Source organism: Antennarius striatus, chromosome 1 (assembly GCF_040054535.1).
Source record: "Antennarius striatus isolate MH-2024 chromosome 1, ASM4005453v1, whole genome shotgun sequence".
NCBI classification, from domain to species: Eukaryota; Metazoa; Chordata; class Actinopteri; order Lophiiformes; family Antennariidae; genus Antennarius; species Antennarius striatus.
Window position 1 is genome coordinate 23,494,850 of NC_090776.1, and position 470,000 is coordinate 23,964,849.

Below are 470,000 nucleotides of genomic sequence, written 5' to 3' on the forward strand. Positions count from 1 at the left end.
GTGGAGGTGGTGTGGACAACATAGAGGGGAACAAGTAATGGGTGAAGCTGGTTCCTGGGTGATGAGGTCACAGGCAGTCAAGCTAGCCACGTTCAGTGGTCGAAAGGTGAAGTGTTCAGGACCCAGGAAGGGAGAGGGTTATGAAGGAATTAAATTGGGACATTGCAGGAATGAAGAAATAAATTGGCTTATGTTTTCCTATGCTTTAAAGACAAACAACTAGGAAAAAGAACATGCTTTTAACTGAGGGAATACCTACAACACTGAAGTTCAAGAGAAAAAAATTTAACACTACATCCAGCATCTAATAACTTGTTTATTTAAGATGTACAGAAGAACAGAAAAACAAGACAGCAAGGAAACCCTGTAATAAATTAGTGGAGTAGCCATGACCCCCTCTCCTGTCTCTGTTGGGGAGGGAAGCCTTTCATTTATTTCAGGCTGAGCATATCGCACAACAAAAGACCTGTCGTAGGCCGTTAACGTTAGCCGGCCAGGCGAGCGAATCCTTGCAGTAAACATTGAAGAATTAGCTTCCAGCGATCCAGCTACTCAGGGGCAAGAGAATGTGTGTGTGTGGAGGCAACATCACACACAATGGAGTCGCAGCGTATTTGTCTAGCTCCTCTGCTAGAATCTAATAAAGTTGTTTACAAGCATATGTTGAATAAAGACACACAATACAATCCTCGTTAGCCTCCCAACCCCACCCCAGGCAGGCCCATTCACTCTTTCTCTCCAACAAGATAAAGCAACCCTGCTCTATAGAATTTACCATTTAGGGTGGATAATTGATTTCTTTTTCTAGATCAGGGAGGCTGAACCAGCACGACATAAAGACTAGGTGGGGAGAAACTCTCTTTTCACACATTTTCCTCAAAAGTATTAGTTCAGGAATCAGGATTCTATCTGCAGGTGACAGAAGGCATGCTGAGAAACTGTTCCTGTCTGTTTAAGGCTTTGTATGACAGCACAGCCTTTTAATGTAGCCGCAAGAGGACATAAGCCAGTATCTTAATGGGCCGGTCCCAAAACCTGGATAAATACAGAGGGTTGCATCAGGAAGGGCATCCGGCGTAAAACTTTTGCCAAATCAAACATGCAAATCAAACCTATGACTTCCATACCGGATCAGTCGAGGCCCGGGTTAACAACGATCGCCATCGGGGCTGTTGACGTACAGGGTAATGGTGGAAATTGGACTACTGTTGGTCGAAGAAGGAGAGGAGGAAAGTGTGTTCGTAGGAAGAGAAGAGGAACGCCAAGAGTATAGGACTGAGAGTAGGGACGTTGAATGTTGGAACAATGACAGGAAAAGGTAGAGAGTTGGTTGACATGATGCAGAGGAGGAAGGTAGACATATTGTGTGTACAGGAGACCAGGTGGAAAGGTAGCAAGGCCAGAAGCTCAGGAGCAGGGTTCAAGTTGTTCTATCATGGTTTAGATAGGAAGAGAAATGGAGTAGGAGTTATCTTGAAGGAGGAGTTAAGAATGTCCTGGAGGTAAAAAAGAGTGTTAGATAGAGTGATGAGTCTGAAGCTAGAAATAGAAGGTGTGATGTTGAATGTTGTTAGTGGGTATGCTCCACAGGTGGGATGTGAGCTGGAGAAGGAAAAATTCTGGTTGGACTTGGATGAAGTGATGCAGAGCATACCTAGAAGTGAGAGAGGTGTCATTGGTGCTGACTCCAATGGACATGTTGGTGCAGGAAACAGAGGTGATGAGGATGTGGTGGGCATGTTTGGTATCCAGGAGAGGAACGCAGAAGGACAGTTGGTAGTTGACATTGCAAAAAGGATGGAAATGGCTATATTGAATAATTTCTTCCAGAAGAGGCAGGAACATAGGGTGACCTATAAGAATGGAGGTAGGAGTACACAGGTAGACTACATCTTGTGTAGACGATGTAACCTGAAGGAGATAAGTGACTGCAAAGTAGTGGTAGGTGTGAGTGGAGCCAAACAGCACAGGGTGGTGGTGTGTAGGATGACTCCGGTGGTGAGGAAGATGAAGAGGGCAAAGGCAGAGCAGAGGACAAAATAGTGGAAGCTGAAAAAGGAGTGTTGCATGACTTTTAGGAAGGAGTAAAGATGAGCTCTGGGTGGTCAGGAGGTGCTTCCAGATGACTGGACAACTACAGCTAATGTGATCAGGAAGACAGGTAGGAGAGTATTTGGTGTGTCATCTGGAAGGAAAGTAGATAAGGAGACCTGGTGGTGGAATGAGGAGATACAGGAGTGAATACAGAGAAAGAGGTTAGTTAAGAAGAAGTGGGACACTGAGAGGACAGAGGGGAGTAGACAGGAGTACAGGGAGATGCAGCGTAAGGTGAAGGTAGAGGTAGCAAAGGCCAAACAAGGGGCTTATGATGACTTGTATGCTAGGGTGGACAGTAAGGACGGACAGACTGATCTATACAGGTTGGCAAGGCAGAGAGACAGAGATGGGAAGGACGTGCAGCAGGTTAGGGTGATTACAGATAGGGATGGAAGTCTATTGACAGGTGCCAGTAATGTGATGGGAAGATGGAAAGAGTACTTCGAAGAGTTGATGACCGTGGAAAATGTGAGAGAACAAAGACTAGAAGAGGTGGCTGTTGTGGACCAGGAAGTAGCAAAAATTTGCCAGGATGAAGTGAGGAGGGCATTGAAGAGGATGAAGAGTGGAAAGGCAATCGGTCCTGATGATATACCTGTAGAGATTTGGAAGTCTAGGAGAGGTGGCAGTAGAGTGTCTGACTGGGTTGTTCAACAGGATCTTAGATAGCGAGAAGATGCCTGAGGAGTGGAGAAGCGTGCTGGTGCCCATTTTTAAGAACAAGGGAGATGTGCAGAGTTGTGGCAACTACAGAGGAATAAAGCTGATGAGCCATACAATGAAGTAATGGGAAAGAGTAGTTGAAGCTAGACTAGGTATAGAAGTGAGCATTTGTGAGCAGCAGTATGGTTTCATGCCAAAAAAGAGTACTACAGATGCAGTTTTTGCTTTGAGGATGTTGATAGAGAAGTACAGAGGAGGCCAGACGGAGCTACATTGTGTTTGTGCAGATCTGGAGAAAGCTTATGACAGGTGCACAGAGAGGAACTGTGGTATAGTATGAGGAGGTCTGGAGTGGCAGAGAAGTATGTTAGAGCGGTGCAGGACATGTATGAGGACTGTAAGACAGTGGTGAGGGTGCTGTAGGTGTGACAGAGGAGTTCAAGATGGAGGTGGGACTCCATCAGGGATCAGCTTTGAGCCCCTTCTTGTTTGCTATGGTGATGAACAGACTGACAGACGAAGTTAGACAGGATTCTCCATGGACTATGATGTTTGCAGATGACATTGTGATGTGCAGTGAGAGCAGGGAACAGGTGGAGGAGAAGCTAGAGAGGTGGAGGTTTGTCCTGGAAAGGAGAAGAATGAAGGTTAGCTGCAGTAAGACAGAGTACATGTGTGTGAATGAGAGGGACCCAAGTGGAAGAGTGAGGTTACACTGTGAAGATATCAAAAAGGTGGAGGATTTTAAGTACTTAGGCTCAACAGTCCAGAGTGATGGAGAGTGTGGAAAAGAGGTGAAGAAGCGTGTACAGGCAGGATGGAACAGGTGGAGAAAAGTGTCAGGTGTGATGTGTGATAGAAGAGTTTCAGCCAAAATGAAAGGAAAGGTGTACAAAACTGTGGTGAGACCAACAATGTTGTTTAGTCTAGAGACAGTGTCACTGAGGAAAAGACAGGAGACAGAGCTGGAAGTAGCAGAGATGAAGATGCTGAGGTTCTCTTTGGGAGTGACCAGGAAGGACAGGATCAGGAATGAGTACATCAGAGAGACAGCACATGTTAGAGGTTTTGGAGATAAAGTCAGAGAGGCCAGACTGAGATGGTTTGGACATGTCCAGAGGAGAAATAGTGAATATATTGGTAAGAGGATACTGAGTTTTGAACTGCCAGGCAGGAGGCCCAGAGGAAGACCAAAGAGGAGGTTTATGGATGTAGTGAAAGAGGACATGAAGGTAGTTGGTGTGAGAGAAGATGATGCAGACGACAGGGTTAGATGGAGGCAACTGATTCACTGTGGCAACCCCTGAAGGGAAAAGCCGAAAGGAAAAGAAGAAGATAGCAGCACAGCCTTTTAATCTTGAGCTAGCCTGTTCTATGCACTTCATTCTGCAAGGAGATTGATTTTCTCAGAAATGTTTAGACACGTCTATGTACCCACCAGAAAATGCAATTGACAGGAGGCTAAAGAAAAAGTGCAGAACATTTTGTCTGTCCATTCAATATATGACAGCATTTTCACCCTATGATTGTAAATGATAAAGCTTCCTTTTGCTTGAGGCAACCCATAATCAAAACCCGAACAGCCTCTGTCCAAGGCATGGCAAAGGTAGAATCTCAGCCTTGTGTAAATGACTTCTGCGAATGACAGAATGATCCCTTATAATTAAATGTAACCCTAATCCAAACCTTATGAGGGATTTGCTAAATTAAGTAACAAGGGCTTCTGAAAAAAGCTGCCATTTTGGCCAGGTTTTGCAAATTCTCTTACATACAAACGTACATGTTCTACACAGTTTACGCTACAAGCCAGCTGGAAAAATATAAAAATGATATTATTTAAGAAAGAAAAATTTATTTCCAGATGTACATTTTTTGTGTTAGTTACAGTGTTTGTATAGGCCCCTGAAACACAACCACAGCACACAAGGGGCCTATAAGCATGTAATTAGATCACACAACATCAAACAGCACATGGGGAGGCAAAGTGACAGGCAGCACTTTCGGAGTGCGCCCCAATTGAGCTGCATATAAGGGGGACAGCGCCTTGCTGAAGGGTGCCTCGGCAGTGGTTGGGAGGTGAGCCAACACCTCCCATTGTCGGATCACACTCCGGGTGGATGGGCTGGAGCGGAAATCGATCCACCGATCTCTAATCCAAGGGCACATGCTGTACCGCTGAGCTACTGCCATCTTTATGCAGATTTAAATTCTACATAATTAGTATCATAAAAAATAAACAATATGTCAGATCTGACGTCTTACCAGTTCATGAAGTAAAAATACCAGCACATGTCATTTCAAACATGCAAGCATTCTATGAATGACACTATACTATAATGAAACTATACTATAATGACACTATACTATAATGACACTCTCTTGTGTCATTAGCTTAATCTGTATGCTACTACAGCCCCCATTATGGTGGTGGTCCTTATAACATCACCATAGCATACACAGCAGCTGAATGGCAAAGAAAAATGGATACGTCACTTTCTTGGGATCCACTCAAAATTCAACTTGAAAAATTCTTTTCATCCACTTATTTTACAAGCACTCACAGACATGTGCTTACTGCCAACAAAGTGCTGCATAGCTCGAAGATGTTCGAGTACAGGTATATATGAACCTGGAACAGGAAGATGTTTTAAAGCCCATGTGTCTAATTTGTGGCCCAGCTGAATCACCAAAATATTTATTGAGGGAAAAGCATTTATAATGTCATCAAGTTGATCTTTTCAGGTCAAAATATTGCAAGAGCAATAAATGTAGATACTATTTGACCTGCAACATTTGCTGTGTCTTAAATTTTGGCCCCTTGTGTGATCGAGTTTGACACCCCTGCTTTAGAGAAATGGGTTGGTGTGTTATTTCCAATGTGCATCTTATTTGGTGTTTAGATGTAGCTTTTGAGGTGCGTTCAAACTTTGGTAAGCAATAAATGTTGATTTTTGTTTGCACTTTTTCAGTAATGCAAAATCTGCCTAAAAGATATATTTAAAAAAACATGGTAGCATGGGTCATGTAGAACATATTAAGTACTGGGTCAGATTCTGATGGAGAGAAGAGTCCAGAATAGATTTTTTTCGAAATCTCTACGTAATGGCTGAGACATTTTCCCCATTTTGCAATGTTATAGAGGCTGTACAAAGACTTGAGGTACTCAAGGTGAATCTCATCCCCCCCCGGTGCTTTGCCACCAAAGAGTTTGGCAAGCAGCTCTGTGACTTCAGCTTGGGTGATAAACGAGTCCACCTCTGAGACCTCAGCCTCTGCTTCGTCGGTGTAAGACATGGTAGCGGGATGGAGGAGATCCTTAAATTATTCTTTTCACCGCCTGGCAATATCCTCAGTCAAGTTCAGCATCTCTCCACCTCTACTGTAAACAGTGTTGGCTGTGTACCACTTATCCCTCCTGAGGTGCCGAATGGTTTGCCAGAATTTCTTTGAGGCTAACTGACAGTCCTCGTCCCTGGCCTCCCCAAATTCTTCCCAGACCAGAGGATTTGCCTCTGCGACTACTTGGGCTGCAAGGGAGTTGAAGACCTCACTTCGGTTTCTGCCAGACGTTTGCAAAGACTCTCAAAACACGTTTGGACCTGCTGAGTCTTTCCGCACTCCTGCTCTGCCAGCAGATCCAGTTCACCAACAGGTGGTGATCGGTTGACAGGTCTGCCCCTCTCTTCAACCGAGTGTCCAAAACACGTGGTCGGAGATCTGATGATACAAAAACAAAGTCGATCATCGACCTCCGACCTAGGGTCTCCTGGTGCCATGTGCCCTTATGGACATCTTGTGCTTGAACAAGTGTTTGTTATGGACAACTAGCATAGAAGTCCAATAACAGAACACCATTGGTGTTCAAATCGGGGAGGCCATTCATCCCAATCACCCCTTTCCAGGTCTCACTGTCATTGCCCATGTGAGCATTAAAGTCCCCAAGAAGAACATTGAAATCCCCCAGTTAGTACCCCTCCCAGGGACTCCAAGACGGCCAGGTATTCCACACTGGTGTTTGGCCCATAGGCTGAAACAACACTGATACACCTGTCCCTGACCTGAAGGTGCAGGGATGTGACTCTCTCATTCACCGGGGCAAACTCCAACATATGGCGGCTGAGCTGTAGAGCTATAAGTAAGCCCACACCAGCCCGCCGCCTCTCAACTTGGGCAAAAACAGGAAAGTGAAGAGTCTGACTATATCCAGTTGATACCTCTCAACCTCCTTCACAAGCTCTGGGTCCTTTCCCCCCAGCAGGTGACATTCGACGTCCCTAGAGAAAGACCCTTTATCTGGGGATTTGGTTGTTCAGTCTCATGCAGTCGACTGCCACTCAATCCACACTGCACCCATCCCCTACTGTTTCCTTGGCGGGTGATGAGTCCATCGGAGGTTGGTTTCACGTCGTCCTTTTGGGCTGAGCTCGGCCGGACCCCGTGGGCAGTGGCCCGACCAACAGGCGCTAGCATACGAACCCCAACCCTAGGCCTGGCTCTAGTTGTTTTTTTTACCAGTTTCACCAAATCTGCCCTTTAAGAAACTTCTGTTAGGTGTTACAACTTCTTCTGTGGTGATTCATTGTAATCTAATCTAATCTAATCTAATGTAATTGTCTTAATCTTACTGAGAAGTACCAGATTCATAAATAATCTTAACTAATTAATCCTCCACCACCACACACACAGACACACACACAGACAACCACACAGACAACCACACACACAGACACACACAGACACACAGACACACAGACACACACACACACACACACACACACACACACACACACACACACACACACACACACACACACACACACACACACACACACACACACACACACACACACACACACACACACACACACACACACACACACACACACACACACACACACACACACATACACCTTACAGCAGGTACAGTTACAGCAGAATTCACTTGAGGTTGTGTTTTGTTGCCCTCTTTTTTTCTTCCTGTTTGGCCGCCACAATTACTCAAAAGTCCCTTCACAATACTCAACGTAATCTAATCTGCCAATATAGAACATAAATTAATAAATTAAAGTTTCAGAGCATGCTGCTTTGGTTTTGGACATACCTGTGACTTGCTGAAAAAAGCTTTGATGCCATTAAGAAATAATAACTCAGGTATTAATTTCAAAGAATACTGTATACGTATAATTCAGTTTCTATTAGTCATTTAAAAGCACAAAATCGTAATCTCAGATGTTACCATCACGTTTGAAACAAACCGACCAGAGCTCATTTTCCATCATTCAAGGGGGAGGTGGAGGTAAAATTTAAAAGAGTTGAAAGTGTTTTCATCATGAAATATGCTGGCCTGTGTTGGTGACCAGCAGGTCCTAACAAATGGTGTATGAGTCGATGCTGTTGAGACATTGTCAGGCAAAATGAGATAAAAAGTCGCAGGGAGTTTGTCCTTCAAACCTTGTTCACCAATTAGGAACAGAGGTTAAAAGATAGGCGTTAAAAACAGAATTGTATGTATGCATCACATCAGATTTGAGTGAACACCTGTGGTCTCAGCTGCTCGGTCCATCTGATTTTCTGTTTGAGCAGAAAACAGATTTTCTTCAGCAGGAAAGAATACTTCAAATGTAAATCTCTGCAAAGAAATGTTGTTTTTTCATGTGCACTTTTTCAAAGACAGGATGCCAACATATCAGGGATAAATCTAACACATGTGGTGATAAAACCGAAAATTACTCAAAAGATATTATTTGGCTGATGAATGATTGAAGAGACTAGTGTTTTCCACAGATGTTTACTCTAAAATTGAAATTTCTAACTCCCTAGTTACAGTTTTTGCATTTTTATCCTTTTGTTCATATTGATTTCAAAGTAAAAATAGATACACTTTGTAACAGAACTGGATCTAACTTTGACAACAGATTTAGATAAGTGTCTGACTTGAGTGAAAAGATAACAATGAGATTTAATCACGGTTCCCCTGCAATTTTAACAAGGCAGGATTCTTTGGGTGTAGCAAGTGGAAAAGAGTTTGAAAATAACAATGCTGGTGACAGGAAAATTATTTTGTTTGTTGCAAAAATGATACATGGAGCTGTAGTGGAAATATTTCAGCAGTATTCTGGAGGATATGCCACCTGATCAAAAAAACCCCAAAACAATGGTACGTATGTCAGTCAGTCATCTTCAGATTACCACTGCTATATCCACCGCAGCGTGTCACGTATGTTTTTAGTTTAATTCCATTAAGGTTAATATGCAGCTCTGTAGCAGAACACAGTCCTCACATTTGTGAAAGCAGTATGTGGTTACATGTGCATTAGTATCTATTGATGTGGTCTGTCAGTTGAGGTGGAATCTCTGAGGAATTTATTATTGTGCTACGCTAACTCTATCCTGACACTGTGACGCGGTGGTTTATTTTCTATTTATAAAAACAAAAAAAGCTCACACCTCTGCTATGATGATTCGTTTCCTACAGATGCTCTATCACATAAAATCAATAATTCTACAACAGCTTGACTTATACGTATATCTCTATCTTCACAGTTTCTATATGCATGTAAAAAGCCTATGCCTAACTGATACATTTATGAGGAGCAGGTGATCAAGAAGTCAGCATCCATCATAGCAGATAGCTACCACCCACCAAATTTTGAATATAAACTCTTGCCTTCTGACCAGAGGTTTGAGGCCCCTGGAACTAAAACCAACAGGCTTAAATTGTCATTTGTACCTGTCATTTATACCTGCTGTGTTAAGAATTGCCCAGCTTTGGAATGGAAACTAATTTTGAGGGATAATATAACTATTCTTTTTGTAGACCATTTTACATCTGCTTGGATGTCTCAAAAGATGTATGAGAACCAGTAAAACTTACGAACACACAGGTTTCCACTTTCATAAAACCCTGGGCAGCACTGAGAGCGTCGCCGGTACATTGTCCGCACACCTCTTCTGTATGCTGTCTTGTAGCTGATCCTTCACACACAGACACACACAACAGTGATAACAATATCAACATTAAATCAAGTGGAATTATCGGTTAAGTTGAATTAAATACTTGAGATACTTCTAAGATTTGATTACCATAACATTTTACATTTTTGTGTTGCATGAAAGTTGATGAATATTTCAGGTGTCAATGCATATAACTGTGTGCTAGAAAGAAAGAAAGAATAATTTCATTAATTCCTTTCATTCATTTTATTTCAAGAATCAATAAAAAATAAAAAAGCATTGAATGAGGAGATGTGTCCAAATTTGACTCGTAGAGAATGTACGTCCCTAAAATCATTTAAAGGTATCTCTCTGATATATTGGAAAGATGTGAATAAAATTTAGTTAGTGGTACACAATTTTTATTCAATTTTGGCCTGGAATAAGTCATCTAAAACAAACCAAAAGGAATAAAAATAAATATAACTTTTAACTGTGAAAATTAAAAGAACACAAAGGTAAAATTCCTAAATACTAAAAAAAACCCCACAATTTCAGTTCCTAATTGTTGTGTGTCAAAGGATTTGTGAAAAATACTGTTAGAGTTATTCTATAATGATACACAACCACAGATTGGATCCATTTCTTTATGGCCCAAGTATAGGTTTATGGCGAGTGGAAGAAAATTGCGAAAATAAGTACCAAGAAGTTCTTGTGAAGTTAAAGTAATACTTGAGAAATATGATCTAAAAGAAGTGAGTGAACCTCAGCCTTCAGTCTTGAGCAAAGGATAGTATGCTCTACCCACTTCATAAAGACGAGCTACTCTTAAACATTTAAGGGAGTCTCTCCCACTCATTCAAGGACGCTGATGTTGTCTGACATTTCAGCTTTAGATCAATGACTCAGCTCTAAGCTGGAGAAGCTAAGCTGGTGGCTATAAAGCTTAATGTGGTCATTAAAGTCAACGCGCTGCCAGTTGCTCATCAAAAAAACCCTCAAAAAAATAAAAAAACACATAAGGTGAAGCTCAAGTGCCAGAATTGAGCTGTAGACACTAGTGAGCGGTTGCCTCTGGGTTTCAGCAACAACACTGTCTAGTACAAGATTTAAAGGGTTTTACATACTGTATAAAAAGAATATAGATCAGTCAAATATCTACTTTCAGGTTCTTGTTTAAACCATACATACAAAACCTTTTGTGTGATCTGAATTTTATTGAGATAAAGAGAAGAAAATTAACAAGCATGACAGACACAAGTCTATTAATTACATACATTTTAACAATAGATAAAAAAAGTTCATTTATTAATTTATTTACTCTCTCTGAGGTGTCAGTTTTGATTTAACATTTGCATTTGCTGCAGTAAATAAGGAAAGAGACAATTTTATTTATGTTTCATGGTATAGTATTTGTAATGCTGTACTCAGTGGTGTTAAAAAAACATTGTGCACTTTCTTGATACCAAATTATACCAGAGCAGTAGACAGAGAAGCCCAGTTATACCACAATATAAACCACAATACTTTTCCCACAGTGCACTGGTGTCATGCTCGGGGTGTCCCCTGCCTCTTGCCCGTAAGTCAGCTGAGTTGGGCTCCAGCAACCCCCGCAACCCGCCACGAGCGGGGCAAATGGTAGATGATGAATAAATGCATTTAATTTTTAACTGACTCTAAACTGCATGGTCTTACAAATGAAAACACAGGCATGCTTATGTTGTTGGTGACCTCTGACCTTTTCAAATAACCCACAGCCATTTATGCACAGACTGCTCAGTTATGAACACAGGCTTTTGTTTATAATTGATAGTTGGAGGATCACGGTACTCACACGAATGTGTAGAAATGTCTTTGTTTTTATAGTGAATAATAGTGTTGAACGCTGTCTATAAAAATTATTCTCCATTTTCTGCCACTTGTTGTTTACTGTAGAAAATCAAACGTATTTCAATTTCTTTGAACAAAATGAACAATCTGAATGTGCAAAATTGGGTTTTGAGATATTTACATTTTTTTCTGACATTTCATGGGCTGACTTTATTGAAAAAAACAAGAGACTAAAAAATATTTTAACAATATTTATTTTAAATGGTGTTGGTATTTGAGTCCATACCTGTGTCTGGTGCATTTGAACCAGTTGAGGATGTCGGTGCAGCGGGTGTAATAGACCTGATCGAAAGGATGAGCGTAAGACTCCTGCACAGTCACTGCATAGCTAGAGTTGCAGAGGAGACAATCACAGATGAACAGGTTGACTAGAAACTGAATAAACAATTCAATATATCATAGGACACCTGACATCACATTCAAGATTGCTTTCAATTACTGACAAGACTTAAATGCAATCTGATTTCAATTAATCTCATTAATCTAATTTTTTCTGATATCACAAATCACCATTCTAATTCAACTCATGACGTCTCATTGCTTTCATCTCCCCTCACCTCATCTCATATCATCTCATCTGATTGTATTGTATCTCATCTTATCTCGCAAAGTTACATTATTTCCACTGTACGTCAACAAGCGAGGTAGACTCCAGCATGTCCAAGCTATTTTTAAATCTCTAATATTGATTTTTCAGAGCTTTCTTTTTATTTTACATCTTTTCTTTTTTAAGGATCCTGACAGATCTTTGGATGTCTTTGTATTTGTCTGCCATTTAATGTAGTGTTGTACTGACTGACAAGAAGAATTTGTTCTCCTTCGATTTGAATAGGTTACTGAGTCTAACCTATAGCAAACACTGAAAACTGTAATAGTCATGAGAAGTTATATTCATTTCCACAATTCCTACTGATTAAAGAGTATTGATCAGAGCATCTGCACTCTGTGCTACTCTCATCAGAAATGACATTGTGTTTTTACTTAGCATAGCACTGGGTGGTGAGACCACTCAAGTACTCACATTACCATCGTTCTAAATTTATGTCCCCATCGTGTCCCCAGGAGTAAACCTCTTCCCTTTTGCTTTTGATTATTGGCAAACGCTCAGTCTTGATTTGTGGAGGAGAGTCCATTAGTTCGCTGCCACACAGAGTGGTGTTATTTCACTGTGAATATAGGACGAGATGAGATGGAGTTGGCGAACTGACCTTTCCCAGTGGCTACACACATTGGGGTCATCCGGGTTGAGGGGTGACACCAGACAAATGAAGCTGAACAGGTTGAGCCACAGCAGGGCTTGTGGGGAAATCCCATCATCCCTCATTTTCCTCTTCCCTCTGTCCTTGGAGAAGCAAAGACATAATTGAGAACAAGATTTCACCTTTGAAAGGATGACGTGTTGTATGCGTGAACCAATGGCACAAGAAATATCACTAAATTAATTATGCGAATAGATGCAAATGCAAATAAAAAACTGAGAACAAACACCAAAATCAAAACAAAAAACACGCGAGGGAAACTTTTAAGGTGAAAAAACCCCAAAAGAATCCAATTCCATCAAAGTTTTCATGACAAAAAGCGCAAGTTGTTTTTTTCCCCCTGATCTTTCATTATCTCATCACTAGATTGGACTAAAGTAAATCTACATAATGTCATCACAACTTAACCCACTTTTTCTGGGTACAGCGGTAAAAGGTAACATTTTATTTAAAGGTAACATCAATACTTTGATAATTGGAATTTGGTAAAACGAGCATGATTGACTCTTCTGAAGGAAGCGATTTGAGTGTGTTTTCAAGCAGTACTGGTCTGAGGGAAGCTTCCTGAGTCCATGTGGCATTTGAAGCTGTAGGTATGATGCTGAATCTCTTTCAGCTACAGATCAAACAGCACCAGGTGGTGAAGATGCTGTGGTAAATTTAATTTATTTTAATGTCTTTGCAGATATTCCTTGTGGTTTGTGTCACAACTTCTAACCCCTTTCAAATATGAACTTATGATGTCAAGTTGGGAATCTTGTATGGAAATTGCCATTGACAGCATAGTTTTCCCCCATAATGTAACTCCTTGGCTAAGGGAACAACAATAAAAAAATCCACAGAATGACCCAAATATCCAAAACTTTATTGACTGCACCTTTACCATAACATTGATTATAAATTTGTTCATTAAGTTTGGAGCAAACCTCTAAGACTGACACATCAAACCAAACGTTGGTAAAAACATGACCTCCTTCTGCCTCCTATTGCAAATGACTCTTTTGATTGTTTGCTCTTTTAGACACCAGAAGATAAAGAACCTTGAAAGAATTTCCATTACTCTATTCTTTAAATAATTTTCAACAAATAAAACTGTTTCTAAAGCAAGCATGAAAGCAAAGCAAGCCTGTACTTAGGGCAAATTCTTCCTCTTTTGCATCAATGACTTTCTCAACAAAAAAGGTTAGCATAAAATAATTTGCATAACTGTTTAATATGTGGCTAGTCATTGAGTAGGTGTAAATTGGTAGGTGAAAAATGTAATTAGTGTGATTCACAAAAAAAGATCTTGAATAGGAAACTAAAGAGGTAAAACTAATAGCAGCAATTTTGAAAACACCAGGCAGGAAGTGTCACAGTCGGTGATACAAAAAGTAACAGAGGCAGCAATGCTACTTGGGTGTAAATTTGGAGATTTTTGGACATGTGAACAATAACACCTGATTCATGAGGAAACAGATCGTCTGCTTGGGGTGACCCACAGTTATTTTCTGAAGCACACAGGGATGCTGGTTGAACACACGTCAGAAGAAAAGAGAGCGTTTCACAGTTGAAATTTTCTGTACTTTATGCAAATAAAATAGCAGGGCATGCATGCACTGCTGAGAATGCCAATCAGGAAACATGGCTCTGCAAGCAAGAACTCAATGTGGGGTTGCGTGTCTGACACAACAAAACTTGTTTCCACAGATATCAAACATTGCTTTATATAAATGTTAGCTAGAACAGAAAGAAATCTACAGGGGAACAGTCTTCACTGATGGTCCTCTTGAACTTGAAAAGAATTCATCCTCACATTGATAACCTTGATAACCTGATCTTCTTAGATATTATTATTACTGATCAACACAACAATAATAATCAGCTATAAACAGATCTTTTTTATATATATACAAGCAAGAATACCAAACAGCATCAGAAGACAAATTCTTCCAAAGAGGCCTGTATATCTTCAAGCTGTTTACACAACGAATGCATCCCTGGAGTGTTGTTGGCGGCATCTATGTGCAGGGCAGTGACACAAGACAGCGAAGCGAACTGACTCCTCATGCTATCGGTCATTCCGGCGGCATGCACACTGACAGCACTGGTGAATCATGGTGATGATGAATAAACTCCTGAGTGACAGAGGTGGCAAGAGCCACATTCTATGTCTAGTACTCTACCGTGAAAATATCATGTATGCAGACAATCTTGGAAATGTCCTCATTAAGTGTTACATGAATGACACTGTAAGGACAAGTCATGGATGCTGTTTGTTTTTCCTACAGATGTGTGGTATATGATGACAGGTTCCAGACAGGCACCATGAAGGTGAAGTGGCAAGCATCGACAGCCATGATGAGTTTACCGACAGGTAAACTGCTCTATCTGTCTATGTCTGTCTGTTTGTGTGTCTGTCTGTGTGTCTGTCTATAATCCATCCATCCATCCATCATGGTAATAATGATTACACAATAAATACGTGGGGTAACTATCATGCCAACATAAAACAGCATTTAAAAAGGAAATGCATGCATTATAATTCTTGTATTATTCTTCAGATATTCAGATGTGTTAAAATTGACTGTTTTTTAACATTAGAAATATGGAGTAAAATGAAACTCCAGCAGAGACAGAGAGACAGGCAGTTTTGACATGAGTTGATCATAAATGACAGTAAAAAGAGAATTTTGTGTGGATTGAAATGAGCCCAATTTAATAATTAAGTAAAATATACACTGTAAGATAGACTGACTTGAGTACTGACTTCAATCATGGGGTTGACGGCTGGTTCAGAAAGCATAGCCATGACTGTTCTTCTTAAGAACACTGAAGAAAGCTGGACTGTCCCAACAAATGCTGATGCCTTTCCATCAGATCATTCTGTATCTCTGTGTTGTACCTCAGCTGCACAGCAGTTGATATCAAGCTTCAGAGGATGGACTTCCAGCCCATGATGACATCCACAGCTCATTCAGCTTTGTTAAAACTACTGCACATATATCGATGCCATCTTGCTATCCTTGGCATGTATTCTACTTTGAAATCCTGCTACTACTTTTTCCAATAGCATCAATTGCCTGTACGTCCTGCCCAGAAAATATGCTGAAAGGAAGCTTAGTATTGTGAAGCAAAGGCTGGAAGCAAGAAAATACTTAGCTTGTCGTATTAATTCAAAGGTAGATTATGATCACACATCCCTTCCAGAATTAAGTAGGAGTCAGGGCCCAATCTTAGAAGTGCTTTTAAAAGTTTAGTCACCGACTTGGACAGCTAAGTCTCACAAAATTATCTGCACACAACACGCTAACTCATTGCATGTAGTAGCAAAGAGATGGTCAGATCCTACCCTAAGACGTAATTCCACATTCAAGATACGGTAAATGTTAACACTCTATAGAATATGCTTTTGATGTGATAGTAACAGTTGGTGAACAGTGACAAGGCTGTCACTATTTAGAGGTTAGATCCAAACATGATTACAGCTAAGACTAATTTAAAAATATCATATAAGATGACAAAAAGAACATCCAGAATGGGTGTATGTTGTGCAGCAGAATATATAGAATTTCAGAACCAGAATCCTTTTTTGATCCCCTTGTGGAAATTGCTTTTTGTTATAGTCACTCTTTTGTAGAACATAAAGACAAATAAGAGTAAGAATAGATCATTTAGAATGAAGAACAAAAAGACCAGTGCCATAGTGAGGCATTGTACAGTTTTCCTACAGTATGTCCCTTTATCCCCCTTATGTCCACAACCATTTCCTTCATCTTTGTCACATTGAGCTGGAGGTGGTTTTCGACATTCCACATTTAAAGCTTTATCTGCTTTTGGGGATCACTGCTCTTGTTGCTTCCTGTAAAAACCTTGGGATTATACCTCCTCTTCGTAAAAAACAGCAGAAATGTTAACAAACAGCTAGTAAGATATTTGTAACATTACAAAAACTGTATTATCTAACATCAACCTAATACAATCAATTCATCTAATTTAAAAGCCACTAAAGCTCGACAAAAATGTGATGGAAACCCCCCCCCCCCAAACAAATACAAAACACAAAAAACAAGAGACGACAAGGATTTACAATTAGCTCAGACTGAATATGACATTAACCAAATAGTATTTTGGAAAACACTGACGAATGTCTTCAGTTCTCAAAGGGTTTTAAGTGGTCTCCAACCAAGGAAATTAATTTTACATTGAATTCAAATGGAGAGAATCAGTTTACCTTGTGCAAAGCTCAGTGTGATGAATATTAATCTGTTGTGACATTGGACTTTATCACAAAAAAAGGGCCAGAATCTCAGGGTGCCTGTGTTCAATTCAGGGGACGTGTACAGTAAGAATATATAGAATTACCATAATCACACACATATACATGTATTTCTGTGCAATGTTTTTTATAGATTAAATCTTGCCTCAAATAATACTTTGACTACATTGTAAGTATTCTTTTGCTATAATTATCCCCAAATGTTGCACAACATCTTAGTCATCACCTTCTAGTTAGATTCACCTGAGGCCCCCAAAACAGCAGAGAATCCACTTCTTGAAATTAATTCAGTTTTAGCACACAGGTTGGTTCGTCTATCTGACTTTGCTTGGGATTAAAGTGAGAGATAATTCTGAGCCATCATATTTTCAGTCACATGTGGTTTTACCTAAACTCTGCCGTGTTTTGTCACTGCAGTTTATGAAGTAAGGAGACTATAAAGTGTTTGGACGCGATCTGAATGTAGACTCGGTCTTCATTGGGTGCTGTTTCTCATAAACAGCAACTCACAGAGACAGAAAATCAATAAAAACACAGTTATTGTTAGTCAGACATTATTTCCCTGGTCCTGATGGATGTCTCAACATCAGGATTGTTCTGTGTAGAGCTGAGTGACAGTGAGTTTAGACAGAGCAGCCATGATATGGTGCAGATACTGGCATTATGAGGTTATTGGGGGAAGAGGCTGACATGACTGAAACAGAGACAGTCTGAAATATAGACAGAGATGCTCATTAAAGCGGCTCTGTTAAAACAGGAAACAAATCAGTAATCTCTTGTATTTAGAAATACCAGTTCCTCCTTTCTCAGATAATATGCCCTAGATTACCCTTTAGAGAAGTACTGATGCTTTAGATTGACTGCTATTAGACCACCAGTTAAGAACACTATGATATCAAAATGGGATCAAATGCTTCTTGTTAATGCATTTACACTCTATTGATATGATTAAATCAGCGTGGATCCTGGAGGCAGCAGTGGCTCAGTGGTAGAGCGGACGCCTTATGTCCAGACATTGGCGGTTCGATTCCCGCTGACAGTGGGAGTTGTCAGCTCACCTTCCAGTCACTGCCGAGGTGTCCCTGAGCAAGCCCCCCCCCCCCCCCTAGGTTGCTCATTTGGGGCACACCCTGAAGTTGTGACCCATCACTCTGCCTCCCCTTTAATGACTGTTGTTATTAATTGCATGCCTACAGGCCCCACACACAAACACACATATATATATACACACACACACACACACACACACACACACACACACACACTTGTACAAAGTTGAGTCTAAAGACAATTTCCCCACTGAGGGATAACCCTAACCCTAACTGTGTCCAGACCAAAATACAAATTCAATAAATAAATTGGTGTTAGGGTTAAACAAATTGTTAATATTTCATATTTTTATTTAGATTATATAAATATATTTATATAAATTTAAATTTAAATTAAATTTGCATGAAATCGTTTGATGCCAGATATTCATTCACTTATTTTATTCATCCATCTTCTAAACCCGCTTCGTCCACTGCTGTGGGTCATGGAGCCTATCCCAGCCAACTGGGGGAGTGAGAAAGGGGACACTCCAGGCGGAGTGTCCACACGGAGAGAACCCACACAGACACAAGGGGAACATGCCGGTTCCACACAGAGCAGGGCTCGAACCCAGAGCCGTCGTGCTGTGTGGCGACACTGCTACCCACTATACCACGACTACGCCCTGACTCGTCCTACTCTTTAGGTTTCTTGGACTTCCTTGTGATTTTTTTCTTGTTTCCTGGATTTTGACTGTATGTCTTTTCTTTGCCTGATCTTCTGACAACCTTTTGTAGGATTATAACTGTTAAAACTATATATATATGGACTTCTCTCTTGGTGTACTGTATTTAGATCCAAACCACTGACAGATGGTTCTGTTTGTATAATTCTATTCTATGTGAAAAGATACTAGTTTTTTTGAGGAATTGAACACTTATTGTGAGCTATTGTGTCTTAAACTGGAAAATGGTAGGAATTGTTTTGATGCAACATATTCTGTCTGATTTTTAAACGTATTCTCAATATTTTTAGTTTAATATCTTCACAAATTTCAATCGTAGTTTGAGTGGTGAACTCCTCAGTAACTGCTGAAAATGTCATCACTGTATTTGAGCTCTGCTTCCCGCCTAATGTGGTATTTATGGATCTTTTATTAATCATTTTTAGCCTTTGGTCACACCTTTGTAACGGTAAGTGGCAGAAATATGCTGATGTCTGTATTGTCAGCAACTATTCAATGAGAAGACAAAGTCAAAGCAGACAGTCTTGTGTAAGTAGTTCAGTTCAGATTTCAGACCACTGCGTTATTTTGCGTCATCAATGAATGTTGAGTTATTGTGCAGATGAAGTTGCGTGTCAGTAAAAGCATGACTTCACACTGCAAGGTCGTTTTTGATTCAAGTTGCTGTGGGAGTTCTTCATAGTTTGTTTAAAGAGGGCAAAAATCCAGGTATTTCATGTAAATAATAAAAAAAAAGTATTGCAGCTACAGAGGAGATCATAGACAAGATATCACAGGTCCAACAGTCGACTTATCGAACAAACATTGTTCCCTGTAATAACATACATGCATAGCACAATGGAAATATCTGTCACTTGGGTGAAGGTCATCAGCCCCACAGTTTAATGCATGTTGATGTTGCCTTTTTCTCACAGCGTTCACATCCACAGCCTCTGCAGCCACGCAGACCTTTAATATGTGACACAAAGCTTCATTGACCAACACACTCCCTGTGGCCAATACTAAGCTCCCCCTGATGGAGAGTTACAGTTTGCTGACGGTAGAAACAGTGAGCAGTCGATCTCCTCAGTGGTCTCTGAGGGCTCTTTGGTAATCTAAACCCAAAACTGATGGCAAAGCAGCAAATTTCACAATGACTGAGCCAGCTTAACAAGCCTGTCAAAAACAATCAAATACAACTACAAATGTGTTCAGTGAGTCTTAATTGTTCAAACCTTATAGTATTGGTGACTTAACATGTCTTGTGAACAGCTGAACCACAGTTTATGTGTTTCAATAAACAAAGTGATTAAATGGGTCTTTAAAAACAAATACTGCCCTACCTCTTAGAAGACGGATCTACCTTCAAACACTTAAACAATTTCTCAAGAGAACATGTGCATCCAATCAGTCAAACAACCCTACACATGTCTGTCTAGTTTGTTTGACCCTTTCTTCACCCCTCCATTAAGTTTTCTGGAAAACCATTTAATACTTTTTGCATAATCCTGTTTATAAGTAAACCAACAAATAAACATATGTGGGTGAAAACAACCTCATTGGCAGAGATAACAACAGGACAAGCACATTTCTAATTTCTCTATTCATTATCCAGACGCTGAGCTTTTTAACAGCAATAAATGACAAAACTTAATGTAAACAGAATATTCACTTCAAAGCAAAAATGTGTGAACCAGATTTCACAGTAATCCATCCAGCTACCCAGATGCAAAAAACCCCACAAATTTGAAACTCAGAAAGGCACAAATTAAACTAGAACCAATGCAGTCACAGACTGCAACATCCCACAACACGCCTGAATCCAAAATTTACCCTGACCTACTTGCATAGGTTGAAGATCAAAGCTGGAGTTCTGACCTACTGTCATTGATCAAACACTAGCTTTGATCTATGGTCTTACTCACACTGGCCTTCTCCCTCGTATTTCTATGTTATTCTGTTCCTGAGTGTATAAAAGTTTAAATTTGACCTTGATCTACTTTTCTCAAGGTCAAGGTCAGCATCACATTTTCATCCCCTTTGCCGCCTGAGTAATGTGCTTTTTGTTTCATCTTTCTTTCTGCAACGGTTGCAGATATTGCAAAGATATTTGGTGGACAAACGAACAGACAGACGAACGAACACACAAACGCTGACAATTACAATACATGACCGCTCTGAAGTGGGATGTAATCACTAAAGAGATCAGTGATCCTCCTCTGGAGATATTTGTTGAAATTGTTCAGTTAATTTTGGTCAAAGTGACAAAGTACTACTGCCACTACCGGGTATAAACCTCCATGCATACCTTCTCTAAGAATAAACAATCTAAGAAAATGAAAGAAAATTTCTAAAAATGTTACAAAAATCACAAAGAAATACTTGGATATTCCCCGTCCTTCAGATCTGCTTTTTTGCCCCATCTCTCCACAAAGGTGTCTGAGTATCATTTCATAGTTGTTGCTTGAGTTTGAAATAACTCAAAATAACAGTATTTGGTTAGAGAGAGAGAGAGAGAGAGAGAGAGAGAGAGAGAGAGAGAGAGAGAGAGAGAGAGAGAGAGAGAGAGAGAGAGAGGTTCAAGAAATAGTGTCACTGAGCAAATTATTATAGGTTGTGTGCTGGACCTGAGGGGACTGGTCCAGACTGGAGATGGAGACGGATTAGTTGAAAAGACTGCTGTGTGTGTTTGTTCAAGTAAAGTCTATTGAGAAAAAGTCATCTGGGATGTTAGATGTTAGTGAGAGAACCTGCACTGATAACAGTGAGGATGACTATAACAACCTGATGATGACTATAAACAAAAACAGTAATTGTAGTAACTGTAATTATAGAGACATTTTTAGAATAAACATCTTCACTGCAGGTTTGCATGGGCGCACTATTGACACATGCAATATACACAAGCAGTCGTTCATATGCTGATGGAGGTTCTGGGGTGTAATGTCAGTGAGCCATCTTGTCTTCTCTCTTTCTCTGTGCAACGTCTTTAAGATCCACACAACTGGCAAAGCACCAATCTGTAAAATCACCCTAATCCTCCCATTCACCCTTCATCTCATCCTGATCAATGGTCACCTATGGGTGAACAGGGAGCAGAGGAAGGAGGGAAGGTATCGACAGTCATGGAGCCCAGTCGATAAATTGATCGCTCTAGTCCCTTCTATCTTTAAGACACACTACTTTTGTTGATTAAGGGCTTTTTGTCTTTCAATGCAGATTGTTTTCAAATATTAGCTCTTATTAAACTTGCAAAACAGGCTCAACAGCAGCTTAGAAAACTTTGCAGGTCATAAAAGTGAGAACTTTATTAGAATGCATGGCTCTGATGTGTCGATAATATGCTAAAGAATAACTGTAGTTGTCATCTATCTTTTCTAAAAGTCAAATTCAGTGAAAAGACCAGTAGGGCATTCAGTAATCATATGTAAGGCTCTCCTTCACTTCCCTTTATAATTAATATTATACAGCTTCATGTGTCACACGTGTGACCTCTTAACAAATAATATTGAAAAGTCTAAGGGTAGTGCAAGATTTCAGATGGAAAACATTTCTGTCTCAGATTAGAGTTCATCTGGTGGTAGATTTTAAAGCCCAATGAGATGAAAGTTTGGTGCAGGAAAAGGCCAACGATTGATTAATTGGCCATGACCGCACCACCTCCTCCAGAGAGAAAATAAGCAATCTTTGCCTTTAATTACAAATGAGGTAAATGTTGAACACATAATAAATACCTAATTGAATCGATCAATAACGTTTGCCTGAAGTAATAAAAACCTGATATCTACTGTAAACGAGGATCAAATCATGCAACTCCAGGTAAACAAATGCATTTAAAAATGTACCACTGCATTCGTCTGAAAATTTGCTTGGGCGGTTTGTGATGTATAAAGAAAAAAAAATCCCCATTTTGTGTTGGTGATGAACTTTAAATGATTGTTTTGATTTAATAACGAATTAAAAAAGCCAGCAAACAAGGGAGAGGAAAACAACACATTGAATGTGTTCCCCATCAACACTGACGCCAGCATTATCTTCCTCCTCATGAACTGGCACAAGATCCGGATGATGTCACCCTGTTGACCCACTCTTCAGCCAGAACTGCTGCATCTATAGAGAATGTGCTGCTGTCATTCATTTTCTAGGTTGAGCCAAAACTTTAGGCTGAGCCTAAACTGCCTTTACTTACCACTCTGATATTGTTACTTAATGGTGTGATCCCTGTCACGCTGCCTCAGTTGTGTGGATCTGCAGATGTCATTTTCTTTCCTCAGTCATAATGCCTTTTTCTGGACATGAGTTAGTAACCAGTCAAGTGTTACCAAATCTCATACGATGATAACTATGACAATGCCTGCGCTACATACAGATAACTCATTTTAAATTTGAGGAAGGATTTATCAAATTCAGCCAAAAGTAAGCATATTGTTTTGAACTCATTTTGTGGTGATTAATAATCAAAGGGGAATACTGATCAAATCAATTAAAAAACATAGAACTAGGCCCAATTTTTATTTATTGAGCTATTATTAGTGTAGTTCTGATAGCAATGTAAAGAGTCTTGTTGGCACTGATTAATCCTCCAAAGTAACAAAGTAATTTCCTCTCCACCAGACCGTTCAACAACACATCATGAAATATCCATTGAAATGATTGCTGACTAATGGTGAGTAAGAAAATAACAATGGTTTAAAATAGGACAAAATAGAAACAAAGATATGAAGGAAAAAAATGTTAATGTTAGTGTGTGGTTGGTACTATGCAAAGGTTTTTTGTATCAAAACCTCACTGAACGTGACAACTAGTGCTCCTTTTGGGGGAAAAGAACAATTGGCTCTGACATTCAGGTCATTGGCCAATGGGTATAACTAAAAACATAAAAGTTATAGTAACAAAAACACACACACACACACACACACACACACACACACACACACACACACACACACACACACACACACACAGCAGTTCACCTCATTTTTTTTAAAGTCATACATCAAAAAACAAAAGTGTTAATGTGGACTATTTTAACTGACGCATGGATATACATGTGGAGCCCTGGTGAATATTTGTTGAAGCAATGGAGCATATAAAACTAGACACATGTCTCTATTTGTCTTTCTTTGAAGACTGTATTTGAAGGTCAAAAATGTTTCAGTAACTGTTACAGAACTATAATTTCAAAATCTCCTCCAAATGTCACAAAAAATTGAAGTCTTCTTTTCTGGCTGCGAAGGGTCCATGTGTTGGACCCTTTACACTGGTTTTAACCCAGGATAGAGGAGACATGACAACAGCAGCTGATGATGTGTCATGCAGAGAACATTTGGGATGCATACATTCTCTATGAGTGCATCTATTTCTATTTGAATTCCATTAGTTGTGAAATGAAATTCTTTGCCTGTGTGAATTGACTGGGACAGGGATCACACTCATGTTTTCCAGTCATTTCGATCGGTGAGTGCAGTAATAAGAGACGCTGGCTAGTTTACCACGGAACCAATCATGGGGCAAAACGACACAGTGCTGGATGGTGATGATAATCATCACAAGTCAGACCATTACATCACTGTACAACCACGACACCCAGGGCAGCCGGTAGAGTAGATGCAGTTTTCCTGACATCCCTGATTTGGACATTAATGTCATTACAACTTTAAGACAGTTGTGTTGAAAAGTGCACCAAATAAAAACTGCTGTCTTTTACTGACTGGGATGCTTTCTTAATGTGTTAACACAAGAGACAACGGGGAATAATTCAAGATGCAAAATAAAGAATTTGTGGAGGGAGAATGCAAGCCACCTTGCCTCCTTTAACCCCTAATAGGGGTCCTGGGGACATTTTAACTTGAACTTAATGTAAAATTAGCCCCAGGAAAACCTAAGCTGTCCCTGTTTTGCTCTTCCCTCTTGGTATCAACAACAATGAGGTAATGGCTTTTTTAGGAGGAACACAAGAGAGAGCTGAGAAAGCATTTCTGCATCAGAGGACAGAGAAGCCTGGTGAGGACAGTGGGTGAGGGAAAAGCATCAATCACCCCTGTAAACATAACAAAACAGCACATTCTTTTAAAATAAAGCTAAATTTGAAGAAGCGTGTACAGGCAGGATGGTACGGGTGGAGAAAAGTGTCAGGTGTAATGTGTGATAGAAGAGTTTCAGCTAAAATGAAAGGAAAGATGTACAAAACTGTGGTGAGACCAGTGATGTTGTTTGGTCTAGAGACAGTGTCACTGAGGAAAAGACAGGAGACAGAGCTGGAGGTAGCAGAGATGAAGATGCTGAGGTTCTCTTTGGGAGTGACCAGGATGGATAGGATCAGGAATGAGTACATCAGAGGGACAGCAGATGTTAGAGGTTTTGGAGATAAAGTCAGAGAGGCCAGACTGAGATGGTTTGGACATGTCCAGAGGAGAGATAGTGAATATATTGGTAGAAGGATGCTGAGTTTTGAACTGCCAGGCAGGAGGCCTAGAGGAAGACCAAAGAGGAGGTTTATGGACGTATTGAAAGAGGACATGGAGGTAGTTGGTGTGAGAGAAGAGGATGCAGACGACAGGGTTAGATGGAGGCAATTGATTCGCTGTGGCGACCCCTGAAGGGAAAAGCCGAAAGCAAAAGAAGAAGAAGAAGAAGATAAGCAATATAACCTGCTTTCCATTCACAATATTCTGATAATGTAGAAAATTTAAAGGAAAACTGAGAGAATGTGTTCCGTATAGACAGAGAATGTTTAAAAACTGTTGTTGATGAGGTGTTGGATGTCGGAGGATGTTTACATCATCTAGGAACATAATGGACTTCCGAAAAAACACGATTTTGTTTGTGTGACTCACCATCATTTTCCTGTTTTGCCTGAAGTACAGAAACATTTCAAACTAAATGGGCTTCTTCCTTTCAGGCTCTCTGTTACTATTAGATTTGTAACCAGATAGGATTAATGATGAATTATATATAAATATCAATCTCTATTATTTTGATCAGTCTTAATGCCCTCAATCAAGCTAACAATTCACCTAGTGAAATCAATTGCTTCACTCTTAAATCAAATGTCAAATTTATTTAATGTTTTTTTTTCCCAGTGTGAGATGATTAATGAAGGTGAACAATGAGCTCTGCAATAACTCAATCAGAGAGGTGAGATTTTTAATTTTTCATCTACTGAGGCTATTTTTTAACTTGTTAGTGTTAATATCAGCAAAATCAAAACAATTCAAAAGCAAAGTCAATCTACTTACAAACAACACAATATATCACACTTTTATATTTAGTTGATAAAGTCATTAACATTTGTAGAGCAGATGCATCATCAGATGACCCCAGTTATTAAAACAATTAGAACTGGCCAAGGTAAGTATGCAAAGACTTAAAACAATTGTTCCTGGTGAAGTAAAGGATTAAACAGCATCCCGCTGAGGTTGATCTCCCTCCCCTTTAAACACAATACAAGAAAACAAAAGTTTATTTCCAGAAAAAGTAGGACTAGTGAATTAAGCACAAGCCATTTGGATCATGTGCAGAATAATTGATGACATGGACATACACATGTCTCTGAAGATGTGGGCAGTATGGTTTGACCTTTTCACAGTTTTATAACTTATTGTAAAAATAAGCCCAAGGAAAGGAAGACATGTGGCTCCTCTTCAACTTGGTAAGTGTCTGACTTTTGCCAAACAAAATTTCCATCAGTCAGGAGGTGCTGATTGAACCGTGATCAATTCTTCTTCCCCCAATTCAATGCAGTACAATAGTACATACAGTACATACAGTTTGTCCCCAGCTCAAGATGCTCGCCCTCTCAAACCCCCTTACTTCACATGCATGCTGTAAAACCCATAATACAAGTCCCTCAAAAGCACTACTTTAATATTTTTGGAACTCATACTCTCAGTTTGTGAGCTTGAATTGTTTGCATGATGTTGAAAGGTGCAAAACAAAACATAAAGAGCAGCAAACCGTCCTTTTTCAGAGATTGTGTATGCTGGTGTTGTTGATGGCGTATTTGTGCAGGAGGTATATAAGCACATAAGATGAGTTAACTCCAGTTTACATCACAAATCTATCCCCTATGATTACAAAGATAATCACCCCAGTAATTGACCTGCTTTCCCAGACGACATATTGAGTGTACACAGTGAGATGCATAACTAAAAATCTCCCGTCTTTTCAAGTATCTTGCAGACTGATAGACAAACTGGTACACATCTGCAATTGAAAGGAGGATCCATTCACAATACGGCATAATTAGCACAAGCTGTGTAATAACTGCTGGTTATTTTTCCTTTGAACATATCCCTGAATGAGGTTGTGGTCTGCAGAGCATAAATAGTTGATATGAGCTCTCTCTCACATGCTCTCACATCCCTACACACACACACACTTGAATTTACATATTGTGTGAAATGAGAATGATCGTGTAGGATGCAACAAAGCCGTGTCTTGTTTTTTGTTTTTTTTTCCATTCATTTATTCTTCTTCGCGGGGTTGCTGGAGCCTATTCCAGTGGATTTGGGACACAAAACACACGCACGCACGCACGCACTCACACACACACACACACACACACACACACACACACACACACACACACACACACACACACACACACACACACACACACACACACACACACACACACACACACACACACACACACACACACACACACACACACTAATGGTTCCTGAAACACTGGTGTCTCAGTTTCTGCTCCTCTACTAAGAACACCAAAGACACTTGAGTGGACTTAGCAATGTATGGGCAAAGAAGGACTCAATGACAAATCTGGACATTGACTGACAACAGTTGACAAAGGCAACAGGGTTCCAGCCTTTTTAGACATATAATGCAGTCATGACTTGCAAAACTTATAGTGATGAAATCTCACAATCTGCCTTTCTTAGATAGGCTACTGTGTTTAAATCCAAACAGCCAGACTTGAAAGAGATTGAGGTCTAAAAGTGCTGTCACAGAGAAGGCAGTGAAGGCATTGAGCTTTTATCACGCTCTGTAAGAACAAACAACTGATGCAAACTCTCGACACCCCAGCTGGAACTTTTCTCCTGAGAGGGCTGAGATGTCAGCTGAGTAATTCATGAGTGAAACCTGTCAGGCAACCAAGCCGCTGTGAGGTATTTCTGAAGCACAACTCACAACTCACTCTCTGTAATTTGTCAGGCATGCAAGCCCCCACTCCATCCCCACCTTTACATTGATTAGAAGCCTAAGTATAATGCTGATTAAGCACTGGGCTTTAACAGTTCAATCAGGAATGTATCTGACCATAAAGATTTTGTGTGTTGTTACAGATTATGTTCTGAGAGTGTTTGACTTTGACTAGTAGTATTACTTTTAAAAGTTTAGAAACAAATATTAGAAAGTAAAAGGATGTTTTACGCTTTTGATCATCATTCAAGGCATTACAAAAGTTTCAACAGCTGCATCAAAATATCACACATACAATAGGAGTTGCATTAAAATCATTTTTAGGTTGGTTGTTAGAGTATGGCAAGATTCTGACCTCATCCCATCACTGACAACTTCGTGTCAGCTCATCAGCTGTCCATGTCAATTACATCCCCTGATCCCCCCCTAATAAAAAAACAAAACAAAAAGAAAAAACAACAAAAACAAAAATATCCTTAACTTTATAGCTGCCTTTATGTGTCCCATGGCATTCTATTAATATTATTCTGATTACCCAGGGTCAGGTCACAGCATTAGGTTTGTTTGAGTAGGATAGATGTCCCTCCGAGTGGAGGATCCTGAGGCATTCTCAGGCCACATAACATATCCTCTAATAAAAATCCTGAGGTCTCTCTAGAGAACTTCCAAAGGGAGGTGATCAAGAGGAATCATAACCAGATGTTGATTCCTTTTGACCAAAAGGAGAATTAGTTATAGTCCTCATCACATCTCTACGACTAAGCCTACAGGGGAAGCTCATTTCAGCTACTCGAAGAGCTACTCCTTGATCTCATTGTTTCTTTCACTACTAAGAGATGATGACTGTAGGCACAAGCTGGAATGCAGATGGACTGGTATATTCGGAGTCTTGCCTTAAATTTCAGCTGTCCTCATCATGATGGTCCAATACAATGCCGACATTGCTGTTGATACTGTACTAAACCATGTATACATCTCACACTCCATTTATCAATCACTGAACCAGACCCCAAAATATTTAGCTTGAAGCAGAGGGGGCAATTTGAGGAACAATTCAATAGATTTTGGTGGTGATCCAGATCATCAAAGATCCACAGTGTTCGATTGTTATGACCTTATTTAAGAGCTACAGATTCAGAGGTAAGATTTGTCTTGAAAAGAAAAGTGTGCCACAAGGAAGTGAAAGCACAGCCACACATTGCTATGTGTGCTTCTCAATAAAAATTCTTACGGAATCTATGCAAAGGGGTTTAGCTTGATATGGCCTTGTCAAATATTATTCGGTACCATTTCAAGCACCTGAACCAGAATTTGACCATGAAAAAACATTGGCTTTGTGCAATCAAACTTTGACTCTTATTTCCAAAATCTATTTGAACATAAGAGCCTTGGGCTGCTGGTTCTGACCAGCAGCAAAGACAAAAACAAGTCCTAAGCTCATCCTTTTTCTGAGAGCTTATATCTGTCCAGGGCCTGATATGTAGTAAATAAGAAACTTACAATTTATTTTCCGAGAACTTCTGAGGCCGATATGATAAGTACTAATATCACTTTGAATTAACAGGCAGCCCTAGGATCAGATTCTGCTGCTTTGGGTGAAAAAAGTCAATTGTCCTTGATGATATTTTTGCTTTTTTCTACAGATTGTGTAAGATTGATCTTTCTTTATCATTGAGTTTTTTTCCTGTTTTACGGGTATGTGTATCCAATCTGCACAACAACTTCATAAAAATACCACACACATCTCATTGAGCAGATCCAAGGTGAAATTAAATGTTCAGCTTGTTTCAATACTTTTATTTATGTTAATCTGTTATCTCTTCCCAGCATGAATCTCTGGTTTTATGAGGGTTTTATTTGGATATGATTGCTGTAGACACACGCAGCAGGATGGATATTAGAAGCCCAGCGTTAACAGTCAGCTGATAAAGCAGGAGGCTGCAATAGTATCAGAAATGTTTCCTCATGTGACTCTGATGTTTTCACCAAATGTATGTCCATGTTTTTCACAAAACAGCTGTTTAACGGCATATCTGTCAAATTTTACTGTATAAATTTTGTATTTTGAGCAGTTCATCATGATATTTGTAACATTAATTAAAAAAGAGAGTCCATCTTTTTCCCTGTTGTTTCAGAAATACACTAATAGTCCTACTGAGTGAAGAATCATCAGACCAGAGCAGCCTCCAGCTTAGCCATTGTGGTTGGTATTTTTTTCCACCTCAGCAAAAGTGATCAAGGTTGGTTTGAAGGAATATTGATGTGATAAAGGAAAGCCATTTAAAATGTTTAATACAGGAAAAAAAATAACTTCAGTGAAATTGGTGGACTTATTATTATTAATCGTCATACTTCTATAGCACCATCACATCATGCATGAACTGCATGAACTGTCTTTTCATGCACGCCATTTGTTACAACCGCTAAGGTTATGTTCATGGTCCCACTCTCCGTCCTCTTCGTGAAAATAAATTTTGCGTTCATGAAAATAAACCAAACTTTTCAAGTGTCTAGCTGTATGCCAACACCTCACTGTTACTCTAAAACCTAAAACTTTGTAAACTCATCCTCTAAAAACAATTTTTATTCCATCACTACTTTCATTCTATTCCAGTTTTGTCCAAGTTGATGTGAATGGAGTGTAAATAGTTTCTCCAGCTGCTCACCACTCCTTCAATAGCTTCATCCTCTGAAGCAATGCCAGCAACACACCACATGTTTCCCTCAATTTTGCTGCTGTGTGTGTGTCAGACACACACACGGATGCACGCACACATGCACGCACGCACCCACGCACGCAAACACACACACACACACACACACACACACACACACACACACACACACACACAACAGTTCAAAAGTGAATGATACCCATCACTACTGGCAGTTCTATCTGTGCACAGTCCTACAAAGTGCAGCCTCTGAAGGGGGGCGCTCCCCTGTGTGTATTGACAGGCAGTAAGCGGAGTTAAGTCAGGAGACGGTGGGTTAGAGAGAATATCTCCTGGGTGAGCTGACAAACATGAGAAGACATATCAGCACTATTTGTAAAAAGTCACACACAGCCCCGCAGAGGACGTTCCACCTGTCATTGCGATAAACTGTCAAACAATTGATCACTACAGAAATGAAGAGAGGGCATTGGGGTCAGTGTAAACCCTTAAGTTATTTTTGTGTATGCACGTACATGCGTGTGTGTGTGTGTGTGTGTGTGTGTGTGTGTGTGTGTGTGTATGTGTGTGTGTGTGTGTGTGTGTGTGTGTGTGTGTGTGTGTGTGTGTGTGTGTGTGTGTGTGTGTGTGAGGGAGATCATAAGATTTCTTTAATATGAACTATATACTGTACAGTAAACACCATCTACTCTCAGTGTGAGGGCAGCTTTTTAATTGTATCAATTTCAAGCTCACCAAAAGGATTTGCTTCCAAAGAACGAGCTAACCTGAAATTATCTAAAATGTAAGGGTGGCTGTTTTAAAATATGGGTCATTTTGATTGAAAAAAATTTCATTCTTTGATTTAAGTAAGACCCTCAGCTCTATATTCAGTCAATGACACTCTCAAGTAGAGGATTTATGAGACTAAAGATTCTAAATCAGCTGGTCCAAGATGAGAGAATGTTGAAACAAGACCATCAGCACTGTTGAACAAAGACCCTCAGTGTCTTATTGAAAAGCTTTAAGGAAAAGTCAGAAATTTATTCCATTCCCAGTTTTTAGTTAGAATTTTCGAAATAGTGCGAAAGAAATGTCTTATTTATATTCAGCAGGTATTTTAGCCTTTGCAGCACAAACTGGGATGATAAACAAGATTGAGTGCTGAATACAAAAGCTACATTTTGTCAGTATTACTTAAGATTTTAGAAACATTATCAGTGTAGCCCTGAGAAGTAAAAGTTCTTGACATTGGTTTTATTAAAGTATTAAACATAATCACATCACTGGAGGATGACAAATATTGGCTTTATTGATCCCTGACTTTCCATATAGAACATGAATTTCTACATGGCCCATGCAACTTCTGTGTGAAGTCATTTTTATTATTCAGGTGATTTTCAATTCATTTGCATTTCACAGAAACATCATGAGTACCTCTGCGGCTTTTCAGTACTTATTTAATATTCTATTTTATCACATTAAATGCATATGTTCAAAATTTCAACAGCTTTTATATTAGGTATGCCATCTATAGATGCTTATGGTGGGAGACACAAGTTAGACATACACAGTCTATATAAAGAGTAAAATCTGACACCTTTAATGCTCAAAAAGCCTGTATCACTTCTCCCCTTATTGAACACTAACACACTAACACATCCAAACACAGCAGAATTTAAAAGCTCTGAGGATTCCCAGTCATAATTAGCATGTTGTTGCAGCCCTGCTGCTAACATTAAAGCAAAAGAAAGCAAATTTATCTCCAAAGTTCCTTCAGATATTCGCTTTAGAATTCACATCAGAGCACATGAAGGTGTTTCCAATGCGCAGCAGCACACGGCAATCAGCACTTCCCTTCATTAGCAGACTGAAGGTCATCTGTAGTGTCATAGCTCATATGAAATTGCCTCAGCAGATTCTCAAACGAAATAAGGTGCAGCCACAGCAGCTTTCGGTTAAAAAAGTCTCAGAGGTGGTTTTATTATGACCAGATCAAAACACACCTGTACAACAATCCCGTTATTTGATCAGCGTGTGGATACGCCGCACCTGTCGGCTGGATGGTTTTGTTTGGTGTTGTATAGATGTTGAGAAACATTTCCCAGATTTGTGCTTTGCATTAGAGGAATAAGTCTTTTAAAAGAAAAACAAGAGCAAAAACAAATGTGTTGTATTAATATTTTTGCTGAGTGTTTCATCAATGACACTTGAAGAAAGAAGAGACACTTTATGAGATCATCATCTCATAATAATGAGGTCCTGATCTAGTTGTTTTGATATTATTGTTATCAATAACTCTTGGGTCTTGTCTTGTAACTGTCAGATAATTTCTCAGCACTATATGATAGTAAATAAATACTACAATGGCACTCAGTAAAGCACATACCTCTGCAATTCCAAACAGTCCTACATTTTTACTATTCATAAGGTGGAGAAATAAAACGAAATCTACAAGAGATTTTTCAGCTTGAAAGAAATTGGATTGCTGTTGAGCTGAAAGACAAGGTAAAAAATAAATAGCCAATTAAATTAACAAATTAATCTGCATTTAACGCAACATAAATAAGAAATATATCTCAAAATTTGACTGATCAAAATAATCATAGCAGATCAAGACAGGAGATATTCCCTTCTCTTAAAGTCTTTCCTGCTGAAAAGATGATGGGTGGAGGCTGAACAAAGATAAGTCTGCATTGATATGACATTTTATCAGCCAAAGCATTTAATTAGTCTTCTACTCATGATATTTGTGACTTTTACATGACATTCATCTATTATTTACAAAGACATTTGGGTCAAAAGGGTTCAACACCTCATTCCTGGTATAAAATCAATACTGAGTTGGTTCTAATTGTTCCTTCTTAGTTCTACCAGCGACAGAACCACCAGAAAAGATCAGGCTGTTAAGTTATCAGCATCAGGTCATCATATCACCTCTTCAAAGCCATCGGGAGCAGAACACAACACCAGTATGTATTGTTATTGCTGGAAGACAGATGTGATGATGCAGAGAGTAACAAACCCCAAAGAGACTACACAGATGGCTGATTGTCAGACAAGACTGAGGATTGCTTTACAACCAGCAAGTCCTACTGTGTTCTGCTGGTCTCAATATAATCTACTATGATGCTTCTAGATCTCAGGGTCTTTTATGAGAGAAGCTGTCAATGATAGTCAGCTCGTAGTAACGGCTTCATCTGAAAGCCCGAAGAGAGAAAGAAAACAAACACAACAATGGAGAGGCTGGTCAGCCAGTGAAGCGCTCCTCATTCTCACGCCTCCTCTCAGACAACAATGACAAGGGCTCTCCGTACGCTGCGGTAAAGTCAAAACAAATACAAGAGCAGCATTAAACCATCAGTAGAAGCTGCTGTGCAATGTCTGCTATTATTTAGATCCCAGAGAAGGCAAGGTCATTACTTTTAACAAGGAGCGGAGTGAGACGGACAGTCCATCTCCTGGCTCTCACCTTTAATGAATGCAGGGGGAAATGCCACAAACAAACCCACAGCGTTTTTCTTTACTATGATTGCATCACTATAAAGTACTGTAATATACAACTTAAGCCAAGGTTGCTCCAAATTATAGCACAATGGAGAAATGGACACTTGTAGACAAGAAAATTAAATTTCGGAGTGTGAACTGACAGTGGAAGGTGTCAGTTCACCTCCCGGGCACCGCCGAGGCGCCCTTGAGCAAGGTGCCGTCCCCTTTATAAGCTGCTCATTGGAGGTGCACAAAGAAGGAGCTGCCTGCTGCTCTACCTCCCTCTCATCTGCATGCCTACAGGCCCCTTGTGTGTGTTATGGACCTGTACACACACACACACACACACACACACACACACACACACACACACACACACACACACACACACACACACTAATGTATACAGGGATCACTACAGTTTTTTTTTTTTTATTTCAAAAATTTGTAATATATTCTATACTCCATGTGTAGTACAGTCGGTATTACATCTTGTATTACATTTTTATTACAGGACGTAATACATTAAACTATTGTAAGCAGTGGTTGGCTTACAATCAGAACTTTTATACTAAGATGGAGATATAAAAGTTTTTGCAGCACTCCTTTTTCCAAATGATGAAAAAATGTAATCTATCTCAGAGGACCTACTAGCAGCTCTGAAAAGCTATAAAGGCCATTTATTTAATATTTTAATGAGCTATTAATCAGTTCTTCAAACAAAGAATCAAATCTTCAGCTGTTTAAGCACATACGAAATCTGTCCCACTGAACTTGAACTATCAAATATGTTGATGCTTTTTGTAACGTAATTTAACATCAAACAGATTCATTTTCCCAGTTTTACCTCCAACAAAAAGGTGATACTTTTGCTACTGTTTCCTCTTTTTTTTTTTTTGTCAGTTAGAAGGATTACTCCAACATATATGAACAGAACAGGTAGGACCCAAGGAACAATCCCTTATCTGATCCATCATCGGGATCTGGAATGTCCAAAGTATTACTGATGTAATTCCACGATTTTTCACTAACTTCATAACTAATTCACACTGACTAAAAACAACAAAATGACATCCAAATAAGTCAAAGTCCTATTCTAGTGATTCAGAATATTTATATTTATTAGGTTCATAAAAAAATTTCACTACTATGAGATAACAAAATTACTGGCAGTGAAAATTTTTTCTTTTTTCCTTGAATCACTACCACACTAATAATGTGATTCAAAATTCTTTCTGTTATCAGGGGACTGTTGTTTTCATGTCCAATGACATAATAAGGAAGTTTGGGCTTCCTGACTGCCGTCTAGTTGTTTTCTTTGTTTGTCAACTGGATTATGCAAGAGAGGACTGGGTAGGAGAGAGAGCCCCTTATTGACGGCGGAGCACATCCAGGAATATTTAAAAACTTTCCTTTACTGTACTACTAAGATTACATTTTACAGCTCAACAAAACAAAAACAAAAAAAAACAACCACAGCCAGTTTAGCTTGCTGCTCATGGTCCAACTGTCCACAAAGTTTAATAATACAATGATGAGTAGTTTTTCAGTGTTCCTGCTGACATACAACAGAGGAACAGACACAGCTGCAAACAAATTATTGGTGCTGGTAAAAACAAACAAACAAACAAACAAACAAACACAAAAAAAACCATCTCCTTCAGAAAACTACCACTCTGTGCGGGACGACTTGGGGACGCCCTGGTCTCTTTTGTATGTAATGTGTTGCTTATCTGTTCGCCCTGAGGATTCCATTCACGATGTTTTGTAATGTTCAGCTCCATCATCCCCCGCCTCCTGTCTTCTCCCTGGTACCCACCAGGCAGAAGCACTTAAAAGTCTTTTAAGCTGCCTTTTCCTTCCTTTCCCCCTCTGCTCCATCTTTGTTGCAGGATGAATAAGAAGCTGAGAGCCGATGGGCTGCTGCCCTTAATGGCCTCGTCCTTCTATCTCCACCTCATGGACTATTTGAATTTCAAGACTGATGCGTTTCCATTGCTAGGATTGAAAATGTGGGAGCAGGGCTCAAACTTCTTGACAAAATTTATGTAATTCATCATCCTCTCTCTCTCTCTCTTTCTCCCTCTGTCTCTCTTTCACACACACATACATACCCTCACACACAGAGGGACAGACACACACACACGGACACACACCTCAACTGAGGTTCTACATCCATTGTCAAATGTGTAAAACTAAATAGAATAGGAAGTTTTTTTAGAAACCCTTCCTAAAGTACAAGCTGTGACATTTCATTGTTCCTCTTCTCATGATGCAGCATGAGAGGTTCAAGAAAAACTTCCTAATGCAAAGGCATCCAGCCACAGGCATTGACACTCCGGTACAACATGTCCTTGAGAAACAACAGCCGTTGTTCTGCCATTTATCAACACTGATTACATGTATTGATCTGACACAACATGGACGATTCCCAGTTGAAAGGGTTCAGCAGACTGGAAACACTGCAACCAGGGATCAGACGAACAATTTCACAAATCAATCTGCTTGCAGCTGTTAGTGGAGGTCAAAGTTTAACAGAATTATGTCAAATTATTTGCTAAGTATGCAATAAGATGGGGCTATATTGTATTTCGCCATACGGGGATCTTGAATGAATTATCTTTTGATGGAGATAGTAAAACAGATAAACAAAAGATAATTAAAGAAAATGTATGATATTTATCAAAACAAAACTAGATCAGTGCTCAGTAGAAGCCATTTAAGAACAGTCGTGCACATCGGCAGTCCAAGCCCTCCACTAATGTTCCACCCTGTCTTTCATGGGAAAAAATACCCCAAAATAATATACCCAGGAGCATTTAAGTAGAACCTGCACCTCATCTGGACCCACACCAGAACTAATGGGTTTCTTGTTCCTGCACAATGCATCCATTTTATAGTTTTGTGTAATCCCACTAACAAGTAAACCAACACACACATCAAACTGAAGAGAATTCAGCTGAGCATATATCGTCACCAGGACCCAGCAGTCCCTTTAAATTTCAATTCAAATTATGAACATAACCTACCTACGTTTCATGAAAATCAATCTAGCATTTCATGTGTATTGATGAGAATTTAAATATTCTGTATACATTTTTTGTAACGACAATCATTTTCATTTGCAAATGTAGTCTGACCCGCTATAGGGAGATTCACATTTTCTAAAAAATTTACATTAATATGAAAAACATAAATGAAATGGAAAATCTGACAAAAATAAAACCCCCAAATAGAAACGTCTGAAATTCAGGGACAAAAAAACTCAAAAACATGAACACATACTTTTAAAAAAAGAAAAACAGTAGAAAGGTGTTTGTTCCAATATTCCCTCAGTATTCTGCACCAAATCAGGTGTTTAATGGCTTAATGGCTGCAAGTGCCAGTGGACCGTTTGGTTAGTATGCATGGGATGGTGGCTGGCCTGGAGGAACTATTTTCTGGAGGCGTCACACTTCACTACCCTGCCCTCACAAGCCTGTTATTCTTTAAATGGTGATTGGAATTATGTTTACCATTAAAAGGCTAAGTCACAGGCTGTGGAGGGAACAGTTATTAAGATGTGACCCAGAGAGCAGGCCAAGTGTTTTCATGTGCAATAAATTCTCATTTAATGTCTCAGACTATTGCAGCCACAAAAAATTAGCAGGAACATTGAAGGCAATCTTTAACCATAATTCATTCTTCTCATCTAAGACTGACTCCACATTTAGATTTTTAGTCTCTGTAGAGCAGAAGTGACATTAAGTAGGTTAAATCTGCCCAGTATACATTGACACTTAGGTCTCAAAACATGCAATTTAATTAGTCATGTTTTTTTTCAAATGATATTTTTTCTACATTATTAAAATCATAGCAGTATTTTCAAGTGAAACAGAACAAAACTTCAAATTCCAAAACAAGAAGTGCTTCAGTGTGATTCCAACACACTGAGACTGTGACTGCAGCTGTCACTCACATTTACTGTTAGCACTCTGAGATAAATAGAGATAGTTATTTTTGTTATTTTGCACTTTCCCAAACATTCCTGGTCCTGGAATGAATCTTCTACTAAATTGTTGACCCACAGCCACATCACCACAACCACCCACACAGCATCATCTCAAAAGTAAAGCACATTTAATTAAGGTAAGAGCTCAGGAGTCGTCAAAAGCTGCATTAGTATTATTGTGATTTGTGACAAATGTCTCTGTAACATATGGCGCAGCACATTCCCAACTACAGCAGCACAATAAATGGAGCTGCATAAGAACAGAACACAAAGTGGAATAACATTACTCACAAGGCCAGGTCAGTTCTTTCTACATGAATCAGGGTGCTCATGGAATTTCACCCTCATATGTTCAAGCAACTAAATAAGTAGTAATATTCAAAGCGGAACCTCCATCCATGGATGGATGGATGGAGGTTTAATGGAGGTTTAATGGAGGCTTAATCCATCATTCTGTTACATACTGACTGAGTCACTGGATGAAAGGAGGTATTTGTTGTTCATTCAAATACAAATTCTCTGAAGACACTACAGTCTCATCTCCACACCTGTATGGGAGACAGACACTGCTTGCGTTTGCCTTGCTCAAGCTCGCCATCTGGTGCGAACACTGCGTTACTCCCGATGTGAAATCCGCATGCTGGGATGCCTCAGGGGAATCAATGGAAATACAACAGCAGTGACCCATCTCAATAACACCATACCCTTAGATCAAACCTGTCTCATACAATACAGTTGTTTGCAAGAAATTGAGAATTGCATAAATATGAATAAAATACAAATTTTTTGGATGGAAACAAACTTTTATTCTAGAAAGACTCATTCTAATGTTTTAAATACAGTAGCATCAGTGATAAAGTAAACGTGAATGCAAGTATGTGATGTTGGGACTGGAAATAATTATATGGAATACTTCAGCTACTACCAGTCTTTGCCAAAATTGGAAGCATTCATGTACTGTAGCTGAAGTTTCAGAATGTGCAGATGTGCAGATTATTTTGCTAAAACAAATGCGATGCTATTACTTTCCACTTTCCACTACGTTTATTATTATTGTGAGGAGTATTATAATCGCATCAACTTCAGCTGTCTAGCACAGAGCTAACAACTCAGGCAATGTGTTTAAAATAATTCAAGTGATAATGGATCATGTGTGGACAATGATAATAAACGAATTTATATATATATATATATATATATATAATATAATATATATTATATATATAATATATATATAATATATATATATGTAAATATAAATTAATTTTGTTAGAGATACAGTATTCTGTGTACGTGAATCATTACCAAAACAAGGTAGTCAACAGCTTTAGCGCTTACCTGCAGGAGGGATGCGTCCTAATTAAAGTTCATTTTTGTGGAACATACGCAAATAAATATATAATTAGAAAAGCGTTCAAATATATTACACAGCCTGATAATTTACAAACTTTCTAAAACAATGTCGATCTGGATACACGAATAAAGTCCTCAGCATCCGTGTCGGAAGCAGTGGCCAACTTGAGCTCAGTCTCCTGTCTCTGATGGTGCTGCGCTGCGGCTTCGCTTCGGAACACAGCCAAAGAGCAGCGGAGGCATCGAGAGAATAACCCCGCCTTATCGCCTTTTTCGTTTTTCACAGAAAAAAAAAAAAAAAAAAAAAAAAACAGCCCCTGAATGTTTGACTGTAACTGTTCAGCACATTACTCATTAGTCACACTACCATGACGGAAACTGTTCAGTCATAAGTTTTTATTGCCGCAAAATAGCAAAAAAATAAAATAGATGGTTGAAACCACCACTGTCAATACCAAATGCAAACTAGACAGTAACATGTTTTTTCTTCTCACCTCCCTCATTCTTGTGTACTCATAAAGGCTTGTGACTTGTATTAGCTGTTGTGCTTATAGAAAGTGTGTTGTTTGGCTTTCTCGTAATTAACTCATAAATACTCGTATATATTCTGACCACAAGAACTCTATTGAGCTCTCCAGTTATTGAATGAAGGATTACACCATCTAGAATTTTAGGGCGTTGTGGCTTTTATATTTTTCTAACTTTACAACCCTATAGAAACAACGCTCCAGAACTATTATTACACTGTACACATTTCGTTCAAAGTACTGATTATCCTAAATGTCCATGGGTTCAGTTTGATAACACCACAGAAATGTAATGTACAATTTATAGATTACTTGAATTTACATATTGTGTGAAATGAGAATGATCGTGTGGGATGCAACAAAGCCACGTCTTGGTTTGTTTTTTCCCATTCATTTAATTCTTCTTTGCGGGGTTGCTGGAGCCTATTCCAGTGGATTTGGGACACACACACACACACACACACACACACACACACACACACACACACACACACACACACACACACACACACACACACACACACACACACACACACATCAAAGGTGGGCTGTATGGATTAACAAAGGACTGTAGATCAAAGCATAAGGGCGGTGCTGTGTTTGTATCACTTTTATCTTTCATTCCCTGGAAAAGAAGAATCAGGCACTGACTGGTACTCCTCATCAGTTGTAGAGCGGTTCTTCCTCTTACTTTTCCAATCTTCGCATCCAATACAGTTACGCATTTTTGTTGTCCCACTGTCGCAAACGCAACTGGAATCCACTCTGCGTGTGCGTCGTGACGTCAGCACGTTTCTTGATCACGCACTTCCGGAAGTTCTACGTGATTGTACGTTATACAAGCGCTGCTTCCCGCGTTTCAGTGAAATAACTGGATAACAATTAAAGGTAGAGACACATGGCGTATTCCTGAGCTGGGATGATGATTAAAACGGAGAAGGTTCTACATTTGAAGAGCTGCCGGGGGAAGAAGGTCCGTGTGGTCCGAGAACATTACCTGAGAGAGCGGGTTCCCTGCTACAGCTCCCTGTGCCAAGCGGGTTGTGAGAACGGTAAAGTCAGCTGACTGAAAACAAAGCTTCCCCCGGCGATCAACACAAGCCACCTTTTATTTACAACAATAAATCCACAGCCATTTGTACACTCAGATGTGTTGAAATAAGGTGTTCGTAGTGACTCATCGCAAGGCAAACTAAACTCAGCCAATCCTGAAATAATAAAAAAGGAATGTTGGACCGGTGGTTCTTGCCTTAAACCTGCATGTAAATAGTGAAACAATGTTAAATTTCCACCTATTCTTCTGTTACAACCAGGTGGAAAGGTGCTCCCGGCAGAGTTGACGCACTATGTTGTCCCTGATGTCGGAGTGGTGGTGGATTATCAGGAGATCCTGGAGCTCAGAGAGCTGCAAGGCATCATCTTCACGCAGACCGCCTGCCAGGCTGTGCAGCACAGCAGGCGCAGGTAAGGAGCCGCAGACAGGCTGCAGTTGTACACAACGTTTTGTTTAATAGATGTTTACATGTATGAATTAAAAAAAATAATCATGACTTTTATCCTTATAGCTAACACGAAAGAAAGTGTGTGTGGGGGATCCTGGCTTTATCCTGTAATCTGGATTCACTGCTAGATCTAATGGGTTCTACCTTGTCATGTGCCCAACCCTGTCTTAAAATTTATTTAAAAAAAGTGTTTTCCCCCCAAATATTTTCTATGTAATCCAGCTAATAGATTGACATAGAAACAAACCATTGTTGCTGAAAACATCATCTCCAGAGCAGACGTAACAAGCATTAGGAAGCATGTAACACAGATGTGTTTTCTACATGGAAATTTTCGGATTCCAGCTTCACAAAGCTTGAAGGCAAGAGTAAAGGTCTCACTGTCAAAATGTCACATTCCCTTTGAATTACCCACTAATGACAACCTGGTTTGTGGTTCGGGGTCAGCCTCATTACATCCAAGGTATGCTGACAAAGCTAAATGAGACTCTGACTTCAATGTCTCTCCCACTCACGCTCGTTGTAGTGGTTTTGACAAACTTGATGAAACTGTAAATTAGGAGTCCCACGTGAACTGAGGTCTTCATTTCTTCTTACGCTGCCATTCCAACACGCAGCTTCATTAGTCAGATGAAGCCTCACTTTTGATTATGTTGAATAGACATACCCAGTAGAGTGGGGGTGTCATTAATTGAATTTTTCTATTCACCTTGTGGAGCCCACAGTGTGTACGATATGATCTTTGAGGCTTTGTTTTTATAGCACTTGATCTATTTCTCTATATGTTTCTACATTTTAAATTATAAAATGTGCAATTTGAATTTTGATGATTCAGAATTCAAATTGAAGGAAAACATTTTAACAACATTTTAACATTTAACATTTAACATTTTCACATTTAATTCCAATTTTAATCTGTATATTTATCTTTTTGCAGTAACCACAAAAGGAACGTTACAATAAAAATCTCCACTTTTTTTTGTATGTTTTTCTGCCATTATCCACCTATATTTATATCAGTGTCCAATCATGTTCATATCAAAAATACTCAAGTCCACTATTGTGATTGCAACAATTTTTACTTGAAGATAAAATTATATTTTTCACATACTATAGTAGATGTACAGTAAATCAAATAATCAAATAATATTTTGTACTGCTACTGTCACCAGTCACACTGGAGGATACCATAATTATGACATCATATCCAGGGACCTGACGCACTGAATTTCTACACAAAAAAATTCAATTTTCTTTTGTCTTCGGAACATTTTGGTCAAGTTGAAGCACATATTTGTATCTGGATTTTGAATATTTGTAACCGTACACGTTCTAAAAATAATTTTTATAACACAATAGAAAAATATTATTTTTTTCTACCAAATGTTGCTGTTGAGCATTTGTTTCTTGAAGCATACAATTATATCTGTTAAACAACAACATTTATCTGTATAAAAAGTGCAATTTAAAATAAAAATGTGAGCATTTATATTCGTAAAAATTTAAATAACAAAGAATACTACAGTATTACATAAAGGGAAAAAACAATATTTCACAGACACTGAATTTTTGTCTCACTAATGCTTCTATATATGTTATACAGTCATTGCACTGTATTTTATAGTCTTATTTATGGTCTTGCAGAGAATCACATTCTCAGGTTGAGCTAGAATATGAAGCTACTTTCTGCCGCCAGCATAGCTATCACTGTTTTGCTGAAATCCAGTTGCCAGTGAGCAACTTATTAAGCAGTGTGTTGTATTTCATTTTATATATGGTGTTTTTTTTCTGTTGTATGTCTGTGTAGGCAGTACAACCGTCTGCGAAACCTGCTGAAAGACCCTCGACACGACTGTGTGCTGTTTGCCAATGAATTTCAAGAATACTCCTATTGTCCACGAGAGAAGGGGGAGAAGCAGGAAAAATGGCACACCAGGTCAGTGCTCATTAAGTTCCCAACACCATCACTCATCCTCTCACTGTGAGTAGTGAAGAGTTTACAGCAAGCGTTAATGATTCTATGTGTCATAGTTTACCTTAAGGTGAAGGTGGGTGGTGACCAATTGCAGGAAAGAACTTCAATGAATGCAGTATTTCTCGACGTTGGAAATGACAGCAAGGATTAACTTTCACCGTGTAACTGTTTTAATGTAAACTTCTTTCAGCTACTTCAACAGACGTCAAATGAAAGTTTAAAAATGTCAGTTTAGGAATGAATAAACTCTGAGCTCACTCCACCTTAAATGGAACAGAGACTAGTGGTGAGAGTGTAGCAAGAAACTGAGCTTTCCCCTCGACCTACTGGCAAGGCTGCCAATCAAATGTTTAAAGTAGCTTGACTCTATAGTGACTTGAGGACAGTACATTTCAGCATGTTCTAAGATCATATAGATATAGCTTACCTACAATGACGAGTGATCTTTACAGAAAGGCTGCTGTATTTACATTGTTAGTGTTAATTACTGTTCTTATTAACGTTTGTCGACATTGAAAAGTCAAACACCAACTCCTGTACATTTCACCTCTTCGATTTTTTCATCTTTTTAGTAATAAAACATTGGCATTTAATACACAGGAATAGATCTATTTGACAGTGATGTATTTGCAGGTAATGTGGGCTGGTGTGTTAATTGCCTCCACGAAGGTTGTTATGTTTTGTCCATTGTGGGACATGTTTGGGAATCGTGTTATAAAAAGGAGGGTGGTGGAGGATGTAGTCTTGTTGGAGGACGTGAGGGTTGTTTTTGAGCATATATTCAAATGTAGTTTTTATGTTAAATGGAGACTTGAGTCAGAAGCATAAGCACCAGTAAAAGTAGATGAGAACCAGAATGACACTCATTAGAATGCAGGCAGTACTTCTGCCATGGCCCAAAAGTACCGTAATTAATGAAAACCCGTTTGTCCTTACCTTATAAAAGAAATCCTTATCATTTCAGTGGCACATTCGAGGCAGAGACAGTTTTTTTTAGCTATATTTGTTACCATACAGCAGCAGTGATGAGCCCCGTTGAAAACATCAGTCCAATTTAAGTGCAATGTCAACCTTCAGTATTAATATTCAACATCAAGCACAGGACGCTGTATCATCTGTTAGATTTTCCAAAGCACTGAGATTCCTTTGGATCTTACTACTTAATGTTGATATTAGAACATTAAGATAACATTTTAGTTTTTTATGGTTTGCACATGAAATAATCTAAAATTCTAAAATAATCCCTAGATTGTCAACATAAAAACGGATTGATTTAATTGAAATACGAGACAAAACTCACAAAAATTGAAATCAAAGTAATTTAAAAACTGAAAAAGGACATTCATTATTACCTTTATCCAATTATTAAAATGATCATAATTTCATTAGCGAAATTAATCAACTGAATTCTTGCATTAAAAAAAAAAATCATTATGAAAGTTTTATCCAGAAGATTGAAAACCTCAGTCAGCAGCTCACTGTTCGATTAAAACTTCAGACACAGTAAAAGTACCGCTACCACCATGATTTTGGTTATAATAAAGATTTAGTCTCTTGATAATACGGTCCATCTGTGTTACACGCTATGTTGTTCCCAAACAGAAGGCTGGAGGTGCAAGCTGCTGTCATTAAAGTTTATTACACAAACAAGACAGTTAATTGAGCTGTCACCGATGTGTTCTCACTGTTCTGAGTTATGAGTGAATTTAATTTATACGCTAAATACCGAATATCCTGTTGTAGGGCTTTAACAGGCAAGCTGCTTACATTTGTAAATTTTGTATGTGTGTGTGCGTAGGTGTGTGTACTCTGCTGCCGTCTGGTATCATAACCACCTGGCGGGTATGATGGATATAGTGATGATCACGGAGGACCAGGATGCCGTGGCTCACTACAGCTGCCTCAACTCTGGTGTGTACGTCATCTCTGTCCAGGTAAGGCTACGCTCACCTTTCACACCCTGGGCGTCTGATATTGGCAGATGCTATAAATTCCATACATATTAATGAACTGTAGTTTGAAATTTGAATCTTTTTTTCTGGTCATGAAAAATGACTGTTAATTCAGCACTTCTGTGGTAATCGTCCATCTTGACAGAGCACATCAGAAGTTGTAGCCTCGGACTGACAGGAATGCGAACGTGCTCAGTTCATGACTGCTATGCAAACTCTGTTCAAGATGAAAATCTGATTTGATCAAATGTCCTTTAACAGCAACTGCATGGTTCTCGTGGGGCTTCCAGAGTCAGGAATGAACTTTGTGCCTGGTGTCTTGTAGCCACACATTCTTCTTTAAATGTTGTGATATTTCCTCATTTGTTCAGAGGAGTAAGTTTGGATGAATGTGAAAGCATGTGAAGCTTTTGTGAAGATGTCATCTATGTTTCAGGACTCCAGTGGTTTTCATATCTGAGAGATCTATTGCTTCATCCATTTACTAAACAAACTAAATAGCTTTATTGTATATATCTTATTTACATGATGAAATGTCATTTCTATTTTCATTAAATGTATAATACCTTTAAAGAAAATTAAATGTAAACAGGCAAGCTGTTTAGAAAACGGTCCCTTTGTGAGGTTTAGCTTCCAGAACTAAAGCTCAGAAAGTGTTTTTCATAAATTTTACACACATGTAATACACAATACACACATTTGACTTTTGGGAACTTAAGCTTTTTTTTTGTTTCCATGGTTACATGTTGACTTTTGACTCATTCTGTGAGTCAGGTGGGGCTTTAGAAGCATGACTCAAAAATGGAGGTGCCTTTCAAAATTAAATTTAAGCATTTTATTTATTTATATTTACATTTTGAAAACTTAATAATAAAAATGGATTCATACGGTGCTTTTTTATACACTTAAAGATGCTTTTTTACAGTGGATCCATTATTCATTCACACATGGTGTGATGGTAAACATTGTACTGTATATAGCCACTGCAGCCCTGGGGCAGACTGCCAGAAAAGTGGCTCTCCGACCACCACCGGAACATTCACACACATTCACACACCACACCTTGCCTCCAGCAAGTCCTTCGCTGGAGGCAAGGAGGTTAAAGTGTCTTGCCCAAGGATACAAACAGTCCCGGAAGCGGGAATCAAACTGCCAATCCTACAATCATTGAACAGCCTGCTGTACCAACTGAGCCACTGCCCAGTAAAGATTTTTAGCTATGAGTATCATATCTGAAAAACAGTTGTAATAAAACACAACAAAAATGACAACTTTTAGATGACTATCAGTAATGTCAACCAGCTATACAGGGAGTGCAGAATTATTAGGCAAGTTGTATTTTTGAGGATTAATTTTATTATTGAACAACAGCTATGTTCTTAATGAACCCAAAAGACTCATTAATATCAAAGCTGAATACTTTTGGAAGTTGTAGTGTTTTGTTTTTTTTTAAATTTAGCTTTTTAGGAGGATATCTGTGTGTGCAGGTTACTATTACTGTGCATAATTATTAGGCAACTTCCTCTCTTTCGGCAAAATGGGTCAGAAGAGGGACCTGACAGGCTTCGAAAAGTCAAAAATAGTGAGATGTATTGCAGAGGGATGCAGCACTCTTAAAATGGCAATGCTTCTGAAGCATGAACATGGAACCATCAAGTGTTTCATTCAAAACAGTCAACAGGGTCGCAAGAAGTGTTGTGGAAAAACCAAAGCACAAAATAACTGCCCATGAACTGAGAAAAGTCAAGCGTGCAAATGCCAAGAGTTGCAACATCACTGGAGTGCCCAAAAGCACAAGGTATGCAATACTCAGACACATGGCCAAGCTAAGACAGGCTGAAAAACGACCACCACTGAACAAGACACACAAGCTGAAACGTCAAAACTGGGCCAAGAAATATTCAAGACTGATTTTTCTAGGGTTTTATGGACTGATGAAATGAGAGTGGGTCTTGAATGGGCCAGATGGATGGGCCCGTGGCTGGATCGGTAAAGGGCAGAGAGCTCCAGTCTGACTCAGACGCCAGCAAGGTGGAGGTGGGGTACTGGTATGGGCTGGTATCATCAAAGATGAGCTTGTGGGACCGTTTTGGGTTGAGGATGGAGTCAAGCTCAACTCCCAGTCCTACTGCCAGTTTCTGGGAGACACCTTCTTCAAGCAGTGGTACAGGAAGAAGGCGGCATCCTTCAAGAAAAACATGATTTTCATGCAGGACAATGCTCCATCACACGCATCCAAGTACTCCACAGCATGGCTGGCAAGAAAGGGTCTAAAAGAAGAAAAACTAGTGACATGGCCTCCTTTTTCACCTGATCTGAACCCCATAGAGCACCTGTGGTCCCTCATCAAATGTGAGATTTACAAGGAGAGAAAACAGTGCACCTCTCTGAACAGTGTCTGGGAGGCTGTGGTTACTGCTGCACGCAATGTTGATCGTGAACAGATCAAAACACTGATAGAATACATGTATGGCAGGCTTTTGAGTGTCCTTGCAAAGAAAGGTGGCTGTATTGGTCACTGATTTGTTTTTGGCTTTTTTGAATGTCAACAATGTATATTTGTGAATGTTGAGCTGTTATATTGGTTTCCTGGTGAAAACAAGTAATTGAAATGGGTATATATTTGTTTTTTGTTAAGTTGCCTCATAATTATGCACAGTAATAGTCACCTGCACACACAGATATCCTCCTAAAATAGCTAAAACTAAAAAAAAAAAAAAACACTCCAACTTCCAAAACTATTCAGCTTTGATATTAATGAGTCTTTTGGGTTCATTAAGAACATGGTGGTTGTTCAATTATAAAATTAATCCTCAAAAATACAACTTGCCTAATCAATCAATCAATCAACTTTTATTTATATAGCGCTTAATCACATCTGAAGACATTTCAAAGCGCTTTACAGATAGAAAGCCAACAACGCCCTTCAGAGCAACCGTAAGTGACGGTGGCGGGGAAAAACTCCCTCATTTAGGAAGAAACTCTGGGCAGGACCCAGGCTCTGGATGGCGGTCATCGCCTTGACCTGTTGGTTAGGAAAGAGAAATACATTGGGTAAAGAGATAGGTCAAATGAAAGAGACAGAGGGAGAAAGAGTGGCAGATAGGCCAGTTTGAGTTTAATGTCCATAGTGCTCTGTCGCTGAATTGGGGGCGGGATTTCCAGGCCTTTGGGTGTCCTGTCTTCCATCGCGTTCTCCACCTGTGGAACGGAGGCACAAAGACAGCGGTAGTATCGTGCAGACAGAGAGTGTAATTTGACAATAATAATAAATTCTAGGAGCATAGAAAGATAAAGAAAGAAGTGACAGAAGCTCCAGAGTATCTCCCTTTAATGGGAGAGACGGAGAAAAATCCCCTCAGCAGCCTAAGCCTATAGCAGCATATCTATTGGGGTGTGTGTTATTTCTAATTGTAAGCTCTATCAAAGAGGAGGGTTTTTAGTCTACTCTGCCCCCCGGACTGTAACTGGGAGATTGTTCCAGAGTAGAGGGTCCAGATAGCTAAAGCTCCTGCCTCCTGTTCTACTCTAAAAACCCGACGGGTCACCAGAAATCCTGCATCCTTGGATCGAAGGGCCCTGGGGGGGTGATACACTTCAATAAGATCTTCAATGTAAGACGGAGCCTTACAGTGGAGAGCTTTATATGTGATCATGAGGACTTTGAATTGTATTCTATAATTAATCGGGAGCCAATGAAGTGACGCTAGGACAGGAGAGATGTGCTCTCTCCTCCCAGTTCGAGTCAGTCAGCGGGCAGCAGCATTCTGAACTAACTGTAGAGTCCTAATAGAGGGGCTAGAACAGCCCGATAATAAGGAATTGCAGTAATCCAATCTAGAAGTAACAAAGGCATGAATGATTTTCTTTGCGTCTTTAAAGGATAAGAAATTTCTAACTTTCGCAATATTTCACAAGTGAAAGAAGGCTGTCCGGGATACAAACTTGATATGAGAATCAAAGGACAGATCTTGATCAAAAATCACTCCCAAGTTCCTGACTTCGTTGGTGGAGGATAGAGCAATGCCATCTAAGTGAATTGCAATGTTAGAGAAATCATCTCTAAGATGCTTCGGCCTAATAATTCTGCACTCCCTGTAATGTTGGGGTGTGTGTTTGTCTGCAACTTCTGAATGAACCACTTAAACTGCAGGCTTTCACTGCAGGGACTGATTGGGCTGAACAAAGCGTGGCTACACGTCCATTGCAATGACAGCTGTGACAAATGACTGTTTTAGAATGTATTGCATTCACCACTCACATCTGACATCGGAAGGGAGAGGATTTGTAACTCATAAGGATGAAATAATTAAAACTATGTGCCATAGCATGACGTATAATAAAAGGAGAATCTTTTTGGAAGTCTAAGTGTATTTGATATGTCAATAAAACAAAACGGAAATGGGTATTAGCAGAAGACTCAGCCTCTGGCTCCTATTGTTCTTCTCAATGCATTCCTCATTTAACTGTGCATGAGGGGACCAAACATCCTTCAGGGATGTCATTAGAGCTATAGAGGACAACCATAATCATTGATTTAAACTTTGAATCCAAAATATGAGACTGAGCCTTCATAACTGTCTTCTACATGTGTGTCTGCATGATCCCCTGGCCCACAATAGCAGTAAAATCTTTACTTGGAATGTCTCACTTTATTTTCCAGGACTATTTGCGGGACTTCTGGACGGTTCTGACGGTGGCTCATGAGCTGTACAGCTCCATATCTCAGGTGCTACAACAGAAGGAGAGCTCAGGCTCGCAGAGAGAGTTCACCGAACATCTGCCCACTGAAGTCTTAGAGGCCGGGATCAAATCTGGACGTTATATTAAGGTTACCTGCTTGGTTCATGTTTACTAAGGTTTTTTTGTGTCTTTTTTTTAAATGTATTTGTTAAAACAACTTTATAAACATTTATAGAAAATATGACACCCCCCCCCTCCATAGTAAGAATAATGACAAGGAGTACAACTGCTGCTGCTGCTGGTTTACCTTCCGACACTGTGTTCAAGTTTCTTAATAGAGCAAACAGGGATAAGTAGCTAAGGACAGTTAGCAACTGTCGTTAGTTCACTTTAGGAACAAGTGAAATTCCCTAAATCTCTTTGGTGCTATAAAATGGCATTAATGACTTAATGAAAGGTAAAACTGGTAAGTTTTTCTTTTTTTTTTAGCTAAGGAAAATTATTCATGACACAGTTGACCTTTGCAAAATATCAACACTTGATCACATCTGACTAAAAAATTCCAATGCAGTTGCTGTAAAGAAAATGTCAGTATTATAAAGGTTTTATGATGGTCACAGTCAAAACCAACATATTTATTAAATGTCATTGTAATAAGGGTGACACTCCTTTGTGATAGATAGTGATACATTTTTTAATTACAAGTGACACATGGTTATGTCAGGCTTATATGCTCCTCTTCAATGACGTATAAATGTTTTGAAATGTTCCTGGAAAATCAGAATATGTCATAAAATCCTTGTGTGTACATTGTTTGTTCTGTCGTGGAAAAGTATCTGTTTCAGACAACAAAACAATTACGAGTACGCTATTTAAAGTGGCTCTGGTACAAATACACTTCAAGGGAGTTAACTAAAGATAAGGATTAATTCACATTTAAACTTTCAAATTGTACTTGTGTTTTCACTCCTTTTTTCTTTTTTCTTTCAGGGTACTCTGAATGTCAACAAGCACCACAAGGAAGCTTATATCGCGACGGATGGTTTGTCTAACAAGAACACAGGTACGGCAGTACCTGTACAACACCAATGAGCTTATTGAATTTATTACTAGTGCTGTCAGGCGTATTAAAAAAATTAATCTAATTTAATTAAAAAATTTAATTAATTTAATTAATCACATTTTAATCTCATACCTGCTAAAGGCCCCCAAATAAAGAATTTGAATTCTAGGACATTACAAAATTGTAGTGCATGACTAATCAATAGAATGCACCGAGAAGAGAAGATTTGAAATCCACATTTTTATTGGTTAAGTGTGCTTTATCAATGAAATTCAAAAGAGAAAAGGCCAAGCACATCAGCAAACAATTAGGCCAGGTGCATTTCTCAAAAATGCAATACAAATACAGTTAAATAAAATAAATAAAATTCAGAAATAAAATAAGGCTAAGTGTCAAATAGGTACATCAGCAGACTCAATCAAAATGAATACTAAAGCTGACTCAATACAGCAATTCAAAATGAATAGTATAACATGTCTCTAAATAAGGCAACATCAACCAACAGGCATTTCTTTTAAAAGGGTAAGCTAACTTTACAGGAACTGACAACACAAACTTTGTGTCCTTGACATGTTTTGCATTTAAATGATACGTTAGGCTGGAGCTGCTTCGGTGATATGAAGATTCTCTTTTACAAAAGGTACAAATAATAATAATAACAATAATGGATTAGATTTATATAGCGCTTTTCTGGACACTCAAAGACGTTTTACATCGGATCCATTATTCATTCACTCCTCATTCATACTTGGTGATGGTAAGCTACGTGTGTAGCCACAGCTGCCCTGGGGCAGACTGACGGAGGCGTCTACAGCGCAGACTGGCAGCGCAGAATCACTGCGTTATTGTTGATAGTCCCGTCTTTATTCTTTTTATAAATAAACTCTCCGCCCAAAGGTCCAAGTGTGCTTGCCTCGCTCTCCTGTGTCGCCTCCATCTCTGTTGTCAGTCACTCTGCTTTTGACTAGTGGCGCAGGTACGAAGTGACGTCACTGCAGCCTACGGGTCCCTCAATGGGCCAAATTTAAAATGCCGGCGCATTGACTTGCCACTCGCGATTAATTGCGTTAATTTTTGTAGCGCGTTAATTTGCAGCGTAATTGATTAATCTAATTAACTATTTATTTAATTTATTTATTTATTACATTTATTCATATGTACAAAATAGATTCAAGTCTTACAAGATTTAGCTCAATTCTATATGTACTTTTCACCATTACCAAACGTCTCATTCCCGGATTGACCTGACTTCTTATCTGTCACTCCCTTCCACTTATTTTTCCTTGTTTCTTTGTCCCCTCTCATCATCCCTCTCAGACCTGAATTGGGGTGTGTTGGTGTACGGTGGTAAGAATCGTAACCGAGCAGTGCACGGCGACACAGTTGCAGTGGAATTGTTACCAAAGAGTGAGTGGAGAGGGAAATTGACGGCACTGGTTGAAGGCCAGGAGGAGGACCAAAGTGGAAAGGAGAATGAAAGCAGACCCATGCCGACAGGTGGGATCATCCTTTCATGGTCACTGAATTTAACACAACAGTTCAGACTAAAGTAAAATGTATTATCCACTAGTCTTCATACTGATGAAAAGTTACTTTCACTAGGGCTTTCTAGCAAAATCTTGTTCTACTACTCCTCTAAACTAGTGAAGAGGAGAGAACAAACAGGAAACGACTCCTTAGAGCACCTGCCATATAATCCAAGTATCCAGAAGCCCAGAGATCCCAACTTGATATGAACAGATGATATTAAGACCATTTTTAAGCTTGTATGAGGACTCACTCACCAAACACATCTTCATAGTGGTATTAATAATCAAAAGAAAAAATATGGCCAGAATTTGAAGTCAGAAGGCAGCATGAATCACCGGATGATTCAGATGCTTTGGTTGCAGCGGTAGCTAGAGTGCATCAGTCAGGGAGACATTGTCCGTAGTACTGACTGGATTAAGCCTGCTTTGTTAACTCGGATTCATAAAACCAGAAAAGATTAGTTTTAGGACAGGTCATGTACAGCCTAATACCTGGATGTCTTGGACTCCCTTAGTGTCCTTACGTCACATTCTATTGATTTAATTTATCATGTTGGAACATGAAATTGTGGTCATTATTATTTACCCAGGATTTTGAAGAGTTTCCTCTGAGATTACCTTGGGAATAATCTTTCCCTTAACCACAAACAAACCTTCCCTGAAAACAAGATTTTATACATTTGATTGTAATCATCTTCTATGTGCCTGATGGTACAATCGTACCTCATCCTTTTCATGGCCAATCACCTCAATGGCTTGTAAAATCTGTCATATTTTCAACATGTTGTCTTCAGCCGTTTGCAGTGGTCATCATTTTGATGCTATAACATTTGTTGTACGTTTGGTCTCCCTGTACTGAAGTCTGATTTTAAACCCACAGGCCGTGTGGTGGGGATCCTGCAGAGGAACTGGAGGGACTATGTTGTTACTTTTCCTCCCTCGGACGGGACTTACTCCCAGAGCAGGAATTCCCAACGCATCCTGGCTGTGCCCTGGGACCGTCGCATCCCCAAGATCCGCATCAGTACTCAGCAGGCTGACTCTCTGCAGGTTTGACTCGTCTTCACATGGATTCTGATTTATTTACTCAGAAACTCGTCTTTATTATATCAGTATGTAGTCATTTATTTGTAGCCATTTATTGAATAGCAAGACTAAAGTAATGTCTTGCTTATGTCATGTCTTGCTTATTCACTTCCTCTACCTTAAAATCAGAATAAAGATTAAAAGAAAAGTAAATGGTGACAATTTGTGTATGAACATTGGGGACTAAGAGAGATCATTTATATATTAGACAACAAAAGTTGAATAAGGATTTGATATCAGTGTAAAGTCTAAAGTGATGAATGAATGAACACAATTTTTCAAATTTCAAAATGTTGAATAATTGAAACTCCTCTTCTATTAGGATCACAGAGTGGTGGTGCGCATTGATTCATGGGAAAGCACGTCACTCTATCCCAACGGCCACAGTGTGCGAGTTCTGGGTCGGGCTGGGGAGCTCGAAACAGAGGTCCAGACCATCCTCCTAGAGAACTGCATCCATGTGCCTCCCTTCTCAGATGCACAGGTTAGAAAGGAAGCGTCTCACTCTGAGATGATTGAGATTGTGTTTTATCAGACTTTAATTATTTGTAGGTTTTAAGGGACTGACATGTTAGTACTGTGGGCATTATGCAGGAACTTAGAAGCTAGAAATTATAAATTTCCCACAGTGGTAAAGAGTCTTGTAAGTAATCTACTGTACTGTAAGTACAGTGGATAAAGATTAGTTAAATTCAGATAATTTGAATTTTAGGTGACTTGATCCCTTTAAATTTGTTTGCACATCATCCTTTAGGGTATATGTCACACTGATGCTTTTGAATTGAGAATTCGTGACTCAGATTACATCATTTTACCAGATGTTGTAAAGATATGCAGTGATTTATCCCTCAGAAGAAGTTTTTTATCGTCACAAACAAAGTATAATATTGTAAAATTTGTTATCTGTATTTGAGCCATCCCAGAGGAACAGTGCAAAGCCCATATGGCACCTGGGGAGCAAACAGGTGTCAAAGATACATCAGTGTGTAGACTGTGGAGACTGAGACTTGAACTTCTAGCTTTGGATGAGTGGACAATTCCCTGTACAACTAAACCACAGAAGAGCTATTAGAAGAAGCCTTACTGTATTGTAAAGATGGCTATGATGCTGTAGAACTCGTATGTGAAAAACCTTTTTAAATGGGAGAATGATGCTGAGTATCACATGGCTGTGCTGTGACACAAGGCTGTGTCCTTGGTTGCTGCTCAAACTACAGTCAGTGAGCATTTATAGGTGCTTTCTTTTTCCCCCAAAGTTGACATCATCATGAATAGTTTCCTCAGTGCTCTCAGAGGAATGGAGTAACCTTGTTGAAAGCACACATCTTTTTTTTTGTGCTCATACAGTATGTTTTCCCATTCCTTTATTCACATGATAATCATCAAGGTCTTGATCATGTTTTTTTCAACATCACGTCTTGTCCTTTTTAAAGAGCCCATCTCAGCAAGGCACCCAATTTCCTGTCAGACCTGAGCACAGGCTAAATAAATTATTCATACACGTCCCATCGCTTTGATTCCTCAGCTCCGTTAATGACATTCTTGTGTAATCATGTGTTTGCTTTTACCTCAGCTGAGAGAAATGCCGATCAACTCTCCCGAGAATCCGTGGAAGATGGATCCCGCCCAGGTGGCAAAACGGCGGGACCTCAGAGAAAGTCACCTGGTGTTCAGCATCGACCCACTGGGCTGCGAGGATGTAGACGACACGCTGTCGGTCCGCAGCCTCGACGGTGGGAAGCTGCTGGAACTGGGCGTTCATATTGCAGATGTTACACACTTTGTAAAAGAGGGCTCACTCACGGATTTGGAAGCACATTCAAGGTTAGGAGCCTGTTGGATTTTTAACACCTGAAAACATTAAAGAAAAAAAAAAATTACAAGTCAAAACCTGAATTTTCCTTCAGTCGGTCATCTGAATTAAGATGTCTGTGACAAATACATATACATGATATTTTATGGTAGTTTCTGTACTTTATATACATATACAGGGGTGTCAAATTTATTTTTTCCAAGGTCACATCAGCATAATGGCTGTCATCAAAGGGCCAGATGTAACTTATAAATGTAACTAAATGTAACTCAGTACAATGCACAATAAATGTAACTACTCTGAATTTAGTACTTATTCAAGTTACAAACATCACAGTTGCACAGAAAAAACATGTTTGTTTCTCTGTTCTAACAAATCCTTTGAATTTGTCAGGTTATGAAACTCACAGAACTCCATCAATCAAGGATCAAACTATTCAAGAGCATAAAGAAAAATAACATCAAACACAAGTTAGGACGTTAACTTTGTTCAAAACGTGTTTGTCAATGTTAAATTGCTCTTAATTATTGTGCATTGTGGGAAATGTCGTTTTTGATCAAGGGACACTTTTTTGTTTTTAGACACTGACCTTTTAGGCTCTTGCATGCCACATAACATGATGTGGCGGGCCACATTTGGCCCCCGGGCCTTGAGTTTGAAACATCTGACTTAGATTATGTAAGGCAGTAGAATTACACAACAAACAAGAAGGGCAACAAGTAAAGAATACACTTCTGCCAAAGCCCAGCGGTCTCTCTCAATGAAATTAAAACCAAATCCAAATTCCAGCAAGATGTGTGTGTCACCAAAAACACTGTCCTCACCATACTGTTACAATGAAACAACATTCCATGGGTTCTTTTTCTCCAAGTGTCCGACCCCTCCATCACATTTTAGGAGCATCCATCAGGTAGTCGTTGTAATCCCTCTAACAGGCAGATAAACGGACACCTTCAGCTGCTCCATCAACTGGATTGCCATAGGGAATTTTTCCAGCCATGTTTGCTGGCAGAAGGAGTTTTTTTTTAGCCAGATACCCTTTCTGACCCACAGAATAGGATGAACAGTAAGGGTCAGTTTGTTGCTTATAAAGCGAGTGACAGAGGAAACATTACCTGTTTTGATGGATTCGATGATTACCTGCATTTCTGTGGTTGAAAATTAGTAAGATAACCAATAATTTAACATTTTTGTTTTGTAAAAAGTCCACATCCAGTAGTTCATACATGCCTGATTGTTTGAAAGGCTAAGAGCTAGTGATGATGGATGACTTAATCTTCCACAGCTCAAATGAGAATTAGTGCCATAAATAAGCCTCTTTACCCTGAGATAACACATTATGGTTACAACAGAGACCATAGCCCGCCTTTGTTTACCCTGAACATATCAATCAGCAGCGGCATAATGTCACTCCAGTGTGTGATTTGATTTGCAACAAAAATGATGTGCCATTTGTGGCTCTGCCCACATGAAGCAGTGTGTCATCATGAACAGTTGTTCTTCTTTTTCCTCTGTGCTGATTAGTGAACTTTAACGGGGCATACAAACAAGATTATTTATTTGACAGATTCTTCCTCTCTGTCTTTAAGGGCTACGACCTACTACCTGGCAGACCGTAGGTATGACATGCTGCCTGCTGTTCTCAGTGCAGACCTCTGCTCTCTACTGGGAGGGGTTGACAGGTGAGTAAGCTTAACACCTCCACATTATTTAGTCAGATGATTATTTAACATTGATGAGAATATTAAGAAACACTATCTACATTTGTATCCAGGTATGCGATGAGTGTGCTGTGGGAGCTTGACGCACACTCTCTTGCCGTCAACAAGGTGTGGTATGGTCGTACAATCATCCGCTCCTCCTACCAGCTCCACTATGAGCTGGCCCAGGCACTCCTCCACGGAGAGCAGGCGGAGGTACAGGAGCTGTCCAATCTTAGGTCAGAAGAGAAGGATGCTAAGCTACATGAGCTCACCCAGGCTCTGGAGATGCTAACACATGTAGCCAGACACCTTCGGGCACAGAGGGACAAAGGAGGCGCACTGGAGTTGGAGGGGGTGGAGGTAAGATAGATTTTTATTTATTCAGTTAATTTTTCCTAAATAATTAATCCTCCTAGAGCTGATCATTGACAGCCTTTGCCATTTTGGTTATTTTGAGATCCAACTGAATAGTCGTTTTTCTTTTTTTCCCTTGCCTTTCTGGTTTTGGCTGCTATGTTAAAGCATTTGATGCCTACTTAGCTGAACTCCTACATTCCTTTGTAGGTTTTACCCTCTTTTATTAAATTGTTAATCAAAGAACACTGTTCTTTTGAACAATCCCATAAACAACCCAATTTCTCTGTTTTTCAAGGACAAATGCGCAGCCAGCATATAAAGCGTCAGTTGCCCTGATCCCAAAATAGAGGGCACCTGTTTGACACGGGGTTTTTTTTAATAATCAATTACTTCAATAATTGATCTCAAAACTGCTATTTTTTTTAATGCACCCTTTCAGTTAATGACTGAGTTTCACAGAATCAGCAGCGTGCACGTCATTCCTATTGGGTCTGTTCTGTTCTTTTACTAAACACTCTAGAAACTCCCCTGCAGTGTAGAAGCTGAATTTCTAACAAAAACAGTGATTTATCTTGCTAATAATGTGGGATTGCTATTATTTTGAACCTCTGACCTATTTGTTTAGGTCAGAGGTTTAAACATAGAATGTGCATGTAAACTATTTTTTGAAGCAGATTTAACCAGAAGAGGGGGGGCTGTTCTTGTAGCAGACAAATGTCAATTGGTTTAGAATGAAATGTTCAACACCCAAAGATGCATATCCCATTTGGTTTTTGGACAAATCGTATGAAGCACCGTTATGGTGGAGTTATTTGTTAAAATATAAGAAGCGACACCCAGGCCAGCAGGATTATATTAATCTCATGACAGATCAGTAAATAATTTTGGTGTGTATATTGTAATAAATGCTGTGTGAATGCAGAGCACTCCACCATGAAACTGGAGACACATTTCTTATTAGAGTAGTGTTTCATTTATGATGGCTGGTGATCTGCCAGAGCAAGATATGAATGCTTGTCGTTGCTCATCTATGAGGTGCTTTTTAATAAACTTTACCTTGTTTAGATGTATGCGTGATAAACTCCGTTGCATTACAGTAGATGTCACGAGGGAATTATTTATGCCATATACTGTCTAAAATATTTATAGAACTTACTGGAATTAGAACATCTCTATTACCAAAATGTCACCGTGAAATAAAGATACTGATGTGTTCTGCTTTGCTGTTGATAATACTGGTCAAAAATATGTTTTCAAATTTATTTCATGATGACTTTAAGTTAGAACTTTAAACCAGGATGATTTAGTCTCCCTGACAGGCCACACCATAATGACCACAAGGAAAAATGTCTTTAGTCCTCAAAGATAAAGCAAAGACAAATTATTTTCAGTAGATGTTATCAGTTTCCTGTTCTGCAGCACTCAGCTGCTAGGCCATTGGGCATTACTGAGGACCAGAATCCTTAACGCTGGTCAAAGACGATACTGTGTTTAGCTTGGTATCATCAACTATGGTTTTAAAAAAAACCAACTGAATTATGGTAGGTGCATGTTTTATTATGAGTTTTCTACCCAACTGTCTGAAGTCCCCCAAATTTGTGATTCGAGTCCAAAACCTGTATTTTCATGTGTTTGACTCAGGTTGTCTTACCATCCCTCTCAGGTGCGTGCCCAGCTGGATGAGGAGAAGAACATCACGGCTTTGGTTCCCCGGCAACCTCTGGAGGTCCATGAGACCGTGGCAGAATGCATGATTTACGCCAACCACTGGGTGGCGCGCAAGATTCAGGAGACCTTCCCTCATCAGGCCCTGCTGAGGCGTCACCCACCACCTCGGCGGGAGTTCTTCACCCAGCTTGTGGAGAGCGCAGAGGCCAGGGGATTCACCATTGATGTGAGGTGAGTGGTTTTGTTCTGTGTAGCTGTCAGCACATGTACAGAATCTTCTGTCATATCCTAAAAAGTAATTGTGTTTCTTCAGGACCAACAAAACTTTAGCTGAGTCCCTGGACAAGGCCGTGGACCCACAGGACCCACTGGTGAACAGAATGTTAAGAATGATGGCCACTGTAGCCATGTCACAGGCTCTCTATTTCTCTACTGGTCAAGAGTCCCAAGACCAGTACTACCATTACGGTACACAAGAGAATTCAGATTTGGTTTCATTCTGTGCTACATTTGCAAGCATTGGTCTTCTTTTCTTCAAAACCCATCCCATATTGGATACATGATCTAATCTCATTTCTATGATTTAAGACAGTATTTCCTATTTTTTATGGGAAAAAATCACATTCGACTGTGTCAGTGTCCGTTTTTCTGTCTTTTAGGTCTGGCTCTGGACCGTTACACTCATTTTACCTCGCCCATTCGCCGCTATGCTGACATTGTGGTCCACCGCCTTCTCACCGCAGCCATCGACTTAGATCAAGGGTTGGGGAATGTTAAAGCGTTAGCTAGTAACAAAGAGCTGGAAGAACTGGCTCAGCATATCAACAACAAAAACAGGGTCAGTTCTGTGCGATACTTTGGGCCCACTGTTGACTTCTGGTGACATAAATCACAATTAAATTAAACATACTGACTTCTGTTGGACCTTTCCAGGCAGCCCAGCAAGCCCAGAAGTTGTCCACTACTTTGTTCCAGTGCCTTTATTTCAAAGAACGAGACCCTCAGACAGACCAGCATTGTGTTGCGGATGCTGTCATCTACTCCATTAGAAACAACGGCATGTTGGTGTTTGTGCCAGAGTAAGAAACCCCATACAGCTCTGAACTAGGACAGCTCACTGTTTTTCACATTTCATTGTCAAATTATTTTTTTTAAGGATAATCAGATTATTTTATTGGACCCCCGGACGATATCGTAAGGATGATAAGTGATAACTTTGTTGGCTATTTTTGAATTTAGGATTAGTCCTGTGTCAAATGTCATTATTACATTTAATCACAGTACTAGTACTAACATGTTTCTTAAGATATATAATCGAACAATGTATAGAATAAATGGTTGACGTGAAATACCTGGGGGAAAAAAAAGAATTCTGAACTGATTTTATCTCTTCTTTATATAGTAAAGTTATAGCTGTCCCGTAGGCCTAATAGAGCTGTGTTTACTGATGGTGTAAAGAACTATTCCTGACTACATCTGTTCTCATTCTAGGTATGGTGTAAAAGGGCCGGTGTATCTGAAGAATCGGGACGACCAGGTAGTCTGTGCTAGAGAGGACGGCAGCTGTGAGTGGCTGAGTGGCTCCATTCAACAATATGCGGACCACATCACCACCACCTCGAGCCGCGGCACCTCCACCTTCAGGCTGTTTCACCACATCACTGTGAGTCACACAAAACTAATTCATCTGTTCATCTATGCCCATTCTGTTTTGCGTATTTGGAGGGATACATCAAAAAGGGAGGTAACTGTTATTGAGGTATGCTTAGTTTTCAATGTCACGAAAGAGTCTTTCTTTTAACCGGGTTAGATTACCATGGTAACGCACATCTCACCTGGTTCAAAGAAAGTTATGTTCAGAGATTAAAATCTGCAATAATCACTTCGCTCTTTCTAATTCTTTGCTGATTCTGTGCAGCAAAGATTCTCAGCTGAATACATTATATATGCAAACTTGCTGAGCCGTACGTTGATAATAGAATATAATGTAGCTACTAATCACCGAATGACAGCGTAATTACAGCATTTCTTTTGCCATGGGACCTAAATTCATTCAGGTGGTGATGCAGAAAATCATCTTTACCCCCTTGCTTCAGATAATATCACCACTTTTAATTTTGCACAGCACATTATCCATGAAGCGGCTCGGTAGTTTCACAGTCACCCCTTTGCGGGTTCTGTTCTTCCTGTCTGTGTGGGTCCCCCCCCCCCAAGTTATCTACTTTCCTACCACTAAGATAAAGGATACTTGAGTGGAATAGGTGACTGTTAAGCTTCCTTAAAGAGTTTGTCTCTTCTGTTTTCGTCTTGTGTCACGGCAACAAGACTTGGACTTCCTCTTTAAAAGCTTTATTAATTTAAATTGATAACCTTCTGCTCTCCACAGGTACGGATTTCTGTGCACTCGCCACTGTTCCACTCAGACAGTCTAAACCTTGAGATCATCAACATTAGGCCCCACCTCACTGCAGAACCCCGGCAGCCGTGCTCACAGGGCCGCAGCCAGCTAGTCCAGGAGGTGATGCGTCTGGCCGAGGAGGCGCACAAGCAGGCCCAGGAGAAGGCTGGCCGGCAGCCTAAACAGTCCAAAGAGGAGAAACAGTTTGGACAGAGCAAAACTCCCAATCTGTACTCCCTCATGGAGGAGGTTAGAGAGCTGGCACTGTTGGACCTGGAAACGGTTACTCGGGTGTGTGCGACAACAGCATAGAGCAACTATGACTGAATTCATCCCCAAATAAGATGAATCAACATCATGACATTCACAATACATTTCTCTTTCACAATGAACACTGGAAAAAATACTTCAGCATCTTTTGAACCTTGACAGAAAAACATATTTTTTATGACTCATTATGTTTGCTGAACTATTAAAGCTGGGATGCTTTTTTCTTTTTTGTTTTGCTGTTTCTTTCTAAAGATGGTTCATAAAAGCACATTTGGTAAAGGGTTCACTGAAGTCATACTGGAAAAATAGAGGTCGATTAGAGGTTGTAAGTGTTTCTTAGAAGTGTTTCTAAGTGTTTCACTTGACAACAGATTTTTGGTTTAAATAGAGAACTGTGGCTGAAACAAACATTAGGTTGTTTGTGTTGTCAGACTTTGACTTAAACTCACCAATGAGACTTGGTGGAAACAGTGATTGAATGACTTGAGCAGACATTACATTTATGACAACTACTGATACAAAAAGCATAAAAAGTAATTATGAGAGTATATTAACATTTTTTACTGAAATGAACTCATGCAGGTGTGAATAATGCTACATGATATGAGCTGACTGAGTCATGTAGCAGTTTAAGTGACATGAAAGAGTTGGCGTCAAAACTTAAGGTGCATGGGTGATTTTGTGTCTTTGTGGGTTGTAATTAAACCTGTAGCGCTTTGTCAGGTATACGCTATTCTCACATGTAAACATGCCTACATTAATTTCAAAAGCTAAATACCTTCAGAGTTTAATCTTAACTTGGACACTGTTCAAAATGTATATTTTCTAATGCACTGCAACTTTCAATGTGTGTGTTACAGATTTTACTGTTACCACCTGGCTTTGATGTCAAAAAACAATCCACGTAGTGACTGTTAGGGTATCGAGATTATAGTTGTCTTTACACTGAACAGATCCAATACATGTTTATTGTCTTCTAGTTTTAAATAGTACAACACCTGGGCATAATCTTAAGCATGTATTACCTAGGGTAAAAAAAAGAAGCATGTTCTTTATACCATACACAGTTGTGTTCAAAATAATAGCAGTCCCATATCATTAGCAAGATAAATCACTTTTTTTTAGAATTTCAGCGACTGCACTGCAAGTAAGTCACTAGAAGGTTTACTAAAGGTATTGAAAGCCAACAGACCCTACAGGCATGACATGCAGGCTGCTAATCTTGTGAAAATGAGTCATTAACCGAAAGAAGCGTGTTGAAAAAAAATAGCAGTTTTGAATGAAATTATTGATGTCATCATGTGAAAAAAAGAAGTGTTTAACAAGTGACTCTTATTAAAGTCGTTCAAGACATTTTTCATAAGTGGTTTTCGATAAAAAGTTAACAAAGGAGGTGAAAGCCTATAAAGCAGTACAGAAAATGATAGGTGTTCAGCTAAAATGACACTTTAAAACGACAGCCAAAACCAGAAAGGCCACTGTTCGAATGGATCAGAGAATAACTGAAATGGCAAAGGCTCAGCCAACAATCAGCTCCAGGAGGATCAGAGATGATCTAAGGCTGCCTGAGAGTTCTGTAACACTCTGACGACATCTATGTGAAGCAAAGCTACCGGCAAGAAGCCCCCGCAATGTCCCATTATTTTAAAAAAAACAAACCATGTGCTGAAGTGGTTATGGTTTGCCAAAGAACACATCTACTGTCCTAAACAGAAAATGGTGCAATATTTTGTGGACTGATTAGTCAAATGGGGTTTTTTTTGTTGTGTTGTCTAAGGGCCACAGACAAGTCTGTCAGATGTCCTGCAAACACTGAATTCAAACCACAGTACAAAGTGAAAATGGCAAAGCATTGATGGTCCAAGCCACATGATATGGGGATGGTTCTATTTATCACATACTTGGGATCATGGGTCAGTTTGAGTCCATCAGAATTACATGGAAGAAGTTGTGTTGACGTATGCAGTAGGGGAAATGTCTTTAAATGTGTTTCAACAACACAATGACCCCAAAAACACCAGTGAGTGAGCAAAATCGTGAGACAAACAAAATTCAAGTAATGGAGTGGCCAACACAATCTCCGGACCTAAATCCCATCGAAAACTAAAGTAAAACTAAGAAATGCAGGGGAATTGGGGAACACGGTACAACTGTCCTGTTCTGGAGTACCTGTTGACCAGTGCCAGATGTGAAACAAACGTGATTATGGTTCTCGGGAAAGTTCGATTTTCAGGCATTTCTTCGTTATACAGTACATTTTGAGTTTGTAAATAAAGATGCTAACACTGCAACATATTTATTGACTTTCTGTAAAATATCAAATTCAATTACTGTAATTTTTTCATTTTGTTTTGAAATAGAACATACAGTGCCCCAAATGGATTTGTACTTATATGTCAAAATGGAATTTATTTGAATAATTTTGAGGTTTATTCACCTTTTTAAACACTTGTTATGAACATCTGTATGTATTTTGAAATGTAGCTCCTGTATTGTGATGCCTTTTGCCAGATTATTGCAAACTAAAATCTCCAAAAGTTTTACTCCTGGGTATGACAAATGTCGAGCATAAAGCCAAAAGCTGTTTCACTAAAACCATCTTTCTCACTGCACTAATCAATTTAATACTAGATGAACAACAATAATTTACTCCCTTCTGCAAAAGGTTTTTAAACCCTGTCACATGGCCACATTGTGTGATGTGTATCAGTGTAACGGACTCTAATTTAGGACAACAAACAAAACAGAGGCAGTGATATAATCTTAAAAAGTTTATAAAACTGACTTGCGGCAAAACAATACAACAGATGTGAGATCAGTGATTCCTTCTATAATTCAAACAGTAATTCTGAATAGTTAGTGGCTGTGTGTGTTCTCCATAAGCATTAATCTCCATTCTCAAACTCGTCACTGGGTTGATGGACCTGTCCCAGGACGGGTACTTCTTCTCCCTCACTCTCTACATTCAGCTCAGAGTCTTTGTGTGAGAGCTGGCTGTGTTGCTGCATGCTGCTGTTAGCTGGTTCCAAGTCTAAATCCTCCACCTCATCAATTTGAGTGTTAGAACTGACGGCATTTGTTGAGGAGACAGATGCAGGTTCATCTGGGGACGTGGAGCAGTCAGCAGTCTGGGAATCTGAGGGATAAAGCAGGAATTATGCTCCAAACAGATGGATCCGCTCATGGAATACACATCAATATCCAGGATCCTTTTTAAAAAAATATTCTATTGGCCTGATGTGTAACTGATAATTAACTATGGTTTTGACATTGACAATTTTTTCCAGGTACATGTCTCACCCATTTGTTGCTGTTGGCGGGCAAGTTTCCTCTCCAGGGCGCGCTTTTTGTTAAGCTCCATCCGTAGTCGCTGCTCCTCCGTCAGGGAGGCAGCAGCAAAGGAGGGAGGAGCCATGGGGGCAGCTGGAGCCGGAGTAGAGTGGACCGGCTCTGGAAGGTCGTCAGGGAAGCTAACCCCATTAAACGGATTTGGATCCGCAAAGATGGGTGAATCAGGAGCTACATCATTGTCTCCTAAACAAAAATTTTTCACAGGAGGGAAATAAAAGTTAAAAATGAAACCTTGTTTTTGCTCCTTTATATTAACGGAAAATTCAAAAGCTTTACTTTAACGTCGGTGTCTCACCGCCGTGAATCGCACAGCACGTCGCTGCAGACAGAATACACCCCTCCGCCGCCCGCCCAGAGCTATCAACTACATTTGTAAATCTATTGCAGCACACCCATTGGCACCTTTGTCTAGCAGTGACTCCACTCTTGAAATTTCAGAAAAGGCTGGAAGTTCAGCTTTGAGGGTCTTTCATTCACCTTTATGCCAGTTTCTCTGTGTGTTTCCACAGACTAATAGAATGGACCGTCACTAGATTCCAGATGACAGCACAATGGCATTTTTAAGACCAATTAAGTTTAAAGTGGGTTATTTCCGACGCCAAATAGTTAGGAAACACTGAGATCAGTCAGTCAGTCAAACTTTATTAATAGAATTGTTGACAGTTCCTTATGTTTTGCTACGTAATCACCGGTGCTCCTACAGTCTGCTCTACCGTCTGAGAGCAGCTCAGTCAGAGCCTGGACTTAGGTGACGCCCCTTGACTACCGTTGTTAGGGGGCGTGGGCCCGAGTGCCTTGTGAGGGGGCTCCTCTAGTGGCGGAGTGCGGCATGACTGGCAGCCAGACTGCCGGCTTTTTTTCAGCGATCATGTTTTTAACCAATATTAATATGAATATTAATCCATATATAAGACGCAACGGATTATAAGGCGCACTACGGGTTTATGAGAAAAGTTTAGGCTTTTATGTGCGCCTTATAGTGCGGAAAATACAGTAGATGGACACCATGAGCAAGCAGCTAAAAGTGAAGCTAAAGCTGACTGTAGCATGCTAGCAGGATGAGACAGAACAGGTTAAAACTCAACTATAAAACTGCATTTGAGCTCAACTCACCTCCTGATTTTCCTGTTTTAACTAACTCCTATTAAGCTGAGCTGTGTAGCTGTCCCTAGCTGAATTATTGCATCACATGAACATTTACATGAACTAAGTAAATACTGGAGAATAAACTTTCCATTTAAGCATCAATTCTACCACAAAAAAAAGACTGACTTTATTATAGCACAATGACCAGCACATCTACATACTGATTTTCCCATTATCATGCAGCCTTCCTCTGAATCACACATCTGAACACAGAGGTTTCATTTCTTACCGTCTTTGCCCACATAGTCTTCATGTGTCAGCGGCATGTCCATCCGTATGCGCTTCAGACAGGTCTGGTACAGAAAGAAAAGTCAGTTCTGAAACTGCAATGCAGAAAAGGAGCAAATATTGAGCACCAACATCTTCCTCCCACCTGCACTTCTTTCTTCTTGCCAAGCTTCTCCACTTTGTCTATAAAATCTTCAAACTGCAGTTTGGGGTACAACCTGTGGGCCCAGTTCTCCATCTTCTGCATTAACAGCCGCAGATCATCAGCCTGATCAGACAACACAAACACAAAGGCCCAGACATGTTGAATATGTGTGTGAGATCTACAAAGTACACTGCTATCGATTATGGTACTCCACAGTTTCTGCTCTAACCTCGTGACCTTTGCCTTTAAAACGGACGTTATCAAACAGGGTCCGGAGAGCTGGAAGTCCTCTGTCTGAGATGAGCCTGATGAAAATGTCAAACGCAATGCAGTTATGACTTAAATCAACATAGGGGATACACTGCTGAGAAGTTTAAGAGTGAGACACACAGGTGGAAGAGATAATGTGACGAGGAAGACACTACCATAGTTTGATTGTGTTTTGAACAGGCAATTTGCACATCATGCAACATTTGATAATGGAGAACACACACAGAAAATCATATGAAGCGGCTGTTAAGATCAAAACAATTCATCTGTCTGAATAGGAAATGGCACTGCTGCATGTAAGCTTGGCATCAATGAACCGATGGTGAGGCGTTGGTGAGGCAGCATTGTTTTACTGCCGTGTTAGAGGCACTGTTCAGAAAAAAATGGTAATTACATTTTTAAAAACATCTTTGTATAAATATCTCATGCTAGAAGACCTCAAAGCCTACAGCTTATAAACAGGTGGGGCCTATATATGTACCAAGTTATTTTTCTTTTAAAATTTAACTAGTGCAACTTATATTTAGGTACGTTAAATAGTCTGGAATTTACGGTAGATGCCTGGTTTTAATTATTTTTACAATCTATTCATGAGACTGTTTTTCTAAGTTGAATTAAGACTAAATAGTTTGCTTTTGAAAATGCATTAAATGAATATCAAAGCTTCATATCTCTAATCTGAAAGCAAACCAAAGGAAAAAAGGAACAGGAAATAAATAAATCAAACTGTTCTTTACTTTGAACAACATAAAGGAGAGATTTAATATCGGAGATACTGAATTCCAGAAGCTCTCTTGATGTCCTGCTGCCCTCTACTGTTAGTCAGTAAAAGATATTTTGATACTAAGATTTTTGCATTCATGCCAACGCTGTGCTAAGATTTCACTAGTTTATTCATTTCATCATTGTATTTACTTTCTCCAGCCGACACAAGATCAGAGTAGCATCTACTTCTGAAATGTCTGCTGTGTTTTAACATATTTGTTGACTAATTCTGAAAAAATTTAATGATTGTTTCCACAGTGACAACTCAGTACTTGACAGTGATCTGTACTGTTGTCTACTGGAACTAAATTACTGGTACTGTGACTGGGCCACAAGGAAAACTGTAGTTTGGAAACATTTGAACACAGCCAGGAAAGTGTGCACACGCTTGTGATTGGTGCTTTACACCAACACTTCTTTTGCTGTGGAAGGCCGACACGATACATAAAATAAAAATGTTCTGTGTAAATAAAAATGGAGATGTCAAGAAGAATCTGCTTCATTATTTATGTTAGTTTAAAATAAGTCATATTCAATGATTTTTCTTTATTTAGCCTTGTAACAGATTTAAATACTCTTCGATACGAGAATGGTTTTGTCTAATGTACCTGTGAGCGTCCAGCTTCGGTTGTGGCCTCTTCACTCCTTTCCTTTTGGCAGCAGGTACCTCAGCCAACTTGGACACATCGTTATCTCCATCTCCTGCATCAATGACAAAGGAGTCACAAAACATGGTCAGCAGCACCTTCTTAATCAAAGCGGATTATCATTTGTATCAGTAGCTCCCTTAAAATTTCTAAGTGTGTCCCTTGTTGAATGACTGACCATCAGCAAAAGGGTCTCCGTCATCCAGTCCCACCTGGCCTGTGGAGAGAGGCGATGGTAAGGGAGGGAATACTTCATCCTCCAAACCATCATAGTCCGACATGTTATCAAGGCCTTGATTCACCAGTGGATCAAGTTTGATATCACTCCTGGAGAAAGAGTGAAACCTCTGTTAGCCAGGATCGTTAGTAAACATTGATTTAACAACCAATTACAGAAGTTTGTTCTTACTGTAGCACAACAGAGCTGCTGCAATGATCTGAGCATTAAATCCACCAGAAGTCTTTCTGATATTTTGCACTTCCGTTGATTTTAAAGCAAGATATCAAGTCATTCAATTATGATGATTTGCTATTTTATTTTGTCACTCACATGTTATTTATAATATTACTGTCCTTAATATTCAGGCATTGTGACAAACTTGACCCGCTAGCAGGAACAGTACATCTACGTCGATGCATCAAAAGAAAACCAGATTAAACTGTCTGTCAGTGTTGGAAAGGTACTTTACAGCCTCAATGACGTCACCAGTTACAGATAAATGACCGCAGACGGCTAGCTTGTTAGCACGTTAGAGCTGCAGTCAGCGAAACAATAAAACCCAACGAATAAACCAAGAAGTTGCAAATCAACAACAGTAAATAAAATCCAACGTTGTAGTTAAAATGAGATGCAACCCGTGAGTCGTACCGTTGGCGCGCTTTCCCGGTGTGGCAGAGTCAAACTGCAGGGAATAATACTTCAACTTCCGGTGTCAAAGGGAAATAGGCGTGCCTGCGAGAAATGCGTGCACCTCTCGGGAGCGCGCACTGTCAAAGCAGAGGCTATGTCCTGTCTCGTCTGTGTGCTCGTCATAGATGGTGTATTATGTGCTGCGAATAATTCACCTTCAACGCTGTTTAATTAAATTGTTAATAGTATGTTTTTGTTTTTCATTTCAAGCTCTTAAATTCTGTTTTGCAATGCTATTTAAAATAGATTTTTCATTTTTCCCAAATCTCAATTGTTTTATTTGGAAAGGCGCTCTATAAATAAAAACAAATAACTGATTAACGACATAATGTGTTGTATTGGTTGTCGTGAAACAAGTTTGAATTTAGGCTTCATTTTAAATGAGGAAATAGCATTGAGATTCACAGAGCTGCTCCTCCTAAAGGAATGTGTCAAAGCTTGACGAGTCCTCTTTTTGCCAATCTCCCTATCCCTCCCCTTTCACAAACAACATGAAGATGGGTGTGAACATCATGTGATGACGTGCACAAACTGGTTCAGTTTGTAGATGACAGGTCAAAATGGTTTTATTCATCAGGAAGTGAATCTCAGTTTGTTGTTGACACGGAGACATGAAATGGCTCAGAAAGTAGCTTACCTGGACCAAGATCCCTTCTCTTGTTCTATCTGTGTGGATCTATTGAAGGATCCGGCGACCATTCCCTGTGGACACACCTACTGTATGAGCTGTATTAAAAGTCAATGGGATGACGAGGGAAAGAAGAAAATCTACAGGTGTCCTCAGTGCAGGAAAACATTCAGGCCAAGGCCTGTCCTGGAGAAAAACACCACGTTGGCAGTTTTAGTGGAGAAACTGAAGACTCGGCTCCAAGACGCTCCTTCTGATCAGTGCTACTCTGGACCTAAAGATGTGACCTGTGACGTCTGCACTGTGAGGAAATCGAAAGCCACCAAGTCCTGTGTCGTTTGCCTGGTCTCTTACTGTGAAATACACCTCCAACCTCATTTAGAGGTAGCTTCACTCATGAAACACAAGCTAGTGGATCCCTCAAAGATACTTCAGGAAAGCAGGTGTCCTCATCATAATGAGGTGATGAAGCTCTTCTGTCGTAGCGATCAGCAGTGTATCTGTTACCTGTGTTCTGTGGAGGAACATAAGGGTCACGACATAGTCTCAGTTGCAGCAGAGCGGACTGAGAGGAAGACAGAGGTCAAAGTGAATCGAGTACAGATCCAGCAGAGACTCCAGGACAGACAGCGACACTTGAAGGCACTTCAACAGATGGTGGAGGGTATCAATCGTTCCGCTGATAAAGCCCTGGAGGACAGTGAGAAGATCTTCACTGATCTTATGTGTCTTGTAGAGAAAGTTAAGTGTGATGTGGAGCAGCAGATCAAATCCCGACAGCAAACTGAAGTTAGTCGAGTCAAAGAACTCGAGGAGGAGCTGAAGCAGGAGATCACTGAGCTGAAGATGAAAGACACAGAGGTGGAGCAGCTCTCACACACAGAGGATCACTTTCTGCATCATCCCTCACCTACAGTAGTCAGTGACCCGACAAACTCACCCAGCATCAATAACTACCCATTTAGATACTTTGAGGATGTGATGGCTGCCGTGTCAGAGCTCAGAGATCAACTACAGGATATCTTGGTGGAGGGAGGGACAAACATTTCAGTGACAGTGACAAATGTTGATGTTTTACTGCCACAACCAGAACCCAAGACCAGAGACGAATTCTTAAAATATTCTCGTAAAATCACACTGGATCCAAATACGGCTCACACACTGCTGTTGTTATCAGAGGGGAACAGACAAGTAACAAGAATGAGTCAAGATCAAGGTTTTGCACAGCACCCAGACAGATTCACTGATTGGTGGCAGGTTCTGAGTAGAGAGCATCTGATTGGACGTTGTTACTGGGAGGTGGAATGGCGAGGTGGAGAGTGTGGTATAGCAGTCGCATACAAGAATATTGGCAGAGCAGGGAGATCAGATGAGTGTAGATTTGGAGGAAATGACAAATCTTGGATGCTAGATTGTGTGACAAACAAATACCAGTTTTATCACAACAGAATCCTGACTCCTGTCTCAGGCCCTTGTTCCTCCAGAGTAGGAGTGTACTTGGATCACAGTGCAGGTATTCTGTCCTTCTACAGCATCTCTTCAACCATGACTCTCCTCCACCGAGTTCATACGACATTCACTCAGCCTCTGTATGCTGGACTGTGGCTTTTCTATTATAAAACTACTGCTGAATTGTGTTAACTTGAACAGACCAACATTGTCCTCCGGAGATGGAGGCTTAAAATCTGTGTTTTAACTTATTTTGTTTTCATGTTTGTTTCTCAGAGCAGAGTCATTGAACAGATGTTACCAATGGGTTGTGAACAAACTGAACACAATGAATAAATAATAAGAACAGATTCTTCCTTGTCATCTTTATTGCACTGTATCATCCAAAGGTGATGAAGAAAAGGAAAAACTGATGTGAACATGAAAACTGGTGCACTTTGGTGCATTTTTTTTAAATGATTGCCATGTCTCACTGGGGTTGTTTGTCTTTCATGTGGCCCCGCGATGAGCTGGCATTTTATCTGGGGAGTACCCCACCTTTCGCTTGTAAATAACTGGGATATGCTCCAGCAGACCTATGGCCCACAAGACAGACAAGTGGTTGTAGACGAGACAACCGCGATCATCTTGTCTACAAGACAATGGATGTATGGATGACTGCTCTGTCCCTCCGTGTGCTGAACTGTGGTCGTTCTACCCTTATTAGCCTGTTTCCTCTCTTTTTCACTTCTTCCCATGTTCCTGTTTGTCTCTCCACTGTCTCCTGATCTCCACCGGTATCCATTGAATTGTCGGTTGTTCTCAGCTGTAACAAGCAACACATTTTTTCCAAACTGTTTGTTCCTAACAAATGAATCAGGATTCCCTGTATTGTATTTAGGAACAACCTCCAGGGAAACCTGCTTGGACATCACAACCAGTGAGAACACAATATGAACAGAATCAAACACTATTAGTGAGCATACTCTACTGTTTCCCCCAGAGGACATTCATCTCTTGTGATAAATAGACCTACATTACTTCAGAAGGATGGGGTCAGTCGTTGGTTAACCAGTTCATTCATGAATTCAGTGCAACGACGCAAGAGCTACCATGTTGATGACTGGTACGAACTACCTGCAGTCAACGTATCAAGATTAAAGAAGATCAAGTCATTGACAGGTTTAATTTGTGGTATTGCAGCCTCAAAGTACTTGACAAAACATGAATAGCTTTAGTTCACAACCCTCCTTAAACCATGTCTGGCCATCCATGCAATTTTTGTCTGAAAGATTTCCTTCTAATGAAAGTGACTCTAGAATATTTTTCAAACACGTGTTAAATCTTATCGTACTTCCTCCAACAGTGTTCTTTGCAGCAGCACCTGTGTGCCTCCACAAATTATACAATATCTCATTTGAGAAATGTTTGTCTTTTAATGTTTCGAATGATAGTCGATTTGAAAGGATCTCCAGCGAGCGCTGCAGGTTCTACATGTTTACCAGATCAGAGCTGTTCTATATTTGAGTTAATGCAGATTGTGGAGTGAATAAACCAGTGGAGGCTGACACTTTGATTTATGAGACTTGAGGCATGAAGAGTTTAATTATGTAAAGGAAATATTAATTTTATTTTTCCTGTAAGACTTGCCAGACTGACTTGCCTAGGTTGTAAATGCTTTTTTGAATTTTTATGACCTTTTATAAATCCGAGTGATTTCTTTCTTTCTGTGCTGACCACTTATTCAGTCACAGCTAACATCCAAACAGGAAATCAATCACCCAGAGGATTTTTACAATAACTCTTTGCCTCAGTCTTAACTTACTTCTCAGAGATAAGGATTCCTGTATAGTTCTAAATGCATATGCATTTGTCTGCTCTGCATCACGTTTGCTTCAGGGGTGTATCATCTGACATTCAGTAGTTCCTTATAGATGACTTGCACACCTAGAGCAATTTTCCACTGAATTAATTTAATTAATCTTCAGAGGCTTCCCTTCACAATTTCCTCCTGAAGTTGTCTTCCTTGCCTGTCGTTTAGCTTCTGTCACTTCCTCATAGGTTTTTGTTTTGTTGTTTTCAGTATCTGTAGCATCATGTTGAGCAGGTAATTAATATTTGTGTCATAGATATTGAGATCATCCAAATGATTATGGTGCATTTGAGTTTAGACTGCAAAAAAATGTGTTGAATTCAAAGACAGTGAATTGATAAATGAAAGTCGGAGCGCAAAACCACTTTATTTTCACAAGTGATGAAAGTGTGTTTCCCTTCTAACCAAAATTGACATATCACCCCAGTCAAGAATTAATATGACTTTTTTGTTTTGTGTGTTATTTATGACCATAAAAAATGTATTTACTGTACGTATATTATTTAAATTCAACCATTGCCTCAAATATTTTTTTATTACATAAAATGATGAAATCTACAACAGAAATGCATCATTAACATTTATTGAATAGCAAAATTATAGTTATATATGTATCTCATTCAGGCATGGCATAAGTTTTTCATGGGATTAGAAGTGTATATTGTTTGACTTCTCACAGCTCCATTAAAAGCCATCGTTCTTTCATGATCACTGAATAAACAGCACAACTTCAGTCTTAGAAAAGTATTTACTGAATTGTTGTTTGTAATCTCCAAAGAGTAGAACACTATATCTACTGTCTCTCAATTTTACAAACTTGATGATAATAAAGTGTTTCCTGTCTGCAGTTAGCTTGACTAGTCTATGAAAATACTTCACAAAAAGACAAAAGTTCACCTTGTTTAAAAAAAATGATAAGTTTGAGTTCACAGCTAGTGGCATTTTTGAATCGATAGGGACATCCTGAATGCTGATGATACAGCAGGACAATTTAACAAAATACACCAGACTGGATGAAGTTTTTACAGTTTTAAAATCACTCTTAAAATCCAGTGCTTGTGGACCTTCAGAGGCGTCCGCGCAGCAGGAACATGAGGAATACTGCACTCAGGAGGATGCAGAGCGTGCACACAGTTGGAACCACGATTTCTGTGACCATCTCCATGTGACCTATCAATGGATCTGGGAAAGTGAAAAAATGATATGTTTATACATTCAGCTTTAAATCACTGAAAAAGACTTCCACTGACTTAAATATACAGGAAAATGCATTTTACATTACTTTAAATGTTTGGGGTTTTTTGTTGGTATTTTTACTTAACATTACTACCAATACTTTAACAATACTACCAATAACTTTGCTTGTTTTTTTGGCTGAAGGGTTACTTAATAGGACATCAACCAAATTTTACAAATCTTTTTTTTTTCTTCCCTGTGTGAGATTTTTTTTTTAAACAAATATTCAAATCATATGGGAGAAAGTTTTGAGTGAACTTTTCCTTTAATCTTCCAATTGACACATACTGTATCTGTAGCTGTAAGTGTAATGTGGAGGGGTAAAATTCACATTTACCTGAAGAAGGTTAAATTGTAAGATAGCATAGCATAAGAACTTTTGCACCTAAACTTCATCATGCACTGGCCAAGACTTTAGCATTCCTGCATGTTCCTGATTTTCTTGGGACTTTCTTCTAGCTGGATGGGCAAAACAAAGAAAAACCCTGTTAGATAGCAGAAGAACAACCTTGAGACAGAATTTTCCTTTGTTTGGCCCCATCTAGCTAATTGTACATCTTAAGCACGAACCTGCAGCCAGGAGCTGGTTACTGGAGGTGCAACTTTCTATGGCTTTTCTCTTCCAACTGTCCACCTGTATAGATTGAACAAAACAATAAACAACTTATTCTGTTCCAAGGTTTTTTAAAGGTGGGTTTTGCGATTTACCTCTCTCTGATTGGGAAAGCCATTAGAGCTGATGATGCGTTTGTAAAACTGGACAGATGCCTTTGGATAGCGCGGTTTGTTTTTGTTCCTGAAGTCTACATAATAGAGGCCAAACCTCTCAGAATACCCTTCATCCCACTCAAAGTTGTCGAGTAGAGACCAGGCAGTGTAGCCCTTCACATTCACTCCATCCTTAATAGCTGTTGAACAAAACAGACAAAAGATGGATTTAAGATTACCTCAGATGGTAAATTCTGTCATTTCCGATAATATCACTATAGTCTGTGGAGTTGTAGTTCTACCTTTAAGCATTTCATTGATGTAATCTTTAAAATACTTCATCCTCCAGTCATCGCAGAGGTCTGTGCAGAGCATCTTCTCTGAGACACCATTTTCTGTCACATATATCATGGGGTTTCCATACTGGGTCTGTAATGGAGTTAGAAATCACACTCATGTTACGCCAAACATACAACATATGTTCATATAACACGTTTAAATCCACAATAGGTGAATAGTCCTTTTAAAGAGATAAGCATCCATCTAATCTGGTTTTTGACACTTTACCTGCACCAAGATGGCATTTGACACACATTTGGGTGATGTTAAGTAGATGGTTGTATATCTACTGTATATATTATTTATATTTCAGTGTATGGTTGCAATGTAATTGAACTAAATTCTACATGCTGAATTTATTAGGCACATATGCTTGTTTCCAAAACTATTACAAAATTTCACTCTTTCATCCCAAACTTTGCAATATAGGAGTCTGCATCACTGCTTGCATCACTGACATGCTACGTGTGCATGTCACATTGATTTTTAAAAACAATACTTAATTTTATACTTTATTGAATAAATTTTGAAGATACTAATTTTATTTAAATTTGTGTAATCTACCTTGATAAAATTCAGCAAGCGTCGGAAGCCCCAGGGAACAGCATAGAGCCATTCAGAACCAGGATCAGGCCACTGTGGGTCAACCAGTTCAGCCAGGTCACGATCTGCAAAGTAGCTATCTCCAAGGCCTGATGGGTAATTTTTCACGGTGATATAGCGGGTAGTGAAATGACCCAGGCCTAAGAAGTCGCAGGTTCCCTTAATGTAACTCTTCTCCTGGGGTGAGAAGACAGGAAGCCTTGAAGCCCCCAGGCCCTGCTGGCCACTTTTCCTGCCTAAAGACAAAAAGTCAATGGATTTAATAAAAAAATGTGTCACAGGTGATTTTTCATTCTCATAATGTGCAGATTTCCAGAGTTTATGGTTTGTAACCCTCATTATGAACAGTCCAAACAAGGAGTAACTTTGACCAGTTATCCACAGAACAACAAAACGAACAATTTGAATAATTTAAGAAAAAAATATGTGCAAAAGTTAGTTAAAAAATGCAATGTACTACATATGGTGCTTTACAGATTTAGCCAAACCTTAATTGAAGCCGATGTGAGCAAGCAGACATTCCTTGGATTCATTTAGACAACACAGTGAATAGTTATGCAGGTGTCTAAAGAAAATACTAGTAAAATAACCTTTTGTTTTCATGATATTGAAAATGTTGTGGATCTAGATATTCTTGGCATCTCCATCAAATTTGCAGCTCTTTTATCTGCAAAGGACAAATGACCAAACGCTAGGCACATTATTTGTTTGCTGTTGTGGCCACCAGACCTCCTGCATCATAGAAATAGATGGAGTGGTATGTTTTTTTCCGTGACACCACAAAAATGACGTTGTGCATCGGACTCTAACATACCAATATAATCTTTCATGACCTGGGGGTAGTCTCCATTAAAGAGGGGAGTAGCAAACCATCCCAAATAGAACTGTATGTATCTCTCTGCAGCTTCAATGTCCCTCTGGTTGGTGATGTCCACAGGTTCCCCCCAGTCAGCTGTTAGTGAGATCCCCACCAAGCCTAAACACACACAGCAACATTACTGTCCAGCATGGTGAAATGTATCTTCAATCACAAAATAAAACAAACGGAAAATAATCTGTTGACAGGTTTTGCCTTTACCTTTTTGTTTGTTTCGCCATTGCAGGTCATAAGAGTGCCAAACTTTGGCATGTGCCTGTGTCAAAGATGGAAAAGCAGTGTCACAACACCTGTTGATTAGCAATTATTAGAAAGTGGACATCAATTTCAAAAGCTGCCTACAGATTTAAATAAAAGATGTATAAAGTTTGAACATGAAATCAACCAATCAATCAATCTTTCCATCTGGGTACATGCTCTGAGAGCATGTAAGGAAGTGAGGAGAGGGTGGCATTTTTGTGTTTTTCATTCTCTTTTTCTTTTAGATTTTCACGTGTGATTAATTTGTGAATTTGTTTTTCTATGAATGATGTGCTTTTTTAATAAAATAAAATCTTTCTTGATAATATAGATTGAGCATGGGGTTTAATAGCACAATGCTATTGCCATAATATTTTGTGATTTGAATTTTGTATTTGTTTTGTCGCCTATAGTGCAACACAAAAAGCAATTCCTGTATTCTTTCATAAACATACTGACAAGCAAACTAACAAAGCTACTCATGGACGGAAGTGTAGCCTCTTTGACGACATAAAACACGTTAAACTTCATCATGTCTTATGTTCTACCTTTATGATGTGGTGAGCAGCTTTGTAGGCTCCTGTTCCCCTCAGCTTCAATCCAGGTGCATGCTCCCCGGTTTCATATCCTTCCACAGCAACAGACTGAAAGCACAACCCAGTAAAAGACAAATAAAACCTACCATCTGTTCACAAGATGATGAACGCACCAGGTCTGTTGAAACCAACATACCCATGGATTGCTGAAAGTGATCCAGTACTTCACTCTGTTTCCAAATCTCTCAAAGCACAAGTTGGCAAAGTCATTGAAATAATTCACCATGCTGATGTTCTGCCAGCCACCATACTTCTCCTGCAAGACCTGGAGAGTTCAACCCATTAATTATCCACGCTTGTAATGTCCCGTCATTTCATGGAAAGTGAACACCAAATGTCTTGTTCCCACCTGAGGTAAATCCCAGTGGTACAGTGTAACCACAGGTGTGATCTTGTTGTCCAGCAGCATGTTTATCAGGTCGTCGTAATATTTGATTCCCTTTTCATTGATGTGTTCGCCTGAAAGATTTGATTATTGCGACAATGAGTTAATCATTTTTTGGTGCTGATTTGGTAATTTAATATTAATGAAATCTGACAATCAAACATTCTTAAAGTCAATCTAGAGTTTGGCACTGTTAGGTTTTCTTAGTGCTATTTTTAGAATTTTTAAAAATTATTCTAACATCAAGTACAAAAAGAATAGTAAAATTAAAATTATTCAGTATAAAAAGAAATTACACTGAAATAGAAATGGAATTGCAAATAAAATAAAAATAGACAGGCATGTATTTACTTTTCAGTCCACTTGGTAAAATCCTTGGCCAGGAAATGGAGAAACGGTAGTGATTCAGCTTCATCTCCTTCATCAGGGAAATGTCATCCTGAAAAAAACAAACGTCAGAAAACACGTTGTCACCCATTTGATGCTAAAGACAAAAATAGAAAGGATCTTTCCATTTTTAACTCATTTGTCATAAAATTAGTGTCTTTGAATTTGAAGGATTAAGATGGATATCATCCTGCAGAGAGGAACAAAAATATACATCAAACATCAAATGACAGTTTGATCACGGTTTGCCAGCTATCCTGTGTTTAAACCTATGTCACACTGGAAATGGAAATGGAAATTTGTTTAAACTTTCTAAGTCATTGTGTTGTTAGGAAGCGGTTAGTATATTGAGTTTGCTTATTGAATTTGACAGATGTATTGATCTGGTGCATTGAGAAGTTTTTAACAAGGTTTTATTGTTGTGTTGTGAACTGTCCCTCCAAAATTCATGGCACAGACATTACAATGATCTCAGTCTGAAAGGGAGCAGACAACGTGGTTACCTCCCATAAGTTTAAAATTCCTCAGAATAAAAATTTTGCAAATACACCAACATAAGTAACTGTACCTGAAATAGACATGGACTATATATTCTTGGATTTTAATCCGTTCTCACATTGTTAACGTAAATAAGCCATGTGCTTTATCTATACCAGCCTCAACTTTTGGGAAGTGTAAGTTTTTTCTATGTCACCTTAAATTTGTAGTATCCCTCACAGGAGGAGTCTCCTGTGTCATTTGCAAATATTTTCCCATTTTTGTGCGCAAATGCATCCCATATGCTCATTCCTTTTCCATCTATATTCCAAGCTCCTTCAGTCTGATAGGCAGACGTCCCGGCTCCCCAGGAGAATCCTGCAGAGAGGAACACAAAATACATTTCAAACATCAAATGACAGTTTATCACAGGGTTTGGTGGCTATCCAGTATTTAATCCTATGTTATACCGGTTGGAAATGTGCCAAAGTAGAATGACGATCTTTCATTCTTGGTCCAGTCAAAGTCATCATTGGCCGACACACACAGCACCAGAGCAAGCACATAGTAGGGCCTCAGGATGCACTGCTGCAGCATTATGATTGTTGTTGAGAAACTCACTGTCTTCACACCTAAAACACAACATTACAGTGGATATCACAGACATTATCGAGTCTGTCTACACATCTGTCCTACAGAATATACAGGTGTATCGAAAATTCTGAAACTCACACAGAGGTTTCAGGAGTCCATAGGTTTTGAGTAAAACCTTCCAAACATAAACTCATCTATCATTTGTTTAAAACGCATTTAAAAAACAGTGAACAAGAATCTAGTTTCATTTCAGCCAGCTGTTCGAAACACTGAGACAAAACCCAATTAAAGACAGAAAATAAGCTAACTTGTCCAGCACTGTCAGGACGAGAGACATTTCAAGCTGTTGTGTCTTCAAACTGTGCAAAAGGAAAGCAAGGTTAAAAAGTCTAAGTTGCCTGTGACTCCTTGATGAAGCGTGTGCTGGTTTCTCTCCCTACATATGTCCCTTTGTTAGGTGTCTGCTCCAGCCCCAGCTGCCTCACTCAGTCCCACATATAGATGTCTGACCTGTAGCATTTGTCTCCTGTGGAAACGGCTCCAAAATACAAGAAACGTCACCAAGCTTCTGCACTCAATTCAGGATTCCGAGTGTCACTGGCAGCTTCAGCGCTGATGTTACAAAAATCAAACAGACAGAGTGAGGCATCCAGGTCATTTTCTGCTATTCATCAGCACACATACACTCCCCTCTCCCTTTCTCTCCCACCAGCATCGTGCCCACCGTGTAAATGCCTCCATTTGAAGTCACTGAAGTGTGAGCATAAATTTGCTGTGGCTAACAATTCCTTTGGGAAAGGAAGGAGTTTGTCACTGTAAGCAAAGTTAATGTCAGATATCTAGTTCCACAAAGCTCAATGTCAATTTTAATGTATGTACTATGAATTTATAACACAATAGGAAATCATTGTGCATAGTTGATAGTATAAGAGGAGCAAAAACAAAATAATCTCTAAAAACAAATAGGTTCACATTCCTTTACACAAGTTAATTTGTGTAACTTATAGGGCTTAGTTTGGACACAGTAATAGAAACAACTATAACAACAACTGACAAATAATAGATACAATAGATTTGTAAACACGTATACGTATTGGAAAGATGGGGTAAGCATATTTTTCCAACATTTTACCTATCAGCAGTACAGGTCATTATCCAAGATTTACTTTGGAATTTTACATTTCCCCTAATTCCCTCAGCAGCATCACATATATTTACTCTGTTTACTTACCTTTTTTTGAACAGACACGTCTTCCTTTTCTAAACAAATTGATGATGGAGCTGACATCCTGGTGCTGGTAAGAGAACTGAAGGTGCAGCTCCTCTTCACCCATCGTCCAAATTAGCACTCAAGCAGATTGTGAATCATGAAGACTGCATTGTGGGCCTGAAAAGATCTGGATCATTTACAAAATCTATGATAGCTTATCGGGCTGCCCTGCTGGTACGAATTTATTTTTGAATAATCCTGATAGCAAACAGCCAGGCAAACCAACGCCTGCAAGAACAAAGGTGGAGCACACATCTTCATCACGCTTCAGTTTCATGGAAACACATCGCATACCCTTTGAGAAAGACAAACCAAACAAACCAGAAAGGCCCTCAGTAAACAACACACAGTATCAATACCAAAGTCTATTTAATTCATTCATCCAACGAAACTGATCTGAACTGCTACTATCTCTGCTACATGCTGGTGACGTTTTTGTAGCCCTATTATTAAAGTACAGCCGCTGGGAAAGATCACAATTAGAAAAATTTGGTCGGTCTGGAATTTTCATCTGGATCCAAGTCCAAATTGCCCACACTCATAGATCACAACCCAATATCAGTTAAACCGACATCTGTATTTCCTGCACTGAGGGCCCCTCACTGACAGCAGTCCTGTATGGGGTCATGACCTCTACAGTGAATAACGTGAGCAGAAGCTGGCCCCGCACAAAGCCTGAATACAACCATTATTATAAGTGCACTGTTGAGAGAACTGCTGAATTGCTCAAACCCAAAACTGTTGGCACTGCACTCTCACACCTACATGTTAGTTTGCAGTTTATGTGTGTGTGCAGAAACTCTCTGCTTATTTGAGTTTGTATGTCTGCATGTCTGTTGCATGTGTGTGTGTGTGTGTTTGTATGTTTTTTGTTCCCTGGAAGGGGTTGCAATGAGCCTATGAGTACAGAGAACATGAGCGTGGTTGTGTGTTTAGCATATCAATTGTGTCCTGGCCCCCAACGACTGGTACAGAACTATTCTGAGCTTTCTAGCAGCTGACGGCTCACCTCAACATGCTGTATTTAAGGGGCTTTCTTGTTGGCTCACAGAGCTGACATGAACATCTTTACGAAGGTCCCTGGATTAGTCCAACAAACCAGGTATGTTTAGAGTGTTGTGCACCGGCTGTGGGCACACAGAGTCAGACCACCCCTGCGGTCAGAGGTGGTTCCAACACCAGTTTCCCCAAATCATCTGAGGAAATAAGAAAAATGCACACAAAATGAGTGTTTACAGTGAAGTGTGTCTGTTTTAAGCAGTTAGTCTTGTGTTTGAGAAATAATACCATTAAAAATGCTTCTATATCTACAGCAAGCTGGGTTCTGTGCTCCAACGTGCCTTTTACGGGTCCAGTGGGAGGGTGAGTTGAATAATCTGTATGTTTATTCAAGCGTATGAGGTTCATCATTATAAATGTACTCATAATGTATATAACTACGGTGCTGGGAGATTTTAATTGGATTTTCACTGTATCCTCAATTCAAGATTAATATATGGCATGAGGAGCAACATCATCATTTCAACTAGAAAAAAGATATTCCGGAATTAAATCCATTAAGTCTTTAAAATCAAAATACGTCAAATAAAAATAGCAAAATCCCCTTTCATTTTTGACCCTGTACCTGGAATTAAGGCCTCAATGATCAAGTGACCAATAATGTTGGACCACCAAAAATGAAATAGCTTTCAAAAATAACAATAGCAAACAAAATAAAACAAATTAAAATTAAATGGCAGACGAAGAAGAAACAAGAAGAAGTAGAAGAAGCAGAAATAACTCTTGAAATGGTTTCATCCGTTTGTTGTCGTCACTGCCACAGTGATAGCATTTTCTCATTAATACCACTTACTATGGTTTTTCATCCTTGGGTTTCAGACATACTGAAAATCTCACACGATGTTTTAGCTCACTAAACAGCATGCTGCGAGTGGAGTCGGTGGTCAGCTGGGTGTTAAGAATGAGTATTGACAAACGTGTTAAAATTTGATGGCAAGATCATCCAAGACACTGGAAATGGCCTCTCATCTCCAACAAAGATGGATCCAACTGCCTAATGATATCATCATATTGTCACTGCCTTACTGAAAAAGACTGGATCTGGACGATCTGGACTTCTGCAGATCAGCTAGCGTTTGCCACAGTGCTGGAGGTAGACATGCCGATGTCTTAAGGTTATTTTAAAAAATAATCTCAACCCTAACCCAATTCAAAATCCAATCACTTAGCTAACAGTTTTCAAAAAATTGATCAAGTATGTCATGCATAGTTGATAACAAAAATAAATATATCGTTAAAATGGTTACAATAAATAATGGAGCTGCTGATTTATCCAGTTCCACTCAAAACCTGTTTAAATACTTGGTGCATTCCCACCTCATTGATTCAGTTTCATGGGGATCATTAAACAGTTTATATGTAATCGATCAAAAGTGGCATTAAATTCCATCTGTCAATGTTTCAAAAAGAGTAAAACAGTTCCTAAATTCACAAATTTATCTGGACCCACTTCCAAATATAGTTTCAAGAATCAAGTTTCATGAAATTTCAATAGTTTTTAGTCAAACAAAACAACAACCAGAGGTAAAAATGAAAAACATGAGAGGACAGTCAAAATCATAAATGTAAAAGGAACTGTCCCTCACTGTTTATGAAGTAAACACAACCAAGAAAACCATCAAGAAAGACTCCGGTCCAACAGACTGCACCTGCTAATAATCCCAAAATCATCTAAAATCTACAGCCATATTGTATATTAACAAAATATAAATCAATTATGAATACCTTAAAGCTGATTGTAGCAGAGCAGACTTTTATTGTGGTGTTTTTGCACTCAGGTGACCCTTTTCGAGCAGCGGAACTTCGCTGGCAGACGGCTGGACCTGAGCTCTGACTGCGCTCGGCTGAGTGACAAGAACTTCCCTGAGAGATGTAACTCTGTACAAGTGGAGAGCGGAGCGTAAGTCCACCCCACCATCCTCACCACCACCTGAGTGATGGACAGACATTGTAGAAAACACACTGGTGGCCAAAAGACAAAAGAGCTCACACAGTCATTGCATAGTATTATAGTGGACTTTAAAGTTTGAAGGTTGGAAAACCACAGAAAAGAAACACAAGCCTGTTAATTATATTTTATACATAAACACCAGTAGATTGGAAAACAGTCTAAAAATATGTAATAATTTAGAACATAAAATGTGTTGTAGTGTCATTGAGCAGAAATTAAAAGGAATGAATTTCAATTACTGTAACTTTGAAGAAGAAAATCATCCAAAATGGGATTTCTGCGATAACAAAATGTCTCAAAACTGAAATAACACAGAACATTTGGTCAAAGTAATAATAATTTTATAGGTCAAACTTTGTGTGTCAAATTTAATCTGCATTGAAATTCAAGCTTTATTTTCCCCAGACAGGTACGATTGTCTTGGATTGAAACAGATATTACATTTTAGATAAACAAACATTGTCTAGGATGCTGAGTTTGAGAGACACAATATTGTTGTGGAAAGTCATGCTGTGTGCGTATGTGTGTGTGTGTGTGTGTGTGTGTGTGTGTGTGTGTGCTTGTGTGTGTGTCATTCCCTACTGCTGTTTGCTCTGTCTTTAACTCCTCGCTCCCCTCTTTTGAAGATGGGTTGGTTATGAGCATGAGAACTTCCGGGGCCGTCAGTACCTGTGGGACATGTCCGAGCGGGGAGAGTACAACTGCTACGACAAGTGGTGCGCTCAGGTTGACCACGTCTCCTCCGTCCGTTCTGTGAAGCAGGTGAAGCATGAAGATGACATAAGAACAAACATGACAGCAGCTGCAACACAGAAATACTGTAGGGCCACAAAACAATCAAAGCATGCCAGGTAGAAATAATGAGACATTTTCCATTAAAAAATATGTTAATAGGTAAAATCTGTCAAGTAGAAAGGTTGTAAAGGATAATTTACCCAAAATGTGAAAATTCAGTCCTTTATTCCAATGGTATTATTTGTGGATCATTTGTGAATCAGAAAAAAATAAGAAAAGTTTCTGTACAAATTGCTCAGATAAACCTTGAGTTATATATTTGTGTTCTATCCAGGACAATAACCCTGCCAGAGCTCAGCTGTTTGAGCGAGCCGGCTTCTCTGGTAAGAAGATGGAGATTCAGGACGACATTCCCAACCTGATGAGCCGTTACAGCCTCAACAGAGTCGCCTCGATCCGAGTCCTCGGAGGAGCGTAAGTGTGGAACTCTTCAGATATCCTAGGAAGTCTGCAATGAAAGAAACAAGCGTAGAAACTGTGTTGTCCTAAAATTCAGCAAATTCTTCTCACATCCATGAAATCTAGAAAATGTGACAAGCAGGCAACACAATGTTGGAATTTTATTTTAAAAAGTTTGTAACAATTTATCTATACAAATAACTGTCTTCTGATAACCGTTCAATCACCTTTTAAATGAAAGCGAATCATCTCAGCTTTTCTTAAGTTTCTTTCATGTTGTGACATTTTAGGACTCAAGACTTTGTTTAAACTAATTCATCGACTACTCTACTGTCCATCAGCTGTGTAGCACAGCATGGAGTCAGTAGAAAATAATGGAGTTCAGTTTTTAATATTTCTAATGACATTTATCAGTTTCGTGTAAACCCTGAAACTTGTCCCTCCCACCCTTTTAGAATTGATTTTACGATTTCCAAACGTAGAAAGCCCCTCGGGGTCTAACTATAAGTCTAACTTCCAGTGATGACCCTACTGTATGTACAGTTGTGTTCAAAATAATAGCAGTCTGTTTCAAAAATTGAGTAAAGCCCAAACTCTTTACAATGATTTTTATTTCCATGCATTGGGAACACTGCACATTATATTCTAAATCAAAACATGAAGAAGAAGGCAGAAATTCTTTAATTACTTTACAGAAAATGAAGAAAAATGAACAAAAAATAGCAGTGTCTGCATTTTACTTCACAAACTCAAATATTTACTGTATAAACTGAAAAATATCCAGGATTCAGCATCCCTATGAATCAGTAAACTAATATTTAGTTGTATAGCCACTGTTTCTGAGAACCGCTTTACATCTGTGTTGCATGGAGTTGACCAACTTCTGGCATCTGTGAACAGGTATCCCAGCCCAGGATGATTTGACAACGTTCCATAATTCCTCTACATTTCTTGGTTTTGCCTCAGAAACAGCAATTTTAATGTCACCCCACAAATTTCCTACTGGATTAAGGTCCGGGGATTGGGCTGGCCACTCCATGACTTTAACTTTGTTGGTCTGGAAACAAGAAGCTGCTCGCTTACTAGTGTGTTTGGGGTCGTTATCTTGTTGAAACACCCATTTCAGGGGCATTTCCTCTTCAGCGTAAGGCAACATGACCTCTTCAAGTATTTTGATGTATCCAAACTGATCCATGATCCCTGGTATGCGATAAATAGGCCCGACACCATAAGAGAAACATCCCCATATCATGATGCTTGCACCACCATGCTTCACTGTCTTCAGAGTGTACTGTGGCTTGAATAGTGTTTGGGGGTCGACTGACAAACTGTCTGCGGCCCTTAGACCCAAAGAGAACAATCTTACTCTCATCCGTCCACAAAATGTTTCTCCATTTCTCTTTTGGCCAGCCAATGTGTTCTTTGGCAAATTGTATCCTCTTCAGCACATGTCTTTTTTTTAACAGTGGGACCTTGCGGGGGCTTCTTGCTGATAGATTAGCTTCACACAGGCGTCTTCTAATTGTCACAGTACTCACTGGTAACTCCAGACTGTCTTTGATCATCCTGGAGCTGATCATTGGCTGAGTTTTCACCATTCTGGCTATTCTTCGATCCATTCGAATGGTAGTCTTCCGTTTTCTTCCACGTCTCTCTGGTTTTGCTTTCCCTTTTAAAGCATTGGAGATCATTTTAGCCGAGCAGCCCATCATTTTCTGCACTTCTTTATACGTTTCCCCTTCATTAATCAACATTTTAATCAAAGTACGTTTTTCTTCTGGACAATGTCTGGAGCGACCCGTTTTTCTCTGGTTTTCAGAGAGAAATGCATGAGCAACATGTGCTGGCTTCAACCTTAAATAAGGGCCACCTGACTGACACCTGTTTTTTCACAGATTGAATGACTTCACTAATGGAACGCCACACTGCTATTTTTTTTTGAACACGCCCCTTCAATTCATTATTCAATTACAGACTCAGGAGCATACATATCATGAATGATGGCTCTTTTGGTTTTCTATGACCCTACTACAGTAACTGGTAAATTATTTGCCATACAGTAATATAATTTCTACCAATCTATCATGTTGGACCGCTATTATTTTGAACACAACCGTAATCCTCAGCTTTCTGTTGTAGCTCAGCTGTTCCTGTGTTTAAATCTGTAGTTTTGTTTTATTTTGGTATATGATTTAACATTATAATTTAATGCATTGTTTGCAAGCTGCATGTAGTACCAACTATCAGTCAAGAAGATACTGATCTGTGTGTGTCTGTGTGTAAAGGTGGGCAGTGTATCAGGAACCAAACTACAGGGGCCCTCATTACATCCTGGAGAAGCGTGATTATAACAACTTCTCTGACTGGGGCAGCCAGAACAACACTGTGGGCTCGATGCGTCGAGTTCGCTTCAGCTGAACGGCGGCGCCGGTTGGCCTCCTGTCAGCAGGACGTCACACACATGAAACCTGTCAGCTTTCCACATGCACTTACTTTGGTAATAAACTATAAAAAGACAACACATGCTGTTACTTGATTATTTATGCAAAGAATTTTTGTTTCAATTTTTGTAATGATCTATAGAAATTGTACCAATGAAGAAATGAGTAAACATGGGAGAAAATAACCTCTTTAATGTATCAGACAGGCAACACTGACTTTCACACAGGAGGAAGGAAATTTGCAACCAATGACACTGTTGGAAGGAAAAAGTAGTTGTTCTTATTTTTTGAAAACAGAAGAAATGTTCAAATGAAAAACAAACCTCAAATCACTCAAATATCAAGAGTGACATCTATTAAAAATTGCAGATGCGTCATTTGATTTACGTCCCAGAAGTGCTCACCTGTGACCAAAAAAAGCATAAAAGCGAAAGGAAAGAAAAAAACTTTACAAACTGCACCTCAGAAAAGAAAGCAGCTGCTGGGAGAGACGCAGGGAGGCAGCGGCGATCTCAGACAGCTGATAGTGCACCATGTCCAGGTCAGGAAAAGGTCAGGCCTTTGCTGCCCAGGAAAGTTTTCACCTCTTCCAGCAAAGCGTGTGAGTAAACTGGATTTTGTTGTGCAGATCAGAATTCATGTTTTCCACCTCATCCAATAACAAAAGAAACTGAAGATGATTGAAATATTTTGCTATCAGAGAAAACATAACTTGGGTATTCTGGAGGACATTTTTGTGCACACAATGCTTCCTGGTGCAGGATGTGTATCCTGTGCATTTTCGTTCAGTTGTAATTATTCAGTATCAGGAGAATAACTGGTGGTCTGTCGGTGGCAGGGGGCGCACAAATTTGAAGGTCTTTCGTCAGCACCGTTCCTCCACACAGCTCACCAAAGAGCCGTGGGTGGTCGACCCGCTTTGCAGCATGTTGGGAATGTGTGGGTGGTTTTCCTAACCTGCGTTGGAGGCCATGAGTTTGGATGTGTTTCTCCAGTGTTGCCTGTTGTGTAGCAGTTACTTATTTACAGGGTTTTAGATCTGATGCGGTAAATGTTGTGTGCAGAACATTTGCACCGTGAGTCAAATCTGTCAAGTCACTTGTTAGATGTTTGAGTTAATGGAGGATTGAAGTGAAGTTAAAATTTTTAATAATTGAAATCATGCATACACATGTTGCGTCTCGCAGAAAGTTATACTCTTGAATAAGTCCCAAACTCAAACTGTGGGTATGACACATAGACAGAATAAGAGATTTTAGGGCAGGCGGTCAGCTGCCCATCCTTCAGAAGCCAGGAATGGTGCTGGAGTTCCCTACATCTGGTTACAACTGGCTGAACCAATAATTTCACATTTTTCGTTATCTTTACTTGGGTGGTCAAGACAGATTTGGGCTCCTCATAATACCGGACCTACATAGAATTAATTTATTATTAGAATTCAAATCGCTTGTAAAACATAATCTACTTGTACAGTTAAATTTTGATTGAAAATAATTAAAAACATCTAATCTTTACAGGTGCAGTTGAATATCTGACTAAATATTCAACTAAATATGTACTTTCTGGGGTAGAAGTGTTAGGGGTAAATGGTAACATCCTCTTGGAATAATACATGACACCAAATACAGTACACGGACATTACAAAATGATCTCATGTTTCATTCAATCTACTAGTCACCATATTAACAGACAGCTGAGGCAGTTGTATTTGATAGTCTAAGAGTAGAACATACAGTTTACTGTACTGGTGGACAAACACACCGTGAAAAGTCCAGCGATGACCTGGGCCTACAAGACAGAGCTAGATATCGATGGTGAGATTTGACAACAGAGCCTTCATCCTTTTAGGACTTTACAGATTCAAAGAAGTTACAAAATACTTAAATGAGCAATGATTCAAAAAATACTTCAAATGAAAGAAAATGTGGTAAAAATGCATTAAAATATCTAAAATATCCAGAGTATCGTTTGACAGCCGGAAAATGTCTGGGTCTTATCATACAACTGCTCATTCAGTACTCAATGAAGGAATCCAACAATGACAGTTCAGCCCACATGTTACAGATTTAATCAATTATTTTTTTCTGACAATTGTCTTTCAATAAAAACATGAAGAGTAACTCTGGCAGTAAAGCAGTGTTTGTCCGATCATGATATCTATTTACAGGTGCATTCATGAGCTGCAACCAACCAACCAGCCAACTAACCAACCAAAACATTTCATTAGTAGTTAAGCAATTTAGGTTAAAAGTGAATTAACTCAGATGTTCAGAGTGTACTGTAGGTGTAACTCAAATTGTTCAATAAAGAATATTTATTTCTGCAATTGACTGGCAGTGATGAAAACATAATTACTCCAAAAAATATTTAGAAACAGTGCAGGTGCTAAAAAGACCTTAGCAGGAGCATTGTTTTTGGTTTTAAAGTGCAATCCAAAGAAAGTCTTAACAATTTCCAAACATTAAACAGAGGCGTCACTTTTATACTATCACTCTGGATTCCACAAAGATTTCAAAAAAAGTTTTGTTTTGCTTTTGAGGTCTGTTTGTGTAGGTTCTCTGTCATCCAGGTCATGGTTATCCAAAAGCTGTTTTGTGATCTGAAACAGACAATCTGGAAACAAATGATGACTCAGCATCTCTGGCCACAACATTTATTCTGTAGAATGGCTGTTTTGGACAGTCTGTAAAATAATCAGTTGCCATTTTGGCTCATCTGAAGGTACTCATTGTGCAATTTCTCTTGGGCCTCGTAGAGTTTGCGCAACTTTTTTGCTTGTCCTTTGCTGAGCTCCTTCCCTTCTGTATCATGAGTGGGAAAACCCTGTAAAAAAAAATAAAGAAAAAATTCAAACCAGGTCTCAGTAGGATGAAAAACTTAAACTGAATTCTAGAAAACCAGGAAAAGGTGAATGGATATGAGTTTGGAATGAAAGAGCGATACAGTTCTAAGCATGAAATATGACATCCAGGGTAGGGGGATTTACCGTTTCATCAAACTTGCAATATTTGTCAGTATCCGTACGAAACATTTCACATGGAGGCACCTTCATCTTAGCAAGTTTAGCCATCTGAAACAGTAAAAGAGATTAATCCAGCATAAGTGAAAAACAGAACGGAAGTCGTCTACATGGTCCAAGCTGAATAATAATGAACCTCTTGCTCGTGTTTCTTCCTGGCAGCTTCTTCCTTCTTTCTTTTCCTCTCTTCTTCCATCTGAGACATAAGAAAACAACAGAAGAAAAAAAGAGATGAGTGATCTACTATACTATTATATAAAAGTAATCTCTATGAAAATGAAGGTTCAGTCATTCAAATGGATGTCAGCAATCTGTGAAAGGAAGTAAATTATGAAGATCAAAATGGAAATGGAAAACATTCTGGATCATTCTTCCATTTTCTATCCATTTTCTTGTAGACGAGACAATCATAACTTTCCTGTCGACAGGCACTGAACCACTTTGCGGATTCCACCTGGCTACCAGCGAAAGGCAGGGTGCACCACGGACAAAACCCAGCTCGTTGCAGGGAATTCTGGATCATTATAACAATATTTGTTTGTTGACTCCAAAACCACTTGATGACAGTCACATGACTCCACATGCTTGTAACAGGTCAGCGGGTACAATTTCCCCGCTTCCTCTTACGCATGGGGCATGTCTACCTGACAGAACTCCACTTTAACCTCTAAATGCTCTTTTGTATATTCTCCACAGTGATGACATCATGTCCTCTCCTCCCTCACCTTCTTCTTCTCCTCTCGCTCCTTCATCAATGTCTCCTTGTCGACCAGCTTCACCACAGTCGGCAGGCCTGGAACAGAATCACTTTTTCGTCAGTAGCTATTCCCACTGCGGGACAGAACTCAGATTTATTTTTTTTGTCCTCTTTAAAAAAAAAGTCTTTAACTTCTGGACCATAGTGACAAAAAGTTAAACTACGATTTGGCTTTAACTAAATGACCCATCATGTTAATTATTTTGTCTTAGAAGACATAATTTGAGGTTTTTAACTCAATTACCTTCATGATCTTCCAGTCGGACTCCCAGCTCCGGTAACGTGTCGTCACGGATGATGTCACAGAGCTGTAACAGTGCTGTCACTGAATAAAATAAAGAAAAGACCCTTACAAATAATGCTGGATGGAAAAATGATCTTAAACAGGCTTAAAGGAGGATAGAAAGATCAGAATTATTAGACTCTTTTAGAATAGCAAATTTTAATATCTTACCTTTCTGCTCTCGGGCAATTTTTCGGACACCTTCTCTGAAGTCTGAAAGCACTGTGAGGTACGGCATCACTGTGCCCTCCAGCTGACAAACAATAATTTACAGAATGTGATTTGAATAACTACAGGTTACAAAGCTGAGCATAAATTATGATTGTTTAAGGAAAATCTGCTTTGACAAAATTTTATTTTAATTGGTCATAGACATCTAGTAGAAAAGATTTCTATAAATCTGGGTGAGGTAAAAGTAGAGTTTGTGTTTGACTGGAAAAAGGTAAAGAATTAACTGGGGTAAGTGTGGCATTTGCTAGTAAAACGTCAATAACAGAGTCTCTTATCTTACATCAGCGGTTTGACTTTGTCCTCCCACAGGGAAACCAATGGATCCCGACTCTTCAATGGCACCAAATATCTAGACGTAAACATGAAAAGCTCTGACTACTTCTATAATAAAATACAAGAATCCAGACAAACAATATTTGACAAGAAACAAGTAAAAATAACCAACTAATTTCAGATCACTTATCATTTATTAATCTGAAGTGCGGGTCACTGGTCTGCTGGAGTCTATCTGAGCTGGGTACAGTCAAGAGGCGGGGTACACCCTAGATGGGTCGCCAGCTCATCGCAAAGGGTCACAGAAAGACAGATTCACGCTCACATCCACGGACAATTTGGTGTGACCAAATGAGCTAAACTACACATTTCCGAAAGTGGGAAGAAGCAGGAGAACCTGCAGATAATCCCCACAATACAGCGGGACTTGAACCGGGAACCTTCTTGCTTTGAGATAACAGAGCTACTGCTGCACCACTGTGCTGCACCTTTAAGTACGATACATGAATCATTACGTTTTCAAGTTTTTAAATGAAAAGATTTTCAAAAATACTGAAACATGTTGAGGGTCCCTTTCTTTTTGAGTTTTTAAATCACATCCTGGTCTGCACTAAAATTTTATGGTTTTGTTTTTGGTTGGTTCTCCCTTTCATAAAATCATGATCATTTGGCCGTTATAAGCAGTAAAAACATGCTCACCTTCAGCATGTTTGTGAGATACAACGCGATACTTTCCACCAGCATACGGTTGGGCTTCATCTTGCTGCTCTTCTTGCTGGCGATGTAGCTGTTGCTCTGGCTGACCAGGGCCCTCATCTCCACCATGGCAGTGCGGGTGTCAATGTTGTCACATAGAGCTCCGTGGATGGCAGACTTCCTGTCATTGAAGCTTAACAACATACACTGGCTTTTAGTGGTGAAGCTTTCTTTTTAACTGAGATAGTGACACACTGATGTTTAGCGGACAAAACAGTTTTTACAGATAAAGTGTTTTTACTAAACACCCTGAATTCATTTTAAGCTTGTTTGTTTTGATATTTTCAAAGTTAAAACCATCTGGGAAGATTTCAGGATGTTTACCTGCCCAGTCCCTCCCGTGTTTGTGCTCTTACCCGTTATTGAGCTCCATCTCCTCCGTCTCCCACCGCTCAAACTGGCCCGTGAGGTCAGTAGGCATACGCAGTACGTCTTTAACATTCAGAAAGAACTCCTGTCACATAAAGACATCAGTTTAATAGATCCACACCAAACTACGGCTAAAAGATCTGATCTGTCCCACGGTCACCTACGTTCAAGAACTTTTCGTACTGTACGGCCGACTCCATCGTGTTGGACGAGTAGTCCAGGGTGTCCTTCCAGGAATGCATCAAGAAAGCCAGACGGAGCTGGCGTGCTACAGAAGGATCAGAAGGTGAGCATTCAAACACAGTAACAAGGTTTACAGTTACAAAGTTTTACTTTATAGACTTTTTTATGTTTAATCATTGATTGATTACGTAGAATTGATTTGGGACTCATATTTGTTGAAAGACCTTTGATTAAATTTTTTCCGATTAGAAGAATGTAACAGAACAATTTGGCTGCTATGAAAGAGCTGAAAGTTGTATTTTTGATTATTTTAAAATCTGTCTTCAGTTGCTGAAAGCACTTAAACTTAATTTTTGAGCTATGAGGACCAAATAAATCATAATAAACTGTTCACTAAATATGAAAGAAAGAAAGAAAACTTTCCCAAAAGTCTTGTGTGCCCTTTTATTGGTGAATGTAAAACCATCCAAGCCCTTACATGGGCTAGCACTCTTAGCTTAGAGGCTAAAGTGGAGACTTTGGCTTAAAAATTATTGCATTAATTTAAACAAAATCATTAAATCAATTCGTATTTCTGGAGATTTGGATTAGGCAATAGGAGGTTATGTTTTCACTGATGACTGTTTTGTTTGTGTCACATTTGTTTTTTGCAAATTTGGAAAAAATAGTTTGGGGAGTCATGTTCAAAGTATGTGGCACATCATTCCAGTTAAATTTATGTATTCTGCTGCATATTGGAGAATATGCTGGAAACTCTACCACACAGTGAGTCAAAAAATTGCATAAAGAAAAAGTAATCAGTGTCTTCCACATATCAAAAACAGAATTATTTGTGCTGCTATGATTGATGAAGTGTAACTGATCCAGATGAGTCACCTGTGTTCTTCACTAAGGCATCCTTAATAGTGATGAAATTCTTTAAAGACTTTGACATCTTGCAGCCTGCAATTGTCAGGTGTCCAGTGTGCAGAAAGTATCTGACCCAGCAATCATTCTCAAAGTACGCCTGTGGGGAACATAGCAATCATGTATTTTATTTTGAAAAGATAATTATGTCAAAATTTCGTTAATTAGAAAAGTTAAATTACAAACAATATCAATAACTTGACAAAGAAACACTTTGGATTCGTACCTCAGACTGGGCCAGTTCATTGTCGTGATGAGGGAATCGCAGATCAAACCCCCCACCATGAATATCCATAGATTCTCCCAAGATGGAGCCAGCCATTGCTGAACATTCAATATGCCAGCCAGGCCGTCCCTTTAGGAGCATTCAAAGAAATGGAGGCAATGCATCATAACAATTAAAATTCTGCTCCTTTAAGAATGAACTCTCACCTTTCCCCATGGAGAGTCCCAAGACGGCTCTCCCGGTTTAGAGGCTTTCCACAGGGCAAAATCATTGGGGGACTTTTTCTCACTTAATCTGTCAGCAGAGATACTCAGGTCACCTACAGGGAAAAAAAAATCATGCCTATAGATTGATGTGGATGACTTTTGCGGACACAAAAGAAAAATGTGGGAAAAAAAGCAAAACACACCAAAGAATCTGAATGTCCAAATTGCAAAAACTTATAATGTCAGAATAATTTAAAAGCAATCACCATGACAAAACACCTCTACATATGTACAAAATAATATTTACCTTCTCCCTCTTGCAAAGCTGTCTGATCTCCTACTGCCTCTGGTACGAGTTTGCCGTAGGAGTGCTGTGGATTGGAATCAAACTTGCAGGTATCAAAGTACACTGAACCGTTGAATTCATACCTGCAAACGTCAGAAAATGAAAAATCTGAAACTTTACTGTTATCACAGACGGTGTGAGTGTCAAATACAAAGAGTTTCTACCTCACCCATAACCATTTGAGATGACTTTCTTCACAAAGTCCACAATCTCTGACACATATTCACTGACTCGAGTGAGAACGTCTGGAGGAAGGACCTGAAGAAGGTAATTTTGCAGAAAAACATCAAGAAAATAATGACATTTGCTTCACGGCCAATAAAAGTGCTGAAGAAAATCAAACAAGATCATATATGTCAATAATTCCACAGGTCTGGCAAAAGCAATGAACAAACTCATATCTTGGGGTCATTTCATATTCAAGTACAGTACATATCACAATATATCAGATTTTCTCCAAATTCAATAATTACATTGTTTATATACTGCAAAATCAACATGTGCCTCACTATATTCACTTATTTTGTATGTATATTTCATAAAATAGTAACATCAATGTAAGTATTACATTTTTTAACAATAAAGTCTGTTATGCTTTATTGATGTAACTTCTCCAGCTGTAGAAAACACCTGCTGACAAAGCACAGATGAAGCACCTGGTTTGGCGTGTCAGTGTCAGTTCGAAACAGTTCCTGTGTCGGTCACGTGACTTTCTTATCTTATGTGCACTGACAAGGAGTTTCACGCTCTATGAGCTCTACGCATGCATTGACACATCGGTGTTGCCAGACCCATCACAAGACAGAAGGGTCACAAAAAACGTGTCGAGAAGAAAAGACGCAAATTAACCACCAAAGTTTTGAGAAAAATCAAACATGAAGCTACAAGGAGCCAATTATCCACCAGTGTTGCCATATTCCACAACTGCAATCTGTTCTTGTCAGGTTTGAGGATTTGTCAACATTTTGGATTGACCAAGAGCACTGTAGTTGTACAATAACAAAATAAATCCTCAAAAATACAACTTTTCTAATAATTGTGCACGTGGTGTTATGTAGTATTTGCGTCTCTTGGATTGCTCCTCATGTTGCTTTTAAATTAAAAAGCAGTTTGTGTTCCTTCCACTTACATTAAGAGCTTCCATGTCTTTATGATACTCTCCCTCCCAATATTTAGGCAGAGTGGAGAAGATTGAGTTCTCTGTGACTTGACTTCCAAATTGTTTGTCCAACCAATCGGCAAGTAAATCCTTGGAATTCTCCAACAGCACCTTAAAAGAAAAACAGAGGACAGCCCAGAAATCTGAAAACCTTTCTTCATCAGGGTTGTTGACAGGGGACATAGAAATCAATCAAACCAATCATTTGACAGAAAGAATGAATATAAACCAAGTGTGTATTCCAGTTCCAGTTCAAATGCCATGAAATAAAAAGATTAATCTTTTTTTTTTTAATTTTCTGACATAATGTTCATCATGAAGTTAATCTGACGTAAAGTTAATTCATTCACTGTCTGTACCCACTGCCTCCGCCGTCACACGTCGCTTACCTGAGCCCGGTGTTGTAAGACCTCATCTGTTGCTTGGCCCCCCATGGCTGCCTGCAGGGGCTGCAGAGCAGCCGTAATAGCAGAGTCCAACTTCTCCAGCATTTGCTTCTTGTCTGGGTCTGTTGTTGAAGCTAACTGGGCCTGAAAGGGCTGAAAACAGGCAAATAAATAGGTGAGGACATGAGCAAGAGGACACAAACTTTAAGAGTGAACTTTAACAGTACAGTAGTAATATAATGATTATAAGATGATATTCACATGAAAATGTTTATTTATCATTAACATGAATTTATGCTTTTTAAATGTCTGAGTACTGTAACACGCATCAGCTGGTAAGTAAGTGAGCAACAGCAGGTGAAGGGAGGCTTTGTGGGAGAGAGTTGCTGTTGATGTTCTGCCTCTGAGGTGAAACAGAAACAGAAGCGAAAGGCAGCGAATCAGCATCTGTGTAAAAAAGGGTTGTCAAGGACAGAATGGGTGTGTGACATTTTGAGGATGTGCGAGCAACGACGGAGAGACGTGAAAAGCATTTGAGAACAAACTTAAAGAGAAAAATCAACTGGAAATGTCAGGGAGTCAGCAAGGAGTCCAGAATCTTCTTTTCCACCAAGTAGAAAACAAGAAACAACCAGCAAACCATTAAATGATTGTTTTTGTATTTTTAGGATAGTGTTTACAATGGGTGACTTGATGTTTACGTAAAAAATAACATTAGAGGTGCCCTTGCTTAAGGGCACCGCCGCAGTGTTCAGAAAGTGATCTGGTACCTCTCAAAATACCAGTTCTCACTCCAAATTTTTGGTCCACAGCAGGTCTTGAACCCTCCAATCCCCAGCCCAAACCCTAGTGGACTGAGCTACTGTCGGCCCACATTAGACACTAATGCCACTGCAAAACCAGCATCCTATATGTAATACACCTGAGATGACACCACTAGGGGGTTCACAACAACAACAAGAGTAAGAATAATTTTTTTTAAAAACTGCAAAATAAAAAAATGCTGTTGGAGCGACAGTCTCACCCCTCGAGCGGTCAGGACGTCCTGCAAAATCTGAGAAGCTTGTGGCTGCTTCTCCTTGTACTGGTCCAAGAGGTAGTTCTGCCGAGCCCTTTTAATAATCTGAAAGAAAATAGTAAAAAAATGAAGCAAATATAATAAATATTTTTAATGAGATCAATACTTACTGAATTATAACTATCATAGCTACAAATCATGCATGATTACATTTTCATATTAATGTAATACACTCTGAATCTCTGTCTAGTGCCTCTATTCAGCCAATATCATGTATCCAACATTAAAAACCCTAAATTATTAATTTAGGAATTAATTAAAATAAACTAAAGATGAACTATACCTTCAATTTGCTCAGATTCACATTCACTAATAATTACTAGAATGCCTTATGAGTAAAACTGGAACACTTTCCAGTTACTGTCACCATAATTAAGGAGTCTTGAACATAGTTTTGAGGAGTATATTCCCCTCTAAATATATTCCTAAATTTGAAAACCTGCAAACATCTGAATGGTTATCAGAAACAGAATCACTTGGTCCAGATTTGAGTATCATGTGTTTTTTCATTAACACTGTGGTACGTTGATTTAGTTGGCGTTAAATGATGTCAGTGTTTTCTTGTCTTGGCTGTGGGGAAAAAAAAAAATTGATGTGAGTTTTTAATGTGAGACAGACATACTTTGTCATCTATGTCTGTGATGTTCATACAGTATAGGACGTCATACTTGAAGTAGTCCCTCAGTATCCTTCGCAAAATATCGAAAGATATGTAGGATCTGCACAAAGAGACACCAAATCAGACCAACAATAGATATTTAAAAGAGGAGTAACAATAACGGATGATGTTGTTGTACCCCTTCATTTGTGCTATCTTTACCTGGCATGTCCCATGTGTGAGGCGTCATACACTGTAGGCCCACAGCTGTACCAGGTTACTTTATTCCCTTTCTGAGGAACAAAGAGCTCCTGAAAAAAATTGATCGGAGAACAGATCAAATCTTTGAGTAAATCATGACATCATCTTAGTCCTACTGGAGGCAGCATCCATCTGATCACTGACCAGTCAACCACATGACAACAACAAACAAGAAGAATACAGACATACCAAAAGATGCTGCAGAAAAGTGTTCATTACTCAAATAAATTGAATGGAAAGCCTCAACAGAATGCATCGCGCTCAGTTGTAGGTCCATTAATATTGACAACAGATGGGAAAACATGAGCAGAATATTTGTCTCTGACCCACCTTTGTTCTTGTCAGGCTGTTGTAGAGTCGAAGTTGGGGAACATCTGTTCCTGCTGGTGGAGACCATGGGGGCTGCACCCGCTTTCCCTTCACTGCAATAAAATACTCATCATGAGACTCTAATGATTAGAGAATATCAACACTTCATATCTGAACTTTCATCAGTCATGCTATGCAAAAGAACTTTAAGCCATCATGCATTTAAATATGGAAGCAAATGCATTCACCAAAAAAAACATATTTTTTTATATCATGAGGAGATGAGTGTAATTATGAGATAACATCTCATAATTACTAAATCTTTTCTCATGATTATGAGAGCAAAATATACTGTAATTACAAGACGACGTGTTTACAATTTCTAAGGGATGGTTTAAAAAATTATCTGTTTGTTCTGCATATAAAACACATAGTTATCAGTACATTCAGTTTGTGCTCTATAGCAAAAAAAAACACTAAAAAAAATACAATATTATAAATTACTTTCTTTGTTGCCACTGTGATTCTCCAGAAATGTTCATTTTTATTCAACCAACATTCAAAACACAAAAATATTCAGTTCACTATCATACAAAAAAGAGTTGCAAATATCACGATTCTGATGAACTTCAACAAATTAACTCAGCTAGATCTTAATTAATCAGCATCTTTCTAGATGAGTTGAATACTTTCCTGAGTATGTGATAGCAATAAATACTTAGGCTCAGAGAATACATGATGTACATTTTGTGGTTAGCTGGGACAATCCACATTTTAACCATTCAGGAGAAATATGTCATTCATCTTATATCAAGATGAGAGAAGGATCATCTTGCTCTCAAAGGCGCTCTGCCATACTATACATATTTAGTTACGGTACTTTTTTTTTTAAAGTCAGAAGAAAAATAGTTGTCAAAGCCAGACATTTTAAAGTTTAGAAGATATTCAGCGAGAAACTAAGTTTACATTTCCATATGCTCTAATACACCCAAAGCCATTTCCAAAATATGGTTTTATCCCTGTTAATTTTTCATCTACGTCTATTTATTTGTTTGTCCCCCAGATTACAGAAATACTGCCAGACAAATGAGCACAGAATAAGAGAGGAAAGAAATTAAAATTTGGTGTGGATCCACAAAAGGGGACAGATTCATAGTTCTCACATTTGCAAAAAACTACAGCAGATTATTTAATGTTGTTGATATATTTTTAAATATGTTTATTGAAAGCTGAAGCTTTCACGATCATGCCGTGTGCTCTTAGAGAGCCGTTCTAGTTTGGGTAAATGTCTTTTTAATAGAAAATGTGTGTGGGAGTGGGGGCTTTTTTTCCAGCTGCTGCTATCGTGCCGAAACTGCGATAACAATCCACAGTGCACGCCAAATGGCATCACAGACAGTTAACTGCTAAATGATAAAACAGGTCACAGCCAGGAAAAATTCAAATGTCTCCAAAGCGATGTGGGTCTGTGCGTGTACATGTTTGCGAGGGGCAGGTTAGAGTTTGATCCTGTGTCATGCCTCAACATCTTGGCTGCAGCATAATGGCCTTCAGCAATCTACTCACTGCTGCTCTCAGGGTTGGTGTCCTGCTGCAGGGCTGTTATGTGTCTGAACCAGCGCAGTGCGTGGACATGTTGCAGGTCTGGGGGTCTTTGGAGGAGCTTAAAGACTTTATGGTCGGCCTGGGAAGGGCTAAAACCAGCCAGGTAGCTGCGTGAGGTTAGGTAGTCATTCAGGGCCACGACCAGCGCGGCCTCTTCATTTATCTGTAGCAAAGAGTCATACTCAAAGGCTGCAGAAACAAGAGGGCAAATATTCGCAAAGGGTTACCGGCTAGGCAGCAACAGCCTGGAGAAACACTACCAAGTTAGTTTGTGTGTTTTGTTTCACACTTCTATTTTAAAGAATGAGAGATTTCTGTGTATGCAATACTGAATAACAGACACATGAGTAAGATACTGTGATTGCAGTACAGAATCAACAGTGGCAGCAATCATTACATTTTAGAGACGTGTGGCCTGACATGGTGAAGTAATGTAATGATGTTCTAATACACAGCAGCAACTATGAACAGGGGATTCGAACACAAAAGTGAAAGATGGAAGAAGGAGAAAGCACAGCACAAATGATCTTGAATGCAAATGCCACTAAAATAATTAACAAATCAGTTTTACAAATGCATAAATAAAAGAATTTAAAGTAAACTCAGGGTATTGGGCATTGCAAGGACCTGGATTCCATCATACAAGTGGTATAAGTTCATTTTCTTTGTTTCTGCTGGTTTATTTAAAGCAGTGCAAGAGAATCCAAATCACACTCCAAATCTTACTGTTACAGATTGCTGCAGTCACAAAATGATCCAATCCCTGAATATCATTCCTCACAGGAGGCTCATTATCCCCTCCTGTGTTGTCCAAACACTGGACCACCTGTCAGACTTACTTTGGCAGGTGAGTCCCAAGTCTTTCCTCACTAAATGTACATAAGGGACCCATGTCCAAACCCACAATCACAACAAAAGTCAGACCCACCTCTGTAAGACAAGGAACTTTTAGGATCAGCAAAATGAAGCTGAGTGTTGGTCATCACTGGACAAAACTACTTGTTTCAGAAACTAACAGCATCTGGTGCAATTTGAAGAATAACAAATCGGTCATGATTCCTGAGGAATGCTGCCAGAAGCTAGTGTCTAGTTATGCGCCAGTTTGCAATCGGTCATAACACATAGAGGACAGATGTATAGTACACAACATCCCAGATATTTCTTGAGGGTTGAATCATACATAAACCAGCACTTCAGTAACACTACCACTCTGTGTTATAATTGGCAAAAACACGTTTAATATCTACTGTACTGAGCTATTTAAATGGTCACCTTGCGATTTGACTGCTGGACACATCTGATTAATGGCACTGGTTCCCCCTAAACAAAATATTGTATGGAAACAAGTCGCTTTGCTTCCAACTGCATGAAGTTAGAAGGTCATTTTAAGGGGTTCACAGTGACACCCACATACCGCTTCCTTCATATTAGCAGCTCCTCTGAACCACACAAAGCTAACAACGCTAACGTTAGCTTCTCAGATGTCACAACTCGTCAGAACATTTGAAGTGCTTCTGGCATATCTTTGCCTTTAACTTTCATATAATATGTCTATTCGGTGAAATACAAAAATGAAGTAACTCACCTGGTTCTCCAGATGTCGACATTACCACAGTGTATTGTTGGTTTCTGATGCAACAATAACGTGTCCGTAAAACCAATCTCTCGTTCCCACTATGCCGACACCACGATTCAGCCCACTTTCTTTATGATTGGTTGATCGGGTCTGGCTTTTAATCAATCAACCAACCCAACTAACCACAGGAAGTAACGCGGTAAACTACTATCCAATCAGAGAGGGTAACGTGATTGGTGCCTTATCCATAGTAGTACACACATTCATCGGTAGAACCCATATGCTGACACGATCAGTAGGAACAGGAACCTTTGTGTTTGAACCGGGAGAGTCGGAGACATCCAAGTGACGGTCCAACGACACGGAAGTTTTGGTTTTCCAAGCATGCGTGAGCTTCGTTGTCTTTCTCACTTGCCAACTTGTGGATATAGCTAATATTTTTCAACACAGTGGCCACATAAAGAGTCTGTTATTCAATGCACAATCGGTTAAAGCTGAAATGTCTCATATTAAAGAGTATATCGACAAATTGACACGTTGTTATGAGCGGTACACAGAGTATGTGAAAAGAAACCCAGCTGCAACAGCACAGATGGAGAGCACGGTGCGGACACTCTCATACCTGATAGCAGGTCAGTGACAGCAGGTCCCAGCGATGATAAACACACAGAATAGTTCCTGTGGGCCGTGTAAAGTCTAGTTATAAGCCTCAGGTCATGACTGAACTTTGTTCCAGACCAGACGAGTTGCAGTTTAAATAAGCACACATTGTTTTATCTTAGTGAATGACACTCGGTTCCTTTTTTTAAAAAAAAAAAAATCATATTATGATTGTCATGATTTGTATTTCAGGTCGATTTGCAGATTCCCATGAGATTTCTGAATTAGGTAAGTACAGTTACATTTTGTATTGGCATCACAGTCGTACTGTGATCCAAATTGTACTGTACAATTTGGATAATAAATAATAAGTCAAGACAGGATGCCAAATTGGTAGTAGACATTACAAAGTTTAACAAACAGATTAGGGCTTTACAATAATAAAAACGGACACTGTGACATTGGCCTTTATTTACAGAAGAGAAACACCGTAAAGTTTTGTGCAAAAGTTTCGGAAACATTGGGGCTGTGATGAACTGGCGTCTCATTCGCGGTGTACCCCTGGTGTGCCTCTCACCGAGGGTACAACTCTATCATAAATCATGACACGTATTTCAGATAAGAAGATGAATGAGTGGTAATATACCAGATTATCCATTTGTATGCTTATAAGTTTTTGTTACGCCAAGTTATTATTTATCCATTTTTATTAATCCAGTAGGAAAATGTTAGTCCACTCTTGCACATATTAGCAGTAAGTCACAGAGGCCCCCTCACCCCATACTCCCGCAGTACCTCCCACAGTATATCCCTGGGGACCCGATCGTACGCCTTCTCCAAGTCTACAAAACACATGTAGACATGTAGACTGGATGGGCATACTCCCAAGCCCCCTCTACGATCCCTGCAAGAGTAAAAAGCTGGTCCGTTGTTCCAAGACCAGGACGGAACCCACGTTGTTCCTCCTCAATCTGATGTTCGACTATCGGCCGGACCCTCCTTTCCAGCACCTTGAAGTAAACTTTCCCAGGGAGGCTGAGGAGTGTGATGCCCCTGTAGTTGGCACACACCCTCTGGTCCCCCTTTTTAGAAAGAGGAACCACCACCCCAGTCTGCCACCCTTTCGGCACTGTACCAGACTTCCACGCAATATTAAAGAGGCGTGTCATCCATGACAGCCCCTCGACACCCAGAGCCTTCAGCATTTCCGGGCGAATTTCATCAACACTGTGGCTTTGCCACAGTGAAGTTGTTTAAATACCTTGGTGACTTCGCCCCGAGAGATTGACTCGGATCCCCCATCATCCTCCAGCTCTGCCTCTGCAACAGAGGATGGGTCAGTTGGGGTAGTTGGATTCAGGAGTTCCTCAAAGTGTTCCTTCCACCGACCAACAACCTCCTCAGTCGAGGTCAACAGTGTCCCATCTTTGCTGTATACAGCTTGTATGGTCCCCCGTTTCCCCCTCCCGAGGTGTCGGACAGTCCTCCAGAACAACTTTGGTGCCGTCCGATAGTACTTCTCCATGGCCTCTCTAAACTGCTCCCACACCCTCTGTTTTGCCTCCATCACAGCCGAGGCTGCAGTCCTTTTGGCCTGTCGGTACCCTGCAACTGCTTCAGGAGTCCCCAGGGACAACATGCCCCTGAAGGCCTCCTTCTTCAGTCGGACGGCTTCCCTGACCACCGGGGTCCACCACGGTGTTCGAGGGTTACCGCCCCTTGAGGCACCCAAGACCTTGAGACCACAGCTCTCAGCTGCAGCTTCAGCAATGGAAACTTTGAACATGGACCATTCAGGTTCAATGCCCACAGCCTCCACAGGGATGCACGAGAAGCTCCTATGGAGGTGTGAATTGAAGGCCTCACGGACAGAGTCCTCCTCCAGACGTTCCCAGTTCACCCGCACTACTCGTTTGGGCTTACCAGGTCTATCCAAAGGTTTCCTCTGCCAACGGACCCAACTCACCACCAGGTGGTGATCAGTTGACAGCTCTGCCCCTCTCTTCACCCGAGTGTCCAAAACACACGGTTGAAGGTCAGATGATACGATCACAAGATCGATCATTGACCTCTGACCCAGGGTGCTCTGGTACCAGGTACACTTATGAGCATCCTTGTGTTCGAACATGGTGTTAGTTATGAACAATCCGTGACTAGCACAGAAGTCCAACAACATAACACCGCTCGGGTTTAGATCAGGGAGGCCATTCCTCCCAATCAGGCCGCCCCAAGTGTCTCCATCATTGCCGATGTGTGCATTGAAGTCCCTCAGAAGAACAATGGAGTCCCCTGCAGGGATCCCATCAAGGACCCCATTTAGGGACCCCAAGAAGGCTGAATACTCTGAACTGATATTTGGTGCGTATGCACAAATAACAGTCAGTGTCCCCCCCCCCCACAGCCTTAAGGCGTATGGAGGCGACCCTCTCATCCACCGGGGTAAACTCCAACACAGCGGCGTTCAGCCAGGGGCTTGTGAGTATCCCCACACCCACCCTGCGACTCACGCCTGACGCAACTCTGGAGTAAAACAAGGTCCAACCTCTATCCAGGAGGTTGGATCCAGAACCGAGGCTATGCGTGGAGGTAAGCCCCACCAGATCCAACTGGTAGCGCTCCACCTCCAACAAAAGCTCCGGCTCCTTCCCCACCAGTGAGGTGACATCCCACGTCCCCAAAGCCAGCTTCTGCCGCCCGGGTCTGGTCCGTCGTGACCCCCTGTTGTCACTGCCACCCATGTGGCAGCGCACCCAACCCCATCGGTCTGCCCTGCGGCTGGTGGGTCCACAGGGTTGTAGTCTACACAACAGTCTTTAAATTTGTTTTGCCAGTGTCTTATTTTATCAGTCTAATGGTACTATATTCTCTCATATGATTACAGCGATATTGTGATGTTGTTATATACATAAAAAATAATCTGAAACAGCTGTAGTGTAGTAACCAGATACACACATACAATCAGGTCAATATAAATCTCTGGGGAAAATTCATCACGGCTGTTTGTCTTTTCAGTGTATTCTGCTTCCAATCTCCTGGTGCTGTTCAATGACAGTATTCTACGCAAAGGCCTGAAATGTGCTTTTTCTGTGGTGAGCATATACTAGATATTTTTCCTCACAATCTTTTTCACAGAAAAACAAAAGCTAATTTATGCCGGCTAGTTGTGTGAGGTTAGCATGGGTTGCATATGGCAGCCAAAGTTTGTTATAAAGGAATTAATGCTTAGCACATCAATAATTGGAGGGGCCAGTGCCCCAGTGTTATGTTAAAAATGAGTTTAAAAAATTGAGTTAAAGATGAATGCTTTTATCTTCATGTGACGCGGCCCTGGATAAGCAATTGAAGATGGATGGATGGATGAATGCTTTCAAAGTAAAATAATTTCATTACTAAAAGTAATGAAACTAACAACGGATTCAGTGTGATTCCAAATTTTGTGGGTAGGACTTCATGGCAAAGACACCACAGTATGAGGGTCAAACAATCACGGGACTATTTCCCTAAGATATAATGGAATAATGGTGGGCTTGAGCTGCCTTGGCGAAGGTTGGCTGTCTCTAAATCAATCTCAAAAAGCGCCTAACCCTATGGCAGTAGAACACAATGTTTATGATGTCATTATTATTCTGTGAACAGTCAGGCTGATTGAATTAACAGTAGGATATTTCGTTTTCAGAGATAACTCAATGTTGCTCCTGTGTGTTCAGTCTCTGTCTCAGCAGAGACTCCTGACCTGGCTCTCTGTGTTGGAGTATCTGGAAGTTTTTCTGGAGATGGGAGCCTGTAAGCTGTGGGGTGACATCGGCCGCTGGCTAGTGATAGGACTGATTCAGATTTTTAAGTATGGGCCCCCTCCTTGTATTCTGACATAGATTTTTATTTTTCCACATCAGTATTGCTTAAAGTGAAAATAGAAAAGGAAAAGATTGGTAAAATTGAATTTTTTTTTCATCAATGTGTTTTTATCAATTAAACTTTCTTCAAAACCTCTACCAATCCCATCCATTGAAATGGATGAATCCTAGCATGGATTGTAAGTGTTTAAGTGTGGACAGTAAACCTGTTCATACCTGGTATTAACATCCTATGGTATAGAAGTAGTCCATACTGTCTCCTAAATCAATCAAATTTGAAATCAGTAAAATGCTGTTTTCCGTGATTTGACATAAACATAAACAGTTTTTCCTGATACAGCAAACATATGAATGACAGGCTTCAGTGAGGTCTAGGCCACATGCAGTTATATCTGTCAGATCTCAGATACGTTCTTAAATATTTGGTGTGTTCGCAGTTCTACTCTGAGTCATTCATTTATAGCGACATCAATACCAGATCTGAGCAGGAGTTGAGTTATCAAATCTGAAATTGGAGACACTGTGAGCAGCAGATGCAAACCACTTTGTAATATTTGACTGTCATATATGGATGAAATAGTCATGTCCCCATACATTTAGCCAGTCTTTGTGTAAATGTGCAATAGACATTGTTTGATACTAATAGTGAAAAGTTTTATATATGATTTATATGTATGTTGCTATATTTGAATGCCGCATAATAACGGTTTAAGGTTTTTAAATGAGAATTTAAACAGACTTGAAACGTCACCTTCTTCTTTTCCCCTCATATTCACCTCTAGGGCAGTTTTTCGTCTTGTTCTTCTTCTTTGGTACAAATCCGGCATCCAGACGTCTCCTCCAATCGTCCCTCTGGACAGAAGTTCTGATCTCACGGGTAAAGGTCAGCCATCGTCTATTTTGTTACTGGTAGTTTTCGCTCTGTTTCAGAGAATATCCCAGAATATTTGTCTTTCGTCTTTAATGAGAAACATTAAACCCATTTCTTAACAAATATTCATCAGAATGTTTGCTGGTTCTTGTGATGCTGAGGTGTGAATGGACAAAATACACAAGCCTAAACATTATCATGTGACCCTTCAGCTCTTGCCCTGTAGGGCCACTGATAGTTTGTTTTGGTTCTACAGCACATTTATTGCTTTGGTTCACATTGATTCACATCTGCTCTGAAGCATTTGGCAGCTAAAGATGGCGTGAATGGGATTTAATTTTTAGGTAGGCATATTTTGATCTGATCTGGATCTGGATCTTCAGACGACACATTTAATCTGTCAAAAGAGGCAGTTTTCATTATGATTTGACTTTTGAAATATTTATGATGTCCAATAATTTGGATTGGTGACCGCAAACCTTCTCTTTTTCTTTCATCTTTCAATCTGTAACGGTTGTGAAGATATTTGGTGGACGGACGAACACACAAACACTGACAATTAGAATACATCACCGCTTCGCGGGATGTAATCACTCACATAACCTCCTCGGCAGAGGTTATGTGATTAAAAGATTGGGTATCTGCCACCAAGTGTGAACAATCCTACAAATTTGTTATTCATGCCTAAACCTTCCACGAAGCGATTTAGTATTTTTTGCATAATTAGGAAAAATAAAAAAAATAACAAGAGTACTTGTTGACATCTTTTTTTCCAACTCTAAAATTAACTTAAAAATTGCTGTTTTAAATTATACATGGTATTTTCTCAGCTCCTAAAGGATGCATTGATTGGCAGACTGACTGTATCTCCCTCTTCTTTTCACAGATGACTGTAGTGGGGAGAAAGAGGATGAACCTTGTTTCGTGGGGGAGCGGTCAGGGCGGGTCATTAGACCGCTAGGCAGTGGTAAGACTAGCTAAAGCTATTTTCATGGTTAAAACTGATTATTAATGTTCTTTGAATATCACGTAGCTGTAAAATTTGATCTTCCTGCGATCCTGTGTAATGAAACAGCGGGGGGTGGGGGGGACATCCAGTTCACACACTGCAGTTAAGCTGCTACGAAGGCTGGCTGGTCATCTACTCTTAGGTTTTATTCATCACCTGAGTTTCTGTGAGTCCTTTGAAAAAATATTACCACTCTGCCTGAGAAATGCATGTTTCTATAACTAACTTCTGTAACTTCTATAATTCATATTAGCTTTGCTTAATCTGGAAATAAATCCACTTGATGTAATTAAGCTGTCAATGCACTGTTAACTGTTGTGGTGTCTCAGAAGTGCTGTAGTTGAATCAGGATTACTACCATTATGACGGATACTTCTTTGTAATGTCAAACAGATTACGCCCAACTAAAAGGAGATTAGTCTGTGTTTTGAATAAGGGAGGTGTCACTCTCCAAAATTGAGTACAGTACTTGAATTTTTATATAAATTGAAAATTAACTGAAATTTTATGATGAGTCGTGTTTTAATTTATATCTAAAATTAAATTTAATCTCAAAGTAATGAATGTTTTAACTTTAATCTTACTTGAACATATGAAAGCAGATAAGTTGTAATGAAAATTAAATGAATTAAATGAACATAATAAATAAAATGCACATAAAAGTTGAGGTTTAATATTAGAATGAATAATGATGGCTGAATTCAATTTAGCTGCTTCCCTTTCAGGACTCTTGTGATTTACTGGAACATTTGTGAAGCCAGAATCATGAAATGATTGCCAGAAAGATAAAGTGTTTTGAACCTGGAGTCTTTATTGAACCTTCTGACCATTTTTTCAAAAATAAATTACGTATAAGTTTGCATATGAATTGTAATCTGTATATTTTTTTGCCACATCTGGACAGTTTTGTGTGTTCAAAATGCGAATGCATGTGTGTGATTGTCTACATTGGATTTTTTGGTTTCATAGAAGTCCTGCTTAAGACGAAGTTAATACAGTATATAAAAACTGCTTTGTCAACTTTGTTACTTATGTTACATTGGTCTGTCTTATAAATAGCATTGAATGTCCCACACGTTCATTACACTGTGACATCCCCATCTTCTCCATGATGTTCCAGCTTCCCCGCTGCAGACTCGGATGTGGGGAGCACCGACTCAGAAGAAGAAAAGCAGGAGGAGAAGTTTAACTGGAGAGAATCTCCACAGCAAACCAACAGCCTTGAGCCTTCAGGAGACCATCGCCGAATCAGTGTACATCGGACGTCCTCTCATTCACCGTATCCTTCCTTTGGAGTCACCGTTATAGATAAAGACACAGAAAACAAATCCTGTAATTGTTCCTAGGAAATCTGGTCTGTATGTGGATGTGGACCTATAAGTGCAGTGGAAAAAAATGTTTTTTTTTAACGTGTTAAGTTCAGTAGTTGTTGTTTTTTTTGTTTTTTTTGATGAAAAGGATATTTCTGGATGTCCTTCATTTTGTAGTTTCTAAAATTTCAATACTATATTTAATTTTCCTACAACAAACAGTCGAATGAATTTTAGTGTCATAATGGGAAATCACACATCCTGCACCTACATCAGTTGTCAAACCTTAGTTAGGATACTTTTAGAGGATATGAAAACAAATAGAAAGAGTGGGAGGCCATTAATGGGTATCAAACTCACGGCGGTCAAAAGGTCACACACTAATGCCTCATCCAGTGGCAGCTCCTTCATGGTGCGCACCAAAGAGCAACTTGTAGAGGGATGATGCCTTGCTCAAAGGTACCACAGCAGTGCTCAGGAGGTGAACTGGCACCTCCCTCTGTCTGTTTAAACTCCAAACCTTTTGGTCCACATGAGCCTTGAACTGGCCACCTTCCAGTCCCGGAATCTTCTTAAAATGTCTGTCAGGTTACTGCTGAAGGTGTCATTAGTGCTGTCGACCTGTAGGTGGCACTCTGTTACTACTTCTTGCTACTTCTTCATGAGGGGACTGAAACAGCGTAAGCTGTGTGAGCAGTGAGAGACAGATTGACAAAGATCCTTGTCCACATTCATGCTTTTAACGAAAAACAAAGAAGAGTCATAGCAAAAAAAAAAACTTTTTAAAGTAACGCAAGGTAAAAAGATACCTATTTTTCTATTTCTTATGATTTTGTCCTGCTGGGAGCAGTTTGTCCTTAAAGCAAACCCCCCTCCCTGCAGTGCTCTCCCTTGGCCTCTGTGGAAAGCAGTCGTGGAAACCATGGCTCATCTCTGGAGCCCTCGAATTGTCCAGGTAATCAAATATTTTGCCTGATCACAAATAACTTCATTTGAAATGAAACTCTACCTCCCTGTCACATGCATGCCTACAGGCCCCTCCTGTGTGTGTGCGTGTGTGTGTATGCGCGCGCGCTATGGGCCCATACTCAAATATATATAAGTTCATTTTATTTCATTTGTTTTTTAAAAAGTTAATTGGAGAAGATAAATCAAGAGAGATGGAGCTGATTTTCTAAAATTTATCTATCGAAAGGATTCTGAAATGTTAGATGAGTTGTTTTTGGGGTACAGAATCAAGTTTTCCTTAGAGCAGGAAAAGTCAGAAAGTCGATTAAACAATCAAATTACTGACTTGATCAGAAACGGAATAACTTAACTCAACATTTAATAATATTAACATTTACATATCACTTTTCGCAGCCCAAGGATGTTTTACAGTAAAATAGCAGCATAATTAATAGATGGACATAATAGTCACCAAGTCAACAGCCAACTCCTTTTTCATTGTAGGGAAGAGTTCTGAGGTGCATCTGTGTGATCTGGGCCGTCCTTGGGCGACAGCGGTAGTGCCTAATTGTGTAAAAGCCGCTGCCATTCCTTTCCGTCAAACAGTAGTGACACGCAGTTTTGGTCAAACCAAAATCACCTGTAATTTCATTGGAATGAGAGTTGCCAAACTTGTTTCCTTCCACTTTATGCCACCAACTAATCAGTCATTGCTTGTACTCCCTCTCAAAGTCAGTGGCTTGAAGCTGCGAGGCTGTTCAGCACAAAGCCACTGCATACCGTCATTAGCATACCTCTACTCATGTGATGAACCAATGGGGAAAGGTGCTAAAAATATCAAAGATTTCTTCGACCCTGAAAGTATGATGAGTGAATGTGTTGTTCACTTGTTTATTTCAAAATATGTAACAAAACTCTCATGACGTAGGCAAATATAGGTTAATAAAGAGAAATGTCATTGTTAAAAAAAAAGATCAAACATACTCGGTCAACTGATATGTTTGAGTTTGTGTGAAATTGGATCCAAAAGACCAATATGCTGATTCATGGAGGGTGGTTATTATTGGAATGCTCATAAAACCGCTTTTTTCCCCCCTCATTCCACAATGAAACAATAAAAAAAATACAGTTCTAAAAGAGTTTGGCTCGTCGCTGGAGGTGTGTGTGTTCTGAGTGCCATCTAGTTTATGTAACATCAGGTCAGGTATGTCAGCTCTTTTCCTCATGTCAGTGCTCTGTAACAAAAGTGGTTCCGCATTGCTCTTTTTTTTCTTTGTTTATCTAAGAACACATAAATCAATAAAATGTAAAGGTTTTTTTACAAGCTCAGCTGTTTCTTATAGAGTTATGACATCACTGGCAGCAGTCAGGTTCGTTTCACGTGTCTGAGCTACGAAAACATCTGACTCCTTTCTCGATCCAATATAGTGAGGGTTTGATTATTTCCTAAAATGTTTTCTCTTCAGTTTTGCTGTGCTGAGTGACACCAAATTTCAAAATCGATGGGAGAAGGCTGAAATGAGGAGAAGAACCTTTCTTTTGCTGTACTATCTTCTCCGGTCACCCTTTTACGACAAATACTCCGCGTGAGTATCTGTTTTCAGTTGTCATTTAGTAAATATCAGAAAATGATGGAAAAATGTCACAACATGGCGACATCTTTAATCCACTTGTTTTAACTCAGATCACTTACACAATTTTAATCTTCAGGGACAAGATTCATTTCCTGCTCAGACTTCTGGCTGATCACATTCCGGGCATTGGCTTTGTAGCACGTGAGTACTGTTAAGTGTGTCTGATACCTATTCAAATGTAAAAACCCTTTAGTTGTGGTTGATTCATAGTTGGAATTCAGCTGACTTTCTCTGTTCCTACTGTTTAGGTATCGATTTAAATGTGCCTGAAGCAGATAATTACACATCGTTTATGCCCTCCTGTAACAGTGATCCCAGGGTGTAAGAGGATATGATTGATCATCAGTAGTTAAATTCCCCAACTGCTGATGTTTGTTTCTCAGATCACTGAACAGTACAGATGGTTATTTCTATGTTTTACTCATCCACATTTACGGAGAAGGATGTCTCCCTTTTAAAAAAAAAAAACTTAAAATACGCATCACCTTTGCCTGACCAGAAAGAGAATGGTTTTTATATTTTTCTGTTTCACTAGCTTCTGAATTTCTCAGGTCATTGTGTTTTATTGTGTTTACTTTTTCCGTGTGTTTGAAAAAAGTCAATAATTTTCGGTTACAATCAAGTATAATGTAAATCTAACCAGTTTAATTTTTTGTCTATCCTACATGATCAATCAGACTTTCATCGTTTGATGTATTTTGGTGCAGCTGATGGAAAAGAGATCTCTCATGCACATATTTTGTTTTTCTTCAATCAAATGCACCTATGGTGCAGGATCCTGAGCATGAGGACCTCATTAGCTCAAGAAAGAGTGACATCACAAAATAAGATTTCATATGTTGATGAACGTACGTATGAAAGTGAGAGGAATAACATAGCACTCAGTGGAAATTTGGGCTCATTAAAACCAGCAATTTGATTATTTTAAGTTCATTTTACCCACTGATAAGAGGGTATTTATTGTCAGACCACCAGTCAGTTGCCCACAACCAAAACAATAAGATAAATAAATGAATTAAGCAATAATATTGATAGGTGGGAACTGGAAAGCCAACTTTTTGCTATACATGCTGGCGTTGTCCTGAATTTCCCTTGGGATCATTAAAGTATATATCTATCTATCTATCTATCTATCTATGATGCTCACTATCTAAATTTCTCAAGTTTTTTTTTCCATAGAAAGACTCCAAATTCAGAAGAAGTGTGTTACTTAGGCCCCATAAAAAATAGTGCTGTTGCAAATTATATTGTATAAATATAGATGAAAATGTCTCAATCTAAGAATTTAAAAAATTCACATTGGTGACTAAAAACAAGGTATTTTCCCAATCATAATATTGGGTCATCACCTCTTTGTGGTTGTTTGTTCCTGTTGTGTTCAGGCCCTCTCATGGATTACCTCCCCATCTGGCAGAAGATCTACTTCTATAACTGGGGATAAAACCCGCTGGACGAGCACAGATGACATCAGAGATGAGACAAGAACCATCGGACACAAACAGTTGTCACTAATTCCCTAAACATCTGATAGAAGGAGGAACTGATAACCACAGGAACTCTTTTGGTTGTTAATTTGTGTTTTTGGTTTCAGTTAATCAGTTCTGTCTTTGACGTAACCCAATGTAACAGCACTGGTCTGATGGATGCTGCCGTAGGTCAGAGGGAGGCCGGAAACCTTGTTGATTTATCCTTCTGGCTTTATCTGTAAGGATTGCACTTGTTTCTTGAGTCAGAAAGCAGAAATATAATAAACTTTACAAATGAAATCGAGCACATTTTACAACTACATTGATCTTTGGCAGGCAATTTTTTTTGTGTGCTATATCCTCATGAAAAAGTAAAAACAAATAATGTGAAATTTCTTGAGTTATGCTTATGTGCTCAACCTTTATTGGGCTAAAAAAAAATCAAATAAATTTGTTAGATGTTCATTACATTAAAAAATTAATTTTAAATGTTTCACTGGAATTTGTCAGGTTTAAATTTGTAATGTGTCAGTGATAGAATTTTGATAGAAAACTGCGAAAAAATTCAGTCATCTGATAGTCTATTGTATATTTAGCAAATGTTTATATGAAGTCGAAGCAGGGAAAATTATTCAGCGTGCAGGATTTGCTTTTTGTTTTTGTTGATCAGACTATGTGCAGATTTGTTTGCCAACATTGCTGGGAAAGAAGACAATGGTTTCTGGATTGATGCCCAAGAAACACGCAGAGGAAGAACATCAGTGCTTTAAAGTACATCAACATCCATGTGTTGGGGAGTGTCACTGTGACTCAAACGTCATGAGCGCTTGTTAAACGAGTTTCATTTGTTTATGACCCATAAACAAACACAAGAGTTTTAACCTTTATTAACATACTGAATGCTTCTTTTTGTATCCTACAAATAAATAGTCATCCTCTCTGGATGGATAGTTGTCATTGATCAGACATTCACAGGCGTGGCCACAGAAGGAGCGTCTTGAGTCGTCAGAGCAGAGATTTTCCAGATGTTCTTACAGTCGTCATTAACTTGATTATCAGGTCTGTTCAAAAATAAAAGCGAGTGCTGTCACACCCTACATGTCTGACTTGCGTTAAGACTTTTGTAACAGACCGATTCACTTGTCCCTAAAACAGTTTTTAGGTCAGTACTCAAACATTTTTTTCTGTGTTCTAGATGTGGCTGTTCGATCTTAGAATTTGGAGGGGAGCAACTTCACTCCCAATAAACCATGTCAGCTTTTATATCAATGTTAGAGGAAAATAAAGAAGTCACGCTTTGATAATTTTCTTAAGCCTCATCGAATCAGATTTGACTGAATGTTCACATTCCTAATTAGTGACCTGTATCCATTTTCAATGTGCATTTGTCCTCCCAAACAGCAGTCATGCTCATATTGATAGGTCATTTGGAGTCGTCTACATCACCAACGTCACATGCCGTGTTTATGAGACTAATGGCATTCGAGCTGACATTGAGGCTCTGGCAGAAAACATTTTGTTCTAAAGGATGGCAAACATGACCTTGTGAAGCTGTGAGCTGTCACATATGAACGTAACTCAAATCCGATTTGAAAAAGTTTATGTTCACAATTGTAATAGTGTCACTTCAGCTTGCTCATGTGAATAGAGCTGTAGGTCTTGGAAGAGGCTCTTCAGTGAGCTGTTCTTTTGAAAAACGTTGGTCTGGACATGTCTTGACTCGTTTCCAAAAACAGACTAAACTCAACATAGGGAGGTACAAGCAATATGATGTGGATTCAACTTTTCCTATAAATGTTTCCGGCAGTAAAACAAATTTAAAATAACAGTTTTAACTGCATATGGGAATCAGAAAAGAGAACAAAAGACAGCACACAACAAAATGTCTTGTTGAGGTTCATGGTGGCAGATTTCAGATTCAACCAGCAACACGTCAGGGTGAAGCTTCGTCCAAAGAAGCAAAATAAAGATGCATAGTCAAAACAGTATCATTGTTTTTGAACTGGGACTGAACAACTGATTTATTCTAGACAAAATTTTAAATGATCTTTGGTCCATACTTGATTTTGCAGATTTAAAGCTAGGACCATGCTGGAGGTGTGTTTCTTGGTTTAAATACTGTCAAAAAAGACTAATTTAGCAGGTTGAAGATGTGTCACCCTGATGATTCAGAACTAGAGGTTCTGACTCATCAGGGTGACAAATGCTTAAATTCCAAGCTAAAAAAAAATCAAAAATGAAAACAGATGGTTCCAAGTGGTTTGAATCAAAACAAAAATCACTGAATGTAAAATTTTGGATTCTTGTACAAATTAATGCTGAAAGTTTAAAAATATATACTGCACCTTTTTAATATGATAAAACACAAAGGATGAGGTGTTTCACAATATGAATCAAAAACATTGATTTAAGTACAATAAAATATAGAATAAACTTTGACGACATTTTGAAATCTAAGACCAAAATCAATTATAATGTAACTGTTTAGAAAAAGATAACACCCGTCAACGGTTTCCGTTGTGAAAATAAAACTTGTGAAAATGAGAGAAGGAAATACTGTCTCACTCTTAAAAACTGTCTCTAAAAGAGGATTAGGGAGAGTTTCATTTCCTCATGCAATCCCCCTGCTTCTGTTCTGGTGTCAGTGAAGAGGCTGGTTGGTTCTAAACAGGCGGTAGGTTAGTAAGTTTTCCCATGGGCCTGTGCTAGATCTTCTGGGCTGATCAGTAGGAGCCGTAGCGGTCCTGAAATAACAGAAAGTGGAGCAAACATTTCTGTTCAGTCTAGATCTGTCAGAAAGTTCTCAGTCATCCAGGTTTAGGAAAATCAAGAAAAGCCAAGAAAAATAAACTGGACTTGTTTAAGGTTGGTTGAAGATGTTTCTCTTCTCATTCAAGACGCTTCTTCAGTTCTGAACTGACTAGATGGTACTTGAAACATCCTTAAGTAACCTTATGCAAGTCCAGTTAATTATTTTCGGATCTTATTGATTTGAGTGAAAGTGGCTGGAAATAACTGGTACTATTCACAATTATGTCTCACCTGGATTGTGTTCATGACTCCGTTGGCAAGGACAGCCATCTTGCCTGCTACAGTCTTCACACCTTGTTTGAACTGTGCAATGTCGGGGCCAGAGGGGAGAACGCTGTCGAAGCCCGCAGCCCTCCCTGAGAGGTGGAGAGGAAAACGTACAAAACAGCCTTTAATGTGAATTTTATGACAAAAGACATTTATATTTAGTCATTTAGCAGACAACTTTATCCAAAGGGAATTTCAAGTGAAGTTTAAAGTTTAAACATTGGTGGTTTATGACAATGTATTTTTAGGTCACATTAAAAATAAATATTTCTCTTTGTGTGAATGAATTTAAAAGATCGCAATAAGAACAGGTTCTACGTTGAGCTGGATGAAGGGATGGATACAGGATTTTTTTTCATGGATAAGCGGGGCATGGGCCAGACAAACAGATGTTTACACTCTCTCCAAAAACATGAAAAGAAATTTCCCTCTATTTGAGAAGCAGTTCAGTTGGGGGATAAATTCATTAAATTTTGGTGTAGGTCTAGATTAGGAATGGAATCGCGGAATGTGATTTGTAAAATCAGGAGTAATCTTGGTGGGAGGGTGGGTAGTGTCTCAAACATTTACACTGGATGTGATGCATGACCCTGAAAGACATGACTGAAGGAGAACATTAACCCTTCATTAGGGATGATCTAAAGATTTACATTCATTCATTGTGTTCACATCTATAAACAAGTATAGCGCGGTGCAGATCCAGATAATCTAGATTTGCCAGATTAAAATACCTACTTGCAGGAGGTGACCTTTATATAATGTGACAAACAGCAACCTGCTTATATAGCTTCTGCTACTTTCAGAGATACAGTGGTGTGAAAGTGATCGCCTCTTTCTGACTTTTTGTGTGTGTATTTTTGTAACACTTAAAAGTTTCAGATCAAACAAATCTATTATTAGTATTAGTCAAAGACAACACAAGAAAACAAAATGCAGTTTTAAAATGTTATCATTAAGGGAGGAAAAATTACAAACCTACAAGGCTTGTAGGTTTGTATTTTTTCTGTTTTGAGTAAAACCACTGAGGCAGCGATAATCAAGATTTTAAAAGAGATCAAGATAATGCTATCACACACAAACACAGGACTGTCACCTTTATTGTCACTGCCATCTCCAAACAAGTCAGCTGAACTGATGGCAGTGCTTCCAGACATGTTCTCCAATCTCGTCTTTGCATCGTACTGAGAAAAGAACGATCTCAGGTCAGCGGCAGCAGCGTCATCACAGTAGTTAAACAAAACAACAAGTATCCAAAACTCATGATTTTTTTTTAGTGCATATAAGCTGTACAGGTTTTCACCTCTGCACTTGTCTCCCGACCAAAGAACATGTCTGAAGAAATTGCTTTTGCATTCGCAAACTTCTGACGAGCCTCACTTGACTCTGATACTGGAGAAACCTCAGCTTTTCTTCTGCTGGGAAGTCTGGATTAAACAAAATGAATAAAAAAAACAACAAAAAACTAATGCTTCATTTTCCACAACAACAACAACAAAAAAAACTGAGTGAGCTACACATCTGTGTTGATACCTCTCTCCGATTGGCTGAATACTGGAGATGGTGACCTCTTCTTTGGGGTCCTCTTTTTCCAGAGCCCAAGACGTAGTAAAGGAGGCCGTCCCTCCCTCGGTATCCCACCTGGATCCAAAACTGTCCCCCACAGTGAAAGGGTTGTCCTTATATCTAAATATCACATACAACGGAATTAAAAGTCAGCACATAATTTTCTGTGGTAAAACTTCAAAATCAATAGTAGAAATATATGCAAGTATAACATGTACTTTGGGGGTCCAGATGTGAAACCAGGTTCATCGAACATGTCCAATTTGGACCGAGAGGATGACTTGACTCCCAGTGGATTTTCCTGCTCGATCACCTGCATCTCAGACATTACTGAGTGAGACACCACACTGCAACAGAAAACACACACACACACACACACACACACACAAACCATTGATCGTGGCTCTAATGGAAGGTATCCAACTGTACAAAAACTGTATGTTCCTCAGTCCTCTGAAGTTCACCTCACATTGATAATCAAAGGCTTGTTGTGACATTACCTCCTGGTCCCAAAGCCCATGCCCAGTCTCTCAGCCTGTTCTCTTTTCTTGCCTTCCAGGTTCTGCAGCTTCTTTTCCTCCATCTTTCTGTCGATCTCAAGCTCTTTGTAAGCTAAACGCATCGAGGCAACACTGAAAAAGCCACGAGTGTGGTCACAGCAATTTCCAATGAATAAACATTTATACCAAAATATAACGAATAAAAAGATTAATGTTGCTTCAAAAACAGTTTATGAGTGAAGAGGAGAATCATCCTTACATGGACTCCTCAGCTTGTTTTTTGGCCTCAGTGGCCTGTTCCTCTCTCAGTTTCTCAGCCACCTGGGCCTGCTTCTCCATGTCAGAGAAACTCTTACTGCTCACCTTCTGGGCACCGAGACCTTTCTTTACACCAAGCTGCATCAGTGGGAAATGGGGTACATATTGGTTACAGTCCCTTTAACATGTTAAAAAAAAGAATTTAGTGCATGGTGATGGATGCAATTCAAAAATTAATCTGGATTCTTTCCTGAGTGGGTGAACCAGTTACATATTTAAGGTTATCCAGAAAAAAAAGTTAACAGTTTGGTAGAAACATGACTCACCCCTTTTTTGGTTGCCATTGGTTTCTTCTTTCCAATGATGGAAGGCTTCACATCTGTTAGAAACGTATGAATCTGTTCAAAAACTTCAATATATGCTTATTTTTGCATAAAAACCGTACTTAACAACATGATTCTGGTTCATTGTAAGTTTCCAGGCTGCTTAGGGTTATGCCAGTGCATTGCAACATTCACATCTGTCACCAGAAAGAAACCTGCAAGCTCACTAACACCATTAGTCAGCCAGTTTGCTTTTGGAAGTTTTTGAGTCACAAGGAAACTCAAGCGTTTACAGAATATTACAAACATTTACTGGCATGCTGCAGTTAAGCAAGCCTGTTAAAAGTAATCAAACGCTTTACTGCGACATTTTTGTGTGACAAGCAGAAGGGTGGTGCTGATAGGATATCAATCAAACGATCACCTTTGATTCTCTGTCTATCCTTTGATGACAACCGCATGGAGTCGTCTATAGGACAGGATATAAGTTTCCATAAATAGAACCAAAACACAAGAGTCTGAACAGAACGACTGATGGTATCCTATTCATAAGACATGGACGACTGTAGAAATTATTATTCTCCACAGAAAATTAACTACAAAGATGTTACACTTCAGTCAATTGGGTCTTGGGCCGTAGACCGGCGGGTGGCCGGTTCAAGACCCACATGGACCAAAAACTGGAGTGGAAATTGGAGAAATGCCAAGGTGCACATAATGCAGCTTCCTGCCACTCTAACATCACCCTCCCCCTGTTTTCATGCTTCCCTTGTGTTTGTGCAGGTGTGTGCGTGTAGGAGGAGCCTTAACCTGTTTGTAAATAGACAAACAAAAAGAGTGGAAAAATAATTTACCTACAGGCTTCAGTGAAGTATGGTGCTTATTCAATTTGTTAGACGCTTTATCCCAAAGTAGCTTTACATCGTTGGAGTTAAATCCAAAATCACAAGATTCTTTTTTTCATGTTTTCGACATAAGCTTGTTGTTGTTAGAACAGGTTCAATAATCTTGATTTAACAAAAGACAATTTTTGAAGATAATTCATGATATAACTCTGGTTGATAAGAGAAGGCCATGACCTTCACAAACTGTAATCTCGTTTTCACATTATTGTCTCGTGTCTTAATTTTCTGTTTTTCTTTGTATCATTCTATCAAAAATGTTAAGTTTTTTTATTATAGCATTAGTGATCTATAACTGCTGTTAGATCATTAAATAGCAATTTTTATATTTAACAGCAGTTATTTATTTTATTTATACAAAAAGTTGCTTACTAGCCACATAAAGATATCCTAGTGTGATTCTAGAAACTCAGAAAAGATGTATAACACAACAGCAATGACATTTTGCGTGACATTTTACATTAATGTCAAGCTGTACTTTGTAAACAAGAGAATAGTTGTGAGTAAAGAAATATAGACCCTCGACCCAAAAAATAAGCTTGATTTGTTTCCTCCCCAGAAACCTGTCAAAAGGGTTTTATGTAAACCCCCAAGTAAACAAAACACCAAAGAAATGAAGTGAAAACACTCCCTGGAGAAGGTACAACATATCAATGGAATAGAAAATCGAAATAAGGTAAAATAATTACCCACTACCAACAAACTTCATAAAGAAAACATTATTATAATTAGTAAAATTAATTTTATTTCATTTATCTTTTTTTTCCAATAGTTTGAAGGAACATTCTTTACAACAATATGTGGTTTGAGATGCCCTATATATGAGAGAAACCTGAGATTAGTTTTAGTTTCCTTAATAAAAATATAGAATACAGTTCCTAAAATATCAAAAGCATGTTAGCATTATATTCTGGGCATAACTACATGGAACTCTTTAAGCTCCAGATATGGAACTATTCCACACAGGCAGACATTTGATTGCTTTTATATGATGGTATTATGTGACATGTTACATCTCATCTTATGTCAAGAGGTTAAAAAAGTCAACATTATTATTACTGCCTTAAGGTTCTATGATTCAACATGCAAATAAAGGTAACATTTACGTCTGTCTGAAGATTGTGACAATAACAGAAAGGTATAAGTGCGGTGTTCAGTGGGATTGAAATCAGTTTCAAATCAGTTTAAATATGAACACTGCTTGCCTCTTGCGTGATTAAGAGTTGTCCTGCCTGACGCTTATTACATCCTGCGAAGGGGATGTATTGTAATCGTCAATGTTTGTGCATTTGTTCGTCTGTAAGTCCAACAAATACTGTATCTCCGCAACCATTTCAGATAGAAAGATGAAACAAAAAGCACATTTACTCGGGCAGCAAAGGAGATGAAATGAGATGATGACCTCAAGAAAACTAGGTCAAGGTCAAAATTCAACTTTTGTACACTGAAGGCCAGTGTAAGACCATAGATCAGAGCTAGTGCTTTGATCTACCTATGCACTAACTTTGATCTATGGTCAAAGCTAGTACATAGCTTTGACCTACCCTGAAAGGTCAACGCAATGCACTAGTCAGCAGAGTTAGTCACGGGATGTTGCAGTCTCTGACTGCCTTTGTTCCAGTTGTTGTTGATTCTGTTGCTCACGTCTTAGAAAGTTAAAATGAGATGAGGATGTGTCCAGGTACTTCCTGGTTGTACTCGTGTTGTGTAATGTGTTTGTAAAGTGGTGCTTTGGCTTTTTTGTGTTCACATTGTGGTTTGCTGTAATTTCTGCCAAATCGGAAATTTCATGTCACAGAATGATGTTCAAGATTTAGTTTTCTTTTTATCTTATTGGACAAGCAAGTCCAAGGATATATTTTAACACTGTATGTTGTTTTAACCGCATTCATCAGTTAGGACGTAAACCCACCTGAGCTACGCTGAACATTGAAAGAACAGGTGAACAGCTCTTCACAGCAGTGTCTCTAGAACAAGTCTGGAATGTGCTGATCTACGCATGCAATGCTACAATAGACCATGTATTTAATTAATGTGAAGCTTTTCCTTTATTACACAGTGAAGACTGTCAGGAGGGTGTGCTCACAATGAAGACAATTTGAGGATTCATCTTGCAGTCCTTTTTTCAAAAAGTCATCTTGAGTGATATGTAATGCATTCAATCATTCCCCGACACTGTTGGTATGTAAAGTATGAATTCAATACACTCACTGCAAGAACGGTTTGTCTGCATCAAACTACAGTAGCTGACACACAAGTTGTTTGAGGTGGAACAAAGTTTAGCATCCATTTTGTAGCACATCCTAAAGCACAATTCCTTCTGAGAAGAGACTGCAGTTAAAAAATCCCTACCCTCAGTGAAGTGTGAGACTGTTTTAGACAGAAGTGTAGTACTGTACACTGTGAGGCCTGCAAACTGGAGATGTAGAGCTGATATACAGGAACATTTGAAGTGAAAACACCAGAGTACTTTCTGAAGATTGTAAAGACTGCACCGCAAATTCTGTTTACGATTTTAACACACATAACATGTCTGACGGTAATAGTGACTTCTTACGCCTTGGTTCACCAACAGCAGTTTTTGCACAACTGCTGATATCTCAAAGATCTTTCAGCAAAGATCAAACGTTGTTGAAATCTGTAGTCCAAAAACGAACCAGCTCAAACTGGAAATGTTTCGTGACACCGCAAGCATACTTTCTGATTAGTCTATTGTGTACCATTTGCAAGTCATCGACAGTGTGTGTACACACCTTAAATCCATACCCTGTTAACCCTTTCAGTTTATTTTCTCTGCTCCATTTTTGAATACATTTGTCACTACCTATTTATCCACATACTCCATTTCGGATATTAATTCAGTATACATTTTAAGTCAAAATTCTGAATTAAAACTATTGCTTCTAAGTGTTGCTGAAGTAACAACACTTCACAGTTTTACTACATATAAGAGACTCACCGATGGAAGCTTTAGGTGATGTGCTCAGACCATCGATGCAGGGTCCATCCTCTGGCTCTGGAAACAGAAATTAAAAACACACATTAACCCAAAAATGTTTGTTACAATTCACTTCACAAAATGAACACTTTGGGTTTCATTAGACTCCTCTTCAAACTGGAAGCAAAATACATATTGTGATTGACATTGATTTAAATCACACAAGGACATTGTACAGCCTGGCGCAGAAGGTCAAAGACAAACCAAAACTTTTTTACTTATACCTTAAAAATTGAAAAATTTAATGAAACTATCGAAATTAAATTTTATTTCAAAACTTGTGCAGTGTAAAGGGACTTTCTCCTGTCACAAAACATTGAAGTTGAAGTGTCTGCTTAGGTGACAAACGCTGTCATTTTTTATGTGTGACATACTTGATGGAGCAACAAACTGGAGTCACTGTTGAACCAGCACTAAAAAACACAAGGTTGATAACGAACAGTTTCCATTTACCACTACTGGTAACGTGGTTTTACATTTCAATAAACATGGAGCTGTGTTAAAGACTTTGATAACTCCTCACACCAATGCACATTATTTTTCCCCTCAGGTTTGTTTGATGCTCAACAGTTCTTATCACAGATGTAAATAAGTAGGAATACATCACGTGTTTATGCATCCAGTTTGTTTTGAATCAACAAAATTGAAATTTTTATTTAGTTTTGCCCTCCACAAAGATTTGGATTTGTCATGTGACCCCCTTCAGTAAATATCTGCCCAGCCGTGATCTAAATCATTGATGTCACTCAGCCCTTCTTTCTCAGGTTTGTTCTCATACTTGAGAAGCTCATTGACAGTTTACTTACGACCATCATCCTGGATTTTTGTCAACGTGTCTGTCAGTTGTGGGGTGATACCGGCTCCATTCTGCTCCAGTTCAGAGGCCATACCCCAGTCATTAGCAGACTAAAAAAACATCCAGACAAAATCTTAATGCTTTATTTCTTTTGAGGATTTCTGATAACTCAAACAAACTGTTGTTAAAACATTGCCTAGTTTGAGAATCTAAAAATAGGACAAATAAGACAGTCTTGATATAAACAGCTTTTCTGGAAGAACAACATTTTCTGCTCCACCGCAGAAAACCACTTCAACCCGTCATTGATGATCTGAATAAAATGTCACACAAGTCTGTCTATAACTTTGAGTTGAGAGAAAGTAAACCAAAAAAAAAACTTTTATTACCTTTACCCAAGAGGTTAAAGAATAAGTCTTTAGGCAGTGGTAATAAAGGTAACAGAGAAATATGAAATTGTCATTTGCAAGTCATCAACAGTATCAAACAATGTTAAAATGTGTGCTGAGGCTATGAGGTGGAAAATCAATAGGGTTGAAAAGATGCAGACAATTCTCGTAGATGACCTCTAAAAATGACAAGTTTCCAAGTTTTCCTTTTGTATCAAATGATAAAAAAATGTCATCCTTTTGTATATTTCACTTAAGCATTCTGCAAAATGACTTTGCAAATAATAGCAAAGATGGCAGTAAGCCAGAATTTTCCAGAAGCAAAACCTAACCAACCTGTGTATGTTCTGCAAAAAAGTCTGTCTCTTTCTTCTCAGGCAGTGCTGAAGTGACTCCCACAACAGAGTCGATCCATAGCTGCAATTAAGAGTGGAAATCATATGAAGCTTAACAAGTGAACGAGATCTGCTTTCTCAGCATGACACTGACAAATCCTCTTGGGATCTGAAGACCACTCTTATGTAATGACTCGCTGATCCATTAGACACAGATCACTACTGATCAGGTGTTTAAAAAAACTTCCCATGTCTCATCTCTTCAGGTTTTCTTCACTAGGTACCACCTGGTCTGAAAAAGCATGTAGGGCAGGGGTGTCAAACTCATTTTCACCGAGGGCCACATCAACATAATGGCTGTCCTCACAAAGCCAGATGTAACTTAAAAATTTTCATATATTTTTAAAGTATCTATCTATGTATCTATCTATCTAAATGTAACTAAATGTAACTTGATGTAATGCAACTACTACTTAATATTAAATAACTAAATTTATGAATTGTTCAAGTTACAAAAATCAGATTTGCGCAGAATAAATGTTTGGCTGTTGCTCTAACTTAAATCATTTTAATTTGTCAGGTAATTAAACTCAGATAACTCCGTTAATCAAGGATCAAACTATCCAAAGTGAACAGATAAATAACATCAAACCAGCTAGTTTTGAAAGAGTTAATTTTGTTCAATATTTTTTAGATAGATAGATACTTTATTAATCCCGGAGGAAATTGCATACGAATGTTGACAAACTGTAAGAATGACCTGGTAGTGTTGTAGTAACCCAATCTACTACAAAACATAATATTGTAATAGTAGCCATTGTACATACTATGTACAGACAAGCGCCTAACTTAAACAGAAGAAATGTTGAAAATCAACTCCGATAAATGAGACAGCAGCAATGTAAGAAAAAAAAAAGTAAAAACATGGCCTATGATAAAATTAAAGCCTGTTGTGTCACATAGCTGATACTCACATCTGTGCCATATTTGGACAAAGCAGAATTTGCTTGTTGACGAATCTTCTCTCTATACATCTGGGCTGCACGGCTGTTATATTTTGCATTAGTGTCATTTGTGGAGCAGCCATGCTGGCGGAAAAATGCTGTCTTCAGATGGAAGGAGAAAGTGAGTTAGCGTACCACATCTCAGAAAAAATGCAAAGTGAACATTGGCTTGTTATGCTACATAAGACAAAGGAAAATTCAGTCATTATCTATTTACACTTGCAAAGTTTCAGATTACAAAGCAGTACCAAGTAGATAATGACTGAGGTTATATTGTTGGCTGAATTCTTGAATGTATTTTAAGTCTTGCCTAGCATGTCTGCTTCTCAGACAGCTCAGTGTGACTTACTGCATTGGCATTGCCTCCAACCTGCATGCATCGAAGCTGAAACCAGTTCCAGTTGGAGTCTAATTCAGTGGACCTGCAGAGAAAAAATAAGAGCATACAGCATAATAAGAACTGACTCTGCCAGGTCAACAAACTACAGTTCTGGTATCATCACATGTCTAAAGTCAGAAGTTTGTTATTTACAACCTATGGTCAAAAGACTGAATGATTCTGTGCACAGCTAACAATTACATTCCAAAACTCTAAATCAAGAAGAGAAAGAGAATCAACTGGACTTTAGATTGGTTGCTCTTCTTCATTCTCCACAACCTGGATGACTGATATCCTACACAGACAACGCTCTCATGGTTGAAGTAGAACTTGTTTTTTTCTCTCAGCTGACTGAACCATTGACAAATGATACACCATTACACTGAATTACAGTTATGATCACTGTTTTTGCTCAGTGATACCTACCTGATGAAGCTGAGATGCACTCCCAGAGAGCGGTGGATGCCAGAGCAGTCAATACATAAGAACACACCATATGGGATACTTGCCCAGCTGGGGTTTTTGGCTGCACAGTCAAAGCATACCTGTGTGAAGCCAGAATGAATAATGAATGTTTCATGAACAAATCACACCTGTAGTGTGATCCAGGTTTTTAAGCTAAAAAAGATACAAAGCTGTCTTGCTACCAACAATGAATTTGAGAGCCTGACTTTAAATTAGATTTAAATAATAATTATTTGACAATTACTTTTTTAACCTAAGCTATACAGTCCTTTTTTTCTTTAGGAAAGAAATAAATGAAATCTGTCCAGTGTAACTGCAGCCTAAAAATAGTTAACAGCAATACAATGTAATTCTATGCACATTTGTTATTAGAAGTTTATACTGCATGTAATGCATTAACGTTTTTGTTTAAAGTTCATAAGTTTTCCTCTTGGTATTGAAGTCAAGATTGGGGCATAGACTTTCATCTGCACAAAGGGATGATGTTTGTAAAGATGGGTGAACTGGTATTTCCTCATTTTGCAGATGCTTTACTGCCACTTTTCAGACTCAGCTGTAACAGAGATTTCGTAGAATACTGGTAATAAGCCACATATTCAAAATTTACACTTTGGTATACATTTACACTGGTATTTACTTCAACCAGACTCAAACCCTTGTCTGAAAGAAACAATAAAAACAGTTACAAACAAGAACAAATGCAGTCACAGACTGCAACATCCTGCGATACCCCTGAATTCAAAATTTTACCCTGACCTACTTGCATAGTTCAAAGATCAAAGCCAGTGCTCTGACATACTGTCATTGATCAAAGCACTTTGATCTCTGGTCTTACACTTCCCTTCTCCATCGTCTTTCTAATCCGTTTGCTGAGTGTACAAAAGTTTAAATTTGACCTTGACCTAGTTTTCTCAAGGTCAAGGTCATCATCTCATCTTCATCCCCTTTGTCACCCAAGTAATGTGCTCTTTGTTTCATCTTTTTATCTGCAACGGTTGCGAAGATATTCGGTGGACATACGAATGGACGGACGAACACACGACCGCTGACAATTACAATACATCACTGCTTTGAAGCGGGACTTACTAATGTCATTATTGACGCAACTTTTTTAAGTTATTACCTCAGTCAGAGGCATTGTATTTTAACTGCAGGATTACTCAAGAACCGTCTTCAGAAGGATGGACATGGACATGGATGGAAGATAAATTTTGTCAAAGACATGGATTAAGGGTTTCCAGAATTTTCCTTAAACATGGTGGCGTTTAGTGATTTTCCCTAAATACCGTTACTAATTTCAACAGATGTGATTCCACCAACTCTTTCTGAAACTTGGCGAGTCGTAACCAAGACAGTTTAAACATACATACTAGCACCATATACTAGCTTCTGTAGACTTAAAATCATCACAAGGAAACAGCAGGTTGAATGTAACACCTACTGTATGTAATTTCTTACGTAAACATCAAATGAACGTTTCGATAAAGTAGACAGTTCTCAATGCTACAGCAGCATTCCGGAGACCATGACAATATGTACAGTTGTTTATACCACTGCTGGTTCGCTCATACACAGCATGGGATAATGAGTGTCGTCTTATATATCATGCCCGCATATCTCACCTCAATTGAAATTATCTACAAATGGTTATAGATAACTGTTTTAAAAAATGTCATGTTTATGAATTTCTCTAAAATCTCTGACTCTCCTGGAGATCAATGTAAAATTATGAGGCTTTTTAGGTTTTAATCTGCACAACTATATAGCAGTGTTTTGCATGGATGCTATCTGTGGACGACTGTCATGAGATATTTTTTGATACTGGGCTTGTGTAATCACACATGTACCTGTAAAATTACACCACTATCACAGCACAAATTAGCATTTTAATTTAATGTATAGCGTCTTTGTGTTGGATTAGCAAGAGAAAGAACTGCCAGCAGTGATGATAAAACCAACGTGAACTGCAACTTGTGCTATGGAAAACTGTTAAAGAGGAAGTGTAAAAAAAAATCTCCTTCAAAACAAGCAAGGTAAATGGCTAACGTGCCAATACAGCACAGCGTTTTAGAAGTTTGTTAATTCTAGCAGTATGCCAAAAACTACAACATACTTTTCAGCAAACACTGGCTAAATAGAACAATAAATAACAGGAAATACCAGAGACAACTCATGGTCCATTAAAATGATGGAAGCCCTTACCCTGTATATTGTTCTGGATGGTCAGCTGTTATCGGTTGAGGACAATAGGGGACTGTGATAATGTCAGCATAGGAGAGTCCAAATATGCAATTTACTATATCTCAAACACTACTGACAAGATGGGTTGTAGGAAACTACATTAACGTGTAATCCTTTTCAGATTTCACTGAAATATAAACTAGTAACATTAACCACTGTCATCAGCATAGATCAGTCTAAGTTTGTGTTGATTTGCCTATTTTAAGCTATTGTACACACTCTGTTGAGTAATTTACAAATACACATCTTTTCTTGTATGCAGCATTGGATGCTCTGTGTTATGATTAGCAAACCAAATTTGGAAGTTTAACATCCTGTTGGACGTTAAACCAACAATCAGTTTAAATCTGCAGGGGATTGTTGAGGAGTTTTTGCAATAAAGTCATCTTCATCCTTTGATACGAGATGATAAATAATGCTGCAGTGCACTGTGCTGATTAAGTTAAATTTCAGATCTTCCAAATCTTTTAAAATGACCGAGCCAGATCCTTATGGAAAGCACTCTTATGGAAATAACTAGTAAAGTGATGACAGGGGCATAGTAGGTCTAAATTCTAGGAATACTGTAGGTGGTCATGATTAAGGAATCATATAGTAAGGGTCAAAACATCATGGGACTAATCAATAAATGATCAATCCCATTAGTCAAGTGACAACCAAATAATCACTTATTGCAGCTTCTCAAACAGCAGAATTTATTTTTTACACACTATTAAATGGGAAATTATTGTCGTATTACTAGAAATTAATAACAAATAGCAACGTTTTTGGCCATGTCCTCCCTTAACAACCTGAGTCACAGAAAGACGAATATCGAAGACAGGATACAGTAATTCATTACAAATTCGCAATGAAGGCGTCTATAAGCCCACGACTTGTGTTATTAACATCAAATGAACAGAGCAGAGATGTAATTTAACAAAGAGGAAACATCTGAGTAAGCAGCTGTACCCGCTAGAACACATCAGACACCGCTCCCGTTAGCGACATATGGTTCAATGATGTCAAACCTTTCTACCTCAATCAAGAAACACGTTGCAGTTAATTGAGCGTCTTCTCATGTGTCAATAGATTAGGTCGATATGTCTATAGATTGACTTAACCTGTCAAAACATCCTATTTTTATGTCCCAAACATTTGGTTAGCTAATCAACATAGCCAAGCCGTATACGTGGCCTTTATGTACAGCTGGTTTACCGGTAAGCTAGCAGCAGTTAGCTTCTCGGTGCTGTGTGACCGGGCTATAGGCCGGACTAGCTAACGGTGAGGCGATCAGCTAGCTGCTTCTCACTTGACAGATGAAGCTAAACGTGAAACTGCCGACACAAAACACAACACCAAAATTAATCATGTAAAAAAATAAATCTTATACAAGTACCTTGTTTGTAGGAATAGATCTCAATCTTTTGAAAATAGTAAGGATTTCAGTCTTGTTAGGATCAGAAGCCATCTTGCCTCGATGAAAATTGACAGAAGCTGACGTCAGTACGGGTCGCGGTGTGCATCAAACTTGACGGATCGGATTGCTTTTTTTTCCCAATTACTGTACACTATTAATGTATAAAGAACAGCTTCTAAAACTTACGTTTATTTATTGTGTAAATGATTATATGTTTTCATTTTCTTAATCTCACAACTATTTGAAATCTATGCAGTATGGGCTGGCCCTGTTAAAATAGTCAACTAAAAAACATTAAGCTTCTAAAAGGATCAAAGATTAGCTGCTTCAATTAGTCCAAATGCTAGATTTTATATAGGCGGGTTAAAGTAAACAAGAGAACATGTCTAATCAATGGAATTTTTGTAAAACTGATCTTGGTTTAAGGGTTCAAATTTTGAGGTGAATCCCGGTGTAATTTCTGGATACGTTTTTCTCTCACCAACAACATTGCAAGAGGAGGCTTTTTTTTGACATTTTGTCATTGTCGTGAAAAATTGTATTACATCAATGAAAATAACAAATACCCAGACATAGATTATTCATGCTTTTCATTAACTATATAAAACTGATTCAGATTGGTTTGACAGGCTAAAAACCTGTATTTGGAGGGAGTTGATTAACATCATATTCAACATATTCAAATAGATTTTAATTGAAAGGCAAGAAGATGGTTGTAGTGGAAACCAGATCCTGATCCATTATTGTGGAAAATTATATCAGGATCTCTTTCACAAAGGCGGAGTGGACAAGAGGTCAAGAGTTATACAGTTAAATGTTATATGGAAGAGATAGTACAGATTCTAAATACTGTTTACAGTTTTGGAGTTCCAACTGTGTTTTCATGAAGTGCGGGAGCTGTAACACAATAACAATTTAACCTTAAGATTTAAATACACTTAGGTACCGTTTAACGGTCTCATGCTGTCTGCCCCTCAAGATAGAACGATGGCTTCAAGTGGAATAAGTTCAGTTTCAGTTCAGTCTGCAGAGTATTACACACAGAAGGAGCAGCAACACACAGAAGTAGTAGAAACAAAGTCTGACTTCCTAATTTAAAAAAATTTATTGCTGGAAAGAACCAGGTTAAAAATATGTGAGAGCAGTTTAGCAATAAAATTTGCTACCAACTTTAAGAGAAGGGGTTAAATTCTAACAGTTCCTGTTGCTTTACTTGTGTCGAGTCTGTTAATGCATCGTTTGTCTCAGAGAGAGATACAGATATTAACTAAAACTAGCAACTGGTGTGGTCCAATCACACCCTGTAAAGTTAAGGGTGAGTCAAGGGTGTGTTAACACTTGCCAGACCAGCACTTGACAGTTCAGGGCTTACGACTCGAATAAGGATCCATCATAAATGAAATTACGACGAAGGCAGTCAGAGACTGCAACATCCCTCAACACCCCTGAATTCAAAATTTTACCCTGACCTACTTGCATAGGTCAAAGATCAAAGCTAGTGCTCTGACCTAATGTCATTGATCAAGGCACTAGCTTTGATCTATGGTCTTACTCACACTGGCCTTCTCCTTCATCTTTCTACAGTATCTTATCCGGTTCCTGAGTGTACAAAAGTTGAAATTTGACCTTGACCTAGTTTTCTCAAGGTCAAGGTCGTCGTCTCATTTTCATCCCCTTTGCCGCCTGAGTGATGTGCTTCTTGTTTCATCTTTCTATCTGCAATGGTTGCCAAGATATTTTGTGGACAAACTAACAAACGGATGAACGAACATGAACACTGACAATTACAATACATCACCGCTTTGAAGTGGGATGTAATCATCAAAACAATTTAGTATCACTGTCTTATTAGAAAGTATAGCAGAATAAGTAATTACAGCACTTGGCAAGTCGTTAGTTGTCACAATTTGATGAAGATTTTCTTACTTTCCTGTGGATTCATTCAAGTCAAACTTAGATGTCTTAGTAAAGGAAGTACTGTACATCTCTCTGTCTCTCTCTCCCTCTCTATTGTGGAGAACGGATAATTGTTTTTTTGTCTTAAATTTGTCTGTTTTTTTATAGTTTTGACGAATGTCAATAGGTTAGACATTTCTTTGTTCAGAAAATGCACAGTACTACTGAAAATCCTCTACGTGAATCTCTTTTGGATTCTGTGTCAACGTGATTATATTGTAATTTGATGTAATGTTAAAAATCAAAATCCCCCCAAAAATCTCTATTTTATTTACTATATGCTGGTACTCATTGTAAAACTATTCCAGAGCCAGGTTCACATGGTCAAATGGAGCAAGTCTATTCCACTTAAAGGTACTAATGCCAATGTTTTTAACATCTCTTTTGCATATGATATTAGGACTTGACTTACTGCTCAGAGTGTCTTTTAGTTGAAATGTTACGATGATCACTCAGGTCACTGGCAAACCCACCTGTATCCATGTACTTGTGGGGATCATAAGGTCAAGAACGGTATTGGACTGAGTTGAGGAATTGATTAATTGAGTCAAATTTAGCGAGTCACAGACAACTTTAAGATTATCAGACAAGAAAAAAATGCTGTAATTAAACCCAGTCAAGCAATGTGTAGGACAAGTGAGGACTTCAGGGGAGGTCTATAACAACCTATTATTGTGAGGCAATAATTTTGATAGTACATACATAGTTTTGTGAGCAGACTCCTTGTATTTAAATGAATTTATCTTAGGCCTGTCCTGGATTTGAATTCATCAAAGGGCATGGATTAGGTTATACATTGCTTGATAGCAGGAGTAAAAATAGAATTTTATTTTTTTGTGTGAGATGAAACAATAACAGCGTTATCTGGTTCCATGTTGTCAATAAGTGTTATTTCAGTAAAAGTAAAACATCTTTTAAAAATGAAAATACATCATAAATAAAGATGGTTACAATTATTAGAGGACCTCAATAACAGCCTTGAAAATTGTGTAGTTTTTTAAGGTCCAGATGATTGCTGTAGTATTTGGCAGTCAGAGTTTTGTGGGGCACTTGGTTTGATACACCAACACAATTATGAAAAACTTGTTCAATGAGAAGCTAGAAAACCAGGGATGGTGCATATGTTAAAATGATTATAAAATTGTTTCGCCAGCTATCCAGGTCAGATAAGTCAATTTCAGAAACAGGGGACTAAAGATGAAATGAGATGAGATGACATGACATGACATGACATGACATGAGATTTGGAACTGATCCCCATGGGGAAATTAGATTTGCTCAGCCTACTACTGAGGAGCGTTGGCTAATTCATCTAATAAAGGTTAAGTGGGACTAATAAAGGGATCTAATAAAAAGATAATATTAGGGATGATAGTGATAATATTAATAAAATAAATAAATTAAATTAATAGTTTTCAATATGCTAATAAAGGGAGCTTTAATCTGAAGTGTTACTTAACAAAATGTTTAAACTATTTATCTATTTAATCCCAGGATAAAACCTAATGCACTATCATAGCAATTCAGTGAAGAGAATGCTTAGTAATTTTCAGTTCCTACAACTGGGGTGTAGCCTATTGTCTTCCTAATTGTAACCAGTTGATGGAAGTCAGGCAAACAATCTGCATTTCTGTTTTAATTCCTAATGAGTGTGCGTGCCGAGTGCCTCTATTTTCAGCATCATATGTTCAAGTACAGTACAAAACTGGTTGGTCCTGCTTGGCACATTTCATTAGAACCTCCTCTTAGATCTCTGCGTTGGCAGCATACTGAACGAGTACTAAATGAATAGATTCTTTTAGACATCATGGAGGCAGGTATACTTTTCCTGCTGTTATTCACAACATTCGGTATTATTTCGGCTCAAACATTTTACGGACAGAGTGTAACTTTCAATAAACCAAGGAGAAATAGTGACGGGACATTTAAGGTAAGATATTTTTTAATTGACTATTCAACTGCCAGAACAAAAAATTGACAATGAGGGATTCAGTTATTTAAAACTAAAACATGGTGTGTGGTTTTGTCACCACAAAAATGGATCTCATGTTGTCTATAATATATCAGCTTTTGAAAAGTTGCTAAGATTAGTTCTTGCCAGGCACCTCACCTTTGAATCTCATCATTGCCAAACCTTTAGCATTTCAGCAGCTAGTCAGCTCATAGAAATGTTATGGGAACATGATTTAACAGCCCTCATAAAAGCCTTGGGTCTAAGGACCTAAGACTGAGGGTTTCTTCTCTGACATATGTCCAAAAATCTGCTCCCAAACCTTTCAGTGACCTGGATCCCACAACTTACACAACTAAGACCCGTCATCATTTTATCCCAGGGCTCCCAAAGCTATGTATTACAAGAAAGTGCTTACGCCAAGAATAGTAACATATTTTATTATTTCTGAAATAAGTATAGAGACTATAAATAGTGCTTTTAAATGCACCCTAGAAATCCTTTACGGACCTCAAGTGGTCCCAAAACCACTTGAGATCCAAAAACATAGAAATGTATTTTTTGCAAAATTGTTTTCTTACAACAACAAAAATTGTGTAACAAGATGAAGGAAATTTGAAAAAAATGATCTATCCACCCCCTTTCTTCATTAAAATTGTTTCTTTTTTTCTTTCAAAAAAAATCTATAGGTTATCTTTTATCAAAGACAGAATGGAAGGGAAAGCTGTCAAGATCAGTTCGACTTTGAATGTGACGTTGGTGTGTGCAGCAGTTTTCAAAAGTCCAGTGTTGTACGAACAGACCAGGATGACACAGGCCAAGACAGGTGGTGTCAATCTGAAAGCTTCACAACAGCAAACACCACAGTTGATCTTAAAACTTTCTCTATGAGGTAAGTTCTGCTCGTGAGAATAAAAGAAAACTGAATAGAAATAATCAAGCAGTGATATGAACACTGAAAAAATAGACAAGACCCAAAGCAAAAACCTATAACACGTCTGCTCAGTTTCCACATTATGTCATTGCACATAATAGTTATAGTCCATGATAGTCTAACCCCTCATTTTATGATTTATTGAATATAAAAATCCCTGAAAATTTAAATAAATGTTAAATATGGAGTATTACTTGAATCCAGATCAGACTCTGACTTTAATGTGTTTTAGATCTTATGAGGATGTCATCACATAATTTTTATTGAACCATTGTAAGCAACGATCCTTCACGTTACAGGCATATATCTTGAGATCTCTTGCAAAATCCATTTAGAACCTTTTAATACTGCTAACTGATACACAAATGTTAAAATATTTCCTCTGTGGCAGAGGTAGAAGACTTGATTCACATTTCACAATATCACACAAAACACATAGCTTCAGTATGAAGCAACAATTAAGCAAACAGGAGCAAAAGTAATAATTTCTTTTCATTAAATTTCAGCATCTCGACTCTGTGTGTTTCAGGTATACTTTAATGGTAATGGCATCAATATAATTATTAGCAATAACAAATCCCAACTTTCCTCTTTTAGATCCAGTGGCTGCTGTTGGTTAACTAATCTTGACGGAAAAACAAACTGGACAGCTGAAGCACAGATGACCCTGGGAATAAGATCTGACTCAAATACTTTCAACACCTGTCCTGTCACCACAACAGTTTCTTATTTACGGTACCAATCTTTTCCTTTCTAGCATTTAAATATTAGAATCTCTACTCTTACTTTAGCTCAGGCTTAATTTAATAATATCTGAGAACCCTGTTTTGGCAAATTTGGGGTTGGCCTAACATTTGCCTGGTGTGTTTCTCTTAATGGAATAGGAAAACCCAAAAGATCTAAGCTTTTGAGTCTCAAATAGCTGGACCCAAAAGCAAGACTCCGACACAGGCAAGGGTTTAAAAATTTGGTGGGTAGATGGTCGATACTGGTGCAGCTAGTGTTGGAGAATGGTTAATGGTTGTGATGGTCCTGAGCTTGTGAGTACTCAGTCTTGGTGATGTTGTCTTAGGTGGCAAAGTTAACCGGAGATCTGATGCAAGAAAAACACACCTTGCAAACTATCATAGAAGATGTCTGAACACAAAGGTTACAGCTGTAGGCTGGAATAGGCTTACGTGTAGATACGTGAGAGGGAGGGTGAAGCAGGAAGAAGAACAAGCGACTTTGTTACTTTGTCATCACTATTCAATCACTGCACTGTTGAAACAGTCAGGTGACGGTGGTATTTTTCTCTTGCTTGGAAGATGTAGAAAAAATGGTGTGTTGCTGCCTCCTGTTGTTCGTTGATAATTATTATTTGAATGTTCTATTTAGTCAGTCTAATACTGTATGTATGCCTCCTCCTTTCAATCCAGTTTTATTGACGAAATTGCATTTCTGTCAAAGAGGACAGGGTACAGCACAGAATAAAGTACCAAATGCCATAGACTGTATCAATACTGTATTAGGTTTAAAAATGAATGATTCCAATTCCTGATTTATTTTTTTTGCACTCACAATTACGATCAACAATACGACAAAAATGAAGATGAATAAATAACCATAATAATAGAGTTTGGGACTCTATATGCATTTATTTAGCTTCAATCAATTTTTTTATTGAATTTGTTTTGTTTTTTTACTTTAAAGATGACTTGATACAAATTCTAATCAAAGTTAAAACTTAAAAGTAGTTTCAGTTTCTGCTTATTTGTGACACGAAAGCCAGTATTCATACCTGCAGTGCTAGATATGGCAATAATGTTATTTATGTGTGGGTATGCAGATGATGTATCATCATGAAAAAAGATATGAAGAAAATTCACATTGGAGAGACAATCACCAATCTTGAAGAGTGGTGCACGGATAACCTGTTGCTTCACATACAGGAGCAGCTGATCATCATTTAAAACTCATGGAAAAATACAAAATCTGTCATTGACTTTGATCCAAGTTTTTGTTGGTCAATGAAGGAAAGTTAATTTCTTTCATGTCAGGGTGGCAATGTGTCAACAATGTGCCTCATCACATCTTATTTTAAGACCAACTCTCCCTCTAGGACATATAAGGAAACAAATACAATAATGTGCACAACATGGACAGTGGGCAGACAGCAGTGTTACTTTTCACTATTGCAATGCCATCCAGACGTTATAAACTTTGATTTCTTTGATTTCATTTCTAAGTTCAAGAAAACAGCAGAGTGAGCATACAGCCTAAATACATTGCAAGTTGCAGCATTTGTTGTGAAAGGAGCAAAATCTGGGCACTATTTTTCTGCTGAGCTGAGAAGGCAATTCAGTTTCAACAGCTCTCACATATCACTCACAGTGATCTGACAATGACCACTGTGTGTAATATGTATTTCACCTCACACACTGTTAGTGTGTGTGGTACCCTCAAGAGTAGCCCCCAGATCCGTGAAAGTGGAATAAGTTGTCAAGAAGACAAATGAATGAGTGAATGAATGAAATTGTTCATAATTCTCAGTTTGAGTGCTATGCTATGTTCACTTCTATTACATGGTATGATAAAGAACTACTCTGTTGAACTGAACAAACATGCATCTGAAAAGCATTGTATTATTATTGTTATCACTATGTGTGTGTGTGTGTGTGTGTGTGTGTGTGTGTGTGTGTGTGTGTGTGTGTGTGTGTGTGTGTGTGTGTGTGTGTGTGTGTGTGTGTGTGTGTGTGTGTGTATGGGGCCCAACAATGAGCTGGGATAGACTCCAGCAGACCCACAAGGACAATAAGTGACTTGATTGCAGTCTCTCGTCTACACTACACCCCAGAGGAGAAAATTGTGCTTTGAGGATTTATTTGTAAAACTAATTGTTTCTCTTTCAACAGAAAATTGTGAATTGTGTGAGAAATGTGTATAGTAGGATTCCCCATCTACAAACCATTGACAAGAGAAAAGATGCACAGTGGCTCAAAATAATGTAATAATCTGAGTTGGTTGATAAATATATTTCAAATATTAAACTGGACTTTCTTGCAGGGTGCCACAGAACTGTTTCACAGAGATTAAGCTCCTGGCATATGATCCAGATGAAGATGTAGTAAGATGCCGGTTTGCAAATGAAAGTTCCTCAGAATTCACTCTGGTTGAGGTAATCTATTTCATCTGATAAATACACATAATTGCAGTGTTCATACCAAATCAAGCTGTGAGAAACTAATGCCTTGTGTTGCTTTGAGTGGTCAAGTTGACACTAGAGTAGATGTCACATTTAGTTATAAGGACCTATTTTTAAAAAGATCATCTCAAAAGGGATTGTTTCAACTAATTTATTTTCTTTCTTTTCCATGCTTGCATTGTATTTTGCTTGCGGATGATGTTATTGTAAATTTAGGATATTTGTTGAAGAAAATTTCAAGATGTTAATTGTTCATTCCCATTTTGTTAAGAACAAAAGAGATGAAAAATGTCCTGAAATAATCTCATACAGTATACCTGACCTTTCCTAACAGGATACGTGCACACTTAGAGGCGTAGGTCTAGTCAGTATTGGTGTGCACGCATTTGACATTGTGCTGGAGGATTTTCCCAAGGAAAACATCAGTCTGCAACATTCAGACGGAACAACACAAATGCTGGATTCCTCCAATAGGACATCACAGCTCTGCAAAGTAACGGTGCAGTTCTCACTGGAGAGTAAGTTATTCAAACACAAAATGGACTTTTGGTAGAAGAACACTAATGTGTGACCACAATACAGAAGTTTGAGGTGAATTATTTGTTTCTTATCTTTCACGATTGTATCTTCAAAAAGGTTCATGGGGGTCAGTTCATACTTGTTTTTGGAATGTGATTACAACCATTTTCAAAATACCTTACCTCTCAATGTTAAGGACAGCAAATCTGAGATATATTCCTTGAACAAATTCTCCATTCTGTAACAAATTTTATGGAATTGTAACAAAATCCTGTTGATAATGAATAACACACACAGATGAAAATCTTGATTGTAATCTTCTTGATGGAGGTAAAAATAGACAATGTCAAACCTCGTGATTTTGCTACATGAAAAAAAATGGAGCAAACAGCATAAATTTACTATGATACATGTGTGATTTAAGAGGAAAAACTATTTTATGTAATTTTATATTTATTACAGTACTGTATTATAGTTTCATTATGAAGCAAAAAACAACAAAAAACACTATTATGAGCTTAACTGTTCTCAGTCAATATACCAATTTGTTTCGCACACTATCACTTCATTCCCTCATTATTGCACTTTTCCAAAAATTTTTGATGATTTTTCTAAAGACATGCAGACAGAGCACTAATCAACTAAATAAAACCTAAAGACGACACATAAGTGAAGTAATACAACCCCACAAAAGTCAAAGACAATATGATATTTTTGTGTGTAGATAATGTTTTGTGTCTGGGTTTCAGTCCTTCCATCGATACCAAGCTGTGAGCCTGGCCGCGTGCTGCCCATTTTTCTACCTGAAGTTCCTCAGGATGGCACTGTCTTACCTTCCTTTGTTGGGAAGCTATTCCAGCTTTCTGCAAAAGGAGAAGCTTATCGTGTTAGGTATTTACTTTACGTTTTTGAAATGTGGGCACCCAGCTTAGGAAAACTAATTTTCTGAAATACAGTATAGATAGTTCTATAGAAATGACTGTGCTCCCTTTGCTTCTGCTTACTTGAAGCATACAGGACTTCCAGGTGAGTGGCCCGGCAAATCTGACGAAAACATTCACTGATGAACCACTTGGAAAAGCTACAGTCCTTCTGGAGAAGACGGCATCGCCACAGGATTTGTTCCGAATTGTCCCATTGTGCTTAACGGTAGAGACAAGTGAAAGGCGAGTGGTTTCATGTACTTGCAAAGGAAAAGTGAGTTTGTTGAAGACTTTTTACAAATTTAGAAGTGTTATGTCAAGTAAAGTATTATATTTTGTTAAATTAAAATATTGAATTACCAGTTTTATGATAACGAACGAATGATTATAAAGTACTGTTATTCTTTTCTTTTACTATTTCATACTGAATCCTATTTTCACCTCTTATTTCAGCCAATCGGATTTAAGGTGTTTTGTTACTGAGGTGAACAAACCACCCAACTCTCTCCCGGAAGGTTTGTTAATTATTAGTTGTCTAAAGCAACTTAACATATGAAAAATAATCAATCATTAAAAAGATAGATAGAGGCAATAGAAACAATAGTGCCAGTGGTGAAACTTGTACTTAGAACATTTGTAGTAGTGACATTAGTACAGATAAGATGCACTAGTTCTTCAAATATAGCCTTTGAAAGATTCAATCCCCGAGAAACATACTTTTTTTTTTAACAACACATTAGCAACACCAATTATATAAAATGTCTTTTAGCAGCAGGGCTAACTTAACTGAGAATATTTCCAAACATCACACAACAACCTAGATAGCATGGAAAATGCTATTCTCATTGCTTAAAGAAACAACCTGTGTTACAGTCTGACAGTAAATTATTGATTATAATGTACTTTTTTTTTTTTTATAGGCAGCGCAACGGTTCAGTGTTTATCTAACATGATTGTGGTGGCCCTTCAGAAAGCTTCCTTTCCTGGACTCGACCCTAGTGAACTTTCACTGCTAAACAGGTCATGTCGTCTGGACTCCAATGCTACTCACATCATCGCCACCACAACAGTCAGCAGTTGTGGCACAGAAATAGTGGTGTGTAAAAATATTTTTTCTAAGCAATACAACATAATTGGTAGTAGTGGTTGGTCCATGTATCTTTGGGTGATTTGATATTTGTTTCAGAAATGAACATCAAGAAAAGATTTTTCACGTTACTCATTTGATATATTTTACATCGTTGGAAAGCTTGTTTATTTGCCTATGGCATCTCTTTCTTCAACCAGCATTTCAATGTTCCTTTGAAATGTGGAATCTCTTCATTTCATTCAATTTAATCTACCAAACAAAGATTTCCATACTTTTTGTGCTATGTTTGTATAAAACTAAAATGCTAACAAAACAAAAGGAAACAAAATTGGAATTACCAAAAGAAAAAGGACCATTTCACAAAATAATAAAACAACAATAACACAGCATTGTTTGAACCATTGATTGATATGCATTACGGTGGTATGAAAAAGTTTGGGCACGCCTGATCAATTTCAAGATTTTCCTTCATAAATCGTTGGTTGTTCGGATCAGCAATTTCAGTTTAATACATCATATAGCAGACAAACACAGTGATGTTTGAGAAGTGAAATGAAGTTTATAGGATTAACAAAGTGTGCAATAATTAAACAAAAGTGGGCACCACAACAGAAAAATTACATCAATATTTAGTAGATCCTCCTTTTGCAGAAATAACAGCTTCTAAATGGTTCCTATAGCCTCCAATGAGGGTCTGGATTCTGGTTGAAGGTATTTTTGACCATTCTTCATTACAAAACATCTCCAGTTCAGTCAGGTTTGATGGTTTCCGAGCATGGACAGCTCGCTTTAAATCACACCAAAACTTTTCCATAATATTCAGGTCTGGGGACTGAGATGGCCATTCCAGAACGTTGTAGTTGTTCATCTACATGAATGCCTTAGTAGAGTTTGAGCAGTGTGTAGGGTCATTGTCGTGTTGAAGTATCCAGCCCTGGTGCAACTTCAATTTTGTCAGTGATTCTTGAAAATTGTTTGCAAGAATCTGCTGATACTGACTGAAATCCATGCGACCCTTAACTTTAACAAGATTACCAGTACCTGCACTGGCCACACAGACCCACAGCATGATGGAACCACCACCAAATGTTACTGTGGGTAACAAATGTTTGTCTTGGAATGCTGTGTTGTTCTTCCGCCATGCATAAAGCCCCTTGCTATGTCCAAATAACTAAATTTTACATTCATCAGTCCACAGCACCTTATTCCAAAATGAGCCATCTGTGACACCATCTGCAGTAAGGTCACGTCGTAGGTCTTTGGAGCTGGTCCATGGGTTGAGTTTGACCGTTCTCACCATCATTCGCCTCTGTTTATCAGAGATTTTTCTTGGCCTGCCACTTCGGGCTTTAACTACATCTGTGCCTGTGGACTTCCAAGGCATCTGCCTACTTTCGTTTAATTATTGCACACTTTGTTAATCCTATAAACTTCATTTCACTTCTCAAACATCACTGTGTTTGTCTGCTATATGATGTATTTAACTGAAATTGCTGATCTGAACAACCAATTATTTATAAAGGAAATTCTTGAAAAAGATCATGGGTGGCCAAAATTTCTCATACCACTGCATTTACATTTGTCTCAAATACAGGATATAGGAGAATATTTTCTTTTAAGGAATGTAATCACATCGATGGAGCTGCCCGAGATGATTATAACCCGAAATAAAATTGTCAGGATCACCTTTTCTTGTCGCATCCGGAAAACCAACATTGCCTCTACATCCTTCAACATCGAGCCCAACTTACTTTTTCAACAGTCTGGCTTTGAAAGTTTTGCCTACACTTTTGATGCATATACAGATAACACCTTTGAAACTATGATTGAGCCCAGCTCTTTTCCAGTAGAGATCAATTTATTGAGTCAAATATTTTTGGGGATTCAAGTTCAATCAGGACTCCCAAATGTTACCTTGTTTGTGGAATCATGCAGAGGTACTAATGATGGCAACACAGACAGCCTCAATTTCCATTCCATCATTGAAAATGGGTGAGTGCCTTTTTTGCTTAAAATTAAGTGATAGTAAATTAACATTATTAAGTAATAAATTCCTCCAACTTTATGAGTGTTTGACGTGTTAGATTTTATTTTTTCCTCCCAGGTGTCCAATGGATGAGACATTAATTATCCACCCCTCTGATCAATTGTCATTCAACTTTGAGGTTGAAGCTTTCAGATTTACTGGAACAAGTGACCAGGTATAAACAATGATTATCAAATCCTGCCAAGCACAAAACAAAAACTATTTGTAGTGTTGTTGCTCAGCAGTTTCACTGTTAAGAGATGAAGACTAAGAAAACTATGTTGTAAATATCACGTGGTTAATTCAGCAGGTTGCAAGGGAAGTTATGAGTCCACATTTTATGATTGTCTGCTGAAATCATACAGGATTTGCAAAAATAAAAAATGTATGAAAAATGAAGCAAAATGTCTCAACTATGAGATGAACGCAGAAAGTCAATCGTTAAGAACAACTACAGAAATTATCATAAAAATGGTAAAATAGCTAAATATATCAGCATTTAAATTTGCAGTTTGTTACATACGTCACACCTCGTGACGTTATGGAACATCAGCTCACACTTCACCATGGACGCCATGTAATGCCTTGGTCTGGTCCAGCTTGAACACCAAAGGGGACTCAATGAGTTGAAATCAAGTCATTGAAATCATTCCTGATAAAACCAAAGACCAGATGAGCAAAAACACCGTTCAATGTAAATGAATGCACATGAAAACATGAACATGGTTTTATTTGAACTTTTTATTTTTGATTTTTTTTCACCTTACAGATCTTCATCACTTGCTCCATCCTCCTCTGTGATTCTACCAGTGAGTTTTCCAGATGTGCACAAGGATGTCTAACGGAACCATTCCGTCGACGCAAACGAGACTTGTTTTCGAAGATGATCAGACAAAGGATTACTACAGGCCCCATACAGATTACTGACGACTTTATTCCTGGAGCTGTGACTGGTGACATAAAGTATATTGCTGAGATGAAATGGAGTGATCCACCCTCAACTGGTTAATATCTATCTATCTATCTGTCTGTCTGTCTGTCTGTCTGTCTGTCTGCCTGCCTGCTTGCCTGCCTGTCTGTCTGTCTGTCTGTCTACCCTAAAAATATTCTTTATTTTGTCTTCTAGTGTCGTCCCCACCAGTTCCTCCAGAATTCATGAGGGAAGGCAGAAAATTAATTGATGAAGTTGAAGATTCCGAGGGACAAACCAAGGCAGAAACGTCACTTTGTGACAGAGGCTCAAAAATCATAGAGATCATTTACAGTAAAATCAGCACAACGATCTTGGCGATTTGTTTCTTGCTGTCACTGGTGGTGTTGGCGGTCACTTGCAAAATTGCAAGGAAGATAAAAGCAGAAGATGCCGAGTATCTTCTACATTCGGGCTGAGAGTACTAAACCCAACTAATCATAAATACGTTGCACTTTTAAATATCATACTATCTGCTTAATTAGTTGAATAATAAATAGGTTTATATTTTTTTAATTGTCTAAGTGGGGCGGTACAGTGGCACACTGGGTAGCACTGTCATCTCACAGCTAGAAGGCCCCTGGTTTGAGTCCTTCCTGTGCGGAGATTGTATGTTTTTCCTCCGTGTCTTGGTGGGTTCTCTCCATTTTTTTTTTTTTGTTGTTGTTGTTTTTTGGCTTCCTCCCACCTCCTATAACATGCACTTCAGGTGAATTGATCATTCCAAATTGCCCGTACGTGTGAGTGTGTGCTTGAGTGATTTGTCTTTCATGTGGCTCCATGGTGCAACGGCATTGTGCCCGGAGTCTTCCCCGCCTTCTGCCCCCAAGCCCACCGAGATACTAAACTTGATCTTAGCCAAAATGCTGAAAAGCGAGACAGGTCCCAGCAACCATTAAAATGGGTCTTGCAAAAAGAAGATTTCTTCTTTGGACAAGTTGGCAGATGGAAACATACACCCCATTGTAGCCATTGGTGCATCCGTTGTTGATCTAGTAGAGGGAGGTTTGCGTTGGCTTGTTTAACCTGAGTCGTGTGTAGTGCTTAGCCCAGGATGGAGTGTCCAGGGAGCACTTGTTTTTGCAGTGGGGTGATGGTTGGAAGGATAAAGTAAAAACGCAAACAAAAAAACAGTTTTATTGAATTTTAGTTGATTTTCGTCTTGAAAAAAAAGCATGTTTATCAATATGTATGATAACTGAGAAACACAACAAGAAAAATTATCTCAGTAAAACTTTAAAATTTGAATGTTAGTCAGTCAGTCACCTTCAGATTACCACCGCTGTATCCGCCGCAGCGGGTCACGGGGAGCCGGAGCCTATCTCGGCGGCATGGGATGTGAGGCGGGGGACACTCCGGGCATGACGCCAGTGCACCGCGGAGAAAATTTGAATGTTCTTATTATATTTAGTTGCTGTATTAAACTAAATACTGAACAAGTTTGTAAAACCTACAGTTAGTGTGTGTCCAAAGCTGAAACTAATGAGTCTTGAAGGGTACCAACTGTAGAGAGCCAAAGTCATATTAAAGGATTGGAACTTTTCACAAGCCTGCTGTTTTTGTCAGATATTTTTACAATACAATATCAGGACTTGACCTCAGCTTTGAGTTTTCTTCACATTATGTCATAACATCGGTTAACTTTCATGATTCCCTCTAAGATTCTGGCCATATCTTAAAATTTGCACCGTAGCTGTAAGACATGCAGTGTAAATGGTAGCGAAAATTATTTTTTTCAATGTTGTTTATATCCTTACAACGACTTGTTTCCTGTCTGTCTATAGTGTAAAATATTAAATAAAAATTATCCAACGATGAAGCCTAAATTATTTCTGTTTGTGGTTGTTTACATCATTGCAAATCATCCAATAGAGATCCCTAAATCAGCTTAAAATTGACAAAACCACTAAAAGCACAAGCGTATTTTAGCTCCTGCAAGAAATTTTTTTTTTTTGTGTTGTTTTGCAGGATTTTTTTCTGTGACAGTCTTCACCGTATCTTGAAATATTTGTTGAAAGTTCATCTCACCTCCAATTAATAATTTTAGATAACTTCAATGATTCATGATCTATTCAGACATCATATTGCAACTCACATCTATTATAAATAACTGTAGGTGGTGAATTGATCTCTCCAAATTGTCTTAAAATGATCAGTCTCTCTTAGTTTCATGAACAAAAAAAAATGACCTGAGGTCTAAGTGAAAAAAGCATTCTCCTCAATTTGAAGTCCTTCCATTTGGTCCCTGCTGTCCCTTGGACTGGCACAACCTGCACTTGTCGGCATCCTGACAACATGAAGACACCCACAACAGCTATGGTTATCTGGACCAGAAGATAAAGCTGTGCCACGTTGTCACAGAATCGTCCCTCAATAAAACCAGCCTACACACAAGGGTGCAAAACAGCTAAACCACATTGTATTTTCCTGTCCATTGATTAAGAGTTACCAGAATTTAATTTGCATTAACACATAATTACATCTAAAAGATATATGAACTGAATTGTTTTATGTAAACACACTTTTCAAACAAAATGACATATAGCTTACATTTCACACATAAGTTTAACACATTTCAACTAAACACAACCTGCATTATTTCAGGATACAACAGCAGCTGGGGAAACTCCAGTATTGGACATTTGCTGAGAAATAGGTTGCAATCCTGTAGCCAGCTGAGGTAGGCTCCCCCAACACCCATGACACACAAGGCAGAAAAGTGGCTGAACACAAGGCTATTAGTCGTCTCATCTTCATGAAGATGGATGGATGGATACTCAACAGTATCAGGCACATGACATGTCTGTTCAGCAGTTTCTCCCATAATTCTGTCGGCAATCAAACTGACAAGTGGTCACATACAAAAACCTCACTTCAGTGATGAGGAAGAACCTCCTATGTACAGTAATTTCCTATTTATTTTAACTGTGTTTACACCAGTGGTTCTTAACCTGGGTTCGAACCCTAGGGGTTCGGTGAGTCGGTCTCAGGGGTTCGGCGGAGACGGAGGTCAAAACAAAACACCCGACATGATGACCCAACACCCGATAGGGTGTTTTTGCCGCACATAGACGAATCACTGTGTAGGTTTGACACGTGTCAATTCGTGATGACACGCCCCCCTTGGCCATCACTGGCTGCAGGTGATCACGTGACGGTACATCTACTAGCCTACCTGTGATACATGGATTTTGTGCCCTCAGTAGTAGATCGGGCTTAAAAGTCCAGCCCGACCCGACCTGAGCCCACGGGTACTAAAACTCGACCCGACCCGAACGTAATTATTGACATTTTAAGCCCGACCCGGCCGAATCGGGCCGTGTCGGGCTTGGACTCGGGCTTAAGATCTTACCTCTACTGTCATGATGGTCCGTCATCTGTTGCTTTCTTAATATTTAATTCATAGTAACTATGTTGAGGAAAAAAAGAAAGTGGTCGGACGAATATGTGCAACGTGAATTTACATGTAGTGTATAACGGAACGTGATGGGAGTCAGCGTTCTGCATGATTTGCAATGTCAAGTTGAGCAACTCTAGTCTCGCACTGGCAAAAATAAAGGAACACTTCCTTAAGCTGCATGGAAAACAACAGAAACAGACTTTGCTGAGAAAATGACATCAGAGTAACACTTGCCAAGGTGAAGCCACGCATATCTGAACTGGTCTCTCAGTAACAACAGCAGAAGTCACACTGATTTGCAGGTGGGCCATTTCATGTGAGTTCACGCACTGTCTTGGTTTTGTTCTTTGAAAAAGGTTACCTTAATGCACAATTCATTAAATACAACAGTAAAATATATACTTATGTCTTAAATTTGATTTTTTTTTTTTTTTTTTTACTAAAGAAGGGTTCGGTGAGTGAGCATATGTAACCGGCAAGGTTAAGAACCACTGGTTTACACACTGTAACAGCAAGTATGAAAATAACTGTGTTACTGGCAAGAAGGTTTTGATTGATTAAACTCCAGTTTCACTGCAGTATGTGAATTATGTATTTTTATGAGAACTGGCCTCACCTTCCTCATACTGAGGCTGTCTTTGAGTTCTTTAGCTTTGATTCCCATCGGTTTATTTAAATAGTATTAAAGTCAACAGTGTTTCTGTACACATTTCCGTGTTCTTACCTCCCTATTCTTTTTCAAACATTAAACCTTCCATTTAAAATAGGACTGGAAATCCCGAAGTAATGCAATAAAAACAACAAAAGGTTTATCAAAATAAATACTGCCAACAAGCTCTCATAAAATTTTTTGCATCAGTCTTTTGTAGTTTATCAATATGTCAATATAAGCACACATCTCTGTTGTGAGTAAAACATTTTATTTTGAGTTCAACTACATCAGCTAAATACTATTTAACTCCAAACACATAGCCCACTTACAGAAAGCAATCAAAAAGTAGACACAGCCTTGTAACTTCACATAGTTCAACTTTAACCTGTGTTGCGAGATCGGGAATGGGCCTGGACAGAACCTTCTGATTGCCAATCTAGATCATGACTATTCAGGCAAAGGGACAGTATAAGTAATGTTTATTCATTCTCTTGACATACTTTGACAGGGCATTTTTGACACTTTTCCTAATTACTTTAAATTAGTGCTAAATTAGTGCTTAAATTAGTGCTAATCGCTCTCAGGCGATTAAAAACAAAAAAAATTAATTGCAGGATTTGTAATTAATTAATCTAATCTGGCAATTTAATCTCATACCTGCTAAAGGCCCCCAAATAAAGAATTTGAATTCTAGGACTTTACAAAATTGTAGTGCATGACTAATCAATAGAATGCACCAAGAAAAGGAGATCTGAAATCCACATTTTTATAGGTTTATAGGTTTTATTTTTATAGGTTTTATAGGTGCTTTATAAATGAAAAAAAGAAAAGAAAAAAGGCCAAGCTCATCAGCAAACCAATTAGGCCAGGTGCATTTCTCAAAAATGCAATACGAATACAGTTAAATAAAATAAATACAATTCAGAAATAAAATAAGGCTGAGTCTCAAATAGGCACATAAGCAGACTCTCAATCAAAATGAATACTAAAGCTGACTCAATACAGCAATTCAAAATGAATAGTATAACATGCCTCTAAATAAGGCAAGTCGCATCAGTAGCAAGTGCCCACAAGCTTTTCCTTTAAAAGGGTAAGGAATGGGTCAGGATGTACAGTACGTGGGCTTGTTTGCACCTAGCAGAGATGTGTTCTACTGCCTTTCAGGTTTACCATTGTAGCAAAGAGTGGTTTGTTTACGTGACATGACTTTGTGAAAACAAAATTATTATCTCTTCTTATTTGATTTGAGTATTTTCATGTCTGGTCTCAGATTCATGACCATGCAATGTAAAGGAGAACCATCAAATTTTGTGTGGCTTTTAGAAGCTACTTATGATCTTTTGTGCTGGTGACAGCAATGTGAGCAAAAACGACTTGACTGCAGAGCAGATTGTTGGCAGGGTTTAATGTAATATGAACATTTTGAATCTTAATTGATCATCAATCATCCATCATCAATCATTATGTAAAATTTATATTACCATGTACTTAAAATACTGTAGTAAAGATGAGTAAATGTAGTCTATGGCTGGAAGCAACTGTGTAGTTTTAAGTTGTTTTACACAAACCATTTCATTTTGGTGAAAATTGTATATATGTCTGATTTTTTTGTCCTGAAATTTTTAAAGTAATATACTGTTTAAAAAAATTAAAGGTTTGGTCTTTATTTTTTTAGCAAAGTCTCCTTGTGTTTGTTTAGTTAAAACCAGTTTTGCAGCTCATCTATTGTTCTGAGACGTTATTCGCATGCCATTCATCTTTGATAGGACTGAGACCTGCTTCTCTGACCGAACCTGGGGAGGTCTATATAACCATGCTACAGGTAGTTCTCAAGACAGAGATGCTTTGGGAGAAACATGGCTTCCACCCTGATGCTCTTCCTTCAGCTGCTCCTGGTGTCACTGGTATCTGCATCACATCATTTCGGGGGAACCGGAGTCTTCTTTTACAAAGGAAGAAGCCGAAATGGAATTAATGTGAGCGACTCAACTTTTAATGACATAAAACAGACATTCAAAATTATGTGATAATATTTTTTTTCATATTTGTCAGATAATGACTTCTTGTAGCAAATTATTATTACTGAAGTTATCCACTAGTAGAACAAGTACTTACTTCTTCAATTATTTTTTTAACATCTTATCACAATTTTAGTTGCTGTTTCTGTGATAAAATCTATTTTACCCAATTTTTTAGTTGTTTATGTTGCTCTGAATCCTGTACTGTACATATTGATAATAGCTTCATCATAACAATTCATTATTATTCCATTACATTACACATGACTATTTAATACTTATCTATGGCTTTAAAGATGAATATTTTCTTTTCTAAACAAAACAACAATAACATTAAAAATAATGTAACTATTAGATATTAAGAGCAATATTGATAATAATTGCTTTGGCAGAGAGAAATAGCAAATATTAATGTGAAACCTCATCAATAAGAAATACAATAAAAACTAAATTTAAAAAAAGAACATAGCAGTGTAATAAACAGGGAGCAAAAATAAATTATATTGTACTGTTATTGCTTGAATGCTACATGCCAGTTTTCTCAGAAATAATTTATATATGTACATATACTGTACGTGTGTGTGTGCGCGCGCGTGTACAGTAAAGGCTTTAAATGACAGTATGGCTTTATATAATGAAATCCTTACTATCATATAGACTTTCCATATTGTTAAAAGCTTTCTGTAAGATGAGGCCTAGAGCAAAGTGTACAGAAATTTAGACCCAAAACACATGAGGTATTGTGGTATTTGGCATGTGCTTCAGAAACCTTCAGAGAAGTGGAAACGTAGTGGATAATAGACTGAAAATGTCTAAATAAATGTTTTCTGGAGAAGAATGTTGTTTTATTTTTTTTCTTTGTCCTCTTCCTCGTATATTTAACATTATTAATCTTACCGTTATGATAAATGGTTTCTCTTTTTAATTGCTTTTCTTGCCTTATTTATGTCATGAGACAAGAGTGGCTTCATTGGCATGGCTGTGATGTTATTTTCAATATCAAGGTGATGGTGATCAAATTAGTGTTCTTTGCTGTCTGTTGGGGCGGTTTGCATAATATTTTTACATTTTAAAGAAAAAAGTGCCCCTTTAATTTGTCTGCGTAGGTTCTCAGCCATCCAGGTCATGGTTATCCAAAACTGTTTAAGTCAATCCGCTGGAAAAAAACACATTTTTTGAAATACATGTATAAGTAATTTCGTGATACCATACTCCTCAGTAGTGCAACTTTCTCTAACTGCACATTCACTTTAAATTTTCCCACAGGTGGAATTTCGCACCAGGGAAACCTTCAGATCTTGCATTTATAGCCACTTCTGGAGATGTTACTCTGGCAACTGTGGCAGGAATGTCATTAATAAGAGAGGTGTAATTGACCAAAGCACCAATGCACCACAATTTACCAGCCTGTGGTGTACAACTGAAACAGTTCAGACATGGACTATCCCCATTAAAAATCAACTTCAAATAAGGTCCGTGTTTTTGCCTTTTTGTTTTTGTTTTGGGAGGGAGGGGGTGTTTATTAAAGTTGTGCATCATGAACTGGGAATTGTCAGAATATGGTTGTGGAATATGGTTGAATATAGTTGTACACATTTAAATTTAATGGGCTTTATCAAGTCATGAGATGCAGTGTTTCAGTAATGTGTTTTCACACATACCAGGTCAGCGAGCTGTTGTTGGATCACAACACGTAACTTTGTTTATAATTGGAGACTACTGGCTTCTTTGGATTTGGGAAATAGATCTGACACTGGACAACCAAACCAATCACCCAATGTTGCCATGCTGCCTTTCCTACGGTAAGTATGCTTCGGTTTTGTTGTTTAATTACATTCGGGACATGTGGAAAGTATTGCCTCAAAACCATATCATAGTAAAAGACATTATGGTAGGTATATGGCTATGGAAGTACAGAAATATTGACTTTGAAGAAAGCAAGATAAACTTCAGCAAATAATATGACATAACTAGGAAGTATTATAATGAACTTGTAAAATGACAATTTTAAAGTGCATTATCACCTAATCCTAACCCATAACAAAACCAGTTAACGGAGGCCATAGTCTGAGCACATTAATTGTAAATTATTTGATGAAAATGACTTAGCCCTACTCTATGAAGTACAAATCAACAATATTTTTAAAATTGTTGAGTGTGTGCTTGGTGTAACTGTTAATGTGTCTATTTAGAGTGCCTCAAAACTGCCCACGGACATACAAGTTGATGGCTGTTGATCCTGATCATGACCAAGTTCGCTGTAGGTATGGAACTATCCAAAATGTTGAGTGCAGCCGGTGTGATCAACCTTCAGGTTTTATTTTAAATCAGGTTAGTTTAAAGAATTGAGTTCCTAATAGTGTGCATTGTTCAAAAATGGATTGATATCTAATATAACTTGCAAATTTTCATGTTGCTAGGACACTTGCACATTGCACTATAACTACACAAAGGCTGACTACAGAGTTTTTGGATTTGAGATGGTGGTGGAAGATATCCCACGCAATGTTATCACTCTGTCCTACACTGATGGATCTCAGTCTGTCAGGGCTCCAAATACTTCCATCGTGCAACCTCTCAGTAAACTGCCTTTGCAGTTCTCTTTTCTTGGTAAGTGAGATTTTACCAAGTCACTCTCTGACCCATTTTCTCCCAGGCAAACAACACTTCGTCACATTGACCCAAATGCCCTGATGATTACTTGTTTCAATGAGCTGAAACATTCATGCATGTTGCAACTGTAATTTAATGAAACTTGCAGCTGTTTTGAGTCCACCTCTGTTCAAACTTCAATCAATGACATGTGTCTTAAATAAGAAATATCATGCAATACACTGAACTTTTCATAGTTTCCCTAGCTACAATTTCAAATGCACTGAGGCCCAAAGAATTTTTACCTTCCACTTCAACAATTGGAATCATTTAAGTAGGGTGTGACCATCTTTCCTCTATCACAACTCAAAGACAGCATCCTTTGAAAGCTGTTTTTGAGACCAATTGAGACACAACCATCTTGGAAAAGGGATCATTTAAAAGGCTCCATCTGATGCAATTTCATGCAATACAGCCCTCTTTTGTGGGACTGTGGAGAATCGACATGCTGGATCCTTTTTGATCCAGTGCGATATTGCGTTTCATTTGAAATTCTTCATGGACACTACTCTCCTTGAACACCTTTCACTGCCATGCTGGTGTAGAGACCTAAAAAGGCCTTACTTAATGTATGACTTCCTTCAAATACGCAGCACATGAATTGGGAAACAACTAAAGCTTTGATCAGAGATGGGTGATTGAACAACCTAGGCTACACATCATTTATATTTACAAACTTACATAGGTGATGGTCACTATTTTATTACTTAGCGTGTGGATTAGAGTAGTAGTGTTCCACCAGTACTACCTACTTATTAAAAAAAGATAGATTTTGTATTGGGAATTTCAATTGCTTTTGTTTTAAACTCCAGTGGACCCACCTGCTCCGTCATGTAAGGAGGGAGAATACTTGCCAAAGTTGGTTTACCCAACACCTGAAAATGGTATGCGCATCACAGCAGAGGTCAACAAACAACTGGAGATAACAGTCAAGGCGTTAGTTAAAATTGCAAAGTAAGTGACAACCAAGATGACTAGTGTGGTGAGTCAGGTATTAGCATTAATAAAAAAAATGTGCCTTTCATACAGATTAACTGATGTCATCATGAATGGGCCGCTGAACATTACCAAGAAAAAAACCACACATGACGAGTTCGAAATTAGTTGGACGCCCACACCACAGGATCTGGGAAGTCAGATCTCCATCTGCTTTGCTGCTGAATCATCAAAATCGTGAGTTTTCATTGACTCATTTAGACAGAACAGGGTTTTTTTATACACTACCATCGTCACCAATCTGTCTCCACAGTAATTTTCCCCTGTGTTACTAAAATGCATCCCACTAGACAGTAATGGTCATATTGTAATAAAGTGAGAATTAAAAATAAATTAAAAGAAAAGCAATCTTTTGATACAAAGTATAAAAGTATTAAAATAAAATCAAGAGGGAGGAAAGAACAAAAAATATAAATAAGCAACAGTGACAAAGAAACAAAACTGAAATAACAGATACGAATCTCCTCATTCAATGCCCTAATACACAATTTGTACATTTGTACATATGTTTTTAAATGTTTTGCAAACAATACAAACCCAATGTTTTATACTTAAATTGAAACACGATTTCAGGCTTCTGTAAGTTGAGAAATCTATTTGTCCTGGAGCAATGTGTGATCAGATGTTTTGGTCCCAAACCAGAAAAATGGCATTTGGATATTTGATTTTGTAACATTATTCAAATCTGCTGTGAAAACACACTTTTACTTATGTGGACAATTTATTTTGGTGCTGGACATGGGTTTACAAAAGTCTTGACAAAGTTTGTCAAAGGTTGACAGAAGCAATGAGGAATCTTAATAAATTTGTGTAGCATAAATATCTCAAATACCATTGTATAACATTTTTGTTGTGAGAAGTAATGCTGTTCATGGTATGGATGAATTAAAAAATTGTCATTTAAGCAGACCAAATATGTACTATTAATAACAATCCAACAGAACATTATTCCACTCATAATTACAAGAGAAGAAAGATATGAGGCCCGTTTCCCGTGCTTTATATGATACCGTGAGTGAAGTGTATCATCTTTGCTAGTGTGAGGACAAAGAAGAAGAGAAACTACAGATTCCAGCTATATTTATTTTTTATTTCTAATTGCCTTTCCAACATTTGTTACAGAAATATCAATAGATAAGTATCTGTGTTTGTAGACCTCAGAGGGATCAAATGTTAATGAGCATTCACATTCTTTCCAGGTCTTCAGTCTATCAATCTGAAATGAGATGTGTTGTGGTGGATGTCAACAGAGAGAGAGGTGAGTCAAAGGGCTGCTGTCATGACCATGTCCACTATTTGTAGGGTGAAAAGTGTAATGGTGTATTCCTGTCGTAAAATGTTGAGCTTACTGTATGAGCATCAGTTCTGAATACCATGAGTCACAAATGTGACCTTTCGTGTTTGTTGATGATGCCGAGAGGATGGCTGTGTTTGTTAGATCCAGATAGCAGTCGCTGTAACTCTGAATGTGAACTATGACCATAAAATGAACAAAACCTCTGAGAGTCCTACAACACCTTTGTAGAGACATTTTCATCAACAATTTTTGTGCTGATTTATTCATAGTTAGTGTGTTATCACATTGCTGTCTTATTGTCATCTTATCTCATAATAGCTATCTTTAACAAAGTCAGTACAACTTCAAAGTGATTATTATGCGATAAACTCTTGTTAATTTGCTCGAGACAGTTTTATTATACAACACCTTTAAGATACATTTCATGAAAATGTGTAATAACAATTTCAAAATAAATCTCTTTTCTAGTGAAATCCTCAGTGATTTGCAATGAATCTACAATGACAGTAATGATTTTAAAATCATCAATTCCTGGGATCAATGAGAATCATTTGAAACTCAATGATGCCACCAACACAGCCTGCAGGCTTCGCTCAAACAGCACTTACATCTTTGCTGTCATCCCCCTCAGCAGTTGTGGCACTCAGATCAAGGTAACACATGCTCATTTGTATCGCTACCTGTTGCGCTCTTTTCTTGAATTTAATTATCCATGTAACTGCACGTAATATATATCGATAACTTTTTACTCTGCAGGAAACTAATGACAAGCTAATTTTCAGCAACGACGTCTCTGTGGTTGACAACATTGCTGATGTGATAACCAGAAAACAACTGCTGGAAGTACAATTCTCCTGCCAGTACTCCAAAAGGGGCAATGTGACAATGAGCTACTCAGCTCACAGGAGAAACATCACAGTGGAGGAACTAGGCTTTGGCACATTCACCTATCAGTTTGAATTCTACCATGATAACCAGTATCGATTCATGATTGATCCAAGTTCATACCCTCTTGAGTATGAAATAGGGACCCAGATTTACATGCAGATAGAGGCCACCTCTTCAGTCAAAAACACAGAGCTGTTTGTGGAGTCCTGCAAAGCTGCACCATATGACAACCCAAACTTCCCTACATCCTACTCCATCATTGACAATGGGTAGGCAAGAAAACCCTTGGTGGCAACAGAGAACATAAAATATTTGTAATGGGTGTGTGTTTTCCTGCCAGTCAATGTTTGCCAGATTGTTTGCCATACATATCAACCAGCTCAAAATACAAAATACAGAGTTTAGGAAAAGAAGAAAAAAATTAAATCAAGTCAATAGTTGGTGTGACCAACCTTCTCTCCATTTAGCTTACCTTGCAAAGATTAAGTACACTTCCAGGTACACAAAATTAAGAATTTTGTGAGCTCATAGTTTGATGCATAATCAAACATTTATATCAAACAGATACTAAAAGCAGAACTTCAACCGTCCATCACATCAATCAACTGTGATGGGAAGACACACTGACAACACACACGCTTTTCAAAATAAAACCATATTTAGACAATTTTAATAATTTCTTTAGCCTGAGTAGTACAGGCTAGTGGTAACAAACAGGTCAGTGTGCTCAGTGAAGCAAAATCGTAATTTGTTTGAAGGTTGACATGAAGGATATATGTGCTTATTCTGTACAAACCAAAATCAGTACCAACAACCTCTTCTTTGCTCCAGGTGTAGTTCGGACTCAACTGTTCAGATCTATGTTCCCAACAAACAAACACAGTTCCAGTTGAGCATGGAGGCCTTCAAGTTCATCGGCATGTTTGACCAGGTGAAGAGTTTATTATGTTGATAGGCCAGAGCAAGTTACTGGAAATAATTCAATAATTATCTAAGATTGCTTCCTAAATGAAGGTAACCAAGTGTTGACTGCTTAGTTAATGTGGGGGGCAACTGCAGAAAATATGCATACAGCTGGAACAAGGTTATGTTCACTATTACTGGTATAATAGAAACAAAAACACACAAGAAAAGAGTTACAAGGAATGGTCAGTTTACTTAACAATAATCAGGCCGGGTCAAAATCAGGAGACACAGTACTACTTTCTTACCTGCAGACCAGGGATTAATGGCAGAGAATCAATATCTGTATAGACAAGAGTTAAAATAGGGTAGAATGGTCTGGAAGATCTGGTGACATCATGGCATTCTCTTTTTTGTGGAGGGCAAATTAATTAAAATGATGTCAAGAAAAGTCTATCGTACAATCTGTGTAAAACTCTGCATGTCTTCTGCTGCAATAAAATTGTTTTCTGTTGTGTTCAGGTATACATCAGCTGCTCAGTTATCATGTGTGAAGCAAAGAACCCCAACACTCGGTGCTCCAAAGGATGCACATCATCATCACATTCAAGAAGTGTGAACCCTCACAGTAAAAAGAGAGCGGCCATCACCCAGAGTTCACTGCATTTTGTTTCCCAAGGTCCTCTCCGCTTAAAGAGATCAACCAGAAGCTCAGGTATTAAGACAAATAGTGTTTTCTTAATAGCACACCATCTTGTTTGAGACCAAATCCAAACTATGCTTCTCTTTACTCCAGAGGTGAACCTGAATCTGAACCTGGTACTCATGGCTGGATGTCTCCTTGCAGCTGTTGGCATCATCAGTGCTGTGGTCATGTACAAAATCAAAACATCAAAGATCAAATACCAAATGTTGTCCACGTCTGAAAATTAGATAGCAGTGTGAGAAGAACACAAAAGCTGCTGGTTATATTTGATTACACTAAATGTAAGGTCTGCGACCTGCGACAGCTGACAAATCGTTTAGAAGATGAATGAATGGATGAAAATTTAATGTAATGTATCAATGTAAATTCTCATTTAAATGAATAAAGATTTGGGAAGAGAAGAAAAAGAAGATTTTATTGTCACATAGAATTATACATACTACAATATTTTGAAATTCATTCTTTGAATTGATCTCATATTCGAGGAGTAGTGAGTAGCCCTTAGGGCACCCAGGGACCATCTACTTCCAAAAAGTGGATGGCGCTCTGACCACCTAAGTCAAAGCTGCCCCATTATTATATGTCGCAATTTCCACTGCCGTATTCTGTAAATTGAAAAAGGTAAATTGAAAAAGGTAATAGGTCAGCAAGAAAAGATCACTATGTGGGCAAATTGAAAGACAGACGTTCTATATTCATCAATATGGGAAGAATGATCAACTAATAATGGAACTACTGGATGTCCATTTGTAGTTGTCACAGCTATGGGATTTCAAGTAGCTGTAAACCTGCTTCTATCGCTATATATTGTGGTATGATTATGGGGGAGTGTAATTTGTTTCTCTTAGATCAGATAATATTGATCAGTTATCCTTCTGTCAGATGTTATTAATACAAGTCAAGATAGAATACATTGCTTTGCTTGTCAACTTTGCTTATAATTCAAAACATTGCTAAACAGATCAATAAAGACATACATCCTCTTGGGTATGTGATTCTGGTTCTGTCTTCTTTCTCACACACAGCATCACTGTCAACATGCCATTCCATCTTTACAGTAGGTGCCGGAGACAGAGGAAATACCTCCACCAATGCCAATGCTGAAACCTGAAAAATTTGAAAACAGTTTCCTGAGTATTCAGAACATATCTGTGGCAATTGTTTACGAAACCAGTCCTCTAAATTTTAAGACTAGGATATTTAACATGTATAGAGTTTCAAATCTGCCTCTTGGCAAATTACTGTAAGTGAAACCATCAAATTAATTTTCCTGTAAACCTACTCTTGGAATGAGCAGTCATGTGTTTATCAAGAACAGTTGATAATCTGTAATGGCAGACAGGAATTCCATTGGAATAACTGAATCTTCATTATCTGGTGGCAGTATCATGTCTCCAATTCTCCCTCCGACTGCATTTTGAGCCATTATGTTTTGATCCTTTCCAAAATATGTTACATACAGTATATTCTATATCCAAAGCTGTTTAAATCAATCCACTGGACTTTAAGAAAGTTCCATTTGTGAAGAAAGGACCCCAACACTCGGTGCTCCAAATCCACTGGACATTAAGAAAGTCCAGTGGATTGATTTAAACCGCTTTTGATAACCATGACCTGGATAACAGAACCTACACAGAAAATATATTCTATAATACAGTGATGGAACAATGTGAGTTGTCTATTTTATTTCCATTGGGCTACTATAATTGCAGAACATTTCTAACAAAAGTTTCCAAATTTTGACAAAAGTAAAAAAGGCGTTCTTGAATCCACATTTGTTTGCAAAAGAACTTTATTATGTTTTTTTAAAGCTCTTCCTTAGTTTTATAAAATATCTCTAAAACACAAAGTCGTTTGCAGTGCTCATGTTTTGAAGGCTAAGAGATTAAAAGTAAGTAACCGATTTAAATAAGGAAGTTCGTTTAATGCCAAAAGAATTCATTGTCATTCGATAAAAATGTAGTCACAGATCATAGATCACCTTTGGTATCATAACAAAGGTGACATCAAATATTCATATCTCTAGTGAGCTTTCACGCCTACCTTGTTTGGTCTGAACCTCTGGACTTTTCACTTTGTTCTGGATCAAATTTAATACTTAATATTTAGGATATGATCAATTGAGAAATCAAATACAAATATCAAAAAACTCACAACGTTGACACATTTAGGGAAAGAGCGAGTGAGAGAGAGAGAGAGAGAGATTTTTTGATTTTGATTTTTAAAATCACGTTTATTCAAAAAAACAAAACAAATTACAAGACACAAATCCAAAAGAGATTCACGCGAAAAGGAATTCACATCTCAAAAACAATGGTAAGATTTTCAACAGTACTGTGTGTTTCCTGAACAAAGAAAACATTTAACCTTTTAACATTCATCAAACCAAAAAAACACAGGTTTTTAAGAAAAAGCCGACAGAGAGAGAGAGACAGAGAGAGAGGGAAAGAGAGACAGAGAGACAGAGAGAGAGCGAGCATAAAGATAAAACACCAAATGGAAGAAGATAAAACAGCAAAAGGAAGAACATTTTTTATTATTATATTTCTACAAACACAGTTTAATCATATTCTCAGTTTCACAATTATCAATAGTAAAGTGCTCAAGTGCTTAAAATGGAAAAACCAGTTGAAATAATGACATTTATTAAAGTAAAAAAAATTACATAATTTAACTTGAACTTCAAATAATGCAAAAGACTCTATTGAGACACCAAATTTTTTAAACTACACTGGGGTCTTCTTCCAGTTGTTCCACAGCCAACTCCTTCACAGCCAACAGCTTCAGACCAAGCTTCTTCCACATTTTTGTGCTTTTGTCTTCTCTAAGGCTAAGCCCAGCCCAGCCACATTCTGGACTAAAAAGCACTATGAGTGAAAAACAGTATGTGCTTTCGATTTTACAGAATTCACCCTGTTGCTGTTAGACAAGAGCTACAGTATCCACTGGCATACCACCAGAGCAGAGCAGCTGAATTCCGCATTATGTATGAAAACAAATATTAGTTCTTTATTACTGTATCGGTATACATTACCGATACAGTATTTGTATGTGGGTAATTTTTTGTATTGCCATACCATCCTGAATTGTTAAGTTAGCAGAATGATTTGTCAGCAGGACAAAACGTCATGTTCTATTGCAATGTTTTTATTTCAAACTCCTCTGCCAAGGTACAACTTTGGCATGTTCAGCTGAGATTCTTGGGCAGTGTAAGTTTTACTGGTCCATTTGGCAGGTACTTTGTTTGCAGAAAAGAACAATGTTATTTGTTTTGATAACAATAAATAGGCCAATGATATGTCAATCTAAGAAGCTTCGTCTTTGTCTTCTCAGTTCCCTCAATCAACATCATAATTAAATCTTTGACACTTCAGATTTCTGAAATATCTGACTGTTACATGCTCCAGTGGTGAGCACTCACAATCTTTTATGAGCTTCTAAGCTCATCTATTGTTTCAGTGTTTATTTAATTTTTTTGCAAGTGCCACACCTAACACCAAAGCATGTAAGATGTTCTTTTGAGAGAATCTGAGAAGCTTAGCGGAAAATCTTCTCAGTTACACAATGATGTTGAAATGTAATATTGGGCTGTCCAAGTTATTCTCTCATAAACTGGTTTTACATCCCTAACATGGAAACGTTTAATTCTGGGAAAAACTCATAGAAAGCAGTGCAGCTCAGCCATAATAAGGAAAATTATACCCGCTTGACTTACTGATGAAGCGTTGATGCTGACATGCATTAGTGTTTTGCATTTTAAGGTCTCATATGACCATGCAATAAGCATTCATTCATTCATTCATCTTCTATAACCTCTTTATCCGCTGTCGCAGATCGCAGGGAACCTATCCCAGTTGACTGGGAGCACGTGGCAGGGGACACTCTGGGCGTGACACCAGTACAATGCGGAGCCACATGTACTGTAAGACGGACAAACAGGCACGCACACACTCACACCAGGAAGGGAAGCTGATGACGTGACTGTGACGTCGCACCACTCCACCTTTGACATTTTCAAAATATGTCGTGTGGCGTTGATACACCACAAGATGGTGCAACATTATCACTATTGGGAGTGCTAACACACTTTTTTCCCCGTTTCTTTAATGGTTAGTTTTTAAAATTCTAATCAGCATAAGCAATCACGCTTGCAACACCTAATGTGAGTCACTCAAAACCTCCAGAATCTCCAAAACCTCTAACATGTGCTGTCCCTCTGATGGACTCATTCCTGATCCTATCCTTCCTGGTCACTCTCAAAGAGAACCTCAGCATCTTCATCTCTGCTACCTCCAGCTCTGTCTCCTGTCTTTTCCTCAGTGACACTGTCTCTAGACCAAACAACATCGCTGGTCTCACCACAGTTTTGTACACCTTTCCTTTCATTTTAGCTGAAACTCTTCTATCACACATCACACCTGACACTTTTCTCCACCCGTTCCATCCTGTCTGTACATGCTTCTTCACCTCTTTTCCACACTCTCCATTTTTCTGGACTGTTGACCCTAAGTACTTAAAATCCTCCACCTTCTTGATCTCTTCTCCCTGTAACCTCACTCTTCCACTTGGGTCCCTCTCATTCACACACATGTACTCTGTCTTACTGTGGATAACCTTCATTCCTCTCCTTTCCAGGACAAACCTCCACCTGTCTAGCTTCTCCTCCACCTGTTTCTTGGTGTTTAATGTTTTTGAGTGTTTAGTGTTTTTGAAATTTCATCTAATGAAAATTTGTAAAATGTTCTAAATGTTCTAAATGTTCTAAATGTTAAATGTGATTGAAGTTTGTTTGGAAAAGATGTTCTGAGGCACTTAAATGCTTTCATCTAATGTAAAACTGCAAAATGTTTGAATGAGATTAAAGTGTTTTTGCAAAAATCAAAAAAAATCTCCTCCACCTGCTCCCTGCTCTCACTGCTGATCACAATGTCATCTGCAAACATCATAGTCCATGGAGGTTCCTGTCTAACCTCTGATCCCTGATGCAGTAGACCCTGCAGTAGTCCCTGATGCTTTTCTACATGACATAATAAAATCGAAAGGAAAATAAATATATAAATGAACATATTATGATATGATGGTGCCATTTTAGCGTAATGGCTGAACAACTTTAAATCCTGCAGGAAATGCACTTGCTCCGGCTTTCCCCTTTCCTCCCGTTTCCAATCCGGGTAGTGCTCTCTTCCCTTGGATTTCCAGGCTAAGGAAAAGTGCTAGCGACAGTGAACCCACCATTGGCTGTCCCGACTGCCGTGGCTGGCAGGCAGTGGCGACAGGGAAGGACCGGACTAACTTTGGGTGGAATTACCGAGAAAAGAAGAGAAACGAATGGAATATACGTTTGTTCTCTGTTTTGGATTTTACAGTCGGACCAAAACCTCGTAAAGGTTCACTGTTAGCTGGAAGTTTTCGAGTCGAGCAGTGATGTGGTGAGCGACTCCACCGAATCGATTGGAAGCTAACATTAGCTGGTGCGCTAGCTTTTATTGGATAGGTTAACAATTTAATCATAGGTTTGGATAAATATTTAAGGATTTTAAAAATTGATTTTCGTATTTCGGGTAACAGAACATCAATCGTTATGAGATAGTGTAACGTTATCTACTTTAACATGAGACGGGGTTAAGCTAAGTTATATGTAAAACTAGCAAGTCGTTAGCTACCTAGCTGGCTAGTAGCAAGCGTTCGACTTTAAACTGACTCCAAGCCAAAGAACTCTGCTTCAAATTAGCTAACACTACCCAAGCTACAACTGTTTCCACGTCACACAACTGTACCAAAAGATCCAGCTGTCATGAGACCGTGCATTCACTCCGTTTAACTTTATTTATGGAGGATGGCCATGTATTTTGACAACAAAGACAGACACTTTACTTCCAAATCCAGATATGCAATCATCGAATCATCAGCTTACTTAACGTTAGCTTGCTAACGTCGAGTTAGCCGGCCAAACTTGGAATACTGCCCCCTGCTCAATCTGTCTTTGGAGACCTTTTGGAAGTTTTTTTTTTTTTTCAACTGAGAAGACCCCTTCCACAGCCTTAATGTGTGCAATCCCCAGGATAGAATTTATATGACTGGATATTTTTGAAGTACAAGCAAGGCTGAAACATAATCTAGAATAGCCTACCTTGTTATCATAAAGTAACGTGGATTTCAAAGAGAGTTGGGATAACGATATTCTTCAAAGGTGAGTTCCAAATATATAGGAAATTAATTAAATTTGAAATTTGAAGTGAAGTTTTGTGCCCAAGCTGGACAGCCACTTTCCAGATGTGTGTGGATAACCCTGAACTGTTGATTTACTGTCTGGCCAAATTTTCCACTACCTTAAGGACGATCAAAAAGCAGTTTGTTAGTGTGATGCAAATTACAAGTTGTTAAAAATCAAATCTTAATTGAGTTAAAAGTGTTTGATGCATCTAGATTATTTTTTTTCCCCCCTCCGCTTTTGTATTACTTAGTGAAATCATAATGCAGTCGATGGTTGAATATGTTTATTCAATTGTTCTGCATTCAAATCGTGGTTTGTTTTACGTTTTGATGTAAAGGAAGACTGTAGATCCACCATCTGTCACTCCCTCTCATGGATGCTGAATGACCCTCCCCCTAATAAAGCCTGTGTGGCTTGACCTCGATATGGAGAATCCATGTTGCTTTTGGTAAATTAAGTTAAGTTTGGCTCATTCCCTCAAAAACACTGTTCGTCTTGTAAGTGGAGTTAATAAATAGTGACAGGTTTTTGTCTTGTTAATTTGCTTGGAAGTGGTCCAGTACAGCACCATTTAATTTCAATGCACCAACACACAAGTGTTGGTGCATTTACTTCGACACAGTACAGTACAGTCTGAAAGCAAATCGCTTTTGGCATCTCATGTTATGCAAAGAACAAGGGGTGTCTCTGGGTGCCACTGACTTTCTACTGGACATGTTCCAATTTGTAAATGGTTGTTCCTTGTAGGTATGTTAAATCCAGTGCACATGATTCCTGGGTTTTTTGTCTAATGGTCTATTCACAATACCTAAGCTCCTCCTTTGGGGTAGCATGTTTATAATACCCTAGACTTTTGTTGCCAGCTGTTGTCAGATGCTACATCACACAAAAAGCTTTCAAAAAACATCGATTTGAAAGCAAAATTATTCATGTGCTAGTGTATGTCAGATGAGGCTAAATCCTAAATTTTATTATGTTTTCAGCTGCTTGCAAGCACAATCACACAAGAATAATTTTCCAGTGATAGCCCAGTTTTTTCATGGATGATGTTGATGACAGTAGACTAGCTGTTTAATATCTGTAAATGTTTGCACAGTTCTTATGTTGTACTAGCTCACTCTTTGTAATTAGATATTAATTATTACTTGCTAATGACAGTAATGGGAACTACATATCTAATAACAGCATGCATTGTATTTTGAAAAGAGATGCATTCAAGTGAGGCATTTTTCTATGTATGTAGTGGCAACATTTATTATGCCTTGCAATCTGTTGCTTTCCTTGTCATTCCAAACTTTTTTGCTAACCAGTTTCAGTAAAATTTACTGCATTTCTGTGTACTGTAGTTTTTTTGTCAGATTTTAGGACTGACATGAACGGCTGACCTATGAAGTGTGTCGTAATTTTCATTCTCCGAGGAGGTGGCTCTTTAAGAAATTGTGAAACTTGTTGGTCATGGGACTGCCTTAAAAGTCATCTGATTGTTTTGGGAGCGTCAAGCTTTTTAGACCCTTGCTAGTGTAGTGCAATTCTCTCCTTAGGTCTTCCTCCAGATATACCATTAATTTTTTTGTCACTGATCTACCTAAAAGTATAAACCTTTACCTTATCTAATTGGTTTTTGGTGTTGTCAGCCCAATAATAATAATAAGCTGTTGGGCTGGCAGTTGTGTATTTGTTGAAGTTCAAGCATTGAGCCTTTAATTAAATGTATGTCCTAACAGGAAAATAGCAAAAACAAAAAACATTGGAACTCTACTAAATATTGGCAGTTTAACAAGATTGGATTTGCATGTTGGATTTAATGAGGGATGTTATTCAGGAGTCTTTTTAGGTAGTAGTCATCAGTAAGAGTTAGGTTTTGGAGTGATTATCAAAAACAACATCAACTGTTAATTTTTTGGTTGCCTGTGAAAGTCTTTAATGAAAAATAATGCTGTGGGTTAAGTTAGTTGTTTAGTCTGTATATTCCCATAGCAGTTATCCATTGCTAACAATCAGTAAGCTAGTTCTGTTTACTCATTTATTGGTTGGCTTTCCCTGACAGTGAAATCTCAGTAAAAGAAGTTATTTTACCCAAGATGGGATTTGTGGGGAATGTTGATTTTGTGGAGAAAACCTTTTGGGAGAGTGGCGAACTCTTTACATCTTTCAGATAAGACATAGCAGATGTATTTGCATGGCTGCAGAATGAGAAATTGCATTTGAAAAATGTAATCCTTAAATGTCCATGGGAAAGACTATGGATTATGCAAAATAATTTCAGTGTTATCACTGATTGTTACTGGTCAGGAATTGTTAGGTGTACTGGCCCCTAAATTGATTGAATGTTGCCATTCATCAAATGTCAATGGTTTAATTTTTCTGTCTCATTTTGCCCTTATAATTTCTCTTATCTAACTCCAAACTCTTTGCTCTTCTTCTGTTACATTTGGCTCCACTGCTGTGTCCAATCCGTGGTTGCAGATGATGTGTGAGGTGATGCCTACTATCAGCGAAGCTGAAGGGCCTGGCGGAGGTGGCAGCAGCGGTCGTCGCGGTTCTGGCTCCCCATTACAGTCCGACTCAGAGGGCCACTTTGAGTCACTGATGGTATCCATGCTGGAAGAAAGGGATCGTCTTCTTGATACTCTCAGAGAGACTCAGGAGAATCTGGGCTTGACCCAGGGCAAACTGCACGAAGTCAGCCATGAACGGGACTCACTGCAGAGACAACTTAATACTGCTTTGCCACAGGTGAGTGAGAGAGACCAATTTTTATCATACAAAAAAAAAAAAATCAAGGTTTAAATTAACTGCAATAATAATGTATGATAGGAAAGTGATAAATCATGTCCTGCAGCCATCCTGTCTGAGCTGTCCTACAAAAAGTATTAACATAATTTACTTTAATAATGCTAAACAGGTCTTACACTGTCAAAGAATAACAAACATTGTTATGCATTGTAATGCAGTTTAAATGTAATGGAAAATATCTTCTCTACATACTACGACTTCTGCTGTATAACTATGTCATTATGCTAATTACTGTATGTAATTTATGCAACGTCTTTGTCAGTGCCAATTTCATTACTGTTACGTGTATTTATTTGTATCTCTGTGAGCAGATGTCACCCCGAATTTTGCTTGTGATCATTAAAGTATCTATCTATCTATCTATCTATCTATCTATCTATCTATCTATCTATCTATCTATCTATCTATCTATCTATCTATCTATCTATCTATCTATCTATCTATCTATCTATCTATCTATCTATCTACTTCTTGTTTGCGTACTTTGTTTTGGTTTGGTGATATCTATGAATGACCAGTTACAAGGAGATTTTTGGTGTGCCGAAAATAAGCATGCTGTAAGCTAATATATCATTAAATTTTCATGAGTAGTCTAATGAATAACAAATTAACCGCTCAACGTGAACTTGTCCCATATATATTTCGATAGTTGTGTAAGGTATTATATTATTTTAGCTTTCTAAGATGTTATTTGGCCTTGCACTGCTTATGATAAAAATGCAATACAGTAATAACCTTTAAGTCTTGTCAGGTTGATGATATCTATCATTTGTTGGCAGAAAAAACATGCCTTTAAATGACGCTTTCTGTAATAAAGGGTAATTTAAAATAAATCATTGTTCAGTAGCTGGACGCCAGTCAGAATAGCATCAACTTAAAGGACCTGCAAGTCACTACAGGATTATTGCTGTTTGCCTTTTTTGTTTTAAATTACAGCTTTTGGCATTTATTTGTAGAAATTAATATCAAAATGCAATTCAATAACACAAGTTTATTTACCCTTTACTGTAAATTAAAATTGAACATTGACTTCTACATTTAGATTAACATTTTTGCAACAACTAAAATTCCTACCTTGCTTGTGATCTACCAATTCATCTTCTCGCTCCTGTCCTCCTTGCTTTTTCGTCCCTCGTGTGCACCACCAGTCTTTTTTTTCTGGAACACGCTAAGCACTTTAGCAGCATGTTATCAACATTTCAGTTAGAACAATTTGTTTAGGGGTTTGTACAATAATATCCAAAAGAATCTTGTCATTGGCGTCAAGGTGACTAACCTAACGCTAGCTTCTCCTTGGTCATCAGTCGCCTATCCCTTCCTAAATAACAGGTTAATAGACTCTTTTGAAGTCTAAGTTTGAACCTGACCTTCAAAGTTAGATGAGATGGTAATAATTTCAGCTAAATCAGATAGCTTGCTTTACCCTGTGGAGTTCTTTAGCTATGCTGTAGGGTATATGATCTTCTTAACATTGGACACAGTGGTAACAACAAGCTGTTGATTAACATGACATCCTATGAATACACCTAACCTTACCCAAGAGCCAACAGTGATTTGATTTTGAGAAGCTGCAGCATGTTAGCATGACATGTTGCAGCCCGAGCTGTACATTTACCATCTGCTTAGTGGTAACCTCCACTACTGTGCCCTCATTGTCATTTTTCCGCTGCTCCCTCGTCATCCATTGTGCTATTCACTATAAGAGCTGTGGTTCTCAGACTTTACATAGATGTCGTTTGAAGAAAGGGCTCAAAGGATTTTACTGTACTAGTCGTTGATATCAAAACAAGTCCAAAGTAACACTGGTTGTTGTCATACTCATGCTGTAAGTAAAAAGCATCAGAGATCAGTTGATATTAATTGTTAAGAAAAATTATTAGAGGTGGCACTCATTAAAAGCAGAATCTGCATGGCCAAAAAATTATAGTCTGCCATAAATATTTAAGATAGCAATATCACATAGCATAAAAAGAGGGACAGGATACAGTTTGTTGCATCAACAACATTTAAAAAACATCCAAGGATCAGATTTTGGGTCAATATTTCTATTTTAATATTAGACTACTTATGTTGTAATTGTCTAAGTGCTTCTAACATTACAGTCCTCTGTTGTGAAAGTATCCCACTTACAAGGAAAGCATACACAGCAGACACTGAGAAGTAGAAACTGAAAGCAGCAGGACAAACTGGTGTGTGTGTATGTCTGTCTCTGTGTGTGTGCGCGTGTGTAAAAGGGAAGTGAGAAAGTTCATTTACATTATGAATAACTGTTAAATGTCCCCTCTAAAAGTGCAATGCCAGTACTGAACGTACTCAAACTACTTTAAACACCTTCATCACCTATGGTTCTAAAATCAAACAACACTATGGATAGAACATAGAAACTGGAACAGATTGCACATTGATCTAAGTGATAGTGTACAACTTTGCTGTGATGCCAGATTCTGAAAACTGATGTTCTCTAACACGGACACAAGGCTGTCAGTGGAAGAGATGAAAACTACGTCAATAGGCAAATCATTCAGACACTGTTAGTACTCTGATTCATTGAGTTGACACTCAGTTTACTGCAGATAAAATAAACATGAATACCCTACCAATAAAGTTATTCGTTTTAAAGGTGTTGAATTGATTACAGCAACAGGCGTAAACCATATTTGCATTTTATAAAGTCAGAAGCTGATTGACTGATAAAACAAACTGCACATCAAAGTTATTTTAATTATTATTTCCCAAGTTTTCAATCTTGTAATTATTAATAAGATTCCCAAAAATTTCTCTTAATCAGTAAAGGCATCTACTGAACCTGGTGAATCAATTCTCGTTAGCTATAGACATGGAGTGTTTATTCAGGATGAAAGCTAAAGATATTAAAGTTGAGGGCCAATCATCCATATGCTTAGATTTATTGCGCTGCTTTTAACTGATAATTGTGGACTTGATATGGAAAAAGCATGTGTAATTAAAAATGTTTTAATCACCGGATATTAGCCTTTTTCCCTTATCAGTCAGTACAGTTTTGTTGAAAATAAAATTATTAGTATTGATGCCTTTCTAATCAGTGATGTTGCTAAATGTACATCTGAAAATTACTCTTTCAGTTTTAACACAAGGAACTGATGTAGATCATTATTGTTACTATTAGTATTCAGACCTTTATTTCATTTATTTATTCATTCACTGAATTTTTAAAATACAATTTATTTGTATATTGCTGTCACTTTATGCTTTAGCGATTTGCCACTTTGTGCCCTGCTGTGGCCCAACTCAGATTTTTTTTTTTTTAACTTTGATGATACTCTTGTTCCAGTATGTCTGATATTGTCACTGCAACCAGCGTGTACCCGTTGTGGAAGTCCCACAGGCGTGGGACGCAAAGCACTGTTGGGGTTTGGGTGAATACCACTGGCTGTTCCAGGAGCTGTACCTGAATCGCGACTACTTTCAGTGGCACATATCGCTGACTGCATCCCAGTTTGATGAGCTGCTGGCAAAGATCAGAGGCAGGCTTGCCTCTGAATTTTCAGCAGCCAGCTGGCATTAAGCGCCAAGTAAATGTAAACAGTATTGCTGGAGTTGGGATATTTTGTCTCAGTGAACAATATTTCCCTGGTTTTCTGTCGCTCAGCTGTATTAACACCGGACCTTTTTCTTTTTTTGTCGTTGTAGTCTGTGGCTTGTAAGATGAATTATTTTTCCTGAGTCACGGAAGAAAAAATGGTCTGAATGGAACAATATGTCTAGCATGAGTTAGTGAGTCTGTGTATTGATGGCATAAATTACAAATTTTAAGTATAGACTTCTTTACAGAAATTTCAAACACAAAATGAAAATTGTCATGTATTGCATGTTTTTTGTGTTGGCTGCTGGGATTAGGTTCAGATTTGTAAAGATGTCTGTTTTATTCCCTTTATAGATGAAATAGTTATGAAAATATACATATTTATAGTGCCTAGTCAGGTACCTTAATGAGGTAACAGCACTTTTAATGAAGAACTTTAAATTAAACATATTCTAGACATATATATAAACTCCACACAAAATAATCCAATACAGTAATGGAGGTTAACCATCAGCACAATTTCTGCCGTTGATCTGATCTGTTCAGTTCAAGACCAGAGAAGGTAGGTGAAGGGGAGGTGAGTTTTCCACCTCGTTCCCTCCCTCCTGGTGAGAGTACCCTTGGACTGGAATGCACAAACATTCCAGGGTAGCTTGCTCACACGTCAGCAGCTTTTTCAAACCCCATCGGGGCACTTTCGAGTGCACATTGATGCTATTTTTCTTTACCATATGTGTTCTGTCATGGACTAATTGGTCTTCCATAATAAATCTTGTCTTGCTTGTATCTCATTTACTCAAGCTTTGATGTGTGCACAGATGGATTTCTTAAGTAATACACTTTAAGGGCCTACATGTTTCAGCAAAGTCTGTGCTTCTCTGTAAGCCAAGGCTTGTAATATTTTTGTTTGAAGTGGGCCTTGCTGGTTATGTGTGTTTGTGTGTTGGCAGTGAATTTCCAGCTGGTTCATACAACTGCTGTGAAGATTGTGGCAGTGGCAAGCTACGTGCTTGATGTGGTTTCATTCACGTTTCAAAAACACATGGCCAAGGGGCTCTTAAATGACTGCTCTCTACTTCTAACATTGTCTTGTGTAGAAAATGAAAGCATCAGTATAAGTGCCACGCATTTGGTGTTATTAAAGACACGTAATGTCTTCTGTTATATGTCTGTCCTTCGTCAAATGCAGTTAGAGTGAATTGGCGGTTCTGTTGGAGCCTGCAGATAAGGTATCACTGACTATTTGTGAAGGACCTTCTCATGTTATTGATTTTCACTTTGGGATGCTGACGTTTTGTTTTTAGTGTAATGTTTACGAAGCATTGTTACCTACAAACCCCTGACACCCCAAACAGGTGAACATTTGCCATTTTCGCATTATTCAGACTCACCATTTAAATGGTTTCAGCTAATCTTCCGCTACTCATTTTCCATTTTTTTGATGAGAGATGACAGATCTCTGTATGCCCTTGTAACTGCATTCACGTTCCTCCCTGTCATCTCTTTCTTTTGCTCTGATTGACTTTTTTGAGCAAATAAACCAATGATTTCTCTTGCAGAGAGAATTTTATGCCCATGCGGCCAAGAAGCTCATTGCAAGGTCTGACTAATGCCAACTGTGTCTGACAGACTGCAAAAATAAGGGATACAGCCAATGTTTTATAATCGGACAGCCTTTGCACTGGCAGGACAGGGCGCTGAATCTCTGTCTTGAAACTGTATGACATTAAATCTGTTGTCGCCGGTGTTTCCTCATGTTGGCAAAGCCTGGCAGGCCACCAAGCCAGCAAGTCCCCATCCATGTCAACAACTAGACAAATAAATTTTTTACTTGACAAAAAAAGTCAACTATTCAGTGTTCTCGTTTGTGTGCGTCCTTGCTTGACGCACTTTTTCTGACAGGGACTCTCCATTGTCAGACAGCTTACGTCCCTGGGACGTAAGCTTTAGCATTTCTATTCAACAAAAAATTCACAATTTTTCAATTTCTCCACTTCAATTTCGAACCCAGAAATCACCATTGAGTTTTGATCTCGGCAAGTTTCCCGTCACAAGACTCATCTGCCTGATTCTGCTTTATTAATATCGACCAAACGGCAACAGGATGTCTGCTCGTTTTTCACGCTGCAGTGAGAGCAAAGAGTTAGTTAGACCCTTGAGAGCAACTTAAGCTGGCGCTTATGCTTTGAGAGTCCTGTTGGGTTTCTCTGTCTGTTAAAGTGCTTTGAAATGTCTTTTGATGTGATTAAGTGCTATACAAATAAAGGTTGATTGATTATCACCATGCCTCCGAAAAAGATGCAAAATTTGGAGAAAAAGCAAGTGACAACGAGTGCCTTTTTGCGTAAAAAAAAACAAAAGTTAATGAAGAAAAAGAGACATATATTACTGACAGATATTACTGAAATGTGTGTAGAGAAGGATCTGTCAGCTTGGTGTAATGTCCACAAGAGAATACAGTAAATAAATTAAAGGCAAAGAAAACAATTGAGTGAAAAGCAAATGTAAAACAAAATAACTATTGCAGTTATTTTGTGGACATTGCTTGCACATCCTTACACATTTAAGATGGCATCTCGTAGAGACAGCCCATTTTATGTTCTTTGCTAAATTGATCTTAGTGAACAGCACTATGATCATAAACCTGATGCTGTTGTTGCTTCAGGTACTGGTGAAAGGATGAAATGAAATCCAGGAAGGCTGGTTTGAATACTGCATGCTTCAGCCACCTGTCAATGATGAACCTTTCGGCATTCACAACAGTTGTAGATACAAAGGTATCTACAACTCAAAGAGATAACATACTCCTCCAATAGCATGGTAAAAAGAATGCACATGTACAATGTACATTGTTTTGTTGTCATGACAACAAAACAAGACTTGTGTAATACAGTGTGCCCTCACACATTCAACTTCGCGACTTCACCTCATTGCAGAGTTTTGGCAGGCAGTCACGTGATACCATATGTGCATTCTGTTGACTGACGGCATCCGGATGTACACTTAGTTCCGTGAGTTTTGGAATTATGTGAGAAACAAAAGTGCTTTAAACAGTCGATAAGAGTGTGGGAAAAGTTAATGCAGATAGAAGGTGGTTTAATATGAGTATGGGGAGGGTCATAAATGTTTAAATTACCTTAAATAATAACAAATAGTTTGTCACTCTATCACCGAAATCTTAAATCGTGTGTGGTTCCTGGAACGCATTAACAAAGCAAAGAATGAAGGCGCACTGTAATTTTGTAATCTGTCCTGCCTTTGCTTAAAAATGTAGTTGCAAATTTTCAGCTTAGGTGCTTTTGAAAGTATTAAGCATGGATATTGCATCATTTTGAATATTCAATTATTCATTCATCTTCTAACTGCTTTGTCCGCTGTTGCGTTTTGTTTGGAGCTGGAGCCTATCCCAGCCGACTGAGGGCATGAGGGGGGAAACTCCGGACGCAACGCCAGTGCACCACGGGCTGTATTATTAAGGGTTAGGCTTAGTAATATGTTGCTAGTGATATTTTTCTCATGATTTCTACAGAGCTGTACTGCTGCGCTGAATACAAGTGGTACAAAGGCCTGAACTGAGAGTGCATAGTGGTTAGACTCAGACAAAGACTGACTTGTTCCACACAGTGACATCAAAGTGACAGAGTGCAAGTGTTTCCTTTTGCCAAATGTGAGCTGAATTAGAAGCTTTAAGGGAGCTTGCACAAGTGAAGTCAGGGAAGTGAAGTTCAGATCAACCAAAACACAAAGTAAGTTTATGCCAATGAACTCCCAAGCTTTAGCAACTGAGCCTCCTAGCACAGATTCTTTTCCTGTAGCCAGGCATGAGGTTGACTTTCAGAAAATGATTAAATTAACAGCCTTTAGAAATTGTTAAATTATTCAGGACTGTCTTCAAAATCATTTTAACCAGTATTGTTAATATTTTGGCCGTCAATATAATAACAGTCTTGCTGATTGTTATGCAAATAATGAAGTTTAATGGACTAATTTTCTTTTTCTGTGAAATTTTTCCCAACAGTATCTGTCTAATGACTAATCACAGATCTGGAGCCATTTATTTGGATTGTTATATTATAGTTAGACTCTGGTCTGCATTATTTTCAGCCAATCACAAAGACAGACACACCGCTGTAGCCTTCTATCCAGTTCAGACAAGTGCGTGGCATGTAGGATACTTTTCCTTGCTCCTTTTTTGAACACCTCCAAGTTATCTGGCTATTTTATTTTACTTGGTTTTAAACTAAAATCTACCCACAGAGGACTGCGGTATGCAGCCTGTTGATAGAGACAGATCGTTCGCATCTGTCTTGTTAAGGAGTTACACATCTGTGAACAGCCCAGTTGGGACAGGGTCTAGTTGACAATTTGTTAGTTTAGATGCAGACAAGTTCAGTGGGAGAGAAGCCATACACATGTACATCTGGACTACAGCTGATGACGTTTCCTATATCTGCAGATAAGTTAAAATCAGTTGGGAGAAGGGAGTTGTTACTTTCATCTCCAATGAATTGAATTTTGTCATTGTAGAAGTTAATAGCCATTACTGCAGTAGGTCATCAGAGTTCGCAGGCTTCCCTGGCATTCCCTAAGGCCATAGTATAGGTTTTAAGTCTGACTTGTCCTGCCTTCTTTACCAGTTGTGGGTGTATAATACAACACCATTTTGTTCTAGTTTTGCACTGTCTGTTTTATGTTAATGTTTGGGAAAAACAATAAGCAACACAAACTGGACCTGTTGGTGCATTCTCAAAGAAATTGGGCTTCAAGAAGAGCAAACCAGTATTCAGTCACCTCCTTTAGATTGGCTTTTTTCAATGTCTTTGTGTGTTCAGGTAGCAGTGTAAGCATCTCTGAAATGGAGCCATTGTGTCGTCTAATTAGTTTTTGTTGATGAGTCTTCCGCCTACAGGAGAACAGATGCCCTCCGCACAAGTGTCCAATATCACTGCATGCTGTGAGCTTTTAAGAAAGGCTAAAGTCATTACATTGCACATAGACTTCTTGATTCTGATGTAAGCTCCAAATACAGCACAGTCTGGTGTTAGACAATATGAAAACTTATTCTCAAGTCTGTTTTTGAGCTACTATTCTCTTAATCTGAAGTGTTTGGTATATCCATAAAGCGCAAGTACTTTCAAGCAAGAGGACTATAGGATTAAATGCTGAGGAATGTACAGCAGTTGTCTGCCTGTGAATAGTGTAAAAAAAATCCTTAGTTCTGTGATGTATCAGTGTCAGCAGCAGCCCACGTGTGTGGAAGTTGGATTTTAACAAACTCACAAAATGACACACACCATCATGTGCTGTGACTTTCTCTTGTCTGGTGTCATCAGATGTCTAGTTGCCTGATCTAGATTTCATTACTAATATATCAGCCAATCAAAGGGATGGTAATAAGACCTTGTCCGCCACATTGGTGGGCTGTTCATTGTGTACCTTAATGCTTTATGACTGCATTCATTAACAATGTTTTCTGATGCACTGTAATAACAGTTTAAAACCTCATTTAAGTTTCTTATTAGGCTGTACAAAGAAGTAGAAGTCTCATACAGATCCTCCTAACTAGATATAAACTACAGGATGACTGGTGGCCCTTATCATGCTTTATGCCATCTAGTCACCACAACAACAAGGCAGTCAGAGACTGCAACATCCTGTGACTTACACTGACCTACTTCCAGGGTAGGTCAGGGTACCCTGTAAGTAGTACCTGACAAGTACATAGCTTTGACCTTTCAGGGTAGGTCAAAGCTATGCACTAGCTTTGACCACAGATCAAAGCTAGTGCATAGGTAAGTCAAAGAACCAGCTTTGATCTCTTGTCTTACATTGGCCTTCTCCCTTGTCTTACTATCTTACCTGGTTCCTGAGTGTACAAAAGTTGAAATTTGACCTTTACCTTATTTCTCAAGGTCAAGATCATCCTCTCATTTTCATTTTCTTTGCAGCCCGAGTAATGTGCTTTCTGTTTAATTTTTCTATCTGCAATGGTTGCGAAGATATTTGGTGGACATACGAACAAACGGACAAACACACGAACACTGTAATTTATAATACATCACTGCTTTGAAACGATGCTTTTCAAATAATGCTGCTGTGTTATGCTTTTCATTGTGCTAGTAGGTCACTACTATACGTTGTAATACAGTACAGGGTATACTAGGCATATTACAAGATGTAGGCCAAACTTAATTCTTAAACCATACAGTCACTGTATAAAGTCCATAAACACCTAATGGTTCTCCTTGTTGGCACTGAATTAGAATTTGTGTTGATGATGAGTTAAAGACTTCGGGGAAGAGCAGATCAATGTTGGATTGTGGTGTAGAAGAGTCTTGATGTTGCTTCACAACCCAACCTCACTGTATGCTGTGGAATGTGGGAAGTAAGACACTCTGTAATTACCCATGGGCCTGCCTCTCATGGTCTCTCATTGGCTAGCCCAGAATGGAGACCATGATCATAGCCAATAGCAAACTCCCACTGACTCCTTTAGGATGTGTGCCAGTCACTGGAAAAGCTCAGAGGCTGGAGTAAAGGGAAAAGAGAATAGTTGTATAAGCTCCAGCCCCAGCCCCCTCCCCGCCTGGTACATACCAAGATGGCTCACTGCTCCGGGTTCCTGTGTTAGCTTTTGCAGGGCAAAAAAAATTATGATGGAACATTCTTTAGGTCCAACCACGTGTATAATTCCAAAAACCACACACTCTCTCTCTCTGTATGTATGCGTGTGTATGTATGTGTGAGTGTGTGTGTGTTTTTTCAAAGAAAACCTGTCTTATACAATGTTTATTAGAACAAATCTGTCAGCTTGGCAGTAAATTGTATTTACATTGCCTTTTTGTGTTTCAATGGACGGTCGACATTTGAAGGAAGTCTCACGTGGTGTGTCAGCAGCTTCTCTCACAACAGTTCTTTTAATGCAGTCATTATTTCCTCAAACCATTTTTTGGAGCTTTACACCAGAGCAGTGGCAGCATTCTCTGAAACAAGTGAAGAACATAATGACTTGTTGTGGAATTTAAAAAAGCAATTGGAAAAACAAACCACTCTATTTGACTTCCATGGCCTAATCCAAGACCCCAGATCCACCAGATTCCAAATTGATTTTCAAAAGACATTATTAACACTGTTTTAGTGAAGTTCTTGCCCAAGGGGGATTCTTTCAAATCCTTTTAAAATACTTTATTTGTCCCACAAGAAAGAATTTGTTCTCTAATTTCACTGAAGGTGCAGTTGGGTCCCATCTTTACAGAGCTCTTAAGAACTACCAGACAAAATACAATGAACTTTTGCTTGATTCTATGTTCTGTGTTTAATCTGTTCTGATAGAGGCTGTGGTCTATCAACAGCAGAATAAATTGAGTTTCCCCAGTTGCGGGGTGCATTTGTGACCTTGGACAGCTTTCAACTTTCTTTAAGCATTGGTCACATTTACCGTATTTTTGTATTTCTATTCTAGGAGTTTGCTGCATTAACAAAGGAGGTGAATGTGTGCCGGGAACAGCTTCTTGAAAAGGAGGAGGAGATTGCAGAGTTGAAGGCCGAAAGAAACAACACACGGGTTTGTGTAACGCCCAGAGACACACAGATGTTGGTGAAATCCCAGGACAGCAATAAAAGTGTTCTACATCATAAACTATTGTCACTGATGATGAGAGATTATTTCTGCACATTATGTCAAATCCCTTTAAAAACTTTGAGCCACAATCTTAGATCCAAGGTATCAGATAGAGAAAATACATTGTAGAACAAACGTGTCTAAAAAAAATTAACCTTTTCAAATGAATTTATAACATGGCAGGTCAGCAATCATTACAATACTTTTTGAGAAAAACAATTACGATGTACAAGAAAAGGTATCTAGATAATGTGATGACTACATAAAATAAAATAAACGCGTAAAATAAAACATTAACCAACAGTATATAAGAACCATTTCTCTGTTTGTGAGACTGGTGATACTCGTGGCACCTGAATTGCAACCTGTCTTTCTCTTGCGTATTCAGCTTCTGTTGGAGCATCTGGAGTGCCTGGTGTCTCGCCATGAGCGGAGTCTGAGGATGACTGTGGTGAAGAGACAGGCTCAGTCTCCTGCAGGAGTGTCCAGTGAAGTGGAGGTCCTCAAAGCCCTTAAGTCACTTTTTGAACACCACAAAGCTCTTGACGAGAAGGTTAGAATCTTCATCGCTTTTTAGTGTACATGTCATCATGTATAATGAAATGTGACAGACAAAGATTTGTACAGTTCGGAAGGTTTGTTCACACATTTGCATATGTTTTCCAGGTGAGAGAGCGACTTCGCGTTGCCTTGGAAAGATGCAGTGCATTAGAGGAACAACTCACCATGTCACACAAAGAAGTAAGCAAGCATAAAGTAAATACTTTAGCCATCTGTGTCAAACATGAACATTACTAAAAAATGCACTCAAATACATGCAGTCAAATATGATTATCCTTTACAGTTTTATTGTTTTTTACCCTTTTAATTGTTTTAACAACAAAATCTCTTTAGTGTGTGTTTTCAAATAAAACTCAAACTTTATCAAACACCCTGTTGTTGTTCATTTTTCGACAAGTGAAACATATATAACAAATCAATGAACAAATGAACCCCAACTAGAACTTTTGGTTATAATAAACTGTATAAGCTATGCATTCCTTCATATTGCCTTTTCATGTACTGTAGGAATTCTATTTTTCTGTTTGGTTTTTCACGATTAGTATACATGCATACACATGAACACATATGCATGTGAGTGATACATTTATCTTTTAACACTGAGCTGAAATCAGCTCTAGAAACATTAAGTCAAGTGTGATCGAAAGAAGTTGATTTATAACTCATCATCATTGTTGATCATCACTGTCATCTGCATCGGTGCAATACAAGTACAATACTTATCACACCTTTTTAGTGTAATGTGCTGCACTTAATCACAGGCCTGTTGGAATGATTGATGTATTCCATGTTCTTTTTTTCTGTGTTGACACAAACTGAATGGAGAGGTGGTTTGTCATGCAGTTGTTGCTAAGCTCTTATATTTGTTCAACATATAAATGTAGAATTGCCCCTGACTGTACAGGATTTTTTTCTGATGTAGTCATTTTACAAACCAGTGTCCCCAGTGGCCATAAGTACGAGATCCAACACTCGTGTATGAATGCATGCAAAAGGACTGAGTCCTCTGTGTGCTGAATAGGATTAAGATTGACAAAAGGCCCAGAGGATGTCGGAGAAGTGTCCTAGATTTCCTCTCTGATTCATGCTACACCACTTCATTCTACTGTCATCTTTTGTTCCTAGGAATCAGCCTGGGACACACAAGCACACCAACACACGTCAAATCAGCCACTGCCTGCTTTTTTTAGTAACCTTACTTCCCAAGGCACAGCAGCTTTTTTGCTGCTTTATTTTCTTACTCTTTGGCCATGTGGCATAGGGTATTATACACTACAGCTTATACATTTGATATTGTAACCAGAATAGTTGTGGTTTGAACCAGATGGACTTCAAACTGCTCTCCTCTCTCTGTGGTCCGTGTCCAAGCACTGTAGTGGACTGAGAATTATCACTCGTATCAGGAAGAAAACTAGTTTAATGCTCTTGGTTAAGTGGTTAATCAGATACACTTTTAGGTTCTCATTATCACCGGGAAGTTAATGACTTGAAAGAGGCTAACAAACTGGTGTCTCCTCTAGTTGGCTTACCTCAGGGAACAGAACAGCCTGAAGAGAGGGCTGGCAGATGGAACGAGCGAGGCCAACCACAACTCTGAAAACACACCCAGCACTAACGGCAAGGTGAGGATACTCAACAGCATATACGGAATGTTTTATGTGTGAACATTAAATTGGTTTCAGAGGCCACACCTGCTTGCATGTGACAAGTGCTTTAGACTTGTTCAGTTGATGAAAGAAAATCTCATCTAAATAAACTTGACATATATTTAGAGTGACCATTCTTAAGAACCATGTCAAGAGGAGATCTGTTTGTTATATTACCCAAAATCATACATGACAGAGAGGAAGACAGCCATTCAAGATAAGAAGAAGTCTGAAAATACACAAATTCTGTAGAAATTAACAGATGTACTGTAGAGATATCAACATCTATTTATTCCCTTCATGATTCACTGTTTTAAATCTCTCTTTTCTTTATCAGTCATTTTAGCTTAATCTATATTCCCATCAGAATTGCACAAAACTACTCAACTAATTCCAAGATTACGCTTTGAAGCAGGTTCAGGTAGAGGCGTGGATCCAGTATTATTTTAGAACTTTGCTAACATTGCTAGAGAAAGCATTGATCAACATTTTCCATAATTATGCAAATAATATGCAACCAGTTTCCATGAATGGACTGACGAGGCATAGGCTGGACATGTACCAAACACGTGGGTTTGTTCAGCCAGGGTTCAGGTATTCCCCATACGGCTTGCCATTCTATGTTGTCTGTTTTAATGTGATGGACGGATGGAGTGTGTACAAGGTGTTTCTGCTGTGCGTTCCTGTGCAACTCCTCTGTTTAATCAGTCTGGTGTAATCCGGTCTATAAGGCTTCATACAGCTTCCTTCAAAATTAGACTGGGCTCATGTTCGCTGAGGAACAGAGAGCTGCTTCTGGGCTGCTTTTGAAATTCACCATGGTCTGCTTGCTGGAATTACAATCATTGTCCAGAAGAGCCAGTAGCAGTTCTGGCGGCCACATCATTCCCACGGATTAACTCCTATTCTGGGCTTGTTCTTTCTTTTTCTTTTTTTTTTTATCAAGATGATGTTTAAAAAAGGTCAATCGGTTCACTGGCAGAATTGTATTTTAATTTAAGGGAGGTGAATTTAACATTGTGTATGTGTAAGTAACCGCTACAATTATGCTCCATCCTCAGCGGTCATCAGATGGATCGCTGAGTCAAGAGGAGGAGTCAGGGCCTGCTTTCGTGAAGACCTGTGAACTCCAGGAGTTAGTGGACCGTCAAACAGCTGATCTGGGCCAGATGAAGGAGCGCATGGCTGCTATGGTCTCACGAATCAGTGAGCTAGAGGAGGACTTGGACACAGCACGGAAAGACCTCATCAAGTCTGAAGACATGAACACACGTCTACAGAGAGACCTGAGAGAGGTAGCTCAGCCAGACAACTTGCTCCTGAATAGATTCCTTAAAATATTTTTCCTTTAGCTTGGATCACATTTCATAGAAGAAGCTTTAGCTCATGTTCAGGTCCACATAAGCAGAGGACAATGATGCTTGTGTTGTGTGTGCTCAGTCCAAGGCTCAGAAGGAGGACATGGAGGAGAGGATCACCACCCTAGAGAAGCGCTACCTGGCAGCCCAGCGGGAGGCTACCTCTGTCCATGATCTGAATGACAAATTGGAGAATGAAGTAGCCAATAAGGAGTCTCTTTTCAGACAAGTAGGTCCCATACTCTTTTACCGAATAATGATTACATAATAGAAGTCAGTGAAGACTGCATAAAGTTGACCATGACTGTCTTCTAATGTTAACTTGAGTAATGTTTTAATCTGCGTGTCCCCACGCTCCTCTCATCTACACATACCCACATGTAACTGACTGAAAGTCGATAAGGTTTGTGTTGATCTTGGTGTTTCATTCTTGGACTTGTCTCCCAGCAGGAAATGCCTACTGTTTTCAGACCCCTGCTAATGAATTCCTACTGTAATCACACACTGACCTACACAGCAGGCTCTGAATGAGGCCTCAAAGACACCAGTTTGTTTCTTTACCTACATTCACTGAGATGGAGATGTCCCTCTCCTTCCCCTTTGTGGGTTCTTTCTTTCTTTGTGTAGTTATGAATGCTCTCGTCCTCTCTTCCTGTCCTCCTCAATGTCACCCATCCCCCCTCTCTGTCCCCTCTTGTCTCTCTCCCACTCCTTCCAGCTTGTATCATGCCAGTCTCATCAGCTTTTACACCTGAAAGCAAACTGAAAGGCCAAGATGTTGCACAGGCTTAGAAATGTTTGTTATTAAATGTTTGTTTTTCGCTTGTTTGTTGTAGACCGAGGACAGAAACCGGCAACTCCAGGAGAAGCTGGAGCTGGCCGAGCAGAAGCTGCAGCAAACTATTCGCAAGGCAGAGACTCTGCCTGAGGTGGAAGCAGAGCTCGCGCAGAGAGTAGCTGCCCTCACAAAGGTATCAGCAGCACCCTTCCAATGGCCCATCGTCCTCTTAATCCTCTACTACTTTTTAGCAGCTTTTCAACTTTTAAATCAGGGGAATGAGATGTAATGATGTACTTAATGCAGCTATACATGTTGATAGTAATGAGAGTCTATTGAAAATCTTTAACGTTATCCATGATTATGAATTGGCTCATTTTGATCTCAGTCTAAGCATACAGTGACTGCCAGCACATGCAGCAGAAATTTTATATCAGATCCTTTACATCGCAATAGTTGAACTCCCCGTGGAAGCTGCTCTGAGCGCTATTGTTTATGTTACTCCAAATATCAACAGGGATTTATTTTTAGAAATTGGCTCATGTTATTGTCCATTTATAGTTTGAGTCTTTGTCTCAGACAGTACATGCTGCAGCTCAGTCTGTACTAACAGTTTAGCACCTTATTAGTATTGAAACTGGCTTATAGCACTTTTGTGCAACTTCAGTTGTACGTTCTCTTTCACTGTCATTAATCAGGAGCCTCCTTTTATTTCTTTTGGAGAAGTTTGTCTCAGTTTCCCCCTCAATTCTTTTATATTTATTTAAATATTATATATATTATGCAAAATTTAATCACTTTTCTACAATCCTAGGTAGGTATCAGGTACTGTAGATTTGTTATGGATTTTACTGTTAGTTCTGTAAGGCATCTTCTAATGAATTGAAATTCTCCCGTGAAAAAATGCATTATTATTTTTTTGTCCTCCTGTCAGTTCATCCACCTTCTTAATTGTTTGACTCAAAACAATTAATTCAGTGACGAAGCGTTTCATAAATGACCCTTTCCTGGATGTCCAATGTACTTAATTTGAAACTTTGCAAAAGCATCATGAAATTATTAACCAAACCTAATAATAATAATGCATTTCTTCTGCTTATTTAATGAGATACTGTAATCCTGAATAATTGAAAATTTTTAGTAACCAAACCATTGCTTACAGTGTATCAAATGAAGTACTTAATGATGATGATAATAATAATAATAATAATAATAATAATAATAATAATAATAATAATAATAATGCAGTTCCTCTACATATTTAATGAGATACTGTAATTCTGAATAATTGAACATTTTTATTTAAGCATACATTTTAATTGACTGTAAATTTTGGTTGAATGGTATCATCCAAATAACTGAACTGAATAAATACATCAAATTTGTAGAAGATCATTAAAATAGTAAAAGAATAATGTTCCCAAAAAAGTATTTCTCCATTTATATTTTATCCCTTTCCATAATTCTTACTTCTCATCAAGGATGTTTCAACCAAGAATGTTTCGCTATTTTCATTCTTTCGAAAGACTTTAAGCCAGATAGTTTTTATATATGTCGAGACAGCTGATTCAGGTAGCTGCTCTTTGAAAATGAATGAGAGGACAATTCTTTTATGTTGTCTCAACCCTCTTATATTTGGAGGAGTTGTACCAAATTATTAAATCATTTATCAAATACAACATCCATAATTGTGTTATTCCTCTTTGAGCACATTGTGTCATCTGTTTTTCTACCTCAGTTGTCCTCAAGTCAGTCAAATTAAAGTGACTGCAGTCTTCAAAATCACCAAGCACTATGTTTCACTGTGCTAATGTTAAAGTATATCCTGTTTTCTTTACACTCTCTTGTTTCTGTCATGCTCTCTTATCATGTGGTCTTCTTGCTGCCTACAACACCTCATTGTCAAACCCATAGTGTGTTCAGTGTGGTTCTAAAGGCGCTAAGACTGAGAAGAAGGTAGATCATCTTTACTCATGTGGCTAAAACTGTCATCCTGGATACTGGAAAACTGTAATAACTTCACCAGGCCTTTAGATGCAAATGCCTTTGTTTTAGTGAAGCGCATTTCCAGAATCACTGTTGGAATGGTAAAAAATTCCCGATTAAATTAAATCATTTGCATGCTAACTGCCTGGTTAAGTGTAGTATCACTCTATACACACAAACACACAAAATGCTGCACAATCTGTTTCTAAAACTAGTACCGAGTTTATGCGCTGGTGACCTGTGTGGATAAAACAAATGTCATGCTGGTAGCTCTCTCATGTTTGGAGTCACAAACAGGAAAAATCAGCTGAATTGGAAACATTTCCAGTGGAAATGAAATGTTATGGCTGGAACTTCTGTTCTCTGAAGGAGAGTAGTATGTTCACATGTATATCCAAAAGCTGTTTAAGTCAATCCACTGGACGTTAAGAAAGTTCTTGGAGACGTTTCGTCTCTCATCCAAGAGACTTCTTCAGAGACTTCAGACGACTCTCTTGGATGAGAGACGAAACGTCTTCAAGAACTTTCTTAACGTCCAGTGGATTGACTTAAACAGCTTTTGGATAACCATGACCTGTATGACTGAGAACCTACACAGATATGTTCACATGTAGTATAAGATATCACAACCTCGGGTGTCCTTACTGAGAATGCCACAGCTCATGCATTTAAGACATGTGACCTGTGTTGGCGTGTCTAGGGTCTCACCCATAGTAGACACCTGCATCACCCCATCATCCTTCATTTTGATAGCTGGTCTTCACCAAGCCCAGCCGCACAGTGGGGTGACCTAGTTTTATACTTCCTTCGTCTCATTTAGTAAATAGAAGTAAGTTATAACATATCATTGCCTTCCAGTTGATGTGCCCTTTACCACATATCTAGTAATGGATAAGTAAGGTTGAGCACAAGACCTTACTTATCCAAAGCAAATGTTATGCCAGCAGCTGCAGTGTGTGTCGCCAAATAAACCCAATTGTGGAGAAGGAGAGGCTTTGTCCAGCAGCTCCTGCAAGGAAGACAGGGCGTCAAAAATAAAATTCTGAAATGACACCACTGTTCAACATCCAGCTACTTATAGTTACACACCTGTAATGATGCCATCCATACACTTTAGATGGATAACTATAGTTTACCTGTAATAAGGTGTAAATAGAGGTGTCCTCAGCAAGGACAGTTAAGTAGATGTTAACCTATACTACATGTGTTGCACTGACTGCATCAGCTGAAAAGGGATTGGAGTAAGCTATGCAACAGAAAATGTTAAGCAGCTTATTTAATACTGTATTGTTATATTTTTGAACACGGTTAATTTCAAAATATTTTATTAGGTGTTGTGTGAGCCAATACTGTAATCATTATACACGCACGCATACACACCTGTAGTCCTGTGGGGAACTGTGATAATTCTATGGTAGATTTATATTATGAGTTGCCTTATTTATTATGGTCTTGTTTTGGTCATCCTGCTTTGTTGCCCTCTTCTAATATGGCTGTTGTATGATTTTCTTCCTGTCTTTTGGCACATGTAGGCACTTGCTTCCCATTCTGTTCTTGTTGGTGGGACCATTCTTTTGAAGGCTTTGCATTCAAAACCTGAAGCTTTGGTCTTTCTTAGCAAAGTCCTTCTCCAGGATGGTTTAGGAGGAGATAGAAACATACATAGGCTCTTAATCAGCCCTGAGATGGTTCAATGTGGTGACACTTGGATATCTCAGTACACAAAATATGTTTTTGTTTTGTTTTTTTAATCATCCCTTTTATTAGGCTGAGGAACGCCATGGTAATGTGGAGGAGAGACTGAGGCAGATGGAGGCCCAGCTGGAGGAGAAGAACCAGGAACTACTCCGGGTGAGAGGAGAACTCTGCTGACTGACCTCAGAATTTTACTCTGCATATTTTTATTTTATTGTGATGTTGTATTTATGCTTAAACAGGCACGCCAGCGAGAGAAGATGAATGAGGAGCACAACAAGCGTTTGTCTGAGACAGTGGACAAACTTCTTTCAGAATCCAATGAGAGACTCCAACTTCACCTCAAAGAGAGAATGTCAGCGCTGGAGGACAAGGTGAATGATACAGACTGTCTTCAAGGGTGTTGTGACGATTTACGTTTGGAAAGTGTATTTTTTTTCATGATGCATAGCTGGTAGCTCAGTCCACATATTGAGCAGCATGTCAACTTTCCCCAACTTTTTTGTCTGCTTTCAGAATTCTCTGATCAGAGAACTGGATCACACCAAGAAGTTAATTGAAGAGTCTCACCATGAGAAGGTGAGGCTTTTCATTGTTTTTAAACACACTTTTCATTGCTTCAAATAGTTCCAATATTTTTCTTCCTTTTTTGCAACAATATTTTATTGTAAGCTAACGATGAGTGTCTGTGAATGTTGTCTTCTGTAGGAGCAGCTTTTAATTCAAATTGAAACCATGAAGGCAGATAATGAGCAGGGAGGGAGCAGAAACAACACATTACTACATGGGTAAGAAACTTAACTGTTTTTTTTAAACTTTTACATGTGAGCTTTGAATTTTTTGATTGTTATAACATATGGTTTTCCAGGTGGTCTCAGCTGGGCAGTACTCCAGATTTCAGGTATCCAGTTTCAGCTTCATCAATGATGGACAATAATTCAGAACATTACGGCAGCGCTCTTGTTTTGAGACGACCCCAGAAAGGACGGATGGCAGCACTGCGGGACGAGCCGTCAAAGGTGAGCTTCAAGCTGCTCAGCTGTTGGTATATTAACAGTTTAATGAAAAGTTATTACAGATTCAGCTGATATGATTCTGGCAATATCTAATACAATATAGAACATTTACACATTTTTCATTTGTGACCACGTTGAGGTCTTTTATTTAGAAACCTGGCAAATTTCTGACCTCTTTTTGTCCCATTTTTCCTTCTGTGTTTCTGTCAAATGTTTGGGTTCTCTCTGACAATATCTCCTTCTCTGTTTTTTTCTGCTTGCTTCCTCTTTGGACATCAGCGACATGTAAGTCAGAGTGGTGAAGATAACAGTGAAACAGCATCTGTTTCGTATATTAATGACCAATGCTCGAGTATGTCGCTGACAACATGATCTTTCTGCTGCCTCTCTTTCTCTTACATCCTTGTTGGCTGGCTTCTGTCTTTCCATTCTTTCCTTCATTAAACATTTTTCTTGTCTTCCCATATGTTTATCAATTTAATTCTGTTGTTGATTAATTCAGGTGCAGACTTTGAATGAGCAAGAGTGGGAGCGCATGCAGCAGGCTAACGTTTTGGCCAACGTGGCCCAGGCCTTTGAAAGCGACATGGATGCCTCAGACCTGGATGAGGACCGAGAGACTATTTTCAGCTCGGTTGACCTGCTGTCCCCTGCTGGCCAGGCTGATGCACAGACCCTTGCCTTGATGCTACAAGAACAGCTAGATGCTATAAACAATGAAATTAGGTACCAACTAGCTGAATAGCTGCCAAAAATTTAGCCTTTTGTTATGTGTCATCCATTAATTCAACCCTTCCAACACGGTTGTTGCAGAATGATCCAGGAGGAGAAGGAGAACACTGCCATCAGGGCAGAGGAGATTGAGGGCCGAGTGAGCAGTGGCGATAGCCTCGGAGGACGTTTCCGCTCACTTAGCTCCATCCCTCCGTCACTGTGTGCGGGATCCTCATTGGGAGGCTCACCCCCAGGCTCTGGCCACTCCACCCCAAGACGCATTCCCCGCAGCCCCAACAGAGAAATGGACCGGATGGGTGTCATGACTTTGGTAACACTTCCTTCAAATTCACTTGGCTCTTCACTTGAATCATGAGTGTGCACTGAAAAGTTACAAATAACAGTATTAATTATTACTAAGTGTGGTTTGATTTTTCCATATTTATAATTGATGTAATTGCATTTTGTTTTTTACAGTTATCAGTGTGAATAGTGCACTAATATTGTGTGTTTGCATGTGTATATTTAACCGTCCCCCTGCCCATAGCAGTATTATTATGACCCGTACATCATCCAGAGCTCCCTTTCCCGGCAGACAGTAACTTACCTGCCATGTGGTGCAACAGGCTTCAGTCCCCTTCCTCAAAGCTTTAGCTATGCACCATATTTTCAGGTACCTCTTCACAGATCCCTTCCTTTTCTTCCTTGATGGGTGCAGTCTTCTGCTTTTTTGCCACTCCTTTACTTTTGACAGATTTCTTTGTGGTGCACTGAATGCTGTACTTTGCTTCCGTTAAAAAGTGTTGAGAGTGTGAAAAGCTCTTCTTGTATATTTGTGTTGAAACAAATATAGTTAAGCAGGTCAGATTCCTCAGCCTTTCATTTCTATCAATAGTAAAATTATATATATATATATATATATATACACACACACATCCACACACACACACACACACGCACGCACGCACACACACACACACACACACACATATATAAGGCATTTCATAATCAATATATCACAAAAAAGATTAGGAAATAGAAGTGTTATTATTATTTCAAATCATTTGATGGAAGCTAGTACTGTGATTAACTTGCACAATTAATAAGTTGTCAAGATTTTATGCATCTATGTTGGTATTGGGTATTTAAAAAAAACCCGTAGAGACAGCTGGGATTAGCTACGCATTGAAAACTAAGTTCATTATGTAGCAGGACTGAAAAAGCTAAAAAATCTTCCAACAAGGTTTTTATTGTCTGGCTGTTGGAGATTCATGTGAAGCTGGAGTGATATGAATAGAAAAACAGGTGAATCTTTGAATCCTGGTCTTGTATCAGTATTCTTGGTACAGTGATAACAATGAGATGAAAGGTACATTCTTGCTTCTGCCCAGCATTCTCTTTCATGATCAAAACTAACGTAATGGTTATAAACTGAATAGGGACACACCCTCAACACACCTGTGAGATCCTCCTGTTAAACTGTGAGCTTACACTGCTCTAGACTGCACACAGGGCTCCCTTTCTTTGTGAATGATTTTTGCCAACTATAGCTTTGTTATTATGCTGTATTTCCAGCCTTTAGTTCTATGTTGCACATCCTTGTGTTCAGTGAAATCCAGAAAATACAAATTAATTTAACCACTGAAATGACTGCAGGTTCTGTCTAATCCTAGTCTAACATTTTTAATTGAGACTTTTTTCAAACTTTGGTGAAACTCTAGTACAAAATGTATATTTCTAAATTATACAATGTGAAGAGATTTCAGTATATCATATAGCTGATTTATCTACTACAGTTGCCCCACTATCCAAGTGGTCCTGTCCCTTCCCTTGGTTTTGTGTCTCTAGAGGTGGTTGTTTGATAAACCTCTCGCAGTTTCAGCTTGGGGTTGGATGTAGCTGAGTTTCAAAAGGTCTCTTAAAATTCACTCTAATTTATAAACAAAATATATTATCTGAAAAACATTAATGTTTTTACAGCTATTTTGCTTAGTTTAATCATAAATGTATTTGTTCATGGTCTGAATTCCATTTTGTCTTGAATTGTCATCCTTGAACGTACAAACAAGTCATCTTTAGCTACTGTAATTTGGTGGGGCTTCTGCATCATAAAATCCTTCCCAAATTTTCTTTGGGATCAATAACATCCATCTATTTGTCTGTCCGTCCGTCTTTCCGTCTAACCATCCATCTTGTGATTTGTCAATGTTATGAAATTAACTACAGTGGGACTTTAAAATATTATAAGCATAAAAGGAAAACAGCTTAGTTTAGAGACGATAGCTGTCAGCTTTGTCACAGTCCTGTGTTTAACTTGTGTTTAAAGGATCTGTGAAAATGTGAAAATGAGTTCAAAGGCTTAAACCAGAAGACACCAAGACCATTTGGGATGATTGAATTAATTTGCTGCTGACCCCTGCAATTTCCTCTTCCTGTTTCCCTTTTACAGCTCACTAATCTCTTCCTTGCCCCTGCCTTGGTGTGTCAGTCGAGGAAAGGAAATAAGTGATTAAGTATTTTCCTCCTGGGCCCAGAGAAACTCTCATAGAGTTGTGGCATGCTGTTGGTTTATTTACTCTGTTAATGCCAGTCCTGTGTGGAATGCAGCAGGGAAAACAATCCCAAATGCCCCTTCTTGGATGCATTGTGGAAAATGTGACTTCAACTGCTCTGGTTCATAAATTCAAGTGTCACACTGCACTTTGCTAAGTATATTGGAGACACCCAGTTCGCAGTATCACATGATTTCAACACTCTAATAAGTAAATTTATAGCTGCTTCGTTACCTCAGCCAAACCTTCATATATACTGTAGTTGGAAGCAAAATGAACCTTTGTTATATGGCAGGATTATTAACAAAAAAGTCAAATCCAGATTTTTACAGAAAATAGTTTTGCGGTCAGACCATAGCAGTTTCATAATGATTCAACTCTATGAATAGCTAATGGGCAAATTAACTGCTGTTAAAACAGTCTGCCAACTTTCATATTGTTACTGTACTTACTTAAGCAGTAGCATCCCATTTTTTCTGGTAAGGACTAAAATCATTAAAAAAAATTACAAGAATCTTAAAGAACTGGCCTCACAACATGTATTTAGAGTTACCTGTCGGGGTTTTGTGTGACACATGCCACTGCTTCATCCTTGATGTTAATGAATATTGATTACTTAGGTTTAAGATTGACGATCCCTTTATTAGTCCCCCTGTACAATAAATAAGAATAAAATCCTATAATAAAATACCTATGTGTGGTTACAGTATCTGCTGTTAAGTGTCACTCACAATTCATGTCTTTGCTTTGAATTCAGATTAAGGTTACAGTAAGATTTTTCTCATAATTTAATCTTTGAGGAGAAGAAGACACTTTAAGGAACACTCAGCCAGTTTTTTATGTGCATCCAAAAACAGTCAGAGTCAGCTGTGGATGTTGACAAACTACTGCACGGTACTATAACGGGTAGCTTGCCTTTAGAGCCGAGGAGGAGGAGGGAGGAGTTATTTTCGGTGAGAGGCAGAGTTGTCATTAGAGAGATGGTAGATACTACTGCTATCTTCACTAGCCTTTGCTTAATCATTCAAGATAAACTGTAAAGTATCTAAGGTACAAAGACTGATGCTCTGAGATTCTCACAAAGACAACAACAAACAGAACAAAAGGGGGAGACGAGTGTTGGAGATGCGCAAATTCAGCAGTGCTGCTCGGTGGGAGTTGTGACAGAAATGGGAACTGCAGGACAATAGACGGATATACTGTAGTGGCGTACCTTTGTTCGCATCTCTGAATGTTCTTAAGTTGAATGTTCTACCTCTACTTGGTCCTCAACCTCTCTCGCTTTTGCGGCCTCATTTGGTATGCTTCTACTGCTGGGACTTTCTACCACACTGACACACGGTATTAAGCCGCGTATGCATCAGATTTAAAACATGAAGTCAAGAGCAAGATAAACCGGTGGAAGAGATGTGCTAATGAAGATAACATGCGTTTTAAAATTCTTTCCGTGTACAATCTTTCTGTGTAAATATCTCATGTTAAAACACCTCGACACCTGCAGTTTATAGAGAGGTGGGGCCTGTTGAATTAAATTTTTTATTCAATTGGTGCGGCTGATATTCAGGTGCACTCAAACATCCAGAATTTAACGCAATACATTTCGTATTAAGTTCGTCAGTAAGCAGGTTAGAAAATGACTGACTAATAATCTGTTGTATTGATGAATTGATGAATTATTTTGATTACTATACATTTGCCTTTCTGTCTCTACTTTGGGCTAGACTGCACCCATCCTTGTTCAACCTTCAGCATGGTTGTTTGCTTTGTCTTGCTTGCAGTGGTGCTCCAGCGGACTTTATTTTCCCCAAAACAGCCCGTCTTTACTCCAGGACAAAGTGTTTTCTCCTGGTCATGGCTATTTTGCACAGCAGTTCCCCGAGATACGAACATCTGACTACAAACAGTTATATGTTTGTATCTTGGGGAACTGCTGTAGTTTCCCTTTCTGCTGCAACACCCGCCAAGCAGCGCCGCTCCATATGCACATCTCCAACGCTCATTTCTCATCTCGCTCAGTTTCTTTATGGAATGATAGATTGAAATTTAATATATAGACAGTGTCCAACATAAGTCGTTATATATTAAATTTCAATTTGTAATTTCAAGATTAAACTGGGTGAGTCGATGAAGTTGAGTGTTAGGGATACGTGTATGCAGTAGTGTTGTTCGGCAGGGTTGCATCAGACAAGAAAGCTATCGTAGATTATGACTTACGAACAATTCAACTTATGAACAGCCTCTCGGAACCTATTGTGAACCGAAGTTGTATTCGTAAGTTGAGCATTGTCTGTAATTGTTTATTCCAGTATATAGTGGTACCTCTACTTACGAAATTAATTGGTTCCGGAAGAAATTGCATAAGTAGAAAATTACGTAAGTAGAGACTCGTTTTCCATGCAAATGCCCTAATCCGCTCCAAGCCCCCCAAAATTTCGACATAAATGTTTTATAAAGCATAAAAATACATCAAAACATGTAACAAATATATGTTACGATTAGATTATTACACAATAAATGAGAGTTGTGCATAACATAAAAAACAAAGAATAGAATAAAGAATAATAATGACGGTCCTTTACCTTTTAATAATAATAATAATAATAATAATAATAATAATAATAATAAACTTGTCCCACAGCGGGGAAATTTAACAGCTGTCCCCATTATTTTTTGCCCTCTTTGGTTCATGCCCCCCTATCTCACGATGCCGAACAACAGAGTGAATTCCAGTCCTCTTTTTGAACTTCTTCAACCACCCACGCAATGCCTTAAACTCCTTAAACTTCCTTTTGTTTTAATAACGTGGCGATTGTAAATGCATTTCGGCCATATTCTTTGGCGAGATCAACGAAACGCATCCCTTTTTCATGCTTTTCTATTATCTCTTGCTTTGTATGGACAAAAAAACTCTTTTCTTCGTCTTTTCTTTTACTCTTTTTTCCGTCACTTTCTTGGGGTCAATAGTGACTATGTACTCAAAAAGTTATTGTATTTGCGCAAAACTATCAGGCTACGTCACTTGTCCAGTGCCGAATGCTGAACACGCAATAAGCACCGATCTAGCTCCACACAGAGGTGGATTGGCATCCCTCTTAGCCAATGGGATGCCAGGAAGATACATAATAGGTAATAGCCAATGGCAGAGCAGCTATGAGAATGTTGCGTTCATGAACCTGTGGGTGATTTGACTATCAGCCGATACTGTGTTTTTACATTACGTAAGTCGAAATTTCTTTCCTAAGTAGAGGTAATACTGTCCTGCGGAGAAATTTCGTAAGAAGAAAATTTCGTAAATAGATACATTCGTAAGTAGAGGTATCACTGTATTTCCAGTTTCTTTCTCCTGTGTGTTTGTGCCTGGATAGTTTCCACCGCTGTTCTTGTGCATCTTACTAACTGCTTTTCTCCTTTCTTTTTGCCATGCTTCAGCCTAGTGACCTGCGCAAGCACCGCAGGAAGGTAAACTAGAGTCCTGCTTCTTTGAGCTCTGGTGCCTACATGTTTGTTATCCTCAGTCAATTGGTGCCAACCTCAGCACCAAGTAAAGTCCATAATATGAAATGTAGTTTCTCCATTCCTAAGTACCATATAACCTGTTCCTTTTGCATAGACTGTCCAATCTCCTCCCTGAACATTCCAACAAGTTTTCAAACCTTTAAAGACAATGTTTGGATTTTCTCATACTTGCAATGGTGAACCCGCTGTTTGAACTGAAATGATTTGTTGAGTTACAACTATGGCACCAAAATTATGCAATAATAGATTTAATCATTTTTGTGAATCTACTTTTTTCTAGCTTGAATGTGAATTATTGCTACAGCCAGAAGCCAGAGCTTTTTTTTTTTTTTTTTTACTAGTGTAACAACCCTTCTCCCACCCTTGAACACTTTTTATAATGAGGGTTTTTTTTTGTGTTATTTAAAGTAAAATCCAGATCACCTTGTATAACATTTCTTTTTCTACTGTTATGCAGTCTACTCAGGATGACAAGGCAACCATCCGATGTGAGACGTCACCCCCCACCACTCCCCGCTCCATGCGCTTGAACAGGGAAGCAGGGCACACTGCAAGCCACGAGGACATCAGAGATATTCGAGGGTAAGCTCTGCCTTCACCTGTTTGAGTTTTCCTCTGTCTGTCTATACTGTCTAAATCTTATCTCGCACTGTTTGTTTCTGAAGTCTGGCTGGCCTGCAGGATGGCCAAGGAAGTAACCCCAGCAGTAGTAACAGTAGCCAGGACTCCCTCAACAAAGCAGCCAAGAAGAAAAGTATCAAGTCTTCCATCGGACGCCTCTTTGGGAAGAAGGAGAAGTGCCGACCCAGCATTCCTGGCAAGGACTCCCCTAGCCAAGGTCCGACCCATAGAACAGGGTTTTTGATTACTCACATCAATGTCAATTTATGCCAATTCCTCATCACCAGTTTCTTTGTACCTGTCAGATTTCTGAAAAAAAAAATATTTTACTTATCCTAGCTTGCACCCCAGAAGCTGAAAGCTCACCCAAGGATGGGTTAGGAATGGGCACACTGGGAGGCCCTGCCGAGAAGAACAGAAAGTTGCAAAAGAAGTAAGTTTTCAAACAGTTTCTTACCCACTCCATGAGTTACACTGCCCTCCAAAAGTATTGGAACAGTGAGCCAAGTTCTTTTATTTTTGCTATACCTGAAAATAAAAGCTGACATGTTGGTCTTTTGTCTCGTATTCTTCTTTTGATGTCAAACCCAAATGTTTTTCAGTCTACAGCAAAAAGGAATTTGCTTCATTGTTCCAAAACTTTTGGAGGGGAATGTGTATAGAGAGGGTATAAAAGTTCAAAGATGACCAAGTACCTCTGTTATACGATGCTACAAAGACAAACTGCAGTAACTACATTGAAAATTAAACCAAGAAAAAAATCTTAAAGGTTTCCCTTTAGTTAATTGCCTAGAACAAGTGTCAGGTATCAAATACATATTCTTTTCATTTATTAAATATGCAATTTATTGCATGACCTGTGATCTTCTAAGAGCTCTAAGTTCTACTCTGACTTTTTGCAATGATCCATATGATAATTTTTCAATTTATACAACAAGAAAATAAGGAAAGTGTCCCTTAACGAGACAGGCTTCAGCAGATCAGTGACTCAAACTAAATTTTTCCTTCTAATCTGTCAGTATGTAGTTTTTTCATTCTGTGACACCTCAACCACATTGCACCCATGTGTGGCTCACACTTACTGTACTTGTTTGGAGAACATGAGATGCCAGCTCGCATTCTTTGCTGATAATGTGCACAACTCAGGGACATAAGATGCCAAAGGATGCTCACACATCATGTCATTGCTATGTATATTGCTTAATATATTCAGTGGTTTCAAGGCTTAACTTCTGGTCTTGTTGTAAAGTGAACCAATTCTGGAACCAGTTAATTTCGTAAGTAGAGGTACCACTGTAAATTAATTAAATGCTATTAGGTTTTTGATTTGTTTCACCCAGAATTAGCTTGAAACTGATGCTATTTGTTGTTCTCTGGATAGCAGCAAATTCAACTGCATGTTTGTCTTATCCAGGTCTTGTTACCTTCAACTTCATTCAAAAACAAACACACCAATTCGTTAGCTTTTAAGTCTGGAGGATCTCACCCTCGGCCAGTTTCACAATATGATTTTGTTTTGTGATAGGCAGCCGACAGTCCGGGCTACAGTGCTTTCACAGTTGAGCCTTGCCAATTTAATTTCAACATAAAGTAATTAGCTATTAATTAGAAAATCAATGGTTGAAATGCATGAACTAAATTTTTGCCACCACCCCAAAGTAATTTGTTGTTCCAGCATTGACATTACAATTTGCTCACGTGCAGTCATCACATTTCAAGACATGCAATGTCAGGAAGGGCAAAATATAAAAAGAAAAACTCACAAGGATTTAATTTTCTGTGACCCAACTACAGGTATTTGTAGCATTTGTTTTGTGCCTCCCATTGGAGGCGCCCTACATATGACCTAAACAATAACTTGTTTTGCCAGGATTGGCTGGAACTAAACATGTCAGTATCAGGGAGGGTTGAAATCCTCCTCCGATAAAAATGACACTATGCTGACACTATGCTGCCCGTCATTCAGAAACTTCTTGCTATGAGCAGATGTTCCCTCTCTTGTGCTTTTTCGTTGTGACTTAAATTAACTGTCCGCTAATGCAAGTAAAAACAAACTTGTTCACATTGTGGTTACCCAAGAGCATTTAGCTATCCATGTGAAGTAACAATACTTTGACGGCTAGCCCAATAGACTAGCAACGGTCAATTTCAAGGTATCAATGCCCAATTTGAGCGGCAACACTTGACACCCTGGTAGTAATACTACACTAAGTAGCAATACCTGGGTAGCACTAGTCTTACCCGGGGAAACAGAGTCACAACACACCTGCTGTGTAACTAGTTGCAAACTGTAACATTTCCAGGCTATTGTGTTATAGTATTTGCTATTTCCTAGTGCCCCTGGACCATTTCAGATCCAACCTCATAGACGAGGCTGCACTGTCTGTTCAAGCTCTACACTTCACCTCATTACTAATGTCATACCAAGCCGAGCTGTAACAAAAAGGGGACAACATCATCTGACTCTGCATTATGGGATGAAGTGTGTGTCATCCTAGATTCTTGCCTTCGCCTACCCAAAGTAGCTATTCAATTGCAATACTGAGCAAAGGGACTGACAGTTTTGCGGAAGAGAAACCTGGCTTAATGTCACCGCTTTCTCAGTGAAGAAAAAGGAGGACCTTCTTTATACCCCTATGAAACCCCGGGACCTCTTTGTCATGGGTTACATCAATGGAGAAGGGATGTGAGGAGAGAAAGAGGCACAATGAAACCCTGAAGCTGTGTCTGCTGAGAAGAAGCCCACTTTTACTCTGGCTCACCAAGGCTTTGTCCAGGATGTGGTTCGACCTTCTACCTTCATAATCCCCAGGCTGCCTAAGCTCAGGTTCTCCCAACAACACAACGCCCATAAGGTCTGTGGGATAAGAAATCTGGGCCTGAGGAAGTGGTCAGACCACCTCCTCTACCCACAGGGTAAGGAAGAAAAAGTGGGTGGTTTGACAGTAGTGGATACGGCAAGTGAAGCAGCCCTATTCCTTCCTTAAACTTCGCTGACCTTGACAGCTCTGTTATGTTCAGGAGCATAAGGACCTGGAGACAACCCAGCTTCTTAATCTAGAGCAGGGGCCCCTGCTAAAGCGCATAAACTTTCTGTTATAGGGGTATGGAGAAATATTTCATCTCCACCCAGAGAGTCTGGCCCTGTGGACCTGGCCTTTGAGTGGGTCAATCTAGAAACTACAGACCTCCTTCCAGGTGGGATTTAGACCATCCAGAATGCTTGGGCTTTCTCTATGAGGTCTCTTTATTAGAGCAAAATGGACAATTCCTGAGGAATGGTGCTCAAGCTGACGAGAAATTTCTTTTTAATAATTGTGGATTGGTGATCTCGGCTTTTCAAAAGGACATGTTTTTTTTTCTACCATTGAGGTGTACTTGCCATCCGTCTCGGCCTGTCATATTTTCTAGGGAGAACTGGTACAACATCCCTTCTGTTTGGCTTCAGCTCATCGAGCTGGTGAGATTCAGGCTGTTTCCCTTCTCTTCAAGAAATACAAGGGTGACCTTAAATCTCTACCTGTTTTTTATGCCAAAAATGTTATGGTAATTTTCCCTATCTTCAGATGAGCATGAATGGCTACACATATTGTGCCCTGTATACATGACTAACACACACCGCATGTTTAGAGAGATCCTATAATTGAATGAATGAACAATGAGAAAAGATTATGTGGCAAACACAGCAGATTGTCAGCATTAGGATTTTGTCTGGGCCTTTTTTTGAAGCTGTAGTTCTTGTACATTTCAACACTGAGTTAAGACAAATTATTGATTTTAACTTTATATGTAGCTGCAGTTTGGCTTTATTGTGTGGTATACAGTATTTCTTCAATGGTGGACATTGTTAATAATGTAAAAAACCATGAGTGTCATTGCTCCTCCTGCAATCTAGGGTTGACACACAGCTCACTCCCCGCCATGTGACCCACGCAGTATCCAATCAGTGCATTTTCTTTTTATCATTTGCATAGCTCTAATCTCCCACAACTCTTTTGCGTTGTCCTTCCTTCATATTTAATTTAAAACACCTACAGAAATTATTTTGCATCCAGGTAGCTCTTAAGTTATCATCAGTGTTTTCCTCTTCACTTTATTATTTTTTGCAAACCTCACTCTTTTTTATCATTCCCTTCTCATTTCATGTGTAGTCCAAAGACAGGGTAAGTTGGCTCATTTTGCTTTTGCTTTGCCTCATCTTTTCCCTACTCTTGGCTTCTCGTTGACTTTTTCTGCAACTCCGAGGACCCTCTGAGTGATGGCTTTTTTCCATGCTGCTCTATACCTGGTTTCCACAAAGCTTAACTAACAGGATTGTGTGTTTGCTGACTTTTAGTGAGTGATACATTTTCATTTAGCAGTTTTCCCATCGGTGCATGAGGTTATGCATTGCAACTGCTGGAGTGATAATCAATGAAAGCAATTAACATGAAATGTTAACGTTAATGCCGTATATGTTTCCAAATATTTTTAAGGGTTTACTTGACTTACCTTTGGAAAAATACAGTTCAGCATACATTATTCATTTATTGAAAAGAATTAGTCAAGCCGTCTTTCATCATTATGTTCTGTCAGTGCTCTGTGGCACACAGCCCCATCCAGTGGTCAAGTACAACCCTTCCCTTTTAGACTTTGGGAGAACCAAAATATGTAACTGCTATTTAAAATCCCCAGGAATTCTCTGTTCCTTCATAACAAATAAAAGATGTGCACGACAAAATTTAGAATTTAGTTTGAGGTTTTTCCTGCTCTAAGTACTTTTTCACTTTGCATGTTATTTTAGAAGAATGCATCCATACTAAAATGAGTTTCTAAGTGAAATCTTTGAGCCGTTGTCCCTACTGACCAAGCTTCATTCATGAAGGCTTGAATAACTGGACAGCCAAAGCTTGACCAACACTGAGAAAGTTGTTTTATTTTGACGTTCAGCTTTTATGATGAACATATCTCTGACTCTCCTGTGGTTTCATTTTCTGTGTTTTCTTTCAAGCCTCCGATTTTTGTCTGCATGTCTTTCAGTTTGTGTACATTTGTTTCAAAGGTGGATTTTATCGATGGCATATTGTCATCCTGTGGGTACACTGGATTTTTTGTTTGTGTTGGTGTGTAGCTACTGTATATGTGTGATTTGGCATTAATAAACCTCCTGCGTCCCAGGCATGAATTACTGGAAGAGGCTCGCAGGCAGGGTCTGCCATTCGCCCAGTGGGACGGACCGACTGTTGTGGTTTGGCTCGAGGTACGACACAGTTTATCAAACAAGCAAGATAGTTTTACAGCTAAACAGTGAATGAAAATATGTACGTTAAAATTTTGGAGAGAACTTAGTAACTAACAGCATTGTACTCCCCATCAGATCAATAGATATGTTTTCAGCCTCCAGAAACAACTTACTAGCCACAGCCTTTGCACTTCAGCTAAAAAGTACGCGAACATTTTCTGAAAGCAGTTTAGTTACAAAATATCAGGTTCTCGGGTCAACAGTGGTTTATTGTAGTTGGCTTTGAATTTCATCTCAATTTGGTGAGACGCCTTTTTCTTGATCCAAGAAAGCTAGAGATAGCTACAGACAGGAGCAGGTCCTTCCAGGTAACCGTCTGTTCCTGAACTTAAATTCAATTAAATTTATCTCCCATTTTCCCCATTATTACCAGCTGTGGGTGGGCATGCCTGCTTGGTACGTGGCTGCATGCCGAGCTAATGTGAAGAGTGGAGCCATCATGTCGGCACTGTCGGACACAGAAATCCAACGGGAAATTGGTATCAGCAACCCCTTACATCGTCTGAAGCTGCGCCTGGCCATCCAGGAAATCATGTCTCTCACCAGCCCCTCAGCACCGCCAACCTCAAGAACGGTATTTTGTTGGTTGCTGACAATAAAACACTTTCATACAAGTTGCACTGTTATTCACTGTCTACACTCTCCTGTCATCTGATTAAGCATGAAACTTATTGCATTAACATTTCAGCTATTTACAGGCTTAACATGGACTATGGTTGGGGTTACACAGGTTCCAACTTAATTCTCTGCTCACAGTGATAACACTAAATGAACAACCTTTTATTAATCTCTCTATCCTGTTCCCTTCGTTCTTCCTCACCCTTCCTTTTCATGCACTTCTCTCACTTGTGATTGGGGGGTGTCAAATGATCAGACCACCGGAAACGTTTGGGTCACGCATGAAGAAATGGAAAGTTTGGCAGCCACACCTCCCACGGTTAGTCTACCCTGATTGGCTTGAAATTGGCGTCCCTTGCTTCTGTTGTGACTGTCCAGGCTCATTGCAAGTTGCCTTCAGGACAGCCAGGCCTCGTTCATTACATGCATGTATTAATAGCAGCGTGATTGATTAGTGTGTTATGAAGCTGGCTGCGTGAAGTCTCATGAGGCAACTTGAGGTGAGACCGTATTCTGTCTGCTCCTTTGTAATTTCTCTCTCCTTCTTGTTGGTATTTTTCCTATCTTGTTCCTTAGAGCTGAAAAACTCAACGTGTGTTTATGCTTTAATGTAAGTTTTGTGTCTTTTTGTTAGTGATGTACAGTTGGAAAGAAAAACATTTGCTGCTAAGTTTTCTGTTTTTGATTTTGTGTAAGTGCTGTTAATGTCATCCAGAACATGGTATTACAAATGTACAAAACAACAAAGCATGAAGGACTTGCTCCCACTATCACTTTTAATTCTTTTTAATAGTTTCTATAACACTGTATTGTAGTACTGAGTGATGTGACCTAAAATCAGAAATTCCAATTAATTAAATTTTTTGTAACTTGATTTCAAGGAAAAATCAATTATTTATTTTGAATACTTTCTTGATAGAAGCTCCATTTTCGGTTTCCTCTCAGACCCCTGGACACTCCACACTCCTTGTGAGCACAAACGGGATTTTACTATGAATTTAACTTTTATCATAACAGTACATATAATGATTGAATTGTAGATTTAATGATATTTGTGTTGGCAGTTTGAAGGAAATAATTCTATGTTAGGGGTAGTTCATTATTTATGAAGGGAGAGAATGGAACAAATTGGCAAATAAGTCAAACATCTTTTTAAACACTTGCGTTCTTATAGTTGCAGAACTCACTAATCACTCATGTTAATGAGAAGCTTGATGCAGTGTCGTTATAGTGATGAGCTAAGAATCACACTTACAATGAAGGATTACTATCTGTAGTACCTGCTACCAAAACATGTGGAGAGAAACCGTTCAGTGTAAAATAACATCAATATTTCTATTATGACATAAATGGATATAATAATAATATTCCATTGTCAATGATTTTAGTACACGCTCACTCCTACAAATTTTTTTTTTCTGTCACCAATTTTATCAACTCTTTCTTTTAACTATTTCCATTAATTTGTCTGGCTTATTATTTTACTTTGAGTGCTGTTTTCCACATGAAAGCCTCTCACTCATCACTGTTGACTCACTAACCCGCCGCCTTTCTGTTCTTCTCACCATGCTCACTCTAACCATGCTAACATCAGGAGGATGACGAGGGTAGCTGGGCACAGGTTTGCACACGTTTCCCAATAAAACCACCTTCTATATTACTTTTGGGTATTGTATAACTTCGTCTGTCTTTTCTATTTTAAGTACATCTCATAGAGGAGATGTCTATATTAACTTCCACATCACTTGTTTACCAATGTTGCATTGGCAGCAAGCATGCTTGGTTCATTTATACACCAGAACCACTTGGGGTGGTGGCTGCTTTTGTTTTTAGTTCCACAAAAACTACTAGAGGGTTGGGCGTGTGGCATCAAGAACCAATCAGTTTTCAAATGAAAACTGCCCTATAGGTTGAAGCTTTTTTTTTCTTGAAGTACACACAAACCTTTTTGACATCAGGGTTTTTACAGAAGAAATTGGCACGGTGGTGCAGTGGTTAGCACTGCTGCCTCACAACACGGCGGACCCGGGTTCAAGTCCCGCTCTGTGCGGAGTTCGCATGCTCTCCCCGTGTCTGCGTGGGTTCTCTCCGGGTTCTCCGGCTTCCTCCCACCTCCAAAAGCATGCACTTCAGGTTGATTGGCTGGTCCCAAATTGCCCGTAGGAATGAGTGTGTGTGTGTGAGTGGTTGTATGTCTTTGTGTGTGGCTCCGCGGTGCACTGGCGTCGTGCCCGGAGTGTCCCCTGCCTCACCCCCTATGCCACTGGGATAGGCTCCAGCTCCCCGTGACCCGCTGCGGCGGATATAGTGGTGGTCATATGACAATGAATGAATGAATAATTATACACCGGTTGTTGAAACAAGTTTGGTGGGCCAGATTCCAAAGCCTACACGGCCGTTTTTCATCCGCTATAATTGTTTGATTAACCTTTTGGTCCTGATTTCTCATTCATTTGTGACAAATGACAGTCGAAATCCTCATCTGTCTGAGAGATTTACTGACTTTTTTCCACTTTGAATTAGCTGATCCTGTACTCAAACATTTTAAAGTCACACAAAATTAAGCAGGTGAACATCACACCATGGATCATTCAGGAATAACTGATGTTGGAGCTGTGTGAAACTTAAACAATCTGCTTGCTTGCTTGTTCATTTAAATAGAAAATTATAATGAAGAGAACATGTTGAGGAAAGCATTATTTATAGCTTTTGAGCCTAAATTAGCACGTTGCTTAGAGGGCATCCCCGTTGCTGATTTAAAAAAATCCAGTCAACATAATAATGTGCTCTGGTGTCCCGTTCACATAATTGCAGCTTTTAAGAATCAAACCATAGCTTTTATTTTGTGGTTTTCGAGCGGACCTGCTGAAATGGGGCTTCTCAAAGAAAACTGAAACAGTCCTTGTTATAGTGTCATAACAAATTCTGTTACATGTTAATCTGGAATTGTGCTAGAACTCACTACTCAGCAAACTGTCGTAAAAATATCTGTTGAGCCTACAGCTGCTGAAATAGATCACTCTTCCCTAATACGTATTATCCAGGGCTATACACAGTCATAGATACATAGTATGTTCTCTAAATCTACTTAATTTAAATATTTATTGAAAGTAAAGTTTTTAGCGATGTGCAGGAAGATCACATCCCTCTGCCAGGGTGGAACGATCTTGCAAATCTGTTTAATTTGTCTTTCTGGATATTTAAGAGATTGTAGATTAGAAACAAGGTGCCTGGATTATCCCTTTCATTGGTATCAGCGTAAATTCTTTCCTAGATCATGTCCCATGCTTCAGCGAAACATCAGAAGAAGAATTGTTTTTTTTCAGTTATGTACCAAATGAAACAATGGTCTCAAGCTCCCAGCAGAAGATGGGAAAAGATAATTTTCATTATGTCATCAGATATATTCTTTTTCTACATATAAACACACACATAATAAGCTGTCTTCTCTCTAACTACAGACACTGGCATATGGGGACATGAACCACGAATGGATTGGCAATGAGTGGCTACCCGGGCTGGGCTTGCCACAGTATCGCTCTTACTTCATGGAGTCCCTGGTGGACGCGCGTATGCTGGACCACCTCACCAAGAAGGACCTGAGGGGACAGCTCAAAATGGTGGACAGCTTCCACAGGTAAAAAGAAATGGATGGATAAAGGTACTGTGACAGTGTAGGGAATAAGTATTTGATCCTGCACCAATTTCTAAAGTTTGTACAGTCAAATAATTAAACTTGATGATTTTATGGTAGCTTTATTTTAACAATTAGGGATCAAAAAGAAAATCTAGAAAAATACATAATATTTCAAAAAGGATAATTTGCATTTCATTGAGGAAAATAAATATTTGATCCCCTACCAACCACAAATAATGTTGGCTCTGACAGACCATTTACATACTTCTAATCTCAGTGAAGTCGTTACTTGCATTTGAGACACTTCAAATTTTCATCAGTGTAGAAGAAAACCACATTCCCACATACTCAGTGATACTCAAACATCTCCATCATGGGCAAGACCAAAGAGCCGTCTAAAGATGCCAGAGACATAATTGTTGACCTACACATGGCTGGAGTGAGTAGGTGTTAACTGTTGGTAAAATTATTTTCAAAGTGAAAGAAGTACAACATGACTGTCAGTCGGCCTAGGCTGGGGGCTCCACGCAAGATATCAGCTCGTGGGGTCTCAGTGCTCATGAAAAAGGTTAGAGATCAGCCTAGAACTACACAGCAGGAGCTGGTTAATGATTCTCAAGGCAGCTGGGACCACAGTCAACAGTCACAGTAAAACTCTCTAAGTGGCAATACACCAAGACAGGTTTAAAGTCCTGCATGGCTCAGAGAGAGACTGGGAGGAAGGAGCTGTGGTCGGATGATACCAAAATCAAGGTCTTTGGCCTCAAATCAACTCGATGTGTTTCGAGGAAGAGAAATCTGAATATGACCCCAAGAACACCATCCCCACAGTCAAGCATGGTGGTGGAAGTATTATGCTTTTGGGGTGTTTTTATTCTAAGAGGGTAGGTTGACTTCATCATGACAACGGGAAGATGAACGAGGTCAGGTATTGTAAAATCTTGGGTGATAACCTCCTTGCCTCCAATAGAACACTGAAATTGGGTCTTGGATAGGTCTTCCGGCATAACGACGACCCAAGGAAAAAAAGAGGGCTCCATAGAAGCAAATTAAGGTCATGGAATGGCCTAGCCAGTCTCCTGACATGAATCCTATAGAAATTCAATGAAGAGAGCTGAAGTTTTGAATTTCAAAAAGCCAGCCTCAGAACCTCCAGGATTTGGAGATTATCTGCAAAGATGAGTGGACTAACATTACTCATTATGTGTGAAGAAAACTACTAAGAAACAACAAGAAACATCTGCCTGCTGTAATTCACGAATTATTTATTTATTTATTGGGGGGGAGGGATATTCTTTCTATCACTTTAAAGCTACCATAAAAATCGCAGCTATCAAAAAAGCTTCCAAAAAACCTTCAAACCTGGACCTTCAGCATGCACTGGGACAGTTTGCAGCTGAGTGTGACGCGAGTGGGATGAGGATCAACACCTCTAAATGCCCGAGCCAGCTGAGGTGGCTCGGGCATCTGTTTTGGATGCCTTCTGGACGCCTCCCTGGGGAGGTGTTCCGGGAGGAGACCTCGGAGAAGACTTAGGACATGCTGGAAGGAGTCTGTCTCTCGGCTGGCCTCGGAACGCCTTGGGATCCCCCCGGAGGAGCTGAAGGAGGTGTCTGGGGAGAGGGAAGTATGGGCATCCATCCTCAGACTGTTGCCCCCACGACATGGCTCCGGATATGCGATTGATGATAGATAAAAATAAGAGACTGTTCATTTATTTCTTAGTATAAAAACTTTTAGAGATTAATGGGGGGGATCAAATACTTTTTTCCTCCACTTTGTCTTTTTAGGATATCAACAATGAATATGTAAACTCAGAGTATGGCCTATTTATACCTATGATTCTTATTGCTGGTTCCCCTGTAGCCATATTAATAACATGTGTTAGTGCTGGTATTAAATACGGGTGCATCGGTGAAAAGAGACTCATCTTGTTTATGACAATTTTGAGTGACTGGCTGATGTGGACGCAGATGAAGAGCTGTTTTTGTGTCTCTGGAATAGGAACAGTTTTCAGTGTGGAGTGATGTGTCTGAGAAGGCTCAACTATGACAGGAAAGATCTGGAAAGAAGGCGGGAACAGTCTCAGTTGGAACTCCAAGGTAATGGAAATACTGTGATTGTTCAGTACAGTTTTGGATTCAGTAATATGAAGCCATCCAGTTCAGTTCTTTTATCTTTTTAAATGAGACGCAATGAAGTCATTTATATTCTTGAGTTACATTCTGTATATTTCTGTGTTTGCAGATGTGTTGGTATGGAGTAATGAGCGTGTCATCAACTGGGTTCAGGCTATTGGCCTCAAAGAGTATAGCAGCAATCTTTATGAGAGCGGAGTGCATGGAGCGTTGCTCGCTCTGGACGAAACCTTTGACCACAACACTCTCGCCCTGCTGCTGCAGATCCCCACACAGAACACCCAGGTATGCGCAAATGTAGATTTTAATGTCATGTGAGGGACAAGCAATTAGAAAGATTGTGTGTGGACCAACAATCAAATCAGAATAGCTGAATAATACATCAGTGGAAAGGTCAAGGCAGTATGTATTAAGATTAGTGTCGTCATATGAACTTCTGTAAGTCTGACTGTAACGTTCATTGAGGGTCAGAGGGATGCTGTGTTATGACTTACAAGGATTTAAGTTGAGCTGAATAAATTTATTTTTAGCTTCTTTTTTTTAGATTAGATTTAAAAGAAAATTGCAAAGCAATGATTTTCTTTGTATTTATATATCAAAATCTGATCATGATTTCTTCTGAAACAAAATATTCCAAAAGTTGTAAACAACCATTTTCAACCGGTTGAGGCATATGAGCCTAAGAGGCAGGGAACTCTTGTCAGCTAGTGCAGGATATGAAAGCCCTGCACCCACTATACAATGAACACAAAATTTGGATTGCAATTAAAAAATAGTTTGTAACAAGTAGCCATTCCACTGAAATTAGAGGCCCTATTAGCCGTATCAGTAGTGCCAGTAGCCTAACCACCTTACTACTGTTTACGCTGTTATCAAACTGGATTCCTTTGTGCCTCGTTCTGTCAGCTGATACTGGTTATTGTTTACTCGAGCCATATTGGGTAAACCACATTCAGAAGGAGCATGCAGTCAGATATTCATCTAATGCTAGGACCAGTTTTTCACAAACGTGCAGAAGCACATAGCAACTGTTTGCTTTGTGACCTAAATTTAAGGTTAAGTTGACTCTTTTCAGTAACAGTCAGTGCTTTTCTTTCCATTGTCTGTCTTTTTAGGCCAGAGCAGCTCTTGAACGTGAATACAACAGTTTGCTGGCCATTGGCACAGACAGGAGAATGGAAGAGGTGATAAACATCGCATTACTGCTAATACATTTATAATCTGAGTGACAAAATTTCAGGTGATACCATCCTCCTCTCTTGTTCTTCACCCTTCTCTTTGTGTCTCCTCCAGGAGGATGATAAGAACTTCCGGCGAGCTCCTTCATGGAGAAAGAAGTTCAGACCCAAAGACATGAGGGGGATGTCCTTGGGAGCTTCTGACACCCTGCCCGCCAACTTCCGAGTGACTAGCAGCAGTGCGGTTTCTCCTTCCACTCAGCCAAAGAGGAGCCCTATGGACGGTAAGTAGAGGGAAACAATGTGTGCGTATGTGTGTTTCTGTGGAATATGCTGTCTAATTGCTGCTGCTTAATTCAAGTGAAACTTCTCTGTTAAGCTTTCAAGGAGCTAACATTTCTTACATAACCTCTAAGGAATAGTTTACCTAAAAATTTAAATTAAGTCATTACTTTCTCGCCCCCATGGTGATGGGCAGCCTGGTGAGGTTTCTTAGTTTGCTCAATATTTCGGGAGCTTCACATCAAAACGGTGTTGCTAAACGCCTGAGGATGATGGAAACTAGTTTTAAAGTGAACAATCACTTTGGCCTCTGAGCTTAAAGCGTTAGCCTGCTGCTACCGATCTGAGGTACGTACACATGCTCTACATGTAAATGCACCCCAAGAACAGATCAAAGAGAATGTCCAATTCCATGCCTCAGTATTTACCTGTCACATGGTAAATAGATAGATAATAATCTTTATAATCATATAAATATAATAATAATAATTTATAATTTATATTTATAATAATATAAATTTACATTAATAATCCCGGAGGAAATTGCAAAGAAGCAGCAAGTGCCTATTTTACATTTTGAGTTGCGAGTTTTTGAAAACTGATATATGCAAAGATCATGAGTTCGAGTCTATCTCTGTATGTACAAGCATTGGAGCTACAGTATACAGTATAGGCCATTTTCAGTGATGCTGCTAAGCTAAAAGCATATACCTCATTGAGGAAAGTGTATATGTGCTTATGCTTTTAGCTTAATGGCTAAAGAGTTCATCTTAAATGGTGTAAATCAGTGGTCTCCAACCTTTTTTGTGCCACAGACTAGTTTATCATCAAACAATATTTTCACGGACAGGCCTTTAATGCGTGGTAGATAGATACAACAATATAAAATGATATGACCAGCATAAAAACTGTTTTTCCTTGTAGCATTTGCACAACATTGCTAGCATGGGGGTTTCAGTTTCGTGGTAATGTATTCTGCCTTACCGGCCAGAGCGGCCCCTGTCAGAGTGTAGCTATGTGACTGAGGCAGGCATCTTGACAAGCATAGGGAGAATCATAGACATGTGTGGTGGAGATAATGCTGTAATTTTCCAAAACAAAACATCATTCAAAATCAAATGATAAATAAAATAGATATAATGTAAGTCATGTATTCTTTCTGTGTGGCCCGGTACCAATTGACCCACAGACGGTACCGGTCCGTGGCCCGAGGGTTGTGGACCACTGGTGTAAATGAAGTCCTTTCACATTAAATTCAACAAATTAATTTCAATATTAAGTTTCAGGGCTTCTGGGGACTTTGTTTTTTGAAAAGTGCTTATTAAATTAACATAATTATTTTATGTTTGGTTATAGTAATGCTCTTCCAGTTGTTTAATTGAACATTGCCATACTGTTGTGCTGTGAAGCTCCAGAAATCTTTTGTGGGCTGAGACCGATTTCTCTTTCCTTTTCGAGGAAGCTGTTCCTTATAATCCTTCTTGAATGGCTTTGCTGCTTTGCCGTTTATTGATTATGCTGTGACTAATGGCATGTCTTTGCATGTGATTTTTGCCAACATGGGAACACAGGAAGTCAGTCTATACAGAGGCTGGACACTGCCACAGTCAGGACCTACTCTTGTTAACACAACGGTAAGATCACATCAGTGTGTGAAATAAGATAAGTACACAGTATGGCTGTAGTCTCAACACACTCCTCTCTTTTTCCAAAGCAGCTGTTCAGACCTGCAGTTCTTGGCTCCAATAACGCATGTTGTACGCCTCTCCTCTCTTTCTCTGTCTCTCCCTCTCTCCCCCCTGCCCATCCCACGCTTCTGTCCTGCTTCCCCTTCTCATGTCCGTTCCTCAGTTTATCCTCATTATTTCTATAGGTAACCGCCGGTCAGAAGATGAAGGTGAATTCCCTGCTTTCAAGACCAGGATGATGAACTGAAACGAGTCAACATAGACACTAAAAAAATGTTGTTTTATTGCAGAGAAAGTCATTATTCATCGATCTCAGTATCTAAAAGACTTTCTAGATTTATCTATGTTTGTTATATATCTGTAAACCAATGGGACATTTTAAGTGATTTTAGAATTACTATGTAATCCTTTTTTTTTTCTTTTTCTCTGTCCACTTAATCAACCCACATTTTAAAAATATTTCCCCACTGTGCCGGTATTAAGCTCAACTCTCAGATGTATGTAACTGAAAAGAGTTTGTATATTTCTACCAGCGGACATTTTATCTAATCTTTTTTATAATACTGATTCTATTGACCAGATGTACGTTTTTTTCCTCACCGATTTGAAGTCTAATAATTGAGTTTATGCTTAAACTGACTTTGATATGTGATATAACTTAATTCATATCCTTCACCCCTTTGTAGTGGTTGTAATTTTTACATCTAATTACTTATGATTTTGTGTAAATTCAGCTTTTAGGTCAACAAATTTGTGAATATCAGACAAATTTCTGGAGCCTGTTTCACAACTTCCTCAACACTGTGAGTCATCCATTGCCTTGAAAATTATTGCTGGCAAGCCAGGCGATGGCAGACATGTGAAACACACAGCATGATTTCCTTTTCTTTCTTGTTTCTTTGTTTCCATATCTTCAAAAACCAAAATGATACACTTGAATTTAAGATTTAAAGCCATATAACAGCAAAACAAAACGGAGGGCTTCTTTCGGGTGCAAGCAAAAACCGAATCGTTGGTTCTCTCCAGTTGGCATAACATGCAGATTTCCACTCCCCCTCCCTGCCAGCTCAACCCTTTAACTAAAACAAACCTCCCATACCCTCTGGAGAAACATACTCACACTCAGAAGCTTGAACTGAAAGTATGAGACTCCTTCGATGGACCAACTTCACTGAGGCCTCAGTCGATCACCGTTGGGAGTAGATGACCCTGAAGGCGGTGTGACCCACCCACAAACCTTTTTTTTAAAAAACCACTTTTGTACAAAGATTTCATATCAAGCCTTATTGTTTCTTAACTGCTCTCCATTGTCTGTTATTTATTATTACTCATCCATGTATCGTCACTTTGATAGCTGAAGCTCCAGGTTGCTCCTTTGAAGGCAGCAAAACTCCTCATGACTCTTTGTCCTGTCTTCTTTCCAAACATGGGCTCCACCATTAATTTTAAATGAGATGGAGCCCAAGACTTTCACTTTACATGTAGTTCAAGATAAGAGTAGAATGCTTTTTTATGTTTGTGATTTAGTCATTTATGCACAATGCAGATCATGTTGCTGTTGTTTTTATTCCTGCTCTTTCCATTGAATCTCCTGATCTTGTAACAATGATGTACAGTCTGAGTACTTATACACTATTTTTATCACAATATTATTTATTGCTTACTTTCAATAAAATACTGAAACTTATTTTCACCGCAAATAAATGACTAAAGCTCATCTTTATATGAATATTTTGCTTTCCCAGTGTTGTGTTAGGTTTCATGTTAACTTCCAGAGATGCTTTAATAAAAATGAAGTCAAGTGTGGCTCAGTTGTCATGTAGATGTCAACTGAATGGGTGTTTTGATTGAATTGACTGGTTAGTTTTTTACATTATGTTGGCAGAAGAAGGAATAAAAAAAAAAAAAATCTGTATCCATACCCCGATCCACTACAAAATTGAATCACGCTACCACGTGCTGGACTTTCTCTGGGGTTTCTTTCCATACCCTGCACCTTTGGTCAGATCAACTCTGGTAGAAATTAGCCTCTATTGCTCTTGTACTTAAGGCCTGTTCTTGTGCTGCCGTGATCAGTGCCTCTGTACTGTCTGTCAGGCCAGCTTTGTCCAGCCATTGGTAGGTCTTCTTGATATCAGCCACTTTTTCTATCTGACGTTGGTATATGCTGTGTAGGTAGACTGTGTGAGAGGGTGAAAGTCTTTATCAACTGGCCCAGCAGTCTCAGTAAAACCCATAATATCCACAAACTTAATTCCAGCATCCATAGATATTTTTATTGAGTCTGATTTAATTTCCACCTCGACAGCATATAATCACTGTGATAAGTATTTCCAGAATGTTATTTTCAAAATCAGTGTTCCTCTTGTTTCTTACGATGCTTTTCTCCTTTCTTTAAACATCTTAACTAGCAAATTCATTTTCTCCTCATTCCTTCGAATCTTCAGCTTCTCGTTGACCTGATTCTCATTATGTCTTTGTTTTTCCTGTCTTCTTTACTTATACTAAGACCTACTTGACACCAATCAGCTCTTTTTTTCCACTGTTTCTACTGCTGCTCACCTTATCATTCCAAATTATGACAAAAGAAGAAGAAGTATACTTTATTTATCCCGCAAGAGAAATTACATTGTCATTCAGGTTAGTATAGTATACAGGCCTCCTGAACGCCCCCTGAAAAGTCCGGATTTCCAGCATGGTTGGCACTGAATGGGCTTCAGATCAAAAAGGCATACTTTTTAACCTAACTTCATGTAAATTAGACACAAGTTCCAATCTGTTCCTCTCCGTCAGCTTTATTCCAGTCAAGCAAAGTGTCCTGTTGCTTCTACTTTTGTTTTTCGTCCACTTTTTCTCCCACTACTTTCAGCCTTCATCTTCCACCCTCTCACACTGGTTGATTGTTAATGATCTCTACTTTTGTTTTTGTTCTGGTAATACAGTTTGTCTGCAGGATTACTCAGATACTACTAATTTCCACTATTGATGGGAGGATGTGTCTGGTCAAACCTGACCGCTTTGCTATGGATCACTTAACACTGGATAATAGGGCCATTTTTGAGATCCTCTCCAATTTCTTAGGGAATAATGAATGGATGCTAGAGGTTGGTATCTGACTGTAAGAAGTGTGATCTGGCATGGATCCAGACAAAGTTCTAGTCCACTGGATTTAAATGATGTTATGAAGGGTAATGAATATTGTAAAACCATTAACCTGAAATTAAAGTTAAAAGGCTTTGGGTTTGATTTAGGATCAGGTTTGAAGGGGCATGTTGGAGTCATGCACTCTGCTGACTTCCAGTCTTTTTGAAACAACACTGGATATTTTTTAAACTTTTCTGTAAGACTCACTACTGAACCAAAGCCTTCGAGTTAGTTACAAATGATTTCTGTTCATCAACTTCGCATGATCTTTTGTGTTGATATGTCATTTTAAACATTTCACGTATAAATATTTTAACGCATGAAAGTTATTAATTTCCCATCAAATTTAGATGCGTCCTTCTGAATGAAATTGTAGCGCGCTATCATTTTCGAATCCCCGCCCATCGTTGTGACGTCATTACTGGCATAGAATGGAATACTGGGAGAGCCGGAAGAGTCGCGGAAAACGCTCCACCACTACCAACTTCATTAGTCCTGCGTCAGAGCTTCTAGAGGTGTAAAAGGGATTAATTCAGCAGCAGGATTTTATATATTATAGTTTAGTCTCTGGTTGAAGCTCCAATTGTCGTAGACGGTGAGTGTTACGCCTTAACGGAGGATATAAAAATGTGTCTCCATGAAAAAGCCTCACCGAGCCCGTACTGACTCGGTCAGTCATTCCAGAAGACATGCTAGCTTGAGCTAGGTCGATGACTGGAAACTGCAACAGGAAATGCCAGAGCTGAAGTTAAATTGAGGACTGATGGCTTCCCTGGACAATATTAATGGGTAGTACATCATATTTCCAAAAAACTGCCCTGAGTCGGAAAAGACGACACGTTTGTGTTGGTTGGTGTGCAGGAACAAAACCGAGTAAACGCCTAATTAGCTACATTTTTAAGTGGGTATTACCATCTGTCACATCCTAGTTCATTATTATAAATGTGGAGTGTGTATATTACTAACCAAGACATGATTAGTACGGTGTGACGTCAAAAGGACTAATTTTTACCCATTCAACGAAGTGAAGATAGTTCATAATGATAACATGGTTAGCTATGCGTTGTGTAGTAAGACTGCTTTACCGTCACACCTCATGCATCGTTCGCACTCGGACATACATTTTTGGATTTGGTTTTGACTGTTTTGACGGGCGTGGTGTGTCGAGGAACGTTGTCCTGTCGTGTCTAGTATGGACCGGAATGATTGTCGGGACTTCCTCCTGGTCCGACGAGCTTTCTGAGGTGAACTGAGACACGTCTCCTCTGCTCCGAGGGAACAAACTTGCTGTTTGCACACAGCGTACTGAATCATAGTCTGTACTGAATGCTTTTGTTTCATTTGGATAACTGGAAACCTCCCAGTACGAGTCATACTAATACAACACACATCACTATTTAGCTCTGTAGTGTCTGATCCGGCAGATATACACATGAGAAGATTAAGCAAGTTGATGTAAAATGTCATTAAGAATTATTCCCTTTTTTCAACAATCTTTTTGTATTTTGGCACTATTACTCAAACCAATAGATTTTACTGAAATCTTTTGGAGATGTTGGATCGTCATCTGCGTCCAGAATATCTTGAAATTATTCTTTTCTTTTCCAAACTAAATGACATCTTCATAAGACCAAGCACACATGTAAGTTAATTGTACATCCAAGTAGTATTCTGGATTTAGTGATTCGAAATGTTCGAATTTGTGTGGGTCAAGGAAAATTTACAACTGTGACATAAATAATAATACTACTAAACTGAAGATTAAATTGCCGCTGAAACTGTGCTGATTCAGTATACAGTAGTATCAAATATGCTGCAGCTGTTAACGTTACTGAGCTAGAGCCACAAGAAAACAATATGTGAATATGTTCAACAGCAACCAAAATATGATACAATGTGGTTCCAATTTCCAGGTATCGTCATTCATGTCTTGAGTTATATTGTAAGGGCCAAACTAACAAACATGTTGATTATTGATTCATACTGCTGACATAATAAAAACAAAACAGGCATAGACAGCTCATGTCCAGAAAGAGCAAGAATAATCAACTGGACTTGCTCAGGATTGGTTGAGGATCTTTCACCTCTCATCCAAGAGGCAAAATTGCAAAATCCACTATCCTTTGCAAGCATGCATTGCTGAATCTATTTAAATCAAGACAGAACCAGAGTCTGTCATTTTGGTGGACTGCAACTCTCTATGAAAGCCAGAAGATATGAAGGATGTGCAGTGGACTTATGAACAAAGGGTCGTTTCACTTGCTTTTTCTTGCATGCACATGAGGCTACAATTATAAATGACAAAATTATCTAGATCTGGTTTACTCAATGTCATCTAGTCTTTACAGTGATTAAAAAACAACAACTTAAAAACCTTCAAATTTCTTGTTTGAATATGTAAAAGTAACTGATTTGGACTGATTTAAAAGGGACTGTGAAATTCCTCACATTGAAGAAGCTGGGACCAGACAATGGTGATATGTTTTATTAATGAATTGACAGGCTCAGAAAAGATTAAAATGTTCTGCATTTGAAGAATTAATCATGAATTTGATGAATTATCGTTATTAAGTACTTTCAACCTTTTATCAGTCCATATCTTGCAATGTTAAAGAATCCTGGAACAGAATTCTAGATCCAGATGCTGATCTTCATCATCGCCTGAATCCAGTGGTTTGTTCCCAGGTCCATACCATACCTCTCCAAAACAGCTTCTCAAAAATCTGTCAAAAAACTTTTTGTGTAATTCTGCTGAACAATACTGACAAAATCATGACGTCCCTGGCAGAGGTAAAATCTTTAGTAACTGCAGTAAACATTTTAATCATAGCATCCACTGTTTAGTCTAGATTCCACCACTGCCTTCAGTCTTGAGCATCCGCTGATTAACACTGTGGTATGTCTTAATTTGTGTTCTCAAATTAAGTTTCCTGTATTTCAGTGTGTGTTGCTCTAAAATGTGGAGGGCAGGAACAACACAGGCAGCCAAAGCAGCTGTAAATGTTGAAGATGATGACTGGGAGACTGACCCAGACTTTGAGGTACCGCCACACTTGTCTTCCCTACTCTATTTATAAAACTCCATCTTCACTGTCTTCAGCCATTTTTTCTTTTTTTTTTTTCTAGAATGATGTAACAGAGAAGGAGCAGCGCTGGGGGGCCAAGTCAGTGTCAGGCTCAGGGCATCAGGAGCATATAAAGTGAGAAAAACAATCATTTTTATGTGATTTTAAATATAATGAGGAAGTCATTAAAGTGTCCTGTGTCCCTGCTTGTGACAGCATCCATCAGCTGCGTCAAACTGTGTCAACGGAGCACACCAATATCAAGCAAAAAGAGTTGGATAATATGCCGAAAGCCTCGCATGGATACGGAGGGAAATACGGAGTGCAGCAGGACCGCATGGACAAGGTGAGAGGAACTCATCATCACATCACCCAGTGTTATGATTGTCCTGTTAGTGAATGTTCAGCTGTTTCAACCTTACAGACGCCTTTTTTGTGTGTAGGATTTATTGTTTGTGCAGGATTGGCCAGTTATGATTTTGTGATTTGATACATTGGGGCAGCGCCGTGGTGATGTGGGTAGCATCGTTCCCTCACAGCAAGAAGGTTGTTGGTTCAATTCGATGTGGGGCCTTTGTTTGCAGAGTTTGCATGTTCATTTATTGAGGATGATCCTAACACTCAAGAGTTTTGACATTTCACAACAGAAACCTGCTAAATGAGGAGTGTGGAGATTCACCATTGTCACTGTAGTCTCTGCTGCTCTGTTTAGAGAAGGGAAAAGTTAATCCCCTTTCTTAACCATAGCCCGATCCCTTCACAGTTTAGTGTAAATCCACATGATTTGGCTGAGGTATCTTGTGCACAAGATAATAAATATGGTTAATCACACTGAGGTAAAGCTGTCTTGTTTAAACCTCTACAATGGATTTTTCTTATGTTAGTCACTTGTGGCTGCTTCATACTCAGTAGTCCCTCCTGGCATACAGCTTTGTCCATCCATACCTTCCTCCCGCTGTGGTCAGTGTGAATGTGATGACCCAGCACTGTTTACGCTACACTGTGAGCAGGTCTGTGATGACCCACTTGTCAGCACTTTGAACTGCTGGCTGTGTTTCCAGCTGCACTTTCTCATTCTTTCACTCTGTCCATCCAGCTTCAGTCATCTTTTGTCTGGAAAATTTCTCTCAAAATACACCTACTAGGCAACAAACTTTACACATACTGTGTATTAATTTAACGTATAGTTGTGCCTATTGACATTTTAAATTTTCTTACATTATATTTTATTTTCCCAAGAAATCATAGAGATGTCTCCACTACTGTTCTTGACTCACTAGGGGAATGGAGCAAATGTCACATATTTGTTGTGTGGTGGCCGGTGGGGGGTAATGGTGTCATTTTCACATTGCTTTCTTAGTGCTATGAATTTGTGTTGTGTCTTTTGACAGTCTGCTGTGGGTCATGACTACCAGAGCAAATTGTCCAAGCACTGCTCCCAAACTGATACCTCTAAGGGCTTTGGAGGCAAGTTTGGAGTACAAGATGACCGCGTTGACCAGGTATTCCCACAACTGCTGATATCTCCAAGCTTTCAAACATGATTGTTGTTTATGTGAAGTGATAAAGTGACATATTTGAACACCCCCCCCCCCACTACATTACTGTCCTGTATTATAATGTGAGATTCAAGCAAATAATTTTTACTTTTTCCTCTCTTAGTCAGCCGTTGGCTTTGAGTATGCGGGAAAGACGGAGAAGCACGCCTCACAGAAAGGTGAAGTCACTAACTGTTTTTTTGTATGTCTGGCTTACTACAGTGTACTTAACGGTAGTTTGATTTTTATGAAGCCATGTCCAGCACATGGAACACATTTATTTAGTTTTCATTGAATTCTGTGCTACTGATCAACCTGATATTGATATGTTGGCCTGTTTTTTAAAAATATTTTTTATTATTATTAATCTTCTTTTTGTCATATAAGTTATAACATAGTAGATTTTTACCAACATTGGACAAACAATACAGAATATTTATAACAATAATACATGGGATGTAAAGCTCAATGTTTGGTGTGTCTGAGGACGGTTCACCCAAAGGTAAAATATTTCCTGCATGCTGCAGCGTTTGATACCAGATCCCACCTCTTGAATAGAATGGAATTAGGAGACACTTTTTGGTGCTCAAAATACCAAAGTCTGAATAACAAGGTTATAGTTTCTGGTAAAAATACATTCTGTTGCTGATGTTCCTTGTCGATTTCTCATCAGTTCAAACCAAATCAACACCAAATCTACATGAGTAAACAACACCAAACATGTTATTTTTTTAGGTGAACTGTCCCTTTAACCTTAAAGTCACTGCTGCATTTCAGTTCCATTGTGTCCTTATACAGATTATGCGCTGCATTTCGTAGAATGACTAGTGACATCCACGCTGGCTTCTTAGCGTTTTGTGTTTGCAGACTGCATCCTCATGATGTCATACTCTTATCACCTTTGTGTTCCCTTCATCTTTTCCTGACAGTCCAGCACAGAGGTGCTGAACATGAGCCCAATTCCAATGGTTCCTCGATCCCATTGCTACTGAACAACAGTTCAGATATTTCAGTGAAACACACTTTAGTTCTAATACGTTGTCTGCCATATGCTCAGTCAGTATGTACTACATGTTAAAAGAGTGGTTACATATGAGTTACTGCTACTTGTTGCTTATTTATTCTGCTGGATGTGGGCTGCAGACAAAACAAAATACCTCCCTACCTTCCTTCTGCCTCACCGGCTTCCTCTGTTGATCTTTTGCTGTTAGCACCTCTGCTCCCACCTCAGGGGCGAAACAATGGTGACCTCTTAGTTCCAAAATTTCTTGCAAGTCTAGGAAACATCTGGATGTTTCTCAGCCAAACGACAAACCATACTGTTCAAAGGCACTACATATTCAATTTGATGTTAAAAATCTCCTCAAATGAGCTTTAAGAAAAGTGTGATATGATAACCATTCTAGTTCCACTGTCAAAATTAAAGGAGGACTTGGAATTGGGCTTGTATTTTACCACTGCTTCCTTGCTAATTCACCTTGACCGTTGACCCTTGCCCCCTTGCGTTGCTGTGTAGACTACGCCAGTGGGTTTGGGGGTCGATATGGCGTGCAGGCAGATCGGGTCGACCGGAGCGCAGTGGGCTTTGATTACCAGGGAAAAACTGAGAAACATGAGTCCCAGAAAGGTTTGTCTAGCTCCCCCCACCATGCTGCGATACCATTACCTGGACAGATGTGGAGAAAATTTGGCAATGCACACAAACATACTGTTCTGACTGAGTGCAGCTCCACACAGGTCCTGACAAGTCATTGTATTTCTTCCGTCATTCCTCAGCATTTACTGACATCAAGCTGCAAACAAAGGCTTTTTGTTTATGTGTCAGTGTCAGATACAGCAATACAGTTTTATTAGTGTTTGTAAGATGTTGCATTTAACACAAAACCATTTAAAGTGTTTTTTCCTATCTCAGATCTCAGGTGCTTGTCCCAGAACTGCCAGCAAGTTCTGGTCTGTGACTTCAGTCTGACAGGCGTTTCTTTAGAGGGATAGATTTTTCATGTGGCATAGTTTGTATCATTCTTGCCATAAATACAATTTGAAACTTATCAGAAATTCACTGAAGCATGTCACCATGAGTACACTCACAAACACACACTCACAAATACACACATATGCAAAGAAATGACATCTTTACAGATCTGCATCACAGTGAGGACTTATTTATTTTTATCTACAGTTTAGTTGCAGGGGGAATTATTCTTTGCCTGAGGACAGCTCTGCCTCCTCCTGTTCTAACTTTTATCACCACCCCCCCCACTTTTGTCTGCCAATCGGCAGATTATGCAAAGGGCTTCGGCGGCAAGTTTGGTGTTGAGACGGACAAGGTGGACAAGAGTGCTGTGGGTTTTGAGTACCAGGGCAAAACAGAGAGACACGAGTCACAGAAAGGTTGGTACCATCATCACAATTACAAGAACATACAGTTTTATTGTAACCATCTCCAAAACCTGTGTTATAACCTTGTTGAAATACCTATCATGGCAAAGTCGTAGATCTTTTACTTCTATTCATGAAAAATGGGAGCACAAATAAAAGCTTCGTGTTCTTAATATTAATGATGCATACATATGTTGGTTGCATTTGAAAGCTATCATGTTATAGAAGAGTGAACACTTGACTTTGCTGAAGGAGTGCGCTTTTTGAGTTCTTCTAATTTTTCAGAATCACAGATTTTACTCAATCATCAAACTTTCGTAGTTTTTCGCAGTCCTCAGCAACTGTGCTTTGAACGCTCCGATGTTTTATGAGCAGCTTCACACTGTTACATTCACGTCTGTCCTGACTTGTCTTGACTCCTGATTTACCTGCAGCTTCTTGTCTGACACACCTGTACTAGATATCAGAAACAGACAGCCTTAAGAATTACATCAGTATTTGCATTTGTGGTGCAGGCAGAGATAACCAGGTCACGATAACGGGTCCATTTCATTGTAGCACAGGTAGAACAGAACATGGGAGAGGGAAGTGCTGACGGTTTTAAAGCTACACACCACTGGTGGATGCTGCTCATCGATACTGATATTTTTCAGCTGTTTCACTGACTGGAATCAACTGAAACAAACAAATGAAAACCTTAAAGCAAACAAGCATCACCCTCAGACATGTGTCCACTCATACCCTATAGATTTTCAGTCAGCAGATCAAGGTCACCATACATACTGTATGTGCACCACACTAGAATTCATAGATACCCACACAATAAATTTGAATTACTTAACAATTCTTTGATTATTACCTCTGCAGATATAACAGCATTACTGTATGTTGTCACCTGTGTGTGTCTATCTTCATGGTTATCCAAAAGTTCCACATAACTTGGTGGATTACTTGAGGAAAAACAAACACAACATGGTGAAAGTGTGATGTAAGATAATAAGATAAGTGTTCAACGGAGGATTGGTTAATTAGTAGGTTTTTGTATGCCACTATGACTCTGGTAGGTTGTTAAAACAATGGAAGGTGTTGAATGATGACAAAATATTACAAATTCGTGAGAATTTATTTACGTTTGTATGTTTGTTTATAGGGCTGTTATATCAGGTTATCTAGTCTATTAATATTCAGGGTTCACTAACACGTTAAGGTGTTCTTCTACTTATTTTGTTTGTTTCTACAGACTATGTGAAGGGCTTCGGGGGAAAGTTTGGTGTGCAGACTGACAGACAGGATAAATCGGCACTGGGTTGGGACCACCAGGAAAAATTACAGCTCCATGAATCCCAGAAAGGTATTGGTTTTTAAGTTTCAAGTGGTCTGCTTGGAGGTTAGCGCATACAGTGTGTATTTGCTGTGACACTTCCTCCTCCCTTCTGATTTCGATTTAATGTGGTTTTGGATGTGGTCTTCTGAACCTTGACAACTTCCTCCGTGTCTGGATGAGAAAAATGTCATGGAGGAAGTGAAACTATAGCTCATACTTAGATTTGTATTTCGAGCCTTTCACTGGTGCTGACAGCTTTGTTCAAGGAAATAGGAATACACACACACACACACACACACACACACACACACACACACACACACACACACACACACACACACACACACACACACACACACTCATTACACTATCAGGATATTATTATAAATATACTTGTGAAAACCTGATAAGGATCTGAGATATGCTTTGAAGAGAAAATGATGTACTGTAATTTCAGATTATGCACAACTTATTTTGTAAAATTTTAACTTTATTTTTAATTTTTAAAATTTCTCCAAAAAGGGACAATGAATTTCCCACTATATCAAAAGACATCTGCCTCTTCTAGGTTCAGGAACTGCCCATTGTTTAGCCCTTCCATTTTAATAAATATTTGATCTATGACTCCGCGACCTGTGTTAGCGGATTAAGCGGGTTGGAAGATGAATGAATGAATGAATGATCCATGACTACTATTTTTATCGAGGAAAATACTATTTATTTGCTTCTATTTTATTGTAATATTAGTTATTACAGTTCTTAGAATGGGAAACACAATACCTTTTTTATATACTGCGTTATGTTTTGTACATTTATTATGAGTGTATGACTCATTGTAGGATAAAAGAGAGGATTCTTCTTCTGTAACATAAGGAGGGCCATATGAAGTGATCCTAGTAATAAAGCTCAGGGGATTGGGTCTGGACTAAGACATAAAACTAAAAAAAACTTGTTTTATCAAACTGATAATTTGGACTGTCAGAAATAAATAAGAATGATGTCTGCTGAGGACCAGTCCTTACAAAGTGCAGCAGTCATGTATTTAAATCAAAAATGGTGTGAGAAGGGATGTTTAGAAGCAGCCCCTAAATTTATTATGTGACGTTCAGAACATGAACTGAGTTCTGACGGGTGGTGTGAGTCGGCATTTGTCCTTTTGAAGGAAGGGCTGACTGCTTTAACTTTTTGACTTGTCTGGTTGAAAGTCAGGTGCAGCTTTGGTGACTTTCTAGAATTGTTTTGCCCCTAAAAACCGTAATGGGACTCCACATTGTGCTGTGCTTAAAATGTGTCCCATGTCGTTGTTTTTATATGTTTACCAATATTTATGTGTGTGTTCACATTGTGTGTGTCTGTATACAATATAAGTGTTTGTGTGTTATGTTGCAGACTATAAGCGTGGGTTTGGAGGGCAGTATGGGGTAGAGAAGGACAAACAGGACCAGTGCGCCCTGGGCTATGAGCACAAGGAGAACCTGGCCAAGCACGAGTCCCAGAAAGGCACAGATACTCCCCTGAACACGACAGCTTCCCCACCTCCCTTTTCAAAGTCCTCACCCACTTTCTCCCAAAAAAACCCCACCTCCGCTTAGCTTGAAAACCAGTCCCTTTCATAGTCTCCCTCATTCTCAGCTGTGGCTTTTTTCTTTTTAGTGATGAACACACCTTCCCTCCCTGACAGATGTCGTGCTGTCAAATATTCACCCGCCCCACACCTTCCCACCTCTGCAGCACCAACCTCCTAAAATGAAAAGTGAAGATGAACTCATTTTTTTCTGTCAGCTCACTCAAATTACAAAAATCTATACTTACAGAATTGTATTTGTAAAAAGCAGATTTGTGTTCCAACCTAAGAGGTTTCCTCATATTTTTTTGTTTTTGTTTTCCTGATCACACCAGATGCTTTTACTAATATCTGGGGTAACCGTTTCCATTCCAGGTATCAGTTCTATGGAAATGTTCTTAAATCTTAACTATAATTCAACTGTGACAGATATTTCTGGCTATATTTATAGAAAATATTTGCGGAGTTGTTAAGCCGCAAAGCTAATGTTACAATAGCTAGACAGTGACACGGTTTGTGATCGACATAAGTAAAATATGATTGGACAGTATTTTTAGCAATAACATTTTTATCAATAGCTGCAGTCTTGTTCAAGGCAAGGAGTTTGTATCTATATTGGTCCTCACCCTCTGCATAGATTTAAAAAGACCTCATTTTTGGTCATCCAAGCAGAGGGTAACCAGCATGTAGCCTGAACAATAATGGACAGTTTTAATGAAGGTGCTTACAAAACACTCAACCCATCTTTAAACCCCAACGACAATTCAGCATTACCTTAAATATTTTACCAGTGGCTGATGGGGGGGTCAGATTTTTTTTTCATTTTTATTTATTTTTTTGTAATTTAGGTGAACTGACTCTTTAGATATTCTTACCATCTTTATCGCTAATGTTTAAGTAGCACATGGGATGGCAACATTATTTTATTATATATTCTTGTCAAAGTCTTTGCTGCTCAGGTGTGTAAATCTTCTGTTTGTAGCCTTTGGCTGACCTTGTGTATTTGTTATGTGCAGACCATTTCCTGCTACAGCTGTTGGTATGCAGCTTAAAGGAGAAGTCCAAAAGTGAAAATTCAGACATTATCTACACTCCCTCATGTCTGTGAAGTCAGGTGAAGTTTTTGTCTTCAGCTGAAGAAGATGACCACGACAAATTAAAGTAAATGACTACATGCAACTTGTATGGCATAATCTGTGCACACCTTATTACTCTAGCAAGGTGGCCTCTAGAGAACTGAACCAAATGAGCAGTAAGGCATCTCAAGTCCCCATTTTCTTCAGCTGATTTGGATACCTGTTTGGTGGACTAAAAAAAACTTTTCTTCAGCTTTCTACTACAATGGGAGTAAGTTCAGTAGATAGTGTGAATTTTCATTTTTTGGGTAGACTGTCCCTTTAAATAAAATATCACTGAAAAAGCAAGCATAAACATTTGCTGTAGAACTGCAGAGGCATGGCCTATACGCTGCTAATAGGGTATATCACCTCGGCTGTTCCCTGCTGTTTCAATCACTGCCTTAATACCATCTGGTTCTGCTACTGTGCATGATATAGTCCAGCCTCGGATTTTTATGTAGCCTCCAACAGATCTGCTGCTGATTGAGCCAAGATGGCTGCTCGACCCAGAATGTCTGACAATTGTCAAAACTCATATCTGCTGTCAATGTCTCCATCCACGACATTTTGTTTCTCCTCTCTACAGGTTTGCATGAGCTCGTCAATCCCCCAGCAGTATTTTTTTCATTTGTAGTTTATCAATTCCTGAACCCGACCACACTCTGCTTCATCTGAACAGAGGGTCCTCATCTGTGTCTGAGTTCTGATGATGCTGACTGTGGTCGAATCATAAACGTGAAACAGAAGCTGACCCTTGCTTTGTTTTTTTGTTACCAGATTATTCAAAAGGATTTGGAGGAAAATATGGTGTCCAGAATGACCGCATGGATAAGGTGAGTTGTTTTTGTGAATGAAGCTCTGTGTTAGGATTTCAGTTTTACACCTTCATCTGTCTCTCGGACAGAGTGCAGGGACTTTTGAAGAGGTGGAGAGGCCAAGCTCATCGTACCAGAAAACAAAACCTGTGGAGGCTGGTGAGTGTTCATCATCATCAACAACAGTGTTTAAGGATCATTCGTGGACTCGTCTTTCTTTTCCACTCCTCAGCTGGCAGCAGCACAGGAAGCATCAAGGCCCGCTTTGAGAACATCGCCAAGCAGAAGGAGGAGGAGGACAGGAAGAGGGCAGAAGAGGAGCGAGCCCGTCGACAGGCCAAGGAGAGGCAGGAGCAAGAAGAGGCCCGTCGTAAAGCTCAAGAGATGGCTAAGGCTCCGTCTCCTGTCCCTCCTGCAAGTCCCAGCCCGACTCCTCCAGTCCAGCCAGCTGCTGCCTCATTGTACCAGGTGATTCAAGGCGGGTGCTGACCCACTTTAAAAACAGTTCATTAAAACATTAACATTGCTATTTATCTACTGTATTAGTCAGTGATTATCACTGACTAATACAGATTTTTGAAATATAAACAAATACAAATAATATCACATTCAATGCAACGTGAATTTAATTTGTTTAATAAGGTGTCAATTATATCCTTTTTGCTGATCAGGATGAAAATAACAATTGTGGAACCTCCCCTAGACAGAGATTCAGATCGACCATCGGCTCTTAGGGCAAACAAAAATACCTTGTCACACTAAACCACAGTATATTGTTTTAATATTTATCATTTCCGAGCTCTTTTGGATGGTTTGAACTTTCAGGCCAATTCCAGTAAGTAACTGCAGGCGGACGTCATCGGTAAACAAAAGGAGAAAATAAACAGAAGTTTAAAATGAGCCAATAAATTAATGTGCGGTGAGAAGAATGGATATATCACTTTTTTAATCATAATCCATCATTCCAAAACTGACAAGCCAAAATGAAGTACAGCCCAGCCGGCAGTTCGTCACTCACCAGTCAGAGCAATGCATTCTAGGTGTTGGTGGGTGTTAACCATTTGAGGGGACTACTTAGCCCTTTTTCTTTGGTTATTTAGCAGCAGTTCCTGATGTATATGTGTCTATCTATGGCAGAGATGTTCTTGTTTGATGACCTGATCGTCTTTCTGAAAATCAACTAGTGATGCTGTTTTCATATGTAGCAGTGTGTGGAATTTGAAATTATGTTTGTCTCGTCAGAACGTAGAGGAAGTGTCTTCCGAGGAGACTCAAGAGCCGCTGTATGAGGCAGACAACCAGTACGCGCCGCAGGAGGACCAGGCTCTCTACCAGACCCCTGCGGAGTCTGCAGCAGGAGGTGAAACTCTCATGTTGTTGGTGACTTTTTTGTCTTCCTTACGTGGAGACAAGAATGTTTGGTGTTTGGGGCATGTCAGGCACTACTTCAGCTTTACAGTTCAGCCCGCCCTGCAAACATTGTGGCATTGCAACAATTTGAAGCCTACACTACAGATGAACCAATGTTGTTCTGAAAACTGACCACTTCCCACCAGAACAACTGAACAAGATGTAATAAGGATTCTGTAGCAGCCCCTCTCATTACCGACCTTTTAGGACGTCTGTGTAGGTTCTCAGTTATTCCAGTCATGGTCATCCAAAGCTATTTAAATCAAACTTGAAGAACGTTTTTTTTAAAGGACATTTCATCTCTCATCCAAGAGACTTATTTAGTTCAGAACTTAAAGTACAGTGGATTGATTTAAACAGTTTTGGATGACCTTTTAGGACTTTTGTGAATATAACCCAGATTGCATTAAGCTATGAATGAAAAGGATGATTGTGAGTTTCTAAAATTAAAGGGGATAATATTGTCATGTTGATCTCAAACTATCGTTGCCTTGCAGATGACGAGCAGTATGAGTACAGCCAGGACCTTGGGGTGACAGCAGTGGCACTGTATGACTACCAAGCAGGTGAGACCATAGCTGAAAATGAAAAGATTTGATCACACCAGCATTTCTAAAGCTAAATTTTCATTTAATGTGAGCACTGTATGAGCACGAACGGCTGAATGCTACGATAACCCTAACCTTAGCTCAGCTTTAGGATCCAACAGCTCAGTTATTCTCAGAAGTCATCTCACCCCCACAACAAATAAAGACTAATATTAATAATGAATAATAAGTAAACAATTAAGAAGAGCCACTGAATTAACCATTTCAACACCCAAGTGTGTCACTAATGTTATTTTGGAGACATGAGACAACTCAGGGCTCTGAGAACGCTTTATGACATTGACTTAGTTTGTGTCTCCAAGAAGTTAAGATTTCCTTCATCTGACAACTTAAAACCTTACATTCAAAGCCTCAGTTGAAAAAATTAAGAAAATAGTTGGATAAAAATATTTAAATGACCAGCCAACCTGGCTACAGTCTGAAACTCTGTTACATCAGCGGTTAATGCGATCCAGAACCACCCATGCAAAAGAAATTCCAGGCAGCGACCAAATATTTTTTTTATTATTTACGGTGATTTAAACATTTATGAACCCTCCCCATACCAACGACGTGCGGTGAGGGTCACGGCGGTGAGACACCAACGTTCAACAGTGGTGTATTTGCCATTAAATTAGCAGCAAAAACTGGTTAAATTCATTATGAGTGTACCACTCAGTTTGAACAGTGCAGGTTATTTCCTGATCTGAAGTTCGAAGCGGATCTTTAGGCTCTGACATTCGTTTTCTTTAATTCAATCTCGTTTTGATCAATTGGTCATCCAATCTGTGGTGAGGCTCAGCTGCAGTGTGTGTCCTAAATAATTTTTAACTAGTGAACCTCACCGCATGTGCCCCATACTCGTATTAAACCACCTTATATCTGCATTACCTTTTCCCACACTGTTTAAAGCACTTTTGTGTTAAAGAAAAGTTGCAGGAGGAACCGTGAGTCTCGGAATGCAGTGCAGACACGGATGCTGTCAGCATGCGCATATGGTATCACGTGACTACAGACTAAAAATCCTTAATGTAGTGTAGCCGCGCATCTTGAAGCGCAAATAAGCGAGGGAATGCTCTATTGTCTCCTCACCTTCTCGAACTTCAAAGCAAAAGCTCTGAATTGTACTCAATTTCCATCAGCAGGATTTGACTGAATTTAAACTTTTGGGTGAACTGTTTATTCAATGATTTCAGCTCTGCTTTCTTCATCACCAATCTCACTCCACATTTCAGCTGGTGATGATGAGATATCCTTCGACCCTGATGACATCATCACTAACATTGAAATGATCGATGAGGGCTGGTGGCGAGGCGCCTGCCGAGGCATTGTTGGCCTCTTCCCAGCCAACTATGTGGAGGTACGGCAATGATGACGCGTTGCCGAGACGACCCACGTCCTGATTTCTGGGCAAAAAAAAGGAAGGAGACAGTTTTTTTCCTTTTCACACTTTTCTGTCTCCACCTTATCTTGGAGGTGCATCATCAGCTGCGAGTCATCCTCAGGTTTTTCTTTAGCTTCTTTTCACCCCTGTTCAACTGTCTCTTTGTGATGAAACTGCAAGATGCAGCAACCAGGTGGCGTTTTGAAATTTTTTCATACCTTATCACGTTGCTGCTTCATGATAGAGAGGAATTTTAGTTCCACCAAAGACCTGAGTGATAAGTTTGAAATTCTCAAATGAGTCTTGTGTGCGGTGCTCAGGGCGCTCACTACTTAGTGATGCAAGCAGACAAAGTTAAGATAGGAAACCACATCTGTGTTGGATTGTAATGCATAGTGATGGCTGTCCAGTACTTTGAGTGTGGACCAAAAACCTTTGGTTCTTGTCTAAAGTGTTAAATCTCCTGATTGAAACTTTCTTTAAAGTAAACTGTTGATTAAAGTTATTGTTTTTTTCTCTATTTGATGGTCAAGAATCAAGTTTTCTTTATTTACTGGGGCCATAATATCAAAGCACTACAGCTCAAGGTGTTATTACAATCACCTCTGCAGTATGACGGCTAACTGCTGAGAACCGTGTGCGGAAATATCCTGATTTATGACGCTTTGACAACTATTAGATATTTTTGTTCCTTGTCACTGTTCATTGTTTTGGACTTATGTTTTATGTTTCGCTGCCATGATTGCTCGGTTCTGGTTTTGTGTCAACATGTTATGCCGAGTGGGTGTGATCACTCCAGATGGCTTGTAGAAATTCATCCCAGATCATTAAGAGGAAGAGGCTCCATACACTAGTTAACTCTGAAAGACAACATATTTGATGAACTCATCTGTGGATTGCACTTGTGTAGCTTAAACAGGTGTGTGTGGGACAATAAATCTTGTTTTATAATGAAAAAGTGACCTTTTCAAATGCATTTTTATCTGTACTTGCTCAAGTCCTATCAACTTGTTCTGTTTTTTTTAGTTGCAATAAATAAACTATGAATCATGAGCTTGTGTGTGTTTGATTATTTCAGTTTACTTGCTTTTGCTTCATTTTTCTACAATTTCTTTCATCCACAACTGATCAATAATTGCTCAGTAATTGACATCAACATCAATTGTACTGGTACTGGTTTTCTCCGCTCAACAGAAATGGTCAAGCTTTAAAAAAAAAATCCTAATGCAAAAACAAGTGAACTGAGGTTAACTTAAATCAACGTGTAGGACTGTCTGTGGTTTACCTTGATACAATACATAGAAACTAGTGCTGTCAGACCATTAAATTTATCTAATTACAGGGTTTGTAATTTAATTTTAATCCCATACCTGCTAAAGGTCCCCAAATAAATAATTTGAATGCTAGGACATTACAAAATTGTAGTGCATGACTAATCAATAGAATACACCAAGAAGAGAAGATTTGAAATCCACATTTTTATTGGTTAAGTGTGCTTTATAAATGAAATTCAAAAGAAAAACGGCCAAGCACATCAGCAAACCAATTAGGCCAGGTGCATTTCTCAAAAATGCAATACGAGTAGTTAAATAAAATAAAATTCAGAAATAAAATAAGGTTGAGTCTCATATAGGCACATGAGCAGACTCTCAATCAAAATGAATACTAAAGATGACTCAGTACAGCAATTCAAAATGAATAGTATTACATGTCTCTAAATAAGGCAACTAGATAGCAAGATGCCAACAGGCTTTTCCTTTAAAAGGGTAAGCTAACGCTCAACTCTGTAATTGACATGTTTTTCATTTAAATGATACTTTAGGCTGGAGCTGCTTCGGTGATATGAAAATTCTCTTTCACAAAAGGTACAAATAATAACAATAATAATAATAATAATAATAATAATAATAATAATAATAATAATGGATTAGATTTATATAGCGCTTTTCTGGACACTCGAAGACGCTTTACGTCGGATCCATTATTCATTCACTCCTCATTCGTACTTGGTGATGGTAAGCTACGTGTGTAGCCACCGCTGCCCTGGGGCAGACTGACAGGCGTCTACAGCACAGAATCACTGCGATAGTCACGTTCCTTTTATAAATAAACTCTCCGCCCAAAGGTCCGAGTGGGCTTGCCTCGTTCTCCTGTGTCGCGTCCATCTCTGTCATCAGTCACCCTGCTTTTGACTAGTGGCGCAGGTACGAAGTCACGGGTCTCTCAATGGGCCAAACTTAAAATGCGTGCGCATTGACTTGCCTCTCGCGATTAATTGCGTTGATTTTTATAGTGCGTTAATATCCAGCGTAATAATTAAATTAATTAACGCGTTAATGTGACAGCCCTAATAGAAACCAAAACACTCTTACTCTCATACCTCCACCAATGCTGCAGCGAGTTGACTGAAAAAACATTATATGGATCACCTGGACATGTTCTGTACAGCGTGCATCTTGTTTTGAGTCTTCTACTGTTAGCCACAGCTTTGTTTTCACCTGCTGCCCTTTCCTGTCTTAAGTAGTGACCGCCTGACCATTAAGATTTCTTTGGAAAATATTCCCTGGGATAACAGACGTTTCATTAAGGTCTACTCAGACCTGAGAGATACACAAGCCAGCCATCATCATAAAAGCACATCAAGAATCCCAAACAATAAAGATCTATAAAACTCCTCGTTCTCAGTAGACTTACAATTATATCTTCATCCTCCTTCATAGTCTCAGATGTATTCTAGCTGGCTTCGCAGATCAGAGTGAACATGATCCTTTGGCACCTCTCAGAAAAATAAATAAATCTGTAATTACAACTTACTTGAAACAGTACACAAATTGTGAAAAATATATATTTGACCGTAGGTTTATTCATTAAGTAGAGGCAAGAACATGATGCATTACTCAAAGCTAGATTTGTGGGACAGGATAAGTACAGTACTGTAGTTGTCTTTGAAATGTATTGAGTACCTTTATGCCCCGCACGGGGGCGCTGTTGGACTATGATTCAACCACACTTCAGCGCATTGAAAGTCAGTTTGCGGACTGCTGTATGTCGGAATAACAAGTACAGTAAAACCTTATTACAAAGACTCAGACAGTATATTCAGTGTTTGGAAGAGCATTATTATGATAATGAGCCTTTTGATAACCAATGAAAAATAAAATATCTCCCAAAATAAGGGCATGTTGAGGCGCATTTTGTAATAACGGTGCATTTTGTAATAAATAGTCCAAAATGTAATAACTTTTTCATTTCATTTAGTAATAAAGCCGCATTTTGTAATTAACTATCGCATTTTGTAATAAATTTTGCTGCATTATGTAATAACGTATGACATTTTGGACGTTTATTACAAAATGCACCATTGTTACAAAATGCGGCTCAACAAGGCATGTTGGCAGCGCTTCATTGCATTCATTGCATTTACTGCATTCATTGATTATCTATTCATTGATTACAAATAAAAACAAACGAGTCAACAATGATTCATTCATAAAATGACGATTGGAGAAAATCGTCCATTGCAGCTACTGTCCATCACGAAATCCGCCAAACCACTTTTGAGCGTATTATTTCTTACTGTGATTATAGCCCCATCTAAAAATTTAATTTTTTAATAATGTGAAGGAAATGAAAATGTAATTAAATGTCATTTTTGCTTCAACTGCTGTCACACTCTAGTGTTATCATACCTACAGCACTGCATGCATGTACAATATAAATTTTTGTTAAGAAATGCAGATAATCATCGTGTCTTAGTTTAATGTATGTACATGTGTGGGATGTGTGTGAGTGTATAAACAGATATTCATTAGCATTTTTTTCTTCACACACACACACACACACGCACACGCACACGCACGCACACACACACACACACATATATGTGTGTGTGTGTACTGTATATGTATACTGTATATTTATATATATTGTATATATATTATATATATTGTATATATACTACACCCACAACAGGGGCTCAACAAGAATGATCACTTCTCGCGTAACTCTACCAGGAATTTTTAAAATAATATATTTTCACCCCTCTATTTATGTACTTTTATGTACGTGTTTATGTAGCCATATCTGCTGATGGATATCGTAACTGCCTTTTTAACATTGCTCATCTAATTTTTAACAGTCTGTGCTGGTATGGTGCTTTGCTGGGAGCAAAAGGGTCTGGACTATAAAAACTCTGTATTGAACAGCCAACGCTCTGTTGTTTGTGCAGCTCTATCCCTCATCTGTATGTGCATATGATAACAAGTATGTTATTTATAAAGGGTTATTTTAAGTGCTGTTTAGAATGTGCTCACCATGTTATAATGGACCACGTACATATTGCGCCTTACTGAGGCCAAAGGTGGTGAGATGTAGAGACTGAAATAGAAGCAAAAGCCTTTTGTAGGCTTGGGTAGTTTACTCCACCTAGACAGTTGACCGATTAATCATAGGGTCTCAGCAAATTTTACAGTCAATGCCTTCTTTGCCTTCCTGAATAAGTGGACCAAATGAATTTTAAACAACGGTTCACACAAGCGAGAGGGAAAAAAGCATTTTGCGATTGTTGATTGGTTTTATATGGGTAGAAGAAGCTTTACTCATGGTCAAAGAACAGAAGCTTGTAGGACATGACACCAGTTCAAGTTCATAGATTTCAGCAAGAGGAATTGGGAAGTGTTCCAGAAGGTGGAGCAATCTGACTGACGAAATTGAATGAAAAAAACAAATTGTGTTTGTGAGTATTAGTAACAGTGTTCTTGGTCAGGAGATCCAAACATATGATCAGAAGATGTCAGCCATCAAACATTTTATTTGATCTCTTATTGATTTCACGCAGCAGCCTTGTCCAACCAGAAGAGACAGAGACCCATTGTGACATCATGCAGATGATGTGACATCATGTAGATGGTGTGACATCACGCTGACTTTGGATGTCATACAGATGTGTTTTCCGACAGCTGCTGATTGACAGATATAATACAGGTATATGAAGATCTTTACAAAAATTATTCGTTATTATTCATCCATTATTCATTCAGTGGTGACACGGTGGTGCAGTGGTTAGCGCTGTCGCCTCACAACACGGCGGGTCCGGGTTCGAGTCCTGCTCTGTGCAGAGTTCGCATGCTCTCCCCATGTCTGCGTGGGTTCTCTCCGGGTTCTCCGGCTTCCTCCCACCTCCAAAAGCATGCGCTTCAGGTTGACTGGCTCGTCCCAAATTGCCCGTAGGAGTGAGTGTGTGTGTGCGTGTTTGTATGTCTTTGTATGTGGCTCCACGGTGCACTGGCGTCATGCCTGGAGTGTCCCCCACCTAACGCCCCGTGGTTTCAGGCGATTAAATACACATTACATTTTGATGGTATATTTCAGCCCTTTCATTCCCCTAAGTCTGACATGCATATGTATGTACAACATTTATAGTTTCTATACCTAACCATCCTTTAAAAACTGCTAACCCTCAGTGGTGGTACAAACTACAGGAGCACTGTGTGTATTCTACCTCATTTAGACTGCTGTTTCTTTTGTGAGTTTATTCATTTTTTCAGTTGAGGTGAAAAAGTTGCTGGTGAAATTTTTTTATTCCACACTTGTACAAATTCCACTGGATATAGATGTTCTTGTCTTTCCAGTCAGCAGGATGGCGATGGAAACAGTGAATGGATTTAATTTTTTTAAATTTCCAATCATAGTGAACTGTGTCAGGATGTACGGATGATGTACTCCCATGATCAGCACAAAGTGAAACACCTTTCCAAGTAATCTTCAAGACTCAAAACAGCATCATGATTTCAAATCGAAGATGTTTCAAAGACTAAATCAGTAATGAATGAAAATGTTGTTGAAACACATTTATAAATAATAATATACAGTAAGTTAGTTGGTGAAGGTATTGACTGTGTAATTTAGTAATTTTGTGATTTAAGTACAGAGGCTGACGCCATATAACACTTTACAATCGGTCCTGCTTCCATCTGACCAACAACAGTGTTACTCTGAGGTTGTTCTCCAGTATTTCCATTGATTTGCTCCTAATGTTTGCTGACAAACTAAACATTCCCAACATTTTGTTCAGAGCTTACACCACTCGTACTTCTGTGAAGGCACATTTCTATACTCCCGCAAAGAGAGAATGAACCAACTGACAGGGAATTGCCTTAAGGCTCAACTTTACTGCCAGACTTCTCTTTTTCTGTGTATGTTTTTTCTTTGCTTTTACAGAAAATGTTGAATGGCACTGAAGATGTTGAGAATGGAAATTTATGGAAAGGAATGCTGGGTTTCTCCTAGTACCAATCCTATGTAAATGGAGATTTCACTTCCTGCTAACTTTTCTTCCTGAGCTAAATATTCATGCAGGGAAGGACTGAGGAGCATCTTTGCAGAAAGCAAACAGTCATCATGAAAAGGAGTAACGCTGCTGACATCCCATTATGTTGGTGAGCTCTGAATCACTATATGTTGATTTACTGAAAGAAACGTCAGTTTATATCTCTGTACTTGTAGATGCAGGGATGTTATCTGTTGAAACTGTTCCTGCCTGATGGCAAAGACAGACAATTATGACCAAAAGGTAAAAAGAGAAGATTTGTGGAAATCTGGACTTTACCTGCTTTTAATAAGGCATGTACACCAGTTTTCCCAGCGTTGCTACTTAGTGAAAAAACACTTTTATGCTTTTATTTGTCGCTGATGACTGTGAGGCAGGGTGTTGCAAAATAGGACAATCTACTGTATAGTATGCTGCAAAATCTTTCATAGATAACTAAGGGTTTAAAGAAAAACATCTAGACTCACGGTCCTTTATGTTATCGTATATGGCAACAAAGGCTCGAAGTTTCTGGCTGTGCTGTCTCTCTATGACAGCTGGTAAGAAGGCTCTCTCTTCTTACCCACTGAAATTGCTCATAATTCCCTGTAAGCATCCATCCATCTATCTATCTATCTATCTATCTATCTATCTATCTATCTATCTATCTATCTATCTATCTATCTATCTATCTATCTATCTATCTATCTATCTATCTATCTATCTATCTATCTATCTATCTATCTATCTATCTATCTATCTATCTATCCATCCATCCATCCATCCATCCATCCATCCATCCATCCATCCATCCATCCATCCATCCATCCATCCATCCATCCACCCACCCACCCACCCACCCACCCATCCATCCATCCATCCATCCATCTATCTACTGTATCTATAGATAGGACAGGCTTACAGAAATGTGATTTTATGTAAACGACACATTTGTAAGCAAAATATTAAAAGTTATTAATTTGACGGTTGTGGGTCATTCAGGAAATTCAGGAATGGAGATTCTGTCCAAATGTGACGGTGCATTCTATGAATAAATCATACTCATTCCGCAGTAATTATTTTTCTTTATGATGTGATGTTCAACAAGTTTCTTGTTACGTGACACATGATTGAGACAGATTATGTCGGTCCACAGAGGGCACTCTCCTCAGCAACTAGGGCGAGCTGTGGTCTAGCAAACCCATTATAACTGGTCACTGCGGGTTTCCATGCATGAACTTATAATTAGATCACACAAATGGATGGAAGACTTCTAGTATGCAAAATGGCCTACAACTGGGGTAGAATAGACTCCAAAGTCTATTAAGCCTCTAATGGGGATAATTTATCATACCTATGGTGTGTGACCTCCACCTTTTATTATGGACTACTCAATATTCTGTCTTACAATTCTTGTGGTCTCACAAGGAATGCCCTATCATTTCTCTGCATTATCATCTTTTGGTTTATTACATTAACCTGGAATTTCAATGTAATCTGCAGACCCTGTGAATCTAGGGTGACATGTTTGGGTCTGCTTCTTGATGTCCAGGTGTAATTGAACGAGAACTGGATTGTATTCATTTCCTTTTTTTTAATTTTGAAAAAATTATGCCATGCGGTATCAATGTTTCTTGTTCTAGCAATAGGAACTTCCATTTAACAAATGAGACGAAGGAGATTGTTGTGGACTTCAGGAGAGCACGCACCCAGCATACTACACTAACCATCAACGGTGCTGCAGTGAAAAAGGTCAGCAGCACCAAGTTCCTGGGTGTGCACATCTCCGAGGACCTCTCATGGGGCCGCAACACCGCATCACTGGCTAAAAAAGCCCAACAGTGCCTCTACTTCCTCTGCAAACTGGTTAGAGCAAGAGCCCCACACCCCATCATGCTCACCTTCTACAGCGGCACCATCGAGAGCATCTTGACCAGCTGCATCACCGTGTGGTACGGCGCCTGCACTGTTTCCTGCTGCAAGACCCTGCAGCGCATTGTGAGAGCAGCTGAAAAGATCACTGGTGTCTCTCCCCCTTCCATCACAGACATTTACAACACCCGCCTCACCCGCAAAGCTATCAGCATTGCAGGTGATCCCACCCACCCCTCTGACAGCCTTTTCAGCCTGCTGCCATCAGGTAGCAGACTTCAGAGTCTGCGGGCCAGAACCAGCAGGCTCAAGGACAGTTTCTTTCACCAGGCGGTCAGGAGGCTCAACTCCCTCCCTGCTCTGCCCCCTGCCACAGCTCTGAACTCTACCCACACCCTGCTCTGCCCTCCCCCCAGCACCTGACTACCTAGATCTCCCTCCCCCCGTCAACTCAGGGACTGCACACACGTCTCTTCCCCTATGGGATTAGAGAGTGTATGGAGATGTTTACCATCCCTTTGTGTTTCGTCTCATACTTTGTGCAGTACTGTCTCTTCTACATCCTGTGTTGTCCTGCCTGTGTTGTACTGCCTGTTGTACTTCCTGTTGATCTGCCTGTGTTGTACGTCTGTTTTACTGTTTACTGTGGGTCAGAGAGGACTGCAATTTCATCTGTGCTATATGTCGTGCATATATGGTACACTTGACAATAAAGCTGACTTTGACTTAACTTTAAATTTATACATCACACAACAGGATCTTAGATAGTGAGAAGATGCCGGAGGAATGGAGGAGAAGTGTGCCGGTGCCCATTTTTAAGAACAAGGGAGATGTGCAGAGTTGTGGCAACTACAGAAGAATAAAGCTTATGAGCCATACAATGAAGTTATGGGAAAGAGTAGTGGAAGCTAGACTAAGGGCAGAAGTGAGCATTTGTGAGCAGCAGTATAGTTTCATGACAAAAAAGAGTACTACAGATGCAGTATTTGTTTTGAGGATGTTGATAGACAAGTACAGAGAAGGCCAGAGGGAGCTGCATTGTGTTTTTGTAGATCTGGAGAAAGCTTATGACAGGGTGCCCAGAGAGGAACTGTGGTATTGTATGGGGAAATTTCGAGTGGCAGAGAAGTATGTTAGAGCGGTGCAGGACATGTATGAGGACTGTAAGACAGTGGTGAGGTGTGCTGTAGGTGTGACAGAGGAGTTCAAGGTGGAGGTGGGACTGCATCAGGGATCAGCTCTGAGCCCCTTCTTGTTCGCTATGGTGATGGACAGGCTGACAGACGAGGTTAGACAGGAATCTCCATGGACTATGATGTTTGCAGATGACATTGCGATCTGTAGTGAGAGCAGGGAACAGGTGGAGGAGCAGCTAGAGAGGTGGAGGTTTGTCCTGGAAAGGAGAAGAATGAAGGTTAGCCGCAGTAAGACAGAGTACATGTGTGTGAATGAGGGGGACCCAAGTGGAAGAGTGAGGTTACAGGGAGAAGAGATCAAGAAGGTGGAGTATTTTAAGTACTTAGGATTAACAGTCCAGAGCAATGGAGAGTGTGGAAAAGAGGTGAAGAAGCGTGTACAGGCAGGATGGAACGGGTGGAGGAAAGTGTTAGGTGTGATAGAAGAGTTTCAGCTAAAATGAAAGGAAAGGTGTACAAAACTGTGGTGAGACCAGTGATGTTGTTTGGTCTAGAGACAGTGTCACTGAAGAAAAGACAGGAGGCAGAGCTGGAGGTAGTAGAGATGAAGTTGCTGAGGTTCTCTTTGGGAGTGACCAGGAAGGACAGGATCAGGAATGAGTACATCAGAGGGACAGCACATGTTAGAGGTTTTGGAGATAAAGTCAGAGAGGCCAGACTGAGATGGTTTGGACATGTCCAGAGGAGAGATAGTGAATATATTGGTAGAAGGATGCTGAGTTTTGAACTGCCAGGAAGGAGGCCTAGAGGAAGACCAAAGAGGAGGTTTATGGATGTAGTGAAAGAGGACATGAAGGTAGTTGGTGTGAGAGAAGAGGATGCAGAAGACAGGGTTAGATGGAGGCAACCGATTCTCTGTGGCGACCCTTGAAGGGAAAAGCTAAAAGGAGAAGAAGAAGAGTGTGTTGAAACTTTTTCATTATTATTTATCAGGTTTTTTAATCTGCATTAAAAAAAAAACTTGACTGGGCTCCAGCAACCCCTGACCTGCGACAGCATCACAAGTGGGTACCGAAATAGTATGTATGTACTCTATGTGCTGTATGTTAAAACAAACACCACAAATTGGTTTTAGGGCTCAGGGTACTCTTGTCTTGATTAGCAAGAAGCTGTGTAACAAACGTCCACACAGTACTTTGTGCTACAAAGAAAATGTCAACAATTTCCTATTAAGTAAAATCTCACACAACAGCTCTGCTATCTTTGTCTCTTCACTGTCGAACAACTAGTAACTTTTGCAGGGAGATTTTACCTTCATTGGAGATTGGTATGACTCATTGAAGCCCCTTGTTTCCAAAGGTCTTAACAGGTCTGCAGTGCAGAGCATGGTTTGCATTGGTTAGCTGAGTTGTTTCAGTTCAAATCCATTTCAATTAAAAATGCATTTGTTTATCAGAATCAGAATCAGATTACTTTATTGATCCCCAAGGGGGAAATTACTTAGTTGTTTACTTCTATATTATGACAGATTCATTTACATTAAACTTTTTTCCCCAGGTTATTATCTTGAATTAGCTTTATTTATCTTTATTTTACCAGGAAAAAATCTCCATACAAGAAAGTATTTATCAAGAAGGGCAGCAGAACAAACCAACAGAGCACAACAAACAGACATATACTGGTAAGTATTGTACATTATGTACAGTCCTTACCAGTCTAAAACATCAAGGATCAAACAGGGTCTATATGAGTTATACAAAACATTTCCGGCCGGATGTTCAATTAATGAAGCTATACCTGCATAACTGCAACTTGTTCTCTGTAATGGAGGTCATTTTATGACTGATTCCAAGAAACAGGAACAGCTCACTCTAATGTAATTATTTGACATCATCTTAGTCCAGCACATACAGTACGTAAAGACGATAGCAACAAGCCTCCTTCTGGCCTTGGAGGAAATGCGTAATTTAATTCTAAAATAAAAACCAATTTCAATTTCTGCATTTTCATCAGTTGCTGAATATAAAGCAAGAGAAAAAGACCAAAACAACATGTATTTGTATTCAAAAAATACAAAGTTGATCACAGAACGCTTAATATCAGTGATGGGGGGTGGGGTTGTGATTCTCTTAGCCAGTGTTTCTCAATTGTTTTCTGTAAAACCTCTCAGCCTTCGCCACACTTGTGTGAGTGTGTGTGTGTGTGTGTGTGTGTGTGTGTGTGTGTGTGTGTGTGTGTGTGTGTGTGTGTGTGTGTGTGTGTGTCAGTGCTTGCATGCTGATCACTTAATTATAGTTAAGGTAACATTACAAAGACGTAAAAGCGCCACTACCACCTACTGTAGCGGATGTGCAATTACACTTTATCCTGGTACATCAATGAAAAAGCAAACGTACTTTTGCCACTCACATGCTGCCGTGCTCTGGCACACAATAAATAGTTTTGCACATTATTACTCAATTGTGAGTTTATTGTGTTCTATTGAAATTTAAAACAAATTTCTTCATATGTGGACATCATTTTTTTTTTTTTTAAAGAAAATAGATCTTGTAAAAAGACACTTCTTTATACACTCACTCAATAGCAAAGAGAAATTAAAAATCCCTGCCCAGCAAGAGATTGACTCTTAGGAGGCTAAATCATAAGTTATGTCGTAAAGTATTAAACTGACAAAGCTTTATCTTGTGTGGATGCAGGACAATAAATCACAGTATCATCTGTGTAAAGGGGAACCAATATTGACAACATTTTGATCAACACTATACGGTAGCGTAGTGGTTAGCACTGCTGCCTCACAGCAAGAAGGTCAGGGGTTCAAACCCCACCATTTCCAACATGGCCTTTCTGTAAAGAGTTTGCATGTTCTCTCCGTGTCTGAATGGGTTTTCTCCGGGTGTCCGGTTTCCCCCCATTATCAGGAAAAACATTCATCTAAGGAATATTAGGTCATGTTGGATCGCAGTGGCGGCGCACCCAGGGTGCAGTGGCTCTGGACCAACTCTCCATCTGGCCTTGCAATTTTGTTGTACCATCTGTGTATAATGACAAATAAAGATCTTTCTTTCAATAATAATAATAATAATAATAATAGAATGGCATGGTGGCGTAGTGGGTAGCACTGTTGCCGCACAGCAAGATGGTTCCTGGTTTGAGTCCCACTCTGTGTGGAGTTTGCATGTTTGTCTGCATGGGTTCCCTCTGGGTTCTCTGGCTTCCTCCAACTTCCAGAAACATGCACTTCAGGTTAATCCCTCAGTCAGCCGGGATAGGCTTCAGCAGCCCATGATGGATTCATTCATTCAGCTTCTTCCACTTAATCCTCTGTGGAGAGTCGCGGGGAGCTGGAGCCTATCCCAGCTGACTGAGGGCTTGAGACGAGGGAAACTCCGGGCGCGACCCCAGTGCACCGCAGAGCCACACAGAGAAACAGACAACACACACACACACACACACACACACACACACACACACACACACACACACACACACACACACACACACACACACACACACACACACACACTCACTACAATGGGCAATTTGGAACCTGCCAATTAACCTGAAGCGCATGTTTTTGGAGGTGGGAGGAAGCCAGGGAACCCGGAGAGAACCCATGCAGACAAACATGCAAACTCCACACAGAGTGGGACGTGAACCCGGAACCGCCTTGCTGTGCGGCGAGAGCACTACCCACTGCGCTACCATGCCGCCCACCCCATGATGGATGGAAAATAATAATAACAAGAATAATAATAATAATAAAAGTAATTTTGTCATATTTTACTTACAGTCACATATTACTATATTTTTGATTCACAATTTTATGATATTGTGCTATCAAATGTTTGATTGTAGTCTAAAAATTGTGTACACTTCTTCAGAACTTTTAAGGACGCTCTAGCAGTACCAAGTTGTTGTTGTTGTTTTTATAAAACTTTTGTTAGGAGTCTTTTAAAGTATTAATAGTAGAAAAAGTGTCCTTTGCTGAAGTTAATTTTTAAAACTCTTCAGTCTTTATTATGCAGTCTAATCTGATACCTGTTATAAATAAAGCACTTATTCCCAGCTACTCTTTAGTAGTTGGGACAACAAAAATATGACTCTTTTGTCACTACATTGTTTGATTTTGATGACCTCCTAGACCCTAAACTCTCAATATTTTTCCTCTCCACCTGTCAGACTGTAGATTGTCAAAAAGAACAAAAAATAAAATGATTGGAGAGATTCATAGTTTTAAGGATATCAACCACCAAACAACGGAAAAAAATGCTTCTCACCAATAGCTGAAGATGCATGTTTGCCGACATCACATCTCCCTCTCTTGATTCCACCCATTCCTTTCCATTTGAAAGTCAGCCTATGTCCCTGTGTTATTTAAAGCTGGAGATCCTCCCTCTCGCCTAGCCACTGTGTTGCATCTGTCTGCCTCTCTGCTTGTGTGTCTGGCTGTGTGTGTATGAGAGTGCGCTAAAAAACCCAGGCAGCCAGTGGGAGAGCTAGAGAGCGAGGAGAGAGACACCGGGAAAAGGCAAAAAGCATCACAGTAGGGAGAAGGAACGGGAGTGTGACAGCTATGAAATTCATCCAAGCTATTTGCTTGCTGCTTCTCTGTCCAGCTTTGAGCCTCAACACCAGGTAAGCAACAGAAAAGAGGGTTTTTTTGTGTGAGTTTAACCCTGACAGAGAGTCTGAAACAAAAGAGATTATAGGTTTAAAGGATAGAATGGACAATCTTAGATTACTAATCTGAGGGTTTGTTCAATCCTGCCAAATACTGAAGCCTTAATTCGTCCTGGCAGAGGCTCTTTGTGTGCCAAGCATGTTGGAGACTGAAACATTTAAGAGCTTATCTGTTGAACTAGGCTATTATCTTTCTCAGTTCTGGGCAGGCTGAGAGACAGTTGTCCTTTTGTGGTGGTAATTCACTGAATGTAATGCCTCCTGAATAATGGTGACATTGCTTTTTAGGACTTTCGCTGGCCATTGCTCTGTGAGGGAGCAAGTTGAAGTCAGACAAACTGAAAGAACAAACAAGGCTACTTGTGTTGCGGAATGTTGAAAAAGAGCAGGTGTGTGTGTTTTTGTGTATATAAGTGTATGTGTGTACATATAATGTAAGGCTTTGGAAGACGGCGGAGGGAGAGTGATGGGCAGTGGGAATGAACAAGAGGGATGTGGAGAAGGGGTTTTGATGATTAATTACATCATTTCAACAGTAGTCCTTCTTCTCTGCCACTGCCTGACACAACTGCCTTAATGAGAGCCTTGAGAGAAAAGTCAAGGCTTTGGCTATAGGTTGGAAAGATTATGCCATATGGACATCACATGCAGGAATACATACATTATGAAACTTGCCTTTTCTTTTGCTCTTCAGTGCTCAAACAGATTTCGACACTGTTGTCATTTGTTCTTGGAGAGAGACTTGAATGCAGTTGCGGAGGGTGGCTTGCACAGTGGACATAATGGCTTTGAACTTGTTGTTGATCTGTGTGCTGATGTGTATGTTGTTGAATATACATGATTATTTATTTTGCCACAGGAGTTCCGTCAGACAGAGACGTATAGAGGGAGAATTCAAGGTTATTGCCTAATGATGTGGCAGTAATATAACTAGGGGCTGTATTGACATTATAATCCGTAGGCTTTCAGTCAGCACTCATTTCACCTTTATGTCACACCTGCGATTTGGAATCACACATAAGGCAAATGCAAAAATAACTTTCAGGCATCCACTTTTGAAACATCCATCTGGCTTTATCACCTACTTTTATTTTTAGTTTTACATACAGATTTCTTGTTCAGCTCTTTCTCAAACTACTGTATTATGCTTATTACACTCTTGTTAAATTTAATTCAATGGATTCAAGTGTGATTTTGGCCTTCAGGTCTGTTTTTAAACAGTGATCTTTTGGCTCTTTATTGCTAACTGGAAAGGGAGTCATCACGCCGGTCATTTGGCAGGTCAGTCCACAGTTTAAACTACCTCTAAAGGGGAATGTCATGAAAAGTAATTGCAATAGCAAACCGATATAATCAAAGTTTTACTGGAAGATATCTTTTCTGAAAATTCACCATAAACAGTGTAGAAGATTGTATTTTGGTGAAGACAGGTGGCTTTCCAGGAAAATGCGATACAGTGTGACATTCTTTATTTTTTCAAGTAGGAAAATAAAATTTTTAATGTGCTGCATCCCAAACAGATTTGCAAGTAAGACAGTCAAAATGAGATCATCTTTAAATTCTGCAATTAAAAACATGTGGGAAATGAAATAAAAAATGGCTCTCACTATAAATGAATGAAATGGTACATTTTTACATCGTGTTGTAGATGAATTCATTTCTGTTCACGGTGCTCGTCATATGAACTAAAAAACACTCTAAAGTGAGAAGCACCTTATTTAGAACTGATCTTAAGTACTTCTCACATTGTGTCAGATCCACGTTAAAGAACTGTTTCGGAAGCTGTAGTTTGTTGAATCGTTTGACGCATTTCATCCATCAATCATGGACCGTAAAGATCCCTTACTTGCCATCTTGAACCTCTGAGGGTGCTCGACCAGGTCAATAGACCAGAAACGAGATGAGATCAAAACAACATCCCCTTTGGCAGCTATCACCGCTGTGGACTTGTGGGCCGAAGTACATTCCTGGTGGAATTCTCCTCTTGTCAGCTTCCTGCATCGAACCGTCTTGGTTTTCTGCCATAGTCGTCTCAAGAGATCAGTGCACTGCATCCTTTCTAACATTGTGATCCTATTTTAGGCCATCCACCGGCAGCACTCTGTTTGCATCCCAGAAAATGAGCACCATTACGTTGCTTGTGACTACACTGATTAAGCTTTCTTGGGAGTAATTTGTCTCTTGGTGTCCAGATTAACAATGACGAGGTTGTAACTTGACACATTCTGCCCAATCCACCTCTTATCAGGGAGTGTTGGGACCCAGTGATCTGACATTTGGTCATTGAGAGTTCATTGTGTGATCATGTCAGTGGTCCCTGAGGAGACTGAAGAGGCTTTGAGGACAATGGTCTTTTTCCTGACTGCCAAGTCAGGTAGGAATTCAACAGCCCAATTCTTTATCATGCTGTTATAAAAGTCACCCTCCTTTGGTGTTGCCACCATGTCCTCACTGTCCTCTGTGAGTAATAAGCCCTTACGCAGCGCTGCATGAAGACTGAAGTTGTAAACTTCATCTGCAAGTGCAAACTTAAAGTTTTGAATTTCTACAATAAAAAAATACCACCACCACAACAACACATATGAAATTCAGAGACTGTTCCTAATCCTAAAAAGCTGTACATGACAGGTAGAACTGCAGTATAACTCATCTTCTTTTAGTTTAAACCATAAACACATCATTATACCCTGAAACAAGGAGAGGTTTGGGGGCAAAACGGATTGGCTAGCAGCTTTGGGTTCCTGACAAGATTTTACCCAGGGCTAAGTCTACAGATGGCCATGTGTTTAAATTTTAATTAAAGGGACAGCAGCAGAGCAATAAGGGAACAGAAAAATGTCACAACTAAACAAGACCAGTCCATAACACCAGTCTGCTCTGCCATTGTTCCACTCCTGGAGCAGTACTTGGCAATTTTTTTCCTCATTGTTTCACTCTGAAATACACAGAATTAGCTCTGTTTTCAATAACCAGTGGTAATTAAATAGTGAATTTATCCTGCTATATTGTCTTTTGATCTACTGCTGCCGTGCAGGGATTCCATTAGGGCAACAACATCTCACATGTGATGTATGTAACATTAAGTTCTTGAAATTGGTTACATTACTGCTGACATTGTTGGATTTTGTAAGTATTTGTTCTCCATATTTAGTTATAGCTCAATCAATATCAATGCATTTAAAACTAGAACCAATGCAGTCACAGACTGCAACATCCCGCAACACCCCTGAATTCAAAGCACTAGCTTTGATCTATGGTCTTACTCACACTAGCCTTCTCCCTCTTCTTCCTATCTTTAACTGGTTCCTGAGTGTAGAAAAGTTGAAATTTGACCTTGACCTAGTTTTCTCAAGGTAAAGGCCATCATGTCATTTTCATTCCCTTTGCCTCCCAAGTAACGTGCTTTTTGTTTCATCTTTCTATGTGCATCGGTTGAGAAGATATTTGGTGGACATACTAACGGACGGACGGACGAACAAACGGATGAACACACGGACACTGACAACTATAATACATCACCGCTTTGAAGCGGGATGAAAAAATATCGGATCATTGAAACAAGGCGTAATACAAATAAAATAGTAATTTTCCTTTATCTGGCAATCGAGCAAGGTGATGGTTCAAGTACCTTTGATGTTGTCACCCAGGAGCCTGTGGACTCAGACAAGGCTTATGAAATGTGCCATCCTCATTCTTGGGATGCAGTAGTGTAGCATTGAAGGGACTGACTGTAAGCTGTATCTGCATCAGGGTAAATGAATTGTGACTTCAGCTGTTGGGTCTATGTATTGCTCTGCCTGACTTTTCCTGATTCACTATCATCACATCGGTGTTGATAGTGAATCCATTTCATGCAGTACGTTAACTGCAACCTTCATTGTGTGACCTGATAAAGTCGCCTTAAGGAATGGGAATTACTGAAATAAGATTCGTTTCATTTTTTTAAAAAAAATGATAGCAGCAATTTTTACGCCTCTGGTCTGCATTTAATTGTGTTTTATAGCCTTAAAGTTGAGAAATATCTCAGCTTGAATGCTGAAGCAAGGTTATAAATTCAAAGGGAACACCATAAGTCACATTATGTATTTACTGTACCATGGTTTTATTTTTCTTTATTACTTTATGATTTATAATTACCTCTGTTAAATGTATAGAACTAACCATTTTGGTGAAAGTGTCTCCTCAAATGTGTGCTTGACCAAGAAATATTCGATTTTAATTAATTGAGTGGATTACTCAGGCCACATAATGGTGGTACAGGGCTATGTATCATTGCAGAAATCAATTGTTACTCAGGCAGAACACAGGGCTGCATTGACACCAGTCCCATGAGATATGGCAGTGTGCCTCTGGGTCAGGGTTAGGAGGCTCTTCCAGTACGACAGACTTCTGCATCTGTCTTGTTTTCTTCACATTATAGATAAAACACAACCTCTGTATAATTTAAAATTTTAGAACAGTTCATGAAAGTTGTTTTTTCTTCACACTATCTTCACACTATCTTTTCATGTACAGAGTGAAAATAGTAATTTCCCCATTCAGGGGATTAATAAAGTTCATCTTCTTCTTCTTTATGTACCTTACCTTAGCAGATTCTTCTTGGAAACTGTGATATCTGGTGGGATCGGCACAGGATCAAATATTTATGAGTATTTTGGATGCCAATTAAAAGGACTACAGAGAACCTTGGATTTTAAATTGAGTGCCGACATGCAGTCACATTGCTTTAAATTTCAGAATCTGCCTGTGGATTTAACCATATTGTAATGAGAGGAAATATTTAATGTTACACAGAAGGCAGGCATGAAAGGTTTGTAGTGTATGTGTGCGCGTGTGTGTGTGTGCGCCTGTGTGTGTTGTTTGCTTTGTGAGAGAGAGATAAGGACAAAATTAATTAGACAAAATGTTATGGATTGTGATTTTTGGTGAAAATTGTGATTAACATTTTTGATTATTACATTATGTATTTATTTCTGTAGTCATGTCATTTCTAGAATTATCATCTTGAAACCAATAGTGATTCAATCAAACAAAATATTATCCTAATTTACATGTTTAACGACTTCATGTCATTCTCTATGTACTGAAGTTGTGTATATTTTCTTATCATAAGAATAGTAACAAATAGAACAAGAACCGTGGCAATCACAGACTTCAACATTCCATGAAGGGTAGGTCAGGGTACCCTGAAGGTAGCACCTGACAAATGCATAGCTATGACCTTTCTGGATAGGTCAAAGCTATGCACTAGCTTTGACCATAGATCAAACCTAGTGCATAGGTAGATCAAAGCACTAGCTTTGATCTTACTCACACTGGCCTTCTCTCTCGTCTTTCTATCTTATCCGGTTCCTGAGTGTACAAAAGTTGAAATTTGACCTTGACCTAGTTTTCTCAAGGTCGTCATCTCATTTTCATCCCCCTTTGCCATCTAAGTAATGTGCTTTTTGTTTCGTTTTGTATCTGCAACGGTTGCGAAGATATTTGGTGGACTAACGAACGAGCGAACGAACGAAGGAACGAACGAAGGAACGAAGGAACGAAGGAACAAACGAACGAACGAACGAACGAACGAACGAACGAACGAACGAATGAACGAACACTGACAATTACAATACACCACTGTTTTGAAGCGGGATGTAACAATAGATTCCAATAGAGCATTGTGCAGCTCTTGAAACAGCTGAAACAGCAGTGAAAGTGGGCCAGCCTCCTGTTCATTCATCACAACAGAAGATGCCTGCTTTGGCTCAATTTGTCACGTTTGCTGAGTTGAAAACATTCTGCAGATCATCATTTACATCAAATCAATACTTTCTCACGAGCAACGATGAATAAATTCATACAAGATGTTCAGCAGTGGACAATAACTCATTCATAACATCTCTGAATGAGCGCTTGCAGTATGAATTTGGGTTTGGATGTGGACAGTTTTACTTTGCTATGTCAACACAAAATATCCTGTGCAGTTCATCACAAATGTTACCTGACATATTGGGACAGCAAGAATTGACTAGAAGTCAAGTGTGGAGCAATTGCTGAACTATTGGCAATGGTGAGATGGTAATGTAAATCTTTACACTGATGGAATGCAAATGGGATGATGATTAAGTAGAAGCAATTTGCTTCTTATCCCTGGGTATTGTTCAGCTGATTAAAAGACATCTAATTTTACCAAATAAGGCTTTCCTAAGGTTTACGTGTTTTCTCTTCTTAAGTGGGATTTGGCTTAGCTGCCATTTTCTTGATTGTTATTGAGTGAATGCTCCAACATTATCTATAGCTGGTGCCTGGCTTGAAAAACCTATATAAGTTTTGCTCTTTTAGCTAACATCTTTGTGTGAACATATATGCATTTTGCAGAATGTAATGAGTTGCCAACTGGAGTTGTTGTGCACCTTGCAAGATGAGCACCTGTTAAATTACCATGCAAAAGCAACCCCTGGGTGACTTTTGATGTATCTTTTTATGGTCTTTGTAGCATGAAACCTTTGTACATATGAATTGCTTGGAGAAAATTACAAGCATTGTCATCTGAACTGCAATCTTATTCCTCAATGTAGCAACAATATCAAGAAATTATTGCAGATATGACTTTCAGGTATAAGGTTTGATTCTTTACGATGAGAGAAAATTCTATTTGTGCAGCCCCATGATATTCGCTGCACAAATCAGTTCATGAATGATAATAGAAATCCAAAGGACATGTCATAATGGTCTCAGCATGGCAACCACATTGACCATGTCAGGCATGGAATACAATAAATATGAACTTGCGTGGTGGCTATGAAAGAGAAAGAAATGAAAACGACAAAATTTTACACGCAAGGTAATTTTTCACGTTTCATGTACTATGAGCTGTTAACACTGAACCTGAATGACTTCAATGTTAATTATTGAAACTCTGACAGTATACGTTATACTCTAGCTGTTGTTCTTCTAGGAACACTCATTTTTATCAATCAATAGAATCGTCTTCTGATGAATCACAAACAGGATTCTGCTTGATGTAAGAACTGGGATGTTTAGGATAATTTAACAGAAACATTGACAGACTGCAGGATATTGCATCATCATTGAATTGGTGTTGGTGTGTCTTAATGTTAGAAATATCATGATTGTTGTACAGATACATGCAGTGAAGTTTATCTGGCACTCATTAAGATGAGATAATTCAAAACGTTGAGATATGGGCCTCATAAACGATAATTACATCATTCATAAAACCTTTGCAGAAGAATTTAGACAGGAAAGGGGCAGGACGGCATGTGGTGGGACTCATACCCATGCCACCACCAGGTCTTTGTAGTCGAGGAATATGCTCCACCATCCACACCACTGACATTTGCGTTGCAGTGATAAAGTCCTGTATGCTGTATGTTGCATCTATATGTGATAAACATAGACACTTGAATCAGAATCAGAGTAAACTTCATTGGTCAAGTATTTGTATAAATACAAGGAATATGACTTAAGTTATTGCACTACTCAATGTTTTTACAGAGAGATCTAAAACTTGACAAGAAGTTAAAACAATATGCAGGACTTCCACATACATACAGACTACAAAAAGTTGTTATCTGTGTATACTGTATATAAGCCTTCTTTACAATTTGTAGTGGGAAGGTATAAAAGTTAAATATGTTTTCTTTTTAAAAACAGGTAAGTTAGTTGAGAATCATTTCTCATTTACAGTGATGGCCTCAGAGTCACATACTAGTATGAAACTCTCGAGGAAAGGTGGGTAAAATGAGGGACACAAGAGAGAGTGACTGGGATGGAGTGGGATTTGAACCATCAACCTCGAGAGTATTGGCCTAATCACTCTTCTATCTAAGCCACAGCCACCAGTGGAGAGTTGGTGCTGTATCTCTGATTAGGTACAGCTAACTAAAATCGATACGGTATATGTTCATGATTAATGGACTATGTTTCCCCAATTAAAAAAAAAACCAAAACACGCTAACATCTAAAAACATGACTTATGTAAAAGCATTGCACATGTGAAATTGTTACTGCTTGTCTTCTGCAGCAGATATATAGATGAATCTACTATAGGAATCACTTGTCCTGCTTGTTGTGAAAAATAGATCCACGTGTAACAAAAGGATTTAATATTTCATTTTTTAACTCTCATGATTACACTGCCAAACGTTTGCAATAATTTGAAGCAATAAAGTGACATTATCTGTCGACATAGATGGGGCACACATTTTGATCAAAAGCTGCACACAGCAGCAACAGTCAGAGCAGAGGAGCACACTGAGCAAGACGGCAGATTGCCACATAACACAAAAGCCTCATATTTCAACAACCAACCACATCTCGCCCCCTGCTAAAGTTTTTCTGCGGATCGACCTTAAAAGCCTTTTTTCGTCTTCAGCTCCACATCATGTGAGATGAGCTTCCGAACAAAGTCTCAGGGGAGAAGCGCACTGCTAATGGGCCAGATAGCTAATTTGGTGCTCAGTTGCAGAACATTGAATAGTTTGTAAAGGTACCTACAAATGTCACTGAGTGTGGGTTTGTGGTCCTTACTCTCTGATGCTGCTAATGACGTGCTCTGTGCACATCACATTTCAACAACAGCTGAACAACACTTTTGTTTACTTTTTCTTAGCATACTGTTGGCTTGTCAGTTGTTGTCGGACACGAGCACGCCTCTCCAGGTGGCTGATATACCCTCATAAATGTCAGCCATCTTTTTAATAATAGATACCAATTTATTAGGCAAACACACACGATCGCGGGGTGCTGCTGCACGCAAGCAGGCACGCACACTTGACACACAAAGACAAAAAAAACCCAACAAGTGGGCTATTTTTGACTATGTAGAGGAATGATTTGTATGGGTTTGATTTTTTTATCGGACTTGTGGGCAGATAACCAAGCTGAAAGCACAATGAATGACATTTCTACCTTCCCACAGAGATTTTATTGCCAATGCAGAGGAGAAAATTTTCTTTCTGGGATATGAAGCATTTTTAAAATATTTAGCTGTGGTTTTATCGTCATTGTCCAATAAATATATGTACTTAGCTTTTTAGCTTGTAGACATCTACATGTGTTTGCCACATAGTGTAAATTATATAATATTTTGAAATACAATAGACTTCTGCTGCAATTGGAAATTACCAACGATTGCCAGAAAATCAAAGTAAAGAACTGAACGTTGTAAAAAACATGTGAGCAGGAGAGTCCGAAGCTACAATCTGTGGTGTATTCTCAGGAATACACCACAGCATGTATTTCTGGTACTTTTGCTTTGTACTCATTTAGTTCTTGTCTTATCTGCACATCCGAAATTTTATATGTAATTTAAGGATGCTGCTGTGTTGAAATGAATCTTCATTGCTGCATCAACCACCTCTTTATTCCACTTGTTTGCTGCTGATGGCATAGATATTAGTGTTTGTTTGTCACAGTCACTGTCGTAATTGGCAGCCATTTAATTACTCGGTCCCTGTAAACATGATGCCTGTGTTATTTCAGTGATGACTCATTAGTAGGAGGCTTGGTTTTTTGTTTTACAGTGAAGTGCAAGATGTATAATTATAATAAACAAAAGCTGTGCGACATCCCTTGTCACAGTCGGACAACATAGAATGGATGTGATGTTTTCCGTGAACTGCTGCAGAGAAGCTGCAGTATTCTCTTTGAAGCAAAGAGAGAATCCATCACGTTTTTGCTCATGTATGTAGTCTGACGTTCAAGGCTTTTCATCTGTTCTTTAATGTCTATGTCAGTCACGGCATTAGATTCCAGTCAAAGCCTATTTATTTTCCACGCTTTACATGATTTCAGGCTCTGGCATCTGTGTCCATCCGATCTGATTTAATATAATCACTGCTTATTTCTGTGAGCCCATACCAGTCACTCTCATTCAGCAATACTTTTATGATTTTGGTTCTGTCTACCAGAGACAGGTAACATGTGAATTGTGGAAATATTAAGCTGCTTACTTTTTGGGAAGCTCATTGTTGATCAGACTCTTTATTCATCCATTAATTGCTTGCTTTTAAACTATTGAACAATAATGAAAAAAACACTTTTTCTATTTTCCTGGAGTCCTTGGAGATATCATGAAATATTTTTTTTGTCAAACAGCCCAAACCCAAACACACATTGAGGTAACAGGGAAAGAAAACACAAAAAACCTGAGTAGCTGGAAATATTTTGTTATTCCAACTGAAAAAAAGAAGAAGATGAAACTGTGAAAATTTGTTTTCTTTTTTTGTGACCACATCAGCAGCAAATATTAATAATACCGAGAATCACACACTACAAAGTTCCTAAATAACAAGGAGGTTGTGGCACATTTTGTTCAGATTTATAGTCTGGATTGTGTTCAAGGACATTTGGAAAAGTGGAAGCTTGGTTGATTTGGTGAATATTAACATTTTAACTTAGCATTACCACTTGTTATTCTAATTACAATTCACATGTTTTCTTTTTTGTAAACACTATTCTTCGAGCAATTTGGCATTTATTGGACAGAGGGAGTGAATGGGAGACAAGCAGCAAAATTCCACAAGCTGCACATGAAACTGCAGCCAACATTTAAATAAATAGCACAATTGTTCTAGAGCTGTTTGTAGTAGCCATTGTAACTACTTCATTACGCCCACAAAGCAATTAAATAAAAACTGTCACGGGCTGAATTTTTGCAAAAGTTTGAAACAATGCTGGGATTTCACAGAACCAACCAATAAATGAAAATATTAAATGATTGGTGTTTCTATTACTGAAGGATGCTGAATTTAATCTTCAAGAAAACGATGGGCGCCCTTGTGGAGTTTGTATGTTCTCTCAGTGTCTGTGTGGGTTCTGTCCGGGTTCTCCGGCTTCCTCCCACCTCCAAAAACATGCACATCAAGTTAATTTGGCAGTCTCAGATTGTCCGTAGGTGTGAGTGTGTGTGTGCATGTTTGTCTGTCCTCTATGTGACACCGTGTTGCGCTGGCGTCACGCCTGGAGTGTACCCTGCCTTACGTTAGAATTTCGCTGGGATAGGCAGCAGCACCCCGCGACCTGGGACAGCGGAAGAAGCGGGTACTGAAGATGTATAAATGAAAACACATTATGATTAAATCCTTGTTCAGATATTGTCTTGATAAAACAAAATACTAATTAAGGACGTTAACATGGGAATTAAGTGATTACAATTGCAACATTACGCAGAGCTTAAATGTCAAACTTAAATGTCATTCAGACTGAGGCTGATGGAAATGTTACCTGGTATTTTTTATAGTTGCCAAGCAGACACTCTCTTTCTCGGGAACGTGTTTCACATAGAGTCACACTCCTGTAAACACAGGGGAGGTAACCTTCACAGACCACACGGCATTCGATTGAACAGCTCCACTGGAGCAGTTGGTTTAGTGCTCGCGTAAGACTAGCTCTCCGGTGTTCACCAGGGGATGGAATACGGATGGATTCCATGTTCTTCCTTCTTTAACTTGATTTCCAGTGTCTGTCTTGGAATTGTGCTCTCGGCCATACACTGCTTCTCTAATCATAAGGCCGCCACCAGCATTCATTCTTGACTACTGCTTAACTGACTTTTTATGGACTGAACCAAAGTGCTCAGAGACATTAATTATAACATCCTTGAGAGATCAGAAAATGTAGGATATTGGTTTTGGCTCGAACAAGAGATAGGGATCAGAAATGACACAAAATCATGTTAAAAACACAAAAGCCTCCACGGTCGGCCTTTTTAATAATATATTTATTGGTGTCAGCATTCATCTGTGCTCTAGTCCCGTTGCTGTCAGTTCAGGCTGCTCTGTTCTGTATAAACTGTCACGTACTGCTGTTTTCTTCATTATTTTCCACCATCTATGTTAAAACGTTGTGTCCCAGAATTTTAAATCCAGTCCAGCATTGGAAGATGTCTGTCCAGACTTTCATCGTTAAACCCTTCCTTAAACTTTCCTTAATGGATACTGTCTTCTTTGTTTATGTCCCAGCACCAACTACCCTAGTCTATCTAGCAAAGGCTAATGTGGGTTTAATGTTGGCAATGGCTTCCAAATTACAATTAGCATATTAATGGTTCAAGTGTAAATTAAGCAAAACATTCCAGCATTGCTGATTGACACCATGAGAAACTACCTGGAGACCAAAAACCCATTGAATGATTAGAAATGACCTCAATTATAATAAGTGGTAAGTGAAGAGCGGGAGATGTGACATGGAATCTATTTCAGCTGAAGTGCTAGATTTAATAGCAGTCACACCTGTGTAAAAAGCCTCCAGTCGAACAGATGCTCCTCAGTTGTGCTTTTCTCTTGAAGAACACAAATACACAGAAAAAGCTATAACCCACACATGATTTAATAGCTAAAAGCTCAACAGTATTTTTAGTTGTTGTGTGTACAGTTTTTCTTTAAAAACATATTTGTAGCAATCCATTTGTGTTCACAGCCAGTATAAAGAGACAGGATATTAAACTGTGATGATCATCTGTTCCACCAAGCCCCCATGAATACATCTATATTTTAATTAAGAAAACCTCTTTCAGAATGACCATGGTTATAATCATTAAAGCTGGACTGTTATTTTAGATGTTTTTTCTTCTTTTTCTGTAGGACTACCCACAATACACTGAATGTGTATTGGCATACGGTATATAAAGCTTGTTTGAGTATAAATTATTATTTTACGCTAATCTGACTAATTTTGGCAAGTTCAAAGCTCTGAATGTTGATGGAAAGTGTAAGTTAAATCAGAAATAATCAAAAAACTGTAGTGGGTACCACTCTTGCCTCATAAGAGGGTTCAAATCCAGGCTTCCTGTGCAGTGTTTGCATGTTTTCTTTGTGTCTGCGTGAATTCTATCCTGCTTCTCCGGCTTTCTCCTGCTACCAAAAACATGTAACATAGGTGAATTGGTCACTTTAAATTGCTTGTAGGTGTGAATGTGAGCATGAATGGACATATGTCTTTCTCTGTGTGGCCCTGTGATGACCTGGCACCTTGTCCAGACGGTACCCTACCACCGCCAATTGTCAACTGGGATTTGCTCCAACAAAACACTAAAGAAGCACTTACAATGAATGAATGCAGATGTTTTTTTTAAATGTTTTACAGCTTTTTGCTTACCAGTGATCATTTTTCAAACGATTTATCTAATGTTAATTGACCAAGCACAAAAATACTGTTCATACAGTAAGGAAGAAGGGAGGATCCATGCAACTTTCCACCTTTAAAGAAATCTTACAGGACAGACTGGTTCAAATGAGCAGCGTCAGTTTTCATGATCAGTCTGCCTTCAAATGTCTGTTACACGGCTTGGTGTCTGACCTGTCGGGTCATTTCAAGCAATGGTTTTAAGGATCTTATTGCTTAGCTGATGCTCTCCAGAAAAATGCAACTTGGAAAGTAATTTGGTGCTGTATAGTGGACCAAGGGTAAGCCTTTGTGTAGGTCCCATGTTGCTGAGTAATTGAAATCTTATCTTTGTTGAGAGCACGGATTGGATGAGCTGCCAGAATTTAGTCCACAGCTGTCAGTGTCCGTGAGGATAAATCAAAACGTCTTTGACATGAGTTGGCCACTTGTTTACTAAGTTCTTTCCTGTAATACACCTAAGGTACATTCTCTACTAAGAATGCTTTTCTATACTGATTGTTGGTATATGGCACAAAATTGTGTTCAAGAGCTGAAATTGATTTCCAAAGATATCCCACGGAGCTGCCAAACTGGTGGTGTGTTTTTCATTTCCTGTGTTTTTATTAACCCCTCCATATTTGTTCTTTGCTCTCTGCTGGGTAACCTTCACATCACAGCCCTGCTCTAAAGGACCATTTTCTAAGAAACAAAATCTGTTTCTTTTGGTGAAGGCTACATAAATCTGAATCCTTTATCAGTCGTAAGCACACCTCCCCTTTGACGCCTGACTGGATTCTGTTATTTTTATCTAATCATTTCCTGAGCATATACTGGTGTCAGGATCCATCTTGGTTGACAAGTGTTGGTTCCATTTGAGTCCCCTATCACCCTGTTTTTCTACCGTTTTGCCATGACACCTGACTGATAAGTTTGGTGCCTAGTGTGTATGTTGAAGTGAAGGATTTCAACAGTGACATGCAGTATTTAGCACAAGGAGGACATCAGTATAGTGCCTATGGTGGCAGTTTATCTCATAAATGCATTTGTTTTGACTGAGGATTTTATGCCTGCAGACCAGTGCAGAGTGTTTCATGGCACTGCTGAGACTCACTGCAAAAGGAAAATGCTGTCCTGAGGAAATTTGAGGTGTTCAAGTCATCATTAATCCAAAGGCTTTGGTCAAGGTACTCACAATTTGGATCTGCTAGTGGCTAAATCACACCAAGACCAGGCTGAAATTACAGCCACATTTTCTGCCTTTATATGATATACATTTACTCTACCATTTTCCCCTCAAAACTGATTTAAAGTGAGTCTGCATGATAGAGTTAAAAAAAATAAGCGTCATATTGTCTGCATTCTTGACCCTAAAAAGAGAAGCTCTGTTGTCACATCTATTTTTAGTGTCAAGTTTATGATTTAGAAAAGTGCACTCACTCGTGCATTTCACCATCTGCTGATTGCATCTCTCTCTGATCCATCGCTATCTGTCACTTGATTACTTTCCTATTATTTATTTATTTATTTTGTCAAAGGCAAAAAAAAAAAAAAAGGGATGTTCAGGTTACAAATTAAAGCTTGTCTGTCTTTGGATGCGCAAGCATGCATTTAACCTCAACACTGGTCACAGTGAGGCTGGTGAGACGGTGTTATGTTGCTGTAGTCCACCACTCCCGTTTGCCTGTCTGTCAGATGTCTTGCTTGGCTGAGCTCTTCACTGTGAGGGTGTTGACAAAATGACAGGAGGGGGCCACACTCCAGTGAATGTCAATTCGGTGGCAAAGCACCACTTCCCCACGAGTGCTGAAGCTCCAACATGCCAAACACAGGCACAAGAGAAAGCTGCGGTTCATGAAAGACAACTCCTACAGTTATTTTAATAAACTGTACAGGGTCATGAGCATGCATAACAACATACCCCACACAGTTCCTGCTCTGTACAAGGATACTGTGCACTCGCTGTGAATTAAATTATATCTCAGTAGCTTCAATTAGCTGACATGAAGAAGGAATCCCTATCAAAATGCTACCTGACATCATGGTGATGATGGTTTGTGTCTGGGTACAGGTGCAGAATTAGAGATCCCATGTTCATGTAGGTTTTTATTTTTTATGTTTACTTAACTGGTGGGATTACTGATGCGTTCTAATGTGTCTCTAATCCTATAATCTGTTTAATAGGGGCACAGTTACACTCAAGCCCATTTTAATGTATAAATAGATAAGTCTGGGGATGGTGGAGGTTATTGGGGACATTTGGAACAGATCTCAATCTACAATCTTGATATTAGAATTCACAGAGTATTCCAGTTAGTCATTGCATTTATAACCTGGAGTTGCATTCACGAAACAACCTCAGATGTTAAAGAAGTTAAACCGAACAACTTCTCTGGCATGTTTAGCAAATTAGCATTTGATGACAGGTGTTTGGATAACACTGATTTAATGAGCGTTATGCTTTCCCTGCAGGAAGAAGGCAGGGTTTTGGGATTACCTACTTCCAGGAACTTGTTAAAGACAAGCAAATGGAAAAGCTCTGCTCCAAATCCATTAAAATATGTCCATGTCCCAAACTGCTTCAACCTTAACAAGAGCGCTGAAATATTGCATGCATGCTTTTGGAGAGATGAAGATGACTTAGTGCAATGAGACATTTGATCCCAGTGGATGTATTTTTGTAAAAAAATCACAGTGGTGTTTTCCATTCTCGATAGCAAACATTAGAAAAGATACATACCATTGTTTATTTACAAGGCAGTCAATTTTGATGGTATCTTAGTTAATATAAGTAAAATAAAATTAACATTATCCTGGACCAGGAATATACCAAATGTGTAATACAGGTTTCATACATTTAACATCATCACTGTAATAGTTAAGTATTACACTCTTAGGATTTAAAGCATGTTGTGTTCTCAGTACTGTTAGATCAGATTAATACTGTTAAAGCATAAAATATTGTGGCTCCTATTAAGGAGACACTTTAACGTAAAATCTTCTTGCAAACATCCATCCATCCATTCATCTATCCATTCATCCATCTATCCATCCATCCATCCATCCACAGGTGTTTTAGGAGCCTATCCCAGCTGACTACAGGTGAGCAGTGGGTACATCCCGGATACGTTGTCAGCGCATCATGGTGCTACACAAAAGACAAACAAACCAATCCTCACAACCAACACACACTCACACCTACGGTCAATTTGGACTGATCAGTTCACCTCAGCTGGAGGTGGGAGGAAGCTGGAGAACCTGGAGAGAACCCACACTGACATGAGAAGAACATAAAAAACCCTGCACAGAAAAGAATCTTGAAAGCTTCTTGCAGTGATATGACAGTTCTGCCCACTGTGCCACCTTCTTGAAAACAAACAAAATAAACAGCAAAGTACTGCACAATCAAACATTCTTTTGTTACGAAGTTCCATTGCCATAACCCCTTCCTTCAGTCAACTATATTTATTCCTATGTAAAAATAAGCAGATATAAATATGCTCAAGCTGTCAACTTTGAAACAAATGAAAATCTGTCCTGATTACAGGAAATTTTATGAGTCAATAAAACTTCATGTAACCTTACAAACATATTTTTCCTGAGCCATTTTTTGTTTAGTTTCATTGACAAAACAGTGTGCATCAAGTTGCATGATTTTCATTGTGATCATGAGGTTCATTATATGCCCTAATTAGACTTATCACAAAGTAATTTGTGATACAGTAATGAGTAATTAATGCACTTTCAAGCACATTGTGCTCTGCAGGAGTAGTGAATAGTTTGCTCTGTTTTCTTTAAATGCGCTCCTTCTGTTGATGGGCTTGTTGTTACATTCAGACACTGAAAAATAATTTGTTGTCACTTTTTCACAAAACGACCATCAAAGGAGCAGAGTCAGCTCAAATTTGCTGCCTCAGTAACAATTGTTATCGCTAAAGTATGCAGCAGCAATTTTAATAAGTGATTAATTATAAATTTTTAATATAATATAATCTAAAATAATCTCTTCCTGGACTCTGTGAATTTGAGAATTATTCTGCTGTTACATATTACTTTAATTTCTAATTTATTATGAATGATTATTATTCAAAAAAGTATATTCATGACAATCATCAATTGGAGATGATAAAAATGTGAAAGACAGATTTTTGTTGTTTTCTAGACAGTAAAATAAAATAAACAATTTCAAATTCTACTATTTGTAATAGAGAATGGTAAAAAAAACTGGACAGATAAAAAAACCCAACCTCTGGTCACAAAACTGTCCCTGAACACAACCTTTTAATCTTCTGTCAGCTTCAATCCAGACAGGAAGTCTGCAGTGTCACCTGCTGTGGGCCTTGATGGGAAGTCAGAGAGAGCAATTGGAGATAGTCACACATTCAAATCCCCTTTATTGAATTCCGACATACTTAAAGGACAGAAGAGAAGGTGCTTAGAAATACATAAATACTTAAGAAGGCTGTGCATCTCTTGATTTGTATTTTGAGACAGGCTTTTAAAATCTACAGATTGACTTTTTACTTTAATTTTAAGGCAAAGTGCATTATTTCTTTTGTACTTGATAACAGAAATGTGACTTAATTTAACTAGAGTTAGAAAAAAGATGGAAATAACGCAAAAAAAAAAATACACAGGGCAATAAAAATGAAGATTAAGATGTTAATACATATATTCAAATTTAATTTAATGAAATGCAGTGTCAAACAGGTTTTACTGTAAGGCAAAACTGAGTGAGTGAGCTATCTCCGCCCCCGGAACTTGTAAGAGTTAACCAAAGTTTCACTGCTAGCCTGAAGTATTTAACAGTCTCTGTAGTAGATTTGGCTGTCCCATATGTTTCGCTGCTCATCCCATGAGTCTCTCAAAGGTTACATAATATATTGTACGGCTCACATTAATGCAACACCTCCCAACCCAAGCTGACAACACATTCCTCTGAATATAGTGCTTGGCTGCATAGTGAGAAAAATCCCATTACTTAAATGGATAGGACTAATAATAAAATACTACTTCCTAGCTAACCGGATTAACAATGATCTCTTGCTCTTGGGAATTTGTCGAGCTGCTTTTCCACATAAACACTTTTCTGTAAACAAAGCTTTATGGCAAGTTAATTTTGCTTCTGCTGCTATGTGGTCATAGGCTGGAGTAGGGATAATAAATCCAAGCTGGACAAACGAGGAAGGAAGAAATGCAGGACTTTTTAAATAATCTATTTATGGGCTCACTGCTGTATCTCACTGTATAGCTGAACTAATGCAAAGTATACACAGATGGGGCCAACAAGGGAATGCCAAGCATGGAAAAATGAAACAAAAGAAAGGTGCAGGACACACAACTGTGTTAACAGTGAAACACGTGTTGCACAGGACTCTGGTTTAGGCAGAAGCTCCCATTTAGAAAGAACTAGTCGCCAGAAAGCTTTTCGACAAAAAAATGGGTTTATGGTTGTGTCCTAATGCCAGATGCTACAGCACATGTCTTCATTGAAATAGTGAACACAACACAGGAGCAATGGGGTGTCTGTTTATTCCACGTCTGTAAGGGGCAGAGGTGGCTGCGACATCAGTTAATAGTGGTTAGCAGCTAAGAACAGCTGATTCTTTTAGTTAGGGGCAGCTAACTAAAAGAATCAGAAAATCAAACCCAATACATCTTTATTTGTTGTTCTTAATGGATAACACAAGAGCGTGACTAAACTTCAGAAGTATATCTGAGAGAAGGAGATCTGATGGGGCTTAGCTTCATCGAGTGAACAGCTGCACTTAGAAAAGCTGCAGAATTCCACAATGTTGTGGTCAGCTTTTGGAACCTTATCTTTTGTTGCTACTCATTAACATGCAGGTCGAGGTCACACAGGAGTTTTTGGACAGACCTTTAAGACAACATCAGTGTTTGGAGGCAGGTGACTTTTGCAGAAAACAGAGGGGTTCATCATTTTAGTCAGGCTGCGTCAAAGCCAGTAACATAAATATATTTCACGCATCAACACCGGGATTTAAGTCGGTGCTAGAGGACGGCTCCCTGTTGGACACCCACCTACCAGTGAGTGGAGATGTCCGTCAGGTGTCGTCTCTTGGTGTGGGTCCCAGGTGGGTGCCAACTTTTCACTCACTGACAGAGCTGCGCACATGTTGAGGAGTGGTACTGGGGCAGAAGTAGTAGTAGTAGTAGTGGTAGAAGTGCCATGAGCCGTCTTCCACCTGCCGACAACCACTTCGGTCCAGGGGGATTCCCCTGGTTGGAGTTGAGCAGTGGGGCCGCTGACAGAAGGAGGATGGGTCCCACAGAGCTGTTTACCCGATCGCGTAGGGGGTGATCTGCTGAGTGGACTCACCAGTCTGTGAGGTCTCCAACCAGCTGTACAGTGATTGTAAATGAGACCAGAGGGTGACCAGAAGTGACTCCTTGCTCTGAGGCTTGCTCAACATCCGCTTAATGTCATCGAGAAGGTTACCAATCTTTTCATTTGCTTTCTTCAGCATATGCTTAAATTTTCGAGGTGAATCCGCAAATGGACTGGACATGGCTGCGTCCGCAGGCCGCATGTCCCCAAGCGCCATGGCTGCCATTTTGCCACTCACACACCTTCTGCTAATCAAGAAAATTTTCCTTTTGAATCTGTGGAGAAGGAATCTGTTGTTTATTTTAATTTAAGTGCAACATAAATGCTTGCATAAATATACAATGTTGATTTGGAGAACTGGCGTTCTGTACATAAATAAGGTGTACATGGCAAGTATAAAGCCTGGGTTTATAGGTTTAATTCAACACATTGTAGAATTAATCATAGAAATTGAAGCCCAGATTATGTGATTGACAAGAAGCTGGGGAGAGTACTGTCTGTAACACGGCTTCCTCTTATAATCAACACACTTGACAGATGGCTGCCTTCAAGAAGATGTCCCCTAAGACTTTTGACCATATGGAGTATTAATAAATCAAATATCTGCAGGCCGGTAAATTTTATTGATAAGAAAAAACACACTAAACTGTAATCAGCAAGAGAAAGCTGTTGGTGTGACTGCCACAACATATTATGATATTGTTATTGTGATTCTTATACATATAGATGTAAAAATGATTCATAGATGTGTTGCACAGGATTTTGAAAGTATCATGGGCCTTATTTGATGGACTGTCTATGATAGCATTCGACCCATTGATAACTCTATTGAGACGCTAGCTTTCACTCATGCTTTGCTCCAGCATTCAAGCCACATATCCCATTTCATTGCCTCTAACCCCCAATGTCATAGCTCACATGATAGTTACATCAGATCCTCTGTATTAATTAATGATAGGGGCTCACCTCGATCTTCATAATGTGTTTTGACAGTGCTGAGAACTTATTTTTGACAGGTAAAGGTAGTTGTGTTTGCGCTGCAGAATTATAACTAGGGCTCTTACTGCAGGGATACATATTTGGCATTCTAGTCAGAGGCCTCCAGTGGGCCAACAGTTAGAAAAGATAGAGAGATACCTTGAGCAAGCAGTTGCAGTAATTGTGAAAGAGGAGTGACCGTCTCAATTCTCATGTTCAAATGTACACTGTTATCTATCTATCTATCTATCTATCTATCTATCTATCTATCTATCTATCTATCTATCTATCTATCTATCTATCTATCTATCTATCTATCTATCTATCTATCTATCTATCTATCTATCTATCTATCTATCTATCTATCTATCAATCTATCTATCTATCTATCTATCTATCTATCTATCTATCTATCTATCTATCTATCTATCTATCTATCTATCTATCTATCTATCTATCTATCTATCTACCTACCTATCTACCTATCTACCCACCCATCCATCCATCCATCCATCCATCCATCTATCTTTCTTTTCAACCTGTCTGTCCATAAATTTAAGATAGAAACATATTTTCTGACACTATCTCATCCACTTCCTGTACATTCTGCATTCACTCTGGTTTGTTGTTTTCATTCATTCAGTTTTAGATTCTGTAGTTGGGAGGTGTATTTTAATATTCTTGTATATTTCCAACAATTTTTTATTGAAAAAAAAATCCATCAGAAACCGGTTGTTCTGAATAAGATGAACTTATTCATCACAAATTATTATAGTGAGCTAACTTTTGGCACCTGAAACAGTCATGCGAGGATCGTCATACAGTGTGACAGAATACAAAAGATTAGAGCTGAGCCCCTGAAGTATGGAAAACTACTTAAGCAAGAAGAGGGGAATAAATGAAAGAACAGGGTAGGTTTAAGTTGATCAAATATTTATCTGCCACAAAAGCAAAGGAATGACTAAAGGAGCTGAAATAAAGAGCACAACGCATTAGTGACAAGTCAGAGTAACCAAAGATTTTTGGAGAGCTTTGCTATGGAAAGAGTGAAGAAGTTTCAGACAAGGACCAGAAAAGGCTTCAAAATTACAGTGTAGATGATAAGTGATAGAACAACAAACAGTCAAATACATATTTAGGGTTTTTAATTGGTTCTAATGAATGTGGTACATGAAATCAGCAATTACTGTACATTCATCCTTAGAAATGCAAAAGGAGATTTTCCCACTGCAGAAGTCTGATGTCTCTGATGCTGTGTGACGTAACCATCTCTTCCTGGCACACCGCCACTAATTGGGGTTTCCCATTACCGAGATGAGATTTCCTCCAGCTCAGCTGAACTCATAAATCTCAGATATGCAGCCAGATGTAACGTCACACGGATGTAGTCCTTTTCATATGTTACGTTTAATAAAGGGGATGTCTCTCTGGATTATAAATGTAACCTGCAATACAATATATTTTATACATAGGGGTGATAGAAATAACATAAATCATGCTTCATCTTCAAAATGGATCTCTGTTTCATTCAAATTGTATCTTGTGCTCTATTTTATTGTCAGAGACAAAAATGGAACTGAAATACAATAGCAGGTTCATTGATATGCATGGCAGTATTCATGAGGGTAACTCATTAACATGTGGGACTGCTGCAGTAAATTGGGCAGGATCTTTAAAAGTATCTAAAACTCATGTTTTCATTTTTATTATAACTAAAATAAAAATATTGATTCTATTTTATTTTATCATATTCTAGCATATTCTTGCAGTAGTCTAACTCCGAATGACAAAAAATACTAAAAATGGTTATAAATTGTTTCTGAATATCAGTCAAACAATCAACCAGTCAACTTTTATTTATGTAGGTCTTAATCACATTGACAGACTTTTCAATGCGCTTTAACAGACAGAAAACCAACAGAATCCGCCAGAGCAAGCATAAGCAAATGTGGTGGGGAAAAAGTCCTTCATTGAGGAAGAAACTCCAGGCAGGACCCAGGCTCTGCAGGGCGGTCATCCGCCGTCACCCGGTTGGGTGAAAAAAACTGGGACACTATTATAAACATACCTAATGAATCAACAATAACAATTGTAAGAATAAATATTTACCTGTAATTTAAAAAAAAAAGTTTTCGTCATTACTGTTATGGAAGCTTTCTTTGCTGGAGATGATGTGATGAACCATCAGCAGTATGTAAGAGTGAGTGGCAGTATGTTCTTAGATTACAAGGTGCTATGCTATACTGTTCAATACAATACTATATACATTATATAAACCGTGTAGAATGTCATATGAAAGGCTGCAACAGTAATACGCCATCCTTTAAGGCTGTCATACTGTATGTTGGTGAAGTGAAATGGTGAGGTAAAGGCTGTAAAGATAAGATAAAAGTAAAGAGTCTGTGCGGATCTCCTCCTCCATCATTCTCCCTATGACAGTACAGTACTTATCTTAGCTGGGAGCAGACTGAATCAAGACTGAATTACTGAGTTTAAATCTTCATTGGAGCATAAAAAATGTATTGAATAAAAGGCAGATATATTGAAGTTCATTGAACTTCACATTGTGCTTCATGTCAGACTATGATACTGCTCTTAATTCCATTTTTATGGGGGCCATATGAACAGCACTGGGCCTGTGTAATCAAAAAATGTCATGAATGTTGCACATTTTGATGCATAGAACTTCATTTCTCTTTGCAGATTTTATCCACAAATCATGCTTGGATTATGTTTTCTGTGTAAATACCACTAATGTCAGATCTTCAGAAACAGATATTGAAGGGGTTGTTCATTCTGATGGCATTTCTACCACCAACTCTCCACAAATATAAAAATGAACAACATAAGCTAGAAAAGAAGACCAAAAGATTGAGTTGTGTCCACAAAAAACAAACAAACAAACATCTTTCATCTAAATTGTGAGGCACAGCACTGAATTATTGTCCAACCTTTTTATGAATATACTGAAACATGCAATGGAATGATGGTGTCTGTAAAGCTGAGACATGCCCCTTAAATAAGAACCGAGATGAAGAAATAAATGGCCAAAAAAATTCAGACATATGTGCTCCTTCCAGGGATGCGGAAGGATTTCTTTTGGCCAGCTTTTGGCCCACCAGGGTCCAGACTCTTTAGAAGGTATCAGGGACTGCAAGACAGAGCTTGGCACTGCAAGCAAAGGATGGAATAATCGAGAAACAGAGAAGCCAATAGTCTGGTCTGATGAGCATTTTCCTACGGGGGGTATGCTCATCCCTTGCGTTTTATCTCAGCAAGCACATATGGTGCCCTCTTGCAGGCACCTGCAACAGGAGCGTCTGTTTTTCACAGTTTATTTATATAGTTCTGTGCACTTGTTAGATGGCTTTGGGACATTAGATAAGGCAGAGCTCTTACTAGAACACAGAAGTTATTTGTTTCTTCTCTGGTTTAGGTGCACGATGCTGTGATATTTCTACATTAGAAAAACATCCCAGATCAATAGTTGCCATCTGCCTTACCCTTCAGACAGCAACGCCATTTTAGTCTATGTGAACGACTTCATTCATTTAAATAAGCGTTGACCTGGACATCTAATGATGACAACCAATCATCAGGGCACACTGACTGTAGTGACCCTTATAGGAGTCAGGGGTCCATATTTATGTGGTATTAGAGTTCTACCCTTAAGAATAATGTAATAGATGTCCGCTGAGACAGACACTGACAGTGAATGGTGGCCCCTCCAGGGACTCTGAACTGCCTGCATCATCACCTTTAACTCTTCGCAGACACACATAACGATTTTAAATTAGTTTATCAGCTCGACCTTGTGATCCAACCCTGATCATTTAAATGTGTCCCCAACCCTTGTATTTACATAATGCAATTTACAATGTCATATGCTCGTCAAAGACAAGTGTTGGAGGTATCAGAGATGAAGGGTGAACTGTCAGCTATCTGGAAAGAAATTGGTATTCAGCATAGTCTGATGGTGCTTCAAAAATGAGACATAATAATGTATGTAATGTAAAAGCGTGTGTGTCTTCTCATTAAATTTACATTTGGTTTTATAGATACAGTAGGTTAACACTATTACATTTATGAAGCACATACCTGTGTGAACATATTTAAGAAATATCAGTTTGATGGCTCATGACAGAATCAGTGTTGTCTCAAACCTAGCTTTACCCTTTCCTTACATGATCAGCTGCCAACTTAATTTAACAATAAACTAAAATAAACTGGTATTTTCAGTAGATAGACAACAGAGAGAGACCTGAACTCTTTAACCACTTAAATGTCTCTTTAGATTTTATGCAACCCCATGTGTGATAATGAAATGGAGATCTCAAAGTATATTTTGGACTAAATTAACTTTGCTTCTCTCTTGAAGGAAAAATGTTTGCTACACCTCCACAAACAATTGTATTAACCTACTATGATGATACCATTATCAGTCCTGCCTCTGACTTCCTTTGAAAAATGATGACATCTCAGCCTTTCACGAAAGAAACTTTGATATTGTGAATAAACAAAACCAATGCAATAGGGTAGATCCCACATCACTCTAAAGGGATAAAGGGAAAAAAATAATCCCTGGATTCATACTATATGGCATACTACAGTATATGGCATCAAAATCGATTTACTTGTTGTTCTACCAGGGGCCACATTTTTACAAAGCTGAGTTTAAATTTGTAAGCTATTCTGCTTGCTTATAAACAAACAAACAAACAAACAAACAAACAAACAAACAAACAAACAAACAAACAAAAAACACCACTGATCACAAAACTACATCTAGTAAGGAGGCAATTATTGTTATGGGTGATGGAAATAAATTGTGAGTACTAACATGGGCAAAAGTCTGTAAAATATGGGCAAACCTTTGAGTGCTTTCCCTGCTAATCCTTGCTGGAAATCACTGGATTGAAACAGAAAAAAAAAAAAAAAAAACAAGGCTGAATTTTTTCTTGCTTTATTTAAAAAAAAAAGAAATTTGGTACAATTGTTTTTCAAAATTAGGAACACAAAAAAGTACAAATAAAAAGTACTAACATTGGTATCACTGGCAGGATTCATTTCAATGTATGCATGCTGACATAGCAGCTCAAAAGCTCCTATGTAATTAGTAATGGCAGGATTCTAATGGAGCAGGAATCTGATGAACTGGCAAAAAGTGTCTGCTACAAAGGCAAATTAAGTGTCTGATTATGTCTTGGTAAAAGTCTGAAAAGGAAAAGGATGATTTCCTGACATAGTGTATATATGAACACAAAATCATTTGTTGAAACACAAGGCTAAAGCATCCGCAAAGAGTGATATTCCATTTCATACAGGGATTGCCAGGAGCACATTTGAAACAGACTCAAAAGCTTTGAATATGTAGACACATCTCTATCCAACACTCTTTCTATTTTTGCTGTTTTGTCGTGTCTGCATTATACCCATGGAGCGCTTTCCCCATTTTTTAATGATGAACGTTGACACCCTGTGAATGAAGTGTGGCTGATTTGCACTGCCAGCTTAGAAAGTGGCACTCTGACACTGACAGGCTGTCACCAAACACCAAACCCTCAGGCTTGTAGATTTTACTTCCATTCTCAAGATGTCTTGCTGTCATGTAGCACCCTGCTATCACTGACCTCCCCCTCTAACAACCTCACATCTGCTGCGGTGCTACCTTCTTGCTTCTTGGTGGGAGTTATCTAAAATACTTCACAGGAAGCATGGTGGTAGTGGTGATGGGGGTTATGTATTGGGGATTATCTATCTATCTATCTATCTGTCTGTCTGTCAGTCCGTACGTCCTTGCGTCCGTCCGAATGTCTGTCCGTCCATCCTTGTGTGAAAAAATCCTAATTGTGTGGTTGACTAAAGTTCATAAATTTAAATTAATTAAAAAACACAAAAAGCAAGTTTTTCTATAAACAGTTTTTCACTTATAATAAAGATTGATCTGACCTGTATTATGAGGCTCTTCCCCCCAATTTTTTTTCTGATTAACAGCAGATTTAGAAAATTGTGCCTTTCCTGTCTTGAATGATGGATTTCAAAGACTCAAGATCTCAGTGTACAAATAATGTTATGAGTATGTTCGATTTGAGGAGCTCAGACTTGAATCTCTTCTTAACTGATGATGTGGTTCTGCTGGCCTCATCAGTCCATGATCTCTGGCATGCAGGGGAATAGTTTGCAGCTGAACATGAACCAGATGGAATGATATTGCATGAAAACATCTTGAAGTCTGAAGCCAATGGTTGTCTGCCAGAAATGGTAGGATGGCTCACTACAGGTTGGAGGAGAGCTACTGCCTCAAATAAAGGTAAATTGCTTGTGAGTGACATGAAAATTGGCTGTGAGAGGAACATTTTGCATCATAGCAAAGACAGAGCTAAGCCAGAAGGTGGAAGCTCATGAACTACAGTACCTCACCTGAGCTCTGAGTAATGACTGAAAGGATAAAAAGCCAAAATGATGTCCCATCATTGGGTGGCCGGACACAGCATTAGAGATATGATAATAATCGGACATGTGGAAGCAGCTCAAGGTAACGGTAGAGGCACTGATTGGGACACCTCCAAGGCACCTCCATTTGGAGCTTTTCCAGGCATGTCCAATTAGGAGGAGACCCCAGAGTGGACCAGGTACTCCTCTGAGGGATTACATATCTTGTCAATCGCCTCAGGATATCCCTCAGGAGGATCTAAAAATTGTTCCTGGTCTGAGGGACTTTTGGGATACCCTCATTCGCTTGCTGCCACTGTGACCCTTGCCCAGATAAGCAGAAGAAAATTGAACGAGTTTGATCGCACTCACTTTGACCCGCCCATGCATGCAATTAGCATGAATTACTGGTGTCTATAAAAACGACATCAATCCTCTTTTTAAATATTTTTGTAATTACAGTCTGAATCGTTATTACAGTCGTGTTTGTTATTAAATCTATTGTCGAGCTGTTTACAAATGTAGAAATTATGGGAAATTTGATTTTGGCAAAAGCTACTGAAATGTTAATGTTTATTTGAAATGTTTAAATGATTATTATTAGAATCAATCTGCTGAAACATGAACACCGTTACGAGCCTCAGCAATTCAACCAGCATTCATGTGCAGGATGCTAGGCTCATGTAAAAGCATACAACAAAACACAGAGGCTTTTTTTTTGACACACTGAAAAAAGCATGCTTGTATGTCACTGCTTAAAACTGTTTTTTTGAATTGCGTACTTTCATGCCCACATCTTTGCAGCCTTTATTCCATTGGCTGTTTTTTAAGGTGTTAAGCAACTATTGTGGCAAATGCAAATTTTTTACCCACGCCAAGTTATTCGGCTGTGCCAGGAGATTACTAATTGAATGTAAACCAAGGCAAGGTGTGTAACTTGACTGGAGCGTTATGAATCATATTTGTTAGGATTTTTTCCCCCTTTGAAATAGTCCTTGCACCACATGAGCTTGGACTTGTTTACTATCTTGCTGCAAAGAATAAAAGAGCATCAGAGAGAGTATGCCAAATATTTTTTCTTCAATGTGCACTTTCCCTCTGGTATTTTAGCTGTAGCTAACAAACACTCTGACCACAGCTGAACCTTGCCATTGAAACACTGAGGCTCATGATATGATCCACAGTGGCAAAGATTACAAGCTTGGCAACTGTTAGCAGCAATCATTAGCAGCTTCAAACTACTGCAATACCATGAAACTACACAGAAAATCCAAGCCAAAGATTAGCATACACTGAGCTTGAAAAGAAAATTATATTTTTATTTTTATTATACTCATTTCAGAAGGGACATACTTTTTTATAGTTCTGTTTGCAAAGTAAAAGCTTCACACTTAAAATACCAGTCTTGAATCAGTGAAGGAAGAACTGCACTATCCAGTGTTTTACTGTTTGTGGTTAAATTGAGCAAACAGTTGGATTTGAATTCATTTGAATGAAGTTGGATTTGGTCTTCATAGGAAGAATGAAAATCAACTGCATCACTCTGATTCTTTCCATATCAAGAAGGAAATAATAGCACCTAACTTCAGATTTTACACATTTATCTGATGTAATTATGCATGGAATTGATTCTAATTCTTCAAAAGTATATTGCAATCTACAGTCTTCAGTGAAATGGGCACCAAACACAGCATCAATCACAGGTTTTAGCATTTGATTGTGTTTAGTATTAGCTTGAGTGTTTCTCTCTCATTACTTAGCTGTCTGCTCGTCCCTGTCCTCCTACCATGCTGATGCTTTAGTATTTATCCCCTCCCCACTTGTATCCCCAGTGGATTGCTTTGGACTAATTGGAAAGCTGAGTTAATTATCCCCTAGTCCGTTCTTGGCACATCATCTAGACCTCCCCAGAGAAACTGTTTTAAAAAAAAATGTGTAGGGGTAAATAACAGACACAAAACCACTCTGACCTGAATTGCCCTCTATCACATTGATTGATATTGATTGGGGATGGGAAAATAGAGACCATCCATCATAATTTTTATCTGTCAGCATTTACATTCATTTTATAGAAGTAATTGGAACAGCTTGCAATGGATTGCAGTATTTCATGTATTTTGAATGGAAGCTAGTCTTCCGATTGTTTGGTTTGATAATGTCAACTCAGAGAATGTCAAAGAAGGAGAGGAAACTGACAAGACTAGGTAATGTGGGTGGATATCTTCAGTATATTGTACCATATCATGGCACACTTTGTACAAGTGCACGTTTGTTGTGCAATATTACCATTAAAGCAAGTGTAAAAACACCTACACGTTTTCATGTTTTGTTTTTTTGTTTCTTTTTGGTGGGGGGTGGGGGGTTGGGGGTCTGCCCCTCAGGGTTAGGAAACATTTGGCTCACAAGCCTTATTCGGCTCTGCACAGGAATGATTTAATGATTCAAAGTTTACCACAAAAATCAATACGCAAGGAGCTGATCTGTGGGCAGCCTAAGTGTTACTGATATAATTGCAGTATTTCTGGGAAAGTCAAAGCTGACTGTGTTGAAGAGATGAGAAAAGAAAACATGACATTTTATACACTGAAATACAGTTTCTACTACAAATTGCAATACAGGACACACCAGGGCTACAAGCACTATTACACATTTACATTTAATTTTCATAAATATGTTGCTTGTCTTTTTAGTGTCGGGGCTGATTTTGTGGCCAAATCGCCAATATTGTAAAATTATACATATTATCATATTGATTTTAAAGTATTTAACTTTTGAATGATTCATATTACATTTTCAAAAATCATTGAATATTGAAATTTATACAAAAACTCAGGAAAATCCTCTGGAATCTGCTTGACTCTATTGACCACATTCCTTAGAAATAGTGTTCTGGAAGTCATTAAAAAAATTTAAGACATAATAATGTAATATACCTCCAAGATATGTTCCCCTTACAACTGAACACAAGCTGAATTTAGTTTTCATTATCACTGCAGTTGGACTATGAACCTTTTGGCAGTGTGTCATTGCTGGAGCCATAAATATGCCAGAAATAGTTATCTTTCTCTCCTAAAACCATTCCTGCATCCTCAGTTAAAACCAATTTGTATTAAATATTCATGAGATATTTATGCTACCTCAAATTATTTCTGTGCAGAACAAGGTTTTGGTCAAATGAAATAATAAACACAATGTCCTGAAATCGAAATTCCCACTGTTATAGCACAAAGTGCGAACAGTACTCTTCTTTTTTTTGATGAATTCGATTCTCTTTGTTTTTCTTTTTCACCTGGCAGCACAGTGGTGCGAGTGGATAGTGTTTGTCGCCTCACACCGAGAAGGTTCCAGGTTCGAGTCCTTACTGTGCAGACTTTGTATGTTATCCCCACGTCTCTATGGGCTCTCTCTGGGTTCACCAGCTTCCTCTAAAAACATGAAATTTAGGTGAGTTGGCAATTCTAAATTGTCCGTAGGTGTAAGCGGTTCTTTGACTTTCATATGGCTCCGTGATGCACCAGCGACGTGTCTGGAGGATATACCCTGCCTCTCGTCTATAGTCAACTGGGACCATGTCCAGCAACACCTGTGACCCGCAAGGCGGAAAAGTGACTGTGAACAAGATGATTATGGTCGTCTCATCTACAGGAAAAAGGACATTTTTTGACCTGTTGCTCATTGAACGCTGCCCCTGATAGCAGCTTTATGTTCTCCAAGGGGACTGAAACTATCTTTAGACATCACTAAAGGAAGGAAAGAAAACCTCTGAAAATCCCCGAGTATATCTTGGGATCTTTTCCTAAACATAACCAGTTAGCTAAACTGAGCAAATCTGGCTCTTCTGCCTTATCGTACTTTGTACTTTTAAAAATGTCACTATACATAAAGATTGCTGTGATATTATGGAGGGGGAGGGGGATCTTTGCACTATACAAATGTTCTCCGAGCGTGTAGCAAAAAATAAGAAATGCATGGGGCATGAAAACAAATTGCAATTACTGTATATTTAATAGCCTTTTAGATTTCCAATTGTTTCCTCTGTGTTCTTTTTCTGTGAAAGGGTTAACAGTTTTGGCATGAGGTTTTCATGCTATACACGTTGGAAATCTGTGATCAAATTTGCCACTCAAAATTGGTATTGACTATTTGACGGGCTGTTGTTTGGATCTCACAGACACCAATGAAATGACATGCTTTGGCCTAGTTAAGAACCCTGGAGTGACAATCTCTTAATGGAGGAGTTCTGTCTGAGGAGCTAGGAGAGATGCAGCAAAGGAGATACTTGATAGAGTGACTGCTCTGGAAAACTGATGAGAAAGACGAGATGCCTTGAATACGATCAAAATACCTACTCAGTCTCCTGGTCGTAGGCAGATTGGTGTGAAAATCCTTGTAAACTGAGTGAGCTTCACATCTGTAACTCATGCACATCACTGTTATCAGGCATTTCAATGTGATAGTCTATGAATACCAAGTCTGATTCACAATACTTACCTAAGAACAGCATTACTGAGGTGAAATGTTCACTGTTCCGACCAATCAATCCCTCTTTCAATCTGCTACAGGCAAGCCAGAGCATTTTCCGCAGGGAGACTATAATAAAGGCAGCGCTGCTATTTCCTCTATAATGATGAACTGAAGTTGCAATAATTAATGTTCTTTGTTGGCAGTGTATTTATTTTGCAGAAGGTCTGGCAATTGTGATGACATTTTACACCAGATCTGAAACTATAACATAAAATAGGATTTTAAAGATAGTAAGAGTTTTGCTTCATCAGTCAAGTCTTGCTAGTAACTGTAAATTAAAATGGATTAAGTGGTTTTGAAGTACTGTTCAAATTTAGGGAGAGCAATAAATGATGAAAATAACATGTTTCTGGAGAAATTTGAATCTGTTTTTGTATCAGTGCCAAAAGTAAGAAACATGTTTTAAAATTACTTCGAACACAATTTAGATAAGACAACCAGCAAAATTTGAATCACATAACATTGTATGGAGAAAAATTCTTTAGCTTTTCAATGATAACACATTTAGATGTTTTGGGAATCCTCATCATTTTCTATGTACATTAATATATCAACATTTATTTACTATAAACACATTTCCTCAACATTGCCAATTGGTAAAAAACAAGATTTTTTAAGCTGCTACCTTTTACTCAAGGCTATCTATTTTAGATTGTTCATTGTTGGACTAACTGACACATTGTGATTCAGTCACATGAACGTTACATAAATTTCAGGGTGGCATGACAACAGTTTATGACAGAACTGACATGAGTAATGTGCTATTAGTGTTATAGCCAAGAGGAGCAAGTCCAGATGTCAGATGAACCTTTTTAATCTGGGAACGTAAATACCTTTGAGACATGCATGTTTATATATTTTCAGTGCATGTAAGTATGCACATTATTATACAATGCCCAGCCAAAAAAAAGTCACCATTTGGGTTTCAATAAGCTAATTGCATCGTTATGATCAGGGGTTGCTTTGGTTGGTCAAGTCTAGGCTCAGCAATATTATTCAGCAAAAAAATTGAGTATCTGAATGTACTGAATGACCAGGCTATCCCATAAATGGATTTTTTCTCCCGGATGGCACGATCATATTTCCAGGACAACAATGCCAAAATTTATCGGACTCTAATTGTGAAAGAGTGGTCCAGGGAGCGTGAGGAATCATTTTGACACATCAATTGGTCCCCACAGTCCTGAGCTTAACCCCATTCAAAGTCTATGGGATGTGCTGGAGAAGACCTTGCAGAGTGGTTTGACTCCTATCGTCAATACAAGAAATCGGCCAAAAATTAATGCAATTCTGGACAGAAATAAATGCTGTGACGTTGTACGAGGTTGTCGAAACAATGCTGCGGCAAATGCGCACCTCAATCAAAGCTACAGGCAGTCCCACGAAATATTAGAGTGTGTGACTTTTTTTTTGGCCAGGCAGTGTACTACTCTCTTTGACTTTGCCAAAATGGTTTGTTTAGTCTACCTGCATACTCAAACTGATTAGCATGCAAGACCACAGATGGTTCTGAATGTCGTTTTAATGTACTATAGATAAAACAAACACTGATGTGTTAATGAAAACATTTTTAACATTCAGCTTCATTTAACTGGTTGCCCACAAATCTGAAGCTCCAGTTGTCTGACATAATTTAGTTTTGAACCTTGGCTAACACTCCGTGATTAGATTTCTTTATTGATTCAGCTTTGACCGTAAAGGTCACCTGTCACTTGAATCTCAGAGACTGACCTTCAAAGGAACTCTGGCACAGACAGTTGTCTCATTTCATTTGAACAGGATCATTTTTAGCCATTGATGTCTCTGAATATTCAATACATTATTTTATTTATTTTCATTTAAGAAATAGTGTCTTTAAAAAATATGCATCATTCGTTAAAAGACACTCTACAGACTTTACATTAAAACATGGGTTGACATTTAAATAGGGTTGATAGTTATTGATGCTGCAAATAAATATTTACAAAGAATGAAAAAGGCCAATGATGATCTCGTTATAATTATCTTAAGTTGAGCGTGAAATGTCAAAAATGTCAATGGAAAAGTAGACATTACAATTGCTTGGTTTAAGTCTGTCTCATGTGAGCAGCTTTTCTTAAAGCGTGTTCATGGTAACCTTGAGAGAAATGCTCCATTGAATTGTATCAGAAAACTCAGTAGCATCTATTGGACAGATACTGTATATCTTGGTTGTCATAAGCCACTGATCAAACAAGTACAAAGCTAGCAGTCGTACTGTGTTACCAGTATACTGAATTAAGTTATGTTGTGTTTTAGAGCCATGCGGTCACCAACCCTTTTGCGCTATGGACCAGTTCAATGTTAGACAATATTTTCATGGACTGGCCCTTGAGGTTTAGGGAATAAATAAGTATATATAAAAAAATGATTTTTCAGCTTTCTTTTTCTTTGAGGTCATAGATTCTTCTTCTGTCTCCTCGCTGGCTCTTTCACCCTGACTAAAATAACTTTCCGAAGACTTAGGGTTAGGGTTGCTTTTTAAAGACTTCCATTTAGTTAGTTTTGCTAGCTTTTAGTTTCAATTTCACAGTAATCTATTCTTTGTTACTGGTGATGGAAGTAACAGAAATGCAAATATGTGCAGTTGTTACATTGATATAATTTAATTGTGTTGAACCGTGGATGTTGCATTACTGTGATCACATATCAACGCTTACCAAGCAAGCAACAAAACAAGCAAACAAGCAACAAAAGCTACTTTAAAGGCATAAATCAGTCCTTCCTGCTCCCATCAATGTGGGCGTATTGTACTGAGACATGACAGTGTGACATGGTCACACTGCGTGAGATAATGTAGTGCTAATCAATATTTTGTGTCTGTATTGATGTGTCTTTTAAAACCATTAATCACATTCGTTCTTCATATGTTACATTCAATGTTGCATGTTAGAGAAGCCAGTGATGTATTAACAACGAATAACCCGTTTTTGGAAAATATTATAACTTAATGACGGAACAATAATCTAATAAAAGTCCTGAATTAATAAAATAATAACTTTTGGCTGATAAATTAACAATTGTGGGTTAAGGATAGTAATAATTTCTATGTTATTGGCAAAAAGTTATTACGTTATCGCTTCAGGGCTTTATTACATTATTGGACAGTTGCTACGTTATTGGCCTGTTACATTTCAAAAAAAGGATATATTTATTACATTATCGGTTGTTATTACAATATTGGCTTCAAAACATGGAAATATATGAAAGGCTTGTAGTCATTTGCTTTTTATCAAGCTGCAAACAGGACAAATCACTCCAAGCTTCCACTGTCATCTGAGGAAGTCAGTTCCCAAGGTTAATGGAAAATAAGTTTGTGATATTTTGACAACAGGGCTTCTTGCAATTCTTGCAAAGTAAAAGTAGCTGTTACAAAAGATTGCAGGATGAATACAGCAAATTTAAAGGCCTTGAGGTTCTAGAAAGAACTCATGAACAATCGGACCTGAAAGTCTTGTAATATGGGTTTGTAAACTTTTGTTTGAAATCCTTTATGGTAGTTGCTAAATTTACGGAAATGTCAACACTGTGAGCCTTCAAACTGTCACTGACTTGAGCATAGGACTTGAACTTTGCTCTAAATATGTGAGCCCCATTTTACTATTTAATACCGCACTACAAGTAATGGAAATGCCCTGAGATGCACTGGTGACATATATAGGGTGCACCCTGCCTCTCGCCTATGTAGCCAGCTGGAATAGGCTCCAGCAACACCTGCGACCCGCAAAGGGTAGACTAGATGACACTCTTATCGTCTTCAAGAGAATGGATGGATGGATGGATGGATGGATGGACGGATGGATGGATGGATGGATGGATGGATGGAAGTAGCAGAAATGCATTGTGTTGAACTATGGATGTTATGTTACTGTGTTCACATATCAGTGCCTGTAACAAGCAACAAAAGCTACTTTAAATGCATAAATCACTCCTTCCTACTCCAGTCTTTGTGGGCGTATTCTACTGAGACACGACAATGTGACAGCTGTCAAATAACACTATCAGAATCAAATATTTTATATCCAAAGTAATGTGGGATGAATCAGCAATATGCTCATAAATAAAGGATTTGAAAGCAGATCATGTAAAAAAAGAAAAGAAAAACTGGCAGGCAAACAGTTTTACTAACCAGGCAGATAAAACCCTGTATAAACAGAAGATAAGTAAAGGTAAAGATCAGAAAGAAAATGAAATAGAAAACCAAGAAAACAACGATGGTCCAGACAACAATGGACAAGGGGAGACGACAACTATCTATTTATAAAGATGATAATTTAAGATGCCCCAGACACAAAGACAGATGTGGCATAAAATAAAATAGTATAAATCTAAACACACAAAACACAGACTGGGGAAATATCGGGGTGGGGGCAGAAGACAGGATAAAGTATTAAATGTGTATGATGTATACTGTCGTTTAATTTTTTTTTATTAATAATTTTATTTCACTTCAACTTTTTTAATTTCACTCAATTTTCACAGTCTAATCGGACTTTTAATGGTCATATTGACAATCCGTCAGTCAAGCTTCATGATATTAAAGTCAACATATCACAGTTAAGGCTTCCACTAAATTGAGTGAATTTAATATCTGGTAGAGACCTCTTAACTGCCTGGGGCACAAATTAAAAAAATAAAACCACTGCTGCTTCTGTGACTACTAATGATAATCATCCTCATATGAGCATGTATGGTTTTCACTGTATAAAAGTATATCCTTAAAAAAGATACATCTGTTTATTGGTTGGTCGGGAACAGGAAAATAATCAGCACCAAGTTTGATAAAAGATTTCCTCATTGCTGAAACATACATCATACATTTCATTTTGCAAACAGAATATTCTTTTGTTATCACAACAGAGCACTGAACACCTCCAAAAATCTGAGACACACATACGCAGAGAAAAGAACCATCATGGCAGTCTAAATTGTCATTTTAAGCTAAGAGTCGATCAACAGATGATGTGTAAAGGCGATGGTTTTGTCTTGTGAATGTTTTGTGATGAAAGAAGATACATACAATTGTTTGCACCTCTTTTCAAGAAAGCCCCATGATGCCTCATTTCAGCATGAAAGCCAGAGAGGCTGTGCTAAACAAGCATACACCATGTCTGTGGCCCTGATCTAGTCATCTGCTCTGGGACAATACTGTGAACATTCACAAACCATCTGAAGTCCAAGGGCATCAGCAGCAGGCACAGAAAAAATAGTTATATAGTACTTGTGGAATACTTGTACTTGTGGATCTCATTTATTTCACCCTCAGATCTTTTCATGAATTACTGGCTGCTTTTCAGGAGCATCAGTCTTACTGTTATGTGAAATGTACATTTTATAAAACAGGCTGTGTATGTTAATGAATCACAACTACACAGTCAGTCCAGAATAAAACACTTCTGAAAATACCATGCTGTTCTGTTCAGAAATCCATGGTCCCCAAAGGATGAATCTTCAGGCAATGTTTTCATATATGATGATATCTCAACACGCTTCAGATGTATTGACACATTATAATTAACAAGCGTTGATGTGTTTGATGGTGAATCCATGACTTTGATTAATAGCTGTTTAAGTTAACTGCTCAAGTACTACATCACTTTCAAAACTATGAACCTGCTTTTACAGTTGACTAAAGATAAACATTTTGAAGCACTTCCTGCTCATTTGTGCAGTTATCTGTAAATGCACAAATGTGCTTTCTCAGTTGCCTTCATCACAAGACTGAAGTCTTGTGAGCCCCTCTCCTTTCGTTATGTAGACAGGTCGGTCATGAATGGGGATGAGAAGTGTTTACTGCTGCACACTCAACTTTTAGGTCCTTTTTGAGTATCTAACTATACTTATTGATCAACTTTACAATGTGAAAGCTCACATACTCTCTGTCCAGGTTGAGTGGAAACCTGGTAGACTTAAGACAGGTTATTAATTTAGTTGTGTTTTTTGCTTGTGTTTGAATGGTTTTAAAGCGGATTTTGTCTTGAATACAGCTTGATGCTTTGCTGCAAAAAACAACATGAAATTTAAAAGCACCATAAACCGCAGCCTCCGAAAGGACTGTAAAGTTGAATCACAACCCTTCTGCAAGCCCATTAGTGTCTTTCAGTTATATTGGACATGTTGGTGCAGGAAACAGAGGTGATGAGGAGATGATGGGCAGGTTGGATATCCTGGAGAGGAATGCAGAAGGACAGATGGTGGTTGACTTTGCAAAAAAAGGAAATGGCCATAGTGGAATATGAGCCATCGGTTGATATCTAACCACAAATATAATGCAAGAAGGAAGACAGATGCTTGCAGCAGTTTAATTCTATTAATACTAAAAAATTACACATAATATTTTCTCTAACCCTCTCCAGTCCTAAGAACATAATAAAGTCACCATCTGCCATTGGTGAGTGAGTAATTTCTTACCTCTCAGTGCAAACAGGATATGTATCCCAGCATGCTGAGAGTTTAGAGGGATAGCAATCAATCAAAATAATCGGAGCAATAGCAGTTTTTAAGGCGTGGTAACTAGAATTAAAAAAAACAAAACGGTGGTGCTGTGGACATGACCCATTTCAGAGCTGAGCTGTACCATGGACTGAGGGACTGAGCCCAGACCTGCATGCTCCTGTGAATATCTCCTTGCCACCTGTACTTGTCTTTATCCACATGGATAAAAGCACACCCCCTCTGGCCACTTTTCACCTTTGCTTCCTTTCTTCCTGTAGAGGAATCACTAACTTTAAATAAGGTGGTAGAACTGCAGTGCTGAATTCTTATGTGAGTTGTGACAAGATGCCGTGTTGTATTTGATGTTGGTATGGGATCTGAATGATTTTAGAAGTACTTTAATTCTAGGTTTCAGACTGTCTCTGAAACACCCTCAATGTGTTTTGTACTCTGTTATGTATATTGTTGACTAGAAAATTAAAAAAAATCAATATCTAATAGTTCTTAAACAGCACACTGTCTACTTTCATTGTCAGGACATGGCTAATTTCTGCCCCAAAGCCATTTTCATTTCAATATAAATTGCTTCAATTAATATTCTTTCTAATAAAAAACAGGTTAAATTACTGATTTAATCATTAAGCTACACTCAGTTGACACCATGTAACTAATCTACATGCCACTTTGTTTCATTTGACTGGTAATTTACAGTCTACTCTGGTTTGATCAGCTCAGGAGGCAGCAGTTAAGTGGCTTTAAATTTGCTTTTAAAATAATATTTCATCTTAAAAATAAACATACATTCTTTCCCGTTACACAGTCCTATTTTTTTATCAAGACTGTTTTGGTATGGGAACTTGGGGTTCCAGCTTTCTCTCTAGCATGATGGATTTTCTGTTTTCTCAACTGTTCTCTACTTATGCAGCTAAGCAACAAGACATCTTCACAGATGAATCCTGGAAACCTTTAGAAGCAGTGATTTCTAAATATAGTTATATGTAATTGGAAGTGAGTGCATACGTATGAGCATGTTTGTGAATGTGTTTGTGAGTGGGTTATTAATAATAAGATTAAGATCAAAATAGGCAGACATTACCTATCTGTTAAAGCCAATAATGTTATAACATCCAATATTATAGTACAGCTGATAATGCAATAAATTTCCCCTTTCTGATATGTATTAGGCCAATATCATAATAACTGGCCAATAATGTAATAAAAGTCGTGAAGCGATAACACGATAATTTTTGGATGACAAAACAATAATTTATCATGTTATTTTCCGGTAAAAAAAAAAGCCTCTAACCTTAACCCCATCCCAAATCTTGATTATGTTATCGGTTCAGGACTTTTATTATATTATTGGATAGTTATTATGTTATTGGCCTTTTACCTTTCAAAAATTGCAAATTCATTACGTTATTTGCCGTTACTTTGTTATCAGCTGTTATTACATTCTTGGCTTCATCACTATCTAAAGAGGATTTTATATTTTGGGGTGGATTCAAGATTAGAAATTGATTAAAAAAAATAATCTATGCTTATTATGAGGAAATATATGTATGGATATGACATGAGTGTTTCAAAAATGAGCTCCATGAGTTCTTGCCTCAAATGACATTTAGAGATTCTCTAAATGCAGATCAGCGGCGATATGCTGGGATATCTTGAGCTGACACAAGCTTCATTATTATGCCTTCAACCTCTCTTGAGAGAGAAACTGACATTTTTTGTTTTTTCGGTTTTAGTTGTCAGCTGTTACTCAAGCCAATAGTTTTCAACCCCGACAAAACCAAAGGGCAGCGTATTTCTGCAGCTGTGAAATCCTGCTTGAGATTTATTTTAGTATAAAGTAAAAATGCATTTTATGCACATTTTGAAAGGGTATTTTCCCAGGGGCATGAGGTGTCACTGCATGAATTATTCATAATTTGGAACCAGTCTAATTGCTGCTTTAAAGAATGTGTTTTTGGACAGTAGACTGTTACACTAGCCCGAATCTGCTCAGGAGTGAAACGTCTAGGTACTGTTTGTGTGTTACTGGTATGATTCCTTGTATGGAGCAATGGCCCCTTATGTCACCAGTCAATAAGACAAAAGACAGTAATGCACATTCAGGAATGTCATTGGAATTCACTTGGAAATCAGTCAGCTGACATCTTTAAACATAAATTTCATCTCATGCAAAATTCAACAATAGAAATTAGCAGCTGAATTACTTCTATAGCGACTGTTCCTAATTAAGATTGCTTTCAGCAGCTTCTTGGTTCAGACTGATGTTCCTATACATAATCTCCCATTCCCTGAACGATCTGTGATGAGATCCAATGTACATTTGCAGCAATAATTAGTATATAGAAAGTAATTCCTCCATAATATAAAAAAGGTGTCTTAAAGATAAAGACAGAATGAAATGGTCCAGTTTTATGTGTGCCTGTAGAGTGAAGGAAGTCGAAAGAAGGTCAACCAACAGGTTGCACGTGTGAATAATGCATCAGCTGAATCCACCTGAAACATGTTTAACTCAAACCAGCAGACGTACCGTCTTGTATAGAAGGAGGTAGTTTTCCTCAGAGTGTCTCAGGGGATCCGATCATTTTTATTTGAGCAGGTTGCTGCTCTATTGAGATGTCATATATTTAATTAATAAAATAGATATGAACAACTGTGCAAGCATTAATTTGTGTATCTCTTTTATATAGTAAAAGTTGCAAATTGCAATCTGTCTTCTACCATGCTGTGAATTTGCCACTCAAGTGTACAACTATCTTAACACTATTATGTTTGGCAAGCTTGTGTTGTGGAGCCCCATTTTGAACTTGACAGCATTCCTGCTTATTTTTGAAGTATCTACTGTGAACTGGTTTGTGGGTTGTATGTAAAGTCAGAAAAATTGGATGCTGAACAACAAAATGTACTCACCTTTGATCTGGGGCAACTGTCAGCGTTCAAAAAATCCATTTTACAAGTGAAAAAATGAAAATCATCTTCTCATATTACAATCGTATGCAACATGTTATCATGCTTAATCACAATTTCCACAAACTTTGCAACTGATCAGTAACTTAGCAGTAATAGAGATACAGTAATAGCATACAGTAATCTCTCACTTATTTGCGCTTCAAGATGCAAGGCTTCACTACATCGTGGATTTTTAGTAGGTACTGTAGTCCCGTGATACCTTATGCGCATGCTGTTGGCTGACAGCATCCGTGTGTGCGCTGTGTTCCGAGACTCCCGGAACGCAGCGTACTTCCGTGTATTAAAGAAACACTTTTTTTTCTTAATATAAAAATGCTTTTAACAGTCTATAACAGTGTAAGAAAAGGTAATACAGATAGTTACAGGTGTTTTACTTGCAATATGGGGAGGGTTCATAAACGTTTAAATTACCATAAATAATAAAATAAAAGGTTTGTTGCTATATCGCGGAATTTCAATTTTTGTGGGTGTTCCTGGAATGCAGTAACCACCAGTAACGAGGGATTAGTGTAGTTGGTATAGTTATCGCAATAGCAATACACAGTGCTCGATGTTTGTGTAAGATCTCATGGATGATTGACAAGTGATGCATAACTGTAGATACTGGAACTATGCGTATATATTTTAATATGATAAATAGATAAAGTATAGTATGATTCAGTTTTCATTCCTATTTATTTTTCAATAACATGATATTATGTGTTTTAGATAGATAGATAGATAGATAGATAGATAGATAGATAGATAGATAGATAGATAGATAGATAGATAGATAGATAGATAGATAGATAGATAGATAGATAGATAGATAGATAGATAGATAGATAGATAGATAGATAGATAGATAGATAGATAGATAGATACTTTATTAATCCCGGAGGAAATTGCATTGAGGAGGAAACTGCAGCCTGCTCGCGCATGCTCAGAAGATGGTTATCTAGTGAAATGACATAAACTTGATTTTTATTTTTAAGAACGATTTTATTCGAAATGACCTGCACATGTATTTCATTGTATAATGTGTTATTTTTATGTCCTTTTTTTCTTCTTCTGATATGTCCTAAGGAATAGGACATTTGAGTAGTAATTATTATTTAGAGTAGTTATGGCATTTAAATGACCTCAAATGGCAAATATACATTGAAATTTAATAATAGCTTACCAACAATTCAATTTACAAACAACCTCTCAGAACCAATTGTGTTCATATGGTAGGACTCTCTGTAAATGCTTGACCCTCATAAAACAAAATAATAATAGAATAAATTCTCCTCCTATTACTATGGTTTGAAACTTCTGATTCATCCGTCTGTCTAAATTCATCATGCAATTTTCCTCATATTCATTGATAGCCAGAAGAGTTCTATCTTAAAAGACGAACTGCAGTTTATTTAGAAAAGTTCAAGGTTTGTTGAAAACTTTAAAGAGCAGGACAATCATTTTTCCATTAAGAACCTGAGCACTAGCATGAATGCACTCTTCAGCAGAGTAGTTGGAATGGCTACTGATAAAAATTGTTGAGGATTATGTGCTGGAAGCAAAACCTCCAAAAAACACTTCAGAATTTAGAGCTAATAAAAATCTCAACCACAAATTATTGGCCAAACCATTCGATCACCAAATCGGTAACAGTACTTGAATATCGATCTTGCATAAATATAGTTCACTGAAGTACATGACAAATCCACAAAGGTGGAAATAAAACAAAAGCATCTAATTTGTGATGATTGCAGACTATTGCCATCATTCAAAAACTACGTAAGCTTTTCAAGACTCTTTAAGCTTTTCAATGTCATTATAATGCTAGAATAAAAAAGAACTGTTGCGATAAAAGAAAAAAAACCTGCTTGAATCACAAAAGCACAGATGCATAATCTGAAGCATGCCATTGGACACATAGCAAAGAACATTGTGAAGCGGAGTCTGACCTACTACCTCCGCAGCGCGTTCGTTAAGATGATCAGGGCATACAGATGACTCTTGAGATGATGGTTGGAAGTTCATGGTACTTTACTTACAGAGCTCTGGGTCATTCTCCAATTCTACAGAACAATGGTGAATGCGGTACGAGAAGGACAAATTCTTATCTCAAGACACTGGTATTTATACTGATGGAGACAGGCATGATGTCATGTGACTCTTTTACAGGAATGCAATTCAATTCAAAAGGGACAGTCTGAGAAGGAAATGGTGAAGGGACAGTGTTAGAGACAAATGGTGAAGGCATGATAACCTCTAGGTCCATAAACTACATCTTCAAAGGCTAAGAAAATGTTCATCTACCCCTAAAGGCCAGAGGACTTGGAATGTTATCAGTATTTCCTATGCAGTAAACCTGATCAATAAACCAGAACAACAACCCTGGAGATCAAACCTAAGGGTGAGAGGATGATCAAAAGATTTAAATGCTTTTCCATGTAAAGATCTGAACAGTGAAATTAAAATTTCCTTCAATTGTAAGATGGTGTCATTGTGAATTACACATTAATAACTTGATGTATTACAATAAAACTAGGTGAAAGAGCGCGTTTGCCAAATATGGAGTGTATGTGGATAGTGAAAGTGATATGATTTTATCATATCTCACCCATGAATAAGCCTTGTGTTCCAAATCCTCCTCTTATTAGGACTGACACACAGCAGATTGTTTATGATTCTCTGTGAAAATTTATTGGATATAGTACTGGATTACAATAAGAGCATCTGAAGGCTCAACATGGCCTCGGGCACTTTAACAACTCTTCTGTGTTATTCAGTGCTTTCCATTTTTCCGAACAAATGCTACCACCAACTGAATCCAACAATGCAATTTTAAATTAGGATTAATCACGAATGCTGTTTTTTCTCTGCCTTTCTGCCACACTCCACTGAGAGTCCTTTACAAATTACAGAGCTGGTTAGCTGGCAACATTCTTCTCTCACCCCTGAGAGAGAAGTCAATAGAATTAGTGCAATAATGGAACTAGTGTCATGTGTGTGTAATAATTTAAATACTGTGATGTATTTATTTACTTTCGTTCAACATCTGTAAAACTTTTGTGAGCTTTCTTAACCAGGATGGTGCTGACAACGTGAACAGATTCCCTGTGATGTTGACTCCCAGAAGCCAAATCATCTCAAATTTGTTTGATACCAGTTGATAGACTTTCATTATCATTGCCGGAGTATTCTGAAACATTGTCCATTTTCTTATGCTTATTTTGGCTATGCAGAGTGTTTAAAACTTCCCCTTACTAAACATGACTTTCCAGCTCCTCCTGGGGGATCCAAAGGCGTTCTCAGGTTAAATGAGGCTCATACACCTCCAGCACTCTCTGGTAGGATATCTAGTCTGGGATCCCCTCCCAATTTGACATGTCCCTTCCAAAGAGAAGCGCCCAGGAGGCGTCCTAGCCAGATGCCTCCGCCACCTCAAATGAATTCTTCTGTTCCATCGAACCGCAGCGCTGCTCCGAGTTCCCTCCAGATGTCCAAACTCCTCATTCTACTGCTAAGGCTGAGTTCTGCAGCCCTACAGAGAAAACCTCTTTTGATTGGTCTCAGTCTTCAATATCTAGAGTTTATGAACAAAGCTGTGACGTCGAAAGGAGATATGCAAGAACTTCTGCCTGGCTGACTGTCATTCCCAGGCAATCCAAGTCCCATCATATCCCCTTAACCAGAGATACTTGAGTTACATACACGTCAATAGTTAGTCTACACTCTATAAAGTGCAAATTTCTCTTGTGTTTGCATCCCTGTTTTTTTGGAATCCTGAATATGCAAACATTTGAAATTGGATGCAAAAGAAAAGTTTTTATTTTCTCCGTATTTTACAAATAAGAACCTGAGGTTCCTAATCCAGAGGCTGCTGTCTCTGTGGCTGTGCCATGAGATGTTGCTCATGAATATCACAAACAGGGTGGGAAGTAAGGTGCAACCTTAGCAGAGTCCAACACCCATCGAGAACTTTGTGCTCAGAATTTTCCTTCAGCTGTTGCTGTGTCTGATCTTACAAGTTGCAGAATGGTACACTGTGTTGTGGTTTCTTTCTTCCCTTCTTTCTTTAGTTTTCTATGTTTTTTGACAGTACTATGTTCTTTTGTTGGCTGTTCTGTCATAAATCAACATGGTGATACCAAAAGATGTTGAACGTTTCATTCATGAATGTGAAGTCTCAAAGCGTTCAGGCTGACAGGGCATCACTGTACACGACCAGGCCTGTAGGCACATAAGCAGAAAATCTTGGCAGCACAGAGGCAGAGTAAGGGGAATCTTTATTGACAACACTTACACACTGATGATCATCTGTGAAATAAATCAAGGCCATTAATCAAGATGACAAGTTTAACAAATTAAATATATGAAGATGTTCTAAACTGCTGTCATGCATCTAAGACTTACGCTCATCTAATGGAGGGATAAATCACCAACACCCACTGTGACTATTATATTCATAAAGATTTTCTCTTGGTAAAGTCAGTTCCTGCCTTAAATTTGACTGAAGCCACATTACATTTATTATTATCCTGCAAAGTGGAATTACTGTAGCTGATTTCTCCGGCACAGCATTAATGCATTAACTGAGATATACTGTAATTGCATTTACACATTCAAAGACTAAAATGTGATGATTTAAAATGAATAAATTCAAACAAGATTTGCTGGTGTGCTTTGAAATCTGGAATTTGAAATTTTTCTTAGCTTGCTATAAAATTTGACTTATTCATTGATTCTATGCTTTGGCCGTGATTTTGAATCTCTGTCCTGCCAGAGGGGAATATTTGTTTATGTAGTTTTGTTGTTATATTTTCTGCATCAGTATTTTTTTCATATATTAACTATTTAGATACTCTTTCAGCACATCAGCCAATTTTGAAGATCCAAACACTGCTGTAAATCTTTATTAAAGAACTAATACAATATATAAAAATAGATGACAAAAGGATGAACTTAAAAGAACACTTTGTGGCTTATCTATAAACTTTAGCATCATGAAAAAGAGGTAAGGGCTGAACCTAAGCCACCACTCCCTGCTCTCCTTAAAAGGCTCTCAGAAGCTGAAGACTGTAAAATTCAGAGGGACAATTGAGGCGTTCTGACCTCTAATGTGGCATGAGTTTTAGTCATTATCTGTCTCACCTTATCACAGACATCAGTTTATTGTCCTGTTGTCCTCAGTCTCCCAGAAGAATGTGACCAAATGTTAATGTTGTTGGCAGCAAAGGGCCTCAGACTTGTCACGGGCTCAGCTGCTCAGTTGTCATCAGGACAGGAGAGCCAAGGTATCGTGGCAGCCTTGAGCTAAGTAGCATTTCACATGTACATACAGTACATGAAATACTAAGATTTGATGTTTGGTTTATGGAAAAATACTCAGAATGCATTTTAGTAGATTTTTTTAGTGATCATAAATTTGAATAATGGGATTGAGTTTAATAATTACAATTGAAACCAGAATGAATTTGGATGGAAGTTGCATATAAACTTAAACTGCAAATAATTTTATAAAGCTGTTCAATGTATTTGCCAGATCTCACCCGTAGGCCTTGACTTTGACATACTGTATGTGCACTAGTCTATGCACTAGTTGGATCATGGGTCTTTTATTTAATGACCCTGACCTATGAAAGTAGGTCAGGATAAAATTTTAAATTCAGAGGGGTCGTGAGATGTTGCAGTCTGTGACTGCATATATTCTTGTTTCAGTTAGTTATTAATTTAGTTGTTGATTTTGTTATGTTTGATTTTAATGCATACTCTTATTGTGAACTTAAGTAAAATGTATACATTACGGTTAAAAGAATCTATAAAATAAATGAACAAGTACCTTGAAGACAATATGCTTTGTTCAAGGGAGACTTACCGGTTCAAAAAATGTTTATAACATGTCAGATATGTAAGACTCAGATACGTGATTTTCTCTCAGTGATTCATTCAATGAGCCATTTCAACAAAGCTTGGCCACCCATCTATTTATGATCTGCTCAAATTGAAACATACAGATGAGACATTAAAAGACTTGTTTCTGATGAAATTGTCTGTCATACCCGGCATGCAATTCTTCCTCCATTTGTCAAATTTGAAAAGATAAATGGGTCTATCACACATACATCTCAATTATTACAATACACCATAAAAGCACATTTTCAAAGTAAAATGAATGTTTAAATCATTTCCATGTCATTAAAAGTAATTGGTTATATATTCTGTATTCCACAGCCAGCATCTATCCTCATCCTCATATATGAGTTAATATTGTAACAACCCTTAGTGTCGTGCGTGCGGACAAGGATGACAACTTTGGACTTCTTTGGCGAGCTTTATTATACACATCCAGCCATTATGATAAAACCCACACCATAAAACTCGCAAACTCGCAAACTCCCACTCAAAACTCCCCTTTCACATTCACACGCCCCCTCCCAAAGTCTCACGAACCCCACAGAACACCGGGGATATCACAATATAAAGAAAAAAGAAAACTTATTCAGCAGTTGTACATAGAGAGTTACACTTCGATATGAATGGATGTAGAATCCACATATCACTAGAAATGTTTAACATGACAGAAAACTTATTACATCCCGCTTCAAATCGGTGATGTATTGTAATTGTCAGTATTTGTGTGTTCGTCTGTTCGTTTGTTCATCCGTTCATTAGTATGTCCACCAAATATCTTCGCAGCCGTTGTAGATAGAAAGATGAAATAAAAAGCAGATTACTCGGGTGGCAAAGGGGATGAAAATGAGATGATGATGTTGACCTTGAGAAAACCAGGTGAAGGTCAAATTTCAACTGTTGTACACTCAGGAACCAGATAAGGTAGAAAGATGAGGCAGAAGGTCAGTGTAAGTAAGACCAAAGATCAAACCTTTGGTCTTACTTTGATCTATGAAAGTTGGTTAGAGCACTGGCTTTGATCTTCGACCTATGCGAGTAGGTCAGGAATTTTTTTGAATCCAGGGGTGTCACAGGAGGTTGCAGTCTCTGACTGCCTTGGTTCTAGTTTTAAATGTATATGTAGGGCTTTAATTATTTAACTTGTAACCTCTTCTCATTTCCAAGGGTATGTCTTGTTATTCTAAGAGTACCTCTGAATTGAATGTATTGTCAGAGGGATTTTTGTTTTAGATGCCATCAGTACATGGTCAGCACAGCACACGGGATCCTTTAAACCTTGGTTGCTTTCAAAAGTGATAAACATCAAATATTTATTTGGCTGTCATGGCCATGCTGTATGCCTACAACATAATGGTCTCATACACTAAGCTTAATAAAAAATTATGTTTTTTGAAGTAAACTATTTGAAATGTTGAGTCGGCGTCTGTTACATTCAAATTTTTACTTCATTTTTTCAAAATTCCCTGTTTGGTTTGGAGTGCAGCTATTTAAACTGTTCTGAGTTCACCAACACACACCACACTGTAAAGGCTAAGTCAAAAGAACTATTATGGGCAGTCAAGGTGAAATTCTTTTAATATCTTTGCCCCATCAGTCTGTGAGCACTAAAGAAGCCTCTGGATGAGAGGTGAAATGTCTTCTGCACAGGCAAAGTATGTTTACTGGCTGATAAAAATTTGATTTTTTTTGCCATAATTTAGCCTTTTTTTACAAGGCTGGAATTGATTTTAATGAATCAGGGCTCGAAATTAACTTTTTTTATTGGTAGCACTGGTGCTCCCAAGTTTAGAAGTTAGTAGCACCAGCAAAGACTTTAGGAGCACCTACCCAAAAGCAAGGCAGTGACGGAGCGATAGAGACCACTCCGTCCATCTCCGTTCTGCGCCTCTCTCCCTCGCCCAGGAGAGCAGCCACAGCTACGCTCTCACTGTTTCCTGGTAGGACCCCAGGACCGCGGTCCTGCTCAGATTGTTTCGCGCACATTCTCCAGCAGGTCCACACTCATGTGTCCGCATCAAACAGACTGTCGTGCGTTCGAGGGTGCCCACTCGGCGCCTACGCGTTTTCCCCACATCCACACAAAACTGTATGAGAGACGCTCACCTGAGGATCCGTCTCCGGGTCAGGGGCCAAACCGAGGCACTACCTGGGTGTGGCTTTAATGGAGAATTGTGGCGCGCTGTCAGGCCAGCCCAGTACCTGGACTGAACCATTTTGGTTATTATTGGATTGTTTTGTATTTTAAAACATCACTAAAAGATGTTTTATGTTGCCCCAAACTCCACCATGCCTTTAGTGAACATTCGTTTGCATTTTTCTCGGTCATTTTGCCCTCAGCTCGGACTTCAGGTGATAATTCTGCGCAAAAGATCTGTGCTTTGTTTCCTAGTGGTGCTTCATGTTACCACTTTTAATTCATGCTACGTGTTCAGATCAAATGAGGTAAAATGGTTTTGAACTGCCTGACGGAGGAATAAACATAAATTTGGTCCACTCATTGTTAACCAGCGGTTTTCCTCGCTAACCTCCCTTCGTTTGGAGCTATGCTGTGTCCCTTCTTCTGTGCTCCGCTGTAGCGATAAGCTCACAGCGGTAGCGAGCCCTGATGATTATTTTGAAGTTATTTTAAATGGGTCAAATGTTGTTTGACTTACAAGTTGTTTGACTTACAAGCTCAGTCACGGTACGGAGTAAACCTGTATCTCGAGGTACCACTGTTTGGGGGTTTTTGAAAGTTACAGCGTTCAGGATATTCTTCTTTCATGCAGTTTGTTAAACTGATGTCAAATATGATGTTCACTGATGACAGTTAGGATTTTATATGACTTGTATGTTCATCTAAATCGCCGCACAAGTTACACGTTAATACTGAGGCATTGTCTGAGGGAATAACAGTAAAATTGTTAGTTCTGAATGCTGTAAGGCAAAATGGCCACATTAGAGTCTGAGGAACATTCAAGAAGTGCTAATCTACATAGTGTTCGATATTCAAAGTCAATGCAGCTTTTCTCAAGGGCTTATATAAGAAAGTAGTTAGAATTTAAAGAGCTAAAGTTTTCATCCTCCATTAAGGAAAGAAGATGTTTCTTTCTCTTTTGAATCTACTCAGCCTTTAGGTAAACGGAGGAGGCAATGTGTTAAAGTCCTATTTGTCATTCATCTAATGTAAAGTTTATTTTAATATCTAAATGACAGTAAATTACATTTCCTACACACAAATTCTCCTTTTCAGGAGTATGTGCACCATGAAAGCAGATTTCTGAAAAAAAAAAATCCCACTAGGGAGGCATTCCTGGCCTGAGACCCCTCTAGCATTTCTTGATAAATACCCTTTTAAGACCTTTTTTATGGCATGTCTGCCCAATGATACGATTCACAGTGAAATAAGGTAAAAAGACAAGAGACAGAGGGCATGTCATGCTGTTAGAACTCCAGACAGGATTTTAATTCAGGACGTTACTTCTATATGAATCCAGCATTTGTGCCAACTGACCTCCCAAAACACAAGGAGCAAGTTTGCAAAAAGTTAAGTAATATTTTTCAGTAAAAATGTCATTATTTTTCAGTGAAAATAGCCATATGCCTTAAAGGTTAAATCCATAATAATATAAGAATTAACACATATTTGGAAAACGTGTGTGTGTGTGTGTGTGTGTGTGTGTGTGTGTGTGTGTGTGTGTGTGTGTGTGTGTTTATAATTCTGAACATCATGGATATTTTAGTTTAGTTTAATTTTGTACCACAGATAAGTGTCACCTCTATGATCTTTCAGCAGCATGAGCCACATCATACTCAGATTATATTTATATGAGGCGATCATCTCAGATTAAGATGCGGTCAGGAATTGTGTTGAGACAAGGGTGACAAGAACATTTATTACAGCCATCAAACACAAGAACTAATTTCAGCAAAAAATTTGATATTTTATGACAACCTTTTTGGTTTTAAGTTTTATTTAATACCTGGTTTGCAGAATGATTTAGTGACATTTGTTTTTTGAATAATAAGAATAACTTAGTGATCACCAGGTACCCATTTTGTTTGAATGCATGTATGAGACAGCACAGAACAGATTCATGCTACCGCACTGATCCATAGAAGGTAAGGTAATGTAGAAAGACATAAAGCAATGAGTCAGATGCCCATGAAAGGAAGATTGGCATCTGACAAAAATAGATATAAATTATGCAGGTTTCAAATACACTCAAAATGTTGCTCGTATAAATTTTTGATGAAATGCAGCCATAATATTTTTAGATATCTAGGACACAAACAATGCATTTACCTGTGCTTCACCTGAAGTAGTCAACATTTGGATTTAATACTAAATCTAATCCAAAATTAGTTACAGCATTTTCTTTCTAATTAGAAATATCTGTATAATCTTATTTCATGCCGAATTAAAAACAGCAGATGATGTCCATTTCTTTTTTTCCCCATAACTTTACCTTTATACAAATGTACATAATATGTCATTTTCATTTGCCTTAGCTGAGAGATGTAGCAGTGTTTGTGTTATTAATACTCATGAAGAGGGAGGGCTCTTGCAGAAGATTTGAGGAATGAATGATGAACCCATTTCAAACTGTCCTATGCTGTGGGGCAAAATGACTTCCCCCAACAAAAATAATCAAATAGCAGTTTATTCTTCAGAAAAGCAATTTTAGAAAACTTTCACTGCGGCTCACAAGCGAGAAAGATACAGAACCAGCTGAGTACACCACAAAGAAATGAATGCTTTTTCAATGTGGGGATGTGTTTTGAGACAGGGTCAAGCTGAAAGAGAATTCCGTACATTTAGTATGTTAAGAAATGGCAAAGGAAAGGCAAAGTACCGGAGAGCACAGCAACAAACATTGATTGACGGTTTCACTGGAACAGCAAACAGGAGCTGAGTCAGACCAATGCAAACGCAGGGAAAAATGTGCCTTGTGCTGTAGAAACAACCCAAAAATGTCTGCAGAAAGCGACCATTTAACTAGCTTTTCTAGACATGCTGTATCTTTCACTAAAAACAAAACAAAAAAACAGGTCCAATAAGGTGTTCCTCATCATATTTAGTCACTGTTAGGTGGTCAGAATTAAAGAAAAATTAGCATAAGAACAAAGATATTGTTATTGGTAATCTTCAAAATGTCTTCTATTTGACCTTGTATATTTTCTGAGAGAATGATTATTCCATGTAATTTTCATTAGAAAAAATATGTTAATTAGCTTAATGATATGACGGTAGAAGCATGTGTTCTTATTCCCTTTTTCCTGCTCTGCATTCTCACTCTTAGACACTATTAAAGAAGGTAATGGTGGGGTTGTCAATAGCACTTTTGCAGGGACATGCAAATGTGGTAAGTGGATAACTGTTGCAATAGGAATAAAGTATTTCCATATTTTCAGAGAAAGGCCACATTCTCTCCCCATCATTGAAGGTGAAGACCCCCATTAACCTCAGGTCATTTCAGTTCCTTCTCAGATTGGTGGTCTGTGTAGACATGATAGATCATTTTGGTTTCAGTGTACGGTGATGGGGAACAGTTCACAAAAGCAATGTAGATGAACCGCGAAGTATAGTTGAATTCTGTGCTTAATGTGCTGATAAGTGTAATCATAATTTTGATAGTTGTACAGATGAATAAGAGACTCTCTACATTTTCCATGTAATGCAGCAGTGTAGTTTATTCTACCGCCAGCTTTTCACCTTTGATGGAATTTCACTGGACATGACATGTCTTTGTATTAAAACAAGCCTGCTTTCACTGGCATGACTGATGTTTCCGGTTTCTAGAAATCTCCTCTTCCTGAAGGTGGAGCGTGGCTGTTGTTTACGTGCTAACATCAAGGTCGTCTCTTTGCCCTGAATGCCTCTATCAGCAGGCTGCTGTCTGTCATCTCACTCATCAGACAGAGGCTCATCCTGGTCAGCACTTTAATAAGACTCTTAAATCTGAGCTGACTCCCTAGGGGTCCTGTTTTAAAGAAATACTGGGATAACGCGATCGCCGCAAGCAGTGTAATAGCCACATGCTTTTAAGGGAGGCACAGATGTACTGCGAATTAGATTCTATGAAAGGCACTAAAACTGGCTAAACTTTGCAGTTTTTATGCTAATACTTATTTCCTCTGGTTCACAGTGTGCAGTAGTGTAATGCTTTACTCCTGACCAACAGTTTAGGTCACCAACTGCATTTGTCTTGGTGCCAGAAGAGCGTGGAGGCTGGAACATTTAAAGAAAGGATTTTAATTTTTCACATTTTATTATTTTCTGTTGTTCTTCTGTCATGTTATTTTATCCTGTCTTACATATTTGCATATTTTTATTCATAGACGTAAAAATACGTATATGAATAAAACGATCTGACAAAAAGACTACACATAAATGCTAAATACTAAACAATGCTCTCAAACCGTACACAAGGAAGCAGCCAGTGTTCCTGTACAAAGTTCACCGTTCAATCATCAATGTCAATGACATTTCACACACACACACACACACACACACACACACACACACACACACACACACACACACACACACACACACACACACACACACACACACACACACACACACACACACACACACACACACACACAACGATCATAAAGAAGTTGGTCAATGAAAATAAAGCCTAATGACACCGCTTGCATCTTGAGAAGCTTCAAGAGGATTTATCCTGCAGTGTGTTCCCTGTGTGCTGACAGCTTCAGGAAGCATCCAACCTCGTTCTCTAAGGGAACTAGTAGGAATAAAGAGGGTGGATTCAATGAGTAATATGATACTGGAGAAATAGCACACTAGGAATTATGGACTGTCTTTATTCTTGTGAAAGTAACCGTTAATCCCGCTCAACTGTCGCCAGCACCTCATTGTGAACCTCCTTGGAGGATACGTCCCACTATTTGAGAATCACTGTTTTATAATAAGACCACACCCTTATTACTGTACAAATGGAGGACATGTTTTGAGTGCTCTTAGAAGCTGATCCCTGCATTAATAATAATAATAAAACAATCTTAATCTTTGCAAAAACACTTTGATATTCACATCTTTGGTATTAACAGTTGTCATGTCTGCGACCCAGTGGAGGACATGCACACAGCTGCCGATTAAACACACACTTCAAACCTTTGAAGGGTGTCTTCAGAATCCCTGTCAACATATTCACCAAACTCTTCATGCTCGGGCATATTTTATGACAAATTTATCATATGTAAAAGCTAATTTAACTGAGATGCAAGAATAAGTGTTTTCTTTCGATAAGGAATTAGAGTGCGCCCTCGCGCATTCACACATCGACGCTTGCGATTTCACCTCATAGCAGATTTTTGGAAGGCAGTCATGTGATACTGTACGCGTATTCTGTTGGCTGACGGCATACGGAAGTGTGCTATGTCCCGTGAGTCTCAGACTTACATGAGACACAAAAGGGCTTTAAACAGTCAATAAGAGTGTGGGAAAAGGTAATAAAGATTAGAATATGGTTTATCAGTATGGGGCAGGTTCATAAACGTTTAAATTACGTTGTTCGCGTTGTTCGCCCTCATTCCTCGCGTGTGGTTCCCGCGAGGAATGAGGGCGCACTGTACTACCATATAAACAGCTCATTAACATCCCAATCCACATGTTGGCTTTAATGCCCTGATCCTACAACAGTTGCTTGTGTTTTCCTTTTCTTCATTCGTTTAATACTTTTCTTTCTATTCACTATACATTGAAAGACGCACAGAAATGTAAATTTTAAACTGTGCTAATCTTAATCTAGGATAATCATTTTTAAGGTTATAAACGGCTTACCAACCATTTCCACTGCTCTGTGCTAATATATTATCTGAAATCTGGCAGTAGCTTGTACATATGCCATCCATCAGTGCCAGAATGAATGAGGTAATATCTGTTGTCTCATCAAGGATATCTCAAAAATAGAGTTTTATGCAAATACAGTATTCTTTGAATGACATCCAAAGATTTGATGGATTATAAGACATCAATTTTCTCTGTGAAAAGCCAAATGTAGAAAACTCAATTAGCCCCTAAAGAATTGTCATATCTCCTGTGGAACAGAGACAAAAGGCAGCTTAAAGCTTGTACGTGTGTAAAAAATAAATAAATCCCAGGCTAACGTCTTACTATATGTGGATGTTGGTTCTTTGCCTGGGGAAGATTTGTAGAATGATTTGTAGCAACAGCATCTGAGACAAAATACTCTAACTGCTTCCACCCTAATCTTAAAAATGGCACGTTTAGAAAAATAATAAAATAATAAAATACTACAAATGAACAACTATCAATAGTACTTAATGATTTTGGAGGAGAAGTTATGCTGTAATTTCTCATAAGTTTTGTAATTTTTTTATTGACATAAATGATTTTGATATAAGCAGAAACTCTACCCACAGTAATCAAAACACTGTAAAGTAAAATAATTTTTGATAGAACAGGACGTTTTTAAAACAATTATCTGTAAATACGTATGCACTGTACAATGTTGCCATTTCTACTCCTGTGATGGTTAATGAGTTGATTTAAAGAAAGAATACTGCATTTCCTATCATGCACCGTGTCATTATAAGTCAGACTCTGGATGCTCTGACTTGTTCCACACATGATATGAATGCATAGCCTTCAAAGATTAAATGACATAACTTTGATGGCTGTACAGTAGATAGATAGATAGATAGATAAAGGATACAGTAAAGTATTTAGTTGTGTTTTTGTTCGTATTCTATTTCCTGCTGAGAAATCCATAATTCCAAGTCTGACAAACCCAAATCCTTGGCTCACACAACTAGTAGTTGTCCATGACTCTGTCCTAGAGTGAAAAAGGAAGAGGTAGTTCTACAGGTTGAATGATTATTCTATCGTCAGCTCTGAGTTGGTGGGTAACACTGTGACATGACCTCCTCCTGGTAATTGCTCACATAACAATTACCAGCGTTGTCAGAGGACTTTGTTATTTGAATGTTAACAAATTGTCATTTTATGCTGTCATTCATCCAGGGCAGCACAACCAGTATATTTTTATAATGTATGAAGTTCAGTTCTAACTGAATATCCAAGCAAACAAATTAGCCACATTTGAGATATCAGAGGTCATTCACAACAGAAGACATCTACATTCAATGAAACTGTGTTTTATAATCATGACAAATGTCCTGAACATTTACAATGACTCTGAAAATGCAAATATTTCTGTGACATCTGTGATAACGCATATTTTAGTGAGGCACTCTGCAACAGAAATGTTTAAGATGTGCGGAACAGACAACAATGGTTCAGAGTCTATATAAATAGAAAGTCAAAATGAAATCTTCAAAATTTGGGAATTTCAGGCTGAAAATATGTTGCCATCGTCTCAATCTCCCCACTAGCCTTTCAAACCTGGTATAGTGAACAAAAGACCTACTCTTATACTCTTGCTCAACTTTGATTTGCTTCACATCAGTCCTAACTGTGGCCAGCTGGCTTGTGTGCAAACCTGGTTACCGTCACAGGTGCAGATGCTTCAACATGCATGAGGAACACTAATAAATTTCATTAAAAACTTGATGGGAGATTTTATTGAAGAATTGCTGAAGTGGAAAATCACAAAGCCAAGACAGAGATGCAGAAATTTGTCTCTTATGCTCAGCCAAAGATCAGAGCTAGTGATGGTCAGTTTCCCTTGAAATAAGCAATAGATTTAACTAGAGCCTTGCCTACTCCAAATTGATAATCCAACCTTGGGTTACTCATCCACATCAGAGTGGTGCACCAGAAAGACAGTTAACCAGTAATCAAGTCACATCCATCATCCAATTCTAAATTCTCCACCTTACCCTCCATCCCCTCCTTACTTTCCTCCACCTGGCTTAACTTGTCCGCTTGTGTTTTCCCTGAGTGATGCTTGGAAGTTGGGGTGAAGCTTCACTGATTGCCCTTGATGTGAATCAGCTCCATCTGCCTGCTTGTTGTCACTTTCTGTCTTTGTAACTGTTTCCCAAATGGAAATAAAATAACACGGAGTCTCAAAGCTCCTGGTAGTACAACAAATTTGCATGTTTGATAACTATGACACACAGGACTGCCCATATGTTATTCCATTCATCATCTGTTATAATGACATCACATATGTCCTTGCAAGACTAAGCAGTCATATACATCTGTCTGGAAAAGTGAATCTGATCACACTAATTATTTGTCATAGAACATACTGTAAGGGATTACAAGTAAATTTTAAATACCATACTCATATTAAGTACAAAAAAATGTGAGAAGCTCATATTTTAATTACAGTTTTTTCCAGTCACTAGCAAGCGCTTACCCATACTTCAAATACTTTATCTAATACTATCTAATACTTTATCTCTTAACACAGACTCATACCTACAAAGCGCTATTGACCAAATGTTTAATTTTCTTCTCAAAAACACAATTTGTTAAATATACATTAACTTTTCATTTCAAAATAGAACGCATCTTTCTCTGCACACACACAAAACACTGGAAATTCAACTCAAAATGAAATTACTATGTCAAACAATAATTCTTGTTTTCACTTCATAAGGTGCATGCAGTCAATCAAAGTACACAGGGATTCAAAATAGTGGGTATTGTTGACATTATAAAAATTGCATAGACTTTTATGTTTCAGTCTCACTGGTATTTGCATGTAAATATACATATATAAAATTTTAGTTTAGACCAATGCTTGTAAATGACTGAAAAAAACCCTGTAAATTGCAGTGAAAAAATCTATAAAGACTTAGGTTCAAACATTTATTATAAAGGGAATCTGGATTTCCTGTATCTTTAAACTTTTCACACAGGTAGAAATCAGTGCAATAAATATGTAGCAAGATTTATGTATTATTTTCTGGGAAGTAGGAAACATAAAAAAAAGGTAGTCCTGTGTTTCAGTTGTCAAAGTCCTCTAAACGTTTTCATGGACAATAAATTGGATTCTCAGAAAAAACAACAACATGCAAATAAGTAAAACAACAGACATGAACCGAAGGCTCCCTGGAAGAGGATCATTATTTGAACAACAGCAACATCAAATCAGAAACCATTTTCATTAAACACAGAAGGACTTTCCCATCGACATGTTGGTTATTCATCCTCTGGTGTAACATAATATCTGCTCAACATGTTAAACAGTTAAAGATGTAACCTTAGGCTTTTTGAACATATGTTGGAATTTCCTGACACATTATAGACCGAACAATTGATTTCAAGAAATTACAAAATGTGATATTACAGTGTGGTCATATACTGTAGTTTGTAAATTATTCAAACTGCATTGCAAAACAAATACCAACTATGTGAGCCGGCTGAAAACTACATCTATGAATAAGGCAGTCAGAGACTGAAACATGCGACACCCCTGAATTCAACATTTCCCCCTGACCTACAAATTTTTGTTGCTCTGGCTTCCTGAAAATGTTGCTTATTGCTTTGTGATTATAGCTCATCAGAGATGTGTACCTAAGAAGGTATACAGTGCCCTGTCGTTCCTTGCGGTTAATGTGTTCCAGGAACCACACACGATTAACGCTGAACTGTTTATCTTATTATTTACAGTAATTTAAACGCGTATCACCCTACCCATAATGATATTAAACCACCTGTATTACCTTGTCTCACGTAAGTCCGAGACTCACAGAACGTAGCGTGCTTCCGGATGCCATCAGCCAACAGAATGCGCGTACGGTATCACGTGACTGCCTTCCAAAAATCCGCGATGAGTACAAAAGTTTAAATTTAACCTTGACCTAGTTTTCTCAAGGTCAAGGCCATCATCAAATTTTCATTCCCTTTGCCACCCGAGTAATGTGCTTTTTGTTTTCATCTTTCCATTTGCAACAGATGTTTGGTAGACGGACATACGGACAAACGGACACACAAACACTGAAAATAACAATACATCTCCGCTTCGCAGGATGTATCTACATGGCATCACAACAATGTCATGTAAAAAATACACTGTTAACAGAAAAGTGTGTGACCAGCAAAGTGTGTGTTGTGTTGAATTTGGATGAAAGTTCATACTGGCCAGCTGTTTGCATGAAGTGTGATTGCATTCAGAAGTTATTTTATGTGCTGTGAGACATTATCTGGCCCAAACCCTCCATTAAGCACTTATCACCTCTGCTAATTGCTAACTGAGAAACACTGCAAATACATACTTGGCAACAGCTGAACATTTTAGTTAATTTTTTCCCCTTTTTAATACAGTGTACAATAAGATTAAATGTTTTGCTTGCATATTTATACAGATAATTTCACTTTCAATCAATTCTGTTCCACATTGTTTTAACGACTTATTTATTGTATTATCAACTTAAACCAATAATTTTACAATCAGATTTTAAAATACACGTTTGCCTTGTGATGAGGATAAATGCAAGATGTAGAGGTTGGTCAGTAGTGAGACCTGGGCAGTGAGACCTGGACAGTATGTCAGAAGTTTTTTTTAATTTTCAAATCAAGTAAGTGCATTTTATTATAGAGCTGTTTACATAAACATAACTAATAACTACGGAATGGATAGACCCTTGTTCTGGAAATTTTCTATTGAATAACGCAACAATTTCTACTACTGAAGCAAAACTAAAGACATAGAAAACTTTTTTTTATTCAAAGCTTTTGGAGCTTTGGTAGAGTGTAAGGTCTGTGTATCCTTTATACGACTGTGACATTGTGACTTAAGTGGGGTAAAGAGTGCACCATAAATTGTCTCAACCAACCACAAGGATTAACACAAGGTAACATGATGGTTAATATATTATTATAGAAGCAATAGCAAAATCACATGAGTATTTTTTCTCACACACCAAGGTTTGGGGGCTTTTGTGTTACATTTTATTTTGTACTTTGGTCACAGAGTTGTGTTGCTTAGATTGTTGCCATAACACATTAATTCAACATTAAAGATTGGATTTGTGGTGTTCATGTCCTGGGGACACTGCCTTTGTTGTGAAACAACTTAATTCCTGTAGCATTCTCCATCAAACACTGGAAACAAAAGTGGGATTAGATGTTCTCAATTGTCTCTGAGGGATGGGGTGAGGCTCTCCACCACAAAACAGATCAGTTTATCATTAGAAAGAGCCGTCAGCACTGATGTTCGGAAGTGTGCTACTCATAGCAAACAGACGAGTGCCAGTTTAACCCAGCTTCATTATAACTCAACAATTTCTGAAGCTGGAGCTTTGGTGTTGCATAGCTTTAAAAAACCAAGATGGGCAGAATTGTATTAGCTACAACTAAATCTGAGATTTGATTTAAGATGGCAACTATGATACATTTTTGGAATGTTTTAGAGCCTTTATTTGAGTGATAGGCCTACGGGTGGGACATTCATCTGTGAAAGGACAACATAATTCATATTAGCATCAAACATCAACCTGAAAATATCATGGATGTCAGCTGGATGCCAGGTACTATATATACACAGTGTCGTAAAGAAAAGCACGGATACAAAAAAGTGAAAACATAAATAGCTAGAAAACAATGGATTTGACCTTGTCATACTGAGGGATAAGTCAAATGCAGCTTTTTCATGCATGCTCTTATTTGATTTAGAGAGTTTCATGTCTCTGTGAAAAGACTCAGATTTTACATGACAACAGAGTGAGCAAAGTGGATTATCTGATGAGCTCAACTGAGGCAAAAAATAGAGAAATGCTTTTCATTCCTTATGTATTACTGAAGAGAAAACTCAAAAAGAATAAGATAAGGTTAGATGAGGATGATGGTGATGATGATGATGATGATGATGATGATGATGATGATGATGATGATGACTATTTCCTAAATGGTTTGCTAATTATATATATCATGTATATTTGTTTTTCTATGTATGATTTTAATTGGTTTTCTTTTCTTTTGCCTGCTTAAGTTTGAAATTTTCATGCTTTACAATTTATAATTTGTATAAAACTTTGTAACTTACCATTATTGTCCTAAAATCTATTCTGCTGTAAAGAACTTTTGTCTAAATAGTTTTCTTTCCATGCATGTGTAAAGCACATGTATGGCATGTGGAGGGAAGGTAATTGGCATCCACTTATGGAAATGCCTGCAAGTACCATTGAATTATTAATCCAATATGTTAAGTATTTCTATTTCATAGCCTTGAACCTCCTTTGCTGGAAATTACTTGATTTAAGTGATGAAATAATTAGAAGGACACACTTTTAAATTATGTGAAAATGGAGGGCTCCTATGTAATTTCCATAGTGCATTTCATAGCTCCTGTGAATTGAAGTCAGTAGATCAAAAATACCTTGAAAAATTTCTGGGTATTTTACATGATTAAGATCCTCTAATGTCATAATCCTCCCAATTGAAAAGAACATCCAGATACACAAAAACATTGAAGACATGAAATGCATTACTTTTCCGCATGCCCTCAATTTTAATCCCATCATTTAGACTTAACAGTAAAATATGCAGAATGTATGCATTTCTTGTTCATGTGTAAAATTGGTTTATCATGTTTTTACTTTAATCTATCGAAATAATAAAATACTTGAACGCAAATTGCTCTACACTCAATTATGTTTTATCAGATGCATCACGGCCTTAGTTTTTGGTTGGTACTTGTCTGTTATAACATCAAATTGAATTATGTTATCAGATTGACATTTTTCACATTAATTACCATACCATTGGTCAACTGCATTGTGTGTTTAAAGTTTTTTTTCCGGATGTTTGCTTGTGGAATAATATAACTAGATCTATTTTTCATTTTGAAACCATTATGTTCACCACTGCATCGATGTTTCAGAGGGTATCATATAGTAAGCATCCTTGGCAAAAACACAAAATTATTCACACTCATGGTAAAGAATGGTGTAATTAAAAAAGAAGAATATTAGCCCTTACAAATATGTATCTTTATTTTGTTAAAGCACAGTGATCGGACGTATCCACCAGACACTGATCTTTCTTTAGTCACAAATTTGGCTGCTTGCTATCAACTGTATCATTGTAACCCCCAAACACTAATAATTAAGAATGATTTAAAACCAGGCTTCTCCTGACATGCACACAATTAATATTCCCTGCTGTGTGCAATGTTTATACAAGACTTGGTAAACATGAATGACTTTTGTTACCAGATGTTGGATGGTGGTCATGCTCTGCTAGAGAAATGTGTTAATTCAGGCTCTGGGCAGTCCCATTTATTAAAGCTATTTATTTGCCAAATCTTAATGACATAATTAATCCAGTCTGAAATTGGAAGTAGCAAATAAACAGCTGTCTGGATATAATGTGCATGACAGCAAATAAATGCCCTTGATGTACAGTAGCTATTGATGTAAAAATCAATTATAATAGAATTGGATATAAAGTCAATCACTGAGCGATGGCTCACAGCACATCCATTTCATGTTAATATCATTTGTCTGAATGCTAACTCAAAAAACATGTAGCTGTATTTCAAATGTGTACATGAACCTTAAAGTCACTAATGAATTTTGCCGGGGCCTGTAACAAGGACTCTGAGAGAGGCTTGTTTGAAATATGCAGCTTGCATGAACAGCGTATTGCAGTGGCTTTAACAAAGCACAAATGGGACCGAATGAAAACGATGCTTGAAAGAGAAGCATGTACCCAGTTTTCTGTCAGCATTCATTAAATTTATTTTAAAATATTTTTCTGTGAAAACATGATCTTGCAATTTGAAGTATTCTGACCAACAAGGTTGCTCTTCCATTGTTTGCTTCAGATTTACCAAGGGACATGGCTGCCATTGGCATTGTTTTCATGTTTTTGCTTATGATATAATATGATTGGACATTGAAGCTGCTGGTCTTGTTGACACCCGTCAATATTATCTCTAATTCACAGCAGCGGCGACAGCTTGAGTCAGCTTATTGTGAGATATTTTGGGCTTCGATCTTTCTCTTCTCTTCCTGGAATCAACATGAAGATGTAATAATCCAAGTTTTCATCCATATTAGATGTTTTATGAATGAATACAATTAACACAGGAGTAGGTGTTTACCCTTCTGCTGCTTGGAAGGGGTACAATGACTCTTTCAGGAGGAGCAGGGGGGAGGTGGCGAGGTCAGCACGTGGTTGAATGGATTTTATTTAATTTTATACTGTATATATTTTAATTTTACACTGTTACATTTTAGTTATTGTTTAGTATATGTCTGTTAATGCTGAATTTTATATTTTTGGAGTTTGATATTTTATATTGTGTTTTATATTTTAGGAGTTTATATTTTAGTTTTATATTTTAGGAGTTTATTTTTTAATTTTACACTGTATTTTGTAATGTATACTGTATTTTTGGAGTTTATATTTTAATTTTATACAGTTTATATTTTAGTTTAGTATATGTCCTGTTAATGCTGTAGTGTAGTGTGTGTCGTGTGGTATTGTCCTGTGATGTCAGTGTTTCTTTTTTCTCCTGGTGTTTATCCAGTATTATTATTTGTTATGTAATGCCTGAGCGTGCGTCCGTCTGTCTGTCTGTCTGTCTGTCTGTCTGTCTGTCTGTCTGTCTGTCTGTCTGTCTGTCTGTCTGTCTGTCTGTCTGTCTGTCTGCCTGCCTGTCTGTCTGTCTGTCTGTCTGTCTGTCTGTCTGTCTGTCTGTCTGTCTGTCTGTCTGTCTGTCTGTCTGTCTGTCTGTCTGTCTGTCTGTGCAATAAAAGTAAAAAGGATCAGATCAGAATTTAGAATCCAATAAAATTGTCTCAATGAACCAGACACAGAACTTATTTAAAATGTAAAAATATAAATTACATTACACATAATAGTGGCATACTGTAATAAATAGTGCTGAAGCCTTACAGGGAGACGTGTTTCTATGTGGGTTTGCATGTTCTCAGTGTGTCTGTTGGATTCCCTTCAGGTTCTCTGTTGTAGTCGCACGGTCCAAAATGAAAAAAAAAAAAAGTTTTACTTATGGATGGATGGTTGTTCGCCTCTCTGTGTTGACCCTATGATAAACTGTCAACTTATCCAGACTTTAACCTGTCTGTCAACAGATATCAGCCGTTTGGCTAGGCTGCTGCACTGAGATGAGAGCTGCTAGAAAAATGGTTTCATGTATGTTTTTATACTGTAAGGGAACCATTTGAAAAAGCAGTTTCAATACACCCCCCCCACCCCCATTAGGTGGTCAGCCTTTTTTAGGACAATAACTTTAAGTGGACCTGCAGATTTGATTCTTGTTATATTTGAGATAAGATTCTTTCTGTAATAATGAACATGGCAAATCTGAATCTTGAAACCTTCTCTCTCTTGCTGTGTGTACAAAGTTAAATAAATAAATCCTGTTTTCTCATTAAACATTCCTCTCTGGCTGAGTCATCTATCTAGGCTATTAGAAAATTACTTGCAGTGTTTTGAAAACAGTACAGCAATTACCTTTTTTTCCCTTACTTTTCCCTTTAAAAGAAAAAAAAAATTGCACTGCTCAAAAAAGGTTTTCGATCACCAGGAGCCACTGAGCCTTCACCTCTACCACGTTATACAAAATATGCTGAGTTGAGATGATCAGCTATCCTGCTAACTAATGCCACTAGCTCTCATCTGCTCCAGGCAGAGGCCGTTCACTTTGCACTGAAAATAATTTTGAGAGTGAATACAAGATTGAACTGGAGATGACAGAAATCCAAAACTGAGTAACCAGCCTGGGCAAGATAGCAAAAAACTACTAAACATTTTGCACGTTTCAACAATTTAGAAATAATGAATGACAATACCGTCTATGGTGTATTATAGTTTGTGATTCAGATTTATGAACTGACAAACTACAGGGGGCCACAGCCCAAGGCTTAGAAAACGACTTTATAGCATTTAATTGCCTTGCCAGCAGTTAACTCTAAGGAGAACTCATTGTCGTCTGACCCTGTGAGATGGTGTTCATTTACTTGGATTAGACATAAATTCCTGCTGCTGACATGATAGACACTGGCAAATTAAGTGGCTGCTCCAAAATAAAAAAAATCGAAAAGACACCTGCTACACATCTTTTGCTACATTAATATATGTTCAATATTTGTCTAATTGCCATTGTGGATGGAAGCTGTTTCAGTAATAAATTTCAAAGCATAAATTCAAAGAAAATATACACAGCATGAGAGTCATTCACTCAGAATGCAAAGTAAATCATTTTATTTTCCAAGAACACAAACAGTTATGTTCAAGTCGCTATTCTTTATTACGGTCATTGCATTATGTGTATTCTTGACATGTGGCATGAAGGATTGATAGTCTTCATATTTCAGCTGTGGCTGGTTCATAAAATACCAGGTCTGGAAGTGGAGAGGCCTCAAAAGACACTACTCCCAGGAGAATCCTTCCATTTGCCCTTGCCTGAAATGCAGGCTCTCTCAACATTTTGTGAAATTCGCCAGATTTCATGTTAGGTGAGCAGGAATCAGATTCCTCAAACTGTGCAGTTAACTCACAATATTATTTGGCTGTAGCTAATTGCTAAGCAGAAGATGGTAAACGTATATGTCTTTGTGCTAAGTCTAACTGATGGTGGTCTATCCGTGGAGCCATGTTTTTGTGCTTGTAATAAACATGTGCTTCTAGGATCAACAGATAACTAAATGTTGCTGTTGCTGTTGGATGCGATTAATAAACCGGTTAAGCATTTTCTTTTAGGTTTTCTTCTCAACTACTGTATTAAGCAGCAAAAACTTACCATAAACTAATCTGCATTCAGAACCATCACATAAATTCACGAGTGAAACTTAACGGTAGATACTGGAACTATACATACAGGTACGTATTTAATATGATATTATATGTTTTTATTCTTATTTATTGACAGTTTTCTCGTTTGCCTGCGTCCTTGCGTCTTTGATGCACATTTTTTGACGGGGATGCACGATCATCAGACAACGTGCATCCCTCCGACGCAAGCTTTAAATACTTACAATAAAAAAAAAAATCGATGCTACCTTTTTCAATATAATATCGGGAAAAATTGCACCTCCATTCAACAAAAATATTCACAATTTATCAAATTCTCCACTTAAATTTCGAACCCGGAAATCGCCATTATGATTTGATCTCGCGCAAGTTTCTCGTCACGAGACTCATCTGTTAATTTCCATGGCCATAGGTACTGTATATAAAATGAAGCACTTAGGCGTACAGACTACTTCTACAAACATTTGTGAAAGAATGGTTTGCTGACAGGATCTCAGTGAATTCCAGGATTGTATAGCAATAGTATGGTACCTCTACAATAAGACTAATAAGGTTTTTTTTACAATAAGTTTTCACAATTAAATGTAGTAGTTCTATAACAAAGTGGACGTAATTTGCAAGAACAATAACTCAGTCTTGAAGTGGAAGGCCATGTAAAATGACAGAGCATGTTCAGTGGATGCTGAGGCGCATAATGAGCAGAGATCACCACCTTTCTGCAGTGTCAGTAGCTACAGACCTCCAGACTCAACAACATTGTGTAGAAAGCTTCATTAAATGGGTTTCTATCGTCAAGCAACTGCATCCACGTAATACATCACCAAATGCAATACAAAGTTTTGGATGCAATGGTGTAAAGCCTGCTACCACTGGACTCTCGAACAGTGGAGACATGGACTCTGGATGAGTCACGCCTCTCCATTTGGCAATCTAAAAGATAAGTCTGGGTTGGTAGTTGCCAGGACAACAGTACTTGTCTAACTGTATTGTGCCACGTTTGGTGGGGATTATGGTGTGTTTTTTTTTTCTTTGGGAGTTGGGCTGGGCCCTATAGTTCTTGTAAAATTAACTCTTAATGCGTCAGCATAACAACAATTTTGGACAACTTCATGCTTCAAACTTTGTGGGAACAGTTTGGACATTTATCTTTCTTGTTCCAAAATGACTGCATACCAGGGAACACAGCAAAATTCAACAAAGACATAGATGAGTGAGTTTGGTGTTGAAGAACTTGACTGACCTTCACAGAGTCCTGACCTCAACCTGATAGAACATCTTTGAGTTGAATAAGAGCAGAGACCGAGTCAGGCCTTTGTGTTCAATGTCAGTATCTAACCTTACAAATGTGCTTGTGGTTGAATGATCCAACATTTCCTTAAACACACCCCTTAAACTTTATGGAAAATCTTCCTAGAATAGTTGGAGCTGTTATAGCTGAAAAGGGTGGGCAGACATCATATTAAATCCTATGGTTTAAAACTGGGATACTACTCAAGTTCACATGCATGTGAAGGCAGACAAGTGAATACTTTTGGCAATGTAGTGTACAATGATCATAACCCATTTGATTTTAGTTTTTGCCAATTTAACCATTATCATGGCCAATATTTCATTATGTTCTTGAACAATATCATAAAACTGATTTTTTATTTTTAACTTTAAAAAGTTTATCAGAGGCTCCAGGACCTCTGTATGCAAATTACCATAAATGTAGAGAACACTGTGCTTCGATCCAATCTATATGAAAAAATTTAAACAGTTGGGTCACAAGGTTGTCCAGAGAAGTTTTACTGTTGTGTTTGTTTCTGTATACTGTAACAGTTCACAGGTTACACTTTACCAGAAGTTCAGCCTGAGCTTCTACAGCTCTCTCTGTGAGGCCTTGACTTCCTTCATTGAGACATTACTTGGATGTTGTCTGTAGCATACAGTGGCATCTCCCTTAGTCTCAGCAGTTCTGTTTCACACTGCAGGGTCAGCCACATATAACTCTAGGATAGACTTTGACTGCAAGGGTAAAAAAATATTTGTCCTCAATAACCAAAGCCAATAAATGATGCCTCCCCCACAGTCTGGTCTATTTGACGGGTTTCAAGAAGATATCCAGGGACTGATTTTCAAACTGCAGATGTGTGAAATGAAATATTTCATTATCTCATCACCACTGCTTTATGGCCATGTGCCTGGTGGTGTCATTTCTGATTATAAGCCTTTCTTGTCAAACATTCTGCTCCTTTTTATCACACTTCTCTGCCTTCAAAAAGAGGATATTTGTATGAAAGGAGGCTGCTGGAACACTGCTTATTATGAGGTTATAGTGCAATCATGCAGCTGTTATCATTTGCTTGTTGTAATGAACAATGCAGAGTGTACTGGGTAGAAAGAAGCTAAAGCTTTATCTAAGGACCTTGTGATAGAGATGTTTCTGTGTCAGTTGGCCTCGAATTATGGGTTTTATTCATTTCACAGATACCCAAGGGCCTATTCCATTGGGTAATGAATAATATGGCGGACAGGGAAGAATCTCTAAGCCCATCTTCTCCTGCTGCATGAACTTGCAATAAATTTTCAGCCAGTGCCATATGGTGGCAAGTGATGTGTGGGACTGAGTATGCCGTGTTATTTATTTATTTCCCAGGTGTTGCTTTTCTATTGGTGATTTATGTGTTATTGTGTATGATCTGCTGTTGGGATCTATGACATGGGGGTGCAGGGTTTTGGAGGATGGCCCAGGCTGAAACGAAGCCATGGATTTAGAATTATGTGGCAGCATTGGGCTCTATGCATAGGCATTAATTATTTTTATTTATTTATTTTTGCATCTACCATTGCAATTGAGGAAAGATTTATCATATTATCTTTGAAAATCAATTCTTGTGAAAGGTAAAAGGGTTAAGGAGTATATTAACGTTTTTGCGAGTTCCATTATGCATTTAGCAAGGATTTATTTGGCTTAATGAAAGGGATATGCTTTGCTTCAAGCTGTTGCTGACATTTGGAATCTATCACAATGAGTAAATTAATTAATTAGTAATTTCATAAAGAAGCAAATAGAAAAATATTTTGATCTTTTGAATTTAATCATGGAAGAAAAAGTAAAAGCTATTTTTTCAATAGATTGTATTTTAAGGGTTTTTTTATTACTGTCACAAAAGGGCAACACACATTTACCAAAGAAACAAGATAAAACAAATAAAACAAAACGAAACAAAAAATAAAGAAAACAACAACTGCCAGTTCATATAAAAGATACCAGTATGCCCAGTATCTATAAGCCAAGTCCAAAAGTCCAAAAAACTATAAAGAATATCCACAAGCTTTGAATAGTCAGGGTTCCATGCCATTGGGATGTATTGAAGTCAAGGGAGGGCAAAATTAAGGGGCAAGTCCCAGAAAGCACTTTACACAAGAGCAATACACTTGCAGTACAACCCAGACTTATCCCTTTACACTTAATCCTGAGACTGTCTCTTATTAGTGAATGTGGGGTACAACCCAGTATTGCACATAGGCTGTCAGGACTTAATGGGGTTTGTACATGATGCTGTAGGTATTAAAAACATCAACCCAAAAGACTGAGAGCTTAGGACATGACCAAAAAAGATTACCCAGAGTCCCCTTACTTGCCTTATATTTATCAAAGGTGGCAGAAACACAGGAGAACATCCTATTCAGTTTGGTTTTTTGGAAATTGCAGCCGATTCTGCCGATTAATTCTCTCTAGTGCCGCTCACTATAGCCCGTCGTCAATGTACTCTCGACTGTGTCTTTCACCTAAACTTCTTCAATGTGCAAGGAAGAGGTAACCCATGGAAACAGGGCAACTATGAAATTTGTGTTGTGTTACGCTGGCTTTAAGGAAGGATTGTGTCACATTGGAGCATAAAAGGAAAGATCAGGGAAATTCAAAGCACAAATCTTCAAGAAGTTTGATAGAATAAAGTCGTCTTTAAGTTATTTGATTGGTATTGTATACAGTATCTGGTTTTTAAAATAGAAAAAGTGCTAATAAAGGTTCCAACAGATGTTGTAGACTTGTGGGATTCCATCACAGGTCAAGCGGGGTAGACAATACTCTCATAATCAGTACAGAGAGCATGGTTCCAAAATCCCCATGTTCTTATCTTGGCCATCAGATCACTATAGTACTTACATTGAAAGCCAAAGTGCTGTTGCTAGGCATTGAGCACAGATGATGGTCGGCCATTTTCTGACGTATAAATGCCCCACATCGAATTCATGTTGACAAACATGTTTGACACATGACAATATTTGTTTGCCTGTTGTTTTTTTTTATTAGAGTCACAAAGTGTATCGTTTATGTTTCTTAATCGCCCCATTTCTATTTTTGTTGTTTGTTTTTTTTGGGTTTTTTTGCTACAAATGCACCTGGGGGGGATAGTCCTCATCTCATTGCCCACGGAACCCTGTTTTTATATACAATTATAATAAAATTAAATAATTCCTTCCTTCCTTCCTTCCTCCCTCCCTCCCTTTCTTCCTTCCTTCCTTCATTCACGGAGCTGTTATGCTTATAAACGTGTTGATCAATACACGCGGATACAGGACAGAGATTTTTTTTAAAAAATGAAATGTGGACGCAATGTTTTTTCTAAGCAGAGGGGAAAAATATTTGTTCTTAAAAATACCCAACTACGTGTGGACATGGCCTAAGACAACCGTTGACGACTTGAAGTTCCTTGCATATGGCCTCTAGTCGGCATCTGTTAAAGTCTCATCCATGCGTTCTATGTGTCCTCCAACGTGATACTTGTTCTGTAGTGCAGTCAGGTTTACATCAGTTGAGTCAAGGCATCCCTCTATAGACATTTTGAGGTCTTTAACTAGCTTGGAAACACTATTTAGTGGCACATTTCCTTGTTTCATGATAGCGGCTAATACTGCCTCATTGCGAGCCTCAACGGATGCTTCTTTCCAGCTTTGAGTTTTGTTCTTTTGAATGTGCGACTTAAAAAATGAGCCCAGTAGTCTACAATACAACTTAAATGATAAACTATGACATACGAAATGACTGCTGCAGCAAAAACCTTTTAAATTTCAAAATTCTGTAAATGTTTGCACACTATGTGTGGAAGCCAAATTTCCACTTTTAATTTGTTGTTGTCAGTCATTTCTGCACAATATTCACCTGTTGATGTAAGCCAGGATAAGTTTTAGGATATTTAGTTTAGGCACTTCAAATAATGAAAAAATGCTTAACTTGGTTATATATTCAAAAATGCAACAATGAATTAGGAGGCGGTTACGTATATGTTCCCTTTTTTAAGACTGCAGTAGGAACTTTAATATTATGTCCGGTAAAACAATTTCCCGTCCATCTTAGTGTGCCAAAATATTTGAAATTTTAATGTTTATCAGTCTTCTTCCAGAAATTCATTGAAGCTGTGTGTAGAGAGGAGAACTTCTGAAGCAGTCCAATTAGGCCTGTATGGTAGAGTAGTAAGGCGAAAGCCCCCCTCAGGAAAAGTCACATCACAGCATGCCTGAAGTTTGCCAAAAGGCATCTGAAGGACTCTTAGTCCATGAGAAGCAATGTCTGGTTTGATGAAACAAAGATGGAACTCTTTGGCCTTAATGTCAAGTGTCATCTTTGGAGGAGACCTGGCACCACTCATCATCTGGCCAGTACCATCCCTACAGCAAAGCACAGTGGGGGCAGCATCAGGTTGTGGGAAGGTTTTTCAGTGGCAGGAATTGGGAGGCAAGTCAGGATAAAGGGAAAGATGAATGCAGCATTTTAAATCAAGAGGTCCAGACTGGGGTAAAGATTCATTTTCGAACAGGACAATCCTGAGCGCACAATCCTGAACACACAGGGCATTCACAGTGTGTGTGTGTGTGTGTGCGCGCATGCGCGCGTGTGTGTGTCTATACACACAGTACGCCCTCTTTACTCGCGGTTAATGCGTTCCAAGAACATAACGAATTCCGCAATAAAGCGACTAACCATTTATCTTATTATTTACGGTACTTTAAATGTTTATGAACCCTTCCCATACTAATATTACCTTTTCCCACACTCTTTTCGACTGTTTAAAGCACCTTCATGTCTCATGAAAGTGCGTTGCGTTCTGAGACTCATGGAACGTAGCGCACCACCGGATGACGTCATCCAATAGATACGTGTATGGTATCACATGACTACCTACCAAAAATCCCCGATGAGGTGAAGTTGCAAGTGTTGATGCGTGAATGCGTGAGGGCGCAAGAACAAGAACACTGTCTTCATGTTGTTGTTGTGAGGTATTGTGTGGAATTTTGAGGAAAGGAAAATAATTAAATACATTTTGGAGTTGGACTGCAACACGACAAAATGTGGAAAAAGTGAAGCACTGTGAATACTTTCAGATGGACTGTAAATCAGTGAATGCATCTTGAAGAGTGAAATTGGTTTGCTCTTTATACATTTCCTAAGTTGTTAATTATGTCGGCCCCAGGGTGCAAATTTCTTTCTACCTTTTCTTTTTTTCTTCAAAGTAAAATAGGCCCAGTGAGGCTCACAAAATGTGCAGCAGGGCCATTAAATCCAACAGTCTGATACACATTTTGCACTTGCATTAACCACCTCTCCTTTTCGTACAACTCCATTCCAATTCTATTATTAAGATTACATTCTGACACTTGTACATGACCTCTTCTTGTTATGTGTTGGATGTGTAGAATGGTGGTGCTCAATTTTATAGACACTGGCAATTAGAAGACTCAAGGGGTCATCAAAATAATAAAATTTGAAGAAATCCAGGGCCTAAAGGCTCTTTTAGTAGCAGCATAATTCAGATATAATTGAGTTTATACACCTCCCAGAAGAATTGTTGCTGTTCTTGAGTCTGTAAAGAGGATGTCAGATTAAATGAAAAATTGATTTTTAGATTTGTGTCAGGCAGTCAAAACCATCATGTGGTAACTCATAGCTCCTTTTCTCTGATCACACTGATTGAAAGCGTTCAACAAAAATCAGGTTGTTAACTTCGCATCAGCTGTCACATGTTACCTCCACTAAGGATGTCATGCATTGTATCAGGAAAAGCTACTGCTCAAGTTTCTATGAAAGTTATCGAATTGATGTGGCGTGGGCCTATTAAGGACCCATGTAATTTTCAAGGGAAAATAAGTGCACAGAAAAATTATTACATTTTGTCTGAGTAGGATTTGGTAGTGGGCCCCCCACCTCCAGTCCTTCAAATATCCATGACTCAGACACAGCTGTGAAGACAGATTTTAAGATGGTTGCTATGCTTTTAGCCTTTTGTCTGCCCTCACATGTTGTTCACTGTTATTGGCTGGGGGCTACAATAACAATAAGAATAAAATGAATGTGCCCACAGGGTCTTTACAGAGACACATGTCTCATTGATAATAAGTGGAGATTTGGCAGTGACACTAATGTTCAGCTATGCACAACCATACTTTGACATAATTGCAATAATTTTCCAAATATATACACAGATATTGTGGTTGTGGTTGCAGTTTTGCATAAAAGAGGAAAGCTTTGTCTCAGAGAGATACTTATGCAAAATCCATCAAGACAATCTTTATAATGCTTATAGTTAGTGAACGCCTGTTTTAAAGTTATATTTGTCTCTCTAGAAGTAGTAGTAATAATAGTAATAATTGATAAATGATGCCATCCAGTGAAAATCAGGCTTTCACAAGATTGATGAATAACTTAAGAATAGTATTAAACTCTATTTAGATGGAATGTATAACACTTTTTGTTTCACTTACCTAAGGTCTATGCAAGGTCTATATTAGCGTGTTCACTGACTACTCTACCCTTAAGCTTTAACAATTCCGCGCTATTTTAAAACAAGAACTTCTCCCAAGAGTTGCAGTAACAATTGAATTCTTTCAGCCAGTGATGCACATTTAATAATGAAATGTTGCTTTGTCATTCTCTCAACAGACAAAGCTATGATGGGTTGGAAAAGAAGCTAAAGGAAGTCTTCAATGAACGGAGCAGCATTCTGCACCAGCTCTCCAAGACATCAAAGGAGCTGGAGAGCATAAAAGGCAACCTTCAGGTTTGGACGTTTCTGACTAAGAACAATGTTTAAAGGTTTCGTTGGCCTGGAGTTGAGGACCACATGTCATTTCCTATACTCATCTTCAGATGATTCTTACTTGACCTGACTCTACCTACTTAATGTTAGTTACTTTACTCAACAATAACTAAACTAATTAATTTCATCATTTAATTAGATATATTTTAACATTTTATTAACTGGGCTGATGTCAAACAAAAATGATGTGCACATTAACAATTTCCATTGACTTGATTTTAATAATAATATATAATAATATTAAATCTGTGCTTATAATAAATACATCAAATGTTTTCAAACTAGAACTGTAAATACAAATCTGTGTTAAATTAAAAAAAAATCACTGTCATTCTGTTCTTGCCCACAAAATGCTTCACATGCATGTGGTTTTTATGCTGGAAAATTAAGAGAATTGTAATAATTAAATTAGGCCTGAACACCATGATAGTACAATATAAGCCAATCCTATAATGAGGATGATTTAACACAAATAAATATAATACAGAAAAATCATTATATTAATGACTTCATAAGAGACCTTGTAGTTGGTGATGATGAGGATTGAAATCTGTGTTGCAGACAAAGATATCTGTTTGTTTTACCATGTTGGACATTTCATCAAGTAATGCTCCTTATTATACTGTCAGTATTATTATTCTCTGAGTATTTTACGAAACACAATTATCTCAGTGCCAGATAGAGCACATCACTCCCCACCAGTCAGTTAAGGTCAACTTCATTACAGCTCTTGGAAATGACAAGAAATGAACAGAAACTCAATTATACATTCACATATTTTAAACATTTAGTATTTGTCAGTCACAGCACAGAGCCCAACAAAGATCTTGCCAAAAATGTCTTCCTTTGACATTTAGACCTTGGGCACCAGAAGCCTCACATTTACAGTGCTCCCAAAGCGGCATTGATTGCAGGATTTTCATGTTTTTAGGACTCAGGCAACTTTTAACAACCAATAGAATTTTCATAAAATCAATAATCAAGGAAGTTATATGCATAAATTTTCATCGTTTGTGAGCAATTTCCCATGTATCTGGAAAAAGCTCATGTAGTCTAGTTATCATCATCCCGTGGCAGGCTCTGATGTTAGTTCACTCCAGGCAAGTGCAGTTGGCATCTGTCTTGGCCCTGGGCCCTGCGCCAACATGATGGTCAGGGCACAGGTTGGGTGAGATTTGGAATAATGTGCTGTGGAATAAATCATTTTGCAAGGGTAAAATATAATCTACATAAACCTCTATGACTTTTAAAGATAACCAAGTCAATAGGGAGAAACATTTAGTATTTCTGGAAAGATTTTTTGGAGCAAGTGTTTATAGTCTCAAGGATTTGCTCATAAGCGGAGGTCGGCAACCTTCATAATTAAACTTTGTATATTGGAAAATTTTGGTTTTGGCAGCGGCTCCTGGGTGAGCCCTTGTGAAGCTGTTAGTATAAGAATAGAGATTATTTTACCCTTGACCTAAGTGTGGGCTGTGTTAATAATTTGAATTGGACTTTGTAATATAACCTGCGACATTTACACATAATTTAAAAGGAGAGTCTTTCTGTTATAATTAGATAACCTGAAGGGGGCGTACCACTGCCTTTCTCATTCCTAATATCAAACACAGCAGCTTCATCAGGGTCACTAATCTTCAAACCATGACTCCTCGAGCATCAGTTTTGCATGTGCAGGACTCTGTGTAGGGTTAGGGTTAGGGGTTAGGGTTAGGGTTAGGGTTAGGGTTAGGGGTTAGGGTTAGGGTTAGGGGTTAGGGTTAGGGTTAGGGTTAGGTCAAATTTCAAAATTCTTTTTTTAGACAAGGCAAATTAAAACAAATGTAATTCTCTCTGCTACATTCATGGATATTACTAGCTATCCCCGGCCAATAACCTGATTCCAACTGGATCCTCTCCCCATATAGTTTTTAAGAGTTAAGAGTTAAAGGCACCACTGCACACTATCTGATCAGTCTATTATTAACAGCCCTTTCTTCTAGATGTGTGCCTGCTCTCTTTAAAGCCCCGTCCACACGGTCCCAGATCTTTTTGAAAACACAAATTTTTTTGTTGTGGTTATGCCTTCCATCCACACAACAACGGAGATATCCGACAACACAACTTTTTGAAAATGCTGGCGAAAGTGAAGATATTTGAAAAGGCCAGGTCTGCGTTTTCATGTGGACGCAGTATCTGCAACTTTTTCCATCCGAGGGGCATGTCTCTGTGACAAAAACCGCTGTGACGTAATGCGTTAGACCTTTGTCTATATATACAAACAAAATGGATGGTACTAAAACTAACTAAAACCAGCTATTTTCTGACGTATAACAGCTCCACGTCGAAGACGCGTTGATAAACATGCTTGACATTTGAATATTTATTCATCTGTTTCTTTCTTTTTGAGTCATAAAGTTTATATATTTATTTATTTATTCATTCATTCACGTTCCTTGCCAAAGACCCCGACATGAGTTCTGGGTCAGACCGGGTCGCGCTGCCTGCTGGTGGGAGAGCTCTGATGGAGATCGTCCCCCAGGAGGAACAGCGTGAATTTCCACACGTCCTGGTCCTCTCGCCTGTCGTACTTGGAGTTGTTCAGCTTATAAACGTGTTGATCAATGCAATTCTATGGCTACGCGTGGATGGAGATTTTTTCTATGCGGGGTGAAATAGTTGCGTTTTCAAAAAGAACCGGCACCGTGTGGACATGGCCTCAGATTACACGTGTTGAGTCACATCTGAAAGGCACAATACTGGAACTGGCAGACAGGCAGAATTTTTTTCCTGTTACTACATTGCCATTTATTTAGTAGAATGTCAGAGAGAGTACCTAGAGGCACTACTTATCAATTACATTTATGGATCATGGGGGGATTTTTGAGAGCTGCACAGTGCAATCTTCTGAGTGACATACTGTAATATTATTGGCTTGTGACCTGGTATAGTGCTCTGTGTTCGTGTTGCTACCTAAGGGCAGTCATCAACAACAATGAAAACACATTTCTTATTGAGAGATTTTGAAACTGAGAAGGAATCACTCATAGATACATCCTTCCCCCAGATAATGGACTTCCGATGTAAAATCTATAGGAAAAAAAAAACCTAGTAACTTTCAACTTTTAATAGTCTTATCTTTTGAGTATTCTGTGAGAAAGTCTGGCCAAGCTTGAAATATTTCAGGACATCAGATACATGATCAGTTTTAATGGCACAAAAAAAGACTGACATGCTTTTGTGACTCCGAGCGTGGACAGGAGACAAATTATTAACTTAGTCATGCATTTCTTTTTGAGCTGCACTGGTTGCCCATCAAATTTATAATACATTTTAAAATTGTATGAAGTATCAATAACATCATCTATGACCGTGTAAGCAGTAACACCAAATACTAGATTGTTTTCTGTTATATGAAAATGCTTGGTTGAGTACAGTAAAAAGTGTTTTGTGTCAAAACTAGGGATGAGCGAGTACACCACTATCGGTGTCAGTATCTGTATCTGCTCAACCATCTAAATTATCTGTATCTGTATTTGTACTCGGAATGGGCAGGACTTAAACCGGAAGTGGTTGCAGTTTGACTGAAAATGTGCGGGGCTTCAATCCATACATTATTTTAAGTCTGAAATTGATATGAATTGATTAGAAATTGCTGTATTTATTGTTTTTTAAAAAAAAACGTTTTACAGGACAGCCTGAAATTGAGATTCAAATCAATTTTTTTTATTACAAGAAGAGAGAGAGAGAGAGAGCAAGTGTGTGTGTGTGTGTGTGTGTGTGTGTGTGTGTGTGTGTGTGTGTGTGTGTGTGTGTGTGTGTGTGTGTGAGCGAGTGCGTGTGAGTGCGTGCATGCGTGTGTGTGTAACAGTTAAAGTATCTATACAGTATTATTAATTTGAACTGAAGTGAGAAAGTGTCAAACTAAGAGCAAGCAGGTAAAACAACAACAACTGGAGTGTAGGCTGTGACCAATGCAACACGAGCAGTTTTCAGCTCTCTCTGGTCAAATGCACCGCGTACGTGCAACAATAAAAGAAACAGGTTCACCAAGTAACCTTAAATTGATGAAATAGAGGCAGGCTGAAGAAAACCTAAGGATAGCAATGTGAGCTACAGTGAAGCCATGCACAGAGAGATCAGTCAATGTCTGTGTGTGCGTTCAAGAATGGGGCAGCGACAGTTCTGTCTCTGTAAGGAGGGGCGGGTGCTGTGTGTGACTGGCCAATCACAGAATGTGTTATGAGGATTTTCCTTTTGCACGAACACGAGTATTAACAAGTTTTACTTTTGTCATGCTTCTACTCGTCAAAAATGCTTTATCCGTAACGGATACTCGTCTGAAACAAGTACCTAGCTCAACCCCAGTCAAAACTATAGATTAATTCCATCTGTTAGATGTTTTGATTGTGTATAGAAAAATAAAAACATCACAATATGTCAGGTACAATTGGAGTTTTTGATTCACAAGCGAATTGGTTGACTGTGAGATGGTAAACCATATCCTCTGACATGGAATTTTCTATTCATATAATTATGCTTGCTTGTACTGACAGCATGACATGAATGTTATTGGCCAAACATACTGTATACTTTACTTTAAATGCATTAAACACCAGAATGATTACAGCACAGCAATTCATGTAAAGGACAGTCATTGAAGCAATCAAAAAAAATTACATGAATTTTGATGTGAGAATGTGAGATCATCAACTATCATCATATTCAGTGTAAGTGATTTGATGTAACTGAGGTTAACAATGCTTAAAACTGGCCCGATTTTGGTGTGAAAGTAAAGGGGTTGCTTTATGGAGAACAAAATTATACAAAAATCTTCAATATTTCAAAGCTGTACTCCAGGCTATATTATGCACCAGGCCTTGATTTTAGATACATGATTTTTTATCTTTTATATTGAACTTGTCTTAAGCACCTGAACTCATACACTGCAATGAGCCAAAGCTCAGCTCTCTAGTGGCTAGTTGAATATATGTCTCTCGCAATTTGTAGCCTGCATCTAGTATTCGAAAACTGGCATGCAAACAGGAAGTGCACTCAATTTATTTAGCAAAAATATTTCTAGTTTCAGAGGGTAAAACAGTGCTTACAAATATTATTTTTTACCTTTGATTATATAGTCCTTTTGTCTGTCATTCTTCAATGGCATAATGTATGAATTATTGAATATTAACATACAGAAAATGAACAAAATCAAGTAATCCTGGGAATAACATACAATTCCATTATTTATTTGCACAGTTCAACAATAGTTTGGCTGAAGTGAATACACATCCTAGCTAATTTCACCCATCTCGTCCTTCAGGATAAGTGTGCATGAAGTAAAGAAGGGAGCTCCCCTCTTTGCAAATTTGACACAGGGTTCATGGAAATGTGATAATTTCCACAGATGGTACATTCAAGAATATTAACTAAAAGTAGCTCTCCCTCTAAGTCCACATTTTTGGAAATGTCTCTTTTCAGCTCAAAACAAATATAAATATCTTGGGGGAGCTTATGTGGCAATAAGAGACCTGCCTAATCCATAATTACCCATCAGGCAGATGTTTAGACGCCAGTGCATCTCAATCCGTTTGCCTGCCTGCATCCTTTCTAGCACTTTCATACAACACTGATCACCAGAAGATTGTATCCTATTTAGTTATTTGCGATGTCAACAGCAATTTAGACTTTCTGCATAATATTAAAGTATTCACCTCAATTATTTTATGATTCTTGGGCTTCTCACAACTTAATACTGTATTTTGCTTTGATGTTTCTTTGAATGAACATGCAATAATGAAAATGTAAGAACATTTTGAAATATTTACCATGAGTTCAGAGGAAATATTTGCTTTACCTGGTCTTTTGTGCGCATTTTAAAATGTTGCAGGTCAACAGCTGAGATGCAAAACTGCCTCTTTCCTGGAAAAAAAACAAATCTTTCTTTCTCTTTTAGTCACTGAAAAATGATGACTCAGTCGCTAAGAAGGATGTGCAGAGGATTCTGGAGCTCAGCCACACACAGAGGTAAAGTGGGGCATCATGAATGACTCACATGTAAGATACCAGCATATTGTCGTCAGTGTCAACATGAAGCATGTCTGATGTCTGTCTAATGTAAACATTGGAATTGGTTGAAGAATTTATGAAAATGAAAATGATGTTGGGAGGAAAGATAATGATTAAAAACTATGTAAAATATATTTTGAAAATTTATTTTATATCCATCCATCTATCCATCCATCTTATTCTGCTTATCTGGGGTCGGGTCACGGGGGCAGCAGCTTAAGCAGGGAAGCCCAGCCTTCCCTCTCCCTAGCCACTTCGTTCAGCTCCTCCGGGAGAATCCCAAGGAATTCCCAGGCCAGCCGGGAGACATAGTCTCTCAAGCGTTTCCTGGGTCGTCCCCAGGGCGTCCAGGAGGCATCCTAACCAGATGCCCGAGCCATCTCATCTGGCTCCTCTCGATGCGGAGGAGCAGCGGCTCGACTGAGTCGCTCCCGGATGACCGAACTTCTCACCCTATCTCTAAGGGAAAGCCCGGACACCCTGCGGAGGAAACTCATTTCGGCCGCTTGTATCTGGGATCTTGTTCTTTTGGTCACGACCCACAGCTCGTGACCATAGGTGAGCGCAGGAATGTAGATCGACCGGTTTATTTTATATACATTCATTCATTCATTTTCTGCCATTGGAATGTAGCCACTGGAGTGGCAGAGAAGTACTTAGGGGTCAACAGTCCAGAGCAATGGAGAGTGTGGAAAAGAGGTGAAGAAGCGTGTTCAGTCAGGATGGAACGGGTGGAGAAAAGTGTCAGGTGTGATGTGTGATAGAAGAGTTTCAGCTAAAATGAAAGGAAAGGTGTACAAAACTGTGGTGAGACCAGCAATGTTGTTTGGTCTAGAGACAGTGTCACTGAGGAAAAGACAGGAGACAGAGCTGGAGGTAGCAGAGATGAAGATGCTGAGGTTCTCTTTGGGAGTGACCAGGAAGGATAGGATCAGGAATGAGTACATCAGAGGGACAGCAGATGTTAGAGGTTTTGGAGATAAAGTCAGAGAGGCCAGACTGAGATGGTTTGGACATGTCCAGAGGAGAGATAGTGAATATGTTGGTAGAAGGATGCTGAGTTTTGAACTGCCAGGCAGGAGGCCTAGAGGAAGACCAAAGAGGAGGTTTGTGGATGTAGTGAAAGAGGACATGGAGGTAGTTGGTGTGAGAGAAGAGGATGCAAAGGACAGGTTTAGATGGAGGCAATTGATTCGCTGTGGCGACCCCTGAAGGGAAAAGTCGAAAGGAAAAGAAGAAGAATTCATTTTCTGCTATTTTTTTGCCGTAGCGGGTCACGGGGAGCTGGGGCTCAGCTATCTATCTCAGCTGGCATAGGTCGTGAGGCGGGGGACACTCCGGGCACGATACCAGTGTACCGCAGAGCCACATACGAATACAGACAACCATACACACACACACACACACACTCACTCCATATACAACATTTTTGAAATGTCTTTCCTTTGAGAAAATCATCTGAATCATTTCATCCCACTTCAAAGCGGTGACGTATTGCAATTGTCAGTATTTACGTGTAAGTCCGTTAGTTAGTTAGTCCACCAAATCAGTTAGTCTGCAACCATTGCAGATAGAAAGATGAAACAAAAAACACATTACTCGGGCAGCAAAGGAGATGAAAATGAGATTGTGACCTTGACGTTGAGAAAACTAGGTCAATGTAAAATTTCAACTTTTGTACACTCAGGAACCGAATAAGAAAGATGTGAGAGGGAGAGGGAGGCCAGTGTGAGTAAGGCCATAGATCAAAGCTAGTGCTTTGATCAATGACAGTAGATTAGGGCACTAACTTTGATCTTTGACCTCTGTTATTCTTCTCATTATGCACTTGTCCATTCAGAGATCATACTGTTCTACATACTGTTCTACATGGTTTCACGTCACTTTTTTTCTTTTAATCTAATTTTACAGGAAATGCCCCTTAAAAGGATGATCTTCAATATAACACAAGCACATGCATTTTTAACTGCCTTTTTCACACAGTTTATATCTATTAAATAATTAATCATGAAAAAACTATTCAAATGCATCAGACTTTTAACAAGGCAACACAGTTGATACCAAAAATAAAGCAGCCATGAGCGCCATCATATAAACCAAAAGCGTCCTTTATCAGGGAGGGTCTTTTCGTCAATTAGAATTGATCATATTATATTTAAAAGATTTGGATCACATTTATTGCAAATTGTAAGTGTTAAACTAAGCCGATTTGTTCCATCGGAACAGTGTGAGGTCGGATCAGACTTTATTGACTGTGACTTTGTTGCAAATGTGTTGTCTGGTCTATTTCAAAATTTAAAGACCCAGAATGTTGAAAAAATATGGTACTGACTTTGTGAAAATGTGTGTTCATGATCATATTTATGATAACAATGCAGCCAAAATAAATAACAAATAAATAACATGATAACATTAATACTAACAACATAGCCAATAATATTTCTGGGTTTTTAAAAATTGGCTCATTACATCCCGTTTCAAAGCGGTGATGTACTGTTGGTGTTCGTGTGTCCGTTCGTTCATTCGTCCGTCCGTTCATTCGTATGTCCACCAAATATCTTTGCAATCGTTGCAGATAGAAAGATGAAACAAAAAGAACATTGCACGGGCAGCAAAGGGGATGAATATGAGATGATGACCTCGACCTTGAGAAAACTAGGTCAAGGTCATATTTCAACTTTTATATACACAGGAACCTGATTACATAGAAAGATGAGGGAGAAGGCCAGTGTAAGACCGTAGCTGGTGCTTTGATCTACCTATGCACTAGCTTTGATCTATGGTCTTACTCACACTGGCCTTATCCGTATGCACTAATCTGTGCACTAGTAAGGTACTAATTTCAGGGAACCATGACCTACCCTGAAAGTAAATCAGGGTAAGTCGCGTGATCTTGCAGTCTCTGACTCCCTTGTTATTCCAGTGTTCCCTCGTGCATTCGCGCATCAACTCTTGTGACTTCACCTCATCGCGGATTTTTGGTAGGCAGTCACATGATACCGTATGCACATTCTATTGGCTGACAGCATCCGCAGGTGCGCTCCATTCCGTGAGACACAAAAGTGCTTTAAACAGTCGATAAGAGTGTGGGAAAACGTAATACAGATAGAAGGTGGTATAATGTCAGTATGGGGAGGGTTCATAAATGTTTAAATTACCGTAAATAATAAGATTGTCGTCCTATTGCGGGATTCGTGTGGTTCCTGGAACGTATTACCCTGGGGGATGAGGGCGCACCATATTGTGGTTTTGGTTTTCTTTAGAAGCATAATTTTTCATGTGAAAAATTGTGTTTTATTTTATGACACACCAGATCAAACATCTATGATGTATTGATTTTTTTCCTCCAAGCAAGCTGGAAATGTTTTCACCATTTAAGGTTGTCTGATTAACGTTGTGTGTAATGAGACTTTTAATGATTGGGAGTCATTTGTGGCCTCTGTGCTCTCTGAAATGTCAGCCTGATTGAAGTTCAGCCTCCTGTGTGCAATATCTTGATAGTCAATCAATAGTCACAAGTGCATGGCAGTACTCAGGTGTCATCAAAAAAAAGAAAGAAAAAAAAGACTTAGCCTTGCTAGTATTAGTGTTCCATGTGTGTCGAGTGTGATTACCAGCTGATTTCATCATGGCAGATGTAGACAGGTGATTCATTGCGAGTCTTTTATTTCTGACAACTCTAAAGAGTGATTTGATTGCTTTCTCAAACTTATATTGTTACAAACTTTCATGCAATAAAAAGTTAATCAACAGACTGACAACAAAAACAGAACATTTCAAATAGTTTAAGTTCTGAAAATGTATACCTGAGCTTCTATCTGCTGTTAATGTACAGTATTTGTACTCAGTATGACTTCGTTGATTATATTTGTTGAAGAGTTGGTTTTTACCTATTTTAATTACCTCTATATGTTTCATTTTATCCACACAATATGTAAAAATAAATTAAACACATCATCTGTTGCTTTTTACATTTTGCAAGGCTGAAGTTTTGCCAAAAGACAAGGCATCTGATCAAAAAAATGATAATATGACTTCTGTATACAGTATATATACTTATAAATTGCATGGGTATGCATTCCAAACAAACATTGAGCTTTGTTTCAAAGACACTGACATTTGGTTATGCTATTTTACAGCAACCATATCATTTCTTTTTAAAATTACAGCTATGCTTTGAAATGACAAGAGACTGTTACTTTTAATTTAGATGAACTGTGTTTTTGATTTGATTTCTGCAAGTGTCTTCTTAAGCAATGACCCACATCAACTGTCCACTTGATTCATAATTCAGAGTGTATTGGTGTTATTTGTACACAAGAGCATCAAGCAGCACTAAAATATTCAAGGCATTTTAATGCATCAGCATATATGTTTAACATACAGTATAATCTCACAGCACCAGTCTTCATAGAGAAAACATTAAATCAGACCTGCCTCTTTCAAATGGTTTACTGCATAAGAAAACATAATGAACACATGTGTTTTCTTTGTGCATTCTCCAACCGACCCAGACCCTGCTACCTTTATTGCTTTTTCTATGGTGTTTTTTGAACCGTCCATGATCTCACATGATGTACATCTGGAGACAAACCTTTGAATTTAGACTGGAATTAAAGATGAATTTATAATAAAGATAAAAGAAAATAAATGGCAAACAAAAACATTTTCAGCTACCATAAAAGGAGAAAAGAGAGAAAATTAATATTGCATTGGATTTAATTTAAATATTCAACAAAGACGTCTTCAATAACCCCAGTGGGATCGCCAGTGTGGCATTAATGTTTTGGCATCATTTACACTCATATTAGAATAAGTAAGACTATGCACCATTAAAATATCCACTTCTTTATTCTTAAATTTGCTGGAAATTACATTATTACAGTTAATAGACTTTGCACAAACCAGTCTTTGTTAAATGACATTTTTACTCATGCACAATACTTTGGATTTTTATTCTCATATATTTTACATTGTTGAGTGATCAGAAATTGGTGTGATTTTAATTTTGTGTATTTGTAATACATGTCAACATGCGGCCTTCCTCAATACCAGTTAACTTAAGTGCAGTAATAAAACTTAAGTTAATAAAAGAGGAAGTTGATTTGAGTAAATATGTTACTGTGCAATTAATTTCTGAACAGTGGTATAGACCGGTGTGTTCCCAGGCAGTGGAGGCCTCTGAATGTGTCAGGAGGATGTGCTAACAGTGTTTCTCACTTCCCTCTGACTTGACAGAGAGGAGATGAAGTCCCTCCAGGCAGCCTTGCAGAAGCAGCTGGATGAGGCAAATGAGAGAGCAGAGAAGCAGCAGGCCACGGTAAGACAGAGCTAACCTGACCGTCAGCATCTCCTCTAACCAGCCCCGTCACCTGTCACACAGGCCCCCAGTGATCGACACTCATTACGCAGCACTCAGCATTCTTGCCGCTTTACCTCACCACTTAATTGAAATTCTCAGAGAGAGTGAGAAAAAGCTTTCGGTCCTTCCACAACAGCCCTACAAAATTAAAAAGAACAATCGCAGTTTTAACTTTAGAATATATACTTATCTATCCATCTGTCAGTCTCTCAATTCATAGTATCTACCTATCCATCAGTTCTCCTCTGCCCAGCAAATCATCACTTAATTTATTTTTAAATTAGACACTATTTATAAAAAAAGACACCCCCCCTCAGAAAAAAAAGATAATGACAAAAATATGTAAAAATGTTTTCATAATTTCTTAGAATCTAATATAAAGTTTTGCAAAATTTGTTTGCAGCACCGTAATACAATGTGTTTGGTACATATTTTTTGTGAAGATGTATCCTAAACCTAACCCTTATTATAATAATAATAATAATAATAATAATAATAATAATAATAATAATAATAATAATAATAATAATGGGCGGCATTGGCTCCTCGCGACCCGCAACAGCAAACAAAGTGGTAGACAATGAATGAATGAATGAATAAATTATTAATATTATTATTATTAATAATAATAATAATAATAATAATAATAATAATAATAAGAGGAAGAAGAAGAGTAAGCAAAAAAAACAGTCAATGATTGAGATGAGCCAAATGATTTCTTGTCATTTTTACTTAGCGGCCAACATAACTAATGTAAAATGATGTGAATCCACTAAACTTTTCTGGTACAGTTATTTCTAATCGATATAAAATTAAAGCTGTTTGGTTTTTACAACAAACTTTACATGACTGTGTGCACAAATGATTCTCTATAATAACCAGAATAAGCCATAATAAGAAAAAAAGGTGTGTCTATAGAGTACAAACATTCAACAATATTCATATTTTGAGTAAATAAATTGAACTGATTGTTGTTGTATAAAAGCAATCCTATTAAAAGTCCAGTTTTCCCTTAGGGGTGTTGTGTCGAGATTAAGATTTCAGATTGTTGTCTGTTAACTGATTGGATCTGATTTCTACCATTGAGCTGGCTCCCTACATGCCTTACACTATGTCAGTGTATTTGGATGTTGCTTTGGGGTACTCAGGTACTTACAGATGTCCTTTCTATTATCCGTTTGGCCTTTTAAAGTTGCAGACACTCTAGTACACATGTGTGGGGAACTTGTGTTGAGACACTCTTGTGGTCAGTCCAGACTGATTGATAAGCCTGTTTTTTGGCAGTGTTAGGTTATTTTGCTAGTTTGTGTTTTGATTGTTGTTGTTTTCCATGTGCCTCTGAGCTTTGCTAGTTTAAATACTGATTCATGTCTGGTATCACGGTATCAGCACTTCTCTCATCTATTTTCGGTTCCATCTTACATTCCTCATTGGTGTTCCCATTATGTTGTCGTCATTCTTATTATATTGTATATGTGACCCGTATTAGGACATAGGCTTGTGTGACATTGGAAGATTTGAACATTCATTTAATTTAGCTCAAAAACGATAAAAACAATAGTCCATTCTGCCAGGTAATTGTTTTTTGTACCTTACATAAATTCAACACTGTGTCCAGCACACTGAGTTGGTATATTATGTTTATTATGAGTTTGTTTTTTCTTGTAAGCCTAGAAAAAATCCTAAATGCTGCAGAAGCAGGTCTTTTTAAAAAGATTTTCATTCCATTCCCAGAGGCTCTGGTGATGACTGAAAGGCTCAAACATGAACCTTGATGTTATCATGCTGTGGGCTCGAGTCAAATGGTGAGGCTTAGTTTATTGTTCCCTTGGGGTTGTATACCTGCTATGAGGTCACCAGCCACATGAATCCTTTCTTATTTGTCCCCCAGGTTATCTCAATGACCTCTCTCAAGGGCATGCAATGCTCATAATTTTCCTCTTCATGAAGATAAACAGAAAAAATGATAAAACCTTGACCTATCTCTGTCTCTCACAAACAGAATTCATTTCTGGAAGATATGTTCGTCCATTGATGCAGTTTTCCATCCAGAGCTGGTCTTTGAATCTTGGTTTGGTTGCTAAACATCAACCATGTTGCATCTATGATGAAAGACTTGTGATAAGGAAAACAAGCAGTGGTTCAATGGGGGAAAAATGTATCAGCATTGTCACGTACCACAATCAGTCCCTGATGAAAGATTTTAGAACATGTTAAAAAAAAATATTTGCAAGGCAGGAGAAAAAACCAATGTGACATTTTAATTTAAATTTTAAAGTTTGTGAACCTTGATCTGAGGCCATCTGAAGAGTATGAAACTTGATACCAGTAATGAGTTAACTGGTGCAAATTTTTTGCCTGCAGTATTCTTTCACATTATAATTTCAGGCACACTAAATAGTTGTTGCAAACTGAATGTTACAGAAGCTCAGGTTAAATTAAAGTCAATAACTCAAATGCAAACACAGTTTTTGCTAGCTGCACAACTTGTCAAGCATTTAGCACTTTTGCTTTGAGTAGGAGTGCTTTAATAGTCATTTTTCTCGGCAGCAAAGATGAGTCAAACTACATTTCAAAGTAGTGCTTCTTCTCAAAGGCCATGACAGTGGCTAAACATGACCTTTGATGTTGTGAAGACATCTTTGAGGGTATGAGTCACCTATTGTGGCCTGGTTTACAGCTCCCCAAGGCTTTTAACAGGAAAGTAATAAAAAAAATACTGTGAATTTTTTTTCAACAAAACAACAGAGAATGTAAGGAAAGAGTAATGTTGTGCACACAACTTACTTGTGGGAGTACCCTGAACTCAAAACTATAAATCAAGGATTGCAAAGTTTGTTTAATCTTGTGATATTCTTCATGCAGCCTCACTGTATCATTAAGAAATCCCACGAGAAGACAAAGACAAAATGAAAAATATCAACAAGTGTCCGTATACAAAGCCTGATGTCTATTCTGCCAGCCAAAGAAGTTCATTATTCACATTGTTGCAGTGGACTACATGTTGCTGCATTTTGATGAATGTGAATGATGTTGTTTATTATGAGTCAGTCCTCCAGATACCTACCTACAACAATAAAGCAATAAAGCAGCAATAAAGAAAAGCAAATGTGTGTTAATTTGTGGCTAAAACCTACTGGAGTGATCTTTGATTAATAAAAAAAAGTTGTTCCACTGGATGAGTGCAGGAGACTCTGGATGGTAGAAACTGAATACAGCCTATATTTTAAGCCTATTTTGGAATTTTTTTCAACCATTAAAAGAATTAATAAATCTTACCTCAACTATTGCTGTCAATGTACATTGCTTGATGGGATCTATAACGTCATCAAATTGTATACGTCCAATGAATCAAAAAATATTCAATGCTGATCGTATTATGTTGTCTGTTCTGTCTATAGATTAAATTTCTTAAAGTGGAGATGGAGAGGAAGACTAAAATCATCAAGGATTTACAGCAAGAGGTGAGTCATCAAAGTTTTGCATGAAAAATTTACTTTAATTTACTGATTAGAGCCCACTATTTCCTTGTCTCATTCCATTTCATTTAATGATTTTCTGTGTTTGCCAAATGACTTCTGGCAATCTCCATATTCTGGGGAAGAGCTGGTTGCTTTAAATCTGATGGTGGACATATGCTGGCATGAATATATCCATTTTACCAATTAACTTACAAATCATCTTTTTTCTTTTCCTTTGGGGTAGGTTATGTGTCTCTAGGCACTGGTGTCTCTGCATGTTTCTATATGGATTCCTGATTCCTATTCAACAATAATACAATAATACAAAATACTTTGTCTGAATTTTAATTCTGATTCTGAGGCCCTGACAAAAAATCTGACATTGCCAGCTAATGCCTCAGAAAGCTGGGGGGGGAAAAAGCTACTTTGGAAAATCCACTGGAGCTGCACTGCAAGTATTTGATACCACATTATCCTCAGTTTAGCTCCATTAAATGCATAGTTACATTAGTAGCCGATATCTTCAATGATTGGCTTTATTAATTCAAAACTTTCAGCATTTTCAGTTGGGACTTTCCATTGTTGTGTTTGATTGTCTCCTGCTAACCAACATGAAACACATAAAATAGCCAATTGACACTTCTGTTGACCACTAATGTGACAAATGCTCTTAGGTTTGGCAGCACCAGACACTTCATTGAATGAACACTAAATATAGAGAAACAGTTGATGCCATTCACCACCACAGAGTTTAACAGTTCTTTTCTCAGATTGACCTACTCCATTTTTAATACAAAAACTAATTTTAGGTAATTTCAACTTTCTGTATTATACTGTATGTACATGTTACACACATGAATGAATACATTTAATATCATTGGCAAACGATTTGAAGTGACATAAAGAACAAAGTGGGACAAAGAACTTTTTGTGACAAAACACTAATATTCTTATTATGTCAAATATGTTTACTATGAGTTCCCTTTTGGACATGTTCATTAAAATTATCATAATTCAAATGTAAACAAAGCAGTCACAGACTTTAACATCCTGTGACACCCTGACCTACTTGCTTGGGTCAAAGATCAAAGCTAGTGCTCTGACCTACTATCACTGGTCAAAGCTCTAGCTTTGATCTATGGTCTTACACTGGTTTTCCTCCTCGACTTTCTATTTTATACGGTTCCTGAGTGTACAAATGTTGAAATTTTACCTTGACCTAATTTTCTCAAGGTCAAGGTCATCAAGGTCATCTCATTTTCGTTCCCATGTTCTCTCTGCAAAGGTTGCGAATGTATTTGGTGGACATACTAAAGTATGGATGGACGGACGAACACTGACAATTACAATACATCACTACTTTGAAGTGGGATGTAAATAGTTAAAAAGCTCATAAATATTAATGTCACTCCCTGTGACCCGCTGCGGCAGATAAAGCAGAAGAAAATGAATGGATGGATAGTCTCATAGTGGTTTTGGGTGTCATGAACTGCAGGCAGGCTCTTTTAATGACATTATAAGATCATGAGATATGACGAAGAAAGGACATTTTCACAACATGCTGCTCACTGCTGCAGTGAGGGGAAAAGTTTCACCAGATTTTAAAATTAATTTGAGACTAGTTCTGACTTAATGCAGCTGTCATAATGATCAAGTGCTTTTAAATGAACAAGCAAACAATGACATACTTACATTGATTCCCTTACAAAAAGTGTTCAGAAAACTTGCTGCCAAAATACAGATTTCTTTGGAACATAACCATCACAGTATTAAAGACGCATATTTCTAATGTTCTACCCAAGGTGATATAATGAAGGAATGACTTGAAATCCATCCATCAATCTATCTTCAACCGCTTATCTGGGGCCGGGTCGCTTCAGCAACAGTCTCAGGAGAGATACTGATACATGTGTATTGTCTACCAGATGGCACATTTTATATTCATTCAGGTGTGAGAATTAGAGAACATTCATACATTGCATGCCAAAATGCAGCATAATAGGTGTATTAAGATTAAAATGCCCCAAAATGTATCTTTAACCACATAGCCACATAACAGGAAAGGGAAAGTCTTATGAGATGAAATCATGACCAAGGAAGAAATACTTACAGAGGAGAGCAACAGCAACATATTAAAAAAAAGTACAACCATGGAGCACATTTAGGCATTCATGTTAGGCGAAAGAAAACCTTGCTAGATATCAGAATTGCAGCTTGTTGTTCTTCTCCTTTTGGCTTTTCCCTTCAGGGGTCGCTACAACGAATCAGTTGCCTCCATCTAACCCTGTCTTCTGCATCCTCTTCTCTCACACCACCTACCTTCATGTCCTCTTTCACTACATCCATAAACCTCCTCTTTGGTCTTCCTCTAGGCCTCCTGCCTGGCAGTTCAAAACTCAGTAGCCCTCTACCAATATATTCACCATCTCTCCTCTGGACATGTCCAAACCATCTCAGTCTGGCCTCTCTGACTTAATCTCCAAAACCTCTAACATGTGCTGTCCCTCTGATGTACTCATTTCTGATCCTATCCATCCTGGTCACTCCCAAAGAGAACCTCAGCATCAATTCTCTGTCACACCTCGTGTCTAATAGTTTCTGTTTTTCATTTTACCTTTCCTACCATATCATATCCGATCCTTCCCTCATTTGCAATCAGTTCATTCCCATCACCTGCCTTCTCTCCACACGCCTGCAGCCACTCCCCAATCTGCCTCCACCCTTCATATGCCACCTCAGTCTTCTGCTCTCTGCCAGATTGTTTCGAGTTCGCCCTGACCTTCCAGCCTTTGTATCCTGCTTGCTGTTCTAGTTTATGTGATTGACTCAGCCTGTTTCTCGGACCATGCCTTTAGTTTACTCCACCTCGGATATGTCTGCCTGGTTTTTTTGGACTGCCTCTTGTGTATGACCCTGCCTGGATTATTGGACTCTGTCTGTTCTCTTGCCGTCTGTCTGATTCGTTTGCTGTTTGGACTGATCACCCGATACCTGAACCCGGCCTGTTTGATTAAACTAACCCTTTTTGAGATTCCTGACTCGCCCGTTTGTCTGTTGTGCTTCTGTGTTAACCACCAGTCTTGTTCGAGCCGTGACAATCTCTGCTACCTCCAGCTCTGTCTCCTTTCTTTTCCCCAGTGACATTGTCTCTAGACCAAACAACATCGCTGGTCTCACCAGTTTTGTACACCTTTCCTTTCATTTTAGGTGAACTCTTCTATCACACATCACACCTGACACTTTTGTCTACCCGTTCCATGCTGCATCTACATACAGCACTACTTCACCTCTTTTCCACAGTCTCCAATGTTCTGGACTGTTGACCCTAAGTACTTAACATCCTCCACCTTCTTGATCTCTTCTCCCTGTAAACTCACTCTTCCACTTAATTCACACACATGTACTCTGTCTAACTGCGGGTAACCTTCATTCCTCTCCTTTCCAGGACAAACCTCTACCTCTCTAGCTTCTCATCCACCTGTTCCCTGCTCTCACTGCAGATCACAATGTCATCTGCAAACATCAGTCCATGGAGATTCCTGTCTGACCTCGTCTGTCAGCCTGTCCATCACCATAACGAACAAGGGGCTCAGAGCTGATCCCTGATGCAGTCCCACCTCCACCTTGAACCCCTCTGTCACACCTACAGCACACGTTACCACTGTCTTACTCCCACCCCACACCCTCAGTCAGCTGGGAGGCTCCAGCTCCCTGCAAAAACAGTGGATGAAGTAATGTGAATGAAAGGATTGATAAAGGATGATCAGGCTGCATGAGGACAGGCTGTAGCACTTACTCTAGTAAACAAAACAGGTTTCATAATGTAAAAAAACAGGTTTTGGCAAAACGATTATAATTTATATAATGTGTTTAGCTGACTAAAACAAAGTTAGTATAGTGTGAGATCACTTCATCATTTTATAGGCATAGAAAATACATGTCAAGAACAAGAACAGTCATATTGACTAGCTGGCCCTGAAGTGATATTTGCTCCAATATTTGTCTCACACACAATGTTAAACCTCTTTATTGTGAGTCAATCCTTGACATACAATACTAATGCTGCCAAAAAAAAGAGCTGGGAATGGCCACTTCATTGACCAACAGTTTGACCTGAATCAGACTTATCTGAACTGAAAATGAAGATGTGCGACAAAAAAGTACTTTTGGCAGACTTGGCAGGCACATGTTTGTCTACACCACTTGAAATAGCAATGCTGTCAACTACATGAAGGAATGTATGAGCTGGGGCAGCTTTTAGTGAATTATTGCTCTTCTATAATTTTCATTATTGACATCTTGTGGTTTGCCTCTTCCTCCTCCAAATTTACATATCTTGCAAAATGGTTTCTGTTTGAGGGCCTTGATAATCACGTACAGAGTCATTTGTAGTCAATAGCAGACCTGAAACACGCCTGGCATGTGTGACACTTTGACATTTAAGTCACAGCTACATGCAGTAAATCATGAGATACAATTTCCCTACATCTATTACACTTGCGTGAGTTGCAGAAAAACTCATGCATGCAGAAACTCAAAGGTCAAAACTGTTTCCTCTCTCTTCAGTCCTGTGCTGCTACAGATGATGATATTTTCACATAATGACAATAACTGTGATTAAACAGTGCCTCATAGAGTAATTGGTAACTAGCAGATCACATGATAAAAAGCATATTAATTGCATTAAAAGGTCAATACTGTGTGTTTGTACAGTGAGATCTATCTATCTGTCTATCCGTCTTTCTGTCCATCTGTTTGTCCGTCCATCCACCCATCCTTCTCACCATTGTAGGGTGATATCTATGTACTGAAGAAGCTTGGGTCCTCTACCAGAGACCTGGGAGTTTGAGGATTCAGCAAAGTATCTTAACTTTTCCTAGGATTGCGCTCTTCTGCACTAAGGCTTCAGTTGTTGTTCCAGGATTCTGTTGAAGCCATTCTCCCAGTTTGGGTATCACTGCCCCAAGTGCTTCTACTACCTCAAGGACCACATTAGTATTAACTTTACACATTTGTTCCAGCTGTTATTTCAACCCTTGATACTTCTCCATCTTTTCGTGTTCTTTCTTCCAGATGTTGGCGTCAGGTGGTATCACCACAACTATCACCCCTGTACTCGTATGCTCTTTGTCCACCACCACTATGTCCACTTACTTAGCAAGTAGTTGTTTGTCAGTCTGGAAGCTGAAGTACCACAGGAGCTTAGCCCTGTTATTCTCAATCACCTTTGGGTGTATGTCCCGTTGGAATTTGTATACTTTTAGTCCATACTGGGTACAGATGTTCCTGTATACTATACCAGCCACTTGATTGTGTCTCTCCAGGGTATCCAGGTCTGGTGAGTATCATACACTCTGCTATTACATGCTGGACTGTCTCGGGCGTTTCCTTATACAACCTATACTGTACCTCTGTGCTGTCTGTCATTCTACCATTTTTGAGCCATTGGTAGATCTCATCAGGATTCTGCTGCCTGAGGCATTCACAGAGCAGTTCATCTTTGGGGGCTATCTTCTTGATGTTAGATATTTTATCCTGGACAGTGGATCTGATACTCAGTAATACTTGGCCTCCCTATTTCCACTTAGCATACTGCTTCAGGGTGCCATGTTTGGGGTGAAACACTCCATGCAGGGGCAGGAGCTTACTTTTCTTGATATCTGTGGATTCTATTTCCTCTTTTGGACAGTTTATGATCCCAGCAGGATATGTGATAACTGGCAGTGCATACATGTTAATGGCTCAGACTTTGCTCTTGCCATTCAGCTGACTTCTCAATACTTTCCTTACTCTCTCGAGGTATCAAGTACCAGAGAAAATCAGAGTAAAGGTCTCGCTTATTCTTGGTGTACGGCTTGATGTCATCCATTTAGAGCAGGTGGCCGATTGTTGCCCTACTTCAGAATTGATATTCACATCCATTATTGAGACGATCTGACTGAGGGGGTTTAGGCCTACACAGAACAGCAGTGGCAATAGTGCATCCTCGTGATACATGCCACGTTGACTTGGCCAAATGGCTTCAAGTTGGCCTCTTGGCTGATTGTCTTCCACATTTCCATTGCTTTAAATGAAGGCTCTTTGTGTCTTGTTGATCTTATACGTTAAAAAAATTCCAGTATGTATATGTGTTAGGTTTCTGGTAACCATTCCAGATAGTGCACTGGATGGTCTGTCTATTCTTACAGTCTCTGTGGACTGCTCTTTTGACTAGTAGCTGGTATTTGGCTCCTCTGGTGATGTAACTGGTGTAACTGTATCCTTTGTTTACCAATATTACTTATTAAATGTGTTTTTCTGTTTCTTCTCACTCTGAATTGTATTGTGGTGTCACCAGGAAGCTTTACAGCTGCAATTCACTGTGAAGTCATTATTACTGATTTGCTTTCAGGCCTTAATCTGAGTATTTTGATCGAGAATGATTTACACTCTGATTTGAATCCTGCTGGGATTCATCATTTTCTCACAGAGCATAGTAATAGACAGCTTTGCCACACACTCAGCTCTGTGCTGCTGATGCTGATGTTTTATAGTCTAAAATGGCTTCCTGTCAGTGTCTTCTTTTCATGTCCTCCTGATGTAATTTCACTAGCTAAATGGCAAAAAAAAAAAAAGGAGCGTCAAGGCATTTCCTGCATCTGTCTGTGATGCTGTTGCTGGAAAAAAGTGATGTGAAACTGAAGTAGGCATAAATTGGAAACCACATCATTATTTGTGCTGACTGGACAAAGAAAGAGTAAATTAAACCAGTGAAGTTAAAAGAGGTTTCAGTATTAATAGACTGTTGCAACTCATGCAGCAGTATGCTTTTATGCATCTTTTAATTACTACTGACTCATGCCTTGAAGTTAATTGTTTATGACATTCATAAGTGAAGAAATTTAAACATTAAAAAGATGTGATATCAAAACAGATGAGTATTTCTACTGACATCATGTAAGTTTCATCTTGATGTTTTAAGTCATTTAAACTGTAACAAGAACAACAAAAGTGGAATCTTAAAATAAATGGTATAATTTCAAGGTCATCTTGACCTACGCAAACATTTTAGAGGTAGTTTAACCAGTAAGTTTGAATATGAAATATTCTCTACCTCTCATACTGTCATACATTCACAGCAATAACCTGTTTGACATCATTGCCTTTAAAAGTGAACTACTTCCTTGCTTTTCCAAAAATATGTTACTGACAGGTAGTCCTCATGATACGAACATCTGACTTGCAAATGTTGATAGTTACAAACCAACGTGCGGCGCCATATTCGACCACTGTAGTTCCCCTTTCTGCCACAACCCATGCTGAGCAGCGTAACATTAACACCAGATAGATGAAGATTTCACAGGTCATGACAAAGTAACAAAGCAAAAGCGAATTGTTTGTTCTGATGTCAGACTTCATGTGGCTTTCCTGTTGGTGCATCATCTGCAGCGTTTTGTTCTTCTCTTATCCACATGTCTGCAAATATCTGAGCAGGGAACAAACACACAATATATATACTTTTCACATCTACAGAATCATGCATTTCAATTGTATTTACTTTATTTTAATGTCAACCTTAAAGCCTGTAGATCTTTGGACCTGAAAATTCCTGATTTAGTGCTTGCTCAGATTTATAATCAGGTACTTTTATTTCCACATTTAGATTTCTGATTGAAAGCCACTTCTAATGATCCAGAGTTATGTTGCATTTTACTGGCCTTCAGGCAACTCTACGGTTACAATGATGGCAAGTTACACCTGCCATCAAAGAGATGTTTCCCTCTCAACTATGTGTCAACTTGAGGAGAAAAATTATACATCCTCATTTGCAATGTGTGGGATGTCTGTATGGGTAACTCAAGTACCCGCTGACAACTCCTACATTTATGCATTAGCCGTAGAATCTCTCCTAGAAGGGGAATTAAATTTATGTCACTTACCACATTGTTCTGCAGTTGATATGAAATTTTTATTCTGTGTGGTGCCATGGATACTGGTGCTGAACTTAAATGATAGAAACTTGTTGAAGCAGTGAAAAGACAGGCCACATGTTTAAGAGCTGGTGTCAATGCAGTCATATAAAAAGAGTGCTTTATTCTCCACAGTGTACCATACATATTGATTTCTGACCTTTTGCTTCAAGACAAGTGACTTTTTTTTGTTTCACTCATGACAGTATGAAGTAGATGATCTTAATTTTACAAAAACTCTTCATGATTATGATAGCTTTAACTACTGGTGTTTCTTTGAAATTTCCATAGATTATTTTTTTTAATCCCTTGCTTTATTGTTGCAGGAGGTTATATTATATACACACACACACACACACACACACACACACACATATATATATATATATATATATATATATATATATATATATATATACACATACATATACACACACACACACACATATATATATATATATATACATATATATATATATATATATATATATATATATATATATATATATATATATATATATATATATATATGAATATTGACCTGAAGAAAAATCCATTAATATCAGTGAGTAACTAAAGGATTACTGCAAGTGGGAAATTCAGTTCAATTAAAATTTATTTTGAGTGAAAATAAAATTTAAGTTCAATTTGACTGTTCACACACTCACACACACACACACACACACACACACACACACACACACACACACACACACACACACACACACACACACACACACACACACACACACACACACACACACACACACACATATATATATAAAAAAATTTTTTTCAAGGAGGCAGTTAAAATGAAGCCTCAAGAATTAATTTAATTAAAAATTTTCCATACAACTTCTTTACAAATGAGTAAAAAAAAAAAAAATCAAACATCATTCAGTTTAGGGGGTAGTATTACAGTACTTCTGACAAGTTCTTCTTTTTCAACACTGTGTGACTATTGTAATTACACAGTATCTTTAACATGTGGGATGAATATTGACCTGAAGAAAAATCCATCAGTGAGTAACTCAAGGATTACTGCAAGTGGGAAATTAAGTTCAATTAAAATTTACTCTGATTGAAAATAAAATTTAAGTTCAATGTGACTGTTTACAAATATTGTGAAATATATTGATGAAGCTAGTAGATGACATGTTGCAGTGTTCTGTTTGCAATTACAAGTGTATTCGGGCTGAAATCAGACCAAATTATAATTCTGGGGAGATGTAGATGATGAAATATTAGCCATGCTCCTCTCAACCAGGATTTATGTAATCCTCCTTGAATCCACCATGTCCAGAATGTATAAAGGAAATTACCTGAAAAATATCCCTGGAGACAGAAGTCATCTAATTATATGACCTGTGAGAATGAGCCTTCTTGGTTTTTCCATGCTTTGTTCCTCTGCAGTTTGACAGTTATTAAGCTCCATGAAACCTGTTAATTAGCTTTGGTAGCATTTCACAAAACTCAGGAGGCCTGTCTAGCTACATGACTGAGAGCAATTTGACATGAAACTTAGAAATAGACAACATATTTCCCAAACACATTATTTTAATAGCAATAGACACTTGATTATCCACATTAACAATATATGGACTTAAACACCAATACTGATGTCAGCTGTGGTCATATACAGTAATAATCTTAATCATAAAAGAACAATGTAAAAATGATGAGACATGAAAGACGTTCTTTTAGTGACTAACAAAGATATTGCCGATGGTTATTCTCAGTCATGTAGGTCATGGTAGAACTAAATATATTATATGATTTTTGAATAAAATCACCTAGACTTGTAAGAAGAGCTTGAAGTCATCTCCCATCTCAACCAGGAGGTTTGTTTAGTTCTGAATGGCTGGTTGAGAGTTTCAGATATTTACCTTAGTTAAGTCATAATGAGAGGTGCTGAAATCCAGTCATATAGGTTTCACCTACGGGCTCTTAGCCCCCACCCCAAGGAGGTTAGAGTCACTTCAGAGTCATTTGGATGTTAGTTTACTCCAACCTTCATGAGAGGTGAAATGACTTCATATTTTTTCGACACACCCAGATGACTCTTCAGAACAGGGATATTAACACTTCTTTCTAACTATTCATTTTCATTCCTCCTATAGTCAGTGTTAGATTGGACAATACCTTATAATTTTATTGCCAGAACATGGTTTCTACACCATCTATGATGTTTAGACTCTTATTCATACAGTATATTTGGGCTCATTCACTGCATCCACTGGCACTGGTGATGGTGGCTGATGACTCTGTAGAGCCTGAATAATAATGACAGAAATGAAACTTTGAAGGCTGTACAGCAATGGGGTTGTGGAGGGCGTGCAGAGCAGCAAGAAGAATGAACTAGAGGGAAAGAGAATCTAGAATGACAACAGCAAGGTGATATATATATATATATATATATATATATATATATATATATATATATATATGTATGTATATATACACCAAGACACACATGGACAAGGGTGGAGAATACGGAGTTGTTGGAATGCTACTACACGAGTAATCCCAGAAAGAGGGGATATATGGGGCAGATGTGGGACCAATGGATGCTTCGAAACCCACAATCAAGGCTAACAAAGAAACAGCTGTTAGCCCAGTGTTCCAACATCCGTAACCGAAAACTGCTGTCACATCTAGAGACCGATGAAATACTACAACAATGCTATGGCAAGGGGGAGCCAGGACGCCAGGTCAGCGGGGGGATATCACCAGCCCCACAATCCAAGATTGGGTACCAAGCCCCAAGAGACATACACAGCTTCAATATAAGAGCTGCTGACCTGAGATGGAAGAGCGTGACCCAAATGGAAACCTGGCGCCTCCGAAAAATACCGAAGCTAAGTTGTCAAGTACCTTCAGAAAATCTGCTAGAAGATGTGAATGCTGCAATAAGAACCATCCCCACAGGGAACATAACTGAGACCAACAAGCTGATCCACAGTACAGCAACAGTAATCCTTGAGATGCTGGGATATAAGATCAACACAGGGCATAACAAACAATACCCTCCATGGAAGAGACGGTTAGAGGCCAAGATAAAGGCGACAAGGAGAGAAGTCAGCCAGCTAGCCGAGCTACAGAAGGGGAACATGTTAAATAAAGGGGTACCTAGGAAATACAGCAAGCTCTCCATGCCTGAAGCACTCAAAACTGCCAAACAGAGACTAACGGGTCTGGCTACCCGACTGAAGAGATACATCACGGAGATTGAGGCCAGGAGAATAAACAAGACCTTCTCCACTCAACCAACAAGGGTGTACTCTCAGTGGCAGGGAAATAGCATCCAGCCAGACCCACCAAGAGCTGAGGTGGAGAAATACTGGAAGGGCATATGGGAAAGAGAAGCATCACACAACACCGATGCCCAGTGGCTAGTGGACCTGAGGATTGACCACAGCTGCCTCCCAGAACAAGAACTAGTAACCATCTCAATGGCAGACATCCAAGAAAACGTGTCAAAGATGAAGAGTTGGTCAGCACCGGGCCCCGATATGATCCATACATACTGGCTAAAGAAGCTGACAGCATTCCATGAGCGTCTAGCAGCACAGATGAACCAGCTGCTAAGGGATGGGACACACCCAGAATGGTTGACTGAAGGCAGGACAGTCCTGATCATGAAAGACCCACAGAAGGAATCTACCCGATCCAACTACCGGCCAATAAGCTGTCTCAATACAACATGGAAGCTCCTGTCAGGCATCATGGCGGCTAAGATGAGTAGGCACATGGATCAATAAATCAGCGGGGCACAGAAAGGAGTTGGTAGTAACACCAGGGGAGCCAAGCACCAGCTACTGGTGGACAGAGCAGTACACAGAGACTGTAAGAATAGGCAGACCAACTTGTGCACCACCTGGATAGATTACCAGAAAGCCAACGATTCAATGCCACACACGTGTATACTGGAATGTCCGTCACTGTATAAGATCAACAGGACACTAAGAGCCTTCATCAAGAACTCAATGGGGAAGTGGAAGACAACCCTGGAGACTAACTCCAAGCCAATTGCCCAAGTTAACATCAAGTGCGGCATATACCAAGGGGATGCACTATCACCACTGCTGTTCTGCATAGGCCTGAACCCCCTCAGTCACATCATCACAAAGAGTGGCTACGGATACCGATTCCGAAGTGGGCCAACAATCAGCTATCTCCTCTACATGGATGACATCAAGCTGTATGCCAGGAATGAGCGAAAAAATTGACTCACTGATCCACACCACCAGGATCTACAGCGACGACATAGGGATGTCATTCAGATTAGACAAATGTGGCCGGATGGTATCAAGAAGAGGCAAGATGATCAGAACTGAAGGGGTTGACCTACCAGGGGGCAGGAAAGAAGACATCAAGGACAGCTACAAATACCTTGGAATCCCACAGGCTAATGACAACCATGAGAAGGCCACAAGGAAGTCATCCACATCCAAATACCTCCAGAGAGTAAGTCCTGACAAGTCAGCTGAATGGCAAGAACAAGGTCCGAGCCATCAACATGTATGCACTGCCTGTCATCAGACACCCCGCTGGGATCATAAGCTGGCCAAAGGAGGAGATAGAAGCCACAGACATCAAGACGAGAAAGCTCCTCACCATGCATGGAGGGTTTCACCCCAAGTCCAGCATCCTGAGGCTGTACACTAAGCGGAAAGAGGGAGGCCGAGGCCTAGTGAGCGTCAGGGCCACAGTCCAGGATGAGACATCAAAAATCCAAGACTACATCAGGAAGATGGCCCCAATAGATGAACTGCTCAGTGAACGCCTTAGACAGCAGAAACCTGAGGAGGAAGAGGAGGAGGAGGAGACAACATGGAGGGACAAGCCCCTACACGGCATGTACCACCGTCAGATAGAGGAAGTGGCTGATATCAAGAAGACCTACCAAAGGCTGAATAAAGCTGGACTGACAGACAGCGCAGAGGCACTGATCATGGCAGCACAAGAACAGGCCCTAAGTACAAGAGCAATAGAGGCCAATATCTACCACAGTAGATCTGACTCAAGGTGCAGGCTATGTAAAAAAGCCCCAGAGTCAGTCCAGCATGTGGTAGCAGGGTGTAAGATGCTCGCCAGCTCAGCATACATGGAAAGGCACAACCAAGTAGCTGTGATAGTGTACAGGAACATCTGTACCCAGTATGGACTAGAAGTACCCAAATCCCAATACCACCGAAGGTGGTTGAGAACGACAAGGCTAAGGCTAATATATATATATATATATATATATATATATGCAAACTATGCACAAAGACGCAAACCCGAAACCGATTTTCTCTGCGTCAACAGCCCTACTTGTCATGATCCTGTTTATTTAGTGTTTTATTTGCTTCCCTATATTTCATGTCTTGTCTTCCTGTTTTATTTTGTCATCACTTACCCCTGTCTCTGTCCCAGGTTCCTGACTGCCCTACCCCCTCCCTTTCTGCGTGCACCTGATCCCTGATTGTGTTTCCCGCACCTGTCTCCTATCACCCACATCAGTCCTGCATATATTCCCCCTTTGTGTCTTGTCTCGTCGCCAGTTCGTAGTTCATAGCTCACGTCCCAGTCTTTATCATTGTTCTAGTCATACCTTTTTTGTGTTTGAACCTTGCTCATTTTGTGACCTTGCCTTTTCACCTCCTGCCTTGGATACCTCTGCCTGGATTGACTGCTTTACCGGTGTACCGAACCTTGCCTGGAATAAACCTTGTTTTGTAATTTTACCGCTCAGTGTTGTGCACTTGAGTCCTGCCTCCCTGCGCTACGTTCTTAACACTACCCACTGTGCCACCATGCCGCCATGTAATATCAGAAATATTACATTGCCTAAGTGCAAAAGTTTAGTCATCCTCCCTGAACTTTACTGGCCTTACAATTACTTTGATGTCTACATTGTGTTTTTATTCCAGTATAAAGTAGTTAATAGCTTTAAAGCTATAGTTGCAAAGTAATATTGCTGATAGTGTTGCTTTAAGCTACAACAATTCTTAAAGCTCTATACTTCAAAGCACCCCAGCAAACTGATGTAATTAGCTGTATTATTTTTGGAAATATTTTGGTATAATTTATGGTTTACACCAAAATATTTGCAAAAGTAATACAGCTAACAAAATGAGTGAAACCACAGACAATTCTGTCATATCGTCTGGCATAAAAAGTCAAGGGACTTGGAAATAAGTTTACTTTCCTTGTGATGTTCTGTGACGTTCTCATTAGCAAATACATTAGGCTGTTATTCATGGTTAGAAAGTGTTATACCGCCTTACTGTACAATATGCACCATTTAATACCCTGATAAAAGTTTCATGTCATGCTGCCAGATGTTGCTGTTCTTGGTCCAGTGAGATACCATCAACCTTTCTTTTAATGAATACAAATGATCACACTAGCAGCTTGCCATATTACACCACCAGATTACTGTGAAATCCAATGAGCATAATTAATGAGTATATTTAATAATAAAAACAATATAATAAGGATGTTAAACCAATAAATCAGCCATCACAGATGGCTCCCAATGGTGATTACCACTGGCAATGTTTTTGGGTAAAGCATTCAATCATATCACCTAAACATTCAGAGACATTCAGCTTTGACAGTGGAGATATTGTGCATTTTATAGTTTTATACCGTTGATATCTGATAGGGCAGGACATTCTTGCCAGTAAGCTTTAATTAACCAGGTTTACTCAGCATTTTGTAGTTTTGATTTTACTGTTCACTGCTGGAAAAAATCAATGAATTGCACGACCAAGGCCTCCTTTTGTTAGTGATTATCAACTTCATGAACTCATTTTCATATTTTTTAATTAAATTTAACTCTAAAAAGTAAAACTTTGAACAGTGAAATTCGATTTTTGGTAGTTGTGGGTGACTTGACATTAATTATGAAAATAATGAGAATAAAGTACAGAATAATTATCTTCATTTAAAAGTAGAAAAGGTCTTTTTTCCCCACTTTAGCGCTTCAACTCTGAAAGCAGATATCAATGTTTTAGACTTGGATATAAATTTTTGATTGATCAGGTTTGAAATAGTTCCAGTTAGTCGACACATTCTTCCTTCATTTACAATAGCAATATTTCTAATCTGTCAGATAACTCCTTCTCAGAATTGGAAGCTTCACTGTTATCTTTATCATCTGATTTAACAGATTGTTCTGTCATTTTTGATTAAGTGTGAATAAATACAAGGAATGAAAATGAATTTAATAACCAGACATTATTTCTACTCAGCGGGTTGTGTTTGTGCAGAGACTGACAGCAGCCATGTCATTATGCTGACAAATATTCAAGTTACTTTGCATTGACTATTTCAAATGTTCTACGAAAAGACAGGTATCCTCACTTTACACGAGAGACACAGAGGTGTATCTTTTCCTCTTATATAGACTATTCCACAGCTGTTTGATGAAGAATTAAGTCACAGTCACAAGTTAAAATTAATGAATAATAGCAAAAAATAACCCACAGCTTATAGATGCTCTCCAGTCAAATTAGGTGGTGAACAGAGTAAACAAATACTTGTGTTCACTGTTCGACTCTTGTGGAGTAAGTATTCAGATGCAATACCAAATAAAGCAAAAATTCTATATTATCATGTCATGTAATTGGAAATGAAATGGAAGGCAGTACCATTTTGAAGTCAAAGTGCTCATAAATAATAATACATACCCCTCATATAAATTCAGGTGACTAGGTGATTTTTTTGACAGTATTTTGGCACAATGGGCAGCACTGTTACCTCACAGGTGAAGGTTTAGAGTTGGATTCCATTCTGAGTGGAGTTTGAATATACTTCCTGTGTCTGTGCAATATGCAATTTAGGTGAATTGTTCCATCTAAATTTACTGTAGGTTACAGTGTGTGCATGAATGGTTGTAGCCATTTAGCTTTACATTCAGTCAACTATAACCTATATAACTATGTATAATTTTGCCGCCAACAATAATTTCAGAAAAAAAACACAGGTAGCATGATTGTAAGAAAGCCCTCAGAATTTGTGCATGTAACACATGTGTTAAAAAAGAAAACAGCACGCCAGACCAGTTATTGCTGGAAATTCGTACAAGTGTTCCGGATCCAGCAATTGTTAACATTTTCCCATATAATTATGTACAAGTCAATCACAAGTCTGAAGTACTGTGTTAACAGCCAATAATGTAATACAAGTCCTGAAGCAATAACGTAATAATTTTTGGCTGAAAACACAATAAGCTATTACATATTTGGCTGGCCACGTTGCACTGGCGTCGTGCCCGGAGTGTCCCCCGCCTCACGCCCTATGCCAGCTGAGAAGGGTCCAGCTCCCCGTGACCCACTACGGCGGATAAAGCGGCAGAAAATGAATGAATGAATGAATATTTGGCTGGTCATTGTGTTATTGGCATGGTCAAAAAGAAAAACCCTAATTCTAACCCTTAGCCAAAAAGTATTGCCCTTTATCATTTATTGGTCTATTAGATTTGAAAAAGGGCAGCTTTATTGTGTTATTGATTGTCATTACAATATTTGCCAATAAAACTTCTCTACAATGGGAGTTGTAGGTGCGAACTTATGTGGGACAGACTTAGGCCCTGTTCAGTCTGCAGGCATATCAGTTTTCCTTCCATATCTGATTTTTAGGGATGGCTGTTCACACTGTTTTTAGCAAGTGTCCAAATGTGATTTTGCTCTGTTCAGACTGGGCCACATTATTGGCCGATTTGACAGGTTGCCATAGCAACAACATTGCGGCAGAGTCGTCATTCAGTGCGCGTAATGTGTGAGGTCATATAATTGCAACGCCGGCAACACCAACAATAACGACAAACATGAAGTTTTGTTACCTTGGCGTATTGGCGATATCACTGTCTGGTAGAGGTGGAGAAAACTCACACACACCAGACATCCTCAATTCCTTCTTCCGTGTTTTACCACTCCGTAAAGCGCGACGCTCTTCCTTCTGGCGCCTTGCTCTCATGTCGCAAATATGACGTCCCTGTCCGCCATATCTGATTAGGGTGTTGGGAGCTGTTCAGACTGCAGACGCCTCTGTCCCTATTTGACACGAAACTACCTCCCAAATGTGGTTTCAATCAGTCCTGCAAAAATCTGATTGAGACTGTTCAGACTACACACAAGTTATGCAACATCAATCTGGATGGGCTAAAAATCGGATATAGGGGGCTAGTCTGAACAAGGCCTTAAAGCTCGTCCTTGTGAACTGTCTGCTATAGTCAGCATGGAAATAGTAGCACTAATAGTAGCATGAGTGCAGTGTAGCCTTTAATAGTAAGAAATTGCAATTATGATTTCAGAACTCTAAACAATGTCTTCTGCAAACACTCAATTTTATGGTTTCTTGACAGGTCTCACATTCTCCAAAGGCTGTATTTAAATGATCTAAGGAATGGTCTGAGGTTTATGGTTCAGGCATGCAGGGACTGTCATGAGGTAGAAGGTGTTCAATTTTTATGCAAAGTAAGGTGCCAGATGCAAAGGGATTTGTGTTCAGTCTCTCAATTAGTCATACGATTGTTTTGGATGCAACATGAACCAATCATTCAGTGTTATCTTCCTTTCCCTTTAAGAGCCAGATGTACCTACGCCTGTCAAATTGCTATACTATACATAAATATTCCCACTTACCCTTGGGGATAGGAATTAGCTCCTTGATTTGTGACTCTCTGCCCCTATTTCTACCCATGATCTTTTCCATACATGTAAAAAAGTAAAGTGTAATATATCTAGAAATGTCAATACAGAACTGGCTTGCCAAATCAGGAGGACTATCATTCATGTTAAGCAGATGGAATTCAGCAGCTCAAATTATGTATTATTAATGAGAACACTGTTAATTAGGTGTCCTATCCTAATGCCTCAGGAGAAGCACTAGGTCTCTACTGTATATACATTTTACACACATGGGACACAAACTTAACTTCATTAGTTATTTAAATTGTTCAAATGTTTGGAGTAAACCAGTCATTCTCTTGGTAAATCCAGAGGCACTGGTCAAGGTGCAGTGAAATGTACCTGTCAGGGTCTCCAAAGGAGATTAGCAATTTGATCAGGTGGGTGGCAGGTGGAGGAAAACTGTATATGCAGATTCAGATTACGTCAGAGCTGATTGATTTATCACGAGTGTGTGAATGTTTACATGTTTGAATTAGAGTAGGAAGTTGCACATGATGCCCATTGACTTAAGACCAGGTTCAAAGTTGATAAATCATACTGTTTCTTTCCAAGTACCTCAAAAAAAACCCTTGTGCATGAGCTCATGGCTGGGGACAATAAGCTCAAGCACAGTGTTCCCATGAATGCATTGATTGATGAAAGTATATTCTTTACATATACAGCACACTATCTGTAACACTTGGACTGTGCTGTGTCCTTAGTATTGTTGCATAGCGCATAGTCCGAAATGATGCCATGATAGAAGTGGCTTTGTCTAAAGAGAACATCAGAGATTCCATATCTTACTAAAGGATCAGTTTGAGAGGACACACGGTAAACTCTTGATGACTAGTCCTCCATGACCCTTTACAACATGTATACATGTCAGAGGAGCATGACAGAGTATTCCTTTCATTTTTATGAAACCCAGCCTTTGGCCCAAAGAATCCTTAAGAAGCTGCCTAGATGGGATAAAATCAGTCTGCCTCAGATGCCTGGGCTGATGTCATATTTGATAGCTTGTCCACAGTGAACACTTGCTTTTCTAATACCAGTAAATTATATTAGATGTGTTTGACAGTTACACAACTATAGAACTTGTGCAAGTGCTGCCTCACTTGCAATGTGAAATTTCTTTTTGTACTTGGTTTGAGGTGGCTGACAAGCCTGTCGGACTGTTTGACATATTGTAATTGATGAAGTTATGCCAAAAAATCTGCTCATTAATATATATCTCAAGCTGTCAAATAAGCAGAACAAAGAACATGTTTTTATTTTATTATTTAAACCCTTTTTTCTTATATTATAAGGATGGCCAATATTCAGGGGATATCAGGTGAACATGAAATAATCAGGCAACAGTTTGTTTAATGGGAAAACAAACCAAATAAATGAAAATGACAGGTTAATGTACATAGGGGGGAAGATTGTCACTGATATTTCTCATAAAATATTGCAATCAGGATTTTTATAGCCAAATTGACTTGACTTTTATAATGCCCAAGTCTACTTGATCAACAGATTTTTTTTTTTTTGATGTCTGTTTAACAAATATCATGTCAAACCTTACTGAGTGGACATGTTCAGCATTTTTTTATATAAATCCCTGTAATTACTGTAATAAGCAGTGTTATGGGTCAGTTCACATGCACTATCCAGTTGGCAGCTTTCCTCAGATCACATGAATTCTGATCTTAATAAATGAGTTTTTATTCCCAGACTTTGAAAAACTGGTGCTTACAAGGCTTTAGTAGATAAATTAATTCTAACACTTGAATTTTAATATTTTCCATCTCATAATCATGGCAATTGTTGTTGACTTAACGACAAAATAATTCACTATTATTCCATTTGTGGCTGCAGTGATTGACCTTTAGAGACATTTGCAGTCCATTTATAATGATGTCTAGAAAACAAGAGCATTGCTTTACTTTTCAAGCTTATCACCAAACATCACTCCAAGTACTGCTCCAGTGAATAAATATGGATTTGAAGTGGTTCCTTAAAAAAACAAATAAACAAAAAAAACCCACCATGTGGCAGCCTTAGGGTTGTTTGATGTGATAGGTTAATTGTGATAGTTACACACTCCTGAAAAAAATTGATCTCGAAACAGGTGCCAACTGTGGTCCCATCTCCCAGTACATACAGCTTCATAATCAACATGCGTTTGTATGATCTAAACTTGCTTTTACTCACTTTAATGAGGCTAGCATTTAAAAGGAAAACATTTTATGTTGCTTTTATTGAGGTTCATGATAAACTTAGGTTACTCCACACAGTTTACTGTGGCCTTAAATTGACATGAACAATGAAGTTTTATTTTCTCAACTGAGACATGTGCCTTGTTAAAGTAGTGATGGAACAATCTTGTTGTTTTTATTACAGTGAAGCTTATTGACCTTTTAGGATAAAATACGTTGTGACAACGGCCTCTCTGTTGCTCCATTTGTGAGCAGCGTTGGGCAACGTACATGTATTAGCAAGCATGACTTGCGAAATAAAAATATAATTTCTAACTCCATTGGGCTTTTGATGGTTTCTTTCCTGTAGCTGCAGGGAAAGGGTATCATTGGCTTGATAATGGAGATTGATTTAAAATTCCATACCTGGGGTGTTAACATGGGAAACACTAAATTAGACAAGAACATAGCTAAACCTAATTGTTTCTTAGCACAGGAGCTGGTTTCTGGCACCTCAAATTCTGACCAAAAAGATCTAACACTGCACATGTTTAGAAGTGTGAAAGTTGACCTAGATGGACAGTAAACATCGACACTTGAGGGCTGTCAGCACATCAGCACTTTATAATGTGTGAAAATAACTCTGGTGAGTTGAATCAGATATTTCTGAGTGCCTTTTAGATGGCTAGTGATTATCCTACAATTTTGTTGTACCATGAAACGTGCACTGTTGCAATTAAAAAAAAAAAAAAAAGAGCAACATGTAGATATAAAACATTTTTCTTGACCCAAGTGTGACAGGCATAACATGTGCAGCATGTCTGACTCAGTGTATCATACTCTGAATATGCACTGTGACATTTAAGCTCACGTGGATTTCATTTTTGCACTCAGAAAATTCTGATACTAAACTATGTCTTGACAGCTGCCAGTTTTGGATGTCCCCAAATGTTCCTTCTGTAGTGGTGAGGAGAGTGAATCTGTGAGGAATTGTTGCTCAGCAACTGCCATCTCAACTCAGTCAGTCCCACTGCTCCATGTCCATGTGCCGTAAACCTTTGTATTATGGGTAGTATAGTGTACAGGTGTGTATGAAAGTGCAGACTGAGTGATAAAGGAAAAACAAAATACAGAAAGCACAGTAGGTGAGAAATTGTCGCATTTTTTGAATGTAGTTTTTATTGTTGTAAAAAAAATAAATAATAAAACCAACTTAGCTTACATAGTAAGCAGCATATCTAGCATATATAATATAAAACCAATATAACATAATGCCATGCATACACTTTAATTTATTATGACAAGATTATATTTGAAAAACATTTGCCACTATGGCTGGCATGTGAGGATGAAAAAGTAGTTATCGATTTGCATCAGAGACAAAATATCTTTAAGCGGAATTATTTTGAGGAGTTGGACATAAGGCCAGACCATGAAACTTGGGTCATAAATAATACTCTGTTATTGTACAACAGAAGAAGGAAAGAATTCCCAGGTTCTTGTTATTTTCCAGTCAGTGTTGTTCTGGTTTGCTTTTCTTGGGATGATAGAAAGGACATGTGTTGTCTGAGAGTTAAAAATATGTCTCCTTCCAAATTTTAAATGTATTGAACTCTCTTATATCAAGTGTGTGTAACAGCTCATTTCGTTTGAGATTTATATTTATATTATATTACATTGCAGCCTGGGGCAGTATGGTGGCGCAGTGGTTAGCGCTGTCGCCTCACAACACGGCGGACCCGGGTTCGAGTTCTGCTCTGTGTGGAGTTTGCGCGCTCTCCCCGTGTCTGCGTGGGTTCTCTCCGGGTTCTCCGGCTCCCTCCCACCTCCAAAAGCATGCACTTCCACTTGATTGGCCGGTCCCAAATTGCCCGTAGGAGTGAGTGTGTGAGTGAGTGGTTGTACGTCTTTGTGTGTGGCTCCGCGGTACACTGGCGTAGTGCCCGGAGTGTCCCCCACCTCACGCCCTATGCCACTGGGATAGGCTCCAGCTCCCCGTGACCTGCTGCGACAGATGTAGCGGTGGTAATATGAAAATGACTGACTGACATTGCAGCCTGTCCACCTCACACTTGTTTCATCATGTCATACCGTGGCATAGTGATACAGTATTTATTGCCTGAGCCTACCCATCATCTTCTATATGGATTGTCCCATGCATTGTCAAGATAGAAAATATTCTCATGAGGTTTTGTGGTTCATTCAGTGTCGATTGAGGGAATTGCTGAGCTGGTAAATGTCAGAAACGCAGCAGCACTAGCAGACTGTGAACCACCCTAAAGCCATCATCAAGTTCTTTCTACATCTCATACATGTAGCCTAACATTGTGTGTGTATGCTGTATGAAAGCAGTGACTTGACAACTCCCGCAGGGCACTGGTTTCAAGTATGGCTGCTTAAAATTGAAACTGCTGAATATTTGTTGGTCCTACTTCAATTCTGCTGGATGGCATTCTCTGTAAAAGATAATTAGTTCACTGATAAAGCAATTAAGAATTTTAAAAGTGTTGTTGTGTCATTGACAGAGGTTAATAAATCTCTACTGGCTACTATGATGAAATTGCATCTAATTACATTTATTTCTTTGGATAAAAGAAAATGTTGTCACACACATTGCCTTTTTTACATTGTATAGTGTGTGGCATTGTTCTTTACACTGCGTAATGCAACAGTTTCACTCCTTTCAAATATGACAATAAAGTGCAACAGCCAATCTACATTTGAATCAGAGTCTAGAATAAGCACCACAAAAAATCTTCTCTTAACTCTGATGTTGTCGAGTATACCGTTTTAGTTCTTTCAAGGCTTAGTAAAGCTTTTGTCATGGTTGATTGTCTTGTTTTATCGGCTCATCTTGGGATCTGAATGGGTCCTTTGGGTTAAGTAATACCTTGTTTGTAGATCTATCTCACTGAAACGTCATTGCCAATTATAACTGGGAATCCATTCCCTTTAAAAGTGTTGCACTTACCCTCAGGTTGTGTCTGTACAATCTTTGCCTCTGTCACTTGCTGACTTCCTTTTAAATACATATGTGGTGCATTTTACTCAGGCTCACTTTGGACAGAAATTGAAATCTTGGTGCCGTGGCCTTGAACACCAAGCCTGTGGACAGAAACCGTTTACTGTGAAATTACCTCTCAGAAGCAGGATCTGCACAATAGATATAATGCTTGTTTCAACATGGGTACTGTATTTGAGTTCAAGCCTAATTCTGGAATGAAGATATTCACAGCAAAAGGAAGAGATGATGTTGAAGAACTGGATGTTCGTGGGATCTGTAAATTAGTGAGCAGTGAGACTACAGCAGTTCTTCTTTCAGATTAAATATTTGTAAACCTTTTCTAATATGTTAGTGCTTCTAAATCATCTAATGAAAATTAACTATTAAGCGATGGTATTTATTTACCAAAATAAAATGATACCAAAATGATATACCCAGATCTCATTATACCATGTATAGTGACAATAAAGGCTTTCTATTCTATTTTATTCTATTCTATTCTTATGCTGAATATAGACAATGAAGAATGTGATGCACATGGGAATTAGTCTATTGGTTTGTTCTGTGGATGCGGTTGTTGTTGGTTCAAATTAAATGCCTGTCGACTGTCGTCAGCTATCTCTTAGGCAATATTCTACCATATAGACACATCATCAATCACAGTCTCCATCCACATACACTTGAGTGCTGGAGGTTTAAGTTGCAAAGTTGCTGAGAAAGTTCGTTATCGTTGAACTTTTTGCAAAAATGCAAATTTGCTTTGCAGCCAGAAGCAAATTTATTAATTAAAATTTATTTGTCCCTAAACTGCAATAGAACTGAAATGAACAGGAGGCCAATATTTGCTGTTAATTCCCTGCATGTGTGACCTTGCTCTATTGCTTTCTAAATCAAAAATCCCTCGCAGGTCTCCAGATTGTTTTTAAAACTGCACCAATGTTCCCAACTGGCAGTGAACAGCGATACTTTGTGGGTCACTTTTACATCTCTCAACTGGCTACCAGTCAAAGACTTTAGGGCTTTACTAGTCACATTTAAAGTTCAGAGAGGGTCTGGCCCTGAGATGCATTTCTGACTTTTTAGAGCCCCATGAGCCTGAGCACATTTTCAGATCACCACACAGGCCACTCTTGATTGCTCCCCAGTCTCATCAGAAATTATGAGGCAACCAGACTATTGCTGCCAGAGCTCCTTGACAGCCAAATGCCCTGCTGGAGAAACTAAGACTCACTGATGTGACTGTCTTTTTCTTCTTAGCAGCTTGAGAACATTCTGTCTAGGTTATAGAGTAGAAACCAACAGTTTCACATATTTCTTTCTCTATTTCAGAACAAGAGTTTGAAAAACAAACTGCTGTCGGGGCATAAACTTTGTGACGCCTATGCTGAAGAGGTAAGGACTGTGTTTTATCACACATTAATTATTTGCTGTTCATGACGTTGGTGTGATTCATGATAATACTTGAAAGAGTATTGTCTTATGAGCAAAAATGATAACATTACAAACTGCAACACTAGACTGAGAAGTGTAGTAGTTATTATCAACAGCCAGTTTAAATATATAGAGAACGTAGATATAGCTGAGATGATTTTATAAACTAAAAAATGAATTATACTCTACTATCTCAATGCTCATATAAACATGTTTGCTTGCTGGGTGAAACTCAACAATACTGCTCTAATAGTAGGCATTTTGATGTCCGCACAGAGCAATCTGGTAACGCAGGTAGTAGTAACCACATTTTATGTGTGTCTGTTTGCTCTCGCTTCTTTTTTCTTCTTTCTAACTTCATCCATCCTGTCAGTTGTTACATTCAGCAGTATCTGCCAGGTTCACTCCCTCAGTGAAGCATTCACCTGAGCTGTGAACTTCTGATTTGGCCATCCTGCTGACCAGTGCTCATGCTGTAATTTAGCCATACAGGATCTTTCAAGGCAGCAATTTTGGTAGACATGCTGATGACATACCTGAATGAGTGCAGCTGGTACTGTGTAATCATACGTTCAAAAGTCATGCAGTTGACGATTCCAGTACTTTCCTTTATTCAAGCTAAAGTATATGAAAAATATGATGATTCTTATAGCTTTAAGTGAGACACACACCACTGGACAATTGAACTCCCCGGTGATTTAGATGTTTAACCCAGAACATGTCAATGTGTGACATGTTTACATATCCAGTGGTATACCTCTCCATCTGCTTATGGACACATCAGGGTCACCTGTACCAACAGATAGAATACTCAGGGATTACAGTTATTGATGGGTGATTGGGTCGCTACAGTCGAAAGGCAGTTTAGAAAAGATGAAGTTGCTGCTAAGCCACAGCAATTTTAATTGAGGCTTTCTGCTAACTTCAGCAAGCAGGATGGTACCAGGACTCTTGACATTCCGTGCCGATGGCCTTTATGGTCAATTGCATGACCCAGTTACCTGTTTATGTGTATACTTTTTTCTGTAAGTGAAATAAAATCAGCTAAAACTGAATAAATCAGTAGAGAAACAAAAAAGTAATTCTTGAATATACAGTACATCTCTTGTTATGAACCTGTTACATAAGGTGAAGAATTAAGATAAATTTAAATGTTGAAATATAAAATAATGTAATAAAAGTATACTTTCAGTAGTGCCAATCAAAATATATCGCACACATGCACCCACACATACATAGTTGCTCACAGGTCAACAAAGACAGCTTGATGTTTGTAAATCAAGAGATTTCAATTGACCCTAAAGTGCACTCTGACATTGTGATTATTCTTGTCTTCCTATTGAGATACCAAAAATTGATGTTGGAAATGACAGGTTTTATTCCTTCCACAAATCCTCCATTTGTGCAACCCTGAAACTCCACTAGTTTTTAGAGTGTAACATAATGAAACTATGAGGTGATGATGGCACAATCAAATATGGCATGTCGAGATTCAGACAATATACAGTGGTTATGAAAAGGAACTGACTGAAATTGTCAGCCTACATCACGGCAGGATTTCACTGGAAAAGAACAGGGAAATTAAATGGTAGTCAAAATATGACTGAATGTCTTGCAGATGATATCTTACTCTCAGTAATAATATAGTGGCACTTGTCCAGTGCTTCTTAGTCCACCTGATTACTTCCATAAAACTGTTGTATACAAAGACCTCAAGGTCTTTAGGGTGTTAATAGTTTCCAAGATTTTCTTTGAAACCTTTGGATCAGTTGAGGTCATTGCTATCAATTTCCTTGGGAGGCTATGAAAGTTGAACTAAATCAGTAACACAAAGGTTTTCTCCTGGCCCGACTTCCATTGTGGAAAGTTATTTATGTGTAAAGAAGAAACATTGCCGGCTGAACCTGCGATCACATTGGAGTTCAAAAGAAAGGATGCTAAAGTTGAATGATTGCTACCAGAGCAAGACATAGCAAAAGACATTATTTTGTTATTTGTTCATTGTTAACTTAAGAAATGTGCTTTCCAAACTCAGTGTCTCTTTGAAGTGAAATAAAAATTTTTTCAATGCAATATACACCATATATAAGACCCTAAAACCCCCTCGTGAATGGTTCCTGTTGGCCTATTGCATTTTTTATTGTGATCTACGAGTCATAATCATACCAACCCAAGACATCAAATATCCATGTATCAAATATCGTCTTCTTCCGCCTCTTCTCTTTCCTTCGGCTTGTCCTGTTAGGGGTCGCCACAGCATGTCATCCTTTTCCATGTCAGCCTATCTTCTGCTCCTCCTTTCTAACACCAGCTGGCCTCACGTCTTCTCTTACTACATCGATCCACCAGATCTCTTTACCTTCTTTACATTAACTTTGTAAGCTGCTCTGTTGTACATGACACTGCAGAATTTTTTGTGAAAAGACAATGCCTTTTCTTTATTTGTTATTTGCGATGTCATTTTGAATAAACTGGCTCTCAGAATTCCTGCATTGTGCACTGGAAAATGTTCATTTTGTGTGGAAATCGTTTTTAGAAAGCTGCTTTGGCTTGTGCTTGGTTTAGCCTGTAATGTGAGGTGGAGGATCAGGCTTTCCGCTCTTAATCCGTGTTGTGTGGTGAAAACTTCTGAAATGAAATTACATGCTGACAACACTTCCCCAGTGCTTCTTTGACAGTTGAGTGGCTGGACAGCTGACAACTTGCCAACTTACTTCCAAGTTGTACTGTATCATTTGAAGAAGTAACAGTAATTCTCAAAAACAACTGATGGCAAGTAAACTCCAGAACCTATGCTATCCAAGTCAAGCTTTATTAGGAACAACAAATGTATTGTTTAGTGTGTGCTTGTGCACACACTAAACATATATATATATATATATACACACACACACACACACACACACACACACACACACACACGCACGCATGCGCGCGCGCACACACACACGCATGCGCGCGCGCACACACACACACACACACACACACACACACACACACACACAGTTTCCTGGTTCATATGGTGTTGTCCCCAGAGGAAACATCTGACAACTCAAGAAACCAAAGTCAAGGTTAAGACTGTCCAGTGAAGGACAGGGATGAGTGACGTTAGAGATGCCATTTAATCAGTTAATAATGTTTCTACACCCATTTCAACCATTACATATATTTTACACTGGATACATCAAGTAACCTCATGTAGATAAAATGTAATAGGCTGGATTTAGGAGGATTTAATAATACTTTAATAAGATTACTTCAGGAAATATTTTACTCTGAAGTGAGTTGTGGTGTATCAGTGTTGATAATCCATGATCAGGATGATTGCTCCTATAGGTTCAGTTCAACATGGAGGTCATCCTGTGGATTTATTGTAAAACACATCTATTATATTGTGAATTTCAGTTACATTAATTTCTGCTTCTTGTTTTCTTTTCGTCATGGCAGAAAATCTACTGCTATCACCTTCAAATGTGCTGATACCAGAAGAGGTCTGGGCTTTGAAGGTCAAGCATGTTTGCTTCTGGTGTTGATAGGCTATTTGGTGAATTACTCTTTGAGGGAACAACCAGATCTTGCAGAGGAATTGTAGGATTGACCTAATTATAAGGCACTTGAATTACAGTATTAATCACCAAGTTGAAAATGGAGGCCAACTCATTGCAAATCAAACAAGGTCATAAAGGAAGGGAATTCAGCCAAGGCATTGACAGACCATGGAGCAGCATAGGAAAACTCCAGCATTTTATGGATAAAGAGGGCATTATGGAAAGACCTAGATGAGATCAGAGAAACACCCCAGAGTGTGTAATAGGGAGACTTCCAAATGGATCATGAAGAATAGAGTTGAACTTCCAAGTGAGAATCCACAGCAAAGTCTAATCATGCTATCATCTGTTATGATCAGGTCATTGTAAGACCAAAAGAGAAATACTGATGATAACCTGAATGTGAATAGACTCAAATGAATTTCTAAAAAAAAAAAAGTCATTGGAACTGAACCATATGACACTAATGTCTTGAAGACCACCACAAAAAGTCTAATAGCATTACAATAGCATTGCTTTAAAGATAGATACACAAATTTTGTACTTTTTGAAATAAGGCTTTGTACATTATTGTCATTTCTAAGATGTATCGAAGTGTCCCAAAAGGATGAGGGAGTAATTCAGGGATTTATTAGATTTATGAATGATAGCAACAAGCATAAAGGAAGTGCAGCATTTTACTTTCAAGATCACAGTACAGTCCAAAAATAGCATATTACTATACCAGGTGTGGAAGAGTTGTAGCTGCTGGTCCATCTACTACATGCTAAACCTATATCACAAAATTGTTGTAGCAGAAACCTAAGCAAATTCTAAAACACAGTGCTTTCATGATGTATGTATAATGTTACAGGCAGTCACTGATACTCACAGAGAAATACATTTTGTTGGAGGCCTTAGCATTGATTGGTTTTCAATAAATGCACACTGGAAAAAAAGAAAAACTATGTAGCCATTGTATGTAATTTGTCACAAATTGTGAATCTGCCAGCAAGACTTAACCTCAATTGTTCAAGCATTTCTCTTCAAAGAGCAAAGACCATTTGTTTACAAATTCTAGACATGAATGTTCTGAGGCTATCAGTGGCTTCAGTGATCACAGCATCTTTGCACCAGCAAAGAAAACAAAGGTTCTTTGTGTTGTAATATAATGTATATAGGAATTGATGAGATATTTGCATTTTTCATTCTCTATGGGGTTTTGTTATTTTGAATCGACAAATATTCACCTTCACTACTTCTGGCACCTTGGGGTATTTTCCAGGTTATAATTTAAAATGCAAGCAGCATGGCATCAAATGGGCAAGTGCTTTGATAATATCAGTACTGACGGAGCTTTTCATTTTGTCAGTGAGGATGATCAGAGTACACTTCGTGCTTTAACGCTTGTTCATTCACCACCATCATCTCATTCAGAATTATGATAATCCACAATCCAATCCTACAAAGATCTGTCCATAACCATTTCCATTCTTTCATGGTCTGCTGACACAAAAGACATTTGACCCATTGAGCAAGTTTGTTTGGTCTGGACCATTGAACTTTCTGCCAGTAGTCATTAAATGGGATAATCAACAACATGGTTAAGTATATGGGGAGGAAATTATGTCTATTATTGCACTAAAGAATCAGTCCTTATTGACATAGATTTTAACTAATGTTTATTTCATATCTGTGAGAAATAAATCCTCGAGTCAAGTCTTCAATCTTTTACTTCAACTTGAGAAAAATGGGAGCCAATACAAAACTATTGTATTTATTTTTGACGAGTGCAGTCATGTGCACTGGCAGCGTATGAAAGTACCTTTAAATAAAACAAATGCATTACGCTGTTCTTCATTAACTCTGTATTGAATAAATCAAATTACCTTGAGTGAAATAACTGAAGTAATAAATATGCTTCATTCAGATTTTGGCTGCCATCCAGTCAGTGGTCTTGCCTCAGCTCGCATGCTTCAGCCAATCAGACACGCTGCAGAAATGTGACAGTTTGTTTAAATGTTGAAGGAGACGCAGCAGGCCAGCTCTGCTGATTTTTTCATGTCAGGATCAACAAAATTAGAGAATAGCCAGTTAATCTAGTGGAGCATTTACCCTCTGAAGAGCGAGAACTGTTTTCTTATGAATCTGTGTAGAATGAAAATGGAGCTGAAAGAATAATGTATTTACTGTTACTGATGTTTTACATCTGCAGGATGTGTAAACAAGGAAAAAAAAGTACTTGTGTATTTTGTTTTAGTGAGTCTTGTGCTGTCCCCACTTGCACAAAACTAGGTTAAAGTCAGTTAAAAAAATAAAATAATGCAAAACCAACAAGGCCAACTACTGAAATATATCATCATCTAATAAGGCCATTTCCCTCCAGAGTGTTGGTGACCAGAGTGAGAAACAGCAAAATAGTGCTAAAAAAATGTGTCATATCACACGCAAAGACATTAATATGCTCATTCTCTCAAGGAGACTGACTCACACTGGGACATTACGCCAATATATAGAAAAGAAGAGCTGCTACAGTGACCCAAAAACACATTTTTCAGTAACTGCAATATTTTGTTATTGTATTGTTCAACTCGATATGAACTAGGGATAACAATTTAGCCATATTGTTTATTATTTAGTAGACCAATGCTCAGATATATCTATACGAATAAATTAACACTCCACAGTTTATGACTATATAGGCTTATGATATGATATGATTAATAGTTATACCTTAAAGTCATACTTAACAAATAGAAAAGAAAGAAAATCACTAAATCTACTTTTCTGACCAGAGCCACTAAGAAAGAAAGATCTCAAATTCTGAACATGTCTCATCTGATGAGTTAGCATTTTAAGTTAGCTCTACGTGTATGAGCAGCCCCAGGATGACATTTTTTAAATCCAGTTACACATGACCGAGATTGGTATCTCTGGACATGGGGCACCCTTGAAAGAGAAATAACAAGATGGAGACTACTAAAAAAGGCACAGGCCCTTGTCAAGAACATAAACTCTTGCCATGAGTTCCTCAATATGTTTCATGTTTCAAGTTTATTTATTCTTATATAGCCCAGATTCACAAAAAATGTCTCAAAGGGCTTTACAATCTGCACATGGACGATATCCCTCTGACCTTTGTGCACTGCGAGCAATACGACCCTCACATCGGATAAGGAACAACTCCCCCCAAAACCCTTTTAACAGGGGAAAAAATGGAAGGGAGAAACCTCAGGAAGACTGCAAAGAAGGGACCCCTCTTCCAGGAGTAGACGGACGAAGCAATAGATATCGCATTTACAGATTGACAACACAGTAATAATAACAATGACAGTAACAATAACAATAATAAATGTATGACAGAGGCAGGCTGATCCATGCCAAGGATCCACCACTCTGAGGACAGACCAAATAATGCCTAAGTCATTGTTCTCAAAAAAGTTACAGTGTAAGATTACTCTGCCAAAACCCAAAACCTCAGCAGAACCAAATGAAATGAAACCATACTACCCTAGTGAATGGTGAAACAGGTCCATTGTGTAGCTTTTGATATCGCCAGCCAAGGAAGCAGACAGATGTAGCCGATTGCCGATGATCCACCACACAAAGGCCTGAGAGAGAGAACAGCAGAGGGAGGGAGAGAGACAGAGAGAACAGGGGTGAGAGTGGTGCTAGAGGGACCAGAATGGCAGAGGATTAATGGGAGGCAGGGGCCTAACTAAGAAATCCTATGGCTCGTCAGCAGGACTAGGCTAAACCTAAACATTGAGACTGCCCCCCCCCCCCTATATTAGTTATATGTTAGGGAGAACAGATACGTTTTGAGTCTAGATTTAAAGATATCTACAGATTCAGACTTTCTAATATCTATAGGGAGATTATTCCACAGGAAAGGGGCATGACAGGAGAAGGCCCTCTAGCCAGCTGACTTCTTTTTAACCCTGGGAACACACAAGAGACCTGTATTCTGAGAGCGGAGAGCCCTAATCGGAGTGTAAGGTTTAACCAGATCAGACAAGTAGGTTTGAGCAAGCCCATTAATGCTTTTATACGTCAATAAAAGTACCTTAAAATCAGATCTAACATGAATCGGGAGCCAATGTAATGCAGCTAATACTTGGATGATATGGTCAAATTTCTTAGTTTTAGTTAATATTCTTGCTGCTGTATTCTAAACCATCTGAAGGCCCCTAGTACCAGACCGAGGCAACCCCAATAACAGAAAATTGCAAGAGGCAAGTCTAGAGGACACAAAGGCATGAATTAGAATTACTGCATCAGCCATAGATAGAGAGGACCTAATTTTGGAGATATTACGTAGATGAAAGAAGGCGATCTTTGTCACCTCTTTAATATGCTGGTCAATAGAGAGAATAGAATAGAAAGCCTTTTATTGTCACAATACATGGTATAATGAGCTGATTGCAATAATTTACAGTAGAAAAGATACAAATACAAAAAGATACAAAAGTACAAATACAAGTATATACAGTCGTTACGCTTCTGATTGTTTACAGGTGTATACATCAAATTCACAAGAAGTGCCATGCCCAGCACGGCGTATTGCATGTGCCCAATTAAGGAATTTCAAAGTATGTTTGTGTGTGTGTGTGTTGGGGGGGGGGGGGGATATCAGTGGGTGTTTGAATTTAGATGTGTGATGGCTTTCGGGAAGAAGCTGTTGTGGAACCTGTTAGTCCTCGATTTGATGGACCTGTATCGTCTGCCTGAGGGCAGAAGGTCAAACAGGCCTGAACCGGGGTGGGATTTGTCCTTTACAATGTTCATCTCTCTGCTGAGGCAGCGGGAGGAGTAGATCTCCGACAGGGAGGGCAGAGAGAAGCCAATGATCTTCTCAGCCGCCTTCACGACTCTCTGGAGCCTCTTTCTGTCTGCCATGGTGCAGCTGCCGTACCATACTGTGATGCAGTAGGTCAGCAGGTTTTGGACTGATGTGCTGTAGAAGGCCAGCAGCAGGGAGGGGCTCAGGTTGTATTTTTTTAGAACTCTCAGGAGGTGGAGCTGCTGCTGTGCCTTCTTGATGATGGCATTGGTGTTGTCTGACCAGGAGACATCGGAGGAGATGAGGACGCCAAGGAACTGGAAGATTTGGATCCTCTCCACACACTCACCGTCAATGTAGAGCGGGGCTGGGTCAGTGCTGAGCCTCCTGAAGTCGATGATGAGTTCCTTTGTTTTGCTGGTGTTTAGAGCCAGGTTATGTTCTGAACACCAGGCTACCAACTTCCGGACCTCCTCTCCGTAGGCTGTCTCGTCACCTCCGGAGATGAGACCGACCACTGTGGTGTCGTCAGCAAACTTGACTATCACCTTGCTGTCATGGGTCACCACGACAGCAACAGCAAAGGAGAGAGTTGAATCTAACGTTACTCCAAGATTCTTGACTTTGAACTTTGGGTTATTAAGCAGTTATCTACAGATATTGTTAGTTGTCGAAATTGGTTTCTATGTCAGGCAGGGCCAATGATTAACATCTCTGTTTTGAAATTACTGGACATCCAACTATTCAAGGCAGAAAGACAGGCCTCTAGTTTCATTAATTCAGATCGATCATCTGCTTTTATGGGCATGTAAAGTTGTGTGTCATCAGTATAGCAATGGAAACTTATTCCAAAGCTGCGTATAATTTGACCAAGAGGTGCAACATATAGGGAGAATAACAAAGGACCAAGTATAGACCCCTGAGGTATGCCATATTTGACACCGGAGACAGCGGAAGTTTTATTATTGTAGGAGACACATTGCGTCCTATCAGATAGATAAGATTTTAACCAAGCAAGAGCTAACTCACAGACACCAAACTGCCTCTCCAGTCGGTCAAGGATTATACAGTGAAATATAGTGTTAAACGCTGCACTAAGATCCAAAAGTAAGAGAACAGTAATGGCATCAGAGTCCATATTTAATAGTAGATAATTTACAACTTTAGTTAGTGCTGTTTCAGTGGAATGGCAGGCCCGAAAAGCTGATTGGAATGGTTTGGAAAGACCGCTTAATAATAAATAATCTAAGAGCTGTTGAGATACTACCATTTCTAGTTCTTTAGATAAGAATGGTATATTAGAAACTGGCCTATAATTATTTAAAGTGTATGTCAGTCCTCATGTCACATTTTTACTGCATGTCTCAAATAAGTATAAAGAATGACATAGACTGATAGAGCTGTGACAAAGAGGTTGGAGATGAGAAGACGAAACAGAGGCAAGGCAGAAAAAAGAAGATAAATACATGAAATAAATGCCAGACTTGAGGGGAAAATAGAATTCATAGCAACAAAATATGTCAATGCACTGTAATAGTTTTACTTGTCAATAAATCCTACATTATTAGTTGATCTTGAACTTAGAAGGCAATTATATAAAAAGTACATTCAAAATGTAAATAGTGTCTTATATGTAGACTTATGACTTTAAAGCTTGACAAGCATTAAAGGGGTGGCAGTGGCACAGCGGTAGAGAGGGCGGTAGAGTGGGTCGTCCAATGCTCCAAGATCAGTGGTTTGATTCCCGCTCCTGCCCAAAAACACCCAAAGTGTGAGCTGATAAATATTTTTAAAATCTAAATTAAATGAAAATAATTCTGATTCAAATAAATAGAAAAACAGATTTTTGGTCAAAGTCTCTGAGTTAACCCATTGCATATTGCATATGTGTGCATTATTGTGTGGGTTGGATCGGTGGAATGATTTTGATGATGGAAGTGGAAGAGAAACAAAGACATCTTTGGGTGATACAGGGTGGAGGATAGATTTATTATGCTTGGTCTTTAAATTTAGGCTTTGGTGAGTGCAGATATATAAATTAACCAGGACTGTATATAAATGTGGCAAAAATGATGCTATTATATCTGGGCACTAAGTAGACAGCAGTAAGAACATACTGTACTTCTATATACTTGTTTTCCGACACCTCACTTTGTATGTTTACATATATGTCTTTGTTTGTCTGTGTCTATGTTTAATATAGCTTCAAAATAAAATAAAAGCTCTGCATGACTAAGTAAAGACAGAGAGAACATGAATTGTGGCCTGTGTGGTGTATTTCAGTATTTCAGGATGATATATCACGCTATATAGCAGAGAGGGTCTACTGTATGTTCCACATGCCTGATGACGTGGAGCAGCAGAGGAAATGTCAAACTGTGCTGGTCATTGTGTTTGGGGGCAGCAATAAAGGTGCACTCTGCTCTGTTTGTGTGTGTGCTGTTTACAGATGACAGACAAGAGCCTGTCGTAACCTAGGAACCCATGAGTGTGTGGCGATGGAGGTAGTAGTGGGAGGGACATTTCATGTTTAGACAGTGGGCTGGAAGCCAATGCATGACTGCATCATTGTGTAGACTATGCAGTTCAGTGAAGGGTAGATTTGATATTTTCTTTCTCTCAGTAGAGCCTTCCTTTAAGCCAGAGCTTTGCCCAGGGAACACTCACAAAGCTGCAGCTGGCAGAATCCCACAATGTGATCTAAAACCAATTTCGCTATTTGAATAAGCTAACACTTATTTCCTTATCTTCCCCTTGCAGTCCAAAAAAATCCAGGCTCAACTGAAAGAACTGCGATATGGAAAAAAGGATTTAATTTTTAAGGTAAGTTCAAAGTGTGTGTGTGTGTGTGTGTGTGTGTGTGTGTGTGTGTGTGTGTGTGTGTGTGTGTGTGTGTGTGTGTGTGTGTGTGTGTGTGTGTGTGTGTGTGTGCGTGTTGGGGGGGGGGGCTATAATGTAGCTCCAGACAAAGGGTAAACAGGCACTTCGGACCACCTCCAAAGGTCAATTGCCTATCCCTTAGTCTGCATATTACTGTCTTCTGTTTCCTCCTTTCCTGATCCATCCCATCTTCCTCAGTCAGGTGAAGCATGAACATAAATGGGGCAGACAGTGGTTGATGAATTTGACACAGAATTATGCATTAGACCATACAAGCGAGTCTTCCAGATACAAATCACATACACACCAAGTATTGCACTTGGGTCATACCTGGGTATTGCTGCAAGTCAGTTGGTACAACGAGCATCCAAAATTTGTCCCACTGACACACATACTCCAGCTGCAAGCGCAGTGAAATATCGCTTTGTCTACTTCTGCCCTTTCTATTACAAGAACCAAATGTTTTGGATTTGAGTTCTTAATTAATATTTATTGGCAAATACAGGTATATTGTTTGACCTTTAAGGCCTTGTTTGAAGTGTTTAAATGTCAGATGACATTTTTTGCCCCAATGACCCACAATGCAATTTGTTGAATATATGTTTTGATCTTCCGGTCCCCTCAGTACTAAACTTGTGTAAGACATAAATGGATTAAATGGTCTAAGTCCCCCACTTGAATATTTTGTCCCTGGGTGTCCTATTCCTCATTCTCAGGGCACCCATCTGTCTTATATTTTAGAAGATAGATGCATTTATTGGATTGCTTAGTGTCCTTGCTTGTAAATACTTGTCTCTTAATTGCTTCAGTCACTCAAACAATACAACCTTTTTTACACAATGTTAAAAAACATTTGATGTGAGTATATCCCTCCGAAAATATAAATAATTTATAGTTTCAGAGGGATCTGGCTAATGGGCTAATGCAATTTTTCCTTCCGACTTTTGAAGATGTCATGTCCAGATGGAAAGGTCAGAGGGAAATGCCTCATGTTCTTCTGTCCTCTGACTTTTACCTGACTTCGCATTAGTATTCCGACTATGTAAGTTGTAATCAAAAGCCAAGCAGGATCCTGAAATATCATCAGCCTCACAGACAGGATGCCAATCAGGACACCTTTTCTCAGGGTCAGTTCAACTGACTATAAAAGCTACACCATATTAAACTGCATTTCACAGTGTCACAGGTAACAAAAGCAAAATAACCTGATAAGACCTGAGAGAACAAGGTCAGGAAAACTAAAAACCCAATTATTAAATTTTGGAAATCATCTGAAAAAGAACTGCAAAACCATATGAAATAGAAAAGGATGCAGTTTTTGACATACTGCGACAGAAAAACGAGAATACAGGCAGGTATTGTGAGTATTTTCTTCAGTAGAGAGCTTTCCATTAATAGTCTACAGATTTGAAGGACAACTTAAATAGAGGGACATGTTCTCCTTCACTTGCTCAGGCATTACATTAAATCCTTCAGAGGATCTGACGGCACCTATCCCACGTCTTCCTATGAGACAATATTTTGAGGAGCCTCATTCGTTTCTTCACATCTTCTTAACATTGTCAGTCTGCCATACTTCTAAATGCATCCCCAGAGCCATTTCTCATCCAGTTTAGAAAAGACTAGAAAAGAAATATTTTGGCATGATGTGGATCTGTACCTCGTCTGAGTGGCTAATACCTTACTGACCTCACATCTTTCTAATGGACTCAACGTTGAAATATAGAGCTTTTTATTTGAATGCAATCGCCCTCAAAGCAAGCATTTCTGGGTCAGCAGCCATGTGCCTGCAGACCTCCGAGGACTATGTGCTGATGATGCTCTATGTAATTGACGTAATGGTTCTCTACTGGAAAGCTCCATAGCCACATGCATGCACTTACTAATGTACACAATCTTCACAGCCTCTTGTAGACAGTAAGAAAGAGCACATTTCTCTCTCACAGCTTAGACTTATTATTATTGAGACATAGACTTTCTTAAAATCAGCACTCGGTGCTGTTTTGGCTATTTTTTTGATCCAACACATGAACATTTGAAACATTTTTTGGCTATTTCTCACACAGATGCTCTGAAGCAAACTGAATTGATTTATTTGGCTAACTACAGCATTATATTAGAACATAAGCTGCCAGTAATTCCAGTGCAATCATCCATAAAAAATACATTTGAATCAATCTGTTTTTTGTTTGATTATCCAATTTCAAAATAGCTACTTCAGTGACTACTTTTGCATTAAATATCATTTGATAAAAAATGTATGTACAAATGTAAATATTTAAATATTAGATATACATTTTTAATACTGTTCAGTAACGGACTTTACTCTATTCAAATACACAAAATAGACCTTCTTAGAGACATCAATGTCATTGGTTTCTTTGAAGACCCACAGCAATGAATGTTGCCTCGTCCTTGAGTTTCACTCGTCTGTCAGGAAAAAATGATCTTAAACATTCAGGCACTCCAATTAGAAGGCAGAAGAAATGACAGAAATGTTCATCACCAAAATTGTAGTTTCCTCTGCAGAAATCAAGATAAAAAGAAGGTGAAATTGGCACAAATGCAAAGTGTCCCTATTGTGTCACAAAACTCACTGAGGTACTACATAAGTCTATGAAGTCCGTAAAAGTCATTAATCAACCTCATCACCCTTGTCTCTTTATTCTGGGGATTGTTGATGCTGTTTGTGAGGTTAGTCGACCTTGGGTGTTTTAAAATGTGAGCCAAGCAGTTTATCATTTTGAGAGGCTAGTAAAAGACACTCAGAAAAACTTCTTCATCAAGGCCAACTTTCCACAGGCTGAATGCAAATTATTGTAATAGAAGTTGTTTTTTTCCCTTCCAGATGAATTTAGCCTATCAATAATAAAAGACTCCTCAGAGTGAGTTCTGTTGAACCTCCAGGTGAAATCACATTGGTTCGTTTACTAGGAAGTTGTTGTTGTTTTGTACGTGTTAGGGTTGTCCTGCTAAGGGTTTAAAATCCAGCAGCGTTTCAGGGTACACTCTCATGGAATGTTTTTTTTTTTAAATGTCGTTTTGAATGAACTCATGAAAATCCCTTTCCTTATGCTATCTGGATTCTGCTGTGGTCTACATTCCATGAAAAAGCAAGGATATAATATTTACCAAACAATTTTATTACTAAATGTAATGCATCCACGATTATCAAGGTTTATGACATCCAGGCCTTCTTCAGTTTGAAGACACAAAGGATTCATGTAAATATGAGTCTTAGTGCTCAATCGGTGTGCATGAATATGTGTGAGGTGCCATAATACGCATTTTAAATAGACAGAACAAAATGGAGATCGGCAAAATGATAAAGAGGAGGCTTTATTCTTTGCTCTATTGACTGTTGTTATCAATAGTGCTGGCGGCAGCGGTGGTGGGTTGGGGGATTGGAGGGGAGAGTGGAGGGCACGATGGAGATGGAAAATGTTTTGTTGGTATGGAACAAAGAATGATTCAGATGTCATGTCTTCCTGCAGGGACAGCAGCTGATGGACTTGGAGCACAAGTTAACTGTAGCTAAAGAAGAACTAGAGAAGACTGCTCTGGATAAGGTGAATGCATTTTATTTTATTGTGCTGTTGTAGGTAGGATGTGTTTCTCTTCTCCATTTTACCCCACACTATTGTAATTGAAGTAATGACATCTAAATTATTTAGTGAATGAAGTATATGTCCAAATATGAGTCCACATAAATCCCTGTATAAGAGAATGGGGGTTAAGTAGAATAAAACATAATAAATACCTTTAGGGCAATTTATTTATTCCTGAGGATGTATTTTCAAAATGTTCAGAGGTGGCAGAGTAAGCAAATACAGCAGGTTTAATTTATGAGGAATGCTATTTTTTCAGTTTATTGACACACTGTCACTGGAGTCAAGTTATATGAGTTAGAAATGCATTGGGGAGGAAACATTGATTAAGACAACAGGTCTGTCATGTGCTCAGGTCTGGGAATGTGTTGGATACCAAACTGTATCCATTGGTAGCATCCATCCATCCATCAATTTTTTTGGAGATGAGAAAATTGTCTTGTCTAGACAATAGGAGACAATTGTCTTGTCTGCAGCTGCTTATCCACCTTATGGGTCAAGGGGCTGCTGGAACCTATCCCAGCTAGATGTGGGTCAAAGATGGGGCACACCCCTGAAAAGACACCAGCTCATCGCGGTGCTACATGAAAGACGAACAACCACTTGTGGACACATTTACACCTTGAATTTGACGTAGACTTATTCTCCTGAAATGCATAGTTTTGGAGGTGGAAGGAAGCTGGAGAATCCGCAGAGAACCAGATGCAGGAAGAACATACAAACTACACAGAAAAGAATTAAACTATCCTCTGTGCCCGCATGCCACCCCATTGTTGTTGATTTGACATAAAACTTTTTTTATAAATCTTTTGAGAACTCCCACTTTAGTATTATGCTGGTGAGTTCTGAGTAAGATCCTACTCAGGGTGATTTCTATGCTCAGAGGGACTCCAAAAATACGTTTGGGAGGTATCCCTGGTAAATGACTTGTGGTGAACATTGTGCTGAAGAAGTAAAAAACAGAAAGAAAAAAACCCTCAACAATATCATCTCTTTCCAGAAGTTGTTAGGTTACTGAACCAACCTAGAGGTGTTGTTGTGGATGGTTTCTATTAAATGCATCATCACACAGATGGGAACACTTAGCGTTAAGTTGTGTGTCCGCTTCAGACCCTCCCTTGACTCGGATTTAGAAGACGATGCTTTTCAGAGGTCATTTTCCATGACAAAGTAACAATTTAATCTGGCCAATCAGTGACCTGCAGGGTTTTTGGAACCTTAGAGGTGAAAGCTAGATACTGGAAATAAGGCTTTAATGTTGACATTTTATTGAGTTAGCTTCTCCTCATTGAGATGATGGATGTATTCCTTCGGACAGTGATATGGAAAGAAAATAATCCCTTCATGAAACTACTCACAGCAAAGATTATCTTCAGTCATTTATGAGAAGTGATATCTTTTTTATGATATACTTTCTTTCTCCAAGGAAACTACTATTAAGTTTTAAGGAGAAAAAATAGGTCTTACAATTTTTCAATTTTGGAGTGAATTTTACCTTTCTGTCTTTTTTTTTCTGGTTGGATAGAATGAAGGAAGAATATTGTGACTCAAATATCTTGTATGTGTGTAACTTTATTTTGCGACAGGACTCTCAGATGAAGGCACTGAAGGACACAGTTCACATCTGCTTCTCAGCAGTCCTGCATAACCAACCCAGCATCAGTCACAGATTCCCCACCTCCCCCTCCCACTTGTTCAGATATTCATCACTCATCAACAGCTCCAGAGTCACCTTTCAGCAGCCACATGCTAAGGTAATTCAGTATTCTACTCAGCTCTGACTGATTGTATCTTTACCTGAAGAAAGGCCTGGGTTGTTGTCAATATCCAGCCTTTTTACTGCACATCTATTGAATCAATCTGGTGATATGCTCAGTCTATCATAAATCTACTGGATAGGAGATACAGCTGTTCCTGAACCAGCCATATGTCCCACTGTCAGAGCTCAGCACATGTTCCGCAAACTAGTCAAACAAAGCATTTCTATCTAATATTTGTGTTTGTCATTGTGGAAAATCTCACAAAACAGTGTAAAATCTCCATTCTGTTTTAAAAATGGCTGAGAAAAAAACACATTTATAAAACAATAGCTAAGAAGAAAACCTTGGGTGGACTGCAGAAACAATGTCTACCTTTAAGGTGCTGCTTTAATGACATTAACACTGCATGGAGTCAAAAACATTTATGCAGAACAAATAGTCTTTTCCGAGTAATTTCATTCATTTATGTATTTGTTTACATTTTGAAATAAGAAAAGGATTCACATGACAAACTTGAACTAACCAAACAAAACCCCTTAATATCATTGACATCATTGCATGTTCAATCTGCGCAAACAGTGCAACTCTACCTGGTTTTCTTTGTAACTCATTTTCCTTGTATGGATGTGGATGACATCAGTCCTGACATTAGTCCCGCTACACAAAGTAGCCACTGTAAATTTTAAAGTTAAGGGATCGCTTCTTTTTTTTATTTTTTTAAAATTGTTTTAGCTTTTTGCAGTTTCATTATAATTGTTGAATTGTGTTAAATTACACTTCTCCACTCAACAAGACTGCTTTCTGACAAGGCTGAAATCAACATATTCACAGCAACACATTTTGTGAATACTATGTCATTTTGGTAATCATGCTGATTACAGCTTTAAAGACTTTTTCCAGCACATCTTTTTTAATTGTGAGCTAAAATGAATATCGATGACTGAGTAAGATATAAATTCCTGCAGGCTTTTGATTTCACCTGAAGCGTGATTCACTGGCTTTTTCAATAGCAGACATGTCTAACGCGTCTTAGCAGTAAAATCACCCATGTAATTAATGGATTTAGCAAAGGACTTATTCATTTAATAGTGTCACATCAAAGAGTCAACATGCAAAACACTGGTGCACTGGAACAGTCAAAGCTTAATAGAGTGCTAAACTTATCAGTCTTATTAATTACACCTATGACTTTCCTACTCTTATGTGACCAAGTGTCAGTAATGAAAAATTGAGGTTGTGAAACAGAAGATTTGGCCCCAGTGACCACAGCAGATACAATATATTAGGATATAAATAAAGCTGTTCAAGAAGGTGAAAATAGAAAGCATACTGAATTAATCTCTGTAATTGTAGGACTCTTTTTTGGAAACCCAGGTGGTTTTTCTTTCCCTTTTTTATTAACTCTTTTAAAATGAAATTAATTTCACAATTCTCAACTTGGTGACATTATCAAATGTAACTTGGTGCCAAAATATGATCTGAATGATTATTTTCTCTGTATAAAGAAGCTACCACTCACCAGAGAGATACAGCCCAGGAAATAATTATTTATAGATATAACAGTTGGGGGAAAAAAAGGATTTCAGAGGTAGTTTGGGAATAAAATCTAATTTAAGCAGCAATCTGTATTATTTATGTCAGTCTTTTTCCATTCTTTTGTGTGGTTGCTTTGAAAGTAAAGCCCTTTACATTTGGCCAATACCAATGATTTGGTACTGGACTTCAAATTGAAACTTGAAAACTGGCATGAAATTGTAAACTCAGTGTGACAGAGTCTTTGTTTGGAGCATACCATAGTCAAGGTTAAAGTAGACTCAAGTAAGGGCTCAGTATTTAATCCTTTTTAGGCCTATAATAGAAACGATTACTGTCCAGAGGACTCATTGAAAAAAAAAAAAGATTGTGCTTCAGGGTAGGTATTGTTTTTACTCTGTCAATACGCCCTGTTGTTCTTGGAAATCAGTCAATACCGACTGATTCAAAGGAATATTTCAATGTGACTCTATGCACCAAAAGGGGAAAAAAAAGAGTACAGCAGTATATACAATCACTTTTGTTTCATGAATATATCCTTCAAAGTACCCACCATTTAAATTTCCTCTGTCAAGGATTCGCATCAGCCTCAGTCAGAGCTTGTGTTCATTCTGATTTCTAAAAAACAGTCACTGCAGTCACTTTTAAATCATTGAGTCAGCCACAGCACTGCAGTGTCTTATCTGCCCTGATCCTGGTGAGCAATTCTGCCTTTAAGAGGCTTTTCTCTCCTCAAAGTAGTCAAAATTTACTTTGTACTTCTGTCGTGGGTGTCTGAAAATATGACATTCTGAATGTATTTTTTACTTTTGTGTTGTTTTTGTGGATTTCTTATTTTAAAAAATCCAGTATAACCATCCATACCATAGCCACCACAGTCTCTGTAATGTGACATCATACGAACAGTATCCTGTAATTGACACTTTGTCTACACTTGAACTATCTTTGATGTTAGCAGTAAATCAAGTTTGTTCCATTATAACATGCATATATTTTCCTGTCATCTTCCCTTCATTACTGTGAGCCAAATAAATTCAAGCATGCAGGAAAAATAGACAAGCAAAGGAAACCCAACATAGATGTGGGTAGATTTTTCTATGTTAATGAAGTTTATACTTCCCACTTCATTATCATACAAATAGCAGCCCTCCACCTGTGAGCCATTGCTAGCTTCATTATCTCCTGTAGATGCTGCACGCTTTGACAGGCTGTCTGATAAATCAGAGCATGCCTTCACTGTAAAGATTACTGAGGGGCTCCATATGCCCACTTTTTCCCTGCGTGGTGAGATGGGTCGAGTTTCATTCAAATCACTTCTAAATTTATTTCTAATTATGTAGTAAAAAACAAAACAATAGCTCCATCCCACTGCTGAGAAGTTGAAAACTCAGGGGCAGAAAGGCAAATGTCGTGAAATTTGTTCTTTCAAGACCACGAGATATTCCACATTATACAAACTGACAGCAGGAAAGACTCCCCGCCTTCCAGTTGTGTAGTTTTTAACCTGACACATTTGTATATGTGAACTGTGGCTGAGTGCATTTGGTTATACATGCTAATATTTCTGAAAATGCACGGTTAATAATATGCTAATTATTGCTGGTAATCATAAGGCAATTATTTTCCACACAGCAGGCTAGATGACACCGCCACCAATTGGGAGGAAACCAGACGAAACACTTTGAGGCTTTTAACAAGTAGAGGCAGCAAATATCCACTCACTGGTTCATAAAAAAATGCTTTTGAGTTTCCTGACCATAATTAGACTAAAATCTGATTTGTTTCTTTTTTATTTTCCAATCCAAAAGTGGCTAACTGCAGTGCACCCAGTTTGAGCGTCATACTTCTGGTTTGAGTAATCATAACAGCCTTAAGCTCAGAAAAACCTTCCCCTCCCATACATACACAATGCTGCTGGTGAAAGATTCATTAGTGTGAAGATGCAGAGATCAGCAAGATTGGAGTGGAAGTTGCTTCATATTTAAGAGTCTTGGGTAGAGAGCCAAGACTTGTGGTCCGATAGCATGCAATTTTCATCAGAGTAATGGGAGATGATGTCTCAGAAGATCAGAGCGCTGTGCCAGTGGAGAAATTTTCATTGCTCTGCTCTCAGCACTTCATATTTACTTCTATGATTGTTTCCTTGTATACATACATCAACAGGATATTCATTTCTGCCAATCAAAGATGCAATCGTAGGTAGATGAAATAGGAATGTATGGTCTGATGAAATTAGATGAAAGAATTACAAAAACAAAAAACAACAAATGGGAGAAATCACACTGTAATCTTCTCTGAAGGACTGTCAACTTAATAGAGAGTACCTATTTTATTTGAGCAGATTCTCAGTTGAAGGTAAAAAGTTTGGTCTGAGGTGAAAAAAATGCATTTCATAAAATGAAAGCCATTATTTGTACCAATTATGTCATATTCTTCTAATATAATGTAATATAATCTACAATGAAATATTCCTTGATAATAACAAATGCTGGAAGTTAAAACTTCTCATATAGTTTATAGTGGAGGATAACCAGCTTCATATATTCCTTCTTCCTTTTCCATTCTGTATTTTAGAGAAATACTGTCAGGAGTTACGAAATAATGTATGAAATGTATGCCCAGAAGGGGTCACTGACATGACTAAGGCCAGCTGTACTGAACATGCCTAAAAAATGATGTTGTTTCAGCAGACAGTGTAGGAATAGAGTTTGACAGTGACAGGTTAAGAATGCTTGTGTTCATCTTGAACACCATCTTTATGCTCTCCAGAGACTACTTTTGACCCAGTTAAGGAAGAAACTCTGAAATAATCTTTTGCAGCAGACTCACTTTTGGAGAAAAATCTGCTGTATGTCAGACAATAGTAAAATAACATTATTTCACATGGCGAGTTTTGTATCATGCTTAAATTATTTCACTTTTTGCCTCTAGAATCTCACAATTAAACAATGCACATAGACACTGGCTGTAGATCAGTACTGTGGTTAACAAAAATCAATTGTTCTGAGTTCAAATAGCTGACTTTTTAATGGCAGGTGGCTGGATTTTTAAATAATTTGGACTTCATTGTGAGTGAGAATTTTGAGCTGCCTCAAATTAATAAACATTATCTTTGTTAAATGATCAACCAGAAGATAGCTGCTGTACTAAGAACCATTGATGAACACATCCTCCAACAACAAAAAATTGGGGGAAGACTGATTCTAGAAACTGTCAGGATGCTTGAACGCAGAAATATATCCATCACTGTTTTTATTGTACATCTGGATCATTTGCTTCTTACATAAATTTTAAATGATAATTTTGTGGGGGGTAGCCTTTCCGTATTTCAGCACATGAATTGATGCTCCAAAAAACCCCATGACACAATATAAGATTTGAATGTGATTTTATTGTTAAAGATATTTGAAAATTTAGTGGCAAAGTTAGTAAACAGAAACACAGAAACACACACACACACACACACACACACACACACACACACACACACACACACACACACACACACATGCACCCACATACGAACAGTGCTCTGCTAAAGTTTCCATTTAGATTGAGCAACTCAACAGTATTCAGACAATGGTGTCTCATGGGTAAAGAAGGGTAGCTGAGTCCTGCCAACACTCTAGAAATGTATAGATTTTATTATGTTTTGCCCCTACAATAGCGCAATTCTTCATTCAATGAAGAGTCATGGGTTTTTCCATGCAGAAATCATTTTAGCTGGTTGTGATAGAGATTGCTGCACAATCTCAAGAGAAAACCTTTTCATCTCTGACTGTCCATCATGTTTCCTTTCCACCAACTGAACATTGCTTTCTGCTGTTTTTGCAGTGAGTCACATCACTGCAACATTGTTGTCCATCATATGCTGCTCTCTCAGTAGCAGATGTCAAACTGGCCTTCCACAACAAAACATATTTGTCACTCAAAGCTACCGTATGTCAAGTGCATGTTTAAAAGGTCCCACATACGCTTCCTACCTCTTTGTTTGTTCACCAGCGTTCATGGATTCAAGTTTTTGTTTCAAAATCAAAGCACACACACACACACACACACACGCACGCACGCACACACACACTCGTTTCTCAGCAAGCACATATGAAACACAAGCATGCATTATGGACATGGTAATTGCACAGGTGTTCTTTCCATCAACCTTTGAATTTTCTGTGACCTGTGCAATGTAGTTCATCCTTCCTCAATGGTTATGCAAAGTTTTTGAATATAGCTGGATCAGTGTGTTTTTGCACATCAGTCAAGAGTCCCAAACAAGCATAATATCTTATGAGTATGCATGTCATGCAAGAATGAGGATGTTTTGAGCTGCCGGGAATTACATAGAGAAAAGGCCTGTGACACAATAATGTGCCTCGGGATCTCATCATGGTGTCTTTGTGCATTCAAAATTACCATAAAAAAGGCATCCGTAGTCATAGCTTATACCTGCCCTTACCCTAACCTGCCCCTCAGGAACACCATTTTCACAAATAATGCCAAGTATACTCTTTCATTTTAAACCCAAGATAGTTTTTGATAAAACTTCCCTAAAGAACCACATGTCATTGAAAGTGAACCCATCCAAGGTGATTATGGTGAAGAACCGCAACATGGTCAAAGTCACATTAATATCTTGCAGATGGTTTCTCACAGTTTGAGCAGAAATTCTTGGTTGTGCAAACCATTTATTGCCTCCTATGACCAGGTGTTCTAAAACAATTCTGTAAATATAGAAAAAGGTTGTGGAGCTGTGATTACATGCACTCAGGTTTTATGTTGTTTGAATGTGTTGCCACATTCATAGACACATTGCAGACAGCTAATGTTGAATATTCAGTGAACAAGACAGCTCTGGTGGGTACTGCTGCAACCAGCATGCCAATTGCATGCTCCATCAGAACATCTGTGCATTGTAGTCTGTAAACAAAGATAAACACACATTTAAAATAACCATGTAGTTCACGTTGTTGGTCATGAGTCACCACACTTGTTAGGTGTTCAATATTTTGAGTGGAAAAAAGTGGAAAAAAAGTGGAAAAAAATTGCATTTCATCACATTTTTATGGAGTGTATGTAAACCTACAAATAATTAAACACTTACATGCAAAACAAGGCAGTCAGAGACTCCAACATCCCACGACTTACCCTGAGCTACTTTCAGGGTAGGTCAGGGTACCCTGACTAGTGCGTGCATATGGAGAAGGCTAGTGTAAGACCATAGATCACGGAAAGTGCATAGTTGATCAAAGCACTAGCTTTGATCTAGGGTCTTACTTACACTGGCCTTTGCCCTTGTCTATCTATCCTATCCAGTTCCTGAGTGTACACAAGTTGAAATTTGACTGTGACCTACTTTTCTCAAGGTCAAGGTCATCATCTCACTTTCATCCCCTTTGCCACCTGAGTAATATGCTTTTTGTTCCATCTTTCTACAGCAATGGCTGCGAAGATATTTGGGGGACAAACGAACGAACGAACGGACAAACACACAAACACTGACAATTGCAATACATCACTGCTTTGGAGCGGGATGTAAAAAATTTAGCCACAACCGCTGGATCTCAGAGCCAATGCTGCATTAACAAACTTTTTTCATTTTAATGCTAAATTGAAAATTTCTCCTTTTTTCTGCAGGATCTCTCTAAAGTTCAAAGAATTGAAAGAGCCACTAAATCACCAGGGAACATGGGAATAAGAGACAGAGAGACTGCTGGAGTAAAATCGTTCCAAACAGAAAAGGTGAGCCTTTACAGTAATCATTCTTTAATGCCTTAAAACCACCTGAGGGCCATCACCCAATCAGTTGATCAGTTCACTGAGTCCATGCCGGAATCCTTCCTCAGAAATCAAACAACCTGTTTTGCTTACTTTTACTGAAATGCTTTCATGATATCCATTAACTGGAGACTTTGCAGTAACATGTATCTAGATGATACATTTACTTAACTTTTATCCAACTTAGCTTAAACAGTTAGTTTTTTGCACTATTTCTCACTGTAAATAACCACTGGATTTACTCTAAAGTGTTAAACCGATGATTAATTGGAAAGTTCATATAAATTGCTGGTGCACTGCAAGTTGTGAAACATGTATTAAATTGATATTTCAAGGTTTAGTATGAAGTAAATCAAAGGTTGTGTACAGCAAACTAGTTAAAAAAATAGAATACTTCAGATGAGGGTACAGTTTAGTAAAAATCAATTTAGTAATCCAGCAGACAGAGAAAAACACTACCAAGGTCAGACTCCAATGCTCAGCAGTCAGCACAAGGATATTAAAGTAACCGGTAAGCTGAGAAGGGAGAACAGAACTGAATACACCAGGGAGGGAGAAGCAACAAGCGACAAGTGACACCAGTCAAGGCAATCACACATGTGGGCAGACAGGAAGAGAGGGATCTGCATCAAGATTTTCAAAACAGGAAGCCTTGAAATCAACAGGGAACAAGGAATTTTAACCTTAATGAGCAGAGTGGGATCTAACAAGACAAATAGCTGACAGTGCAAATTATTATCAGACTAATTTGAGAGAATTTCAATAATTACTTGTTTCAGTTTAGAACTGAATTCATCAGTTCAGTCAATTAGAGGCTGTTAGTAATTTTCCACTGTTTACTTTTGACAGAAAATAAATGATAAATCTACTGCTTTGTCCCATTATTAAAATCATGTAGTGATTTTTTAATTACATGACAGAGAGAGAGGTAGAGAGAGAGAACGAGAGAGAGAACGAGAGAGAGAGAGAGAGAGAGAGAGAGAGAGAGAGAGAGAGAGAGAGAGAGAGAGAGAGAGAGAGAGAGAGACAGAGAGAGAGAGAGAGAGAGAGAGAGAGAGCACCAGAGTTTTACAGTGGACAGATTGTCCACAGTCACTTAGCTTTTCACTAACTGCACCCTCCCAGTGGAAACATGGTTTTACATTGATGATCTTCATTGGAACATTTGGAGGCAGCTGAGTCCTTCGCTCAAGAGCCACTGACTGAGTCAGACGATTTTGCAAAGGACTTTGCTGCCTTATAGTCACAGATTTGCTTCTTTAAAATCCAAGCAACTGTGAGCGGGGGGGGGGGGTTCAAATTGAGTGTCTCAAACTCTGTAAAACCAAGAGTATTTGAGGAGAATAAGGTATGTAAACAGTCTTTATGAGGAATTATTACCGATATAGGATAGACCAAAGGAAACGGTAAGTACATCAACATGAAAATCACCCTCTCTGGAAACCTTGTCAAAGAGATCGCTCTTTAATGAAATCACTTTTACAGCTGTCTCTAAAGTGATAATATAATTATGGTAGAGTTTATAATAAGATTCAACAGGGGGGAGGAGGGGACAGAGAGTCAGATATTTTGTTTACTCACGAGCCCATCTCGTCTTGTCCTCCTGTGACTGAAGCAGGACGAAAATGAGGATAACACGTATGAACTTTGATAGCTGAGAGTCAATTTTAAAACGAAATGAGTGTGGTTTGCTACTGCTGAACAAAGGCTTTACATGGATACAACTCATGCTTAATCATTTGAAAAGTCTTTCATGCATTATTCTATGGATCATTTCATGGTGATATAAAGCATCCAGACATTGTTAGTCATCTTGTTAGATAAATTCAAACATTGATTTGCTGGTAACTCTGTGAATAAGAGATAAATAATTAATTAATTAAATTAATTGTATATGTGGTAAAAGCATATGTGGTGTGGCTGTTACAATACATGCAAAGCTAACATAATGTAACATTTTAAAATTTAGAACAGTAAGAAATTACTGATATTTATTTTAACCTTATGCAGTGAATATAATGGGCCTGCAATACATTCTTATTTTCTGTTTTGAGAACATTATAATTTTTTAAAATTCATCACTAAAATACTATAATAACATATTTTATTCGATTCCCATCAAGTTTATTTAAACAAGTAACTTAAGTATGAGAGATCATCCAATGGTTCTGTGTTTCTAAATGAAGTTAATTGAACATCATGTAGCTCTGTTGTGAAAATTAAAACGGCATATCACTTGTATGCGTTGGTTCAGCTCATGCATCTCTAAAACTTCCCAGCATGTACACCACGGCACTGAGATATTCTCCCTCTCCTTCTATAGGCCGGGGGCGACTGCTTTCAGAATCAGACGGCGGAATCAGCCCCGGAAAGTAAAACGCTAACAGAGGCACAGCAGGTGAGCCTCACTCAAATTTATATGTAAATGATGTGGATGCAGATGATTCAGAATTTACTCTTGTTGCTTTGGGGAAGTCTTGTTCTTCATTGACACCACAGAAAATTATTAATCAGGTAATCAGTGGAAATGTCTCACAGAAACGAGCTGGTGGTTTTCTTCATATCTATTTTCAATAATCCCATGAAAAGACCAACATGGATGTGTGGTGATATGTTGCAGCTGATTTATGCTCCATTTACTGTATGTATGAAAATAGATATGTCCATTTCAGATGCGGTGTTTGTCAGCGCCTACAGGTACCGACAGTTATCTTTTACATTTGCACAGAGAGATCCACAAGATGTTAGGGAAATGTCAAATGTTTTGACACCAAGAGATTGTGATACTATGCTTCATAAATACAAGTCAGCAAATACTGTTGTCATGATGTATAGATGCTAGTCACACTGTCTCCAACCATTTTCGGTGCTATTGGTTTGTCTGATCCGTATCTGTAAGCTCTCTGAATTTTTTTATTTATTTTTACTGAATAATGAATTTATAAAACGCACTAGCGGGAACCCGTGGAAATTCCACAATAAAACAATAATATCAGACATTGTTTTCTTTTTTTTTTCTACGCCGTCACAAGAAAACAAACCGCTGTGTCCGACAAAGCTGTAACGGCTCGGTGTGCATGGGATGGACGAACGCAAGGTGGAAGGTCGCTTCCGTGTTAAGGTCCGGCCATCCGGGTAGAATCAGAATCAGAAAGTAGTTTATTACCAGGTACAGTAAAGTTTACCACACGAGGAACTTGATGCTGTCGGGTGCATTAAAAGGTGACAAGAAGCAATAAGGAATAAAAATATAAAAAACATTATTTTCTATTTACAATTAAAGTGAGGTATATGGTTGGTATATACAAGGAGCAAAGTGCAAAGAGAAAACTGTCTGTTCAAAAAGGTGAGGAGTGGATAACAGACGCTGGCTTCATGAGTTCGGTCCTGGTGAATAAAGCATCAGGGTTCCCCACACGACAGGGTGAGGTCCGTCACAATCAAAGAATATAAACATCCGGGTAGATGCCAGCCAAACCTGTACACAAGAAAAGGTTTGTTTTCTTGTGTACAGTGTGTTCGTATTATATGTCAATGAACATCAAACAGAAAATAGAGTATTGTTTGTGGTGACAGCTGTTTATTTAATTCCACGATGCTTTCAGGAGCTCTTGTTCACGTGATTCCTTCTGGCAGATGTGCCGTGATTGGTGGGGCGCTTGACTGACTGGTAGTGGATTGAGTTGAAAAGCGTGACAGCTTGAGGTTTTCAAGTGAGCTTATTCAAATATATAGGTGGGGAGATACAGAAAATATACAGAGCATCTGACTTTGTACATCTTTAACAAAATATAAATTTAGTGTATTGTGGTAGACAAACATCAAAAAATAGGACAGAAAGGGGATGGACATGCATATGATATAGAATCAGTCACTTTAATTCTCTTTTCCCCCATGTTTTTATTTATTTAGGGATTGCAACTGTTATCTTTTTTATATATACCACTCCGGAAGGCTTTGACGGAGTAATTGCTTTAGTGGATGAAACTTTCTCCTTGTTTAAATTGTGGTTCAGGAAGAAACAACTATAGGCTAAGATATGGTCCACTATGAACCAAGTTGATAAATTTCAGATTTCAGGATATGAGAGTTACTCCATCAAAAGGGGGATGAATTCCTCCTAATCTGACCAAGGCATTCACAGAAAGTATGCCACATAGTCTGCTGCACGGTTTTCAAAGTCTCAGTGTTATGACAATGTTATCTAATGGAACTAGAAAGAAAAATGCTGAAAGGACATTACTAGCTTGATATGACTACAAAATGACTCATACTGGTCTCAGTGTGAAACAAAGCAGAAAGAACAATGCAGACTCATGGGATGACAAACTTCTACATCACAATCCTTTAAGAAGCCAACCAATCTATTAAGACATATTGTGCCATGTGTTAATGTCACCTAAAGTATGTGCAGTTCAATGTCCTGCCAAAACCTTTGCATTACTGCCACCCTAATGTTATTGATTCAAGACACATCTGTTTGGCAGAGGAGGGTGGTACTGAGAAACAGTGCATCTCATTTCAGTGCAGTGGGATACTGTGGTACTGCAGAACAGTCTTGCATTCCAAGTGGCAGTGATCCATTTTTAGACACGTCTGGATTATTTGTACAAGAATATGAAGAGAATCCAAACATGTTCTCTAAGAACGAGTTTATTTGATTTCACTGGTTTGTGTTGTAGTACAGTTTATTTGAGAGAGTCCAATGACTGTGACTCAGTGATTCGGAACACAACCATAATATAATGTATTCTATTTAAAGTCACTTTCTGAAATTCTGAAGAAAGGTCTGAACTAAGGTTTGGGTCTTTGATATGATTTGTGTGATTTTTCAAGCACACTGTAGAGGTCTTCATGAATTACCAATGTTGTTTCATCATCATCTATGTGGGGTTCATTTCTCTATACAGGGTCACTGTGTCACAACCAAACTAGGCCTTGAACCCAAATGAACAACTATTAAAGGGAAAATCAAATCATTAACTTTAAATACCAAATATCAACTAAAATTCACTCTCACAGGGGTAAATAACTAAAACCATGACAAAAAAAAGTTGTTAAAAAGCAGTGGCAATGTATTAAAGAATATTCCGACAAAATATCAAACAATAACATGACAAAGAATCAAAATATCAAACCCTGACATGACACAAGACATGGGTAGCACTGGTTCTCTTGATCAAACAATCAAGCCAAACTGGTACATGAGGTAGGGGAACATAGGTAGAACCATTTTTTTTTTTTGGGGGGGGGGGGGTTGACAATCATGCAAAGGGAGGAAGACAAGGCTTGAAATGAGAGGGAAGGGATAAGTGCCAAAATGAAACAGGTAGTGGATGATAAACCACAGAAACAAGAGAAAAAAGTCAACATAACTTGAAGTAACTTCTGGGACATGACACTAGTTGGTCAGTAGAACAGCATTCATCGGTTGCGTCTACCCCACATTATCTTTCATTGTCATTGAAAATTAAACTGGCAAATTGTAACAGATGATTTGTCATGTCTCAGGAGGGTCAGCGACTTCCCAGAACCTCAATGCTATGTCATCGAGGAATTTCCATGTCGTATTGCACTACTCGATCTACGATCGATGCTTTCCTCCTGTCTGCATCCCTTATGCGTAGCACTTACATGGTGCAATAAACAATTTGATTAGTAGTGATTGACATTTTGGTCTCTGTGGATCAATCCCCATTTTAGTACTCTCTGCAGAATTCTAGTCGCTACCTTCATCATATGTTGTCATGTTCAACTGATTTCAAAACCTTTCTTTTTATCTTTTTTAGTTGGGAAGATGTTTATTCTAATATTGAACCTGTTTTCTTTTTAAATACAGATGAGTTTAAATAATATAGTATTTTTGGGAGATGTATTCTACAGTGAGGCATCCTCTATTCATTCAGTCTCACTATACTGATCACTCCTCCATCCTGGATATCAACTGTGACCCTGCCTGTAGTGCCTTACCCTATCCCTAACTCCATATATTGAGGAAAACCTGCAAGATAGGCAGACAAGAGTTTCTCGTTGCTACATTACACACAATACTAACAATACTCACATAACATGCCTCATTCACCTCAATCATCATCATTCACACCCCTTCAATATGATGAATTATTTATCTCTGTATGTCAGTGCTGCTGAGACTTCTCATGCATATCGCTGCTGCACTTCCAGCCCTGCCAGCACCGTAGCATCCACCTATAGGCCACGGTTAAGCGGCTTAAAGACATTTTCTCATCACTTCCCAATATATCCTGAGAAACATATCTGGAGGAAGTGATGACATCAGACCCTTGCCGCTAAATTTTTTTTAAAACATCTATATTCTGTTACTGATAATAAACTTTTAAAAATTATGATTCGTCTGACTGAAATAATCAAAGAGGAGTTTTCAGTTTAGAAAGAATCACATTGTACTCCTGCAACAAATATGCTGATAAGATTTTAAAGCCACTGACTGTTACAATGGTATTAGGTTTCTTCAGGAATGAACATTTCTTATGCTTGCACAATAAAGTACATGTCTGAAATGAAATGGCAGTTCTGGATTTCCGGCGGGCACCTCCCTCTCCACAGCCGGTGATCATCAAAGGCAGTGAGGTGGAGGTGGTAGATAATTATAAGTACCTGGGACTGCAGCTAGACAGCAGACTGGACTGGTCACTCAACTCCAACTGTGTGTACAAGAAGGGGCAGAGCAGGATGTACTTCCTAAGGAGGCTGGCCTCCTTCAACATCTGTCCTAAGCTCCTTTTCATGTTCTATCAGTCCGTAGTCTCCAGTGTGCTGTCATACGCCATTGTATGTTGGGGTGGGGGGGCCAGGAAAAGAGATATGGACCGTCTGAACAGACTCATCCGCAGAGCAGGCTCAGTGGTCGGGCTGAGCCTGGACTCTGTGGATATGCTTCTGGAGAGCAGGACCATGTCTAAAATTAAGGCCATCATGAACAACACCAGGCACCCCCTACACACCACCTTCTCCCAGCAGAGAAGCACCTTCAGCGGCAGACTGCTGTCACACAGCGCCTCCACAGAGAGGCTGAGGTCCTCCTTCGTGCCCCGTGCCATCAGGGGGTACAATGACTCTCTCAGGAGGAGCGGGGGGGAGATGGCGAGGTCAGCACGGGGTTGAAAATGGATTTAATTTAATTTAAATTTAATTTTATACTGTTTATATATATATATATATATATATATATATATATATATATATATATATATATATATATATATATATATATATATATTATATACATGTATATATATGTATATATATATATATATGTATATATAACATCTATTTATTTTTTATACTGTTTTATATTTTAATTCAATTTTATACTGTTTAGATTTTATTTTATACTGTTTATATTTTAATACTGTAATATTTTTAAATTTTATACTGTTTATATTTTAGTTATAGTTTAGTATATAAGTCCTGTTAGTGCTGCATGTGCCTGTCTGTTAGTGTAATGTATGTCTTGTGGTATGTCCTGTGATGTCAGTGTTTCCTTTTCTCCTGGTGTTTATCCAGTATTATTTGTTATGTAATGCCTGAGCAGTGGATATATGCAATTTCCTCCGGGATTAATAAAGTATCTATCTATCTATCTATCTATCTATCTATCTATCTATCTATCTATCTATCTATCTATCTATCTATCTATCTATCTATCTATCTATCTATCTAATTTCATTAAAAGCAAAAGAGTTGAAACACATCAAGTTGTATTTTGAAAATGACATAAGACATTATGAGAATTTAAAAGCAGTGAATACTGCTGTGAATAATGCCTTTCTTATTTGCAATTATCAGTTCTTAGAAATACCTAAATTCAGCCTGCTTTTGTAAGTCAATAAAGTACTTGCTAATACCCTAGCAAATCAATGACAATGTGTTTTATTTAGCTAATGTCATATTCAAAGAAGGACAACAATTTCCTGCTGTGGCATCAACTGTTCTGACGCAAGATTCCATTAATTAATTTAATTGCAACACCTCACTGTATAAAAAAAAGATTTGCAGTCTGTAATGCTAAAAAGGTAATATATACTAATAAGTAGCAAGACATATAAACTATGTTCATGTGGAAGATAATTCTTCAGCCTGGGGGAAGAATCCACTCTGTAGTGTGGACTTACAAAGCAGTGAATGCGTCTGTTCCATTAACCAGATGGCATCAGGGTGAACAGGCTGTGGCTGGGGTGGGGGTTGTCTTTTATTAGTCTTTGGGCTTTGTGTAGAAACCTTGTCTTATCAATATCACAGATGTTCAGCAGATGAGTAGCGATGATGCTTTATCTATTTTCGTTGCAGAATCCTAGTGAGTGCATTGGCTCTGTCAGTTTGTAATTTTTCTAGTTTTGCTCCCTATTGCTCATCTCAAAAGTTAACAAGAAAGGGTAAAGATATCTTTCCACAAGTTCATCATTAATTCTTAATTTCCCTCAAGAGGTTTTTGTAATATGATTGCTGTGACACTAAAACATCCACTGAAAGAGGCGGTAATGTGTGTGACATGAGTTATTTAGTGTTAAGCTGTATACATCAATCAACTATAACAATAAAATCAGCCCACCCAAAGCATAGATTCTAGAAGAGTCCAGCACAGCCAACAGATTTTTGATGAGGTTGAGATTGTGAGATTTTGAAGTCCATATACACATTCTGAACTCACTTTGCGTTTTTTTGAACGTCACAATTTTTTCTGCATCATGCACTTTAATATGTTTCTGTCTCAATCGGCATTAACACTTTCTGTTATTTGTGGATAAGTAACTCTTATCTGGGATCATAACTCATGTGCTAGCCTTTTCTCTCTTACTTTTGGAGTTCCTTGGGGAAAGTTTTATTTTTTGGTAATAAAAAACAGAAGAAAAAACTCAAACCCAGATGAAAGTAAGTGACTCACAGTACATCAAGTTGATGGTTTGACTACACATAGAAGAGAGTCATGTGGTTTCTTGTCTTTGACTCGGTTTGACAGTGTGCATCAACTCAGCACAGCAGGGACTTGCATCTTCATTAAAAAAAAAAGCTTCCTGCTTGTAGGTGTCTCTTTGACTGATGATGGGCTTATCTTGAGTCGATAACATTTAAAAGCAGCAGTCTCATCTAGGATGTGACTACTCATCAAAGGAGTGGCTGTAGAATGGTAGATAAAAAAATTTAATTTCCCTCAGTTTTCCTCATTGGTTTTCTATTACATTGCACTGCTGAATGGCATTATGTGACAAAACAGGGTAATAAAATGCATATCTTAAAGTAGAGAAATGTAACGCAGCTTCAAGAGACTCAGGAGTCCCACAGTAGTGACCTGAATCTTCCAATATAAGAATGTTTGTGGAGTAAAAAGCAGGCCATCACAAGTTGGCTGCAATCAGTAAGATGTCACTGCAACCCAGTTAGAGGTGGCCTGGGGTGTTTTGGCCCCTCTTTGGAGAATGCCTATCTCAAGCACAGCTGCACATTAGCTTGGCAAAAGTTGATGTCATTGAACTAGTAATGAAAATACAAATTAGCATGGCATCATTTGATTCGGCACCTCAAATTGTGCTGATGGACATACCCCAGACTCAAATACGAATGCAGCTCATTCGTTGTGTATGGTTGTGTATGTGTAGTTCCGTGATATGCTGGCAATGCGTCCTTTGCGTACCCTGCCTCTCATTCCTAGCAAGCTGGGATAGGTTCTTGCAATACCCATACCCCTGAGGTGGATCAGCAGCTGTAGACAAGATGATAATGGTTGTCATATCTAAAAGAGGATGGATGGGTGGAAAGTAATTCAATAGCTGCCAAATTCTGAGATGAAATTTGATTTCGTATTTTTAAACAATGGGATATTTTTTTTACATGAATCGTATCTGTTTTTAATGGTATTTCTTTAAGTCAGGTAATAGAACTATAACCCACTGTGGTGCAGAGTGTTGTTCAAATGATTCACGAGCAGCCAACAAGCCTAAAGGCATCCTCCAAAGTGACAATGGTAAACACAAAGCAAATGCTGTACTTGGGGAATTGTTCTATTGTGGCTGTGTGCAGTGCTTAAACATGTCATTACAAAAAAGAGTAACATCATACAAAAGAGTAACATTATAAAAGAGTAATAATTATACAATTATACAAAACATGTGATTAAATGAAATTATTTTTTCTTACCTGAAAGGAAAAAAAAAAAGGGGGGGGGGGGGTGCAGGATAGCAGCCTGCCCTCGAACTGTATTGTGTTTCAGAAAACTGTTTGCTGCTATAAGAGTGGTTCTCCTTAATTTTTAATCTCATCAGGTAGTTAATTGCATTAATTCCCAACTGGACATGCAGCGTATTCCTTCAATAGCTAGAATATAAGCACCAGCAGTACTCTGGTGCATATCTGAACCAACAGCTGCTACTCTGGTCAAAATCAGTGAATCAGATAATTTTAGACCCAAGGTTGACACTCAAAGTCAAATGTCAGAAATATTAAAAAAAAAAAAAATCCCATTGATTCTTTGTACTTATAACTCAACAAAAATATTGAGCCCTTTGATAGCGCGCTTTGAATATAAGTTTTAAATATAAGTTTTAAATCCATTCTTTTCCATGCCACTAATATTATTTGTTGTTTGTTATTTTGTCATATACGCATATGTTTTATCTTTTTTGCTGGCTTGAAAATTGATTTTTCATGCATTCATTCATTTATTTTATCTATAATTTCTTATTCTCCTCTTTTTTGTTTGATTCTGAACCCCGTAATTGTTATTTTGTAGTTTTAACACAAACCAATGAATTAAATTGAAAAGCAGACTGTAGTTGTAGTCTTTAGTGTGAGGATCTGTCTTATTATTATACCCTGCAGTGATAGCAATATAATGCAGACCTTCCCCATTGTCAGGAGATAGAAAAATGCCTTTTTTTCTATATCCCTGCATCGTAGAAATTCTGCATTTTCCACTCAAATTAAGAATCACCACATGTCTACTGTGGAATATTTTTGTGTCCCTTTTGCTCATTATGATTCTTTATCTTTTGAACCTAACAGCAAAGGAGCCAAGCACAGACGGGAAAATTCAACACAAAGCCCTCAGACGACAAGGAGGAGGCAGAGGGAGGCAGCAGCAAAAAGACAAAGGCACATGAATCCAACTGAGCGGACGGCATATCATCGAGAATGCAAGGCTCCTGCGATGCCTGATGGATCTTTCCAAGAGCACACACTTGCGCACAGTCTTACAAAAAAACATTAAAAACAAACATATGTGCGCCCACACACACACACACACACACACACACACACACACACACACACACACACACACACACAAACACACATCACACATTAACAGTGTTGCAAAAGCTGAAACGCTGGAAATGTCAACAAATTGCCATCTAAAATCCTCCATCGTAAAATGGCATGCGTTCTAGAAATTCTTTTAAAGGTAGCAATGGCACCAGTTACTTGTTTCACAATAGTTTATTTGTTGTTTACTTATCTGAGTTTTATTCTGAGTGAACACACCGCTTTCTAAATGTGTGATCTTTCTAGAAAAATCCCTTTGCACTGGTGAGGTCTGACACTGTATCCTGTGATATAGCAATTGACAAATACTACTACTATTACTGCTACTACTACTACCCAACTTAGAATATTGTTTGTCACCCATTGTAGCAAGGTTAATTTACTCGTCCACATTTTGAATAGAGGCTCAAGTTGGCTGGCCAACTGTTCAACATTTAATATTTCAGCACTCTTTCTGCCTTTAACACTCTTGAGGCAAAGAGCCAAAGACTCACAATGGGTCGTCTCCCTGAGAATGTGCCATGCACTGAGTAGTAACTCCTAGCTACATGTATCTGTGTTATCTGACCTTTCTGTGTCCTTTCAATAAACTGTAATTTTCAGTAAATGTGTGAAGAATAAATGGTTCTTTGTGGGAAAAGCATGAGTCATTATGTTTGTGATCAACAGAGGAAAAGGTTGGAAAAAGCCATCATGGTCTATGTCTGGTGAATATTATTTATGTAAAACACAATTACAAAAAGAACTATTTAGAGGCAGGGGCACAGACATTTCAACTCAGACCAGATCTCCAATTTTAAAAGTTGATACGCAATAACTTTCAAGAGAACACATTTGTGAGTTATTAAAGTCTTATTTCAACATTATAGCCTCTGTGTACTTCTACATCATGGTAACATGAACCAAATGAAACCTTTTAAAATAAGATGTAGTGTTTCATCATTTATAATCAGTAGTGGTTATAAATGATTATACACATTTACTTTGGAACATGCATATCAATTATTGAGTTGTTCATCTATCCATACATCTTCTGGTAGACTAGAACATGGCAGCTGTCATCTAGAGACACTTTAAAATTTCCAATTTGGGATAAATAAAGTATATCTTAACCACCTAGTGGGTCTGCTGGAGTCCATCCCAGCTACCTATTAGCAAAAGGCAAAGGACACCCCAAATAAGATGACCCCAGATAAGCTCATCCTAGGGCTACAATCAAGACAAACAAACACATGCTCACAGTTACACCTATGAACAATTTTGTGTGACCAGTTCATGCTTCATATTCAAGCTGCATACAGTACTTTTGGAGTTGGAAGGAACAGAAGGGAATTGAACTAGTAACGTTCTTGCTGTGATGCAATACTGCTACTACACACTACCACTACGTCCCCCCAAATTATTAAACTGCTCACCTGAAGATTCAGGATTTTTCCTTGAGAGTCAAAATTAGAAAAGATGCAAAATATAATGTATACTGTATATTTTTACCGCTGACTTACAGGTCAAATTAAGTTGACAGTCGGAAATAAATGGTTTGAAAGGCGATTACATCATTTCAATGTTTAATTTCTATCTGACATTGTTTTAGCCCCTGTTTCTCTCATATCACTGCAAGGTTGATAGCTGTAAAATATTGTGTATACAGTGGAGAAAAAAGCTGAAAAGCTGAGAGCAATCTCTGAAGACTGTTGGAGCAAAAAGTTTTAAAATGACAAATTATTCATGGGGCACTGTTACCAGTGTTTGCTAGGAAACCTGAGGGTTCCAGCAATAGCAGACCATTGAGCCCACCCATGCCAGTTCAACAGTTCAAGTCAAAGTTTACAGCTGCAGCTGCAAGGCAAAACCCTAGGAAGATACACAGACTTTTGATTTGGTCGGTTGTTTATCAATTTACAGGGAATTTGTACAGACATTGAGACTCAGCATAATCGCAGATGTATTGTGGTGAGACTTGGTAGGAGGAGGAGGACCATAATCACTGACCTTGTGCAGGTGTGGCGGGAGGAGGCAGGAGCAAGGACCATAAGTACTGATCTTGTTCAGGTGTGGCGGGAGGAGGCAGAGACAGGAGCAGTGGAAAAGATTGACAGATGCAGCAGAAGGGATTCTTGGAGCAACACGCACGGCAGAACGGCACTCTGGTAGCCTGAGGGAGGGGTCGCCCGTGGTGAGTTAGCGCTGCCGGCGACGAAGACCGATAGCCAGGGGAGTTAGCCCCCGTGTCCAGATTAGGAGGGGAGGCCTAGTGCCTCCTGTAGTCAGATTAGGGCCCATTTTAGGGAGTGCTGGGCTGTCCTTGCTCCTTGTGTGGACTTGTTGCTCTACTGCCCACTGCTACACTGGTCCTGCTGCTACGCTGTCCGCTGCTACACGGACTGTGTGGACCTTCTTCGCCGTCCAGCGAAGCCGTTACCCCGGGGAGTTGGACGGCGACACAAGCTCAGACACCCCCCCCCCCCCCCCCGTTGAGTAAACACTGCACTTTAGTCATACCTATTTTATATTGTTTTATCTTTTGTGTTTTAAACAGTGCGTGAAGAAGTAGCTACTTGGGGTGGGAGTGGTTGGCCAAGGGTGGGACATTCTATGGTTCCATTCTATGGTTGACATTCCTGGCATTTGCTGCCTTGGTATACCACACACATATTACAGTATTTATTATTTTTTAAGAACAAAACTTGATATTGTCAAGCTGTTTGTTGTCTAACTGGATCAATATGCACTCTTTAGTGTTTGGCTATATATTTTATTATTCTCATTTGATTAATATATACAGTGCACCCTCGCGCATTTGCGCATCAAAGCTCGCGACTTGACCTCAATGTGGATTTTTGGTAGGCAGTCACGTGATACTGTACGCGCATTCTATTGGCCGATGGCATCCGGAAGTGCACTCAGTTCCGTGAGTCTCGGACTAACTTGAGACACAAAAGTGCTTTAAACAGTCGATAAGGGTGTGGGAAAAGGTAATACAGATAGAAGGTGGTTTAATATGGGGAGTGTCATAAACATTTAAATTACCCTAAATAAATTCATTAATAGCGGGTGGTTCCTGGAACTTTAAAATATAAAGCTTGCTGCAATTAAATGCTATAACATTATGGGATGATAACTTAAAATATGTTTAAAAATATGATTCTGTTTATTGTGAAAACACACCTGCAGAGCATGCCTAAATAGTTAATTGAAGTCCATCCTACAAGGCATAATCGGCTGAGGCAATGACTCAAATCTGTGTTGAGCAGGAAGAAGAACAGAAAGTGGGACAAGCGGAAGCAACATGATGTCTTGGGGGAATATTTAGATTGCATTCAGTCACACGAGCATGAACAAACAAGGATTTAAAAACACTACCATATTCAAATCCATAGACAAAGCATGTAAAGATGTCAAAATTGCTCGAAGCATTAATTACTATCAACCAAAATATTGATCATTATAGTGGGGTTGACCGACGTAATTCTATCATGTCATCCCATCTTGCAGAATTATTGTCAATTACATCACTGTCATGTGTCTGGAGGTCAACATTGTAAGAAAAGTTCAGTACCCCCAGTTTGTGTTTTAATCAGCTTTACTCACACAGCATCCCTTCATGTAATATTAGTCTCTGGATCCAAGTGTGTCCATGCTGCAAAACGTTAGACGACAGGTGCACAGCTTTATTTTAAGGCTAGTAATCCATCTTTTTTTTTTCCTTTGCAAATTTGAGAGCCTCCTGCAGGTCGGGTATAAATGTTGCCAAGGAGGAATCACACCACCTGTCGCTATGATTTGGAAACCAGTAGCAAAACTGCAAAACCTTGAATCTGCCCGTGGCCAAAGCAATAGGGACCAGGAAACAATGTTGAGGCTTGCCATTAAGTCAACAGGCTTGGCATTTGATCACAGTGACAGCGAATGTCATCTTCATTTTGTTGCCTTCCATCCCCAGCTTGACAAAAACGTATTTTTCATGGGCAATTACTCAGCCATTTCTTACTGAGTGACTTAAGATAACTGTTTTTGAATGGTGCCAGCCGATCGGACAATGTTTTCTTTTATTATATATTCAGGACAGTGCCTATTGTCAAGAAACACAATTCATTTTTGATGCTATTAAGATGAAACACGGTTATAAGATCCCTCAGACTAGTCATAAATACAGAGAGGCTCTATACACAATGTGTGGATTTGGAGGCTCTTCTAAGAATTAAGTTAAAAAACAAAACAAGATCTGACCACTCAAACACATTAAGGCTGACAATGTGCAAGAGTACACTGCTATGTTTTCCCTTTGTTAGAATTATTTAGTGTCATAGAAACCTGATAATGCCCGGCATGAATTCAGAATGGGACTCTTTAATCATCACAAAAACAGATCTTTGTAATGATCCGTCCAAACTCAAAAGGTACAGCCAGGTAAACCAGATTATGCCGTGTAATCCAGCAGTGATCTCTGATAGCCATTGCCCTTGCTGAGAAGAGGATATTGTTGTCCTCATCTTTTGCAGATACGAGTATAATGACATTAAATGACCTGAGAGGTAGTGCGTGACAACTAGAGATGTCTTGAACTGATATGGGTATACTGTATCTTCCATGGATCCCTATCAGCTATAATACGATAAAAATCAAATCCTTCCCTGAACTCTATTTTGTCAACTTCATCATGCTAGTGTAGTACCATTCACTGCTAGGATGTCACTGCATATGTTCTTAAATAAAACTAAATTAAATTAAAATGTGAGGATCTAAAAAAAAAGTATTTGCTAGACTGTTCATGAAACATTTTCAGGAAGCTCAGGAGCAGATCTATTTCTCCCCCCTGAACAAAATGTTCAGGAAGCATCTTCACTTTATGTGGAAAGAACAGAATGAAACTTTGCTGGTTCAAATGACAAATGCTACCTGCTGTACTGGTCTGGTGCGCCGTTTTTGTGCTTTCTGCAAGCAGGGGCTGAATCTACATTTTCATGCCAAACACATATTTACTCATACCCAGGAAATTGGTAGTATCAGATTGACTCTGCATCGTGAGATATGATTCGGATTGAAGTCTGGGACAGAAACACTTATTTGGAACATCCCTAGTGTGGACGGAATTCCACAACATAAATAAAACATCAGTGGAAAAAGGTATTAGAAAGTACCTGTTATCCATCTTGTTATCACAATGTTATCAATAAAATGCACTACCCATTTTACTCTTGTCAAATACAAATATCTCTAAGCAGTAACCGGAAGGTTATTAAAGCAAAATTTAGGGGCAACTTTGGTGAGGTAGCTGAAACCTCACTCCATTAAACAAGACAAAAGTGGATTGCATGTAAGTTGATTCAAATTAAAATACTGAGCAGATAGTTACTGTATACTGGAGTTTTAAAATAGAATTCCTATCAGAAACTGTACAATCACAGATAGAGGCGATGCTTCATGCTTCAAATTATTTAATCACAATATTCATTCTCCAGTGAGTGATCAGCGTCACCAATAATATTACAAGCACATATGTTCCCTTCAAGTGTCTCAGTAATCCATAACAGGTACTAGCAGCTACAGCATTATAAACCGAGTGGCTGAATGGAATTCACCCGTAATGAATTATAGTAACTGCAGTTGTTTTTTTCTGATCGTCTAAGAAGATTTACAGTTATACCTACTTTGACAAAGTTCTAATTAAAGTTTGGTCAAAAGGACTGTACTTTAGCACAGAGGTCCCCAACCTTTTCTGCACCATAGACCAGTTAACATCAGACAATATTTTCATGGACTGGCTTTAAGTTGTGGTGGATCAATAGAAGTAGTCCTCAACTATCGAACATTCAACGTATATACATTCAGAGATACGATCAAAGGTGTGTCGACATATCCGACTATTATCCTGCAGTTCTCCTTTCTACCACAACCTCCGGTGAGCAGCACTCCTGTATTCACGCATCTCCAACACTCATCTCCCCCTCTCGTTGCTCTTGCTGTTGTCTCTGTGAGCGTCTCATTGCATAAGGCTTTTTAACTTGGATACTTTAATGTTTATAATGGATGATAAAGCAAAAGCTAGTAATGACAACAGTAATTCATATTACTATTGTAGTAATAGTGGTGGTGGTGATGATCTTTTTGATGAACCTCTGCCTCTGACCGATTATAACTCCCCCCCTTCTCCTTTTCCTTTGCTCTAAAGATAACCTACATGCTACAGTACTGTACAGTGGATTGTCAACATCGACAGCTGACTGTAGCTGTTGCTGTTGGATGCATTTAAATACTGCTTGAGAGTTCCTTGAAGTAATTTCTTCTTCTCTTCAAGGATTCAATTTTTCTTTGAACACTGATGTATAATCAAGAACGACAAATCGAAATAACCTGTTTCTGTATTTTAGTTTATTATGTGTTGTTTTATTTCTTTATTTATTTCTAGTACTCTCCTATTTAGAGTAGTAATGATATTCAAATGACCTCAAAATATGAAAGTAAAATTTAATAAATAGCAAATTATGAATAATTCAACTTACAAACAACCTCTCAGAAACATTTGTTTTCTTAGGTTGAAAATTACCTGTACAACAAAATGAAATGACACAACTAGCATGAAAACTGTTTTTTTTAAAAGATAATAATAAACTTAAATCCAATGTGTATGCAACTTTATTAGCAGCATCCTCAGCATCCGTTTGTTTTTTTCATTTTGCTAGCTCAAGAGTTTCAATTTAGCAATAATGTATTTTGTGTTACCGGCCCGGAGAAGGTAGCCAAGTGATTGGGGCAAACATCTTGACATACTGTACGTCAGGGGTGAGTCATTGTCAGATGTAGCTGAGAGAATCCTGTAATTTTCCAAATTAAAACCTTTTTCAGTATGAGATCATCAATAAAAGGGAAATAGTGTAAGTTATGTATTCTTTCTTTGAGGCCCAGTACCAACTGACCCACGGACCGGTACCAGTCCGCGACCCGGGAGTTGGGAACCACTGCTTTAGTACACTGCTTTGTTTCTTTCTGTTATGTGATGAATTTCTGCCTGTCTCTGTGTAGTTAGTCTATCATTCTCTAACCTTTATTCCCACCCATTACAAACTAGGCATGTGACTGTTTGTAGGCCAAAGTGGGCTCACCAATTCCTTGTCCTTTTGCCAAATCTTAATGAGAAGCTTCAGTTTGGGCCACAATGTCCTTTGCCATAATATATATGGCAAAGGGCATACATATTTTTAACTTTTGTCATCAAAGGATAACAGGGTCCCATCTGGGTTTTCCTGCTGCTTGGCATCAAACACAGACTGTTATATATGGTACATATGTATGCTACCACACAGAGGAATACAACATGCTTGAGGAGATTGTCAACAAAGAGAACAGTTGACAGTGAAAAAAGTCTTCTGAGGATCAGAAAGATAAGTATAGATTTAAACTACCTTCAGTGAGCTGTACCTGGACATTACTCTGACAGCAACTTCCCCCCACTGAACATAATGTGACAAACAATAATTTCTTAATGTAAGATTTACACAGTACACTGGAACACCCACTGTGATCTACTGAACTGAGTCACACATTTCCTGATGTTTTTCCAAATGCCTCAAACACTGTCAGTTTAAGTGGTCAGGAAGTTGTATGGCAGGTGCAATCGTACGCATACCTCAGCCAACCCTGGGGGCTGCAGTGAGAACTGTATTTCATATAACTGAAAAAATGTCATTGCAGTGAGTCAACTACTTTACAGTGATTAGTTGACAAAACCATTTCAAACTTGGTGAGGCAGTAATACTGTGAAATGTAAATAAGTAATATTTAGTGCTGGTACAAGCACTAATCAGTGCCTGTACCAGCAATTGGTTGTGCAAAGGTATTTTTTAAGTTATGATGTTAGTCTGGATAAATAAATTACCCAAATATAGGTGTATTTATTTATTTTATTCATTTGACCTTTGATTAACCAGGAAAAATCCCACTGAGTTACAACAACTCTTCTTCCAGAGACTCCTGGCGGAGACAGATGGCAAAGAGTTACAGAACAAACAAAGGGCATGACAAGGCCACAAACTACACTACAAATGACATACTACACATACTAGAGTGCTCTGAATAACAGACTGAGGAGTAACAAGCTTGCGATAAGTTGATAAATACTGCTGCAGAATATTTATCTAAAGTATTAATGTTATCATTTTTATTGAGATTACAGCTGTAAATACACTATGGCCTTGTCAGAAATCAGACTGAGTAGGATTTAAAATGGAGTTGTCAGTTAAGTTGCTCATTTATGAGATACTCAGGCAGTTTAGCCTGGACAGATCATCCCATCTAGTGATGGGATGATAAGTGTCTCCACTTTTTAAAAGTGGAGGACTAATGCAGATTTCCATAATTTAGGGATAGAACCACTTTATTAGCAGTGGTTTTCATGACACATGTCTCAATGAGGTCTTTGCCAGCAGACTTTACCCAGTCCATTCGTAACAGAGCCTTCTGAATTATAACAGAGAGATAAAGAAGTAAAGTTAAGTAAAAACTAATCAAACTTGGATTAGACAAATCTGAGATCCGTGGGGTTAGCTGGAAGAGTTGACTGAGACGTTGTTCCTGCATTAAGCGCTTGTTGGTAGTATTTAACTTTTATGTCTTAATACCCTATACTTAATAGACAACATGTATAATTATTTTCTTTTCGTTTTGACTTGTGATTTATTTTTATTCTATAATAGCTGCTGCAATAAGATTATTAAACCAAGATTTGTCTCTGTTCCCCACTCTATACAGTAATCCCTCACTTATTCGCGCTTCAAAATGCGCGGCTCCACTACATCACAGATTTTTAGTAGGTTGTCACATGATACCGTGTGGGCATGCTATTGGTTGACAGGAATTGTGTGTTTGCACTGTGTTCCTCTCGCAAATTTCTTCATACCAAAGAGTTTTAAATAAGTCCACAAGAGTGCGGGAAAATGTAATACAGATATAAGGTGGTTTAATATCAGTATGTGGAGGTTAATAAATTTTTTAAATTACTGTTAGGGTTAGAGTTAGGTGTAAATAATAAAATAAATATTTGCTCGCTATATTGCTGAATTATTTTTTTTCACGGGTGACCCCAGAACGCATTAACCGTGACTAATGCGGGATTACTTTATTTTCTTATAGGGACTTGTTTGTCGAATTATAGCTGTAATGTCATTGAAATTAATCTTAGGCCAATTTAACATCATCCATGAGACAAACTAAATTCAAATTATTTTGGTAGATTTCATGATGGAATGCTTGCTTGTTAAAATATTTGACATTTGTTGTAAACCGTAGTTTGTTTTAAAACATTTTACAATATCTAACACAGGCAATCATAAAGTGATCACTGACATCATTACAAAAAACACCAGCAGGAGAGTATTTGTGTAGGACATTGGTCAGAATGACATAAATTAACGTGAATTTGTCAATAAGTTTTGGATTGAGACATCGATTGAGTGCATTGCATGTCTCTTAATGGTGATGGAGAAGATAGCCAATCCCAACTCAGGTCTCATAGGATGATAAACTCATTGGGCAGTTTATGCAGAAAACCAGAGAACAGGGTGGTGGGCGGTAGCATCCTTTCACTGTCATGGAAGTGGCATTATAGATATCTGCTCTGATCACTCACAGATCGAAGAACTCTGGCTTTGTTCTTTCGACGGAAGAACAGTACAACGACACCTTGGCTTACACAGCAACTCTTTTGAGCTGCTCTGTCCTACTCTGTCGATCTGTCCTTAAATGTGAAACATACTGTTCATAATTGAAGGTTTGAGCCATCAGACAAGATGCACATGTCAATTTTTGTAATTTTATGAATTTGTATGTAGACTGAAAGGATGAGTGTGGGAGTGAATGTATTACTACACTGTCCGGCCAAAAAAAAAGTCACACTCTCTAATATTTTGTGGGACTGCCTGTAGCTTTGATGGGGTTAAGCTCAGGACTGTGGGGGCCAATTGATGTGTCAAAATGATTCCTCACGCTCCCTGGACCACTCTAATTGTGAAAGAGCCCGATAATTGTTTTACTACTGTTGTCCTGGAATATGATCGTGCCATCTGGGAGAAAAAATCCATTTATGGGATAGCCTGGTCATTCAGTACATTCAGATACTCAGCTGACTTAATTTTTTTGCTGAATAATATTGCTGTGCCTAGACTTGACCAACCGAAGCAACTCCTGATCATAACACTGCAATTTGCTTATTGAAACCCAAATGGTGACTTTTTTTTGGGCCGGGCAGTGTTTATAAGCCCTGGAAAGCACCTTAGAACAGATGATTAGGTGAATGAATATGGTACCTCTGCGTCCAGCTGAGTGTTTAATCTCCAGGTGAAAGAAGTAGATGAAAAGTGTGTGACAAAGGCCAAAGACAAAGGTCTGAAAGCAGAGAAGAGGCATGATATGCATTAAATGTTTTGATAGAGGTCTTAAATGAGTTATTTTTCATTAGGAAATTAAGCTAGAGTGGCCAATATGGCTACCGCAAAGGAAGCTGAATCATTTGGTGATGAATGGAGCAAGAGGCGTAGCTGATAAAATGCATGAGCTGATTCATTCGCAACTGGTCCATCTGTAAATCAGATCATTGCAGCCATTGTTAGCTTATCATCTTCATTAAATGTGCCCATGTCTCTGTGCAAGCCCTCCATCTCCTATCACCATTCTTTGAAGACCATTCAGCTTGATAAGCCTTTTCAGCTAATGGTCTCTTGCAGGTCATCAGAGACTGCTGCCACCAGTGGCTGGACTCTGCTGGGGGTTGTAGATTATCCTTAAATTGCTCGAGACAGATAGTCCTTGTTTACAGAAATCTCCACATCCACTGTGAGGGCCAAAGACTTCCTATCAACACTTTATCAGTACTGATCATCCGTTATGACAAACATTTTTTAAAAATTTTTCCAACAGGCTCTGCAGGTTGAGTCACAGTGATCTGGGGATGTAAATGAAAAAGTTAAATATTCCGGTATGGATTCATTTTGTTTATTGGTAGCAGAGATGAAGATGCTGAAGTTCTCTTTGGGCCTGACCACAACGAATAGGATCAGGAATGAGTACATCAAAGGGACAGCACATGTTACAGCAGTGGTTCTTAACCTGGGTTTGATCGTACCGTAGGGGTTCGGTGAGTCGGTCTCAGGGGTTCAGCGGAGACGGAGGTCAAGACAAAACACCCGACACGATGTGTCGGATGTTTTGCCGAACATACACGAATCACTGTATACATTTGACACATCGTGTCAATTTTTGATGACACGCCCCCCTTAGCCATCACTGGCTGCAGGTAATCACACTACATTGATTAGCCTACCTGTGCTACAGGGGATTTTGCGCACTCAGTAGTCGATTTATGCCTGTCATGATGGTACGTCGTCTTCTTCAGTTCTGTAAAAGTCTCTTGGATGAGAGACAAAAAGTCATCAAGAACTTTCTTAACATACAGTGGATTGACTTAAACAGCTTTGGATAACCATGACCTGGATAACTGAGAACCAACACAGACATGTACTGTATAACGGAACGTGATGGGAGTCAGCGTTCAGCATGATTTGCAATGTCAAGTTGAACAATTCTCAATCGCACTGGCAAAAATAAAGGAACACTTCTTTAAGCTGCATGGAAAACAACAGAAACAGACTTTGCTGTGAAAATGACATCAGAGTAGCACTTGCCAAGGTGAAGCCACGCATATCTGAACTGATCTGTCGATAACAACAGCAGAAGTCACACTGATTTGCAGGTAAGAAATTTCATGTGAGTTCATGCACTGTCTTGGTTCTGTTCTTTGAAAAAGGTGACATTAGTGCATAATTCATTAAATACACCAGTAAAACATATTCGGTACCTCTAACAAGGTTAAGAACCACTGTGTTAGAGGTTTTGGAGATAAAGTCAGAGCGGCCAGACTGAGATGTTATGGACATGTCCAGAGGACAGAGAGTATATATTTTGGTACAGGGATGCTGAGTTTTGAACTGCAAGGCAGCAGGGCTAGAGGAAGACCAAAGAGGAGGTTAACGGATGTAGTGAAAGAGGACATGAAGGTAGTTGGTGTGAGAGAAGAAGACGGGGTTAGATGGAGGCAACTGATTCTCTGTGGTGACCCCTGAAGGGAAAAGGTGAAATGAGAAGAAGAAGGTTGGATTTTTACTTATACATGTTTAGTGGGTCGCATTGTCGCCGCACAGCAAGGCGGTTCCCGGTCGCGTTCCGCTCTGTGCGGAGTTTGCATGTTCTCCCCGTGTCTACGTGGGTTGTCTCGGGGTTCTTTTTCCCACCTCCAAAAACATACAGTTCAGGTTGATTGGCCGTTCCAAATTGCCTGGAGGTATGAGTGTGTGAGTACGTGTTTGTCTATCTCTGTGTGGTTCCGCGGTGCATTGGCATTGCACCCGGAATTTCTCCCTGCCTCATGCCCTAAGACAGCTGGGATAGGCTCCAGCTCCCCGCAACCTGCTACAGCGGATGAAGCAGTTGGAAGATGAATGAATAAATGTTCTCTTTGGGCCGCAAGGTGGTGCTATGGTTAGCATTGTTTGCTCAGCACGGTTCTGGGTTCAAATCCACCAGGAACAACATCTAATAAACAGGCAAATTGGTGACTCTAAATTGCCCTTATACAATTTAAAAAGACATTTACAATTTATGCAATATATGTTAATGTGATTGGGTGTTTGTCTATCATGTGTAGCTCTGGGATAAACTGTCGACTTGTCCAGGGTGTACCCTCCTCCCCCCTAATGTCAGCTGAGATTGGCTCAACCCACCCTATCACCTTGTGACCTTCAGCAGGACAAGAAGTTAAATAAATGAACAAATGAATGTTGCTCTATCAATTTTTGAGATTTTTTTTTTTATGATGGACCCTCATAAAAAAAACTTTCAAAATTAATTTTCATTTTTATTTTGTTCCTTCACAGCTTTCTTTTTTGAATTGCTACACCTGCAGCCTGGTTTGTGTCTGTTAAAATTCATGATGGCAATCCTGTGAAACCTCGCTAATCAATCATTTCTCATATACAAATAATTTTATTACATATCACCATCATTCAATGGTGGTTGAGCTGAGCTGAGTTGCAAGAAGAAGCTCTCGATTTATTAGTCAATCTACGCTCCTACTCTCATCTATGGTCATTAGCTTTGGGTCATGACTGAAAGGACCAGATCTCGGATACAAGCTGCTGAAATAAGTTTCCTCCCTAGAGTGAATGGATGCACCCTCAGAGATAGGGTGAGGAGCTCAGTCACCAGGGAGGAGCTTGGAGTAGAGCCGCTGCCCCTCCACCTCTGCGGTGGCTCGGGCATCTGTTTCGGATGCCTGTTGGACGCCTCCCTGGGGAGGTGTTCTGGACATGTCCTACTGGCAGGAGACCTTGGGAAAGACCTAGGACACGCTGGAGGGACTATGTCTCTCGGCTGGCCTGGGAATGCCTCGGGCTCCCCCCGGAGGAGCTGGAAGAGCTGTCTGGGGAGAGGGAAGTATGGCATCCCTCCAGAGACAGTTGCCCCTGTGCAGATAAGTGGTTGAAAATGGATGGATGGATGGATCAATGGGGGTTACTGTATGAAAAATTATATTTTCATCAAAGTCTGGAATTGGAACAACTTGTTTACACCTGTATGCTGAGTTGTTCATGTGTGTATTAATTATTCAATATCATTTGCTAACTTTTATAGTGCTACCTAACCAAATCCCAATTCATAGATATTCATAATATACTGTATACTACAGCCATTAAATCACCATTGAAGATGGTAATATTGTTGTATACACACTAGAGGTAGGATCTTAGTTCCGAACCCGAGTTCGGGCCCGACCCGGCACACACACACTTATTGTGCACATTATAAAAAAACACATTACTTTACAAATGGAAAAATGATTATGTGGTTCAGAATCAACAATGCAGAGGTCATCTGCATTGAGACAATGAAAATCTCTTGTTGCTTATAGAGAAAACATAATTAAAACTACAATACTTTTTCTATATTTGCTGTTGGAGGTGATACTGCACTAAGACACACATGAATGACTGCAGAACCGTTGTGGAGAGCACATGAGTGTGTTCAGATTGCCTACTTCATCTGTTCTTTTATCCACAGCTCTTAAACCTCAACTAATGCGCTGGGTGAGTAAATGATTTTAATGAGGTGCAGGGTTTTGATGGAAGAGTTGCTTCTCATTCCACTGTTGACAATTGTCAACAGTGTGGGAAGGAAACCTAGGTCAGAGAGCTGCAGCATATACATTTTTAAAACCTGCATGAGTACCTGAATAAAGACCACATAAGAACAGGTCCAGTGATAAGTATCTTGACTTCCGTTCCGTATTTGCATTGAACCTGACTCCTGACACTCTACTATGAATGTCTCTCATTACTGCCAAGACTCCTACTTGACAACCGCTGCCCACTTTGCGACTTACATGTAGTAGACTTCAGCAGGACAAAGCCTTCCTGTGCCTTTGTATATCAAGTTGTTTAGAACACATTTAATTCTATGGGGTTAAACTATTTTACCCCATAGCTTCCGCTTGTGTGTGTGTGTGTGTGTGTGTGTGTGTGTGTGTGTGTGTGTGTGTGTGTGTGTGTGTGTGTGTGTGTGTGTGTGTGTGTGTGTGTGTGTGTGTGTGTGTGTGTGTATGTGTGTATTTATATCAGACTTCATACCAAACATGAAAACAAATGTATTGGTATTATAAACCAAGCACATCTTCCATCACAGTTATCCCACCAGCAGGCAGCACATCCTGGTCTGATCCAGAACTGGCGTCGGCTAGGAACATTAATGAATGAATGAGTGAATGCATGAATGAATAAATAAATCTATAAACTTTATGACTCATAAAGAAAGAAACAGACAAACAAATATCCAACTGTCAAGCATGTTTATCATCGCGTCTTCAATGTGGAGCTGTTATACTACAGAAAATAACCGGTTTTAAGTCCATTCTTTGTGTAATGTTGAAACGGGTCACACACACTGATGTCACAGCAGTTTTCTTCGCAGGGAGACGTCCCCCGGATAGAAGAAATTTTGGTTACAGCATCCACACGACAATGCAGACCCGGTGTTTTTGAAAAACTTCACTTTGGCCAGCATATTTGTCCCGGTTATCTGCCTTATCGTGTGGACGAAAGGTGTAGCAGCAACAAAAAGCCTCGCTGCCCGATTCCTCACACCATATTGTTCAAGTGATTCCTTCTGGCAGATGCGTACTGATTGGTTGGGCACCGTGATTGGTTGGGTGCTTGATTGACAGGTAGTGGGTGTGGTCTCAAAATAATGCAGTAATGACTTTAGCCAGAATGATTTTCACTTCCGTTTATTTTCATTCCATCCTGTCATTAGCAAGTGACATCACCCTTGGTTTAAATATCCCACTGCTTTTTTTCTAGAGATCTCAAATCTGTCAGATCCTAATTTTTATATTACCACAGATGAGTTGGAACACAACTCCTGTCTATTTTGGATTGTTGGGGAAAAGGAATAATGACCACTGATCTTTATAATCTTTGTTTCTGTAAAGACTGGACTCTACTGAATGTGATGTTATAATGCCTTTGATCCTATGCGGATATAAATTAGAGCTCCTGCCATATAAAATGTGAAGGCTATTTAAGAGTTTAAAAGAAGCTCACAAGTAAGAGATTACTGATGATTTTTTATTACCAACGAAACTTGCTTAATGATTCAACCACCCACTTGGTTACATAAGCTCATTTATCAGGCCAAACCAGTAACCAAGGCTTACTGTTGTACAAGAGCAATTTTCCAGCTTCAAGAAATCCTGAAGCGACAATGATGAATGCTTTTCTCAATTATCACAAATGGCCACAGTTACGAAATGAAGTATCCTTTTCAAATGTACCATGAAAGGAAAAACAAATAGAATTCTAATTACCATTTTGAAATTGTTTCACAAATAGTGATGGGCAGTGTGTGCCAGACTCAGCTTTGATGGTGTTTTGTCATTCATCTATTTGCAGTAATAACTTTATTTTACAGAGCTTCCAGTGACTTTGGAGAAAACACGGTCCTCATCTTCGCCGTCTCTCATAATGTAATTACATAATTAAATAAATCTTATTGAGCTAAAATGAAAACAAAGGACATGGTTTGAAGGTTGCTTGAGATAAAAGGAAAATTTGAGGCAGATTAACTGTTCTAGTTGTTAGGATTAATTCTAAATAATCCTGCTGTTGATAACATACTTCCATAAAGGACAGTACACAAGGTTGAAAAAATATCAGGGCCATATAGTTAGTGTGCAATTGGAACAATATTGACAGTATTCTGGCACAGCTTATATCGAATAAGATTTTCAAGGTCTATCACTTCATAGTTCAAAGTGGCCTTAATATATCCACACAGGGTGGCTAGGGCTACTGATTAATATCAGTAAGAACTGCAATAGTTCTATTTTGCAAAACTCTTAACAATGAAGAAAATTTTTTAAAACCAAAACTAAATTATATGTCCTGTCATTGTCAACTACCAATGGGTAATTTGATGACAAGAGAAGAAATACCGACATGAAAAGACATTGTGTACATTGTTAGTTGAGTATTATGATCCTGCATGTGTTTGCGTGGGCGTGTGTGTATTTCTGTTTGGTGCCCTCCTTTCAAACGCTTAACAACCCTCCAGTCCTGACTCTTCCCACTCCTCCAGCTCCATCCCCGGCTCCTGACTGGTGCGGCGTGCTTCCCTTGGAGTGCTCCAATCCCAGATCCTTAAAAAATGGATGGCTGTTGCTCTGCATTATAAAATGCAGAGGGGGTGGGGGAAAAAAATCAATAATCAGTTGTGACTTTAAGATGATTAATCTGGTTGTAGTGTAATCATTCCAGTGTACCAAAATATGCCCCTGATGGCTTCTTTGCGTGATGATTTCCTTCCCACAGTCGCCCTTCATAAGAAGGGCATCCCTTGGATGCCCTTCATAAGATGCAGTTTTTCACAAGAGGAGAGACCAACTGCTAGATGATGCCCTGCAGGCTAGAACGAGCAGCTGAAAAAATCCCAGCTGTAAATTCCTATGTACATTGACCTAATCTGGAGTTCATAACATCCAAAGTGTTTACACTAAACACGCAAGTGTCATTAAAATTTGGAAAATATCTTTTTTTTACTCACCTTTCTAACAATTGGATTTTAAAAAGTTGAAGCAGCTAAACATTATTAAGTTATTTGTAAATAATACATAGAGGGCTGTTAAAAAATGATATACCCGTTTCTTAGTTGGAGTGAAATAGCATCTGAGTTTGTCCCTCAGCAATCCCAAACATGAAACGACTGTCAACTCTGTCTTTAATGACATAAAATACTTCCAACAGTTCCCATGGCTTGCGTTAACCTTCACTAAAAAGCTGTAAAGACATCTTTTTCTGTCTCATTACATATCACTTACTAAGCCAAACAGACTTAACACACATGCCACTCTAAATAACATTCAAGTGGGATTAAGGACCTCAGTGGGGATACGCTTTTAATGTCCGTATAATGCCATGTGGTAGTGAATAACACTTCATAATTTATCAAGGGTTTAATTTTTACTTTAAGTGACATCATGGGTCTTTTAATAACCATGGTGGTCACAGGAACAAGGAAATATCATTTTAATAATTCATCTGTGCAGCTCTATAAAGATTATAAGAAAGCTCGATGTTTTATTAAGCACTTATTAAGCAGACACTGTGTGCCCTCTTTGTACAGTACCTTCTCACACATGGTAAAAATTTCAGGAGAGAATATTGGAAGTTGCTGAATGTTGGCTGAATTTTAACTGCTGGTTATGAAGTCCCATCAGAAACTGGTTAACCAGTATTACCTCATGACAAATTCAGTATTTCAGATGTTAATCTATTAAAAAATCAAACATCACTAATTATTACACAATTAGCTAATATATAGTAGATGCATTGCTTTTAAAATGCTGGCTGTTCATTAGATATGGCTCTCTATCTATGGGTAGATAGATGGACGGACGGACAGATGGGCAGTCAGACACTTTATTAATTGGAAATTGCATATATCCACTGCTCAGACATAAATGTATGTAATGCACTTTTTTTGTTGTTTTTTTTGGCACTGACAATTTTTTGGCAAAAAAGTGCAGAACAAGAACACATGTTGTTATTGCATAAATTGCTACTAAACAGTCACTTATGTGGTTGCAATGCTTTTTCAAAAAATATTTTCTGCTGGCAGCTACTGTGATCTTAGCATTTGTTTCTTTTCTTTGTCAATTGTCTTTTTTACATTGTTAGTTGATTAAAATGGATAGGTGTTGAAATCTGATCACCTTCAACTGTGATAAGCATACTAATTACGGACATGTCTGTGCAGGCTCACAGTAATCCAGGTCGAGATAAATTAAGAAGAGTAAAAAAGAATCAACTGGATTTGGATTTTAGGTTGGTTGAAGACATTTCACCACTCATCCAAGAGGCTTCTTCAGTTCCAAATTTATCTACAAAACAATTAATGCATGAATCAAGAAAAAAATTACTGTGAATCAACCATCAAGTCCAGTGCAATCACTTAGTATATGGAGCATGTTGATTTTATGTCTCATGTATGTGCTTTACATGCACTCTTGTTATTGCTTTAATTTGGTCACCAAATTTAAGTTCTTAAATGCTGAGAAGTTGATTAGTAATTCTAATGAAATCTCAAGTAGTGACATTGTTCACATTATTATTTTATTTTGTTTTATAACCTGAACAGCCAATTCACTAGTGTTTCATGAACTGTATCATGAACAATACAAAACCGATTAGATTCTTTAATTAGAATTTGAAGCCTCATCAAGATCTTCCGTTGATCATGATGTATTTCAGCGGACATGAAAATTGCATTTTCCTTTAAAAATATGCAATAGACCACAAATACTGTAGTTGTGCTCAGCATGGTTCAGGATTTTTTTTGTAGTGCCGTAGTGCTGCTCAGCATGGTCTCCAGTAAATGCAGGAACAACATTTATTTTAATTGAGGGAACAACAAAGACACAGCAAGAACAGGCAGACACTAAACGGCAAGTTCCAACAGACTGGAGCCATTAACAGAGTACTTTTATTGCTCTCTGTAGAGAAATCCAGTTGGCCTTGAAGAGTTTTAAAGAAATCTCAACATTCCAGATTTCAAGTTTTGAATTAAACTGATAGATGTTATGTTATACTGTATTTGCAGGTCGGTGAAAAATTTTAAATGGTTGATGCTGTTAAAATGTGTAAGAATTAAGAAAAAAAAACGATAATGCAGAATGTGAAACAAAACATATTCAAGGACAACTAACCTTGTTACGTATACATTTAACTTTTGACACTTTTAAACGCGTTTTACTTTGAACCTTATTTTCCAATTAGATTCATTTGGTGAAACTATCCTGTTTTTTTTTGTTCTCTTTGCTATTTTTGCAGTGGCGGGCTTTGCATTTTACACCTAGGTCTTCAGTGATGTCCTGCTTAGTCAAACTTGCATAAATACATCCCATCTGGATTACGGACTACCTAACGGACAGACCCCAGTACGTCCGTATGGGTGACTGTTTGTCTTCTATGGTGACCAGCAGCACGGGGGCGCCACAGGGGACCGTTCTATCCCCCATTCTCTTCACCCTCTACACATCAGACTTCAAGCACAACTCGGATACATGCCACATACAGAAGTACTCCGATGACACCGCGATAGTGGCATGTATCCGGGAGGGTGATGAGGGGGGGTACAGGGCATTGGTGGCTGACTTCGTGGAGTGGTGCCAACAGAACCAGCTCCAGCTCAACGTCTCCAAGACAAAGGAGATGGTTCTGGATTTCCGGCGGGCACCTCCCTCTCCACAGCCGGTGATCATCAAAGGCAGTGAGGTGGAGGTGGTAGAAAACTATAAGTACCTGGGACTGCAGCTAGACAGCAGACTGGACTGGTCACTCAACTCCAACTGTGTGTACAAGAAGGGGCAGAGCAGGATGTACTTCCTAAGGAGGCTGGCCTCCTTCAACATCTGTCCTGAGCTCCTTCTCATGTTCTATCAGTCCGTAGTCTCCAGTGTGCTGTCATACGCCATTGTGTGTTGGGGTGGGGGAGCCAGGAAAAGAGATATGGACCGTCTGAACAGACTCATCCGCAGAGCGGGCTCAGTGGTCGGGCTGAGCTTGGACTCTGTGGATATGCTTCTGGAGAGCAGGACCATGTCTAAAATTAAGGCCATCATGAACAACACCAGGCACCCCCTACACACCACCTTCTCCAAGCAGAGAAGCACCTTCAGCAGCAGACTGCTGTCACACAGCGCCTCCACAGAGGCTGAGGTCCTCCTTCGTGCCCCGTGCCATCAGGGGGTACAATGACTCTCTCAGGAGGAGCGGGGGGGAGGTGGCGAGGTCAGCACGGGGTTAAAAATGGATTTAATTTAATTTAATTTAAATTTAATTTTATACTGTTGTATATATATATATATATATATATATTTTTTTTTTATTTTATTTAGTTTTTATACTGTTTTATATTTTAATTATATTTTAATTCAATTTTATACTGTTTAGATTTTATTTTATACTGTTTATATTTTAATACTGTAATATTTTTAAATTTTATACTGTTTATATTTTAGTTATAGTTTAGTATATAAGTCCTGTTAGTGCTGCATGTGCCTGTCTGTTAGTGTAATGTATGTCTTGTGGTATGTCCTGTGATGTCAGTGTTTCCTTTTCTCCTGGTGTTTATCCAGTATTATTTGTTATGTAATGCCTGAGCAGTGGATATATGCAATTTCCTCCGGGATTAATAAAGTATCTATCTATCTATCTATCTATAATACTGTAAGTGACTCCCACCGCTGCCACCAATGTAGTGTTCAGGACTGAGTCCTTTATAACGGCTCTCAAATGGGAAACAAACAATAATTTCTGAAGAAGCCTTACTCCTTTTATTGTCACTCGCACAGACCACACCTTTTAGAGATGTCACACAACTACGGCACAGAACAAAACTGGCTGAAATGACATTTCCGACAACACAGCCAGAGAAACGAAATACAGAAATACAGTAATACACTACTAGATGTTGCATTGCCTCTCTCGTGTATAAAACAGGCTACTTTCCAGCAGTCAATGCGTTATAATGAAACAAGTCCAAGAGGATTGTTTTATTATAACCATGTCACTTTTAAATATTAAAAATTAAATAAATAAATTGATTGTACTCACCAAAGCACCTGTTCAAATGGCTTATTTAAACACAAATTAATTATCCTTTCTTTCCTCGAGAACACTTCGATAACTTGGTTGGACAGCTTATCCCTGCTTTTTAATTCCAAAAACATATCCAGCAACAAATTAGCTAGTTCAGGGATCGGATACCTTTTTTCTCAAGAGCTTCTCTTTAAATGTGCATCTGCCGCCTTCTCAGAGCGGGTATCCAATCACAGGACACGTACATGTGAGGACAACGTGGACTCGCTAGCAAGTCCTAGAAGGCCAACTTGTGATCAGACTGACTGTTGTGTCTGTCTATTAACGGTATGTGCCTATTTTGTCACAGTGCAGGGAGACCTGCATTTGAGATTCTGAAGGGCCTGGGCTGATTTCATTCAACCTGGCAACACAAGCTAGCTGAATTCTGATTGGATAAAAAACTCTCTAACATAAGAATAGAGCACTGACCCAGTGTTGGCTCATGTCATATTATGTCCCAGTGTGCGTGTGTGTGTGTGTGTGTCTATATATATATATATATATATATATATATATATATATATATATATATATATATATATATATATGCATTAAAAATGCATTAAAATATAATTAACTTTTATCATAAATATTATGATTTCTGGTTATGTTAGGCCAGCAGAGAAGGCTTTTGGCCCTGACTGCCTACCACTGCATTTTTGGTGCTTGTTTTCTTGCCTTTGTTTTTTAAGAGGGCAGATAAAGTCAAAACTGCTGCAGAGAAAAGTTTTTTTTCTGACTGACCGACTGACCATGATAACTGTTGACTTCATCTTTAACTTATTAGTTATTCAAATGATAATGAGATAGTTTATGTGGTGCAAGATGCAGAGACGACAAGATAAATGATTTAACAGCATAAGAAAAACAAATAGGAGATGTAACACATGAGATATTGTTAATGGCTGCTACAAGCCTAAAGGTGCTGCCAGTCCAGAATTGGCATCGTGAAAAAAATTGTGTTAGTTACAGAAGATTCATTTTGGCAATCAGACCCTCATGCAATATCAACATTCAGTATTTGGGGTAGTGAAACTGTCAATAGTATAGCAAACCATCTGATGGTGTCTCAACACAGATGTTTAGACTTCTGTGTCTGGATGAGACACAGTTGGATTTAATGTACCTCCAATGGAGATACATCTGAATAAGTTCTAGGCTCAATTTACAAATCAAGAAACTGCTGAGAAAGTGTATCAGTCACAGGTGAGTGGTGGCTATGTTCACACTACGTGTTTGTGGTTCTTGTGGAAACAGTCTGACATTGCTTATTGTTACCCAAATCTAACCATGCAGTTTTTGTGCCTACGGCTGACCAAAGGGCAGTTGAATGGTAAACCTGAGAAGTCCACGTTCCAAATTATGCATCTGGATGAGATGCACAACAATGTGAATAATACCAACATGTGATGAAATGTGATGAGACCCTATTTGAAGGCCATTAGATAAATATGGTGAAATAGGGTTGCAACAATTCATGACAACGGAAAGCAGCAGAGAAAATAGTAGTGTCCAAGTTTGACAGGATCAACAGCAATCGCTGATAAGAGATGGTAGCATGGTATCTTAATTTGAACAAGGGCTTGTCAGGGTACTTTACCTTGGATTCTGGCAAAAGGGATTACAGTGCACCTCTCGCGTATTCGTGCATCAACACTCGCGACTTAACCTCATCGTGGATTTTTGGTAGGCAGTCATGTGATACCCTACGCTCATTCTATTGGCTGATGGCATCCGGACGTGCGCTCGGTTCCGTGAATCTCGGACTTACGTGAGACACAAAAGTGCTTTACATAGTCGATAAGAGTGTGAAAAAGAAAACACAGATAGAAGGTGGTTTAATATCCGTATGGGGAGGGTCATAGATGTTTAAATTACCGTAAATAATAAGATAATAGTTTGTTAGCTCAATTGCGGAATTCATTAATCACCTGTGGTCCCTGGAACACATTAACCACAAAGGACGAGGGCGCACTGTATAACATTTAATCTAATGTATTGGTAAACAAAAGTTGTCCATACTGAGTGGATTAATCACAATTATCTTTTCATTTAAATGTTTTTCCTGTTTGGGTCAACTGTGTCACAGGAGGTCACTAGTCCACAACTGATCAGAGGGTTGATGGTTTGATTCCAAGTTCTTTATATCAACAGAAGACAGGCAGTAGGATTGGGGAAATTTTGAGCTTCTTTTACACTATTTCAATCAAAAACAATTCATTTATTAATTATGAGAACGATCTATGACAAAGCATGAGTTTTGAACTGCCAGGCAGGAGGCCTAGAAGAAGACGAAAGAGGAGGTTTATGGATGTAATGAGGGAAGACATGAAGGTAGTTGGTGTGAGAGAAGAGGATTCAAAGGACAGGGCTAGATGGAGGAAATTGATTCGCTGTGGCGACCCCTGAAGGGAAAAGCCTAAAGGAAAAGAAGAAGAAGAAGATCTATGACAAAGCATGGTCCAAACCATCAAATTATGAAATAAGATCCTGAGGGAAATCGTGTTTCCATTTTGCTCCAAAGAGTTAAACTCGAAGAAAAAGGGCAATCAAAACGTAAATGTAAATATAAATAGATGCACTGAGCAGAATAGAAAATGTGACAATCACTGCAACACAATGAATTTACAACAGAAATTACAATATAGAATGTGATGCCTCGCACCACTACATACTCATAATCAACCTCTCGTCAGATGTAGTTAGAGCCCCCCTCATAATAACAGGATTTCTGGGAATATAATCTTCCCAACCAAGTTGCTACAAATCCTTATCATTAGCTGCGTAAAATCTGTGTGGTTTACTTTAATAAAATGATGTGACAGTGATGTGACGCATTTTTATACTACACCCTTTTGCATGGATTTCTTGGACTTGTAATAGCACAACGTGTAGGTGCTCTGATCTGATCATCTCATCTACAGTATATTATAGATAAGATATTTTACACTACAGGCTCTGGTATTTTATGTGTCTGGAGTCATAGAAGTGCTTAATGCCCTGGACTAACACCAGGCTCCTTGACCTGTTGCACAACCTTTGACCTCTGTAAATCAGAGGAATAACCAAAATTAAGAATGCCCAGCCTGAAAAATTAAACCTCAGAGCTGCATCTTTTTAACAGGAAAGTACATCAAATTAAACAAAATTCACTATTGCATTGATTTTAGTGTCCCATTTTTTCATCCGCACTACTATGATTAAAATGGAGGAACAGGAGTTCAGTTTTTTAACTTAGTCAGAATTTGGCACAACTATGGAGCTAATTTAATCTATTTTAAAAGGTCATTTTAAGTGGTGGAGAGGTTAGTCATGCTTTACAAGATCAGAAGATCTTACCTTGCAGGCCATATGCAACTGACATTTCAAATTTGCAATATTATTACAATATTATTAAACGTGTAAAAAGTGTTCACATTTCATGAAACTTAAACCCCCTCTTATACAATACTCTGTATGTCAGGACACCTTTTAAAAAATTGCCTTTTGTTATATCTAGCATCAAAATGACATTCAATTAAAAAAAGACTTCAGACTCATTTTTCAAAGTCTGTCTCTGCTGAGTCGACTTTTGAAAATATGAGTATAATTGAGGTGGAAAGCCACAAAGAAATTGTCTCAATAATAGAACGGTTTCACCTCATATCCCTGTGACTGCTTGCTCTCGCTTGTTAAGCCTATGCTCTAGAGAGGGACAGAGTCTCACTATACTTAAACTCCTCTGAGGTCACTGTAGGTGGAGGACTTCTCATGTCTATCGTCCATAATCTTCCTTATCTGATATTGAAGCAGACAACCGAGAAGATCCAAATGTCTGTTCGCTCCACCTCAAACCCCCCGGGTGATAGCTGAGCTCTCAGATGTTGACATTTCAGAGTGTAACAGAAAAGAGGGAAGTCTTGGTGTGGTATGACATTGTGTGTTAAGAAATGACCATAAAATGAAAAAGCTGTCAACACTTCTACCAAAGAGTGTCCCTTCTTTTAGTAGCTTAGTTACTGGATGGATGGGGAATTGTATTTTGAAAATATAATGAAATGGCTGCAAGTGAAAATGGTGGACAGCAAATTGTTCAGAACATCTTTTATAATGTTCTGTCTGTTGTTAGCATTTTAAAAAAAAATTACATCTCATGTATTGTAATTGTTAAGAAACCAATTTCTATTTGAGATTAAAAAAATATTTTACTTTTTAAAAACATTTCATGAATTGTTTATTAATTTAATTTATGGAGAAAATAGGAAATGGCCCAAAGGGCAATCCAGAAGAGTTTTAGTGACTAGTGAAATGTTGTTTTTGCAGAACTGATGACAACGAATGTGATTCCCTCACTCTTATGGCAGGTTTTTATGGCCAAGGATTCATATTATATTGAAACTATGCTGGAACTGATGTTTTTAGGTGCAATAAAAGAATAAGGAAATCGAGCTGCTTGTATTAATACACTACTAGTTAATACACTACTTGTAGTGCATTAATTACACTGTTAGACACAAGCTGGAAATGTCTGCAAAATGTCTTCTTTTATAAGTAATCAAGTTAATAGGCTATATATATATTGTGTGTGTGTGTGTGTGTGTGTGTGTGTGTGTGTGTGTGTGTGTGTGTGTGTGTGTGTGTGTGTGTGTGTGTGTGTGTGTGTGTGTGTGTGCGTGTGTGTGACTCAACGCAACCATTATGAACTGTAGTCAATGACAGTTTTGCAACAGGTATGACTAGTAAAGTTTCTTATGTGTAAATATGACATTTGTACCAGCAAATTACTAAATTTGTTTGTAGATGAATGATAATTCATATCCTTAAAACGATTTAGTTACTTTGTTCACTTAAATAGAAGACTATTTGTTTTCTGAGGTAATGTGGAAATGCCATAGATCAAAATGCTTTAGCCTTTCTAAAACATCACTTCACAGTCCAAATATTGTTGGAGGAATTCCTTTTCTTGGGGAAACAAAAGGTGGGTGTCAAATTGTTGCATTTGTTCTCCTCAAGAGTCTAACCTCCTTTACCTTTCTTGTGTTTAACCTTCTCCTCGGGAAATGTTTGGAAGGAGAAACCGACAGGCAAAGCCTCAGGCAGCAATACAAGAGTCAGAGGCCATTTGGAGAGAATATGAAAAATGTTACTGAATGAATGAACAAATGAATGAATGAATGAACGAACAAATGAATAAATGAATGAATGAATGAATTTCCACCCCCACCTGAGGACCTCCTACTGTATCCGCAGATGCACATTTTATCACAGAGACAGGGTGATCATCAAACAATGACAGATTTAATTCTAAAGGGATTCCCACAAGACCCTGTGATGTTTTGGCTGTGGAAACCAAAGAATGACATTCTCAAACACAGAATGGTATTTCCATCAATTAAATTAATATTTTAATCTCATGGTATATGATTTGAGCATGCTTTAAAACTGTAGCAAAATTAAAAGAGTTGCTTCACCTACTGATTGGAGGTAAGGTGTAGTGGGGGACATTGAGGAATGAACCCAACTGTGAGCCATGTCAGGACTTCAGTGGGGGTTTTGAACAGCCTTTATTGACTTGTGTTATGATATGAAAGCCCATAACAATCCATTGTAACTGACTGCACCTATTGGAATAGTACTGTAAATACCTCCCATACATACGGTCTCCTTTCTGCCACCCACTGAAACCATGTTTGGCCAGTAATTGGATAAAAAATGTGATATAGACAGAAATGTTTGGTGGTAATGCAGCAGTCATTTGTCACGGTTAATCGTTGCCTTGTTAAAATAAGCATGATCTTTTTGTGTCTAATATTGAAATTAAATACCAGTGCAAACACAAAATCTTTGGACATAAAAATAAAGGTCAAACACAAGATGCAAAATTAGAATATATTGCCTTTTGAAAACTAACCAAAAAGAAAATTTGTGACAATTTATAGACCACACCATTGATCTTGAAAATAAGATTTCAAATTATCCTCAGTTTGATTCTTTCTGGAGACTCTTGGTTACAGGCCACTGCTCTTTCTCTCATCCAGTCGATATAACAAAATATCAAACCCACAGTTGCAGCTCTGTGTGCTTTAGTCTTCTGCTGTTGCTATTTGCTGGTCAGTTATGCAAAAACACATTTGCTTTTTGTATATTGAATGACATAGCTTCATTTTTTGAAAGATTTAACTTATATCCTGATGTTGCGCTATATAAAGTATACCTTCTTCTTATTATTATTATTTTTATTAATTTGTTCAGTGAAAATTTTAGTAACAGGAAATTCATCTACGGTGCTGGGTACAATAAATCGAATCAGAGAAAGTGGCAGCTTTTAAATTTTATTTCTGGAGAAGCAAAAGTCGCAATTTATGTGACCAGGAAGAGGAGAATTGAAAACAATACTGTTCAAGAAGCAGCTACTGTTTTTTGCTGTAACATCAGATGTCGCTTAAGACTACAATTTGGTTTCTATAAAATGACAAAAGACCTAAATAACTTTAGGAACATCTGGTGTTACAAAATTGTCTTATGCACTTTTGTTGATGACCACCTCACTTTTGCAAACTTCCTGATATAATGCATTAATTTTTAAATTGTATTTCCTTTTGTTTATTGGTGTTCTAAATGCTCTAAATGTTCTGAATGTGACTGAAGTTTTTTTTGCAAAAAAATCTTCTTCGGAAGCACTTTTGTGCTTTCATCTAATGTAAAATTGTAAAATGTTTGAATGTGATTAAAGTGTTTTTGCAAAAAAAAAATCTACTTCTTCTTCTTGATGGAAGCACTGTATAAGAGATTTTTTTTGATTTTTGCAAAAACACTTTAATCACATTCAAACATTTTACTGTATAAGAGAGGGAAATTAACTTCATGGGTTAGATAAAAAACAAACAGAAGATCGTCAAGAGAGCTAGCTTGTGTTCATGTGGGCCAAAGCTAATACTATTAATTGAGATGTTGGAGCCAATAGCAATGGCCAGTGGTTCTATTGAGAACAATACAGGGGCACTAGGGCAACCTTGGCGAAATCCACCGGATAGAGAAAAAGCACTCGACGGGAACCCATTAGTTAGTATTTGTGCTCTAGGACCCTTAAAGAAGGTTTCAATATATTGAATAAATCTCCAAAATTCATTGCTTTAAGAGTTTGTAAAAGAAAACTAGGTTCACTTCTATCAAAAGCCTTCACAGCATCCATTGATAGGGTTAGCATAGGATTTTTCTGTGTATGGGTCGTTTCCATTATATGTAGAAGCCTCTGTATGTTATCAGAGCCATAACAGTTTTTCAGAAAGCCTGTTTGGTAAGAATCGATAATTTTTGGAATAACACTTCCCATTCTTAAAACTATTGCTTTCAATAAAATTTTATAATCTGAGTTCAGCAGTTAAGGGGATGGTAGGAAGAGCATTTTTGATGGTCCTTGCCTGGTCTTGGAAGTAGTATTATGGTTGCCGTTTCCAATGAATTGGAAAGACTTTTGTTAGCCAGAGCTTCTTTATACATGTTTGTAAGTGGGGTTAAAGTTTATTGAAGAAGGTTTTAATATATTCAACAGGGATTCCAACTGGACCTGGGGATTTATGATTTTGTAATACGTTCATAACATTTAGAATGTCTTTTTCTTTTAGGTCTGTATCTAGAAGGTCCTACTCCTCTCAGATTCTAGTTTAGGCACATTTAATGAACTTAAGAACTGTGTAGCGTTAGTATTTTCTGATGCATGATCTGTCTGATTCAGTGCTTTATAAAAGTGTATAAATTCAAGATTAATGCCCCTGGGGGTTAGTGAGAGTTCAACCATCATCCGTTGCGATTGAGTGAATTAATCAATTGGTTTCTTCTTTTTTAATTTGCCAGGCTAGTAATTTATTAGTTTTGTTACCAAACACATAGTAATGGTATTTTGTTCCAGCCATGACTGCTTCAGCTTTGCTTGCGCACAGGTTGTTGTATTGTATCCTCTTGAGGGTCAGTGTATTGAGTGTAACCTCACTTATAGAATTGACAGGTTCTACCTCAAGTTCTCTGATATCTTTTTCCAAAGATTGGAGGTTCTTCTTTTTTTCCTCTATTTTATTTGCACTGTATTACAGGTTTTGACCCCTCAAATAGATCTTTAGAACCTCCCATATATTGAAGTGAGAGGAAGAGGTAGCATTCCCTTCCATAAATATATCTATTTGTTGACTCATGTATTGAATAAATTCATTATCATTAAGCATGTATGTTTTAAATCTCCAATTAGAAGTTTGAGGTTGTATGGTATTTATTTCCCAAATCATCTTTATCGGATTATGATCAAACAGTGTGGCTGCTAGGTATTTACAATCAACAACTTGAGTATTGAAAAAAAGGGGGTCGTCTGATAATCAGGGTTGTCTTATATTCGGGCCAATACGGTACTTCATGAATAATGAAACCTTTCAATATCTCCTTAATACCTTTGTTAGTATTTGTATGATTAGCTGTTGAAAGACATAGGGCATTTGACCCAATTTTACTACAAACAAAATCCCTCAGTCTTTCATTGAGCTTATTGATTGGATGCTAATAGAGAAAAACAGATGGACTAAAAGAAAGCTTATCATATGCAGGTAGAGTACACAGGGATTTTTTCACGCTATCCAGTTTTTCTTTTAATGATGGCTGCCATAAAGGAAGACCACTCTGGGTTCGAATCCATCCTGAATTTTCCTGCTCTACAGAGAAACTGTATCTACTTCACTCATCAATAAAATCAAAACTAAATGAACTTGGAGCTCCTGTGCGTATCATTACTGCTGCTTGCAGGAAACAAATTACTCTGAACACAAAATGTTTATTGTGTAGATGGACATTTCTTTTATCAATCAAAAATGATTGGGAATTAAGGCATATTTATTGCTGTTGAGGAACACTCAAGACATTACATTTTGATGTTTTTCTCTTTACACTCAAAATATACACCGATGCATAACATCTGAAAATAAGTGTCCTTCTCAGGAATAGATTTTCATTTCAGGTCTACATTATTATTTACATACCTTTATCTAAAAATACTAATGGTGTCCTGGTGTCATTTTGCATATCTATATATTACAAATGAATTAAATAATCCTGTAGAAATACATTTGGTCTTATTTGAAATTAATTATGGGCTGGCTTTGCTTTGAGATAATGCTGATTATTGATTAGTTTCTTCATATTCCCACATATTATACAAGATTCAGTAAATTCTAGCACTAATTAGTATTCAAATTAATTCTTGACAATTATATTTTCATATTAAAGATAAATTTCATGGCTTGCAAGTAGGAATTCTCCTTGTTGCATTTTAGCACACTTCACTTGACTGTTTTGCTTTAGGCCAACTGCCTTCTACTCTGTGCAACTTAACATTGCTTGCATCAAAAGTAACCTGGGCACATATTTTAAGTGGAAGAGAGAGGAGAAATGCCTCTGGGAAGCTTTTCAAACATGCTGCAGTGATTCTGGTGAAATCACGAGCATTATCTAGAAAAAAGGGTGGCAGCTGTGTGATATCAGAAATTTAACTCTATTCAGGAACTTCAGAGCCTAAACGTTTTTCCTTAATGTAAAATTTTCTACCAAGAAACATTTCATTTCCTTGCACGAATGATAATTTCTTACCTCAAACAGAATATCAAAGAAATATCCGTCTTCGACAGGAGAATCGGCTGTTGGATAAATTGATCATAATGAACTCAACATGCAATCTCAATACTTTGAGATATATCATTCGTTCATTCATTCATTCATTCATTCATTCATTCATTCATTCATTCATTCATTCATTCATTCATTCATTCATTTTCTTGAAGAAGAGACAATTCTAACTGTTTCATCTTCAGCCACTTCTCCGAAGTGTGGGTCAAGGCTGTTGCTGGAGCATATCCCAGCTGAATATGGGCAAGAGGCAGGGCACACCCTGGATATGTGGTTTCTAAATCAACTCAGTTGAATTAACCTACAGTGTATTTAAGGTGCATTCATTTCGGTCCCTGCAAAATCAGGGACTGAAATGAAGGAAAATTAATAAAGTGACAAAGGTTCTTGGTGCAGAAGAAAACAACTGAGAGAACTTAATGTTGAGAGCTGTCAAAGAAGCACAGCCTAAATATGAACACAATATTGTGAGAATTGGCAGCTTGAGAAGCCATCTAGTTTCTTGGAGCAATCACACTTAAACACTTGGTGAAAATGCTCTGCATGTTTCATTGTGTACTTAATAACAAACATAAAACTAAGAGGAATACCGCTTTACCTTAGTGCTGCGATAGAGGCCAAGGACAGTTTGGAATGAAAAATAAGCCCTTAGCATTGAACCAATAGGTATAGAGTCTCATCTGACTTATCGTCTGTTATTATCGTAGGAGCCTTGGAGTGGAGTTTGCTCCATAATGAGGCCAGGAAGGAGTAGTTGTTACTGAGTTGCTTGAGGGAAAGTTGTTTGTTTCTCGCTCCGCATGATATGGCTGTTTATTGGCAACAAGAGTAATAAACTCAACTCTGCAAAGTCCATAATGGTCCTTTTCATTCCGTGCACTGGCGTATCAAATGCATGTCATTGTGATCCTTAATAAAATCCCACTGCCACCCCTTGACCCTCACTGTATCACCCTCGGTCAAATGTATCACAGTGTCACACAAACCGATGCAGTTTGGCCCCATTGGTAGATAACAGTGGGATTTTTCCTCATGAGCCGCAGGTTTCAGACAACATGGCCAGCAGCTAGAGCCATAAACATCAACCACATAACACACATCTTGTAATGGGAGTGGGTGGGAGCATAAGAAATCTGCACTATTTTTGTAACTCTAGAGAGAGCAAAGAGAGACACGGGGACAGAAAGGCAAAAAAATAAAAAATCTTAGCTTCACCCTTTTATCTAATCCATCTTATATTGTTCTGCTGCTGGATGGCCATTCTTTTACAAACACATCTCAGTGTCTTATCTCAAACTCACTTCTTTCATCTTTGTTCATACACTCAAAACAAAAATCATTTATAAAAATGATGTAAGATGATTGCCAAACCTGGCCTTAAGAACAGCAATTTCCTATTTAAATGGAACTGCAATATATTCCCATCTGCTATATTTGCCTCCAGATGGACTTTTGAAGTACTTTTGGACAGAAAATTTAGAAGCTTTTAAAGACAACTCCATCGACATAGCATAGTGATGGCACATCATACGACCCATTTATGTCCGGAAACCAAGTTGTAATGCTCTTCTTCACTACTGCAAAATGGAAAAGGATATTCAATGTGTCAAATACATGAACATCACAGCAATGTGCAGTGGTTTATTTACCATGACCTAAATTTAAAGGAAAAAGAAAGAAACGCTGTTGCTTCACAACAAGAAAGTTCCAGGCTCCATACCTTTCTCCCCATGCCTGGTTCCCACACATGACCTACAAGGGTCTATAAATGAAATAATTGTGGTAATAATTAATTATAATAGTTACTTTGCCTGAAATTATTGGTTGATTACAGAAGCAGTTTAAAATAACAAGTTGGAAGATAGTTGTCTTTCTCATTTATGGTATAACAAACATGAAGTGCTTAAAGAAACACTGAAGTGTTACAAAGGGTGCTTTCTTTGATCTGTCCCAAAAAAGCTGAAAATAAAATTGAAAACAGTTGGGACAAACACCTGTATTCAAGTGATAAGTCATGTTTTAAAATCCATCTCATGGATAAATTCCACAAGTAAAATAAAATCCAATAGTAATAACAACAACAACAACAACAACAATAATAATAATTCAGGATTGTCTGCTTTTACTGTTATGTTGTAATGATACGATATGATTTAATATTTAGTCAGTCAGTCATTTTCTAACCCGCTTAATCCGCTAACGCAGGTAGCGGGGGAGCCAGTGCCTATCCCGGCAGTCTCAGGGCGTGAGGCGGGGGACACTCCGGGCACGACGCCAGTGTACCACGGAGCCACATAGAGACAAACAATCATTCACACACACACTCACTCCTACGGTCAATTTGGGACCGGCCAATCAACCTGAAGCGCATGCTTTTGGAGGTGGGAGGAAGCCAGAGAACCGGGAGAAAACCCACGCAGACACAGGGACAGCATGCAAACTCCTCACAGAGCGGGACTCGAACCCAGGTCTGCCGTGTTGTGAGGCGGCAGCACAAACCACTGCGCCACCCTTAATATTTAGTATGAGTAATATTTTCCTTCAATTTGTCTTGCATTCAGCCATATATAAAACAAAAAAACATTTTAGTTACTGTTTTGTTGGTTTTAGCACCAGGTATCTTTGTCACTCGCACACAATGTTTTCTACCATGTGGTCTGTTTATAGTCAATGTTTGATATGCCACAAACCACTGAACTAAGAATTAGAGAGGTCATAAATAAAGAGTTTCTATGGAGGTCTTTTGAGATACAGTAGGTTTGAATATATTATTCATCATATGCGCACTCCCAAAATCTCTGGAGGTTTTTCCAACAGATCAAAGCATTTCCTCTCTGAAATAATGAGGCACTGGAATGAAAGTGAAAATATCCTCATCAGATATGTCAGTCCTCCACCTTCAATGTACCATCAGCAACCTTCAGCCTGGAGTAATATTTCTGGAGAAATATTAATAGGAGTATGGGGTACAAGTCAAAACCCAAAATGAAGAACAGCGAGTATTCAGTCCAGACATATGACATGCCTCTACGCCAGCCCAATTATTTAAGGAAGAATCTTGCATGATCATTTTGCATCATGAACCCAGCTCCAGCATCTTCACCATAGAACCCTTCTTTCCACCACAAGCTCACTAGGTTGCCATGGAAACACAGTCTACTGCTCTAGCCTGCTTAGGAAGTGCTGCAAACGTACGATAGACCATGCCCATCCCTGCAGCATTGTTGAAACTGACTGCACACAAGTTGGTGCGTTCAGTGAATTCAACAGGGAGTATTTTTATATCTACATACTGTAAAAATCTTGAATACCAATGATATACTTTGGTCCCAAAGGGACCACTTTCAAAGCTAAATTGACTGCTTTTATATCACTTTCTAGTCTCACTTTTTGCAGTAATTTATAAGAAAGGCCAGTGAGCAATCGGGTGCAAAACCCAGTTGTACAGTGAACCGCCATGAGCAGCAGTTGGGATTCGGAATCTTGTTCAAGGCTAGAATCAAACCACCACCCTTCTGAAAAGTCAGCGATTGCTTTTCTTCCCCATGCTTTAAAGTCTATAAATAAAACACACTGGGGTAATCCTGTGCTAGTGAAGTTTAACAGAACAATATTGATTTAAACCAATGATGAGAAGAAAATTTTTCTCTAGTTGCATGTGCACCCTGCAGCAATTGTGCTTCCTGAGCTACCACTGGACAAAACAATCTGCAAAAGTAACTCATTCTCATGTCAGTTACTTTGCCTGATATTAGACATATCAATAATGATGTGTTACAATGTGATGGTATAAAGCTTTAGTCCTGCTCTACAATTTCATCTACGTCCATCTGTTCAGTCGTTTGAGTACTGAACAAGTTAAAAGAAAGTTTTACTTTGTGCTTGACATAGTTCCTTAATGGTTGCCTAATTTCAATTCAACTCTTCACATTTGGCTGTGAGTCTCATCAGGTGGTTTGTATTAATGTTCTCTTTATGTCTTTATCAAGTTACAGTAGCTACCCAAAGAGAGAATGTACTGACACAGATAATCCTGTCTCTCATCTGGCCCTGTTGTGAGGTGCTCCAGGACTGGTGCTGAATGTGACCATGATGAAAAAGAAGTTTTGGTGTCAAAGTAACACAAGTGCTTTCTTCCTTTATACTCATACTTATGCTTATTTTACGATATATTTTTCTTCTTTGTTTGCTTTGCCTTTGGTTGGTTTAGGGCAGAGGAGCCTGATGAATACAGATACTACAGTAAGTATTCATCCTTCTGCTCCTATTGCCATAGACAATTATTTTTGAAATGCAGTTCATATTTTCTTTTTTTGTTTAATTGATAAAACATAATGTCCTGTGCTTGATACCCTGTGTAATTACGTCAAGTTGTTCTTTGAAAACTGTATTATTAATCTAGCAATCTTATCAAATATTGGGTAAAAACAGTGACAATAGTGTTTTGAAAAAATACGTATTTTAATTTGTGAATCTATGAATGTAAATGAAAAATGCTAATTACAAACTTTTGGTCTGGATAGAACACAATTTTAGATTCATCTTTTATTGCTGGTGCTGTGTCTCTGAAATTCACTGAGCATATCTCTGTGAAAGTGCAGTTTAAGACACCTTCTTTCTGAGACTCAGCTGAATGAAAATCATTTTATTGCTCCATATGGAGAAATAATCTGCTGACCAGGTGCTCAGACATATTGCACGCCTGGAAATATACAGATGGGGAAAAGGCTAATTTTTTCTGATTAACAATAAATTTATGTTGTGTCAGCTGTAATTCACAAAAAATGTCTACGGATATTAATTAAATCATGCAGACTGCATGATTTACTATGCCAAAAAGCAGTTTGGCACTCATTCTTTTATCACCAAAGGCATGACTTTACTGCTCATCCTGTCTGACTTTAGCCTTGAGTTGGGAGTGGCAGTCTCTAAAACACACAACTGAATAAACAGATGAGGTGAGGAGACCAGAAACAAGGATCAAAGTTTAGCTGCCATATCTGACCAATGTAATGCAGTTCTTTTTCTGCCACAACCCCCGCCGAGCAGCACCTATGTATTTGTGTATCTCTAACAATCAACTCCTCTTGTTCTCATTTGTTGTTGTCGCTGTGAGCATTTCAGCAAATCTAGCTTCATACCTTGGATACTTTACTGTTCATCATTGATGATAAATCAAAAGCAAGTGAAGATAGTGGTAGTAGCGACCACCTCTCTGGTGTCAACTCTGCCTCTGACAATTCCTCCCTCCACTTCTTTCACTCTTAAGGTAAGCTACATGCTACAGGCGACATGCTAGACAGCTGACTGTGGCATTTGATGTTGGATCTGGTGAAAAATTGGTTGAAAATTCCTTGAAGTGTCATTCTTCACTTTGCATCGACAATCACATACACATGTATCTTAAGCAATAGGAAAATGAAATGAAATCTGATGAAATCAAACAGATTACATATGTTATAAATAACTCTAGCTGACAGCAGTTTAAGCAGGGAAATAATTTTAGACTCTTTTTTCAGAATGTTCAAGCACACCTTAATGTTATCTCAGTATCCACAAATAATGAATTTGATGTATGTTATCAGTCTAAATTATGCAACTGAATATCACAACCATAACCATGAAGTTACAGGCGTGGCTGAAGAGTGCTGCATTGATATATGCAATTAAACAAGCCATTAGCACTGCTGTGAGAACTCATTTTCATGGAACAATGTCATTGGCAACCATCAACTGCAATTTATGCTCAGATGGGTTCAAATGGGTGATTGACTAATCATTGAACATCGAGCTGCAACCAGTAAGTAAATCAGTATCCACAGTTAAGGATTCACCTCACTGCAGTTAATAGCATCATATAGGGAATAACAAGCATTTTTTCCAATAGGGAAGGAGTGAGTTTTGATCTGCGATTTTCTTTTTTTTATGTATTTTTATGAGACTGCAGTGGTGGATATAAGACAAAGGAAGAGTTGATATTTTATTTTATTCTATGTCAATTTATTTTATTTGCTATTATTTAATTTTTTAGGCAGATCTGGGGATGAATGCAGTATTCTGGATCAAACAAAATTTGGCCAACATTATCAAAACATTATGGCCAGTCAAAATGGAAACGCGAGGGTATGCCCATGTCAGGATTAACCAACTCCACTGGAACACACCAGTCTTGTGTATTTGATTAGATCTTAAAATAGGATGGAAGTCAGTAGGCATTCGTAACCTTATAACCTTATAAAAGAAAAAAAAACTGGTGCACATTTCGGCTTGACCCATCCTTGGAACTCCATTCAACTCTTAAAAGATAATATTTCTTTATCAGTTCACATGGATTATGTAGAGCCTCTGTACTTCCATAATGATTTTTTATGACAAACACTTCCATTTTTTCCCTGTATGGTGGGAAACAATTGTGTGAAAGATGACTTGGAAATAAGTGAAGCTAAAAGGAGATGTTGTCAATGATAGGACTAGGGTAATTAAATGTAAGTAGAAGAAACATGTTGCATGCGTTGTAAAGGTAAAGTAGTTTCTAACCCTCCTGTCAACCCTTCAATTTATACATCGTGTTCTTTTCATTCTTTATTTCAGGTTTGACCAAAACCCTGGGAATTCATATACTTTATAGATCCTTGAAGTTCCTTCAAGTTGCTAATACACTTTAAAAAATCTGCATAATTACTATCTCAAGACCTGAAGTATCTGCACGGTGCATTTTCGAGTTTTCTTATTTCTCTTTTTTTTTTTTTTATTGGAGGGTGAAGAATTTCAAAGGTTCACTTTCTGGGAGCAGCAGACAAGGAGCCCATTCATTGTGGAACTGCTTTCTTAATTATCACACAATCACTGTGAAGTGCTTCAATGTAGCCGCAAGAGGACACAAGCCAGTGTCTTCTTGTGCCGGTCCCAAGCCATGCTAAATACAGAGGGTTGTGTCAGAAAGGGGATCTGGCGTAAAACTTTTGTCAAATCAAATATGTCAATCAAACCTATGACATCCATACCAGATCGGTCGAGGCCCGGGTTAACAACGACTGTCATCGGTGCTGTTGACCTACAGGGTGCCGGTGGAAATTGGATTACTGTTGGTCGGAGAAGGAGAGGAGGAAAGTGTGTTCATAGGAAGAGAGGGAAGAGGAACGCCATGAGTATAGGACGTATAGGAGTGTAGGGACGGAAAAGGTTGAGTGTTGGTTGACATGATGCAGAGGAGGAATGTAGACATACTGTGTGTCCAAGAGACCAAGTGGAAAGGTAGCTAAGAAGAAGTGGGACACTGAGAGGACAGAGGACAGTAGACAGGAGTATAGGGAGATGCAGCGTAAGGTGAAGGTAGAGGTAGCAAAGGCCAAACAAGGGGCTTATGATGACTTGTATGCTAGGTTGGACAGTAAGGAGGGACATACTGATCTATACAGGTTGGCAAGACAGAGAGACAGAGATGGGAAGGACGTGCAGCAGGTTAGGGTGATTGATGATAGGGATGGAAGTCTATTGACAGGTGCCAGTATTGTGATGGGAAGATGGAAAGAGTACTTTGAAGAGTTGATGAACGTTGAAAATGAGACAAAAAAGACTAGAAGAGGTGACTGTTGTGGACCAGGAAGTAGCAAAGATTAGCCAGGATGAAGTGAGGAGGGCATTGATGAGGATAAAGAGTGGAAAGGCAGTTGGTCCTGATGATATACCTGTTGGGGGTTGGAAGTGTATAAGATGGGTGGCAGTGGAGTTTCTGACTGGGTTGTTCAACAGGATCTTAGATAGTGAGAAGATGCCTGAGGAATGGAGGAGAAATGTGCGGGTGCCCATTTTTAAGAACAAGGGAGATGTGCAGAGTTGTGGCAACTACAGAGGAATAAAGCTGATGAGCCATACAATGAAGTAATGGGAAAGAGCAGTGGAAGCTAGACTAAGGGCAGAAGTGAACATTTCTGAGCAGCAGTATGGTTTCATGCCAAAAAAGAGTACTACAGATGCAATATTTGCTTTGAGGATGTTGATATAGAAGTACAGAGAAGGCCAGATGGAGCTGCATTGTGTTTTTGTAGATCTGGAGAAAGCTTATGACAGGGTGCCCAGAGAGGAACTGTGGTATTGTATGAGGAAGTCTGGAGTGGCAGAGAAGTATGTGAGAGGACATGTATGAGGAAAGGAAAGGTGTACAAAACTGTGGTGAGACCAGCGATGTTGTTTGGTCTATAACCAGTGTCACTGAGGAAAAGACAGGAGACAGAGCTGGAGGTAGCAGAGATGAAGATGCTGAGGTTCTCTTTGGGAGTGACCAGGAAGGATAGGATCAGGAATGAGTACATCAGAGGGACAGCACATGTTAGAGGTTTTGGAGATAAAGTCAGAGAGGCCAGACTGAGATGGTTTGGACATGTCCAGAGGAGAGATAGTGAATATATTGGTAGAAGGATGCTGAGTTTTGAACTGCTAGGCAGGAGGCCTAGAGGAAGACCAAAGAGGAGGTTTATGGATGTAGTGAAAGAGGACATGAAGGTAGTTGGTGTGAGAGAAGAGGATGCAGAAGACAGGGTTAGATGGAGGCAACTGATTCTCTGTGGCAACCCCTGAAGGGAAAAGCTGAAAGGAGAAGAAGAAGAGTGTGTTGAAACTTTTTCATTATTATTTATCAGGTTTTTTAATCTGCATGAAAAAAAATCTTGACAAGGCAATTTTAGCTTTAGCTTTACCTCATATATACTGGACAGTAGATTGTGATTATTCATAATTTATAATTCTTGTATGGGAGTCCGGGTTTGAGTTCTGCTCTGTGCAGAGTTTGCATGTTCTCCCTTAGTATGTGTGGGTTCTATCTGGATTCTCTGGCTTCCTCCCAATTTGACAGGTCTGAAATTGTTTGTCGATGTGAGTGTGTTTTTGTGCATGTTTTTGTGTCCTTCATGTGGCTCCGTGGTACACTGCTGTTGCACCCTACCTCATGCCCCAAGTCCACTGGGATAGGCTCCAGCAACCCCCTGACCTGTGACAGCATCACAAGTGGGTACCGAAGTAGTATGTATGTACTCTATGTGCTGTATGTTAAAACAAACACAACAAATTGGTTTTAGGGCTCAGGGTATTTTTGTCTTGATTAGCAAGAAGCTGTGTAACAAACGTCCACACAGTACTTTGTGCTACAAAGCAAATGTCAACAATTTCCTGTTAAGTAAAATCTCACACAACAGCTCTGCTATCTTTGTCTCTTCACTGTCGAACAACTAGTAACTTTTGCAGGGAGATTTTACCTTCATTGGAGTTTGGTATGACTCGTTGAAGCCCCTTGTTTCCAAAGGTCTTAACAGGTCTGCAGTGCAGAGCATGGTTTGCATTAGTTAGTTGAGTTGTTTCAGTTCAAATCCATTTCAATTAAAAATGCATTTGTTTATCAGAATCAGAATCAGATTACTTTATTGATCCCCAAGGGGGGAATTACTTAGTTGTTTACTTCTATATTATGACAGATTCATTTACATTAAACTTTTTTCCCCAGGTTATTATCTTGAATTAGCTTTATTTATCTTTATTTTACCAGGAAAAAATCTCCTTACAACAAAGTTTTTGTCAAGAAGGGCAGCAGAACAAACCAACAGAGCACAACAAACAGACATATACTGGTAAGTATTGTACATTACAGTACTTACCAGTCCAAAACATCAAGGATCAAACAGGGTCAGCACATGCTAGAGGTTTTGGAGATGAAGTCAGAGGCCATACTGAGATGGTTTGGACATGTCCAGAGGAGAGATAGTGAATATATTGGTAGACGAATGCTGGTTTCTGAACTGCCAGGCAGGAGTCCTAGAGGAAGACCAAAGAGGAGGTTTATGGATGTGGGGAAAGCCAAAAGGAAAAGAAGAAGAAGACTGAAGTGCTTCAACACTGCGCGATGTAGACTTTGGTCACACAGTTGCATGTACTGTATTTAATTTACATGCAATTCTTCTTCCAACATACCCATGCACACAAGCTACAAACCCAAGAACACACACCCCTATTTGATGACACTGCATCAAATGTACACCTCACACTCTTGCCCTATCTGCAAAATATAATTTCCGAGCGCACCATCAATCAAACCCTGGAACAGCCAATTCAGCATTTAGTAAGTCATACTGCATGTGCAAACAAATTTCTCCAATTATGTAAACTAAATACATACACTGGGGAAGAAGGCACACACTGGCAACCTAATTCAGCTCTCTCAAAAGTATATTGAAGTGATAAATTGAAGCATCTATCTTTGATATTATTAGACTTCCATGGCTTCCAGCTGGAGGTTTTTTTTTTTTTCAGCTGCCGAAGCTGAAAGCAGCATCAGTCTTGATTAAACATGGTTTTGTATGTCTGACCTACCGGATACATTGTTAGTCTGTGGGAAAATACAGCAACGAATATTCAAAGGGGACTTCCTAGCATTCAAGAGTCAAAGTTGAATGTTGGGTCTTGTTGTGAGGTCACTTGACTTATCTTTTATTTCCAATTTGGAGAGCATGAAAATTGGAAGACTGAGATGATGCAACAAAAGAAACAAAGCTACAAGGTAAATAAGATGAAGTCCTGTTCAGGACAAGTTTTGATTTCAGTAAGGGTGTATTTAATCAAATACATTTCACTGACAATTTTGCAATAGTTTTTATTTACAAGCTGTGTTCAGAACCAGGTTCACCTGATAAAAATAGTTGTGTATCTGTATTTGAGATGTTTTTATGTACGATGTTGTACGATAAGCATAGGCCTTATATATTTTTCACACATAACATACTGTTATTTTTCTTTTACATTCTAACTTTTAAATTGAGACAAAGTGACCTAAAGGAAACTGATGTTTTTCATAGATTAGTAATGGAAAACTTTCTTTTCCTTTTTATGAATTAGAGGAATTGTCTACAAATGTCAAAACTGTAACAGTCACAACCGCAACAATTTATAATGTTATGGTTGTGACATAATCGTTACGGTACTGAAAACATGTAATATTTCTTATATATAAGGCAATGTCTCATCGTTCTTCTTCTTTTCCTTTCAGCTTTTCGCTTCAGGGGTTGCCGCAGAGAATCAGTTGCCTCCATCTAATCCTGTCTTCTGCATCCTCTTCTCTCACACCAACTACCGTCATGTCCTCTTTCACTACATCCGTGAACCTCCTATTTGGTCTTCCTCTAGGACTCCTGCCTGGCAGTTCAGAAACCAGCATTCTTCTAACAATATATCCACTATCTCTCCTGTGGGATGTCCAAACCATCTCAGTATGGCCGCTCTGACTTCATCTCCAAAACCTCTAACGTGTGCTGTCCCTCTGATGTACTCATTTCTATCCTTCCTGGTCACTCCCAAAGAGAACCTCAGCATCTTCATCTCTGCTACCTCCAGCTCTGTCTCCTGTCTATTCCTCAGTGACACTGTCTCTAGACCAGTGGTTCTTAACCTTGTTGGAGGTACCGAACCCTGCCGGTTTCATTTGCTCACTCACCAAACCCTTCTTTAGTAAAAAAAAAATAAAATAAAAATCAAATTTAAGACATAAGTATATGTTTTACTGGTTAATGAATTGTGCATTAATGTCACCTTTTTCAAAGAACAAAACCAACGTGAACTCACCTGAAATGACCTACCTGCAAATCAGTGTGACTTCTGCTGTTGTTACTGAGAGATCAGTTCAGATATGTGTGGCTTCACCTTGGCAAGTGTTACTCTTATGTCATTTTCACAGCAAAGTCTGTTTCTGTTGTTTTCCATGCAGCTTAAGGAAGTGTTCCTTTATTTTTGCCAGTGCGAGACTAGAGTTGCTCAACTTGATTGAAATTAATGCAGAACGCTGACGCCCATCTCGTTCCGTTATACACTACATGTAAATTCACGTTGCACATATTCGTCCGACCTCTTTCTTTTTTTGCTCAACATAGTTACTAAGAATTAAAATATTAAAAAAGCAATCAGATGACGTACTATCATGACAGGCATAAATCTACTAGAGTGCGCAAAATCCCCTGTAGCACAGGTAGGCCAATCAATGTAGTGTCACGTGATCACCTGCAGCCAGTGATGGCTAATGGGGGCGTGTCATCACCACCAATTGACACGATGTGTCAAACGTACAGAGTGATTCACATTGTGTCGGGTGTTTTGTCTTGACCTCCATCTCCTCCGAACCCCTGAGACCGACTCACCGAACCCCTAGGGTTCAGTCGAACCCGAGTCAAGAACCATTGCTCTAGACCAAACAACATCGCTGGTCTCACCAAAGTTTGTGCTACTTTCCTTTCATTTTAGCTGAAACTGTTCTATCACACATCACACCTGACACTTTTCTCCACCTGTTCAATCTTGCCTGTACACGCTTCTTACTACTACTACTACTACTACTACTAATAATAATAATAATAATAATAATAATAATAATAATAATAATAATAATAATAATAGATTTGTAAATCACATTTCATCTTAAGAATCTCAGAGTGCTACATAAGGAATGATATAATAAAACATGAATAAAATGTTGTTTGGGGGCAGCAGTAGCTCAGTCCACTAAGTCTTGGACTGGGGACCGGAGGGTTGGTGGTTCAAGACCCGGGAGTGTGAACTGACAGTGGGAGGTGTGAGTTCACCTCCCAAGCACTGCCAAGGTGCCCTCGAGCAAGGCGCCGTCCCCATTTTTAAGATGCTCATTGGATGTGCACCATGAAGGAGCTGTTATAGGTTATCATTTCAATATCTGAATAACTTGATTATTAATGTTGTATATTTTTGTTCTTTAATGCACTTTCAAGTACGAAATACCTTAGATGTTCTACTGTCATGCTGCAGTAGACATGCTGCTATGTTGAAGTAATGTAAAATAGTCAATGACCTCATTTTGTTGATTTTAAACATTTGTATTTGTTAAATTCAAATTTTGAGGCAGGTTATGAGTTAATATTAAACAATATGGTTGAGGGGATACAGTGCAACTTTGCAAACATTATCATGTGGTCACAACCAAGTAGTACAGTCACTACCATAACAGTGATGTCACTACCGTAACAGGGAGTATTTTGTAAAATAAAATCAGTCATTACAGTCATTACGTTAAATTATATGATAACTATTAGTTAAATGTGCATTCAATGTAATAACGAATTAACTCTGAGATCTTTAAGATCACTGTAATTCATTTTACAAAAATTCAAGTGATTTAATTGTAAAACCCTTCATAATAAACTTCTAAAAATAATCTTTAGAAGCTCTACACACAATTTTAACAAATAATATAAGTTTTTATTGCAGTGTGTTGCTGTGTTACAGTAGTGACACATTTCAGGTGTGGAAAAACATTTCAAGAACAGGCAGACATTAATATATGAAATTCGCCTTTTATAGATTTGTACTGTACAAACATGGCACAGTTTATGTATGGACAAGGTTTTTGGAAAGAAACAACTTTTAAAAATACATCTCCAACTCTGAACTTTGCACAAATTTTGTAGAATGACCAATAAATGGTTCTCAGAACAGGCATATTTAATATAGGCAACTAGACAAGCAAACAGATAGGCAGGAAGCAGGCAGACATGCAACCGGACAGGCAGATAGTCTTCCCATATTTTATTAATATACATGTTTAGCTTTGTTAATAAATTGGGATTCGCCCAAGGCTGGCACCCAGAAATGTATCCACTACATGAAAATCAATCAAGAAGTTAGTGGCACACATTATCTAAAGGAAATTATCAACCAAAAGCCTGCTTGCAGTTTTGCTTGTTTCAGGGTGGTAGTGTGTAAAACAGAATGACTTTGCATGTCAGTTTACAGTATCACACAAAGTTGCTGAAAACTGGGTCAGAGTGAGGTATACAATCTGAAAGAAGAAAATGTGCACCTATTCTTATTCAACCATGTCAGGCTCAGCAATAGAACTACAGAGGGTCCCTGCCTTGAGGCAAATACCATATGAAGTTTACAGAGGTTTCTTTGAGAATGAGAGATTGCTCTTAGAAAACATCAGCTGACAAGATATAAAAGATTAAGGATGTCGAAAAAGAATAACCCAAAACTCCACATTTATAATGTCTCACCACATGATTTTTATGAATAAATTCAGTTTTTAAAGAAAACCAGGCTATTCTGAACTATCATGAATTTATGTCATCCTGGCAGGACAATATGCTGTGACTTGTAAAGAGTAGCAGGCTCAATGCTTATGGGAAAGATTTAGACAACTTCAATGTGTCTACTCCTCACAGATGTGCCCTTGCCTCCCTTCTTTTTTTTATTATGCTATCAAATTATCCTTATACAATATTCGTTGCTTGTTCTCTTTTCTTTGCCTCATTGCTCTGAGTGATGTCACCTTAACGTGATGGTAGAAACATCTTGCATTTCCCCTGCTGTTCTATCTGCTAGCTGACCTGTGGGTTGCGCGGGAATTCTCAATGGGGAGCGTCTACCTTTATCTAATTATATGACAGCTTCAAGGGAAGGAGAGCCGAGGCTCCACAATCTCTTCATGGTGCCTAATATCCCATTCCTTTTTATATTGAATCATCATGTTCAAAGAAGCTCTTTAATGCTCTCTGCACCCTCATCACCCAAGCAGCGGGAGAGAGGGATAGAGGCACAAGAGCAGGATTCAAGAAGTAAAATGAATGAACAGTTAGCCTCTCCATTTGCACCTGTTGAAAGGTGTCAGAATTGATCATTTCATATTTAGGCTCATCCTTGTGTTTTTTCCTTATGTGAGGTTTTCTTTCACGCAGAGCTTGAAATTATAGGCAGGATCTCTGTGTGTGCATGTTTAGCGTGTGGGTGTCTAAGAAAAAGATGCAAGATGTTGACATCTTTGATCTTTATCTGAAAACCCATTTTGATTTACATCAGCATAGCAGATTTTCCTTTATGCCCCATTAGTAATCATTTGTGCTCATGCTACAGTACAGAGTGGTTTGATGTATATGGAAAAGCCTCTTTGTCATTCATGAAAGATGTTCAGACACTCAAATAATTGGGGTCTTGTTTACTCATGTGTATCTATAAATTTTTATTAGGACTTCTTAATTGGCTACCCATCCCCTCCTACACGGTTCCATACTTTTTTTTTTTTAACAAATTATTTGCATGTCCATTCTTCCATCCCAGGGGTTCCTTTGTGTTCCTGAACAAGATTAAATTTGTTGGGTATTTTGAGTCAAACACAGATATATTTTCCTTCACAGAAAGCCACCAAAGGAAAGCCTTTACAAGCGTTCCGGAATGGAAGCCGAACCACTAACCACGAACCTCTATATGTTTGAGGCTATACTAGCAATAGGTCAATTTTAGCCATCTAGATCAACATCTTCCCAGCAGCACATACAACAACACCATCACTTTCATTCTTCAGTGCGATAAAAGCTTTGAAAAGTTATGTAAAAAGAAAGCATAGAATGGTTGAAATCAAACTTGTAAATGTGCTATTTTCACAGTAAATTCATATTAGTGGTAATAATCATACATGCTTTTGAAATTTTGAAGCTACATGATGATTGTAAATATCATGTGTGACAATAAATGAACTGAAATAAAACGTTGTCTACATGTGAGCAAAGTAGAAATGTAAAAATTCTATGTCATGGAATAATATAAACAAAACACAAACTCTACCTTCACAAATGTTTACTTCATCTCTCTGTCTCTCTTCTCTCTCTTTCTCTCTCTGTCTCTCTTTCTCTCCCTCTCTCCATCTGTCTCTCTCTCTCTTCTTTCTCTCTCTGTCTGTCTCTCTCCCTCTCAAGTAAAAGTGATGATTGTGGAGAACGGATAGTTTTTGTTAATTTTGTCTTCCTTTTTAAAAAACCAATATTTTTTTAGTTTGATAAATGTTAAAATGTTAGATCAGGGCTCGAAATTAACCTTTTCTTCGTAGCACTGGTGCTCCCAAATTTAGAAGTTAGTAGCACCAGCAAAGACTTTAGGAGCACCCACCCAAAAGCAAGGCAGTGACGAAGCGATAGATACGCTCCGTCCATCTCCGTTCCTCCTCTCTCCTTCGCCCAGGAGAGCAGCCGCAGTTGCGCTCTCATTGTTTCCTGGCAGAACCGCAGGAGCGCGGTCTCACAAGAAAAAGGTGCAATTTTTTTCCCCTAGTCGCACCGGTGCTCCCGAATATATTTAATAGTCGCACTGATAAAAATTTTATCGCATATGCGACCAAAATGTGCGCAATTTCGAGCCCTATAGATGTGTTTCTTTGTTCAGGAAACGCACAGTACTATTGAAAATCCTCTCTACGTGAATTTCTTGGATTTTTTGTCAACGTGATCATCTTGTAATTTGGCGTTTATGAATAAATGTGATTTTACAAATAAAAAAAAATCTCTTCCTCTCTCTCTGTGTCTGTTTCTCTCTGTCTGTCTCTCTGTCTCTTTCTCTCTCTCTAAAGCGAAGAAAATTGCTAAAGAAACACCTGAGACACCTACTGATATACTGTAAGTAGCTCTGAAAACAAAAATGACAACTGTTTGAAATAAGCCATAACAGAAAGATATGATTCTCAAAAGATAAACAAATTCCTGCAAGACACAAAAGGTTTGAGGGCCAAAGTAGCATATTTCTTTCCTGACTTCAACATGTTTCTAGATACAGTGGTACCTATACTTACGAATGTCTCTACTTACGAAATTTTCTACATACGAAATTTCTCAGCAGTAAAATATTGCCTCCAGTTACAAAGGAAATTTTGACTTACGTAAGGTAAAAATACAGTATCGGCTGTTACTCGCAGCTCCCACAGGTTACTGAATGCAACATTCTCAGAGCTGCTCTGCCATTGGCTACACCTAGTATCTTCCTGGCATACCACTGGCTAAGAGGGACCTCTGTATAGAGCTAGATCGGTGTTTATGCAGTAGTCTGTCATTTGGCTCTCGACCCGTGAGGTGAGCTGATAGTTTTGTGCAAATATACTGTATTAACTTTTTGAGTATGGACCCCAAGAAAGTGACGGAGAAAATTGGAAAAGAAAAGACGAAGAAAAGAGTTTTTTGTCCGTACAAACAAAGCAAGAGATAATAGAAAAGCATGAGAAAGGGATGCATTTGGTTGATCTCCCAAAGAATATGGCTGTAATGCATCTACAATCGCCACGTTATTGAAACTAAAGGAAGTTTAAGGAGTTTAAGGCATTGCGTGGGTGGTTGGAGAAGTTCAAAAGGAGGACTGGAATTCACTCTGTCGTTCCGCATCGTGAGATAGGAGCACATGAACCACAGAGGGCAGAAAACAATGGGGACAGCAGTTAAAAGGTAAATGACATTCATTATTATTCTTTATTCTTTGTTTTTTACATTATGTATAACTCTCATTTATTGTGCAATAATCTAATCGTAACATGTGTTAGTTACATGTTTTGATGCAATTTTATGCTTTATAAAACATTTATGTTGGAATTTTTTGGGACTTTTTAAATTTTCTACTTACGTAATTTCTTCCGGAACCAATTAATTTCGTAAGTAGAGGTACCACTGTAGTGTCAGTTTTTATTTAAAGAATCCAGAAGGAAGTGACCAACCGTTTTTACGGTCCAGGAGGTTTTTAGTTCAAGAAACTAATGGCAAAAGTAAAAAGCATATTGTGGAGAATGGTTAGCTGTTTTTTGAATTTTGTCTGCTTTTTAAAAAAAAACTTTTATTTTTTTAGTTTGATAAATGTTTAAAAGGTTAATTATTTTCTTTATCCAGGAAACACACAGTACAGCTTTGTTTTGTTCCCCTTAGATTCAATAGCTGTGAATTAAAACCTTTAGCCCTTAGTGTCACGTCTCTGGACTATTATTATCTTGTTTGTTTTCCGGTCGCTAACTTCTCGTGTTATTTCAGATTCGGTCCCACTTACAATCAGTTCATTCCCTGCACCTGGCTTCCCTTTGCTCACCTGCAGCCACTCCCCTGATCAGCCTCCAGTCTTCATATACCCAGCTCAGCCCTCAGTACTCTGCCAGATTGTTTAGTGTTCGCCCTGACCCTCCAGCCTTTGATTCCTGCCGGTTATCTTGATTCCTGTTACTGACCCACCCTGTTTTCCAGACCCTGCCTTTCATCGACCCCTTTTGGATTTGTCTGCTTGGTAAGTTTGAATGCTTTTTGTGTATGAACTGCCTGATTTTGGACTCTGCCTGTTTGCTTGCCGTCCACCTGACTCATCTGCTGTTTGGACTGATTACCTGGTACCTGACCCCTGCTTGTCCTATAAAACCTATTTTTGGACTTGACCCGCCTGCTTCACTGTCCTGCTTTTGGGTCTTCACCACCAGTCTTGTTTGAGCAGTGACACTTGGTATTAACTCACTTCATTATCTTTACTCCACAATGTCTCTCTACATGTGACTATGAGATCGGGAGGTCCTGCTTTGATTTTACTGATAAATGTAAGCTTACTTTTTAAGTCTTATTTGTTAACAAAAAGGGAGGCTCTAGGATTTTCAGGAGTGACTAGACAACAAACATGCCCTCCCATAAGGCTTTATAGATTTATAAAATTACATTTCATTGTGATTTCTTGCACTGTATTAAGAGCGGAAGGAAGTTCAGGGGCAGCATACACATCACCATAGTGCATTGCATCGTGTCGGACATGTGTCAGGGGGCTGAAAGTGAAGTTCCCAAACTCTTCAATGTATCATCTGCGTGAAAACCAAACTGACACTGACTGCATGGAAGTTCTACACACTGGAGGTGAAGGATGAAACAGATGCCATGTGCAAGAAGGAAAAAGAAGGTGCTGAGTTTTCGTCTCAACCAAGAACAACAATTCTGTATCTTGAGCTGGCCCAAAAAAGCAGCACAAATTCCAACAGACTAGTTGTGATGACAATGCCTGGCCAGGCTGAACAATTCGTGACTGCCTGCAGTATGCATAGTTGAGAGCTAGCTCTTCTGGAGACATGAGATGACAGAGGAAGCAATGGAGAGCCACAGACAGTCATGGCTTCAGGCTGTTGACAGCACAATGGTTATTTCTTGGAGTAAAACAGCAGGGAACCATTAAAAGCCCAAGTTGGTGACTCGCTCTAATGATCAGGATGAGCTATCTGTAGATGAAACCTAGGCTCACCTAGGCACAAGCTGCATGTTTGTCCTGCAAATTTAATAACTCCCACAAACGTAATGACCCTGGAAACATACAAAAGATTTGCATCTTGAAATGTAATAATCGCACCAATGTAATAACTTTCTCAGAAACGTAATGGCAGTTGCATACCACCAACGCAATACCTTAATTCCCACAAACGTGTGGAAAATGTAGTAATTATTACGTTAGTATGGGAATTTATTACATTTGTGGGATGATAAAAATCTTCATCTTCTAAAATTGTAATAACTGTACACAAATGTAAGAAATTAGTAAATCATATACATTTAGTCATGCATGCATGAATATTCACTTGTCTGTCTTTTTCTTGTTTATTCCAGTTACACATGGTACTAGTTCCAGATTAAATGGTGTTTGATTATAAATACAAGTGGAGCAAAAATACAGAATTAACTACATTTAATATAAAACGCTTTGAATTGTCTTGATATGTTTAAGCTCTTTACTGATAACAGTTGATTGGTTAATAAAATTAATTACATTAACTCCATAAAAAGCTTCAATATGAGCTGGATATTATTTATTCTAATTAAGTAATGTAAATAAAAATATCTGGATATAATTAGAATTGTTCAAGTATTTCGAATAGGAGTGTGAATAATATCAGTTGAGAGAGAACGCTAGCACACAGGTTCTGATAACGCTGAAGTATAAGGCCCTGTCCACACGATGATGGATTTTTAAAAAAACGCATCAAGCGATTCGTGTCCACACGACAGCGTTTTAAAAAAGATCTCCGTCCACACGTAAACACAGCAGTGCGTTTACGAAGACTGCTATAAGCATGCCAAACTATATGGTGGCAGTATTGAGTCAAATTTTATCCAATAGGAATCCTGTGTTTTGTTGTCTTAACACACGGGGCCATAAATATGACGTCACAGCGGTTTTCGTCGCAGGCAAGACGTCAGCGTTTTTTAAAAGTTGCGGATACACCATCCACACGACAACGCAGACCAAGCGTTTTTTTTAAAAATCCACCTCGGCCAGGGTTTTAGAAAAGTTGCGTTTTCGTTCTGGATATCTGCATTGTCGTGTGGACGGAAGGCGTAAACGCAACAAAAAAAAAAGTTGTGTTTTAAAAACATCCGTCATCGTGTGGACAGAAACAAATTCACACACTCATAGACACACATGGACATATTTTTTATTAATAACATATACAATATTCAGAAAGTTGTCTGACTAAGGGAACACATGTCTTTTAATATTTGACACACAAAAAGAATATTTCTGAATCTTCTTAGTTTAAAGCTCCTGAGCTTGTAAACAAACTAGTCAAGATTTGGTTTTATTTTTCAATAACTTTGTGTAACTTTTCTTTAGCTCATAAAAATAGTCCAAAGGAAATGAATACTCCGACTTTCAAAATAAGTCTTTCACCTTGTAATGCCCAAAAGTAACACGTGACAGTCATCCAAGCTCTCATCCAGTTTATTGTTTGAAAAAAAAAGATCCTTAATTCTTAGCGCTAGACCACTGTTCCAACCTTGTTTTATACAGCTTCATGAAACTTATATATTGGTTACAATTTGTGCCCATACCACGACTGTTACACAATGGATTCCTGATATATATCTTGGGAAGGTGTCTTTCTGCAAGTTCTTCCTGGAAGTGTCTTCTAGTAAGTTCTGTGAACAGGAAAGACACTGTGTTGAAAGCACTGATAATGGACATGTCCAGGTTTAGAGAGTATTCAATAATCATGAACAAGGTCTCTGCTGGAACTGTGGGAGTTCCCTCTTGAGATATGTTAAAATGATCAAAATGGAATGCATCAACTTCATCATTATGGTCTACATTGCCTTGTCATGCCTCCACTGTACTATCAGACCTTTCAGCCTCACTAGATTTGGAGACTTCAGGCTCACTGAGATTGGAGAATATGACCTCTTGGAGATTATTGATGTTGGCATGACTTGGACTAGAAGGGTTGGACAGGTCAGAGTTCTCAGGTGGGAGAGCAATCTTTCATTTTCATACTCCTGAATTGATTAATGTTATGGCTTACTGATCTGCTTAAACTAGCATAATGCTGTCTGCAATATGACCTAGAATTAACAAGGGCAACTCTTCCTCATAAATGTTTGAAGGTGATATGAGAGTTGTTGCATCTGGACCAAGGGTCGAAACTATCAGCAACTGAACATTTCAGAAGTTCTTAGCAATGTGATGTGGTCGCCATATGTTTTGCTGACTCGTGATGTGTAGGTAAGCATCCCAGGTGACCTCCCACATAATTAGCAAGTGGAGTTCCATGCACAGGTCTATGACAATTTCCTAAGGGATGTTGTTGTCCAAAATAACCCAACGCTCCTCAACTGGTCTATCAGTGCTGCAAATTGGCAATCACCATCAGGCTGTGGATCCAGTTGTATTACTTAGATGAGCCAAACGGCTCTAACAAGTTCTCAAATGTTTTAAGGAATCAATTTAAGGGATCCTTTTTTTTTTTTTTACTTCTGTTGCATGCATTTTTCATCTCTGGTGGCATTACTAATGTCTGTGACTGAAAACCACTGTACCCTATAACTTGATTTTTTAAAGAGATGTGAACCTAACTTTGTACTGAAAGTCTTAAGTTCTTTTTGACAATGATTCCATTTAAATCAGCATGTTTCTTTGTCATTTTGTAAATTCGTACCAAAACATGATCATTTACATTGTAGATGGATGGAGGATTTGCAGCACATGCTTGACAAATTATTTGTTCATTACAACACTTAATTTTTTTCTCTTTTTCTAAATCTAGTTCTCTGCTTTTCAAATAAATCTTTGTATCTCATCAAAAGTAATGTGAAGGAAGGGCGCTTTGAGCCACCCGAAATATTGTAAGTTTGACAGCCATAATATACACGGAATGGTGACATACAGCCAAATTGTTTACTTAATGTATCCTGTACTGTGAGGACATATTGGTAGGTCTTTCTCCTGGTGTGAGTTTTTCCATCCCATTAGGTCTAGAAGACGATTAGGTGTCTTGACCCTGTTCTGCTGTAATTGGCTTCAAAGGCGGCCTGTTTGAAAATTTAGCTCTCAGCAACTGTAAGTGTCTAGATTGATCCAGTTCATGATGAACTGCTTTTTCCCTTATACATCTCTCTGAGCGTGATGTTTATTTTTCAAGCATTAGATCAACTGGTTGCATCAAATCCTCCTTTGGCATTTTCTGGTATAGTGGACATCTTTCAGCACCAATTTCCCATTCCACAAAATAGATTCTTGTTCATCACTTTGCGAATGCTGGCTCAGCACAGCTCAATAGAGAAATTGTTAAAAAATCATCATGACTGAACACATTCCAAATAAATTGCTAATATACAGTGTGTTCCCTAGATCCCAATGTATGATTTTGCGACTTAATTGAATGTGCTCGGGTCAATGCAGCCTTAAGAGACAAACTATTTTTAGCTCTCCAGACCCATATTGTGTGATTCTGTCAAGAATGAGGCCATCTGACTACTGGGAATAAACCTAGAGTATGCCAAATACTATGACCGTCACCCCTCCACTTATTCATTGTTCAAACTAACATCTGCTGTGTTTTCCTGTCAGACTGATTTCATGCTCACTCTATTGCCCCACTTTAATTAAATGATTTGCCAGTCTTTGTCTCTTTGAACTATTTCCTCCGGGATTAATAAAGTATCTATCTATCTATTTGAAAGGACAAGTGACACTTTTAGTGAATACCATACAGGACAGCTTTGGCTGAATTGAGAACTGAATGCTGTTTTGACAATTTAAGTTTTAATGGACACAGACTGTGTTTTGTATTCTATTATACATAATGTTCTACAATCATCCAGAGTCTGGTTGGGATTGGCTCCCACTTGCATATTTGTCTTGTGTTGCTTTTATACCAGTGTTGTGGAATTGTGATCAGCTTTTATTCTTTTCATAGGCTGTAAGGTGTCCATTCAAATTCTTGTTGACAGTTTTAAACCATTGTATTAAATCGGAATCCTAGAGTAACTTTACCATACCACAGTCCTCAAAATGCCCACTGGCCAAATAAAGGTTTAGCAAAAAGGAATTATGAAACAAAAAGCACATTACTTGGGCAGCAAAGGGGATGAAAATGAGATGATGACCTTGACCATGAGAGAACTAGGTCAAGGTCAAATTTCAAGTTTTGTACACTCGGGAAACGGATAAAATGGAAAGAAGGCCAGTATAAGACCATAGCTCAAAGCTAGTGACATAGGTCAGAGCACTAGGTTTGATCTAGTGCCGGAATTCAGGGGTGCCGCAGGATGTTGCAGTCTGTGACCTCATTGGTTCCAGTTTTTTTTTGTAATTTTATTTTCTCAGACTCATTGTAAAATCCAGTTAGATCTAATTTAAGAGTCCCTTTTTTTCTACTTCAAAGAGACGGTGACTTGAAAGAATCTGCTTGTTAATGATTCACATTATGAACAGCTGTGACCAGCTATTCATTTAATCCAATGAATTTACTTGTCAATTACTGTGTGCAAGCCCACTTTAATCTGGATTTCTTTCTTAATATGGCTTTAGAGATGCAAGTATTCCTAAAGTACTGAATAATGCTTTGGCCGTAGGACCTGATCTAATATTAAACTCTTGTGAAATCCTGAAAAAAATACTTTCTTCCTAACTTTTCTCAGTACCAAAAGATAATTTTTGCCGGGGAGCCTTAACTTATGATTGGCTCCAGTTCTTTAAGTGTTTTCTGGCTCTGTGGGTTTTTGGCGTTATGGTGGAGTAGTGGTTAGCACTGCTGCCTCACACTAAGAAGGTCAGGGGGTTCCAACCCCATCATTTCCAATATGGCCTTTCTGCGAAGAGTTTGCATGTTCCCTCCGTGTCTGAATGGGTTTTCTCAGTGTTCCCCCCATTATCTGGAAAAACATGCATCTAAGGAATATTAAGTCACGTTGGACCGTAGTGGCGGCGCACCCAGGGTGCAGCAGCTCTAGATAGACTTTCCATCTGACCTTTCAATTTCATTGTACCATCCCTGTGTAAAATGACAAATAAAGCTCTTTGTCTTTTTGGTTGTATAGTCATTGGTAAGCTAAGAATGAAAAGCCACTGAACCACAAAAAACCAGTTTGGTCTGGGCCATTGGAGTATACTTGTCTAACTGTTCCTTTTTGATCGTTGTCTATATAATAGGGCGAAATTCATCTGTGAATGTGTATATACAGTATTTTCTGCACAAGGCGCACTGGATTTTAAGGTGCACTGTCAATTAACGGCATATTTTGAACCTTTTTTCATATATAAGGCGCACTGGATTATAAGGCACACTGTCGGTTTTTGAGAAATTAAAATCTTTTAGGTGCGCCTTATAGTGCAGAAAATACTTTGTCAGTAACATGCAGTCAGGGGAGGCAGATGAGGCACGTCCTCACCTGCCATAAAGAAAAAAATGGAAGAAATAAATTAAATGGTTATATTTATCCAGTGATGTGTATTTATATTTTCCGTTTGACGTCACCAATTTTTCATTATTTTTACTCAAAATCGCTGAATTTTCACATTTACAGCTGAAATTCAGAGAAGAGACCTGTGGTGAGGCACCAGTTAGCCAAGCCTCACCATGGATTGTGCAGTGGTTCTGCTAGCTGTGCATGCTATACAGTGAGACCGTAATGCTATCTCTCTATATGTTGCTCTTAACCCTTGTATGGTATTCGGGTCTGTGGGACCCGTTGACTTTTTTTTTCAAATAAAAAAATGATAAAATTATTTTTTCGAACTTTTGGCTCATTTTCTGTGAAGAACATATATCAGAACACATTTTCAATGACCACACACTGTACACCCCACCTACACATTTATATTATATAGAGGATGTTGGGGTCCACTGGACCCGGCACTAGTAAAAGTGGAAATTGTAGGTCCTGTGTACCTTCACTCTGTCCTCCTCCTGTCTGGGCCTGCTGTTAGTGTGTGTGTGTGTGTGTGTGCCTGCTCTTTCTGCACAAGGTTGCAAAATTGTTGCAAAATTCAAGCACCAACACCACCTGCCCTCACATTTTACCCTCTGTCTTGCGGGTACCATCTCATACTCTATCCCAGCTGCAAATTGGGGGTGGGACACAATAAATATGGCTTTGCCAGTGTGGTTCCTTATCACAACTGATCAAGATGGCCATAAGATTCTCTTCTCAGAGGGACTTGCAATTGATTTTGGAACAGAGGTATTGGTAACTTCACTTCAGTTGAGACTATAATATGGTTATCGCAAGCCTTATTTTTTGCTGCTTTTCTAAGTATGTTAGTTTTTCCCCTTTCAGTAAGCTTGGGACCAGGCCAAATTCATTCAGTTTCAACTATTATATTGCTCCCTGGTGCATTTCAGGTGATGCGACAAACTTAAAGTAAACTCTTTGAAAGGTGAGCTCCAAACAACGTTAAGTTAAAACTGAAATGATGCGTTTGAGAGCAAAGGTAGCACAGTAGTAAAAAACATTTTTCTCATGTTATCTTATATGCAGGCTTCAGGAAAGCCAGGTACTAGGCTGTTCAGGTTTACATGACTATGTGTTCTGGACTTGTGTCAATGCTGATCAACTATCATCGTATATGGTAATATTGCATATACTGAAAGTATGCTTGTCCTTCCAAATTAAAACTTCTTGACTTTGATTAACGCAGTGTGCTTGGCTTCAACACAGTCACATTTTCACACTATATTAACCTGGAATTGTCCTCTTTAATTACTTGCAGCAAAATAATTTTTCAAAAACTTACACAGTGAGGAAAGATTGAAGCAGACAAACAACTTTTTAATTACATATTGTGATGCTGTGGGTACTGTTCTTAAATTCAACCACAGATAAGAGGTAACTTAAGCAGTAAGGCCTCATAAAGAAACAACATGTAATGCTGCTCTTTCCTGATCATTAAGAGCCATTCTCTATAAATGTGCCTTGAGCTTTGACTCCAAATGTCAGAGGGGACTTTGTTCTATCGCTACAATAAGTTAACTCCCCACAATTTGTACCTGATCTTGGGAAAGAAGTTGAGCAGTTGTTAAACTCTGATAACTAATCAAAGTTAAAGCCATTAACAAACACCAACAGTTCAATTCTCAATCAATTCTAAAATAAAGTGGCTACCAATGAAATGATGACAATATGGGATCATATGCTCATGTCTGGAAGTGTTCTTCAAAAAAGAAAGCAGCAGCATTTTACACAAACTGGAGGTGCACAAGGGAGGACTGATCCAGATTATTATAAATGGCTTTACAATAATATCTCCTTGAGTTAATAAAGACGTGTATTTCTAAAAGATGAAGCTGGACAAAAATTATGTCATTTTCAAAACCTATAAAGAGTCACACCTAGTTTTTGCAGACTGCTTGATTGACCCAATAGGAGGCTTATGCAATGAGAAGAAAATAGGGCCAATAATACATCTCAGCAGTACCCCATAATAGAGAGTTGCATGAGATAAAGAGAGGTTACTAATCATCACAGAAATACTTGGCCAGATAAGCCGTAAACCATTGAAGTGAATGTAGCAGAAGCCTATATCTCGGCGAGATATAAGGACTGCATGGTCCACCACTGTGCTTGTCTTTTTTAAGCATGTCATACTTCATGCTTCTTGATTGTCACATACCTGTATATTTCTCAAGCAAGAAAGAAAAATAACAGTACCAGCCATAAAATGGCACCAATCAAAGTTATCAGGAGCAGACCTGAAAAGTGTGTACTCACAGGACCACTCCCACACACGTTCTCTCAGGGTAATGGTCTGTTTCATTGATTTTGTACTTTTTCAAGACAGAACAAAGCTGCATGACAGACTTCACCATGGTATTTCTGCCTCTTACTTTTCCCATTCTATTGGCTTCAAGTCTGTGTAGCTCCTGCTGCTTATTTGCTGAAAGCAATTTGATTACCAGCAACAAAACGGAAAGCTGTGTAAGCTTGATTTGTTTGTGGAGTGCTTGAATAAACATGAAATATGTGGGTTGAAATGAAAAGGCAGTTCTTAAGATCCAGTGATCGCACTCTTACAACACAGTTCATGATCAGCACTAAAAATGCTCCATAAAAAACAATGTTGGACTGTTACACAATTAAATCTGATAATAAATAATTATGTTAATTGGCTAAAAGGATCCCAATATTATTCTCTTTGTACTATGATTGTCTGTTGAATAAAGAATTAAAGATCACACATTAAATATTTTCTTTTTTATGTCGAGTTTTTAAGAGTAGTCATTTTTTTGCAAATCCCTCCCAAGAGCTGCCACCTTATTGTAGTGGGGGAGTTTGAGGGCTTGAATGATCCCAGGAGCTACTGTATGTTGTCAGGGGCTTTATGCTCCTGCTAGGGTGTCCCTTGGCAAACAAGTCCTGCGGGACAGGCCTCGAGCAGAGCCACCTGAGGTGGCTCGGGCATCTGTTTTGGATGGACCTCGAGGAAGACCTAGGAAACCCTGGAGAGACTATGTCCCTCGGCTGGCCTGGGAACGCCTCAGGATCCCCCCAGAGGAGCTGGAGGAGGTGTCTGGGGAGAGGGAAGTATAGATCTCTCCTGAGACTGTTGCCCCCGCGACCCGGCCCCGAATAAGTGGTTGAAGATGGATGGAATTTTTGCAAATGAAGTGTCATGTTGACTTGTGGCAGAAAGGTCAGAGTCCAGCAAAGGATGTCAGAAGCAGAGATAGTCATAGAGACTTGGCAGACAAACTAGCAGAGCAGCAGAGAAGGAGCTCAAGGGGTAACAGGCTGGTCTCCTCTGCCATGCTGGAACAAGGTGCCTCAGCGTGTTTCAATTATTTATACACAGTGCCACTGTGAGACCATAAAAAATGTAAACATTTGCCAGCATGGTGGTTCTGATATCACTGAATTTTGTTATATTTTATGGTGACCAGCTATGAACAAATAATTTATTAGAAAGCAGTGTGAAGGACAGGTTCACTAAAATGTGAGGGCCAACATTTTACTTGGAAACCCGAGGAATCACAGCTCATGTTTAGTTTGCTTCATCAAAAGATATGCTGCTTGAATTTTTCTCCATCCCAGTTTGTAACAAGACAATCAGTTATCTAATTTTATATCTCCATGTTAATGTCGAAGTATGAATATTCACAAGCAAAAATACAGTGCTTAGAATTTATGGAGAAGGATGCTTGGGACTTGGATTAGGAAAGGTGGATTTTTTATTTTTTTATTTATTTTTTGCATCTTTAAAGCCCATTGCACATTTTACCCAGTAAAACCACACTGTGATTATATAAAAGAGATACAGGATTGGCCAAGCCGTTGCTTACTAATATTTGATTGCAGGAAAATCAAGTGGATAAAATGATACTCCAGTTGGCAAAGCAATGGGAAATTGGAGACTGTTGGGGCCCACATCTTCAGAGACCTGTCTACATCACAACATACCAAATGAAACTGCTATTCTTTCACGCTGACTGAAGATAGGATTCTGGCAGGATGAATAGAAACTGTCTACATCATTTATGCCTGGTGCTCAAACACAGTCAAAGTTGACGGACAATGTAACCCAGCTGTCAAACTTTTAATGTGAAGCTGTCAAACATATCACAAATATTGTGTTGATACTTTCACCTCACTAACATATTTACTGTTTGTGCACTGTATATACTATATTCCTATAAGTAACTGAATATTGTACATACTACTCTATAATGTTCCGTGTGGCATAGAGCAACTACAAATTATTGTTAGATCCAGTATTTTACAAGGACTAATAAATTATGTTGAATCCCTGAATATTGTTTGACTTGAGAATTATTACTAAGACTTAAATCTTGGTCTGTGCAAGCCAGTAACACAGCATGGATATTAAAATTTTCTTGTATGAATCAAGCCAGTGGTGCAAACTTGATATAAGAAATCCACCAAGCTCCGCTTCTGAACACATCTGAGGCATGACATTTAATTTGTTGGCACTTGACATATTGAGTCAAATTTGCAAATTTATTAATTTTGACTTCTGGAAGACTAAAGTGTTATCACTAGAGTTGTAATGTTGTGTTACATTATTTAATGCAGAGTGAAGCCAAAGTGCAAAATGTAGACAAGGGAGTGGCTGATAGGAACTAAAAAACTTAATCCCAGCAAATGATGTTCAAAAAAGATGCAGTGCTCAAGGCTTAAATTTAAAATTTCAAAAGCTGCTTATCAGCAGGGATGGATAATCTGAGTTGGTCCAGGTAAGCAGGAGTGAGCAGGGTCAGACAAAACATGGACAAAACTGGATGCTAACATAGAATAGAAAACATCTGACAGGGCTGACAGAATAGAATGAGAAAATATTACGGGCTAACTGGGCTAACTGAAGCAGATAAAACAAGAAAACTGTTCAAGATCTATCATCTTGTATAGAGCTGAAGTTGCAGTCCAGTACAAAAAGCAGACTTGATTGGAGATGGATTGAAGCTTTTCATTAGCTCTCACAGGCCTGATCCCACTTCTGCAAATAGAAGAAAACCTCCCTCCTGGCTTAGAGGTGTGTGTGTGCCAAGAATGTGACATGTTGACTTGATGGCACAAGAGTGATAATACTAAACTACCGCTATGACAAAATTTTGAAGTTACTAACCACGTAGCATCCCCTTACTTAATTTTGTGGGAGTTAATCACAAAATTTTTCATTGCAGATTGTATGTTCAACCTTTGAATATCTCTATCCACTGAAAGATAAAATGCTCTGCAGAGTAATTCATATTATTACATTTACACATGAAACATAATCATGACGTGGTTGCATTGTGAAGAGGTGAAAAAGAAACACATTACATGAATTAAAGTGTCTGAAGTGTCTAACAGCAGTGAAGAAGAAAAATGATAAGTATACAAAATAATTTATGAATCCAACTAGAACACCGCTACACCTACTTTTCTGTAAATGTTTTTTCCTTTTATTTTACTTGGAACCCCTTAATATCAGGCTGGTTAGTGTACCCCAACCAAAGAAGGTGGCATATTATTTAAGAGAATAAAATAATTCTGAATCTCATCCCCATTGAGATCCAGAGAAGATACCAAAGCAGTCACAGGAGGGTTGACAACAAAAAGTTAATCTAAAGGCTAGAGCCCCTCGCCGGAGGCAGGTCAAGCAGTCCGTTCTCTATCATCACCATGGGGAACATCAACTCGTTGCCCAACAGGTCGGATGAAATGACAACGCTACAGGGAGACCTGCTTGTTCATCTTCTCTAAACTGCGGCTAACAGACACCTTGCCCGCACTAATGTCAAACTGACTGGCTTCACCTACCCAAAAGTGGACCAGGACGTGAACACCGCTGGGAAGAAGAAAGGAAATGGACTTATTAGTTCAACAAACAACAGATCGTGCCACCCGGGATGTGTCACTGTGGAAACAATGCTTTGCAATCACAATCTAGAGCTAACAGCTGTTAACATCAGACCCTACTACCTGGTGTGTGAGTCTTCACATATCATTCCTGGCTGTCTACGTTCTACCACAGGAAGACCCTGAGGCAACACGTGAGTCCATCTGTACCACCACCTCTGTTCTTTGGACCTGAAACCCGGTGGCTCTGTTCATCATTTCAGGTAGCTTCAATCACGTCACCTTAGACACCCTACTTCAGTGTGTGGACTGCCCCACACGACAGTACTAGACAATGGATTATACACTAATGCCAAAGAGGCATACACAACCACCCCTCACCCCCCTCCACTAGGTAAATCAGACCACTAACTTTTCCATCTGCAGCTCACCAACATCCTGGATGTAGGATCAGTCGAAAAGCTGAGTCCTTTTTTTATGGACAGTTATTTTGAGATATACACCGTTACTTGCGCAATGGGAGCACATGTCCATCATTGATTTTGCAAGTAAAGTCAAAAGGCAGAGTGCAATCCATCTCTTGGTATTTACTTGATGAAATTGAAGAACCATTTCCGTTACACCATAAATAAAACAAACTCATTGTATTTTGTTGTTTCACTTCTTTCATGTTCTTATTCAAATTTAATTGTTTTTCATTAGTATGTTCAATCATGGCTAGGTAGGAGTGAACTAGCCAGGTAGGAGACAATGATGGTAGAAAATGCTAATACTGTTGGCCTGATTTTTGCAAAGCAATTTAAGAGTCTTCCTTATGAGGAGACACAATTGAACAGAAAGAGATTAAACTGATTATACCATTTTCTTGAAAAGGAGCAGAGGGCAGAATTTACTTTGACGTAAATTGAGAAATTTTATGATGTGGCGTGAAAATAAGCTTCCCTTCTATAAAAGACCAGCAGCCTACACTGAAAATGAGGTACATTTAGGTGTTCAAGCAGGTGTAATAAGATCATGCAGCAATGAAATGGTGTTGTTGTGTTGTAGTCAGTACTGCAGCATAAGCAATAAGAGGCTTCATTCATCTTCTTATCACTTCATCCACTGTAGCGGGTCACAGGGAGCTGGGGTCACAGCTGACTAAGGGCGTGAAGCGGGGGAAACTCTGGGTACGACGCCAGTGCACCGCGGATAAGATGCTTTTTGGAAGGATAAATCAGTAAGTCTCTTTCTGTCTGCTTTCTATCTTGACAATTTCATCTGACCCGTTTGATATGTCTCTCTGACGTGTATCCCCAAGCTGTCGACTGGCTTTGTCTGCTCCATGCTACAATGGTTCACTATGACTTACAAACTCAGTGCTGATGCTGCTACTTTGTTTCTGTGAACTCCACACCTCACTTTTCCAAGTCATACATTACATGACATCCTCTGGCACTCAGCTTCACTTTTAGACCATCAAATGGTATTTGCCAAATGGTTTCACCATTTTTTTTGTCAGTAGCCCAAGGCCATTTTACTCTGGATCTTCCTGCCTTTGTTATTTTTTCTCTGGCAGCTCAGCTTCTTGACCCTTCAGATCCAGCACTTGTCTACCTACTTGAACAAACTGTATCTGGACTTTGAGGTCACCATTTTTTCTTTATCGATCCCTTATCTCACCTTCTTTCTTTGCATGTTAGTTTCTAAAGATGTTAGAGACAGCCTTTTTCATCCATCTGGTACAACTTTCCAGTTACTCAAAACATGATACAAATTTAACATTTCTAACTTCATAATTTATATTGGATGTAATGCAACTCATGTGGGTTAGAAGCTCATTAGATTCTCAGCTGGGCTTTTTTTTCTCCCCCCACCTATTACTATTGTTATTGTTATTGTTATTGCATGGTCTTTTAACAGCTGTCAGTAGCAATTTCCACTGCAGCCATTACACATATCTCACTGAAACACTTAAACAGGATATGTATTGAATAGAAGTTACATGCAAACCAATGGCTCTATTGTTTAGGTCATTAGTTTTTATCTGATGTTGTTTAAAGGACTTGCTGACTGACTGACTAGACAGACTAGACTCTTAGTCAAACTCGTAAGGCGTCACATTAACAATAGTGAAGTGATTCCCATAATGTTGACAATGAAACAGGCAAACTGGTGAGTGAAAGTTACATGTTAAGTGAGAGAAATGAGGATTAGAAAATAGTCTGCCATCGGGCTTTGCTTCGAATTTAAAGTCACAACACAGCGCAAAAAAGGCTTTAACTAGGTGCTGGCCTCCTCTCTCATTGAAAAGATTGTACCAGTATTTAAAAAACAAAACAAAACAGAAACATAATGTACAAATTTGGAGCATATAGCGTGAACAAGCCTTACATCACTTTAATGTTATGCATTAGTTAAGCCAAGTTTCAGAGCTCCAGAGTCTCATTCATCCAGGTGATATAAAGCCAAGTCCAAATAAAACGATCCACTGGACTTTTCTCCAAGAGATTTTTTTTGCTGTTTATCCAGTTGGCTTCCTTTTAATAGCCTTCATCCTCAGGATTATTCCTGTTGGGATACATCTTCATTCCCCCACTCACTGGGTTGTAATGGATGAAGCTTCTGTTTAGCCATCTGTTCAGAATTTGCAAAAAGTTGACCAGCTGTAGTGGATTACCCATCTGCAATAGAATATTCTCAAGTTTTAAGGCGTAGAACAAAATTGTGGAAATCTAAAAAGTGTTTGCTGTGGGCTTTGTGCAACCACCATGCATGCTTTTGGGTAGTTGGCAGGTCTGCTGTCTTCCAGATTAGGAGTGCTTTCCCTTTAAATGGTCTCTGTTCTAGAAATCCGATGACTAATACTGTATAAACCTAATGGAAGGAACAACAGAGATACTCTGTCCTACTTTGTACTTTACCGTTACCCCAAGTCACCTGACACCAAATGTAAAACATTAATATCTAAAGGTGGTATAATGTCATACTTAAATGTGTAATCTACACAGTGTGTGTCATTTATATAATGCTTCTTCTTTTCTCCATCTGTGCCAGGGTTTTAATACAAGGACCTCATGCATTAACGCACACTTTCATGTACACCTGTAGCTTTGACGTTTGTCTCTTTTATAAAGCCTGTTTGTGCAGATATCAGCTAAATCATTTTACAAAATAAAGTCAGCAAAGATCTCTTGTACAAACAGAACCATTGACACAGTCCATACAATTTCCTCGCTTGTCTTAAGTGTCCAACAAACTGTGATGTCATACTCTAATTGGTTAAGAAAGGGGTGTGCCAAGATGCATTCCATCATAGAGAGCCAGACTTCACATGTGCAGCAGTTAAAACAATGAATACAGAAAGACACAGAAGTGTAAGTACCAGACAAGGTGATAACATAAAGCTGTAGTACAAGCAAGCCTGCATGAATGTTGTTTTAAAGACCAAACTTTCTACTTATTTTCTTTCTTACTTTTTCCTATTTTCTTTGACAAGAAAACTTGACTGGATTGCACATTGATGGAAAACAAACTTTTGAACGGCAAAAACGTTGCACTGTGTTCAGTTAAATTAATGTTAATATGAATTTACAATAATTTTGGTCCTCCTGGGAAGTAAACCATAGAATACAACTTAAGTTTGTCACAACCAATTACTAATTTTCATCTAAAAAAACATGTGCTTCAGATTAATTGGCCGGTCCCAAATTTCCCGTAGGTGTGTGGGTGTGTGTGTGTGTGTGTGTGTGTGTGTGTGGTTGTCTGCCTTTGTGTGTGGCTCTGCAGCACACTGGCATCATCCCGGAGTTTCCCCTGTTTCATGCCCTATGCCAGCGGCGGATACAGCGGGAGAAAATGAATGAATGAATTAATGTTTAGCTCTAACACTAAGAAATAGACACAACACTGCTATTTGCTAATCAACAGTTACTCAATACACTGCAAACAATGGGACTTTCTTTCATTTTTATATTTAACTGAAGTGTGATCTTTAATTGACCACTTCATAAACATGACCACATACAGGGTGCGAGATGGATAACCTCATTTTCACTGCAAACCTACATAAACCTGTGAGCAATTATAGCTATTAAGAAACATATTTTTCCGACAAATCAGTCGTATAAAAGCATTATTCTGAAGAGATGGGGATAAAATAAGGAAAGATTTCACCTGGCTTATCTGCTTACACTAAGAATGAGTCACAACTTACAAAGGATTTTATGAGGATAACATTTTTTGCTGCTGTTACTCTGAAAGAAAAACTGTCCAGGGACACAAGAAAGGGAAGAGGGTAGATGGAGATAGGACCTTGAAGTGTTAAATGAGGGTTATTTAAGGAGAAAGACTAGAAAGCAATGATAAATTGACTTTATTGAAAGGGGTGACTTTCTTAGGGATGGCAATAAAATCACCCAAGGAGAGCAAAAACATAAAAAAGGACTAAAACCTTTGGTAGATTGGCTGAGCAAGGCTGAAAAAGGGGAAACAATAACTAAACTATGTTCTGCATGAAGACAAAGATGGCTAAGGTCTTGCCAAGGTGTGTATTGCTCATTTACATAATTAAGAGAAAGATAGTAAGTCTATTTCTGCAGACAATTCAAAGATAATAGAATGGGAGGTGGCACAAATATGAAATCTAAAATTGAGAAGAGAAGAATTTAGTACACAACTGTGGCTCAAAGTAAAGTCAACATGGTACTAAAACAGGCTAGAAACACATGAAAGAAAGGAAAAGCTTCAGGGAAAATAGAGGGACAGATTTATGGAAAGAAGAGAGAGATGAATTTCTATACACAGTTTCCTTTCCCTCTTGAATTGCAAAACTAAAATCTTGCTCGGGGCAGAACACACAAAACACTGCAGAGACAAACTAGTGTGTCAGTTAAGGAAATAGTGAACACTGCAGTGCGATCAACAACAGGAAATATAAGCAGTACTCGAAATCACAGCACTTTCACTATGGAAGATTAACGTTGAATGTCTGAAGCTAAATTGAATTTGTGAATTATGTGAGAATCGGAGACCAACCTTGATGCATTTGCAAATTTAATTGGGTGGCACCATAATTTTTTTTTTTTTAAATGTTTCTATTTTACTTTCTATCCATGATTATACATTGGGAAATGTAGCTAAAGACAAAGTAGCCCGCCATGTTGAGCCGCCTTTTGTAATAACGGTGCATTTTGTAATAAATATCGATAATGTTATAAGTTATTACACAATGCAGCAAAATTTATTACAAAATGCGTTGGGGCAGTTTATTATAAAACGCGGTACTTTATTACAAAATGCAGCTTTATTACAAAATGAAATGAAAAAGTTATTACATTTTGGACTATTTATTACAAAATGCACCGTTATTACAAAATGCCGCTCAACACACCATATCATTTCCAGTCCAACCATCCGACTACTTTGTCAGAACTGCTGATGTTACATCCTAGGTGACACAGGACAAGGGGCAGTGAACAGTTGGACAGGTGGGTTACGATGAGCTTGACACATTAACAGAATACTTATTTTTCTAATTGATTTTGTAAAAAGTCTTAAGTTAATATTACCATATTAAATCATATTCTTTAATAAACTCTTTGAAAGAGCTTCAACATAGGATAATACACTACAATCCACCACCTAGAGGACCCCATGATGCCTCACTTGATGTGATGCTCTACTGCAACATTTTCTCATATTCCTATTAAAAGATGCAATTAATCACATCACCACAAACCCACAGCTGTGTGCAGTGAAAATGGGCCTTTTGAAGCCCCTTTAGGGATTGGAGCTGTATAAAGTAGGTGTAACTGGGTAATTTAAACTTTATGATCCTATTAAATATTCACATGCAGGAAACACTAGCAGCATTTACAGGTACATGGAACATTAATGTATATTAAGTTAATAATCTAAACATGAAAGTAATTGTATGTGTAATGTATTTGTAATAATAAAGTTAAATGAAATAATATAAATTATTTGTTTTCCACATTGGTATAAAATGACTACTGATGTGGAAATACAGTACTGTACTGTTCATCTTCTTTGGGCACCCTGGAGGTCGGGCACACTGATATATCATTCCGGTCCATTCAGATGGCAGCTGCCTGCAATGCTTTTCTCTGTAGACAAGTCAGGACTTGCCTTTCTGTAAATAATAACACAACAATATATGTTGTGTGCATTCCTTGAGGTACACAACTGTTTTCTCTGAAGGATATGAGAGGCACTCTCTGAGTCTCTGACTATCTAATGACTGACCTCCTCTGTCCACAGACTTTATTGCTCTATCATAATGTCACCTTACTTTCTTCCTGACTCCCATCATAATTACTTCAGCTACTTGAAGGCTTTATAGCCAGAAAGCCAAAACACGTTGTTTTGAGGCTCCTCCTGAAATGGCCGATGTAATCTTTTTTTTTTTTTTTGACAGTCTCGTCTGAGGGTTCCATGCTGTGAGAAAACACCACAGTGAGTGATGAAGCTGAAAGAAATTCAAAATACTCACAGGTTATAAGAGTGGGAAGCATCTCCCAACAGTGGGACAGCTGTCCTCAGACCCCCCCCCCCCCCACACACACACACACACACAAACACACGCGCACACACTTAAGGTGTGTGCAACATATCTCAGTGGGACATGTGTTGTGATCATGTCATGTATGAAGAATGTCTGGCATTAATGTAGATGAAAGTACATTTTAAAACCTTTTCGTCCACAGAGATGTGCAGGTAAAGCTGCAAGAGCAGAAAAAAGTAATAATAAAATAAATAAATTATTATGAACATGTACATTTTTTCAGATATATATGTATTAGGGCTGTCAGTTTAACGCTTTAATTAGATTAATGAATTAGGCTGCAAATTAGCACTTGCCAACCACACGCGATGAAGGAATCCGGGATTGAGATTGCGATCTATTAATCTTATTATTTATGGTAATTTACACATTATGAATCCTCCCCATACTGATATCAAACCACATTCTATAGGTTTTACCTTTTCCCACACTCTTATCGACTGTTTAAAGCACTTTTGTGCTCTGTGTGTGTGTGTGTGTGTGTGTGTGTGTGTGTGTGTGTGTGTGTGTGTGTGTGTATAAATTATTTTTTCTTATATTTTGTAGTGGTTCACTACAGCCTATAAAGGAAGTGGCCGAAGATACGAGCATTTTTTTTTTTTTGGTCTCATTTAATGGAGTTTTCTTATTTCTCTGATGTGTATCATCGCCTCCGGCCATCCTTAGACCTCTAGGAGGAGGCTGGTTCACTGCAGGTCAATTCTGGCTTCTCATATTGGCCTGCCCCCACACCCTCTAGTCGGAAGCTATCTTGAGTAAACTTCTGTATTGTTATTTATCTTTTCTGTCTAGTTTGCTGTTGTGTGAAGGGATCCAGCCTTCATGTCCTTATAGTTGTCTGCAAATAAATAAAAATGTAAGATTAGAAACAGAAACATATTCCAGTGACTATTAAGCTTTGTAGGAACTAATTTGTCAATGTCATGGATTTTGCTTTATATACAAATTCTGTTGAGTTAACCCATTTTAAACAAATGAGTCTGTGGTGTTAAATATCATCAGAAGCATATCTGGTGTGTAGAAACTTCAGGACTTCATCTGGAGTGAGAGTGCAATACTCAAGGAAAAACTGAAATAAAGACACAGGTACAACAGAAGAATGGTTTACAGCCGGGAAAACAGCCGCAAACTCAACTCATTTATACCTCACAGGTGTGTGTGTGTGTGTGTGTGTGTGTGTGTGTGTGTGTGTGTGTGTGTGTGTGTGTGTGTGTGTGTGTGTGTGTGTGTGTGTGTGTGTGTGTGTGTGTGTGTGTGTGTGTACAAAATAAAAAAAATATAAAATCTATTAATTCCCGTAGGGAAATGACTTTTGTTTAACTCCAAATGCTTGCACACATATACAGTACACACACACACACACACAGACACACATTGACAGTATGGAAAATAACATTTGTACATGATTAGAAATCAATTGATTGATTAAAAATTAAAATACAGTAAATGTACAGTAAGGGGAGGGTGGTTGGGGTTGGGGTATGGACAATGATTGTGCTTTTGAATGTTGAGCTATAGTCAGTGATTATGATCATATCATTGGTTTTTATTTAAAAGCAAAATTTGTGTCCACTGTGGCAGGTCTTGGGTGACTTTTTTTTTTTTTGGACAATATTTCCCCTCCTTTGGAAAACACCTGCCTTATATCGTTATCAAAACTCGTGGCACAAACCGAACCACTACCTGAATTAGGCCATGTCCACACGTAGCTGCCTAAGTGCGTTGATCAACACGCTTATAAGCGCAACAACTCTGAGAACGGGTCGTGCCTCCTGGAGGATGACCTCCATCACAGAGTTCACCCACCCAGAACTGGCTTCGACGAGGAATGTGAATGGATGAATAAATATATAAACTTTACTTTGGCCAGCGTTTTCGTCCCGGATATGTGCGTTGTGTGGACAAAAGGCGTAACCGCAACAAAAAGCGTCGCTGCCTGATGCCTTACGCCATATTGTTCACGTCATTCCTTCTGGCAGATGCACTGTGATTGTTTGGGCGCCGTGATTGGTTGAGCGCTTGATTGACAGGTAGTGGGTGGAGTTAAAACATGACAGGACAGGGTGAGGTTTTCAAGTGAGCTTATTCAAATATATAGGTGGGGATGCTTTTAGGTAATAGATTAATTTCAAAAGATAAATAACTTAAACTTAAACTAATTGTATGATGATGAGATAATGTTTGATGTTGACTAGATGAGATTGATTTGCTGTTAGTTTAAATAGGATAAAAGTACTTTGACTAATTTTTTGCTTCTCTACTTCTGTACATTGAGAATTCAGTCTATTTTATTGTTTGACAACAGTAGTTAACAGTAGACTTTAAAGTCTTACACTTCTTGTCTAATTATAGTTTCAATTAAAAATCTTGCCAAATTCTTGCTTGAGGTCTTTGTCTAAACCATTTCTTTCTTTGATCACTGCAGTATTGCTTTTTTTTATCCCTGTTTTATGGTAGTCATTATAGACCATAAAAACATTGTGTGCTCTAAAATCTTGAGTGAAAAATCAGAAAGACTCTGTTTTGTACAAATGATGCTGTCCATTCTGTTAATGATCTCACCTACCTTTAGACAACAATATAATTCACATATGATGTGGTTCGGAAGCTATAATGCATTACCTCTAGACAATTCCTTATGCACAATCATCAGCGGATTGATTCACTATTGCCTCTCCTCCTTTCATTCAAATCTAACTTGTTTAGACACTTCTCATCAATTTCACTTGAAGGTAAGAAGTTACCTCTTCTTTGAGGTGTTATTGTCATTGCTTCCATCTAAGACAGTACAAAATAAACCATTATGAATGATTTCTCAATCTGTGATGGGATCATGTCTTTGTGTCTGTTATTACTGGTTGATAGATTCTGAACTGAATGACGCTTGACACAATTGAATGAAATAAATATAATGATTGATCATAACAGATTTATATAATAAAATCTTTCAGGTGTATTAGATTATTCAGGGAGAATGAAGGGCAGTTGCAAGATAAGTATCCCAATGGAGTCCAGACACTGGTGTTAGCTGATGACACTGCTGAGACTGATATGACAGAGCAAATGATCAAATTCATGTGACCATCTTTAAGAAGGACAGCTATCTCAATTGACAGTCCTTGACAATGACAGCAAGAAATGAAGACATAATATTGCTGGAAGGTAGAATGACAGGATGGTTTGGGAAATAAACTCTAGCCCATATCAACCAAGAAATTGTGTCCCTGACTGAAGATTCACCAATGGTTCATTTATTCACATACTGTATATACCCTTGAGCTCATCTCAGAGAAGTGACATGTAAATATATTCAAAATGCATTTTAAACAGATTGAAATTGAACTGCTGGAAAGAGACACTCTCATCGGATAACTGTAAATTCATTTTTCTCTCCAATATGCAAGCATAGTTGTTGTAAGTTACCACATCAGAGCACTTTGTGGAAGTTGTCTGTGAACACACAACTGCTATAACATTATCTTAGTTTACAGTGAATGATTGAATATTTGTCTGTGTTTGTTGAAACAATAGGGACAGTGGCATAATATTACACTGTGAGTATGATGGAACCTTTGGCAGTAATTTGAATTTCAGTCATGTGTTTGTGTATAACTTCTTGCCAGTATATGAGCTCTTTTGTGAGTTTGACGAAGCTGCTTGAATCCAAAGTTTTTACTGTTTGGAGTTTTTGCCATTGCCAGACGGCCTGGGGTGTAAGGTCATAATGTTAGTGGAGTAACACTGATTCTGATTTTGAATGCAAAACCAAGATATATTTGAACATGTATGACAAGGCTGGCTGAGATGAGTACCTGTGATTAACAGTAAAAGAAAGTTTCTTTGTTTTATTTAATCCAGGCGAGTGAAAGTTCAGTCTCTTGTGCCTCTTTTAAAGTCTTCACCTCTAAAGTTTGGAGGGTGCAACTTGGGGGCACTGTGGATGATTTTCATACCCTGTAACCCAAATTGTCTGTGTTATTAATTATGATCTGATATGCATACCAGCACTCCTGTAAGTGCCCAGTGTTAGCGATGCCTGACCTAAGCCCACCCCTGGATGTGATTAATTAAGTTATTACTAACTGTGGTGAGGTTGTTTCTCTACCCATCCATCAGTAACTGCTTAGTTTCCGTTGGCGGTATTCATCTCTGTGTATTCTCTGTGTAAACTGTTCTACTTAACCCTTGTCTCATCAAATTTGTGAACAAGTATTCCTTTAGCTGCTTGGCCAGCAGTAATCAGTGCCAATTCGTAGCTGTAAATTGCCGATGATAAATGAGTGTCTGGCTAATCTGAAAAAAAAAAAATTGTTCCACTATTGAATTTTTTTGAAAATTATTTCTAGAAATATATGGTAATACATGGTTTATTATCTTACGTAATGATGAAACTTTAATTAACTTTAATAACACAGAGAATCTTGTGTATTTTTAGATCTAATTTACGTCACGACTCCTCAAAGGCCTGTTATTACAGTTACCATTAAGAGGAAGAGAGAAAGTGAGCTCAAAGTAAAGTCTAATCATAACTTTTTTCAATTTCTCTGCGGTGATGCTGGACAGTGTGACTGATCCAGTACCCAATGAGTATTGATGCTGCTAACATATCTATAGTATAAAGTATATTGATATCACAACTAACACTATTACTTAACTTCCTCCGGGTCCTTGTCATTAGTGTTATTAATACTATAACTTTTATGTTGTACTGAAAGATATGCTACCTAAATATAAATATCACAGTTATATTACTGCTGCTGTTACTGCTCTGAGCTATAACCCATATGGATTGAAAAAGCAACCCGTAACATAATAACAACCATCTATAATTCTGTTGCTGCTGTGGCAGCAGGCTAAGTAGAGCAGTCAAGATGTTCCTGCATCCAAGCTATGTTACTCCTGGGGGGATCCTGAGACATTCCCAAGCCAGATAAAACATACCTTAGAAAATGTTAAAATTAAAGCAACTCAGAAGCATCTTGATTAGGTGCCCAAGCTCAACTGGCTCCTTACGTTAAGAAGCAAAAGCTCAACTTTGAGCTCCCTCCAGATGTAAGGGCCCCTTACCTAATAGCAAACCATCAAGCAGTCCGGTGCAACACCAGCATTACTGATGAACAAGGTCCTGGTGCATAGACTCCCTCACTACAGGAAACAACTTACTCCCATCCTGGCAGGGGGTAATAAGCTCACTGTGCTCTCTAGCAGAGAATCCTGGCCTCCAACTTAGACGCGCTACCTCTCATTAAGACCTCATGTATAAATATTAAGTATATTGCAACATAAAAGAACAAATTGCAAATTGCATAATGCCTGCTATTCCTATGGCTAAATATAATGCTAATATTCTTTAGTATATTCCACAGTCAGTTCGGGTCGGGAGTCATCAGCTTACTACATATGTATGTACATGATGTAGATGTATGCAGTTTATGTTGATTATAATGGCAGCTCTTTTTAAACTTTGTTTTACACACACACATAATGCCTGTAGACGTGCAGTAATGGACAGTTGGAATGAAGGTCAGCCATGTGGTACAATTTCTGAGGTTTGGTATCTTGCTCAAGGACAGCTTGGCAGTGTCCTGGAGGTGAACTGACACCTCTCTAGTCATCAGTTCACACTCCATACTTTAATCCACACTGGAATTGACACTCCAAACAGTCCTTGTGGACTGAGCTGCTGCCACCTCACTATTGCATTTATTTTAAACTGCTACTGTGTAAACTGTAACTGCCTCTGCTATCATTATCCCAAACACAAAAACATAATTTATTTTTAATATGCACATTTTTTTATGTAAAGGAAGTAATAACAGCAGATAAAATAAACACAAATGCTTCAATGGCAAGAACATTAATATTGGCATCTTGTAAAATTTGTGAACTCAAAATTTAGAAGCTGACAGCTAAACAGTAGTCTGTAACAAAGGATCAAGGCATCAGCTTATTATTAAAGATTCCTGAAGTGCTCCAGTCATCATATTCACATCACTGACATCAAGTTTCTCCACTCAGCTCCTCAAGAGCTACGCTAGTCTGCCATTTTCACTATGATGCCCTGAGGCATTGCTGATGCAGTGAAATGTGCTGTGAAAATACTTGGGAGAATACCAACATCTCTCCAGATCAATAGGATGTTTCCCCTTCAGAAGTCTACACTGTTGGGAGTTAACTTAGGTAAGTCTTTTTATAAAGATAAGCAAAATAGTAGTTTAAAAATGTGCATCGATGATGTTAGCTGTGACCTTTACTTTTAACTATATACTTGAGAGCCACACTCGATCTCTGGAGAATATACAAGTGAGAATTTGTTGAATAAGAGTTGTTAGATTTCACATGTGTGAATGTGACATTATTCAGAGATGTAGCAATGACAATCCTCTTAAATGTGGAAATTCACTATTTTAATATTCAGGTGCTTAATATAGGCTAGAAATGTCAGGTTTTTAAAGGGATTTTAAATTAGAACACTAATCGAGGGTATGGATTTCCAATGCAGCCTTGAATTGTATTTTCTATGCAAACCGAGGAAAAGACATGGGTGACCTTAGCTGTGTCCTTTCTGCCAGTCTCTGAGAGAATTAATGGGGGAAAAAGTCAAATCATATTAAGTACTGGAGGGACTATAGCAGGAACAAGTCCAGATGCTACCAGAGACCTGCACTTATATACTACTACTTATATATGTAACCCTGTCTTCAACATATTATTTTATAAATCTAATTTCCAATACCAATATTATTGTGGTGATGTTTTTTTTGGTTCATGAGGAAATATAACAGCTGAACATTTATGTGTTACATTGAAGATACAAGGAAATGGTCAAGATTGTCCAAACATCTGAATTCAAAGTTCATCCATTCATGTTTTCATGATTACAATCATCTTCAGCTGCTCATCCAGTTTATGGGTCACCGGTTCCACTGAAGACTATCCCAGCCGGATACGGGCACACCCCAGATAAGCTATAAGCTCTTTGCAGGGCCACACATAGACAATCACACTCACTCACACCTACAGAGAAGTATGTGTAATCATTCATTCATTCCGTAGGTGTAATCAAAAAAAACATCATATATTCAGACCTTTAGGAATTTTGACCTGGATTACTATGATTCCTGTACTGCACCTGTGTAGACCTCTTGTATTACATGCTCTTAGGCTCAGGAAAACCACCATGGACTTTAATTACTGTTATTGCTCGTGTTGTGCTCCATACTGATACATCTATTGCACATTAACCTGTCCTAGGGAGAGGATCCCTCAATCTGGGATTCTCCCAGAGGTTTTCTGATTATAAACCCCTGCAAAACAAATTGTCATTTATGAATTTGGTCTACACAAAAAAAAGTGATTGATTTTATTAATACTACTGCCACTTTATAAAAGGTGGTACTGTGGGACACTGGTTAGTTGTGTTGTATCACAGCTTGTCTGTATTCCTATGTGTGACCCTGTGATGAACCAGAGGGTGTACTCTACCTCCCACCCCAAGTCAGGTGTGTTTGTCTGCCCATCAGTAAATTGTGTTCTCTCGGGTTCATCTTGCAATGCTAATTTGACTTGTAACATGAAGGCAGATGAGCTCTCCTGAATGTTTAATGTTAGATAGACAAATGTTGGAATGGAACCGGTTTTGGATTAAATTTGTTGGCTATTTTTATAAAAAGAATAGTTGTTTGAATGTTGATCAAAAAAAGAGAGATAATAGTCATGTTTATACATGTTGTATATTTTGTACATTTTAACCTGTTTTATTTAGTTACATTCCTCGAAGGGGATGTATTGTAATTGTCAGTGTTTGTGTGTTCGTCTGTCTGTCTGTCCGTCTGTTAGTCCACCAAATATCTTCACAACCGTTGCAGAAAAAAGCACATTACTCGAGCAGCAAAGAGGATGAAAATGAGATGATGACCTTGACCTTGAGAAAACTAAATAAAGGTCAAATTTCTACTTTTGTACACTCATGAACCGGATAATGCAATTTCCTCCGGGATTAATAAAGTATCTATCTATCTATCTATCTATCTATCTATCTATCTATCTATCTATCTATCTATCTATCTATCTATCTATCTATCTAATCTAGAAAGACGAGAGAGAAGCCCAGTGTGAGTAAGACTATAGGTCAAAGCAAGTGCTTTGATCTATGAAAAGCACTAGCTTTGTTCTTTGACCTATGCAGGTAGGCCAGGGTAAACTCAAAGCGCTAGCTTTGATCAATGCTAGTAGGTCAGGGTAAAATTTTCAATTCAGGGATGTCGTGGGATGTTGCAGTCTGTGACTGCATTGGTTGGAGTTTCATGATGGTGTTCAATTTTTCTAAAAAGCTGGCTTTGTATTTAGTAAATGAACAACGGGTATCAACCTAACAAACACACCCTGAATATTATAACATCTTACTGATAAGCAACCCATCCATCAGAGAAGATCAGATTAGTTTTGGTTTTTTTTTAATTTTATGTAAAAAAGACACTGCCATAGTTTCCAGGGTGGCTTTTGTGAGAAATTAATATGATTAAAGGTATAGGAATGTGAAAATAAGAAATGGAATTGGACGTTACTCAGAGATATGTTGTTACACTTTATAGAACTTGGTGTTTCAATATTCAGAAGTGATGTGGGTGTTATTTGAAAACTTGCTCAGGCACAGATGTTCCTGAAGATATGAAATATTTTGGGAATTTATTCTGAACATGTAATGAATAAGGTCTATTTTCAATAAGAATTACCAGGTAATTCTAAGAGATGTATCACCTTACACCTTTTTATCAGACACGGGCTTTTCTCAAAACAGGTATGTAGCAACTAAAGCAATGTAACAACTTAAAAAACACAATACAGTGTGCCCTCGTTACTTTTTTTAATATACTGTTATAATCCCCGAAGGGAAATTAAGAATGCACACTCTAGTATGTTAGTCAGTAACACGCATGCATATTAGTGTGTAGAGGCCCCTGTAATACACATAGCCACACACAGGGGGGCGTGAAACGACACTGTGGGAAAGCCACCATGCTGCTGCATGGTGGTGTAGTGGTTAGCACAGTTGCCTCACAGCAAGAAGGTCAGGGGTTCAAATCCCATGTTTCCCAACATGGCCTTTCTGTGAAGAATTTGCATGTTCTCTCCGTGTCTGAATAGGTTTCCTCCGGGTTCTCCGGTTTCCCCCATTATCAGGAAACACATACGTACATCTAGGTAATATTAGGTCATGTTGGACCGTAGTGGCGGCGCGCCCGAGGTGCAGCGGCTCCTTGGCAGTGCTCCAGAGGCGAGCTGATGCCTCGTACTGTCAGCTCACACTCCAGGTGTTTTTAGACGGGAGAGGGAATTGAACCGCTGATGTTGGAGCATTGGACAATCTGCTCTACCACCCACTAGGCCACCGCCGCCCCAGCTCGCTCGCGGTTAATGCGTTTCAGGAACCACATGCGAATAACGAATTCTGCGATATAGTGACAAACTATTTATCTTATTTTTCATGATAATGTAAATGTTTATGAACCCTCCCCATACGGATATTAAACCACCTTCTATCTGATTTACCTTTTCCCACACTCTTATTGACTGTTTAAAGCATTTTTGTGTCTCACGGAAGTCTGAGATTCACGAAACGTAGTGCACTTCCGGATTTAAAGCCTGGAACTACCAGCACTCCATTCTGCCCAGAGTCTTGTGGCCTCTCCTCGTCTATGCAGTCCCCGTAACAACTGTGGAATCCCTCGAAAGGAAAATCAGTGGCTTTCTTTGGAAGTGGCTGGGCCTTCCCCGCAGCCTCAACAGTGCTGCCCTGTACAGGCCAAGTAACACCCTCCAGCTGCCCTTCAGTGGGCTCACTGAAGAATTCAAGTTGGCACATACAAGAAAAGCCCTACAGTACAGGGATTCCGGGGACTGTAAGGTGTCATCAGCTGGGATTGAAGTGAGGACAGGAAGGAAGTGTAAGGCTGAGAAGGCAGTGGAGGTGGCAGAGTCACGCCTAAGGCAGAAAGCACTGGTAGGGGTCTTGGCAACAGGGAGAGCAGGCCTGGGCTACTTCCCAAAGACCGAAGTGAGCCAGGCCCAGGGAAAGGAGAGACACCATTTACTCCAGGAAGAAGTCCGGGCAGGTGTGGAGGAGGAGCGAGTGAATAGGGCAGTGGGACTCAGGCAGCAAGGGGCGTGGACAAGATGGGAGAGCGCGCTGCAGCGCAAAGTTACCTGGTCAGACATCATGCAGGAAGATTTCCACCGCGTCCGGTTCCTTCTGCAGGCAGTCTACGACGCCCTCCTGAGCCCAGCGAACCTCCATGTATGGGGGAAGAGCGAGACTCCTTCCTGCCCCCTGTGTGCCGGAAGAGGCTCGTTGGAACATCTCCTGAGCAGCTGCCCAAAGTCCCTGGCTGATGGTCGCTACCGCTGGCGCCACGACCAGGTTCTGAAAGCAGTTGTTGAGAACATAGCCTCGGCCATCAGCACCAGCAAACACCATCATGCTCCGAAGAAGGCAGCCCCCTTCATCAAAGCTGGAGAGAGATTGCGGGCATGTCCAAAGATAACAACAGGACTCCTCCACACAGCTCCTAATTGGCAGCTGCACGTTGACCTGGGAAAACAGCTGAGGTTCCCCCAGCACATTGCATCAACATCTCTCCGGCCAGACATGATCATCACCTCTGAGGTCAAAACACCTGATCATGCTGGAACTAAAAGTGCCCTGGGAAGATCGCATTGAGAAAGCCAACGAAAGGAAACGTGCCAAATATCAGGAACTGGTGAAGGAGTGCTGGAGGACATTCTATGAGCCAATAGAAGTTGGCTGTAGAGGCCTTGAAGGACGTTCTCTCTGCAAAGTCCTAGGCCGTTTGGGCATGACAGGGGCGGCCAAGAAGAGGGCCATTAAATCCGCTAACGAAGCCGCAGAGAAAGCCACGAGGTGGCTGTGGCTCAAAAGGGCAGATCCGTGGATTGCTACTGGGACGCAAGTCGGGGCATGATCAACCCCGGCTGGGTCATCTGGGGGAGGGTGTCGGATGTTGCGAGACCCGAAACACCCAATGTCCTCAGGATAGATCACTGAAGATGTGTCCCAGTGCATCCGGCAGATGTTTCTTTAAAGATAGATGGATGGATGGATTGATAGGCAAGCAGGCAGATAATTGTTTAATGTTGTGATACTTTACTGGTGATTCCATATACTTAGTTGCTGTACAATGTCTTCCTCATTATTTCCTTGGGAAATTTAAGTTCTGCTCATAAAAAACAAAACAAAAATCCCATCCTCAAAGTGCCATATCTGAAAATTGAAAATTGTACATTTTAATGGTTATCATAGTATCAAAGTTTATCATAGGATAAACTCTAATGTCAGACATACTGTGAATCTGACAAATGGTGGGCTGTACTACACCTTGTTTTCAACAACAACTGAAGCTTTAAGAAGAAAAACTTCTTAAAGCTTAACCTCAAACAGTCTGCCAGGGTTGCATTCATTATAAACATTCTTTATAATCATTGCACACATGCACACACTGAGAGTAAACCCTCACATATGACAACATGTGAATTACAAGGTGCCACTGAATATAGCAGCCTTTTATTCATGTTTCTTGTATATCCATTGTAACAATTTTCAAAACAAGATGACAGCCAATGTCAGCTGGCCTTGTGTACAAAGATGGTACCTCAATCCCTGAAGGACTGCACACCTTGTTGCAACAAAAGACGAGCTACTTTTGATGTTTTAAGAGTCACTACAGTGGAAAACAACAACAACCTCAGGTTTTTTAGAGCTGAATTTCAAATTAACTTTGACGAGTCAGTTTCCCAATGCAGCTTACCAATAACAACCAGAGATGTGCATCATTAATTCATGAGTGGTGGGGGTGGCAGTTGAGATGAGTTGATGCCTCTGAGGAGGGTAATTAAACAGACAGAGCTGTTTCCATGCAGTAAAGTGTGCTTGCACTGTGATGCCACTGAGACAAAATGCTCTGTTGATGCTCATGAGAACCTTATAATTTATATGTAATATAACCCTGACACTTGATTTCATGTTGACTTAATGCTCTTTCATATTCAAAGAGTGCATGAAACATGACTTCATATCCATCTGTACATTGTATTTCAAGACAATCATAATTGTCTTTATGTCCATGAGCTTAAAAAAATAAGCAAATGTGGTGATGTTGTTTCATTGAACTCAGTGTCAGCTGAGGGACAATGTGGATGCAATTCTGGGAAGTGTTGGCTTGAGAGATGATATACTAATCTCTGTCTCTGCAGCAGCATGTTGGACCACGAAGGCTGTGACACACACAGTGTATAAATTTATAAATCTGGTAGTCAATACAGGCTGCTATTGTTACTGTCAATTTATGGCCACATATATTTTGTGTCAGAACTGTGTTGTGTGTTTAGGCAACCAAATGCCTCTTTTCTACAGCTACTCTAACAGGTAAAGGCAGCGGTGTGGAGAATCAGTGGTCATATGGGTATTTAAGTAAATGGTTCTCTGTGTAATGAAAATGCATTTTCAGTTATTCATTTGAAGCAATACTAAATTTAAAGATAATCTACTGGGTCAGACCTTTGTTACAGAACAGAATCAGGGTCTGTGTGCTTCCACAGACTGATTGCCGCAGAGGTAACCTGAAAAAATACTTTCACTGCTGAAGCTGTCAAAAAATGGAGGAGTAGTGGTGCACTGATGAATTATATGTGCCACAGAGCATTATTTTTCTCTGAGGAGTTTTAAGCCTTTGGTTTAAGAGTACTTTGTCATTGTTTTCTCAAACCAAATGAAACTTACAGAAAAATAGAGAAAAGTCTTTCATCGAAATGATTCAGGATTTGATACAGAATCAAGCGAGTTCTAGATGTTCACATCATTTAGTCAAAGAAATAATGACCATCAAGCAAAATCATTAGCTGCTGTTTAATAGCTAATTGATCATGAGATATGGTGTTATACTATGAGTAAG

The 470,000-nt window shown here is 38.6% G+C and overlaps 14 protein-coding genes across 38 annotated transcripts in view; 9 read left to right on the forward strand and 5 right to left on the reverse strand.

Annotated features, from left to right (window-relative positions):
• LOC137593600 (multiple epidermal growth factor-like domains protein 11) overlaps positions 1–40,018 on the reverse strand; it is a 118,736-nt gene extending 78,718 nt beyond the window's left edge. For both annotated transcript variants that reach the window (XM_068312481.1, XM_068312472.1), the window contains exons 1-4: positions 39,491–40,018; positions 12,792–12,920; positions 11,810–11,911; positions 9,635–9,735 (exon numbers count right to left, since the gene is read on the reverse strand). In XM_068312481.1, coding sequence (XP_068168582.1) covers positions 9,635–9,735; positions 11,810–11,911; positions 12,792–12,907 — 319 coding nt within the window. In that variant the 5' untranslated portion in view covers positions 12,908–12,920; positions 39,491–40,018. The remainder of the gene's footprint in view (positions 1–9,634; positions 9,736–11,809; positions 11,912–12,791; positions 12,921–39,490) is intronic.
• An 813-nt stretch (positions 40,019–40,831) lies between these two features.
• dis3l (DIS3 like exosome 3'-5' exoribonuclease) lies at positions 40,832–62,259 on the forward strand. Its single transcript, XM_068313668.1, has 18 exons — positions 40,832–41,084; positions 41,346–41,496; positions 43,342–43,470; positions 45,308–45,443; positions 50,125–50,292; positions 51,135–51,207; positions 52,525–52,704; positions 53,617–53,786; positions 54,145–54,306; positions 55,396–55,646; positions 57,225–57,317; positions 57,410–57,698; positions 59,359–59,594; positions 59,677–59,831; positions 60,023–60,201; positions 60,297–60,442; positions 60,855–61,026; positions 61,750–62,259. Exons 1-18 carry the CDS (start codon positions 40,952–40,954, stop codon positions 62,071–62,073), a joined length of 3,147 nt encoding a protein of 1,048 aa, XP_068169769.1. The 5' UTR covers positions 40,832–40,951; the 3' UTR covers positions 62,074–62,259.
• Positions 62,260–64,817: 2,558 nt separating this feature from the next.
• On the reverse strand, positions 64,818–69,513 carry tipin (timeless interacting protein). 2 transcript variants are annotated; one of them, XM_068319038.1, is made up of 8 exons: positions 69,452–69,513; positions 68,762–68,910; positions 68,545–68,638; positions 67,131–67,206; positions 66,902–67,024; positions 66,758–66,821; positions 65,332–65,565; positions 64,818–65,167 (listed from the first exon to the last, which is right to left on the reverse strand). In XM_068319038.1, the coding sequence occupies exons 2-8, from the start codon at positions 68,862–68,864 to the stop codon at positions 64,917–64,919; spliced, it is 945 nt and encodes a 314-aa protein (XP_068175139.1). In that variant the 5' UTR covers positions 68,865–68,910; positions 69,452–69,513; the 3' UTR covers positions 64,818–64,916. The 2 variants fall into 2 exon arrangements, with proteins under 2 accessions (XP_068175139.1, XP_068175147.1); XM_068319046.1 differs by lacking the exon at positions 69,452–69,513 and adding an exon at positions 68,993–69,038.
• A 596-nt stretch (positions 69,514–70,109) lies between these two features.
• On the forward strand, positions 70,110–71,886 carry LOC137592903 (tripartite motif-containing protein 16-like). The gene has a single exon (XM_068311388.1). The coding sequence runs from the start codon at positions 70,110–70,112 to the stop codon at positions 71,760–71,762; it is 1,653 nt and encodes a 550-aa protein (XP_068167489.1). The 3' UTR covers positions 71,763–71,886.
• Positions 71,887–73,823: 1,937 nt separating this feature from the next.
• Positions 73,824–80,549, reverse strand: lctla (lactase-like a). Of its 3 annotated transcripts, XM_068311375.1 has the most exons (15): positions 80,003–80,342; positions 79,741–79,902; positions 79,488–79,648; positions 78,758–78,845; positions 78,371–78,480; positions 78,158–78,286; positions 77,974–78,069; positions 77,387–77,441; positions 77,123–77,284; positions 76,270–76,544; positions 75,669–75,795; positions 75,367–75,566; positions 75,229–75,292; positions 74,996–75,117; positions 74,471–74,604 (listed from the first exon to the last, which is right to left on the reverse strand). In XM_068311375.1, exons 2-14 carry the CDS (start codon positions 79,865–79,867, stop codon positions 75,044–75,046), a joined length of 1,668 nt encoding a protein of 555 aa, XP_068167476.1. In that variant the 5' UTR covers positions 79,868–79,902; positions 80,003–80,342; the 3' UTR covers positions 74,471–74,604; positions 74,996–75,043. The 3 variants fall into 3 exon arrangements, with proteins under 3 accessions (XP_068167467.1, XP_068167459.1, XP_068167476.1); XM_068311366.1 differs by lacking the exons at positions 74,996–75,117; positions 80,003–80,342 and adding an exon at positions 80,375–80,549 and having other exon boundaries at positions 73,824–74,604; XM_068311358.1 differs by lacking the exon at positions 74,996–75,117 and having other exon boundaries at positions 73,824–74,604.
• A 1,586-nt stretch (positions 80,550–82,135) lies between these two features.
• On the forward strand, positions 82,136–87,787 carry crybgx (crystallin beta gamma X). The gene is made up of 6 exons (XM_068321857.1): positions 82,136–82,236; positions 82,448–82,496; positions 83,972–84,093; positions 84,771–84,906; positions 85,214–85,353; positions 87,624–87,787. Exons 1-6 carry the CDS (start codon positions 82,193–82,195, stop codon positions 87,754–87,756), a joined length of 624 nt encoding a protein of 207 aa, XP_068177958.1. The 5' UTR covers positions 82,136–82,192; the 3' UTR covers positions 87,757–87,787.
• Positions 87,788–87,999: 212 nt separating this feature from the next.
• Positions 88,000–102,412, reverse strand: cars1 (cysteinyl-tRNA synthetase 1). Of its 3 annotated transcripts, none has more exons than XM_068318396.1 (23): positions 102,316–102,397; positions 100,692–100,919; positions 99,147–99,238; positions 98,778–98,866; positions 98,580–98,676; positions 97,904–98,002; positions 96,883–97,032; positions 96,464–96,604; positions 95,504–95,592; positions 95,296–95,417; positions 94,989–95,101; positions 94,783–94,911; positions 94,527–94,656; positions 93,632–93,735; positions 93,455–93,552; positions 93,042–93,231; positions 92,350–92,418; positions 92,010–92,091; positions 91,800–91,880; positions 91,524–91,591; positions 90,935–90,994; positions 90,766–90,849; positions 88,000–90,602 (listed from the first exon to the last, which is right to left on the reverse strand). In XM_068318396.1, exons 1-23 carry the CDS (start codon positions 102,335–102,337, stop codon positions 90,474–90,476), a joined length of 2,466 nt encoding a protein of 821 aa, XP_068174497.1. In that variant the 5' UTR covers positions 102,338–102,397; the 3' UTR covers positions 88,000–90,473. The 3 variants fall into 3 exon arrangements, with proteins under 3 accessions (XP_068174497.1, XP_068174535.1, XP_068174506.1); XM_068318434.1 differs by having other exon boundaries at positions 88,001–90,602; positions 100,692–100,893; positions 102,316–102,412; XM_068318405.1 differs by lacking the exon at positions 100,692–100,919 and having other exon boundaries at positions 88,001–90,602; positions 102,316–102,399.
• Positions 102,413–102,660: 248 nt separating this feature from the next.
• On the forward strand, positions 102,661–115,737 carry pex16 (peroxisomal biogenesis factor 16). 3 transcript variants are annotated; one of them, XM_068319037.1, is made up of 11 exons: positions 102,661–102,694; positions 103,159–103,194; positions 105,919–105,995; positions 106,614–106,747; positions 107,543–107,643; positions 108,518–108,598; positions 109,761–109,919; positions 110,833–110,905; positions 112,365–112,484; positions 112,609–112,673; positions 113,915–115,737. In XM_068319037.1, the coding sequence occupies exons 1-11, from the start codon at positions 102,691–102,693 to the stop codon at positions 113,971–113,973; spliced, it is 909 nt and encodes a 302-aa protein (XP_068175138.1). In that variant the 5' UTR covers positions 102,661–102,690; the 3' UTR covers positions 113,974–115,737. The 3 variants fall into 3 exon arrangements, with proteins under 3 accessions (XP_068175138.1, XP_068174958.1, XP_068175051.1); XM_068318857.1 differs by having other exon boundaries at positions 102,667–102,938; XM_068318950.1 differs by having other exon boundaries at positions 102,667–102,938; positions 107,543–107,637.
• A 144-nt stretch (positions 115,738–115,881) lies between these two features.
• Positions 115,882–130,715, reverse strand: arfgap2 (ADP-ribosylation factor GTPase activating protein 2). 3 transcript variants are annotated; one of them, XM_068318552.1, is made up of 17 exons: positions 130,608–130,715; positions 126,950–127,068; positions 126,494–126,566; positions 126,115–126,246; positions 125,142–125,222; positions 124,427–124,526; positions 123,582–123,638; positions 120,145–120,189; positions 119,724–119,776; positions 119,399–119,535; positions 119,140–119,271; positions 118,858–118,986; positions 118,607–118,759; positions 118,377–118,500; positions 118,170–118,257; positions 117,041–117,165; positions 115,882–116,742 (listed from the first exon to the last, which is right to left on the reverse strand). In XM_068318552.1, exons 1-17 carry the CDS (start codon positions 130,677–130,679, stop codon positions 116,722–116,724), a joined length of 1,641 nt encoding a protein of 546 aa, XP_068174653.1. In that variant the 5' UTR covers positions 130,680–130,715; the 3' UTR covers positions 115,882–116,721. The 3 variants fall into 3 exon arrangements, with proteins under 3 accessions (XP_068174653.1, XP_068174830.1, XP_068174746.1); XM_068318729.1 differs by lacking the exon at positions 125,142–125,222; XM_068318645.1 differs by lacking the exon at positions 120,145–120,189.
• A 3,569-nt stretch (positions 130,716–134,284) lies between these two features.
• Positions 134,285–145,990, forward strand: LOC137597340 (uncharacterized). Its single transcript, XM_068318330.1, has 13 exons — positions 134,285–134,514; positions 135,225–135,427; positions 136,067–136,204; positions 138,515–138,626; positions 138,988–139,171; positions 139,922–140,063; positions 140,183–140,338; positions 140,549–140,610; positions 141,016–141,191; positions 142,780–143,177; positions 143,290–143,386; positions 143,981–144,215; positions 144,338–145,990. The coding sequence occupies exons 1-13, from the start codon at positions 134,392–134,394 to the stop codon at positions 144,598–144,600; spliced, it is 2,289 nt and encodes a 762-aa protein (XP_068174431.1). The 5' UTR covers positions 134,285–134,391; the 3' UTR covers positions 144,601–145,990.
• Positions 145,991–150,028: 4,038 nt separating this feature from the next.
• On the forward strand, positions 150,029–157,954 carry LOC137595779 (uncharacterized). Its single transcript, XM_068316076.1, has 13 exons — positions 150,029–150,209; positions 151,518–151,723; positions 151,916–152,053; positions 152,444–152,582; positions 152,672–152,861; positions 153,716–153,857; positions 153,933–154,076; positions 155,099–155,157; positions 155,665–155,849; positions 155,953–156,353; positions 156,916–157,015; positions 157,510–157,702; positions 157,784–157,954. The coding sequence occupies exons 1-13, from the start codon at positions 150,090–150,092 to the stop codon at positions 157,918–157,920; spliced, it is 2,154 nt and encodes a 717-aa protein (XP_068172177.1). The 5' UTR covers positions 150,029–150,089; the 3' UTR covers positions 157,921–157,954.
• Positions 157,955–162,903: 4,949 nt separating this feature from the next.
• Positions 162,904–210,937, forward strand: ppfia1 (PTPRF interacting protein alpha 1). Of its 13 annotated transcripts, none has more exons than XM_068319233.1 (32): positions 162,904–163,883; positions 166,374–166,643; positions 177,728–177,829; positions 178,275–178,439; positions 178,553–178,627; positions 179,968–180,069; positions 181,155–181,388; positions 181,534–181,680; positions 182,288–182,422; positions 185,983–186,066; positions 186,153–186,284; positions 186,427–186,489; positions 186,619–186,698; positions 186,779–186,929; positions 187,429–187,652; positions 187,740–187,971; positions 193,622–193,651; positions 194,166–194,290; positions 194,374–194,546; positions 194,669–194,762; positions 198,481–198,492; positions 199,487–199,568; positions 199,984–200,184; positions 200,485–200,547; positions 201,823–201,849; positions 203,690–203,865; positions 205,870–205,967; positions 206,113–206,288; positions 207,119–207,187; positions 207,297–207,465; positions 209,035–209,097; positions 209,315–210,937. In XM_068319233.1, exons 2-31 carry the CDS (start codon positions 166,374–166,376, stop codon positions 209,088–209,090), a joined length of 3,747 nt encoding a protein of 1,248 aa, XP_068175334.1. In that variant the 5' UTR covers positions 162,904–163,883; the 3' UTR covers positions 209,091–209,097; positions 209,315–210,937. The 13 variants fall into 13 exon arrangements, with proteins under 13 accessions (XP_068175334.1, XP_068175412.1, XP_068175833.1 ...); XM_068319311.1 differs by having other exon boundaries at positions 209,337–210,937; XM_068319732.1 differs by lacking the exon at positions 209,035–209,097.
• A 1,797-nt stretch (positions 210,938–212,734) lies between these two features.
• Positions 212,735–228,532, forward strand: cttn (cortactin). 3 transcript variants are annotated; one of them, XM_068313771.1, is made up of 16 exons: positions 212,735–212,890; positions 215,237–215,336; positions 215,422–215,495; positions 215,577–215,706; positions 216,752–216,862; positions 217,023–217,077; positions 218,415–218,525; positions 219,179–219,289; positions 220,518–220,628; positions 221,991–222,101; positions 224,061–224,116; positions 224,188–224,257; positions 224,331–224,566; positions 225,341–225,458; positions 226,006–226,074; positions 227,331–228,532. In XM_068313771.1, exons 2-16 carry the CDS (start codon positions 215,253–215,255, stop codon positions 227,465–227,467), a joined length of 1,584 nt encoding a protein of 527 aa, XP_068169872.1. In that variant the 5' UTR covers positions 212,735–212,890; positions 215,237–215,252; the 3' UTR covers positions 227,468–228,532. The 3 variants fall into 3 exon arrangements, with proteins under 3 accessions (XP_068169872.1, XP_068169879.1, XP_068169887.1); XM_068313778.1 differs by lacking the exon at positions 221,991–222,101; XM_068313786.1 differs by lacking the exon at positions 218,415–218,525.
• Positions 228,533–241,318: 12,786 nt separating this feature from the next.
• Positions 241,319–389,813, forward strand: luzp2 (leucine zipper protein 2). Its single transcript, XM_068319528.1, has 12 exons — positions 241,319–241,429; positions 314,780–314,897; positions 320,872–320,942; positions 326,223–326,304; positions 329,748–329,810; positions 353,935–353,997; positions 365,107–365,169; positions 368,721–368,795; positions 370,421–370,588; positions 377,762–377,866; positions 380,226–380,300; positions 388,940–389,813. Exons 1-12 carry the CDS (start codon positions 241,368–241,370, stop codon positions 389,045–389,047), a joined length of 1,053 nt encoding a protein of 350 aa, XP_068175629.1. The 5' UTR covers positions 241,319–241,367; the 3' UTR covers positions 389,048–389,813.
• Positions 389,814–470,000: the final 80,187 nt, after the last annotated feature.

Coding starts and splice junctions, on each gene's coding strand:
- LOC137597340 (XM_068318330.1), top strand. CDS start 134,392: ATGGAGGCAGGTATACTTTTCCTGCTGTTATTCACAACATTCGGTATT. Junction 138,627..138,987: donor CAGAATTCACTCTGGTTGAG/GTAATCTATTTC, acceptor CTTTCCTAACAG/GATACGTGCACACTTAGAGG. Junction 143,178..143,289: donor CATTCCATCATTGAAAATGG/GTGAGTGCCTTT, acceptor TTTTCCTCCCAG/GTGTCCAATGGATGAGACAT.
- cars1 (XM_068318396.1), bottom strand. CDS start 102,337: ATGTCGACATCTGGAGAACCAG. Junction 99,239..100,691: donor CACCAACCCTGAGAGCAGCA/GTGAGTAGATTG, acceptor ATTTTATTGCAG/TGAAGGGAAAGCGGGTGCAG. Junction 90,603..90,765: donor ATTGCAAGTTTGATGAAACG/GTAAATCCCCCT, acceptor TTTTTTTTACAG/GGTTTTCCCACTCATGATAC.
- cttn (XM_068313771.1), top strand. CDS start 215,253: ATGTGGAGGGCAGGAACAACACAGGCAGCCAAAGCAGCTGTAAATGTT. Junction 215,707..216,751: donor AGCAGGACCGCATGGACAAG/GTGAGAGGAACT, acceptor GTCTTTTGACAG/TCTGCTGTGGGTCATGACTA. Junction 218,526..219,178: donor GAAACATGAGTCCCAGAAAG/GTTTGTCTAGCT, acceptor GCCAATCGGCAG/ATTATGCAAAGGGCTTCGGC.
- LOC137595779 (XM_068316076.1), top strand. CDS start 150,090: ATGGCTTCCACCCTGATGCTCTTCCTTCAGCTGCTCCTGGTGTCACTG. Junction 155,158..155,664: donor GGATGTCAACAGAGAGAGAG/GTGAGTCAAAGG, acceptor TCTCTTTTCTAG/TGAAATCCTCAGTGATTTGC. Junction 156,354..156,915: donor TACTCCATCATTGACAATGG/GTAGGCAAGAAA, acceptor TCTTTGCTCCAG/GTGTAGTTCGGACTCAACTG.
- ppfia1 (XM_068319163.1), top strand. CDS start 166,374: ATGATGTGTGAGGTGATGCCTACTATCAGCGAAGCTGAAGGGCCTGGC. Junction 186,490..186,618: donor AAGAGTCTCACCATGAGAAG/GTGAGGCTTTTC, acceptor TGTCTTCTGTAG/GAGCAGCTTTTAATTCAAAT. Junction 199,569..199,983: donor CTGTTGTGGTTTGGCTCGAG/GTACGACACAGT, acceptor CATTATTACCAG/CTGTGGGTGGGCATGCCTGC.
- arfgap2 (XM_068318552.1), bottom strand. CDS start 130,679: ATGGCTTCTGATCCTAACAAGACTGAAATCCTTACTATTTTCAAAAGA. Junction 120,190..123,581: donor ATCACCTAAAGCTTCCATCG/GTGAGTCTCTTA, acceptor CCTGTCCTATAG/ACGACTCCATGCGGTTGTCA. Junction 119,272..119,398: donor AAACAAGCTGAGGAGTCCAT/GTAAGGATGATT, acceptor TGGCTTTTTCAG/TGTTGCCTCGATGCGTTTAG.
- luzp2 (XM_068319528.1), top strand. CDS start 241,368: ATGAAATTCATCCAAGCTATTTGCTTGCTGCTTCTCTGTCCAGCTTTG. Junction 314,898..320,871: donor GCATAAAAGGCAACCTTCAG/GTTTGGACGTTT, acceptor TTTCTCTTTTAG/TCACTGAAAAATGATGACTC. Junction 329,811..353,934: donor TCAAGGATTTACAGCAAGAG/GTGAGTCATCAA, acceptor TCTCTATTTCAG/AACAAGAGTTTGAAAAACAA.
- pex16 (XM_068318857.1), top strand. CDS start 102,806: ATGTCTCATATTAAAGAGTATATCGACAAATTGACACGTTGTTATGAG. Junction 106,748..107,542: donor GGACTGATTCAGATTTTTAA/GTATGGGCCCCC, acceptor ATTCACCTCTAG/GGCAGTTTTTCGTCTTGTTC. Junction 112,485..112,608: donor TTTTACGACAAATACTCCGC/GTGAGTATCTGT, acceptor TTTAATCTTCAG/GGACAAGATTCATTTCCTGC.
- dis3l (XM_068313668.1), top strand. CDS start 40,952: ATGATGATTAAAACGGAGAAGGTTCTACATTTGAAGAGCTGCCGGGGG. Junction 41,497..43,341: donor GTGCAGCACAGCAGGCGCAG/GTAAGGAGCCGC, acceptor ATGTCTGTGTAG/GCAGTACAACCGTCTGCGAA. Junction 53,787..54,144: donor AGCAGGCTGACTCTCTGCAG/GTTTGACTCGTC, acceptor CTCTTCTATTAG/GATCACAGAGTGGTGGTGCG.
- tipin (XM_068319038.1), bottom strand. CDS start 68,864: ATGTCGGACTATGATGGTTTGGAGGATGAAGTATTCCCTCCCTTACCA. Junction 67,207..68,544: donor CCGAAGCTGGACGCTCACAG/GTACATTAGACA, acceptor CATTTTCATCAG/GCTCATCTCAGACAGAGGAC. Junction 67,025..67,130: donor TTAAAGGCAAAGGTCACGAG/GTTAGAGCAGAA, acceptor TTGTCTGATCAG/GCTGATGATCTGCGGCTGTT.
- lctla (XM_068311366.1), bottom strand. CDS start 79,867: ATGCTGCAGCAGTGCATCCTGAGGCCCTACTATGTGCTTGCTCTGGTG. Junction 75,567..75,668: donor CATCAATGAAATGCTTAAAG/GTAGAACTACAA, acceptor TTTGTTCAACAG/CTATTAAGGATGGAGTGAAT. Junction 74,605..75,228: donor TAACCAGCTCCTGGCTGCAG/GTTCGTGCTTAA, acceptor TCACTTTCCCAG/ATCCATTGATAGGTCACATG.
- LOC137592903 (XM_068311388.1), top strand. CDS start 70,110: ATGGCTCAGAAAGTAGCTTACCTGGACCAAGATCCCTTCTCTTGTTCT.
- crybgx (XM_068321857.1), top strand. CDS start 82,193: ATGAACATCTTTACGAAGGTCCCTGGATTAGTCCAACAAACCAG. Junction 82,237..82,447: donor GGATTAGTCCAACAAACCAG/GTATGTTTAGAG, acceptor CTATATCTACAG/CAAGCTGGGTTCTGTGCTCC. Junction 85,354..87,623: donor ATCCGAGTCCTCGGAGGAGC/GTAAGTGTGGAA, acceptor CTGTGTGTAAAG/GTGGGCAGTGTATCAGGAAC.